The sequence below is a fragment of the Vicugna pacos genome, chromosome 13 (genome assembly GCF_048564905.1).
Source record: "Vicugna pacos chromosome 13, VicPac4, whole genome shotgun sequence".
Lineage (NCBI taxonomy): Eukaryota > Metazoa > Chordata > Mammalia > Artiodactyla > Camelidae > Vicugna > Vicugna pacos.
Genome location: NC_132999.1, coordinates 624,732 through 1,201,447, shown reverse-complemented (window position 1 = coordinate 1,201,447; position 576,716 = coordinate 624,732). Strand labels below are relative to the sequence as shown.

General features: G+C 39.6%; 8 protein-coding genes, 1 non-coding gene and 1 pseudogene across 32 annotated transcripts; 4 read left to right on the top strand and 6 right to left on the bottom strand.

The window, feature by feature from the left end:
- The first annotated feature begins 74,441 nt into the window (after positions 1–74,441).
- LOC107035228 (ankyrin repeat domain-containing protein 26-like) lies at positions 74,442–125,906 on the top strand. 6 transcript variants are annotated; one of them, XM_072973992.1, is made up of 29 exons: positions 74,442–74,702; positions 75,359–75,473; positions 75,635–75,808; positions 79,029–79,135; positions 80,431–80,568; positions 82,029–82,114; positions 84,177–84,329; positions 84,943–84,991; positions 85,367–85,436; positions 89,807–89,900; positions 92,337–92,365; positions 92,553–92,625; positions 94,426–94,671; positions 96,278–96,351; positions 97,474–98,211; positions 100,284–100,438; positions 100,930–101,097; positions 103,421–103,454; positions 103,732–103,873; positions 105,993–106,203; positions 107,370–107,550; positions 108,397–108,534; positions 109,980–110,492; positions 111,923–112,075; positions 118,432–118,797; positions 119,353–119,543; positions 121,134–121,344; positions 124,423–124,468; positions 125,628–125,906. In XM_072973992.1, the coding sequence occupies exons 1-27, from the start codon at positions 74,491–74,493 to the stop codon at positions 121,324–121,326; spliced, it is 4,803 nt and encodes a 1,600-aa protein (XP_072830093.1). In that variant the 5' UTR covers positions 74,442–74,490; the 3' UTR covers positions 121,327–121,344; positions 124,423–124,468; positions 125,628–125,906. The 6 variants fall into 6 exon arrangements, with proteins under 6 accessions (XP_072830093.1, XP_072830092.1, XP_072830091.1 ...); XM_072973991.1 differs by having other exon boundaries at positions 84,940–84,991; positions 100,933–101,097; XM_072973990.1 differs by having other exon boundaries at positions 84,940–84,991.
- A 17,334-nt stretch (positions 125,907–143,240) lies between these two features.
- On the bottom strand, positions 143,241–243,076 carry LOC140700566 (tRNA (32-2'-O)-methyltransferase regulator THADA-like). The gene is made up of 6 exons (XM_072973989.1): positions 243,044–243,076; positions 234,995–235,086; positions 193,881–193,970; positions 192,663–192,794; positions 165,866–165,902; positions 143,241–145,940 (listed from the first exon to the last, which is right to left on the bottom strand). The coding sequence occupies exons 3-6, from the start codon at positions 193,967–193,969 to the stop codon at positions 145,935–145,937; spliced, it is 264 nt and encodes an 87-aa protein (XP_072830090.1). The 5' UTR covers position 193,970; positions 234,995–235,086; positions 243,044–243,076; the 3' UTR covers positions 143,241–145,934.
- Positions 243,045–311,147, bottom strand: LOC140685378 (tRNA (32-2'-O)-methyltransferase regulator THADA-like). 4 transcript variants are annotated; one of them, XM_072973985.1, is made up of 24 exons: positions 311,054–311,147; positions 308,097–308,196; positions 307,692–307,786; positions 306,849–306,979; positions 302,927–303,075; positions 302,780–302,812; positions 302,478–302,526; positions 299,468–299,649; positions 296,323–296,417; positions 295,182–295,402; positions 293,232–293,932; positions 291,652–291,803; positions 290,564–290,719; positions 289,716–289,838; positions 288,407–288,530; positions 283,442–283,593; positions 280,333–280,546; positions 277,801–277,936; positions 277,396–277,532; positions 273,761–273,919; positions 272,043–272,200; positions 264,204–264,313; positions 248,054–248,167; positions 243,045–243,166 (listed from the first exon to the last, which is right to left on the bottom strand). In XM_072973985.1, exons 2-23 carry the CDS (start codon positions 308,170–308,172, stop codon positions 248,122–248,124), a joined length of 3,399 nt encoding a protein of 1,132 aa, XP_072830086.1. In that variant the 5' UTR covers positions 308,173–308,196; positions 311,054–311,147; the 3' UTR covers positions 243,045–243,166; positions 248,054–248,121. The 4 variants fall into 4 exon arrangements, with proteins under 4 accessions (XP_072830086.1, XP_072830089.1, XP_072830087.1 ...); XM_072973988.1 differs by lacking the exons at positions 243,045–243,166; positions 248,054–248,167; positions 264,204–264,313; ... (1 more) ...; positions 273,761–273,919; positions 277,396–277,532 and having other exon boundaries at positions 277,879–277,936; positions 280,322–280,546; XM_072973986.1 differs by lacking the exons at positions 243,045–243,166; positions 248,054–248,167; positions 264,204–264,313; ... (2 more) ...; positions 277,396–277,532; positions 277,801–277,936 and adding an exon at positions 278,085–278,215.
- Positions 311,148–311,251: 104 nt separating this feature from the next.
- Positions 311,252–315,719, top strand: LOC140700847 (SS18-like protein 2 pseudogene; annotated as a pseudogene).
- An 18,320-nt stretch (positions 315,720–334,039) lies between these two features.
- Positions 334,040–512,055, top strand: LOC140700562 (pleckstrin homology domain-containing family H member 2-like). 4 transcript variants are annotated; one of them, XM_072973971.1, is made up of 29 exons: positions 334,040–334,118; positions 342,562–342,691; positions 351,458–351,520; positions 358,989–359,138; positions 360,240–360,323; positions 360,919–361,000; positions 362,538–362,723; positions 364,859–364,953; positions 365,559–365,703; positions 371,783–371,919; positions 372,024–372,134; positions 372,299–372,385; positions 373,705–373,863; positions 381,227–381,307; positions 385,222–385,401; positions 388,732–388,840; positions 389,794–389,906; positions 393,045–393,224; positions 394,525–394,622; positions 396,004–396,181; positions 397,088–397,243; positions 399,250–399,347; positions 405,439–405,580; positions 410,635–410,780; positions 411,828–411,957; positions 412,717–412,803; positions 415,165–415,302; positions 416,564–419,487; positions 420,002–420,807. In XM_072973971.1, the coding sequence occupies exons 2-28, from the start codon at positions 342,569–342,571 to the stop codon at positions 416,744–416,746; spliced, it is 3,441 nt and encodes a 1,146-aa protein (XP_072830072.1). In that variant the 5' UTR covers positions 334,040–334,118; positions 342,562–342,568; the 3' UTR covers positions 416,747–419,487; positions 420,002–420,807. The 4 variants fall into 4 exon arrangements, with proteins under 4 accessions (XP_072830072.1, XP_072830073.1, XP_072830074.1 ...); XM_072973972.1 differs by lacking the exons at positions 405,439–405,580; positions 410,635–410,780; XM_072973973.1 differs by lacking the exons at positions 405,439–405,580; positions 410,635–410,780; positions 411,828–411,957; ... (2 more) ...; positions 416,564–419,487; positions 420,002–420,807 and adding exons at positions 481,247–481,379; positions 510,461–512,055.
- LOC140700855 (C1GALT1-specific chaperone 1-like protein) lies at positions 349,232–350,452 on the bottom strand. The gene is given in 2 exon segments (XM_072975743.1): positions 349,232–349,890; positions 349,893–350,452. Coding segments are annotated over 2 exon segments (942 nt in total). The 5' UTR covers positions 350,401–350,452; the 3' UTR covers positions 349,232–349,456.
- TRNAA-AGC (transfer RNA alanine (anticodon AGC)) lies at positions 393,505–393,577 on the bottom strand. Its single transcript has one exon. It is a non-coding gene; the product is annotated as a tRNA-Ala (tRNA).
- LOC140700563 (cytoplasmic dynein 2 light intermediate chain 1-like) lies at positions 424,557–462,738 on the top strand. Of its 10 annotated transcripts, none has more exons than XM_072973979.1 (15): positions 424,557–424,667; positions 426,572–426,689; positions 432,023–432,057; positions 433,107–433,176; positions 435,269–435,357; positions 439,346–439,532; positions 441,169–441,246; positions 444,357–444,433; positions 445,035–445,105; positions 446,649–446,746; positions 447,169–447,261; positions 448,571–448,762; positions 449,704–449,797; positions 455,445–455,586; positions 462,529–462,738. In XM_072973979.1, the coding sequence occupies exons 1-13, from the start codon at positions 424,660–424,662 to the stop codon at positions 449,770–449,772; spliced, it is 1,185 nt and encodes a 394-aa protein (XP_072830080.1). In that variant the 5' UTR covers positions 424,557–424,659; the 3' UTR covers positions 449,773–449,797; positions 455,445–455,586; positions 462,529–462,738. The 10 variants fall into 10 exon arrangements, with proteins under 10 accessions (XP_072830080.1, XP_072830077.1, XP_072830078.1 ...); XM_072973976.1 differs by having other exon boundaries at positions 462,510–462,738; XM_072973977.1 differs by lacking the exon at positions 462,529–462,738 and adding an exon at positions 459,292–459,592 and having other exon boundaries at positions 455,449–455,586.
- Positions 512,056–518,125: 6,070 nt separating the features above from the next.
- On the bottom strand, positions 518,126–554,796 carry LOC140700561 (ankyrin repeat domain-containing protein 26-like). Of its 4 annotated transcripts, none has more exons than XM_072973967.1 (23): positions 553,812–554,796; positions 553,030–553,144; positions 552,698–552,871; positions 549,348–549,454; positions 547,901–548,038; positions 546,367–546,449; positions 544,132–544,284; positions 543,443–543,494; positions 542,993–543,062; positions 539,956–540,028; positions 537,981–538,133; positions 536,310–536,383; positions 535,680–535,821; positions 533,329–533,539; positions 531,982–532,165; positions 530,994–531,131; positions 529,176–529,550; positions 527,586–527,738; positions 523,868–524,233; positions 523,097–523,287; positions 521,294–521,504; positions 519,578–519,623; positions 518,126–518,411 (listed from the first exon to the last, which is right to left on the bottom strand). In XM_072973967.1, exons 1-23 carry the CDS (start codon positions 554,021–554,023, stop codon positions 518,389–518,391), a joined length of 3,444 nt encoding a protein of 1,147 aa, XP_072830068.1. In that variant the 5' UTR covers positions 554,024–554,796; the 3' UTR covers positions 518,126–518,388. The 4 variants fall into 4 exon arrangements, with proteins under 4 accessions (XP_072830068.1, XP_072830069.1, XP_072830070.1 ...); XM_072973968.1 differs by having other exon boundaries at positions 537,981–538,106; XM_072973969.1 differs by lacking the exon at positions 530,994–531,131.
- A 13,926-nt stretch (positions 554,797–568,722) lies between these two features.
- On the bottom strand, positions 568,723–576,082 carry LOC140700846 (uncharacterized). Its single transcript, XM_072975737.1, has 4 exons — positions 575,981–576,082; positions 575,048–575,785; positions 571,190–571,377; positions 568,723–569,731 (listed from the first exon to the last, which is right to left on the bottom strand). The coding sequence occupies exons 1-4, from the start codon at positions 576,080–576,082 to the stop codon at positions 569,710–569,712; spliced, it is 1,050 nt and encodes a 349-aa protein (XP_072831838.1). The 3' UTR covers positions 568,723–569,709.
- Positions 576,083–576,716: the final 634 nt, after the last annotated feature.

The window sequence follows — 576,716 nt, the reverse complement described above, 5'->3', positions numbered from 1 at the left end:
AATATGCAATTGTGAAATGATCTAAGACTTTTATGTTAGAGACATACAGCCTTGAAACACAAGTCTACTATTTATTATTTGGGTGGCCGCGTCACGTGATCGCGCCTAGCCAAGGCGGCGGCGGCGGCGGCGGCGGCGGCGGCGGCGGCGGCGGCGGCGGCGGCGGCGGCGGCGGCGGCGGCGGCGGCGGCGGCGGCGGCGGCGGCGGCGGCACTGGCACTTGCTGAGCTGCTAGCGTGGAGCGGGAGACTTGAGGGTGTGGAGAAAAGGGAGCGCCAGACCGGAACGGGTGAGTTCCCTCACCTGCCTCCCCCGGCAATCTTGCGGGCGACCCGGTGCAAACGGGGCCCCTGCCCGAAACTACGCGAAGCCCCCTTGTGCTCGACTGTCCGCTTCCGGGGGCCGCGGGGGCCTCGACAGGGTCAGACCGGGCTGCGGTGCTCACGAAGGGGCTGCACCCCGCCCGCTGCTGTGGCCGACCGCAGCATGAGGAAGGTGGAGCTGCCCTTGGTGAGCGCTGCGCGCCCTGTGTGCGGCTCTGCGGAGCCCAGGAGGCGGGTCCTGTGGGGACTCGGGCGGCCACTGTGCGGCTGCCGGGATCTGGGCGGGGGCAGGGCCGGGCACCACCTCCTCCTTCTCCGAAGCCCACCCCCCAGCACAGCACCCGCTTGCTGCAGCCGGCTAACCTGTAACGCGAGTCCCCGGAACATTTGTCAGCAGAGGTGGAGGCCTGGATAGGCTGCGGGGGACTGTGGAGCAAATCCGCAGATCCTATGGGGCAAGAGACCAGCCCGAGGGTCCGCGCATCCAGCGGAGGAGGAGGGGCGCGCACGCGCGTCTCACAAGTGCGCAGACGCAGGAGCCCACTCGGAGCGTGTGGGAGCCTTGCGGGAGCTGGGTGCTTCTTGGAGTAGCTCCCGAGGAAGAAGGCGGCCCGGGGACTGGGCCGCCGCTTGCCTTCGCCTCCACTGCCGCCTCAGGTCAGGTAAAGGGGCGCTGGTGTGGGCGTGTAGGTCGTGTAGCCGTCGGGTGAGGCCTGGGCTACGCTTCTGGGGAGGCTCACAGGGAGGTTTACGTGAGTGAGGCCCATGCCGCCGTGCCCATTATGGCCCTGAGGTGGGTGCGGGCCGATGCCGTGGTTCGCGGTGCCCCCCCCCCAAGTTAGTAGTCCCTGCACCCCGCGTCTTCGCTGTCGTTTGTTTTCGTGTTTGCGAAAGCAGGGCTCCCCCGGGCGGTGGGAGGACGCTGGACGGCCCCGGAACACCTCCGACCGGCCCTCAGGTCATGGCCTGCTCCCACGAGGCGGGTGCGCTGTGGTCGCGGGACCGCGGCGCGACGGGCTGCCCCTTGCAGCCCCTGAATTTGTCCTGTATTCCCCTGCCGTTTGGGGCGGCCTTCCCCATGTTGGGGAGGTACAAGTCTCCCTGTCTGCTTTCTGCTGGGAGGCGGACCGCGGTGCTGGCTGTCAGGCTGTGGCGACGGCGGCATTAGCGGCGGCAGCGGAGAGAGAGGGTTGTGCTCCTGGGAGCCTGTCGATTTGCTCCCATCTCCTCCGCGCCCTGTGTTGAGGGCGGACTCTGCTGCCCCACGTTCGCAGGACGCTGTTTACAGGTCGTTCTGCTTCCGGGATTCGTGCTTGGTGCGTTAGTGTGCGTGGGTGTGGCGGCAGCGCGAGTGTGAAATGGGGGCAAATCCCCGCGCTAGCAGGGAGCGTCCTCTGTCCTCCCGCCTTCTCCGCCTTCCCCGCGTTCGCCGCCTTCGCCGCCCCAAGCACAGCCCCCGCCTTCCTGGAGCCGGCTGACCGGTAACGCGAGTCCCGTGAACCTTGGGCAGTCGAGTTGGAGGCCTGGAGAGGCTGCGGGGGACTCTGGGGCAAATCCGCAGGCTCCTCTAGGGCAGGAGCCCCAGCCCGAGGGTCCGCGCTTCCGGCCAGAGGAGGAGGGGCGCGCACGCGCGTGTCACAATTGCGCAGACGCAGGAGCCCACCCAGAGCTTGTGGGAGCCTTGCGGGAGCTGTGTGTTGCTTGGAGTAGCTCCCGAGAAAAAAGGCGGCCTAGGGACTTGTACCACCGCTTGCCTTCGCCTCCACTGCCGTCGCAGGGCAGGTAAAGGGGCGATGGTTGGGGGCGTGCAGGTCGTGTAGCCGGCGGTTGAGTCCTGGGCTACGCAGTTTGGGGAGGCTCACGGGGGCTTGCGTGGGTGAGGCCCAGGCGGCGGGGCCCATTAAGAACCTGAGGCGGGTGCGGGCCGCTGCCATGGTTCGCGGTGCACCCCCCTTCCAAGTTAGTAGTCCCTGCACCCCGCGTCTTCGGTGCCCTTTGTGTTCGTGTTTGGGAAAGCAGGGCTCCCCCGCGCGTTGGGAAGACGCTGGACGGCCCCGGAACACCTCCGACCGGCCCTCAGGTCATGGCCTGCTCCCGGGGGGCGGGTGCGCTGTGGTCGCGTGGTCGCGGCGAGACGGGCTGCCCCGTGCAGCCCCTGAATTTGTCCTGTATTCCCCCGCCGTTTGGGGCGGCCTTCCCCATGTTCGCGTGGTGCAAGTCTCCCGGTCTGCCTTCTCCTGGGAGGCGGACGCGGTGCTGTCAGGGTTCGGCGACTGCGGCATTAGCGGCGGCGGCAGCAGAGGGAGAGGGTTGTGCTCCTGGGAGCCTGTCGATTTGCTCCCATCTCCTCCGCGCCCTGTGTTGAGGGCAGACTCTGCTGCCCCACGTTCGCCGGACCGCAGTGCGCGGATGAGGGGTGGGGGCTGGGCCAGGCGCTTTAATAAAAACTAAAAAATAAGACGACGGACAAATGGGCCCCAAAGAACTGGGGCGGGGGAGGGCAGCACCATCCAGACAGCAGGCAGGACCAGGGCAGAGAGAGAAAGAAGGCAACTTGACGCTTTGCCCCTAAACTCCACCAGCGTGGGGCTTCCGGGCTGGCCCTGCAGGGCCTCCGGGGCAGGGAGCCGCCAGAGCGGGCGGAGATGGCACGGCCGGTGGACGGGAAGCCCAGCACCACAAGATGGCTCAGCCTGAAGTGGGAGCTGGGGGCCGGGACACAGCAGCCTTGAACCCCCAGTCTCTCCGTGGAAGAGCCTTACTCTGGGTGAGAGAAGGGACCAAGGGTGGGGTCTCTCCCTGAGCTGAGCGCGGTCATCTCCTCCACAGCAGCGGGGGGCGGTGGGGTGTGCCGGGGACCCCCTTTCACCTTCCTGTCCATGTGCCTCCTTGGTCCCTTCTGGGAGAAGCCTCCAGGGCCCCAAAGGGGCGGGTGCGAGGAGAGCCGGTCCAGTCTGTGGTTGTCAACTCCAGACAGGGCCCATGTCCCCGCGCAGCCCCTCGGCCCTGACTCCCGCAGGAGGACAGCGAATCGTAGGGCGAGTCGCTGAGAGACTCTGAGGTCTCCAGCCCCGCGGGGCCCCCGCTGGCCACTCTCCCTTCTTCGCCCATGTCCGACGTGCTGGGGGTGCGGCTACCCCCAAATGCTGGGCCCTGGGGCGCAGCAGCTGGATGGCTGGGCTCCAGGCTCTGCTTTCGGTCCACCGGCAGAACCATGGGGGGGGTCCTGGGCAACCCCTCCAATTGTCGGGGTGGGCATAGGAAAGGGTCAGAGGAGCCGCTGGCTGCCCTTGCATTGGGGAAGGTCCAGTTCTTGGCCAGCTGGACAGGAGGGGGAGGTGCCGGGTCTTCACAGGGATCGTCAGGACAGGTCTGATGACCCCGGTGGCCCGGAGCAGCGGTGAGCAGGGCAGGGAAGGCCGGCATGCTGGGGTGCCGCCCGCTCACCAGCAGCTGCTCTATGCCAGGCACCTCACGCTCCAGTGTGTGGGCACGGCGAGGGACTTTGGTAAGGGGTGGGGGCCGAGCTGGGGGCACCCCGGGTGAGGGCTCCAGCCGTGGTGGCTTGGTTTTGGGGAGATTGTTGCTGGGGGTATAGGTCCGTCTGTTTCTGGGAGGCGGGCTTGGTGCGTTAGTGTGCCGGGGGTGTGGCGGCGGCAGCGAGAGCGGGAAATGGGGGCAGATCCCCGCGCTAGCAGGGAGCGTCCTCTGTCCTCCCGAGTTCGCCGCCTTCGGCGCCCCAAGCACAGCCCCCGCCTTCCTGGAGCCGGCTGACCGGTAACGCGAGTCCCTTGAACCTTGGGCAGTCGAGTTGGAGGCCTGGATAGGCTGCGGGGGACTCTGGGGCAAATCCACAGGCTCCTCTAGGGCAGGAGCCCCAGCCCGAGGGTCCGCGCTTCCGGCCAGAGGAGGAGGGGCGCGCACGCGCGTGTCACAATTGCGCAGACGCAGGAGCCCACCCAGAGCTTGTGGGAGCCTTGCGGGAGCTGTGTGTTGCTTGGAGTAGCTCCCGAGAAAAAAGGCGGCCTAGGGACTTGTACCACCGCTTGCCTTCGCCTCCACTGCCGTCGCAGGGCAGGTAAAGGGGCGATGGTTGGGGGCGTGCAGGTCGTGTAGCCGGCGGTTGAGTCCTGGGCTACGCTTCTGGGGAGGCTCACAGGGAGGGTTGCGTGGTTGAGGCCCAGGCGTATAGGTTTTCAGGGAGCATGTCTTCATGTTAGCGTTCTCCTGGGAAGAGGGCGCAGTGCATATATTATTTTGGCTGTTTATCTTTTAAGAATTAATTTTGGTGATCCTATTTAATATAGTTACTCATATTAAGTTGAATTAGTATTAAATTAGTAAACACACAGTACGTATTATACATATAATGAAAAGCTTTGCTCAGTTACTTATTTAGGATAGATTCCAATTATTTATTCTCATTTTTTTCCCTTCTGAAGAGCTTATAGAGATACTAATCTCTCTCTCTCAAAAAAAAAATTAATGACAGAATAGTTTCCCTTTTTATTCATGACCTATGCATAGTATATGTATTTACTGCATGAACCTGTGAACCTATTTTTGGCCAACCCTTTTGGAGTTTTTTTTTTCTAATTTAGTTTCTACCCTACCACATCCATTAAACCTGTCTTCATTGTATTTTCAAGTCTAATAAGTATTATAGTACTTTGAATCATATGTTTTAAAATTTGACTATTCTTGCTAATCTCCTTTTTTCCCCTAAGTCTTTATCCTGTTTCTACACCTTACTTCATCAGAAAATTTGTTCAAGACTTCCTCTTAATTAGGACTAATTAAGTTTTCTCAATTACATACTTTCATGTTAGCCTATATGTTTCCTTTATCCCTCTTAGTACTTTATAATTAGTATTCTGTAGTCATTTATTTCCCTGGTCACCATCAAGTTATAAACTTTATGAAGACAAGGCCTATGTCTGTTATTTGCAAAACTATATCCTCAAAATATTGCCCATGATAGCTACTTAATAAACACTGGTAGAATGAATATCTGCTTTTCATGGGCAACAATATGCAATTGTGAAATGATCCAAGACTTTTATGTTAGAGACGTATAGCCTTGAAACACAAGTCTACTATTTATTATTTGGGTGGCCTTGGGAAACTTACTTAATCTGAGTCTCAGTTGCCCTTTTTGTACAATGTGGGAAATCATATATGGTGTTGGGTATTTTGTGAGATGTAAGGTGGGAAAATGAATGCTTAAAACAGAGTATGGCTCAGAACTGATCTTAACAACTAAGGCTATTACCTTTCTCAAACTGTAAACTAGTAGAAAGCAAGTAAAGTGGTGTTACCTTAACTGGTACACATCACAGAGCAATGTTAATGGTAACCCTCAAGGACTTCTGATGAATAAATTAATTGTGTTACTTATAAAGTAATTTATTCTTATGTTTTCTTTTAACTAATATAGACAAATGTCACTGAACTCTAACCTCTGTAACAAAATTGGATTTTTGTTCATCTTGGATCTCTTAAAGTAATTTTTGCTGTATAACAATCCTTTACAGTTTATGTTGCCAAATCACTTTTATGTTATTTATTGATAACTTCAATATCTCTGAGAAGGCAAATAAGAAAATATCTTTCCAGGAAAAAAAAATAAATAAATTTTAATTTTACTCAATCCATTTGGTGTGGATACAGCAGTGAAATTACATAAAGAATCTCTGACATTTTCAGAGACATATTTTGTGTGTAAAGTCTTCAGACTCATTTTCCAGTACTGATATCCTCAATTCACTAAACTGCTCACCCTAAGTATTTTAGTTTTGTCTTACAAACATGATCTTGTGGCATAATTCTAAGAGTAAATTCAAATAAAGCTGCAGTACATAGGGAGTTTCTTTATTAGTCTTTGCATTAAAAAGTTTGATCGATGCTCAATCAACAGCATGATGAAAATAATTTTGTATTACTCTCCCCTAACATACTCCAGTCCCATTTTAATCTTTGCACTATAGAATATTACATGAGAATTTATCAGATTCTGTATTTTTACTTTAATTATCTAAACCTTTTGATTGATGTATTAATGTAATCTCTTGGTGAAGAAAGATAGCTGAATCTATTTGGCAATTCTGTTTTTAGATTTAATCATCTGCTTCAGAAGCACGTTGAAGTGACAAGCACAGCGTGGCTATCTTGCATTTACATTTGATAAATTACGTGAGCATTCTTCATTTTATTGCTTAAATCTCTATTTTCTTTAAGAATGATTTTATAAAAAACAAAATCACTACTTATTGCAAATACCTTGTATATTAGCAATTAGTTTATAATCTGTATCACTGAACATGACCTACCATGTGTATCTTCATTTTCCCCTGAAATTCGAACTCTTGATAGCTGGTAGAAATAGTGTTTAAAAATTAGTCTATCTTAGCTAGTTCCAAAACTCTTACAGAAATTAAAAAGCTAATTTAATTAAAAATTTAAATATGCAGCACTATTTATTTTAAAAAATCAAGACTAAAAGATGAATGTTCAATCAGAACATAGCATTTTTTGATGCTATATCGAAGAGGGTTATATAATTCTTCTAGTTAATAACATGTTTTTCTTGGCTCTGATCTTAAAATGGACATAGGCAGCTTAGAGAGAAGTCCAGAATTAAAGGTTTGGGAGAGGATGAAGAATAGAATTCATGAACAATGGCTATAGAATTGGGATATATTAAACCTGAATGTTGAACACTTAGTAACTGTCTTCATGGGTTACTCAGTATGCAGAGGATGATGGGTAGTTGTTATTTATGAAGGGCAAAGAACAGGGCAAATGAAACAGGAATTTCCTGAGCGTGAGAACCAGACATATTTTGGAATTATCTCCTTTGAGTTTTATTTTGAAGCAGCCTGATTTCTTATCTATCTTCTGGTTTAGAAATAAGTCAGCCACAAGGCAAGGGATAGATTAGGTAACCTATTAAAATTCCAACCAGTGTGGTTATCCATACACTGATTCACTTCATAAATTTTCCATTTTTGCTTTAGATTCTTTTTTTCTGGGCTATGTTCATTTGTTCATTTAAATAAAAGTTAAATCTGAGTATAACAACTATTCAGAGCTTTCTTCTTTCTTTCCTTTTATTCCTATACCTAACTGTTTGCTGTGAAATAATTTGGAAACTGCTTTTCCCCCTAGGTATATAATTTCATGATAATTGAAGTCCTGACCTTAATTATTGCTTATGGGGTGAGAGGGAAAGGAGTGGATTGATTCTAAGGCCACAAGTGGTAGTTTCATTTAAAGTATTTTCTTTTTGATTACTATATTCAAGAGATTGAATTCTTATTCATTTTATCTAAGCTTATTAATCTCACCATCTCTTGCCTCAAACATCTCATCTATTAATCAAATGAATTTTCCAAAAAATTAACTATTTCAAAATAAACTGTTCATTTCAAAAGTATTTTGTAAAGAACTGCTCAAAGTTTACAGACAATAAGTATGTTCTAAATTTTGCTGAAAATGAACCTGCGGAATATACCTTGGAGAAATAGTGAAGTGAAATATTAGAGCTCATTAACTTTGATTACTGTTATTTCATATATTTTACAAATATTGGTTTATAATACATCATTCATGCTGAGGAAGCTTAAGGAATGGCCTATTATTTAGAGAAATCATTGACATTTAATTAATATTAGTTAAGTTCTTTACTTTCCTAGGTTTGAGGATCTAAAATAATTGTTTCAAGGTAAAACTAAATAACTTTATTTCTAATGCATGTAGTGCAAGTTCTAGGAATCCTCAATACAATTTTCATTGATCAGACTGACCTCATTTGAACTTCATCATTGATTTTTTTCCTTTTAGTGTCATTGAAAAATTAAACAGAAAAAGAGTTCACTTAAACACTCTTGAAAGTAGTTGAAGCATATTATGGATAAGAATATAAAATTTCAGCTTTGTATATTGCACTAAGTATCAATAAATGATCACTGCTTTTGGACAGTTGCATCTACATTTTACAAAGCATTTAAAAATTTTGATATTTTTACTTAATATTGTCCTTGATATTTTCAGTATTAGGATAGTTTATAATTATTTGTTTTAAAATAAAATGATATCACATGGAACTTAAATAGGATGAATATCAAGGCAAAATGGAAACATACTTTATTTTTGCATTGTAATTATTTTTTAGCTTTTATTTTGCAGTAATTTCAGACTTCTAGGTAAATTGTGAAAACAGTACAGAGTTCCTATATACATACTCTTATCCAGCTTCCCTTAATATTAACTGCTATGTAACCATAGCATAACTGTGAAAACTAGGAAATTAACATTTGTATAATACTATTAGCTGAACCGTAGACTTTACTCAAAGTGGAATACCTTTTAGCCCATTCATATTCATTCTTTACTGTATTTCTATTGATTATTATTTGTAGTATAAAAGTAATATAATGTAAAGGTAATATAATAGAAAATTTAGAAAATAATGTAAGAAAATATAATTTTCCCCTAAATTCATCAAGTTCTGTAGCTTCTGCTATTTCTATATATTTTCTATTTTTCTCACTTACAGTCAAATTGTATTTTTCTTTGAAATGAATATAACTTAAAAAATCTCTTATATTTATATATTACATACTTTAAAGCAGTAAATAATAAAGTAACAAGGCAACAGGTGAAATATTCCAATATATCAGTCATTTTCCAGTTATTCTGTATACTGCTCTAATTAAAACTTTACAATCGTATGTACTTATTGTTATAATTCTCATTATATTTTCAAGGTTACACAAGTATTAGAGCTTGAATTCTAGCCCAAGCATTCTAACTTCAAATATGTCCATTTTTCACTGCACTGTATTTTTCTTAAGTTAAAAAACAAATCCACGCCAAGTGTGTATTTTTCAGATGAATAATCATGGTTTAGGGTTAAGTAGAAACATCAGAGTAATGGGGAGCATATTAATAAAACTTGATTTGCATATTACCTTGTTAGTACAGTGTAACTTCGAAGAAGATATGTAAATAGTGTTGATCTATTTTAACTATCTGTAAAATATGAGTAATACTACTTTAAAAAATTGGTACAAAGCTTAAATAATATAAAATATCTAAATTTTTCTAACATAAAGAATGACAACTAACACCTATTAGGTAAAATTTAGTTCCTTTCCTATACTTCTCCTTTTGTGTATTTGAAATAGAAGATGTTTCCACTTTTCTGTAAAGCTTCTCAAAAGGAAAAATGACATTTGTATATACATATAATTTTATAAATCTAAAATACTAAAATATATTTAAAAATAACTGTAAACTCTCCTTTTTTCCCTCTTCTATAGAATTGCAGAGTAGCTCTTGTGGAAACCCAGGAGTTCTACCCAACGGTGTATTATATAGTACAAGGTTTGACGTTGGGGACAAGATCCGCTACAGCTGTGCAACTGGATATATCCTCGATGGCCACCCTCAGCTCACCTGTATAGCCAATTCAGTTAATACAGCCTCATGGGATTTTCCTGTTCCCATCTGTAGAGGTAAAAAGTTTATTTTTATGTTGACTGAATGTGTGACACAATGAAAATATTTTAAAAGTAAGGTTTGTAATCAGACATTATATTTGCAAGACATGCTTGTTGTTTGTTTTATAAAATCTGAAGCTTAAAAAATGTGTATATATATAAAACACATACACTATATGACAGATTAAGAAAAATATTTGCTGAGATAAGACAATGTTATTTGTGAAATGACACAGTGGAATACATTTCTATATTTATACATGCATTATATATAGAGATATGTCTTCATATTTATGTTAGAAAACACGGAGTTTATGATATTTACAAGTTTAATTAGTCTGTCAAAGTCATGATTTTGTTTTCATTTTGAAATATTGACTGAATCTATGGATCTTTTAAAGATTTCTCTAGAGGATTTAGCATGGGAATTTGTGAAATTCAGAATTCTGTATAGTTTATTATCGATGTTGGGAAGGATCACTTGTATTATGAGGACAACATAATATACTAATGTAGACAAAGGTTCAAAGTACATAGCCTGGAAGACAGAACATGTTCAACATTAACTGAATTCATGGATGAATCTTTGTTTTTTAAATTCATGCATGAATCTTGCCCACAGAAGTTCTGTAGACTGGGCTTTCTTTTCTAGCAAGCAAAAGACAAATGAGTTATATTTTGTTCTTTTGGCATGTGTTTCTGTAATTCCTCTACAAATGGTAGGAATGTCTAACTACTCAGCCAGATTACTATGTAGCTTCCTCTTAAACACGTAGCTGTAAATGCATGCTGGAGAGACCCCTAGAAATCAGAGATAGTTGATTTTTTTTATCCCAGCTTTGACAATTACTGTATGTTACCTCAGGCAAATCTTGTGAACTCTTTGTGATTCATTTATCTCATTTAACCAAGGAGGAAACAAGCCCACCTGTTCCATTTCTTAAAATAGAGCCTGTACCTGCTACTTAGTGATACATTAGCCCCATGTTGGCTTTCTTTTAATGTTAGCTCTCTCTGCTGCTCCTGCCATTTCTTTTTTTGTTGTTGTTGTTAATTTTTTCCTACTTTGTTTATTATTTATTTATTTAAACAATATTGAGGTAGCATTAGCTTATAACATTGGCTTATTATATAAGTTTTATGTTCACAGCACTATGATTTGACTTCTGTACGAACTATAGCCTGTTCACCACTAAAAATACAGTTTTCATCCTTCACCATACAGTTGATTCCCTTTACCCATTTTAACCCCCTTCCCCTCTGGTAACCACTAATCTGTTCTCTGTATCTATGTGTTTGTTTTGTTCTGTTCATTTATTATTTAATTAAATTTAATTTTTTTTACATATGATTGAAATTGTATGGTATATTTCTTTCTTCATCTGACTTAACTCACTTCACATAATACTTCCAAGATCCATCCATCTTGTCTCAGATGGCAAGATTTTGTTCTTTTTTATAGATGAGTAATATTTCATTGATGATAAATACCATATCACCTATATCCATTTATCTGTCTTTGCTCACTTAGGTTGTTTCCACATCTTGGCTATTGTAAATAATGCTGCCATGAACATAGGGGTTCATATATAACTTTTAGTTACTGTTTTTCTGTTTTGTGGATAAATATTCAGAAGTGGTATAGCTGACTCACATGGTAATTCTATTCTTAATTTTTTGAGAATCCTCCATACTGTTTTCCATAATGGCTGTATCAATTAACATTTCAACCAACAGTGTATGAGGGTTCCCTTTTCTCGCCATCCTCTCCAATATTTGTTATTTCTTGCCTTTTTGATAGTAGCCATTCTAATGAGTATGTGACGAAATCTCATTGTGGTTTTGATTTGCATTACCTTAATAATTAGTAATGTTGAACATCTTTCATGTCCCTGTTAGCCATCTGTTTGTCTTCTTTGAAGAAGTACCTATTCAGATCATTTGCCCATTTTTTGATAAGGTTTTTGTTGTTGTTGAGTTATATGAGTTCTTTTTATAGTTTGTATATTAACCCCTTGTTGTATATATGACTTTAAAATTTTTAGATATCTTCTCCCTTTCAGTAGGTTGTGTTTTCATTTTGTTTGTGGTTTCCTTTTCTGTGCAGAAGCTTTTCAATTTGATATAATCCCATCTGTTTTTTGTCTTGTTCTGTTTCATTTTGCTTTTGTTTCTCTTGCTTTAGGAGACATATCCAGAAAGATATTGCTGAGATCAGTGACAGTGTGCCTATGCTTTCTTTTACTTTTTTTTTATGATTTCATGTCTTATATTTGAGTTTTTAATCCATTTTTAGTTGCTTTTTGAATGTGGTGGAAAATAGTGGTCTAGTTTCACTCTTTTGCATGTGGCTGTCCAGCTTTCTTAGTGTCATTCATTGAAGAAGCCATCCTTTCTTATTGTGTTTTCTTTGCTCTTTTGTCATAAATTAATTGTCTATATGTGTGTGAGCTTATTTCTGGGGTCTCAGTTCTGCTCCACTGATATATATGTATGGTTTTCTTCCAGTATCATGCTGTTTTGGTTACTATAGCTTTGTAGTTTAATTTGAAATCAGAGAGTGTGACATCTTCAGCTCTGTCCTTTTTTCTTGGGATTGCTTCAGCTACTTAGTATCTTCTGTAGTTTCATATAAATATTAGCATTTTTTTCCTGTTTCTTTGAAAAATGTTGTTGGAATTTTGATATAGATTATATTTAACCTGTGGATTGCTCTAGGTAGTATAGACATTTCGAACTGTTCCATTTCTTTGTGTCTTCGGTTTATTTCAGCAGTGTCTTATAGATTTTAGTGTACAGACCTTTCAGCAACTTGTTAAAATTTATTCCTAGGTATTTTATTTATCTGTTTATGTTGCAATTATAAATAGGATTGTTCTCTTAATTTCTCTCTCTTCTAGTTCGTTGTTAGTGTGTAGAAATGAAAAAAAATTGTATATTGATTTTGTATCTTGCAACTTTATTGTATTCATTTATTATTTGTAATAGTGTTTTTTGGTGGAGTCTTTAGGATTTTCTATATAATAATCATGTCATCTGCACATAGTGACAGTCTTAACTTCTGTTCCAAATTGGATGCTTTTTATATCTTTTTCTTTTTATTTCTTTATTTCTTTTTGCCTAACTGCTCTGTCTAGCATTTTTAATACTGTGTTTAATGAGTGGTGGGAGTGGGCATCCTTATCTTGTTCCTCTTCTTAGAAAAAAACAGCTTTCAATTTTTTATCTCTGAGTATTATGTTAGCTTTGGCTTTATCATATATGGCTTTTATTATGTTGAAGTACAGTTTTTCTATACCCATTTTATTGAGAGTGCTTTTGGTCATAAAAAAGTGTTGAATCTTGTCAGATACTTTTTCTGTATCTATTGAATTGAATATATGATGTTTATCTTTCATTTTGTTAATGTTACATATGTATATTCATTTTGTTATTTTATATATAAATATAATCTCACATTGATTTGCAGATGTTTAACCATAGTTTCATCCTAGGAGTTAATCCCACTTGACCATGGTGTATGATCTTTTTAATCCACTGCTGTATTCAGTTTGTTACTATCTGTAGAGGATTTTTGCATATATGTTCATCAGAGATATTCGGCTATAATTTTCTTTTTTTGTGTTGTACTTGTCTGATTTTGGTATTAGGGTAATGATGGCCTCATAAAATGAGTTAAGAACTGTTTTTCCTCTTCAGTTTTTGGAAGAGTTTGAGAGGAATTGGATATTAATTCTCCTTTGGATGTTTGGTAGAATTCACCTGTAGAGCCATTTTGGTCCTAAAAATTTTGTTTTTTGGGAGGTTTTTGATTACTGTTTTAATTCCTTAGCAGTGATTGGTCTATTCAGATTTTCTGTTTCTTCATGATTTAGTCTTGGAACATCGTATGATTGTTAAGAATTTATTCCTTTCTTCTTGGTTGTCCAGTTTATTGACATATAGCTATTCATAGTATTCTCTTACAATCCTTCATATTTCTGTGATATCTTTTGTTATTTCTTCTCTTTCTTTTTTGATTTTATTTATTGGAAGCTTCTTCCTTTTATTTTCCCTAGTGATAATAGCTAAAAGTTTGTCAATTTTGTTTATTTTTCAAAGAACTAGCTCTTCATTTCATTCATCTTTTCTGCTATGTGTTTAGTTTCTATTTCATGTATTTCCACTCTGATCTTTATTATTTCCTTCCTTCTACTCACTTTGGGCCTTGTTTTTTCTTTTTTCTTTTCCCTAGTTCTATTAAGTATAAAGTTTGATTATATATTTGAGATTTTTCTGATTTATTGAGGTAGACTTTTATGGCTATAAACTTCTCCATTGGTATTGCTTTTGCCGCATCCCATAGATTTTGGTATGTTGTATTTTCATTTTTGTTTGTCTTCAGGTGTATTTTTTATTTTCATTTGATTGCATAATTGATCCAGTAGTTGTTCAGTAACATGTTCACTTTTCCCAGACTGTGATTTTTCTAGCTATTTTCTTATACTTGATATCTAGTTTCCTACCATTGTGATCAGAAAAGATGCTTGATATCATTTCAGTCTTTTTAAGTTTATTGAAATCTTTTTGTGTGTCCTAACATATCATCTATTCTTGATATGTTCCATGTACACTCAAAAAGAATATGTATTCTGCTGCATTTGGATGTAATGTTCCATAAAATCTATTAAGTCCATATTGTCTAATGTTTCATTTATTGATGCTGCTTCTTTGTTGACTTCCTGTCTCGATTATCTATTCATTGGTATAAGAGAGGTCTTAAAATTCCCTACTATTATTGTGTTGCTGTCAGTTTCCCCCTTAGCTCTGTTACTAATTGTTTTTATCCATTTTAGAGCTCCTCTGTTGGGTGCATATGTATTAATAACTGTTGTGTCTTTTTGATGAAAAGTCCCTTTTATCATATTATGTCCATCTCTCTCTCTTGTTAACCACTTTTGGTTCGAATTCTATTTTGTCTGATAGAGTATGGTTATGTCCACTTTTGTTTGGCTGTCATTTGTATAGAGCATCATCTTCCATCTTTTCCCCTTGAGTCAGTGTTTGTCTTTAGAGATGAGTTGAGTGTCCTGAAGACAGCATGTACTTGGGTTTTATTTTTTGTTCCATCCAGCCACTCTGTGTTTCAATTGGTGTTTCAATTAAATCCATTTACATTTAGGGTGATCACTGATTAATGAGGACCTAGTACTTCCATTTTGTGTTTTGTTTTCTGGTTGTTCTATATCTCTGTTGTTGTTGTTTTTGTTCTCCTATTGTTTCTGTCTGCCATTCTATTTTGGTAAATTTCTTCCATATTTTTCTCTTTTTTCTTTCTTTTTTATGTGTCTGCTCTAGTTTTATGTTTCATGGTTTTTATGAAGTTTGTATAAAACATCTCATAAATAAAATAGTCCTTTTCCTCTTGATAGCATCTTACCTGAATTTGCATCTATGGGTTTTGTCATTTTTCCTCTTTCTCTTTTATGTTCTTGTCATCTCAAATTATCTCTCTTTATTTTGTGGTTTTATTACCAAAATAGAAGCAGCTATAGTTATTTTTACTGATTTTCCCCTTTATCTTTTATTCTAGAGCTAAATGTTAACAACCTACAATTTTCTGATTTCAATTTTATGATTCTAATTTCTCACCTTAAAATTTTATGTAATTTTGCCTTTTCATTTCAGGTAGAAGGGCTCTTTTAAAATTTATTGTAAAGCAAGTCTGGTAGTCTAGTGGTGATAAACTCTCTAAGCATTTTTGTTGTTGTTGTTCTGGGAAAAGCTTTACTTCTTCATATCTGAAGGATAACTTTACTGTATAGAGTATTCTCAGCTGGCAGTGTTTATCTTTCAATATTTTGAAGATGCCATTGCACTCTATCCTGGCCTATAGAGTTTCTAGTGAGAAATCTACAGATAGCTTAATGGAGTTCCCTTTTTAGGCTGTCATTCTTTTTTATATGACTGCTTTTAAAATTCTTTCTTTGTCATTGACTTTTGACAGTTTTAATATATTGTGTCTTAGAGAAGGTCTTTTTGCATTGAGGTAAATAGGTATTTGCTTTAGCTTCATGAACTTGTATATCTAATTCCTTCCCCATGTTTGGGATGTTATCAGCTATGATTTCTTTAAATAAACTCTCTGTACCTTTTTTCCCTTTTTTCTCATTTGGGATACCCATTACCCTAACATTTCCTTTCTAATAGAGTTCTCATAAAATGTTTCTTTTTCCTCTTCTTCCTCCCTCCTCTTCCTCTTCTTCTTCCTCTTCCTCTTCTACATTTATTTTTTCTCTATTTTTCTTTTTGAGCCTGATTATTCTCTCTTCCATATGATCTGGTCTATTTCCAATGCTTTCTAATGTATCTTTCATCTCATTTATTGAGTTCTTAGCTCCAGAAGTTCTGTTTGGTTCCTTTTAGAGTTTGTCTCCTTGGTATTCTCTCTGTTTAATAACTTTATTCTTGAGTTTATTGAACTGTGTTTCTGAGCTTTTTGTAACTCATTGAGTTTTTTCATGACAGCTATTTTGAATTCTCCATCAGTTAGTTCACAGTATTTTGTGACTTTAAGTTTGGTTTCTGGAGAATTGTTATTTTCTTCTTGTGATACTGTGTTACTGTGGTACTGTGGCTTTTCATAGTGCTTGATGAGCTGTTTCTATGCTGTCACATTTGAAGTAGTGAACACCTTTATTATTTAAGTAAATTTAAAAAATTTTACTAATGATTTAATAGATTAGTAATTAGAGGCCTTTCTTTTGTTTTTCAGTAGGTTCCATTATAACACAAATTTTTAGTTTCTCTCACCTGAGCTGCCACTGGTTATATTTGAGAGTCAGCACTTTGTACCCTCTGCCACCTTTGCCAGAGGTATCACTGGTTCCCTCGTTGTAGTTGCTTATGCCCTTGTGCTATTGTTACTGTTGTAGCTGGCATCATTTCCTGGGCATTGAGATGGCAGGCACCTCCACTGTGTCCAAGATCTCCTGAGTCACAGGCTCTGCTGTATTTGGGGAGAAGGGGAGGATAGGGAGTCTTTGGTGCCTCTGCTGCATCTGGAGTTACTGAGTTTGCAAGTCTTACTGCTGTGGATGGAGAGGACTGGAGTTGTAGGTACCTTCATGGTTGGTAGGACCAGTTGCAGGCCCCACTGCCACTGCTGTCTGGTTCCCTGTGGCAATGGGAACCACTTCAGCTGAAAGGCTGGAGGCTGGAGTCATGTATGCCTCCTTCCCTGCTGCTACCTGGTTCTCTGGGGCTATGGGCTTAGTTGCTATGGCCAAGGGTCCAGGACCACAGGCACTGTCTCTGCTATTCCTTTTATTTTGCCTTCTCTATGTGTCCCAGTCCACCCACCTTTATGTGTACAGGTGTGTGGAACTCCCTGGTATCCAGGTATGTTGGGCCAAATCACTTTTGTTGAGTTATGGATGTTTTACTGGTTATAATTTGAAGGAGAGAGACAAGGAGAGCATCTCATGCCATGTTGATGCTTATGGCACCCCCTTATTTCTAGTTCTATGACTGTTGTTAGCATATAGTATACACTTATAGTATACTAGGAAATTTATAAGCATACTCACTTTTAAATTTCACAACAGTACAAAACTGAAGTTCAAAAAATTTAAAAAAATAATTTCTCAAGGTTACCCAGTAAATGTCAAGAACTATGAAAAGTCTGAGATTGTACTTGATTTACAGTTTAACAATTTATCTGCCACAGTTTCTTGGATGGTGATAGAAGACACAAGACTCTTGGATCAGAAACCAAGGAGGGTTTATTATTCACAGAAATGTCAGGAGACAGAGTATCAGCATTTTTGCCAGTTCTCCAAACCCCAGATCTCATAGAATGCATGAAGAGTATGAGATACCTGCATATGTAATATGTGTTATTATAGGAGAGGGATCATGAGCTTATAGAAATTAAATCCTTTATAATGGGCATGCCTGCCCGTTGCTCTTGAGAGAGGTCCTTTCTCTTTTTCCCAAGCTTTTAAACAAACAGCTTTCTCTTGGTAGAAGACATTGTTTCTGTGCCCTGAGCCTGCCTATCTGCTATGCAAATGTCTTTGAAAAGATAGTATGGTACAAAGAGAAAGACAGTTGGAATCTCTGCTCACAGATGTACATCAATGTTAGAATTCAATGAAAAAATTTCTTGCAGTTTGGGGTGTGGTGAGGATGCCAGATTTGATGCCATTCTGTCAGGTTCCAAAGCCTTAGCTTGTTACCATTTGATACTTCACCAAAGTTTTTTGCATATCTCTTCAGAAATGTTTTATTATAAGAGAGTAAATGGAGTTTTATAGTTTAATCATTCAAAAGATGTTTATTTAGTTTTTAAGGCACAAAACGCCCTGAGTCAAAAGTATTTATTAAGGTACTTAAAGCCAAGAAGAATTTTAAGAGGTTTCAATGGAGTATTTCTAATACTACGTGAAAGTTAATTTCTGTTGTGGTACTCCTTCCTTTCCTGTTTGGTTCAGGTAAGAGCCTGTGGGGTCAGAAGGATCTGAATCTAAATACTGATTTTGCTACTTACTGACTAGACCCTTTGAGCAAAAATTGTATTATTTTGGAAACTATTTCTTTAGCTATAATAGAATGAATAGATAGACAGAAATACCAAAATCACAGTACTGTTGGAGTTTAATATGATAGCATATATAAAGTGCCAAATATCTACTGAGTTACTTAAGTAGCTCCCCCTTTCCACTTTTCATTAGTATTTCTTATCATCTCTTTAAAGAAAGGAATTACAGTTAGCAAAACCTGGATGGATAATATCATTTATCTTTATATCCACATCTAACCCTAAAGCCAACACTTCTATTTTTGTTGTTGGTTTTGTTGCCATTTTGTTTATTTTTGCCTGAGTGTATACTCTACTTCCCTACTCCTCATCCCCAAGACTCTTCATGCTTATTTCCTTTGACTTGCATTCTAACCTCTGTAGCTTTTTAATCTATCAAAACATGACACCCACTGTTTTTTTTTGAAATTCAGTCTGCTTAGCTTCAGTTTGCCAAACTCATCTTTTCTTTTCTTTGACAATAATACTGATGACTACAGTTACTCATTCAAATATATTTATTAAGGGCCCACCCTATGCAAAGCATTGTTTTATGTGATGAATATAAAAATATGATTAAGAAACACTTCTTGTATTTAAGAATCCAGTTCTAATAGGGCTGATCATACTGTAATCAGATTGTGATAGTAATGTGTGATAATTGCTTTAATATCAGAATCTATAGACTGTTAGGCACCTTGAAAAGGAAGACCTTAATTCTTCCCAGTTGAGTGGAAGGAAGTTCAGGTGCTTTAAAAGAGAAAATTTCAGAGGCCTTGCTAAAAATACAAACTATACAGAGAAATAACTTTTTCAGTGAGGCAGTAATTTTTCTTTCTAGTCTCAAAAGTAGTTCTCATATGTTATTAATATTCACCAGGTAAAGGTAGAGTCTGTGAAGTGATAACTTCATAGAGCACATGATCTAGTTTTCTAAGGAGCAATTTACCACCCACTAACCACTTTTTAAATTGAAGCTTAAAGAGTAGACAAATAGTATATTTGGATGTTGTGTGGTTGTCATTTTAAGAAAAAGAAAATATAGACTTCAATTCATGGCTTCCCTCCTCTACTTTCTGCCACTTGATAGCATACTGACTCTTTAATTTATAACTTTGCAGGGTGCTGATAACACTGTAATGATTTGCTTATTGCTTTCCTTAGAGTTTACGTATTCTTGATGAAACTGTTACTTCCAGAGAGTTCCTTTGATGCTTCCTAATCATGATAGTTTAATTAAGAATGAATGCCACATCAACCTAGAGGGTATGATGCAAGGGTTTTTGTATTTGTTCATGAGCACAATGAATTTTATCAACACCATCTGTTAGTATTCATAAAGTCAATTAATTGCCTGATGCTGGGCTAAACAGTACTATATAAAAAATGAATACAAATTCCTATGCTCTAAGTCTGGAATGAAAATACCTGGCATACATGCCTTTTCTGTACTTCCTCCTTTAATAGACATTTCCATGACATTTATTCACACTGAGCTTTAACATGGTCTCAGAGTCCTTCTTAACTTGGTGTTCTCAACACTCCTTACAAATTAAGAGTGGTTGACAGACAAGGAGAAATGGATTTGCTATTCCTAGATTAAACATTCTAAAATTCATAATGATATTCTATATTCAGAATGGCCTTTTGGTATACATAACCTAGGGCAAACTAATAAGTGTATGTGAAAGTTACACATAAATTATAGTGTCATAAATGCACCTAAACCTGGATTCACACAAAATCAAACCATTGATGATGGAAGAATTAGCATATTAAGATTTAAGGAGTCAATCATAGAAAATTTAAGTTTATATTAGCATGAATTTTAGATTAATTAGAGAAAAATTTAAAGGATGTTATATTTTCTTGTTGACTGAGTATATTTATAACCAAAAGTAAAGATAACAGTATTCATATGAGGTTTCAGGGAAAGCACTGATCAGTGAAGGGATACGATGTTGTAAAGTGTCGATGGAGTTTACTTTTATGTGGCAGGTGAGATCCTTTTGAGCAACGCTTGGATGTTAGTGACGTAGATGCCATACACTCAATTGGTGCCATGTGACCTAAACCAAAATTTTCACAGTGCAGCTAAGCAAAAGGGCTAATGAAGAAACTGTTGCTTCTGACAAAGCAAAAGAAGTTGAAGTTAGCGAGATTAACAATGAGAGTGAAAAGGGTTTTCCAAGTTTTATTCTTGGGAATAAGACTGCCTTATACTGCAACGTGGTATATAAGAGAAAATAGCTGATAGAAAAAAAGCTGCAACTTGTTTTGTCAAGACAAAATTTTATTCTCCTGCTAGAAACCTGGATCAACAATCTGGATAAAAATGTGTGATACCAAAACATGGAATTAGGATGAACAATTAAGGACTATAGTTGGAGAAGGGGAAAGAGGAGGAAAGGTTTAGCCAGTTGTTTTCTGTATGCAAATCATACCAAAAGCCCTCCAAAGAAATGGCAACGTCTAATCAGAGGCTGTAAGTAAAACAAATCAACCTAGTAGAGTGTGTAACAAAAAAGTAATGTAGTCATCCCTCTGTATCTATGGTGTATGTGTTCCAGAACCCACTGGGAATGCCAAAATCCGTGTTTACTCAGGTCAAATAGTCAGCCTTCTGTATCTACAGATTCAGCATCTGTGGATTCAACTACCTGAGGATCTTAAATATAGTAGTAAGTATATGTACTGAAAAAAAATCTGTGTTTAACTTCACCTGGGCAGTTCAAACTCGTATTGTTCAAGTGTCAAGTATACCTGTAAAGGACACAGTGTTGGGGCTGGTGTAAGGAGGCTAGTAAAGTGTGTTCATTGTGTTTCTATGTTCTCATGCTTAGTACTCTGGAAACCATCTCAAAAAGGCATTAGAAAACAAAAAATATAATTGATTCTTTGTATATGTCCTGATTACACACTTATACATATATAAATGCTGAGGAATGATATTCAGAAATATACTACATTTATAATGCATCTGGTTATTGATAAAACTCAAGTAAAAAGTAATTAAAAAGGAAGAAAACTGGAAAATATTTTATCGAATTAAAACCCAAAACACATAAGTAACTCAGTGCTATGCTTCTATTCATTCCCATGTAGTGCTTAAACTTAATAATCTGAGAATTGAAAAATGAAACTATTTGTTTTTGCAAAATTTCCTGTACTCTATCTTAACAAAGTTGTTTCTCTGTTTGTTGTAACATTACTTTTTAAATATTTTTCTTTTGAAGCTTAATCTGTAGTTCCTTTTTAAAAAAATGCCTGATAAAACCTAATAAATTGCCATCTGTTTTTCCTTAAATCCACTCCCAAAGAAGAGACTGTTTTAATGTAACTCACTGAATCATAGAAAGATTAGTATTAGTAATAAACTGTTCTATGCCAAATGACAAAAAATTCTCAAATGCACAGTTCAGTATCAAAATGTCATGTCAGGCCTTGCATTAAGAAATCTTTCTGAGATTTCTCCAGTCAAGATGGCAGAGTAGTAGGCCCACGAGCTCACCTTTCCCCGTGACTACAACAAAATCACAACTGACTGCTAAACAACTATTGAAAAACAAAAGACTGGAACCTAGCAAAAAACATCATCTTCAACTGAAAACATAAAGAAGGAACCACAATGGGACTGTAGAAGGGGTGTACTCTCTATATAATTGGACCCATCCCCCCTAGGGTAGACAACCCATAAGCTGAAGAATAATTAAGTCACAGAGGCCCTACCAGAGGAGTGAGAGTTTTAAGCCCCACGTCAGGCTCCCCAGCCCAGGGTTCTGACATTAGGTGGAGGAGGAAACCCCAGGACATCTAGGGTTGAAGGCCAGTGGGGCTTAACTCCAGGAGCCCCATAGGACTGAGGGAAACAGAAACTTCACTCTCTTGGGAATGTACACAAAGTCTTGCATGCACCAGGTCCAAGGGCAGAGGCAGTGATTTCATAGGAACCTTGGCCAGATCTGCCTGCTAGTTTTGGAGGGTCTTCTGGGGAGGTAGGGCACTGCTGGAGTGTTCATCTACATGAGCTTTCCTGGAGGCTGATATCCTGACTGTATCATTAGCACCAAGACCTAGCCCCACCCAGCAGCCTGTAGGCTGAAGAGCTAGGAAGCCTCAGGCCGAACAACATATTGGGTGAGAATATAGCCCTGCCCATCAGCAGACTTCCTGAGCTACAAATGCCTCTAGACATGGCCCTATCCACCAGAGGTCCAGGACCAAGCTTCACCCAACAGTGGGCAGGCACCGACTCTTCCTGCCAGGAAACCTGCATAAGCCTATAGTGCAGCCTCATCCACCAGGGGACAGACACCAGAAATATGTGCGAAAAAAAAAACCCCAACTTTTTGAGAATTGGGGCTTTTATAGTTTGATTTAGTTGATTTCCAAAGATGTTATTTTAAATATTATCTTAGGAAATCTTTTACCACAGACTTTGCGTTTTTCTACTACACTTACATTACTATCTGGGCAACATTATTTGGGCTAAAATCTTTCATTAGTCCTGTCATTTCACATAAAGGAATTTGGTCTCTTTATGTGAACTGCTACACTTGATAGTAATAAGGAAAAGATTTTCTGATTGCCTTTTAATAAACAAGCAAGATAAGCATAAGTCATTTGATAATAGGTTTATTTTAACACCTCAAAGACTGGCAGCAAAATCCTAGTGATACCAGGCCACAAGGAAAAATTTCTAAGTGTCTCAGGTGACTTGCTGTATCTTCATCTCTTCCAGGCTGTTCCATCAACAGTCAGGCCAGCACTCAGTCACCTTCTCATGTACCCTAACCTTGTTCTGAAAAGTCTCTTTGTGTGATAAAAGAAAATGAAAACATCCTGATTAAATTGGTTTAGTAATGTCCAGCATGATGGACCAAAGGATGCACAGTTTGTCTGTAAGGGATTAAGATCTGTGAGATGATTGGCCTTCCCACCATGTATTACTTGAATGTGTTGTTTCTTATGTCAGAAATTGAATTTTTTTTGTCTATCTCAGGAGATTGTGAATGTTAGAGAGACTGGAATAAATGAGATAATATTTAAAAAATATTTAATGCCTCACACATAGAAGGTACTCAGAAGTTGCAAATTGTTCCCAAATACATGAAAAAGTAATTTAAAAATAATATAAAAGTAAAATATATCACGTGTTATATGTGTGTTTAGAATATTTTAAAATATCTCTTGACAGTTAAACATGTGCCTATAGCTCTGAAATATTTTCTTTAAAACAAGAGAGCAAAAAACTCTGGAAAGGGTGGATTCTGAACTAATAAAAATTTTGGTTTGCTTTGCATCTGTGCCACTGAGAAGACATAGAACCTTTATGGAGATATTTATTGTTTCAGATCTCAGTTTTCTCATCTATATAATAGGGGAGTCCTTTGTACTCTATAGTTACTATAATGAGTATTATATTAATGTATGTAAAATGCCGTATCTGTAATATTTAACAATAAGTTGATTATTTATTGTCATCAACAAAACAGGTAGTAGTGTACATTATTATACATTGAAAACTGATAGTACCAGATAATTGACATATTTAGGTTCTAGGTCCATACAGGCAGAGGAATTAATTTTTCTCAGAGTTGTAGTGGTTAAGGGGAACTTTAAACTCCATATTAGCCTAACAAAATAGGTTGGGATCAGGAAGTAATACACATCATTAGTGAAAATATGTTTCCCGTGGGTAACAGCATTTCTGAGTCATTCATTTCTAGCGGTTCTTTCATGTGAAATATACTTAATAATTAAACTGGTATCTGTTAAGAAGTCATTACACAGATGTCATACAAATAAGTACCATGATGGATGAAACAGACCTATGTCTCTTGAAACTCATAGTCTGTTGAATATGGGCCCTTTTTGGGGGGTGATGATCCATTTTTTGACCTGGGTTATTGCTCAAATATGTGTACTCTAGTTCCATGCATAATGTGGAGTTCTCATATAAAAGATAGGTGCTGGCCTTCTGTGTGTTTCTGATATTTAGAGAAGAAAATCAGTGCTTTCTACTTTTACCATATAATTGCTACTGCAACTAACAGGTCATGCCTTTAATGTTGAATTCACACATTATTTTCCCCATTTGGTATTTCTGAATTATATCTTCCTCCATTCAGGAAGCTATTTACTTTTTTTCACTTTTCCATCCTGTATATAATAACTCAAACATTTTTGTTGCCTTACTCTATGGTCCAACAAAAATTCCTTCACCTGTCATTCTTAGTTTAAATTAATCCATTTTAATTGACAATAGTGGGGAGTTGTCAACATAATTTTTCATTGGTAATAGAAATAGTAACTATTTTAGTTAGAATTAGAATGACCTATAAAATAATACTTTGAAGAAAAATGCTCTAGATTTAGTATCTAAGTCCACGTTCTACTAAGTATCATAGGGGGAGAAATGGCGATATTAGAATATCAGCATTTCTAACTTTCACAATCTTATCCCTATGATTAGCATGAATATTTTATTACCAGTAGTATATAGTCATGGTTTTATAAGAACATTTCCTTTTCTACAGCTAAAAGCACAAGATTGGTACTTGGCCACTTATAATTGTTATGTATAATAATGTACACTACTATTTTAAGTCTTAAATTAGCTACTTGCCTGACAGATAACAAAGAGTATCGATTGCATTTACCATACTCAATTCTGTACTCTCTGAAAAAGGATGAGAAGTAAACTTGAGAGCAGACACGCAGCCCAAGTGTATGGAACATAAGTGCACCATTAGACCAAGGAAGATGTAGGACAGCTTTCAGGGAGCTTAGGGAAGAGCTTGTAACTCTTCAAAGAGGAAGGAGGAAAAAGTAGTTACAAGTCAGGTACATAAGGCCTAGACAAATCCATGACCAGATGGAAACATTCTTGAATTCTACTGCTGCTGTGTTTGCAAGCACCTCATTTGAAGACCAGAATTGTTCCCCAGCTTATATGTTATCATGCCATTTACAAAATCAGAGTACGGATCTTTAGAGGAGGACCACTCTAAAGCAATAGGATATGATAATTACAGAAGAAAAATAGGTGGGGAAAGTCTGATTGTTCCAATCTTAAAAGTTATGAAGCTATGTGTAAAACTTGTAAAAAGTGAGGAAGCACAGGGATGCTGAAGAGAACAGACTTCAGAGGGAACATAAAGGAGGCTGCCTAGATTTTGAGAAAGCAGTCTCCGAGCATGAGATTGTGCTGTTGGCACAGCAATCACACAAGTGACTGAAAATTGTTGAAGTTTTTTATGGCCAATGACTTACACAGGAGGCACAAATCTCTGTTAATTGTATAATAAGCGCATTGCTAAAAGCCTCCTATGAATTAAGCAGGGGAGACCAGTTAAAGGGGTAATGGTTTACTCTTTACCTGTTAAGTGACTATCACCAAGTTTGGCAGCCAAACATGAAAATAAAGATCAAAAGAAAGTGGACTTTTTAATCATGGATGGCTTTCAAACTCCATAAAACTCTATGCCTCTTTAGCGTCATGGAAAATTTTACATATTACTGCACTTAGGATTTTCATGGTTAGCACACAGTTTAAATGAGATACAGTGGAAAAGTGACAGCAGGGAAAGTATGAACGGCACATGCTTATCAATGCCCTGAGTCATCATTGTGGCAAGAAAATGACCGAGCTGATTGCTACACATCCTGTGTTGTTTTTGTTTTTGTGTTTGTTTTTGTTTTAAGGGGCAAGAAGAGAGATCCTGTATGCACAATGGAAAATAATGAATGGCAACTCAGGTGTTATACTGGGCAGTATTGGAAAGGAAGTGTTATACATATAAATTTGGTCAGCTCCTTGGGTGTCCGATGATTTGAGGCCCACTTAAAAGGATGCCTGCTCTCTAACCAAAAATACATCTCTCACTTATTGAGGTGTCTAAAATTAACACCATCCTTCATCAGTTTGGATTTGTAGATGGAAAGGAAGACCCTAGCTCTACTGAGGAATGAGATAAAGAACCCTGAACAGCATGAAGGTGCTTTGTATTCAAAAGAAGACACAGAAAGGGCCGCAGAGAGGAAGTGGAAGGGCCTCAGAAATAGTTCTTCCGAATACTGTCCAAGAATTTGGTCCAAATGGAATGAGTGATGCTTTCTATCCTTTTACCTTACTCACTGAATTGGCCATTTTGGCCTCAGTTATTCTTGCTGCTTACCAAGTTGTGTTTTGTGTATTTCTTATGAAGTCTTTGTTTCTTTTTGAAAAGTAATTTTGCCATTTGTCGCCTTTCCTGATCGATTCCTTTCCAGTCACCGTTAATGACTATTGATTGTGACAACTTTCAGCTTCAGATGGAGTAACTGCCTTAATATAGAGAGATTTTTTTATATCCAATCCAAATATAATTTTACCTAAATCTCTCGAATATGTTTCAGATACAGCGTTTATAGGAACTATATGCATACACTATAGAAACGTTTGTATATATCTTAAGACACTTGCTCTGTCTAGACAGTTACCCTTATCTAGATGAGGAATTATCTATATGATTATTGGAAAATTACTATGGGCTTGTATAAGTTACTGAAGAAATTTAGGAAAGCCTATAGATTTCACATCTAGAGAATCTGTTCATTTATCATAATTCTCAGGTGTCTCGTTGTGCAGTAGGTAGCACCTCAGTCTCATAATTCTCAGATAGTTTAACTTTTCAGTGAATAGAACTTTTCTTAGAGTTATAAGGGTTAGAGGTCATGGAATTCTAAACATCTATTCAATGCAGAAGTCTCTGACAGTTAATAATGCAGATTTTGCATGTCATTTCCAGAGATGAGGAACTCACTACTTTGTAAGCATAACATTCCATGCCTAATTGAGGATGAGTTTGAATCCTTCCTTTCCGTTATCCTTCTACTCCTCCAATTCAGTTTATCTCAGAGTCCTATAGAGTAAGTCCTCAATATTTTCTCTCATCTCCATCCCCTTCATTACTCCCCTTTATATGTCCTCATCACTTCCAATTGCATTACTGAAATAGCCCAGTCTTCCCAGAGAGTTCTCCTCACCCCTTGCAACCATTAATTCATTAATTCACTTTTTTTCTGATCTTATTACCTTTAATGACTTTTTATTGAAGCATAATTGATTTGCAATATTGTGCTAGTTTCTGGTGTACAGCATAGTGATTCAGTGTTATATTATACATATATATATATTCTTTTTCAGATTCTTTTCCATGATAGTTTATTATAAGATGTTGAATATAGTTCCTTGTGCTATACAGTAGGTTCTTGTTGTTTATCTGTTTTGTATATAGTAGTTTGTATCTGCTAATCCCAAACTCCTAATTTTTTCCTTCCCAACCTTTCCCCTTTGGTAACCATATGCTTGTTTTTTATGTCTAAGAGTCTCTGTTTTGTAAATAAGTTTATTTGTACCATTTTTTAAATTCCACATATAAGTGATATATGATATTTGTCCTCTGTCTGACATTCTTCACTTAGTATGATGATCTATAGGTCCATCCAGGTTACTACAAATGGCATTATTTCATTCTTTTTTATGGCTGAATTATATATATATATATACACACACCCCAACTTCTTTATCCAATCATCTGTCAGTGGACGTTTAGGTTCCTTCCATGTCTGAGCTATTTTAAGTAGTGCTGCTATGAACATTGGGACGCATGTGTCTTTTTGAATTAGAGTTTTTTCTGTATATGTGCCTAGGAGCAGTATTGCTGGATCATATGGTAAGCGTATTTTTAGTTTTTTATGAGATCTCTATACTGTTTTCCATAGTGGCTGCACCAAATTACATTCCTACCAACAATACAGGAGGGCTCCCTTTTCTCCACACCGTCTCCAGCATTAATTGTTGGACATTTTAAAGATGGTGTGTGACGATACCTCATTGCAGTGTTGATTTGCTTTACATTTCTCTAATAATTAGCAATGTTGAGCATCTTTTCATGTGCCTATTGGCCACTTGTATATCTTCTTTGGAGAACTGTCTATTTAGGTCTTCTGGCAACCATTAATTTATAATGCTATCAGAGTAGTTTTTAAAACTGGACATCTGCTTCTGTCACCTGCTGCTTTAAACCAGACTTCTTGACATAAAGGATAGTGAGAATGTATATAACAGAAAGAGATGGCAAAGCATATACAAGAGAAGCATCAGCATGATGGGAGGAAAGAAAGACACCTTATACTTAAGAAAATGAGAGAAGTAAAAACATTACAATATTTAGTTAGAATAGGACTACCTCAAAAAACAGTAAAAGGAATATGGAAGGCCACAAATGCATGCTATAATATCAGCAGAATCCTGGTAGCTCAAAGAGAATTTCACATGACCAAACCAAAATGATGACATTTTCATCCTTTTTGGTAGATATTTAGTGTGGAAGTGTTCTTGTTGTCCTAGAAACAAGGCACTACTACTTGGGAAAGTTAATTTTTGCTGTGATAAATTCTTTGATGGTGGAGTGGCTTCATACAATTTGTGCTGAAACAACAAATTTACCAAGCATAAAAAATTAAATTAAAAAAGTAGATGAATAAAATAAGAACTGACTTGAAAATGGCCAAACACACTTTACTCAATGCAGGGATTGTGTGATGGTAGCAGAGCATTAGAAAAAGGCTAGAATTTGGAACCGAGAAAGCCAGAGTGCAGGGGAGGGGAGTCTTGACAAGGCAAGGGACTTAGCCATCAGGACATTTTTTTTTTTAAGAAATAGGCATCCTTAAAGTTCAAGATGAGCCCATGAGGTCAGAAACTAAGCAACAAGCAAGCAGAAGTGAGTATGAATAGATGTGAGAAGGAAGTCTAATCATTGGGTCAGAAACTGAGGAGGCGAGCAGAAGATGTAGGGGACACAGTTACTGGAGTTCAGAGAGCTAGGGACAAAGAGTGGTTACTAGTATGGTAACTGGCAAAGAGTGAGAACCTGGGGGCCATAGATTTCAGAAGAGAAAGGTAAAGCAGATAGTCAGAACTTGCCTGGTGGTCTGGAACCAGAAAATTCCTAACAACTGGGTGAGTAGAGTAAGTATAACACTTTGATTATGTGAAAAACTGTCTCCAGAAGTCTCTCCATCATTACTATAAAGACATTTCTTAAAGAAATCAGTATTTCTAGGTCTCATAGTGTAGAAATAGGAAGATGCACCTGAGCAGACACAGCTTACTGTCAGGTTTTCATGGATAATCATTCAATAATTTTATCTACGATATTTCAAAGTTGGTGTACCCTCCCTGTCTCTGCTACAAAGTGACTCCTTATCTGTCATCTCAGCCCTATCACTAGAAAATCATCTAAACTATTTCCCATGTAACTATGATTTACGATTGCGTTTTCCCTTTCAATTCACTCACTTGATTTTTCGCATTCTGATGACATTTTCATACCTGTTAGGTTATGCCCTCAACTTAACTAAATGAGGTATTTTACTTGAACGACTAGTTTCAACTATGAGCCAGTGAATCCCCAATACCTATTCCTGAATAACATCTGAAGCAGATTCTGTAACTTTCTGGGAACTTTCGACTATGAAAACTTTGTAAAAAGATTTCCCCTCCCCCTCACTGTCTCTGTGTACTTTTTCTCCCTTCCTCCCTCCCCTCTCAGAGCTATGACTCTTCCAGTATTAAGGACAGAGAGGATGGAGGAGGGGAAAAGGGCAAAATCTCTTTTCTTGGCTAGATTCTACTGCAAGCCCCTTTGAAAGTTGATGCCTTCAGCATGGCAGACATCCAAATACTGAATGTCTTGTAGGTACATGTGGGAACGTTTGGAAGAGCCCGGCGGGGCCATTGGTCGGAACTGGTACCGATACACCACTAGCTAGAAGGCAGGATTCTGGCTTGACACAGGGTTCAGTTCTGGCTTCCTGCCTCCCTGAGGTCTAGCCACATCTTCTATCATTAAAACTCCAAGCTTGTAGATTTATAACTTATTTCCTGGTTCACTAATTCCCTGAGCTGATATCTGCTTACTGCACCCTGGCTGTTCTACTTCTGAGTTCTCTATTTCCACTACTGCAGATTTTTTCTTTGTTTGCACTTAGCTGTATATTAATACTGCTTGCTATGTTTTTCCTAGTGTTTACACACCACACATACACATGCATTTGGGGAACGGGGTTGCGTAATGCAGTAGATCTGAAGAAGGGTTCTAATATATGAATTCTGAAAAATGCTCACCGAATGAGTCTGTGGTATGGATGGAATTGTATCCTCCCCACCCCAAATTCATACGTTGAAGCTCTAACCCCCAATGTAGATATAGGGCATTTGTGGAGGTAATTAAGGGTTAGATAAGATCATAAGGGTGGGACCCTCATCCCACAGGACTGGGGTCATTATAAGAAGAGGAAGAAACACCAGAGATCCTTTTCCTCCATGCACGCACACAGAGGAAAAGTCATGTGAGGACACAGCAAGAAGGTAGCTGTCTACAAGCCAGGAAGAAAGGACTCACCGAAACCAACCTTTAAGGCACCTTGACCTTGGACTTCTAACCTGTGAACTGGATGAATATAAACTTCTGTTCCTTAAGCCATCCAGCCTGTGGCATTTTATTACAGCAGACTAATACAGTCTGATTATCAGTGCCCATGTCCATGCCTACTGAGGAGCTCTGCACCAGACCCCCTTGAACTCTTAACAACTGTAACCACAGTGGGAAACCCCAACTCTGAGTCTCCAGAGAATATTGTGTGGACCTATATTGCTATAAAATTGTACTCTAAATTTGCCTGGGCCTTGGATAACATTTTCTTTGCTCTTGCTCATCCTTCAGTTTCTTTAATCAATCCATTCCATTCCTTACTTAGCCTTACTCTGTTTCGGCTGATGACTATAGGAACTGCTGTTATATCAGGAATATTGAGATGACATTTTTGAGCCTATGTCATCCTTCCTCTAAACTTAAACTTTTTTTTTCCTTTTTCTTCTACATCAGAAAAGAGGTGTTTCTCTTTCTTTTCAAGGTGAATCCCCTCTGTTTTAGATCCTCCCTTCTCCTGACCTCTGCACATGCTGCCCAGCATTTTCAGCTTCCCTCCTTTGACCCCTTCCTCTCTGCCATCAAAAATGCATAAATCAAAAAATTGACTTTCAGTGACTTGGTTTTTTTTTTTTTTTTAAAGTGACTTGGTTTTTGATGTCTGGTAAATTGGCTTTTTTCCAATACGACTGATCCTTGAACAACCCAAGTCTGGGTCCACTTGTATGTGGATTTTTTTCAGTACCATTTTTTCTGTACCATTCTCAGTTGGTTGACTCCAAGGATTCAGAACCTCTTGTACAGAGGGAGGGCTGACTGTAAAGTTACAGACAGATTTTCAGCTGCCAGGAGGGTGGCCGCCCCTAAACCCTGTGTTGTTCAAGGGTCAACTGTATTTCTATCTGGAAGAAAAAAAATGATCCTTAAACAAGTTCCCTCAGGTCACAAGAATAAAAGAACAAGGCAGTGGATATAAATTTAGAATTCATTATTGAAGAGGTGATAGTTCATTTATTTATTCATATCAAACTAATTTAATTTTATGCACCCATTATGTGCCAGATCTTAATAGAGGTAGCATGTAATAAGTGTTAATAAATGTTTCTTTGTGTAAAAGAATAGATGAATTACTTACCTTGATGATAATGCCTCCTAAATAGATATATTTCATGTTTTCTTTCCTTAGTAAGATGAGAGGATATTTGTCAAGATCAACAAATGTTTAATGAATAAATTAATGAGTAACACTATCCTTATTCTCAAGGGGCCAAAGTCATGAAAAACGGGTGAACTTTATGAAAGTTAAGATAGAAAGAAATGCTCAAGTGTAAGAACTTTATTGGAAATAGCCAAGGAAAGAGAAAGAAGAACCAGTGAAGAACACAAAAGAATATCAGGGCAAGGGAGGGAAAGAGACCATGAAGTGTGTCAGTTACCTAAAGGCACCATAAAAAATGGAGCTCTTCTAGCTCCCCTCTAAATGGTCCAAATCAGAAGCTCTGCCTCTGTGGCCCCAGGAGCGTGTGTTGCTAAGCTCACACTAGTAATTCTGCACATTCCTAATATCTTGAAAAACAGAGGAGAAGTTTCAAAGGGAAGGTGGAAAAATTATCTGAAAATATAAGCACTAAAAAATCTGAAAAACATGAAGTGTACCACAAATGTGAGAAAATCCTTCTGATTTTCCTATTTTTAGCATAGAAAGATACTGACGTAAGCATACACCAGGGATGGTGGAACAGAAAGCCATAAGCCTGGATTCTTGATGGCTATGTTCAGCAGCTAAATCGATCATACCATCACCTACTTCTGAACTTCTGTTATGAGAATAACTCCCTATTCATTACAATAAAGTAAGTAGGGTAAAAATGTATATTCTTGTTTACAGTGCATTGACTTTGTAATAAGAGGGTAAAGAATGAATGCTTAAGAATAATAACAGTTACTGAGCATTTACTACACACCAAGTGTTCTGTTCAGAGTTTTGTATAAACAACTCACCAAAACCTCACGACAACCTCCTATTAGTGGGAAGATACATGAGTTACTCATGGAGGTGAAGGATAACAAAGGTAGTAAATGTATGTTTCATAGATCATGAAAGGATAGGAAAATAGATGTGGGAAACTTGCTGATTCTCAGGTACATCTGGCATTTCTCCTGCCCATCTTATGCATTAATTTAAATCTATCTGTTTTGTGGCACAAGTCAAATCCACATCCTCCTTTAGGAAATCTTCCTTAACAACATTTAAATAACGTCTTTCCCTTTTTTTGATTCTCTGGAATTTAGATTTAGAGCCATGACCCTATGACCTAGATTATACAACATTTGGTGGTAGAAAAAAATGCCTTAGACCTAGAAGAGTACAGGATGTTAAATAATTCCTGTCAAATGATGACATTTAACAGTTTTACATTTTTCACCTATAAAAATTTTCCATTATGTGACTTGAAAATTCTTATTTTAGGTTTACCTGTAATCATCTTCATTTAAGTCAGCAAATGTAGTTAATCGGTTACTAATAGATAACAGTTCTTGTGCTTTTCAGCTAAGTTATGTTTCTCTTCACATCTCTCTCTGGTGACCCAGGTTAATGGAAATTTGAGAACATATGTAACTACTGTTTATGAAGCATTAAATATTTTTCTTCTTTTGCCTCCCTACACAAGTCAGTTCTCTTTAGCTTCCTGCAGTGATTAGAACTGACACATTCACATGTGTATAAATGCATATTTTGGAAAATACGGTTTTAAAAATATGTTGCTGTTGGTATGTCTCTATTTTGTACTTTTGCTAGAGGCATGTGACAGAATTCTTGAGGAAATAAAGATCCCAGTGTTTCCCTTTACACTCAATTACATTGAGAATTTTAGAAAGCTATCTCCATGAGTTATACAGGACTAGTTCATATTGAATTGATCAGCTTACCAGAAAAGATGTCAGTAGTTTAGATTTATGCCCCTAAAAGGAATATACTTTAATAGTTTACAAAATACATTACTCTGAATACATGGCCTATCTTCAAACAGTGTTAACATCCCAAAGAGTAACTGGCCATAGGATTTAAATACGTTTATAAATTTGCTTTGGAACTAAAAAAGATATTCAAAACTTATTAAAGTACATTTGTAAGATTAAATATTTAAAAATAAATTGAATTATTATATTATTATTATATCACTGGATCAATTAAATCCATGGAATAAGTGAGTTCTAAGATTAAAAGGATTTGGTTTTATCATATACAGTGGCATCTTCAAATTTAAGTATCATTTTTTAGGAAATGCTAATTAAGCAATCAAATATTTTCTTGATTTTTACGATTAAAAATATGCCATTAAGATTTCAGTGCTAAACTTCTGGGAGAAAAAAATGAGTTTCCTAATGTAATGTGTACAGTTATTTATATATTGCTTTCTACTTGAAGAATGAAAATATAAAAATCAGACTACACAGTACAATCATCTTGACTATGACAGCAAAAATATCTTATTGTATGTGACTCACATTTCATTAAAATGCATATAAATATGTTCTGGGATATATGTGTATATAATCTACATAAATGAAAAGTCTATTGAAATCATGTTCTGAAATGAAGATGCTGAGTAATTTTTCATGACCACAACACTTTAAGAGAGTATATTTTATTATTTGGAACTTCAATAAACCCACAAAGTGAACAGATTCTAGTTTAATCTATTACCCATTTTGCTAGTGCACTATAGCAATGAGTCATATATTACGTTAATGTCAAATTCTTGATTAAAGTAGAATACATAATTCAATTTTCTACTGCGACTTCCTTGGAGGAAAAGTTGGACGAGAGCCAGTGATTCTTAAATGTCTCTAAGCCGTTTTGAAGTTAATCTGTTCTTCTGTTAAGAAGTTTTCAAATACTGTCAGGAAGGGCTATTGTACCCACCGACCAATTTCTTAACAGTGATTATAGAGGAAAAATGGTGCTATCTTGCCCGGTGCTAATTTTGCATGTCAAGGGCACAGCTCAAAAGGTTGGTAGTGTTTGACCTGGTAAGACACATAAATTGATAGGTATAATTTTTTTCAACAGGGTTAACTTTTAATTTTTTGCTTTTTAAACTTTTTACATATTTTGTTTCTAATCCTTCCAAAACATTTTAATATAAACGCTACCAGAGTGAACCTACATAATAAAGTCCTTCGCATATCCTGTTTGCTTTTAGGAAGACGTTATTAACATTAATTTTTCCAGTCCTGGAGCTAAGAGAAAGGAGGAGCCTCTGCAGAGCTTATCTTTTGTTCTGATGAAGTGGTACTGCAAACACTAACAAGGTCTCTCGAAGGGACGCGACGGTTAGTTCAGAGGTAAGACGAAGATGGAGCACGATGTCTTAGGTAAGACACGAATCTTTACACACGTATGTATGCGTGTGAAGGAAAAACCATCTTGTCACTCCAGCGGTTTCTTTCTTATTAACTTGCAAAGTCTATTGAAGGTTGGGGCAAAGCCGGTCACCTTTCAGCGTATCAGTCTCAGCATGTTACCCTGTGTTTTGTTTTGTTTTCATTTTCTTTTCATCCCAGGAAAGGTCCTGGTTTGAGATGCTACAAGTGAACTAAAAGAGCCAACAGCTTGGCATAGGTAGAAAAAGCAAACTCAAAACGAAAACACGGGGACTCTGAGCGCGGATCCTGAGAGGCCTGCCTGCACCGGCCCAACGCCTGCGTTAACCCTTTAGGCGCTGCAACGGGGATCCCTGGAGTCTACAGGCCGACTAGCAGGAACAGAGGTGGGGAGCCGGGGCCCGTGGGGGGTGTGGGCTGTCCTCCCCAAGGAGGCACTTCTGTCGTCCGGCGCCTGGTCAGGGCCCAGGATAGGCAGAGTCCGTACGGAGTGGAGGAGAGACGCGGCGAGGAACCGCTCAAATGTCCGCAGACGCAGGCGTCAGCTTAACCTGTCCTCGCCAGGAGTGCTCGCTCGCCGAGTCCACCCGCCCAGCTCAGGGGCTCTGGAGGGGCGCAGGCCCGGGGGTGGCTCGGGCGGGGCCCCAGGTGAAGGGCGCCCGAGTTCGCCTGTGGCAGTCATCGCTCTCCAGCCTCCACAGTCGCGGGAGCCGCCCGGAGCCGCACCGAAACAGCAGCTGTGACTGACGAAGTCACCGCCGGGCGCGCCCGAGCCCCCCGCCCCCCTCCTCCCTCCCCGCCCCCCTCCTCCCTCCCCGCCCCCCTCCTCCCTCCCCGCCCCCCTCCTCCCTCCCCGCCCCCCTCCTCCCTCCCCGCCCCGATACGTCATGGAAACACGGACGTCAGAGCCTCTTAGCCAATCCCTGGCAGCGGCCGGAGAAAAGGTGCGAGCGGGAGGGGGCGGGGGCAGCGGCCGGCCGAGGCGTTAGGCGAAGGAAGAGAGGGAGGGGCGCGCGGAGGCGCGAGTCCCCCCGCCCCTCACTCGGGCCACCCTTTCCCCACCACGCAGCAAGTTCTAGTCGCCGGGGGCGCGCTCGACTTGCCGGCGGCGCGCTCGCCGGGGCCTCCCCTTAAACGTCCTCTCCGCGCCGCTCGGCCCTAGTCTCCGTCGTAGCCGCGCTTCCTCCGCGCGCGCGTGCCTGCCCGCCCCCAGGCTCCCCGCGGGCCGCGTCACGTGATTGCGCCTAGCCAAGGCGGCGGCGGCGGCGGCGGCGGCGGCGGCGGCAGTGGCGATGGCACTTGCTGCGCCGCCAGCGTGGAGCGGGAGACGTGAGGGTGTGGAGAAAAGGGAGCGCCAGACCGGAACGGGTGAGTTCTCCTCCCCTGTCTCCCCCGGCAGTCTTGCGGGCCACCCGGTGCAAACGGGGCCCCTGCCCGAAACTACGCGAAGCCCCCTTGTGCTCGACTATCCGCTTCCCGGGGGCCGCGGGCCTCGCCTCTGGCGGACCGGGCTGCGGTGCTCACGAAGGGGCTGCACCCCGCCCGCTGCTGCTGTTGCGGACGGCGTCGTGAGGCCGGCGGAGCTGCCCTTGGTGAGCGCTGCGCGCCCTGTGTGCGGCTCTGCGGAGCCGAGGAGGCGGGTCCTGTGGGGACTCGGGCGGCCGCTCTGCGGCTGCCGGTCTCTGGGCGTGGGGCCGGGCCGGGCGCCGCCTCCTCCTCCGCCGCCGCCGCCGCCGCTGTCGCCGCCGCCTCCTCTTAGTGCAGCGTGAGTAGGGAACCCCGGCTGGTGGACGCCGAGCCTCTCGGCTCCACGGCTGCCTCATCCCCGAGGTGCAACCGAACCGCCGCGTGGCGCCCGGAGTCCTGCGAGCCTCCTTCCGACGCGCAGAGGACCGAGCCCCCTTTCTCTGCGCTTCCCGCTGTCCTCACCGCCCCCTCTCCCGGCCCTCCTGCAGCCTCCCCTTCCTTTCCTCCTCAGAAAATGGTTCCTGCTGCCGGGCGAGGTGAGTGTCGCCCGCCGCCCGCCCGCGGCGGGGTCTGCGGGGCAGGTCACCTGCGAGGGAGGCCGGGCGGAACAGTGAGGTCGGGGCGGCGCGGCGGGGATCTTGACAGCTGGGTGTTCCGCGGACTACGCGGATTCCGGAGAAGTTGGCAGGGGCGTTCGGGGGGGGGGGCCTTGCAGGTGGTCTCCCGCCGTGCCTGCCTCGGGAAACCGTAAAGGTGAGCGGGTTCTTATGCGTGCGCCCCAGCGCTGGGTCCGGCCAGTTGTCTCCACCCGGGGCCCGAGGGACGGGGCTCGGTGGTGGGAGTTCGCGTCTGCACCCGCAGTTCTTTGGCTTCTACCAGCCTCCTCGGCCGCCCCATAGCCCATCCTGCCGCCGGTCGCCCCCGCCCCGGCGCCTGGTGACCTCGAGGGCAGCGGTGCCCAACACTGTTTCCCCGCGCCCCGGGAGGGTCACCCCTCTAATCCCCGGCTTCGGCCCCACTGGCGCTCCGCAGGCGGAGAGTGGGGCCCGCGTTGGCCCCCAGCCCGGACCGGTTGATTGATGCGTGTCACACCGGACGGTGATTCCCTGAGAGTTGGCGAATTGCCTCGCCTTTCTCCCGGCGTCTCCTGTCTGGCCCCCCAGGATGTTCACGGTTGCTTCCTATTCGCTTTTTTGGACTTAGTTTAAAAGAAAGGGAGGGGAAAAAAAACACAACCCTGCGTCCGCCACTTCTTTTTGGGAAGGATCAGTAAGAAAGAACCACATTCCATTTGCGGTGTTGCGGGGTGTGCTCCCTTTATTCCTTCCTGCGGGAGAATCCGGTGGCTAAGCTAGTAAGCGACCCCTGGTCTGCGCCGCGGTCACTAGCCAGGTTGGTCTCTGTGCGCACTTCATTCACCAGTTTTCTGCGGGACTCGCAGCGCTGGGAGTACTCGCATCCTGTGCGGTGCAGCGGTGCTTGGCGCGGAAGGAAGGGCGAGAGGTGCAGAGGGGTTCTTTAAATATGCGGAGGGGTCGACCGATCTCTGCGGGCGTGTATTTGCCTTTCCTGGGGTTAGAGCGCAGCAGACAGCCACCTTTCGCTATGCATAAGCTGTGCATGCTACTTTTCTGGGTTTCTTAATCATCTAATGGCTTCTGTTGGTATCGACTGCTGTTCATGATAAATTAGTTATGTGGATTTTTGTTCATATGAGTGTGGATATCTGCATATATGTGGACCGTCCGCCTTTCAACATGGAAGCCTTTGTTGTGTTTAACCTCCCCCACCTGAAGACAGTCTTACTTTAAGATAAAGCTCTTGTTCAGTGTGGGTGTATTTTATAATAAGTGTTTGCAAAAGGATCTGCTTTGTATGAGGCTTTCTTCGGGGAGAGGGTGTGTAACCCTTTGGATGGTGGCCCACGTGAGTGAATGAAGGGCCTTCACTGCTTGCCCTCCTGCCAGCCTTCCCCAGACTCCCTGTTCATTGTGTGTGGCAGAGGCGGATTGGGGGAATTAGAGGGATTGGAGGAGAATCTGCCTCTTGTACTTGAGCGTTTCACTTGGATCTCCCTCGCCCCCTTTTTCTTTTCTTTTCTTTTTTGTCCTGGTGAGCTCAAATTTGAAGTAAATGAAACATTTTCCTTAAAGGTCATATTTGAAAAACTAGTATATGAAATGGGTTTGATTTGGCCGTGATTTCAGGGGGATGTTTTAGTAGAGTCTACCTTACTTCGCATGAGACAGTTAAATTGCTGTAATTAAGGGTGGATCTCTCATGATTTTGGCTTGGGTGTAACTTTGAAAAGTAACTGTTGTTTCCTACCATATAATCTGCCAAAGTGACTCACAATCGGGTGAGTTGAGGACAGAGCGCCACCTTTAAAATTTCGGCATTTTCTTTTATTAAAATGGTGAAAATTCAGAGTACGCCTTCTTGATTTTTATTGCAATTGTCTTTACTGGCCACCCCCATTTAGATGCATAAGGTGAAATTGTCTTCATTTTCTTGTATTCTGTAATTCCTCACTCTGAAGGTGGGATTTCTGCATTTGTATGGGAAATCATGGTTTTTTAATGGAAGCTTAAAATTTAATCTAGAACTCTTGAGATGAAGCAATAAACTAGATTTGATTTGTGCTTATAATAAAACAGTGGGGGCAAAGATGGTGTGGATCTACTTAGGAAAAGAAGTAAGGAAAGTAATAGCTTCATCATAAATAGATGTTTATTTAAAACTAGCCATCGCCAATAAGTTAGGGTACCTACCAGCATGATAGTGGTTTTATAAATGTTTTTAGCTTCAAGTGCAATTAGCAGATTCTAAAGTAAACATGCAAAAAATTAAGCTTGTTTGAATAAAGTATAGTAATTCTTTTTTTGCTTTTCATCTTCCGACAGCTTTCCTTTTATGGTTTGTGAGTTTTACAATTGTTTTTAAATAATACAAATGAGGACTTCCAGCTGGAGTACTTACACTCAAAGTTGTTGAAGACCATATTGGAAAATGTGGTTTCTGTGTATGGCTCTTCTCAAATGTATCTCATATAAAAATAAATGGAGTTTTTAATGCTTAGAAAACAAATGCTGTAGTGACAGCTGAATGGGTGAAATTTCTTTCCTTGCCCACTTGTTCTCTCCTGCCCGTCTCCCCCCAATATCAAAAATTTAAGGTACTCTAACTCTTTAGACACAGGGTACTTTTTGATGATTATGACTGCAGGTGTAACATAAAGAAAAAAAGATTTAGCTTTTCAAGTAATGAATAAATTAATGTGTGGATATTACCCAAATATAGTTTTAATTACAAACCACAAGATAGTACCGTTTCTGTCTGCATTTGAGTTTTAATTCCGCACTTGCAGTTTTTACATAGACTTTCGTGCGCATAAGCTATTGAACTATAGATAGTTTTATTAAACTAAAAAATCCGCTTGAGATGAAAGGTGGTTTATGCTCGTCAATCTGTAGAATATGGTCCCAGGTTAAAGGACATTATTTGAGCAATTAGGTTGATGTATGCAGAGTGATTACATATCATTATGCACACTTTGATAGAATCCTTGTTTTGTGGGTTACTTTTACCAGTTTCTTCTGACAAATTAACTTTGTTTTGGATGAAACATTCTCTTACCATGTGAATTGAATTGCTTAGGTCAACAAGTTTTAAGAGGAATGGCTAATTAAACCATTGGTGGTCGTTAGTAACAGGAAAGTGTCCCTTTTTTCCTTACGTTTTTACACATGCATACAATTGAAACTGGTCATTTTCACTTTTTAAATCTGGAATTTTGTAATGAATGAGATCAGGAAGCAGAAACTTAAGAACTGAATTTTTGCAGCTTGGGTAAGAGTATTGCCCAGTTGAAAGGGAATAACTATTTTCTAGTAAGTATCATGATGTATAGAAGGGCACTGTGAGAGTAGCTTATTTTGGAATATATAGAATCTGAAGTAACGTTGAAGGAAAATGATACAATAGTTAAGGGAAAAATTTTCCCCAAAAACTTTAAAAGATTTATTTTTTAGCTTTTATAAATGTTTTAGGTACACACACATACATCATTGCCTTGTTAAAATTTTTTATTGTGGAAATTGTACAACATGTCAAAGTAGAGAGAATAATATACTTACTGACCAGTTTTGACAGTTAACAATTCATGGTGCATCTAATTACATTTCTGTTTTTACACAAGAAATAGGTCTATATAAATGGGAACATAGGGCAGATAATTGAATTGAATTCCTATGTTTTATATTTGTAATTTATAGGATTTACACAATAATGTCCAATATCTAATTGCATCCGAAAGATCAATTTTTATGTTCATTGTTTCTGTGATAGCCTGTTTTACAGCAGGCACCTAAAGACAATGTCTCTTAAATTTTAATAATGCCTTTGATTTAAAAAATGCTTTACAGTATTATAGAATGTATTAAATACTATCTCATTTGATTTTCACAATAACTGTTTCTGTGAAGTGAGTAAAATAGATAGCTGTGCCTTCCTTTTTCTTAGGTAGGTGAAATAATTTGTGTAGGCCCTAAGGTCATAGAATTTGGCCAGCAGCTGGATTAGCCAGAACTGAACTCTAGGTGGCTTCTAGGTTTTGCTTCATTGCTCTTTACATTAGACATGAGTATGTAAGTATATGAAAGTTATATAAGTTTATGAAAAATCAGTTTCTGACCAGAGTAAATTTAATAGTAGATTATGAACAGTTTTGTTTGGATTTAACTTTACAAATTTAATCATCGCCTCTATTTGGTGTAATGTAAACAACAGTTCATACCCTGATTTTGTTAACAGCTGAGTAAATGACTTTGATCATATTTGAAATACTATATTGTTAATATGATGGATTGGATGATCTTTAAGTTAAAGAATTTTATTCTGAAAGACCTGTTGGTCTTTGAAATGATTAGAGGATGTTTTAACTTGAGTTAAGAAATAAAGTGGCCTGTACTTAAAAGTTTCTTCTTTTAATTTCTGCTGTGATTTTTTTAATGCATTTGTTTTTCTGCCACAGCATATTTATTATCTGTCTTTTTGAAATGTTAATTTGGTATGTAATGAAATTTAGTTTTAAAAGGTCCCAAATGAGATTTTAGTTTTCAAAATCCAAAACCTTGTTATAAATCTCACAGGGAAGGTGGTGGTTCTCCTGTATGTGTGCATGAGGACCACCGTGAGGAGTTACTGAAAGTGCAGGTCCCCTGGCATTGCCCCTGCAAATCTGATTCAGCAGATTTGGGGTGGGGCCGAGGAGTCAGCATAGCATCTTGAGAAACACTGACCCTGAATTTATATCTAGGTTAAAATTACGTTACATAGTAGAGATGCCTGTATAAATTGGAAGGATGACATAGATGTATTTAATTTTGAACGTGGCAGAGTTAGTGTTTTCAAGTAGTTTTGACTGTTATAGCCAAGTTTGATTTGGGATTTGGTGACTTTTATGACAGTTGTAAAACTGGCAAATTGAAAATATTTTTGTTATCTGTGTGCAATCTTTCAAAAGATCCATCTACAGTTATTTATTAAGTTAGTTATTAAGTGCTATAAAGTCCTAGACACAGAATGTTCTTCTCTTTTTCGTGCCCCAGTGTCTACCATTTTGAAATGACTTGAACAGGGGGCTCATTAATGTAAACATAATGCATGCTGTGTCAGTACGGTACTGTACATTTATACCGTAGTCTAGCGCTTAATTTTTGTAAGAAGGGAAGACTTTGGATGTCCCTTCAAATTAAAAAGACATAAATTGATTGATAAGTAGTATACCTTATTAATTTCAGTTAACAAGTAGTTATTCTTTACAAAAACAGCAGGTTTGTCCTTAATGACCTTTCAGATATAAGATAATGATATAAGACTAATCGGTAATTTGTCATCTGTGCAAGAAAACAGAAGTTAACTGCTATTATATGTAAATATTAAATAACAGTTTATGTAGTTCAGTACAAATGTACTATAGGGTCCATTTGACATAAACTGATCTGACTTTTTTAACCATTTTATCTAGTGCTGTGTACACCATATGTATTTCTTTCTATTTAAGAGCAGATTTAAAATGCAATTGTTTTTGCTTTACTTATGACACTGTAGTAAATAGCCTGCATCTGTTTTTAAAGTACATTTTATGATGAAATTAATTTCAAAACAAGTCCATCTCAAGACTGTGCTGAAGTTTTTTGTTCATTTTTTCCAAAAACTTAGGCTTGTTGGTTATGCTTTAGGATATATTTAGGAATCATAAGGTATAACTTACTAATGTTTGTGGAAATCTAAATTAATAAAGATTTCTGGCAGAGAGATCCAGATAAACTGTGGAAGAGACTTTTCACCATATTCTTTTAAAGCTATTTTAAATATAAAAACAGGACTGAGGCTGTTAATTATTCTAAACAGTATGTAGTGTTTTTAGTTACCTCTTCGGTAAGAATATTATTTGGTATTTCTAAGTACAATAACTTCCAACAATGTGGAATCTCAAAATTCAGGATACCTGTTTTGTATTAATGTTAAAGTCACCTGGGCCTCTGGAGGAACGCGTAAGGATGGTTTTGAATGGACCAGTGCTTGCTTACATTGTGAAATCTGAGATTATACCCTCTAACTGTAAACTGGTATCACTACTGTAAAGACCTGATAAATTTATGACTGAAAGTTGTATTTTCTGAAAAGTAGCTCTTAAAAAGAATTTGTTTAAAAGGTGCCTTTAAAATAACTTGATTATTAACAATGTGAATTTATTGTTCATTGGATTAACTAAGTTTGCTCCCTGAAAGATGTTAAGCAGTGTTTCACTCTCAAAATTCTCAGATCTGCTGCTTTAATCTACTTTTGATATTTGTGCCAGGTTTTTGTTTTGTTTTGTTTTTAAATAGCTTTCCTGCTGTCGTTTCTTCAGTAAAAGCTTCAGTGGTTCCTCATTTTTCTCTTTATCAAGATGCAACTTGACTTTGAAGACCTTTTATAAAGTTAGCTCAGTATTTTCTAAAGTGTGTTTTAGAACCCTGATTCTAAGAAATATTAATAGGGATTTTATGGAGGGGAGAAGGAGATAACCCAAATCCAAGATATGCTGGTTTATGCAGTTTTCCCATTTGGGACTTCTCCCATACTTTGGTATACTAACATGGACTGAATCTATCTAAATGTGTTTAGCATTTTGCTCCCTTATTTCACAGAATCCCTTTTAGTGAAGCATCCACTTGTTACTTTGTATATTACTTAACCAGGGTCACCACTTTGCACACCTCCAGGAGGTGCTGTTCACATAGAACACAATATAAATCATGTTTCCTGGAGTTGAGAGCCGTGTGCAGGACTGTAGTACTGTTGACTGCCCACTGCATGACAGTCATGTCTGACAGTCTTCTCCCTACCCTCTTCTCACATCTTTGGCTTTGACTTCATAATGTTTTTCCTCTCACCTGATAGGACCCGTGATCTTGTCAATCCAAGGGTGGCCATCCTCCAAAACTCCACATTAGTCTACCTTTCCCAGTCATGACTCACTGATTTCCTTGTCTGAATTTTTGTCTTAGTAATTTCATTTGGGGATAATATAGGACTTCAGATAAGAAATGGGTTTTCGAGGATATGTAGAATTTTATCCCACAGATGTTCAATCAGTATTTTTTGGACATATTGACTGAAGATTTTGACATTGTATAGCTTGCATGAAGGTAAAGCAGATAAAGTGGAGGCATTTTTCTTAGAGCATTTCTAAAGCCTTTTTTCATTTGAAATTTTAACTTTCCTCAGTTGGATTCATAGGACAGCCTGTTTTATTTCTGGAGGGCAGCTACATTTCATAGAATGTTAGGACAATAGGATTTGGCGTCTATATACAAAGTGTTTTCCATTTCTTAATTGCAGTGTAGTAGCTGGTCCGTTTTAGATTTTATTCTAATTGTAATTAGTCATTATAGTAGCTATAAATTTTATCTTAAAATGACAAGTTTCACTTTTCCTTTAGCTTGTGACATCTTTTCCTATCATCAGGATTGATGTTCTCAAGATATGTGTGTTACATCTTTAATTCATTATCATACTGTGTATAATGTAAAATGCCATAATTTAAAGCATATATTCTGATCTAAAATTTAAAATATGATACCCTTGTAGTTACTGTTTATCAACAGGAAAACTGTTGGAGCCAGGTTTTTAAATGTCTGTTTGCTGAAGGTTCTGATTTTTCTGAGAGTTCTTTTCCATGAAATGAGCGTGAACAGTTGGCTCATGACCAACAGGATCATGGTAGGCATCAGGAATGGGTTTAGGTGTATGGTTTTCGTGAAAGTTTAAAGCATAGCAATGCGGTTATTCCTCTAACTGCTTTACTTAGGTCAAGAAAGGAAAGCCTGTACTTGTATCATTTCTGTTGAATGCTCATGGAGTCATAATTTCAGACATTTGAGCAATTAATGCTTTCTGTAGATTTAGGATGTAAACTGTTACATACCAGTATGCTCAAAAGAAGTTGCTCTCCAGAGATTATTCCCCAGTGATTAGCACAGCTGAAAGCGCGCAGGTGCATCGCTCTTGAGTAGTCTCCCAACCCTTTTATATTTTATAGACCTAACTGTTGCTAAGATATTATAGAAGGACTTAAATTAAATGTTGATCAAAAGAGAAGTGTAGAATGGTTTTGGTAGTGAAAAGAAAAAAAAAATTTGTGAAGGCAGAAATCATTGGATCCAGCAAAAATGAGATGGTTTAGAGGATGATCTTTTCAACTGGATTTGGATCTTTTCTTCTTGGGACACACATGGGTGACACTGGCATATAGTCCATGCTCCCTTGCTTATACCTAGAGTTATGAAAAATTTTCAGTTCCTTTGCTATAATTCTGTCTTTTTCTCTATTTATGCCCCAAATCAAGTAAGTGATGCTTTAACTGCTGTTTGTTTGTTTAAAAAGTGAGTCACAAACTTCAGGTCCTTTTCTTTGGATACTCTTGACAACTAATACTATGATGGAGAACTACTGAGTTAAAAGGAAGATAGAGGGCTGAAAACAAGGAAGGTCAGTCAGCGAGATGGGAAAGAGTGGATGGCAAAGTCCAGGAAAAGGAGATCTCCAGCATCAGACTCTGAATGTCAGGTAAGAGAAAAACAAACATCCATCAACCAATCAACCCTTCTCCACATGCAGAGTGGATTTAGGGTAAAGTTTAAATTCATCTGCCTTTAAGCTTGAACTCCAGTATTTTTATATATGTTATTGAACACTGGAACTTACCTGATTCTCTTTTGCCTCTGGACCCTCTCGCTGCTTCATGTCTTTTGCTAGGAATGCCTGCCTTTCTCAGAGCCTGTATATCTTGATGGTATTCCTATGTGTGACTAGACCTAAAACTTCAGATTTTGGTTTTTACTCTGATGTTGTCTTGAGATCTCCCCAGATATAAATTTTGCCACTAAAAAGCCATGTGACCTTGGGTAAATCCCTTGGTTTCTTTGTTACCTCCCCCAAAGTACAAAATATAGAATCAGGGAGTTTTATTAATTTTCTTTCTTGGAAGTTTTGACTTTTAAGACAATATGTATGTCCATAGTAGGCTGCCTTCTCCCCACACCTCACCCCAAATTATCAACCATTTAATTTATTGTTTAGGCTTCCCTTCTGATTTTGCCTTTTAACTAGTTTATCTTTTCATGTTTCATTGGTGATACGAGTTTCATTCAGGAAGATGATTTAGCTTTTCAATAAATGTGTTTTAAGACTTCCAGTTAAAGAAGTGGCATTTCACTGGCATTTGACTCTGCTCTCTACCACAGTATATGAAAATGAGAGTGAGTGTGAGTTTACAGTGTTTATGTTCAGACCCCCAGCTGCCTTCCCTCACCTCACTTTCAGGATGCTGGCCAGAGTTGAAGTGTCTCCTCTGAGGACTCTGACCAGCTCAAGGGAAAGGACCTAAAGGTTCTGACACTGTTTGCCAGAGGGGATATCCAAAGAGAGTGTCCCAGTCTGATCACCTGACAGTGGACTCTGTAGTCAGAAAGCCCTACATGTGAGTCTAGAATACTCTTCAGCTTATTTGTGTCCTATTTTTTCTCTCGTAATTAAAAAAATTGTTATAGCCTTATTAAAGCATAATTGACATGTAATACACTGCACGTATTTAAAGTGAAAAAACTTGAGTTTTGATGTATAACTTTGAGTTTTGCAGTGAAACTCATAGTAATCACGTTTATGAACACAGCCATCTCCCTAAAAATTTCCTTGTGCCTTTCTGTAATCTTCCCTCCCTTCTCTCCCATCTCCTTCACTCAAGCAACCACTAATCTGCTTTCTGTCATTATAAAGTAATTTGAATTTCCTAGAGTTTTAGGTACATAGAATCATAAGTAATAAGTTCTCTTTTTGCCCAGCTTTCATTCAGCATATTTGAAATTTATGCTGCATAAATTTAATAGATCAATTCTTGTTATTGCTTATCAATGTATCATTGCATGAATATACCACAGTCTGTTTACCCATTTGCCGATTGATGGACAACTTGGTGTCCAATAGCATGTAGTGTCTGTTCAGATATTTTGTTCAATATTCATTAGGTTGTTTGTCTTATTATTAAATTGTAGTTTCTTTATATATGCTACATGAGAAATACTTGGGGCGCGCCCTGCGCGCCCCAGCCAACCCCCGCCCCCCTCCTCACCCCCCCCGCCACGCCGCCCCCTTCCCTCCCCCCTCACCCCATACGTCATGGAAACACGGACGCCAGAACCTCTCAGTCAATCCGTCGCAGCGGCCTGAGTAAAGGTGCGAGCAGGAGGGGGCGGGGGCAGCGGCAGGAGAAGGAAGAGAGAGAGGGGCGCTGGGAGGCGCGAGTGCCCCCGCCCCTCACTCAGGCCACCCTTTCCCCACCCCGCAGCAAGTTCTAATCGCCGGCGGCGCACTCGCCGGGTCCTCCCCTTAAACGTCCTCTCCGCGCCGCTAGGCCCATAGTCTCTGTCCTAGCCCCACTTCGTCCTCACGCTTGTGCCTGCCCGCCCCCAGGCTCCCCGCGGGCCGCGTCACGTGATCGCGCCTAGCCAAGGCGGCCACGGCGGCGGCGGCGGCACTTGCTGCGCTGCTAACGTGGAGCGGGAGACTTGAGGGTGTGGAGAAAAGGGAGCGCCAGACCGGAACGGGTGAGTTCCCTCACCTGCCTCCCCCGGCAATCTTGCGGGCGACCCGGTGCAAACGGGGCCCCTGCCCGAAACTACGCGAAGCCCCCTTGTGCTCGACTGTCCGCTCCCGGGGGCCGCGGGGGCCTCGACAGGGTCAGACCGGGCTGCGGTGCTCACGAAGGGGCTGCACCCCGCCCGCTGCTGTGGCCGACCGCAGCATGAGGAAGGTGGAGCTGCCCTTGGTGAGCGCTGCGCGCCCTGTGTGCGGCTCTGCGGAGCCCAGGAGGCGGGTCCTGTGGGGACTCGGGCGGCCACTGTGCGGCTGCCGGGATCTGGGCGGGGGCAGGGCCGGGCACCACCTCCTCCTTCTCCGAAGCCCACCCCCCAGCACAGCACCCGCTTGCTGCAGCCGGCTAACCTGTAACGCGAGTCCCCGGAACATTTGTCAGCAGAGGTGGAGGCCTGGATAGGCTGCGGGGGACTGTGGAGCAAATCCGCAGATCCTATGGGGCAAGAGACCAGCCCGAGGGTCCGCGCATCCAGCGGAGGAGGAGGGGCGCGCACGCGCGTCTCACAAGTGCGCAGACGCAGGAGCCCACTCGGAGCGTGTGGGAGCCTTGCGGGAGCTGGGTGCTTCTTGGAGTAGCTCCCGAGGAAGAAGGCGGCCCGGGGACTGGGCCGCCGCTTGCCTTCGCCTCCACTGCCGCCTCAGGTCAGGTAAAGGGGCGCTGGTGTGGGCGTGTAGGTCGTGTAGCCGTCGGGTGAGGCCTGGGCTACGCTTCTGGGGAGGCTCACAGGGAGGTTTACGTGAGTGAGGCCCATGCCGCCGTGCCCATTATGGCCCTGAGGTGGGTGCGGGCCGATGCCGTGGTTCGCGGTGCCCCCCCCCCAAGTTAGTAGTCCCTGCACCCCGCGTCTTCGCTGTCGTTTGTTTTCGTGTTTGCGAAAGCAGGGCTCCCCCGGGCGGTGGGAGGACGCTGGACGGCCCCGGAACACCTCCGACCGGCCCTCAGGTCATGGCCTGCTCCCACGAGGCGGGTGCGCTGTGGTCGCGGGACCGCGGCGCGACGGGCTGCCCCTTGCAGCCCCTGAATTTGTCCTGTATTCCCCTGCCGTTTGGGGCGGCCTTCCCCATGTTGGGGAGGTACAAGTCTCCCTGTCTGCTTTCTGCTGGGAGGCGGACCGCGGTGCTGGCTGTCAGGCTGTGGCGACGGCGGCATTAGCGGCGGCAGCGGAGAGAGAGGGTTGTGCTCCTGGGAGCCTGTCGATTTGCTCCCATCTCCTCCGCGCCCTGTGTTGAGGGCGGACTCTGCTGCCCCACGTTCGCAGGACGCTGTTTACAGGTCGTTCTGCTTCCGGGATTCGTGCTTGGTGCGTTAGTGTGCGTGGGTGTGGCGGCAGCGCGAGTGTGAAATGGGGGCAAATCCCCGCGCTAGCAGGGAGCGTCCTCTGTCCTCCCGCCTTCTCCGCCTTCCCCGCGTTCGCCGCCTTCGCCGCCCCAAGCACAGCCCCCGCCTTCCTGGAGCCGGCTGACCGGTAACGCGAGTCCCGTGAACCTTGGGCAGTCGAGTTGGAGGCCTGGAGAGGCTGCGGGGGACTCTGGGGCAAATCCGCAGGCTCCTCTAGGGCAGGAGCCCCAGCCCGAGGGTCCGCGCTTCCGGCCAGAGGAGGAGGGGCGCGCACGCGCGTGTCACAATTGCGCAGACGCAGGAGCCCACCCAGAGCTTGTGGGAGCCTTGCGGGAGCTGTGTGTTGCTTGGAGTAGCTCCCGAGAAAAAAGGCGGCCTAGGGACTTGTACCACCGCTTGCCTTCGCCTCCACTGCCGTCGCAGGGCAGGTAAAGGGGCGATGGTTGGGGGCGTGCAGGTCGTGTAGCCGGCGGTTGAGTCCTGGGCTACGCAGTTTGGGGAGGCTCACGGGGGCTTGCGTGGGTGAGGCCCAGGCGGCGGGGCCCATTAAGAACCTGAGGCGGGTGCGGGCCGCTGCCATGGTTCGCGGTGCACCCCCCTTCCAAGTTAGTAGTCCCTGCACCCCGCGTCTTCGGTGCCCTTTGTGTTCGTGTTTGGGAAAGCAGGGCTCCCCCGCGCGTTGGGAAGACGCTGGACGGCCCCGGAACACCTCCGACCGGCCCTCAGGTCATGGCCTGCTCCCGGGGGGCGGGTGCGCTGTGGTCGCGTGGTCGCGGCGAGACGGGCTGCCCCGTGCAGCCCCTGAATTTGTCCTGTATTCCCCCGCCGTTTGGGGCGGCCTTCCCCATGTTCGCGTGGTGCAAGTCTCCCGGTCTGCCTTCTCCTGGGAGGCGGACGCGGTGCTGTCAGGGTTCGGCGACTGCGGCATTAGCGGCGGCGGCAGCAGAGGGAGAGGGTTGTGCTCCTGGGAGCCTGTCGATTTGCTCCCATCTCCTCCGCGCCCTGTGTTGAGGGCAGACTCTGCTGCCCCACGTTCGCCGGACCGCAGTGCGCGGATGAGGGGTGGGGGCTGGGCCAGGCGCTTTAATAAAAACTAAAAAATAAGACGACGGACAAATGGGCCCCAAAGAACTGGGGCGGGGGAGGGCAGCACCATCCAGACAGCAGGCAGGACCAGGGCAGAGAGAGAAAGAAGGCAACTTGACGCTTTGCCCCTAAACTCCACCAGCGTGGGGCTTCCGGGCTGGCCCTGCAGGGCCTCCGGGGCAGGGAGCCGCCAGAGCGGGCGGAGATGGCACGGCCGGTGGACGGGAAGCCCAGCACCACAAGATGGCTCAGCCTGAAGTGGGAGCTGGGGGCCGGGACACAGCAGCCTTGAACCCCCAGTCTCTCCGTGGAAGAGCCTTACTCTGGGTGAGAGAAGGGACCAAGGGTGGGGTCTCTCCCTGAGCTGAGCGCGGTCATCTCCTCCACAGCAGCGGGGGGCGGTGGGGTGTGCCGGGGACCCCCTTTCACCTTCCTGTCCATGTGCCTCCTTGGTCCCTTCTGGGAGAAGCCTCCAGGGCCCCAAAGGGGCGGGTGCGAGGAGAGCCGGTCCAGTCTGTGGTTGTCAACTCCAGACAGGGCCCATGTCCCCGCGCAGCCCCTCGGCCCTGACTCCCGCAGGAGGACAGCGAATCGTAGGGCGAGTCGCTGAGAGACTCTGAGGTCTCCAGCCCCGCGGGGCCCCCGCTGGCCACTCTCCCTTCTTCGCCCATGTCCGACGTGCTGGGGGTGCGGCTACCCCCAAATGCTGGGCCCTGGGGCGCAGCAGCTGGATGGCTGGGCTCCAGGCTCTGCTTTCGGTCCACCGGCAGAACCATGGGGGGGGTCCTGGGCAACCCCTCCAATTGTCGGGGTGGGCATAGGAAAGGGTCAGAGGAGCCGCTGGCTGCCCTTGCATTGGGGAAGGTCCAGTTCTTGGCCAGCTGGACAGGAGGGGGAGGTGCCGGGTCTTCACAGGGATCGTCAGGACAGGTCTGATGACCCCGGTGGCCCGGAGCAGCGGTGAGCAGGGCAGGGAAGGCCGGCATGCTGGGGTGCCGCCCGCTCACCAGCAGCTGCTCTATGCCAGGCACCTCACGCTCCAGTGTGTGGGCACGGCGAGGGACTTTGGTAAGGGGTGGGGGCCGAGCTGGGGGCACCCCGGGTGAGGGCTCCAGCCGTGGTGGCTTGGTTTTGGGGAGATTGTTGCTGGGGGTATAGGTCCGTCTGTTTCTGGGAGGCGGGCTTGGTGCGTTAGTGTGCCGGGGGTGTGGCGGCGGCAGCGAGAGCGGGAAATGGGGGCAGATCCCCGCGCTAGCAGGGAGCGTCCTCTGTCCTCCCGAGTTCGCCGCCTTCGGCGCCCCAAGCACAGCCCCCGCCTTCCTGGAGCCGGCTGACCGGTAACGCGAGTCCCTTGAACCTTGGGCAGTCGAGTTGGAGGCCTGGATAGGCTGCGGGGGACTCTGGGGCAAATCCACAGGCTCCTCTAGGGCAGGAGCCCCAGCCCAAGGGTCCGCGCTTCCGGCCAGAGGAGGAGGGGCGCGCACGCGCGTGTCACAATTGCGCAGACGCAGGAGCCCACCCAGAACTTGTGGGAGCCTTGCGGGAGCTGTGTGTTGCTTGGAGTAGCTCCCGAGAAAAAAGGCGGCCTAGGGACTTGTACCACCGCTTGCCTTCGCCTCCACTGCCGTCGCAGGGCAGGTAAAGGGGCGATGGTTGGGGGCGTGCAGGTCGTGTAGCCGGCGGTTGAGTCCTGGGCTACGCTTCTGGGGAGGCTCACAGGGAGGGTTGCGTGGTTGAGGCCCAGGCGTATAGGTTTTCAGGGAGCATGTCTTCATGTTAGCGTTCTCCTGGGAAGAGGGCGCAGTGCAGTCGTGGCAGCTCTAGTCCAGGATAACTAACTCTCCTTTCTTTTGTTTCCTCAGGTGTTGGCTGTAGCTGCTTTTCCATTGTAGGTTATTTTCAGATATGGAATGTAGATTTCTGAGTTATACAGAAAAAACTTTGTCTTAAATCGATTTTTATATATAGTGGCTAGTATTTGTTAATCTCAAACTCCCAAATTTATTCCTTCCCTGGTAACCATAAGATTGTTTACTAAGTCTGCAAGTCTGTTTCTGTTTTGTAGAGCAGTTCATAGTGTCTTTTTTAGATTGCACATGAGTGATGTATGGTATTTTTCTTTCTCTTTCTGGCTCACTTCACTTAGAATGATGATGTCTAGGTCCATTCATGTTGCTGCAAGTGGCATTATTTTATCGTTTCTTATGGCAGAGTAGTATTCCATTGTATAAATATAGCACAACTTGTTTTTCCAGTCACCTGTTGCTTCATTTAGGTTGCTTCCATGTGTTAGCTATTGTACATAGTTGTGCCATGAATACTGGGAGGCAGGTATTTTTTTCACATTGGAGTTACCTCTTGATTTATGCCCAGAAGTGGGATTGCTGGATCATAGAGTAAGTCTATTTTTAGTGTTTTGAGGAATTTCCATAATGATTATACCAAACTACATTCTGACCAGCAGTGTAAGAGGGTTCCCTGTTCTTCACACCCTCTCTAGCATTTATCTTCATGAACTTTTGAGTGATGGCCATTCTGACTTGTATGAGCTGATACCTCATTGTAGTTTTGATTTGCATTTCTCTAATAATTAGCGATAGGGAGCATTGTTTTCATGTACCATTTGTAGTCTTCATTGGAGAAATGTTTGTTTAGATCTGCCCATTTTTGGACTGGGTTGGTTGTTTGTTTTGTTATTAAGTTTTATGAAGTGTTTATGTATCCTGGAAATTAAGCCTTTGTCAGTTGAATTATTTACAGATATTTTCTCCCATTCTGTAGGTTGTCATTTTGTTTTGTTTATGGTTTCCTTTGCTGTGGAAAAGCTTGTAAGTTCACTTAGGTCCCATGTGTTTATTTTTGCTTTTATTTCTGTTGCTTGGGTAGACTGTCCTAGGAGAACATTGCTGAGATGTATATCAGGTAATGCTTTGCCTATGTTTTCTTTTAAGATTTATAGTGTGTTGTCTACATGTTTAAGTCTTAGCCATTTTGAATTTATTTTTATGTATAGTGTGAGGGAATATTCTAATTTCATTGATTTACATGCAGCTGTCCAGTTTTCCCTACACCATTTGCTGAAGAGACTGTCTTTACTCTATTGTATATTCTTGCCTCCTTTGTCAAAGATTAATTGACCAAAAGTTTGTGGGTTTACTTCTGGGCTGTCTGTTCTGTTCCGTTGATCCATGTGTCTTTTTGTATCAATACCAGGCTGTTTTGACTTCAGTTCTGTCGTATTGTCTGAAGTCTGGGAAGGTTATTCTTCCAGCTTGATTCTTTTTCTTCTGTAATGATTTGATAATTCTGGGTCTTTTGTGATTCCATATAAATTTGAAGATAATTTGTTGTAATTCCTTGAAAAATGTCCTGGGTAATTTGATGGGGATCACATTAAATCTGTAGATTCGTTTGGGCTGTGTGGCCATTTGAACAATATTAATTCTTCCAGTGCAAGAACATGGAATATCTTTCCATTTCTTTAAGTTCTCTTTAATTTCCTTAGTGTTTTGTAGGTCTCCGCATATGTCTTTGACTTCCTTGGTCAGATTTCTTCCTAAGTATTTTATTTTTTTGGATGCAGTTTTAAAAGGGATTATTACTTTCGTGTAAAGAAATGCCACTCATTTCTGTATGTTGATGTTGTATCCTGCTACCTTGCTGAATTCTTTCATTAGCTCTTACAGTTTTTCTGCGGAGTCTTTAGGGTTTTTGTGTATGGTACCATGTCATCCGCATATGAGAAATTTATTACCTCTTTTCTTTCTTTTTGTTGTCTAATTGCTATGCTAGGACTTTTTATACTGTATTGAATAGAGCTGGTGAGAGTGGGCATCCTTGTTCGAGATTTGAGCAGAAAGGCTTTCAGCTTCTCAGTGTAGAGTATTAAGCTGGCCGTAGGTTTGCTATAAATAGCTTTTACTATGTTGAAATATGTTCCCTCTGTACCCACTTTGATAAGACCATGGGCTTAGTGCAGTCAGGGGACTGGGAGAGTGGCAGCAGCGGTGGGAGGAGGGGGGCTGCCCCTTTCGAACTAGTCATTTGCTCCCATCTCCCCTGTGGCCTGGCCTGGGGGTGGCCTCTGCTGCCTCAGGTTCGCTGTAGGCATGTCCCCAGGTCAGCAAGCTCACAGGAGGTGGGCATGGTGCAGTCAGGGAGGAGGGGTTAGCTGAGGGAGGGTGCCTGCTTTGGAGGAGCTGGTCTCTTTGCTCCAGGCTCCCTTGTGGCCTGGCTTGGGGGTGGCCTCTGCTGCCTCAGGTCACGGGACCATGTGTCCCAGTCTGCCTGCTCCTGGGAGGTGGGTGGGGGCCACCTGACCGCTACCAGCTGACCACATCTTACCAGCCTCCAGTAAGCAAACTAGGAAATGTGTGTCCCGCCACTGGGTGCAGCAAAGGCTGCCCACAAGCCTGGTATGGGGGAGAAAGGAGCCTGGGGCAAATCCACCAGCTTTGTAGGGCAGCCTCTGCCATTAGCTCTATATTCTTGCTTGATTTAAACATCTTATCAATCTAGTGTATGCGTAATGATATAATATTTCATTACGTTTTAAATTTACATATCCTTAATTACTGATGAGATTGGTAGGCTGGTTATATTTGTTGGCCATTTAAATTTCCTTTCTGTGATGTGCTTGTTCAAGTCTTCTGCCCATTTTTCTGGCGGAATGTCTTGTCCTCATTGATCTGTAGGAGTTCTTTATGTACCTGGATGTTAAGTCTTTTTGTCAGTGATACCTATTGCAAATACCTTCTCTGTGGCTTTTTTCTATGGTTCTTTTTAATAAAAGCATTTTTCTTTTTCTGATGTAGTCAAAATAATTTTTTGTTTCCATATCAAAGGAGAAGTTCTCCTTTATTATGTAGAAGTTTTCTTTTTTTTTTTCTTCTCATCTTTAAATCTTAGATCCATCTGAAAGCAGTATTGTATGTAGTTTGAGGTGGAGATCCATCTAATTTTTTAAAAATGGATGCCTGGTTCTCCTAGCAGCAGTTGTGTTGAAAGGTTGCCTTTCCCCATGCTTAGCAGTGCGGCCTTACCATGAGTGTAGCAAGAGTCTACATGCTTGGTCTGTTTTTCTGGGCCCTCTTCTGTTTGATTGAGCTTCATCTCTACATCAGTACCACACTGTCCTAAATATTGTTGCTTTATTATAAGTCTTGGTAGCTTTAGGAGAATATTGGCTATTCTTGACCTTTGATACTTCCAAACACATTTTGGAATCAACTTGTCAAGTTCCCCCCAAAAACTATTTTAACCTTACATTTCTGATAGGGATTGCATTGAATCTGTCATTCAATTTCAATTTAAATTGACATCTTTACATTGTGAGTCTTCTATTTAATGACCACTTGGCATAACCCTTTATTCAGTTTTCTTTCAATAAAGTTTTATAAATTTCTCTGTAGAGATTTTCACCTCTAGATTGTTAGATTTACTGTCACAACTTTATATTATTTAGCACAATAGTGCTATTAATATTAAAAAGCTTTTATTTCTAATATGTGCAGTGTTTACTATACAATTTTTTTATGGAAGTCTATTTTTTGTATGCTAATGGTTTTTCTCAACAGTAAATTTTACTACCTTTTCTCCCTTATTATATTATTGTAAATTTTATTGATATTAAACCAGCCTTGAACTCTGTGGATAACTGTAACTTGATCCTAATGTATTATCTTTTTTATGCATGTTGAATTTTGTTTTTATTTAGGATGTTTGTATCAGTGTTCATGATTAAGATCGATCTGTAATTTTCCTTTTCTTTCTTATCTTCTGTTGGATTTAGTATCAAAATTTTGTTAGCCTTATACAGTGAGCTGAAGAAGTTTCTTCTTTTCAATTTTTAATAAGAGATTTAATGTTGGAAATACTCCCTCCTTATGATTGCTAGGACTTACCAGTGAAGCTGTTTGGGCCTAGAGTGTTCCATATGGGAAGATTTTTGATTATTCATTTTCTTTAGCGGTTAAACATCAATGCAGGTTTTCCATGTCTTATATCAGTTGAATAAATTATATTTTTCTAGGAATTTACCCATTTTGTTTAACTTTTCAAATTCTCAGCACAAATTAATTCATAATAGGTTCTTTTCAATGTCTGAAGATCAGTAGTAACATTTCCTTTTCATTTGTGATATTGCCTTCTCTGTTTTGAGGTGTATTGCATAAAAGTGGTGTAAACTTCAGTTATTTCTGTCAGGTAATTATTATTGATCTGCAAATACTATGACAAATTACTATTTATATCGTAAATTTTCCAGCCACAATAACTTATTTTTATTTGACAATATAATATGTTGTCCTGTAGACAGTCTTTGCATTTCAGCAATAGAACATGCAATTGGAAAGGTGGAATAGGGTCACAGAAACCAAGTATGCAGAGAGTCTCAAGAAGAAAAGGAGAGCCAGTGGTATGTAGGGAAGTTCAAGGGGAGGGCACATTGAAAGTCTTCGATTTGACAGAAATAGGCCTTACGGAAGAGTGGTCAACCTCTTCGAGTTACGACCCTGTTAGTTTCTTAAGACACTTCTGATTTCAAAGTCCACCAGGCATCAGAAGTAAAATTTCAGAATTCTTAGTCAGAAAAATCACAACTCTATTCTTGTTTTCATTTCTTTTGAAGTTACTACTTTGATGTCAAGGGTGAAATTCACTGAGGGGAGTTCGGGGAGGTGTGTTTTCCTTTTCATCCTGTAGGTGTCATCGCCTAAATCCTGAATGTTTAGTGCTTTCATTTTTCTAAGAATTCTAAAATAGGTTTTATATCAAAATCTGATGTTTTGAATGGTACTTTTAAAATTTTGCTTATTTGCAGTATGCGATTAATTAAAATTGAGGCCCTGTATTGAGGTTTCCTGAAATGCAGTGTAGAAGCTCATGAAAATTTTGAAGTAGGTGCTCATGGTTCACATCTGTGGAAATTGTATTTAAATTTAGCATTAAAGATCATTTTAGCTTTGTCTTTCATTCCAGGAACTTGTGTCCCTGAAGCCTGGTAAAGCTGCAGAGCTGGTTTCCACTCACTTTTCTGAACAGATTGAAACAGTCAGGAAAAAAACTTTAGGTAAATTTTGCAGAATATATTGGGAAGAAACATCTAATGGAGAGACAGTTATTGAACCTGCACTTAAGAACTTTTGATTGTGATTATTTCTTCAGTTGATAGTTCCTTTTAATAGCAGTTTCTACACATTGTGTGTTTGTGTGTATTTGGGAGCAGTTATTTGTTCAGACTTCTGTCATCCTCAGAAAGGTTAATGATGAGTAGAATTTTTCTTGGCAAATCTTCCCTAGAATATAGCTGTATTAATGTTGAGTAGTGAGATGCCCAGTTGGAAGTACTGTGTCATGGAGCTAGCGTTCCCCTCGTCACCACCACGACACTGCTGGGCGGGTGCTTTGCTCACTACCATTATGGCCACGAGTGACAGAGATAGGGAACAGGACAGTGACAGGGACATGTAGCACAACCCAGGGTCCCCATGTAGCAATAATAGTTGTAGGAGACACGTACACAGGATGGAAACCAGAGCGTGAGTGGGAGGCAGCTGGCATAAGAAACAGAGATACAGAGTTCATTCACATACTTCATTTCGCACGACTGTGGCCCCCCATGCACCGCAGTATGGAAGGCTCTGGGGGCACAGGTAAGTGTACAATGTTTTCTTTAATTTTTTCATATGAAGCAGAGAAGCACTTGTGTAAACATAGTATAGTGTTAAAAGCTCTACATGAGACATATGGGCAAAAGTGTTGCAGGAACAAGAGGAGAGGGGTAGACTGTGTGAGAGAGTCAGACAGGAGTTCCCAGGTACATGTGAACTGGGCTTAAATAATTGGTGTCAGTTTTCTAGGCAGAGAATTAAGAGGGAGTTGTAGATTAAGGGTCCTGGGTGTGTAGAGAGTTAAAGGGACAAAGCAGCACGCATATTCAGAGGGTGACGTGGTGGGGATGATAGCAGAAGGTTAAGCTATAAATGGTGCGTCAGGGGGAAGAGTTAAAAGTATAGAGACTGGAAGATAGGATTTCGGGGCTTACAGTGAACAACTTAATATGTAAAGCTAAGAAATAATATACTGAGTCTTCTGTATACTGGAGAATGACTAAAGGTTTTTAGGCAAGGGAACTATACCATTAGATTCATTTTATAGAAAATTAACTGTGTAGTGTGAGTATGAGTTACAAGCACCACCACTGAATATTGTTACTGAATATTGTTTTTCCATTTAAAGTGAGAAATACCATGATTTAGAAGGTCTGTGATGTAATTTGCACTGTTACCTGGCCAAAAAGTGGTCTTGGTTTCAAAGTAACATATTTTTTACCTGTAGCCTTAATTATAGATGTGGTTACATAATGCTGCTCTCTTGCCTTTTTTGTTTTCAGAGAAGATCTCCATGTAAATCAACAGTTGCTGCAAATGTCTCCCCGTGTCACAGAGCCGTTCTCTGAGCTGCTGTGTCCATTCAGCACCAGCCAGGTTGTAGAGATGCTGCCAAGCCTGGGGTGCTGCCGCCTGGAAGAAAGCATTCCGATAAGACCAGTGGTGTAGAGGAGGCAAGAGTCGGCTTTCCTTAATCATCCACTGTTGTATAAATGAGCAAAGGGAGACTGCCTGCGTTTGTACTTGGTAAGTGCTAGCAGCTGAGATTAAACCCAAATATTCTGTGGTGCATGGGCTCCATTGCTGTGATAAATTTCATCTCCATTTATTCCAGTAAAATCAGAAGCAGCACATGCCCATCGTTGTTATTAATCAAGGTTCACAGCTATTCAAGTCAACTTGATAAATGTAGAAAAAAGAATAGCATAGAAATATTAAAGGAGAAAATAAGCTGTTACTTGTAGGTGCTGATGTTAGTTAGTCCTGTTGTGCCTGGACTTACAGGCTAAATGGCAGCTCAGGAGCCTTAGCACAGGCGTTGCCTGGATCCTCTTTTCTCCGTCTCCTGTTTCCAAATGAAAGTGAATGTGTGTGCAAATGAATGTGGGAGCAGGTAGAAGGGAGGGAAGCTTCCTGGCAGGAGCTCAGGTGAGCAGCTGAAGGGAGCACTTGAGGGGCCCTGTGACTGGCAGCAGGGTGGGTGGAGGCAGAGAGGAGGCAGTTGGATGTCAAAGTCACAGCCAGAGACTGAGGTCTGACCCCACCCTCATCCCCCAAAGAACCAGTCACTCCTGCTGTGAGGAGGTAGAGATGGGAGGGGTCTCCGCACCCACATGGGCTGAGGTTCAGAGGGTGGGGCTACAGGGAGGCTGTGGGATGGCTGGAATGACCTTTCTCCTCTGCTTCCCTGTCCTGCATCCCCTCTGGCTGGGTTTACAGATCCTTCCCTGAAAGATGGGGTTGGGGAGGGGTGAGGTCAGAGAGGCCCAGAGTGGGAATGATCTCTATGGCCACCATGGGGTGTGCAGGCAGGCCCAGAGCCCTGGGGCCCATGCCAGTCTGTCTGTCGAGCTGGGCACGACCGAGAACCATGTGGCCTACGATCCTGGATGGGGCTGCCAGCTGCTCCCACCCATGCATAGATTGGGAAGAATGTGCCCAGACCCCTGGCTCCCTGCTCCCCTGGACACACTGGCAGGTGGCAGACAGACAGGTACAGAGAGCAGTTGCCTGAGAGCAAGGCTGAGGCCTGTTTCAGGGCCCAAAGCCCGGGATTGTCACTGCCCCCAGCAGCCCGAGTCCGAGACTCCCCACCACAGTCCTCTTTTCTGCTTTCTCTTCCAGCCGCTGCTGGCAGCCCCAAGCCGGGGTCAGGATCCTGGATGTTAGAAGCCACTGCTGCCCCTTCACTCTCCTGAAGCCGTCTCCTCCTCCTGCTTCCGCTCAGAGCCCCTGCGCCCTGGCCCCGCTCACCGCCAGACCCTGGAATGTCAGGGCCTGGCCCGCGCATGCCTGTTCAGCCCGTGGAACCCTGGTGGCCCCACCAAAGATGATGGGCCAGGCCGATGTCCCGATTACCCTAGGGTTTTCCATCTGCTGCTGCTGCTGCTGCTTGGGCACCAGCCAAGTGCGGCCTCAGAGGCGGATGTGTGTCCTGGGGTGGGCCGTGCCCCATGCTGGTGCAGGACAAGTTCTTCAAGTACTTCTTGGCGGCCACTGAGTTCTCTGCCAGTGCTTTGTGCTTCTCCTGGACCCTGTGCAACCCGAACCTGCACCACTACAAGCTCTGCATGAAAGTGGCCAAAGTGCCCACCTGCAGCAGCCCCACCTGTGTTGGAATCTACCAGTTGGAATCCTTCCTGGAGTCCACACCCAGCTACCTGGACCTGGAGATCTGTGACGGTGCTAAGGCTCTGCGACACCTCAGGGCCCGTGCCCCTACTGCAGGCCAGCAATCAGTTCCTGCAGATGAAGGGACAGCTGCCGCCGCAGAAAGATGATCCTGGACTCCAGGGCGGGGCCCTCCTACCCCAGCAACAGCTTCTCCGTGGAACACCTGATCATGGGCAACCACAACCCCTGTGACGTGACTGGTGGCCCTGAGAACTGTCTCACCAGCCTGACCCAGGATGGGGCGGGGTTGCGCTCCAGGTGAGTGACCACTGGGGAGAGGCCCAGAGAGCAGCATTCTGGGCAGAGGGAATGGGGAGAGGGTCTCTTCTGCTGGGCTGCCCTGGCCACCATCCTTGAGGGCTCCCTCAGGGAAGCTAGTTGCACTAAGAAATGTTCTCTGCAAGCTCACTGAGAGAATAGGGACCTGGGTGCCTGCCTGAGGCCCCCAGGGCTGGGCGTGGTGCCGGCACACTGGGAGGTGCTTGCTGAGTGTACAGGGCAGGATGGGTCTGGTTTCTCCCAGGATGAGGGAGTGTTTCATTTCTGGCTGGGGGAAGGCCCCTCCTTTTTTGCAGGTAGGATGCTTCTAATGGGCCAGCAGGCTGCCATGGCCTGTGGCAGGGTCTGCAGGGGCCTCCTGGGACACGGAAGGAAAAATGAAGAGTGGGCTGTCGGGAAGTGTGGTCAGGAGGTGCAGTTTGGGGGTTGCACTTGTTGTGGCCACACAAATCCTTACCCCACAGCTTGTTAGTTACCCAGCTCCTGGGAGGTGTTCTGGTGCCAGGGATGAGGAGCAGTGAAGAGGCACAAGGAAAGTCCTTTGTGTCCTGAGCTGCCTTTCGGGTCAGGGGAGGGAGGAGGCAATAACAGCCAAACATAAAATGTGGGTGTGGGGAGGTTGGGTCCCTGGTGTCGGGCCTGTGTGTCACCTGGAGTTATGGGCTCATTTGGTCAGGGGGTTGTATTCAAGATTCCGGGAGATGCGAGGGCAAGCCTTGTGAGCTTCGGCGACAAAGGCGGGGGGATGCATGGGTGTTGAGTGGGAACCCCGTGGGAGGGGTTGGGGCACTTCACCTTTTTACCAGTTTGGTTACCTTGGTGAGCGGGCCACCTGCACAGGAGGGCACTATCAGTGCGCTGGGACACTGGACAGGACTCCATGGCAGCAGGGCAGGCGAGGGGTCTTGCAGACCCTTGGAGGGGAGCCCTCCTTGCAGGGAGCCCAGGGAGTCACGGGAGGCTGGGGCCGCAGGGAGGGCAGCAGGGGCCAGGCTGGGCTGGGCTTTCATACTAGAGGGTCATCGCGGGGCCAGGTGACAAGGTCCAGGGCTCTTGGTCCCTCCTGAGCTAGTGGGGCTCCTGGATTCCACAGAATAGCCTCTGGAGAGGCACCAAGCAAGTTACATGGGGTTACAAAGGAAACCGGTTTTCCTGGACCTGATTTTGTTCATAGCCCCAAAGCTGAGGATCAGGAGAGGAGCAAAGAGGTGGCCAGAGCCGTGGGAAGAGGGGGCAGGTGTGGAGTCCACGAAACCAACAAAAAGAACATTTTTTGGGGCACCCAGTGCTGGGGTGGGAGACCGGGAGGGCAGATCTTCTGTATGGGCAAGGTGGAGGTCAGCTCCCCCCACCTCCCTGGGCAGCGTGCTGGTAGTACTGGTCCTTGGCAGGTAGGGAGGAGGTGAGTGGAGCAGCATATGGAGGGCTTTTCTGAGGAGTAGAGATACAGGGCATTGGCAGGTCTGGGATGTGGGAGGGTGCAGGAGCTGTCCGTGCTGGCAGCCTGGGCCCCTGCCCAGCTCTGCCCCGAGATCCAGCCAGAAGAGGCAGAGCGGGCCAGTTCCGTGGTGCTCAGACTCATAGCGGGACTGCCTTCTGACCAGCAGAGCCTGCCCCAAAGCCCAGGGCGTGGAGCGGTTCAAGTTCTAGAGGACGGTCCCCGCTGTGGAGTCCCAGGGCTCCAAGGAACCCTGTTTGAGAACTTCATGGATGGGCTCTTCTGGGCTGTCTTCTGGTCCCAAGAGCAGCTGAAGTCTCACTCCAGAGCCTCAGTCCTAGGGGTGTGGCTGCCTGATGGAGCTTTGCCCCTGACCTGCCCCTAAACTCCCTCCCCATTGGTACCTCCCACCTCCTCAGGGTCCAGGCCAGAAACGCCCCCGCCAGGCCCCCACAGTCCAGCTGGAGCTGAGGTTCTCTCTCCTGTGTCCTGAGCATCTTCCCCTTGCTTCCTTCCTCCCTGAAGGCCTGCCCCCCTGTGCTGCCAGGGTGGGCTCTCCAAGGGGCAGTTCTGATTGGGGTGCTGTCCTGCTTCTAATGCTCACTGCCCTCTCTTGCCCTCTGTGCAGGACAGCGGGTGGGCCTGGCTCCCCCGACATGCGCTGAAGAGAGGAGTGAGCTGGTGCAGATGAGGCCGGCCCACAGGGATGCTGGGAGGGCCTCGACTTGGTCCGGCTCCCATGGGCCCTGGGACAGGGGCAGAATTCAGATTGGTGCTGCCTGTCCTGGGGCAGTGCTAGGCCATGCAGAGAGTAGGGATTCGTCCAACAGACCTGGGCTTGGATCCAGTCTCGGGCGCCCAGGACCTGGGAGTTCCCCCCAGGGTTGCTCTTCTGTGGCCCCCAAGTGCCCGTCTGCAAAGTGGAGCTGCAGCAGGTACCTTTAGGGACTGCTGCTGCAGAGACCCAGCACCTGACACAGGATGAAGCCCAGTGGTGGTCCCCTCCCTCCGTGAGCCCTGCTCTTCCTTTCAGGCCCGCGAGTGCACAGCGTGGTGGAGGCAGCCCTGCCCTCACCTGCCTCCACCACCTTGTCACCCCCAGCACAATATGGGTGTCTGCTCCGGGCTGTACCTGCTTTCCAGACAGGGAGGGCTGTGGTGTGGGCTACCAGGGGCTGGAATGAGGAGGGGAGGGTATGGGCCCAGCCTGGACCATCTCAGTGTGTACAGGCCCCTCGAGGGGGAAGGTGCTGGGTTTTGAAATAGCCTTGACCTCTAGTCAGTGGGGACAGGACAGAGTGAAGCAAGTGTCACGTAGGGTGGTATTGGGGGAGGCACTGGGCTGTGGTCAGACTTTCTCCTGGGATTCTCCAGGACATCAGAGAGGGTCCATTCTGGGGCTGGGGCCCTGGGTTGGGGGCTGGCGGCTGCATTAGGTCCCAAGTTGGATGCAGGGGAGGGTGTGCTGTAGCTGGGGCTGAGGCTCAGGAGAGATTTCAAGTCCCACTGCCACCCTGCCATCAGGCTGGGTGGGCACCTTCCTAGGTGTGGGATTGGCCGTGGGACCTTGGCCCTGGTCTTTGCCCCAGATATTGATTAGGAGTCCAGGGCAGATGGCTCTGCCCCCCACCAAGACTGTCCTCAGAATGGTCCAGAGGCAGGGCAGGAGAACAGGCTTCCCAGTGATAGGGGCCAAGTGCAAGTGTGCCCAGTACTGCTCGGAGGGGCAGCATGAGGAGTTGGCAAGTTGCCTCCTCAGAGGACATGAACATTTGCCACTGAAGAGCCCCCACAGGGCCGCCCCTGGTGAGCCAACATCCCTAACCAGCCTTTCTCCCCCTGAGGTCCCCTTCTGCTCTGTCTCTGGGTAAACCAGCAGGTCCAGCTCTTAACACTTATCTGAGTGTATGAAGCCTCACTCCCACCTTACATATGGGGACACCGAGGCTGGGAGGTGAGGGACAGGCCCGAGTCCACACAGCCATGAGAGGGGCAGCTCAAGTCCAGCCGTCCTGGTCCGGTTGGCCCAGAGCCAGAGGCCGCCCACGTTCAGCTCTTGCCGTGCCTACAGACCTGTCTGGACAGACACTAGGAGGGGACTGCAGAGCAGTGACCGATCTTATGTTGCTGGCCAGCTAGGCCCAGGCAGCAAGAAGCAAGGAGTCCCTGTGGGCAGGCGGCCAGTGCGTGCATGGTCTGCAGAGCAGAGGTGCCAACACCACGAGGCCGGGCCAGCTCTGGGGCACAGACTGCAGTCTCCCTCCTCTGCCCACTGGCCTTGCTGCTGTGTGGGGTGGTGGCCGGCCAGGGGCTTTGGGAAGGGTAGGAAAACTGAGGCTTGGAGGCAGAAGGAACTTCCCAGGGTTCACGTGGGGGTGAATCAAGGAAGGGTGGTGCTGGCTTCCTGAGGCCAGGACAGCTCTACTGCATCCCCGCTCACTTGGGCCAAGAGCTGCCACCCTCCCCTGGGTGTGAGTGGGTGGCACATAGCCGGCACCCTCTCCTAGAGCAAGGCAGGTGACCCCAGGATCACGAGATGGGGGTCAATCTGTGGGGTTCAGGTGTGGGTACTCAAGCCTCCTTACTGTGACTTTGAGCCTCGGTTTCCTCACCATGAAATGGGGGAGTGCAACCTTGCTGACCTTGCCAAGGCAGTATGCAGGGATCAGTCCAGGCATAAGCCTGGACCCAGTGGCTGCAGGAGGATCTGGGTGGGGGATAAAGGAGGGAGCTTTCTGGCAGGATTGCAGATGGGAGGCTGATGTGGGCACCTGTGTGGCCCTGTGACAGGGGGCAGGGTGGGAGGGCGCTGAGAGGAGGCAGTTGGATGTCAAAGTCACGGCCAGAGACCTGGGTCTGACCCTAGCTTCATCCTCCAATGACTAGGTCATTTTTTTATGTGAGGAGGCAGAGATGGGAGGGGAGTTTGAACCCACATGGGCTGAGGTTCAGAGAGTGGAGCTGCAGGGAGGCTGTGTGATGGCTGGAATGATCTTTCTCCTCTGCTCCTCTGTTCTGTATCCCCTCTGGCTGAGTTTACAGATCCTTCCCTGAAAGATGGGGTTGGGGAGGGGTGAGGTCAGAGAGGCCACAGAGGCCCAGAATGGGAATGACCCCCATGGTCACCACGGGGCTTGCAGGCAGGCCCAGAGCAGAGGGGCCATGCCAGTCTGTCCAGATGGGCACAGCCGAGGCGTATGTGGCCTGTGGCCCTGTCTGGGGCTGCCCACTACTCCCACCCAGGCCTATGTAGGAGAGGTTGTGCCTGGGCCCCTGGCTTCCTGCCCCTCCAGCCCCTGCAGGTGAACATACTGGCAGGTGACAGACAGGTACATAGAGCAGGTGTTTGAGAGCAGGCCCGGGTCCTGTGTGAGGGCCCCAAGCTCAGGGTTGTCACTACCCCCAGCATGCTCGAGTCCCAGCCTCCCCACGGGGCTGATAGTCCTCTCTTCTGCTTTCTCTTCCAGCCACTGCTGGCAGCCCCAGGCTGGCGTCCAGGGCCCAGATGTTAGGAGCCACTGCTGCCCCTTGGTCGCCTGAAGCCCTCTCTTCTTCCTGTCTCCGCTCAGAGCTTTGCAACCTGGCCCAAGCCCAGCCTGGCCCTACTCGCCACCAGACCTTGGTATGTCAAGGCCTGGCCCACGCCTGCCTGCTCAGCCTGTGGAACCTTGGCAGTCCCTCCAGCTAGGATGAGGGGCCAGGCTGCTGCCCCAGGCGCCCTATGGGTTTTCCATCTGCTGCTGCTGCTGCTGCTTGGGCGCCATCCAAATGTGGCCTCAGAGACGGATGTGCGTCCTGGGGTGGGCCATGCCCCATGCTGGTGCAGGACAAGTTCTTTGGGTACTCTTTGGCGGCCACTGAGTTCTCTGCCGACGCCTCGTGCTGCTCCTGGACCCTGTGCAAGCCAAACCTGCACTGCTACAAGCTCTGCATGAAGGTGGCCAAGGTGCCCGCCTGCAGCAGCCCCGCCTGTGTCTGCATCTACCAGTTAGAATCTTTCCTGGAGTCCACACCCAGCTACCTGGGTCTGGAGAACTGTGATGAGGTGCTGAGGCTCTGCAATTCCTCGGGGCTCAGGCCTTCCTGCAAGCCAGCAAGCAGTTCCTGCAGATCAAGAGACAGCAGATGACACTGGGCCCCAGGGCAGGGCCCTCCCACTCCAGCGACAGCTTCTCCGTGGAACACCTGATCATGGGCAACCATAAACTTCTGTGACGTGGCTGGTGGTCCTGAGAACTGCCTCACCAGCCTGACCCAGGATGGGGCGGGGATGCGCTCCGGGTGAGTGACCACTGGGGAGAGGCCCAGAGAGCAGCATTCTGGGCAGAGGGCACAGGGGAGAGGGTCTCCTCTTCAGGCCTGCCCTGGCCACCCGTCCCTAAGCGCTCCCTCGGAGAAGCCAGCTGCACTGAGAAATGTTCTCTGCAGGCTCACTGAGAGAATAGGGACCTGGGGTGCCTGCCTGAGGCCCCCAGGGCCGGGCGTGGTGCCGGCACACTGGGAGGTGCTTGCTGAGTGTGCAGGGAAGGATGGGTCTAGTTTCTCCCAAGTTGAAGGAGTGTTTCATTTCTGGCTGGGAGAAGGTCCCTCTTCTGCAGGTAGGACGGTTTTAATGGGCCAGCAGGCTGCCATGGCCTGTGGCAGGGTCTGCATGGGCTTCCTGGGACATGGGGGCAAAATGAGAGTCGCCCTTTGGGATGTGTGGTCAGGAGATGCCGTTTAGGGGCTGCCTGTGTTGTGGCCGCACAAATCCTTATCCTACAGCTAGTTCCCCAGCTCCTGTGAGGTGTTCTGCTCCAGGGACGAGGAGCAGTGAAGAGGCACAAGGAAAGTCCTTTGTGTCCTGGTGCTGCCTTCCAGGTCAGGGGAGGGAGGAGGCGGTAACACCCAAACACAAGAAGCATGTGTCAGGTGCAGGGTTAGGGGGTTCCCTGGTGTCGGGGCTGCGTGTCATCTGGAGCCGGGCTGACTTGCTCAGGGGCCTGTGTTTAAGATTTTGAAAGAGGTATGGGCAAGCCTTGTGGCCGTCAGAGGGAATGGCGGGCGTACCAGTGTGTTGGGCGGGTCCCAGCAAGAAGGGGTTGGGGCACAGTCCACCTTCTTAGTCATTTGGTTTCCTTGGTGAGTGGGGCACCTGTCCAGGAGGGCATGATCTGTGAACTGGGACCCCGGGCGGGCCTCCATGGCAGCAGGGCAGGTAGGGAACCCTGCAGACACTTGGGAGGGGAGCCCCCCTTTGAAGGAAGTGCAGGATGTTGCGGGAGGCTGGGGCCTTAGCCAGGGCTGGGAGGGCAGTGGGGGCCAGTCTGGGCTGGGCTTTCTTGCCAGCAGGTCATCACGGGACCAGGTGATGTGGTCCAGGGCCCTTGGCCTCTCCTGAGCCAGTGGCACAGAATAGCATCTGTAGAGGCACAGAATAAGCTACATGGGGTTGCAAAGGAAGCTGGTTATCCTGGACCTGTTTCTATTCGTGGCCACCATCCGAGTACCCTAGGTGAGAAACATGTTGAAGCAGTGTGGTGCCGGAGAGGATCAGAAAAGGAGGAAAGAGGTGGCCAGAACCCCGGGATGAGGGTGCAAGTGTGGCATCCAGGAAACATCAGAAAATCTCAATCTTGTATCCGTGCATCAGGGCCCCCAGCACTGGGGTGGAAGGCCTGAGGGCCGATCTTCGGGCTGGGCAAGGTGGAGGTCACTGCCACCTCGGCTGGGGCAGCTTTTCTCCTTCCTTCAGGGTGGAGTGTGTACAAGGGGTGTGTGTGCATGTATTCAGTGCATGGGGCACGTGTGTGCACACGATCACGCCTGCCCCCTTCCAGCATGTCAGTATGTACGTGTGTGCCTTGCGTTCTTTTGTGCTTGTGGGTGAGCGTGGGAGGTACTTGCATCCGCCGTGTATGAGTGTGTGTGTAGGCCGATTTCAACAGTTGTGACAAAGCACATGTCAAGGCTGTGTGGCAGGGCTTGGGGGCCTTGGGGGAAGATGGCTGGCAGGTACTGAGGGCTGGGGCTGTCACGATGTAAAGTAGGGAGCTCGGCTGCAGGACAGGACACGGTCATTCGGCCCAGAGGCACCTCAGACCCCATGTGCGTGCCCGGGACTCCAAAGGCCTTGATGCTCTGAGACCTTGAAGTAAAGATCTTGGTGGTGGTGACAGCAGCCACATGAGTGTCTCCTTTGTGCAGGAAGCACTGCCTGTCAACCAGTTTACTCCTCCCAGCAGCCCGGGGATGTCTCCTCAGCGAGGCGGCCCCCTGTGCAGGGCCTTTGCACAGGCTGTTCCCTGGGCTGGAACACTCTTACCTGCACACCCACAGGGCCCCTTCCCTCAGCTTGTCGTGCCCTGGCCATCCTGACCCCCTGACCGTTCCTGTGCCCTTATTCTCTGTTCTGCCACGATGTAGCTCCCAACAAGGCAGAGGAGTTTGCCCTGCTGGCTGATGAAACCTGGCACACAGGAGGCCCTGGATTAATGCTTATGTAGTGGAATGAGGCACAGAGACGTTAAGGCAGCAACCAGGGTAACACAGCTTGTAAGGGGGAGACAGAGGGAAGAACCAGCTCTTGTCACCTGGTTGTGCCGCTTGTGGTGTCTCCTGCAGTGCACTTTACTGGTAGGAGGAGTGTGTGTGTGCACATTTTGCTTTTTAGTACAGCGTAAACTTTAAAGTAGAAAGAAAATTTGGGAAATACATAATGATGGAATAAAAATGTAACAATTACACATAGTTTTACCTTCCAACCCCCACCAATTGTTAATATTTTAGTGTATGAAATAAAAGTGACATTCTTCTGAAGTGGTAACTTCAGGATTTCTAAATGTGTTTACAGTTATCAGTAATCTCTGTCACTGACAAAAGTTCATGAGCTTTGCTTTGTGCTTAATAAATTTGTACAAAGCAGTGTCTTGTCACTGGCTTTCAGTGTTGGTTGTTGAAATCTGCTGGTCATGTTACTTGATAGCACATTTGTCTGCTGAGGAAGTGCTTTTTGGCATTGAAAATCTCTGTGCTTTCATTTGCTATTAACATGTTGAGAAACCAGCTTTTAGTGGTTTTACAATTCTTTGTAGTATTGTTTAAAGGCTTTGGTGCATACCTCTGAATTTTTTTTTTGGCTTAAAAATATACGTGCTGATGGCTCAAAGAAAGCAAGTGTGGATGACTTCTTTTGGCAAAAGATTAGTGGTCTAGAAAAATGATGTTATTCCTAAAGGGGAGTTTGGAGATAATACATGGATTTAATTTGCATGTTTTTCTAAGTCCCTATTGGGGCAGTTAATGGAGAACTGAGTGTATTTTTGATTTTTTCCTATGTTTGCCTTTTCTTTGAATCACAGAAGACATTCAGTGTCTGTTGAATGAGAAGAAATGAATGATTGAAACCAGCTAATCTAGCTGCCCCGATTAGATGGGCGTCCTTCATGTTGTCAGTTCTCATTTAGAGGCAGAGATGGTAGAATCCTCTTGTCTCTCTTTCCATGACCTGTGCTTGAAAACTGAAGCTGCTTTTCCAGTTTCTCGCTCTTGCCCCTTGTCCCTTGTCCTTTTGTGGCCAACCCAGTACTACTACTTTTACTCCCTTGTTTTTATTGACAACACCTTAGCTTCCGTAGAGACCAAGGCCCTAGTTGGCTGCATTTGACTAAATGTGGATTTGGAGAGTTTTCATGTGCTTTTGTGTGTAGATAATTCAGTTTAAGGAAGTCAGTATTTCTCCTACTACAGAGCAGAAGTTCGGGGTAAGTGATAGCTTGCCATGTGTAAATAGGCATAAGAAATATGTGTTGCCTTTTCTTTTCTCAGTGGTGAGAGGACTGGCCAGAAATGTCCAAGTGTACAATCCACCGAACAGCGGGGACGTTGGCTGGACCCTGCCCCTGGCCGGTGCAGCAGTGCCGCGTATGTGTGCTGCCCTGGCTGGCACGAGGCCCCCGGAACCTGTGAGTACTGTTGTTGGCTCAGAGCTGGCAGAAGAATTTTGTAGATTTTACGGCGCCTCCTGCTGTGGTTGTGGCGCAGGGCAGTAGATGAGTTGGTGTGGCGCTGGGTCACGTGCACACTCATTTCCTGATGAACTTAGTCTCATGTTTGTGTCATGCTTGGCAGCCTATGAGAACACAGGCCACAAACATGCCCGCGTACAATGCTTAGGTGATTGCTTTTGATGAATTAAATTGTAAGGGTATCAACTGTAGGGTTAGTAAGCAAAAATGAATTTGGGGAAAATGCAAATTAGCTATATATGAGTTAAAAAAACCCCAGTAGTAAATGCAAATCATTCATAGACCCTGTCAATATGGGCTTTCATTGTAAGACACATCTTTGTTAGGAACCTACCTGAAAGTTTGCCTTCATTGGCTCTTAACAGATTGCCAATCTATCTTAGTACTATTCCATTTTCTAAGTAGATTAATAATACAGAGAGCAGAAATTACTAATTTGAGTAGGAAGAGTATCAGAACATCGGAGGGCAAGTAAACTTACAAGACTTTACAAAAAGAAGCAGGGACCATGAGCAAAGATAAAACTTGAGCCTGTCCAAATGTTGACTTGCATCCTATGTGTGGCAGGACATGTTCAGACAACACTGCTCTTATCCACTGCCTGGAGTAGCTGTTTTAATAGATCTCTCCCCAAGAAGTGTATCTTAGGTGTACGTGTCTCTAACATTTGGGATGCTTGGGGGTCACTATCATAAGCCCTGGATGTTGTATGTGAGAACCTTCCCCAGGAACCTAAATGGGAGGTTGTTGAAGTAGCTAAGGGTCAAGTCTGAGCTCACATTTAATGGAGAGGGAATTTATGAGAGTAAATTTCATCCAGTGCTGTGGCCTGGGCAGATCCCACGAGGTAGTGCAGAGGTTGACTTCTGCTGTGTCTGGGCTCAGCCCTTTACTATAAACATAATAATGCTGACTAATAAAAGACTCGGTAAGCATTTAGGTTGTCGTCAGACAGAATTTGTCAGGTCCTCCCCTCTAGATTGTGGTGCCAGGAAACACCCACACGGGGCACTTGGAGCAGCTGATTCCAGACACACCCTATTCCGGGGACATCATTGCCCTCCACTCAGATGGAAGGGGAGTCCCAGCCCCGCCCAGGGCCAAATGCATGAGGCTGAAATCCTTTCCACCCAGTTCCCTTGTGACTCAGGAAGGCTGGACAGGTGGGTGGTGAGGAGGGTGCTGAAAGCTGCCTCCACCTCGCGCAGGTGAGGGGAGGGCTCACGCCTACTTCTGCCTGGGTTCCCCACGTTCACATTCAGGCTGAAGGCCATGTGGGCTGAGTGAGTATCGCTGGGCCGTTTTCTCATCTGGGACCTTTGTTAAGGAGGTTCCTTCCCGTCTCCTGCCCTGCAGTGGGTCTTCTCACCAATTGGGCACTTTTGAAATGGGAGGGCTTGGCCTCTCTGTTTCATTCAGCAGGAACTGGTCAGAATAGTTGAAATCCCTTTCTCTCCCAGTCTGTACATTTAGGTTCTAACCTAGTCTCTGTCCCTAAAAAATCAGCATGTAACCATAGCTCTGAATGGAGCACTTTTTTTTAACATTTTTTTCCTCGATTTACAGTCAGTTGGCAATGTTGTGTTAATTACCAGTGTAAAGCACAATTTTTCACTTACACATGAACATACATATATTCATTGTCACATTCTTTTTTCCTTGTGAGCTACCATAAGACCTTGTATGTATTTCTCTGTGTTATACAGTATAATCTCATTTATCTGTTCTACATATGCCTGTCAGTATCTACAAATTTCGAACTCCCAGTCTGTCCTTTCCCTCCCCCCACCCCCTTGGCAACCACAATTTTGTATTCTATGTCTATGAGTCTGTTACTGTTTTGTATTTATATTCTGTTTTTTTTAGACTTCACATATGAGTGATCTCATATGGTATTTTTCTTTCTTTTTCTGGCTTATTTCCCCAGGAGAGAGAGGGCAAGACCAGGAGAAGGCAGGCCCAGGAGAGGGCTGGCCCAGGTGAGGGAAGGACCAGGAGAGGGCAGCCCCAAGAGAGTGCAGGCCCAGGTGCGGGCAGGCCCAGGAGAGGGCAGGCTCAGATGAAGGCAGGCTTAGGTGAGGGAAGTACCAGGAGAGGGCAGGCCCAGGTGAGAGCAGGACCAGGAGATGGCAGGCCCAGGTGAGGGGAAGCCCAGGAGATAGTGGGAAGGACCAGGTGAGGGCAGGCCAAGGAGAGGGCAGGAACAAGAGAGGGCAGGCCCAAGTGAGAGCGTGTCCAGGTAAGGTCAGACCCAGGTCATGGCAGGCCTAGGAGAGGGCTGGACCAAGAGAGGGCATATCCAGGAGAGGGTACGATGAGGAAAGGGCAGGCCCACGGGAGGGCCGGCCCAGGAGAGGGCCGGTCTAGGAGAAGTCCTATTAAACTTCCAAGAGATGATGTTGAGAGGCAATGGGTATTTGAGTCTGGAATACAGGAGGGAGGTCTGGATTGGAAATAGCAGTTTGGAAGTTACCAACTTGTAGGTAATACGTAAAGCCCTAAGGCTGTTGGGGGCGGCAGCAGAAAGTAGTAGAGGCCAGAAGACTGAGCCTCAGGGATGCTTTGTGCCAGCACTCAGGGTCTGGGACTGAGAAGATTGGCCAGGGCCGTGGGAGGAAACCAGAGCAGCCTGAGACCCGGGAAGCCCCGTGAAGAAAGGGCTTCAGGAAGTCGGGGAGAGCAGCGGTGGGAAGTGTGGCTGCCGGGCCGTGCGAGGAGAGGGCTGAGAGCTCCCCGTGGAGTCAGCACCTGGTAGGTGGTGGGGGACCCTGTCGTGAGCAGTTGCAGTGAGTGGACACACTTGCTTGGATGGAAAATGAGAGGAATCAGAAGAAGTGAATGGGAACAGCTCCTTTGCAGGGTCAGGAGACGCTTGTACAGGAGAGCAGAGAAATGGGGCCGCAGTTGGAATGTGAACTCATCTCTTTGATTTTTAAGATGAGGGAAATAACAGTATATGCTAATAGAAAAGATAGATTAACAGGAGAAATTAGTAACACCACGTTCCCTTAGGTCAGGGGAGTTGCAGGTGAGGGCAGGTGGGGCACAGAAATGCCCCTGAGAGAAGTTAACTTCAAAACATTTGCCAGGTCCAGTTCACTCAAGACCAGCTCCCAGGAGTGTCAGCCACTTAGGAACTCTACTGCCCCCTGTAGTTTTGATCCTGGCAGGGCCGGAAGCCATAATTAGCCAGCTGAGGAAGGATGGAGTTAGGCAGGAAGAAGAGGCCTGCCCTGCCTTCTCCCACTCCTGCAAGTGGTCAGCCAGCAGCGTGGTCTCGCTGAGTAACTGACGTGGTGATTTCATAGTCACGTGGTTAAAAAGTTCTCAAATGTTATACCATGCTCCCAAATAAATCTCAGATTGCTTCAAGATTTAATTGGTGGAAATAAAAGCAAAAAAAATAAAGTGAAGAAAGTGTGTAAACATAAGGCTGAGCCACGGAGCAGGGTCAGCAGACATGCGGAAACACATTTTTATTTCATCTGGAGAGCGTGTGTTGGTTTCTCAAGTTTGTACTTAATGATACATATTGCCATAATCTCTGAAACCATGAAAACAGCTTTCTGCTGTTTGCATCTGCTAAATTCCCTGGAGACTGGCTGGGGCCCAGAGGGATGGGGAAAGGAACACACTGAGGGATAAGGAGATGTAGAGATTTTTGGTGGGGAGCTCTCTGGGGGACTAGGCCTTCAGCATCCTGTGGTTCCACCCCACTCTAACCGCAGTTGCATACAAACATGGCTTTCTCAGGGGCAAGCCTCACTTCTGGAAATGTCCGGAAATGCTTAGCCACCTAGCACCACCATTTGAAAGGAATCCAAAATGGCCCACAAGCAATTGCAGAGATTTGAAATGCCTTAGGCTCCCATGTGCGCACCAGGCACACTGGGCCTCCGGGCCTCTGTGCGCACTCCCAGGGACACTGGCTCTGGAGGGACAGTTGAGGGACAGTTGAGGGTCAGTGCTGTTGCTAGGCTACAAGTGTTCCGGACCAAACATTCCAAGCCGCTGAGCTTCACAGCCAAGGTGTGGCAGCGAGACCTCTGGTTCTTCTGCAGCACCAGCGCTGAGATCGGGAGGTGGCAAGAGGCCAGGAGGGAAGTGAGCGGTGTCGGAAGGCGATAAGCCAGATGAAGAAGAGACTTGCTAAGTTCGCGAGCTGGGTGGACTTCAGCATCCATCAGAGAGAGCGCGGGAATCATGAGAAGCCCGTGCCTGGGTATCACGTCCATAGGAGTGAGCTAAAGGAGTTCCACAAAGCCGCATATTTAGGTGACACGCGTACAGTGCAGGAGTTGCTGTCACATAAGAAAAATGTAGACAGCAGAGACAGGAGGAACAGGTAACAGCGGCGGGGTGGGGCAGGCCTGGGAGGAGCTGCCAACTATGGTTGTAAGACATGGATTTTAAATTGCCTTCCCATGTCAGAGATGTTGAAGAGTGAGAAAATGAGCATGTTAGAATCATTGAAGTACAGTGTACTCTTTCAACCCTGCAGCAGCAAAGTAGATACACTATCATTTTACTTAATTGAAATGTTGTCTTTGTAAAATAGTAACAGTAACAATTATAATATTATCCAACAATTATTGAGCTGTTAAACTGCCAGACACTTTGCATAGCTTTTCATTTAAGCATCACAGCAGTATCCTGTAAGATTACTACTTCATGCCCAGTTTGTTGATGAGGAAATTGAGGCACAGACAGGCTAAGTGAGAGCTAATAAGGGACAGTGTTAAAGTAGAAGTCAGACCAAAGTTGAGCTGAATCTCAATGGCATGCCCTTTCTATTCAAACAGGTATTTCTTCCATTAATGTGGTGAGTAATAAGAGCTAATAAATATTGTTCTTTCCCCATAGAAAGAATTGAGATAAGAAGACTAAATGTTAGTCTTAAAGGGGTAGAAATAGCATGCTGTTGAATGTTTACAATTACACGAGTAACTATCTTTGAACTAGTATGCTCTAATTTCCTAAAAAGTCCTCTCATGTTCGCAGGACTGCCCTACACTTAGCCTGCGCCAGCGGCCAGTCATCAGTGGTGGCTCTCCTTACCCAGTGGAAGTGTGACCTGGATGCTCGTGACGAGGAAAGCAGGACAGCTCTCATCAAGGTGTGTAGCAGCCAACCGTGTCCACGTGAGATGGATTTGATTTAATTACTTAGAATAAAAATGAATTTATCTGTTTTAAATATAACGAACTGCTGGAACTGAGGAATGTTAACTTGGAATGCCTAGCACTTACAGTCTGTTTTTTGGCATGATACCAACAGGCTGTACAATGCCGGAAAGAAGAGTGTGTCACTATCCTGCTGAAGCAGGGTGCTGACCCAAACCTTGAGGACAACTTTCAAAACACTGCTCTGCATTACGCCGTCTTGGCTGAAAACACATCAATTGCAGCAGAGCTGCTCCGCTATAATGCAAATATCGAGGCGATAAACCAGGTATAGCTCAACTGACTTTATTTACAAGATATTTGAAATACAGGGTCTTTTCTAGCTACAGGTGTTTTATTTATGGTAGTATGTATACTGAATACATAAGGCCCTGTTATCATGGAAACAACTCCAAAGCCAAGGCCAGGGGCTAGAGGTAGTGCCCACAGAAAGGGCAGAGTTCTGTCTCCCAGCCGCACTTGTACCCCAGAAGGAACAACTTCCCATTAGGAAGTGCCTGGGAGTGGGTGGTAGGCTCAGAGCCTTCAGAAGATGAAGGCTTGCGGGGAGTAAAGTGATGGCAAAGGCTGGGTGCCTGCCTGGGGATGGGTGGGAGGAGGAAGGAACCCAGTACCCAGCAGGGGGAGCTGGGTGACTGCACCTGGGCAGGGGAGGCAGCAAACCGCAGGCCCTGAGCACCCCAGGATCCCAGGTTCTAGAATCTGGGCAAGTGAGGTCAGGCCACGTTTGACAGCCAGCAGGGACATTCACTTGTGCTGGTGGCCACATGGCTCTCCATGTACACCTTGGGGTCTTCCATGCTCAGCCTGGTGTAGCTCCCCTGTGGGGCTGTGGCTGTAGGTGAGGAGCAAGTGATGGCAAAGCTGGTCATCCTGCTTTTCCTCCTGGCTCTCCCCTGAAGATCTTGATTGAATAAATGTACTCAGGTCTGGATACAGGTATTTAGAAATAGTTCCCTGAGATTCTGTTACAACCCTTGGTTAAGGACTATTGAATGGGTATGTGTAAAACATATAAATTCACAGATCTCAAAAATAAGACGTCTCTGAAAGAACGGGGGTTTGATAGATGCTGCTTCTTTCAGTGCTCTCCTTTCCAGCCGTGTTAGCCTGACTTTTATCTGTCCCTTCCTGGCAATATTACTGGCAATATCTATTGCCTTGAAGAATAGCTCATTTTCCCTTCTAACCACTGATCATTCAGTGACATTCAGACAATCCTATAAACTTGGTTGTGGTGAGTGATTCAATAAGTAGAGTCGGACCCTTTAAAGATTTTGCACCTCTTGTTCCCATCCAGGTCATTAGGTCAACAGGGTTTTTCTGATTGCAATAGTAGGAAATCATGAGCCTTCTTTTGGTTAAAGCTGTGTGATGGACTCTTGCAATATATCTGCTAGATTCACTGAGCCCTAGCATAATCAAGATAACAGCTTTTTAAAATTAAAGTCTAGTTGGCTTACAGTGTTGTGATAGTTTCTGGTGTACAGCAAAGTGATTCTATTATATATATATTAATATATATATTACATATATATTATTCAGTTATATATATTCTTATTCAGTTATATATATATTCTTATTCAGTTACATATATTCTTTTTCAGTTACATACTCTTTTTCAGTTATGTATAAAATTCTTACTGTTATATATATTATTCAGTTATATATATATTCTTATTCAGTTATATATATTCTTATTCAGTTACATATATTTTTCAGTTATATAAAATTCTTATTCAGTTATATATATTTTTATTCAGTTATATATATATTCTTACTCAGTTATATATATTCTTATTCAATTATGTATATTCTTATTCAGTTATATGTATATACACATATATATTCATATTCTTTTCCGTTATGGTTTATTACACGATATTGAGTATAGTTCCCTGTAGTACATACAGTAGGACCTTGTTGTTCATCTATTTTATATATAGTAGTTTCTATCTGCTAGTCCAAAACTGCTAATTTATTCTTCTCCCACCCCCTTTCCCCTTTGGTAACCATCAGTTTGTTTTCTGTGTCTGTGAGTCTGTTTCTGCTTTGTAAATAAGTTCATTTGTATCATATTTTAGAGTCCACATATTAAGTGGTATCCTATGGGATTTGTCTTTCACTTTCTGACTTACCTCACTCAGTATGAGACTCTCTAGGTCCTTCCATGTTGCTGCACATGGCATTATTTCATTCTTTTTTATGGCTGAGTCGTATTCCATTATATATATGTATACCATGCAAGATGGCAGTTTTAAACATCAAGACCCATGACATTAGTAACGAATTGGAATTGTTTTAATAACTTAGTTTCGGCTGTCTTATGAACTGATTATCCATTTGATTAACAATCAGGGAGAATTAGATACAGGTAGATTGTAGTTTTAGCAGGCATTGGAAAAATTCTTGAAGTGGGTATTATGAGTCTTAATCACAATTTTTATTACATGTTGGGGCCCAGTGTTTTTGTGTGTAAGACATATGATTCTACAGAAAGGCAAGGTTTTACATACAAATACTTGATTTATACCCAACTGTTTGGAAACACAGCAAACATAAAAACACAAGTGGGCTATAGACTAAACATGGCCCTGGGTATGTTTAGTTTGTCTCCACACATTGAATTAACATTTAAAATTTAGGAGACTTGTGCAGAAATCTGCACTTCAGAACTTCTCCTAAAGAATCAAATCTGGTCCCCCTTGAGCCCAGGCTCCTGTGCGGTCTGCCCTGCAGAAGTGGCCCCTTCTCGGTGGGGCGTGTGTTCTCTGGTTTGCTGTCCTCACCTGGGACCTTCACTTACTCGGGCCACCTATGTTGCCTCTGTAAGCATTTGAATTTACAATTCCTGTTGTATACTTGGATAAATATTTCAATATTTTAAAGACAGTCTATATTAATTTATAGTCTACTTCATATTTTATAATAATCCCTTAAGAGTGGGATGGAATTTTTCAAATTAGAATTTATAAGTTGTTTAAGAAAAACTTTTTCTTTACATGCAAATAGTCATAGTCCCATTGGAATGTCTGCAAGCTTTATGAGATTAGTCATAGTTGTAACTGGATAGGTTATGCATGTTGCAGACAGTATGGTATCTTTCTCCTTAGCGTGGCTCCTTAAAAATATAGTTGATTCAGTAGCTAAATGGTTCTCTCCGGAGCAGTGTTTAGAGTGTCAGGAGTAGTAGTTGAGCAGTAAGGTAACTAGATAATGCCTGATACACACTGCGATAGAAACAAAGATTCTTGGAACCAGCAAATGTCTGAAGTGAGTTTCAGAGAATGACTTCACAGGGAAACTTTAGAAGAGGTCAAGGAGGAACCTTTTCAAGAGAAGGAGCACAGAAGGGCAATGAAGAAGGGGCTACTTTTTATTTACTATTTATAGTATATGTTTTAAGTTCAGAGACTTAAGTGTTTAAATTCAGTTTTGAAGTGTATATGTAATTTTGTACATTATCAACTGTTTTTACTATTTTACAGTATAACTTCACACCATTTTTAGTTGCCGTCAGGGAGAACAGAGAAGAGATGGTCAAATTTTTGATAGATAACGGGGCAAATGTACATGCAGTTGACATGCTTCAAAGGTACAATAGTTTGTTCTCTCTCCCTCTCTTTTTTTGTTTAATCTTAATGTTGTTCTAGAGTAGTAACAGCCAGTCAGAAAGATTAACTTACTAAGAAGAGGATTAACTTAGAATCAACACATCATCAGTTAGGTAGAAAAGCAATTATTCTGCCTGGTGTCACAAAGAACGGTATGCAGCAGGATTCATCTTCCTTTATAATAGTGACTGCTGTCATTTGCAACCTGATTTTTTTGGTCATATGATCTTACAATAGTTCAGGGATTTCATTTTAGTTTTATTAGTATGGACTCTGATTTTAATTTACCTTATGAGACACTATTGAATTTCTTCATTCTATAATTTTTTTAACCTCTACTTGTGTATTTTTTTTCTTAAAAGATGCATATTAAACAAAGGAGTTTGTTTTGCCTTTTGGATGATTCTGCTTTAAATTACTTTCTTTGAAGGATACTGATGTTATTAGGTTACCACTGAGTATCACTAAGTGAGTAACTATGACCAGATACTGTGGGCTCATCAGTTTTTATCCTCTTTCATTTCTAGTACAGTTTGATGTTTTTATTTTCAATTGATAATGGTAGAAGGAAGAAAAATAGCTTTAATTATTGAATCAACATTCCATTTAAAGAAGACAAGTGATTGGTGGATGATAGAGAGGAAAGAGCTGGGCTTTAGAGTCAGACGAGGTTGAATTCCTAGCTCTCCTGCTGGCCAGGTTTGTTACCTTGGGGACATGACTTATTACCAACCAGTATGTTTCCTGTCACGTAAAGGAGAGTCATAGTACATCCTTCAAGGGTGGTTGTGCCTAAGAAAGACCATACGTAGACTATTCAGGTTAGTGCTGGGCACATGCTTCCCAGCGTGATTCACTGCAGCCGTGACTATTTTTGTTGCCATTTTTATTCATATTACTGTTTTCAGCCTGCAAACAGCTTCTCCTTACCCGACCTCTAGCTGATTTTAAAGTATTATATTTCAGACTAGGGAAGAAATGGGGAATCCTTTATTTAAATCTTTACCTGCTTCTGATAAGTGACCTCAGCGTCCTTTCTTGTCCATCAGAGGACTTTAAATTAGCAACTTCTACTGTGTGCTACCCAGGTAGGACGGGAGGCTTCTTTTTTGTCCCTCCGTTGTGGCCTTGGAGGTCATTTGCAGAGATGAGCACTCTAGCATGTAAGTGGTCAGTTCTCCAGGGGTGGGCAGGAGATTAACTTGGTAAACTAGACCAAATTAACTGTTTGAGTTACGCTAAGTTCCTAAGAGTGGAGCTGTCTCTTTTATTTTAGATCAGCACTGATGCTTGCTGTGTTTCATGACTCGCCGGACATGGTCAAGCTGCTGCTTCAGAAGCATGTTAATGCCAGTTCTCTCGATTTTCAAGGATGGTCTGCTGAAAGATATGCTTGTCGTAATGGTTTTAATCAGTAAGTGTTTACATTGAAATGTCAGTTATCTCTAAACAGGTTGAAAATGACCTAACTGTTACTTGTTACGTGACAGGTGAGAGTTCCTAGTTGGGAGCAGGCAGTTTGGGGATGGCAGTGAGACACTCCCCATCAACAGCTGGAAACCAGCAAAAGGCCAGACTAGTGAGATGGAGCAGTGGGCACAGGGTTTTTTCTCTCAGAGTTTGTAAGACCTTTATCCTTAGGGTCCTACTGGTCTCCATTTCACTCCAGTGTAACCCTACTGGAATGAAAATATGCATGGGGTTCAAATAATGTCACAGATTTGATTTTTCTGACTAGTTATTTGGGTCTTGAAATGCTCAGCAGAGCAGAAAAATCCTGTGTTTTCCTTTGGGGGCTTTCTTCTATAATCTTCCTCTTGAATTTTTCAAGAATCTAAGGGATTCCCTGAGGCCACAGTGACAGTCCTCTCCCTCAAGGCATTGGGGCAGGGCGAGGGCATGCTAATCGTTCTCTTGTTTCCCTTGATTCTGTTGCTGCAGCATTGGTACTAAAACTAGTTTTAACAGGATCTCCTTGGCAGCTGAGTCTGGGGTCTGGATGTTGCTCTCTAAAGACCTTTAATAAAACTTTAAAAGAAGAAAAAGAAACTGGTCCTGCAGTCGGGTCATGATTGACCTCTGCTCCCGGGACGCCTGTGCTGATCCAGTTTCCGCGGTCTTCGTGGCGATGGACACGTAAACTTCAGCGTGACAGCTTGTTTAGTTCTCATACGTATGCTTGTATGAGGTCATATATTTATAAATGAGTTTAGCTACAAGTTATATAGTAGCTGAGGTGCCCTGAATTATAAACCACGAAGAACAGCTAATCACCATAATTTGTAACATTTTCTGAAAACTGCCACATTTGAATGTTACACTTATGAAAAAAACACACATTGGGTTTTATTTGGGATTCTCAAATAGTTCCAGCATTAAAGTTCAAGAACAGATTATTCCATTCTTCCACTATTTCTCTGAGCATCTGAGGGATACATTATCTCATTAAATCTTTGTAATACTCTTATGAGTATTAATAACTAACTGCCTAACAAGACAGTAAGATCCCAGTTTTATAAAGGAAGACTTTGATCTGAAGAGAAGCGCCTTGTCCAGGAACAAATAGCTGTTGGTTATAGAGCTGGGACTTCTGAGTTCGAGATACTTTGTATATGTCAGGCTCGCTCTAGTTAACTTACTGAGCTGTAGTGCCCTCAGTTCATGACTACTTCACCTTACTTTTTTCTTTTTTAATTATACATCCTAAACTTAAAAGTGTAGACTGTACAAATTCGAAGTATATGGGACAGTTGAAGTTTTGATATTATCTCTGATATTGTCTGAAATAATCTAAGAATTTAATATACTTGGTAATTGTTTTTCATATTAGTATTCAGGTAGTAATATCTATTTATCCCATTTTTTTATACATAGCCTTTACCAGCAGATTGTCGACTACAGAGACGAAAAGATACCAAATACTCCCCCTCAAAATAGCGACCTAGGACAGAGTTCTGGTAGTAAGTTACTCTTGTTGGGCCTACCATAGATAAGGAAGTAAGACTGAGGAACTTTTGATAATGAAAGAGCAGTGAAAAAAGCCAGTGTGTAAATTTCATGTATGTTTTTATTCTTTTCATTAATTTTTTCTTAATGGTCTAATATTCAGAATTACTTAAGAAGTTAATTGTAGGTAATTTAAAATCTGAGACAATATTGTCTGAAAAGAAATTCATTTATTTAATCATGGCCCCTGAAATCCGATATTATATCTTTGTGTAAATAAGAGAAACAGGGTTTTAACTTTGTTGTACATTTCCTCTAACATTATAACAAGTTGGCCTTGTTACAGAACTGGGTTTTTTAATTTTTACAGCAAATGGATTACATCGGGTAAATGAATGCTAGTTACTGCATAGTGATTAGTCTCACTAAAAAGTGATCATCTTTAAAACTGGGAGCTCAGCAATACCTTCCTGGTGCTGTAAACAAATGGCCAACAATTAGAACTGCACAGCTGGGCCAGTGTGCAGCATAGTAATAAGAGATTGTTTTTTAAAGATACCTAGTAATAGTGCAGAAGTCAGGAAAGCAGTGCCTTGTTGAGAAGCACTGGTTACTTTTCGCATCATTACACCAACAAGGTCTCTCTCTGCTTGCATTCCTCAGAAGTGCAAAAAGAATGAGATATGTTGCCTTCATGAGAGTCAGATGTTTTCTTCCTTTTTGGGGATACTTGTCATGAAACCATATTTTGTTGGAACAAGATTTTCTATTGCCATTAGTTAAAGGATTGTCATAATAAATACTCAAATAGGACAACTCAGGACTCAACAAATTGTAATAAAAGCACAGAGGTGCTTCACATTAAAAAAAAAAAAAAAGACTGTGTTGCCTAGATGTGACCCTTAGCGTGCTGTTCGGTCTGAACTGTATGAGGGCACCTTTAACTTGGTAGACCTGGATCAAGCAAAGAACTTCTGTTGTAGGAAATACTAAGATTGAATAGAGTTTTGGTCTTCAAGCTGCTCATAACACAAAAGAGTTGTCCCTGGTTAATGTCTGTATCTTTTTTAAACAGGATTTTCAAAGAAAACATTCTTATCTGTTAACTCATCCACTTAACAGATGACTCTCAAGTGTCGCTTAGGTACTAAGCAGCACTCTGACGTTACAGAATGCAAACAGGTCAAAAGCACAGTTCCTGGCCTCCGGGAGCTTGTTACTGTCATCGCCAGTTTTATGATTTGCTTTAGTTTATTCTGTGCTTGCTGTGTCCCAGAGCCCACTAGGACTTTGTAACTGTCTTTATATATACTTTTACTGGTATTTAATATGTGCCAAATTAAGTCCATGGTGAGGAAAGAAGTTTTTTAAAAGTGGGTAGGATGTCAGGTAAGCCATGCAGAGCGAGTAGAAGTTTGCCAAGGAAGGAGACAGAAGGGCAGTGTTGGGTGAGTGGAACATCTTTGAAGATTACATTTGGCAGAAAGGACAGCAGTGCAGAGGCTAAGTTGTGCCAGTGAACTTTGCAGAATCTGTGAGTTTCATTTTGTTGGTGCAGGAAGGATGCTGTAGGAATGGTTGGGAATGAGGTGACTACCTAGCTCAGGCACGCTTCTGAAAGCCTTTCTAGTACTACAGAAAGGAGGAGGTCTGCTGTAGACCTTGGGAAATTTGTCAGAATGCTTTTAGCTGCAAATAATAATAGGAGCCCGAAGTAACAGTGGCTACAGCAACAGAGTCAGGATTGGTTAGAAGGTTCGGTGATGTCGTCAGGATCCCAGATACTGTCCCTCCTTCAGCTGTGAGGCTGCTGGTGTTTGATGTCGCCTTTCCCGGTCTGCTGATTGGCAGCAGCTCCAAGCGTCATCTTCTCACCTGACAGTATCCGCAGGCGAGGAGGGCTGCTTCTCTCTGCATGTTTCCTGTTAATGAGGAAGAAAACAGAGATGCTTCCAGTAGACTTCCCCTAGCATCTTATTGGCTGGGCTACATCGCATGCTCATTCCTAAACTAGCCAAGGGGGAAGGAGATGTAGTTACTGTGATGACCGCAGAATAATCATTTCTCTTTTTGCAGCTAAGGAGAGTTTACCTTCTTCGCATACTGGGGCAGAAAGCATCCAAGAAAAGTTGCAATTGTCCGGCAAGGACGACGAAGAAGAAATGGTTGTCGAGTTGGGAACCAGCAATGGCAGCCGCATGGATTCACTGAAGAATGTTGAGCAGAAGAGTAAGAAGATTCGATTTGAGTCTTAGGGTTTCCTGGTTATGACATAAAGCAGCGATGCACAAGCTTTTTATATAAAGGGCCAGAGAGTCAATATTTTAGGCCATGTGGTGTCTGTCACATCCACTCATGTCTGCCATTGCAGTGTGAAGGCAGCCCTAGACCGTATGTGAGTGAATAGGGATGACCATGCCCAGATAACACGAGGCTGACAAAGCCAAATGGCAGGGTGGGTTAGTCCCATGGGTATCTTCCAGAAACACCACGCTGTTTGAGCTTGACGTTGTCAGTTTATGATACTGATTCTACTAATTATTATCATTCTTTTGTGAGTCTCGTAAAGTTTGGTTGGGATTTTGGTCCTTGTAAACAGCAGTTCACTTCAAGATATCAAATTTGGATAAACATCCTTTTTTTGATAAATATAAAGGAGGGGAAGTGGTTTTTATGCATTAATTACCTATCAGGAGTATACTCAGTATTCACTCAAGTATGTAGTCTCCAGGTGTGGTCCCAAAGGAATGCTTGTTAACAGAACATTGGTCTTATACTTTCAATATTCTGTATTTCTCTATTGCTGATATGAAGTCTATTTTACTTTTTTCTTTAATAGCAGATTTAGTGGTTGAGGTTTCACCGAGTAATGAAGATATCTCTGTCATCAGGTAGGATTTTATGGATTTTTAAAAATTACATGTTGACTAAGGGAACACAGAGAAAAGAAGGCTTGTTGAGTGTCCTACTCTGGGTTAGACACCGAGTTATGTACTTGACATTTGTTACCTCGTACAGTCACCACAACAGCTTTGCAGAGTAGCTGTGCTGTTACAGCTTACTGTTAGTTAATTAGGCAACTGTAGCTTAAGGAGGTTGACTAGTTGAGCCATGAATCCATGGTTAGCAAGTAGTTGACCTGTGACTTGACCATCAAGCAGACTGGCTCCCAAATCTGCTTTCTTATTCCTCAGCATAGACTTTTTTGACTTGTTTGTTTAAATAAATGAACTCACTCATTTTTGATGTGTATTTTTGCTCCAAAGAGTTTCACCCAAACATGATATTGATGATTCAAGGCCTCCATCAGATGATGACTTAGATCTTGCTCCCAAGGTAAAGTGTTCTCTTGTGAAATTAATTTTTCTGCTCTGAATTTAGTTTTGTGTAGTATTTACTCTTAAAATTTAGCGGTGATCTGCCTATCATTGTTTTATGTTTGTGTTAGAAAGTTGGTCAGAGTAAACCATTTTATAAAAATATGACAGGTTGATTTTTTTCTTTTTCTTTTTTCTTTTTTTTTTTTTTCCTTTGGTAAATACTGAAGATAAGGCTGAAGCAAAATGGACTAGAAGATATATAGTGACAGGAAAATTGTACTGTGGAAAGGTTTCCCACAACAGAGGAAGTGTGAAACTTGGCCAAGGATAAGGGTTCTTTGACTTTTAAACCACACTGATGACACTTGTATAATACTCGTGCCTCAGTGACATCTTCAGTGCACACAGTTACGTACTGTGATAATCATGGACTCTTCCTGGGGCCCTTCAGTTCCAAAACTGCGTAGCACTTGTCTTTTTTTTTCCCCTTTGACACTTTTTATTTTGGTATCAGAGAGTTGTGAGGAAAGAGGTTTTTGGTTTTTTTGTTTGTTTGTTTTACTTTATTTCTGTCTCCGGTTCTGCATTCAGACTAAAATAATAGTTGAAGTTATAGAAATTTAGAAATTAAAATTGTTTCTCAAAATCCGTGTTATAGATTCCTCTGTGTTTTCTAAATTATCCCATTAAGAGTATATTCAAAACTCTTCATCTAATTGAAGAATACATGTTTTCCCTGAAATAACAACCAGCTCTCAAAGTAGACTCTTAATAACAACCATATGATAAAACCTACTTCAGAATTCTTTTGTATTATAGTTTAAAAAAGTATGTCTAGTCCTTGTGTCCCATTCTAAAATTTCAAGTTTCAGATACTTTGTAGTATAGTTATTTACATATTCATTTTATTACCCCTGCATCAGTATACACCGCTAGAGATTAGGGAACATAATTGTGCATTTCCTGGAGCACCTAGAATAAGGTCTTAAATGTAAGAAGCATTTTAGTATTTTTTGAATGTGAATGCATGAGGAGACATGGAATTCTGCACCATGCTGCAGGTTATATAATATGCACACTCTATCATAATGAAATCCATTTGATGGTACAGGTAATATAATATGTGTACTATGTCATAATGAAATCTATTTGAATTCTAAAAATACGACTTAAATTTCTATTCCCCTTTGTTTAGGTTGTAAAAGTTCAGTTGTTATGAGAGGAAATATATCATAAATGCTAAGGAAATAGATAAGAAGTATATGATGAATAGGAATAAGTTACAGTCTGTTTTTCAGTATCTACCAATTGTGAGCTTAGAATTTGAGATGAAAACTTTTTAATCTTCTTTTTAGCCCCCTCTCATGTTCCATTCAATATATCTTTTTAAGCTATATATTATCCTTAGAATCCTGATTCCCTGTTCTTTCTCTAGGTGGAAAGTTGATGTGTTAGGAGCTTTCTAAAATCTATTTTTCTCTCTCTCTAGTAATAATTTACAACGTTCAGGTAGTGAGAGATGACCATGTTCAATTGAGTGACTTCTAGTGACAAAATTTAACTCTTACTTATAGTAGTATTCACAAACAAACGGTTGTAGAGTAATACAAGTCAGTATTATTGGGGATATACAATGAACAAAGGCCTTTGTTTTATATATCATATATTTTGATTTTATAAAATTTGCTGAAAAATAATGTATATGCTTGCACATATAGTTTATGTATTTTTATATATATAATAAAAAGATATATAATAAAAATAAAACAGAGGCTTTCATTCATAGTATATCCCTGAGAATACTGATACATCACCGATCTATTATATATAAATGCTGAAATATATGTATTTCTCCACATAACTTGTTATACTTACATTTTCCTTTTTTTCTTGCCTTAAGTTTGTACTTGACTAGTCATGTTAAAACATAAATGGAGGGATGTTTTGACTTCACTTTCTCACTTTTACATTTGCCCAGCAAAATTTTTTCCTCATTTTAACCCAAACTTAGTAAAGTCATTCCGTGCCACATGTCATACCACTGCAGACTGCGCTTCTGTTAGTTTTCCAGACTCACCTAATGAAACTGGTGTATGTAGTGCAAAAACCAAGGCTTAGAAGTCATAGGGAATCGGCTTGGGTTCTGAAGTTACATTTTCTAAAAACTAAAGAAAATAATTCTTGGTTAGCCTGGGACCAGCTGTTTCTTTGTTACAAATGAATGTGTAAAACTGTTAGTGAGATTCAGAGAGAAACAGGTTGTACTAAAAAAACAAAAAAAACAAAAACAAAAAAAAATGGTGTTTTTGTTTGTTTAACCACTTTGACCTTGAAAAGACAGTGCTTGTGACTTCAAAGTATTATTATATTTGGATTGTCAATTAGAGCTGCAAAGAACATTTCAGGAGAAGCAAAAGCATGGGGAATAGTAATAAGTATGTGGGTTTAAAATACCAGCAGTTTGGTTTAGTGATGTTTTAATGAGGACAGCCCATTTTGGGTAGGGAAAATAGCGTGCACTGAGTACCTTTATGGCGACCAAACTTGAAGGAAGCTAAATACAGGGTAGTGATAACCTATTCCAAGGTGGTAGCTGTGTAAACAGGTAAAAAGAGCCTGAGCCCTTGGATCCCGGCAGCTCCTGCCTGGTGGCACAGCACTGTACTTGAAGTCAGCAGATGTAGCATCCTGTTTCTGACCCACTGTGGGATCTTGGAAACACTTCTCTGACTTGTTTGAATGTCAGTGACCTCGTTCAAAAACATGGTACTGATACCTACCTCTCAGGTTATGTGTCATGAACAAAACTGGTAACAAATGTGAAAGCACATTGTCAACTGTAAAGGGTGCTATAGAAATGTAAGACAGAATGATGACAGTGGCCACTAGTGACCTACTGAAATGCTGAGGACAATTTTTTAAAATCAGAAGGACAATAAAATGGGAAAGTTAGAGCGGGCATGGGGAGTTCTCATTTGGGGTATGTTAAGTGTCAGTAACTGTTATCAGACATCTCCGATAGGTATATAGTGCTTTGGTACTTGACGCCTTCTGGGGATTTTAGGTGTTTTGACCTTACATAAATTCCTGTTCCTGAACACCGACTAGCACCAGGCAGTTAGACACCGAATGTAGCAGTTGAGGGGTTAGGCTGTAGTGGCAGGAACAGAAGAACAAGTATACAGCAACCCTTTATCAGGGACAGTAAGTCCTTCACATAAGGAACGTGGAGAGCGTTAGGTTAGACAACAGTGGGGGAGTTTGTAGTTAGGGCGGGGGTGGAGTAAGGGTGGAATTTACTTAGTCAGAAAAGAGCTGAATGTGACCAAAGCTGCCAGGTGATGGACAGGAAGGAGCCAGTCACACGAAGGTCCAGGGGAGGGATGTTCCGGATAGAGAGAACAGCAGGTCACAACTGCTCATCTCGGTACTCCAGCATCTTGGAGTGGCCAGGAAGCAGCAAGTGTGTAACCATCCTTAGAATCACTTTTATTATTGTGTGTAGAGAAGAGAATGTGCATAATAAGGGCCTGGCACGTGCAGATGGTCACTAAACAGTGTTCTTATTCTTCCCTAAGTAAAGTAAAGCTTACGGTACTTTTTTGAAGACCTGCATAGCTACATTGAAAATTTCTCTGCTGTTAATTTAAACATAAATCTTTTTATTTCTACTTTGGTACTGTATTCGTCTATTTTTCCTATCAATAAAAGTTTTATCAAATAATAGTTAGATTCCGCTAAACCTTTGTTTACTGAAATGTAGCAGTTTCCACAGTGTTCTGTTGATACTCAACATGACAGACCCCAAGGCTTCTTTTCATGCCAAGTATGTTATTTTAATATTAAAAACAGTATCTGTCCTAAGAAACATTTTAAATTTATAGCACGTGTAGTTATTAAAGAATATATTTAAATACGTATATTTTTAATTTTACTTTTTATTGAAGTGTAGTCAGTTTATAATGTTAGTTTCAAGTGTACTGCAAGGCAATTCAGTTATACATATAAAAATATGTATGTTTTTAAATGTCATCTTCTTTTGTCGAGGAATGCAAAATGGAATTAGGTGTTTTGAAGTTAATTCTTTGTTGAAATCTGCACGTAGGTCAGTATTTTGTCCATGAAAGTATTTGCTCTGGCTTTCCATGCTCAGTTTACAGAGTCAAAAGCCAACTGAAGATAAAAGATAGACTTGATCTAGAGAGTGTATATGAAATTTTCTATTTAAATATTTGGGTTTCCAGGATATGCTTATTTTGTTTTTAAGTCTAATTGCGTTTAAAGTAGGAAATTAAGAAATAACAATAAGATAGGAAACACACGTATTTTCTTACAGAGGGATCAGGAAATCTTTATGCAACTCATTATTAATGTTAATTTTAACAGAGTACGTCCGAGATTCAACTACCGAGCCATGTTGATCATTTATCTGGAGCTACAGGTCTAGGGGAAAAAAATACATCAAGTGGACAAATAGAAAGTAAGCACTGTATTTTCTATAAAAGTCATTTGACAGAATGTTGATTTAAAACGTGGATTTGGATCTATTCTCTCAGCCAAAGAAAATCACCTGTTGAACGTATAGTGAGAGAAAAAGAGGAGGAAAGGAAGTAAGTTGTATACCTTACCAGGTGTCAACAACAGATTAAACTAGAATGCTGCTTAAGGAGCTCAGTTGTTAGCTTTCTTTCAAGATGCGCTGTGACCTGAGGACAGTCAGGAAATCAGGAGGAGGGGAGGAGAGAAGGAGGGAGCGAAGAATGAACGAGGTAGAGAGGAGGGGAGTAAATGAAGGAAAAGGGGGGGGGGGTCCCTGGCAGGAGGTGGTAATGAATGTAGAATAGTTCTTTAGAAGCAGGAAGAGGAGTGTTTGAAGTGAGATGGGTGTGAAGTGAGCTGCTTCCAGCACCAAAGCTTCTCCAGGAAGCACAGCAGAATGTTCCACTCCCCCGTCCCCCTGACCGTTAGGAAGGCAGTGAGGACTGCGGTACCTGATCACGCAGAGCTGGGTGTGCCTGCTGTGGGTGAGGACAGGCGTATGTGGTCAGCTGTCAGTGTCTGGACTTTCGTGTCATGCAGCGTGCTGCTGCCTTATAGGATGGTGTCTCATAGGCCAACAGAAGAGAGTGGGAAAGAGGAAGAGGGCAGGGTGCGTTCCGGGGAGGTCAGGGGAGCTGGAGCCTGGTAAAGAGTCCACTAAAAAGTCTGCAACTCCTGTTGCAGCTTTTGGGGAAGTGTTACAGTGAGACGCGTGCGGCTGGATTTCAGAAGGATCCGTTAAGTCCGAGTGCTGTAGAAGCAGACTCGGTATGGACCAGAGTTTCTCACATTTTACTCAGTCACCTGGGGACCCAGTGAAAGGTGCACATTCTGAGCAGTGGGTCTGCATTTCTAACAAGCTCTCAGGTGACGCCCTTGTTGCTGGTCTTCAGATCACGCTCCGAGGGTAGACTTGTGTTTAGGGGAATCTGGAAGAAGAGCCACTGGGGAGTTAGACACAACAGCATCAAGGAAAAGCATGATTTTGTTTTTCTTTCTGAGCGCATTCATAGCCAGAGCGAGGCAAAGAGTGAAGTAGAAATTAGAGATGTAAGATACTGCTGCTGAGCAGAGAGGGAAAAGAAGTGGTGGGCATCATCCGTCCAAAGAATAGAGAAGGGGAAGAATTAAGACCACAGATCTAGAGGTACTTTTGAAGAGGAAAGTGAAAGGAAGGAAGGAGGGGGAAAAGGCTGCAGGTAGGTGATTTTGGAATTGAGGGGGAAACTTGAGAGGACTCCTTCTCGATGGCGTCAGTAAATTTGCACTGAAGCCAGGTTAGATCACTGCCACTCCAGGGAATACTGGAATCAGGAGGGGGCCTAGAATTGGGATAAACCACAGCCACTCCTCCTATGAGGCTTCAAAGATACATGTTGTATTGGTATGTATTATTCAAGTGAGATTGATTTGAATATGAAGCATTGGCTGTGGTGGTGGTTTGTGTTTTTTTTCATGATACCTAATTTTTTGATAAGATATTTGTTTCACAAAAATCCTTTTAAACATTAGCCTGATTTACCAAACCAATTTTGGAAATAAATTAATAGGATTCATTCCATAAATGCTACAGTTGTTATTTTCAGTGAATACTACACAGGTTTTGAAATATAAAAGACTTCTAACGTCTAATAATTCTGTGGCAATGAAATTTTTTTTTGATCACCAGATTTCAATATTGAAAACTCAGTATACATTCTTTCTTGCGTGAGTGGATCAAGAAACTTTGATGGCTAGAGGATCCAAGAAATGTAGGCATGCCAATAGCCCACGTGGGTATGGGAAAAAATGAATATATTTATGAACGATTATTCTACAAGTGTGTATCCAAGCTGATCAATTCATAACATTTTCTCTGACGAGAAGTGAATTGCACATTCAAATGAACTGCCATCACAACTGGACTTCCTAAATCACAGGACAAATTGAGGAGCATGATAAATACTTGTAGTCTAATGGTGTCAGTCGCATGAAAGATGTGCTGTTGCATTTTACCATCAGCTTTCACATTTGTCTTCTTGGAGCCGTGACTTGTTCCTCTGATTAAAGATCGCTTTTCTCCTCCTCAGGCAGCATGTTCGCGTTTGTATATGTGCACGTTTCTATTTTATAAAGTCATTTGAAACATAATCGTACTTTTGAAATCTTAACTGCATGTTTTGTTAAGCCTATAGTCCTGCTCTTTATTCAGTATCTATAATGGTTTCAGACGTCTGTCTTGTTGCTGTCCTAACTGCCCCTGAAAAACAAAACACCGAAACCTAATGTATTCATTTCCAAAGCAAGCATGAGAATTGCACTCAGTACTAACTGCATGACTGGGTAGTTGGCTTTCATATTTACATATAATTGATTATGTGTCCCTTTTGGCTTTTAGATTCTGCTGAAAAATATCCTCACCTGAAGGTAAAAACTTTTATACTTTTATCTTGAGTTTTTTTTTTTTTTAATGAGGGTACTGGGAATTTTAGCCTAGGACCTCATGCACTGCTAAGCAGGCACTCTACCACTGAGCCAGACCCCCCCCCTTGAATTATTACTACAGATTGTATCAAATTACATTATTAATCGGTTTGTTTCAAAAACCATTCAGCCTGCAGTTGGAGTGAAAGATTCTGTTCCTAAAAAAACAGGAGCAATGAAGAATTTACAAAGATTGAAATCAGGTAAATTTTGCAGTACAAATTTAACTCTGAAATGAAGTACAGTTTTCTTATTCCTAATTCCTTTTATTTTTTTAAATTTAATTGAAAGATGACATAAGTAAGGTAGATGTTATTATCGGTATCCATGTTTGAAAAATATATATAAGCATAAGAAATAGAGTTTTAAAATGTCAGCTTTGACTCGGATGTTTCTATTGATGTTGGGAGACTTCTGAAGTGCTCAGTTTGGAGTCCCTATACTTCTCAGGGATTCTGAGAGATTGATTATTAGGTTCTAAGATTTTTCCAGAGTTTTAAAATGCTTAATTGAATTCTGACCTTTATGTAGGGTAAAGCTTCACTTGCTAACATGTCAGTCATATTTCACTTTAATTATTTCATCTAGTGCTATCACATTGATGATATTTACTTATTTCTGTATTTATTTATTAACGGAGGTCCTAGGGATTGAACCCAGAACCTTGTGCATGCTAAGCATGTGATCTACCACTGAGCTATTTCCCTAGCCCAAAGATCTTAAGTCAACTGGATGTTTTGATTAGGGAAGGGGGGGGAGAGAGAGAGTGAGTGAGTGAGTGAGTGAGTGAGTGTGTGTGTGTGTGTGTGTGTGTGTGTGTGTGGTGTCTTTGATTATTAAAAATGATGGAAGTTACTAGTCCTACCTTAGTATTTGGTAGACATGATCTTTTAAAACAGTAATCCTAAAAGTTTCAGGGTTTAGGGTATTTTTTATACTATTAAAAATTATTGGGAATTCTGAAGAACTTTTAAGTGGGTTGTATCTATTGATGTTTAGTATATTAGAAAATAAAACTGAAAGATGTAAAAAACAAGCACACACAAACATTCCATTAGCCATCAGAGCTATGATGTTATCACATGTCATGTATCTGGAAACCTCCACTGCACACTTAACGGAGAATGAGGATGAAAATAGCATTCGGTATTATTGTGAAATTAGTTTTGACCTCCTGGACTCCCTAGATGGAGGGAACTTGGGGCTTCAGGGCTTCTCAGATGGCACTTGAGAACTGCTGTTTTAAACAGGGTTCATGGATGTGAAATGATAAAGGGGCCCTTGTGATGAAGTGGGCTTTAAAGTTCACTTCTACATTTCTTGCCTTTTTTCCTTTAACTTGTCTCTAAAAGTTTAGATCTGACAGCTTAATTCTTTTAAAAAGAAAACACTTGTTATATATTTCCTGTCTCGTGGCACTGTGTACTGTTTGGATCTAGTTTGTACCTAGACTTACCCTGTTTTTATATGGAACAAATTAGTCACTCAAGGCTATCCTTTCTTATATAAATTTATGATGTTTATCCAAGGCTTAAGGTAAGAATTCTGAAGATATTGGTACATTGAGGAAAGACTGTGTCATTGTAATGTAAGTAGTGCCATTCAGTAAAAGTTTTCTTAAAGCCCACGTCTCTAGGACACAGTACTGTCATGCATATTTAAACGGCTGGTTAGACATACATTTTGCTAATGAAAAACTTTACATGTTGGAAAGTCATAATTATTCATAAAGCTCTTACGGAATATAGACTGTTTTATAGAGAGTGATGAGTGAATCCAAATAAGTAATACTAGGAAATTAAAAGTAGGAAAAAGAGAGACAGTGGTTCCCTATGTGAACAGCAATGACATGTAAAGTACAACCAGCTGGGAAGGAGCAGTGCATTTGGGGGGAGAGGAGGACGTGGGGCTGCTGCTCTGAGAAGAGAATTCATACAAGTTAGTCAAGTTTGTATTGTTATTCACATTCTCATAAGTGGAAACTTTGTTTTCTGATCCTTCAGACTGGGATTCTGCTAGTTTGAGCCCCAATAATGGGGCTGGCCAAAGAGCCAAGCTTTTGAAAGCTGATCAACGTCCGTTGGTATCACAGTCGGTGACCACAAACCAGTCAGCACCCACAGAACTGAGGCAGACGGCCGTAGTAGATAAAAAACAGATGAATATTGGAGCCGTGTGTCTGTCAGAAAATGCAGCGCTCCGTGGCCTGCGTCAGTCACAGCTGCCAGAGAACAGAAGCAGCAAAGAAGGTAATAAAGCAGCATAGAGAGCTAGCCATAGTCTACCTGTGCGTGGCTTCACCATATTCCGACTTTGCAGAAATCACTTTGTGGCAGGATCTCCTTTGTGTTTGCTCCTTTTATGCAACCTGCAACCAGACAAGACCTTTTAGCACGACATTTACATTCATCCTCTGACCAAAGTAGCATATTAAATAGCAAAGAGGATTAGGAGAAAGTAAGTTCGTTCAGACTAGTATTTAGCTCACTCCTGGGAGTGGGTAGGAGGATGATGTCTAGAGCTTTGTGACTAGTTGGGAAACCTAGGTGGACATCCAAAGATTCCCTTCTGAAAATATGGTTTCTTTGCTTTATTTTTATCTAGCTCTGAATTTATATGTATTAGTTATAGCTGTATTCAGTGTAACTGAAAAAGCACCTCTGCAACTAAATATCAAAATATTTCTAGTATATTCTCTGCCTTTCTGTATTTTAGAAGTGGCTTTCCCAGCGGTAGTGGCAGACATTGGGAATTTGCTACACAGGACCTCCTTGTTAACCGTGTCCACGTGGTATATCAGCTTGTTTTATTATTTTCAATGGATTGATAGTTCGAAATGGATACTGGTTTTTAAGGAGTGCTTTATCACTTAAAAATAATATATGGAATATCAATTGTAATTCTTCTAGGATGCCCAGTCTGTTGATTAACCACGTCTAATACGTGTTCTAACTTATATACCAATGAATTTAGTGCCTTAATCGGTGATATGATCAGAGCTGTACTAATAAGTTATACAGTATTTTTTCTGCTCCAGTTGCTTTTTCTTTTCTTTCTTTACCTGTAGTATTAATGTCACGTTTACAGAAGATTCTCAGTTATCTCCTATAGTAGTGACTGCAAGCTCTAAACTCAAAGTTTTTCTAATAAATAAGGATTGTTTTATACAGAGATACTTTTAAGAGTTTGTCCTCCACAGCATAGGAGCAAAGAGGATAGACATGTAAAGAAATAGTTATAATAAGTTCAGCTGCTGAAGACACACTAGAAAAATCTGTGAGGTACCAAGGTAGCTCCGAGGTAGGAGATCCTTGTGTCTCCATGGAAAGACAGCTGTAATCAAGGAGGACTTCACAGAGCAGCTGAGTCTTCAAAGAGGAAAAGGAACTTGTCAGAACAATAGAGGGAAACGTTTCAGATTAAGGAAAGATAAAAGCATAAAAAGTAACAGTAGTTTTGGAAACCATGAATAACATTGCTCTTGAAGCTTGGTATGTTGTTAAGGAGGTACTGTTAGGAGGTAGAGAATAGAGTCTATCGTGACTTTGTATATTTCTACTGTATTTTTAAATGTTTTATTTATCTTTGTTTTGTTCATGTGTGGTGAATCAATTTGTGAATGAAACTTTGAGATGTTTGTATGCCTTTAATCTGGTAACGTCTAGTATTTCCCAAATAGTTTGTTGAAGTTTTAAATAATTAGGAATATTTCTTAAAGAAGTAAATATCCAGCTAAAGGTTAAGCTTAATTTAAACTGTCGATTGATGAAATGTGTTTTATGTTTTTATAAAGATGATGCCTTTTATCTAGCTATTCTAAGTAGTGAATTTTAAGTAAGCATATTCATTTTTCAGCATACCTAGACTTAGAATGGACATCTGAGGAAGAGCAAGAAACACTTGTTGGAAGTGAAAATAACCACTCACAGGTATGTAAAAATATGAATTTAAATCTCTGGTTTATATTGCTTTGTATGCTTTAATAACAGAGTTCAAAAGAAATTGTTTTTCAAACTAGACTTGTAGAGTCAATAATTATTTATTAGTTTTTAAAAGCATTTTATATATGTGCAAAACTTAAAGTATTGTTAGGATCTATAATAATTTATAGTTAAACTTTATCCTTGGAATTGAGGCAAAAAACCTTGTTGTTTGTTTACTTCTTCCATTTTTATAGCTTCCTCACATGATAATGAAAGTGATATCAAATATGAAATCATGTGATTAAGCAGTGGAAAGTGTAAATAATATAGCAGTGATCGCCACCGAGTTAGTTTCATGTAAGGAACAGTCATTCCCTTTGGTCGAAAATTTGCAGATTCAAATTGGAAGTCATTAATGCCTAGATGAAAGATTTCTTCTGTCTTGTGATCTCTATGTAATCGATTTCAGAATCTGCAGTCAGGAAGAGAAGAGCTGTCATAGAATCAACCCCACTGCCTAGTAAGAGAATGAATCCTTCCAGGATTAGACCTTTGCTATTAGGGAACAAACAAAAACGTTCTAAATTGTTTCATTTTAGGGTAGGAAATCAGTAAATATTATTAAAAATTCTTTTATTCACTCTCAGTAGTAAACGTTTGAGTATAACTCAGATGCAGAGAAAACATATTGAGATAGATCACTATCATAGTATATCATTTGCACTTAAATTCAGGAATTTCTTGCTTTGATTGATGTTAGTTGATTTTGGCACCTAATAATTTGCAGTTTGCTTATTCTCCAGTTATTAGTCCTTTAAAAAAAATCTTTACATGCACTGGAGGGGCTGAGTATTTCAGGTATGTGAGGTGAAATATTTTTTAATGAGGAAATCTTTGTAGTGTTAGAAATCTAATCTCTAAATCTTTGTAGATTTGACATGTATTAATTGTTTAGTTCAAACAAACAGTGACAAAGTTAGGTTTCTGAGTTCCTGTTTTTCTCCTGTTTCAAGGCTAAGGCAAGTTCTGTTGCACTTCTTAGTTTGTGAGTATCCAAACATAGATTAAGAAGTTTGTTCAGTTTTAATTAGTTTTTTATTTTTCTTTATCCATTCTTGACTACTAAAGGATACATGTGTTTTACGAGCATGTACTGTGAAAGAAAAGAAATCTGAAGATCAAATCAAGCAGACTAATCTTTCACTTGTATATCTGCAAAAAACGCCTAGAGAACCAGAAGTGAATAAGGAACATGACAGAAAGGACGTACCTGTATCTTCAAAACATTCTTGTGTGGAGAAGCATGAGGACATGTGGGTCAAACAAGCCAAATTAGACTGGAAAAATAATTCTGAATGTATCACAAGAAAGTCAGATCAGAAAATCAGTAAAATCCATGATAAAGGCAAAATTACTTTTCATCGTAAGGTGGAGTCACTACATGACAACTCGGAACTACATGGTGACTTAAAGGAACTACCTCCCAGTGTGACAGATTATATTTTTGATTGTGAGGAAAAAGATGTACCTGGAGCCTCTGTCTCTGTAGGATCCCAGGCATTCTCTGAACACAAAGAGCCCAGTCTTAAAAATGTTTTTCCGTCGTATTCCATGTCTGAGTCAAAAGAGTATGGTTGCCAGTCATCTTCAAAACTTTATTTAAGTGAAAATAAGTTAGATGAACATGACAAAGCAGACACTGAACGTGTTTTTAACAAAAATGAGGAGAGTTTTTATAATAGAGAAAATGAAGTAAGGAACCGAGTTCCATTTACAGTGAATGAAGACCAAGAACTTAATACAAAAAGAATACAAAAAAGGAACCAAAATACTGACTGGAAGTCAGACATTGGACGTGCATCTCAGGTAAGTGACCCCAAAAGCCTTTTTGGTTTGTGGCTTGCCCGCTCCAGTGAGATGAAACACCTGATTCAAATAAAAAGTCACGATATGTCTGCTGTTTCAAATACTTACAAGAACACGAAACCAATGCAAGACCAGCTCCAGAAGCCATTACTTGCAGATAACTGTTGTGCTATTAAGTCTAAAATCATGGACCCTAAATTAGGAAATGTGAGTTCTTCTCCATCAAATGGTAACAGAACATCCAAGGTATATCTAAAAGAGTTACACCAAGATATGCAAAGGTTTAACAATGAGGTAGGCATGTTACAAGTAGAATTCCTGGCTTTGGAAAAAGAAAATAGAGCTTCAAAAAGAGGTAGAGTTTCCTTTGCTGCTACTTTTTTTTTTCTTTTATCAATAATCTCTTCCATTCTGATCCATATTTGATCTGATTTTCCACTTACGAAAATAACCTATGTATAAAACGGGGTCATCTAAATGTGTAATCATGTAGAAGCAGACTATTTCTGCCATCTAAATAACAGGAACTCAGGGAAGTATTTTCCTGGGTTTTGTTCCTTAATCAATCTAAGTCTCTGTGCCAGTCTTTCGTATGAAGTGGGAAAGTAATTCAGCTGTGTGCCACGTGACGTTCTGAGCCAGAATAAACACGAGTGAAATAGCTTAGGAAATATAATAAGCTCAAGGGTTTTTTTTTTTTAATCTATTGGCTTAAATGTAAGTTGCACTTCCATAGAATGGGAAGGAAGCAGTGACTGAGAGAAGGGATATAAGCACACGCTCTCACTAAACTGATCTGTGTATTATGTGTTAGTGAGTGTGGGCTTCTCCGTTTTACTGATCACTGGACACTTAGAATTCCATTATGGCCACTTAGAGATATTCTTAAGAATACATGTGCTCCCACATACTCTTGAATCACAACTTCCGGGTGTTTGTGTTGAGACAGACACTTACCTTGTATTATTTAATAAAGTGTAGTAAGTTTTGACAATGTATGATTCTATCATATAGGTAGTACGAACTCTCAGCCAAAAAAACTCAGTATTTATCTCCAAAGGAAAAAACTTGAGTTTTGAGATGCACTGAATGATTTTTTGTAGTTCTAGTAGTAGATTTTTAAAATGTGTGTGTTCTTTTGTGTGAGGTGCAAAGAGTGTTAAAGATAGAAATCTGAAGGTGTTCTCCTTTCATAGAAGGAGATGAGCCCTGCCCCCAACTTTGCCAAAGTCACACTTTTAACTTACTTGATCAATTTGATGAATTTATTTGGTAGCTTATTAGATTCAGTGTTACAGAATTGTATCATCTCCTTTGACACCATAAAATGCTGGGGAATACTGCTTTAGGGAATTTGGACAAATCACTTAAGCTTTCTTGGTTGTGTTCCCGTTTTCACTAAACAGTGGGGCTATGGTAGATCACTCATTACTCCTATGGCGTCTAGCTATAAAATGGTCATGGTTATTGAATGTGAAATTGGGAAGCGTTATTCCTTCTGCAGAATTCCACACTAACTGGCATTTCATCAGTTTCACTCTGCTCCTTTCGGTAAACTTGGGTTTATATATTTTATTAAACACCACTTTTTTGATACCGCAGGATCCAAATGAAACAAGAATTATAAAAAGTAGTGGGGAAAGGATAGTTTTAGCACAGAAAGAAGAATGTTTCCTTTCTGTTACTGAAGCACCAAGGTGTGACATCTTCTAAATCTGGCTGTTTAATGCAAAATCTAGGTGGTAAAGACAGAAAAGGACAAATTTTATGCCTTTGTCTTTCTACTTCTCCGTCTCTGCCATTCACATGAGGAAGAGTGGATGTAAGAGCCCAACATTCAGAAAGTCCTTTTCGAAATTTTGGAAATTCTGTTTTATTTTTCCTCAAACAGAAAGAAGCAGAATTTACAAACATTTCAATGACTTGAAATGATAAAAATTAAAATAAGCACAAAAATGTTGTAATCAATTGAAGTCAGGGCAAACTCTGAGTCAAATGATAAAGTGAAGGATAACAAAGTCTTCGTAATGAATAAAGTAATAATTACCCTTTGTATCAAACTTTCACTAAAGGTTGAAGTAGAAGAGAACAGGAGCAAAAGTGGTGAGCTGAGAGGATCAGAAACCATGTGTGATGGCAGTTATCATGAAGGATTAACTCAGCAGAGGAAGAGGGGAAAAACTGATGACCAGCAGTCTCCTGCTCTGCAGAAAGGAGATTCTGATAGGTAAGCCTCTATCAGTATTCAGCAGTAAGTAATTATTATTTTCCTAGATATTGTTCAGAATTTCTTCCCAGACTCATCTCTCTACTTGCTTCCATATATTTTGTACTCTTCCTTCCAGGTTCCTAGGACACGCCTAAATGCCATGTGCCTAATCTTTGTGCTCACATTCTAATCTCTTAAGTAGAATAATTTCCTCCTGTCTTCTTGCTCATGACTTCCTGTTTATTTCCCGTCTTCTGTAAAGCCTTCCTTATGCTCATTTTACTTTCATTATATCAGCTCTTGCATATCACATTGTATCATAATTGTATATCTGTCTTTGAAGCAAGAATTTGTGTTTCCTTGCATATGGTTGGCACTTGTTAACCATTTTGTGAATTAATAAATGATTGAGGATGGGTAAGAGTTGGAATATTAGAAAAATTGGGTTTTTTTTTTAATTTATCAGAATTATTTTTTAAAAATTGGCTTTTTTATGGATTGTTTTAAAGAAGCTGTCCTGGCTTGCATATGAAAGAAATAAAGAAGAATGAAAGTGGAAAACGGACATTAAAAGCATCTGTGACTTCACGTGTATTTGCGAAGACTGCCTCACTGGCTGGTGGTCTCCTACACATGAATGACAACAGCAATTTAAGTGAAGATCAAGGTTGTGGCAGGTAAAACCTACAAATTCTTTATTTCTAGCTGAGGACGTATTAGCAGTGATTACCTTCTCTGGAAATAGAACAGCAGCATATAGTGCAAAGGCCAAGGCAAGAGAATTCTCAAATGTGTCGGAGGAACTCTGCCGAAAGGTTAAGATGAGGACAAGTGCCTTTGACTGGAAGCCGGGCTGCAGTGAGTCAGTGTGAACAGCCCCTCAGAGGACATTCCCTGGGAAGGCGGGAGAGGACTGGGTGATAACTGAAGGGGAACGTGGGGCTCGTGGGGGTTCCCTTTTTTTAATGATGACATGGTAGTTTGTAGAGCATGTCTGTGTGCTGTTGGATGTGATTCCATAGAAGATGTGTTTTTCAATTTCATCTTGTTAGCATTTCTGATATTAGAAAGTGTATTGATTGTACTGTGTTATCTTTAAAATATTATAGTAAACTATTCATGTATAGTTTTATTGTAAGGGCTTATTCATTAGTTCTGAAGCGTAATATTCTTACACAATTGAATATGCAGATAATGACTTTAAAGTTACACCATTGTCCATAGATTTTTAAAAATTGTATATTCATAATAACTACAAACACTTAGGCCATACTGAATAGGGTTTAATCATTCCTTGATGATTCTAGACTTTATAGTGTCCTTGACAGTATCATCATTAGTGGCTGTGGCTTTGTATGCTATTGTAAAATATCAGATTATAGTAACAATATTTGTTTAGATTCTAGGAAGTAGGGGAAGATTTTGTTTATATACAATAGAATAATAAACTATTAACAATCTATCACAGATGATTACTTTTGGATTACTAAGTTCTAAATTAAAAAAGCCATCATGCTCCATAAGGACCTGTCAAATGCATGAACAAACAGCTGAATGGATAATGAATGCCCGCTGATTAATGTCTTTAACAAAAGCAAATCTTTATTAAAAGTAGATTTCCAGTATTGGCTAGGTCTAAAGCCTTTTTATCTTTAAAAAGTAGGTGTTAAGATTCAGAAATTATTAGTAGTATTATTTTAACCTTTTTTATTGAGTCATAGTCGTTTTGCAATGTTGTATCAAATTCCAGTGTAGAGCACAATTTTTCAGTTACACATGAACATACATATATTCATTGTCACATTTTTTTTTGCTGTGAGCTATCATAAGATCTTATATATATTTCCCTGTGCTATACAGTATAATCTTGTTTATCTGTTCTACATTTTGAAATCCCAGTCTGTCCCTTCCCACCCTCTGCCCCCTTGGCAACCACATGTTTGTATTCTATTTCTATAAGTCTGTTTCTGTTTTGTATTTGTTTTGTTTTGTTTTTGTTTTTAGATTCCACATATGAGTGATCTCATATGGTTTTTTTCTCTCTCTTTCTGGCTTACTTCACTTAGAATGACATTCTCCAGGAGCATCCATGTTGCTACAAATGGCATTATGTTGTCGGTTTTTATGGCTGAATAGTATTCCATTGCATAAATTTACCACATCTTTTTTATCCAGTCCTCTGTTGATGAACATTTAGGCTGTCTCCATGTCTTGGCTATTGTAAATAGTGCTGCTATGAACATTGGGGTGCAGGTGTCATTTTCAAGTAGGGTTCCTTCTGGACATATGTCCCAGAAATTACTATTTATAATTATACCTAGACATAGAATAATAATAGAGATTCATTTACTACATTAGTTAAAAATACTTAAAAGTGAATATTACTTTCTTAGCATACTGTGAAATGTAAGTATTGAAGCCATATTGCCTGGGTTGGAATTCTGGGCAGACATAGGGGCTTCGACTAGTGACTTAGCCTTTCTGTGCCTCATTTTCTTCCTGGGTAAAGTACCTAATGTATTACCTACCTCCCAGGATTGTTGTGAAGATTAAAATGTCTTTAAGACATGTAATGTTCTGATAACAATGCATAGCAGTTGCATACGAAGTCCTCAAAAAAGCTAATATGGTTATTAGAAAAGAGTTTCTTTCATAAAAGGAGTTAATTAATACTTTCCAAATAGGTCTTATTGCCATAAAAGCCAGTTTTTATTGAAAAAGATAACAAGAAAATCCTGGTATATTTTTTCCTATCAAATAATACAAGTAATGTTATGTTCTTCCTTTTCTTTTGCTTGTCCGCTTGATCTAAATTTAATAGTTTGTTAATAATATAATTGATATACTTTCTTTGTCCTTTAATGTTACTGTTTCATTTAATCCCTTTTATTGAAAATTATCAATGCAAAAATTTTGTATTAAAAATAATAGATATACATGTTTCTTGTATTTTCAATATTTAGTATTTGGCTTAAATGAATTGCTTTTTTGATTTTTCAGGTCTTCAAAGAAAACGTCTATTGAAAAGGACCAGGTATAGTAAAATATTAATTATAAAGGTATTTTCCTGTAGTGAAAAACATTTAAAAAAGATAGAGTGGAAAAACAGAAAACCCTCCATTGTTGTAGAGACATTTACTTAAAAATCACTTAGAAATACTATAGATTAAGTTAACCTTTTGACAAAAATCAGTTCGAGAAGTGTCTGTGGTTTTGCGCTCATAAAAAGATGGACCTCTATCACCTCTGTACACTGAGCATATTTTATAACTATGTTGGAGACACTGTGAAATAGCATTATTTATTTGTAGGTCAAAGAGCAGATGAATTCTGTGGATGGTCTCGATGACTTAACTCTGGCACCGGAGACAGCTTCCGAGGATTGCGAGTCGCTTTTCCCTGATTATAAGAACACCCTGAGGCTAAACGAACGACTTGGCCCGGAGAGTAAAGGTAGGACCCCCGTATGACTACACAGCCTAAAGTGTCTAGTGGTAACATGTGCATACCTAATACTGCCCAGGGAGCACAGCTACGTTACAGTCCACTGCGTCTCAGACACCTGCTTTGTGTTAAAGCAGAAGAATCAGACGTGCGCTGCCAGCCAGGGGCTGTGACCGTTCCCACCCCCTGTGCTTTCTGTTGACTCTGCTGCTCCTATGCCTTCACCCGAGGTCAGGTTATCACTTCTTCCCTCCTAGAACGCTGAAATCACCTCAGGACTTTTCTTCTATGCCGTCCGCCTCCTGGAACCTTGGTCTACACCGCAACCATGATTACTAAAATTCAGGTCTTTGTTACCCCCTTGTTTAAAATCCAGCTCCTGCTTCTCTTAGCTCCATGGTTAAAGGCCGCAGTCCTCTGGCTTCATCTTGTTTCCTTTTATTACCCTTCTTTCCACATGAGTTTTAGAATCAGCTTGTCAATGTAAAAAAAAAAAGTCTGCTAGTGTTCTGGAAATGAGATGTAGATTATGTTGAAGCTGTAGATTAATTTGGGGAGAATTGACTTCTTAACAATATGGAATTTTTAACCCTGAACAAAGTTTATTTTTCCGTTTTTATAGGTCTTCCTTGATTTTCTCAGTAATATTTTAGTTTTTAGTGTCTGGGTCTTTCCATCTTTTAAGAGTTTACCTGTATTTCTTATTTTTCAGTGAGGTTATAAGTAGTATATTTTTATTTGTTTTAAAATAATATGTTTTAAATTTTAGTTTCTGATGATAGAAATACAGTTGATTCCTGTATACTGACTCTGTGCCCTCCAACCTGACTGAACACATTTATTAGTTCTAGTAGCTTTTTTATGGATTCTCTCAGATTTTCTACATAACCAAAGGTGGTCAAGATTTTCCTTCTTTAAACTGTCTTACTAAAGACAGTTCACATTTAAGACTTGCAGCCAGTAAACACATTCTCTGTCACAGCTAAGCAGCTCTGTCACCGTTGCAACAAGAGTAGCCATAGACAATACACAAGTTAATGGACGTGGCTGTATTTCAGTAACACTTTATTTACCAAAGCAAGGAACCCGGCCCACAGGTTGGCGTTAGCTGACTCGCACCATGTAATCATATTCCCCACTGACTAGTGGACAGTTTTACCTCTTCATTTCCCATCCAGATGCCTTTTGGTTCTTTATTTTGCCTGATTGCACTGGCTCCAGTACAGTGCTGAATAGGAGTAAGAGAAGCCACTCCTGTCTGGTTCCTCACCTTCTGGGAAAAGCATTCCGTTTTTCACCATTGCATATGGTGTCAGCTGTAGGCTTAGCCCAGATCTTTGTCATAGTGAAGACGTTTTCTTGGTTCCTAGTTTGCTGGAAGTTTTTATCAGGAATAGATGTTGAGATTTGGCAAGTGCCTCTTTTTATCCACTGACATGATCATATGGTTTCTTTTTTAGTTTGTTAATATGATGAATAACATTGATTTTTACGTGTTAAAACAGCCCTGCATTCTTGGGATACACCCGACTTGGTCACGATGAATTATCCTGTATTGTTGGATTTAATTCGCTAATGTTTTGTTTAGAATTTTTACCTCCATTTTCATGACATTAGTTTTCTTTCTTGTAATATCTTTGGTTTTGGATTCAGGGTAATGTCAGTTTTATAGAATGAGGACATATTTCTTCCTCTTCATTTTTTGAGGAGAATTTGTGTAGAATTGGTATTGAATTTTCCTAAAATATTTGGTAGAATTCACCAGTGTAACCACTGGGACTGGAAGTTTCTTTGTTGTAAGGTCTTTAAATAGGACTTTTGTTTTGGTTTTTAAGATATAGAGCTTTTTAGCTTATTTGTTCTTTGTTAATTGAGCTTTTGTAATTTCTCTCTTTCAAGGAATTTTACCCACTTCATCTGAATTGTCAAATTTATTTGCATAATGTTCATAATATTACTTTGTCGTTCTTTTAATATCTGCAGAGCTTAGAAGAATGTCTTCCACGTTATAGATGCTCAATATCCATTTGTTCAACGTATGGATGAATGAATGTGAAAATGCACGGTCCTTTATATACAAAAATTATCCATATATTTTGTTTCTATTTTTGTTTTCTTCCTAATGCAGATCCTGATCGGTTACTGGAAATTCAGGATCCAGTTGATTCATTCAGATCAATAGAACTTAAAGAATCTGACTGTGCAGTACTTAGAGGAAAACTTAAAGAAATGGAAAATAAGGTGAACTGGCTACACACAGAGTTGCTGAAAACAAGAGAAGCAAAATCACAGTTAAAACTTCAAAATGTGGAGTGGAAACGAGAGCTCTGCCGCATGAGGTACTGAATTTCTTGGTTTTAAAGAAATACTTGAACTCTTTATATTTAATACTGTAGGTATGTAGGAGAAGTCTTATAATTGCTAACTTACCTTTTGGGATTTTACAGGGGAGAAAATTTCATTAATATTGTGGAATATGAGACTTTTGGAAATAACACAGCAATATATATGTATATCTCCTCATTCTCTATTTCTTTAAAAAAAAATCTTTGATCCTAATCTCTTAATTGTTCTCCAGAAAGTTTATATTACTTTACATTCCCACTTGCAGAATTATGAAATGACCATTTTTTTCAAGGCAGAAACTTTAAAAATATTTATGCAGTTTGATTCTTAACATATGAATGGATGGACTAAAAAGTAAAGTGGAAAGTGATTACTGGTTAGTTTATTCAGCATTGCTCTCATACAGAGATAAGATTAGTTCAAAGGTCTATGCTGAAAGCATGGATTACTCTTTATTTTTTAATTACATACTATGGATCCTGCCTTGTACCAAAAGGGGTTTAAAAATGATTTACTAAATAAATAATATTCAACAAGGTAAGTCCAAAGTGTTGCAAAAGAAGAAAAAAAGTGTAGGGCATCAGGGAGTAGACTCTCCAGCCTCGCCTTGCATTATGCTAATTAGCGGGTCTATGATCTGGAAAAAATGCCTGCGTATGTTACCTTCCGCTGGAGATCACGTAGGAGTCCCTGTAATATTGCAGGAAGTTGAAATTTTATCTCTCATGAACTTATAAACTTGTTTCTAAATAGCATGTTCTCTTTTAACTAGTAACTAAATTCTCTGTCCCAATGAAGGAGTAATTTATGACTATGGGGGGTAAAAGGGTAATTTTCAATTCAAACTTTACTGAATAATTGCAAAATTTCTTTCCTACACTATTGACCAGAGTTACTCTTGTCTGAAACCCAGCAACATTTTGTCTTTTCATTGCTACTTTCTACTTTTCAAACGTGTGTGTGTGTGTGTGTGTGTGTGTGTATCTTTATGAAGAGATTGAAGTGAGGAATTTAAAATGTGAGACTTAGAAATGAAAAAAAAATTGAGAACATAGAAATTCCATTAGGGTAATAAATCAGCATGTGAAGAACCAGATCATAAAATGAACTTTTTATTTTCTAACAAAATAAATTTTAAGGAAAGCATATTTCACTGCAGATGCACATTAGAACAAGAAACAAAGAAGAAAAATGCTTATACATTATATGAAAAATCTAAGGATGATTTAAAAAGAAAAGAGAAGCAATACAATGAGCAAGTTTACCTGAAACAACAACTTGAAAGTACTGCCCGAGCACTAGAATGCAAACTGAAGAGTGTAAGGAATAAACCAAATCAGGTAAATTAAGTCTTAATGTGAAAGTTTCATATCTCTAACACTGTTTCATCAATATTATTAATAATATTCTTTTGAATTAATCTATATTTTCATTTAAAACAAATAAAATTTATCTCATCCTAAATACGAACTATGACATTTAGAGCTTAATTTACTAATTTCTTGGTGTTCTTGGCATCTAGTAGATGCTCTGTGTCTTTTCTGAATGAAGGAATGGAAGTTAAATTGAGTTTAATCATTAACATAAGGATTGACGGTTTTGGTCCTTCAACAAAGTAACAAGTCTAATTCAAATCCATGTGTTAATTTTGGCTTTTTGAAGTTAAAATCCAGGCTAAATCACCTTGAGACTATGATGGAACTTGTTAAATGCCTTATAAAGAAATTTTCTGTCACTGGGATTTCAAAATTTGTAGATACTGACAGGCATATGCAGAATAGATAAACAAGATTATACTGTATAGCATAGGGAAATATATGCAAGATCTTGTGGTAGCTCACACAAAAAAGTCACAATGAATATATATATGTTCATGTACAACTGAAAAATTGTGCTCTACACTGGAATTTGACACAACATTGTAAAATGACTATAACTCAATTTAAAAAGTGCTAAAAAAGTTTTTCTTTCATGATACTACATCCCTTGTGTTTTTGCTCTGTGATAAATTTAGCTGTCATGTATATTAGAATTTGAGTTATTTATGTGCATTAAAGGTCCCTGTGCTTAAAAAGGCTACTTCTTATTAACAGGTTTAAAATTTTTTTTTAAAGATTCCCCTCCTAAGCTTTTTTTGACTTTTTTTCATGGTATAAAACCCAAACCCTAATGTAATATGTCTTCAGGTTTTAGAAGAGCGAAATGATGCTCAGAGACAACTTTCTCGAGAGCAGAATGCCCAAGTAATACAAGATGAAATCCTGGCCCATCGTCTTTCCCAACAAAAGGAGGCAGAAAAGGCTAACAAGAAAAAGAATGCTGAGGTATTTTCTTTAGTCACCTTCAAACGTGTGTGTGTGAATTTGTATACTTACGTAGTTTAAAAAACCAATCCTGTAGGTACAGAAAGTATAGAGGTTTTAAAAGCCTATATATGTAAATATATTTTCTGGAGGTTTCATTTCCGGCCTATTGGATAAAGCAATATTTTGAATTCAAATCCACTTGCCGGCAACAGTGATGTAGTGACATTCACAATGGCCTCATCCAAGGAGAGGCTGTTAATATTGTCCATAGGAATTGATGAACTTTCCATTATCTCAAAACTGTTGCTACTAACGGCAGGCATTCTAGTTTCTGGCAGTGATCTCACTCCTTTGATAGACGAATGGAGAGGTTACTTTATCATTTCCAGTGATGGTAAGGAGGAAAAAGTATAGCCAGTTCAGAAACCGTAGTTTGGGTGTCATTCTCCTACGTGTGATAAAAAGTAACGCTCTGTTCCATGTGGTATCTGATTTCAGTACAAGGAGCTTTCGAATATAGTGATAGATATGCCATAATCTATACTTAGTGATAATTTATTGATCAGTATTTTATTTTTAATAAAACAGTTCACTATATTTCCCTGCTATTTCACGTCCATTACTGTTACAAACACCATGAAGAAGAAATAAAAATTATTGCAGAAGGAAATAGTCTCCTGATTTTCTAAGAAGAGCTCTGTAAATTTGACCTTCTTTACCTTTACTGTATTCACCATTAGGGAAATAGAAGGCTTCTCTTGTGTTTATGTATTTATCCTAGAGAAGTAGCTTTGGTTTGGTGTAAGAGTCAGAGAGTCAGAAGCCCTGGGGAAAACCCTGCAGCTTGCTTGTGTTTTTAACCCTTTATTCCAGAATTGTCACAGCTAAATGAGTTAACTGATGTTTGTAGACGTGCTTAGTTCAGTGCTTAGATTTATCATTTATCCGTAGATGTAATTCTTATAACTCGCTCTAAAAATGTTAGAAAGGGAGAATATTTATGGAATATTCTCAGGAAAGAATTTTTTTGGAAATCTAACCTGTCCCAATCTATACAGAGCTAAGGCTCTTACTTTGGGGGTAGCTGTAAAGGTTAGATGTCAGATATAATTTTTAAGTGTAGTCAGATTTATTCATTTTTTATTTTAAGCCTTTTGGGTTTGTTGTATTTCAGAGAAAGAAAGGCCTTTCCGATTCTGAGTTTCTTAAACATCCTTTTGTGGTTTCTTTTTTACGTTGATGGATTCACTGTCTTTAATTAAATTTTTGAACTTTGGGGGATTTCTGGTTGTTTAAAGTTTGAGATTTGTATCCACCTTAAGTTTTTCCAGTTGGATACCCAGTTACTGCAAACTTTTTGTTGTATAAACTTAGAGATTAGTCTTTCACTTCAAAGGAAATTATGATATGTCAGTTTATTACGTACAGTTCAAAGAGTAAGAGATGAGGGGTTTCACTTACAGGACACAATGGATTTTGAGCTGTCTGACCCAAAAGATAGCAGCGAGGTGCTTCCTCAGCAACTTCCTGAAGCTGAACATCAATTCCGTGGCCCAGAAATTGAGCTCCATCTCAGGAGAGATGCTCTTAGACCAACGATGTTGGTATTAGAATGTGTGCACAGAGACCGAGGCCAAGCCCAGCGTTCAAACAAGGAAACTGAACCCTTGTCTCAGAGCAAACAAGGGGACGTCATCAAATACATTGCAAAGCAGGCATTCTTGAAGGAGACAGTATGTAAACTACAAAGTGAAAACACGTTGCTTCGACAGCAACTAGAAGTTGCTCGAAATGAAGCCAGAAGTGAAAAGACAATGCTTAATACTCCAGAGCCATTTCCGGATCACATGGGAAAACTTGAAGCCATGAGCAGACGAGTTCTGATGCTGGAGGAAGGAAACAAGGAGTTAATTAAAGAATGCAGATGTTTAAAGGACAGACTGTGTCAGTATGAAATGGACAGAGCAGAAATGGAAGTAAGTACCCAGAAAGGGAACTAATTTTCAGACTTCCTCAAAGAAAATCCAAAGCAATATCTGATGGAAGCTGAACGTTGAAACTAGTTGAATATAAAAAATGTGCGGGCTATAAATGTGTACACTGTAAAGCAGCCTAAAGGCATTTCTTGTATGCAGCAAACAAAAATTAGACCTGAGAGGTGCTTTACTTTGTGTAAAGATGCCATGTCACCTGAAATTCTAAGAGATTAAGCTATAAGCTGTTGACAGATACAGGCAGGTCTTAGTAATTTATACTGCCCAAATCATTTTAATCTTTCTGTCACTACATTTTAGTATCGTGAAGCAGATAAATGAAATGCTCAGACCTAAAATGAGTATTTTGAAATTAAGATTCAGTTGTGTGAACAAAAAAAGTAAACAAAAACAAAAAAAACAGAGAAAGAAAAGATTCAATTGTGTGGATTACCTTGACAGTTAATGTGTAAGTGCTGTATCTTGCAGTACTTTTTCTTCAGTAGCTTTTCATACATTTTTAGTTGATATAACTTTATATTTATTCATGTCAATTGGAATTAAATTTAGAAATACTTCCATCTCAAATCATGTATTGTTATGACCTCTCCACTCCTTAAAGGCATCTACATATCATTCAGTCATAATGTGGGACAAATGTAAATTTTAGCAAAACTGTGTTTGACTTAGTCTCCCCTGTTCTATTTATAATTTACTTTGAACATTTTTTCAAATAATGTGCTCACAGTTCTCATTGCAAGGCTCAGTTACTGTCATTTGGATCTAAGTTTGTCCAGTACAGAGGAACTGGGGCCCTCTGTGATGTACGATTTTGGCACTGGGGTCCCATTTTCAGTCTGAGGAGGAGCAGCCAGAGTCCTGAGTGACAGGATGGGAGTGCGTGGGAGGGGTGGGGGGAGCTGTAGGAGCTGCAGTCCAGGAGGTGGGGGAGGCCAGTTTGTCTCAGGTCCCCAAAGGCCATTGGAATATCGTTTTTATTGTGAGATGGGAGTCTGTTGGAAGGATTTAAACACCAGATTGAATATGTGAAGGACTCTGAACTTAAGCCTCTAATGAGAAAGAGGGAGAATGTTCCACATTGTGGAACTTACCACCACTCAGCCCACCCGCACACCCCTTTCTGTCGGAGACTTCAGTGGGGGTGAAGCTCGGCCGCTTCCTGGGAGGGGCAGGGAGTGGCTGGTGGGGCTGCCTCCATTGTCTAAGGTAACTTACTGTCAGTAAGGCAGGAGGGTCACGCCTTCTGTGTGTTTAATGAAATTCAGTAAACAGGAATGTGTGCCTATGAGGAAAAGAAGGTGAACTGATGTCTGTGGGGATAGTTCTCAAAGCCCATTTGTTGGAGTTATATATTATTAATGTAACTTAATGATAAGGTGACTGAAAATTCAGTAACAGAGTTATCTTTTTAGGCCCGTATGAGACAGCTTCAGCAAGAACTGGCTGACACCCGAAAGAAAGTGTCCATGTTGGAAGCATCCATGAAGGTGACAGCACATCATCAAACTAATTCACAAAATAAGAGACAGGATGGAGAGAGGAAGCCGCATCAAACTGCAAACCCAGTATGTATGAAATTCAGCACGTCGGCCGTGAATGTGCAGCGCAGAGTGTTTCAGGACATTAGCTTTTCAGGGACAGTTTTCTTTTGCATCTTCATTATAATTTCTCTTTTATTATCTTTATAATGCACTTGTTTCTTAAATGTTGACTTTCATTCTGCCATTCTTTTATTTTTTTCTTATAATATTTACCCTTAGAGAAGTTGAGAATTATACCTCTTTTCTCACAGAAGTTAACTTTTTTATCCTATTAAACAGTATGTTTTAGTGATCTCTCACCAGAATGAGGCAAGCTAGATAAAATCAGAGGATAATGTTTCATGGAATGTTCCAGAAAATTGTCATGTCTCATCTTCACTTTTGTGAATGGATATAGAATCTGTGTGTATTTATTTCATGGGTTTTTCAGAATACCTTGTGCAGAAAGGTCATTATACAAACCAGTTGAAGTTAGACATTGCCTTCATTTTCTATTCATTTTAGACATGTTGTCAAAGCATGGAGAAGTTCAGATCACATCTGTACACCCAAAATAGAGAATTAAGAAAATTGTCTAGATCCTGCCTTTGGATTTTTTTTTTAACTTTGTTGAGATATAATTCACATATTATAGGGGGATTGCATAACTCAAGTGGTAGAGTGCATGCTTAGCATACACAAAGTCCTGGGTTCGATCCCCTGTACCTCCTCTAAAAATAAATAAAACTTAATTACTTCCCTCCACCAAAAAAGAAAAATATTCACGTATCATATAATTGGCCTGTTTAGGATGCATAGTTAGTATCTCCTAGTATATTCAGAGATGTGCAGCTGTCACCACAATTAATTTTAAAACATTCCCATCACCCCAAAAAGAAAGTCTGCATCCCTTGGCCATCACCCCCAGCACTGCAGCCCCCCCAGCACTGCAGCCCCCCCATCCCCCGGCAACCACCAGTCTGACTTCTGTCTCTATAGATGTTCCTGTTCTGGGTGTTTCCCAGAAATGGAATCACATGCTGTGCGGTCCTTCATGATTAGCTTTTTCCATTTGACAAAACGTCTTCAAGGTTCATCCATGTTACAGCGCTTGTCAGTATTTCCATTTCTGTTTATTGTCGAACAGTACTCGGTTGTGGGGCTAAACCATTTATCCATCCATCAGTTGATGGACCTTTGGGTTGCCTCTGCTTTTTGGCTATTGCTAATAATACTGCTGTGAACATTTCTGTCCAAGTTTTGGTGTAAACATGTTTCCATTTCTTTGGAGAATAGACTTAAGAATGGAAATGCTGTCATATGGGTCATATGGTAACTCTGTTTTACCTTTTGAGGACCTGCCATACTGTTCTCCAGAGTGGCTGCACCATCTAACATTTTTATCCAAAGTGTATAATTCTCCCAATTTCTGTGCATTCCTGTCACCACTGGTCATCAGCTCTCCTGGTAGGTGTGAACTGGCATCTCATTGTGGCTTTGATTTGCATTTTTCTGATGACTAAGAATGTTGGGGACCTTTTCATGTGCTTATCTATTTGTGTATCTTCTTTGAAGACCTGTCTGTTTAGGTTTTTGCCCATTTTCAAATTGGGTTGTCTTTTTATGATTGAATTGTCAGAGTCTTTTTTGTATCCTGGGTGCAAGCCTTTGATCAGATGTAGGATTTTCAAGTATTTCCTCCTGTTCAGGAGCTTGCCTTCTTACCTTCTTGATGGTGTCTTTTGAAGAGTAGAAGTTTTTAATATTGATGAAGTTCAGTTAATCTATTTCTGTCTTCTACTGTCCTAAGAAACAAGTGCCAGATCCAGTCATGAAGACACACACCTGTGTTTTCTTATAAGAATTTTGTAGTTTTAGCTCTTTCATCTTGAGTTAATTTTTATATATTGTATGAGGTAGAGGTCGAATTTTGTTCTTTTGCATGTGGATATCCAGTTGTCCCTGTACCATTTGTTAAAAAGACTATTATTGTCTCATTCAGTTATTTGACACTCGTATTGAAAATCAATTGACCGTAAATGTGAGGGTTTCTTTTAGATTCTCAGTGGTGATGCATTGATCCATGTCTGTCCCATGCCAATACCAATTCAGATGTTATGAGAACTCTTTCAGAGTCTTCTTGCATATTACCAGTTGTTGTACATAATAATAAAAAGTCAGTGTCGCGGAATGTCTGTAACTCCACTTCTGTGGAGATCTGCTGCGTCCTGAAGGGGCCTGTGGCCAGCTTATGCCTTGCTGACTCTGTGACATGACAGAAAGTAGGCTTGCAAAGGTAAAGTCCATTCCTTCCCCCCATTCAGACCTTTAGTTTCTCACCCAGTGCCTCCCACTTCACTCCAGTTTCCATCAAATCATGGTCACGGGATCTGCTGACTCAGTCTGCAATACACTTCATTATGTTACATTCATTATAATTCATAGACACATACATAGATTTCACTACCTAGAGGCAAAAGATTAAGCCTGGAAAAGATTAATTCAACCTTCCTCTTTGGAAGCCTCTCTAATCCATCATCTTGCGGTGCACGATGAAGTCCTCTTTCGGCTTGGTTCTTGTGTGTAACACTGGTGCCGATCTTGTTCTTGGTGTAGATCCTGCACTCTCAGCTCCCTGTGTCTACCTCCTTTTACTTAAAAGGAGAGATGCCTGGCTGTATTCTATAGCTTAATGCATAATTAATGAAACAAATATTTCGTCCCATCCAAGGAAAATTTTCCAGGAGTACAGCTGTTAAAGATTAGGTAATATTCAATCAGTTTATCAGAAACAGATAACAGATTAGTAATTTGAATTTCAAAAGTTCAAAGCCAATCTGTGTGATATGGAGAAGCATTGTGCTACAGCATGAAGCTGAGACAGTCTTACCTTCCCTTACCAACAAGCTTTTAAGTAAGGTAAAGGAAAAATTGTATTTAAATACTGCCAAAGGACACTACATTTATGGTTCCATAATATTTTATTTTCTCTCTGAGGAAAGGAAAATGAAGAGTGGGTGCTAGATTAGTAAGTTCTCAAAGCTGCCTGTCTCTTAGAAGTTCAGTTCGTTGAAATGAGGTGAAAAGGTTGACTTTGGTACCTATTTCTTGTTGTTTTTCAATTATGAGACTTCAAATCCTATGTCTCCTTGCTTACCAGTCTTCCTTATCCTCAAAGTTGAGGGGAAACTGTGAAATACATGCCTGTTTGTAAGAAGCTGGAATTGGAGGGAACTCTAAAGTACCTTCCTTCTCACTAGTTCTGAGGTCTTTCAGTTATCTGCTGCTTCTCATCAGCACTTTGTCATTAATAAGTTAATCTCAACGTTTGTTACATTCCAGTTTATAGGAGACCAATTTCTACTCTATTGAAGTTACATTTCTTACTATCTTTTTTCATCCACTCTTCTGTTTATCTGTTTTTGCCTAACAAACTCCCCAAAGTTCAGTGGCTTAAATAAGCATTTATTTTGTTCACAACCTACACTTAGGAAAAGTGTGGCCAAGACAGCTGGCCTCTATTCCTCTCAGCTTCAGGTGGGGCAGCTCGAAGGCAGGGGGCTGGAATCACGTGAAGCTTCATCCATTGATGTCTGATGGTTGATGGCGGCGGTGGGCTGTGGCTTAGGTGGGGCAGGCAGGTGGACCACCTCCCCTGGAACACGGGAGCTGTCTCTGTGGCCCGAGCTTGCCCGCCTGAGACTGGGTTCCAGGGTTAAGAGCGAGGCAGAAGCTGAAGTGCCTTTTTAAACCGAGCCCTGCAGCTCACTCGGTGCCACTTTCACCATTTTCTGTTCATTAGGAGCAGGGCACTTAAGGTTGGCCCATATTGTACCTTTTTTATGGAATTAATTTTGAAAATTTATGGAGACATTCAAAAACCAGCATAATCTACTCACTAGCCACAATGTTTTCTTACTGCTTCCATACGAGAAGACGACTTATCCCCACTCAGGCGTGAGCAGGTCTCGGTCGCTGTGGTGTTAGGCTCAGGCTCCAGCCCAGGGTCTTTCCCATCTTCACCAGGTCCAGGTGGGGCTGAGGCTTCTGGGCGTGGTTTCTGGAGTACAGCCCTTGGGTACACTCCTCTCAGTGCTGAGGCTTGAGGATAAGGAGACACGGGTTATTTGCCACCACACACCCGACATTCTGCTGAACTGCTGAGGACTCCCTCACTCACAGATGGAAGATGGGAGGCACGCTGGCCAGTAGCAGTTCTGCAGTGCAGCCTGATGCTGCCGGCTCTTTGATTAGGACTTAGTCCTAACCCTGGGAGGGGTTCTCCTTCGCTGCCCTCTCTGAGCTCTTTGTTCTGTCCCTTTCATGAGCAGTGACCTGTGTTTGCAGCTGAGCAGTTCTCTCAAGCCAGCTTCCTCCTTGTAGACCTTCTAAGAAAAACCCAAAGGCCTCCTCCCATTTTGCACTGTCTTGTCTCTTTCAGTCCAAGCTAGTAAGCAGTAGTTTTGCTACCACAGTTCTCTTTAAAACTTCGAGTTTCCTGTGAATTTTATTGGGGTTCCTGCCATTGGAAAAGCTACTCTCACATCTTTTTGAGATAAACTCTGCACCTTGGGCTTCCTGTGAAGCTGTTGGGAGACCACGCCTTTGAAATTCTTATGCTTTTAAGATCTTTAAAGGAATTTGAGGCAGCACGTTAGACCTTTCCAAGGTCTTAACAGTCTTGGCTTCATCTTTAGACTGTTTTCCTTGGCTGCACCCTAGGTTTGATCTTCGCCCGGAAGCCATTTCTCTGCTTATCCATTATGTGACCATTGGGCATGTGGAGATGCTTTAAATGGGATACAGATATTTGAACCCAGTGAGTCCTGGTTCCTTTCTATTTAATAATCTTTTTGTTTGTTTTGGCTTATCTCGCTTGTCAATTTTACTTTCAGCTGTTCGGTAGCTATAGTCCCGTTTCCTCCAGTTTCAGGGTCATCATTTTCTTCCCTGGCCTACAATCCTCCACTCTCAGCCCTTCAAGGGCCCTCAGGCTTCCACTAACAGTCTCGTGGACACTTTGGGTTTTCACTCTTACTCTTCTCTGCATCTGTTCAGGTTTCACCTACCTGCAGGTGCAAAGGCATCCCCACATTTTGGGTTCTTTTTTAATGACTGTGCCCCATTTTTAACATCAATAGCTGTGCCAGTTATTTATTGCTAATAATTTATTTAATTAACTGCCTCAAAACCTTGTGACTCAAAACAGCATTTGCTTGGTTCCAAAATCTGTGTTTAGACAAGGTTCAGTGGAGCCAGCTCATTTCTTCTCCACTTGGCATCAAGAGGGCACTAAAATAATCTAAAGGCTTGTTCATGCACATGTCTGGAAGTTGGAGCTGGCTTTGGTTAAGGACATTCCCTGGGGTCATCAGCTGGGACAGCTGTGTGTACACTCAGTAGGTTGCCTGGGCTTCACAACGTGGTGGTTGGGTTCTAAGGGTGAGCATCCCTATGGAGTGAAAGTCAGAGGCCATTTTGCCTTGGAAATCACACAGCAGTGCCCCCACGTTCTGTCCCCTAGAAACCAGTTGACTGAGGCCAGTACATACTTCAGGGGAGGGAATTTCGCAGGGAAGTGTCAAGGAATTTGTAGAGATGTTTTACAACCACCACCTCCGCCTGCCTTGTCTCACCAAACAATGCGTCTATCTGAAGGAAAGCAGTTCTTCCCAAGCCAGTGTCACTGAAATTCCAGCAAGTTTTTTTGTTTGTTTTTGTTGAGTATGTTCTCTTGTTTTGTGGAGAGCCACAAAGGATTACAAGAATGAAAGCTTTTTTGTTTGTTTGTTTAGAAGAACGTATGGGTCATCTTACTAAACCACTACACTAGGAGATGGATTTCTCCTTAACTCTGTGAATCATTCATTGCTCCTTGGAATGCAATTCAAACTAGCATAAAATATTTGTAGTTCGGAGAAATGCTTATGGCATTAGAATCCGTATTTGTAAGATGTATTAATTGCAGTCTTTTTTTCAAAGTCTTGTTTTGGGAGGCATTTATTAATTCAGCCCTTAAGTAATTCAATATGATCTCCCTAAAACTTTAAAAATCATGAAGAGTTAAGACTTGGGGAAGGAAGGTGTAAGAGACTTTCTACTAAGAGGTGCCTTATAGTCATTTTCTGTATGAAAGACATGAAACAATTACAGAAAAAGAGTGTAAAATGAAGTACAAATGTATAACAAAGATGATGACAGTAAACAGTGTATTTTTGTGACTCTTGGTGGTTTGAACTTTTTTTCTTGATTTTCTGAGTAATTTGAGTTTCTCCATTGCACAAGGTAGATATACCATTTTATTGTAACTGAATTTATTTCAACCTTTGATGCTGGGTTAGAGTTAGGCTGTTCTCAGTCTGCTAACCTCATTACCAAACAATTTTACCTTTTTCATGCAGAATGCTGATCTTCCAGCAAAAGAGGAATCTACATCTTCAGTACTTCTCCATCTGAGTGCAGAAACCCAGCTTCTTCTAAAGGAGATGTTATCTGTGAAAGAGATGCAAAAGAAATGTGAAGCACTAGAGGAGGAGAAGAAGAAGTTGGAGGAAGAAGCATTAAACCTCAGACATCACCTCGAAGTGAATACAGTGGGACACAGTCAAGTGGAGCAGGACAAACGGGAGACTGAAGAACAAACAAGACGGGATGTAGTAAAAACACTGAAAAAATTCAGGCGAGCTGTGCAGTACAGACGGGAAACTGAAAAGAAAGGAAGACATGATGTAGTAGAAAAACTGAAAGAAATCAGCCAGTTTTTACAGGTGAGACACTGATCTGTAACGTGCTCTAACTCACTTCGCTGAGAATTACAGTTCGGATTTGTACACCCATATAGCAGTTTGTTTTGTAGATTTCTGGAAGGAAGGCCGCATTTGTTACTCCCTTTAAATAATTCAGTTTCCATCATCACTATCACTAAATTGATCTTTCAGAACAATTCTCACTAGAGAATCATTTTTAAGACCAATTGGTGTAAATCAAGACTACTAGGAGGAAAAGAATATATTGTGATGTAAATGCTGTGCCACACTCTGGGATTACTCTTAGGTTGTATTCAATTTTTAAAATTTTAAGTTGATCCTATTATTCTTCAAAGTATCACATTACATGAGTACTAATATAAGAGTGATTCAACTTTAATTTTGTAATTCAGATTTAACTCACTTGATATTGATGATAAGTAGTTTAACATTCAGCTTTTTTCTCACACTTAAAATTGCTCTCTGAGTCATTGACTGAAAGTAAAGGGTACAAACAGACTGCAATTACTCAGGTTATAATTATTTTTAAAATTGTATCCTTTTAATGTGCTTTAGGCACAAGCAGCACTTCAAGAAAACGTGTTAAGAGAGTGTAAACGTGCTTCAGCCAGTCAAACGGAACAGAGAGTTAAAGATCTGGAACCTGAACTAAAAAGTGATTCTAATGAAAACAGATTGGAAAAGTACAAGCAACTGTACCTGGAAGAGCTAGAAAATAGAAAGTCTTTAGCAAGTCAGCTAACCTCGTAAGTCAAAATGTAGAATTATAGAAAATAATTTAGGTCGTAATATTGCCTCTAAGGCATCATTTTTATTGAGCCAGGTTCATGAAGTGAGTATCAAGTGAGACCTAACTAGATAGTGTAATTTTGGGGAATGATGTTAGCAAATGAACTCACCTTTAAAATGTCAGTCCAGGGCAGTTTGCATCTCCCTGCCTTTTGTTGCTTTTACATGACTTTTTTTTTTATATTTGCATATATTTAACCTGAGCTAGTCTTTAAACTAGGGGTTTTGCAAACTTTGTAATTTAGACAGCCATATTATCACAAAATTTCCAGCTGGAATTCCCATAAATAGGAATGTTAATGAGTTTAAAATTAACTGTGTTTTGGAAGAGCGCAACGTAAACCCAAGGGGCCCCATGCTGGTGTTTGGTGAATTTACTTTCTTGATTGTGATATTTGGTGTCACCGCTCGTGGGCACCCTGAGACGAAGTACTGTACCCTTCTAAGTTTGTCTCCGCTACGTAAAGGCATGCTTGGGGAATAGGGGGAAATTCATATGGGGTGAAGGGCAGCATAGTGGTTCACAAAGTGCTAAGAAGAATATGGTGGCCTGCCCGAGGGGGTGTGTGGAAGACAGAAAGGGCGGGTCCCACCTCCGGTGCCTGAGTAGCAGTGTTACAAGCTACAGGTCTCCCTGCTATCCAAAAGTAGAGCGTTCCTATGAAAGTTGTCGGTGTAAAGCATAGGCAGTTGCCTTAGGACACATCTTGCTGGTGGATGCATGAAATAAATATGCATAAAGCACAGGCGCTCACAGACACAGCCCAAAGCCGTGGCGGCGTGATGCCGGGACACTGAGTGTGGTTCTGGGGAAGGAGCTCAGTGGGGCCCCTCTCGCTGCTCAGGGTGCTCGTTGCCCCTCTGATGGCTCGGGCTAAAACAAACAACCAGCGCTATTCTGGCTTTTTGCTTTTTTCCCATAAAAGTGAAAATCCGCTTGAGATTTTGTTTGGTTATGGAAAGCAGGTGCTGATGTAGGCCTCTGGTAAAAGCGAAGTAACCAAGTGAGCTTTGGGAAATTGGGGGACACTTGAAATTGCCCCTGGCGCTGTCGTAGTTCTTTCCCACCATCGACTCTGCCGCGTGGTGCCCCCCAGAGGTGGTGGCTCTAAACTGTTGCCCAGTGCCGCATGCTTGATTTCTCCCAGGTAATGAGTGAAATGTGTGTATAAGGGGGGTGAAAGCAAATGCTTGACAATGGCTTTGAGGGATGGTTTAGTTTTTATTTCTAAACTGGTTTACTGAGGATGAGTATGTCTAGATGCAGCCAGTGCAGAAGGCAGTGGGGGTCCTCTGGGGGGGCGTCTCCATCTCTGACTCTCCCCACTTTGAGGTACTTGTTAGTTAAGGGCCCCCCCAGGGACATACGTCCTTCTTTAGAACAGTTTTAAACTGTAATTGTTTACAGTAGGTCTTCGCTGACATATTTTTGGTGTTAAAACGCAGTTTAATGGGACAATCTGTTTACCATTATAGCAACTTTAAAAATACACATCACTTACGAAGAAAATGAAATGAATGAAATCTGTGTTTTGCGATCCTCGCAGGGCTAATGAGAGGCTGGCCGAGGTGAGCTCTAAGCTTCAGCTGGAGAGACAGCACAAGAGCTCTTTCCCCGGCTTCGCTCCTACAAGGCCTGTTGGCGGACCGCTTTCTGCTGCTGGTACTAGCGCGGAGGCCAAAACGAGTCTTACTCGAAGAAGGTGCTTCAGGACTGTTCCAGACCCTTCAACTAACTAGAGCGATCCCTTGTTCCGGGTTAGTTATAGTACCTTTTTTTCCTTGGGTTTCAGATTTCTGATATAATTCTTGTTTTTAATTTGATGAAATTCTGAGTTTATTCGACTTATGCACACTAAGTAAAAGCCATAATTAATTGTGCTAATAAAGAAAGGAGACAAATTTTATAATTTTTTAAAGTCCCTAGACTTACAATTTTCAAGAGATACCTGTCATTAACTTTATTCAATAAATGCAACTAAACTGACAAATTTTAAATTCCTTAAAAAGCTCTATTTTAAGTTCTATTTTAGAAATTAAGTATTAGTGCCAAATAACTAGAGATCCACTTTCCAATGTTTGGCTTAGTTTCTGATTTCGGTTTGGCATCAGTTGATACTAATTTTCAAGTTTTGCTGCACCCCAGTTTTTCTACCCCTAAGCATAAGTAAATGATTGGCATTGAGCTACTTAACCACATGCGGATGTTTTCTATTTAACAGAATCCAAGATAAATTCTTTTTGTGAATTCAATAAACTTGTAACACTAAAAACATTAAGTTCCGTTTTTAAGTTTAAAATTTTTATCATTTTCTTCTGTAAGAGTACATCCTTAATTGCTATTTTACTTACAGCATTGTTATTTTAATTGTTATAAAATGTCTTACTGAACAGCTGTAGAACATTTCTAAATATGTAGTCAAGTAAAGCAAATACTTAAATTTTTAAAATGAAGTTCACTTATGTCTCTGTCTTGCCCTCACCTGCAGGAATACCGAGGTGGCAACGATAGGGAGTCTTTAAATTACAACCAGTTTTCATTGTGTATCATTGTTAAAATAGCCATTTAAAGTGGTGCGCGTTGGTTTATGGTTTGATGGTGTTTTCATGATCTTGCTACAGAGAAGGGTAGCACGGGCCCTTGTTAAGTGAGGTTTCTTTTAAAAATAGGCTTCCAAGGCAGGGCACATCCACTCTGAATTTTAATTCTAATCAAACTATCACAGTAGTTAAGCTCACCTCATAAGGCAGAGGCAGAGTTCAGTAACCTTGTTTCTGCTATCAGCTCTCTGCCCTGTGGACTCCCTCCTGGCCTCATTTCATTTTGTCTGAATGGACAAATGAGGAAGCGTGTTATCTTTTGAAAGACAATCACTCAACTTCTTCCAGTTCTTTTTCTTTCATTCACTTTTTTCTCTGTACTTAATTTTTTAGCTCCTTGATTAACGAATACTTTCTCATTTCTTTTCTCTGCAGCAAAATATATGCATTTAAGTTACAAACTGACAAGTGTCATTTCCTTCATACATTAACCTATTTACAACAGGATAATGAATCAAAGCAGTTAAATGACTTGATTTTATTACTTTTCTGGAATTGTACTTATTTTTATAACATTTAAAATAAGAATGGTACCAAATTTTAACTGAAGTATCAATAATCTGAAAACATATTCACTTTGGAAATTAACGTGTGTGTATACGTGTGTGGCAAGTGTGTTTTTATCAAATTGATCTCAGAAAGAGAGGGCAGCATTATCTTTCAGCCTGTGACCTCAGTTTTGACCTCAATCCTGCAGTGTCCCCAGTGGGACCTTCCATTTCTATGGGACATAGTCTGCAAACTGCCAGTTAGGAGAGAATCCTAATTAAAAATCATTAGAATTAAAACTTGCTGATACATTGTCTTCCTGTGTATAATTTTCTCACCTTTCTGTGTTTTTGTTAAACGGAAAAGTTTAAGTAAACTGCAGGTGCCTTCTCCTTATTAATGTTGGACTTCAGACCACTTCCACCATCTGGACATGGGGGTCCTCACCTAGAAATAAACATAAAGGTCCCAGAAGTACCTATTTAGGAAAATAGCTTTGCAGAGGAAAAGATAGTAATCTTACATTCAGCTCATGTGAAATTGTGATCTACATTTTGCATAGTGTTTATTAACGGTTACATGAATTTATTGCAGTAAAGTCTCCTCCCTTCATCTGTTAGGCGTTTTTCACTTCACAGGACCCACCTGGCACTGTTGTCACGTTGTTGATGGCAGAAGGCCTCTGTAGAATGCTCTTGTCAGACAGTGTTACAGAAAACAGGCTGTGAAAATACTGGCAAATGGTAGCCCCAAATTTTGTCTTTGCACCTAACATTTACAAAGGCCTTGGCTCTCATGTCGCTGTTATCACCACGGTGTCTATTATGTCTGGTGTACTAGTTTAGACCCTGTTTAATGAGCGGGTGACTTTTATAAGAAAGACTTTTAAAAGAACACTCTAGATGGGGACATTTGTAGTTTGAAATGTCCCCACACATTTCATAATTAAATATGTAACTAAGTCAAGTTTCAAAAAGTTGGCCCTAATTTCTAGAATGGAAACAAAGTTACATTTAAAGAATTACTTATTGTTTTCCTTGTTTCTAACTCTGGGAAGTTGTGAATTAGAAATCAACATTTGAAACTGGCGCTAGCCTCTCCTTTTCTTTTCTTCAAGCAGATTTTCTGATATAAATATTTTAGTCATATACAGAGAGCAAAATACATTTGCTTAACTTGTTTGCCAGTAGAATTTTCACTTGACATTATAACAGAACCCTGTTCTTCATTTTATGCATCTACGATTCTGTGCTAAAAACATGAGGAAGAACAGACCTTAAAATTTTAGTTTTCTGAAAGTGCAGGAATGGAAAGCTCATTTTAAGGAAAAATCCATTAACGTTAAAAAAAAAACAACTTTTATAAAGGGCAGTTTTTCTGAGAACTGCAGAGTAATGCATTCAGTGTAGAACATGACTTGAATTGTTTAAACTCTTTGTGCTGATAAGATCGGGCATCGCCCTCTGAGATTATGTGCATCCGACAGGGCAGGGTTTCCTGTGCTTTCCATCAGGGGAATCTAAATAGCCTTACATACATATGTTCTCTATTATCTAAAATCAAAGTAAGTAGGAATTTATTTTATTTTATTCCTGTGATTATTTTTTCTATTTAAGCAATCCCAAAGTTAGGTCAAGTCTCTAAAAGTATTTATTTAAAGGCCACACTTCATAAGCTAGCTGTCATTCCTATGACAGTGTTTCTTGTTTAACTTACACATTAAAAATAATATTTGACTTATTTCAGATGCTGAAGAAGTTGGAGAATAATACAGATAGAGAATTAAAAGAAGGTATGTTGCCAACATTTCTGAATTAAATTTAGGCATTGATTTCCGAAATACACTGTAAACAGTAAATGGCACTTCTTTCTATTGTTTGAATAACAGATACTATGTTAAATTTTTTTCTTACACATATCTAATGAAAAATGTGAAAGCATAATTTCATTCATAGTGATGTGTACTTATTCCTCATTTATTCATCATGAGCCATAGCTTTTAAAAAAAAAAATCTCAGGAAGTCTGTGTTCTCTATTTCTGGCTGTGCCCTTCCTCTTCTGCTGTCCCTGTGGGCCTATCATCTGCACACGGACCTGTTCTCAGAAAGCATGGAGGTTATCAGCTTCTCGAGTTTGGTAGTGACTGAGGCCAAAAACCCAGACTCAAGCAATCACAGTTCATTTACCTGTCCCCTGGTGGATGACAATTAATTTCCTGTCATTCACTTTGTCAGGGGTTAACCTTTTGCCCTCAGGAAAAATTCCAAATTCCTTAGCTTGGAAGAAAAACACCCCCATCGATTTGGCTCTTGCCAAAGTCTTCAGCCGTCTCTCTTTACTCCCCTGCTCTGCCCCTTTGCTCCAGCGACTGGTCAGACTGCGTCCAGCTCCGCGGGTGCCCTTCCTGCCCCTGCTCTTTGTGTTTGCTTCTTGCCTCTCCCTCCCACACTTTGTCCTCCTCCTTCAGGTATCTGCTTACACATCACGGCCACCAAAGAGGGGACAGTATTGACACAAAGCTGGACGTCCCTTCTGAGTGTTCCAACTGTGCCCTCTTTTATACCTGTCATGGCATTTATGTCTCTGTACCGAAATTGCCTGTTCATCTATTTTTCCAGTTTACGGTACATGATTTTTCAGGGTGGACTCTGTCATCTTCATCTTGTGATTCCAGTGCTTGTCACAGTGCCTTAGTACATGGTTGCTGAGTAAATGAAGAATGAGAAAACCAGGGGCTCTGATCCTTAGCCACAAGAGCAGTTAATTCAATGTGCAGCCCTGGGCAAAGTCTAGAGTAGTAATCTTGTATTTTGTGTTGTAATCGTATGTAGGTATTTTTCATTCTTGTTAAAACTTAGAAGAGTCTCAGCTTTTCTTAAAAAATAAACTGACATTTAGTTACCAATGAAGTATTTTAAGTAAAGAATCTAATTCTTTCATTTTCTTTCCAGCTACTACTGAACTTGAATCTAAGTCCTACAGACTCTCTCGTAGCCTTGATGGACGAGTCAAGTCTAAGTCCAGATCTGGTTTCGAAAGCACGTGAAAAATATGTGGAGATTTTGAAGAGTAAATATATGATTTGCAAGATAAATTGTAAACATTTACCTGCTGGGCTGTTTGCCTAACCTTTTATTTACTTCCCGTTATGTAAGATACTGACACTGTTTATTAAGGGAAAATACTCTTGCATTCTATGTGCCTGATTAAAATTGATGTAGTATTTTAAACCACGTTTCTCTGCATCTCATTGACTTTTAAGCAGATTTTGGGAATAAAACCCAGCACTTTGGAGTATTACATACTCAAACTGAGCCCAGATGCTAGCTGTTTTAACAGCACCCAGCCACCCACCAAACTTGTCATTGATATTGAGCCATGTTGATTGATAGCTTTTTTGAATTTTTCAGCGTTAATCACTGTCTATAGACCTAAAGATTTGGACAGACAGCGTTTGGATCTGCTGTGGCTGTTTCAGTGTTCTGATGGATCACAAAAATCGTTACAGTGCCATCAAGCTTTCTATATGTTACCTTAAACACTGATTCACAGATGTTTCCTCATGGAGAAACGAAATCTGCCTCAGGCTTTGCATTTTCTCTATTTATTTACTTTTTGGAAACAGTCTTAAAATTAGAGACAAGTTCCGAGCACCAGACTCAAACGGACATTGTCACAAACCTGCCATCTCTCCCATACATTCTCCTGTGGCGTTCTCTATTTCCCCTAAATGTCACTTGTTCTACCATAAGTGCCCTTTCTCTCCCCTCTCACCAAGAAGTCATTTGTTTTTCAGAAAATGCCTTTCTCCTTTTCCTGTCACTTATTAAATTGCATATAAGCCCCCACTTCTAGCCACCCCTTCAAATCCCGTTGCTTTGTGAACTCCTGCATGTATTCATACGTAATTTTTTCCTCACAGTAATCTGCTTTAGTCAATTTAATTTGCAGGTTCCCAATCACTGAATGTAAGATGGTAAAGGAAATGCTCTCCTTCTCAACAATTTCCAGGAGCTAAATTTTTAATAACTCCTACTTAGATCCTTTATTCCCTTTTCTGTCTTTTCAGTGTGCTTACTTGGCAAAACTCCCAGCTGCACAACAGACTATCACTCTTCCCCCTTATATCCCCCCAGGCATCTAAGTGTTGCTGAAGAAAGTCACGCACTGCCCAGCGATCCTGCTACTTTTAGTTAACTTGCACCTTCTTCCTTCTCAGTGATGATTTCAGATTTCCCTCTGTAAACATCTTCCTCTGTTTCTTCCCTCTCATGTGAACCAGACAGTCTTACTTCTGACGACAAACTTCCTGAGACATTTGCCTGCTTCCCCACCAGCAGTCTGTCCCCACTCACTCTGGTGTGTCTTCCCTTCCTCCATCCCCACGCAGCGAGTCACTGATGACTCCCACGTCTAAACCAAAGTGACACCTTTCCAGCCCTTGTCTAACTGAACTTCTCATTCCTCTGGGCATTCCATGTAACTGACCTCTGTACTGACCGCTGCCTGCAGCTTCCTCCTTAGTCTTTAGCTGAAGAGGATGTTGAAGGTGAGGGCTGCAGCCTTCTTGGTGAGTTCACTCAGTTTACCCTGGCTCCCATCGGTATACACAGGAAATATATGTTATTCAATTTTTATTTTTCTCCTGTTAGTCGGCCTCATGCCAGGTTAATTCTTAGACCAGCCAGATGAGCCTAGAAGAGTGGAGGACTGCTCCCCGCCCCCACCCCAACTCAAGCCTGAGCACAGGTAGCTGTGCTCATTCTCAGCTGGCGTGGGCGCTGTCACGCCTGCAGGGAAGAGATCGATGGCAAACGCCGCTCTTTCTCCAGCACTAGCCAGTGAGCTGAAGCTCACCTGAACGTCCTCCAGGCTGAGCTGGGGTCACCGCTCCCGGCAGCAGAAGACTGCCTTTGTGAAAGAAAAACAAAAATGGAGTCTGCATTGCTCGAGAGGGCTCACGAAGGAGGTGTGACTTATGCACATCTCAGCCCACAGAGAATCCGGCCCCGTGAGCATTTATTGCCCTAATGAAGTCATCCGGAACGCCTGCCAGAAACTTCAGCTACTGACCAAGCCCCCACCCTGAAATAAGCTGTGATTCCTTACGGACACAGGTTTCCTGACTGGCACGTCAGTGTCAGTCACAATTCTCATCAGGCAACTTTTGACAGCCTCTTCGTTTTTTGTCTTTTTAAGCCCCTGACTCCCGTCCTTGAAAACACTCAGTTTTACCCAAATCTGTCTCCCAAGTCGCAATTTATTTCTTCCAGTTTATTGAGAGATAATTGACATGCAGCACTGTATTATAAGTTTAAGGCATATAGCACCAATTTCATACCGCCCTTGGCTGAGACCCCCCAGCTAACACAGGTGAGGCAGAGCAGCGCACAGGCCAGGGGCAGGGGCTCAGGGCGGGAATGGCAGAAAATCTGAACTTGCAGAGGCGGGCCCAGGGTCAAGCTGGCTGAAGCCAGGAGCCCTGCCCCCGACCAGGTCTTGTGGGGTCTGGCAGGTAGGGGAGGGGGTCTCGGGAAGCTCTGTGCGCCAAAGTTGGGTTTACCACCCTGACTCTCCCTTTAGCCTTCTCTGTGCCATTGATTTTTCCACACGTCAATTGGCCCATCTGTAAAATGGAAACTATATGTGAGGGACTCCACTGAGACCTGCGTCCCGTTGCTGCCGACGACCACCGTGGGGCCTGGGCGAGCCTCCGCTCCCCTTTGGGGCTCCACTTCACCAGCCATAAGATGAGGGGTTTGGACGGGGCAGGCTTTAGGGATTCTCTCTTCACGGTGGGATTCAGGTAAGCCTCAACTTGAGCCCAGGAAATGTGGGTTCTGTGACCTTGGCCAAGGCCCTACACCTTTCTGAGCTGCCTCGGTTTCCTCACCTGCAAAATGGGGACCACACAGGTCCCTACTTCAGAGGATGGGCGTGCAGCTCTGAAACAATCCACATGGAAGACTGATCCCACAGGAGCTGCCCGAGGACCCCCGGCTCCTGTTAGCAGAGGGAGTCAGTGCAGAGCTCAGGAGTCAGGCAGCCTGCGCTGGGATTCAGAACCCACCTGGTGAGGACATCCCTGGAATTCAGTGGCTGTTCTCACTGGGCCTCAGTTTCTTCAGCTATAGAGTGAGGATGATAACGTTTCCAAACGGTTGATTTCAGACTATGAGGATGCAAGAACCACGTGACATGCCTGTCATGGTGCCTGGCCCACAGCAGGCACCCAGTACCTGCCAGAGGTGAGGTTGAAGTTGCGGGTGATGAGAAAGCAATTCCAGGCAGATGCAGCAAAGCCCCTTTGTCCCCCGGCTCTCCACACGGACATTCCCTCCTGCTGTGGGTCCCTCAGCTTTCTGGCTCTGATGTGTTCATCTCAGCCACAAGGTTCAGGATCTTGTAGGGGCTACAGGCCCCTCAGTCCTGGGAGCCCCTAAATCTTGTGGTTATTTGACCCCATGTGCCAAGCCCCAGCAATGTTGTTCGCCACAGGCAATTGCTTGGATCTTGGCCAAAATTGGGGGGATGAACTGAGGATCCCTCTGACCACCCTTCTCAGTCCCTGTGATCCTTAGGGCCAAGGGACGCAGAGCACTCGGGGAGGAGGCCGGATTTGGTGCTGGAATAGGAAAGCTTGGATCTGCTGCACACTGGCGGAGTGCCTCCAGGGGCCTCAGCATCCTCACCTCTGAAGTGAGATGCTGCCCTCTGGCTTGAATGGTCAGGGAGTTTTGGGAAAGGGCCCGGCTCACAGTAGGTGCTTCAGTTATGTCGGCATTCTCCACTCCCCTAGAGGGGGAGAAAGGGGAGTCAGCTCACGTCCAGAGCTCTGCCCTGGTGAGTGTGCCCGGTGGCACTGGGGCTGTTGGGGAGGACCAGCTGCCAGTCTGAGGTAGGATTGAAGGAACATCACGGTGTATGAGGAGCTGAAACTCTGCCTTCAGAGCCGCTCACGTGGGTCAGAATCCCTGCAGGGTAGCTGAGCAACGATACTGAAAATCTAGGAACAAAAGCTGCCCCGTTGCCCCCTTCACTTTGCAGGCAGAGCACGTGCTGCTCAGTTATCCTGGTCATCACAGTTCAGATTGTCCCTGTCACAGATCACCAGCAGGAGGGCTCCACACCCACCAGGCCCCCAGACCCACTTCAGCTGCCAATGGCAAAGCAGAGCTGGTGGTGGGGTCCCTGACCAACCAGCACCCCTCCCCAGTGTCCCCCAGCCAGCCTCTGAACTCCATCTGTCCATCTTCACCCCACCCTCTAAGGATAGGTCTGCTCCTGCTCAAGAAATGGAAATGGCTCCCTAGTGCCCACGCCATCAAGTCTAACTACGCAGCTGTCTTTCATGTGTGTCCGTGTAATGTCTGCAGCCAGCATCCTCTTTCCCTAGGCAACTTCCTGACTGTAAGAACCATTCCTCCCTCCAGGCCTTGTTCCTTGCTGTCCCCACACCTGGAATGTCGTCCTTCTGGCATCGCTCTGGAGCCCAGCTCAAGCGGACTTCAAGTGAGCCCTTGCTCAAAAAACCCATCCTGACCTTATTCTCTGAGCTCCCAGGGCACCAAGTGCCACCACAGTCCAGCCCAAAGCTCTTAGTTTCATCCTTGGTACGTTTCCCTTTTCACCTACATCAGGGGCTTAACATACTACTGCCCAAGGGCCACAGTTGGCTCAGCCACTGCCTGTTTTTCTGATTGGAGTTTTAGTGGAACACTGTCACATCCCTTTGTTTCTGTGTTGCCTGCAGCTCTCTCATCCCACAGTGGCAGAACCAAGTACCTGCAGTGGAGACAGTATGGCTCCAAAGCCTCAAATATTTACTAGCTTGCACTTGCAGAAAATGTTTGCTGACCCCCAGTCTAGACTGAAAATCCAGAAGGACTTTTCCCTTCAAAGGAAGGTTTGGCACCTGTGTGCTTGAAAATTCTTGGTGATGATTTTTCTCTCAGTGGAAGACCCCCAGCCATGCCTGGTTCCTCTTTGCCCCCCCTCCAGACTTCGGCATCAGCTGGGAGGCAGGGGGACACCTGAGGGGCCTCATCCATCTTAACCCAGCCTAGAGCAGCTCCAAATTCCACCCCTCTTCCTGGGCCCAGCCACAGATCCCCTACCTTGTCCACAAAGCCCCTGTCCTGCCTGACTTCACAGTTCAGGTCGCAGTCCAGGGCTGTGTCTGCAAGGGGAGGGCAGAGGGTAAGTCACGACAGGGTTCCCAGGAGCCCAGCACAGGCCCATGGCCTCCACCTTCTAACCTGTCTCAGGTCCCATCTGAGGCCAGGTAGACAAGTCATTTCGAAGAAGGCACTGCCCAGAGGTGAGAGCATCTGGAGCCCCCCACCCTGGGCTAGGGGCGCGGGGGCCTTGGGGAGGAAGAAGGGTCAGAGCAAAGGTCAACTGCTGCCCCCTCCAGGAAGCATTCCCTGAACTCTCCTGCATTCCTACAGTCCTCACTGGGATGTGCCCTGTACAGAGCCCGGGTCACCCTGGGCTCCCTTGGTCTGTGTGAAGCTGTTTCATCTCCTTGGGATGGAGCAGTGAGCCTGGACTCTGGTGTCAGACAGTCGTGGATGTGAATTTGGGCTGGCACCTGCTGGCTGTGTGGCTTCTCTGAGCCTCAGCTTCTTCCCAATTCCCAGCCCCCTTCCCACCTTCTCAATCTTTCTCCCTAGAAATGTGGGGAGATTTTACACCACCAGTGAGACACTGAAGGGAGAGAGAAGACACCCAGCCCCCAGTATAGAGAGAATTTGAAATGATTTTTAATAAACACCCGATCACCATGCAACAGGGCATGAATCTCACAGACACAACACAGGGCAATGGACATGTGTGATAAGGTTCCATCCACAGAGAATTCAAATATAGGCTAAAATAGACTGTATTATTTGGGTGTGACCACAAGTTAATGGTTACCTCTGCGGGAGGGAGGGGCTTATGGTCAGAGAGGAGCTTGGGGGCAGGGTGTGCTTTGGGGTGCTTGTCACATTCCGTGTTTTGTTTCTTGACCTGAGTGATGGTTGCCCAAGTGTTTGCTTGGTATCTATTCGTTAATGTGTGTGTATGCACACGCGTGCACGCGCACACACACACACACACACACACAAAATAAAGCTTTGTGCACGTTTCTGTATGTGTATTTTCTTTTTTTAATTAAAAAAATTTTAATTGAAGTATAGTCAGTTATAATGTGTCAATTTCTGGTGCACAGCCTAATGTTTCAGTCATACATGTACATACATATATTCCTTTTCATATTCTTTTTCATTACAGGTTATTACCAGATATGGAATATAGTTCCCTGTGCTATACAGTAGAAATTTGCTTTTTCTGTATGTGTATTTTCCAATGAACAAGGATGTCTGTGTGTTCTGGGAGGGGGAGGCAGAGAGATACCCAGCCTCAATCCTAACAAAAGGAAAGCAAATTAAAGCAACAGTGAGAATCTGTCCTCTCAGATTGTCAAAAAAGAACAATGGTTGATAATGTACAGAGTTGGTAAGGCACTCCCAAATGATGGTGGGTGTGTGAAATTGTACGGTCTTTTTTGAAAAGCCATTTGGCAATATCTACCAGAATTTTAAATGTACATTGCCTATAGCTCACCGGAATCTGCTTCTAAAAATGCTTCCTGCACACAGAAAACAAACTATGGTTCCCAAAGGGCACAGGGTGGGGAGGGATAAATCAAGAGTTTGAGGTTAACAGATACACATGACTCTATATAAAATAAACAACAAGGTCCTACAGTAGAGCACAAAGAATGATATTCAATTTCTTATAATGACATATAATGGAGAAAAATCTGAAGACAAGAAATATATAAGTATTTCTATGCATAACTGAATCGCTTTGCTGTATGTGTGAAACTGTTACCGAGTCCAAGCTCTGCTCACTTCACGACAGGCCAATAAATCAAAAAATGAGGTGTTGGGGCAAAGAATGTCAACTTTATTTGGAAAGCCAGCCGACTGAGAGGATGGCCGACTAATGCCTTAAAACCATCCTCCCCCAGTCAGAATACAGGCTATACCCCCCCCCAAAAAAAAAAAAAAGGGGTGGGGTGCGTGTTAGTTGTTGTAAACTTCTTGCTGTAAGAGTTCTTTGCTCCTGCAGCTGTCCACGTGCACCAGGTCATGGTGCTCCTGCAAAACCTCCAACAAAACAAATGTTACTTTCTAGCCTGCAGCTTGTTCCCGGAATGCAGAAGCCTTAAAGGCCAGCGCCCCGAGAACAGGCTCTCCTGTCTATCTCAGGCTAAAGGCAACATTGTTTCCCAAAAGGTGCAGAGCCGGCAAGGCTAAGCCTGGAAAACAGGGCACAGGGTTAAAGGAAAAGGAACAGACCTAACGTGGAGTCAGATTTGTTCTTTCCTATTACATCACCAGTATTTATTATTGTCATTATTTTTTAAACTGCGCATGAAAAGATGCTCAACTTCGCGAATAATTAGAGAAATGCAAATCCAGCCAACAATGTATTGAAAAATCCAAAGTAATCAAAAGCAGAGCACAGGACAGTGAACCCTCTGTGCCCATCTGCTGCAAGAATCACGAACTCCTGCCACTCTTGTTGGACAGATACTCAACATCCCTGCTCCTATGCGATTCTGGGGTTTTTTTGGGGGGGGGAAATGAGGCTTATTTATTTTAATGGAGATACTGGGGACTGAAGCCAGGACCTTGTGTAGGCGAGGCACACGTTCTACCACTGAGCTGTACCGTCTCCTCCTCCCCAAGCTTTTCTGACACACATCCAGGACATCATTTCAGCCCTAAATACTTCAGTGATTCAATACTCAGTTAACTATATTAAATTACCCATTATCCCAATGAACAGGCACTAAACTCAAAACAAAACACCTTGAGCCCTCTGGCCACACAGATGTGCCTTCCCACCCTGGTCAGAGGACACTGGTTCACCTTTCATGTGGACTCTTAGCAAGATGTTCTGGAAAGGGGCTGCGTGCATCAGGTCACATACTTCTAAAGACCAGAACAAAGAGAAAAAGTCACATGAGGTAGTTTATCTCACAGCAAAGATGGACAAAGAAATCAGTGCTGAAAACAAGGCACATCTTTGTCACTTATTGAAAAATAAATGGAGTCTCGGGGCTGGTGGAAATGTTCTCTGTTGTCCACCGAGGTAGCTGCCAGCCACCTGTGGTGATCAAGTCCTTGGAATGTGACTGAGGAACTGAATTTTCAGTTTACTTTCTTTTGACTGATTTCAATGTGGACACGCACAAGCCCAGCCTTGAACGTGGCCTTTGCTTTCCAGCACTGATGGCCTGACAGCCCTCCCTGCACAGGCAGAAAGAAGGCACTTCCTGTGCAAACAGGGCAGGAGGAAGGGATGGCACCAGTATCCCCAGAGCCCCAGACAAGTTAGCAGTGGCCCTGAATGTGCTGCTGGGTCACCAGCTGCTTTAGAGAGGTGATGACACCCGACACCACGCAAGGCCCATCCAATCTCCAGGAGAACCCAATGTGGAGAAAAATTTACTTCCAGCATCACAGGGGTGACAGAACTCCCAAAACCCCACTGTGCATCCACAGATGGTCAAGCACAGGGCGCCCTTCCCAAGTCTGGGGCCCACAAACAGGAGAAGGCTCCCCCGACTGGTGCCGTCACCTCAGGGCAGAAGATGAGCATGAGTTTCTGCACCTCCTACTCTGCACCTAACCTGAAACCATAAAGCAGGTTATTAAACAGAAATCAGAGAGTCAAAGCATATGACTGCCAAGAGTTTCCCTTGAGGAGCTCCCCCATGGTGACAGCAAAGCTAAGACCAAGAGGACGGAGAGAAGGCTTTCTGTCCCCAAAAGGTAAGGGTCCTGTTGTCACCTAACAGACACCTCATGCAGCAGTCAGCAGCCATCCCCGGCTCCACCAGAACCCCCCAGAAGGAGGCTGACCCCCAAGCTCCTGGTCACCTGTGCCTGAATCCTGTGCACAGAATACATGTGACAGGTGCACTCAGAGCACCCACATGAGCTGTTCCCGGGCCTCCTCTAGATGTGTGTATGTGTGGCGGCGTGGGGGGGGGGCATGCTCAAGGAAGGAGAGCACCGGATGGTGAGGCACAGCTTGCAAACAGGAACGAGGGCGGTGTCTGTGGGAGGCTATGCATCTACAGAAAGGTAGAGGAATGTCACCACTCATGTGCTGTGGTCTCCAGGAAATATTTACCAGCAAGCGAAAAATGCAAAGTGGAGATGGGTGATCGGCCAGCCTGCACCAGCAGGGCAGGAGGGCATTTGGAAGGTGACTGAGTGCAAGAAAGTGGCCCGGCCAATGGGTGGCATCACAGGGACAGTGCCACACAGACAGGGGTCTCTACTGGTGGTAAAGCACCTGCCTACCAGCAGTGCCCCTCCAGACGGGCCATCCAGCCATTTTTGCTGCTTCCTGCTGCCACAGCCAATGAGCTCAAATTTTTGCCCCCAAACCAAACCACAGAAAGACGGTGAGTGGCTATAAATGTCAGCATTAGAAACAAGCATGCAGCAATGTGGGTGGATTTGGAGAGCGTCATTTTAAGTGAAATAAGTCAGAAAGAGAAAAACACCATATATCATTCATATGTGGAATTAAAAAAGACACTAATGAACTCATCTACAAAACAGAAACAGACTCACAGAGATAGTAAACAATCTTTTATTACTGGTGGTGGGGAAATAGGGGCTGAGAAGGGATAAATTCAGAAGTTTGAAATTTGCAAATATTAACTACATATAAAAATACTTAAAACAAATTTGTGTACAGCACAAGTAATTATACTCAATATCTTTTAATAACCTTTAATAAAAAAGAATATAAAAATGAATATATGTATGTAATGCATGACTGGGACACTGTGCTCTACATGAGACATTGACACACTGTAACTAACTATACATCAATTAAAAAAAAAACAAAGCAGTGTAAAACTATTGTAAAACAAAAAGTTTAACAAGTATACACACATACAAGTTAAAAAGAATAAACTACATTACCAAAAATTTCAGGTTGGGTTTAGACGGCAGAATTTGAAAAACAAAATGAAACAACCCTTCTCCAGAAAGCAGAAACTCAGAGCGAGATCAACACCTTCGGTTACTGAACAGCTCCCCGGTGCCAGCCAGGGCCACCAGCACCCTGGGGCCTCACCACAGGCACGGTGTCCCCGGCAGCTGGGGGAAGGCGAACCCATTTGTCTAATTTGTGGCAATTTGAAGGCCACATCCACCCTTAACATCTCCATCTATATTAGTGGGAGCCCACATGGATGCCAAATGTACTTTGCCACCACCTTCCTTGGAGACATGAAAATCACTACCAAGGAGAGGTCGGTGTCTGGAGTCTGGATGTGATGGGATGGAGTGCGAGGAGCCAGGCATCTTCCACTTTCCAAAGTCCACCCGGTGGACCGACTGGAAGACATTACCTCTATTTCTAGAAGGACCAAAGCAACAGTGCAGAATTCCAGGCTGGAGCTGAGGAGGCTGCACTGAGCTGAGCTGCAGGCCGTCTTTTTATCTATATTTCGGAAGCAGCCATCCACTCAAAAGTCAAAGCTCTAAGATCAACTGACAGCTATTCATAACATCTTTTCTAGATGCCCAGTGCTACGTTCCTCACTCAGGGGAGTCATTACACAGTGCAGACTTGAGACCCAGGCCCAGGTGTCACAAGGAATGAGACACCAAGGATGTGTGTCCGTGGGGCATCGGGGCCCAGCCCTCATCCACCTCTTGAGAGCTGGAAGGTCCGTCCACTGTGGGGGCTGGTCTCCCAGGGCTGGGGGGCCTGTGAGAGTCCCAGACACCTCAGAGAGGCTGTGCTTGTGTTCAGGGATAGACGACAAGAATTTAAGGGTCTGGGCAGGTAAGGATCTCATCGGTCCCAGATTTCTCTTTACCAAAGGTTTTTTTTTTTTTTTCTAGGTATTTTTCATTACTATTTTTCTTTTTCTTTTTCTTTTTTGTGGGGAGGTAATTAGATTTATTTATTTATTTTACTGGAGGTGCTGGGGGCTGAACCCAGGACCTCGTGCATGGTAAGCACCCGCTCTACCAGTGTGCTACACCCTCCCCCCTCTTTTCTGAAGTGTCTAACACAGGATCACACTCCTTCCAGAAGCCAACAAATGTCCAAGTGTTGCCCTGACAACTCCTTTCAGCTGATGAGAGATGAGTTCTGACCCTCCAGCTTCAAACTCCTGTGGTTCCATAATTATATTTTTCTCATGTGGAACAGAATATAATTATTTTATTGTATTATATTATTGTATGTAATGAGATGTACTAAGATTATTTTATCACCAAGGTTACCCATTTGTAGGTTAGTCTCCAGTGAACCCAACCCATCTTCAGTTATTTCAGACAGAACAATAAAAAGTCAGCTAGGAAACATTTGCTGAAGAAAATCAATCATCTGAAAACTAGAATTTTTTAAAAATTAAAGTGTAATGATTTACAAGTTGCGTTAGTTTCATGGGAATAGCAGAGTGACTCGGTTATATATGTATATCTCTCTTCTTTTTCAGAATCTTTTCCATTATCAGTTATTACAAGAGACTGAATACAGTCCCCTGTGCTGTACGGTAGGCCTTTGTTGGTTATGTATTTTAGATGTAGCCATGTGCATCTGTTAGTCCCAAACTCCTAAATTAGTTTGTTTCCATAATTATTTTTTGTTCATACAAGGCATCCTTGACATTGTCTATTTTGTAAAGGAAAGCTTTTAACAGTTAATCTTATTTCCTAAAAGGGCAGCAGGACCAGAAGAGACAGCGGCCTCTAAGGGGTCCCCGCCACCAGCCTGATCAATCCCACAGGGCGGCCCTCGCCCTGCCCTGGGGCCAGTGACCGAGGGGCTCCTTCAGGCCTGGACACACATGGACGAGGCTGTGCTTCATGTGTGTGTTCACAAAAGCCACACATGAGGGGAACTTTCCTGTATTAAACATTTCAATCTCATGATAAGTGATTACTATTTAAAGGAAGATTCCCTAACTTATTCGGTTGTAAAACATTCACATGTATTTAGGGCGAAGATTCAGCTCTCCCTCAGCTGTCCCTGGGGCAAGGCTGCCCTGGACACCAGCGCCTCAGGGAGCCACACGCCACCTCCCCGCCACCCGTGCTGCAGGTCACGGTGGCCATGCGAGTCACAGGGGGCAGGACAATGAGGGCCTGGGGGTCCCCTCTCTCTGGAAAGGGTCTCCTTGGAGCAGAGCAGCAGAAGGAAAGCTGGAAGATGTGGATCCTGACCAGAGGTTGTACCCAGCACACCTTGATTTTTGCAGACACAGGTGCGAGGCAGCCAGCCCCGTGGCACAGCCAGCCCCTACAGGCCCGGCAGTCTGACTCACACCCAGCACAGCGTACAGGGCACCCTGGTCTCGGTCATTGCAAAATGCAACCCTGCCCCCATCAAGCTGCCAGGGCCCTGGAGACGAGACTGCTTTAAGAAGCAACAGAGCAAGAGGAGTGGGGACAGCTCAAGTTGTAGAGCGTGTGCTCAGCATGTGCAGGGTCCTGGATTCAATCCCCAGCACCGCCTCTAAAAATATATAAATAAACCTAATCACCCACCGCTAAATAAGCACCAAAGCAGCAACAGAGCAAAGACCTCCGTATGTGAGTCTAGAAGGCAACGCAATTCCCACTGAAATCCCAGTACGCTTTCTTAATCTATTTGACAAGCTGATTCTAATCCTTCCAAAGCAGAACCAGGATCCACGAAGAGGCAGAAGGTGCTTGAAGACATGAGGTCAGGAACACGTCCTGTCAGGCGTCAGGACTGAAGTTAGAGCTACAATGCATAAGGCTATGAGCTGGAAGCCAGGGACAGATGCACAGACCGGTGGGACATGGAGGACAGCCAGGAGACAGAGCAGCATGTCCACTGGGATCTGCAGGGGGACAGAGTGACCCTGGGGACCAGCAAGTAGAGGCATCGTCCTTCCGCCGCTCAAGGAGGGACTACTGGCCACCCCCCCCCAGGGAGGGACAAAGAAACTTCCTCCACGTCTCATATCGGACACCAAAACCAACCCCAGAGGGATTAGAACTGATACGTAGAAAGCAAAACCTGCAACGTATAGGCGGAAATACGCAAGAATATCTCCATGGCTCCTAGGTAGCAAAGGACTTCTTTTAAGAGACACAAAATGTGTTAACCATGAAAAACAAGTGGGTACATTCAAAGAATATCACTTTATCAAATACCACCACTACCGGAGTGAAAACTCAAGCCACACACATGGAGAGGTGTGTGCATCAAATGCAGCACAGAAGATTCACAGATTATAGTAAAATGGACACATGACATGAAGGGAGCATTTAACAGCAGGGAAGACGCCCCGCTCCTCAGTCCTGAGGGAGATGCAGAGCAAGGCCTGTGAGAGCCCATGTCACAGTGACTAGGCCCTCAGTTCAGAGCTGTCAGTGGACATGACCTACAGGGGACAGAGGGACAGGCTAAATGACACCAGAGGCAATCAGTGGAGAAAGCGGGTGTCCCACACGTGATTTCTTTGTGATGAGGGGCTCCTAGTGTCTGCTTTATCAGGCTCTCCACACAGCGGGGATGGGGCACAGGCAGCTATTTAAATGTAAAATAATTAAAATTCAATAAAATTTAAAAATCAGTTCTTCCATCACATGGAGCCGCACTTCGAGGGCTCAACAGCCTCAGCTCCGAACTCTTCATCACAGACAGCGCTCCCGGGCAACGGCGCTCCTCACCTTACATGTGCGTCACATACGTTCATTTAGATGCAGCAAATACTGTATAATAAAACATTCTGACAATGCTCACAGAATAAACCATTCTTTAATGATGAACTCCATTGCAGATCTGTTTTTCGTTTTTTAATGATTTTTCAAAATTTCCAATTTTATTTAATAAAATGGGTTTTGAACAGAATAGAAAAAATTCAATAGTAGTTTTTAGAAATTTATAGAGAGAGAAATATAACATCATATGCAGAGAAAAAATAGCATAGGAATAAATAAAATGATGCCATGATTTGTTAAAGCTTAGAAATCATATTTCCAAATAGGAGAAAAAAAGTTTACTTTTAACTTGAAATTTTTTTGGTTTTCAATTGTAGGAAACAAATTCAAATTAAAGTCTAAATAGTCATGAAGAAAACCCTTGCTCCCCTTCCCTTATTAATGATCACAATAAATCAAGCCTCTAAATCTTCCCCCTCCCACCACCCTGGGGCGGGGCCCGCAGGGCCCGGGCAGGGCTGGGCGCCCACCAGGAGCTGCTGGCCGGGCAGGCAGGAGAGGACAGCGTCGCCCACCTCCCGCAGGTCCTGGAAGCACGCTGTCGTCTGCTCAACGTACTCAACGACGTCCTTCATCTGGAGCTGGAAGATCTCCAGGATGCCTGTGGTGGTGGGGGGGGGGTGAGTCTGGGGTTGGGGGAGGCTGGAGGGGCAGGAGATGCCCCAGGGTGCCGCCTGGGGTCCCTGGAGGGAGCATTCTCTGACACGGCCACTGTGCCCACGTGGGCATGGCCACCCATCTCCTGAGCCCCGCACCACCTGGGTCCTGGGCCTCAGCTCCAGAGCCTCTGTCTCTGTCAGCCCTGTGCAGACAGAGCGCATGTTACGAGCTTTGCAGACACTGTGTATTTTGCACATTGAAGTTTGTGGTGACCCCGCATTGAGCAAGTCTACAGGCGTCATTTTCCCAACAGCATCTGCTCACTTCCCGCCTCTGTGTCACATCGTGGTCATCCTTACAATAGTTTAAACTTAAAAACTTTTTTTAGAATTTTTCCCCTCATATTATTTTTGTTGTTGCTTTGGGGGCTTGGATTTTCTTATTTATCTATTTATTTGTTTATCTATTTATTTTTAATAGCAGTACTGGGGATTGAACCCAGGACCTCGTGCATCCTAAGCACGCCCTTTACCACTTGAGCTATACCCTCCTCCCTTAATTTTTAAACCCTTTTCTATTTTTTAATTAAAAATTTATTTATTTATTTAGCCAAGGGGAGAGGTAATTATTTACTTAGTTTGTTTTTAGATGGAGGTACTGGGGATTGAACCCAGGACCTCGTGCGTGCTAAGCATGCTCTACCACTAGGCTGTACCCTGCCCCCATTTTAAAGTGCATTATTATATTTGTTAGGGTGACCTGTGAGCAGTGGTCTTGGATGTCACTATGCCAAAAAGTCACAACTTGCTGAAGGCTCAGATGTTGGTTGGCATGTTTCAGCAATGAAGTGTTTTTTAATTACGGTGTGTATGTACTTTAAGGCATAATGCTATTATGCACTTAACAGACTACAGTGTAGTGTAAACATAACTTTGCATGCCCTGGGAAACCAAACAAGTCAGGGGGCTCGCTTCTTTGCGGTGGTCTGGAGCCAAACCCGCCATGTCTCCCAGGTTTGCCTGCATCTTCCGAGGAGGCATCATGGCCAGCAGAGGTAGGAAAGGTAATTGATAAAACTCACTTCACAGGCACAGAGGGGAGTGTACTTAATCCGATAAGGGACTAAACCAGAGCCCTGCAGCTAAACTCCTACTGGGCGGTGACACCCGCACAGCTTCCCGCAGGGCTCCTGCGCAAGACAGCGCGTCTCCACTGCTGTCCTGGAGGCCTTGGACGTTGTGATATGGCAGGAAAAGACACAAGGCATGAAGCCTGCTCAGAAAGTCAGTGTTGCCTGATTCAGTCCGACAGTCGGTGCTGACCCAGTCAAGACTCCCCGAGCTGACGCCGGAATGGGTGGTCACACAGAAGACGTGGAAAAGCCAAAACAACCCCGAGAGGGACAAAGTCAGAGAGTTAAGAGATTTCAAACCATCATCCCAACAGGCCGGCCCTGAGTGCTGACCCACAAGGACCCATGGCCCTGCCCTCCCAAGAGGCCATCGCTTCCTCTCGTGGTCCACCGCCCACCCCATCCACCCCCCAGGCCTCAGTATCACCCAGCGTGAGCTCAGACCCTCCCAGGGGGGTGTTCCTCCACACGTGTAGCCCCCCAGCAGGCACTAAAGGGCAGGGTTCCCCTAGCAACACAGTGTCATCTGCACGAGGTGCACAAGGTGCCACGGGCCTGGCCACACAGTGGGGTGAGGACATGTAGGGAGCAGCCCTGATGTCCACAGCTCTGCCCCAGACCAGCTCTGGATTTGGCCTAAATGGCTTCATCTCCAACATTAAAAATGTCCCCCTCTGGCCAGGATCTGAGCACCAGTTTTATGACCCCAGTGTTACCATCTGTTTCTGACAACAGACTCAGGCTCCCGAGCCAGGCTCACCGACGGCCCTTTCCCTCCCCAGCAGCTGAATGGGTCACCTCACCGTCTCCCGAGACACCAGCAACAGCCCTGGGGGCTCAGCCTCACCAGCCAATTGCCAGTCAGAGCAGTCTCCCATGGGTGGTCCACACGTGGGCCCAAGTCACTTAGCAAGGCAGTCGTCCAGCTCTCAGGGAAGTATTAATGGATCCAAGACAAAAGGCGGTTTTGTACAAGACAAGGGTTCCTGCAGTCCAGTTTGATTGTGGATGATGCTTTCTGAGAACATGAAGGCTGTTTGTGTGGGGATCCCCAAACCAGTGCTGTTCAGGTCGTGCAGGTCTGGAACCCTGCAGGGCACCCCTGCCCCAGGTCCCTATAGCCGGCCAGCCAATGTGACAGATGGGCTGCACCCTGCGTGGAGCTGTCCCCGGGCCTGGGCCGGTCAAGCCCGGCGGGCAGCTGGACCTGGCAGTCGAGCTCCCCGCCCCTCCCTGGTCAGTGATGTTCAAGATCCGGGTGTTGCAGGAGAGCTGAGGTGCACAGGGTTCAGAGCCCTGTCACCCCCGCCCCACAACTCCCACACACCCTCCCGCAGCCTGCTCCTGGCTGAAAGGCTGCAGACCATCAGGCTCTGGTTGGCCCCCACCTCCTCCCAGCGGGGAAAGCAGATGGGAACCTTGCCAGTGACTGCCCACTCAGTCTCCCTCCCTGCGGCCGGGCTGACACTGCCCCCACCCCCCGTGCACCCAAGGAGGTGCCTTGCTCACTGGGGGAGCCATACGTGTGCAAGGCAGCCAGCAGACCTCGGGCATCACCTAAATCAGCGTCTCCTCATACTGCAGGATCGTGCCTCACAGCTGGGGGAGAGGGGCCATGTCAGCCACCAGCCCCCACTGCCCCACGGGCCGAGGTGTGACAGGGGTTTGGGAAAAGGAGTCTGTTCATAAAATGCCCTGAGATGACCCAGGACTGAGAATCACTGGCTGGAAAGGAAAGCCCCCCCACCCCCACCCCAGGAAGTGGGTGCAGAATCCCCCCCCCAAGGAAGGCCGCACCCCCGAGGGGCACACGCCAGGCTTCTGGCCATCTGCAGCAGCTCCCCCCTGGCCGCCGCAGCCGGCAGACGACCTGGAAGAGCGGGGGCCCACGAAGCTGCAGCAGCCGCCATAAATGCCCGAGCAGGCCAGGTTCCAAGGCTGGGGACAGAGAGCGTCAGTGCTTGACGGAGTCTCAGGGATTTCAACGCAGCCCCTACACACTCGTGAAGAGGAGGAACTGCTTGGCAAAGTGCATGAGTATGCAGGGCCCTTGGGTAGAGGGATCCGGAGAACCTGTTAGACTCCCTTACTGGTATCTATGATTTCAACCTGAAGACGTGAAAACAAACTTGCTAAAACAGAAGGAAAACAAAGCCATTTGGTTTTCAACATTTATTAAACTGCTGGTCCTACAAAAGCATTTTGAGGTCCTGCAAGGAGAAATAAAATTATCTTACAGCCTCTTTGCTGCCCTCATGGAACTGCTCTCAGTCTCCTAGGGGAGACATCCAGGACAGACTCTGATGGGGTAGGGGAGCTGCATGCTCAGGGATGCAGGGTGGGCTGGGAGGAAAGGTAATCAGGGTGGCTTCCTGTAAGAGGGGACCTCCAAGCTTGTCTAAGGACATAGGCACACACTCAGCATGGAGACTCCTAATGCAAGTATTCAGTGCTATGCATTTCCCTCACACACTTCTTCAGCTGCACCCTGCACACTTTGATATATTTGCATTTCATTTACTTCAATGTTTTTTTTAAAAATTTCCCTTGAGTCTTCCTCTTACCCAATTTCATTTAGAAATGTGTTCATCTGCGAGTGTTTGGAGATTTTCTTGTCATCTTTTTGTTACCGATTTCTAGTTTGAGTTCACTGTGGTCAGATAACACACTCTAATATTTCAATTCTTTTAACTGTTTTGAGGTCTGTTTTAGGATATGGTTTATCTTGGAGAATGCTCATGGGCAAGAATCTGTGTGCTGCTGTTGTGGGGTGAAGTGTTCTGTACATGCCAATAGTGTCCTGTTGGTTGAAGGTGTTCGGCTGACTTTCTGTGCACTCACTCTTTCAATTACTAAGTGAGAGGAAGGCTGACTTCTCCAGTTACAATTGTGCAGTTGTTCATTTCTCCTTCCACTTACATCAGTTTTTGCTTCAAGTGTTTTGAAACTCTGCTGTTTGGTGCATCAACATTTAGGATTGCTGTATTTTCTTGCTTGACCTTTTTATCATTATGTAATGTCCCCCCATCGCTGGTAATAGTCTTTGCTCTAAAATCTACTGTATCTTACATTTACACAGTTACTCCCGCTTCCTGCCTTCCTTCCATCCTTTCTTTCTTTCTTTATTAGTGGGGAGGTAATTAGACTTATTTATTTGTTTGCTTCTTTATTTAATGGAGGTACTAGGGATTGAACCCAGGGCCTCATGCATGCTAAGCACACACTCTACCACTAAGCTATACCCTCTCCCCTACTCCTGCTTTCTTTTCAAATCAGAAGGGTTTGTTTAAACATATAAAACTTTTTCAAGGAAGCATGATTTAAAAACATATGAAAGGAACCCTCCTACACTGTTGGTGTAGTTTGGTGCAGCCACTATGGAAAATGGTATGGAGATTCCTTAAAAAACTAAAAATAAAGTTACTACATGATCCAGCAATCCCACTCCTGGACATATATCTGGGAGAAACTCTAACTTCAAAAGATACATGCACCCCAGTGTTCATAGTAGCACTATTTACAATAGACAAGACATGGAAGCAACTTAAATGTCCATTGATAGGTGACTAGATAAAGATGAGATAAATTTATAAAATGGAATACTATTCAGCCATAAAAAAGAATAAAATAATGCCATTTGCAGCAACATGGACGGACCTAGAGATCATCATTCTAAGTGAAGTCAAAGACAAATATCAAATGATATCACTTATATGTGGAATCTTAAAAAAAAGATACAAATGAACTTATATACAAAAGAGAAATAGACTCACAGACAGAAAACAAAGCATGGTTACCCAAGGGGAAGTGGAGAGAAGGCTAAACTGGGAGTTTGGGATTAGCAGATACTAACTACTGTATGTAAAATACATAACAAAAAGGCCCTACTGTATAACACAGGGAACTATATTCCATACCTTAGAATAACCTTTAGTAGAAAAGAATCTGAAAAAGAACAGATAAATATGCATATATGACTGAGTCATTATGCTGTACACCTAAAACCATGACATTGCAAAATACTTATACATCGATTACAAAAATATACATTTGCTCATTACTAAATTCTAAGACCTTGATTAGCACATAGTGAACTGTCAAAGCAACACCAGTGCATGAAGTGAACATGCGCATCTGAGAGGTGGGCAGCGGCCCACAGCACTGAGCACGTTTGCATAGCAGCGGCACGTTGCTGAGTGGCTGGATTTTGTCCTCATCCTTTCAAGAGCGTTGAGTGTTCCTGGGCAGGTGGCCAAGGTGCTTGCAAGTCAGCTGGATCCTTTTGTGACCTGCCAGGGTGTGCGGCAGTCACTCCCCGAGGGCTGGTACTGAGACAGGCCCTTCTGGCATCTCTCTCATGTGCCCAGGTGCTCAGTGAGATTTCTCCATTCTCGCAGGCAGGCCCTGTGAGCTCTGGGAACTAGTCCACCTACAGCAGCTCCTCCTCTCCTAGTCACGGAGTTTAATATTCAAGCAAAGACTAAAAAGGGCATGTAGGTTGGTCTCAGGAGCTGTTTCTCTGCGTACCTCTCTCCTCTCCCATACTCTGCCTTGCAAATTCCAGCTGTTTTGGCTTCCTCGATTTCCAATCTGTCTCCTCCTCTGAGCAAGATGTCTGAAGTGCTTCCAGGCAGAAAGCCAGGGAAGTCAGAGTCCACACCCCTTGTTTCCTTTCCCTCAGGGGAACATCCAGTGAAAACAGTTGCTTCATAAATTGTGTCCACAGTCCCACTTGTTTAAGGCTAAAGAGTAAATCCAAACTGTTACTCCAATATCCTAAACGATGTTTATTTTTAAAAATCTGGGGGCGGGGTGGAAATTAGGTTTATTTATTTATTTACGTAATGGAGGTCCTGGGACTGAACCCAGGAGCTCGGGCATGCTAAGCACACACTCTACCACAGAGCTATACCCTCCCCCCAAACAACTGTTATACACCATATTTTGACCGTATGTATTTCTCAATCTAAAGACCAAAATAATGGAAGCAAATACTGAATTCCAGTCAGTAGTTTGAGTTTTGCAGGGGGTAAGGTCAATAATTCTGAAGCTACTTTCTGCAGAGTCTAGAACTGAGCAAATGAGGGAATACACTAAGAGTGATGAAACAAGAACCCTCAGTGTAGAAGGGAGTTACAGAAATGGAACTGAAGCCTGCAGTGCTGAATGGAAACTGATGACCACAGTGTGAATGCATGGCTTTAATACACAGACAGCAGGACGGACGGAGGCCCACGTAAACATTAGGGGTTTAGCTGTGTCCCCACAAAACAGAACTTGTAGCCCTAATCACCAGTCTCTCAGAATGCGCTCATTCAGACACAGGGTTGTTGCAGATGTAATTAGACAAGATGAAGTCATTCTGGAGTAGAGTGCACCCTTAATCCAATATAACAGGGCTGACGACCTCACAGGAAGAGGACAGAGACACAGAAGGAAATCACCATGTACCGACAGAGACAGAGACGGGCTGGAGTGATGTGGTTGCAGGCTGGGGGCCACTGGCCACACCACAAGTGGGAAGTCCAGAGAAGTCCTTCCCCAGAGTCCCAGAGGGGCCAGAGGCAAGGACACACCTAACACCCAGGCTTGGCTTAATTTTAAAATATTCTCCATTAAAAGGAGTCCTGGTGAATCACAGATTTCAAGGATAAGGTAGGAGAATTCCAAGATGAACCTGGAAGCCCCTGTGGTGCAGAAGGCAGGGCAGGGCTGCAGAGCCCTGGGGACAGCCCAGAAGACACAGAGGCGAGGCAGGAGGGGACCCCACTGGCCAAAACACAGCTGACTCGAGCCACAGAATCAAGTCCTGCCAGTTACAGATCATAACCCCGCGTTAGGATCCCTGAGTCCTCACTCACAATAAATAAAGAAATAAATAAGCACGAACAAGCACACACAGCAGAATGCCAACTACTGCCTGTAGGTGGAAGGAAAAGGCTCCCACATCACCACTGTTCAGCCACCACAGTGAGAACGGCTGTGGATGAGAATCACCAACAGGTGCTGAAGTCAGTGGGTCAAGTTTTAACAAGAAACAGCTTATTTAAAGTCTCAAATTATCTCCTTATAAATTACTTACCAACTTCAAACAGAAAAATGGTACCACTCCAGCAGAGAAACTTGGCAGCCACCACCCTGAGCACGGCCAGTGGTGGGACAGCCTCATGGAGCACCACACCCAACTCAGGGCACACCCGCCTTCGGTGCTGTTCCAGCCAGAGGCCCGACTCTGAGCCCAGCTACTGGCTTACTGCCAAGGCTACAGCACTGTCGCAGTGAGCAGCTGTACAGGTTACACTGAAGACACAGGCCACCTAAGTGCCCTCCCAGAGTCACCAGGCACAACTCATGCATCAGAAATAAGCAGCAAAACAAGCGGACATGCCAGACAACAAAGGCAGTCCTGGGCTCCTGCAAGCGGCTCCCGAGAAACCTTGAGGTGGGATTTAAAACACTGGGCGCACACTGCGGTTCTCACCCTGGACACACAAAACTTCTTTTCCAGCTAATGAAGCATTAAGGGTTCCACCAGAAGACCTAAAAATACAGGATGGCTCTTGCCAGCACTGACAGAAGGGAGAGGCCCCCAGAGCTGCTCTGGTGTGTGCCTGCCTGAACTGCACCCCAGGTCTCTGGGCCCAAGGAGGCCAAGGTCACATCACACTGGTCCCAGCCAGCACACGTGCCAAGGTTGCAGCTCTGACACACATGACACTGGGTTTCCAAGCGATCGCCTGGCCTCCAGGCGCCTGGGCTTTGGGCGGGCTCTGCAGACCCGCCCACGGGCTCCCAGGGCAGCACCAGGCGAAGGCAGCCTTCTGCTCACTGACATGATGAAGACATCATGGAGGGCAGGCTCAGGGAACTGAGGGCAGAGGTCCTGACGTGAGTTCTGGCCACCTCGGCTCTGACATCGGGACTCCTGTCACCATCAGGACAGGCAGCCCTGGACAGCGTAGCTGTTCCCTAGCATCAGCCACAGTTGGGAAGAGGGCACCCACATGGGCCCAGCTCAGAGGGCGGAGCCTCAGAATCTCTTTCCCTAACTCCACACTCCTCACCCAGCTTCCATCCAGATGCCCGAAGCATCCTTCAGAAAACACAGTGATTCAGCAGAAGGGTTTGCAGCGCTTGCTGAACGTTCCTCCTCGTGTCATTTTCACCTGCCCCTCCCCCCGCCGCCCCGCAGTCCTTCCACAGCTCCTGGTGTTTCTGAGGCCTCGGCCCATCTTAATTATGTCACCAAGATGACCAGCACAGGTGGGCGATGTGTGCACGCAGTGCAGTGGCCACAAAGGGAGCCCAGGGAACATTTCAACTGTTCCTTTTGCAAGATATCTGGGAATCCCTTAAAAGGGGGACAAAACACTAGACAATCAAAAATGCAACCCAAAGTGATACCCAAAAGTCACAGCTCCCGTGTCACCCAACTCTGCTCCCCACCTCCCGCCCCCACTGTAAAGTATTTTCTGGACTTGCCGACACTGGGGTTCTGTTGCGTTTCCCCTTTGGAGGTGCCAGTTCTAAGCAATGGGCAAAAATCATTTAAGGGACATAACAGAAATTCATTGCAAATGTTCCAAATGGACTAACCTAAGCAACGCACATCCTGCAAACATTGGCCATGACTTAAGCAGATTTCCAGAAGCACAGCAAGCACGTGCATACCCTTGCTGGCACGGCCTGCTCTCCTTTGAGATCACGTGGGGGAAAATGTCTATTTAACAGCATGCCTATTAACAACTATTTCTGCAAAATAAAAAAGTACATTGTCTTTGACCATACGGCAAAAACTCTAGAAGACATTTTTACAATGGAAATCATTAGGAATTGAATTATTTCCATGTATATATATATTCTAGCTTTTCTACAACTATGGGGAATTACTTGTATAATAAAAATATTTTTCAGTTAATTCTAACTATAACAACTTTAAAAACACCTGTTAATAAAGTAGGCACTCAGAAGGGAGCTGACAGGAATGAGTGGTCTCAAGTTTGCTTCCGGTGACTTATGCCCAGCCAGGCGTGGGGACCCCCGACCCAAGGAGGCTCCTCCACCTGTGGCCCCTGTGGCCATGGCCACATGTCCCCTCTGCTGCCTGGGGCTGGGCCAATGGCTCAGAGGAACAGCTCCACACACCAGGAACAGGCCTGCCTCCCCACAAGGAAAGCAACGCTGGGTCCCAGACAGATGAGGGCAACAACAGGTACGATCAGGCTGTAGGAGGGCCTCCCTTCAGCCCTCAGGGTCAAAGCTCAGCCCCTCTGGATCAAAAAAATCTAGGCCTAGACATCAGCTGTGATTAAGCCAGCACGTGGTGGGATGTTCAGATGCAGTAATGCAGCAAAGTAAAAGCGAAAGACACTTATTTTTAAGCAGTGGTAATAACACTCACACAGACGCTCACATACATGCACACACTGTCTCTTACACACCCACCATCACTCATGTTCCCCCACTGATCTATTAGTCACACACTCTTACATACACGCACACTCCTGCCTGTGCTGACACAGAACAGGGCGCAGAGAGGACGAGCCTCAGGCAGGTGGACATCCAGGGTGCAGGGGCCGCCCCAGGGCCACCCCAGGATGTGGGCCGCTTCACGAGGCGGAACCGCACGACCCTGCGGCCAGCAGCCATGCCACCCACCCAGTGGGTCGCTTTGTGCTGCTCAATAGAGGAGTCAAATGGTAGGTGGGTGGGAGGGTGGCTGACCAGCTGATCCTCATGTTCCCCAACATCTCAGAGTAGAAGCAAAAGAGAGGCGCCCAGCACGTTCCAACGTCTGCAGACTTCAAAGCGTGCAGGCAGTGCCCACCCGGCAGCCGCCGTCCTCAGGCAGCATGGGTCCCACCCCGGCCCCGCCGCGCCGTCCGCCCGAGCCGCCACCGCGCCGCACCCCCTCGGGCTGGCCCACGGCTGCCCCTGCTCACACGGGAGGCCAGGAGGGCCTGAGCACCCTGGGCGCGGGAAACGATGGGGGTCGGGGGGCAGGGTGGAGGCCCTGAGACCACCCCGCTGGATGCCCGCTGGCGGGGCGCCCGGCATCCCCCCCGCGGCGGCGGCGGCGGCGGCGCTGCTGCTGCTGCTCACGGGCGGGCGGGGCCGCTGCGGCGGCCGGCGAGCGGGAAGCCGGGGCCGGGCTCCCGGGGGGGACGCGGGGGGGTGAGTGTCCGGTCAGGCCCCTGCTCAGCAGCGAGTGGGTCACGCGGCTGATTTCCAGGAGGCCATCCAGCTCCCACGGGACCAGCGGCGGGGGGCGAGGGCAGAGCCGGGCCAGGCACCGCGGCCGCCATCCCGCACACGGGCGGCGGGGATGGGGGGGCGCGGTGGGCAGGGCGGCGGGGGCTGCGCCGCGGGGCCCCAGGGCCAGGCCCGGAGCACACGGGGGCCTGGCGGGGTCACGCGCTTGCTGCCCACACCCCGAGTCAGCCCGTCCTCTCCACTGCTCCTGCAGTGCCCTCCTTTCCACGGTTGTACCCCCAGGGCCACTGTCCTTTCTCCACTGCGGTCACCTCCGCACTGTCCACTGCCGGCCTCCAACCCCCTCATGGGGCAGAGAGCACTGGGATGTGTCCACAGCGCCCCGCTGGCAGGCTGTGTGTCCTCAGGTGTTGGCCTGAGTCAACGTCCCTAAGGCATCTGAAGGTGTTCCCAAGCACAGCCTCACCACAGAGAGGCCAGCACGTTCAGAGCCAGCCTCCCAGGCTGTCACACTATCCACAAACCCGCCCAGATCTGCACTAGCCACCACGAAGCCACTGGTCACATACAGCAATGGGAACATGGCTGGTCTGAACTGAGGTGCACTGTGCCTGAGACACACAAGATCTCAGAAACTGAATGTGAAAACAAAGAATTTTAAGATATCCATGTCTATATGCTTTTATAATGATTGTATGTTGAACTGTTAATTTGGGGGCATAGTGGGATAAATAAAACTGATTATTAAAATTAATGTCCCCTATTTCTTTTTCCTTTTCTAATGTGATGTTTAAAACAATCTCCACAGCCATATTCTACTTGTACTGGGTGGCATGGGCCTCGGTCAAAGCCTCAACCAGTGGTTTTCATCTGAATCATCTAAGACCAACGCCAGGGAAGATACTGTGGCCCAGACCAAGCCAGGCTGCAGGAGGGGCCCCTGGGGGCCTCCGATCCAAGACAGCCGCTGGATCCTGAGGAAGCGCTGAAGGGCTCCCTCACCCCCACCCCACAGAGATGCCCTCTGCTGAGAGGGTGCCCCAAGGGGACACCCCCACCCCAGAAGCTGCTTCTCAGGAACAGTCTTCCTGGAGTCCTTGCCTGCAGACTTGACTCTTGGAAGATTGAAATGGCACAGAATCCTTAATTTGTACTTCCTTGCTTGCTGGCAATCAGATTTTCTGTCCTTGATCACACTGCTCAGACACCCAGGGGACTTCCCTTCTCCTTTAAAGTCCAACACTTTCACTACAATAGTCCTTGGTGTTGGCCACCTTGGGTCAGTTCCCCCAGGCATGTGATGTAGGCTTTATATATATATATATATATATATATATATATATATATATATATATTCCATTTTTCATTTCATCAAAGTTAATTCTTGAGATACCATTTTTAATATTTGTTCCATCTTGTTCCTTTGATTTTCATCCTCAGGGATGTCTATGTGTTGCATCTTCACTGACCACCTTCTACATGATTTCCTCTCAATCCTTTTTGCCTGTCTCTCTTTTCTTTTTCTTTCTTTCTTTCTTTCTTTCTTTCTTTCTTTCTTTCTTTCTTTCTTTCTTTCTTTCTTTCTTTCGGTATAGTCAATTTACAATGTTGTGTGAATTTCTGGTGCACAGCACAATTCCTCAGTCATACATGAACATACACATACGTTCATTTTCATATTCTCTTTCACCATAAGCTACTAATAGATATTGAATATATTTCCCTGTGCCATACAGTATAAACTTGTTTATCTGTTTTATATACACCATCTGCAAATCTCAAACTCCCAGTTTCTCCCTTCGCACCTCCCTCTCCACTGGCAACCACAAGTTTGTATTCCATGTCTGTGAGTCTGTTTCTATTTTATATATAAATTCATTTGTGGGTATTTTTTTTAAGATCTACATATGAGTGATATCATATGGTATTTTTCTTTCTCTTTCTGGCTAACTTAACTAGAATGACATTCTCCAGGTCCACTCATGTTGCTGCAAATTATTTTATCATTTTTAATGGGTGAGTAGTATTCCACTGTATAAATATTTCACAACTTCTATATCCAGTCATCTGTTGATGGACATTTAGGCTGTTTCCATGTCTTGGTGAGTGTAAATAGTGCTGCTGTGAACACTGGGGTGCAGGTGTCTTTTTGAATTAGGGTTCCCTCTGGATATATGCCCAGGAGTGGGATTACTGGGTCATATGGTAAGTCTATTTTTAATCTTTTGAGGACTCTCTATCCTGTTTTCCACAGCGGCTGCACCAAACTGCATTCCCACCAGCAGTGTAGGAGGGTTCCCTTTTCTCCACAGCTTCTCCAGCATTTATTGTTGGTGGACATTTGAATTACGGCCATTCTGGCTGGTGTGAGGTGATACCTCATTGTAGTTTTGATTTGCATTTCTCTGATAATTAGTGAGATTGAGCATTTTTTCATGTGCCTATCGGTCACTGGTATGTGTTCATTGAAGAACTGCTTGTTTTGGCCTTCTGCCCATTTTTGGCTGTATATAATCACGGTCCCATGACTCCAGAAAAGTAGGTAAAACACAAAATAATCAGCCCCTCAAGCTGTGACTTGAGGGGAAAAAATACATTGGTCTCAGAGACAAGGAAAAAAGAAGCTACCCACATTGTATCACAGAAAAAAACAGCAACAGGACAGAGAAGAGCCACGTAACCATGAACATGACATTGTCCAAACATATGAGAACAAAACAAAACAAAAAAAAACTAACTAACGAAAAGACAAGACAACCCAATTGAGAAGGAAACAATCCTGGACAATCTGTTAATTTTCTTCAATACAGAAACCTTGTGGTTATACGGTAGGGAAAGTATCGGAATGTTTGGATATGTATTTTGAAGAATTTAGCAGTAAAGTGCCATGCATAATTTTCATGGAAGTGATTCACAACAGGGCAAAAATGAAAAAGGACACAAATTACTATCACTTTCTACTTCTGGCTATAATGGAGGAAAAGGGGCTCACTTTAACCTACCACCATAAATAGTTAGAAAACTAGAAAAAATATATGGGAGGAAAAACAAATGAGGTTAAGAGCTACAACTGGCCCAACGTAATACCTGAGAGCAGTTTCTAGGTCCATGTGCAGGTGAAGGAAACCAGACAGAGGCTGCTGCTCTCACTGAATTGAGGAGCCAGATACCTGAGTGCAGAGAGGGTGGGCATTTAGGATTTGTGGGTCAGGGTACGAAAGAAGAGGAAGCCACAAAGAAAGGAAGCTCGGAGATCTGAGGAGGGATCCCCTTACGTGTCTGGCTGAGCACAAATCTGATCATGTGAGTGAATCAACTATCCCAGGTCAGAAAAATAAACCACAAAGAAAGTAAGCAGAGGATTCTTCAAAGCTTATACAGAGCTCAGAAGTGTTCATACTCCCACCAGCCAGAGAAGACAGGCCTGTAATACATGGAGCACTGGGTAAAGTCTTCAGAAAACCATCACCTTATTCATGGGGTATAATTAACCACAAGCTAAAGGTCGTTCTGGACCTACCCTAACACAGTCTAAAGGCCACCTTCCAAAGGATCTGACTCATTCCTAGTAGTTTAATTTCACACCCCTCCAAAAAATCTGACAGTGTTTAAAGGAGAGACAAAGTCAAACACAGAAAAACAGTAAAATCAATAATGATCTGCATCCAATCAGAAATTATTACACATGTGAAGAATCAGGAAAATATTTTTTCTCCAATTACTAGAGGAAAAAAACAGACATTAAAAACAAATTATAGAGATGATGGAATCAGTATACAAACAAGTTAAAAGTTATTATAAACATGTTATAGGAACATTATAAAAAATACACGAAAACAAACATGATGGGGGAAAAGTGAAAGATAAATTTCCGTGTACAGATCCCAGAAACTCAACAAATCCTAAGCAGGATAAATATAAAAGAAAACCACTCAGAGACAAGTCATGGGCAAACGGCTGAAATCTAGGGACAAAAACCCTTACAATCACCTGTGGGTGGGTTAGGACCAAAGGAGCTAGAGAAAAAGACATTACACACAGAGGAACAAAGGTGTCAATGACAGCATGACTCTACATAAGTCACAAGATAATTCAGCAACATGTTTAAAGTATGAGAAAAAAAATCTCACCCTAAGATTATATACTCAATGAAAATATCTTTCACAAATGAGGATGAAAGAAAAAAAAAAGTAAAATGAACCCTTTTTCAGACATCAAAGCTGACAGTTCATCACCAGTAGCCCTGCAGTGAGGAAATGTTAAAAGTTTTTCAGGCAGAAGGAATAATCCAGCTGGAAATCTGTGTTGGCATGAAGAATAGTGCCAGAAATAATGAATATATAAGAAAATTTAAAAGCTTCTTTTCTCATTTTTAAAATCTCTTTCAGAGTTAAGTGACTGTACTTAAAAAACCACTACATAATGTGGCATTTATGATGCACATACAATTAAAATGTATGAGAACACAGCGTGATGGAGGGGAGGAGAAATAGAAGCACACCACGCATCAAGGGGCATTTTACTTAAAGGTGTACACTGGTAACTTACAAATGTACGCTGTTCACCCAGGCACAGCTTGTAAAAATATGTAATAAACAGGTATATTACATAAACCAAGAGCAGAGATAAAATGCAATCATTTTTAAAGCAAATTAATCTTAAAGAATGTAGGAAATGAGGATTGAAAAAAGACTATGAACAACGGAACTAACAGAAAAATAGTAGGATGGTGGTTTTAAACTCAATCATATAAATAATTACATTAAAAGTAAATGATCTAAACGTATTAATTAAATGACAGAAAGCAATTTTCTTGTTTTTCAAAAAAGAAAATGTAAATACACGCTGTCTAAAAGGCACTTTAAACACACACAAAAAGATGAGTTAAAGTAAAAGGGTTCGGGAAGTCACACCATCCAAACACTAACCCATAACTAGCTCGGAGGGGCCGCCGTGTTATCAAAGTGAATTTCAAAGCAACCAACCCCCCCAAAAAAATCTGAGGGATAAAGACAGACATTTGATAACGCATCCAAAGGCTGTAACAGTCCTCAGTGTGTATCACATAACAGAGCTTCAAAGTACATGAAGAAAAAGCTGACAGAAATGCAGGTAGACAAATCTGTAATTATAGTTGGAAATCATAACAGTCCTCACTGAACAAGTAGACAAAAAACAAGGACTGAACACTATCAAACAACTTGACCCAATGAACATGTACAAAATATTCCACCCAACAAAGAATACACATTCTTCTCACAGGCACATGGAGTGTGCACCGAGACAGACCTCAATTCTAGATCTTAAAGCACGTCTCCATAAAATGTGAAAGACTGAAATAACAGAGCATGTTTTCTTTCTACAGTGCAACTAAATCAGCAGCAGAAACTTGGAAAAATCCCCAAATAATAACTTAACACACTTCTAATGAGCCCATGGGTCAAAAAAAAAAATCAAAATGGAAATCAGAAAGTATTCTGAACTGGCTGCAAAGAGCACAAGGAACATTACAGGCTGATGTGAACGTTCCACACTGTTTTTACTACGGTAGTGGTTACACAACTACATTCACCTCTCAAAATTGTTGAATTTTCTTGTATAGAAATTATACCTCAATAAAACGATTGTTTAAAAATTTTAAAGAAAAATGTTGAAACAAAATGGTAGGCATACGGGTATTTGGCCTTTCTCTTCCTTATCCCTAAATTATACACTTTTTTCCAAAAATAAAGTCCAGAATCAAAACCAAAAACAATTCAAAACATTTCAACTTGCCCTCCTTCAGGAAAATAAATAAAATCAACATTGTATTCACCTCTGAGAAACTATTAAGCATCCTATAGTGACTCATTATTCATAAATGATATTTTGCTACTAGGACAGATGTAAGTAGCAAGAGATTGGGGAAATAAAAGATTAAATGGCAGCCAGTGGTCACAAGCACCAGAGGAGCTGGGGGACCAAACATCAAGGCACAATGTCAGCTGAGGGAGGTGCTACTAGACCATGTTGAAGAACTTGTGAGTGATACTGTAGGTCCGACTCAACATTTAGGCTGAAAAGCTAAAAGTAAACCTGGGAGCCTGCTATTCATCGCGTGTTCCAATAACAAGTTCCTTCATTAACCACTGCCCCCGAGCCTGGAAATATGTGTTTGTGGATGTTTCAGTCCTTAACCAACCAAATTTTTTTGTGTGTACAACATTTTGCATTTCCCTCACATGTGGTATCTTGCTGTTCAAACTGTATTTCAGGAACTAGCTGCATGGGTATCTCCAGGAGAACTGTTCCAATACAGCATCTCGGGCTCACCTCACATCTACTGATCCCAGAATGACTCAGGCTCTACCCCGATGCACCTGATCCCCACCGTGATCTGCATACATATTCAAGTTTGAGAAACTCTGCAACTGCTCTGCATAGAAGTTCCCTGACTTCCACCAGCAGCGAGAGCCTTCTTTATCTACATGCTTGTTTTAATCTAGGCATTTAACGTTAAGTATGTTCATCAGGCTAGTGACCACCGGTGCTACCATTTAAGCACGATATGCCTTACCTGATGTCACAAGTAATGCACTGATTAGAAAAAATTCCCAAATAAAATAAAACAGGGGTAGGCAAGCTACAGCCCAAAGGCCAACTCGAGGTTGGCCATCTGTTTTTTCAACAGAGCTGTACATTCATTCATGTATGTACTTTCTATCACTGTTTTCATATGACAATGGCAGGGCTGAAAAGGCAGAGCTTCCAAAACAGATGCCAAACCTACAGAAAGTTTACTCAAGCACTCAACTTCATCAGTGCTGAGTGGTGATAACCACCTTTTCCCCCCACTATACAGGAGTTCTAACCTGAGATCCGTGTGCCTCTAGAGGGGATTCACGAGCCCCTTGATTTTCACAATAAAAATTTCTAAGAATGTGTATACATATATTTGATTCTGGTTTCCATACTTAAATATTTTATTCATTTATTTATAATTGTATCTTTTTTTAATAAATTTACTACACTAACTAGGACCATCAAGCCATGCAGAGTAACAGTGAATGAGAGCATTTGCACTTTGCTCTTGACTTTAATACAAATATCTTTAATTTCATCATGCAATATATTCATAATATTACACTAAGGTTCACTCCCATTCCTACTTTAGAAGTCTAGTATTTTAAAATTCACATGAAAATCTGGCTAAAATGATGTGTTTAAAACAAATTTTTTTTAAAGCTTCACATTTCACATCTATAAATGAAAAAATTAAAAAGCCAAAACTATATATGTCTCCTTTATTTCAAAAATGTATTCAATTCTTTAAATGTACAGATAGCTCGCTAGGTGCAAAAAACTAGCCTGACTAGATAAACATCTTGTTTAGAAACCATTACTGTACGTAATGATAGCTGACACTTACAGAGCACTTGCTGCAGCTTTTCATGTAATCCGCTCAACTGGCCTATAAAGTAAGAACTACTAGCCTGCTTTAAAGAAAACTGAGTTGGGATATAGCTCAGTGGTAGAGTGTGTGCTCAGCATACATGAGGTCCTGGGTTCAATCCCCAGTACCTCCATTTTATAAATAAATAAATAAATAAAAAAGACAATTAAATTGAGATCTATAAGAAGCCCAAGGTCACACAGCAATTAGGAGACAGTGCCAAGGAGACAACTTTGGTTTCAATCTTCATAACTTTATAGAATAATTTTATTACCCTCATCATGAACAAGGTAAGTTACTGGCTCACATTTTTGCTATGACTAAAAAAAAAAAAAAGAAAAAGAAAAAAATTATCTAAATATAGCATATAATAGGGACCTTTTAAACCAGCTTAAAATCTAAATTGACATCTACCTCGAAGACGTGGAAAAACATGTAATGAAATAATACAGAAGAATGTACTTCTTATACACCAGATATATATATTTGATTTCCACAGCTGGTGACTGAAATTGGCACAGCTTCCCCTACAGGAGCCCATGCCAGTCTCCAGCTCCTGCGCTACTTGACTCCGTCAGATGCCACAGAATTGCCTGCTTCCACATGCGGAGCCTGCACCTACTTAACTGAGATTTGTTCCTGTACCTTAGCAACCAGTCAAAAGCTCAAAAAGTAGGGACAGATGCAGCTCTAACACCAAATCTCACTGATGCACTTAAATATTCACTCCTCTCCTCAACCATGTCTGAACAGACCCTGGCCTCTGATCTACTCATATTTGTTATCTTATCTTCCCTTTGATACAGATCTGATGCCCTAGTTCCAACCTGCCTACTTGTCTACTCCAGTTCCTAATCAGCTACCCTATTCCTGACCCCTGTTACTTGCTAGACTCTCCAGGTTCCATCAACCTATGAAAACATATGCCCTAATAAACGCTGGCAATATCATTGCTTCTTTAAGAACAAGCACGAACCAAGAGAAATCATGAGCCAAGCAAAGGAACACCAGACACAGATATGGATACAAGGTTTTGTGTTTCTTGCAAATCAACATGCAAATCCTACAAAGGAAACCTGGCCCAGAATCTATAGACTTTTCCATAAACAATAAAGCATTCTCCATTATGATCTCATTCAATTCCCATACTTCCCAAACAATATTCTTTTACTGGAAGTATTACTGTATTACTTGACAATAATACTGGCACCCTCCCCACCTTTACCTTCCTCAAGAATATCCAGGTATTCCCAGAAGCAGGAGTGTATCCCATAATTACCCCCAAAATATCTTGTGAAAAACATCAACCCTAGTGGAGAGCCCTGCCTGTACAATGCCCCTTGTGTACCACAAACACAAGCTTTAAATGGCTAGGGGGAAACCTGTCACCACTGTCTGAAAGATGCACAGTATTGGCGAGACTTCAGCAAGCATCCACACCTGCTCAGTCAGAAGCCAGGTCTCCAGCGATGCTCCTGATTAGAGGAGCTACTTAAGAAGACTAGTGTGCATGTCTGTGTCCTAGTTGCAAATGAAAGGCTGAGGAGTCTAAACTAGGGAGATGAAATTCTTAAGGCTGAAAATGTACCAAACAAAGCAAGATTTAAAAGGTTCTAGACAGTCAAAACTCATGACAAATAGCTGGCCTGCGCTCTCGCCCCACTGCAGTCTCCTTTTCACACAGCAGCTGGAGGAATAATGTTGAAGTGAAGTCATATCATGTCAGTCTTCACTCAAAACCTTCCAAAGGTTTCCCAGCTGCTCGAAGTCCTAGCCATGGTGTACAAGGCTGCTGTGATCCTTCCAGGAGGCTGCATTTCCCCCACTCCACTCCCGTATCTGTCTCACCTTACCTTCTGCCACTCGCCCCTTACTCTGCAGCCACATGAGCCTCAACACCTGTCCCTCTGCCTGGACCGTCCTCCCCCAGAGCAGCGCTGGCTGCCACACTTCATTCAGACATCTACTCAATTTCTTCACAAGCTGTCTCTCATCATCCTGTCTGAAAGCCTATGTCCCAATCACACTCCTTCTAGCCCTGCTTTACCTTCCTTCACACTACCATTTATTGACACATCCCTCCACCACTTGAATGTAAGTTCCATAAGAACACGGACTTAGATTTGTTCTGTGATGTACCCTCATTACCTAGGACAGAGTAAGAAAGAAAACAGGGGCTCAGTAAATGTCTGCCATAAGAATTAAAGAATCCACTTACGGGTCCATGGAAATATCTGTTTTCATTTATATTTATTTAAAAAAAAAGCAGCCTATATCTTGCTGATGAGAGCCATGTATCAGTTATCAGGAAATGTGATCCTATGATACTCATCCAAGAAGTATCAGAATTTCTAATAGGTCTAGCATTTGCAAAGTGCAATTTGTTAAAAAATAAAATTATTATAGATCTATTCACTAGATAAGGTTTTTAAAAATCTTCCACTGATGCTATGAGCACATTTCGGATACCAGTCTCTGCAATTACCCATGCAAATTTCAGCACTGTTTTGCATGACTTTCTGGACAGCAATGTAACTGTCATACTGCTGTTGCAACTAAGTTTTTCAATAACCACTGAAGTACATGGTCAACGTCTTACTTCATATTTCAACAGTTCAGCAAGCAGCAGATTTTATTTATAAGTAGAACTAAACTGCATGGGATAGAACCCCAGCTCTGCCACTTACTAGCTGAGTGATCTTGGACAAGTTACCTCCCTCTTTGTGCCTCACTTTCTCTGTCTGTAAAATAAGCGAAATGGCAGTATCTGTGCCTAATAGTGTTGTTACCTGGATTAAATGAATTAATATGCTTACAATAGCATACAGTGCCTAGCAGGTAAGAATTCAGTAAATTACGGCTTAATTAATCAATGAATATACTATCTCATTTAAACCTCAAACCAACCATATAAGACAAGTACAATTAATCTTAAGATGAGGCACAGAGAGGTTAAGTAACCCAACCAAGAGTACAAAACTTCCTTCTAGCACTAACATTCTGTGAGTCTAAACCTACCCCAAAATGAAAAGGGTTTTTTTTTTATAAGGTTTCATGTTAATAACATAGTAAATTTTACAACTTTTATTGGATAGAATCAGATAACTATGAAGACATTCTACATTTCCCTTGAGTCTAATTTTTGCAGGGAATGACAACTGCTGAGTGTTAAAAAAATTTTTTTTAATAGGAAGACATAGTAATTGAGAAAAAGCAATTAAGTTTTTATAGAGAAAATTCTAACCCATTCAGTCTAAGTAATTTTTTTAATTAATAGGGAATAAAAAAATACTCAACAGGGAAACAAACCTACAAATCTAGGAGTAAAAATAATACAACAATGAACAATGAAAAAAATGAATATTCTATTGTAGTCCCTGAATACAGACCTGGAGCTGTTTTTATCACTCGGATGCATTTCCCAAGCCAGGCCACAGGATCCACAGGGAGCAGACCAGGAAGGACTCAAAGGATGCCGACCTCTAACTCCTTTTCTCCCTTCTGCTAAAGCGTGTCACACTCACTGACGATGTTCTAATCATGTAAAGTCCTTAACAACGGAGAAAACAGATCTGTCTCCCGACAATGATGCAGACAAAATCCATTTAAGTGAGAGTACAGTAAGAAGGTAGTGATCTGACATCAAAGGAAAACCACAGGTTCCACTGAGGAAACTTTCTGGATAACTGAAGTTTATCTATGTGCCAGATGCCTTTCCACGTGGACTAGTACTGCGTTTTGTTTGTGTGTTTGTCCTCTACTTTAGCATCTTCTTGAGCCAGGCTCATCCTTACTAATATCTTTATCCTAAGAGGTCATAATGCTGTGATAACCTCTAGGCTATTGTCTTATTGTGCCATCATTCTTATATAAAACGCTCCATCCTGCAGGGTAGTTATTGGTCAATGTGTCTTTTCTCTACTATGACATTATCTATTCATAAAAAGCAGACCAACAGCTTTTACTTTCCAGTCCTTAGTTGTAATCACCAGAAATCTGCATAAAATAAATTCACGTGGTGCCTAGTAGCTGCAAGCCCCATGGGAAATCTGAACATCCCCACACTTAAAAAGAGAACATAATCTTCTTGGTTATGTAAGGACAACGCCCTTAAGCTTGTAAGATGCAAACAGGTATTTAAGGGCATGAAATTAGGAGTTCAGAACAAAAAAACAATATATATTAAGAGAGAGAAAACAAATGTGGCAAAAGATAACCATTAGTTAACTTAGGTAAAAAGTATACAGATGTTCATTGGACTATATATACTACCAACCTTTTAGAAAATATAAACGTTTTTAAGATAAAAAGTTAAGAAAAAACAAACATAGTATATCAAGCAAATGCCTATGTGTAAAACTGGTAGAAGAATAATTAGATTGTACCTGTAATACGGAGAAAACAGATTTAACTAATTTTTGCAGTTAAAAGAAAAACTGGGGGGGAAAGTAAAGCTACACCAAAAACTCACTTACCTACACACACACAGGAATAAGAGGAAAATGGCCAGCAGACTCTAAGCAGAAAAAACAGAACTTGGTCTCCTTGCCACTGGAGAGCTTAGCAGGTCTATTCTTTTTTATAATTTGAGAAAAGCATTTTATTTCCTGTAACTTTTTTGAAAGACACCAGGATACTGGTATTTACTAAAGGTACTCTGCCATTAAAAAATGTTTTTCCCCCCTGATGTCTTCCATGAGTACTTGATCACAAAATTACATAAGGGATTTCTTTTCTAATAGATACTTTTGTAAAAGATAGAACCTATATCTCACCATCTAGAGATTTATTACCTGTCCTCAGCTTTTAAAAAATGAATACATATATACATTTATCTCTGATGAAACTGAAATGGTATTGTGCATAAAATGTTTCTGTAAGCTGCTTACCCTCTCTTAATTGCAAATACTTCCTAACATCAAAAACAAAAACAACCAAAAACCTCACAAAGAACTTGACTGACCGAAAGCCAAATGGCTCAAATACTCTAAGCACAAAGAGCCTCAATTATGCTCTGATTGTAAAATGATCCAAGCTTCATACAGTGGCAGAATCTAACAAACTCATTATACTTTTTAACGCACATGTTTCTTAGAGGCAGTTAAGTTTTTAACAGCATGAATTCTGGAGCCAGACTGAACACATTTAAATCCTGGCTTCCCCACTTAATAGCTAAAGGCCTTTTCTACTTGGATAGCTTACCCTCCCTGATCCTGTTCCCTCATTTATAAAATGAGAGTAACAGAGCCTTACAGAGATGTTGTGGAATGTGAGTTGATACACCCTAACCTGGGCATTTGGTGTATCAGCTCCATTCAGAAACCTGGCACACAGTAAGCCTGCCCTAAGCGCCAGCCCTTGGGGTTATTTCTCATGTTCCATCAGGAGACAGTATCTTGCTTCCCAGGAGTGCCTGCGAACAAAAGCTTCCTTCCTAACTCCTAAATCTAAAGCCTACGATCTTCTGTTCTGATCTAAATTAAATGTAACAGAGCAAAAAACATAGAATGAACATGCCATTGACTTCAGAGAAGAGACCATCAGCACAGCTCACTGACGGTGGCTCAGTGCCATCTTTGTGTGGGAGAGCAATATTACGTAAGAAACAAAGTGAATCATTTTCCTTTTCTATGAAAGAAAGTTGATCAATCTTATGAATAGAGGAAGAAAATCTGCAAAAATCTTTTACATCACAGATCTTCATGTTTACAGAAAAACTCAATTACAATATATGAGATGATGTGTATGAATAAGCTAAGGCTGGCACATTCCCATTCCTCAGGAAAATCACTTGTAATCGAGGTGTTCTGTACAGCCTTTTCACTTGTGCAATTTACAAGCCAGATAACAAGAGTATTTTCCCCAACATAAAATTGTATTTTCTTCCTAAGGAACTTGAGTCATCAACCATGTCTTAGGCATCACACTGTGCTGACCAGGGCTTCTAACATTTATGTATTCACCCTGATCTTAAAGAACTAAATTCCATTAACAAAGCTGTTCTCTTGTAGGACAAAGGCAGATTTCGAGGAGCAGTCTTGTCTTATGTTTCAGCAACATACTTAAGTGCCTTTACTGCTGCAGTCTTGGAGAAGCGACTTGTACAGTGTGACTTCAAACCTAGCTACATTATCTATTTCTTCATTAGAAACTAGTCAAATTATTTTCTACAAATATCTACACCTAAGAGCTACAAGTGAAAGTTCAAGAAAGGAGAGTGTGTCTACAGTTATACGCATATTCCAACCCACCCACTTTTTCAGACAAGCTAGTCTCTAAGAATTAAAACTAATGCAGCTAGCTGGCTCAAAGTGAAATAATAAACTATAAATTATAAACTAAATCAATCACAAAGGACATAAAACATTGATTTAATACTGAATGTATTAAATTCCATCCACTTATGAAATATAACTTAAAAATCCAAAAGTGGAAACATGTACATAATTTAATTTCCACACCAATTTGAAACTCCTGTACACCATTTCAAGTAAGTGCAGACACAAGGAGAGACATCAGCGACCCACATAAAGGACTGTAACTTTCAACATCTAACATACACACTCTCTCTCACACACACACACACACAATGGCTCTAGTCACTCCCCCAATGTTGATAGCTGTCTATCCCACATCCTGCAGTATATCCTAAACCCACCCTCATGACCTCACCTTTCTCCCATATTGCACCTCAAACCATCTGCCTCTGTCTCTTTCCAGGAAATCTGGATGTGTAAATAAAACAATTCTGCCAAAAATGTTACAGATGAAAATAAGGGGAGAGAGGGATGGAGTTAAGAGAAAGATATGAAGATTTTTTAGGACTTCTGAGTTAAAATTTTGAAGAAAATAAATTGTGAAAAGTTGAAGCTGAGTAGAACTAATTGTGAAGATAGATTTGCAGAGTAAGTTGCTGCTTAAGGGCCTTAAAAATCTTCCCCCACAGAAACTAAAACCCTTCTAATCCAGGCTCTTCTGGGTTAAGAAGCAACTGGTTTGGGCTGGTTTTGAGATAATCCCCATGGGCCATCATTCCATCACTGCTATAAATTAACAGAATCAGATATTCTTCCCAAACACAAGCTCAAAGATGAAGAGAAGCATGGGCAACCCTGGAAAGCAGACTCCACTTGTTCTGACTGCAGTGCCTGAGCGCTGGAAGAGGGAGGCTTCACAGGGTAAGAATACGGGAAGCTTACGCAACTGGAGTAATCAATGAAGACAGCAAGCCGTGGGAAATAACAACAATGCAAAAAAGCCAAAGAAGACAGTGACAACAGTGACACATCTCTGCTAGGGCGGGGTTTCTCAGCCTCAGCACCGCAAACACTTGGGGCAGATAATTCGTTGTTGCCGGGGGCTGTCCTAAGCATGTAAGCCGTTTACCAGCATCGCTGGCCTCTAGGCACTGGGTGCCGGGAGCACCCCTCCAGCTGCGACAACCGAACCGCCTCTCCGCCTCCTACAAGTGCTGCGGGCTCTGCTCTGCGTATACATTTTTTAATACAGGTTAATTTCTTGAAGGATACAAAACTACATGAATACTATGATGTAAACTCATAACAACAGGCATTTTAAAAGACTGAATGATGAATATTAAAAAGTGATAAAATTGTATTTGAGAAGGAATTCACAGAATTTTTCAGTTCTATTAGATGATGTTTGGTAATGATGTTCCAGTATTTCAACTTCTAAAAATACATTTATTTATCCATATTTTCTAACCGACGGATACCAAAAGAAACTAGGTCTGGAAACAACATAATTTTAACAATATTTGCAAAGCACTTTACAGTTTCTTCACCATTTTTACAAACAACGTACTTAACTCTTAGGAAAAGAAGCAGTGTATAAATATCCCACTCAATTCCTAAGTATAAGATTCTACCTGTGTTCTTTTGAAAACTAAATCCAAACTTCAAAGTTCAAAGATGTGTATGTGTGTATCCTTTGCCATCATCAATGCAAGAAGAAATGAATGAAAAGGTAATTCTGCTCCACAAATCATACGTAAACACTTGCCTCCAATGCAGAGATCACAGTTTCCTCCACCTTGTCTCTGAAACAGGAATTACAATTCACATATAATCGATGGTATCAAGCATATTCTTGAGCTGAAGAGTCTAATTCCAGCTTAAGGAGAGTAAATATATACCTGTAAAGGAGAAATATAATTGACAATGTATCTTAACGTCTAATTTCTCCCCTCCTCTCCAAATTCACCAAACTTCTACCTCCCAACTATCTGGACCAACGCTTCCCAAAGGACTAGGCACAGGTTACTGAAGGACCATGCAAACTTTTAACCAACCCCCAACAAAAGTATTAGCTTGCAAGTAGGATACAATCGGACTTTGACACAAACCCCAACCTATAACCTCCTATCTGGATTCAGAATTTTAGACATTTTCAACTTCAAAGACTGAGTTCCTCAAAGTTTTATAAAATCAGACTCTTCCCAACAACAGCATCTATGGTCCAAATTCAACCCAGAGAGTGAGCCCTCAAGAAATTTTGATACTTTCACATCAAACTTTTGCCAAGTTTGACCAGTTTTTCTTCCATGTAATTTCTTGTTCTACTCTTATTTATTCCTGCAATCACTTCCCTAATCCATGACTCAATCACCCAGTTCGTCAAGCAGCTAATTTATTTCCTATTGTATTATATCCCAACTGCTCAACCAACCAAAATTCCAAACACTCTGCCTCACAGTTATCGTGGCCTGTTATGTGAATAATCAGAGTCGCAGTTCCCATGGTCCTGTGAGCATCTCCCCTTATTTCCTGCCTTGGATTCCGCCCTCCAGGCAGGTAAACCTGCACGCGCCTCACTAGACTGCACGCCGTTCCCTGCCGCCTCAGAAAGCCCTCCCCAGCTGGCTGACGTCCTTCCAGCTGAATAAATTCTCATTTCAGCTGCAAATAGATACATATCTGGAACTCTAGTTTTAGGTCTTGGCATTTCTGTCTACGCCTACATCCTGTGTTTTTCACTTCTCTTCCCCCTCCAGGCTGTAGCATCATGACTCCTAGAGGCACAGACACACCAGAAAGTCTGGGGACTGAACAGCGGAGCTTTCCCTGTGCAAGTTCACAAGCTGCTGAGTTGGAACTGCAGTAGCTTCGGGATGAATTCACCCAACAGCCAAAGGCGCCCGCGTTCCCTGAGACCTGGTCTCAGCGCTGCTGTTGCCGCAGCCCGGCCGGGACAGGACGGGCCCCGCGAGCACCGAGCCGAGGCCTGCGCGCTGCCGGGCGGCAGGGTCACTGCCTCCCGGGGGTCTGACTCGGGGGGGGGGGCAGGGGGGCCGCCCCGCGCTTCCCATCCGCCCTGAGCGCGGCTTCCTCCCGCTGCTGTGCAGCCGGGCAGCTCAGCTAAGGGAGGGCTGGCCCTGCTGGGTTTCACTCAGAACAAGCAGACTTCAGAGTTGCTAGAAGAATTAGTAACAATCATTCAATAAATCAAATCCTCTTTTTAAAAACAACCCTGGGGCTGTTTGCCCAAGCTTGTCACACAGACTTGCTCATGTGAAAACACAAAACACAAATCAAGTCCTGCAGCCCGGAGTGAGCGCCCTGCGACTTGGGGCTCGGACTTGAAGGCACCATGTGTTTCTCTGTTCACAGCCTTTTGCACCTACAATTTGTTTCCTGCAACTTGTGGCCACACAGGCCTCTCATTAAACTTTGTGTTAGCAGTTGTAGCCAGTGACTGCCCCTGCCCTGCCCCCAAATCTCTCCACATAAACAAACTCCATTTTTTGATACCCCATATAGACTGCATCTGAAGCTAGGCCACCCTAAAAATGTATCTCTAACTTTGGCAAAATTTTCTGGACCATTAGAATGTAGTAAAATTCAAAGATGAACAAGAAACTTCACTTCATGTGAATCATGTCACCAAACCTGTAATATGATGCACAGCAGCGACTTACTACAAACTAACAGCAAAACAGAGCATCCGGAGCCCCTGCCTTCTACCTCCTGCTTAATCTTTCCTTTAAATACAGAAAGTACTTTTTCTTCACAGATAATTTACATTTCTGGAGAGCGTATTACAATCAGACATTTTAGGCTATGTTTAATATCAATAACCTAGTGTATCAGTTGACAGCCAGAGTACTCATGATTCAAATCTCAGAAATGATCTACCTGAAGCCTAAGGAATGTGCATTTTATTTGCTGTGTCTTTCTGGTTATTCATCAGTTTCCTCTCTCCATCCTACTTTGCCTCACTTTAACTAATACATCATCTCAGTTGTTTACAAAGTAACAGGGCAATCTCAACACTAAACTCTACACAGCCAAAACATGTGTTAAAAAAAATGACTAAAGCTCATATATCTTACTGCACAGAAGATTCAGAACTTATTTATTCCACTTTACAGGCAAATGTCAAGTATGATTACTTTCCCCACAGAAAATATATTAGAAACAGTTCATCGGAAGGTGACATCCTCAAGGTTTGCAAGAAAACCAGGAAATTTAAATAAAAAGTTGGAAATAGTATTAAAACTAGATACAAGAATAAGAAACACCATCATCTAGAGTAAATTTAGAATGCCCATTCAGTTGTTTCTGGAAAAATAAAAAACAGAAACTACAAGAGAGCCCAAAACAATAAGTTGTTCTTACACTAAACTTCAACCATTTAAGAAAAGATTAAACTCAGTCCACTTTAGGGTCACAATAAATATGTAATACATTTCAGAAAAACTTCCATCAAAAACAGCCAAAATTTTAAGTCTGGTCCCAGAGACTTGTTACACAGCAATCTTCTCTTTGCCAAACCCGTCATCTACCAACAATGTTAGAAAAATGCTTAGTGTTCAACTTCTTATTCCATTTCATTGTCTTCATTTTGAAAGCAGAGTTTATATTTATAACCCATTCTTTTTTAATTGACATTTAGTCAGTTTACAATTTTGTGTCAATTTCTAGTGTACCATGTTATACCTCAGTCATATATATATATATACATACATTCCTTTTTTTTTAGTATTTATTTATTTTAAATAAATCCTGATCACACATACCTTTTTATATTCGTTTCCATTATAAGCCACACAAGATATTGAATCTAGTTCCTCGTGCTATACAATAGAGGACTGTTGTTTATCTATTCTATATAAAGGACTTAGTATCTGCAAATCTCAAACTCCAGTTTGTCCCTTCCCACCTGGTAACCATAAGTTTGTTTTCTATGTCGGTGAGTCTGTCTCTGTTTTGTAAATAAGTTCACTTCTGTCTTTTTTTTTTTTTTTAGATTCAACAAATACATGATATCATATGGTGTTTTCCTCTCTTTCTGGCTTACTTCCCTTGGAATGGATAATCTCCAGGTCCATTCATGGTGTTGCAAATGGTATTATTTTATTCTTTTTTATGGCTGACTAGTATTCCAGTGTGTGTGTGTGTGTGTGTGTGTGTGTACCATAACTTCTTCATCCAGTCATCTGTCACGGACATTTAGGTTGTTTCTATGTCTTGACTATTGTAAATTGTGCTGCTATGAACACTGGGGTGCATGTATCTTTTGAGTTAAGAGTTCTCTCTGGATACATGTCCAGGAGTGGGACTGCTGGATCACATGATAAGCCTATTTTTAGTTTTTTAAGGAATCTCCATACTGTTTTTCCATAGTGGCTGCACCAAACTACATTCCCACCAGCAGTGCAGGAGGCTTCCTGTTCTCCGCACCCTCCCCAGTGTTTATCATTCATGGACTTTTAATGGTGCTCATTCTGACTAGTGGGAGGCGATATCTCTATAACCCATTCTTAAAAGAAAAAAGTTATTTATATGATCTTCAATCAATTTCTTTTTTGTGAGTCTCATCCCAGTAAAAAAGTAGTGGTTTTTTTATTTGCTCACTGACATGAAGAGATGTGGAAAAATTATAATCATCATTCTTTAGAACTTTCAAATTGTTACTATTATAAAAACAAAGATTTAAAAAATACCTAATAAGCTAACACTGGATAAAAAGTATTATGTATACCACAGGTTTTATTAACAAATTTTTAGGACTTCTGAAAAAATTAAGAATGACAAGCAATATATTAGAAGTTGGATAAGTGGTCACAGTCCAAAAAACGTTTTGTTTTTAAAGGTTGGAGTCATCCATGCAAGGGGAAGCTGGGGCAGAGACGTGAATGACACACCTACGAGGACTGAGGCGGGTAATAGAACATCAGTGCTGCAGGCCACACACATCACCAGCCAGGGTGAGGGGACCACGCAGACTACACACCCCGATCTACAAAGGGCAGCTACTGCCCCACCTCTCTGCCCCAGAAGGTCGGAACACAGCCTACCAGTGACTGGATTTTCAACTCATCCCTAAAAATCCAGAAATCCATAAGCCTCATCAAGAAATTTCCCAGTTTTCCAATGCTGATCACTAGTTGAAATTCAAAGACACTGCAAATCAACAAAACACATCTCTAAGGTGGTGGGTCCAGAGGCCACCTTTAGGCTAAAACATGAAAACTGCTTTCAAAGAGATATGAGGGTCAATGAATAAAAAGCTCAGCCTTTGAGATCAAACCAGTTTGGGTCTGAATGTGTAGTTCACCACTTAGCAGGTGCGTGATGATAGAAAAATTATTTCTTCAAGCCTGCTTCTTCAAATGGAATGCTCTCATAATTGTTGAAAAGTGACACTTTGAACAGAGTACCAGATACACAGCAGACATCACAGAAGTATCCCTTGCCCTGACTGCCCCAGCCTGCAGGTCTGCAGGCTAACTTAACAGATACCAGATCATAAACACCCTGGAAGACTTTGAACAAGTTATAAAAAGGAGATCAGAAAACTGAGAGGTGCTTTCACACCCACTTCCCTCTAACCCTGCTACTCAGAGAGGCCCTGCACATACACAGGGAAGGTACTGTTAATGTAGGGGATGACATGAGCCTTCTTAAAATCAGACCGCTAACTGGAGTATCAATCTAAGTTAAAAAGCTGAAGAGTCTGAGCCCCTTAAAGCTAAAGACAAAAAAATTCTTTCTCATTAATTTCACAGACCCTTACTTGCTGGTAGAAGTGAAACAGCTTAAGCTTTGATACTTTTGTAACTTTTGGCCAAACTTCCAGGAAACTTATTTCTATATAATGCCTGGAGCAAAGCATTTATACCAGATTTTTCAATGTAAAAAACCTGTCATAATCTAAAGTTCATTTAAAGTATGACTTCATTAAACCAAAACATTATGGGACTAAATTTACTGCTACAGTTAAAATACCTTTTGACCCCTCATACACATCAATTAATTTTTTTAGGAGAAAAAGACAATAACTCATTAACATATTATTTTTAAAAAGTAAAACACATACATAAAAATTCATTAGGCTACACCTAATCATGATACCGCTGATACATTTCTAATGTGGTTACAAATAAGAAAGAAAAGCACTTCTATATACGTGAGCCCGTGTCTATATAGACACTTACTGAACTCTAGAAAATTCATGGTGTCTTCCTACAAATGCAGCACAGGCTGGGGCACGTGCTAGAAATGGAGGCACTAGGGAAGTTTAAGTTTTATGACTCTAAACACATGAATTCTCCTTTCCAGCTTCCCCCTCCTCACATTAAGTGCAAGAAAAACTAATGCAATATAGAGATTGACAAATTGGATGGGGGAACGACTGAAAAAGGATTCAGTACCTAAAAACCCACTACGGTGTCTCCTTATTGACACAAAGATATCCATCCTCTCATATGAGAACCTGAATGTGTTCTATTCTACACATCACCCTCATATAAACTCCTTACCAACTGGACCATAAATAACTCTGACTTGTAGATTAAAATATTATATATTAAATAAAATTGCAAGTATCTCCATGCACCCAAAAGCTACAATCTTAACCACTAATTTTAAAATGGAAGAGTTCTTGATCTTTTTGAAAAACTTCTGCTTAAAACAAACATCAAAAACTAAGTAGCCTTTTAACCAATGTTTAACGCAAAATGATACTTTTAAGATGACTCTAGAGTTCTGAATTTAGAAAGTGTTTGTTTAACAAGGGTCTTAGCCCACGAAGACAAAAAGTGAACTCAGCTTTTTTCTTCAATCGCCAAGCTACACCAGTTTCTATTCTGTTTCATGTTTGAAAAACAAAGGCTGTCATACATACCACTACTTATCAGTAGTTTAAACTGCCTCACGTGGCTTGTCTTATTTTACCACCTCATAGAAATCAGTGTCTAACAAAAAGTGAAAATGGACAGAGAAGTGATTTGTTAGGAGCCATATGTAGAACGTGAATACAAATGTTAAAGAAAAGGCCCTATAGAGGGTCTGCAGCTACAATAGTTTAAGCTAAACGCCTACTAGAAGCTCCTAACTTGAAACGTTTCTCTGGCAAATGAACACCGCGAGTGTAAAGCAGAAGTCTACCTACAAAGCATCATCCAGACCAAACAGAAGACAGGACAAAGCTAAGCCTGGCTCCGCAGTCCGACGTCAAAGGGACAAAGGAAAGAAAGGCAACAATCATGACATGGAATATGCGGATATTTTCTAAATAAGCAGATTAGTCTATAAGCATCCAAAGCATTCAGGAGAAAATTTCAATCCAAAGCTTTCAAACACACTTTGAGGTCTTTAAGTACACTAAGGGGAAGCCAAAAAGCTAACCTAAAATAAAGCACTTTACACAGAAACCACATGATACAGCTGGTCCTGGAACACACTGGAAATAAAAGTCATCTTCAAAACCTGAGTAATCAAGAAATTACATGCGTTTAGCAAACTTTAACGTCAGCTGGGGGGTGCAGGGCTGCCACTATTCTCACAATCCACTAGCTGCACTAAACGTCTCCACCTGCGAGTTTAAGAAAACTCTGCAAGTTGGGTCACCCAGGGGCCATCCCTCTAAAAGACCCAAAATAACGCAGCCTACAGAGCAAACAACGTTTAGAACCGGCTCAGCTTCCTCCCCCCAACCCTCTCCCCTGGGCAGCAGAATGTTTTTACTGACCATAAACACAGCCTCTTGCTCTGTCTCCGCAAACCCCGGGCGGGGGCGGGGCGCTGAGCGGAGCGGCGGCTGCCCGGCCAGACACGCGGGACCCCAATGTCGCCCCTCCGCCCGCGGCCCCGCCGCGGAGCCGGCTCGGTCCGGACCGTCGCGCCCGCGAAGATCAGCACAGCGGCCCGGCCGGCGGCGCGCGGCCCCCCTGCGCGCGCCCTGGGCGGCGGCTCCGCGCGGCGCGGCGGCTCCGGGACCGGCCGCTGGGGGCGGGAGCTGGGGGCGGGAGCTGGGCGTAGGGGTTGACAATGTCTTACTTTGCACTAACTTTTTTTTTTTTTTAACATTTTTTATTGATTTATAATCATTTTACAATGTGTCAAAGTCCAGTGTTCAGCACAATTTTTCGGTCATACATGGACATATACACACTCATTGTCACATTTTTTTCTCTGTGAGCTACCATAACATTTTGTGTATATTTCCCTGTGCTATACACTATAATCTTGTTTATCTATGATACCATTTTCAAAATAGTACTTGGCACTAACTTTAATCCTAAGAATTATGCCCCTCTAGGGGTCTCGCAGATCTCCTAAGAACCTTTACTAGATTGCTGGTTACTCACTGGTGGGCATTTGAAAACAATGATACAATATAAAACTTGAAAGCAATAATGAAAATCAACCATATTATTTGATATATAAAATATTGAACTAGGAAAACTGTATATGTTAAGAATAAGGGCAATAACATGATGGTGTGTATAGCACTTTATGAACAACTACGGCTGAACACATTTTTTAAATTTATTCTATATTTCATTGAATAACAATCTTGTGGCTTGAGATTGCTCTTTGTGTATGACGGATGTCTGATTTTTAACAATACTGCCGTAAACAAAGATTGATGAAACTGGGTCTAGGCTATGCAAAAGTCCACAATCTACTGCTCAAGAGATAAATTATAAAAATTAATTATGTCACAAGGAGGTAAATCTCAAAATAGTTATGTGATTCATAGAGGAGGCACATTTTTATTTATATTTTGTAGATGAGCAGTTTGCAGTTTGATGGGAGCTGCGCTAGAGAATGAAAATTCTAAGATGAAACAAGTGTTGCAAATGCATGGAGACAGGAAAGTCTGCAAGGAGGACCAGCTGCATATTGTTTACCACGCCTTTTGTGGGGTGACTAGTAGAGTATATGGGGGATACATAGCAGCCAGAGAGTTAAGGGTGATGTGCTCTCTGCTAGTCAGAAGTTTATTTTATTAGTAATGTGTAGTCATTGAGAAGATTGAAACAAAAAGCATGGTCAGTTGTGTTTTAGTAAGAATATTCTGCTAACAATGTAAAAGTTTTGGGGGAAGGGAGGGGTACGACCTACAGCAGTGATTCACTATCCAGATAGATTGTAATAAAAGAGTTACACAGAGAGTTAAAAAAAAAAAAACCTCCACATATTCTGGTTAACATCCCAAACTTAAAGAATCACATAGGACTGGAACTTGAGAAGCTATGTTTTTTAAAAGCCCACTTAGTAGTTATATATTGCTAGATAAAAAGTTATCACAAAACTTGCAGCTAAAACAACAAACATTCATTATCTCAGAGTTTCTATGGGTCAAGAATTGGAACATTGGAGCAGGCCTTTAGCTTCAAAGTCTCTCACAAGGATGTAATCAGGATGTTGGCCAGGACTGGAGTTTCATGTGATAACTATGATCAAACACTGTAGAAAATGTTTTTTCAACTTCAAGAATTAAAGTCAAGCCAAGTGTACGGATTTATCATAATACAATGTTTAAAAATGATGATAAAAATACAACTAGAAATTTATATATATGTATATATATATACACACACACATATATATAATATATATGTTATATATATATAACCTATAGGTCAAAGAAAATTTTATTTTGAAAATTGTAAAATATTTTTAAATGTACAATACTGATAATACTATACATCAAACTTTCAGGATGCAACCAAATCACTAATTTCAGTGAAATTCATGTCCCCAGAGCCACATGCTAGTAAAGAATTAAAGTTGAAGACAAGCTAAATATCAATCTCTACACGTGATACAAATACAAAGTAGAATAAATCAAAATAAAAATGAAAGCATACTTAATGAAACAGAAAACCAATATACAGTAATGGGATCAAAGCATCCAAACTGTTGGTACTTTGTGAAACTGGTAAAGCTAGACTGACTCATCAAAAGAAATGAGATCTGTGTTCCAAATTGCTAAGAATCCAAAATGCCTCAAAAAATATTGTCACACACACAGTCTGAAAAACAAGAAAGGATCAAATAATCTACAAATCATGCTTTTAAAAATCTACCACAGGTTATGTCACAAGGTAGGAATATAAACTGAATTCCAAAGGATCCAAATCTCCTTTGAGAAGCCACATAAACTTTTTGCCCACTAGTAAATTTTAGAGATCAGAATAAATTAAATAAAATGTTAATGAATTTCTTGAAGACTGAGTAATGGCTAGAATCTTGAGAAAACTTGACATAAGAGGAATCCACACATACTCATAAAAAAATGTCCCATTGGCCTCCATCAGGTGCTCATAAGAAACAGCAGGTGTTGGGAAGAAGATGTGTGACATCCTTGGCTGGACAGGCTGACTGCACTTCCCAAGGTTTGAGGGGCGGCAGGAAGACCTGGAGAACGCAGGAGCCTGTAAGCACTCAACAAAGCCTTGCACTGAGTAACAAAAGCAGCAGCCTACCATTGGAATAGGTCAAGGGCACAGAGAGAGACTGTCCGTGAGACAGGTCAGCAGGTCTGCTAACAGTTGAGGGTGGAACAGGAATACTCAGGAAACCCTCAGACCTGCCACTCAGAGCAGTGCCATGGCGGAATTCCAATGGAGGAATGGGAAGCTTTTTGTCTGCTTGATGTAGCTACAGCAACAGCAGAGCCCAGCCAGGTGGGGTACAGCTGCATTGGCTCAGTGCCCCCCACAATCATCCTAACTGAAAATTTTCAAACATAAATTATTACCTCAATATCTACTTTTTTTTTTACAATGCCAAGCATACAATAAAAATGGAGTCAAGCAGAAAAACAGAAACAGAACATGTTAAAACTATCAATCATAATGAGATAAGATGAGGAGCAGAACCAAAATCAGAGATAGACCGAATGTTGGAACAATCAGACAGGGCAGGGATTTAAAATTGCTATTATTATTATGTTGAAGGATCTAGTGGGAAGGTGAAGAACACACATGAACATATGAGAAATGAAATGGCAACTACTTTTAGAGTTAAACGAAAATCCTATAAAAGAAAAGTACAGTATCAGTGGTTAAGAATTATTTTAATGGAATGAACTAAAACAGATGTGGGCAAACTGGTGGAAAAAATCAGAGAACCTGAGATAGAGCAATACCAGTTAACCACATGGAAATCAAAGACAAACAGAAAAAAATGACAACTGAGCATTCAATAGCTGAGAACTTCCCACAGGACAGTGTCTAAAGGATTACTGTAGGTAACTGGAAAAATCAAAATAGAAGAAGTAAAGAAGAAAGGGAAAAATATATTTGAAGGGAAAATGGCCAGGAATTTTCTAAAAGTAATGAAAGGCAAACAAATGTCAGATCAAAAGCTCACTGAACCCCAAGCAAAAGAAATAGAAGATAGATATGGCCATGTACCTCACAGACTAGCAATAAAAACCAAGTATAAAGAGAAAAACTTGTAGGCAATCAGTGAAAAAATGAAACACTACATATAGAGCAAGAAAAATTAGGATTGGAAGCAAACATTGCTAGAAATTATAAAAACGAGGAGAAAGTACAACATCTCTGCAGAGGTGAAGGAAAAATGTCAACCAGAATTATCTATATAGTAACAATGTTTTTAAAGTGAATGCAAAATAAAGACTTGAAGTATAGCTTTTGAACCCTTGTACCCTGTTGGTGGGAATGTAAATTACATAGCCACTATGAAAAACAGTATAGGGGTTGCTCACATAACTACAGCTATCATACGATCCAGCAATTTGATTCCTGTGTTTGTATCTGAAAAATCAAAAACACTAATTTGAAAAGACACCTGCACCCCAATGTTTGTAGCAACACTATTTACAATAGCCAAGACATGGAAGCAACACAAGTCCGTATCAACACCTGAATTGATAGAGAAGACGTGGTGTATGTACATGTAAATATATACATAAAGTAATATTAATTAGTCCTATAAAAGGCTGAAACTCTGCCATTTGCAGCAATGTGGGTGGGCCTAGAAAATAGTATGTTAGTGAAATAAGTCAGACCGAGAAAGAAAGTACTGTGTGATATCATTTATCTGCGGGATGTGAAAAATAATACAAATGAGTGTATATGCAAAACGGAAACAGACTCACAGATGTAGAAAACAAACTAGTGGTTACCAGTGGGGAGAGGGAAGGGTGGGAGGCAAACTAGGGGTACACCATTAAAAGACACGCACTACAATATATAAAACAGACATCTAACAAGGAGGCATTGCACAGCACAGGGAAGTATAGCCATTTATTTATAATAGCTTTGACTAGAGTATAGTCTGTAAAAATGGTGAATTACTATGCTGTACACTTGTAATGAATATAATTTTGTAAATCAACTCTACTTAAAATTTTAAAAAAGGAAAAACATGGAGGCAGGGGCTGGGAGGGGGTTAGGTACTGTGAAACTGTAAGGACTAACCACTTACAAGAATATTAAATACATTTTAAAAAGTCAAAAAAAAAAAATAAAGCTGACAGAATTTATTGCCATCAGGCTTTCACTTTAAGAACTGCTGCAGGCGGCCGGCTCCACAGCCGCTCCCCCGCCCGGCCGCTTGCTCTCCCGCCCGGATCCCCGCTGCGCCTCCGCCTGCGGCCGCCGGGCTACCCCCCCCAACCCCGCCCTGACCCCGCCCCGACCCCGCGGAGCGCAGCGGGGAGCGGGGAGCGGGGAGGGTCCCGGCGGCCGGCGGGGCGGCGGCCGTGCCCGCCCGTCGGCCGCGCGCGCTCGGGGGCCGGGCTGGGCGGGGCAGGCGGGCGGTGCGGGCCCCGCGGGCGCGAGGAGAGGAGCCCGGGGCGGGCCGCGTCCCCCTGGGTGCCCGAGGGCTCGCGTGGGGTCCGGGGTGGAGCAGATCCCATCCCCCGACTCGCCTTGACGCGGGCGGAGGGGGACCGGGGCCCTCCTACCTGAGTGCGTCTTGTCTTTGAGCGAAAAACTGCGGTGCAAAATAAAAGCGCAGAGCAAGGTGGAAGCTGATTGAAGAAAAAGTCACATCTTAGATTAGCTGTTCAACTGCTGTCTCATACTGGATACAATTTTGGTTTCCTATGAGTACAGACTTTAAGTGTTAACTGAGGTTTTAGGAATTTGACCGTTAAAAGGTTGTGAAGTTTAAAAGGCCAAGTTTTGTTACTTAAAAGTCTGAGTACCTATGAGCTTTCATTTTCCTAATCATTGTTGAAACGAGATTGTAGAATAGTGTCTTATATTTCATGCCATCCTCGCATAATAAAACGAAGTTTCAATTGTTTAGGCGCCAAGATGAAAGGCGTCAGGGTATATTATGTTTGATATTTTCAAGGTAATACCATTTTACATTAATTTTTATGAAAAATTGTGTCTTTTAAATTCCTTTTTTATTATGTACAGATGTCAGGGTGAGATCTTTAATGCTTTAAGTGTTGGGGAAGTATTTCGGTATACTTGAGGTCAGAACTAACTAGTAAAGCATGGATGATTTAAAGAGTGACATTTTAGTATTAAAATTTCAATTACTGTCCTTGCTATTTGAAATCGAATGTGCCTGTGAAGGGGGCCATATCTTTTAGAGTTGTGCTTTGTACCTACCTATAGGCTCTTGAAAATGTAGTAATAAAATGGTGTGTTTTAATTTGATAGTTTTCATTTTGTGGATTTCATTTTTTATTTAAACATGCTTTTTTCCCTCTAATATGGTACATAAGAGAGAGTGTGGATGTATTTTGAGATTAGATTATGTTAATGGCAGATACTTTAACCACATTTAGTCAGTTTTGGAAGCTGAATATAAACTATAAAAAGTTACTGATTATTAGTATATTTATTGTACATTGGAAGCCTGCTTTTTCTAGTTTATATTTCAGCTAATTGTTACATTTACACTGATTTAGATTTATGAAATTTTATACCTTAGCACAGTTAAAAATAATATATTTTAGGCAGTTATTGTTGTTTTCTTAAACCACTGAAATTTGTTTTGAAACTTGCTAAAAATTGTGCTGGTCAATTTCATATCCCATTTGTTCCCTTTCTGTACTTTACATCATTGACAGTATTCTCCAACTGGGGAAGGAGGAGTGCAGAAGCAGTTTTGGACTATGTTTTAAAACTATTTTAATATTACACTTTCTATTAGCTATACTTTCATATTGTTTGCTTCTTGGTGGCATGGGAGGGAAAGAGTACCTGTGTAGTTGTGAAGTTTAAAATTAGGTGAGCTAGATAGACATACTGTACATGTTTTGTTTTTTAATCGAAAGTAAACATCTATCTTACTGTCGACAATGAACTAATTAACTGGTGTATGTTAAAAATAAAATTTTGAACTCCCAGTCTGTTCCTTCCCACCCCCTCCCCCTTGGCAACCACAAGTTTGTATTCTATGTCTATGAGTCTGTTTCTATTCTGTATGTATGTTCATTTTTTTTTTTAGAACTGACTTGAACCTCAATAAGCTTGTGAGAGCGTCATTTTGGTGAGCAAACAGTGAAATTCAGACAATGATAAAGTTGTTTCACACTGACAGTAAAAAGAAACAAGAGAATCAAGAAAATTGTCCATAAAAAGAAAATCAATCTATTTCCTGTATCACGTCAGTCCAGGTTACAGCAGTAAAGGCACATTTTGCAATACCGAAGCCTTGTGACTTTTACTTGATTGACACAAAATACGTATTCATAGCAATCGTACAGCCCTAACCAGCTGATTTAACACATCATGTGCAAGAAGTGTTTGATGATGCTTTTTTAAGGCTTTTCATTTTTATAAAGGGAAGCAACCTTGATTGATAGTATGAAGAGGATATAAAAGCTCTAGATGTTGATTTATTTCAACAGCTATACTTAGGCAAGATAATGATTTCTTTTAGATATTCTGCTTTCTGTGCTGTATTAGGTGTCAAACTTAGTTCTTTCAAAGAAATTGTATCCCCAACTCAGGGCTTATATCTGTCATTTCTACATCTGTACTCCCTGAAGATTCTATTTATGTTCATTTTAAATATTTATAATAGGATTTAGAAACAGTGTTAAATATAAAGAAATGGTTTTTTTCCTTTACATAATGAAGATGCTAAGAACAAGGACAGCCCATCTCTCTCTCTCTCCCTCTAAATTTGTGTGTGTGTGTGTATGTGTGAGAGAGAAAGTTAGAGACAATTTTGCCATATAAATAAAATTTACCAATGTTCAAATGAGTTCAAAAGCATTTATTTCTTGTGAATTTTCAACAGTCTTGATAGCGTAAGCCCTTTCAGATAAGAAAACAACAATTAAGACATTTTTTAAAAAGTGCATACACCTCAGGTCTCACAAGGCCAAGATATAAACCTATATACTCAGGTAACAAATTGTTTTATTTATTTTTTGTTGCTTATTTATTCTGCAATTGAAGCATTATTGGTTCAAGTGTTAATTAACTGACACAAAAGATATATTATCACTAAAAATTTAAAGCGTAACATTTTACAAATCTGAAATTTGACTGTTTTTGTCACACTCCCTCTTGCATTACCATTTTATTTTCATTCATTCTTCTTGAATTACTACAAAAGAACCATGGGCATTTTATTTATTTGTAAGACATCTTATCCTACTTAGTTAAAAGAAATTTAGCAATTTTTTAAAAAAGCGCTGATGAATTCACAGAGAAAAATATTAGGAAACATCCAAAGATAGGCTGCCTATGAGTGACTCCACTTAGATTTAGGATGCACACAGACTGAGTGCAGGAATGGAAGTAAATGTTTCAAGCAGATGTTAATGTAAAGAAAGCAAGGGTAGCCACACTTATATCAAACAGTAGTGGAAGGTTGAAAGCTTTTCTCTAAGATCAGAAGCAAGACAAGGGTGCCCACTCTCAGAACCCTTATTCAATGTACTACTGGAAGTTCTAGCCAGAGCAATTAGGCACACACACAAAATTAGAGCCATCCAAATTGGAAAAGAGGTCAAACTGTTTGTAGATGACATGATCTTTTCTGTGGAATATCCTAAAGACTTCACCATAAAAAACCTTAGAAAGAATAATCCAACTCAATGAAGTTGCAGGACATAAAATCAACTGGCAACAAAATAGCAGAAAAACAAATCAAAGAAACAATCTTATTTACCATCACACAGAAAAGAATAAAATACCTAGGAATAAACCTACTGAAGCAGGCAAAAGACCTGTACTTGGAAAACTGTAAGGCATTGACAGAGACACTGAAGACAACACAATCAGATGGGGAGATATTCCATGTTCTGGGATTGGAAGAGTCAATACTGTTAAAATGACCCTGCTACCCAAGGAAACCTACAGATTCAATGCAATCCTTCCTGCTTTGAAGTATATAAATCATGTTACAAGTACTCCATGTCAGTATTATAAATGAGTATGAATAAAGTATAATATTGCCCAAGGCAATTTATTCCCCCTGAAGAACATTTGTTTCTAAATCTCTTAAATATGGTGTCTGTTATTAAACTCTTATCATTGTTTTACATTAAATGAAGAAAATTAGAAAAGGCATGGAAAATCTTCAGAGAGTGAAGTCATTCTTATTTTTCAAAAGTGAATCAATCAATCAATCAATTTCAAACAGTCTCAAAAAACTATGAAATAAGTTTGACTGTCTTCCCTTCTAAATCAGCTTTCAGCTGGCAGCTTAAAAGTGCCTTTGCCATGATACTAAAGCCCCGTGATTGTCTCATATATTTTATGTCCTGAATGCCAAATATCATTCAATTTCAGAAATATATTTGGCAGTCTTAAAGAGGAGAAATGATTACTTTTACCATTTACAGTAACCTTAAAACTCTTTCCTTTTTTTCCTTATTAAAAGTTCCAGTGTAAGTTTCTTACAACAGAGGTATAACATTAAATAAAACAATTAATTAATTGATTAATTAAACAACTTCAGTTTTACTTTTCAAGATAATATACTTACTCTACACTTTTTTTTTTTTTTTGCTATGGTTAAATTCCACCTTTTCTGAAGAAGGAACAATACCTCAACTCCTTTAACAATATATCATTAGTTTCCACAGGCTTTTCAATTTTCTGACAGGCGCTGTTTTTCACAGCACAACCAGACATTTCTGGTAAGGTCGCCATCCCAGGAAACGTACATCCTTAGCAAGCTAAGAGTGACTCAAATACCCATTTGAATCCCTTTTGCTTTTTTAAGTAGTTAAAAACTTAGTTAATGTTTAATCATTCATCTGTTTTAATACAAATCAAGTATTATTTTTTAGCATTTTGTTATTTTATTTAAAGTCATCTGTGGTTGCATTTTGCTATTATCTAAATATTTAAATGCAGAATTTGTTAAATATATTTTCTATCTGTATAGTGTATATCCAACTGAATAGTTTCTCTAAAAAAACAGCAATATTTTCGTATATTCAACCTTTGCCACACTGATTCAGTCTTTACATCCACAAACTTAAATGTTCCACCTGTTTCCCCAAATCAACTATTGACTATTTTTTCTTAAACATACTTCATAAGTCTAGTTTTTAAATAATTTCTTATAATATCCTATGAACACTGGTTTTCCCTATATAAACTGCTGTAACTGTTGAGTATTCTTTCTAATAAATAACCATTGGAGTAGAATATGACTTTCCTCAGACTTTGGCTCAAAATATAATAATCAACTAAATGTTTTTTACGTATTTTATTTCAAGTCAAATTAGACATATTGAAGCAGTCTTTCCAAAGCAAATTTTCTAGCCTTAGAAATTTGGTTAAATGATACTATTTACAGATCTTTTTTTTTTTAAGTTTAGAACATTGATCAGAATATTTTATTACACAAGAAATATTTAAAGAAATCAATCGATGCATTTGATTAGTCATTAAGTAGAAAACAAGTGTAGCTATGCTAGATTAATAGCACTGAACTGCAAAATAAATAAAGCTCTAAAAATAAGATAATTTGGCATGAGTTGATAATAGCCCACTTCATTGATGAACATGAGTTTAAGATATATTTTAACACTTGGCCCCCATAAAAGAGACCAAGTTGAACCAAATTAAAAATTATAAATTTCACCAAGGCATCCTTCTCTTTGGGAGTGATTTTAGGTGACTTTATTTTTCACTCAGGATTTTCCTTATATCTACCTTTTACATCAGTAGTCTTAATGAGGAAATTCAGGGACAATGAGTTGTTCTGGGTCAGTTGTGGTCATTTAAAGTTTAGTTCATTCACCCAGAATGACACCACTGAGTTTCTATCACCATTACTGAAGTTACAGAAAATGTGTATTAAAAGTAAGTAATTGACTTGTTAGAATGTTGTGACATAAGACAAGCACATAATTTTTTAAACTGAAATTTATGTTTCCTGATTTCTATATTCACTGATCAAATGGAATGAGTAATTTTACTTTTCTTTGCAACGAACGCCAGCGAACGAGCGCCAGTCCTCCTTTGCCGCTCCCTCCCCGCGGGATCGGTCCCGCACTGTTTTGCTTTTTCTTCTTTCTTTTTTCCTTTTCTCCTACCAGGTTTTTGGTGTCTTTGTCTTTCAAAGAGGGCGATGTTCTGTCAGAGTTCGGCAGGTGCTCTGGTTGGCTGAGTAGGTCTATAGATGTGAGTTTAAGTGTATTTGTGGGAGAGGGTGAGCTACGAGCGTCCTTCTACTCCGTGATCTTGCTTCTCTCCCACACGAATTTAATTGTAGTGTCACGAAAAAGCTTAAAGAAAATCAAAATTTGAATTGGATATATGCATTAAAACCATGTTTACATTTGCAGAAAACTGACTATAATATTCAATCTTATCAAAAATATGTGATATCCTTGGGGAAAACCCAAGAGACTCAACAGGGAACATATTACAAAGGATCGTTACAAATGACATCATTACAAATGACATCTCACTGAGCATGCTACAGCATAATAACTTAGGCATACAGTCTCTGAAACCTAGGATCTGCCACTTTCTAGCAGTGAGACTTTGGGCAAGTCATTTAACCTCCCTGAGCTTTAGTTTCCTTATTATAAAACAGCACTCACTTTCTAGGATTGTTATAAGGATTTAATAAATAAATGTATTTAAGTGCAGAAAACGATGTTTGACACAGAGTAAGTGTAATAAAAGTGATGACTAATAGTATTATTACAAAGTGAATATATATAGAACAGCACAAGTCAAAAGATAAAACATAAGTACTCACGATTACAGTAATAAGAAAGAAAAATATATAATCCACATGAAGAAAGCTTTAAAATATAATGCTATTGAGGAACATAAAAGACAAATGCATGAAAAAGCAAACCATATTCTTGAATAGGACAGCAGCATGATAAAGATGTTAAGTATGGTTAATAATTAAATGTATAAATTTAATGTGATCCCAATAAAACCATCAGTAGAATGGAGGATGGAGGAACTAAACAAGTTGATTTAAAATTCACAGGGTACTGAAAAAGAAGAGCACTGAAGCGGAATTAGTTTCTAGCAAATTGTAGAACATATTATAAAGCTACTGTGAGCAACTGGTAAAACAGACAAACCATTCAATGGAACAGTCTAAAAATCTAGAAAATAAGAGCAACTGAAGACTGAAGTTTAGTGTGTGACAAAGATAGCCCTTCTGTCGGGAGAGGTAAAATGTATTTTTCAACAAATGTATTTGGGATCAGAAACCCCCTTGCAATAGCTTTCCATTAAGTAATTTTTTAATTCCTCTCACTAATGTTAAATAAATTTCATAATAGTCTTTAAAAACTTACAATAAAATCATAAATGTTATCATTTGTTAAGAAACTATATGCCATGCCAGCCGCTATAATGGGAATTTGTACATATAACATCTCTACTCCTTATACCAGTCTTTCAAATTACATGTCATTATTTTACAGGTGGTTAGGTTTCACTTTAGAATACAAGAGATCTGCCCCAGGTCAAATACCTACAAAGTGGGGAAAGAGTATTTCCCCACTAGCCTGGATCCCAATCCTCTTTCCATACACCATCCTCCGTTCACAAAATAATGCACGTTGTCAAAGAAACTCCAAGAATGAAGCAATTAAAACAGTGCGAGATTATAAACTGTGCATACCAAGTAGGAAAGAAGTAACCACAATAATAGACTATCTTCTCTTTATGCCTTTTAGTTTTAAAATGGTAAATACACTGGAGTTCAGGTCTCATTTACATTCTCTCATGGGAGCCTGGCATTTCAGTCACTGGTGATATCCAAGGGGAATCTACTTTATACCAAGTTCTTTCTAATAGAGTTAAAGTGAGGCTAGAGTGAGCTTCAACAGAACTTGACACTGAGGAAAATTTTGTAACTGTTTTCATTTTCTATGTGCAAGGTCCTAGTGTGGGAAACTGGAAATCTGTGTGCCAGAAGAGTATAACACTGGTTATTTTGACTTCCCTCCGCTGAGCAGTAAACCTCTTGAACTTCTATTTTTGGAAATTGAGGTATCCCTTTAATCCTGTTATAGAACTGCTGACGGCGGTAAGACAGCAAAGGAAAGTCGGCACAGGGCCTGTACCAGCATGGTCTCCAAGAACGGGAGTAAGACAAAGCAAAAGCATTTTGCAGGAGAATTTTGTGATCCTGGCGTCAGTGTTCACAACCCAACACAAGAAACGCCACCCAACTGCAAGTCATTTCAGACTAAAGAGAAACTCCCAAAGCCAGTATTTACAGCATGGTTGGTGTTGTATTTGTGGAAAACAGCACAGCCCTCCTCTACATCTGTCCTCTCCAAGGATTCTACACATCGCCAGCAGTCTTCTCTTCAACCTTGTGGGGTGGATATAAAGATACTGTTCAGAACGTGCAGGCCTTCTTCTGTTTAGACTTGTCAGGTACAAAGACACTGTTGCTACTCTCCTGAAGAAGGACCCTTCTTCTTTTTTAAAGACCCTTCTGACGATGATTTGTTTTCTCCCAGCCGCTGAGACACCTGAGCCAACTTTTATTTTTAATGAAAATCACCTCCTCTTCAAAAATGGCCTCCAATCAGCTGAATTCATTTTCAAAGTTCCCTTTGATTCTAAAGCTGAAAACATACAGAATGAATGTCCTTCTCCCAAAATGAACTTGGTGTTAGGGACTTAACTCAGATGCCTCCAGACAATGATAAAGAGCCATATTCTAAACATTCAGTCTCAGTTACCGAAGATCACTCTTAAATGGATGAAGGCTGATTCTACCGAACTTTGAAGCAAAACAGCGGATACTTGCTTGGGGTCAGTAGCGAGGACTCTGTTGCTACTTTCCAGACCTCAGCCCAAATACCACACTCGGATAAAGTCAGATGTCAGTAAATTACTGACATTCAGAAGAGCCTTTCAGAGGCCCTGGTGATGCTGGGTACACACAGCATGCTTACCTTTCTGTACCCATCACTAACTCTATGAGAAAGAAAATCTGTTCTTCAAAATGAGAGGACTAGAAAGTAGGATGTCCTAGAGTAAGTTTTAGATGTACCAAAAAGTTGCAGAAATGGTACACAAAGTTTCTGTATATCCTTCACCCAGTTCCCCCCGCTGTTACCATCTTTCATCACTGTGATTCATCTGTCACAACTAAGAAATTAATCGGTACATTACACCAACTAAACTCTACCCACTTAATTCAGATTTCAGTAGTTTTTACCTAATGTCCTTTTTTTGTTTCAGGATCCCACCAAGGGTACCACATTACATTCAGTTGACATGTTTCCTGGGGCTCTTCTGGTCTATAACAGTTTCTCACACTTCTTCCTTGTTTTTTTGATGACCTTAATGGTTTTGAGGCATTCTGGTCAAATATTTTTGTAAAAAAAGTCCCTCAATTTGGACTTGCCTGATCTTTTTCTTTTTTCTTTTCTTTCTTTTTTTAAATTAGACTAGGATTATGAGTCTTGGGGAGGAAGACCACATAGGTGACACGCCATTCTCATCCTAACATAACAAGCATGCATGCCATCACACGCTATCAACATGACTTATCACTGTTGAGCCTGGATCACGCAGCTTAGAGGTGGTGTTGCCAGATTTCTCCACCGTAGAGTTATTCTCCTCTCCTGCCTCTTCCCATGTTCTGTGGAAGCAAGTCACTGCATGCAGCCCACACTCAAGGGATGACGGAAGGGAAATTAAGCTTCATCTTCTGAAGAAGGCACAGGGGTTCGCAGGGAGGTAACTACGTAACTATCTGGCATTCTTCTGCGTCTCTCCCGACATCCCCCCCCATTTATTTATTTGTTCAACCATTCAACTATTTATTTACTTACATCAATATGGAAATGTATTTTATACTGTGGGTTACAGGCTCACTACAATATCCTGGAAAAGGCTTAGTTGGACTAGTCCGTCTTAAGTTTAACGAGCATATGAGTTCAACTGGGGATGTTGTGAAAATGCACATTCTGATTCAGCAGGTCTGGGGTGGCCCAGGGTTGCGTACTTCTGACCAGCCCCATGCGATGCTGCTGTTGGCCTGGCCCTACACTCCGAGTGACAGAGCTCTCCCGACTCTGCCTGACCTCTCCCACCTCTTCCAGAAATGAGTGCTCACCCTGCCCTACAGCAACCCACTCCACCTCTGAAAGGCCAATCAGGGAATCAAAAATGAAATATTCTCAATCCTCAAATCCATTCACTTGGATACAAACTCTGAGGCAGACTTTTTGTTGTTGTTTTTGTTTTGTTTTAAACTAAACTGTAGATGTTTTTAGGTCACCACCATCTCTCTCTCTCTCTGTGTCTCTCTCATGCACACACACACACACACAGAGGCTACCTCTACCTTCTCTATGTGAATTTAAAAATGACTAAACTCATTGTGATGGATGCGGTGATGTCTAAGGTTGAATTTCTGGAATGGAAAGCTATCTGGGAGTTGTATGTCTCTATTTCAGTCTGTGTGGTCCTTCAGGAGTAAAAATGAGAGAAACAGCAAAGAAGGAAAAGCTGGGACAAAGGAAGAATAACAAAGTAAAACATATATTTACCCAGAACAGATGAAGTAATGACGTTGGAGCCATGTTTCCAAAACAATATGGTTCTCCTTCTTTAATAAGGCCCCAAAGGTCTTGGGGAAGAGTGGGCTGCATGAGCAAAAGCCCCACCATTGCCTAGAGATTACAGGCTGAAGGGCACTGGTATTGATCTTCTGCCGAAATCTATCACCCCGTTTTGATTTGGTGGGCATGGATTATATTGCATCTGTAACTCACTACGAGAATACGGACTCATTTTTAAAATTTTAGCACCCCAATAAATAAATAAATAAATAAATAAATAAATAAATAAATAAATAAAATTTTAGCACCCTTATTCTAAATGCACACACACACACAGACAAAATGTATGTTAAATCATACATTTTAATATAAACTACTGCCCTGTAACTCTGTTCTCTAAATAAACATTTGAAAATCAAACCTGATGACTAAATTTTCTCTCTAGCAGACTGAGCAATAAATACTTGTTTTTGGTATAAAAACAACAGTTTATTAATTGGACTAGTAAATGTCTCACATACTTGGAAAAAGCAATTATAAAACAGGAAACTGAAACTGCATTTTTAGAAACAACATGTTAGATATAAAAATTACCATATATCCTGCAATCCACGAAGAAAGGAAGGACATAATGTCTATTTGCTATAAACTCACTTAAACTTACAAGTAAAACCTGTCTTACCATCTACATGAAGTAAAGATACTTTTTAAAGGCTTAAATAGTGAATAAGGGGGAAAAAATGTCAAACAGCATATTTGAGATGTTAATTATACTGATCTCTTTGAAGTTTAACAAAGATGATGGAATTTTCTGGCACTTGTAAATTCTTTAAAGTCATAATTTTTTTTAAAAAAAGCATGTTAAATCCATTTGATATGAAAAATAACTCAAAGAAATGTTAGTCCCTTTCGGAAATATGAATCCCAGGAAGTTAATGAAAAATGTTCCTCTCACCAGAAATTTTACTTTACTAAGCTTAAAAAGGCATCCCAAGTAAGAGAATGACCAAGTTTCTACTGAAAAGAGAGCCCTACCTATTCAGTATGAATATGGGGCCAACATTAAAACATCTGACACTTGTACATACCTAACAACTGCTCCAGAGTGCCATTAATTCAAGTATATAACACACATTCCCTTCATTAGTGAGAAAAAAAAATAGAGGATGAAGGATGAAGCAGGAAGGCAATAGCCTATTTCCATTTGGCAAAAAAAAAAAAATAAATAAATAAATAAAAGAACAACTGGAGCCTGGGGATTTAGATATGCCAGGAATCCCCGACAGCATGCCGCACTCAACAGTGATCATGAAACTCATCTGCAAACAGAGGAGGTTACAACCAATGAAGCTTTAGAACAGCTTCAAAAGAGCCCCTTCCTGCCCCAAAGGACATTCCCCTCTGCCCTCTTCTGGAGACAGATCCAATCATTAGAATTACTGTGTTTTATCTCATTTAATTTTCACAGCTATCCCCAGAAAACTATTTGTTTCTCCATTTTACAGAGGAGCGGATGAAGGCTAAGAAATCTAAGTGGGCAGTGGAGTCAACATTTGGACCCAGATGGTCTTACTCCAGAGCCTTCTCTCTTAACTATTACATTAAGACAGAACTGTTAATTGGGAGAAGCAAGACAGATGATGCACAATGGCAAAGATGAAACCTAATGATCTAAGAGTAAAGGTTAAAGTATAAGTCATGGGGTGGGAGGAGGGGTTGCAGGGTAGCCATGGAGTCAAAATGGTCACTATTGCTCTAGGAGCTAGATGCGTACCTGATTTTGTTGAATAAATGCATCATTATCTGAGGGTCTAATGGAACACAGGGATAAACAAGGCAAAGAAGACAGAAAGTCATTTATATGAACATCTGTATGCCACCAAATTGGACAACCTAGAAGAAAGGGATAAATTCCTAGAAACATGCATAGAAACATACCAAGACTGAATCAGAAAGAAACAGAAAATGTGAACAGAACAAAAATGAATAAGGAGATTGGATAAGTAATAAAAAATCTCCCAACAAAGAAAATCCCAGGAAAGATGGATTCACTGGTAAATTCTATCAAACATTTAAAGAAGACTTAACATCAATCCTTCTCAAACTCTTCCCAAAATACTGAAGAGGGAACACACCCAAACTCATTTTACAAGGCCAGTATTACCCTGACACTGAAGCCAAGTAAGATTACTATAAGAAAAAGAAAAAAAAAAAAACCCCAAAACCAAAAAACTACAGGCCAATATCCCTGATCAATACAGATCAATACAAAAAAATTCAAAACACTAGCAAACCAAATTCAACAGCACAGTAAAAACATCATGCACCATAGTCAAGTGGAATTCATCTCTGAGATGCAAGGATGGCTCAATATATGCAATACACTAAGTGTGATAGATCACATTAATAGAATGGAAGATTAAAATCATATGATCATCTTAATCTTTACAGGAAACATTTTGACAAAATTAAACATCCATTCACAATAAAAACTCTCAACAAATTGCATATAGAAGGAATGTACCTTAATGTAATAAGGGCCATATGTAACAAGTCCACAGCTAACATCATACTCAATAGTGAAAGGTTGAAAGCTTTTCCTCTAAGATCAAGAACAAGACAAGGGTACGTATTCTCATCACTCCTATACAACATAGAATGTGCAAGAACAAAGATGAAACCTAATGATCTAGATCTTATACTAGCAGTCCTAGCCAGAGCAACTGGGCACAAAAGAGAAATAAAAGGCATCTGAATTAGAAAAAAAGAAGTAAAATTATCTCTGTTTGCAGATGACATGATCTTATATATAGAAAATCCTAGACTCTGACTAAAAAAAAAAAAAAAAACAAAAAGGTACAAAATCAAGATATAAAAATCAGTTGCACTTCTACCCACTAACAATGAAATATCTGAAAAAGAAATAAAGAAACAATCCCATTTACAACAGCATCAAAAACAAAATACACAGGAAGAAATTCAACCAGGGAGATGAAAGATCTATACACTGAAAACTCTAAGGCACTGGTGGGAAAAAAACAAAACAAAACAAAACACTAAAGAATTAACAAATAAATGGAAAGATACCCCATGCTCATGGATTGGAAGAATTAACATTGTTAAAATGTCCATACCACCCAAAGCCATCCATAGATTCAATGTAATCTCTATCAAGATTCCAATGGTATTTCTTCTTTTGCAGAAATAGGAAAAAAAAATCCTAAAATTCATATGAACCATAAAAGATCCTAAATAGCCAAAGCAATACTAAGGGGGGAAAATGAAAAAACAAAAAAAAAAATCTAGAGGTATCACACTTTCTGATTTTAAACTATTACAGAGCCAAAGTAATCAAAACCGTATGGTACTGACATAAAAACAGACACGTCAACCAATGGAACAGAATCCAGAGCCCAGAAATAAACCCATGTATATACAGTCAACTATTTGACAAGGCAGCCAAGAATACTCAATGGAGAAAAGGTAGTTTATTCAGTAAATGGTGGTGGGAAACTGGATATTCACATGTAAAAGAATGAAACTGGACCCCTAACTCATACCACTCACAAAAATTAGCTCAAAATGGATTAAAGACTTAAACGTAAGGCCGACAACTATAAAACTTCTAGAAGAAAACATAGGGAAAAAGCTCCTTGACATTGGTCATAACAATGATTTTATGGATATGACACCAAAAGCACAATCAATAGAAGCAAAAATAAACAAGTGAAATGGCATCAAATTCAAAAGTTCCACACAGCAGAAGAGATGATCAACTAAATGAAAAGGTCATCTAAGGAATGGGGGAAAATATTTGCCAACTACCTTTTTGATAAGGGGTTAATTCCAAAATATATAAGAAACTACAATTCAATAGCAAAAAACAAACAAACCACAAACAATTCAATTTTAAAATGGGCAAAAGACCCGAATAGTCATCTTTTCCCCAAAGAAGATATTCAAATGGCCAACAGTAAAAAGAGCTTAACATCAGGGAAATGCAAATTAACACCATGAGATATCACCTCACACCTGATGGAATGGTTATTATCAAAAAGACAAGAGATAACAAATGTTGGCGAGGATTTAGAGAAACAGGAACTCTTGTGCACTGCTGATGCATGTAAATTGGTACAGCCACCATGGAAAACCGCATGGAGGTTCCTCAAAATAGAACTACAGAGATTCCACTTTTGGGTATGTATCTGAAAGAAATGAAATCACTCTCTCAAGGAGATAGTTGTGCCCCGTGTTTTTTTTCTCCAAAATCACTAGAGCTCTTGTTGCATCTTTAAAATATCATAAATGAATCTGAAAAGTCATCTGGCATCTTGCTGTTTCTGTAGCTGGACAACTTAGATCTTTATTCATCAGCCAGGAAACAGTACTCACACGGTAGATATCAGTGCCTACACTCACAATCTGAAACACTGGAGACCAGCTGGGGGCAATGGCAATAACCCGAGCCCTGCATTCACAAGACCCCTCCCAAAGTTAAAAAGAAATTTATAATATCTGAAATAAGAACAGGATTATATATCCCCATGAGGCCCTCTGCCCACCCCCATCATTTCCCTGAGGCACACACTACCTCATGATGAAGGGGATGAAAGGGGCCATGCCGAGAGCAGAGCAGGTGCCATCCATCGGGGAAGGGTAGAGCCTCCCCAACACCAAGAGTAAGAGAAACATGCTGGGATGGCAGTTCAGTTCTCCGGTATCACTGGAAAAAAATTATTGTACGGAAAGGATTTAAAACTTAAAAGGTGAGGCACTATCTTCAAACATTTTTCTCATTAAACAATTTATGTATATAAAGTGAGACCCTATGACAGGGATAATTTTCCTTTTTTCATTTTTCTCCTCCATCCACTTCATATCTTCTTAATGTGCAAATAAGGAAGGACTACTGGTAATGCTGTGGATCAGGCTTCTGCACGTGATTGTCTTCTCAAAGCTAATTCTTTGATAATTTAAGGCTGCTATTTTGATTTGAGCTGTTCAGACAGTAGAGAGGTGCCTGTTCCAAGAATGAAATGTGAAACTTTCAACATCCAAATGTACTTAAGAAAGCATGAACAGTCACTTGTGAGCGCCAGAAAAGCCTGTCTGCACAAATTACTAATATGAGGAAATCTACCATAAACAGAAGTAAAATTCACTGATGTGATTTTTATTTCCCTATTATAGGCAATTGGTATAAATTCATACCAAGTGCAAAAATTGCTAAAAGAATACAATGGCCCATGTTCTAAGATGTCCATACTAAAAATGCCACTACCAGCCACAGAATGTGATTGAAAGGACAATAGCGAACTTTGCACTGATCAGACTAGAAGCCCTCTTAATTGCTTTATTCTGTGTGTCCAGGGTCACTGGCCATCTTTGCTCAATTAGAACAGTACCATTTCTGATGCTACATGACCAGATTAGTCAACAATAGGCCAGTAACCAAAAAATGAGAGGTGTGCATTAAAACAATTCAGTAAGTAAACACACAGATTTTTAAATATAAGGATTCTTAGAAGGAATTACCATGTGCTTCTATAAAGCTAATTCCTGTAAAACACTGAAAACTTTAAATCCAGGATTTTTAAAATGTAAAATATAATACAAAAAATGAATTATATACAACTTTTCAGGTACAAATATACTACAGAGTTAGGCAACATGATATAATAAAGAAACACTTAAAAAATCCATCTATGTTATAGGGAAGGAGTTGATTAAAAACTGATGTCTGGAGGGAAAAATCTCAAAGTAATTCATATCCTTGATTTCACTTTGCCCCGGTCTATTGCCTTCTTACCTGTCCACAGTATTGGCTACCGTTTCCAACTGTTTCAGAAGAAAGGGATAGAGTTCCGGGAAACGAGAGAAAAATTCACTCCCTGTCATTCTGTGGAGGGAGAATAAAAGATAAATTACTATCAGTTATTTCCTCTGATTTAATAATAAAGCCTATTTTTTTTTAAAGAAAGGTAACTAAAGCCATTTGTTTGAATATTTAATGAAATAAAGAACGAAGCCTACATCTGAAGAATTTAACAATTAAATTATATATACATTTAATTTGGATTTTGGAAATGCTCTTAATGCATGGAATTTTATCTAAAATTTAAGATTATATATATTTAAAAATATTTAATATTAAATTCTAACAGGGAAGAAAGATGCAATCTGTGAAAATGCCACAATTGATTTGGACTATGGATATAATCACCACCTGCTTGACTGAGACTGATTCAACTTTAGTAATAAGGTCAAGTGTAGAACAAGGTTTCTCGAAGTCAGTACCAGGGACACTCTGGAGGAGATAATTCTTTGTTGCAGGGGGCTGTCCTCTGCACCACTGACTGTTTAGCAGCCTCCAGGGCTTCTCCCTGCCTAGATGCTAGCAGCACAGCACTCCCTGCCCCTACCAGCTGATAATCAAAGATGTCTCTGGACATCATCAAATGTACCCTGAGAGGAAAAAAGGTCCCCAGTTGAGACATACTGGCCTGAAGTGTGGTTATCAGAAGAAGACTTGGTGTGTAGGGTTCTGGAGCACCGATCTATGAGGATTACTTTTTCCATCTTTATAAATACTAGCCCCAGAACTCTAACAAGATCCTGAAAATAGTTCCTCCAACTGTGCAACCGACAAAAAAAGCTCAAGCTAAATTTAGCATTTGGTTAGTCTGTCTCCAAAACTATTAAAGAACTACTCTGAAGGAGTAACATAAATACTCCCTAACTTGCCCCCTCCTATCAACTCTAGATGTATGCTCCTATTAATGAAGACCCAAAATAGCGTGTTTTTAAAATTGAGGTCTATTTTACACATAGTGAAATGCTCAAATCTAAGTGTAGCATTTGATCAATGTTCACAAATGCATTCACTCATGTAATCCACCCCTGTGAAGCCTTAGAAAATTTCCATCCTTCCAGAAAGTTCCCTCGGGCCCCTTTCCCAGTCAACTCCAAATCCCCAAAGCAACCATGATTTGATTTCTATCACCACAATTTGGTTTTGTCCATTCTAGAATTTCATATAAATATAATAATACATTAAATAATTTTTTGTGTCTGGATTTTTTCACTCAGCATAAAAGTTTATGAGATTCATCCATGTTATTCAATGTATCAACAGTTTCTCTTTGCTGTTTTGTGTTCCACTGTATGAATATGCAAGTTTGTTTATCTATCCTCCTCTTGACAGACATGAACTGTTTCCATTTGTTGGCTATCATGAATAAAGCTGCTATGAACATTCTTGTACAAGGATTTTTTGTGAACACATGTTTTAATTTCTCTTAGATAAATATCTGAGAATAAAACTGAAGCATGTTTAACATTTTAGGAAACTGACTTTTCCGAAATAATTACAGTATTTTACACTCCCAGAAATAATAATAAGTAAGCATTTTAGTGGCTCCATACCCTTTCTGACATTTGCTGTTGTCTTCTTTTCCATTTTAGCCACGCTAGTAGGTATGCAGTGCTATCTCTTGGCAATTTTTACCTGCATTTCCTTGAGACTAATGATGTTAAACACTTTTCATGTGCTTTGGTCATTGGTATGGCCTTTTGTAAAGTATCTATTCAAGATTTTTAAATCAAGTTGCTTGTTGGTCTCCTTTGTCATATATAGGCATTGCATGTACTCTCTCCTAGCCTGTGGCTTCTCAATTTATTTTCTTAGTAATGTCCTTTGATGAGCAGAAATTTTTAATTTTTAATGAAGTCCAATAATTTGATCAATTTCTTTCTTTTATGATTCATACTTGCTACAGAAGAAGAAACTTTTGTCTATCCCAACATCACAAAAATATTTTGTTTTCTTCCATAATTTGTATAGTTTTACCTTTTAAGTTGATGTCTATGACCCATATCAAATTAATTTTTATGTATAGTATGAGGTGGAGATCAAGGTTCTTTCTTCTACATTGGCATATCATATTTTTAATACAAAGATGTCATAAGAAAAGATAAATGCCTTAAAATCTAAATGATGTATGTACCATGTTCACGGATGAGAAGATTCAATATAAAGACAAAATTCTCCACAAATTCAATATAATTCCAATAAAAATAGTAATTGTGTCTGGGTATATATCTGGATAACCAAATTCTAAAATGTATACAGGAGTACCAAGTGCCAAGAGTAGCAAAGATAACCTTGAAGAACAACAAGTCTGGAGGACTCAACCAATTAGGTAGACAGAAATAGTACAAAACTTTAATAATTAGGACACTGTGGTGACAAGAAGGCCAATGAAACAGAGCACAGCAGTGCACACAAATATAACTGAAAACCTGGTTTATGAAAGAGCTGGTATTGCAGATATAGTACTATGAAGATCACAGGTGCTATGATAACTAATTATCCACAGAGACAAAATTAAAACAGGATGCCAGCCTCCCACAATACACAAAATTAAATTCCACTGAATTCAAGACTTAGAAGTAAAAAATAAAACTGCAAAATTCTTTGAGTGACTATAGAGAACAGAATTTATTGAACAAGACCCAAAAGCATCAACTAGTAGGAAAAATAGATATATTCAACTATATCAGTTAATTAAAAAAAATTCAATATACCAAAAATAAAGCACAAAGAAAAATACAAAATAATATACACACAACATATTTCTGGTCAAGGAGGAGTATGAAATGTTATAGAATAGAAGAGATTTAAGAGACTAAGAGACTTAAAAGACTTATGAGACTAAAAAAAACCAAAAAACTAAATGCAAGGTGTGGACCTCGTCTGGACCTTGATCCTAACAAACCAACTATTAAAAAAAAAAAAAACCTAATTATAAAAAGACATTTCTAAGACAATTAGCAAAGTTTGAATATTAAGGAATTATTCACTTTGTTAGATATGATAATCGTACAGTGGTATTTCCTTTTGGGGAGGGCAAGAAATGGATAAAATAAGATTGGCAAAACATTGATAACTGTTGAAGCTGAGTGATGGAAAAACAGAGGTTAGTTAAACTAGTCTCTTTACTTTTACACGTTTAAAATTTCCACAATAAAAATATTTTAAATTAAAAGTAAAATTTTTATTTGACAAGCCACAAATGGGGAGAAAATTTGTACTATACTCATATAACTGAGATTATATAATTAGTATTCTAAAAATATGAAGAACTCCAGTGAATCAGTAAGTATAAGACAACTCAATATAAAAATGGACAAAACCTATCAAAATACAATTCTCAGAAGATAAATGCTTGTGGCCAATAAACTTAAGATGTTCAGCAACACTGAGAGATCATTTTATATCCTCAAACTGGCAAAGATTAAAAAGTCCAACAATACTACATATTGGAATTCTCAGACACTTGATGGAAATGAAAATTACTACAACAATTTTGAGAAATAATTTGGCGTTTTCTTGAAAGCCATAGATGTTTTTACCCAGTGACTCAGAAACACTCTTCCTTGGTAAATCTTGGACACGGGCATCAGGAAGCTTGTCCAAGCATATGTATAGCAGCCATATTCCATCAACAAGAGGGTGAACAAACTGTAGGACACTCACACTATGGAGTAATGTATAGCAGTAAATCTGAACAGACTACAGACACACGCAACGACACAGATGAATCTCAGCAACTCAATGTTAAGTGAAAAAAACAAGTTTCAGAAAGTATATGCAATATAATCCTTCCACGTAAAGTTTACAGCAAAGCACCACTAAATAATATATTGCTTAGGGGAACAAATTTATGTGATTTAAAAAATGAAAAAGCAGATAAAAAAATAAAAACAAAATTGATGAAAGTAATCAATTCTCTTCAAGGGGAACAGAAAGAAAATGGGATTAGAGAGGAACATATAAAAGGCTTCAAAAGTAATGTTTGGAGGGGAGCGTATAGCTCAGTGGTAGAGTACGTGCTTAGCATGCACAAGGTCCTGGGTTCAATCCCCAATACCTCCATTATAAATAAATAAGTAAAAACCTAATTATTCCCCCACCAAAAAACAAAATAAAAACTTAAAATCAAATTTTACAAAAAAGTTCTTACTCCACCCCAGATTACAGATTTATTGAACATGTATTGGATGCTTTATGTAAAATACACTCATATCCTTTACTTATTAAATATGTTTATGGAAAAAATTAATAACATTAAAAGAAACACAGTAGACTGCCTAGTGCCTCTCCTCACAGAAAATTATGCAAAAATATCTTAGCTTTCGCTTTTAAAAAATTCAGTGTATTCAAATACACATTTTATAGTTTGGTTTTTTCCTCTTAACAAATATGCATTATATATATTGCTGTGCACCTTGCTTTTCTTTTTCATCTAAAACTATATCTGTGAAATCACTCAATATCAGGTACAATGATCTATTTCTTTCCATTGAATGGCTGCAGAATAATCCATTGTTTAGTTGAGTGTAGCTGATTTAATCCTAATGGTAAGGGCTTTTGGTTGTTACCAGTCTCTTCCTCTAATAAAGGATGACATGTATGAATTTCTTTGTTAATAAATTGCAAACCTGGGTTTTGCAGGGTCAATGTTTTACTGAGGGGGAAGACAAAACCATTCCACTACAGGCTATGTTACATTCTTAACCACCTCTAAGCAAAACTGGTCAAGAATATCAGTTTCCATCTTTAGTGGAGTCACTTAAAGGTAAAAGTGCATGAGCTCAGTACTGGGATCCCTAAGTACACTTGCCCACACAGAATGCCTCCGTCTACACAACAAAGCCTGATGATTATGTCTTCTGGAGGAATTAGTCATTGACTTCCAGGGGAGTAAGGCATTCCTTAATGGCCTGATACCTCTTAGTGGAGTAACAAAGACAAGCATTCTCACTTAAGCAGACCATAGGCTTGTTATCACCATCATCTAGAAACTGTCTTGATAAATAATTGGCTCTGCTGACCACAATACTGCCAGAGAAATGGGCTGAGGAGCTACTATTCTAAAATTAAAGTCATTGCTTTAATTGAATTATAGCTAATTACCTCAAACAGCAAATTACCTCATTCAGTTACCTTGGCAAACATTTACCAACCAGTCTATCTTGGAGGATATTTGAAGAGGGTACATTATTCAAAGTTAAATACGTGGTGAATGATTTAACTAATTGTTTTGTTCTTAGCAGCTTGGGAGGTTTTGACTACATCTTTAAAAAATATTCTGTTAAGATGACTGTGTCCATGCTTGATGGCGTAGACTTTGAAGTATCAACTGTGCATCTGACAGTGTTTAAGAAAAACCAAAATTATTCTTTAAGGAAAATTTTGACCTTGCTCAGGTACGCTAAGACACAGGAGGTGCCTTTCTATTCTAGCATTCTTAGGCTCCACAATACTGTTAAGAAAATGGTGACCCCATTTCTGGTTCAGCTCACCTAAAGGCCAGGACTGCAAACACAGAAGAGTTGAGCTCCATGTACTTGCCTGATAGCATTATTTCAACCCTGCATCAGCCAAGGGCTACTAAAGACCTGGCTAAATGTTTATGGAGTGCTGCCTGAAAGATATGCAATATTAACAATTCTTGCATATTATAAAACAGAGCCTCAAGAGGTAAGGCATAGAAGGGTATCAGAATTATCTAAGAGGCTTATTGAAACTTTACTCAGTTACACCAGAAGGTCTACAGCATCTTGAATGCAGAACTTTGGCTGCTAATATATATTAATTCCAGCCTTCAACTAACCAATGACTACATTTTATGTTTATACTGAGTGGAGGATCACCATGTACAATAGTGCTTCCAAGCGGAGGCAGTTTATAGGGGCTGCTGGTATAGGTCTGTAATCTAGACTTCTTTTGAAAGACCAAGGTCATGGAACCATGTCAGTTCAAGTTTGAATCTCCTTCCATGAATCCTAGAACATGTAAGTTTTGTATAAGTTTTTTTTTAATTGATTAGGACATGTAAGTTTCACCTCTCACTTGCTACTTAAAATTCTGATCATATTTTTCTCAAGAGAATAGCAAATTAAAAAAAAAAAACTATATACTTCATGTTGAGCACTGTGTTAGGTCCTCTGGGAGATACTAACAATAGGAGACAGCCACTGCTCTTGGAGCTTAAAATCTGATCAGGAAGACAAGCCATATTCATCGACTGTAATTAAAAGTGTAAGGCAAATCAGTGTAAGGGTCAAATAAAAGATGCTTACAAGTAAGAGTACAGAGTTGCAAAAGACATCACTGGGAGCTGGAGAGGTAGGGAAAGTTTTGTGGGAAACATGGAAACCAAGGTGAGTCTTGAAAAACTGGTAAGAAAAAGGAGAGAAGACATCATGGAGGAGGTGGGCAGGTACAGGAACCAAGTGCACAGACAAAGTTGGCTGGATGATAAGAGGACTTCATGATAAGAGAAAGTAGAAAACACAGGATATTTACAATTTCTTAGAAATTTGAATGCCAGGTTAAACAGATTCACCTGTGTCTTACAGGCTTTGAAAGTTTCTGAACAGGAGAGAGATGTGACAAGAGCAGACTAGACTAGAGACAGCAGAAATGCGGTGACCCCATGGACATTCACTAAATGTGTACTTTTTCCTCTCAAGTAGAGCATTAATATCTATAGGCATCTATATACTTCCCTGCATCTCTCTTGCTATGCAGCACAATACTTTGTAAATGTTGGTTGACTGGTAAATATTTAGGTAATGAATGAATAAATAATATTAGCCAGAGAAGAAAAAAACTCTAATATATAGTTGACTTCAAACCTATGTCTTATGCCTTTTTCCTTCTTTCAGTGATTGGTACCCACACAACTGACACCTAACTACTCACTCAGCTTCCCAAGTCAGAAACTCCCAATGCACACAATCAACAGGCAAATCTTGCTGCTTCTGCCTCCAGAGTATCTGTTGATCTTTTTCTCACCATCCCCACAACTTACATCCCAAGTTTGACTGCTATTATTTCTTGCCTAGATACTGTGTCAGCCTCTCGCCTGATCTCTTTGCCTCACATCTTCCCCCTCTGTAACTGTTGTGATAAGAATTCTCTCTTCCAAATACAAATCAAATCACGTAACATTGTGAGATTAATAGCTCCCTACTGATTTTTGGATAAATTCTTTAGCATGATTCACAAAGTTCTGCCTAGTCTGACTCCCTTGGCCAGCTATCTGTCACCTATCCACCTTCAAACCTAGCCATGCAGAACTTCTTTTGGTCCTATCAACATGCCTTTCTAGTCTCCAGAGGTTGGCAAATAACACTTTCTGCTAGGAACACTTCTCCCCTCACCCACTCCAGACTAACCCCAAACAACTGTTCAATTTGGGACTTAGGCCAACTTCTTCCAGGTCGCCTTCTCTGATGTCTCAAGTGTGGGTTAGGTGTCTGACGTTGGTATCGTACTATAATCCACAATCTCCCCATCAGAGCACTGACAGCATGACATACATGGAACTTCTATTTACTTGCTTACTTCTCCCCACAGATTACACATTCTGCATGGACAGAGACTACATCTCTCTCATTTCTCCATATTATCTCTGGTGTTAAGTATGATGCTCAGTTCATAGCTGGTGCTGAATAAATACCTCTGAGTGAAAGAAGCAAAACAAAAGGACAGAGTCCTTGACAAAGTCAAGGAGAAAAGGAATTATGACTAAGATGGTAACAAGTGAATAATTTCTTAAAGTGCATCATTAGCTATATCTAAGGACCTTCAGAATCATCATTTGAATTAATAAGCTGAGTATCCTGTCAAGGCGTGAAATGTTCTTAAACACAAATATATAAAACTTGTCTCCCTGGTTTGCAAACAGTTCGATTCCAGTTCAACCAAAAAAGCCAACAGGCTGATATGTTACCTCCCCAGCTATGGCAAGCCCTGGGGGAAAATTCTCCAGTGACAGGCATTTCAAACCTGTTTATCTGTGTGGCCAAAAACTAGCCCAACAACTTTACAGGAAACAAGAGAAGTGATAAAAAGGAAAAACTGAATCTCTGTAACTTCAAGCTCCTAGGAAGACAAAGGAGATCAGCAAAAACTGTGAATGGGATCTAACAGACAGACATAGGAGAAAGCAAAGAAGCCAGGAGAGAGAGTGAGAATAAACAGCTTGAACCTTGGGACTGTCAGACTCCACCAAAGGTGAGTTATTCCCTATTCTATCAGGTAAGAATTATGCAGGCATAACTAATGAGAGGTCCCTGGGGAAACAGAAATTGCTTGAAGAAACTAGGTTGTGTTGTACCAAGAATAAGATGCTAGGGTGGGGGAGGGTATAGCTCAGTAGCAGAGCACATGCTTAGCATGCACAAGGTCCTGGGTTCAATCCCTAGTACCTCCACTTTAAAAAAAGATTTTTCATCAAAAAAAAAAAAAAAAAAAAGAATAAGGTGCCCGAAGCACAGAGTGGCTGTGATCTCCACCAAGGCAGTCCACTGCCTGACATGTGTGTTCAGTGCTAGACACCCCCATGGCCCAGCCAGGGCCAAGAGCAAAGTAGGCTCGCAAGAAAAGTGCCTGGCACCATTTTGTTTTATTTTAAGAGCTATTTAAAAATTATTTTAGTATTTCTTATTTATTGAAAAAAATAGATAATAAAGAACTCTGTAAAGAAAAATCTAAAAATCACAGACAGTATCAAAGATAGCTGCTAGTCTGTGTTGACGTCTATCCACACCTTTCTCCCCCTTATATATTGTTCTGTAATCTACTTTTTACACTTAACGATATATTAAGAACACTGTTCCATATCAATCTGACCCCGCTTTCACACGGTAGCCTCTGGGCACTTTCTCTGTGCACCTCCTATGTTTGAACATTGGTCTGGGGAACTAATCCAGACACCAGCCCAGAACAGTTCATGCTCGTCTTGGCTGAGCCACGTGTGGAAAGCAGTCCCACTCTAGCCACATTCAGCTCTGCCCTTTTGTCCGCACACTCCACATCTAATCTTAGTAATGCCAAGAGTCTAGTTTTTGAGGGCATCTGAGCTTTGGTCATTGTAGTGGTCTAGGAATCCACCCTGTCCCTTTAACCGCTCAGAGAATCCTTCACTTAAATCAAGCTTCTATTTCTCTTAGAGATCTGCGTCCTGAGAAAAGCTGGAATGCCTGAAGCACATGCTTCTGAGTTTAACAAAAGTGTCAGATGAAAACTATCATGCAAAGAAAAGAAGCATTTGGGGAAATGTGTTAAAAGTAAAAATAAGGTATCTCCACCCCCCTCTTCAATTCCTACACATATACTTCCTTATTATTCTCCATCATCTCAGAAACAGAGATCAACAGAGCAATGTACAAAGGTATGAAAAGACAGAGCTAGCAAAGGCAAGCAAAAACATGCAGGAGTAAGGAAGTGCATAGTAAATAGGCAGAGCTTGTGCCTGGCTTGAAAAAACCAGAACTTATTCACAGGCCATGGAGAAAACACCATAAAACTGATCATTAGAGGAAAATAAATGATGAAGGCAAAAGCCTGGAGGTTTTCAAATGGGAACCCAATAAACTATTAAAATTTAGCTACTCCCCAGATTCTGGCCTATAAAACCACCACAGAGGAGAGGAATCAGTTAAGAGCCTATGTCTCCTTGCCATGTTGATTGCTGATAAAAACAGTAAGCTCATCTTAAGGATGAAACAAACCTACAAAGAAGACAAAGCGCGTGTGCACACACACACACATACTTCAAAGGATAATCAAATGCAACCTCGTAAAATAGAAACATCTAACAAAATAGAAATCTGGGCTTGGAATCCCACCAGGAGGGCCATCTCTGACTCCATCCCTAGAATCTTCCCTCTACCTCTGAGTAGAGCTGATACTAGAATTTCTCCCTAGAGTAGTAGTAATTTAAAAAGAGTAAGTGATTGGACAAAAGGGATGTCAGGGATCCCAGGGTCAGAATCTCACATTCAACAAGCACTTGGAATCATTGTCATGGGTCCACTAGGAAGTCCTGTTATTAAATTTCAGGCAAAGGAAGTTAAAGAAAAGGCATCTTTTTCAGGGCCTCTATTCTAAGTGTACTGACTCTGACCAGGCCTCCAGCTAGTCTCCTTTTCCTTCCTAACCTTTGTAGATAGCCATGAAATTCTTGGACTTGGTGAATATTTTTCTAGTCCTTCCCTTTTGGAACTGCTTTCCAGATAGAGAATCTTCCAAATCACAAAATTAGCCATCATTATACTATACCAGGGAGGGAAGTGAAAGGTCTCGGTTCTGGAAGTGCCCTGGCCTTCCCCTTGTGAAATCACTGGCCTAGGAGTGGGCTGGGAAACACACTTCCACTCATTACACAGCCAGTTGGTTGGTAACCACACATCTCTTGAATTCCTCACGTGTGCAAGGTCCCATTCTGGCAGCTTACATTAGAATTTTTTAACATCATTCTTAGAAAATGTTTCTTATTGAATCCCATCATCTATAAAATCTTAGAATCAGCCTATCTCCAACAATTAATTCAATAACATTTTCTAAACAGTTTGTGGTAGAAAGTATCCAAAGATGGCCAATAATAATTTCTACTACCTAGTTATACATGCTTGGCTCCTTCCCCTCAAGAGGTGGGGTCCATTTCCTCTCCCCTTGACTCTAGTCTAGTCTTACAACTTTCTTTGATCAATGTATGGTAGTGGAAGTGACTCTGTGCCAGTTGTGCCTTAGGCTTGAAGAGGCACAGCAGCTTCTGTATTCACTGTCTTGAGGACTTTATTACTCTGCTAGAAATAGACCCCACTACCCCCCAAGTCACTTATGCCCCCAGTTGAGGTCTCAGACAAATTCCACTGTCAGCTGGAGTGATCTCAGGTGACATCACATGATAAAGAACTACCCAGCTGAACCCAGCCAACCTACAGAATTGTGAGAAACAAAAAAACTATCATTACTTTAAGCCACTAAATTTGGGGGTGTTTGTTATGCAGCACTAGGTAACTGAAACACAGTTATAACATTCAAGGTACTGAGTTATACTCTGTGGAAAAGGTAATATACTAAATTAAAGGGGCACTAATAACAAGGAATCCACAATTTAACTTAACTACTATATTTATTCTCTTACAGTTCTGGAGGCCAGAAATCTGAAATCAGAATCAGTGATCCAAAATTAGAGTCAGTGGGGCATCTCCAGAGGCTCTAGGGGAGAAAGCAATCCTCATATCTTCTAGCTTTGGGTGGCTGCTGGCATTCTTCGCTTGTAGCTCCATCACTCCAATCTCTGTCTCTCTGGTCACACTGCTTTTTCCTCTTCTGTCTCTCAAATCTCCCCCTACTTCTCTCTTATCAGTGATTGCATTAGGGCTCAACCAAATAATCCAAGATAATCACCCCGTCGAAAGAGCCTTAATTTAATCACAGCTACAAAGACTCCCCCTTGCTTACAAGGTAACATTTACAGGTTCCAGGGATTAGGACCTGACATCTTTGGGGGGGGTGCCCATTATCTGCCTAGCACAACTGTGAACATTTAAGAGTTAAGGCACTATGGGCAAGAATGAACATAAGTGGTTCATTCCAAGGCAGCTATTTTCCAAATCTTTAAAGCAACAGGTGATTTATTCTCCAATATAATCTCAAATTTTAAAACACGAAAACAAAACAAAGCCAGAACTATCTGGTTGAAGCAGGGTTGGGGTGAGAGACTGTCAGTTTGGCCTCCCTCTCACCCATAGCAAGCACAGGCTCTGATACACTTCTGTGGGCTCAAGAGGCACAGTGTAGAGTGTGAAGGCTTGGAAGACAAAGTGAAACTTAGATTGCTGTCCACACTCCCCACCTTCTTATTTCCATCTCTTCAAACGTCTCTAGTTAAAGAAATACACTCTATCTGTCATTGCCCTCTAGTCCCTACAAAATGATTTCATCTTTTTCATAACATTAATGGCTACTGTTGTTTTATTAAAACATGCTCCAAGTCTTGTCTCCTCTCTCTAGGAAATTAGCTCCCTGAGACTAAATATTGTCTTATTTCTTCTCTAACCTCAGCAGCTAGGATGGTGCTAGCACACACAACACTCAGGAAATATGTCCTGCCTTCTTACTGTTTTCCTAGAACTCCCTCCACACATCTTGCCTCAGTAAAGAATGAGCTGTCCCCTTTTCAACCACAGGGGTCCAGTCCCCCTCAGCTTGACTCTAAAAATTCATACAAGATTTAAAAGCTCTTATTTGGTAAGTCTGAAGAACGTAGTATCGACATTAAAACCCCAGTCAAGCAAATGCACTAAACATGCAAACAGTTCAGACAGTGCTGAACCTGCCTCATCCTCACCCAAAATGCTAGCAAGAAACCACACAGAAATTTCTGTCATTCATCAACAATTAATAGACTAATTTAGCAAAAGGCCCAATACTATAAAATATAAGCTTTTGGTTTCTAACCCTGAAATGCTTTTGTTCAATTAATTTTTTCAAAATCCTACTCTAAACCTTATAGACATTTTCATTAAGGCTAATATTAATTTGCCAAGTCATATTACTGAAGCAAGGGGAAGGTGCCAACAAAGTCCCAGACTTCAAGGAACATATTAGAACCAAGACTCTCAGAGAAAGTCTACTATTCTAATCATTTAATTTTACAAATGAGGAGACCAATGCCCAAAGGAATTAAGTAAGTCCCCAAGATCAAAATACAAGTTAGGGGAAAGTGCAGAAGTAGAACTCAGTTTTGTTTTGTTTCCCAGTCTAGCCACTGGACTTTTCAGGGCTTCTATTACACAGGTAATCCAACCATCCTGTGCCAGGCAATCCAACCATCCTGTGCCAGGCATATGCTTAACGAGCAGAGGACACTGTGGCCCAGACAGGCCAGCTTTCAAAGGAGTTCGTGTCCCCATGATTGGCTCAGATAGTGATCTCTCCACTGCTGTCAATCAGCCTGGTCAACTTAGATTAAGGTTCCCAACCTGACTTTCCACCTCCATACATTGAGCCAGGCCCACCCACTAACTTTGAAGGGAGTAGACGAGCAGGCAAACTGCCAGCTAAACTAATCTTTAAAAATCTATCCATCTGCTCTTACAAAGCATCTTCAGAGATCACTGGACCACAGATATTCCATTTGGTCTAATAAGTCTCAAGTCTCTCCTGTATTCAAATTAAGAGAATCTTACTAACACGCTACAATACCCCTAACCACCCACCCTGCCCCCCCAAACAAAACTAAAGACAAAAATACAAAGCAAAAAACCCTTTAACTCTCATGCAAACCAAACCAGAAAAGAACGAGTGTGCATACATGTTCTTATTTAGGCTCAAGGCTTATTTCTCCCCCGGGGACCCATTTTTTGGTAAGTTTATACTCAGGCCAAGGCTTATTTACAAAGGAAAAAAACAAAAACAAAAAACCAAGGAGTCACCAGGCAAATGTTACACTCCCAATTAATACACAACGTTGTCCTTAACCAGGTATGATGTGATGTCCAGGGTACATTTTCCCAAATTCACAGCTAGAAGAAATGAAATAACAGAAATCCAAGTGGGATTTCTTCTGCTGCAAAAGTATAGAAAAGAGTCTCCATTTAGTGGATATTCATCTTAGACTGCAGGATTTAGTCTTCTCTCTGAACAACTGCCTAAAAGTACTAAAAAAAAAAAAAAAAGAAAGAAAAAAAGAGGTAATTTCCAACAGATTGGCTGGATCACCACCAGACAAAGAGGAAACGCCAGCATTTGGCAGAGTTGTGAAAATAACATTTTGGACATTTTAGCCATTTATTTTTTGGGGAGCCAGAAACTAATCTGGAATAAGTATAACTCATTATTGTTATTATTATTTAAAACCATAACCTCTGGCTCCTGGGTTTGCCAACTGGAAGCATGTTGGTTTCTGTAGAAATGCAAATGAAATTTATTAAATTAGACATTCCAGGATCAGGGTTCTGTGTTTGGTGTTCTCACGAATGCTGTTTTTTGTTTGTTTGTTTGTTTTTTAAAAGTATCCTGAAGTAAATAGGCTGCCACCTCTTCCAGACCCTGGAAAGCCATCTGCTTGGCCCTGAGAGCAGCCTGTACATTGAGATCACACAGAGGCAGACGTTCAACATGGCTGGGAGCCATTCCCTTCCATGCATGTTTCCACTCAACAACCAGAACCAAAATCCTTCAAAGGCTGAGGCTGTGTTTGCTACTTCAACTGTATCTCCTACAGCACCTAGCAGAGGAGACAGACACAGCATGTGCTGCCTACATTTTAAAAAATAAAGGAACAAATCATGTCTCTTTTCTTCCCTACTTTTTAGTTATCTTCTATTAATTACAAGTGAAAGATACTAATTAGAAAAACCTCAAACAATATACAAACGAGTAAGTAGTAAAAGAAATTTCACACTGCCCCATTCTAGACCTTTTCTACCCACAAATAAAAACATTAAAATTATACATATAACACACAATGTTGTTTCGGAGGAGTGGCAAACACAGACGTATGTTAAATATTGTTCAGCAACTTGCTTTTGAAAAAACATTTAGGTGCATTATTCATTTATGTTCCATAAGTAGAAAGAGAAGAATCGAGTTTTCCTTGTCCTTAATTAAAAAAAAAAGATTTGAATAAAAGTATGTCCTTATTATTTTATCTCTGCACTTGATCAATAATCTAGCTGAATACAAAATAAAAGGAAACCATACTTCCTCAGAATTTTGAAGGTGTCTCTCTTCTATCTCCTAAGTCTGTTGCCATTTTGATCCTCAATTTTCCATATGTGAACTTTTTTTTTTTAACTCTACAAGATTTTAGAAATGTCAAGATGATGTGTTTTGATGTGGATGGTTCTTCATTTATTGTGCTAGAACTTGTGTCCTTTAGTTCTAGGAAATTTTCCTGTGCTATTTTTTTTGACAATTTCCTGTCCTCGCTTTGCTCTGCTTTCCCTTCTGAACCTCTGTAAGTTGGATATAGAACCGCCTGAAATAATCTTCTAATTTTCCTATTTTTTTTTCTCTCCCATGTTCTATTTCTCTTGATCTCTTTAGTTTTACCTCTGAAAGGGTTCTTTTTCTCTGTCTTCCATCCTGTATATTGAAATTTTTATTTGGGCTATTATATTTTCTTAACTTCCTAGAGCTCTGACTGCTCTCTTAAAAATATCATCCTGTTCTTACTTCATGCAATCAATTTTATCCTATTTCTCTGAGAATGTTAATTTACCTTTTCTCGTTTTAAGTTTTCTGCTAGTCCCTATCTTACATCTGCTTCTATTCTATTCCTTTTTTCTTAAAAAAGGGAAAAACTCTTTTCTTCTTCTAATACTGATTATAAATTTTAGGTGACAGCTTTTTCTTGGAATGACTGTAGTACTTCTCTGTCACCCAAATACACATATTCCGATGCAAAGAATAATTCTTTCACTTAAAAACATAAAGTTCCATAATGTGTCAAACAAGGTTTAGAAAACATGCCAACAAGAAGGCAGCACAATGAAGACCACCCGGAATAAGCAATATAGAAGAAAGGCATTTTATTCAAAGGATAGTTTCTGGTTTATACGGATCTGTAGAAGCTTTTCACCATGAGACTCTGAAGAACATTAATTCTAAATGTAAAATGTCCTACATAAAAGATTTTTCCCTTCTTTCCAATTTGGCTATGACTCTAAAGAAACAGAGACACAATAGTTACTAAGAAGGCAGGAAATCCTTTCAGCTAACCAACTTTTACATACTGTTCCTTATGGTCAAAATGCTGACCACACTGTGGTAACTCTTTTTGACTTCATGACCTTATTACTAAGACCATCAATTATAATCACCGTTATTTGAGCAGAGGAACTGCTTGAATGCCAGAGGACTACTCTACAGTGCTATTTAACCTTTCCCAACAGAGACTCATTGAAAGTGGGAGCTTGGTAAAATGTTTCACCTAACCCCGCAAAGATACTTCCCAGTAAATATTTGAAGTATATAAATACCTCCAAGAAAAGTCTTAAAATGTGTAAAACTCACAAATGTTAAGTCAAATACCCATCTTAATTATATAATCACATTGAAAGTAAAATAATGCCATGAGTTCAGACAAAGGTAATAATATGACACATAAACTAAGGCAGTTTCAAATATTATTTATCTGCCTACATTAAGCCTATTTTCCATGGTAAAATATTTTTACATAATACGCAGAGCACTTTATTTTCAAAAAAGCTTCTACTACATCACAGATTAAAATCTGAAACCATGTTCCATAGGTTATTTGTTATGTGGTGGAGCAGAAATAAGGAAACACAATGTACAGAAAGAGCACAGGTTTGGAATCAGCCAGACCAGAGAATGATTATCTCTTGGCAGCGTACCTTTGGGTGACTGGTTCAACCTTGTGGAGTACCTTTCCCCTTTGTTTTCTCTAACACAGGAATAAATGTGCCTACTTTGTGGAGTTATTGTGAAAAGTGAGATGATACACAGACCAATCTAACACTGTACCCCTTGTCAAATTAAACAAGCATTGTTCTTTGGCCTTGGCTCCTGCTCCCCAGCCCTCTTTGTTCCCCTCCCAACTCTGAAAGAGGAGATGAAAGGAATAGAGAGGAGATTGGTACAAATTACCATTAAGGTCAACACACTCTGAGATTCTAAGATTCAAGAGCATCAGAACACTTTAGTCAATTTCACTCTTACTATACATGAGAGCTTTTCAAAATACATGAAGTGCAGGCATTAAAAATGACTAAAATATGGGTTTGGCATAAGAAATTTTACATAGTATTCTGAATATGTTCACACCTACATTGTGAAGTAATCACAATCCAAACTATAAATGTAAGAGTCAAAGGCCAAGAAGAAAGCTATAAAGTGGGATGGATGGATCCACGTTGGTGGAAAAAAACACAGTTAGGGTGTCCACACACACACACACACACACACACAGAGGATGTGGGTGAGACAATTAAAATGATGGTATATAGTATTGCTCTCACATTCTTCCACTCACACATTCTAAGAAAACAGTATTTGTTGTTGATGTGCCCACTCTAGCAGTAAAAACAGACACTTCCATAGCAGAACATACACACAAACATGTGCAGATGCTTCAGTAAAAGTTTATTTCATCCTTGGAAAAGGAAAACCATATTTTTCATCATTATTTGTGATTGCAATAGACTGGCTAGCCGTTGGAGTCTGTATGGGAATAATTTAAAGTCACTCTAATAGTTTTCCAAAAAGTCTCCAAATTTGCCAGAAAACAAGGAGCCTACAAAAATGATTGCTATAAAGACTAAACAAAACTGACTAATTGAAGGAACAGTTACTGATAGTTTTCATATGTAAATTTTGGCATGCCATCTTATTTTCAATTAATTCCATTAAATTGGTGTTTCATAGGTCAGAGGATTTTATGACTACACACCAAAAATGTTGTTTATAAAGCCATTTACACAGAACTGCCCACAAATATTTTCTAATACATTTTTCCTTTTGTCCAACTCAAATTGTTATTGCTTCATTTTTTTCCTCCTTTAAGTCCAATTTTGTTCTTTTAATTTACTTTAACTTCCTTTCTTTTCCATTCAACAAGGAGTAGTCCGTTTCAGAGTCTACTCCATTCTTTTTAAAATTTATATAGCACTAAGTAACTCTAATCTGCAAGTACACTAAGGAAGACAAGGTGGAAAAAAAAAAAACTTAACAAACCAGGTGGTAGGAGATAAATATCCTTCCATACACACAAAGTCTCACTCCCCCAACAAAAACCCACAAATAGGGCGGTCAAGGTTTATTTATAGAAAGGACAAAGGGTAACAAGGGATAAAAATGAAAATACAGCCAAAGAAGCCTCTTAGTCTCCACTGGCCTAATTTAAATAGGGTTACTCAAGTTCACAGACTGGTAATGGATGATATTGCAAAACAAGGATGAATCAGAGTCATCATTAAAATATCATTTTATTCTAAGGATAGACAATATCATAAGTTTTGCCCTAAAAGACATGACTCATAGGGACCCCATGATTTCTTTTCCTTTCTTTCCTGAAAATTGAGAAAAACCAAAAAGGGGTGTGGTAGGGGAGCCACATATCTGGAGTTCTACAGCATTTTAATGCTGGTTTCAATTCTGCTATTACTCAGATATGTGACTCAGGTAAGTCATCTATCTTCCAAGTCTCAGTTTCCTCATCTATTAAATGAAAATAATTACACCTAACCTAACTACCTTACCTGATTACCATTAGGATCAAATGAGATAAGAGATCTGAAAGTACTTTGAAATCACCAATTTTCTGGTGATTCAGATCACCAACATTTCTTCCCTAGGCTAAATCACCTTTGCAAATATGAGACCACACAAGTGCCCATTTGTAAGGAAAATGAGAAAAACCAGGGCAATGGAGTAAATTTTGCATCAAGCCAAATGCATTCCATTTAAAAACCTAACGTTTCTTTGAGAGTCTCCTGTGAGTGTGGTGTGTGTGTATTTGCGGGTATGTATGTTAAAATGTCCTTTATTTTATGAGATGATTCTGACAGGTGGTATGGATTTTTTTTTTAATTTTTAAACACTTTTATTGTGGTATGCTTCCTGTAAATTAGACATATTTCAGATGTACAACTTGATGAATCTTGATAGATGTATACACAAATGAAACAGGTGGTATGTTTTTTAATGGCCTTAACAAAATGAAAAGGTTATCAGCTCTGTTAGGTTGAGCCTCAAAATTTAATTAAATTAATTTTTTTTTTTTGGCTGGTTCATAAAGCCAAAATGTTTGGGTACTATTAGTCTGTATTATCCTAACAAACAAAACTATTCAAAGTGCTCTCCCAGTCTTCAACTTCACTTCCAATCCACTTCTACACAGCAGCCAAAATGATCAAACTAAAACAAATCTAACCTCGTTATACTTGCACTTAAAATACTTGCTCCTGTGTCCTCCCCCTCATGCCGCGCCTCCCTCACCCTCTGCATAGCAATCAATCATGTGTTGTGATGACTCACCGTCACCCCCAGACTTCTGCACAGGAGCACTCACCCCTTCTCTCACCTCCTCTTTCCCAGGTGAACAGTGCATATCATTTTGCTCCACTATTTTCTTTCTTGCTCTAAGGTGTCTTCCTTGGTTCCTCCAAGCCCAGATTACACGCATCCCCCATGTGCCGTTACAGCAATCCTTACTTCCCTCATTGTAGCACTTCATTCCTACACTGATAAATATTTACTGGGCTTCTGCTGTGTGTCAGGCACTGGTCTCAGTGCTGAAGGTACAGAGGTGAATGAGAAAATATCCACTCCCAAAGAGCTGACACTCTAGTAAGAGGAAACAGACTAGAAATTAAAATTCAAAATAACTGAGAAGTAAAATACTTGGTGATTGTTCATCATTGTATCCTACGAAGCTGGAACAATGCCTGGCTCTTAGCTGGTGCTCAAAAATATTTGTTGAATGAATAAACACAGGAGTGTCAAAGAGCACTATACAAATGTGAATTGACTACTGTGTGTGTTGGGTTCATGCTGGCCTATGAACTTCTTAGAGTCTGGCCCAAACTTTCAGAAGCCTTAAAGCATGCTGTGTCAGTTATATCACAGCATTCACTATTCTAAGACTTGTCTTACACTTGGCAAAAGTAGTAATTTTACCAGTAATTTTCAGATCAAATGAGTTAAAGCACTGAAGACTCAAAAGTCTCAACTTGGCATAGTATGCATCTTCCTCAAGCTCAAAACACAAAATTAAAAGAAAGTCAGTTCCTTATATGGCTGAGACACCAGGATGCTGGCTTCCTGCTATATCTAAAAGGTGCACCCTGGAAAAGTCCGTAACTGCCATGAACAAGGACCTTGTCAGGTCACTGTCAAGGCATATCCCACCTGAGTTATCAGCCCCTGAAGTAAATTAAAGTTAAAAAAGCAAATATTTAATGAATTTTTCACTTGCCTTTGGTTCATGAACGGTCTTAGAAATAAGCGTTCTCTTAATTAAAAATAAGAGTACCCCAGAAAGCTGAAATGAGATCTGAGGAACACTCCACGTGGGTCAGCTGTCAGCATAAGGAGAGTTGGCAGTCCCCAGGTGAAACTGCTCCAGAGTGTGACTGTAACACCATTCTGTTCATGTAAAAATTTGGAAAACACATTTTCTGGACAGAATTGGGCCCGACATCTCCACTACCAAGCTGACAAGCCAAAAAATAAACCTGGTACAAAGGTACCCAGGAGTTCTGAAAATAGCTTGCTGGCTTTACAGACTGCCAATTATCAAGCCCTGGGCCTAGACAGGCACCAACCAATCAGCCAGTGGACAAACATGTACTAAGCACTGTGCTAGGTGCTCTGGAAGACATTAGCAGATAAAAGATAGAATTCTTAAGCCTCTAGGACTTAAAATTAAGTTTTAAAAATAAGACAGAAGTTAAAACAAGCATGATTGAAGGACTGGCACAGGAAGAGCCAACAAAGTGGTATAAGTTTGCCCTGGAGGCTGAAGCAGAGGGCAGAACTCACAGAGGGAAGCTCAGGGAAGGCTGGCTTCACAGGAGGGAAGGCAACCAGGAGGTTGACAGGCTTGGAAACTCAGAGGAAGAGAGGTCCTCAACTCATCTAGGTGATGGCTGGCCTTGAAGGACTGCTAGAATTCCCATTTCCCAGGGTCCTGGGGAGGCTGAAGGAGGAGAAAGCATATAGAGGAGAAGGGGTTGGCATGGGAACACCACGGAGGCAGAGATGTGAAAGGCCTGCCTAGGGATGGGGGAAAAGGCTGGAGCAAAAAGCTCCTCTGGTAGAGAGCAGGCTGGACTGTGCAAGCCCTGGAAGGCCAAGCTAATGAATTTCAACCAGATTCTCGAATACTGGAAAGCTACTTGAAGTTCTGGCCCACGAGTAACATGATGAGTTAAGTCTCTCCTAAACATTTTTACCTAAGTCCACACTGCCCACACAAGAATTAAAAAGAGAATATTCCTAAACAGTGTTCCAAAAGTTTAAAAACCAGCATATTTTCACAGATATTTAAATAAAATCCTATCACTGTGACTAAGTTTTAGATCACTCAGTAAATCACACATACTTGAGTAAATGCAGCAACCACTGAAAGGTCCATTTTAAACAGCACTGAAAAATGACTTCTGAAAGAGAAACCGAGTTCTAACTACACCCATTCCTTTACTTCACCCTCCCCCCAAACCTGACTAGGGTCTTTATTTTGCATTAAGCATTACAGATTTCCTTATGGACCTGGAAGGAAGAGCCGTTAGTCATCAATCTGGATGGTGTGCGTTAATAGGTTCTTTGTTCAGAAAATTTAATTATAGGTTCAGGCCTTGGACGAATGCAAAATGAAAATACTGGAGGGGACTTTCCTTCTGCTAATCTGCCAACTAAGCAGTACCAAGGACTTTCCAAACTGTCCCTAAGCGTGTCATTTCCAGAGGCAGTCTCCTCTCTGGTGTCTGGGGCATGGCCGACCCCTGTTTACTCTTGCTAGCTTCTCTGGCCTGATCTCGGGCTGCCCTGTGCCACTCAACTAACAGAGGTTCTGCAATCAGAGGCCTGAGGATGCTCAAATGTAATGTGGGCGGTTTCATACCTTTTGGAGGCTTGTGCTTCAACAAAAGGTGACATGACTGCACTCGCTCACTCTTGCTGGCTCCAGGCAACCCCAGGACGTGCCCACCTTTGACCCCATAAGCTGTGCAGAGGGAGCACAGAGTTTAAAGCCAAGCTTTAATCTACCTTCAAGTTTACAAAATGATTTTACTCTGGCAAGTGATTATCTGGGGAAGGGTGCTGAATATACTGAAAATGCAGTGTTCGGGCTGCATTTTGTACCTTGATTATCATATAGATGCTAGCATTTAAAGACTGTATGGTGACAGAGCAAAACGACTTATGTTAGTCACTTTGAAATGCACAGAAATATTAAATCACTATGTTGCGTAACAGAAACATAGTGCTGTAGGTCAATTATACTTCAAAAACAAACTCACAGAAAAAGAGATGGGGGAGGGGTTTAGAATAAGATGAAGGTAGTCAAAAGGTACAAAATTCCAGTTATAAGATAAATAAATATTAGGGATATAATGTACAACATGATAAATATAATTAATACTGTTCTATGTTAGATGTGAAAGTTGTTAAGAGAGTAATCCTAAGTTCTCATCACAAGGAAAAAATTTTTTTCTGTTTCTTTAATTCTGTGTCTAAATGAGATAATAGATTCATAGTGGTAACATATATATCAAATCATTATGCTCTATGGGTTGAACATATATCGTGCTGTATGTTAATTATATCTCAATAAAACTGGAAGAAAAAAATTAAAATAAATAAAAACTATAAACAAGGAACCAAATAAGTAGCAATCATACCAGTTAAAGACACTGGATTTTTAAAGCCTTCTGAGCAACAACTAAAGCAAAGGGAAAACTCTGGTTAATAAAAGACCTGCTTTCTAAACTTTAGAACATGTTCAGGCACTCTTCCACAGAAAATCTAAGATTCGTGCCAGTGTCACAACAGGGAAAGTTGCTGGCTAAAAAAATGTCAGTAAGATCAATATGAATGAAAAGTATAAAGAGAATTTCCCAGAGTAGGAAGGGGAACAACAAGTGTCTGAAGAATGTTTAAATCAGTTCCTCCAAAGGATTATAGAGTGATGGGAAATTTTCTAATTTAAAAAAGGTAGGGGCAGCTTTTCAATTTGAAAGTCAAATATAAGTTAACAACCTCTCCAATATATTCAAATATTCAGATTCCTAGAGAAAAGCAATAAGCAAATATGACATACAAGAGTGATTAGGTAGGGCAACATTTAGTTGAAAGATGAAAGAAACCAAATGATCAACACACAAATTTGGAAACAAGACCGAAGGACCTGGGTGTCTTTTCACTTTAGCCATTCTTTCATGGACGAGCCCTGTGTTTGGTATTGCAGGGGATACAAAGCTTCATTTGGCTCTTAGTTCCCCTCAGTACTGGGGATGTAGAGGGGGGAACCCAAATCAAAATCATAAAACACACAACCACAAAAAGCCATCCCTTTCTGAAACCTGCCTTAAACATTAAAAGGCATTTCCAGTTCAAAATGCAAAGGTAACCCTGCTAGAGACATGTGGTAAACATTTCCTAGGGAAGGAGCAAATGAAAAAAGGTCAAAGGTAAAAGTCAACTGAGAAGTGCTGCAACATCTCAGCAATTTACGAATTTAAAGGAGAGCAACAGTTTGAAGGGTGGGGATAAACACACCACCTCCATTCATTAGAAACTGAGATTTAAGAGAGAATCTTTTCCTTCTCTGGGGTGAATACCACAACATCTGTTCTCTTGTCATAACAGCAACTAAGTTGATTTAAGAAAATATTCTCTCTCTCTCTCTTTTTAAAGCTGTTGGTGCATAATTACATGATTTCTCTTGAGCCTTGGTTTCCTTAAGACGTGTTTATTCTGCACATCTGCTCTCCCCATACCTGATTACACAAAGGTATCATAAATAGCAAACCAACAGGTATAAAGAGACCAGCCCTCAAAACAGATCAAAGCAAACAGCCCATGGAGTCCTTTGGAAATCTTGGCTGGCAGCTCTTGTAAATAAAAGTGCTTCTAAAGCAGAAAGCATTCAACTACCATATTTATATAGGGCGTGATTGACAGGTCAGTTATTAACTTCATAAAAACACAGGCAATGTTAACTAGCAAGAATGTTTGTTCTAGCTGTTCTATCTGAAGGAAAATGAAATCCAAGATAGAATGGCTTGCTCTCTGTTTCTTTTAAGTATTGATTTTAGAACCGTGCAGTATAAAAGAATGTTTTTTCAAGTCAGTGAACTTAAGCTATTTTGCTTACTGTTCTGGAATTTAAGTATGTTGTTATAATTCTTTAGAAAACAAATGTTACATTTACTAAAGGCAAATTCCAATGGTGCACCATGATCTTTTCAACCTCTTGAAAAAATTTTGTTCTTTTGAGTTACTAAAATTTTTTTAAAGTATATTATTAATTAATGTATCTTCCTATAACTAAAGTATACCAAATTGGAGAATCAAAGAGCAAGGTTTCCTCCCACTGCTCTGGAAGAAGGCATGTGTTCCCTGAATAAACTCTGGTAGCAAATCTAAAATTTGCCAAAAGAAGATAAGAATAAACTGGGCTGTCTTTCATTAATATTCTTTTGAGGGCTTATTATGAATACATTCTATTATGTATGATCATTTACTTCAATACTACAGTGTAGTATACGTTATTTTTTATATTCTTTCAAAAAACACCCAACACAACAGTTGTACTCAGATATGTGGTCAGAAAATCCTCAAATCCACTTTTGTGATCAACCATTTTCAACCTTGAGGCTTAATACGGTTAGTCCCCATTCCCATTCCAGTGAAAAGTAACATAAATGTCTGCCTATGTTTCTCCAACTGGAAGAGCAACTCTGTAATAGTAGCTTCAAGCAACTACATAGCAAAGAAATTGAAAACCCTTGCATCTGCCCAATATAGAATCATTCTTCTACAAAACGATTTTTTAAAAACAAGGAAGAAGCACACAGAAAAGCTGGGAGGGGAAAAAAAAACCTCCAAATTTTGCTTTTTTGAATAAACTGGCCAAAACTTTTAAGATTGAGATTACATAAAGTTGGCATTTCCCAGCCAAATAAGTGCTTATGAAGTGGACCGTGTGTTTATGTGCATGTTTGTTTATACATGTTTAATATCCTCAGGCCTGAGTTTTTCCATGTAAACATAAGTTTTGTTAAATTTAAAAGGCCATTTGTTATCAAAATGTTTCACTCTTAGCAAAGGCTGTCATTATACGAGCTAAATACCAAACACAGGAGCAAACCAAAAATCCCCAGAAAATCCACCATTGCTCATCAGTACATTTAGTATACCACAATCCTGCTTTCTCTAGCATTCCTACAAACAACAAGCTTTCAGAACACAGAATTCTTATGAAATAAATACTCAGCCCTAGAACATGCTCTGGCCTCCTCCACTATCCACCCCTCCCCCTTCCCCCGCAGGACTATATTTTCAAACCAGAATGTTTGCTTTGACAGACTTCTGCTTGCTTAATTCTCTGGCAAAGGATTTCTTGTGCACCCCTAGCCAGTAATGAACATTTTGCCAGAAATATGCGACTTTTGGCACGACAAGAATAGAGAATTAAAAAAAAAGAAGAGAAAAAACAAAACAAAACATAACCTGCCAGCAGAGACGTCCAGAATTGAAGATAAAAGCAGGCACACTGCATGAACAGAATCCTTTCCCTTAACATATCGTAATTTCCTCTTGTTTTCCCTGCTTCTCACTATCATGAGGAAAACCTTCATCTGGAATTTTCACATACATTCTCTACACTATATAAAGCAATGGGAAACTATTCCCTAAATCTTGGTTTCTAATTAAAGAACTACTTATCCAAGTGAAAAATGTAGGCTAGCTAATCCTACTCAGAGAGAAAATCTCCAAAACAATTTCTTAATAATAGTTTGTCAGGAAAATTAAAATCCATTGAACTTGTCTAATCCAGTGGAATACTTCTCTTTCATTATTTCTCCAGTTACACTGAAGGACCTACCGCTCAGAAACTTAACAACGCAAGATGGCTCCACCTTCCCCCACTGGGCGGGATATCACACAGCTCTCCTCAGAGAGCTCAGGGTAAAGTGCCTCTTTCTTCAACTACCCAGATTCTTGGGAGAAGGAGTAGCCCACAAAGCAGATTTTCTGCATTTCCTGCATGGGTGGAGTCAGGCACTTTACAGAAAAAAAAAAAAGAAAAAACCAAACCAAACCAAAATACTTACGGATCTTGAAAGGGGGGTGGGGCACAGGGGAACAGACAAGCATGTCTCAAAAGCTATCAGACTGTCAAAATACTCAATCTCTGGCAAGAGATCCTCTTTCTCCACATGTCACTTAAACACTGATGTCCCCAGGAGTCTATCCTCACCCCTCTAGGTTCTCTCATTCACTTTCCTGGCATGAAATACCACATATACACAGATCACTCCTTCACCCAGCCCCGAACTTGCTCATACGCTCCAGATCCAGTATATCAAGCTGCTTAATGAATATGTTCCATTGGATGTCCCTCAGGCATTCAAAACAGATACAATAACTCAACTCAGTATCTCCCCCGATCCACCATCATCTGTTTTTCCTTCTAAATCCTCACCCCTATCAATGGCACCATCAACCCCAGACACTACCTGAGCCAAAAGTCTGCCATCATCCCACAATCTTTCCTCTTCCTTGGTCTCCTCATTTTTCATCAAATATTGTTAAACTGACTTTCTTGGTATCTCTAATCAATACCCCTCCCATTATCTTTGCTTATTCCCTTTCTAACCTGAACTCACTTCTCACCACCCAGTTTATCCAGAGTTTCCCAAAGTTTGTTCTTTAAAACATAGTTCTTTATAATATACTTCATAAAAAGGATTCCATAACTCAGTATTTTAAACTAAACAGTGACTGCAGAGTCACAATATGTATCAGCATATTAAAGTCTTCAAGAAATCCTGAACTAAAGAAACACCAACCTTTCACCACCGTCACCCGTCCTCCAGGGCCCCCTTTTCTTCTGCTGATTTTCTTTACTTGGCTAACTTCTACTTATCCTTCAAGCTCAGGACCTCTTACAGGAAGCCTCTCCTGACAGTAGGTACTCATCCTTACTCTGCACTTCCAAGTCTCTCCTTGCATGCCTCTACACAGAACACTTTTGCCAGTGGTGTGTAGTCTGGTGTAAGTCTCCTCTGCTTGACTGTGAGACTCTTAAAGGCAAAGACTTTGACTTATTTATCTTTCAAAGCCTCGCACATTACCTGGCACACAGCAGCGGGTTAATAAACTTTGTTGAGTAAGTAAATGGTAATAATAGCGAAATGTATTCTAATTTACCCTATGCCAGGCACTCTTTTAATCTCCTTGCATGTATTAATTCACTTAATCCACCCCTAAACCCTATGAGGTGAGTGCTATTATGTCCCCCATTCAATACATGAGGCAACTGAGGCAGAAAGAATGAATACGTTTCATTATTCCTCCAACATGATCTTATTTTCTTATCTCCAGAGGAGTAAACATGGGTAATTTTACTCTACTTCTTAGGAAACAGGATGTGATTAAACCACTGGGAAGCTGTTTGGCAGGACTTTGTAACGTTTAGAAGTATTGTACAGTATAAAACAAAAAGCTTTAGTGTAATGGGAAAACAACCGGAGTAGGAGTCATATCTGAATGTGAACACCGGCTCTGCCTCATACTGGATGAGCCATACAGCGAATTAGTAATATAAATTCCAAGCATGTTATTTAGAGTGAGGACAATGATACCTACCTTACTGAGTATTCCCACCAGGGTTACATGAAGTAAGTACATGAAAGTCCTCTGCAGCTTTTATGTTATAAAGTTGGGTATACCACTGCTGTTACCATCACGAACAATATAATGGAATGATATCTGACTCCCAATATACCAAGTACTTATAATTGATGTCTGTATATTTCTATTTTTTCCCTTGTGGATAAACCAGTCCAAATAAGTGGAAAAGTTTTCAATCTACACAGAAATTTCTGCTGAAAGTTAAAAAACTTCCTACTAAACTGAACCAATCAAGATACATTGGTTTTGAGGCTCACAGTATAAACTGGGAAATAAGAAAAATCACTGAGTATTAATTTTAAAAAAACCTTGTAACAAAACCATGACCAGCACAACTGATTAAATTATCTACACTGTAGAGACTGTCTACACTCTCCTGTCACTAATGGAATCTTATATAATATAGCCAGTGCTCTCAACCCTACAAACTATGAACAGCTCAGTAGATAAATCTCAATAAGCCTCCACATCAAACAGACTGGAAGAAATCAAAAGACCGCTGAGCTAAGCCAGACCAGGCTGATATTTTGGTTTATTGGTTAACTGTTATGTTTGGAAAGGCATAAAGCTTAATTGCGAGGCTTGAGGTGTATGTCAAAAATGCCTGACTTAAGTAGAAATTCTGATCATAGCATCTGTCATTAGTTAAAATACATGGAGCTCTTTATCCAGGATATTTTTTGTTGTTTATATTTTCAATAAGTGAAAATAACCCAGTCACATGGTGATTAAATATAAATCATTGTTTCAGCTTTTTGAGAAGGTTTTTAAAATTCCAGGTGTAAATTAGAGAGTAACACTGTTGTTAATCCAAGTCATGTGAAAGTTAAAACAGGGGGAAATCTGGTTTAGTTTATGACTTCTCGTGGTATTAACCATAGGTTTCTCACAAATATTAATGAATGCAGCACTTTGAAACACTATATGGAAAAGTGAGATCCAGTGGTGTTACCTGAATATTTTTATCATTTCTACTGAATAACTAACTCCATTTGGCTGAACAAGCAACAAAACCAAATATTTTTTAAAGGCCTTTCGAACAAAGTCCACTAAAGGTTTCATTAAAAAAATGGAAAGTGAGGTCTTCATCACTGCTTTGGTCTCATTTTCATTGCTACCAAAGCTACTCAGCTATACTTAACCAATCAGTACTTACGCAGTGCTTTAGGACATGCAACAAACTTAAAACACAAGCCCTCCCCTTTGGAACTCGGAACTGAATTGACAGGACCTAACTAATTCACAAGAAGCAACACCAACAGGAGAAAGAGACACCATGCATCACTGGGGTACACCAGTCCTAAGGAAAGGGACACTACAATGAATGTGGGGATGACCACTTTATTAGTTCAATTAGTTTAAAACCAATTCTCACTGAAAGAGAGCCTCCTGTGTATCACACATCCCTGCACGAGGCCCTTTAAAGTATTACCACACTTACTCCTCACAATGATTCTGGAGGCAAGTCCTCTCATCATCCCTCGTTTATGGTGATGCTGATATAAAGAAACTGAGGCTCAAGGGACAAAACCTGCCCAAAGTCAGAGCCAAAAGTTAAATCCAGGTCTGCCTAACTCAACATGCATTATCTTAGCAACATCAATATATCACTAGTTCTTTGCCTTCTATGTAAGGCAGACCCTTTACAAGGCACTGGGACAAAAAGGGGGATTGGACAGAGGCCCTGCTCCCAGAGAAGCCATAGTTAGGTCAGGGGGGAATCTAGAGGAAAAAAAGATTCAGGCTAAACCTCAAAGGTGGGAAAAATCAGCATACTGTAAGTAGAAGAGAAGGGACAAGCACTTTAGAAACAGAAAAGGGATGAACAAAAGCAACAGAAGGAAAATTGTAACATACAAAGGAATGGCAGGGGGATTAGTTTGATTAGAGTGTATGTATTTGTTGGTAGTTGGCAGAAGTTTAATAAATATTTGTGGGTTTGACTAATAGAAGAAAAGGTGAAAAGGGCAGGTTCAAATTATATATGGCCCAGCTAAGCTGAAGAAAATACAATTAACCAACAAATAATGTGGGCAAATGTTCAACCTCACTAGTAATAAAAGCAATATAAATTGAAACAACATGGTAATTTCCTCCCTCACATTCTCTTAAACTTGCATTAAAAAATAATAACATCTAACTACTAGGAAGATTATATGTGCTGGCAAATTTGTAAATTGATATCTTCTTGTTTAAAAGAAGTCTGGTCATCAGTTTCATGAAATTTTCATATTCTTTAACCCTATATTTTCATTTCTCATCATTTATCTCAAAGAAATATTCCAAAAAACATGGACAAAGCTAAAAAGTATGCGGGTATTCGCTGTGCTACTTTTTATAGTGTGGAAAAATAAGATGGACTGTAAATGCTCAATGGTAGGCAGTTGGTTAAAACAAAAAGAAAAAAGGGCTTAACAAAAAGGGCAAAGGCCAATTAAAGAGGTCTAGACCTTAGACCATAGGCAACACAGATCTAATGAAAATTCCTGAGTAGGAAGGTGACTGGGGGAAACTGTTTTTCAAGAAGATCAATTTATCAAGAAATCTGACAATACATAAATAGGATCTGAAGACAAGTTATATACTCTGTCACCAAGAAATTACACCTAGGAGAATCTACCTACAAGAAATAATCCTACATATTAAAACACTTTATAGATAAAGATACTCACCACAGCATTATTAAAAATATTTTGAAAACTAAATATTTAATAGTAAGAGAATTGTTAAGTAAACCATGATTTGTCCATGATAAGGAATGTTACTTAAAAATGCTAGAAAAAGTGATATTATACCCAAAATCATGAAAAATCATCACATTTAAATGTAATGGGGGGAAGGGGCAAGAAGAGATTTCTAGAGAAAGAAACCTCCACAGAAAATGCTACGAATCCACCAGAATTTGATTTTCATGGGTGAACCAACCATCTTGGTGGTTCACCATGGCAGCACCATTTTGAAGGTAATCAGGGCTGAAAGCAGGGAGGAAAAGACTAAGAAAGTATTTAAGAATGGTACGTTCATCTATAGAAATGCCATAGCTTATAAATGATCATCTGGCAATTGAAATACATCTTTCAAAGACAAAATATTATAGTGGCACTGCAGGTAGCCCACAGAAATATATTTACTTCCCCATTGAAACATTATACTTTTACAATGACAAAAAATTAAAACCTATGTTATTGCAGTATTAGTAACTAATCAAAGCAAGAGAACATCACTGAAAGAGAAATTCCCTTTTATTTCCCTAAAATGTTGAAGCTTAAGGAAAATTAAGTTGGCTTAGTTAAAAGCATAAAGAGACAGACATGACTGTGGTGTGTTTCTGGGAAAAACTGGGCTTTAGAGGCCAGTGACACTGTTTTTTTAGTACATAGAAGTTCATTTCCAAATACAGATAGGGGAGGCATATCACTAATACTGCTATCATGTTCATTCATCATGATCTGAATCACTGCTTGTCACACAGACAGAACAAAGGCAAGATAAAGAAAGGGTCACATGAGATTTTTTCCTGCCTAAATGGTAAAGAACTGTGATGGGAAGGAGGAAGGGGTTTAAAAAGGATGAGTGTTTGAAGAGTGTGGGTTCGGACAAAGGTGCAATTAAGCAGTGGCATGGAAGTGAGGAAATGGGAAGAGTTGGGGACACGCAAGCTCTTCCCTTAAGGGAAAGGAGCTAATGGAGTACTTAGGAGCTTTCCACCTTGCAACAGAGTTGAGTTCAAGTCTTCACTCTCCTCCTTCAAATACACAGATCATCCTTTATAAATGTCTGTACTCCCCTCAGTGCTCAGAGCCTTGAACCTAGTAAGCATGTTTGCTGAATAAATGATGATGGGAAAAAAAATGTTGGACCATCTAAACAGACCACCAATTATAAAAACCAATGGCCTAGGAGGGCTTTGACTGCAGGGTGTAAAAGAGGGGATCAAGTGAATTAAAGGGAGAAAGTGTGTAACTGACCACTTATATACATCTAAATCAGTTGTTCATAACTTGAGTGATCACAGAGATAAACAGAAGAAAGACAAAGATATATTAAGAGCAAAGGATGTCTCTAGAATTATCCTTTTAGACTAGAAAAGTCTACAGCTCTGAGATTTAGCAACTGGATCAGACTTACTGATTCATGTCAAATGTAGCTAGCCTGACCCCATCTTCTGTTGAGGCGGGCTGGTTTGCCCTGACCCAGACAGCCTCATGTTCCACTTCTATAGAGGCAGTTTGTACAGAATAAAACAGCAACAGTTTGGAGGACAGAAAAGAAAGAAACCTGGCAGATGGAGAAGGAGAGATTGTTCAAAACAACTGGCCTAATTTGAATTCAGAGGCCAAAAAAGTCACATCAAAATACTGGGCTCAATTTAAATAGAGTAGGGATTTTGGGTTCATAAATAAAAACAACTAAGTACCAATTCTAATAAATTTAGGAAGATCATTTGACATCACAACATTTGGCCCTACAATAACAAAATCAATGTTGTAATATATGGGTCAAATTCCAAAGTGAATTAGAGTTTATAATAAAAAACAGTATTAACATTCTGTTAGCTTCTTAGAGATTAGCTATGAATCAGGAAGATATTTCATATTGCAAAGTAGCATTTTCTGACTTAGAAAGTTATTGTATTTTATTCAGAATTGTAAAGCTCTACAAAACTTTTTTCATGTGTGAAGACAAAACTTTGTTCCTGAGTGAAATTTTTGTAACACAAGCTGGCCTACAGGAGTAAATTATGTAGAACCACATATCCAGACACTTTTACAACTATGTATCTTTTAAGAATTATATGAAGGAATTGCATAAATGAAAGGAAAAAACACACTTTCCTATTAGGCTAAAATACTACATACTACACGTATTACTTATCTTCCTAATGAAATGAAAAGATTTTCAAAGTTTTTGAGATAGCCTAGAAGAATGCAGCAGCAGATGTCATTCATCACTAATAAAAATTCATTCCCTCATCCCATCCTTCCTTTTTTACAGTATTTGACTTTGGTTGGGTATTCATCCTTCTCTGAGTAGTCATATGCTTCAAGGAGGGCTGGCACCAACCCTAGACCCAACTGGAGAATCCCAATTAGTTTAAGCTAATTATGGAGGATCCATTCCTTCATCAGGGATAAGCTAAGATGTTAACTCTGCCAAAAAGATGTGAATGGAAGTCTTTACAGTGTGAAGTTGAGAGCATGGAAACACATACAGGAAGTTGTGTTGTCATTCTTAAAAAGGAACAGGGATGCGCGAGGCCACTGGGCATTGCACCTGGTGCTCCTAGGGCGAATGGCTGGAACTGCAGCCATCTTGAAACCACGAAGGAAGCTTGCCTGGAGCCAGTGCCTTCACGTCAAGAATGGCACGGTAGAAAAACTGAAAGAACGTGGGTCTTTGATGATGTCATCAACCTGAAACAAACCAGTCTCCCTTAAAACCTCTTGGCTACATGTGAGATGATAACTTTTCCTTATTGTTTAAATTTTGATTTGGGTTTTCTGTTACTTACAGCCAAAAGCATTCTAACTGCTACAAATCTGAATTAGTTTAAACCTTTACTTAAATATTAATAAGTGAAGCTCTTATTTGGGAGATAAGGGACAAAAACAGGGTATGCTGCTTAATTCACTAGCAAGACATACAGTCCAAAGGTACAAACTCAGCCATACTGGTAGATCCCAAAGTCTTACCTATTATATTTCAAAGCTGGTTACTGTTCCATTCCCCTCTCCCTATCTGCCCTCCCTACACACACAAATACAAACACACATGCGCACGTGCACGCACACACATCACAGCCTGATGGGCTTGGTACTGACCTTGCTGATCAGTTCATCAACCACGGTGGAAGCCCTACTGCCCCCTTTACCAATGAACAAGGCTTTGGAAAAATGGATATTATCTTCTTCTGACAAAATGGTAGAAGAATCTAATGTAAAACATAAAGTTCATTCTCCCAAAGAGATACTGTAAATACAAGATTTTAAAAGGTCTAAATGTATGAAATTTTCATTGATCCATATTTATTGACAACCTACTATATGCCAGGATACTATTTTAAATTTTTATCTGACAACTTGGGATAATTTATAGCACATTTAACTGCAACTAAAACTAAGTCTTTCTGTTGCTGCAAAGATATATCTGAAATGAATATCTCCCTATCTCACATGTGACGCTGCTCCTGATGGCTGGAAACATGCCTTTCACCTGCCTTAATCAGTATCCCCATGACAGCATCCTCTAAACTATGTCTGAGGGAACACAAGATGATAATAGATGTTCTTTAAAAGAGGGAGAGTTTTCCATGGTCAAACAACTGGGGAAATACTGCATGTTACAGCCCACTCTTGAAGATTCACAAAACACATTATAGCGTATTAAATATTCTGAGAAGTCTTGTCATAAAGAAGCTTTTATTGAATCCAGTATTCCCAAAACTTACTTGACTCTATAATCTATTTTTCACTAAGTATCTTCTTAACATCTTGGGGAAACTAGTAATCCTTATGACATAAGGCATATTCCCCTCTAATATAGACACTACTCAATTTAGAAGCAACAAAAAGAATAGATGCTGAAAAAACTCACACCAAGCTGGCACCATGTCTTAACAATCTACAGAGAGTACAAGTTATTCCTAAGTAAATTTCTTCCAGGGTCTTGCATCACATTCTCCAATACCACTAGCCGGGGACATAAAATGCAATCACTTCTCAACTGATTCCTAAAATAATGCCTTTATCATGGAATACTCCAATGCAAAAACTTCTAAATGACTCCTAATGTAGTGTCAAATTCAAACTACTGTCCTTGGCATGTCTGTTTTACTCACTGATATAACCCCAGAACATAGTTCAGTGATTATGTGGAATAGGTGGTCAGTGAATCCTTGCTCTAGGAATAAATGAATAAATGAGTATCTGAGTGAATGAATATTTCCATCATGTGCTTTCAGTCCTGTTCTGGTTTAGCTTCTATCTTTCTCAGACATATACAATGTGTGTTCCAACCTCTGCATCTTTGTTCATGTCTTTATAACCTCATATGCAACATCTTCCTCTCTACCTATTCAAATCCTGCTCAGCCTTTCAAATCCAGATTAAGCCCTGACTCCCATATGGAACCTGACCTCATCCCCCTCTGAACCCCTACCCCTGACAGTACTGGCGAGTTTGACACTTATCTTTCCTAAACTAGTTCACATGTTAGTCTTCTCTCTCAGTAAATGATAAACTCCTTGAAATCTAAGGCCATGTCACAAATTCCCTTTTACACATATTAGAGTGGTAAGATACATAATAAGTATTCAATGAAAAAATTTTATTGATTATATTTTATTAAAAGTTTTGTGTGTAACAAGAATAACTGGAAATTCCTGGAATTTCTAAACTATACATTACTAAAATCAATAGTGGTAAGGACCAAGTTCTGAATAAAGAAGAAATATTATCCAGTTCTAAAGAAACTGTTTCTTCTTGTTTTAACCTCTTTGACTCCATTTTCTCATTTGGAAAATGGCTCTATGGTATTTCTCTACAGGTACTGAATGAGCAACAAGTACTGCTTGTAAAAACCCCTAATAAATGAAGACTTTATCTCACAGTCCTGGAAGCAATCTTGATGTCCTAAATTATGTAATCCTGGTATTAGAGTATTTTAGTCTGGTTCATATAAAATGTAAGCTACAAAAATACCAAAGCTAAGAAAAAATATTTACTCATGCCTTTACTAAGATACAGAAAGAGGATGCATGCATTGCCAAAATTCCATAGAACATGCTCAAACTAAAGCAACAATGCCTTCGTTATTAAAGAAGGCAATGGCCTGAAGTAGTACTTAGGAACAAAGATTACCTGGTCCATGAAAGAGTCAATATTTAAGAACACAATGACTAATTCCCACTTCAAGATCATGAACATATTTCTCTTTAAGAGCTTCGTTTTGGTTAAAACTTGTATTTATGGTTTTCCTATCTGTGATCCCTGAAACTAAGAATGAACAAAAACGTAAAACATGAAACTCTCCAGTAGGCCAAATTGTCAGAATAGACTTAATTTTGATTTTAAGAACTTCTCAACAAGGGTTACACACAAGACTTGTACTTTACTTCTCAGTCACCAAAAATACACAGTGATCGACTCTGCCTAAAGCACCAGATTGAATGTTCTATGAACACTGCGGAAAATGCATGAATGACACCTCCAGACCATATCAGAAACACTGGGGCTATTACCTTAATTTCAACTTATTTGAATCCAAACTAGTATTATTTTTGCTAATAGAAACTCCATTTATAATCAGCTACATTTTAAAAATCATTCAGTTCAGCTTACTGTGAGCTAAAGTAACCATTAACTGTATTTCCAGCACCGGCTGTGTGAACTCAAGCATCTCAATTTTTACATCTGCAAAATGAGAATGAGACTGGATGGCTTCTTAGGTCCTCTCAAATATAAAAACTAATAATGGTTATTATTATAAGGTTTATTAAAAATATATGAATGAAAAATATAAGCAGAGATTTAGAAAAACATTAGGTTAAGCCTGGGAGACATCATACCACAGACAAAGATTATCACAAAACCCCCAAATCCTCTCCCCATAGCACCAAGCTGTCATGAAATATCAGTTTTACAGAGGTAAATGTCTTCCTGGCCACACTGATATACTATTGGGGAATGAAAGACTCTTAAAATCAGCCATGAGGGAGACGTGAGAGTCCCGCTCCGCAATGAGACTTTGGGTGAAGTGCTTTATTTCCCACAGTTTCACAATGTAAAATCTAGAGCCAAACTCTGAAAAGTGACTCACTACTCATAGGGGCTGCGTGTGCTGGTGGGTAAATCCGCCTGCGCGCTCTGCAGGTACAGCTAGATTTGGATTCTGATTATGCCACTTCTGACTGGACGATCTCGGGAAAATAACTAAATCTTACCAATCTTAGTTTACTCCTCTCTGAATTAGGTTGACTCTATCCATTTTGCAGGGCTGTGAAAAAGGCTAAATTGGACACCTATATAGGGTCTGGCATGTACCAAGCACGCACAGGCACTAAGGATATTCTATCCGCCTTCACAATTTCTCCCTTCCTTTTACAAGAGTGGAACAGATTCCAGCACAGCAGATAACTTGCCATATTCCTCATTAGACTGTCAGTTTCCCTAGGGCCAAGACTGTCTGATTCATCTTTGGATCCCAGAGCCCAGGAGAGGGACTGGCCCAGAGTGAAAACACAATATAAATGCTTGTTAAATGGAGAAAACAAGAATCCTTTGGGTCTGAGGATATTAAGATTATCCTGGCCACAGTCAAAAGAAAATTCTGATCTTCAGTTTGGCCAAATAGGCGCTTACTACAAACTACTGTGTAGTTCAAAGAAAATAAGTTATTTTGAATTCTAATAATTATATTCTCTAAAATATAAAAACCTAGTTGCCCTACAGCTCTCAATTTTAGTTTTGAGAATCCAATTCTTTCCTAAACAATGGAGTGGGTGACCACAAAAACTTGTGGAATCTCTTTTCCTAGAAAACACGAAGCACAGGAGAGAAGCCAGTCTGTCTGGAAATTTCTTCAAAATCTGTCTATAAGCAGGGGCTGGACTAGACTAGACGTCCTTGGGAGGATCCTTCCAGACCCACACCACTAAGGTGTTAAGGGAAACTACTAAAACAATTCTTTGTCATTTATATCCAGGAAAATAAAACAAATATGATTTAACATCTCCTAACATAAGCATTAGAAGTAATGCTACTTGGACCCAGTGATGCTTTTACAAACATTTTCTTCTTAAATGGTACTAAACCATCCGAAGCTAATAATTTGAATATGAGCTCTCTAACAAAACAGAGATGGTCCTTGACACAAAAAACAGGATTGTTATTCTTCAGTACCTCTTTTTCTATCTACCTGTTTTCAGGTACCCTAAATCCACTCATTCCCAAAGCTTTACAAGAAACACAGTTCCCAAGTGCTCCATTCAACTCTCCCATTAATGAATTTCCAGTGCATCGATTACTCATATCACATTGTGCATCTGATTATTATATGTTGTCTTCTATTTGTATCTGTTTCACAAATAACCGTTTTTGTTTCCCTGGCTGAAAGGTAAGCACCTTGAGCAAGGTCCAAGTTTTATATTTCTCACGTACTCCTCTACCATGCCCGTACTGAGTTCATGATAAATGCTTACAAATTCTTACTGCTGACTGATAGATTTTAAATGAAGAGAAATCAAGAGCTATAGAACACTCTGTACACTGAGCACCTATATGAAGTTTTGGCAAAGTCTACAATAAAGCTTTTCAGACTACTATATATGTTGGTATTTGTCATTTACCTGGGACTAAAGCAGTTGAAGGTTAAAACACAAAGGAGCTACAGGGAAAGACCTAGAGTTCAAGACCACACCGGATGAGATCCTGCCCTGTAAGGAATGAGGAACTACCAAGAGAGCCCACTCACACTGCAGATGGAGGCTACTTGGGAAAGCCCAGCACACTTCCTGGATCACAGAGCTATGCCACTTCTGATTCTGCATGGGATCGATTATTCATTGTCAGGCCAAGGCAGTTAGGGGGTAAGAAACAGAAAGGAAAGGATCTGTAGAAAATTAAAATGTAGTAACATTATTTAAAACAAACTCGTGAAACTTAAGTTTTCTCTTTCTTCATAATCCAAAAGACACATCTAGAACAAGGCTAACGAGCTCTAGAGTTCAATCATAACAAGAGTACTCTACATACTTACAAATGGGGATGCAGACCCCCTGCTCCTTTCTTTAGAAAAGGGAACCTCTTGTCCCTAAATGAGGCAGGTGCTGTTTAGGCACTGCGAACATAGCAGTTTACCAAACTCAGAAGTCCAGTAACAATAATGTAATGCCTTGGCTTAGTATTTTCCAGAAATAAAATACTTTGAGGATAGTCCAAATCTCTTCTCTTAGAGGAGAAAACCAAGGCCCAGAGAAGTTAACTAATTTGTCTCAGTTGGTTACCGTAGCTATGCGGGAACAAAGGCAGGAGTAGAAACCAGATTCCTTATCTCTTCTCTAGTAACAAACTTTACTGATTCATTAAGCAAGTATTTCTGTGTGCCCATTATATGCCAGACACTATGCTAGGCACCAAGTATACAAAAGCAGGGATAAGATACTAACCCTGTACTCCAAAGCACAGCGTAACTATAAGGCAATGGGATGGGTTCAACGATAGAAGTGGTAACTGAGAAAGAGCAAACTATATCTCTAATTGCACAGGACTTCCAGTATTTTAAAAGACCTGTTAATAGTTTGTTTTATCCTCCCCATATCACCATCAGGACAGAACACACATCTTATTACTCTTGCTGTATAGATGGAGAAACTGAAGTGCAAAGCAGATAAGGGAGTCTATTTAGGTCATCTCCAGTGGCAGCAAAATGCCTAGAAATCAAGTCTGTTTACTCCAAGATAGACATTTTCCCCCAATTAGATGGGAAAAGCAGATGTTCTTTTTACATCCAGTTACCTTCTGATCAAGAGCACACACTTGCAAGACTGTGTGCAGAACAACCTGTGGCTGTGAGAGTAGACTTCACTGGCCTATGAGGTCTCATCAGCTGAGTTTAGTTATTCAATGGTTGAGTAACCAACCAACAAGACATCATTATTACTAGCATTCTTATAGTGCCCATCATAGATACACAGAACAGCAGGAAAAGGTTCTGCCCTCAGGAAGTTAATATTGTAGGGAAGAGGTACATAAACATTTCAACCAAAAGTGACATAATTAAACAAACTACAACTAGAAGAACCATTACAAATAATAGCAAGTTTAACATGTTAAAGGTTTTACAGAGCAAATCTAGTGGGTGCTGCCAAGAAGCATTCTCTTTAAGGATCAAACAGAGAACAGAAGCTTTGTATATGTAATGATATATACCAACCTTCAGATTATTGAAATAAAAACTCTTACCAAAAATGCTCACCACATTAAAAAAAAATTAACTTCCTAATACTTTCATTTCACTTTTCAGCTTTACTCCAAACAATTATCTGAATATTCCATTTCTCTCTTTCTAGGAAAGATACATATTTTGTAACCTTCCCTGTTTAAGAGGAATGAATTATTATGGAGGTTCCCAAAAGTATGCTGTGGCAAAGAGTATTCAACAGTGTGGTTTCTCTGTGCTATTCTTCCACCCTCTTTCGGATGCAACCTACATGAAATGAATCTGATAATTTTCTCCTGTACATAGTAAAATTTGTATGCACATCCAAGAATTTTTTTTAAAAAGTACAAGAGAAAAAAAGCATTTCTTCATTTCACATTTCTTCAATTTAAACATTAATTTCACTTGTCTGATAACCTCGTATCATTTTATTTATACACTATTTATCATAGTCTTATATGACCAAACTGAAACCATAGCGCTTTATAGAATTATTAACAAAATAAATAAAACTGAAAAGAAACAAATATTAGTGATTTCAAACTAGTGACAGAATTTTTTAAGGAACCAGGTAAATAGTAAAAATTATAAGCATCCTTTCAAAGGACTAATGTTATCATTATTAAAAATACAATTCAGCTAAAAAAAAAACTCTAACATACTCAAGGGATTCATACATATAGCCAATTTCTTTCCTTTTAGATATTTATTGAATTTTATAGGGTGATAAGTAGCAATTTAAATGACAATTCAAAGCACCAGTTGGTTTCATTAGAATTACCAATAGTATATCATAAAATTATTTCATGACTTAGTTCCAACACAAGAAAATATATTTTTAATGAACAACAGCTTAAAACCTAAATTAAAAGTGTGATAATCAACTCTTTAGGGTAAGAGGGGAATAGGGTCTGATTTACCTCTAGATCATCAAAGAGAAACACTACTGGACCAAACTGGATCCTAAAGGACGTTAAGAAAGTAATTAAGCATGCAGCGACAGTGACATCTAGTGTTAGCAACTGCAAGCCACTCAACTACAAGCCATTAAACCCTCCTAAATGCTAAAGAAATGACTATTCAAAGCTTCTCTTCTTTAAAAAACAACAAACAGAACTTGTGCATTGTATCTAAAAATTATTCATAATCAAAATGTTTCCGTAAGTTTTCTTTCAAGACATTACAAAAAAACCTTCAGAGATAAACATCTTAGAGAGTAAATAAAGCACCAAAGAACTAAAAGTAAAAAGCACTGTTTATTCTGTGTGGCCAACTTCTGTAACCACTCTCATTAGAGTTTAATGCAAAGGTAATCTGGGACATGTTCTGATGAGTATATCATAAACATTTAAACTTCCAGTTACTATAAAAGTAAAGATATTGCATAAGCTAGTACTTGACACATCAAGAAAAAGCAATTTAGGACATTTCAGGAATACCTGAAGATGCAAATCAAAAAAAAAAAAAAAAACTCTTTAGCTGTTGCACTGAGAAACAAGCTGTACATTTCAGTCCTTGCTCTATTTTTGTTGCTTTAAAAGGTCCACTTATTACAGTAGACATTTTTGCCCAAGGGCTTAGAATTTGGCAGCGTAGGTTAATTTACTGTAGTATTTTTATAGTTTTATGCTCTAGATGAATTTATAAAAGTAAGCAAAATTCCAAAAATTACTCTTGGCTAGGACAATATTTTGTAAAAAGTAAAGTTAGCATTAGATAAAGCTTACCTATTTTTTTTTGAAAGTTCATCCTTTCCCCTTTTAACTCCAAATATTCTTGTGATCAAGGTACTAAAAAGAAGTGTGGATGAATTTCTCACCTAATGTTAAAATACATACATAATAAAGATTAAGAAATATTCATGACATGAAACCAACATTTACAATATTCGAATTAGACATTCAAAATCATTCCCCGATTGCTTCGTGTGGGGCTAAAGAAGATAGTTTGTGTTCATAAAATAAGACAATTTTCAATAATTTTATAGTAATTATCTCAATGACGTCCTCTTAAACTGAGCTCTACAATCCAACCACATGCACACAACACAGCTTTTTCTGATACTTCTAATATTACCTCCAACAGTTTTCATTATCTTTGTACTTGTATCTTCAAATAACTAAGACAAAATAAATAAATAAGCTCATTTATCCACATCATTTCTGATGATAAGTATTCCAGTAAAGAGCTCAGCTCTTTTCATTTATTTTCTCTAATCATTTACCTATGAGAAAATATTTATAAGACCTAACTCAAAGGATCCACATTATTAATATGGCCAAGAAAATGTTTAATGTCATAATCAAAATGTTGATTAACCCCACAATGCCAGTAACCTAATAAAGTAATTTTAAGCCTAAGATTATCTGAGATAATTCGTTCATAAAAATAAGAAAGAACTATCATTAATAAACATGAATAATTTCTTCAAAATGGTAATAATAGAATAGATCTATTTCCAAACCAGTGTTTCAAGATGCTTTCCTATAGCATAAAAATGTCTTGATGTCAAGGAATATTGGGCTTCCTCAATTATCTTGCCAAATCACAGTGATATGTATAAATACGTACTGATTGCCCTACAGTGTGTAAGGCCCTATACCAGCACTATGGAGAACATCTGGAAACAGAAGACACTTACTGCTAACACAGAGCTTATATTCTAATTAGACAGGGATCACATGGTGGGTTAAATAGCAATATAAGAAGAAAGCTAATTAAAAGTAACAACGTAAGATTTAGAAAACAGCCTCCCGAAACTACTGCCCTAAGGATCACAAACTCAAATGCCCACAAAGGCCAGTGAGTGCGGAGGCAGCAGAGGACTGAGGCTAATGCAGTCACTGTTAAGCTTCAGCTGAAGCTGTTGCCCTGAGGGAACATAAGCCCAGTGCTGCCAGATCTTCTGCTTTTTCAAGAGAAGCCAGAAACCCCAATTTTTATGTGAAATCTATTTTGAAATGTTGGCAACAAATTAAAGGGGAAAAAAAAAACACTATTGTGGAGGCCAAATAAAACACAGTTGTAGGCTAGATTCAGTGGGCTTTTTTTTTTTACTATATTCACAAAGTAGGAAACTATCACCACTACCTAATTCCAGAATATTTTCATCACTCCAAAATGAAACCCCATATATATTAACAGCCATTCCCCATCCTCCCACACTAGGCAAGGGCTAATCTACTTTCTGTCTCTAGGGATTAGCCTATTTTGGACATTTCACATTCATAAGATCATGTGACATGCAGCGTTTTATGTCTGGATTCTTTCATTTGGCTTTCATTCTCAAGATTCACCCATGTTGTAGCGTGTATCAGTATGGCATTCCTTTTTATGGTGGAATAATATTCCATTGTATGGATATACCATATTAAAAAAATCTACTCATCATTTGATGAACACTGGGTTGTTTCCACTTTTTCACTGTTATTGATAATGATGCTATGAACATTCACATACAAAGTTTCTGTGTGACTGTGTTTTCATTTTTCTTGGGTATACCAAGAAGTGGTACTGCAGGGTCATATGGTAATACTGTTAACCTCCTGAAAGACTGCCAAAGTGGAGGTACCATTTACATTCTTACCAGCAGTGTATGAGGGCTCAATATTTATCAATTCTCTAAATCTTCCCCAGTAATTGTTACTGTCCATCTTTTTTATTATAGCTATACTACTGGCTATGATATGGTATCTCATTGTAGTTTTGACTTGCATTTCCCTGATGATTAACAATGTTTAGCAACTTTTCAAGTGTCTATTGGCCATGTGTATATCTTTTTTTTTTTTTTGAGAAATGTATTAAAATTCTTTGTCCATTTTTTAATTGGGTTGTCTTTTTATCATTGAGTTGTAAGAGTCCTTTATATATTCTGGATACTAATCAAATACATGATTATCAGATATATGATTTGCAAATATTTTCTCCCATTCTGCCAGCTGTCTTTTCATTTTCTTGATGGTATCCTTTGAAACAGGTATTTTAAATTTTGGTCATGTCTAATCTATCTTTTTTCTTTTGTTGCTTGTGCTTTAGGTGTCATATTTAAGAAACCATTACCTAATACAAGGTCACAAAGATTTACACCTAGTTTTCTTCTAAAGATTTTTATCATTTTGGCTCTTACTTTTAGGATTGTGATCCATTTTGAGTTAATTTCTGAATATGGTGCAATACAGGAAGCAAATTCATTCTTTTGCATGTGGATATTCAGTTGTCCCAGTACCATTTGTTAAACAGACTATTCTTTTCCGCCACTGAACTGCGTTGGCACCTTTTTTTTTTTTTTTAACCAAAAGTTAGGTTTTATTTCTGAACTCTTAATTCTATTCCACAGATCTATAAAAGTCTATCCTTATGGCATTACCACACTATCTTGATTACTGTTGCTTTGTCATAAGTTTCAAAATTCGGACATAAGAGTCTTCCAATTCTATTCTTTTTCAAGATTGTTTTGGCTATTCTGAGTCTCTTGCATTTCTCTCTGAATTTTAGAATGACCTTGTCAATTTCTGCAAGAGAGTCAAGTGGGATTTTAACAGAGATTGGAGTGAAATCTGTAGCTCAATTTGGGGAGTATTGCCATCTTAACAATATTAAATCTTCCAGTCCACGAACATGGAATATCTTCCCATTTATTTAGGCCTTCTTTAATTTCTGTTAACAACGGTTTGTCAGTTTCATTGCACAAATCTTGCACTCGTTTTGTTACATTTATTCCTAAATATTTATTCTTTTTGATGCTATTTTAAATGTAATTGTTTTCTTAATTTCATTCTTTGATTATTCAGTGTGTGTATGTGCGTGGTGAGTATACATTTATGTATGCATATGTGTGCATATGTATATTATATATTTCTCTTATGTATGTATGTCTTTTCTTATGTAACATAAATGCTCCCTTGACAAATATTTAAAAATATGAATGGAGACCCGTCCCTGTGCAATCACTATGTAGTACAGTCATTTATATACCATACATCTTCACTCTTAATAGTCACATCCTTGAGAATGGGATCTGCATATAATATCATAAAACATTTTATCTAGTGTACACAGTGCCAGTTTATAGTAGTATGAAATATTTTCTAAAAAAATTAAATGAGATTTGAAATCTAATTTGCTTTCCATCACTTCTTAGCCATGGACCTTGAAAAAGACACTTTAGATCACTAGTCCCTCATTTGCAATCCAGGAAAATCATACTGGAATTTCTAGGCTTATTATTAGGCCATGTTCTGGAGTTCATGGTGACTTTCTTCTACAGTAGCAAGACACTTCTAAGAGAAGAGATGGAGCTTCTAGCCCGCACACCACCTATGCGTGAATTAGAAAAAAAGCACTCTACCTGTGAGTGAATAAAGCTCCATGCCAAGGCAAACAGTCTAATAAGTAGAGCATGGCTGGGTTTCAGGGTTGCACAGCTTTCAGCCTGACACCCATGTGGCAACCTCACAACTACCAGAGGACCTGCAGACAGTGGTACCAACAGAGGCACAGAGTGCACACGGCAGCACTCCTGGGAAGATCTGAAAGGCTCTTTTTCCTCCTCTGAAACCCACTGGGTACTGTGAACCAGAGTTGGCCTGAGGGAAGCAAAGTAAGATGCACCAGGTAGAAATAAAAGCCCAGTGTGGGTCTGAGAAGTACCCTAACGTGGCACACTCAGGGCAAGCTGGGAAGTTGAGTTACCTGCCCTGCAATGAGAATGCAGGGAAAGAAGATCAGGTTACTGAACACAGAAAAGGGAATGCCCAGAAATGTCTCAGTTTCAAAACCTGCCCAGAAAATTCTCAGTTTTCATATATATGTGCCTATAAATTACTCTGTTACCTAAATTTTTAACTAAACTGGCTTCATTTCCAAAATACATGTCAACGATTATCATGTGTCATCATCTTTACTAATATTTCTCTATTCTGAGTCACCATCATCTCTTGGCAGAACTACTACAACAGCTTCCTGGCTGGTCTTCTCTTTCCCTCCCACCACCTTACAATCGAGTCTCCATTTTTAACTACGCCAGTCAGATCCCATTATTCACCTACTGTGAAACCCTCCTGTGCAGGGCTTTTCAAGAGCGGTGGGAACCAAGTTTCAAACCCCAGGTCTGTCCCAGCCACACCCATAGAGGCTGTAGCTCATCCAGCCATTTCCAGACTCAGATGAGATGCTACATCGCAGAGCCTGGGATTGGGTTTGTCCAGCAGCTGCCCAAGGGTTGTGATAACATCCCAAAGGGTGAACTTTGACCAATAAGAGACAGAAGATGGGACTGTTTCCAGAGTTGGTAGTTTCACATGGCCTGGCTAGAAGAGAAGATACACCACATGACCAAACAACCTGCTCTGTTCTCCTGCAAGGTTAAGGCCCACTTGGTAATGTCTTTCCTCCTTCCTGCCTCACGTTTTTCCTTCATTCATGCTGTTTCAGGTTTGTACCACTCAATAAAACCTTAGCACCTAGGCTATACCTCTACCTTTGTCTTCAAAGGAATAGGGTCAAAACCCTAGAAATGTAAGTAAAATGCACCTCTACTGTATGCCTATAATATCCAAAACTTTCTGCAATATTAGCACAGAATCTGGAGTCAGACAAAGAATGGTGATGGGTCCTTAGTCAAAGCTATTTCACCTCTCTGAACCTTGTCTTCTCTATCTGTAAAACGGGGTTATAATCACAGAATCTACCTAGCAGGGTTCTTCTGAGTACTAACTGAAATAGTCAATGTAAAGGATACTAAGCACATGAAAAATTTTCAGTAAGACAGCCACTATTATGATTATGTCTTACTTATCTTTGTATTTCTAGTAATTAATATCGTCTGCCACACAAGAGGTATTATGCCTAATGCCCAGTGTATTTACAACAATACATTTCCCCTGGATTTAAAAAAATGCCTAATAGGTGGCAAAGATCAAGAGATCTGTATAGTCTCAATACAAACTGAGAAACCTGTAAAAACTAAATATATACATGAATTTTCCTAGGATATGTTCCTTTACTGCAAAATTAAAATTAAGTTTGTTTTACTTGTGTTTTTTCCTAACTTATCAAACAAAACAATTAGGTCAAAAATACAGATGTACCTTTAGGCACAAGACATAGTCCTGAGAAGATGTGTACAAATCATATTTCTATAAATCAAACCATATTTCACAGGTGTTCAGGAAAAATCACTCTTTAAATGACTTCAGTAGAGAATGCTGTGGTAAATTGTTTTGTAAAACAAAGACTTCTTCACATTCATTGAGTATGCTGGTTTATAATTCGGGCATATCTTACATTAGGTTTTTTATAATGAAGGAAATGTAATAATCAGTATCTTAAAATCACTGTATGGATCACGACAGCTATGATGTTTCTTCTTTCTAGTAAAGCAAACAAACTGGATAGAAACAAAAAGACTTCCTTATAACCTGTGTTAAAAGGGAAGACTCCCCCCAAATAAAACTATATATACACAAACACTTAAATATATTTGTCTTTTGTAGATATGTGTGTATACATGTACTTCACACATATGAAACCCACGTAGAGAAAAAAGAGAAAGAAAGAATACCCCAAATTATTCTTTCTGCATGGTAGCTTTAACAGGGAACTTTTGCTTTTCTTTTTATGCTTTTATTTTCAAAATTTCTGCAGCGCACATGTGTTACTGTTTTAAAAAATGACCCATTCATTTCTGTTTCAGTTTGCTAAAAAGTTGGAAAAGTTGCCAGGTTTCATTCTCTGAAAGCTCTTTCACAGAGAACGTTTCTCTGTTCATCAGGAATTAATGGCTTGAAGAAAACAATACTGATATTTCTGGCAATCAGTTTTATGATCTCTACTTTTCCTGACGGTCAAGCCACATTCCCACCTCTCCTGACGGTATACTGCTATTGCTCCATTTCCTGTAAACGCAAAAGGTAAACACTGTGTCCTCAGGAGAAGTTAGGCAATGCTCCTAGACAGAATTTCAGACATTTATCTTTCTTACAGGAAGATGTACAATTTTCCAGGCAAGCATTGGCAACCTTGAGGATTCCTCTTTACTTTGGGAGTCTGTGCCTTGGGCTACATTGCAATATACTGACTCTCAATCGGGGGCTCACCAGACAGTTATGAAATGCTTTATACCACTCACTAATTGGAAAGCCTGCCTTGCTAGTAAATTCTCCATTTTGTAGGTAACATTTTGAGGTCTAGCTTCTTTTCTTCCTTCTTTTCTTCGCTCCCTTGCCAGTCTTTTTTTTTTTGTTTGGGGGGATTTTTTTAGCTACAGTCAAGTACCTACAAACCGCAGATTAGTCTCCTTTATTCAACAAGGCACAATGATGTAGGAAAACAATAAAATCATGGTGTTTCTCCCAGGAATTATGTTTTAAAAACATGTAAAAGTTTATTTTCTTAAATCCAGCAACTATACTGGGTATTGCCTACTATCTTAGGGTTTTGAATCGAAAAGTTTGGACAGCGATCATATTTCAAAAAATGGGACTCAGTATTTAATTTCCCCCATTTTAATGTTCTGTGAGTGTCTATTTTTTTCACCTTTTGATAGAGTATATTTCCAGCACTCGCTTAACACACTGAAACTCAGAATACACAACATCCAAAAGAAAAACACATCCAAATACTTAGTCATTCTGCATCCAGCTTAACGTCACTAATCGTGAGGGAAACGCAAATCAAAACCACAGTGAGAAACCACTTCAGACCTATTAGGATGGCTTTTATCAAAGAAGATAGAAACTAACTAGTGTTGGTGAGGGTGCGAAGAAAATGGAACTCTTGTGCATTGCTGATGGGAGTGAAAATCGGTGCTGCCACTGTGGAAAACAGTTCGGCAGGTCCTCAAAAAGTTAAATGATATACGCGAAGGAAATGTAAGCAGGAACTCAAACAGACACTTGCACGCCAATGTTCACTGCAGCATTATTCACAATAGCCAAAAAGAAACAAACTGAACATCCATCAACAGATAAACGAACAAACAAAATGTCATATATCCACACAGTAGAATTTCATTCAGCCTTAAAAAAGAAATTATGATATATGCAACAACATGGATAAATCTTGAAAACGCTATGCTAAGTGAAATAATCCAAACACAAAAAGACAAATACTGTTATGAGTCCACCTATATGTGGTACCTAGAATAAGCAAATTCACAGAGACAGAAAGTAGAATTCACACAAAAGCTGAAGGGAGGAAATAATGAGAAGTTACTATTAAACAGGTACAAAGTTTCTGCCCGGGAAGATGAAAAAGTTCTGGAAATGGAGAGTGGTGATGACTGCACAACATTGTGAGTTACACTGCCACTGAATGGTATACCTAAAAATGGTTAATATGGTCAACTTTTTAAAAGTAATAATTGACAGCTTAAACAAAAATATTGACAATATAGTGTGGGTTTATTACATACATAAAAGTAAAATGTATAATAAAAGCACAAAGATTGGGAGGAGAGAAATGGAAGTATATATTATTAGGTTCTTAGACTTTAAGTGAAGTGGTAAAATATCACTTGAGGGTAGACTGTGATGTTAAAGATGTATATCAGAAACTCTAAAGCAATCACTAAAATAAGAAAACAAGGAGTCATGGCTAATAAACCAACAAAGGAAACAGAATGTAACCATAAAATGCCAAGGGTAAAAATGTAGCCTGAGCTATTCCTTAGAGAAACTCCTTGATAAAATGGAATAGATATTTTTTATCATCCACTGAAAGGTTAGTTTATTAACATCTACTCAGAGGTATAATTAAGTCAATGAAAAAGCACTTACTGCCCAGACTGGGGATGTAAAGCCCAGAATTGCAGCCTTAGTTCCATCAGCAACATAAGGGATAATAATTTCTCCCAGACGTGTATCTCTGAACAAGGCTCTAAGGATATTTAAAGCGTGAACCTAGAATAAAAAGTTCAAAATTAGTTGTAGGCTCAAAACTATTGAAGACTTCTAAATCTGTACATATCTAGTAGCATAGCCTCAAAACAAACAAACAAAAATTAATAAATTACAAGAATAAATGGATAATTCACAAATGAAATAGCAGATTTTAATAAAATCTAATAACTAATAACTGATAAATCAAATTTTTTAAAGTTAGCAAGATTTGAACAATGCAATAAAAAAAGCTTGATCCAATGGACATATGTAGAATCTGTACCTAAAAAATAGAGACAGTACATTCTTTTCAAGCACACATGAAACATTTATTTTTTTAAAAATGACCTCACACGTAGCCACAAATAAAGCCTCAACAAATACCAAATAACTAATATCTTACAGATTATGCTCTGATCATAGTAGAATTAAGTTAGAAATCAATTTGTTTATATACCTTTAAAACTGATACATTTTAAAACACTGGTCAAAGAAAAACATTTAATATTTAGAGCTGAACAAAGATGCTACAATTCAACACTTGTGCCATGCACTTTAAGTAGAACGTAAAAGAAAAGTACACCTTAAATGTTTCTACTAAACAAAGTGAATTGGAAAAAATGTCCAATTAAGATGACAAAAAAAAAAGAACTCAGAATAAAGAAAGAAAATTAAAAAGAGCAGAAAATTTGAAAATAGCAATGATATAACTAAGAGTATTAACAAAACCAAAAGGTGATTCTTTGAAATAGAAACAAGACTCTGACAAGATTAACCAAGAAGAGAATGAAGAAAATAAGCAATAGTATGAATACCAAAGTGGACATGACTACATGTGCATCAGAGAATAAAGCAAAAATATTACTATTCCAATTAATTAGAAAAATTAAGACAAAATGAATAATTTCCTAGAAAACAGAACTAACCAAAACAAATTCAGGGAGAAATGGAGAAGCAAGACAGACACTACATCATATAAAGAAAATCAACAGTTAAAAAACAGACCAAAAAGAAAACAAAAAAAGCCAAACCCAACAAAATAATCACACACACACACACACACACACACACACAAAAGACCAACGTGAGCTTACAGATGAATTCTACCAAATATTCAAAGAATAAATAATCCAAATCTGTATTAAACTGTTTAGAGAAGACTCCCAAATTTATTTTATCAGTCTAGTACAGCCTGGCTTTCAAAATAAGGTAGAGACAACTACTTTGAGAAACAATAGTATCTATCAAAGCTCAACATACACATACCCAATAACCACTCCCAAGTATCTACTCAAAAGAAACGTATATCTGTGCTCACCATCAGGCATGTACAAGAGTGTTCTTAAAAGTACTATCCTCAATAACCTCAGATTTTAAACTACCCAAATGTTCATAAACAGAAGAATGGTAAATAAACTGTATACTATTACAAAGCAATGAAAATGAGTAACTCACAATATGGATGGCTATCATAAACATAATGTTGGTCAAAAGAAACCATATCAAAAGGATATATAACGTATGATTACATTTACATGAAATTAGAAAAAAAGACAGGTAAAACTAAGGAATTAAAATTAAGCTAGTGGTTACACTGGTAAAAAGTACTGATTAGAAGGCAGTATGAAGGGGGCTTTCAGGTGTTAAAATGTTCTGTTTCTTGCTGGTTATAGAAGTATGTTTACTTTGTGAAACTTTATAGAGGCACACATATTATTTGTATGTATAATTCAATACAAATTTCACATAAAAATAGGGACAGGTACAGCATGAAAAAGGAAAACCACATGTTAATCCAGGGAAAATACGAGAAAAAAAGGTTTTTTTTAAGTTTAAGTGAATCTAGCAATGAGTAAAAAAAATTATTTCAAAGTTGGGAGTTCATTCTCTGTAGGGAAAGATGGTATTATACTAAAAAGTCAATATAATTCATGATGTTTGCAAATTCTAGAAGAAAACATTTATCTCAAAAATGCTTGAAAGCATTCAATAAAACTTGATTTATTTGATGAGATAAGAGATAGATTAAAACTTACAGCAAATATCAGAAACAACAAAAGGATGCTCACTATCTCTATTTCTATACAAAACTGTACTACAGGTGCCAGCCAGCAGAATAAGAAAAAATTTTTTAAAGAATTTGAAAAGTAAAGCAAATTTAGCATTATTTACTAAAGATAGGATTATCTATAAAGAAAATCCAAAGAATTTACAGACAAGTCATTAATTGTAATACAGCAATTTAGATAGGTTGTTGAACATTTCATAAAAGATCTATATGACTTTCACAGAAAATTATTCTTAAATATAATGAAAAACATTAAGGAAGATCTGAATAAATGGAGAAATAAGCCACGGACATGGACTGGAAGAGTCAATACCAAAAAAAATTTTTCCCAAATAAATCAATAAATTTAAATTTCAACCAAAATTCAAAAAAGGCTTTGCAGTTGAGCTTAGCCAGCTGATTCTAAAATTTATATGGAAAAGCAATGGGACAAATATTCCCAAGGTAATTCTGAAGAAAAACAGAAAAAGGAGATTCACCCTACCAGATACCAAAACTTATTGAAAAAATATAGTAATTAAAACAGTGATTTTGGCCCAAGGATAGACTAACAGACTGATAGAATAGAGCACAGAAACAGACACACATGTCGACAGAAACAGTACATGAGAGAAGTGATGTCATAAATGAAGGGGAAAGAATGTATTACATAAAAAATGATTGTATATTGCTAATCCAAGGGAAAATACTAAATTATTTTCTTTTACAAACAAAAACAGATTAGAGATGGTATAAAGACGGAAATGTGACAAGTGAAACTTTAAAACTTTAAAAAGAAAATGTAAAATATCTTTCTGACCCTGATCCAAATGCACAAACCATAAAAGAAAAGGCTGATGTATTCCATTTGGTTAAAATTTAAAATTTCCAGGCAATAATAGAATAATAAGCAAAGTGAAGAGAAGCGGCAGACTGGGGAAGATATGTGTAATGCAAAAAGGAAAAAATATAAGAAAAATAATTTTAAAACAACAACAAAAAACTCAACTCCTGCAAAACAAAGACAAATAACCAAATTAAAGGTAGACAAAGTCTTTAAACAGGCAATTCACAGAAGTTATCCAAAAGACTAATAAATACATGGAAAGATGTTAAGGCTAGCCAGTCATCAGAGAATGCAAAATAAAAATGGGAAATACCATTTCACACCAAGTAGAAAGGCAAAAATTTGTATACAACGAAATACTGCTCAGAAATGAAAATGAACTTGGAGCTTACTAATTTTTTAAAATGTTGATTGAAAAAACCCCAAACTATAAAACGATGTGCAGATATCACCATTCATGTAAAAAAATCTCTTAAAAGAATAAAAAAAATGCATGAAATGATTTGGTTTAGTGATTATAGCTGAGGAGGAAGAAAGGGAAATAGGATGTGGAGGAATCTACAGTGTACACAATTTTATCTGTAATGTTTCACTTAAACTTGGAATCGGTTTCATGGATGTTGATTATTCACCAGACATTTTTATGTGCTGAAATGTTTCACAGATACATTATAAAAATAAATAAAGCATGAGGGGGAGAAGGAAGGCAAATATCATCTAACACCTAGAAGGCTGGTCAGAGATGAAATTTTAAATTTTTACCAATTTAATAAAAATGATCACTAGTGGCAATTAATGATCTTGAAGCTAATTAAGGCAATAATTTAAAGCCCTCTTTAAAACCAAACTCCATTATTTTTAGATATTCTTATTAAAAATACTATTTTTTTAAGGTGATAGTCTAAGAAAATGGAACCAATTACATTTTTCACATTTTGGAGGGGGGAATATCATAAAATCTGAAAGGTGATCAGTAATTTTTTTTTACTTACTTTTTTTTAATTGGAGTTTACCAACGTTGTGTCAATTTCTGAGGTACAACATAATAGCTCAGTCATACATGTACATATATATATTCGACTTCATATTCTTTTTCATTATAGGTTACTACAAGATATTGAATATAATTCCCTGTGCTATACAGTATAAACCTGTTGGTTATATATTTTATATATAGTAGTTAGTATCTGCAAATCTAACTTTTTATTTAAAATTTTTAAAGAAATTTCGCATCATAGCGTCACAGGCTACCATTTGACATGTGTTAACAAATCCTATCCTTTTCCACTTGTCCACATTCTGGCCCAGGGGCTTCCCTTTAAAACCTCCCACAGGCTCCGAAATAAAACCATATAAACTTATTGTACTTGATTGTAAACTTCAGCTCTCAGTCTGTCCTCTGACCTAACATGGGCCTCCCACAGTTGGGTAGAAACATCCTACCATGAAGCATTTACTGAGAAAGCCCAGACAAGAAGTATCTGACAGGTGTTTACTACCATAGAATGGAGTAGAGCTGTGTGGAATACTTAACCCAACTTCACAGACACACACAAATATATACTTAAACCAATGTTAGCAGTGACTAAAAGGGACAAAGTATTAGCTAAAATCAAAATGTGAACATATCAGAAGTCAGACACTCCATTTTAGGGACAGATTGAACTGCTGAATTATAAAATATACAACAACTCAAAGCAGCACACATAAAATTTTAAAGTGACAGCACATTCATTTTTAGATACAATAGTAATATTATAAAATATCTTGCCTAAATTGACTGTTTTCACTAGAGTTTAAAAATAGATCACTTTGGTCAATATATATCAACTAAAGCAATGGTTTATTTTGTGGCCCCAAAACCCAAACCAAAGCAAAACTCATCCAAAAAACCTTCAATGTATGTCTTATCTTCAAGAGTTCGGTATCTTGAGCAGATTACATATTTTTTTAAAGTACAGCGAATATTTAAAACCACTGACTTCCTAGCAGGGTTGTAGATTTCCATTATTACCTTGGGGACTGTGCTCTGTGAGTCATCTGTAGGCCCAGCCAAAGAGATTAACTCTTTCATTGTTATTTTCAATAAATCCATTTTACCTTTCTTAGGTTCAGATGCCAACAATGCCTATGGAAAAACAAGGCAAAAATTATCAGGACCATTAATTTATATACACCTGTTCGCTACTTCCCAGAACTGACTCCAAAATGCAAAATCCCCTCTATAAAAACATGTGGTGTTAAGCAAGTTAATTAAGCCATGTGGCCTTGGACAAGCAGCTTAACCTCTCCACCCTTCAGATTTTTCATCTGTAAAATTAGGTGGTGGTATCATGGAATCTCTAAGGTCACCTTTAGTTTGCTTGTTAATTATATTATTCTAAGAGGTTGAAAATGGCTCTTGCTGACAACTCTTCCAGGACCATAATTAGGTGGCAGGTCTCAGATACAATAAGCAAGTCAGTTTTAGTAACAAATTTATCCAACAAGAAACTTCTCTTTACCTGAAAAACAAAAAAACCCTCTAGATTAAATTTCTTGTAAGGATTTGAAAACTCCCCAGAGATTAATCGGTTATTTAACTCTTAACAAGATTCTATCTGGAGGACTATCAAACTGTAGCACTGGAAACTCCATGGGACAAAAGGAGATGCTATAAACTTCAAAGAAGGTCCTGTATTTGAATTTTCAAGAGCTGCTTATTTATTTTGTGCCTAATGTTTTGCCAATATTCAACAAACATAAAAATAGGGTATCAAACCACTTGAGGCAATAAAAAGGAGTGAAGTACTGGTACATGTTACAACACGGATGAGCCTTGAAACATTATGTTAAGTGAAAGAAAAGATGCAAAGACCACGTATTATATGATTCCATTTACATGAAATGTCCAGAACGGACACATCAACAGAGACAGAAAATAGATTAGTGGTCGTGTAGGACTGGGAGCAGATGGAATATTTCATATGCATGTAGCTACTGGCTCCCAAGAGTGAAAGTTTCAAGCTATTCAGCTTCTTCTTCAGCATTTATAATCCATAAAAGAGGAAATAAAGATACAAAGGCAAAGCAATTCAGTTTAAAAAAAATTTCACAACATATTTATGCTCAGAAAACATATATACTATTTTTTTAATGACCATTTAAAAAACTGTGTATCTCTCTATACAAAAGGTAAGCTCATAAACTAAGCAGTAGGCAGTTTTTCTCTATAACTAACACCAAGCAGAGTTTTCCACCAGAGTAAGAATATAACTTTATTGGTATGTTATACTAAGCTATGCTAAAGAAAAATGGGGGCTCTCTGATGAGATTTTTCTAATAATTTAGAATTTTCAACTAAAATAAATAAAAGGCTATATTTGACTACTGATGTGTCTTCTGGCAACCACAGCTTTTATCCCCCAAAAGCTGTGTGTAGTTATGACATTCTGCCCAACGCTAGGTTAAGAAAGTGCAATCCTGACGCTTTGTCACTAGTACTGATATTTAGCACTACTTGGGAACCAGGGGTGGAAGCACATGGCACAAACATGCAACCAGACCTTGCTACTGCATTAACATCTGTCCTCAGACAGATGTGGGAGGCAAAAACACACGGGGTCAGAATAAATTACAGGCAGGAGAATGAACCACACTGATCCAGAATGGGTCAGATCAGAGAGCAGCTGATTTCTGAAGACTCCCAGAATCCACTCAACAGAACCACCTGGGTGATCTCTGTATCGAATCAACCTCTACAACTGGTGTTCACTGTCATAAAAAAATCATGACTTTGGAAATTTGAGGAAGGAATAAGAAAAAGAAGGGGAAAATGCTGGAGTATTAAAAAGCAGACTTCATTTCACTTATTTTCATTGCTTTTGTTACACCACCCAATTCCTAGATTTTATCCTACTGAGTATTAAACAAAGATCTTTCAGGTTGGATCTGATTTGGTATTGTTAGGACTTGGGTCTGCATTCTTTGGATTCATAAAGGTGATGGCCTTTTAATTTTGACACTGGAAATAAAATATTTTCCTATCAAATAGTAATATTTGGGTGTGCTGATAGGGAGCAATCTTTAAGGTATAATGCTAAGTGAAAAAAAGCAAGGAGCAAAACAGTATGTGAAACATGCTTTCATCCGCATTAAAAAAGAAAATGCATTCACATATATACACACACCCCACACACACTCTCATAGAAGGGTTCAGGAGGTAGAGTGCTGGGCTCAAGTTTTAGTTTTGTTCTTACTATCTCTGTGGCCTTTGGTAAGTCACTGACCTAATGTTTCTAAGTCTCAGTTTCTTCATCCACAATATGTGGATGATAATAGGGCTTGAGGAAGGATTAAATGAGATAATGCATGTGAAATAACCACTTACAAAAGTTCACTGCTATTAGGATTGGATTATTTTATGCATGGATATTTTCTGGAAGGATTCAAAAGAAATTGTTAACACTGGTTGCCTAAAGGGTCTTTGAAAGGAGAGGAAGAATATTTCTTCTAATTAAAAAAAAAAAAAGGCAGTATATGCACTTCCTGGAAGTGAGCAATGAATGTACCACACACAGGCAGAGCTTCTGCAGACTCACATTAGGGCATCTAAAAGGCATACATAAAGCAAACACTTGGAATTATCAGGAACCAAAAAGTAAAGGTAGACACTATTGCTATACATTAACACTGTTGGAAAAGAATAAATATTCCTACATTTGGACATTGGATTCCTACACTTTCTACTTTTCACCTCCTTTCTTCTTTATAATGGGTCTTAGGATTTGAAGCTATTACAGATTCCATTTCTTACAAAATCACACAGAGCATGTGTCTCATCTGTAAATAAGCTTTAATATCTAGGCCTGCACCACATTCAAAATGTTCTGGAAGTTAATCAAGCTCTCATTAACGTTCTGTATTGTGAAACTCCAGATTTCCAACAAGGAGAATATAACCTTACAGTTTATTGTAATTTATATTCCACATTTATAGAGATTATACATATTAAAAAAACACATTTTAAAGTATATTTTAGTAATCATTTTATCTCTCTCAAAGTGTGGTTCATCACAACTAAAATTTTCATCCAGAGCCTGTGGAGAATTAATAAAGTAAGTTATTTAGAAAGAGTCATAAACATTTTGAAATTATTTGGACATTACTGTTAGTGAGATTCTGCTCTATTATATTAACTGCTACTCTAGAGTGCTTAAAAATATTTGACTTTCAAAAAATTTTTCAACTTATGTCCTACTAAATTACGTAACATTATCCTAAGAAATAGTGTGTTTAGTGGTAAACCATTTTAGGAAGATCATAACTGGATTCAACTAAAATTAGTATGAAAATAAAAAGATCAAGTCCAAAGGAAAGTACTCTCTCTTTTTTAAACTAAAGAAGACAGTCTGCAGAAAGGTAATCCGTTACCTCCCTCCTGCTGCTTCCCACTCAGCTCCCTCAGCCACCAGAACCAACCATCAATAGTCTGAACACCAACGTTCAAAGAGATTCAAAGGCATAACAACCAAATGCAAAGTCTGAGCCTTGTTTAGATTCTAACTTGAAAAAAAAAAACTGTAAAAAAGATATTTTCAAATAACAGAGGAAATTTATATATGTACTAGATACCATATGACACCAAGGAATCATTTTAGGATGTGCCAATGACATTTGTGAATTCAAAACACAGAAAGAATTAAGAAACACAATTTAAAAAATCAATAATTAGAACAGAAGTTCACTCCATATGAAGCTTAATTTTCTGGAGCAGTCTGACAAAAATCTTAAAATAACTGTTTAGAATACTTAAGAGCTAAATGAAGGAATAATTTCTATTTAAAAAAGAACAAGAAATTATGAAAACCAGGCAGTACTGAAGTAAGAATAGGCATCTATGAAAATAAAGATATTGGAAATACTGGTAATGAAAATATACTTTCAAAATTTAAAAAAATAACAGATAAGATGAATTCTAGGGAATTACTGACTTAGAAGACAGTTTTCTGGAAAATGTACCCAAAATAGTACACAGAAGGATAAAAACACAAAATATACACATGTTATATATATATATGTGTGTAATATACACATACATATACACATACATACATACGATAGTTTGAGAGACTCTAATTTCATCTAACAGGAATTACAAAAAGCAGGAATCGAATGATTACTAGGAGAAAAATACTCAAAGAGATAGCTAAACATTTTCCAGAACTGAAGAAAGTCACAAAGCCTCAGATTCAAAGTATCTTCCAAGTACCTACTTCATGTAAATAAATTCATACCTAGACATATCATGGTGAAATTTTGATTAAAAGAAAATTTTATCACAAGATGGGGGGAAAAAAGTATATCTACAAAGGAACACCTATTATACCAAAGACAAGTTTCTCTTTGGCAATAATAAGAGATGCAATATCTTTAAAGCACTGAGGAAAAATAACTGTCAACCAGAATTCTATATGCAGCTAAACTACATTCGAAAGTAGAGAGATAAGATAAAGACAGAGACATAAGAGGAGTCTGGCTCCCAGAGTTCCACACAAAAAGAAATCCTAAAGGACATACTTCAACAAAGTAAATCCAGAGCAGTCCCAATGCGGTGCCTACCTTATGCCTCACATTTAATATGTCCCAAACTAAACTCCTGATCTTCCTCCATAAAGCTACTGTACTACAGTCTTCCCCATTCTAGTATATGAATAACGTAACTTAGGCCAAACATTTTAGAGTCATCCTTCCTCTCAAATACCATATTCAATCTGTTATCATCTTCTGTCTTTCTGTCTTCAAATTGCATTGATTCAGATCACGTTTTACTATCTCTACCACTCTCCAAACCATCACCGTCCCTTTCTTAAGTTACAATAATACAATAACTTCCTAATTAGTCTTTTTGCTTTTATTATTGCAATCTGTTCTCAACATAGCAGTCAAAGTAATCATTTTGAAGGACTAGATCATGACATTCCTCTGTTCACAAACTCGCCAATGACCCCCCATTTTACTCAGAATAAAAGCCAAAGTCCTTACTATGTCTTATAATAGTCCTCATTACCTCTCTAATCTTACCTACAACTACTTCACTTACTCACTCCACTCACAAATGGTTTACGAGCTATTCATTAAATACCCTAAGTCCATGCCTCCCAAGACTTTTGTACCTGACCTTCTCTATGTCTGGAATGCTTTTCCTCCAGCTATACAACTGTTGATGACAGTGTTCACTATACTTATCAACACATTCAAATCTTTCATACTAATTTTAATCTAGCAAAGAGACAGAGAGAGAGAGAGAAGTTAAATAATTTGCTCAAGGTTTATAGCTAACAAGTGACAGAGGGAGAATCAAAAATGTAGATTGACACCACAGCCCTTGTTTAATAAATTAAAGGCATTATTTCAAAGTGCCTGCCCTAAATGCTCAGATACACAGTTGGCTTGATCTGGTTCATGATAGAGATATTATCCACTCTCTTATTATTTGCTTCAGTGGATTTCATTCATTCATTTAGAAAAAAAAAAGATTAAGTTACTTGGCACTAATGCTGTGCCCTAGGAAAGGAGCAGTCAAATAAAAATTCCAAATTAGACATAATTCAGAAAGCATGTTTCTGCATCTAGAATGCATTACCAGAGTACACTGTTTTAAGGACTGCCTTCCTAACCATGTTACAGTCAGATTACTTTTTAGGTTGATTTCAGTCCCTGAATATCTACCATCAGAGTAGGGGCTAAAGCAGTTTTGAAACAAACTGGTGATACGGATGGAAAGCTAGCTCGAGAATTAAAATATCTTACAGAAAATCCACTCAGTGGATAGCCTACTTGTGACTGACTTGAGGTCAACTGTGTCTTATTCATTCTGGAGGTGCTCCAACTCCCTTAGACAAGTGGGGACATTTATTACTGTTAATAAACTGTTTCCTTACATTAACCGAATGACTCATTGCTGGCCTAATGAAATTATTTCACCTTCAAACACAAAGCAACTAATTTCACATTTTAAATGTGAAATACATTTAAAGCCAACATATGAAGCAAAATTCCCAGAAAATTATCAAGACTCAACTGTCAGGAAATTAATTATGTGTAACTGAACTAAAGGTTAAGCCCCTACCAATATCTTCATTTCCCAAATAACAACTTACAAAGCTGTTATCACTAAGGATTTTTAGCACAAGGAAGTAAATCCTTTCCCACAAACACACTTTTATTTTGTCAGCTTTAAGAGCAACTTCAAATAAAAATGTATTCAAATAAATAAGTTATTGGGTACAGAAGAGTAAATGTCAATAAAAACAAACCTATTTATTTACTGACTGTTAATAAACTTTTACCTCACTATGGTTCCTTATATCACTTTCCTTTTCACTTGCTAATCATTTAGATAATTCTAATAATGAAAAGAAAAATCAGTTTGTTTTTGGAACAAAACCAGGATTTGTCCCTGATTAGTAATGGTCTGATATACATCACAAAGACCTAGAGTATTATTCCCTCAGAGTACAGATGAAAACAGGAAACTGGAAAACATGTACTTTTCTTCATTTAAAAAAAAAAAAACGAAGTTTTCAGGAAAAGTAGAAGAAAGATAAGCTGATAATTTCAGAATCACCTCCAAACCTCTAACATATTAATGTTGTTACAAGGAATTCCACTTTCCTCGCTCACCCAAGTTCAAAGTTTTGCAAAGCAAAGTTTTTGGCTGCCTATAACATAAAAAAACAGGTCAGATTATTGATTTTAAACTAGAGTAGGAAGAGGGGCTATATCCTTTACTCAGAGAATATATATTTTAGGTTTAAAAGAAAAAAAAATTCACAATGTAAAAAAAAAGGTGTTTGCTTTTCATAAGTTTAAATATTCCATGCACTAGTCTAAAATCATCTACTGATGATACTGAACAAATTGACCTAAGTTTCCAAGAACAAGTAGAAAATGAGTCAGGAGGAGGATAAAGGCAGCTATGAGAGATATAGCACACTTTCTGAGAACCGAAACTTTTTTTCCATTTATTTTATACTGATGTAGCTTCTCATTTGTCCCAACCAGTCCTTCGCCTCTCTTTCATGCAATGCTATAATACACACATATGTACTTTATTTGTTGATCATCTTAAAGCTACTTACTAGGGTCCACACTTACTCATGTTTGTACAATTCCCAAGATACCTTTTTTTTTTAACCCATTTGAATGGAGCCTTTCAGAAAACAAACAACCCCCCATCGATTTCCAGGGAGCACCACATCCAAACTTCTTATCCTAGCTCACCAAGCCCTACATATTTGGACCACCCCGCTCAGCTTCATCTTATACCATTCTGTTCTTTAAATACACCAAAGGCTTTTACATTAGTTGCTCCCATTGCTTGGAAAGCTCTTCCCTCAAAAAGCTGTTGCTTCTTGTCATCCAAGCTCACTTTAGTGTAGGAGGAAAGAGAGATTTTTTCCTTACCACCAAACTTTATTACATCAGAATATATATTGCTGTCTGATAGTTTGTTATTATTTTCTAGATGTGCTCTAAAATATAAACTCCCTATCAAGGACACACTCTGTCCTATTCACCTCTTTATTCCCCACACCCAGAACAGGGCCTGGCATCCAACAGGGAACTCAATAAATATCTGTGGAATATACGAACAACTTATGACTTACCGACTCCATGAAGTGTACCATTCTAAAGCACAAGGCTGACAAAGAAAGAGGGTATAGTAACTAGAAAAGAAAGTATAAACAAAAGTGCTTTCCAATGATAAGAGCCACCATTAGAGGCAGGTGTTCCAATTCCTTAACTTCCTCAGACAGGTATAAACACATTCAGAGTCTCCACATACCAAGGTCATAGCATTGATATGAAGATACTCTCTACTGAAATCCCCAAGTAGCCAAAGTCAGCTTTGTTAGCCTAAGTACTATCTCAAGAGATAACTGTTTTCCAAGACTGAAAAACAAAACCAAGGACAGCATTCAAAACCCAACAGAGGGTTCAGGTTTGTGTAAAGTATGTATTTAACTAAGGTTTACACAGTTATGAACATGGGTTAGAAACCATGTTTCAAATGACCAATGTTTCTGAATTCCAGAAATATAGTATTTAATACCAGGTTATAAGCATTTCCCTTCTCTCTTAAGGCTCCTCAGGAGACCAGACCTGTGCCTACAACTATTTCCTCTCAAATATTTTTCTCAAATATGTATTTCTCAAATACATATCTCTAGTAAGAATGACCAATGTCCCTGTCTGCCGAGGACAGAGGGGTTCCCAGAATGCTGGATTTCCATGCTAAAAAATTGGAGGAGTCCCAGGGCATCCTATCTCTAACTCTGACCCCTTCCCTCTCCCAATCTTTGGCCTGTATTTCCAACTGTCTGCTGTCCCACTAGGCATCAACATCAACTCAAATTCAACAAGTCTAAAGTATTATCCTGCCTCGCATCAGGCTCTTCTTCTTACCATGCTTATTTGTTAATGCATTAATTATTCTTCCCATAACTTGGGGCAGACAGCTCAGAAAGTAGACTTTTTTCTTGGTCTTCCATTTCTGCCTTATAAGTTATCTAATTTATTTCTCTAATATCAAAGATTAAAATGCTAAGCTGGAAGTTCCTCTAGGAACAAGAACCATGTTTTACTAATATTTCATCCTCCTACAGTGCCTACCTATTATAATTTCTTACATACAGCAAGTGATCAATGTACTTCTGTTGAACTGCTAATCTCTGAAGCAGAATGAAGTTCAAAAAAACTATCTGGATTCTATTGCTGGGTCTGTCACCAACTAGTTGTGTAGCTATGGACAAATCATTTGATTCTCAATGCCTAAGAATGAAAATAAAATAATTATAAAAATGCTTTGAAATTCAGTGAGATATTATCTGGGTTAATATTCCAAACAGAAAAAGCAGTGACCCTAAATTATGCAAGTACCCGAAGTTCCTGATGAGACTGTCCCCCAAATACCTCATCATGGCCCCACACAAGCCCGGTCCCTTGTTCAGGTCTTCACATGCCTTTTTTAGTTCTACAGAGTTAAATGTTTTCAATTTAGATCCTAATAATTGTCTCTAGGTTCACAGCAACTCTGGCTTACCACATCGTATTCTCAATGGTTGAACAGTGTTTCTAACATGGCATCTGGCACAGTAGATGTTGAAGAAATCATTTGTTGAATGAATAAATAAGGACCAACGAGTGCTGGAGCCAGCTGCTGCCCATTAGCTATGCCTTCAGTCAGGCAGATAATTGAAAAACTAGGTGTAGAAAAGGAGGGCTGAAATTTTAAAGCTCCTCAACAGTGAAGTCACTGTGCCTATAAAAACACAATATTAGCCTAACCTAGAGTTCTGACTATTCAATGAACCCTCTGTCTACTCCCCAGCAAAAAAAGATTACTTTATAAGGAAACGATTTCAAAACTCCAGAGCTGCTGGTGTTTATGATAATGAAGGGATTGAGAGGTAAAAACGGAACCACACAAGGCTCCCAAGAACAATGTGACCAACTCTTAGCTGTTTGTTTTGATTCCTCATCACACAACGCAGGGACAGCAAGGAAAAGGGGAGGTTCCCGAGTAACAGGGTTCGTGGTTCACTGTGCCAGCTCCAGGGAGACACCAGCCACAACCACGCCCACTTTTGTCAGCAAGAGCCTCTCCACTAAAACAGAAGACATCCTCTCTGTCTGAAGGCTCTTTTGTTTTATACAAAAAAAAATTAATACAAAATACACTGCATCTTTACTCTGACTACATCATAAAAACTGCAACTTTCTTACAAGGGCTTCAAACTCTTCATAAGCAACCCTCACTAAATGTTATTATCACAAAATACTCCTAAGAAATCAGTCTAGCAGTTCTAAAGCACATTTACTAAAAATGTATCAAACTTCCTTCAGTCTTTCATACTCCAAATCCCCAGACTTTCCCAGTCAGAAACTAGAAAGCAGCATTGCGTAATGAGTAGAATGCGCAGAACTGAAAAAGCCTTAGAAAGCTGAATCCTCTTATTTTATCAAAGAGGACACAGCAGCCCAGAGGGGTTACATGGCTTTCCTAGCGTCAACAAAGCTGGTCGGTGGTACTAGGCTCTAATTCATATCTCAATATTCTTTCATCTACACTCTGAGGGATGTGGTGGTTAAGGATCGGGGTATGGGAGGAATCAGACCACTCTGATTTTCCTGTTCATCATAGTCAAGAAGTAGTAGAAGTTTAAAAGGAAAAGAAAACAAAAACAAAAACAAAAAAACCCCTAACAGGAAAAGGGGCGGGGGGTTGGTCTTGTTTGTCTTTTTTCTATGCTAAGTGCTACTGCCTGAGTCGTCACCCAAAGTAACAGAAATGAACAGGCCAAGCCATAGCTGGTGTTTTAGGTCTTTGTGTTGTCTTGAGGAGATCACTGAAGCAAATTATTGTTCTATAAACAGATTAGTCCAATTTCTCTCCACAAAGCTATCTCACTGGTGGTGGGTAAGTATTCTAAGATAAGCATAAAAACCCAGACCGAAATCAAATTACATACGCTGTATACCCAACTAATTGGTCATTAGACTATTTTGTACCAATAAATCAGGTTCCCTGACTACAGAATGGCTTTCCGATGGCTTCGTGCATCTACCTAACTGTGGTAACACAGAGCTATTTTTTGTTGAGTTCTGATTATATTACTTATGTTACTTGGAAAATGTTACCTTCCTTTTCTCAAACTCTTTCAGTATGGTTATTTTTCCTTAAAGATTTTTCCAAATCTTTATTATTTCATTAGCTAAATTTTCCACTCCATTCATTCTTTGGTCAAGTATTGTGTTTATTATTTCAAGGTTCATGTTTATTATTTCAATTAAACTAAACAGTGACAGATGTGCAGGAAGGTTCTGTGCATGTGCACACACATTTAAAAAAGGGAACACAGCCCTGAAGCATGGGGAAATTTTAAGCTTTAAAAATGACTTGCCCAAATGAGATCCAGTGAGAAAGCTACATATCAACAGAAGCCATCTTAACCTCCCTCACCACTGTCAAACACTGTTGAGGTTTACTGCCAGCTAAAACATCAGGGGGCTGTTCTGAAGCCTCGGCTGCAGGCATACGTAATAAGAATGACCAAGACTAAACTGAATTACCAATCAGAAGGCCATGGGGAGAAGGGTAGGATACGGTGGATTAAAAGAAGTGGTTAGAAAGATGTACCAAATTGTTGGTTCTCTTAATATTTAACATAACCATTCTCTGAGATCAAGGAGAAAAAAATTAATATTAAAAACTCTGGGAACTTTGCCAACAAAGCTGAGATAGAATTTACTCACTAAGAACAAGATTCCTCTGTTATTGAGTCTAAATGACTCAGTATTACTATGAGAACTTAAAAAATGAGTATTCAAAGTTCCAGAAAGAAGGTAACATCTGACTCAACTATGGAGTAGACTTAAAAATAAAAATTCAGGGGTCACAAACCAAAGACACAAAGATTTAGACTTTAAGTAATCCACTAAAGAAACGGGAAAGTTAAAGGATTTTTTTTCTCTTTGTAAGTATTAATATGGCTTCCCAGAGTGGATGATCACTAGTTATTCTTTAACTATTAATACTTCAAATAAAATTCATAGGACATTCAGAAATAAAAAGTGTCATATTTAGACACATTTACCAAAGAAGATGGAATTAAAGGCTTAGACAAGATTATGTACTTTTTATTTACAGTTGAATGACTTTTTCCCCAAATCTCATACATTACATTCTAGATTTATTTCTTGCTCAATTGCATATTCTTAAGAGATCTGGTCTTTCATTCTCCAGTAAAGTAGAGGGAAATTATTTTTTCACCATTATATTTCAATTGTTCATAAGACGTGTTCTGTTGAATTTGAATTGTAGTAGCTATAATTAACTGATGAAAGTTTAAGTACATATTTAAATTACTTCTGTCCACCATAATTGTTGACATCCATGAGTCAGCACTAGCATTTTATGACAAAAAACAGCTAAATGTCAGTAGTTCACTTTTTTAGGCCAATAATGTGAAAATGATTATAATTAGTGTAACAAATATTTGTAGGTTAAGCTATATTTCAGTAAGCAGAGCAATTCCATAAATTGAACAGCAAGACAATAGCAACCTACCTTCTAGATTTAGAATTGTAGACAACAATTTAATCCCCTTAGAGTTAAGCTTCTAATTTATGGGTGAATTAATGAATGGTAGATTCCCCAGTTTAGCACTCTAGTTTAGGATTATGTTCATTTTCATTGAAAGAATAACTTAAAATACTAAGATCATAGAGAGAAAATAAGCAAATATGAATTTCATCAGAAACTCAAATTTAGAGTTGTAACTTTAATGCACTTAACCACTCCAATCAAATGCTTAAGCAGGTAATTACGAACAGGCAGATAATTGTGTTTTTTAAAGAGTGCATGAATATTTCATCAAACTCTAAACAGAAAGTACCATACAAGAAAATCAGATTCTAGAAAATTAACACAGCTTGTGCCTGTGCGTGCACGCGTGCACATACTCAAGTGTGGCTTACAAAAAATTCTCAGAAAAAAAAGAACAGTGTCTGCCATTCTTATTTATTCTTAGATGATTGTTTAATACTGAAGTCAGTTTACATGTGAAGACATTTTGAATAATCCTATTAAAAACCAATTCAAACAAATGTGGCTCATGTTTAACTCTTCTGTTATTTATCCATTAATCTCTTTAAGTGCTTCCTTCCTTAACACAGCTGTAGTTCAAGAGGTGGCCAGCAGTTGGCCTCCATTTTAGTGGATTTCCATGAAAGCCCAGATTTCTTTCTGCAAACTTTAAAAATGCTGTCTGCCTAAATAACTTTTTCATAACTTAAGTGCTTATAAAAGGCTTTCAGAATGATCCAAAAGAAACACATTTTCTTTTAAAAATAAAAACCAAACAAAAGGAAGCCACACACACTGTAAAGATGTTCTCTGTGAAACATTCTGTTCAGCAGATCTGAAATGTCTCCAAAGGGATGAAGAACCACTTGGTTTGGAAGCAACAGTTGGGAACTCATAACAGGCTGGTTAAAAGCCAACAGTGACAGCCATAAGGAGATCTTTAAAGCATATTAAGAGTGGCTGAGATACCAGGCACTGGGCCTTGCCTAGTCTCCCCACTTAATCTATTTGGAATGCCTTCAACTGTACTTTCAACCACATAGTACAGTTGTTCAAAAGCCTCTGACCACGGTCCTCTCTTCTTTTTTCCTTTTAAGCTCTTCCCTAAAGACTGCAATCCTACTAACTATGATGTTTATGAAGACAGTTCATAAATCTACATCTATGTTTCTGTAATATCACCCAAACTAATCCCCTGTCTCCAAGTTCTGACATATATTTCTGCCAGGATATGCCACCATCATCTACACTCAACACATACAAAACAAATGTATTCATCTTGATTCAACTAATTACCTCTTTCAGTCTCCATGCCTTTGTTACCATCAATCCCATTTTTCTGGTCACCAGAAATTAATCTGCAGGGACAGTCGTGGACTCCCTGGTGACACATTCAGTTTGGTTCATGTGGTAGATTACATTCTTCAAAGATGGCCAGTGCAGTATCTCCCAGCCCACACTTCTTTCTACAACATGATCTTGCCACTTCACCATGGTAAAGTCTAATTCCTCTCATCTTGAATCCAATTGGCCTTAAGGCTCACTTAGAACCAAAAGAATGTAACTGAAGCAATGCTATGAGACTTCCAAGCTAGGTCAGAAAAGACCACACAGCTTCTGCCTGTTCTCTTGGAATACTCTCTCTGGAGGATGCCAGCTGCCATGTAAGAATTTCAACTACCCTAAGACTGCTATGCTGAGAGGCCACGTGTAGTCCCAACTAGGCCCTGTCTTCTAGCCATCCCATGAAGGTATCACAAATTTGAGTAAAGTTGTCATGAACTCCCTAATCAGTTCATCTACCAGCTGAACACCACTAGCTGAATTCAGTAAATACCCCAAGGAGAAGAATCACCCAACTATGCACTGTCTTAATTCTCGACACATAAAATCATGAAATGAAATAATCCACAGCTTCCTTTCTAAGCATTCAAAATATCACACATAGAGTTTTTACTCTGTGGGGGGCTGAATGTTAACTGAGACGCCACTTCCCTCCCTCCATTCCCAGAGCCACGGTCGCAGAGCAAGTTCTCAGCACCTCAGCTCTGATTGTTATAACTGATGCTAGGCTCCCCTCACTTCAGTCTGTCATTACAATCTATCTAACATAATACTTCCAACTGAAAAGCTACTTTAATGCACCAATACCATAACCAATGTCAATCTCATAATGTTTTACATTTGTATTAAGTTTTATAATGCAAAAGGGTCTTCGTAAATATCTGTTTTACTTGATCCACATAACAAAAGCCAGAGAGACTTGGCAATTAGGGCAAATAGTCTTTATCTTATTTTATAGATGAAGAAATCAGAGGCTAAGGAGATTAACTTTTGTACACTCTCGTTGCCAGTAAATAGAATGGATATAAGCAGTACTAAGACTGTGTCATAATCGCTATTTCTCTCTTCCACATGCCTCCTGTGATCTATTTCAGATCAGAAATCTTCAATGGCTCTCTCTGTCCCTACTACAACAAATCTACTTTCTAGGTATCCATAATTTGGCCTCCATCTATACAATTACTTGGCATTGCCTCCTAACTCTACTGCCATCACCACCATCACTCCACTCAGACTGACTTAATTCCTCACCTAACAATATGCCATGCTGACTCTAGCCTCTGAATATTTGTTCACAAAGTCTCCTCCTACCAACTGAAAACTTACTCACGCTCTAGTCCAAATTCCACCTCCGCCATTAAGCCCTACCAGCCTACCCTTGTGGCTTTCTCTCTCTGCTATTCCTATAGAATTTGTAAATTTTACCCAAATTTTGACAGTTATATTCAGCTAACACACATCCATACAGGCCAAGATGTTGGGGGCTTATAGCCAGTGTCTGTTGTGACTGATGAGTACCCATGACATACCATTTGTTAAATATTTTGAACTTCATCCCTGCTTATTTCCCCAACTAAACCATAAGCTCTTTGAGAACAGGAACACTGTCTCATAAAGAAGTATTGTATCCTCCAAACCAAGCACTAAGTACTAAGCACACAGCTAGTGTTCAATATATATATTTGCTAATTGATTTGAAGGGAGTGAAGTGTGTTGTGTTGTGTTGTGTTGTGAGAAAAAAAATATTCTTAAGTCATGTCTACACTGGAAAGAAAGTTGAAAAGATAGCAAAATATTTTCAGGATCAGCAGTTTAATGTCAGGGACATTTTTTTATGTACCATTTAAAGATATTCTGTGCAGGCCATAACTGCCAAAATGTTTTATAAATGTTTTTACCAGGAGTGTGAAAAAAATGTTTTAAAAATATTCAAGGAGTAGATGTCTTAACAGCCCAAAATAAAATGTTTGCTGAGGCTACAAAGCTGGCAGAACTCTGCTTCATTTCAAAAAGTTTCCAGGCAATGGAAATGTTTTCCTGGAAAATACTACCTTTTATTTAGAGAACACTTAGTCATTAAGTAATTTAAGGTTTCCTCACAAGCTCTTTGGAGGAAATCTATTATATGAATGAATGAAATTATCGGCACCTATAATGTCGAAAAAAATACATTTGTGTAAATATATGAACTCTACCTAAGTATTTTTCCAAGTAAGGGGGAAAAGTCTTTTATACTTTCTGGTCTATTTACTGTTCTCTCAATTTTTTCTATGAGATAAAATTACGAAGAAAAACAAAATCCTTAAGTGTTTCTCTGTCTGTAATATACACAAATCCAAAAAATTAGAGGGCTTATTTTAGTCCACGTGTCAAGTAATTTTCAAACAGACAAAACAGTCATTTCATTCAGTGAAAATAAATGGTAACTGAAAGCTATTTTTAGCAAAATCTTTTGAGTTTGTGTCAAATCACCTTTCAATGAGAGAGACCCAGTTTGGACATTTTGCTCCATCATCTGCAGTAAATCATACAATGAAACCTAAGAAAACAACTTTTCCAAGAGTTCTGAAGCCAACTAAGTCATATTCTTTTAAACATCAAAAGACACAACTGAATTCTACTTGGAGCACGTGGTTTGTACATTTAGTCTTTTTAAAATGTACACAAAATGATATTTGCTTTCTTTTACCTGTTAAGTATTTCAGTGAGTTTCACAAAGCCAGTATAAGCCAGTTCAAATGCTCCTCTGTGCCTGGACTGTAGAAGGTGTTGTTTAAAGTAAGCTCCTATTTCTTTTACCTTCAAAACAAGATCGAAAATAAATATTCAATTTATGCTGACATTGACAGATGTATTTATGTTAGTAACATCATTTAGAACTCAGGTCTAGATGCCCATCCATTTAGCACCTACTATGTGACAGGCAGTATTTTAAGCATTTTTATAATTCACAATTAATTCCAATAATTGCATGAAATAAGTGTTATTATTACCTTTTTTAAATGGGGGAGGGGGGAATGAGACCCAGAAAGGCCAAGTAACTTATTCAAGATCACACAGCAAGTAAGTGGTAGACCCAGTACATAAACCCAGGCAACCTGGCTCCAGAGCTGGCCAGGGTTAATTAACTGCCACCCTTGAACTGCCCTCCCTACACCAGCCTCACGAACCTCACTGTGATCACTCTGTTAGCTTGTACCATCCAGCACCAAGAGCAAATCACACACGGCGACAACCCTCACACACCTAGGCCCAGGTGAAATCATTACCTTTTTTTCTCTTCAAAAATTTTTTTTCTGCTGTAGTTGAAATACACATAACATAAAATTTATCACTTTAACCATTTTTAGGTGTACAGTTGAGTGGTATTCAATATATTCACTCTGTTGTGTGACCATCATCCATCTACAGAATTTTTTCACTTTCCCAAACTGAAGCTCCAACCCATTAAACAATACTTCTGATAATTACCTTTTAGAGATACACAAATGTTATTGGCCATGCAAGATTTAGTGCAAAGGGCCTCCTGAAAATGGACAGGCTTCCACTCTGAGTCAGAACCATGGAACTTTCCAGAACGCTACCCAAACGCTCTCTTACATGCTGCCTTTCTCCATGCAAGTTTAAACAAATATAAAATATGACAGTGTATCTTAAAGAAGACATGACTAACAATTAGCTGTTGATGAGGTTTTGTACAGCATTACCTGTTAAATTGGTTGGGATGAATGTATTTTTATACCATTAAAATCTGGTGGCTGATAAGCTTTAGAAAATTCAGATTTTGTATAAAACTCAGGACCAAAGCTACAACTGGCTCTCTCTTGATCTCTTGATCCAGGTCTCCCCAGGGATCACAGAATGATGAAAAAGCAAGCTAACCCAAGATAGCTCAGATATGCTTATCTAGAAAGTTTCCACTTCAGCACAGTGACTAATATTTCAGCACACATTAGAGATGATAAACAGTAGAAAGAGCAGTTAAATATGTGACCACAGGCAACTGTCTCAGTTTCCTCGTCTATAAACTGGGAATAATAATAGCACTTACCTCACAGACTGTGTGTTAAAAGGAGTTAATAAATCTAAAAGCTCAGAAGAGGCCCGTAACTTATAAACCAATTCAGTTCAGTGTAAGCTCTGTCTAGGTTTCCAAATACAGAAAAGGTAAAGACATACTCTAAACTCAAAGTTTATACAATTATACTAAGATGAGTGATAACATTTAAAGAAATACGAATCAGATATGAGATCAAGAAAAAATCAAAAATGGAGTAAATAACAGAAGTTTTAAAATGCTAACACTTCAATATCCCCAAAGAGTGACATGTCATGTTCTTCAGCTAAAGTTTTCAGGTGAAGATCTGATGACACCCCTAAATTTTAATACCTTTTATAGGCCACATACTAGTTGTCAAAAGTCAGTCAGGGTAAGCCTTATTATTCTACCTTCAATATGTAATTTCAGAGTATATTTTGAACAGAATTATCACACCCTAAATCTGACTTTAACCCCCAAGACAGACCTGACGCTCAATAACCCTACAAAACAGAAAGAAGAAACACCACTTAACTAATTTGTTATGACCATCATTTCTATTACTAGAGAAATAAAAGAAGATTTCTAAAAAAGGTATTTTAAGCTAGAAAGAATAAAAACAGGAAGCCACAGAGACGGGGTCTAATATCCTTATTTTTTTTAAACGTTACAGATACTAAAACATACTTCAGGAAAATGTAAATGTTACTGGTAAAGTGCTTTTCTGTGGACTTACAGAGGTTCACAATTTAATTCTTAAGCAAAGATCAGATTTGCGTTGCTTCCTTTATCTTAACACTCTTCAAAGGGGCTTAAATCAAAAACATATAATAAAATCAAAGACCTCAGAAGCATGACCAGTGGGTGGTCTCTCGTCTCAAGGGTAGACTTCAACCCTAGGTAATCTTGGCCTCATAAAACAGAATGAGGTTCTAAGGGCACAAGTGAGAGAGAGTTTTTCCTCGTTTCCTTTTTCACTTAATTTCCCAACAAACTCACCCATGTTAATACCCAGGCTTATTATGAACTTCTCCCTTTGAAGAGGGTATAAAATTTCTGTTAATCAGACAGTAAGTACTTCTTGAGCACCCTGCCAAGTGCTTAGCAGCTTAGCTCTGGGTAGACCCAGAAGAACAAAACAAGGTGCCTGTCCTTAGAAGGCTTTCAGTTCAGAGAAAACCAATAAGCTGGATGGTCCCCATTAGAAGCTTAACAGTGTTAAGAAATGAAACATCTTTTTGCCTTGAAATAAATTATTAGAAAAAGCTTCATGACCAGACCTTAAACAGGATATACTTGGGTGAACTAATATGGAAACGGATAATTAACATAAGAAGAAGCTAGGATACTAGAGTGAGCAAACAAACACTTATTAAGTACCTGATACCTGCCTGACATGCTACTGGGTCTTTTTATGTGAATGAAAAAAGACTATACATGAGAGTGATAGTAGACCTGGCTGAACGGCCTCGAGGTATCATACCAGAAGGCAGCAGAAGACAGGGCTGCAAGGTAGGGAGGTACCCTATCACAACGGGGGGGGGGGGAAAGAGACAGCAGGGGCAATGCGGTCCATGAGCAGATGGACCGGGAAAAGAGGCCATGCTGATACCCTCCTCTTGGATGATCAGACTACAAGGAACATACTTAATGCTGTAGAAACTTATGACAAGAGTAGAACAAGTAGAATGTTTAAATTTAACTTAAAAAATAAAAAGTCCTCTGAAAATTCAACTTAATTGCCTTTCAATCTATTAGATACCACTAAATTCCTATTCAAAGTTCACAAAAACTTTTCTTTTAATATGCATGATGTCTTCACAAAATATTTTCTTAATAAGTAATATATACCTCAGAATTTTTGAAAGGGAATTAAGGTACAAAAAAGAACCAAAAAAAGCACTGATTTCTATTTTTAAAATTAAATTCTGGTCACTGTCTCTTTAAGTTTAGCATAGCCTTGTTCTAACTTTTCATAAAACCTAAGTCTATAGGCAAATTAGCATGTTTTATGGATTTACAGGGTGTAAATTTCCACAGGGAAGGACAGCTACATGCCATCTCCAGGCATCTATAATTCACCAGCAGACTAAACAGAGGAGCTAAGTGCTCATCTAGAATATAAAATCCACAAAGGGCCAATGTAAGTACATTTTCTTATTTATCCTTTATCTATATACTAAAGAGAAATACAGTATAAAAATCAAAGCCAATTCCCTTCACCATAAATTAGAAAGGCCAAAAAGACTGAAGTATATAGGTCAGACACTTCTACAAAGAGCATGCGTACTGGTTAAAATCAGGGAATTCGAAGCCAAGAGGGCTGTGTTCAGGAACTCTACTCAGGCTCCTTACGAATACAGGCTGATAAAGCAACAGAGTTCCTTCATCTGTGAAATGGGGATAAAACTAGAACGTACTTCACAGATTATTCTCAGAAATAAATGGGATGATGCATCTAAGCATCTAGCAGAGTACCTGGCAGAGAGTAGCAATCAATATTGCTAACTGTCAACTCTTGTTTTTATTTTGTGTCACCTAGTAGTAAGACTTAATCCCTAAACTTTAAATTTTACTTTAAGACACAGCCACTTTTTATAACCTTGGGAATGTCAACAGGAGATTCTAATTCCATTTTGGTTAAATGGAATAGTTTATAAAAGTGTACACTACAGTAAGATAATTAATGTTTTAAACTGGACATTCTCTACTACAGTGATTTCTTACTAACACTTGGGATTTCTTCAAAGCCCAAACACTGTCCTCCTACATAATGATAACAAAGGCAATGGTTTTCTGGTATTCAGACATCTTCCTACCAGAATGTTTATTCTTTGCTTTCTGGCAAATTCTTAACCATGTGCCATTTTAACAACTGCCCTTTAGTCTGACTTTTTAAAATGAATTTCTGTCTTGTATGCTCTATTATATTTCTAAACCCTTTGAGGTCAGAGAACCACATGTTGTATTTCTTAATGTTCCCAGAACACCCTTGTAGTAAAGCAGTCAACAAACAGCTGACAAAATGATGTGATTATATGCTCAAGTTCATTTTACAGCTTAAAGTGCTAACCTGCATTCAGCACAATTCAATATATACTTATTCACAATTTCTAAAAAATAAACTTTGGTAAATACAAAAGACAATTTCTTTTAAGACTTATGCATGCTAATAATCATACATCCCATTTACAGTCCATTAACAAAAATCTAAAACAGCAACAAAAGGTACTGAGGGAATGTGTAAACCCAGTTAGCCACATACATCATGAAAATTACAACAGAATCTAAAGTAGGAGTTTAAAAAAAATTGCTGATTTCTAATTGTTGATAATTATTTTTATTCATGTGATTTCTGTGGCAATAATTACTAGGAAGGGGAAAGCAGATCTGAAAAAAAAAATCTATCCAAAAGCTTCTTTTTAGGAATATTAGGGAAAATACATAAACATATGAACTGATAGTCCAGGTAAAGGAAGTTGTTCAAAAAAATCAGTAGGTACTGGGTATCCGATATCCCATGGAAGGAGGACCAACAATGTATCAAGCAAAAGCTCTACATCAGCAAAACATCCAGCTTGAAACCCAGACACACAGCAGTCAGAAAGCTGTGAGATAAGGTTGCACGCACTGCTCTCCCTTTAAGATTCTCGACTTACATCCCTCAAAGCTGGTTTTATCTCTGCCTCCTGTACAGGGACACCATGAAAGAACCTTTCATTATGTGATTACAGCGCAGGAGGAAAAGTCAGACGTGCCTCTGAATGAACACATTTTCCTCTTGGTGAAGTCCTGGAGGACACACTGCTTCACAAGGAGTCATCTAGGGAAAATGGATCGTTTGCTAAAAAGTTCAGTAGCAAGTTGCCTTACTGTACTATTGCTTGCAAAAAGCTGGTTGGCTATGGGAAGTAGGGAAAATTAAATTTTAAGAAGTTCAAGAAAAATTAAATGAGCAGTTCAGAACAAAGGCAGCACTGTGTTGTGTCAGAACACAGGCTGGGAGGCAGAAGAATTGGGTTCCTGTCCGAGAGCGGCCACAAACCAGCTTTGTGATCTTGGGAAAACCAGGTAACATCCAAGGGCTGCAGTTTCCCCTTGTGCAGAGGAGCTGGATAATATCACCTCTGTGGCCCTTCCAGCTCTAAGAGCTTGTGAACATAGCACTGAATACTCAGAATCATAAACAAGCACCAGCTCTGCTCCTTGGACAGCAGCAAAACCCCCTAAATCGTAGTCTCACTACCTGCTGACCTGTTATAAACTCGGGATGGGCTTTAAGGAACTGAGTTCCAAAAGAAATCCTCCCTGCTGTCTACATTCAAGACCTCAAATTTCAAACTGTATAGAACAACTTCCTTCATCCATCAAGGGAAAAACAGATCACAGTTATGACTCCTGGGAGTAAGAAATCCAAGGTCCAAATTCTCCTCCACAACAGGGAGCACTGCCTGCAAGTCAGTTCACTGCCTCTGTCTCTGCTGGTCTTCTGTTGTCACATTCACCTACAGTGTTGACTCTCAAATTGGCAGCTTTGCCACTAAGGGCACAGAAGATCTAGCGATGCCAGGGCCACTATGCCCTTGGAAGGAAGGCAGACCTTAGGCATGGCCCAGCCACTACAGTGTAAATTACATTCTTCTCTGTCCTTTCTCTTTTTAACTCTTAAAAGTACTAAGTATATGGGGGTGTTTTTAAAGAAATTTCATGGAGCAAAATTTTATGTTTAAAAGTAGGAATCCTCTAGTAATACGAATAATACTAATTTCTTGATGAATTTAGATTTTCATTGACTAAATGCTCCTAAACTGGGGCTTTTTTTTTTTTTCAGTAAAATTCAGCATGATCAAGACTAAAGTTTTCCACAGAGCACAGGGTTTCAATGTCAGAACAGTGCTATCACATACACTCCTGGTCACTCATTCAGTCACTAATTTCTTCTCACCATGTGCATGGCGACATGGAGAAATGACTGGACCGCATTAGAATGGAAACAGGTATCTTACAGAAAGGAATCTATTTCTTATTTAAGAAAACAGTCATTAGATAAGTTTTTTGGTTTATAGGGGCCTCTCTTTGTTATTGTTGTTGTTTTTACAAACATCTCTTTTATTTTATAATAATTTCCAGTTTTAAAAAACATTCCCAGTTTTCACATGGACATCCCACATAACTTCGTAAGATCTGAGTGTTGTATAAAAGGTGTCAGGGCAGAATGATTTTCACAGGAAGCTTTCAGGTCTTTCTCAGTTACAGTAAAAGCAAAGTATGTTTCCCTTGTTTTTTTTAAAAAAAAAAAAACATTAGCCAACAAACCCCCGAAACTAGATGTTTTAATTTCTCCTTGAAAAGTTGAGAAGTCAAGGGGCTCCAGCACATGTTTACTTCTTAGTAAGAAGGTGAACATCAGTGAAGTCATCATTAATCATAGCTGGATTCCTCAGCAAAGATGTTGGCATTGGCACTCTAGCCAGTCACCAGCAATGACTGCAAGGAACTCTAGGACACTAACGCCTATTTGATTTGGAAGAGAATAAGGAACATAATGATGCCGGCAGCGGCCTGTTCCCCTTGCTGTTCTCCATCTCAGAGCCTTGCAACATCACAAACCCAGCTGTTAACCAGATGTAAGCACATCAGCCACAGAGAGTGTGAGAATAAAAATATTCGCATTATTTCCATGGAACTAGTCATGTGGTTGTTACAGAAATAATCAGCATTACCAAACTACAATATTTGTTTTGTTCTTAAATGCTGTAACACCCTATGGGAGAAATTACCTTTATTTGAAAAAGGTTAAAAATGAAAGTACATGTCATATATCTTTCCTGGAAGATGGTGGGAAAATAGATTTGTTAAAACCATATGGAAAGGAAGGATGGATCAATTAAAAACAGAAATCTAATAAATCTAAAATATTTCCAAATGAAATGCTTGTGGTAAGCTAATTTCTTGTAAACACTGCACTCAAGTCACTTGAACAGTCCCAGATGGTGAACTAGCTTTGTGGTCTTAAAATAAAAGTCAGCCAAAAAAAACCAAAGTAACTATGACTTTATCATCAATGTGGATGGAAACATGAGATCCATAATCAACCAATATACTACTTTTTTTTTTGCAAATTTTAAGAGGCTTGTGGAGTTTTACTAAGTAGACAGTTTCATGTATTTTTGCATTTTAAATTTGTGCATGTTAAATGGAGAAATAAAAGTTGAAACAACAACACTGCAGTTAAAAGTAAGGTAAAATTCTAACATTATTTATATAACTTAGAAAAATTAAAAATAGTTCTAAAAATGCCACACTTTTGAAATGTATCGCAAGGTCTAATTTCTACAATTTAATGAACTTTCTTTAGCTGACATCTGTAACATTTCATTCAAGAAAAATGTTTTTTTAAAAAAAATTTTTAAGTTGGGTTATAAATAAAAGTTTGTGATTTTTGCTTTGACCAGAAATTATACCAGGCAGAGTAAACATCTACCCTACCTGCTCCACTGTCAATAATCCATCAGAAGGTCCTGGCACAGGCTGCATGGGCAGAAGCTGGCACAGTGAGCCTAAGAGCAAAGCGACTTCCTTCATGCTTCTCCAACAACATACCAGCACCATCTGAGCAGTTACATCACATGTTTTTCCTTCTTTACCTTAAAAAAAAAAATCTATTGCAACACTAGACACTTGATTACTCATAACCCAGGTTTCTTAGAACCAGCTTATTCATAATTTCCCCAAGAATAATCTGCTTGAACAAATCAATCTGTCATGTGCTATATTTATTCAGGAATATTCAGGAGAAAATCAGTAACATTTGTTGAGCATGTGCTATGAGTAGGAATCACGCTAAGTATTTTTTTTTAATATACTCTTTGTAAAGTAAATTTCAAAATAAAATACAATACTATTCTAAAACTAAAGTCTAATCTTAGTAAACTAATGAAACAAACTCTCTCTGCCTTTCCGTTATTCATACAATATGATTATAATAAATATATTTCATTATTTGTTTTGGTGAGGGTGGCTCTATATGAGTAAAGGAGTAGAATAGGACCTTCAGAATCAAAGGAAAATACAACTTCTCTTTCAAAATATATTTAAATTCCATGGTCAATAGCTATAATAATTCTTACTCTCTTTTTCTAGCTTTAGGAATATTTTAGTCCTGACATTAAAAAAAAATCCAAAACAAACTCTTAAATTTAAAAGGCAAGTTAATAAAACAATCTTAGTCTTTTAAGAGCCCACTACACTCAAAGGATAAATGTGCGTACACTTAAGTACATAAAATAAGTCCAAAACAATGTACACTAAAAAGGGAAGCCATGGGATTGGGGAGGAAATAAGAAAATAAAACAAAATTAATTTGTTTTTAATTCATATTTATCTCTGTATTGTTTGAAACTATTATAACAAGCATACATTTACGTTATTTTGTGTAATTAAAAAAAATCACAGAGAAATTTTTACAAGACAATATCCCCATCTAGTGGAGACTGTTGAATTTGTTATAAATCAATAAGCTATCACTGCTTCTGATGATTTTTCACATCATTATAGAAAATTATAAAATAACTAGTGAGCAAATGAGCAGGAAGAATTCGAATTCTGGAGGCTTGGCACAACAGAGCAGCTCACATTTCATTGAATCATAAAGTTTGTTTCCTTTAAAAAGCTGCCTGCCTGGCTAAGAGGGCCCACACAGCACAGAACCATACTGCTGGGAGAAGCAGACTGCTGCCCAGACCCAAGTTCACTGTGCATCACTGCTCCTGCATCACCTGGCTGGCAAGACAGGTTTCAGCACTCAAAGGCTTTTCTTTTTTTCAATGTGTGTTTTTTGGGTTTTTTTTTTTTTTTGAGGGGAGAGATAATTAGGTTTATTTATTTATTTTTGATGGAGGTACTGGGGATTGAACCCAGGATCTTGCACATGTTAGGCACACATTCTACCACTGAGCTATACACTCTCCCCTCAAAGGCTTTTTGTTGTAGCATCTTATATACTGCACTGGGCCATACCATCTTCTGGTAAAAGTCATAAACTCATTCCCCAAAATAAATTATTTATAAGCTCAAAAAAGACTTTATTTTCTAGAAATGTCCTGCACACATATGCAGCCCCTGATTCACTACAAAAAAAAAGGGCATTTTTCACATTGTACTTGTCATTTAAACACTGATTACAATATAAATTTTATATATGCTACCTTTGATTTCTGTGGAAGCATCAATACTTGGCATACTGGCATTCAAGTCCTCCAAATCAAAGCTATCACATTCTTTCAATATTTTGGCTTGATTGAAATAATCATTAGTATCTCGTGGCTGAATCTCATTCAGAATCGTCTGTAAGCGGCTTGCTGACTCTGAGGGAGAGAGATGAGAGTACCTAAAGCCCCAGTCCCATATCACACGCAGATTTCCCTTGGGGGTATTTGCCCTCAAAGAGTTTGTAACTTTCAATACCTGATAATTAGTGCTATTAGAAGGAACTCACAAAGTGGATGCTATGAAAATTATTTACGTAAAATCTTCCCATGACACTTGAGTGTACTTTTAAAATATAACATATATCTTCAACAGGGTGAAGATAGGAGAAAAAAACACAACAGAAACTATACACAGGACAAAGGCTGCCATCTTATTTATGCTACTTTTCTTAACATTGTCAAAGAATCTCAAATACAGTGCACAACTGGATGAAGGAAGAGCAATAAACTTCGATGCATTTTGTGTTAACGGGTAAGAAACCCCACCACCAACAGAAACAACCTTTTACAAGCCCAGGAGTATCATGAAGACTCCTTCTTTGAAGTGCAGTATATTATATAATATACTGCTTTCTAAGTATGATTTATAGTCCTAGTATTATATTCAGCTTCATTTTTATTCCTTAAGCACTCACTGGATTAGGAAATGTAAACTCCATGAACGCAATGCTTTCTCCACTGCTGAGCTGCCAGTGCCCAGAACAGAAACTGGCTCATGGCAGAGGTGCAGTAACATGGGCTGAAGGAATTTATGGATGACTAGGTAATAAAGAGCTAGCCAGGCTCAGCGTTTTAAAGAAAAAAACAACACTAGGTAATCACCTGAAACCAATTAAAAAGTCAAAGAATGAGTATTTACAGTATACCTATTATATACACTTACATTTTAGGTACTATGGGAATTACAAAGACCCAAACTGCTATCATAATTCAAGTAACATCTTATGCTCACTTGTGGCTTCCATGAAATTTTGCCAAAAACAGATTTTGACAGCTGTGAAAAAGTAACACCAGCCCAAATGGAAATCACAGAAAGACTAAGAAAAAAAGGGATGATCAGAATAAAATTTTAAGATCACTAAAGTATTTTAAATAAAAGGGAGCAGGGAGGGTGGGCAAAGCACAAGGGTTAAGCCACCCATTCATTTCTGTGGCTTTCAGGGGAGACTTTTTTCAAAGAATTCAGAATGCATGGCAGATAACATGGGAAAGATACAAGAAAAATGGAGACAGTCAGAGGAAAAACAAAAGGCAAAATTAAGGAAAAGTCAGTGGGACATAAGCAATTTCTGAGACCAACAGATATTTTAAATTTTTAACTAAGGAACAGAATTTTAGCATACTCTGATGGCCCTACCCACAATTGCTGACAAACACTCAAGATTTCCCATCAGAATATACTGGTACTTGCCTGATCCAGATATTAGCTATATGACTGGATGTTCTTTATTCCCATGCACTGTTTAAGTAGGAAAACTAAACCAACAAATTTTTGCATTTAAATTATCAGCCAAAATAAATAAGTAACTGTGTCTTGGTATCATGAATCATCACCAACCTTCTAACTCATTTTTAGTAAAGAACAAAATGTAACATTTTCTATGCAACTACACAACTCTAGGTTACTTTAATTATCAGCACAAAGTATTATACTGTATGATGCACTGTGTGTTTATGATATACTCAGTTTGTTTTTTAAGATAATCCTCTCATTTCTGCTCCAAAATGCATTCGCCAACTTTATTTCAACACCAAATGCAAATTTACTTTATGATTTTCAACGTGTTCAGAGGAACACTCAAGTTAATATATACACCTTTAACAGTCATTTCCTTCCAGTCTGTTGCAGTACAGGTACAGTAATCCCCCCCTTATCTACAGTTTTAGTTACCCTCAGTCAACCACGGTCTGAACTACTAAAAGGAAAATTCTAGAAATAAACAATCCATAAGTTTTAAACTGTGTGGTGTTCTGAATAGCGTGATGAAATCTCCCATTACCCCTCTCCATCCCACCGGGGCTCGCCAACATCATAGTCTGCAGCTAACATCCAACTATCGGCTTGAAGATTCAGGATCACCTGATGCAGATAATCCTTCTGACGTATCTCCAGGAGGTCAACAGCAGCCTAACACTGCGTCACAATGCCTACGTCACTCACCTCAACTTCACCCTCTCATGCAGGCATTTCATCATTTCACATCATCACAAAAAGAAGGGTGAGCACAATACAGCAAGATATTTTGAGAGAACAGAGAGAGGCCACGTTCACAGAACTTTTATTACAGTATCTTGTAATAATTGTTCTATTTTATTATTGATCATGGTTGTTCATCTCTTATTGTACCTAATTTATAAATTAAACTTTATCACAGGTATGTATGTATAGGAAAAAACAGTTTGTACAGGGTTTGGTACTATCCACACTCACAGGCATCCACTGGTGGTCTTGGAACAAATTCCTCTCAGATAAGGGGGGACTGCCATATACATATGCCACCTAGGGCATCCTAGGCACTGAATTTAGTTCCTATACTTTCAGAAATTGTTCATTCATTGATTTATTCATTATAACAACTACTTACTGTGTACCTACTTCTGCAAGGCACAGAGGTGGAAAACATAGACAAGATCCCTGTTAAACTGCAACAACTCCATGAAATAGAAATCTGTTGGAAGGGGAGAGTGCTAAGAGACAAGACTGGCAAGGTTGCAGGGGTGAAGCTATTACAGAACCTGGTCTAAGATCACTAAAGTATTTTAAATAAAAGGGAGCAGGGAGGGTGGGCAGAGCACAAGGGTTAAGTCAAGACTGTGTGTAACATGATGAATTAAATGATTAAAACAGATTACTCTGGATGTAGTAAAAAGGAAATGGAAGGAGATAAGAGGAGATGTGCGGAAACTAGAGTAGTCCAAACAAGAGAGGATAAGAGTCTGGAGTAAGGTAAGAAGATGCAGATAAAAGGAAGAGAGATATGAGAGCTATTTGAGGGGTACCACTGAGAGAATGTGGAGACAAGCTAGACATATGGAGCAAAGGGGATGTCAAGTAGCCCTAGACTCCTGACTTGCATAAATAGATGTCTGGTAGGGCCATTTCCAAAGACACAGGGGTTGGGAAGGAAAAGACAGATGAAAGTTCATGAGTTCAGTTTTGGACATTTTGAGTACCTCCTCCATTTTTTTAAATTAAATGGTCTTTGCATGTCAAATGGTCTTCCTCTTTTCCTCTATTCTAACAAGTTGCCTGCTCTGACTGAACTCCATCAACTGTTACCTCTCTAATTCGTATTGTCCTCTCCCCTTGTCTCAGCAATTATCTGGCAGGTTGTGCTCTGAAATTACCACATTATAAAACCCAATTTACCCCAGAGGAGGAAGTACGTTGCTCTTCACTTGGTTATTTATTTATTTTGGTTATTTTTCAATAGTTAAAAACATTGCTAAAAAGGCAAAAATCTCATTAATCATCATAATAATATCTTTTTCCCCTGTTTAGCCTCTGTTGCTCTCAAAAGAAATGAGTAGGGAAAAAAATATAATAGTTCTGTCTTTTTTCGCTTACTGACCTGCATCAGTGTCCATTGGGATGAGGCCTTCCGGGGAAGAACTCTGAATCACTGGAGACACCACGGCGGAAAGTCTGTAGGACATCACAATGAGCTTCTCCACCACGGGTCTCCACTCACTGACCAGCTGCAGGCTGCTACAACAAAGATGTTAGGGTAATTTATACTACAAACAAAAAAATTATATTTTTAAAATGCAAATTAACAGATAAAAGGAGTCAAAAGAATTTGGTTTCAAAACTGTGCAATCTATGAAATACTGAAGACATTAAAATAAATGTATACATGGACTTTTTAAAATCTAATTATTAATTATCTTTAAGGCAATATGTTGCTTTCCTAGGACACATTTCAATAAGTTTAAAGCTCAGAAGTGCGTACTGAGGAGGCGCTGTGGATACTTACTTTAGAGATAGCTTCCGCAAAGCTCCTGTTATGCAGTGGACTCGCCCGTACATTGGAAATGATGCTGCTGCCTGAAGCAAAGAATTTTCAGCCTGAGAGATTTCTTCTTCAAGATTTTCCAACAAGCATTTGATAACTAGAAAAAGCAAACAAAACGTCAAAATATTGCCAGTTTAGAAACACATATAAATTTGGGAACAGAACAGTTTCCATGAAAACACCAACTCAATTGTACTTTACACTAGAGGTTTTGAATGGAAAAAGGGAAGTTTCAAGGTTATCTAGCCTGTTATCCGTCTCCAGTTAAGGGAGAACTGTGTCTTCTCCTAACTTCCTGGATCCATTGACAGCATTCACTCTGGACCATTCCTTCTAGACATCCTCCATCAGGGTTATCAGATCCCAGGCCCATGTACTATTTGGAAAGTTTTTTAAAAAGATAATGGCTTTATTGAAATATAATTCATATACCATACAATTTATATATTTAAAGTGTAGAAGTTGATGATTTTTAGGATAGTCACAGCTATGTGCAATTATCACCACAGTGAATTTTAGAACATTTTCATCTTCACCCCTCAAAAAACTCTCACCCATTCCCAGGCACTCCCCTCCATGCACCTTCACCCTCCCCAGCCCTAGGCAACCACGTACTTATTTTCTATTCTGAACAAACCATATAAACGGAATCATATAATCTGTGTCTTCTTTACTTTAGTCTAATGTTTTCAACGTTCATCCATACTGTAGCATGTATTAATGTTTCATTTCTTTTAATGGCTGGGTAACAGTCCATTGTATGAATATACCACATTTTATTTATCCATTTATTAGCTGAGGGACATGTGAGGTGTTTCCACTTCTTGGTTATTATGACTTATGCTGCTATGAATATTCATGCACAAGTTTTGTTTGGACATAGCTTTCATTTTTCTTAAGTATATGCCCATTATGGACAGAATGTTTGTGTCCCCCTTCCCTCCCCCTAAATTCATGTTGAAACCCCAACCTCCAATGCAATGGTATTTAGAGGTAGAATCTTTAGGAAGTAATCAAGTTTAGCTGAGGGCATGAGGGGGGACCCCCGTGATGGGATTACTGTCCTCAACAGAGACCAGAACTTGTTCTCTCCTCTGTGTGAGCACAGAGCTAGAAGGCTGTTGTCTACAAACTAGGAGGAGAGTTCTCATCAGGAACCAAATCCGTCAGCACCTTAATCTTGATCTTCCCAGCTTCCAGAATTGAAAAATAAAAGCCTATTGTTTAAGCCACCCACTCTATGGTATCTTGTTATAGCAGCCTGAGCTGACTAAGAAAATGGCCAAGAGTGGAACTGCACAGTCATACGATAATTCTATGTGTAACCTTCCAAGAAACCACCAGATTGTTTTCCAAAGGGGCCGGACCATTTTACATTCCCATCAACAGTGTATAGGAGGGATCCACATTCTCCACATGCTCATCAACACTTGTTATCATCTGTTTTTTTCATTATAGCCATCCTACTGAGGATGAAGTGCTTCCTCATTGTGATTTTGACTTGCATTTCCCGAACAGCTAATGATGTTGAGCATCTTTTCATCTGCTATTGTTCATATTTATCTTTTTTGGAGAAATGTCTATTCAGATTCTTTGTCCATGTTTTAATTTGGTTATTTTTTATTAATTTGACCTTTTACTAGTGAGTTGTAAAAGTTTTTTATATACTTTAGATCCAAGTCCCTTAACAGCTAAAGGATTTGCAAATCTTTTTCCCATTTCGCATGTCGTCTTTTCACTTTCTTGATGGTGTCCTTGACACACAAAAGTTTCAAATTTTGATTAAGTCCAGTTTATCTATTTTTTCTTTGTTGCTTGTGCTTTGAGTGTCATATCTAAGAAACTATTACCTAAGGTGGGCACGTGTCATTTCCCATGGCAACGTCATCTCTCCATCGCGAGCTCTATGACCACATTTTCACTAGAACTATCCATGACCTCCTAGTTTTCTCCCATTTTAGTTCTCTTTTTTATGGCTTTTCCCACCATCCTGGAGAGACTAACTCTCTTTCTATATATGACCTCTCCTTTGTTTAATTAAAAATTCCTACCCGTCCTCGTTTCTAGTGCAATTCCAAAATGAAGATTTACTAGCATAAAATTAAGTACATGAATCCCCAACAAATATCTGTTTAAAATCATTAGATCTAAACCAACTCAGACCCTAGATCTGGCTATAGCCATAGTAAAATTTCTACAGGGAAAAAAAAAGTACATTTTTGGTAGAGAAAGAGGTCTTATTTAAATAAAAGCTCTATTAATGTACATTTGCATATCTACTTATTTAATGTGAATCCTGTTTAGAAACAATACAGCTGAGTAAACTATTTAGTGGCAAAGGAGCAATTCATGGCATACTTTATGCTGGTAAACTCTTAAATGTAAAACCACAAAGTAAATGTTTAACCATTAAATATTCTAACCATATGAATAGTGAGAGCAAGATATTGGTTTTGATAAATAAGAGCAAAAGGTCATTTACTCAATATGAACTCATTAATGTGTTATTTTCCACCACAGCAGCAGACTTATCTCCATCTCCACACGCAACCCGCTGAGTTTTTAAGTGGGGAGACAGAGATGACGGCAGAGCATTCTTCCAGATTAAGAAGTTCAGCAGGTAGGAAGCTGTTACACAGTCATATGGTTTGGTGCTGGTGCTGAGCTCCAGTGCAGCCTGGAATAAGCCTTGCAATTTTTCTGAATCCTAGAATAAAGCACAGACTCAGTTACTGTCATTGAAACATTAATTTGAAATAAAACATATTTAAAAACAGAGCTTGCCACAAAACTGTAACTCAATATGAACATTAACTGTTGGAGTTTTCATTGTAATTATTGATGATTTTTATCGATCAGTCCTAGGGATGAGGATCTTGAAAACAATTTCAGTTAGGAAATTCAATATTGAGAACTTTTTTTTTTTTTACAGTACCTCTTTCCTCAGCAAAAGTATACTTTTTCCTGTACAAATTCTGCTATGACCAAAGCCAGGTCATCTTCGTTATTTTTGTATAGACCAGACTGCTTTTGTATATCGAAGTTTGTTTTACTGGGCACTGTGTTCCTGCCCTTCTCCCCACCCCCTGCCCATACAGCTAGTTCAATGGAGAAAAATACAAATACATATAAAAACACAAATTCGCCAGGCTGTTTCTGGCAAAGCTCCATGCGTATGTGTGAAAAATAAAGTGATAAGATCAACCTCAGAAATTCTGCATCAGAGCTTCCACACCCATGTCACATTTAAACATCCACTCACATAGCCTGAACAAAAGATAGAACAGAGGACAGTTCACTGTAATATGTATTGAAAGGCACCAGACTGAGGACAGGACACATGGATCCTAGTCCCAACTCTGTGCTTGACAAGCGACACATTCCCCACACTGGAACTCACAGTTTTGTGGCTCAATAATATTGATTCTACTAGGATTATTCCCTAACTGCCTAATATAAGGTAAAAATCATTATAAACTTAAATTGAATTTGATCATAGGTACATTAACATTTAATAATGTCTTCCAATATCAAATAATAGATTAAAATATCAGTTAATTTCTACTCAATTTCTTTACCATTTGATACATTTAATTTTCTGTGACCTAAAAAACTGAAAGGTAGTGGCCAAAAGCTCAATAAGTAAATATTAGAAACAATCAAATTTCCTTGTCAATTGTATTTTTATAATAAACTTTTATGAGACTTTAAATAAACAAACAAACAAATGAACCAATTAAGCATATAATCCATTTTTGGTAATTGACAGTTAAGTCTCTAAATTGCTTAACCAACCAATTTGTAAGAAACAAAATAGCCTCTGGAATCTAAACCAGCATCTTTGTTTCATCATCTCAGGTTAACCAGAACATAAAGACCCTGGATATGTCACTCCACAAAGAAGAAGGGCAAAAGACTAGGTGAGGAGTAAAGTCATATATTGGAAAGATATGCCACCAAAAATATGAATATACAGGTTCTTAAAGAGATTAGGCTGCCAGCCAAAAAATGTTTTCAAGTTAACTATATTAAAAAATTAATTCATATATTACATAGGGTATACCCAAAGAAAGACTCTGAAAATATATAATTAATATTTTAAAATCCTGTATGTCTATTCCTAGGATCACTTTACTAATACACAAGCCAGATTACACACGTAACCACCAAAATCCTATAGGAAGCCATACGTGCTACTAAGTTTCCTGAATTCTACAGTTTGTGTCTATATACCAAGCACATGTTTATAAAATTAGAGATACAGAGGCCCGCTAAGGGCCCGTCACAGCTCATGTAAGGACCAGGTCTTTCTTTCATATAGGGCCATAATATACCTTTCCGCACTCCAGACACTCTCAAAATACTTGCTAGAAATGAGGCATAGTTATGATATGAGGCTACAGTGTGATGAATGGTAGGTAAGGGTTGCTGGAAGGGGAGATAGAGAAAGAGAAAGCATCTTCTTTAAAAACTCTTATAGGGGAGGATATAGCTCAAGTAGTAGAGTGCATGCTCAGCATGCACAAGGTCCCAAGTTCAATCCCCAGTACCTCCTCAGAAAAAAAAAAATCTATAAACTCTTACATTGTACAAAAGTAAGCATCTGCTCACCAGGGCACCTGAAAGACCACTGGGATAGGGAGACACTAGAGAGCAACTCTCACTTTAGACCCAAGTCAAGAGATGCTCTGAGATCCTGCAATGCTGTCTAGAAGCAGTGGAAACAGACAGCTTGGGCTCTCTGACATGTGCTCCCACAGAATCCCACTGCATCTACAAGCTGTCATGCCCTACACAGAGCCTAACAGCTGGAGCCCAGACCAGGGCTCAGTTGCCACCCCTGCAGGTTCACATGGCCTCCATACAGCTCCAACAGAGAGCCACAGCTAAACTCTAGAGCCAGTGACCCCACAGCTCCACAATAAGCCTCAAGGGAAGAGCCGAGGGCTTAGGCAACGGGGTCCCCTGCAGACCCATCCCCATGCTGTGCCTTCATTCCTGAGCCCATCTTTGATATTCACCCCAAGGGGGGAAAGTGCAAGGTGTCAGGAAGAGCACAGAGGCTAGGGATAGGGTAGAACACCCAGGGAGAGAACTGTTGTTAACCTCAAGTACTCTGAGTTTCAGTCTCAGTTTAGCTATTGCTTGTTGGTACATCAGAAACATGTTCTCTACCTCCTTTACACTCAGCTTCCCACTCTACTAAGCAGGGAGATTATCTCAAAAAAAAATCAAGTTACAGTAAGTGATGTGTTTTGATCGAGTATTAACATGACCAAGGAAACTGGGGAGACCACAGTTGACTGAAATCTACCAATAATCTTGTAAACAATAAAACCTACTGCCTCCTACACCTCCCTTTTTATCAAAACAAAACAAAAACCAAAACTCTTACAATACTGTCTTCTTCCCCATTACTTATCCCACCTTCTCTGTATCACCACCTGCAACAGGAAAGGTATTAATGATAACCAAAACAGTCAGAAGATGTAAGAAGGCAGAAGTACAGAAGCCTGGACAATCCACAGATTGCTCTGTTACTGAGACAGAAAGTGTTCGTGCATACGCCACATTTACACTTGCATGAGAGAAGTCCAGATACCTGAAATTGTACAACCGTTTTTGGTAACTTCATTAGAAGATCAAATGCTAAAATTTTCACTTCTTCAAAAGTGCCAGTTAAACATGCCATTAGTGTTTGGAAACGACCAACATCAATATCATGACTTAGCTGATACACTGTTTGGACGTGACCTAAAAACAAAATAACAAAAAAAAATTTTAAATGAATGGAAGAAAAAAAAAGTAAAGTGAACAGAAGGAAATGGAAATCAACATTTGGAAATTGCCAAATTTATAGAAAATTCATATAAGAATTCACACTTCGTGATTTACCCACAATAGTATAAAAATGTTTCCATTAATTTATTTACTAAAATGATAAAATAAGTATTAAAGTTCTCCAAATAGGAAATAAACATTTTTTAAAAATCTGTTAAAACTATTTCATCCTCTTTCAAAAGGTTATATATTATAAGAGAAGATACCTAAGTTATTTTTTAAACAAACAAATATAAACAAGTAAATTTAGAAATACATCTTTTTAAAAAATCTTCATAAGCCTTCTTGACCTACAGTTCAAAGTCCTACTATGTCTTAGGTGAACTGACACAGAACAATCAATACAATACACATTCTAATAGCATTCAGTGGATGTCAATGATATAGAAGGAATCTTTTGGCCATTCAGGCAAAAAGTTCAATTCATCCACAAAGTGGAAAAAAATTAGTCTGGCTTCACTCTTCACCATAGCAATATGTAGTGCTAGGTGATAGTGGAGCAATGCTTACAAAATCCCGCAAGGAAAAAAGGGGTGATGAAAAACTGTCTATCAAAATCCATTCCAGTATGAAGTATAACAGCAGTATTTTTGAATGTGTACGAAATTAAGAATTACGTTTCCCCAAAAACTCTTCTCAAAGAAAGATGAATTTCAGCCAACCAAGACATGAACAGAAAAACTATCACTAAAGAATAATGGCAGTCACTGAATCCATTTAACTTTTTAAGATTAAGAGTAAACCAGAGGGAATAATCGGTTTCACAGCAAAATGTGAAGAACAGTTAACATTCAACAAATCAACCAACTCCTGGTAATACCTGAAAAAATTCCTAGGCTTAATTTGAGAAATGGTATTTGATATAAATCAGCATGTGAGTTTCTTATTTAATCTTAACTCACAAGTTAGCGCAACCCAGTGAAATTCCTAGGACAAGCAAATGAAGTTTTTGTCACTTCATTCACCCCTCTCCTCAAATCTGCTTCTTCTTTTCCAATTTGGATGCGTCTTATTTCTTTTTCTTACCTAATGGTGCTGGCTAAAATTTCTGGTACAATGGTGAATAGCAGCAGTGAAAATGAGTACCTGTGTCTTAAGGGCGGGGTTTCAATCTTTCACCACTGAATATGGTGTTGGCTGTGGGCTTTTCATGAATGTCCTTTTTTATCATATTGAGGAAGCTCCCTTCTATTCCTAGTTTGCTAAATATTCATGTATCATAAAAGGGTACTGAATTTTGTAAATGCTTTTTCTGCATTGATTGAGATTAACATTTTACCCCCCTTCATTCTAATGTGGTGCATTACAGTCACTATTTTTTTGTTATGTTGAAACACCCCTGCATTCCTGGGATAAATTCCACTTACTTAGTTAAAGTTTATAATATTTTTAATATGCTGCTGGATTTGATTTGCTAGCATTTTGCTGAGAATTTCTGCATCTATATTCATAAAAGACACTGGCTGTAGTTTTCTCCTCTTGTGGTACTTCTGTCTAGCTTTGGTATCAGAGTGATGCTGGCTTTGTAGAATGAGTTAGGAAGAGTTCATTCCTCTTCAATTTTTTTGAATTTTGAGAAGGACTGTGTTAATTCTTTAAATGTTTGGTAGAATGCACCAGGAAAGCCACCCCCATCCCTGTACTTTTCTTTGCTTGAGAGGCTTTTGATTACTGATTCCATCTCTTTATTTGTTATAATATAAGTCTGTTCAAATTTTCCATTTCTCCTTGAGCCAGCAATCTGTATGTTTCTAAGAATTTGTCCATCTCATCCAGGTTAATTTATTGAAAATATATTATAATTGTTCACAGTATTATCCTATAATCCTTTTCATTTCTTTAAGGTCAGCAGAAACGTCTTTACTTTTATTTCTGATTTTAGTTATTTGTGCCTTCTTTTTTTCCATTCTTGGTCAGTATAGCAAAAACTTTCTCAATTTCGTTGATCTTTTAAAAAAAATAACTTTTGGTTTCGTTGATTCTGTATTGTTTCTCTATTCTCTATTTCTTTTATCTCTGTTTTAATCTTTATTATTTCCTCCCTTCTGCAGCTTTGGGTTAAGTTTGTTCTTTTTCTAATTTCACGAGGCATAAAGTTAGGTTACTGATTTCAGATCTTTTTTCTTTTTTAAAGTAGGCATTCAGTCATAAGTCTCCCTATGAGCACTGCTTTTGCATCATCCCATAAGTTTTGGTAAATTGTATTTTTGTTTTCATTCCTCTCAGAGTATTTGCTAATCTCCCTTGTGATTTTTTTCTTTGATCCATTGGTTGTTTAAGAGCTCTGTTCAAATTGGAAGCCTTCTCTGACACTGCTGTATGAAACAGCTAGAACTCCCAACCTCCCAAATACCCTGAATTCCCCTGCCCTACTCTTCCTGAAATATTTTTGCATTCTACTAGTATATCCCCATCTGAAATTCTATGCATTCCTTGTTAGTTTACTGTCTCCCTTCACTAAAATCTAAGCTAAAAACGGGAAGCATTCTGTTTTGCACACTGCATATCCTTGACACTAAATAAATATTTGATGAACAAACCATTTTAGTCTAATTGTGGAAGCCCATTTTTCATCATGAATACTGTGACATCTTATTCCAAGTGAGAAAGATGCATGTGGGTTATTCTTCTTGAACTAGGACATACTTGAAGAAAGGCAAAAACCATTATACTAATCCCAAATCACAGTCCTTCTATAAAATAATATAAAAATCCACATTAATATCCTTGAGATAAAGATGAAGAATGAATTTTCATTACCCATCCTGTATTCCACGGTCATGCTTCTTCAGCCTCCTTTACAGTTAATGGGTACAGTATGGCTTTACTCTATTTGCATTACCTCCTGGGTGAATTCATTTTCTGTGTGTGGATGCTGTAACAAATTGCCTTGAATTTGGTGGCTTCAAACTACAGAAATCTATTTTCTCACAGTTGTGGAAGCCAGAAGTCTGAAATCAAGGTGTCTGTAAGGCGATGCTCACTCTCGAGGCTCTAAGAGAGAATTCATTCCTCATCTCTTTCAGCTTCTGGTGGCTGGCATTCCCTGGCTTACAGCCATATCACTCTAATCTCTACCTCCAGCTTCACAATGACTTCTCCTTTTCTATTTGTCACATTTCCCTCTGTCTCTCTCTCATAACAACACCTGCATTTAGGCCTATCCATATAATCCAAGATTATCCCATTTTAAGACCTTTAACTTAGCCATATCTTCAAAGATCTCTTTTCTAAGTAAGGTTCATATTCACAGGTTCTAAGATTTGGTGTGGGTATCTTTCAGAGGTCATTTTTCAGCCTATTACATTTACCTTAATCAGGTGATCAAACTTATCATCATGAATAACAGGACAGACCAACATCATGTATCTCCTGATAGCATGCACTGAGAAAGTACACTACATCACCTGTGCAGTAGTACTCCTGCCAAAAATGCAAAACCTGAACCAAATTATGAGAAAATAATAAGACAAACCCAAACTGAGATACGTTCTTCCAAAATGTTAATGTCATGAAATATGAAACTTTCCAGATAGAAAAAGATTCAAGAGGCACAACAACAAAATGCAATGTGTGATCTTGGGCTGGTTCCTGGATTGTGGGGAAAAGTTTTTTTGCTATTAAAAAGCCATTTGTTAGTTAAACTGGAATAATTTGAATGTGGACTTTATATTAGATAACAGCATTGTAGCAACATGAATTCCTGAATTTGATCATTGCATTATGGTTAGAAAATTAATGAGACAGTGAGGCAAAGCAAATATGGCAAAATAATAACAACTTACAAATCTAGGTAAAGGGTATATGTCTGAACTATTCTTGAAAATTCATTGTTAGTTTCAACTTTTTCAAAACAAAAACTTGAAAAAATGGTTTTCTTCAAGTGAAGCAAACCTGTATTAACCACAAATAACTGTCTCTCCACCAAAAATTATACTTTGTCTAAAAATTTAAACTTAAAAAAAAAACCCAACTATAGTATAAAGCTCCCTGGCCCTCTGGCCATTCCCTCTAAAAGAGCAGGACATTTTTCTGTCTGTCCACAGTCAAGGAAGATTGAGCACAAACAAAAAAATCCACACTAAAATATATATACACTCATATACAAGCACAAAAATCATTTCTTGTCAAAAAGGAAAATAAAACAACTCAAAAGAGGGAAGTTAAATATTCATCCTCTTGAGTACCCCACAGAGTACCCCGGCTTACAGCCATATCACTCTAATCTCTAATCTCTTGGTGTGATCAAACCAGAATGCCTGGAAATGACATCCTTATATTGTCTTTCCGAAACCAGGTTGAGACTTACGAAACAGATAGCATATAAGGGAAACCACATTTTAACCACAAAGAGTCACTAAGGAATGTTACACATAAGGGAAACTATTAGTGTTTTAATTTTTTAAACATAAAGAACAGACTGGGCATCCTAAAGCAGCAACACACGCATTAGGGGGTGAGGGCAGCAGCTTTTCTCATAGTAAGCATAATCCATGAAACTGTAGTTTTGGGTTGGCAAATAATGATCACTAAGAAGTTTCTCTCCCTTATGTCCCTTACTGGGAAACTGAATAATGTCTACGTAAGAATTATATAGTGAGACTAACACCTCCCATAAGAATCTAAACAAAAGACAACAAACCTGAAACTCAAGGGAAACAAAATGTTGAAAAAGTATGTTTGGCAAGAAAACAAATAGTTTCCCCAAACATTACTGAAAACTTACCTTCTGGTACAGGAAAAACATCAGCTACTGAGCCTAAAATGGTTAAAGCTGAAAATCTAGTTGGGTAGGAAGAGCCAGGAAATAATGCTTCAAAAAGACTGCTGCAAATGGATGACATGAAATTCTAAAAAAAAAAAAATTTACAGTAAGTATAATTGAGCTAACTCACAACAGGTTTTCGTCAAAGTATCACTCTAAAGAGTGGACTTAGTTTTTCTAATTAAGAGAGAAAAGATTTTTTAAAAAAATACTACTTGTTCACTTTGCTTGACAATTCAGATTGGCACCTTTGACCATGAGTTCATAACTTTAATGAATCGTATCTCTGTAGAGTCAACAAGAAGTATGGAAGAAAACGAAAACATTAATTTTAAAAGCTATGTGAACCCCCATGTTCACTGCAGTATTACTTACAATAGCCAAGATACAGAAACAATCTAAATGTCCATGGATGGATAAACAGGTAAATAAATAGGTCAGACAGAGTAGGACAAATACTATATGATCTCACTTCTATGCAGAATGAAAAAAAAATTTAAAAAAAACAAAAACAAGCTCATAAATACAGAGACCAGACTGGTGGTTACTGAGGGGGTGGGGAAGCTGGTGGTTGGCAAAACGGGTGAATAGAGTCAAGAAGTAGAAGTTTCCATTTATAAAATAAAGAGGTCATGGGATTTAATGCACAGTATAGTGACTATAGTTAATAACACTGTATTGTATATTGAAAAGCTGTGAAGAAAAAACTTTTTGTAACTTTAGTGACAGATATTGACTAGAATGTATGGTAATCAGGTCCCAATACATACAAATATCAAATCACTGTGCTGTACACTTGAAACTAATATAATATGTCAATTACACCAAATTTTTTAATTAAAAAAAGAAAAACCAAGGAATACAATTCTAGCTATAGTCCAAATCAGAAAAAACTTTTTTTTTTGCAAAAACATGATCCTTCTGCCCTGACTTGTGTTAAAGCTGTATGAATATTGATTTCCTTCACCAGAAGCATTCAGGCAATTACCTTTTTGTTAAAGTACTACATTCATCTGGCCCAGATAAACTGTAAAATATTGAGGTTAGCCCATTAATGTTATTCTGTATGAGACTTCAAGTTCAGCCCTGGTTCCACAACTCAGGTTACCACAACAGAAGTGTCAAAGCACCAGAAGGAGTATGTAAAACCCAGCTTGAAGGGAAAAAACACAGAAACACTATTCACCAAGAGACTTCCATTTATTCCCCTTTAATGTTTATTCATAATTGTCTTAGGTTAAATCTGTGTGTCTAGAAATATACCACCTACCTTATATTGCTCTAAAGAAACAGAAGGGTGCTGTCTGGTTAACTCATTCTCTGGTTCATGTTTGGATTTACTTTGCTCCAGTTTATAAAGTACCTGTGAACTTTCCTGTATCCTGCAAAACAACTTTGAGAAAAAGAAAAATGAAGCATATGTGAGCCACATTAACTTTAAACATCAGCTTGAAAGGCAAAGGAAGAACTTTCTAAATTCTTTAGACTAAAACTTCAGGCAAGGGGAATACTGGTTTTTAAACTCTTAATATTTACACAGTAATGCTTCTTTTTGACAGAGAATTAACATTTACATTTTTGAAATCAAAAAACCAAAATATTACTGCAAACCAGAAGACACAGTCATTAAACCACCGTTCTCCCATTTCCCCTGGGTCAGCATGAACCTAAAGGTGATACACTCACTTCTATACTCTACCAACTCTTCACCCCAGAAACATGTGGTGGGGTTAATTAAGTTGAATTATTTAATAATGACTGTTTCTTGGGGCATTTATAAAAATATAAGGGCATTCTTCCTCCTCTTACCAAAGTTTTCTTAAGTTACCTTACACCCTGAAAACTCCAGCACTAGGGTTTTTTTCTTTCAAAAAAAAAGAGCTTAAGGTTGATTTATTACACCAAAATGAAAGGAATTTTCACTTTAGATTTTAATCCCAAATGTACACTTTATGGAATCATAGAACAAACAGTTCACAGAAGGGCCACGAAGAGCCGTGGGCGTCCAATCCCATGACCATTACTCCCCACACTCTGCCAAAACCTGGCCTCGTTTTAAAAAATGATTTCCAGAGCAAAGTTCACCACTTTCCTACACTTTATGATGAGAAATTCTACCTTTTTAAGAAGAGAACAAATCTGTTGCCGCACTCCTGGAGACTGACTGTTAAGGTTGTATGTGATAAAGAACTGAATCCACTGCATTTCTTCTGTGGAAACAATTTCTGTGCTTCGATTACTTTCACAAAGCAAGCCCAATGTATCGATCCGTACCTAAAATACAGCAAGCAATAGAATGGTGCCTTTTCAATGAAATAAGCAAAACCTAAACCACTTGACATGTTTAATTACTTACACAGGCTACCAAAGGGGGAAAAAACCCAGTAAACCTCAGTTTACCCATATGTACCTCAGAAAGCTTCCCTAATCCCAAAGGTCCTTTGGTTATTTCCAACAAAATTATTCTACATAAATGTATAAATTGGGTATTTACAGAAGTCAAAAATCCTAAGATTCTTATTCCACAGTATGCTCAACTTCACTCTTTTCTTTTTCCCCAGTGACCACTTTGCACCCGGACACCATCATCTCACCCTCCAATTACCATCATGCACATCTAACTGGCCTCTTGGTTTCTTTTTGCTCCCATCTGGCAACTTATCTGTTTCCATTCATGCCACTTCCTGGCTGAAGCAGAGTGTCTCTGGTCTCCACTTAACTGGATAAAATCTGTAGTCTTTAGTCAAGCATTGGAAGTGTCCACAAAATGGACAAAATACTCCACTCCTACCAAACAAGGTCCTCAATCTCCCTTCAGCCCTTGTTTATTTGCATCCTTCCATGCTAAGCAGGTGCCAGAGCTTCCTCTCCTTTGATCACATTTATCACTTTCCTAATCAACCACCACCTACACTCAGATCAATCTCTTCTTCTGAGCCTCCCAAGTTCTTACACATAAAGGTACAGTCGTATCTTTATTGTCTTTTCAGAGTTTCCAGTTGTTTTATGGAGGTTTTCTTATTCCCTCATCTAAACTTTAAGTAGCCTGAGTGTCATGTCTACACTTTTCACTTTCTATGCATTCTTACGGAGCCCCTAAAACAGTGCTGGGCATAACACAGGGGCCTCCATATCACACTGCTAAATGAAAAAATGAATCAGGGATCTACTGCATGTATGCATTCCCCATTATTTTGTTTACTTACTTGGCAGTGCTGATGAATTAAGCCTTGCTTTATTCTTTCACTGGACACAAGGTCCCTCCAGGCATCAGTTGCAGACTGAAGATGCCCATGAGCTCTAGCTGTTCGCAGACATGCCATCAGAGCTCCCAGAGACCCTCTGCTATCATAAGACCCTAAGGATGAAAAAGATCACTCCTGTCTCAAAAGCACAATAACAAAGGCCACCACTGTGCTATTTAACAACTACCACATTTTCATGTTTGCAGTTAACATTTTATTTCAAGAAATAAAAATCATGTATTTTTGGCTAAATTCTAACATGAAATAGTACTCCTATTATAAAATCATTATTTCTAAGGATTTAATAGTTCATATGTCAGTAATTTCAGTAAGTACAATCCACTTACTGTTAACTTAAAAAAAATCATAATCTTTGGCTGATATTTTTACCTTTTCCTTGACAGTGAGAAAATAAATCAGGAAGTCAATCAGGAAAAAAATCAGGTGGAGAAATATTTAAAACCATAAAAATAACTAAGATGACTTACAGCTGAAAAATACTTTAGTGACTGAAGACCATTATTTCTCTAAAAATAAACACAGAACCTCTCTGTATATTTTGAAATCACTGTTTCTTCCTAGTAAAGAAGATCAAAGGAGGATCACAAAGAACTTGATGCCTTCAGAGGCCAGATATCAGCCCTTACTAAGGGGACGCGGAGCTCTGACCCACAGACACCGTGATTTAAAAAGAAAGACTGCCTTACTTCAGAACAGATCCATGAGCCCTCACCTTTAGGTGGCTTCTCAAAAAAGCAAGAACAATTGTTGTTAAAAACGATCAACAATGGCTCATTTTTGTATACAAGAATCAAATTTTCCAGCTATCTCATGGTTATTCTCTGAAGGACTGAAAGTTTTTAATTTAAATTTTAGTTGGAAATATCCTTAAAATGTGATGTAAAGTACCATATTCCTGCTTTGTTAAGCAGAATGTAGTAATTTTAAGATTTACATGATGAGTCCGGATCATTATTTTATATATTAATCACTAAATTATGCTTTAATGCAGTGATTCGTTCAGGGTTACCGAGTTTCAGTGGAATGTTTACACCTATTCTAAATGACCAGAGACAGCTGTTTCTTGAGGTGATGCTTCTAAATTTTTTTATCTCTTTCCCAGAGACAAATACTTGCTACTGCCAATTTGCCTGTCTTTAACCTTGCCTAAAACAATTTTTAATTACTGTTTCAATCACTTGAATAAGCAAATTATTTAAAACACACAAACTTTCACTCCAGTTTGACAATTAAATAACAAATAAAAACTTAGTAAAATGAATTAAAACCTAGTAATAAAAGGAACCTCATAATGATAATTGGAATTAATCTTTAGCTTATAGAAATGCCTTCAGCCAAAAATCTCTGTACAGCTAGGTACAGAAACATTTGTTTCAATCCAAAATCTCTATAATTAATATCCTCCCTCACTATTTATGGAAGTGGTAATATTTAAATTCAAATATGGTCAACATCTGCCTAGGTACCCATATTTAAGCATCCTGACTAGAAATTACAACAATAAAAATTCATCTTCTTACCAGTTTTAGCATCAGCAGAAGTCTGAAGAATCTTTACCATGTAGCTTAAGCTGTCAGGGTTGCAATTCAGTAATTTTGGCAAGTAATAATCAATCACGTAAGATTTTTGATCCAGATTTCCTTCACACAGTATAAAAAGGAGAGGAGAAACCCAAGTCTCATGCCACTTATCAATCCAAGTGTTGTCGACAGCCTGGGATTTCAAACGACTCTTATGGTTTTTAAACATAGTTTCCAACAGGTCACTTGCATAAGGCACCAATGACTGATCCCCCATCACCTCTAAGATTTGCGATGGAACAGTTTTAGCTAATGCCAAAATATGTTCAATTCCTATGTACTCTACTAAACAACCAAGGCATGTGTACTTTCCTTTACTATGCCATTCCAATCGCAGAAGACTCTCAGTCAGTTCCAAAATGAAATGATCAGTGGCCAAATCTGACTTTTTTGGCTCTTCTATAGTGAGCTGGTGCATTTGGAGAATATTTCTGAATATGATTTTGGTCTGGTGTCTCAAAGCATCCAATGGATGTTCCCAGTGGGTATAGACATATTCCAAAAGTCTCCTAACTATGCTTGAATTCCCATTCAGACTGTCCTTTAGGCTTGGGGAACTTGATTCAAGGACATGTATGGCAGAATTAGTCCAACACACCAAAATTCTAGACAGAAACATTTCCAGAGTTGACTCCTTGATCCTGAAGAAAAATGAGCCATGTTATTATAAACTGACCAGTAAAAGTAATTTCATTTTATAATCATGTAGACTTTAAACATATAAAACATAAAGAATGATCAGAAAATCAAATCATTATTAAATTTATAACAACACAAAAAAATACAACAAACAAAGCCAAAACAGATCTCAAATTTGTACATGAATCTTTCCATTTAATAAAAATTAATCCAAAAAAGAACACAAGGAAACTTTGGGGGGTGATGGAAATGTTCATTATTTTAATTGTGATGATGGTTTCCCAGGTGTTTTAAAATATACTGAGGGGATAGGACAGGAGAATATTAGAGAGAATGGGGTTTTTTAGGGGGTAATGAAAATATTCTAAAGTTGACTATGGTGATAGTTGCCCAACCCTACAAACATACTAAAAAAAAATTCAATTACATACTTTAAATAGGTGAATTGTATGGAAATATAAAGTATGTCTCAATAAAGCTGTTATAAAATAAACAATAAAGAAGTTTTTTGAAAAAGAATATAAAAGCAAATATGCGTATGTTCATATATGACTGAAGAATTGTGCTGTACACCAGAAATTGACACACTGTAAACTGACTATACTTCAATAAAAATATATACATACAAAAAAAGGAACTGTACATCATAAATGGATGAATTATATGGTATATGAATTATATCTCAATAAAGCTGTTTTTAAAAAGTAGATCTAAATTACATTGAAATATGCACAATTTACACCAAAAAACCCACAAAGTACAATCCAGTGGAGTTAGAAGACCTTGTTACAGCTCTGGCTTGGGTGCTTGTCCAAAATATACTGTTAGGTAAGCATTTACTTTCCTAAGCTTCACTCTACCCATTCAACAGATTAGACTTCCTATCCTATCTATCAGACAGGTGAGGATCACATCAAATTACCTACCAGAAGTTATTCATAAGAACTAAAGTATTATATGTATAGAAATTTTCATAGGCTTTTTGAAAATGCTTGCATTAGAGACTGAATGTTAAATTAATTTTGAAAATGGTCACTATAGGTTAACCTGCACCAACAGTTTCTCTCTCCCATTATCCCACCTTCTCTTGTTCTACTTTCACATTTACTTCATTCCCTACACATATCTCCCTTTTAATTTAGGATTATCCTGACCACTTTCCATTGAATTTCTAAGTAAGCTGGCTTCACTGCCTTCTTTTAAATGTCTGACAAGCAAAACAAAATATGAGACAGCAGCATCAAAACTCACTGTGAACTCAAGGTGAACAAAACATGCACAGTATCCAAGAGCAGAGCCTCCCGACTGGGGCCCATCCTCCCATCCTGCCAGTCCAACATGGTGAGCGCCCCCTGACACAGGAATAAGAGAGCTGACTGGGAGACGTCAGCACAGCAAAGGTTCCCGCAGCAGTCCAAAAGCCACGCGGGGACGCTGGCACAGTCCGCTGAACCGAGAAGCAAACTACTAATCTGGAAAAATACAACGAAGCTGATTACAGATAAGGCCTCTGAAAATTCCTAGAGATACTTCAAAATACAAATCCAAAATTCTCTTTTCCCTGAAACATCCTTGGAAAAATAACTGAATCTAAAGCTGAAAAAGCCGCAAGTGTTAAAATTATTACTACATCAAAACAAAAAAAATTAAATCTAAGCACATGAACCATTTTGCTGGTTTGAATGTTCTGGTAGGGCACAACACATCGCCACCTGCAGGTGGATGAGCTTATTAACTAATGTTTTGCTAGAGGTGATTTGAGAAACAAAAAAATTTAATTTTATCCAATGATAATTACTTTGTGTGATCTTGTACATACCTATTTGGCATAAAGTCATTTTGCTCTTAGTAGAGAACTAAAATAACTCCCTAGATAATACAGCAAGAAAAAAAAACTGCTAGTACTAAACACAAGAATTGTGGCTCAAATTATTAATTCACACTTCCCATAGAGTCAAATTTACTGAACAATTGATTCCAGAGTGATTCCTGTCTAAAGTACAATATTTGAGTTATTTTTAATAAAAACAACATACTTATCAAAAGTTATTACTGTATATATCTACACATTAATCTCTGTACAATTTTAATACTACAAATATCTTTTATGATACTGAGAGATGGAACTGAACAACACTAGAAATAAACAAAGATATACACCAAATAATATTGATAATGATTACCTTTGTGAGATGGATTTATAGGTATTATTGTCTTCTCTCTGCTTTATCTAAATTTTTGAAGCTGTCTCTTATAGTAAGAGAAAAAGGCCATCAGAAAGGTTCTGACTGTGCCAATAAAATTTTTTCTTAAATTCACTTCTTTAAAAACATTTTTAAAACATGTGTCTAATTATCAATAAAGTATAGTTCTTAAAAAGAGATGTACTTACCAAATCAGGAATCTTTTCAGGTGGATGAAACATAGCTTTAATAAAAAGAATAACAGCTAATCCAGATGTACTCTGAATTGTTTGTAAGAGGTCATCTATTAGGTAAAAAAGTAGAAAGCATGTATTAAAGGATGATGGATACTGTGGTGCAGCAGACAGAGCAGATGCTGTGAGGTCAGACAGTCCTGAGTGCAATTTCTAGCCTGACAACTTCCTGGGTGAACAGGCCTTGGGTAAGTTATTTAACTTCCCAGGGACTCAGCTTTTCTGTAAAATGGGAAAAATATAACACTTAACTGACACAGTTGTAAGGCTGAAATGAATAATGAACATAAAGGCTTTTATAGCTAGCACATTCTCAACAGATGTGATTTCTTCTTTTCTCCACTAACATCCACTCACTCCCAGCATATCTATCAGCAATACCACATGTCCCCTCCCCTCCACTGATGCCTCTGCATTCCAACCCCCACATGCATTACTTTTTCTTCAAGTGATTTCAGGGCATGCATAAAGAGCTTACATCAGTGCTAACCACAAACTTTGCTACTGTCGGCATGGTACCCAATATAACCAAACCACCTTAGCTTACTATATTCTTCTGGTTTTCTGTTAGCCTCTGGTTTGTGAGAAAGTATAGAAAATAATAGGTGAATTATTCAACTTGGGGTAAGAATTATGAACACCTACTAAAAATTTCCTACTAAATATTCATTTCTGCCCTTTATCCCTGTTAACAGAACTGTGACTTTGATTGGGACATTCATATGCCCAGCCACAGGCAGGATACCTGCTTCTTCAATCTTCCTTGCGACTAAAGGTACCATATGAGGATTCAGGCCAATGGGAATGTAAGCAGTAATCCCTTGGCTATTTTTGTTCTTCCTGATTAAAGGTAAAGATGCAACTGGTCTTCCTTCCTGCTCTGAATACAGACATGATGTCTGGAGTTACAGCAGTCATATAACAGCCATGAAACAACAAACATGGGGGTGAAAGGCAACAGCTGAAGATGGTAAAGCAGAAAGGCAGAGATGTTTGGCCCAAACTGCCTACAGTAGTCCTGGAGCACCTGCCTCTGAACTTGTTATGTGGGGAGGCACATTTGCTTACATCCCTGAATTTCAGTTTTCTGTTACTTACAGCTAAACACTTTGATACATGAAGTTTAAAATCTTAGGAAAGAATAGCATTGATTAAGTGCCATCAGCTTCTCAGAAAAGTGATTGCCTCACATTAACATGTCTTCTCTGCATTTCACCAATTAAAGTTTTTCTTTACATTAACAAATTCCTTTTTTAAAAGGAAATATCCTTTAAAAAGATGTCTACATTATGCCTTAATAAAAACCTTTCCTTTTTTATTTTTTTTTATTTTATTTGGTTATAGTCAGTTTACAATGTTGTGTCAATTTCCAGTGTAGAGCACAATTTTTCAGTTATACATGAACATACATATACTCATTGTCACATTCTTTTTCACTGTGAGCTACCACAAGATCTTGTATATATCTCCCTGTGCTATACAGTATAATCTTGTTTATCTATTCTATATACACCTGTCAGTATCTATAAATTTCAAACTTCCAGTCTGTCCCTTCCCACCTCCTTCCCCCTGATAACCTTTCCTTTTCATGTCTATCTGAGATTCCAGGATGGAAAAAAAAAAAGATAAAGAAAAGAAGTATTAATGAGATGATATAGTTAGAACTTCCACTAGTTTCCAGGGTTAAAAACATATCAAAAATGAGATACTATTTTTTTTTCCCATTAGCCTAGGAAAACTAAACCAGTTACTGTTCTTTACAAACAAGGGCTCTGGACAGACCCATTAATTTTTTTAATTAAGTTAATATTCATATACAAATTACCATATAGGATAGGAGGTGAAAAAGTAATATAACTTTTTATGTAGATATTTATATGTTAAGTATCACTTTGTTGTTAATCTTATTATAATATAAAACACAGATACAGAAAACCATCCAAAACAAATGTACAGCTTAATAATTATTAGAAGGTGAACACCCTTGTACCCACTGATGCAAGGCAAGAAACAAAACTTAGCCATCCAGCCCAGAAGGTTCACCCATGTGCCTCATCCCAATCACAGGCCCCGCTCTCTAACCCCGAGTAAACATTATCCTGACTTTCATAGTAATGACTTCCTTATTTTCAAAAAACAGCTTTATTAATCAAATGTGCATCCTAGACACTATAATTAAGTCTTGTCCATTTTTTTTTAAATTGATATGTCTTTTAATCTACAGGTGCCCTCCCTGTCTCTTTCTTTTTATTATAATTTTTGTTGAAGAACTCTGGCCTTTTAACCTGTAGTTTCCCACAATCTGGATGTTTGTTTACTCCTAGTGCAGTTCAACAAGTTCTTCTGTCCTCTGTGATTCCTGCAAATTGGCAGGTGACCTACAGATGGATCAGTCTCAGGTTCAATCCCTAAGGAAGACTCTAGGTGGTAAAAGCAAGACTTTAAGTGGTACACGTTGCCTGCCTGCCTGTCTCTGTAATGTCAGCAGTCATTGATGCTTAATGCCCACCTCAAATCACTGGGACTTACAAAATGGTGATCCCTGATTCTATCACTTCGTTTTAACTTCTAAGTTGAAATACTTTTATAAAGACACTCTTCTCAGTAACTACTTGGTTTCCCAGTGGTACAGTTCATAAGGACAGAAGTGACATGAGACATAAGGAGAAATAATGACCAGCCCCACAATGACTGTCATTATCTGAATGTAATACTTGCTGCTAAGGAGATATGCATGGATTACACTAAACTTTCCAGATCTTCCTGCCAAATGTGGAAGTTTTTCAAGAATTTTCTTTTGTTTTATAAAGTCTGTGGCTTTTCAACACTAAGATTGTTAGGTTTTCTTCTTTGTATACAACATATACATGAACACATGCACAGATATATTTAGAAAAATCCTCCAACATTATCCCTCGATGAATTGGTGTTATTTGAAAGATAAAGCATGAAAACCTTGTAATCCAGGAACTTTCTCCACTTTAAAGGGCTAGGGGAGGGGAAGTTTTACATCTCACTTTTAATTATCAAATATTTCATACCATTAGTATCAAAAACTGATTGACAATTATAATCATCATTTTTATGTTTTTACACTTACCATCAGTTAAAAACTTGGTAAAAATACTCAGCAATTCACACATACTTTGCCATGTGGGAGAACTCTTCAATCGACTCCTCTGGAAACCTGGTATTTTCTGTACCAACATCACAGAAACTCTAATGCCTACCAACAAGTCATTCATCAATTGCATTTGAACAATGTGATTTCCAGCCAATTTTCTACAATGAAGAAAACATATTATTACAAAAGAAAACTCAAACAAAAATGTCACCATTTCTATTTCTCTCCAAAATAAAACATATTCCTCAATCAAAAGGCCAAAATTAGCTTTAGATTATAATCAATATTTATGCCTCTTAGGTCCATTCCCATAAACATTCCAGTTATGTAGACATTTATTGCAAACTTTCAACACTCTTAACTTACCTCAAATTTCCCTTTTTCTCAGCCTCACTTCTTTTTAAAGTAAACATAACAAATCAAGAAAAAAATGACACAATTTATTAATCTGAACACTCCCTATCCTGGATACTTTCTTCACCTGGCTCCCAAGATGCCAGGTTCTCCTAGGTTTTCTCCTGCTCCACCGTTGCCGCTCCTTCTCAGGCGCCTTGGCTAGTTCATCCTCTTCGCCCAGACCTCTTTCTATCAGAGGTCGCCACAACTCAGCCTTTAGTCCCCTTCTTCTGTCCATCTAATTCAGTCCCGTGGTGCTGAGCTCATCTAGCTCATAAATTTTAAATTATAATCTCTACGCTGACAATCCTTCAATTTTCATCTCTAGCCCGACCTCTCTTTCTAATTCCAGATTTGTATATGCAACTTCCTATTCAATATCTTCACTTGGATGTCGAAAAGACATCTCAAACAATGTGACCTTATCCACAACTCCAAACCAGCTCCACCTGCTAGGATCTCTAGCCTACAAAAACTTTGTAACCATCCTTGATTCCTCTCCCCACCATCCCATCTGTAAGAAAATCCTATTGGTTCTACCTCCAAAATCTATCTAGAATCAAAACACCTCCACTGCTACTCCCAGCCTGAGCCACTCTCATCCCTCCTTTATGTTACTATTACTTCAAAAGCCTCCTAACTGGTCTTCCAGCTTCTATCCTTGTTCCTCTCAATTATCAACATAGCAGAACACAAGAGTAATGATATTAAAACAACAGTCAGGGAAAACAGTTTGGGGTTCCTCAAAAAGTTAAACATAGAATTACTACATGATACAGTAATTCTGCTCCTAAGTATATGCCCCAAAGAACTAAAAGTAGAGACTCAAACAGATACTTGTACGCCAGTGTTTATAGCAGTATTATTCACATTCACGAAAAGGTAGAAACAGCCTACATGTCCATCAACAGATGAATGGATAAACAAAATGTGGCTTATACTACAATGGAGTATCATTCTGCCATTAAAACAGGCCTGAAATTATGATACATCCAACAATACAGGTTAACCTTTATAACACTGTAAGTAACATAAGCCAGACACAAAAGGACAAATACTGAATTCCACTTATCTGAGGTATCTAGAAAATGCAAATTCAAAGAGACAGAAAGTGGAATAGAAGTTACCAGGGTTATGGGAAGAGATAAAAAGACAGTGAATGTTCTTTTGGACACATTGAATTTGAGGCACCTGTAAAACATCCAGGATGCCCAGGAGGCAACCACTATATGAGTCTACCACCAGGGTAGAGATCTAATTAGGAGTGATAAATCTGGGAATCCTAAGTACATAGATGGTAGCTGACACAAAGAAGTAGATGATATTAAGCACTGAGAACAAACAGAATGAAAAGGACAGAACTCACACTTAAGAGGAGAGCAGAGGAAGAAGAGCGTAAGAGGAGACAGAGAAGGAGTTCCAGGTAAGGCAGAAAGAGATCTTGGGTTAAAGACGGCACACAGATATACTTCTATTCTCCCCCAGAACCTCCCTAAACCAACAGCCAAGGGATTTAAAACATAAAAAGACACAAATGATAAACAGACAATAAGACAACAATAACATTTTATAAGCAGATAGATGAGTGATAAACTAACTTGGCAAAATCAGGAAAGGTGAGTACTAAGCCAGAGAACAAGCCCAGAGCAATCTGATTTGCAGCCCCGAAAGGCTAAGAAATTTTTGGCACCAGGTACTCCTTGATGTGGTGGTAAATGTAGGGATGAAATCAGGAAGACTGGCTACAAGTCTGCCGAAGAAGAATAAGAACTCTGGATCATACCTCTAAGCCAGCAAACAACTGGTTTACCTCTAGAGAAGCTAAAACAGCAGATGTCAGAACAGAAAGACAGCACAGACATGGCAACAGTATCATACTGCAAACAGGAGAATGAGGTAAATAGATGTACAATGAATGCCAAATGCCAAGATTTCAGCCTTCTTCCTTCACTCAGCAACCAGATTAAGCCAATGGTTTGAAAGTTTCTTCCATGGCAAATCTGCTACCACTGGAAAAAGACCTCAAGGGTTCCCATATGAAAAAGCCCAGCTAGACTAGCCTACAATAAAACTTATAATCAACCCCTCCCATATGCATAGAGATTCAAATAAACTCTTGGTGCCCCATTCTTAAATGAGTGCTCAGCCAAGGATCACAATGTCTGAGGAAAGTTTCTAGCAACAAATAGAGTGGACAAAGGCAGCAAACAGAAAAAAAGCTTGGAAGAAATAGAGATCATGTAAAGATAGGAAAACTTAAAACAAACAAAAAACACTGTCATTAATATCCTCAAAGAGATAAGAGAGGATACTTCATCTGTGAAATAAGAACAGGATGCTATGAAAAAGGAACACTCAGGTGGAGGAAAGAGCTCTTCCCTTTCTCATTTATTCTCATAATTTATTTGATTTTTTAAAATTAAATATCAAACCTCTAAAAAATAAATTTAAATAATTAGGTCTAATGTTAATGGAGAGGGATGGAAAGGAGCACATTCTGGAACCTTTTAAAAATTTCCTTTGTATAAAGACAATGCACAACTGCAAATGTGCACACACACATACACAAGCATGGAAACACAACACTTGCCTATTTTCTTCTGAGATTTCAATTAAACTCTTCTGCAGAAAATGAAGCACTGAAATAAAAAGAATATAATGAAAAATTTTAAACCGTGAACTTTAACTTCAGCCCAAGAAAATATTTTAAATCACTGCTACCTAAAATGATATCATAGTATAGAAGTAGAAATGCAAAAGAAAGGAGTATGATGTATGTACCTTAGTCATCTGTAGTACTCTACTCATTGCCAAGAAACTTAAAAGAACCAGTTCCAAAATGATATATACAAGCAGACACCTCTCAGAATAAAGTAAAATAACAGCACTTACCATTTTCAAGAAGATTATTAACACTTGTTCTACCTGTGGGGGGGAAAAACACTGTGGGGTAAGGAGCATCAAGACCAAACATCATTTAACACAATGATGTAATGACAGGTGTGAGTCAGAAAAAATACTAGAAAAGAGCTGGCTTACCTAAGTCAAAGTTCTCCATACAGGAAGATAGATTGTCAATAACTTTCCTATAAGAGTATAAATCAGTAGTATTCAATTCTTCCTGAAGACGAGAAGTAAAACTTTGTATAGCTTCACTTAGAAAAAATTCAGGTAGGCCATTCAGTGAGCTAGAAAAAGAATCAAATATTAAAAATCTGACAGCCTTACAGTACATAAAAGGATACGGACAGAGGAATGGGTGGTGAAAGGTAGGGAGGGAAATAATACAAATGAAAAAATATTGAACTACACCTTCAAAATACTGTCAGAAAATTATAACTTCATACCACTGTCATTGGAACTCCCTGGTCTGTCATCTCTCAGCTGGTCCCCTGCTTCCATCTTGCCTCCCTCCCATCCCCCAGACTACCCTCAACAGAGCAGCCAGAGTGATAGTACTAAAACACCAGATTATTCCTCTGTCTAAAATCGTCCAACAATGTCCCTTTCAGTCTAAGCAGTAGCCAAAGGGCTTTCAATGACTTACAAGCCCCTACACATCTGGTCCCACCATTATTTCTCTGGTCTCATCTTGATCCTTGTTCACGCAGCTCTAGCTACACAGCCCTCTTCTGGTCCAACAACATGTCAAAGTCTTTGTTCTTATTATTTCCTCCATCTGGAACCCTCTTCCCTCAAATATACCCAATAATCATTTCTTCACCCCTTTCAGGTCTACCTCAAATGTTCCCTCTATCAATGACATTAAGATATCTGAGATAACTACTACATTTTAAACTACAACCTCACCCTACCCTTGGTGCTCCCTTTGCCACTTCTCTGCTTTATTTTTCTCCATAACACTCATGCCCTCTAATTCCTATATATTTTGCTTATTTGTCTATTTTCTATCTTCCCCTTAGAAGGAACCCCCTTTCTAGAGTGCTTTATTCACTGTATCTCCAATGCCTAGAAGAATACTTGACACATGGTAGATGATAATAAAAATTTACTGAAAGGATAAATTAAACGTAATGCCAATTTTCCCTCAGCTAATCTAAATCAAAACCAGTAGGCATTTTTTTTTTAAATTTGACTCAATAGTTCTAAAGCTTTTCTGGGAGGAAAAAAATTCAAAAATAGGAATATTTTGAAAAAGAAGAGTCAGTAGAGGGATGATTTGTTCTAGTACATAATTAAACCACATTATCAAACTACACTGAATAAAAGTGTGGATGCTGGGGTATACACAAATAGACTCAAGTCTAAAATTAAACTTGTGTTTATACAAAAACAAAGAGCATAATAAGATGGCATTTCAACTATGTGGGGAAAAAATGGACTATTCAGTAGTTTGGGGGTAAGTGGCTCCCCATACAGAAAAGAAAACTAACTTGGATCTCTACCTCACACTACAAACTTAATTCCAGATAGATTTAAAAGTTAAACAAACAAAAAAGTATTCTAAGAAAAGAGAAGTAATTTTATATAACCTTATATTAGAGAAAATACATATAAGCTGAAACTCAGAAATCTATACAAAGGAAAATATTAGGTTGGATTACAAATTTTTTTTAATTTTATAAAGCAAACACCATGAAGAAAGTTTAAAAACAAATAACAAAATAAAGCACTATATTTGGCACACAATCTATATGCGGTTCTTATAAATCAAAAAGACATTCTGTGGTTGGCTGCCATCTTGCAGGTGTTCCCCTTCTTTGCTGGCAAAGTCCACTTCCCACTAAAGAGGCTAAAAGAGTGAGACCTCTCCTTCCCAGCCATTTGTCACAACCAGAGAGAGTGCATATGGCCCAATCTTGACAATGGAAATTGACAGGGCCTTCAATGAAAAGTCCCTTGGGACCATCCACAAAATGTTTTTCTTTCCAATAAAAAGAAATACAAAAGAGGAAATTTTCTTTTTCTTTTCTTTTCTTTTTTTTGTCTTTTGGATGCAATACAGTCTATATGTAAGGTGTCTGTAATTGCCACAGACCCTTGTAACTCTCAGGGAAGACAGGGCCAACACAATGGGAAAAAAAAGATGGAAAATATCAGGATCTTTGATGACATTGTTGACCACTTCACCAAAACCCTGGAACTGGCCAGGATTTCATCATTTGCTTTATGGCACAATAAATACACTTGCTAAAAAGAAAAAAAAGAAAAAAAGAAATTCTGACAAGAAAACAAACAAAAATGTGTAAACACAAAAAAAGTCAAACAGTCAAAATCCACACATTAAAAAATGTTCAATCTCACTAGTAATCTGGAAAATGCAAATTATAACATAATACTATTTTTCACCTATCAGATTTTAAAAGATTTAAAGATTAACTTTATTCAGTGTTGGAAAGATATGAAGAAAAAGGCACTCTTATTCACTGTTGGAAGTATAAACTGGAATCATTTAGAGGGGAATACAATTTAGCAGTATTTATCAAACATTTTGATAGGCATAAATTTGGTCAAGAAATTCTACTTCTAGGAATTCATTTCAGAGGAATACACATATTCAATTATATACATAATTATCATTGCTATCATTGGTTATCATTGCAACACTGTTGAAATAATGAAAACTTAAAAACAAACTATCAATGGAGAAGCAATTAAATATTGTGTAATATGGCACATATAAATTTTGGTACATCTTTATTATGGAATATCTACGGCTGTTAGAATGAAGACTTTGGGTGGAAATGTAAAATGGTGCAGCCATATGGAAAAATGCAGGGAAATTCCTCAGAAAATTAAAAACAGAACTACCTTATGATCCAGCAATCCCACCTCTGGGTATATAACCAAAGGAGCTGAAAGCAGGACTCAAAGAGAGATTTGCATACCACGTTCATAGCAGCACTACTCACAATAGCCAAGAAGCAGAAGCAACCCAAATATTTTATCAACAGATGAATGGATGAACACAATATGGTATATACATACAATGGAGTATTATTCAGCCTTGAAAAGGAATGAAATCCTATCACATGCTACGACATAGATGAACCCTGAGGAAATTAAGTCAGTCTAAATGATAAATACAAATATTTTACTTATACAAGGTATACAAAGCAATCAAAATCATAGAAACAGAAAGCAGAATGGTTGCTGCCAAGAGCCAAAGGGAGGAGGAAATAAAGAACTGTTATTCAAGGGTACAGAGTTTCAGTTTTGTAAGATGAAAAAGTTCTAGAGACCCACAGCACAACAACGTGAATATACTTAACACTACTGAACTGAGCACTCAAAAATGATTAAGATGGTAAATTTTATGTTATGTGTTCTTTTAAACCATAATTTAAAAAAAAAAAAGAGTAAGGACTACACTGACATGAAATATCTCTAAGACATTATTTAGTAAAAAAAACAAGCTATGGAGAAATATGTAGAGTATAATTCCATTAATATAAAAAAATAAAAACTAAAATATAACACACACACTAGACCCAAAGAAAAGGTCTAGAAAGAGACATCAAAATGTTAAGTGATAACCTTTGCTAAGAAAAATAAGACAGATCAGAAATAGCGTACTTCTATATTGTGTACTTCTACATTGCTTGAAGTTTTTACATCAAGCATATATTCCTATACTACCTCTGTAATTAGAAATGTGTTTAAATCAAGAACAGAGGGGACAAATAGAGGAAAAACAGCAGGATGACAGATTTAAATTTAACCAATAATTGTATTAAATGCAGCTAGACTAAACCAGGTGTCAGCAAACTACAGCCCACAGCCTGATTTTTAAAGGCCCATTACCTGAGAAGGCTTTTTATATTTTTACAGAGTTGTGATAAATAAATAAACAAAACAAAGTGAAACCATGTGAATGAAATTGTTAAGTGATATATTTCAGTTCAGTTTTACCAAACCACAGAAGAAACCTTAACTATTGGTTACTTTTGGTCAAACTAAACATTTAATTGCCTAACTTCTCTTTCTTTTTTTTTCTTACCTTGCCAAGACTTTCTTCAAAGGATTCTTCAGATTCAAAGAAAGATAAATGCCTGCTAAAATATCCAAACAGCTTCGAACAGTGGGATCACACATGCCATTTTTATTTGCCTTCTCCAGTAAGGGCACAATCTATAATCCAAAAAATTCAAAGTCATAGTAATTTTTTTCTGATATAAAATATAGCAAAGTAACATCGATTCAAATACTCTTTTCAGTCTCAATTATAATGTGAAATATTTTTACACTACATTGTTAAGGGTACTGATAAATACCTATTTCAGTATTTATTAATTTTTTAAAGCCATGCCCCCAACTCCTCCAGACCCACCTTCATTAAGAACTGCAGACATGTTAATGGCTTAAGGTACAGGAATTCTGTAGCACTACAATACATTTAATTGATTTCCAAAAAACTATTACGCAGGTTCAAATAGTAAATCCTAATACTGAAATGCTAGTAAGGATAGTCTTTACTTTCTTTTTTTAATGCTGCCCCTTGAGATAAGTCTTTACATTTTAAGTTAACTTTTTGATGTTCCTGCTAAAAAGTTTTGATTAACAGGAATAATTTTTTTAAATTTATCACCACAAAAAAGGTATGCACAATTACCTCATTAACCTATCTATTTACAGTTTCAGTGGTGGCAGGAGCCTGAATATAGTTTCTATCATTACTCTGAATAAAAAGTTATCACACAATGAACCAAAAAAACAAAACCCTTTTCTTTAAAGATACATTGATATTAAGTAATTGGGAGCCAAAAATTGTCAGCTAACTTTAGAAGTCCATAATAGCATGATAATCTTCAAGATGCATCCACGAATATCAAATCAGCCTTACCTGTTTAACATAATGGATCTGTGACACTCCATCGGTGAGTTGCACACAACGTAATAGCAAAGAAGCTAGATTTTTCCCTTCCACATCAGCCAAAGCTACATAACACACACACAAAGATCTCTTCAGTGACTTAATAATATATGGACATGAATTTGCCTTTGTTATATATTCTATAAAATGTAAATATTTATAAACAAAATAAACAAACTTGGCAGAACTTAGTCTAAAGATAGGAGTAGATAGACATTTAAGAAAATCATTTTACATTCAAAGCTCAATGTAAAGAACATGGAATAATTCAATAGCAAGAGTTTGAACATTACGTGATACAGAGTCCTAGAGATAAAAATACTCTTGTTTGCAACCTAGAAAAGAAATCAACAAATGAAGTCAGAAATCACTTACGTCTCAAAGTTTCAAGGTCCGGATGACAAATGGTCAACGAAGTAACTTGTGTTTGTTTCTTCTTCTTTACACCCATTTTAAATAGATTTAACAGTAGTCACTACAAGAAAGAAGAGTTTTAAAATATTGTCTAATGCACTACTGACCTCAGTACTACTGAAATTTTGGGTCGAATAATTCTTTGCTGTAGGGTGTTGTCCTGGGCATTGTAGGATATTTAACCCATCCTTGGCCCCTATTCACTAGATGCCAACAGCAACCTCCTCCAAGTTGTGACAACCAAAAAATGTCTCCAGATATTGCCAGATGTCCCCTGGGGAGCAAAGCTGCCACAGGTTGAGAACTACTGGTCTAAGGATTTCTGCTTCGAAAAACTTTTTTTTAAGCTCAAGAAGAGTTTATTACTGTCTAAAGTTATTTTACCTACTATTACTCAGTTTTTATATTGTATTTATTTTACTTAATTTTTAGGTTTTCTTTTGGGGGGATATTTATATTTTAAAATACAGCAAAGATTCATTTTAGTAATAACAAAGAAACCAGCATAGTTTTTCAAAAATAAACTGGGCCTACCTAACCTCAGTGACTTCTTAGACTGACAAATCAGGAGGCATCATAACACATTGTATCTTGATTCCTGCAAAGTATGTGATAAACGTTCACATACTATCCTTGTGAGTTCTTTTTTGTTAACGGAGTGTGTTTTAGCTAACAAGGTTCATAATGAACTGAACACGTGTACTCAAAGAATATACACTAATAGTACAGTGCCATCTATAGACAAGTCACTAAGGAAATGCCACACAGGGCTCTTGGTAGTTAGCATTTTTAGTAGAGTTTGTAATGTAGACATTAGAGGACATAACACAGTGAATTTATAAAAGACACAAAGCTGGAAGGATATGGTGGATGATGGAATCAGGATTAAAAAAAAACAGCTCAATAAACTGGAATAAACTTACCAAGATGAAATAGAAATAAATGTAAAGTGCTGCATTTAGATTAGAAAAATATAACCTAGAAATATAGGATGGGGAGACGAGGGGAGGCAAAATGTGATTTGAAAAGTCTGAGTATTACGTGAGCCAACAGCACAACAGGACTGCTAGAAACCACATTAGAAGTCAGCTAGATCAAGGGAATGCCTAACCCTTTGGTCATCTTCACAGGGCAGGGGACATGCAGAACACTAGGTGCTGTGCTGGTGGCCACATCTTAAGGAGCAAAAGAGCTGCTGTTGTCAGAGGACTGCTTTGGAGAGAAGAGGAAAAGGTACATTCTGTCTCAGATGGCTATAGAATTTGTAGATGCCTATAGAATTAGGAAAAGTCAGTGCAAGCTTCAGGGAGGCTGATTTCAGCTCAATACAAAGGAAAAACTCATTGGTCCAATTATAGAATGGGCTGCCTTTCAGAGAATTTTCCAGCACTGGGAATATCCAAACAGAAACTGAATGGAACCTTTTCACCAGGACTCCTGCAGTAACCTCCCAACTGGTCTCCAAACTTGCTTCCTTTCACAGTCATCAAAGCAATTTTCTTCAAATCTAATCATTCTCTTGCTTAAAACATTCCAAGGGCTTCTATTTACACTTAGAATAAAATTCAAACCTGAGACTTTGGTCTTCAAGGCCCTAAATAATCTGGCCCTACCTTCCTCTGCAGTTCATCTCAAATTAACCTTCTCTTCACTATCCCAGGGGCTTCGCACTCCCTGGTGCTCTTACTTCCATCTAAGGGACCTCACACTTGTTGATACTTCTGCCTGTCATGCTTATTCCACCAAATCTTTGCAAGGCTGATTCCTCATCATTCAGGTCTCCTCTCAAATATTACCTCCTCCAAGAAGCCTTCCATGACAACTCTGTCTAAAATGCCACGACTCCTACTCACAAACAGACCATTTCTATTACTTCATTTTCTTCATAGCACTTACTACTACCTGAAATTACAATAACTTGTTTATTTGTATATTGTCTATCTTCCCTAGTGATAAAATCCGTGAAGGCAGAAACTTTCATCTGTTCTGTGTACTGTTTTAATTCTCAATTCTCAAAACAGTACCTGGCATATATTAGGTGGCTTAGTAAGTGTCTGATGAATAAACAAATCAGCTAATTAACAACCACTTGTCAGAGATGTTCAAAAAGGAATGTATGCCTTTAATGGCAGAAAACTGGACAACTTGTCATCTTAAGTACATTCTATAGCCAAGTGACAAGCCAGTCCCGACACTGAAGAACCTAAGGTCCCTTTGCAAAGAAATCAATACAGCAATGAAATGTGAAAAGTCACTTAACAGAAAATGGCAATAAAGATGGACACAGCTAAAAAGGCATTGACAAGGTAAGAATTTGAAAAGTGACATGACTAGATCAAGGGGGATATTACTGGGACTCATTTCCTAGGGATCATCAACAAACAAAGTTTAGAAGGGATAGGGACAGACAACTGGGGATACTATTCTCTGGTGAATGGTGAGCAAGTTTGCAGCAGGCTTTGATCTTGGAACCCTCAACACTGCACAGAAAGAGGTTTGGGTGCTTATGCGTGCTCAATGGATGCCTAAACGTTTGTCCTGAAGAACCTGGCCTCCCAATAACGGGAAATCCCATGCCCACCCTAAGGCACTGCTGACATGCCCAGAGATGCTCAGCAAATTATACTCCTGACCTTCTGACTGCTGCTCTACTCCCAACTACACCTTTCTAGCTGACTCCCACAAACATTCAAACACGTGGAGTCTGGGGAATGACAGGTGAAAAAAAAAGTGGTTAAGATGCTATCTCCATGGAGACCTAAGCGACCGAAAAACAGGTTCGCGACCGCCAAATTCTCGCGTAACTAAAGGACGGGATTAGGTATGTCGCCCGGCGACCCTAGCAAAGTGGCGGAGCCGAGCGGTGGAGAGTCGGGCGCCATCGCGGTTCCGGCAAACAGGACGCCTGAGAGCCAAACCTCGTGCCCGTGAGCGTCTGAGAAGAGTCGCAGCCGTCACGCTGAGCCCCGGAAGCTGGTCTAGGTCTACGGTGTCTCCGTGGCTCACAGCGTGGTCTGCAGTCCACTACCGGGTCAGGGTGAAGAGGACCTGGAGGAGGAATCATCGCGAGAATTGAGCTAATAAGTTCCTCCGATCAGGAGTCCAGGGAGGTCGTGATGTCACCGGGGAACCGGTGTTAGTGCATTTGGTCAGACCCTACTTTGAAAGAGTTGAAAGAGTTCGCGGTGCTTCACCTCCATCCCTGGGGCGAACGCCACCCGCCTCCATCCCCATAGGGCAGCTTAGACTGTGGGCTTCACAGCCCTGAGTGCCTGGGAAGCATTTTTACCTCAACCCAGACGTTCCACCCTTCTCCACTCAGCTTCCTCAGCGCAAAGACGAGGAGAAAACTGACTCCGGGCCTGGAACCAGGAGCCTAACGACTTTAGAGCCTGTGAGATGGGGTAGGGAAGGGGACGGGCATTCAACCAAAGCCACAGTAAGAATTTTGACCAAGTTAAGAAGTACTCAAGTGAACTAACTTACGCCACAGTGCATGTATTCATTCAGCAGTAAATAAGCGCTATTGAAGCATTGCCAGGTGCTAGCCTTGGAAGTTATCCTCTGGGACGTGTATATCACGCAGATAATTCATTTATCAGATAGTTCGGTTTGTTTTTGTTTTTTAGGTTCAGTCTTTTAAAAATACATAAATAAGTAGGTGCCAACTTCTACACTAAGAGCTAGGAGAAGAGGGTAAGATCAGGAAGTAGGCAGTAGGCTGTGTTCAAATGCAATTAGTTTGGGAAATACTGAGAAACATTCCAGTTCACCAAACCTTTAGTCAAGAATGAATTGAAGTTTTTAATCTTCACTTTTCTGAATTTTATCTCACCTTCCCTTGTTTTTCTTTGTAGTTTTATCGTATGTGTATGTGTCACCAAACATACCTTATTTTGTTTGATTTTGAGCTTTATTTATGGAATCGTTTGTTTTCTCGATGTCTTTGCTTCTTTCAGCATTGCTTCTGGCATCCTCAGAAAAAATTCATGTAGTTTTTCATTTACTGTTGTATAGTATTCTATTGTTTAGCATGACATATTTATCCATTCTACTCCTCTAGAGATTTGGATTTTTTCCAGCTTTTGCTGTGACAGTGCAGCTTTGAACTTACTTGTACATCTCAGCTGATGAGTGTATGCAGAACTTTCTCTGTAGCAACTTTTTTTCCAATATTTTTGACCTGGACTGATAGTAAGAAATACATTGTACCTTAAACCAACTACATGTAACTGCTCACACATGTATAATTGAAAGAAAATTTCTTGAAATATTTGTTACTCTACAGGAGCTATGTGTTCTTATTTTTTTTAATTGTGGTAAAATGCAAATAACAAATTTTACCGTCTTAACCATTGTTATTTTTAAAAAGAGATAGACAAGAAGAAGAAAAGAAACAACAGGCCCAGGGTGGAGCCACTAACCTCCCTGCCCCCCCCCCCTCAGGTCAGCAAACCAAGACTTAATTGTAGTTTCAGCCTCTCTCGGGAGTGGAATTTCTTGGTCAGCACTGGAGAGGTAACCTTACCTGTAACAATCCTTTCTTTTCTCTTGTTCATAACCTCCTTGTCCTGCCCCCATTTCTAGAACAGTTTTCCATTTTGTACCACTGAAGGGGTGCCTTTCTATTTACTAGATGGGATGCTGCTTGGTTTATGAATCATTGAAAAAAGTCAGTTAGATCTTCAAATTTACTTGGTTGAATTTTGGTTTTTTAACATCATTTTTTAAGGGTTTTCCTTTTTTTAATATATGTTATTTCAGGCCTACTGAAAACAATCGGTGGATTTCAATCATTTTTAAATTTTCCCGAGCCATTTGAAAGTAAGGGGCAGACATTGTGACTCTTCACTGCACTCAATTAGGGCATGAGCTAGGAGGGAAACACAACAAACATCTATATGAAAAGGTGGTAATTGCTGTAGAAAAACTAGGGGAACTAGAAGATGAGAGTGGAGGGGAGATCTGTTACCATTTTAAATAAGGTGGTCAGGGTAAGCTTCCTTGAGTAAAGATTTGCAAGAGATGTAGATACCCTGAGGAAAAGCATTCCATGTGGAGGGAACAGCCAGTGCAAAGGTGTTAGGGCAGGAGCTTGGTGTAGAAGAACAACAACGAGGCCAGTGAGGTTGGAGCCAAGTGAGCAAAGGGATAGGTAATAGGGAATGAGGCAAGGGAGTTTCAGTAATGTAAAGCCTTACAAGGACTTTGACTCTAAGGGAAATGGAAAGTCATTTGAGTGATAGGATGAATTTATAATTCAAAAAAATCACTGAAGCTACATTGTTGAGACTAGACTTTAGTGGAAGTGGGAAGACCAGTGAGTGAGGAGGTTGTTGCTGTAAACTAAGCAAGCAAGATGCTGGTGGCACAGACCAAGATGGTAGCAGCGGAACATGTGAAGAGTGGACAGATTCAGGATATGATTTGGAAGTAAGCCAATGGGATTTTTCTGAAGGATAGAATATGAGGTATGAGGAAAAGAGGAGTCAAAGATGATTCCAAGATTTCTGGCCTGAGCAACTGGAAGGATTAAGTTGCCATTCATAGAGTGATAGGGGCAGAAGTTTGCTTGGAGTGGATTTGAATGGGTTTAAAAGAGACAGGGAGGAAAGGAATTGACAATGACAAGATTAAGCAGAGATCACTCCAGTACTTCTAGTATATAAGGGGCAAATAAATGGAGTGGTTAACTCCTAGGGGAAATAGAGGCAAGATTAAAGTTAAGATTTTAAAGATTGAAACAGTAACATGTTTGGAAAAGAGCCTTTTGTTTTTGTAGTCACCTGGCACTACCAACTTGAGACCACTTTAAATTAAATTCTCTGCTAGGGGTTTTTCAGAACACAGCATGAATTTGGGCCATGAACCTTTTTTGGAGTGCTTATGTATTTTATTTCTAAAAATGTATCCCAAGGGAATTTTTTAAAGAATCAGTAATCCTTAATATATGAAAGTGTAGGAGGAAACATTTAACTGACATCTTACTGTAAAAGACTACATAAAATCATGAAAAGTGACCAGTATATCCATGTTTTATTCAGTATAGTTTAACTTTGTAAATATGTACCTGGTAAAGCAGCATTTTCCCCTCAGGGAAGGGTATTTTTATGGTTATCTAATGGCACACTTTCATGCATAATGGTTTTTTAAATTTTTTACATTTGGAAGGACATTTGAATAATTAAAATTTGACCTTTTGAAAACCACCAAAAAAGACTTCAATGCCTGTTCATTTAATACTTGTTCATAAACTTCAAGCCCAATCAGAAAGTATCTCCTATAGGTATTGTTTTTCAATAACTGAAAAGTGTAATAGAGTCTGTCAGTCGCATAGTCACCCTTACATCCTAAAAAAGCATAATTTATGGTAATCTGCCAGCAATGCATGCTAATTTACATAACTAAGGAATCCCTCATAAAAAGCCCTGTTTAATAGTTTTATGTCTAAAATGGAGTCCAAAACTAGAGCTATGAATGTGAATATTTTATTGTTTATTAATACAAGATTATATTTTGTTCTTTGTTAATATAAAATGTTATTTAATATGTTTGTCCCCAAGTCAATGAATGAAAGCATAGTACTTCTATTATTTATCTATTGATGCATAATAAATGATCCCAAAACCTAATGCCTAAAACACTAAAAACATTTATTAGCTCAGTTTCTATGAGTCAGAAATTCAACAGTTGCTTGTCTCAGTGCTTCTGGCCAGGGGTCTATCATAAGGTTGCAGTCATCTAGAGGCTTAGCTAGGGCTGAAGGATCCATCTCCAAGATGACTTAACTCAGTGGTGCTCATTGTTGACGGAAGCCTCAGTTCCTCCCTAAGTGGGCCTCTCCCCCAAGCTGCTTGAGCATTCTCACAGCATGGTGGCTGGCCTTCCCCAGAGAGAGCAAGGTAGAAGCTTCAGTGGTTTTTATGGCCTAGCCACACAAGTCACACACATCTCAACAATATCCTATTGATTACAAAGGTCAGCCCTATTTATTGTGAGAAGGGACTACACCAACCCATACATACTAGGAGGCTAGTATAATTGGGGGTCCATTTTGGAGACTAGCTACCACAGATCTACAACACGTCTGCAGATTTCTCTTGATACTTAAAATGACTAATGGTTTACACCTAAGGAATGATTTATTTAAGAGTTGATTGATTATAATTTCCAGGTACCTCTTAGGGAAACACTAATGATCATGTGTTCTTACAAACTTGTTTGCTTTTTAGTGACACACATTTTCATAGAAGACAGCCACAGAATTTAAACATAAAACTAGGTTTACTAGATGCATAGGGATCCTTGGGGCCTGAGACTGGCTTCCAACCTAGCTTCCTGGGACATTGGTAGCCTTCATACCAGACTGGCTGAGTGGCAGGGCAGAAGTCAATCAAAATGACCTAGTGGGTCCTGGAGGAGAGTAAGAGTGATTTAACTGATCCACTATGTTGTGGAGTATCAGAACACTAAGGCCTGGCAAATGAGTGCACCCAGCACCAGCATGTGTTACATAGAAATCTCATTTATTTGGCTACCATCACAGATGCCAACCCAACCAGTGCTTCAGAAGCAATGGAATAATCTTCCAGTTGGCTGTTGGGAGGTGTAATTGAATGTAATTCATTTCCTATGGAGTAGAGAGACAGGATCTTTACCAACTCAACTGCTTAAAACAAATGTAACTTCTGTGACCCTTTAGAAAATGTGAAAAAAGCTATTCAATTAAGTATTCCCAATGTAAATATTTATTTTAATAGTTAAGCAGATTTCCTCTAAAAACAAACAGGTTTATTATGAGTAAGGAACATTTTAGATGTTCTTCAAAGTTTTTCTTCCCAAAGAATTCTGATCCTATCCCTTCCCTACTTAAGAGCACATAGTGGCTGTCTTCCATGTGAGTTCTCTTTTCCTTCCCCATACACCACGCTCCAACTTGTGGGACCGTCTCAGTATTTCCTGATAGCCCTGTTCTTTCATGCACTGTGCTGTGCTCTCTGCTAGAACAGAAACATACAAATATTTTCTCAACTGCCCCACAGATTGGTTAAAACAACATCTTGAAACTGATGTATCCAAATTGTGTGATGTTTCACTTACTTCCTCCACTTGACGCAGCGTCAGGCGTGGGTGTACTTCTTAGAAAACTCCTTCCGTTCATGGGCTGTAGTGCCATCCTCTAAGTCGTGTTTCTTCAGGGCCTAAGTAGCGCACTCTACGGAGTCCTGTGGCATCCCCTTGACACATGTGCATTTTTTATCACAGCCTTACGGTTGGTTCCCCTGCTGCAGGGCCTGGCCATCAGCTGTGATCTGGGGGAGATCTAGCCAGGCACATCTCAGCTTGGACAAGACTCTTCTGGTCTGGCTGGCGCTAGCCTCTGCCTGTGCCCAGACTTTGGTTTGGGAATGGGTGAATTCAGGCAGTGAGGGGACCATCCCATAGCAGTTTTGAAAAATTTGTCCAAACCTGGCACCTCTTCCTGGTCTGGTAGCATGCACAAGCCAGAAGGGCAAGGTTGAGGATTCTCAGAAAAAATAAACCATGCTGGCTGTACCACAGCATTCAGGAAACCTTTGTGCTGTTCTAAGAAGGGGAACATACCTCAGAGGGCCCCACAAGAGGAGGAATAACTGCCAGCCCAGGAGTTAGGCTTATACTATCCCATCACTCTGGAAGCCAGGCAAAGTCCCTCCACCTGCAGGACTCCATCCTGGCCCCTAGGCCCAGAGCTCTCCTGGACTAGGGAGAAATAGATGTAATCCCTTCAACCAGACCCCTTCCCTTAGCCCCAGTCATTCTCGTTTATTCCTCAAACACAGATCTGGGAAGCAGGCAGGGCTGGGATTCTCATTTTACTGATGGAGAAACATTAAAATGGAACAAATTGCTAGTGTGCCTTGGTTCTGATTTTTAGTCTAGGGCTCTAACCATTATATCACACACTTTCCTTTTATATGCAAATGAGGCCAGTTGTGTCATTGCCACTTTCCTACAACATGAAACAATGCTATAATAACAAGGTCTTGGGAATTAATGGTACTAAATGGATAATTTGGGTTTAATGTTAAATCCTGGAGTAGGTGACCCAGAGCCAGAAAGAATGGTTTTCCAAGTGTCACCTCTGCCATCTGGTGGCCAAATGGCAATACAACTAAAGCATCTGAGTATTGATACTATCATCATAGAAAAGTCACGCATGACCCAGAGGCTAAGTGAATGATCTGAGTGTGAGCTCTGACTTTTAGGGCCTGAGATGACAAAATAAAATGTTAAGTCTACAAATTAAGGTCAGAGGTTTTCCACAGTTATTTCTGCTCAGGGTGAGGAACCTCATAGTTTACAATGGAAGAGCCCCTTCATCCATTTATTCAACAAATATTTATTAAGCTTGTCTTAAGTTGGTTCCCCAGGAAACAGATTCTAGGCAGAGATTTGCATAAAGGAGGGTTGCTGCGGAGTATTCTTGAGAACCACCCTTGTAAGGGCTTGAGGTAAACAGAACTGGTTAGAAAGGATTGAACTGGGATGATTTCGCTACAGAGCCTCTGCCTTAGCCAGTCCTACTGAGAGCTCTGAAGTTGGCTTGGCAAGGGACAGAGCCTCTGTCCTTCTGTCCTTCAGCTAGTTACTGATCAGGCAGTGAGCTGTAGCAGCTGAGATTAGCGCATCTGGGGCAGGGAGGAATAAATGAATTGGTCCTGAAGTGGAGATCTGGGCAGCACATCACAGCATCCACACTGTAGACCCCTACCATGTTCTGGGTACTGTGCCATGGTCTAGGGATACGATGTTGGACATTGCTGCCTTCAGAGGTACCCGTGGGTTCAGAATTAAAGAATAAATGTTTAAAAAAACAGGAAGTAGAAAATTATCTTGTAGTCAGAAAATGTATCCCATAAACTTAAACAACAAAGAAAAATCCTTGCCATTTATTGATGACCATAAAGAAGGTTGAAAATATTTAGAGTGAAGTGAATTCACTTTCTACAAATGTAAAAATTGAAGAAGAAAAGAAAAGTCACCCAGGAACAGTTCTAGAGAAACTTGACCAGCAAACGTCACTGAAGCAGCAGGAGATTACTTTGGCATTCAACTGTGATGGACTGTGGATCCCTTCAGCTCTTCCCAAGAATGGTTGATGGGGCTTTATCTCTGTCCTGAGGCCTGTAAGTGGTCTCAGCTGTTGGAAAGGAAGGCTGCCTCTCCAAGCAGGGATATGCTGCTTGCTGATGCTGGTTCTGTTCCTGTCCATTTGGAGCATTCCCATGGAATCTTTATTTCACCTCAGAGTAAAGTACTTGGACTTGCCAGTTATTCCAGCCTGTAAATTATAGCATGACAATGAACTTTATACCTTGAGCTCTTTAGGGCCTAAATATTTTAAATGCACAAAACTATTCCTCTGCCAATGAGTTTCAGAAAAATCACATGGGACTTAAAAGGCCAAAAATTGCCTTCCTTGTTCGCTGGTTGAGCTGTAGTGTCTCTGAAGCAGGAGGGATGGATTGTCCTGAAGGTTTGGGTAGGTCAGAGGACCACAGTAGAGGTACCTGCTGACCATCCTAAACTCCCTTCAGAGATTCAGATTCTGACTTTAAACAAATATCTCTATTCAGGTGCCCTACCTCCAACTCCAGTCTCTTGCCTCATTTCTGCCTAACTTCTCCTCCTGAATCCTCTATACCACGGCTTGTGCCCTAAGCAAGCAAAAACTCTTGAGTCTTTCTTTCCCTCGAACTCCACTCCCTCCTAGCTGACTAATCACCGTTGACATTTTGGACCAATGATTTTTTGTTGTGAAGCTGTCCTGTGCATTATAGGATGTTGAGCAGCATCCCTTGTCACCACCCACTAGATGTCAGTAGCACCCCTTAGTTGTGACAATTAAAAAAAAGTCTCTGGACCAGTACTGTGTTGGGCCATGTTGGAGCCTGAGGTAAAAGGAAAAATCTGTACTCTGGGTACAGTTACCAAAATGTCCTCTCATTTTCGGACCCAAATCAGAAAAGTTAATGAAAGTTCTGCAACAACGAGAAGACGGAATTTACTGTATGCTAATGTAAAATTTGAAGGAAAAAAGACATCTAGAAACCATTCCGGAGAAACTTTGCAGGGCCCCATACAAAATGAAAATACAGGGCCCCTTCTTTAAAATTATGAAGAATTTCAAGACAGTGACCACAGAGCAGTAAACCAGCTAAGCATGGGGTCCTTCTGCATGTAGGGCACTGTTCCACTGCACGCTTGAAGCTAGCCCTGAACCCCACATTACCCAATCTGCCTATGGGAGATGTAACAGCTATGTGGGCCCTGGGAACCCCAAGCTGATGGGAAACAGCTGTTCCCATTGCACAATAACACAGGGTCCTAAAACAAACAACATTGCGAATTTTTGGCATCAATTTTGATTTTTAAAAAATATTACATTAACATATTATTTATCTTGGTTACTGAGAATTTTACCAGCCTCTTAAATTCTGTACCTGATGTAAGTTCCTTCTTAATCTGAGCCCTGCTCCAGACTTGTTCAAATATTCCTGCTGATTTAGAGTGGTGATTCAAACTTTGGCCTGTATCAAAATCACCTGGAGGGCTTGTTGAAACGGATGGTGAGCCTCAATCCCAAAGTTTCTGATTCAGTCAGTCTAAGATGGGGCCTGAGAATGCGCATCTTTAAATCCTTAGGCAATGCTGAAGCTGCTGTCAAGGGCGCATTGAGAACCACTGATTCAGAGCCATCCTCATGGCTCAGCAGTGAGAATGATATTTCCAAAATACAAGGCACTTCTCTACTTAAAACCAGCAGGTCCCCATATCTTATAGGATACAATATATGGTACTTGGCATGGCATTTATCCCTCCTGTGGGCCCCCTCTCGTGCCCCACCCCAACAAGATGCTCTAGTAATATTGGACTGGACGCCTCTTAAACATCCTTTAACACTCAAATCAGCTGTCATCATCCCTAGAAATTTTCTTTAAGCCTCTAGATTGAGTTAGGTGCCTTTTCTTTGTCCTCCCAGTGACCATTGAGTATACCCCTCCATTAGCATTTCACTTTGTATTGAAATGATCTGTTTATGTGAATGTCTACCCCATCAGGTAGCAGAATTCTGGAGGGCTGGAATTATCTTTATTCCTCTAGTCCCTTCTACAGTCTGTGACAAACAAGTGCTCCAGTAGCATCCAGAGAACTGAGCTGGACTTACCTGAATGCCATTCTGTTCTGATGTTAGTAAAAACAAAGAGAAAAAGACTACAAAATCAAGAGACAGCTAGAGATTCAAGTGCATGGGGGAGCACACCTGGGTCTCAAGAGTCTTGAGATGTAAGAGTCTCTTAAACAGTTTTCCAAATGTCTGTAAGAGTCTGATTTTTTTTATGCAGAATTAACCCTTAATGTGTTATTGGTGACCTCTAGATCTTATTGATAGCGAACTCCATATAAGCTATGAAAGACAACAGCTAGGCAAGAAAAACATGAAACATTGGTTAGAACCAGTAAGAAAGAAAGAGCAACGGTAGAATAGAATGGTCTAGGATGACACAGGGGAAAAAAAAGAGCACAAGAGAAAAAAGTATTAGATTCAGAGGAAAGGTGTTTCCCCCCCCACTAGAAGGTAATTTTTTTGTTTAAATTTTTCAGTACTATCTATTATATTGAAAATGTTTCAAGAAATCTATTAGCTTCATTGCTTTAAGAAAAGATTTAAAGAATCATTTATGATATAAAAGATTAACACTAAGTACGGAGTTACCATATGAATCAGTTTAACAGAAATATGTTTGGATATTTGGCTCCTGATGTCATGGAAAAGGGATGGAATAATGAAATTCACAACACCTCAAAGGAGAGAGTGATCTGCAACCTGCCATGAAAAATGTTCTTTTGGGATGAAGTAAACCAATATTCTGACTTTAAAATATTACCCATCAAACTTAAAAAAAAAAAAGGAAGCTACAAGGCAGTGTTTCAAATTCCAACAGTATCTCTGAGGAAAATGCATTTGTAGTATATTTCCAATATACTGATTTCCATCATACATCTTTGATGTTTTCCACACCTTTTTAAATACACACATTCTTGTTAGGGAAATTTGAATATAACCTACCTCATTTGTAATCGTGACTGTAAGTTTATGGAGTAAGACTGCGGTGGATCCAGAGGTCCTGCTTCAAGGAAGGACTTGCTGCCCAGGCTGCTTGGAATTCGGTGACCCGACAGCCTCCAGCTGTCACTTCCATCAGGGTTTCCCTGAACTGTTGGCCACATCTAAGCACATACCTTCCCTTCCAACTACTGATAGTATGTTTGTGGTCATTGTGGGACAACTCTGACTGGGGGTGGTATGTGCTCTAGGACTCCCTATGGCATTTCCTGAGGCTTTGGGGAGAATACATCTCATTTGCACTCCAATTCTACCTCCTTCCCTTCCAACAGGAAGTTGGTCCCTAATAAACATCATTCATCCAAAGCCCATTTCAGCTTCTGCTTTCACGGAACTAACTGGAGACAAATATTAACAAGTTTATTGAATAAGACACATTTGTGATTTTTCACCTCCTTTACTAATCAGGCAAGAGCTAGAATACAGATGGATGGATGGATGGATGGATAGATGGATAAATTTTATTTTGTTTTTTCTATCTATATCTATTTACCCATATCTATAATTATATTGGTTTTTACTCTGCTGTCATTCTTTTCTTGATGTAGGAGAATCCTGGGCTTTTCCAGCCATTGTCTTCTCCAAGAACTAGCATCAGTAAATTACGTATAGAATCAGTACAATTACTCATTCATACATTTAACAAACATTTAGTGAGTACCTACTCCAATGCTAGCCCCTTTGAGTTCCTAGTGCCTAAGCATAGAAAGTATATGAGACATACTTTCTGTTCTCTAAGGAATTTCATCTAGTGTTGAAGAAAAACATTGGCAAAGGCTAGAACAGAGAAATCAGCGATTATAGTGATGGGACAAAGTAGCGAGTGATTACTTAGGCTTTTGTAGGGCAGGAGAAGCCACACAGCAAAAGGTTTTTCAGGATGTAAAGGTGATTAAGTTGTAAACAGGGTGGCATTATAGCTTTTCCCAGCACAGGGAACAACGTGGTGCAAGACTTGAACACATGAAACAAATCAGCACCTTTGGGGACATTAAGTCTTTAGCCTGACAACAGCCTCTCTCACTGTTCAGTCTTTCAATAGACCCGTCTCTTTCCATGAAACACTGTTGGCCCAGTAATCTTGGTTCTACATCATGGCTAATTTCTCTCAGCTATTTGGGGTAATATCATGAAGGATTTTTGTTAAATGTTCACTGTTATTATGGCTATCTCTTTAGGTACCAGCAAAACATCTCAAGAGTCTTTATTTCACAGTCCATTTTACAAGGGCTCCTGTAGTGGTCAGGAGCTCCTTTGTTTCTGAAGCCTTTTGAAATCACAGACTAATCCAAACAATACCTACTTATCAGTACAAATATTTTATCTTTTGTTAGCTGGCACTGGGCAAGAGCAATTATAGGGTCATCTGAACTGATTTAATTTCTGCAAGAAGCTTAAATTTCAAGGGTAAATTCAAGTCTGTGATAGCCTGCTTGGCAATTTTTAGTTTTTAAGTATGAGCCGTTACAAAATTAAATCAGGAATACTCAAAGGAGTCTCTATGGGACATGGAGAGTTCCCTGTTAAGGGTTAAGTCATCACAGGGTGCTCTCTTTTCAGGTAAAGGAAGGAGAGTGGTTGTGTTAGTGTCACAGTGATATGGGAGGGAAATACAACAATATTTTAAAAGATGAAGTGACTAGCTGTAAAGTGATGAACATTTACTATCAATAGAAAGAGACTATATAGCACAGGAACCATTAAGGTTAATGGAAAATCTTAAAACAAAATCAGTTGATGTTTTTACACGTTACTGTTGCTGTCACACTTTTGGACAAGGTGGCTACGTTTTGGCTACTTAGTGAAATGCTGAAATGAGCTATAGGCTTTGAAAGATTACCATGGATTTGTGTTAATACCACTAGTGTTTATTCAGACTTTGTATGAACCAAAAGGGAAACAGGAATTGAGAATCTAGAATCCTTAAGAACACTTTAAATATATATATAGATAGATATAGATAGATAGATATAGATATATACACATTATATGTATATGTGTATATATATATATATATATATATTTTTTTTTTTTTTTTTTGATGGAGGAACTGGGATTAAACCCAGGACCTCATGCATGCTAAGCATGCACTCTACTACTGAGCTATATCCACCCCCCGGAAAGAACATTTTAATGGGCAGTTGTTGTACTAATCTTTGTGCTTATACATGAGCATATAGTTGTTTTTTCTTAAATTTGTATCCAATCATAGAAAGTATTTTTATTTAAGGAAGACATTTTACCTAAGTATAATTTTCCTAAGAAGATAAACTTTTTTTATTGTCAGGGTTTTTTTTTTTAATCCTAAATTTGTTAAACAAAACTCATACAGGTTTTGAATTAATTAAAATTTGGAGAATTTTACACAAACCTAAATATTCCTGTTTCCTTTTCTTTTATTGAGTAATGGAGCCAGTCTTTGTGCTACCTACAAGTCAGGGAACTTCTGGCATAAAAGGCATCTTAGCAGTTTTATTATTCTGAATTTGAGGACTGAATTTAGGAAAGGCAACATCGAGAGTGATTAAGGAGACAGATTCATAAATAGCTAAAGACAAAACAATTTTCAGTAAAATTGTAAAATCACAGCAATAAGCAAAAATTGTTGCTAGGAATTTAACTTTTTTTCAAAAGTAAGAACTCTTGAAAAATGATTTAAAACTATGTCAAGAAACACCAGGAGTTAGCAAAATAATTTGGTGACTTCCACTGGTCTGTTCATAAAATAACTTTTTAATTTTATAGAAAAAAAGATCCAAATTCTAATTTTACTTCTTTTGTATATTATTCATGTAACTATTTGAAGTAAAAGACTTATTGATATATGATATACCTTAATATGTATTCAATCCCACATACATAAACAGATACATGTATATAAATAGATATTAATTTGAAGCCTTTAATTATAGTTTTTTTTTACTTTATTCTTTTTTTTTTTTAGGTTTTTTTTATTTCGGGGGAGGTAATTACATTTATTTATTTGTTTACTTTTTTAGAGGAGGTACTGGAGATTGAACCCAGGGCCTTGTGCATGTTAAGCACACACTCTACCACTTGAGCTATACCTTCCCCTATAGTTTTAAAATATAATTAACTTAGTAATAGAGTAGATAAAATGTATATAGGATAGTAAATTTGCCATCTAAACAAACTATAACTTTCTTAATGAAAACAAAATCATATGCATTATCATTGCATATATATTTGTTTTTTAAAAACTTTATTGTATTTACTGTAATTAAACAATTATATTGTTGTATTTAACCAAAGTAACCAACTTTTTTTCTTCAGACACAAAAGAAAACTAGAAAATTGAAAACCAAACGTGTTTTTCTCCTTTAGCTCTTATTCCATATAATTGTATCAAATTTGAGGAGACAAAAATAAATAAGTTGTGTGTGTATGTGTGTAATACCATTTCAATGTATTTGCAAATGTTAATGTACTGTCAGTTTAAGCAAGAAGGTAACTTAAAATTGTTTAGTGGCCAATTTTTCTGTTTCTTTTTTAGAAGCTGTCTCGGCATCCAAAGATTATTAATTAACTTAGTCATTTGTCTAAGGTTTTAAAGTTAAAGCTCTGGCAAATATAATTTAGCTAACACATTAAACCCTTATGATTTGTAGCATTGTAAGAACTTCATTAAATTTAATTCTTTGAACAGACATTCATTATCATTCTGTTTAGTTGAATACAATTTCATATGTATAGTTTTTACTTAAAGCAAGTTACAGAAACAGTGATAATTTATTTAATTTATAAAACCAATGTAGGAAATTTAAGATGTTTGAATCACAAGAAATTTAACCCTGGTCCTAAATGAACCAAACTATTGTGCTGACTTTATTTTTATAGGGTGAACAAATTTTTTCTTAATGTTTTTCCATTTAATTTAATTTATTTATTTTATTTGGGGAGGGGGAAGGCAATTAGGTTTGTTTATTTGTTTGTTTGTTTTTACATTTTATTTTATTGAATTATAGTCAGTCTACAATGTTGTGTCAATTTCCAGTGTAAACACAATTTTTCAGTTATACATGAACATACATATATTCATTGTCACATGCTTTTTCACCATGAGCTACCACAAGATCTTGTATATATTTCCCTGTGCTATACAGTATAATCTTGTATATCTATTCTATATATACCTGTCAGTATCTACAAAATTTGAACTATTCATTTATTTTTAATGGAGGTATTGAGAATTGAACCCAGGACCTCATGCATACTAAGCATGCAGTCTTCCACTGAGCTATACCCTACTCTTGATGAACTAATTTTAAAGACTCTCAATCGCAGCAAAAATTCTTCTTTTATCTTAAAGGCTTTTCTTCCTATTTCATAGCTGTTATGCAGGCTAATGTGTAAATATACTTTTTAGTGTCAACAGAAAGAAACACAGTTTAATAATTTTTTTCCTTCTTTGAGATATTTTTGACTGGTAATCTGGACTATACCCCTAGGGTGAGCACATAACAACTAAGGCTTCTTTAAAATTAATTTGTCATTAAAGTCTCCCAAGAGAAAGAAAAAGAGAGGAAGAGAAACAGAAAAAATTGAGGGAGCTGTCTTCAGACAAATATGAAATGATTTTTGTAAAAAGCTAATTATGTTCCCTATGCAAGGAGGGGAAGAAAGTTTAGATGTAGAAAAATAAATTTGATGTAGAGACACACAAAAGGGAGTGATGTGCACATGGTTTTGACATAACTTGAATCCTTGAAAATTTTTATCAAGCCATAAATTAGAACGTCAGATCTCATTAATCTCTAAAGTACAAAAAAACAGAGAGGAATATTTCTTCGGTTAAACAAACTTTTCTCTCTTTTAGGCAAACAAGACAATCTTCTTAAGAAACTTTCTGTTTTTTTTCTTCTGAGGCACTTCTCAAATGAATAACCTCACTCATGTCAAAAGTTCCGCAGATGAGCCACTGCATTCCAAGCTGTCCCTGGTGAAATCGTGCCAGTTAGGAAGTCAAGTGTACAAGTTAGCATATAAAGAAAAAAACATGAAGGCAGCAGGTGTTTAGCCTGGAAGAGGTGCTGTTTTATATTGAGAAAACCCCCTGAGAATGGAATGGTCCATGAGGATGGTGCTTGGCTAACTTTGTGTCTGTGGAGCTTGGCCAAAGGCCAACCGTAGCTAATCCAGGGCTCAGCAGTCTCCTAATTTGCTGCAGATGAAATTAAACACAGCAGTTCTCAGGGAAACAAAGACAAGACTGAGGGAGAAGTCCTTATAAGGTCTGTAAAGGTGATCCGTGGAAAAGTTCATTTTAATTTTCAAGCTGGTCTGTGGAGACTTATGAACTCCTTGGTCCTCGAGGCTTGCTCAGAGACAAACTAAATTTCCTCCCGCTACAAATATGAAATTGTTCTTTTAAAAAGCTAATTTCTCCCTGCAAGGAGAAGGAAGAAAGTTTAGGTCCTCTCCCTGTAGAATTTTCCTTTTACAAACAACACTCAAGATGCTTGTCAAGCAGAAGTGGGTGTTGGCTAAAAAGTAATTTTGCCAAAAAACAATACAAAACTGGTGAGGTTTTAGGAAAAAAATCCCAAGGACACTTATTCCTATGAAAACAAAATAAACCCAGCACTAAAGGGCTTCAGTGAAATATTGGAGCTCCTTTTTAGCATGTGCAGGTAGAGACACAGGGTTCTCAGATGTGCACAGGATTACTGAGAGTTGAGGGTCCTGCCCATGGTGAGGGCTTCTGCTGAGTCTCTGTGGAACATCTACTTCTGTCAACTCCCTCCAGCCAAAGACATGCTTGTAGTTAAACAAGTTGGGTTTATTACTTATTGCAGCTAAGACAAACACACACTGTGGGGAACCATGACGTCTCGGTAAGTGGGTGTAAAAAGAGCTAATTATAGGATATAGACAGTGGGACCCTCATTCACAGCTGGTGGGAATGTTAAATCATGCAGCCGCTTTGCAAAACAGTCTGGCAGTTCCTTAAAAGGTTAAACATAAAGTTAACCATATGACCCAGCAACTCCAATGCCAAGAGTTGCTGCAATTCTTCCAACAGAACTGAATACGTAAGTCCATACTAAGACTCGTACATAAATGTTCATAGCAGCGTTCTTCCTAATAGCCAAAAAGTGGAAATAGCCCAAGTGTCCATCATTAGGTGAATGGATAAACAAAATGTGATATATCCAACACAATGGAATAATATTTAGCTATAAAAGGAATGAATTGCTGATACATTCTACAACATAGATAAATCTTAAAAACATTATGCTAGGTGAAAAAAGCTAGCCACAAAAGACTGTATGGTTCCATTTATTTGAAATACCCAGAATAGGCAAATCTATAGGAGTAAACAATGGATAAGGTGTTCCTGAGGCCTGGTGGCTGGGAGGGGTTGGAAGGTGATGGCTAAACTGTATTGAGTTTCTTTTGGGGTTGATGAAAATGTTCTAGAACTGATCATGGTGATGGTTACACAAATCTGTGACTATACCAGAAATCATTGAATGGTACACTTTAAATAGGTGAATTGTATAGTATGTGAATTGTATCTCAACAAAGCTGTTATTAAAGTCTTCTAAGACATTATTACATTAGGAACATATTGAAACAGTTATGCTGTTTTTAATAATAGTAAAAAATTAGAAATAACCTAATTGTGCAATAATAAGAGAATGGTTAAGTAAATTAGGGTAAAGTCCTATAGTGGAATATTAACCAATCCTTAAAAGTGTTTTCCAATAATACTTAATGACAAAGAAAATGGTCACAATAAAATCTTCAGTGTTAAAGCAAGATAAAAAGTATTCAGCATACTCTTATAAGGAAATCTCATTAAGGGAAAATGTGTCTTATAGGAAAAAAGACTGATGATGAATTGTGAGTAATCTTAGTTTTCTTCTTTGTTCTGTCTTTATATTTTCCAGTGAAAATGAATTTATGTTGCTTTTATAATCAGGAAACAATATAAAACAATTGGCTATAGGGAACTGTTTTAGAAAAGTTATTCTATTGATTTGCATATATAACTGGATAACATAGCACTAAAGTTCAAAGTCCAGGGCCACCATATGAATTTGATTAAGTAAAGGAAAGACTTATTGAAAGCAAGGATGCAAGTAATTACTTTGATTCAATTGTTAGTTCAAAACACTGTTGCCAAGTCTTCTCACATTATTTCAACTGGGCTCAGTGCAAACCCACTTCTTGAGTTCAACAAGACATTGACACTCTTCTGTTTCTACATACAGCCCTCTCTCATTTTTCCATTTCCCTTTTTCCATCTGTCCACTCCTCACCTCTACTCTTAGGATTTTCTGGCTGTGTATCTGCAATCCTTCAAATAAATGCTCCATGCAAGCTTGTACTTTTGTTCCATGGCAATTAAATACCTCTTCATTCACCCTGTCAGGTTTTCTGAAACATCCGTATATATTCCACAGGCAATGGTAGAAGAAGAAATCTGATTGATACAGGCTCTTCGGATTGTGATGTATTAAGTCATGCTCTTGAACACCTCAGTGTCAGCTATTAGAATCAGACCGTCAACTGACGCCAAACCTCTTTCCTTCCAGCTGGGCAGGATGACTCAGTCTCCCTCATGGACACCACCCTCATTCATTCATTCATTCACCTACGGGTTAGTGCTTCTTGTCTTGGCTCTGGCAGTTTGCCTCACCTCCACCCCAGCAATATAGCAACCAGCTCCAACAATCTTTCCCCAGCTCATGCTGCACCTTTTCACTGAGTATTCTCTGCTTGTTATTCTGGTGACCTCTGCCTTCTCCAAAGTCTTTTGAAGGTTCCTTTTCATTTTACAGTTATCACACAGCACATAATAATGTCCTTATAATGTGTCTTTTCTCCAGTTGTCAGTGTCAGGGGATGTTGTGATCAGTTTTGCAGTGTTTTTTGTTCCCTTACTTATGGTTTAAGCTTTCTCTTTATGCAATGTAAAAAGAGGGGAGAAAGTTTTAGTTATTAGCTGTAATGAGCATCTGTACTAGAATGGCGGCCTCTGCCTGGTAGGTACTGACCCAAAACACAATAAATCCTCTGTTCACATTTTGACACTTTTTGATACTCTTTGGGTCACTGTTTTCCTATGTGTCTCTCATGTGGTGTCTTTTTTTTTTCCTTTACTTCATGAGTCCTGACCAAGTTATTGCTGACTACCCTTCAATCTGCTCGTCCTTTCACCTGCCTTAAAATAAGTTATCCACAAAGCTCTGCCCCAGCACTTTTCATTTTCCTCTGTATACAATTGCTTTCCCCATGGCCTTATCAGTGCCCATTAAACTCTCACCACCATCGGTCTTGACCTTGGCCTTGACCTGGCCCCACCTGTGAGCTGCTGCCCACAGCAATCTGTGTTAGAGGGGGCCCAGCTCCCGTGGTGAAGTGGGGTTAAAGAGCACCCTGCCTTCATTCAGACCCAAAGGACTGAACAAGCCATTACACTGTGGGCGCTGGGGACACACTAAACAGGCCATCTTCCTGTCCACCCCCTCTACGAGGGCCAGGTTGTTTGTCTGTCTCCCTGGTTCTAGGGACACTTTGGTGCCCAGAGTTTGCTGGTCTCTTGAGTTGCAGGTAAACAGCTTGGGGTGCCTGGGCCTATACCCCAGGTTGTACCCTAGTCAGCTATTAAGAGCTTGCTCTACAAGCTCTATTTTCCCCCCAGTCTTTTTCTCCTTGACTTTGATATATTTCCTCAGGTGCTGGGACTTCTACTTTTTGAACTAGGGTTTCCAATATCTCTGCTCCAGAAGCCGTATGCTCATTCTAGTGGGGTCAGTGTCTCCTCTCCCCTTGTTTCTTTTGTGATTTTATGTGCAGTTGGATTAAAGAGCCAGACTCTTTTCCCTAGTATTTACCCAGCTCCCTTAACCCTGCCTCCTTCAAACTCTCTGCTCTTGCTCCCAGTATGCCAAGCAGCTATGTGGTCAGCAATCATTCTGCAATTTACAAAAATCTCCTCTCCATGCAGATTATCTTGAAATGTATGCCCAAACCCAGGCCTTTGTTCTCCACTCAGCCTGACTTATTTTCTTCTGGCTCTCTCTTCCCAGATATTTCAGTGGCACCTCAAGTTGCCCTCAGCTGATCCAAGACAGATCTCATTCTTCTTCCGCTTAACTAATTCCTTCTGCTCTTTGCTTCTCTACTTTGGTTAGTGGGACCATCATTTCCCAGTCACTCAAAGCCTCCAAGACCCTCATGTCCCACTGTTCTAATCAATTGTCAGACCTGGTAGATTCAGTTTTTTGAAAGAAGTTGAGATGCTGTTATAGAGATGACTGTGAAGCCAGAATTCCCAGTCCCAAGCTTAATGTGTGCAACCTTAGGACAGTGATTTAAATTGTGCTCCTCCACTGCCTTATCTGTCAGATGGGAATAATCGTACCTATATCACAAGGTTGTCATGAGATCATATATACTAAAGCACTTGGAAGTGTCCTATGCATTGTAAGCACCACATACTTGTTTACTATTTTTATCTATTCCACCCAGAACCTTTTAATTCCCACCAGAGGCTCCATTTCATTCTTGCCATGAGCCCCCTGGTTCAGATCTCCATTGAACTACTCCCTTAGCCTCCTCATTGCTCTTCTCTCCAGCTGTTTCCTCCCGCACACTAGACAGAGCTTCCTAAAGCACAGCTATGTTCATCCATTGCTTCTTTGAATCACCTCCACTCCCCAGTTGCCACCACTTCTCACCAGGATAACTGACATACATTGAATCCACTCTTGCTCTTTTCTAATCCACTCTGCAACTTGCCACATCTGATCTTATCACATCCCTGTTGAAAAACTTGAGGGGATTCTCAGTGCACTTAGAATAATGTTGCTGTAGTCTTGCTACTCAAAGCATAGCCCTGGAGCTTACTAGAAATGCAGAATCTTGGTCCACATCCCAGGCTTATCAAGTCTGAATTTGCATTTTAATAAGATCCCCATTGAAGTCTGAGAAGCCCTGTTCTTCAAGGCCCCACATGGTCTGGCCCTCCCTCTGCAGCCTCCTCCTGCTCTACTCTTCCCCTTGCTCCCTGGGTCTCATTGTGCCCCTGCCTCACTGGCCTTCTTTCAGCTCCTCCTCACCGTTGGGTCTGGCACCTGTGGTTCCCATGCCTTGGGATGCTCCTCCCATTACTTCTTTGCTCTTGCCTGGCTTCAGACCTCAGTTCAACTGTCATTTTCTCAAAGAAGGACTTCCTGATTCCCAGATCCTCTTCTTATTCAGTTGCATAGCACCTTGTGCTGCTATTCCTTCAGAACTTCTAATGCAATTTGTAATTATGTATTTATTTATGTGAATATCTAATGAATATGCATCACTCCTCCTAGACCACAATTCCATGAAGACAGAAACTGAGTCTGTTTGCTCCTGGTGACCTGGAACATTACAAGTACTTAAGAAAATATACCCCTTGCCATCTTCATTCATTTAATAAATACTTACTGTGTACCTGCTACCTGCCAGGCACTGTGCTAGATGCTGGATATATATTCCAGAGGAAAACCAATTTCTACTCATTCAGCACTTACAGTCTAGCAGGGGGAAACAGAAAATCATATAATTACAAATATACATAATGTTACAACTAAGGCAAATACAATGAAACAAAGGTACATAGTATCATGAACATTCACCAGGGCTGGTCAGAGATATTTTCCAACTGCTGCTACTTAACATAAAAACAAAATTCAGCATGTATTTTTTAACAAACAGCTCTATTGAGATATAATTCACATAACATACAATTCACCCATTTAAACTGTACCCAGCAATGGTCTCTAGTATATTCACAGAGTTACACAATCATCACCACAAATTAGAATGTTTTCATTACCCCCAAAGAACCCCTCTCTCTTTAGCCATCACTCCCATCCTCCCCAGCCCCTTATAACCACTAATTTACTTTCTGTCTCTCTAAATTTGCCTATTTTGCACATTTCATATAAATGGGATCATACAAAACGTGGTCTTTTGTGACTGACTCCTTTCACTTGGCATAATGTTTTCAAGGTTTATCCATGTTGCAGCATTTATCAGTACTGCTTTTCTTTTTATTGCTAAATAATATTCCATTGTTCCATGTATTTTTCTTAGCACAACCAGGAACCAGATGCCATTCCACTGTATTCTTCACGGCCAAACAAATTCAGTTTGTCATGTTTTTAGAAGAAGGTGACAGTAAGTAAATGTTGGCTGAGCCTTATGAGAGTGGCAGCCGTGTTTAGAAAGCTTCTTTTCATGAGTGACTTTATTCACTCAGCTCTCTTAGCTTATTTAGAATGACTAAATGTATTCTGACTCACAAACGGAAGTGATTCTATTTTGGCATTCTTTCTTTCTCCTGAACTTAGCTCTTTGGTCTCTACTGACTTGCTGTGTTAAATTTTGCAAGTTACTTAAACTTTGTTTATTTAACTCCTGCGTGCTCTGTAAAATAAGCCCAGTCCAGCCTGAGTGTTTGCCAAAGTTGTTTGGAGATGATTTTTCATATGATATGCATCATCAGCTCCCACAAAAGGCAAAAGGAATTTGATGTGTGGGGGTAGGCTGGGATCCAGTCCAAAATTAGTGCTCATCTGGAAGAAATATGGAAGCCTGATACTCACTTGCTGGCTTTTTAGTCGTACTCGTTTATTGCCTTCCCTAAATCTTTATCTCCTTTGTGCTTTTTCTATATAAGGTGAGATAAACTGAAGGGGAAAAAAAAGATTGTAGTGAAAAAAGCCTTATTGCAGTTTCTATTGGCCACTTGTGAACCGAAGGGTGTAATGTGTCTGACCTAGATTTGTGACCTGGGGAAGGATTACCCATAACATTCAGAATTCTCTGTCTCTTTTTTAACCCTGAGATTGGCCTCTCCAGACCCCATCTTGGGATATAAAATCCAATTACATTAAAATTATCACTCACTTACTTATGCAATGCTCTGAGCTAGATGCTGAGAAGGATACAAAAAGAAAGAAAACAAATCTCTGGTTTCAAAGAGCTCACAGTCTAATGGAGAGATAAGGAATGGTACACGAGGCAGAAAGCTAAGTGCCAAGCGGAGTAAAAAGCTAAATGCTCAGGGAGCAGAAACAAGAGAAGAGATTACTGCTAGGTGGGGTGACAAGCATGGTTACCTGGAGAAGATTATTTGCCCTGTATCTTAGAGGATAGTAAGAACTTTTAAAGGTGGCCGTTGGAAATAGTAGGTAAACATTCTAAATGGACTTTCCTAGGATGGAGAAGTGCACAGCAATAGTCTCAGGTGTGTGAAAGGCAGCTGCAAAAAATAAACCTGACAAAAGTAGGATGAAGGCCTGGAATACTAGACTAATGAGTCTGTTCTTGATAACTTAAGCAAAAGGAAGCAAATGAGGGTCTCTGTTAGGGTGCACATCAAAACTGCAATTAAGGACAGTTAACCTGGGAAGAAGGTGAAGGATAGATTGGTAAGAGGAAACACTTCAGGCTGAGACCAAACAGGAGGGTGCCGAGTCGAAGCAAAGGGAATGTAAAGGAGGTGACCGCTACAACAAGCTCTAAGTGTGGTAAAGCCCAGGGGTACAAGCTCCTGGACAGTACTCAGTCCTTGGGGAGGGACTGGGAGGGGTCAAAGTCATAGCCACACCCCCGGTGACGTCAGGATGTCGACTGAGGCCTCTGATTGCCTACTCCGGCCGCCAGTCCCAGGACGAGGCGGTGCCCTGCCCCCCGCCAGCTCCAGGCTTGGTGTGAGGCGGGCGCCGGCTGAGAGCCCCAGGAGCCCCGCCCCAGGCGCTGCCGGGACTTGGGCGCTGCCACCGGGGGCCGGCGCAGAGGTAGGCAGATGGGACAGGCCGGGAGCCGAGGGGCGACCCTAGCACCTCCGCTGCCCAGGGTCCCCGCCCCCTCGAAAGCGTGCAGTTGCGGGTGGGCTAGCTGCGCTGAGGATGGGGCGGCGGGCCGATCCCGCGGGCCGGACACGGGGGATGGAGCGGTCCGGCAAGGGACTCGCCTCTGCGCCTCCCGCCGCAGCCCAGGCGCTCGACGTCGCTCGCTTTGCTGCCCCCAGGGCTGGGGTCTCGTCTGGGGGCAGTGGCCCGCGGCTCCTCACCCTCTGGTCTCCTGTGACATTTTGTTTGAAAACGCGGGGCCCGGGTTTGTGTTGCAGCGCGGGCGTTCACGGGGAGCCCCGGGCTGCCCCGCGCCCTCGTGCCGAGTGGCCCACAAAGTTAGGGGTGCTGCCGCTCGGCCTCCGCTCCTTGAGAGCCCCTTCTTGTGTTCTCGGGGGCGAAAGTTCTCAAACTTTAAAGAACCACATTCTACACCTTGAGTTGCTGGAATGTCAAAGTGCCCTTAGGTGACCTGCCGTGAAAGCGCGCTGTTCCTGAAGTTATTAGACCACTTTTTAAAAGATGGAACACTTGAGCCATAGATTTTGATGTGCGAAACGCAGTGGAAAGAGAAGTTGAGCCACTTAAAGCTGAAAAAGCCGTAGTGCTGTGCTACCTGCAGGTCACTGCTTTTTTTGTGAAAATGCCAGTTGCAAGCCTCGACCACACAGCGGTGTGTGACCCCGAGGAGCTGTGGAGTGAGGAGCACGGTTCTTAGCAGTGCCACCGACGGGCAGGCTTTGCCCAAGTGGTGTTGGGTGACGGTCGGGAGGTTCCTTAAACAAGGCAAGCCTCAGTGTGGTCAAGAAAGACATCTTTAATGCTTTAGAAACACACACACACACACACACACACTCACACACACACACACACACACACACACGCACACACGTTACCTGGCCAAGCAAAGCTGTCCCTTAAGAGAAGAGACTTAAAGAATATGAGTGGCTGCCCTGTGCTTCACTAGGGTAAGCCAAAGTAGATGAATTCTTTCTTTTCTTTTTCTTTCCCTTTAGGGATTTGGAAGAGAAACAGGAAGTTAAAGATTCAGAAAAAAAGAGCATTCACTCCACAATTGTAAACAGTTTATTTTGTGCCAGTGACTGTTTCCAAGAGTCATTGGGGGTATTTGGAAACCCAAGACTTTTTCCTGTCTGCTGCAGTGAAGATAGATTACTTTCAAATTCAAAATTTAGAAGTGATATTTATTTAGCACGTGGTTGTAGCTCCCAAAGTTATACCGTTAGGCTTTATAAAATTAGTGGTAGTGGAAAAAGATGTGGATATTTGTTCAAAATTAGAATCTTTACTCAAGATGGTGAATTAATACAGCAGTTACTTTATACTAACTGAAATTGCGGAATGAAATGAGGAAATCAGGTGTCTAGACCTCAGAATAGACTATTAGCCAATGAATCTTGTTCTGAAATTTTAAAAATAGGGAATGCAGATATTAAATGCCAATAATATTCTTAAGGTTTTGCTACTTCACTGTAAAATATGTAATTAGTGTAACTAAAAAGTAAATAGGTATGTTTAACAGAATTTATCTGATGTGTTGTTTTCATAGCAGAGTATTCTTGGTAAGATATATGCCTGATACTTGTCATACTTTGGGTTAACAGTTAACTCCAAATTATTTGAGTTAATGGTGGAATTCTTGGCAGGGATAACCGCAAACAATGGGTTATTATTTATATATTCACTTAAACTATTACTTTTTCTTTACTCATTTGTAGATACATGCTCTTTTTTTATTGAGGTATGATGCACAAACCATAAAATCTACCCTTTGAAAGTGTGCAGTACAGTTGTTTTTGTTATATTCACAAGGTTGTGCAACCAACAGCCCCATCTAATTCTAGAATATTTTCATCACTCCAAAAAGAAACCCCAAACCCATTAGTAGCTGATCACCATTGCTCTCTGTTCACAGCCCTTGGCAACCACTAAGCTACTTTCTGTCTCTTGGAATTTGCCTATTTCATATAAATGGAATCATGCAATATGTGACTGTTTGTGTCTAGCTTCTTTTACTTGGCACAAAGGGTAATATTTTCAAAGTTTGTCCATTGTTGTAACATGTATTATTGCTTTATTCCTTTTTTGTGGCTGAATAAGATTCCATTGTATAGATATACCACTTTTGTTTATCCATTCATCTGATGATAGATACTTGATTTGTTTCTACTTTTTGGCTGCTTGAATAATGTTGCTATTAACTTTTGTATACAAGTTTTGGTGTGGACTAATGCATTCAATTCTCTTGGGTATATACTTGGCATTGGAGTTGCTGGGACTTATGGTAGCTTTATGTTAAAACTTTTGAGGAACTGTTAAACTATTTTCCAAAGCAGCTGTAGCATTTTTATGTTCTCAACAGCAGTATATGAGAGTTCCAATTTCTCTACATCCTCACCAACACTTGTTGTTACATGTCTTTTTTATTATAACCATCCTATTTGGTGTACAGTGGTTTGTCATTGTGAATTTGATTTGCATTTTCCCTTATAGCTAATGATGTTGAGCACCTTTTCATGTGCTTATTGTCCATTTGTATGTGTTCTTTAGAGAAATATCTATTTAGATCCTTCACCTACATTATAATTAGATTTTTTTTATCATTGAGTTGTAAGAATCCTCTATGTATTCTGGATTTAAGTCCATTATCAGATAATATGATTGACGGATATTTCTCCCCATTCTGTGGATTGTCATTTCACTTTCTATATGGTGTCCTTTGAAGCACGAAATTATTTAATTTTAAGTTCAATTTATTTTTTATTTGGTTATGTATGCTTTAGTTGTCATAGCTAAGAAACTGTCGAGTATTCAAAGTCACAAAGACATATGCCCTTTTTTTTTTTACTAAGAGTTTAGAGCTTAGACTCTTACATCTAGGTTTTTGACCCAATTGGGGTTAATTTTTGACCCAATTGGGGTATGATGTGGTGGGTCCAAATTCATTCTTTTACATGTGGCTATCCAGTTGTCAAGCATCATTTACTGAAAAAACTATTCACTCCCCATTGAATGAATAGTCTTGACACCCTGAAAAATCAGTTCACTCTAAATGTGAGACTTTATTTCTGTATTTTTAAAAAATGGATTTAATTCCTCCCCGCACCCCACTCTGCCTCCACACACACACACAAAGAAGATATATTGAAATCCTAACCCCTGGTATCTCAGAATGTGATCTTATTTGGAAGTAGGGTTATTACAGATATAATTTTTTTCATTTTTTATTGATTCATAATCATTTTACAGTGTTGTGTCAAATTCCAGTGTTCAGCACAATTTTTCAGTCATTCATGGACATATACACACTCATTGTCACATTTTTTTCTCTGTGATTTATCATAACATTTTGTGTATATTTCCCTGTGCTATACAGTGTAATCTTGTTTATCTATTCTACAATTTTGAAATCCCAGTCTATCCCTTCCCACCCTCCACCCATCTGGCAACCACAAGTCTGTATTCTCTGTCCATGAGTCTATTTCTGTCCTGTATTTATGCTTTGTTTTTGTTTGTTTGTTTGTTTTTGTTTTTTAGATTCCACATATGAGCGATCTCATATGGTATTTTTCTTTCTCTTTCTGGCTTACTTCACTTAGAATGACATTCTCTAGGAGCATCCATGTTGCTGCAAATGGCGTTATGTTGTCGGTTTTTATGGCTGAGTAGTATTCCATTGTATAAATATAACACATCTTCTTTATCCAGTCACCTGTTGATGGACATTTAGGTTGTTTCCATGTTTTGGCTATTGTAAATAGTGCTGCTATGAACATTGGGGTGCAGGTGTCATCCTGAAGTAGATTTCCTTCTGGATACAAGCCCAGGAGTGGGATTCCTGGGTCATATGGTAAGTCTATTCCTAGTCTTTTGAGGAATCTCCACACTGTTTTCCATAGTGGCTGCACCAAACTGCATTCCCACCAGCAGTGTAGGAGGGTTCCCCTTTCTCCACAGCCTCTCCAGCATTTGTCATTTTTGGATTTTTGAATGACGGCCATTCTGACTGGTGTGAGGTGATACCTCATTGTAGTTTTGATTTGCATTTCTCTGATAATTAGTGATATTGAACATTTTTTCATGTGCTTTTTGATCATTTGTATGTCTTCCTTGGAGAATTGCTTGTTTAGGTCTTCTGCCCATTTTTGGATTGGGTTGTTTATTTTTTTCTTATTGAGTTGTATGAGCTGCTTATATATTTTGGAGATCAAGCCTTTGTCGGTTTCACTTGCAAAAATTTTCTCCCATTCCGTAGGTTTTCTTCTTGTTTTATTTCTGGTTTCCTTTGCTCTGCAGAAGCTTGTAAGTTTCATTAGGTCCCATTTGTTTATTCTTGCTTTTATTTCTTCTAGGAGAAAATTTTTGAAATGTATGTGAGATAATGTTTTGCCTATGTTTTCCTCTAGGAGGTTTATTGTGTCTTGTCTTATGTTTAAGTCTTTAATCCATTTTGAGTTGATTTTTGTATATGGTGTAAGGGTGTGTTCTAGCTTCATTGTTTTACATGCTGCTGTCCAGTTTTCCCAACACCATATGCTGAAGAGACTGTCTTTATTCCATTGTATATTCTTGCCTCCTTTGTCAAAGATGAGTTGACCAAAAGTTTGTGGGTTCATTTCTGGGCTCTCTGTTCTGTTCCATTGGTCTATATGTCTGTTTTGGTACCAATACCTGTCTTGATGACTGTAGCTCTATAGTATTGTCTGAAGTCTGGGAGAGTTATTCCTCCAGCCTCTTTCTTTCTCTTCAGTAATGCTTTAGCAATTCTAGGTCTTTGATGGTTCCATATAAATTTTATTATGATTTGTTCTAGTTCTGTGAAATATGTCCTGGGTAATTGGATAGGGATTGCATTAAATCTGTAGATTGCCTTGGGCAGTGTGACCATTTTAACAATATTGATTCTTCCAATCCAAGAGCATGAAATATCTTTCCATTTTTTAAAGTCTTCTTTAATTTCCTTCATCAATGGTTTATAGTTTTCTGTGTATAATTCTTTCGCCTCCTTGGTTAGATTTATTCCCAGATATTTTATTACTTTGGGTGCTATTTTAAAGGGGATTGTTTCTTTACTTTCTATTTCTGTTGATTTATCGTTAGTGTAAAGAAAGGCAACTGATTTTTGAACATTAATTTTGTAACCTGCTACCTTGCTGAATTCTTCGATCAGCTCTAGTAGCTTTTTTGTGGACCTTTTAGGGTTTTCTATATATAGTAACATGTCGTCAGCATATAATGACACTTTTACCTCTTCTTTTCCAATTTGGATCCCTTTTATTTCTTTCTCTTGCCTGATTGCTATGGCTAGGACTTCCAGGACTATATTGAATAGGAGTGGTGATAGTGGGCATCCTTGTCTTGTCCCAGATTTTAGTGGGTATAATTTTTTAATTGAAATATAATTGATGTACAATATTATGTTAGTTTTCAGGTATACTATATATGAAGTGATCACCACTATATGTCTAGCAACCATCTGTCCCCATACGAAGTTAGTACATTGACCATATTTCTTATGCTGTGTATCACATCCCTGTGACTTATTTATTATACAACTAACATGAGGTTTGTACCACCTGATCCCCTTCACCTATTTTGCCCCCACCCTTATTTCTTATTTCCTTATTTCTGTACTTACAATTTTATTCCATTGATCTATGTCTTTTTTTTTTTTTAATGCCAGTACCACACAGTCTTGATTACTGTAGCTTTGTAGTAATTTTTGAAATTGGAATATGTGAGTCCTACAACTTCTTAAGATTGTTTTGGTTATTCTGGGTTCCCTTAAATTGCATATGAATTTTAGGATCAGCTTGTCAATTTCTGAAAAAGATGCAGTTGGAATTTTGACAGGGATTGCACTGAATGTGTATATTCATTTGCCAGTATTTGCCATCCTCACAATAATAAGTCTTCCAATCCATGAATGTGGGATGTTTTCCATTTATTTGAATCTTCTTTAACTTCTCTCATTTTGTAGTTTTCAGAGAACAAATCTTTTGTTAAGTTTACTCCTAAATATTTACTTCTTTCTGATGTTTTCATACATGGAATATATTCTTGATTTCATTACTGAAGTTTTCCTTGCTAATGTACAGGAAAACAAGTGATTTTTGTATATTGATCTGGTTTCCTGAAACTTTGCTGAACTCATATAGTTCTAATAGTTTTTTTATGGATTCCTTAGAATTCTCTATCTATAGGATTATGACATATTAAAATAGAAATTGTTTCAGTTTTTCCTTTCCAGTCCATATGCTTTTTGTTTAATTTCCTTGCCTTCATTAGACCCTCCAGTATGATGTTGAATAGAAGTGGCGAGAGAGGACATCCTTATGTTGTTTCTGATCTTAGGCGAATCAGTCATTTACCATTAAGTGTGATGTTAGCTATGCTCTTTGTCAGGTTGAAGTTCATTTCTATTGCTAGTTTTGAATGTTTTTATCATAAAAGAGTATTGGATTTTGTCGAATTTTTTTTCTGCATCTATTGACCTGATCATATGATTTTTGTCTTTTATTCCTATGGTGATTTTCGTTTGTTAAAAAATATGTTCATGTTATTTTTAAAACTGTAGAAATTTTACAGTAGAACATAAACAGGTTATTTTAAATGTGGAACAAAATTTGACCAACATGAAATAGACTCTTCTTATTGGTTAAGATAGAGGAGTGTCCCTACATTTCTGGGCAGGGTTTAAGGCTGGTTCAAGGTTTAAGGATGTCCATTTCAGGACTGCTTTTTATTTTTAATATTTCACCTGTGTTTTCTTCCTTGTCCACTCAAAAGCTAGTGAGGAGAGAAATGAAGTAGTAGCAGAATTGAGGAAAAACTTGTGACTGACGAAGTGCCTTATTTACTTCTAAATCATTGATAATAAATGCTGATGTGGGTAATGAAAAGGTCACTAACAATGCTAATATCCTTAGGAAAAATCTCAGAAAACAAAGAAATGAAAAGAGAATGATTTCTAGGCCTACAATAAGTTTCCCTTAAATTACAGCTAGAATTTAAAAGCATCTGGAGGCTTTGAGATGTTGCGGGAGCTGTTAATAAAGTTGTAGCCTTTGTAGAACAGCTGTGCTTCTATTTATTTCTAAATTATTGAGTGATAGTGTAAGTGTTAATGTGAACACCGATTTAAGCACAAAACAATATTTCTGCTAGAAAAATAATCTTTTGCAGATTTTAAAAACTGGTATAGGTTTAGGAAAGGGTTGTATTACACTAAATATTGGGAAAATAAACTTGGTTAATATTTTTGTAAAACAAAAGAACAGAATAGTACACTTCAACTGCATTTCCATCCTGGGTTCTGAGAGTTTTGCTGTCACATGTGTTCCAAAAGTAGGGCTTGGCTTCTCTCTCCAGGAGAGCCATTCCTAATGCAGATTCTGTCAGTTCATTGCAAGGGCAATTCAGAAATACACTATCAAGCCATCTATGAAAATAGCCTGATAAAACATTAACAAACATTTAAAACTACTTTAATGAATCCCAGAGCTAGAAACAGTCGTGCTTTCAAAATCAGGCAATAGTTTTTTGCACTTTTGAATTTCAGAGCCAGTTCCCCTGCCTCTTGGCTTACCCCTGATAGTGCTTCTCCCAGGGATTAATCTCCTCCAAAGGGAAAGTTAATATGGAAAACACTGATTCCAGGTTTGCTTTATGTAGATGATTCCAAATTTTGTATTTATATGTTTTCTCTTCTTGCACCAAATAAAAATTGTGCAAACTTGTCCAGGATCATAATACTTTGCCCAGTTAAATATGCCAAAAGATTTTTGGTTTGAAAGATAGCCTGGACCTGGATAAATTTAGGGTGATGGTGAGGAATAATTATAATATAACTCTAAGCCATAATTGCAACACCGATATGAAGTTTCTTCAGATTATTCTATCATGCTCCTAAATGAATCAAAACTATAACAATTCTGTAAGTTTAAGAACATGGTAAAATTATGAGCTGACAGATTTTTAAAAATTTGTTAAGGAGAGCTTAAATAATGACAGGACTCTGTTTGGTGCTATTATATTGTCCAAAGTGCTGTTGAGAACATCAATATTTAATTTGTTCCTTAAACATACTTATGAAGAAGGATGATTTGTTATTATCACATCTCCCGTTTCCTAGGTTGAAAAAGCTGAGATGTAGAAAGGTTAAAAGTTACACAGAAAGTTTACGTAACCCACTTGGACCTCCAACCCTAGCCTCTTGTCTGTCACCAGTTCTGGAATTTATCTTAGAATTCAAAAAACTTGTGTCTAGATATCATTAGATGGTGACTAGAATGTGTACATTGGGTGATTTAATGAATTCTCTTGAATGCTAATTGGTATTATGCCACTTGAATGCCTTCTTTTCTAGAATAAATATGGCAGAGCTCTCTGAGACAGAAGGACCAGTAGATTGGAAAGAACGATGTGTAGCCCTGGAGTCCCAGCTCATGAAATTTAGAGTTCAAGCAAGCAAGATAAGAGAGCTCTTAGCAGGGAAGGTAAGCTTTTCTCCCTCACCTTTGTTAGTAAACATCAGCTATTTGGGGCCCACTTCATTTGTGTGAAATAGCCCAGTACTTTAGGGAGTAAACATTTCTTAAGTAATGAGTATAATTTAGCTTTTCGTCAGGGATCTGAGGCTGTATTTGGCATATTTTTCTGCCAGTATTAGAATGGATTGGACATTAAGACAAAAAACACTTCTTTGCAAATACTAGTGGAATATGTAAGAATTGTGTATATTTGATGAATGTGGAGTTCATTTATTCCAGAGAGAACAGCTGTAACTTATTTGATTTTATTAGAGAAGTGTGACAGCATTTTGATCTACTAAATGTTTAGGAAAATCACCTTTAAAGTGATTATAGAAGAATGTTCCCTATTGATAGTAGATTGTGTTTATTCTGCATTTGGAAGTATGCCACCTATTTAGGAATTTGTGTTGACTAACTATATATCACTAAACTATCATCTGGGCTAGAATTGAATTAATACAATTATATGCTTCTCTTAATGGTCCTAATCATGTAATTAAAATTTAATTTACGTCATAGGAGGTTTTTTCACATGTATGTGTATAAAACCTATAGATTAACTCATTTTTTATTCATTCAATAAATATTCATTGAGGGCTGATTTTGTGCCAGACCCTGTTCTTAATGCCAAAGTTACATCTGTGAATTAGACAACACATGTTCCTATTTCTGACAAACTTGGATTCTAGACCTGGGCTGTCCAATATGGCAGGCACTAGCCACAAGTGGCTTTTGAGCACTTGAAATGAGTCTAGTTCAACTTGAGATCTGTTGGAAATGTAAAATACACACTGGATTGTAAAGATATAGTATGAAAAAAATAATGTAAAATATCTAATAATAATATTTATATTGATTACATGTTGAAAAGATAATATTTTAGATATTAGATTAAATAGAAAGTTTTAAATTTAATTTTACCTATTTCTTTTTACTTTTTTAACATGGGTACCAGAAAATTTTAAATTATATATACATCTCACATTGTATTTCTGTTGAACAATGCTGTCTGTATGGTTGGATAAATGATACTAATGGTTGTTCAGAACTGATAAAAGAACTTATAGGTGGTTTCTTAAACTCTAGTATGCATAATCTTTTTTGGGTAGAGACTGGTACACATATCACATCTCCAAAAATTGTCTTAAACCTTCCTTTCATTGCTAGCCCAAAATCTCTTAGCACAGAAGAATTCTAATAAAGTCCAGTAAAACATCATTCAGTTCAAACGTTTATATATAGCATCTTAAATTTCTGAGCTTTTGCATCGGTTGGATGGAAAGATTAAAGTTATCCTATTCACTTTGGGTCAGACAGTGACCCAGTAATAGGCTTTGTGGAATGAATTCCCCAATATCAATTTGCTTTCTTTATTGTTATTACAATGAAAACTATAACTTGAAAAGAATTTCCCTGTGAATATCTCCAAGTTGGGGAAGCCTATCCTAACTCAGGGTATATACGTGACTTGTGCTGTTTGCTCCTCTCTATAAAAATCATTTCCCAGGTTATACTCTGATTTGTCTAGTATTTTCCACAATCCCATCCCCCCATGCAATAATTTTGTCAAGATTTCCAATTATAACCTTGTTGCTAAACTTCACGGGCACCTCTGAGGCATCCCAGATGCCCTAGCCTCTCAACAGTTGGCCCACTCTTGACCACAGCCTCCTCCAAATTTTCTTAGTTCCCTTGACTACTGTGCTCTCCTAGTCTCCTTATGGACTTTCTTTATAAGAAGTTATGCTTATTTGGGTTCCAATTAATTGACCTTTAAGTTATAAATTTAATGGCAATATTTTTTTTGTTTGTCAGACTTGTTGCAACAAATTTCTTTGTGAGTGCGCATTTTTTAAATTTTAAAAGTGTCATTTTCTCTGTAAGTAAAATTGTGAATAGTTTTTTGATTACTAATTTATATTATTAGATTTTCTTTGTCAGTGAATGAATATTGAGAGGAATATTATTTCAGAATTGCTGTTTTAGTTGTGGTTTCTTTTTCTTCTTCTTCTTCTTTTTTTTTTTTTTTGGTCTTCTGTATTTTGTAACTGTCTTAAATCTTTTGACAGATCTAAGAGAGGGAATGATTCAGATGTGTTTTATACAGTGGAAACTGGATAAGTATGCCAAGTTACTCATGGTTTCCCAGTAAATATATTCAACACCAAAATGAGAATAATGCTTGTTTCACAGTATTTTCTGTTATATTCCATTATGAAATGTTTTTCTCTGGATTAAAGATTATTTTTGGTACTCAGCCATGTTTTAATAAACATACCAAATATTGATTTATTATGTACCATGCACTTTATAGGTAGGATTTATTTAATTCTTATAACGACCTATGAAGTAAGAAGCTTTATTGTTCCCATTTTATAAATTTGGAAACTGATGTTTTCTATGTGCCTGGCAATCTTCTAAGTGCTTTATGTGTATTAACTCTTTAATCCTTATAACAAGCATGTGAGGTAGGTACAAATATTATTCATATTTACACAGGAGGAAACTAAGGTACATGAAAGTTATTTAACTTGTCTGATTCATGCTGAAATGTAAGTAATGGAGCCAAGATTTGAAAATAGGCATTTTGTTTGTTTTTAGAGCCTGAATGCTTAGCCATCACCCTATATGGCATCTCTAATCTAGTTTTATTACCACATACCTTGCTTTCTCTGATATTCTTACTTACTCATCCGTTCTGTCTTCTCCTATTCTGTCACACAATGTATAAATCCATCTCTGCTTGGCAGCAGGTGTCTGTGTAAGTTAAGATGTGCGTATGTATGCAGTAATAGCAGTTTACATAATAGTACATATTTTCCAAGGCAAACCGTATTGCATTGCTTCTGCATGCCAGCTTGAGTCAAATATTGCATTCTAGAGGCTAGTCTGATCCCATCCATACATAGCCTTTGGTTTTGCATTAGAACCATTTTGCCTCACAGCTTCTTCCTAACAGTTCTCCATACCTTCCCCTGGGTGGATGCAGGCCTAAGGCGGAAGATTCTTGAGAGCATACTCATTTGATTCTTCAGCTCTTTGCAAGAAACTCTGTCCAACTTTTCCTATCTGCTATAGTTCTTATTTTCAACTCTGTTTTCTTGGCTCTGACTATAGATAGCTAACACTAGGTGCCAACTATGATTCCTAAGCCTGGACTACAGCCATTAACTGGTTTAAACCCCACATTAACTCTATGAGATAACTATTGTCACCCCCAGTTTCAAGATGTTGACATGAAGGCTAAGAGTATCCGAGTAGTGTACCCAGTGTCGCACAGCCAACAACAGCAGAGCTGACATGAAACCTTAGCTCTTTCACGCTTTTTTGTGTGATGCAGCTAAAAGAGTGCCTGGCACATAGAAGTGTATCCTTCTGCCTGGACACACTGGTTGAGTGTACAAGGAGATGATTTAAACCAGTAACTATAGATTGATGGGAGACATCTTTCTGGATTTTTTAAGGAAAAATGTGTGAAAGGATCTCAGAGTGATTTTTTTTTATAATTAAAGGTGGATTTCAATTATATGCCCCTTATATATTTTTGGAGATGTATTAGGAGAATACATTATGGATTTTTTTAAACTATTTTTTCACCTATTTGGTTTTTTCCATCACAATTTCCAAGTAACTTTGAATATTGAAGCTTGTGAAGAAAAAGGCCTTATTGGAGTCTTGGGCAAATTCTGCTGTAAGTGGGAGAGGTCTTTAGAGGAATTTAAGGAATGGTGTTGGAAATATCTCTAGTATGCCAAACATAAACTCTTCAGGGAAGCTGAGATTTAAGTAGTTTTCCTACTTTACAGTATTACTAGTTCATTTTCTGAGTCAGGGAGGGAAAGAGAAAGTTTCTTTTTCAGTTGAAGTGAATGTAATTTCCTATGGGTTAGATTTTCAGTGAAAAGGAAAAGGTGAAAAGTATGAAGAATTCTCCCTTTCAGCATGGCCCACATAACCTAAGGCTGCCTCTACCTGATACAGCATTTCTGTCTGGAGTCCCTGCCACTTGACCTTCCTCTTGTGGTATGTTTCCCCTGAGGTGGTGTAGGATTCTCTTCTGGGAATAATGAGTCCCTAGGCAGCATGGTATTTGCTTTCATATAACAGTCCTGTCAAATCGCAAGTATCTTTTCTTGTAACATCCTTGTCTGGTTTTGGAATCAGAGTAATGCTGGCCTCACAAAAAGAGTTTGGAACAGTTCCCTGCTCTTCTATTTTTTTTTTTTTTGGAATAGTTTGAGAAGGATTGGTATTAACTCTTTGAATGTTTGACAGAATTCACCAGTGAAGCCATCTGGTCCTTGACTTTTTTGTTTGTTGGGAGGTTTTTGATTCCTGACTCAATCTCCTTACTGCTAATTGTTCAGATTTTCTGTTTCATCATGATTCAGTCTTGGTAGGTTGTATGTTTCCAGAAATGTATCCATTTCTTCTAGGTTGCCCAAATTATTGACATATAATTATTTATATTGGTCTTTTATGATCCTTTGGACTTCTGTGGTATTAGTGATCATATCTCCTTCATTTCTGATTTTGTATTTTGAGTCTTCTCTCTTTTTTTCATAGTAAGTCTAGCTAAAGTTTTGTTAGTTTTGTTTATTTTTTTTCAAAGAATTGTCTCTTAGGTTCATTGATATTATCTACTGTCTTTTTAATCTCTATTTCATTTATTTTTGCTCCAATCTTTATTATTTCCCTCCTTCTACTAACTTGGGGTTTCATTTGTTCTTTTTCTAGTTCCTTGAGGTGTAAATATAGGTTGTTTATTTGAGACTTTTCTTGTTTCTTGAGGTAGCATTTATTGCTGTGAACTTCCCACATAGAATTGCTTTTACAGCATCCCATAGATTTTGGTATCTTCCATTTTCATTTTCATTTGTCTCAAGGTATTTTTTTAAATTTCTCTTTTGATTTATTCTTTGACCCATTTGTTTTTTGGTAGCATGTTGTTTAATCTCCACATACTTGTGAATTTCAAGTTTTTTTCATGCAATTAATTTCTAGTTTTATACCTTTGTTGTCAGAAAAGATGTTTGATATGATTTCAGTCCTCTTAAATTTATTAAGACTTGTTTTCTGACCTAACATGTGATCTCTTTAAATACATCTGAAATCATAATAAATGTTTTCTATTTCTATATATCATGTAGATGGAGTTTTCTTTACCTATCCCCTCCCATGCTTTTTTTTCCCTCTCTGATACTTTGGAAGCTATAAACTGAATTTCTGTTCTTTTAAGTAGTTATTCTTAACTCTTTTTAAAAAGAAAGGTCAGCAAAAATACTTTATACTCTAACAGTAGAATTTGAAACTGAATATGGCAAGGAAATATTAGGGAGTTGGTGATAATTACCAAAAAAAAAAAAAACTATATATAGGGTAGTATTGTGGTGGGAGTTTGGTGAGGGAAAGAACAGGAAGCCAATAGCAATGGAGAGCTGAGTATCAAAAACAGAATCTGCTGAAGCTGTTAGGATGGCCAGCACTGACTTTTCTTTAGAGAGCACTTTAGAAAATGGGCATTTTCTAAAATAAATAATGGCACCTTTAGTCAAAGTTTTCAAGCAAGCTCTTGGAATGTAGGTAATTATTCAGCTTTGATGAATACTAGAAGATGCTAAATATTGTACAAGTCCATTAGAAGCTATCGAATGGAAAAATGTCAGGCAACCAGAAAGACTTCAATCATCCCATCTTGTCTTAGAGAGAACTAATGGTTTTTACAACATCACCATAAAACTACTTACTTTAAAAGCCTCAGGTAGTGTGGGGATGTGTTGAGATAGGCTTTGCTAGAATCACATTTTAGGTAGGATGATAAATACAACCAAAGGAAATCTTTCAGTTGTAGTAACAATTTAGCCTTCAACAACTCCTTAGTCTGCCATGGATTTGCAATAGCAGCAGACTTTTAATTTATAATATAGATGTGTTTTCATAAAAATAAAGAATACAGATATGTTTTACATATAAATATGTTTTAAAGGCTAAATCCAAAATGGCACTGTGTCACTTCCACTGCATTCTGTGGGTCAAGGCAAGTCACAAAGCCTTCCCAGTTCAGGAGAAGAGGCAGTAAACCTCATCTCTCAATGAAAGAGGTGGCAGAAAGAAAGTTAATTGGCAGTAGTAAAAATAACGTTCCTTCTTATAGGCACAGTACTTGACAGATGTAATTTCATTCAATAATCTATAATACGTTAAATACCTCCTATGTATAAAGATTTGTATTAGGGTATGTAACAGTGAAGCAAACAGACAAGGCTACTGTCCTCATTGTTACCACTAGAAAGCAAACATTTCAGAAAGAGAAACCTGACTATATTTGTATGGTCCTTGTTTTGGCTGCTATGACAAAATACCACAGACTCTAGTTTATAAACAACAGAAATTCATTTCTCACAATTCTGGAGTCTGGAAGTCTGAGATCAGACTGATATGTAAAGTGAGACATATGTAATTAAAAATTTTCTAATAACATTAATGAAAAAGAAACAGATGGAATTAATTTTAATATTATGTTTTATTTAATGCATCATATTCCAAAGGATTATCATTTCAATGTAGGTCACTATGAAAAATTACTCAAGCTTTTACACTTTTTGTAATAGGTTTTCAAATAATATATTATTGAGTGAAGTGTGTAGTTTACACTTACACCACATCACAATTTGGACTAGCCACATTTCAAGTGCTCTTGGACAGCACAGTTCTGTTACTCCCCAGCCCTCAGTCATTTTCTGAACCATTTGGAGGCAAGAAAATCAGCGTGTCATTGAAATAATGTCCAAATGCCCTGAGCCGATACACACCGTACATCATTACTGTCATCTTTTGGGGAGTCAGTCCACTAAAAGTAACAGCCATATCTGAACAGCAGCCTTCTACTACTGGCTGACGGTTATTAGACATTGTCTCTCTAATAAGATGTGCAATTGGTTTTGTATTAAATATAGCTCTTCCTTCAGAATCCTCTGCATTTTCTGCAAGAACTCCCACATATTTCAGGCAGACTGCCAGCTGCATATCTGCAGATAACTCCCAAAAGGCCCTTTGCTCTGCACACTTTTTAGTCTTATTAAGAAAGCTGTTAAGTCTTTTCAGAGCCTCCATACTTAAGACAGTTCCTCCTTTCATAGTCACATATTTGAGGTCGCCAGATTTGCAATGTGACCCAGGTAGAAAGGTTGTGATGCGTCCTTAGTAAACAGAAGATACTTTAAATTTTCAATGACAGCAAATGTAGTTGGGTGTGCAAGAAAGAACCAGCTGTAGTTGTCCCCATGCTTTTCAAAGACATGTTGGTAAGTTTTCCTCATCTGTGTCCACTTGTCATTTTCTTTATTAAACAAATTATCATTTTTAGTATTGTAGAGCTCTGCTTTGTCACAGTGTTTGGTCCAAGTCTCTTTCAGTACAGCCCAATAATGCTCATCATTGGATTCTCCAAGGATGATACAGTAAATACGGATATTTTTGCTAAGCTCCATGCGTTGCGCTTCGGAAATGTTTAAGAAATCTTTTGTGTTAGGTAGGCGGAGGTGATGATGCTCGTGGTCTTGAGTTCTACCTCTGTGTCGCATGTTAATTTGCCCAAACATAGTTATAAAAACACAGCAAATGCTCCCAACCAGCATACCGTTAAAAAATGATACACCTGTAGCGGAAACCATCTTTCAGGCGTTGAGGACAGCTCGCGTGGGTCAAACGCAGCCACAGGTGGAATCTATTGCCCAAGCCGTCCGGAGCCAGTGGCTACGCTCCCTGCGGGCCGCTCTAGCTGCCTGGGGCCACTTCTTGGTGGTTTCGAGAAGGGGGCGGGGCGGGGCCAGCGTATCGGCTATGGGGTGGTACCCAGAGTTACCCAGATTCCTGTGAGTTTGAGATGCTCTAGAAGTTCTGGGCGTCTGGGAGTATCTACCAACAATAAAACTGATAATGAACACAGATCAAGCCACAGACGGCTTGGGCTGACCAGACTTTAACACTCAGAAAAAACGAATTTGAAATTTAGTTTTACATCACGGTTGTGTATTCAGTATTTGGTTCACACCTCTTATGTTAATCTGCATTGGGTCCTTCATAAGACTTTTGTTTATTTTACTTGTAATATTCATTTTAGTATTTTACTTTAAATCTCTGAACTTCTTATTCTCCACAGAACTTAAAAAAAAGAACAAACAACTTTTACATTCTCTGTGCCCTATGCGTTTGTGGACGTTTGTGGGTTTATTTAGAGTCTCTTCTGTACTGTTTCCATCACAATCTATAAGAATTAAAACTACTTAGTTGTGACTTAAACATCCCATCTATGGAGATTATGAGAATACACCACTTTCTGATATCATTGGGACTTTTTTTTTTTTTGAAGTATAATCAGTTTACAATGTTGGGCACTGGGACTTTATGATCAACAAATCAAAATAGGACTTTGAGGTCTTACTATTCTCTTAGATTTAATTATAATTCTTAATACTATTGCCCAGTAATTTCTAACATACAGTCCAATGAAGAAAATTCTATTGATGAAAACTCATGTAGTACATATTACATTGTATTAAAAGAATAAAACCTTTGGTTTTTTTTTTGATCAGTTTAAAAATATACGCTGAAAGAGCCTTCAGTGTGTTAAATTGTATGCCATTCGCATCCACTGAACTACTTTAAATATTCTTAAAGAATTCCAAAAGGGAAATATGAAATTTTAAAATATTTTCCCCTACTTTACAGATGCAGCAGCTTGAGAGACAAGTTATTGATGCTGAGCGTCAAGCAGAAAAGGCTTTTCAACAGGTAGGATATTATTTTATTGACAAAATTGTTTTCTGCCTCTACCAGTGTAAACATTGTTTTGCCCAAAACAGTCTCCTGAAAGTAGTCTTCAGCCCTCCTGTTCATCGTATCATGTTGACTGTTCATGAGCTGGATTCATAGAGAAAATTGAGACTCTAACATCATTTTGCTCCATGACAAATTTTCAAAAGGACAAAAATGCTTCCATCAGGAAGTTTTATCTTACTTCTGAAAAAATCAAATGTGACTTTTATCCCTAACCGTAATGAAATTTTATGTGTAAATATGTTCAAGGCAGCCTTACTTATAGTAATAGAGTTGGAAATAATATGAATGCTGTATTGTAGGACAAAGAGTAAGTGAACTGTGTCTACTCCATGAAATGTTAAAGAACCATTAAAATAATTATTACAAAGTATATATACAAATAAGGAAAAATGCGTAGAGTGACATTAGGAAAAATATACACAAAATTTTATACTTAATATGCTAATAGGTATGGAAGAGAAAAGTCAAACCTAAGAGTTAAAAAAAGCTATTAGGAAACACCCAAAATTTAACAGGTTTGTGGAATTATGGATGATTGGGTTTTTTCTTCTATATTTTTATACTTTCTAGTGTTTGTTTTGGTACTACTTTTATTTAAAAGTAATGTTTTAGTAAGTCAGTTAACCCTTTCTGAGCCTTGACAACAGTATAGTGGTTAAATGAGTGGCTTGGATGAGCCCACCAGCCTTAAAGTTTGTCTAAGGAGCCTAAATTGATAACCTCACATTTTATGAAAAAGATTCAGTCAGGAATTTCGAAAGTTTTAAATACAAAAGTATTTATTCCAAGAAGTGTATATTAAATTTCTTATACTTACTCTGAGGTTTTAATGTTTCTTTCCTTCAATTTGAGTAGTACCAAATCTTGTTTTCACCTAAAAAATTTTAATTTTATACAGGAGATTGTTTTAGTGGCCTGACAAATTTCTAAATAAACCCAATATAACCTAACACTTGATTTTCTTAAATTAGTTATTCTTGAGGAGCTTAAAACCTTGTTATGCAAAATTTCACACACTACAAGAGTAGAGAAAATAGTATAATGAACCCCTATCGTCAACTTCAACAGTTAGTTGACTCACTGTTAGTCTATCCCTCCACCCACCTGCTTGCTCCCCAACCCTACAATGGGTTATTTTGAAACAAATCCTAGATAACATATCATTCCACCCATGAGTATTGCAGCAACTCATCTAAAAATAAAGACTTAAAAATCGTAACTACAGTGCCATCACCACACCAGGAAATTACCAATAATTCTTTAAAACTTCAAGTATAGGTTTTGCTACAAGTACTAGTAGCAATTAAGGATGTATACTTTGCTTGTTTTTTTTGTATTTTATATTCTTTAGCTGATGGGACCAAATAGTAATATTTCTACTTATATCTATAAAAAGCCAATAATTAATAGTAAAGTCATGAAAGATCACCTATGTTCTAAAAGAGAGACTCCTATGTTTATGTCTCTCTATGCCAAGTGTGTTTTTCTGTAGTGGGCCCTATATGTGTGTCCCTGCTCAGCCCCACGCCTTGCTGCACACGTTTGCATTTTGTCCACCTCTCTGACTTTCATGTCTCCTTCCTTATCTTTCCCCTTCTGACTCTGGCCTTCCCTGTTGACATCTCTCTTTATCTGTACCCATGGCTGTCTCCGTACGTCTGTCTGCTCTTCCCTAGCTTTCCCTTCCCTTCCCTTTCTCTCTTTTAACTGCCCATATTATAGGAAAAAAAGGAAAGAAATTCAGGATGATTTTGCCTTTTCTTAAAGTTCTGAATTCACATATGCAGCAAATGTGTTTAGCTCTGAAAATTAAACTAAGTTTAAGTATTTTTTTTTGTGATTTTTATTCCCCCACCCCTCTGGTTCCCTGGATCTTAACAGAAAAAAGGAATCCCCATTCCCAATTCAAGCAAAGCATGGCAGTTTGTAAGCTATCAGGGCCCAACCACTGATCTTGATAAGTTAACAGGAAGAATTTCTTCTTTGAAGCTGTCTTTTGAGGATATCAGGTGTAAAGTTATTTAATTCTATGTGCTACATTTTTAAGCAAAAAGATACAATGATTGGTTGTTTATGCATACTGCCTTAAATCAACACTCTCCCCCCTCCCCACCATAAAAGAATGAAAACTACAAATCTCCCAGAGCTTCCATATAATTTAGGAAAATTTGTAGATATTTCTTTTTGTCACAACACTTTAAGTTTATACAGTATCTGTTTTGCTATGCTTTAGAATAATTTTTTTCTTAAATATTTCATAATGATTCTAAAAGTTAACAGGAAATATAAACAGAGAGCAGATGAATTCTAAGGCACTGATTATATTACCTTTTTTTTGCCTTTGCAAGACTAAGTAACTATTTTTAATTTAGAGCAACTGAATCCTTTGCTATCTTTAACAGTTTCCATGGGACTGTGACTTATCTGCTGTTTATGTTACTTAAATTCAGCTTGTCCTTTGTCATTGAGCCATATCGTAAGACTTAAACTGTATTTATATTAACCAAGAAAGAATGTTTCACCACTAAAAGCAATAGTCAGCTGAAACCAGCTCGACTCTACACTTTAGCTTTGTACATTTTTCTCCTTGTTTATTAATGGGTGGGTGTCACCTGCATAACCATGAAATCAGTTCTTTATAGAACAAAGAAAATCACACATTCTTCCAGAGAAATCTTGGCAGTCTTTATACTTAACGCTGCAGTATGTTTTTATTGTTGTTCGCAATTCTGAAAGCACTATGTGCAAATCAACCCAGTACTACTTAGGAGAACTCTTGTGAGGCAGAGAAGTGGCAAATAGCACATTTGAGAGATACTGATACACAGGATTCCTTCTCAAGTATCTGATTAGGTGTTTACTCCAGTCTAATACACTAATTTATGTTAATCAGAGAGGGGTAGATAATTTCCTCTGTAGAAGTTTGGTTTTCATTCTGTCCTTCTGGGCTCAATCCCTTGTCTGTATTTGATTCAGGTTTGGTAGGAGCTGGATTTAAATTTCCCTCTGACCATTCTAATATGTGAGCTAATCTGCCTTTTGTAAAGTTGGTTTTTAGTAGTATCCAAGTCATTTTTGGTTCTTAAAAAATGTTAACTATTCAACCATCCTAACATCCAAGACCTTGTGATGTTTTGCTTCATTGCGTAGAAACCTACTTGATCCACCACAGTTCCTTTTCACCTTCAGGGAGAATGGTTCTGACCCGACTGCATAAATTATGGAACACTCTGCCAAAATAATGATGTTTAAAATATGATCAGAATGATTAATTAATTTGCAATAAATTTCGAATAACTGGAAGACGATCTGGGATTCAAAATACTCTTAACAATTTCTTTCTGCATTGTATTTTGGAATGATTAAGTATCTTTGTCATATCATTGCATTGCTTATATAGAAATTGAAACTTTCAACCACCACTCAGAAATATAGTCACATCTTGATTACCTGTAGTGAGGGAGGGAGGAATGAGATTAGAAATGGGAAGAAGGAAATATGGATGTGGGCAGTTACAATGGGAACAATATTTGCAGATCCTGCTTTCTCCTGCATAGGCAAGATAGTGGAAAATAGCATTAGGAGTTGTGTCAGGATCCCCAAGACTACCTTCAGGTTTAATGATTCACCAGGAGGACTCTTAGAATCCCGGAAAGCTGTTATACTCATGGTTGTGGTTTATTACAGTGAAAGGATACAGATTAACAACGAAGGGAAAATGTACATAGGACAGAGTCCAGGAGACACCAGGGAGGAGCCTCCAGTTATCCTCTCGCAGTAGGGTTGCACAGGGATGCACTTGCTCCTCCCATCTGTGGTGTGTGATAGCATATACAAAGTATCGCGAACCAGGGATGTTCTGCCGAGCCCAGGTGTCTGGGGATCAGTCCAGTAGGAACGGAATGCGTGTGTAACCCACCTTAGCTACACAGTCTTCAGCTCCTTCAGAGGTCAAACTGATACAGAGTGACCCATGATCCAGGTAAATGAACAAAAATGGCATTCACCATAAATCACATTGTTAGCATAAATTGTCTGGTGTGGCCCAATATCTTGGATATATAAAAACAGCCTTATCAAATGGAATATTCCAAGGGTCAGAGGTTAGTTCCCAGGAGACAGTAACGGGCCAGTTCCTTTTTTGAAATATTCAGGCTTTGAGCACCCCAAGTCTGCTGAGTTAACCCTTCACTTCACAAGAGCTCAAAATCAACGAGGCTTTCGGGAAGTGGCTGAGGAGCGTGCCGAGGTGGTGGATGTAACGAGAGGATCTCCTGGAAGTAGAGGAGAAGGGTAGCCTGAAAATACAAAACATTCCTCACCAGAGGATATCCACGTGTAGATAATTGCAAGAGTGTAGTTAACAACTAATTTGAATTTGTAGGTGTTTGTTAATTGACCATTCTCCGAGCAGTTAATATTTTTATATAGGTTCAAGTTAAATGAGTGGGAAAAGATCTGGCCTGTTTTCTGTGTACTTGTGGTGAGACATTTTTAAAGGCTGCTTGGTTTTTCTGTAGGCCTCTTAGCGTCTATAGACCTCTTATTCACACTAATTGCCAAGGAAGGCTGGTGAATCCTGTGGAATTTTGTCTGAATAGGACCAGTTGGTCAGAAGGTTGCCTGTAACTACTTTGTGTTCTGTCTCCCTAAGAGATTTTTCCACCTTTGTCAATATTTTTCTTGCCCAGGAAAATTGTTTATCTTAAAGTAATAGTCTAAGTAAGCAGTTGCACCAGGCAAAGATGCAGCCAAGGAGCCCTGACTGTAGCATCCGTTCATAAAATGAGAACACTTTTCAGATTGACTATGTTTTTCAGGGAAAAAGAGTACTCACAAATCATAATTTTTCAGGTCTGCAGGCCTTTTTAAAGCAATAATAGGGCAATTCTATGTGGCAGTCCAATGTCTGTAAGGTGGCTTGCTCCAACTTAATAAAAGGAGACTGTAGGTGTAGGTCTGGTATTATTTCCTTTTATTCTTATTTAGTTAATTCTGTTTTTCTTAAGGTATATGATCTATTACTCTATGCCTGGAGGAGAACTACCATTTTGCACTTGGTCTCAGCTCTTCTTTCCCAGCTTCCACAGCTACAGGAAGCCCTGCATGGAACTGGCTATACTCTCTTAAGACTGACCCTTGGTATTTACTGTCCAGCTCTCTGTCCTGCTCTGGCTGTTCTTCATGACAGCATCTCTGATATAGACCTTTGTCCTCCATTCTCTTGGTCTGCAGTTCCTGCAGAAAGCCTGCTATATTATATTTAAAAATCTAAATCCTAAGATAACTTAAAATTATCATTTGGATAGTGGAATATGTTTTTTCTCCTCTTTTTTGGACCTACTTTTATTTTCATTTTTTCTAGCCACGTGGGTGGTATTTAAATAGGATACTTTTGGCATTTGAGTTGAATTTACATTTGTGCAGTGAACCCACGGATGAAACCTTGTATTCATGGTTAAAAAAACAAAACCAAACTCACCTTAACACCTTCCTTCTAGGAGCCCTCATTAGTCAAGTATTTTTGAGCTTTAAGTAAGTTCATTGTGATTTTTCAGAGGTGTTTAAATAGTTAAAGATTTTTCATCTTAACGATCAACTTTAATTTCTCAAATAGCTTTACATATTTTTCTTCTTTGCCCCCTTTAATGTAAAACATTGCTGAAATTGCATTCTCATCTATTTGAAATGTATAGAATAAAAGTCTTAATATTGTGTACTGTGCTCAGTGCTTTATTTTCTTTCTTATTGTCATTAACATGTCACACTTCCCTTCAAAGCTTTCATGTGCCCAAATGTGTTCTGCAGAAGATCCAAGCAGAACCAGTTCATCTTAGATTTTATAATCGAGGCACCAAACTCCCAGCCATACAGTGATCTCCTTTATCTTGTTTTATTTTCCCCATTCTCCTGATTACATTCTGTAACATACTGTATGATTTTTATGTCTTTACTGTATCTGTGATCTCTCTTACCCACTAGAATGTAATTTCAATGCAAACAGAGATTTGGGGGGTCTATTTTATTCACTGGTGTCTTCCCAGGATCTGGAATAGACCTGACACTTGGAAGGTATTCATTGAATATTTATTAAATTATTGAATCAATAAATCCTCAAGGAATGCACTCTCTTACCTATATTTTGACTCTTACACTCTTTTGCTTTCTATGATTTTATCATTGAGGATTTAAGGTTCTTTTGTTTTCCTTTAGCTTTGCATTGCATATGTGTATCTTTTTCATCTAAATTCAAAATTTTTCCCCAATATGTGTTATTATATTGGGTCATCCAACCTGAGTTTTATCGCACCACTGACCTTCTTTACTTGATATTCTTACTTCGTTTAAATATGAAAAAATGAGGGCTGGAAACTTTCTGATTCTATGCTTGTATGAAATACTTTGCATATTATCATTGCTCTACTTAACATGTACATTTCTTTACATATAGCAATATCTGAGAATCTTTTTTTTGAAGTATAGATGATTTACTGTTTCAGGTGTACAGCAAAGTGATTCAGCTATGCAGACAGCTATATGTTCTTTTTTAGATTCTTTTCCATTATAGATTATTGCAAGATATTGAATATAATTCCCTGTGCTAGGCAGTAGGTCCTTGCTGTTTATCTATTTTATATATAGTAGTGTGTATCTGTTAATCCCAAATTCCTAATTTGTCCCTCCCCTCTTTCCCCTTTGGTAACTGCAAATATGCTTTCTGTGTCCATGAGTCTGTTTCTGTTTTGTAAATAAGTTTATTTGTATCATTTTTTTAAACTCCACATATAAGTGATATCATATATTTGTCTTTGTCTTTGATTTCACTTCGTATAATAATCTCTAGGTCTATTCATCTTGCTGCAAATGGCATTATTTCATTCTTTTTGTGGCTGAATAATATTCCATTTTTTTTTATCCATTTATCTGTTATTGGACATTTAGGTTGCTTCCATGTCTTGTCTATTGTAAGTAGTGCTGCTATGAACATTGGGGTGAATTCTGAGACTCTTATGTAGCCTTATGCATCTCAGAGGTAACACCACTTGGCAAAATAATCTTCAGACTTTATAATTGTTAAATACATTAAAACTTGCAGTTCATAGATAAACAACAGGTTTCTCCTGTATAGCACAGGAAACTATATTCAATATGTTGTAGTAACCTATAATTAAAAAAATATGAAAACGAATATATGTATGTTTATGTATGACTGGAACATTGTGCTATACACCAGAAACTGACACAACATTGTAAACCGACTATACTTCAATTAAAAAAAAACAAAAATTTGCTGTTCAGCATTTCCCTTTTATGATGACACTTTTTAGGAATCTATTTAATGTTTAAGTAAAATTCTAAATTTAATACTATGATAAATTAAGTACATGCATAATTTAAATATTTTATGCTCTGACTTTAGGTACAAGTTATGGAAGAGAAATTAAAAGCAGCTAATATTCAAACCAGTGAATCAGAGACAAGGTTGTATAAAAAGTGTCAAGATCTGGAAACCCTAATACAGGAAAAAGATGACATCATTCAAAACTTGGAACTGCAACTTGAAGAGCAGGTTAGGAAAAATTTGATCATCAAAGAGTTCTAAATATGTGCATTCATTTACGCATAATAGCAAAGATTAAAAAGAGAGAGCCTAAATTTAGATCAGAAATCTTACTTATTTGGTTAACCCATAGAATTTCATCACATCTGTTGGTGAAAGGTGCAAGTTAAAGTGACATCCACTTCAAGTCCGGGGTGATTCCAAGGAAGCATCTACTGCTTTTTGGATGTGACAATACTCCTTAAGTTGAAAATGCTTGGTTATCAGTGGGCATTTATGTCTGTAAAATGTTTGAAACAAATATTTGCTTTAGATTATTAGAGTGTTGGAAATGTTTATAGAACATTAAAATTTAAATATATGTTTGACACTAATCCTTCTTAGAAGTGCGTACACTATTGACATCAAGTATAGTATTTAGTTTATTCTTAAAAATGTTTTTAGGAAAATTTTCATTAGGGTTATTTACTTAGAAGATCATTTAGCATCACTAAGTATAACCACTATAAAGTTGTTAAATGTTTAATCATTTATTTTCAGTATTTTTAAAATTTCTCTGAGGGGATCAGCATTCCTTTAGATCAGTGGTTTTCAGCCTCAGCCCACCCACTGAGATTTATATGATAGTCATATTCCCAGTGGTTTTGTGACCATGACCAGAATTAAAAATTGGTAGATGTGAGCTAGAGTTTCTCAGTCTTTATTTTTTCTCGATCTTTTAAAACTAGCACTCCAGGGGAAAATAAGCCATACCCCAGAGGAGATTCTCATTCTCCCCTCCCTGCTCTGGTTGACTGCTGTTCCACTGTCCTCAACCCCAGACCATTTCCAGAAATGGTTTATTTTGTTTATTAAAGTCTCTGGATTGATTTCAGTGTATGATCTTTCAGAGAAAGAGAATAGCAGATGTTAAAACTAGAAATATTTGTGTATGCCTTTATTACTGTATCTGCTGACAATCATTCTCATTTTTTCCTGTTTGGTAATGTGAAGGTAGATGTTTTAACTTGGAAAGAGTTTGTAGTGAACTTGCCTTTTATATCTATGATGTAACATTTCCAGACCAGTGAGCTTATGTTTCAACTAAACAAACTGCTAATGTTATTTCAGAAACACATAAGGATTCAAGAAGCTAAAGTAATAGAAGAGAAAGCAGCTAAGATCAAAGAATGGGTAACAGTTAAGTTGAATGAGGTATTTATTGCCATATCTGTCTTTTCTTTACCTTTTGGTTCTTTTGAATAGAAAAGTCATCAGAAAATCTGAATGAAACAAAATTCTGATCAGTTGGTGGTGCTGCTGGCTTTTGGTAAATGTGAGATAGATAGCTATCATTTTAATGTATTTCTAAAATTAAAAACATTGATAGACTTGTGGTAATCAGTATTAAGTACCCTCATTCTGATTAGTTGACTTTAGTTCTCATTAGTTAATATTAAATAGAGAATATATGTGTATATCTCATAAAATTAATGTATTCAGTATCTGAGAAATACACATTATTTAGTTTATATGGCAGATTAAATGCTGGAATAACTTGGTATTTTACTGTGGAAAAAAGCATAGGAATGAAAAACAATGAAAACTTTTAGTTCTTAAAAAGAAATATATTAAAGCTGCAGTAATCTAGGTTGGTAATCTGTGCTGATAAATTCATCTGATGTTTACTTATTTCTTTTGTATTTTGCTCATGTGTAATTAGATATTAACATTTTCTAATTATTATAATTTACTAGTATATTTTAGAAAAATTATCCCTGTTTAGAAGAAAACAATTATGTTCTTTTAGCTGGAATTGGAGAATCAGAATCTGCGTTTGATCAACCAAAACCAAACTGAAGAAATAAGAACAATACAGTCAAAACTGCAAGGTACGAGCACTTTGACTAAGACAACCTAATTGGATTCACTTGCCTGTTACTACTGAGCACTTGGAGTATGACTACCACAACTAAGGAACTGAATTTTACATTTTATGTAATTTGAATTGACTTAAATTTAAATAGCCATACATCCATATCAGCATAGCTAGACAGCAGTGAATAACTCAAAGGAAGTAATACTAATTTGCACATTTAATCGGAAGTATGTTTACTTTTAAAAAATCAATCTTGCTGTTTTCCATTTTCACTCTGTAGCATTGTGATCAACAAGGACTGAAATTTTTGCAACCTAAATATTTTGAGCAGAATTTTATAATGTGAATTAACCTTTTGCATTTTTCCAATGCTTAGGGTTACTTTCTTTCTTTTCAACTTTAAAGCCTAAGGATAGGTGGTAAAGTTAAAGATAGAGATTTACTTATTATGCTACTCCTTATGCTCAAGTGCTCACTGAGCTGAGGAGGAGGTGAATCAGCAGGGTGTATGGATAGCCCATGCATATTAGACCCATGGCCCAGTATAGTGCTTTTCAAACTTTTATTTAGGAGCAGAACCCTTTTGAAAACGTTTTTTCCCCCCTGTAGAATCTCAAGAGATAAAAGAGGTAAAAGCATTATTGGGTGATGGGTCCAGAGTTCTGCAGACTCAGTCTCACCTATGCCTCTTCTTGCATTTCTTGTATCCTCTGTGACGTTTCCACAAAGCCCTGGGGTTTCCTAGAATGCTAGACGCTACTCAGTTATCAGTTGCTATTTAGCTTAACCCTTTGCTGCTGTAATTTCTTTGGAAACTTTTCTTACTGTCACTGGGATCTCCAACCTTTTGATCTTAGAAGCAGCAATGCTACAAGTCCCAGAAGATGACTTAAACCCATGCTTAGGTGCATGAGTAATCACTACCCTAGCTGTCTAAATTCTCTATCTAACAACTGTCCCCCTCCTTTTTTTTCTCTAAGGATGTGATTAAGGCTCTTCATGTTGTGGTCACCATAGACCAAGCCCCTTCATCTGGTTTCTTATGAGAAGCATACTGAAAACTAAGCTAAGCAAAAAAGTTATTCCAGTGATCATGTGATATTTGCCCCAGTGATCATCTAAATTTTCCTGGGTTGTCTTGGCAACCAGGACCTCAGCCCCTTTTTTCTCACTGATGGTAGCATTTCCAAGCAATTATTTTTTACCAATACTTGACTTTGCAAGAAGCTGTAACTCTCTAGTTGTTTATAAGCTGGTTTTGGTTTTTTTTAGCTTGTTTGTGGGTTTTTTGTTTGTTTGTTTGAGCATTAACTATTTGTAAGGGGATTAGATATATTTCTCTTTGCAGTTAAAAATATTTTGCACATTCAAAATAAATAAACTGATTTTAAATATTGGTGTGTGAGACCAGACACTGAGGGTTCCATGTTACTATACATAAATAAAGATGAACTTCAAGCTTTTTTCCTAGTATAAGGAGTGATTTGTCCAAGTTTTACAAACTGTTATTTAAAAAATTCAGGTCTTAATTTTGATTAATGATCTTGCAGAAGTTCAAGGGAAGAAGTTGTCTGCTGTCTCTACGCCAAAGCTTTCAGAAGACCAGCGCCTGAGCAGTTTGACCTTTGGGTGCTTTTTATCCCGAGCAAGGAGCCCTCCTCAAGTAGTAAAATCGGAAGAAACAAGCAAGATACCATCTAAAGAACCCGAGTTCACTGAAGGAAAAGACATAGAAGGTATTTATGGACTAAAGGAATTTACTTCGACATTTTTTAAAAAGGAAAAATCATTTGCGAAGATTAATCCAAATATAGCTTAATTTTCCTTATTTTCTTCTTGACCACTTGATGCTGTACGAGACTATTTCTAAAGCACAATACAGCATGTAACTTTGTGTATCTAGTTATCTTGTACTTTTTTTGAGACTCTTTGCCAGTGAAGCACAGGAAAAACTGGTTTTCCCTTCTTGGTACTTTTTTCCGTAGTAGGTAGCAGTAATATTTAAAATTAAAAAGTATATAGTCATACCTACAAGTACTTGTTTTAACTGAGTTTCAGATTAGAAGTATGAATTTTCTATTCATTATTTGAAGTGTAAAAACTATCTATTACTCAATATGAAGTCAAATGTGACGTGACAAACTTATAAAGGAAAAGAACACCAGGGGACAATTTAGTAACTGCTTTGATTTTCCCTTTATTGTCTCAAAGAGGAAAATATTTATCGGGATGTTTAAGCCCTGGACCTGTGTGCAGATTTCTACCCACTTTTGTCTTACAGCCCCTCTAAATTTTGCTTTATTATGCAACTGCTGGCTTTGCCACCACTTGTACGACTTTTCCCAGTTATTTTAGAGAAGCTTGAATTTGCCTCTTCTATTTTCGGTTCCTGTTTCCTTCCTCCAGAGGAGAAAAATTATAGCTCTCAAAGCTGTGTTGATTATGAAGTTCTGAAAACTACATAATGTTTTTCTATTCTGAAGGCTTCTTTGACACCTGCTTGTATGTCGTTACTTGGGTTTTTTTTCTTTTTGAGAAGTCGTTTTGACTTTTTCCCTGTTTTCTAACAGTCAGTTGAGTATAGGTTGCCTGTCCTACAGCTCTTGCTTATTTGCAGATTTAACAAACTGCCTGACACCAAGTTGTAGAGTGTATTTGTTGTGCTTCCTGTATCTGTAATTATGAAGGCCAGGGAGTAGGGGGGAGCAAGGGGAAGCCGAGTAGTTGCTTAAGTGGTATAGAGTTTCAGATTTGCAAGATAAAAAAGTTCTGGAGATCTGAATCGCAACTATGTGAATGCATTTAGCACTGAACTGTGCACTTATAACTGTTTAAGATGGTAAATTTTATCTTATGTGTTTTTTACTGCAATAAAAAAAAGTTAGAAAGAAATAAGTGATTTTGTTTTGCCATTTCAGTAGCCAAGAACTTCCTGAATGTCTAAAGTCATTGGAATAAACACAGCTTTGCAAACTTTAGAAAATGCTTTTTAAGGTTGCTGATTTGTATTTTAAAATTGAAATTCTTGTTACTCAGTATAGGGACACGCATATATGTTCAACTCTCATGCAGCGAGTACCTCATGTTTTTACCTAAAAGAGCCTAAAGCTAAGAAACTGTGGAGTTTCAGCTGTTTAAGTGGTAAAAATATCTGTCTCTGTGTCTTCTTTTCCCGGAGTTTAAAGCACATTCCTATGAAAACCATAGGAATCTTTACACAATGCTATAAAAATTATTATAGAAATAACACATGTCCCTTATGAAAAATAAAACTAAACAACAGAAAACTGTCTGGAATAAAAAGAGAAAAATTTCTGGGGTTCCTTCTACCAGACCCCTCCCTATCCTGCTGCTAATCCATATCTTAGAGGTAACCACTGTGTTCCCTTCCTTTTCAGCTCTCTTCAGTTCTTGCCATTCAGGAAATCTATTCTCACCTTTCAACATGAGGTTCACCTGAGACAGGTTTAAAAGTGGCGATGTTTTAACACCATGTCTGTAACAGGGTTATGAATAATCAGAGAATAGCTTCATAGGGTACTGCTTGCTGAGTGAGTCAGCAGGTGTTTGTACTCATTTCTGCCCAGCCTGAGCTGGATGGAGACACTGAAGAATTAAAAGCTAAGACCCTTGCTCTCAAAGAGCTTACAGTCTAGTTGGGGAACCAGCACACTTGAGGAAATAATGAACCATGTAAGAGTATATAATAAAAATTCTAAATGCCATGATTCTTAGACTCTATAATGAATATCACATGTGTTAATCCAATTTCTCTTTCATTGGAAATTTTGCTAATTCACATTCATAAGAAATAGATCTAGGTGCTAGTTAGAAGGCTTTTTAAAAGAAATTATTTTGTTTTCTGTTTCAGATTCTGTTGCAATGCTTTCCTGTACCACATCAGGACTTTATACGTCTCTGATATACAAGAACATGACAACCCCAGTATACACAACCTTGAAGGGGGTAACTCATTATTGTTACTGTTAACATCTGGTCCTCTTCATGATAGATCAAGAAAACTGTTTATTCAAGCTCCAGATTCCATTCTTGATTTTTACATGGACTCTCCCTTTATAGAGAGTTTTAGTAGTTCACACTAACATAAAATATAAAAAGAGACGAAATGGAAACATCTGGAGAAGATACTCTTATCACAGTATTAGAGGTCTGATGGGCTCCTGTTTTGTTATGCTACATGTGAGCCTCCACCCCTCCATAGCTGTTCCTTGTTTAAAGGGGACATTATTAATGAGGTACCGAAAACTCCTAATATAAAAAGATCTTTGTGTCACGGCCAGGGCTCTCCTCCCTTGCGTGAAGTACCTAATTAAAATAAGTATCGCCAGGTATTAACAGCCTTACATTCTTAGGAATCTTTTATAATTGACAAATGTCTTTTTTGATCAGAATTTGGGATTTAACAACATGACTTTGATAATGGCAAAATATATTCTTGTATTCCTTTTCAAAAACGTATTCCATAACTTCTTCTGATAAAACATCCTTATATCTAAAAAAAGAAGTGACCTTGGAGGTGGACACAGGGAGATTGTTTTTCTTTTCCTTAGAAGGCGACCCAGATAAGCAGCAGCCCGTTCCTGGATGACTCCTCTGGGTCCGAGGAGGAAGATAGTTCCAGATCCAGCTCCCGGACTTCGGAGTCAGACTCCCGCAGTCGGAGTGGGCCAGGCAGCCCCAGGGCCATGAAACGAGGTAAGGGAAAGTCTCAGGCATACAAGACGACTCCAAAATCAGAATATTTAATGGGAATTTTATCTCTGTAATAGGACTTAAAAAAAAATCAAATTCCTGGCTTTCAATCATAGTAAAAAGAGAATTCACTGAGGACTAAGACATGTATATTTTAGTTCTAATTCTTTTCTTAATTCTCTGTATGATTACGGACAAGACTGTCTTTTTTTTTTTTAAACCTTATTTTGTCTGTAAAAGAGAGTTCATTTCATTATAGGAATGAAGTAAGATACTTGGCCAAAATGAGGTTTTTTTCTTTTATAGTTACTGCGTGATTTTTGGATAGTTTATGGGATAGACTTATTCCAGCTAAGTTTCTACACTGCTAAATGGCAGAGACTACACCTAAAAATGTGGTAGTTAATCTGATAGTAAGATGGAAAGTAACAAAAGTTTACTTTGGGCATGTCTATAATTTTTAATGGATTTGGAAGAAATTTTTTGCATATGTACAGGTTATAGAGAGCACTAATCACACTGAATGACATCTGTATTTTACAAAAGTCTTTGATGCAGCACAGTATATTGGTTTTCAGACTGTGTTCCATGGAACCCCTAAGTACTCCCAAACCCCTCAGCTTCCACTGGAGCTGTTCAGCTCTCATAGGGTTAATATTTGAGGCTGCCATTGGTCTCTTTGCTAATAGCTTGCCCCTTTGACAGCCTGAATGAGATTATATCACAATTTTGCTCTTTAAAACACTGCAAGGACGCCTTATAATGATGATAAGACACTACGTGATCCTTTGATGTCTTTGACTTCATTTCCTCCTTTTTCCTCTTACTGAGCTCTGGCCACCCAGACCCTCTTGCTGTTCCTAGAACATGCCATGCGTGCTTTTATTTCAGGCTCTTTATCTTGATTGCTTGCTCTCCCAGGTGTTCTTCCCCCAGATGTCTTACTGGCTGATTCCCTGACCTCCTTCAGTGCTGTGCTCAGGCACTGCCTTCTCAGTGAGACCCACCCTGACCGCACCATTCAAACGCAGCCCTTTCCCCTTCTCCAGCTGCTAGCCCCTCTGCTCCCTTTAATCTGCGCTCTTTTATTTTTTCACAGCTCTTACTGTCTGGTTTTTTGCCTGTCTCCTCTACTAGAATCTGTGTTCCATGAGGGCAGAAGTTTTTTTGTTTTGTTCTCTACTCTATCCCTAGCACCGAGGTTAGTGCCTAGTGCTCTGGCCTAGGGGCTGGGAGCCTGAGATTTGCACTCCAGCATCGCTTCTGTCTAGCGGTTTGGCTTTGGACAAACCCTTTATTCTGTGGACCTTAGTCTCCTTAGAGAGTGTGGGCTTGAACCAGGAAGATCTCTAAGGTCCTTTGTCAACTTAAATTTCTGTTACTCTTTAAAAACTAAAGATACTACTATTATCACAGCCGTTACTTGTCTTAGTCAAATAAATAAGAGGAATGATACAGTGACATTGTCCTAAGGTGTCCCTTAAATGTTAATAAACGCTCTTTAAAAAATTGCCAGATACTATAATGAATAGTGGCCTAAGTCCTTGATTTTATTTAATATATTCAAAATCTCCAGTTGTAGTGTCTCTCCAAATGTGGCTTGCAACTCGCAAGTGGTTTTCTAAAATGGCAAGTGAATTATTGTGAAAAATGTTCCCTTGAATTTTACATTAGAGCTGCTAGAAAGTGAAATGGTCTGTTTATATCTTTAAGTCTTAATTGCTTTTTTTATGAAAGATTAAAAAAATCTATAAGCCAGTAACATTGGACTTACATGAAGAATACTACTAAAATTGTGTGTGTTTTTTTAATGTGATGTTACTTTAAAAATAATTATAAAAATTAAGTGATTTAAGGTGTGATTGTATAAATCTTTTTTTTTTGAAAATTTTAGACCTTCTTTAATAGTAACCTTTCTTAAATGAACCAGGATTACAGACACCAAAAGGAACCTGTCGATTTACAGTTACAAACTATGATTATAACAGGAGACACCCATGTGTCTGGATTGGAACTCCAGATAATCCAGATAAAAATGAAAAAAAAAAAAAACAACTAAACTTATTAACACTGATAATATAGTTAACAAGTTTTGTCACCCACACTCTCTCAAAGGAATTACAAGTTTTAAAGAAGGAAAAGCTGTAAAATAAATGTAAACAAGGTATTTCTAGATTAGATGTAATACATCAAAGACCCGTATAGGGATCTGGGAGTAATTTAATCTCATCAGACTCCTTTTGGAAAACATATTTGTTTACCGTATGTAGTAAAGTGTGTTTTATAAAACGATAGTTTAACAATGGGTTCAAATTTCCTTGTAGCTAAGGAGATGTTTTAGATCTTAAAAAAAAGTCTTATAAAATATTAGTTCTGTGAAAGTTCTAAGTCAAACTGTGACTCAAATCAATGTTAGGATACTGCCTCACAGCAACAATCATCGTAATAAGCAGCTATAAGGTTTAAAGTATTGATAAATGCTATCCTATGATTCTTTTTAAGTTTCTGCTTTCATTAACCTCTATATATGATTAAACTTCTGAGCAAGAATCATTTGCTGCCGCTTGTTGGGGAAAACATTTTTATTTTAAAATAGTAAACAGAAACATGTAATATATAGGAAACTCCTCTGCTTTTAGTTTTTTCTTTTCTTTTGGTATAAACAATAACGCAATCCAAGTTGAAGCACAAAGCAGAAACTTGAAAAAAGAACAATGATTACAAGTAGATGTCCCCCTGCCCCATGCAAATATCCATGAAAACTTTTAAGGGCTGCTTGTGTAGGTACCTTTGGAAAGTTCCAAAGCCAGTATCTGGCTTTTAAGTTTGAACAGGACTATTTTGAACTGTAGATTTATCAACAGCTCCTTGCTTCCCATTCTAATTGCTCTAAGAGCTCACTATATACTTTAAAAAAGCCCACTTCCTAACTTTACACCTTTACTCTCCTGAAAACCTGTTTAAAAAAACCAAAATGGGAGATGATCAGAGCAGAAATATTATTAACACTTGTGTCCAAACAGGTAGGCTACTACCAGTTGATTGTGGTTACTCCAGGAAAATTGAGGTGAATAGGATAATATTACACTATATCACAAACCCATAATCAACAGGTTAAATATTCTACATTATAAGGAATCTTATCGGTTATCAGTTGGAGGTCTGGGATGGTTTGCCTAGTTCTCTCCCGGTTGCTACAGCGCAGATCCACAAGTAGAAATTACATTTACACAACTTAAGTTTGCAAATAGCTCTCCATAGATAGTTAGACAAGGCCTAACAATCCAGTAGTTTAAGCATTAAAGACAATTAAACAGTGATTTACTTTAGTTACAAGTAAAGGTTTTTAAGAAGAGAGGTGAGAAATTGAAGAGAAGAAGGAGGGGAGTAATCTGGTTTATAAGCTGAGCATATTTACTTTGCTCTAATTCAGCTGCAGAAGCTTCACAAGTTGAGCACTGTACAAGTGCTGATTTTAAAAAAAATGCACTAAAATTAGTTTCCTGCGAACATTTTCATATACTGAAAACACCACATGATTTGTAACACTTTGAAAAATATATTCAATCCACACCGATTCTCATATCCTCTCAATGGAAGGTACCATTATTTTACACAGCTCACTATTGCTTCTAAGCTAGAAAAGCCGCAGACCAACATGCTTGACGTTGTTGGGGTTGTGCAAGGTAAGCCACTCAACGAGTTCGAAAAAATGATGTTCTGATTTTTCCTCCTATGTTGTTTTTGCTAAAATAACATCAAAAGATATGCATATAAGACTACTGAAAAAAGATCACTTCAATTTACCATCATTAAAACTATGAGAGCTGATTAAGGGATTTGTGTACCAAACATATATTATCAGTTTTAAAACTTGCTGAAATTGGTTCATAATATAAAAACATTTTACCCATGAGGTGGTTATTTTAAGTTATTTTTCTGAGGAGTCAGACAGTTCCAAGTCGTTTTGGGTACACTTTAGCATGTCCTCAAATAAGGCAGGCAAATTGTTGCATACACTAAAAAATGATGAAAAAATATTAAATCCAGAACCTCATCTATTAGAATCGTCACTAAGTAATTAAATGCTACCAGTAATTAAAAATTGGTAATGTTAAGATTTAATATTTGAATTTAAAAATCAGTAAAATCTTAACTTATTTTACCTCATATTTCACAGTGTTGGCCAGATCTTAGCTGGATTAAAACACTTAACTGTTAAAACTGTAGAGCAAAACCTTAGAGAAAGTGGACAACTACAAATTACACCACTGGATTGAGAGAATGTCTTTCACACCAGGTCTTTTCTCTTTCTGTTGGAGCAGAAAACTAAAATAATCATTTTAGCCCCACCTAGCCTTTTAGAAGGAAAAGGCTCAAGAGCACACAGGTTCATTTTCCTGATGACAATAAAAAAATTCTATCCCTAAAAAGGTCTAACTCCATGAAAGCTCAGAATTGACCATTCTAGTTAGGATTAACAACAAACTTCCTCCACATAAGATTTAAAAAGCAAAACTGAAGTATGCTATCTAAATTACAATACCACTCAATACACATTACGTATTTAAAAAGTAAAGTTAATTCTAATGATAAAGTCGGAAATTCCACTGACAATGAAATCTTTAGCACTTAAAAGATTTGCTCATTGTTATGTTTTGGTTTAAACAACCTCTTCTGAAATTAGAGACTTTGGTAAAATCTCAAATTCAACTGGCAAGGATTTTCAAAGATAACCTGGACCCGTACTTTATAGATTTTTATGCGAAGTTTTTCTTCTGGTCTCGAAATGAAAATAGATCTTTAGGGAGAGAACAACTTGCCCTCCCCAAACTACAGAGCACATTATGGCATTCATGTTCTGAATTTAAATTTGGCTTTTGGGGTGGGGGAGGCGAAACTTCCTTAAAAAAAAAAAAAGGCATAAGACACCCTTAGGGAAAAACCTACTTAAAATGGAAGTTTGAAGCCTGGAATAAAACTTTGCTTCTGTTCGGAGAAGGGGGGAAGAAAAGGCCATTATTCCGAGGGGAGGAGGACCGGGGCAGGGGGAGCGGCGGCTGCGGGCGGTAGGACCGCGCGGACGCCGCTCGCCCCGCAGCGCCGGCGCGGGCTCCGTCCGGGCAATTAGAGGCGCGCCGGCCACGCCGGGCAGGGCGCTGTCAGCCTTAATCTGCGCGCTGACGGGCAGCGCGAAGCCCGAGCTCAGCCCGCAGGAAGCACGACCAGTGAACCCATATTGCTTTGACAGTTGCACTCATCTAGAAATAATGCAAAACGCTATTTAGATGTATATATCACGACCCTGTGCTCTAGGAAGAAAACAATCTAATGAGGGGCTGGGAGTCTGCTCGCCGACAACCAGCGGTGGGGAGACGTGTGGATGCATGCCCGAGAGCGCTTCCTCGGCTTCCCCTCCCCCGTCTCGCTCGCTCTCCCCTTACAGCTCCTCGTGCTTTACTCGGTGGGAGCGCCGCGTCAGAGCCGGCTTGAGGGAACTGGTCTTGGCCTCAGAGGCTTCGGTAAAGAATTTGAAAATAGACGGGAAGCTCTTCCAGGAAGTTAGCTCGTGACGGTCGGTGCCTGACGGTCCACTCTGCCCCCGGGGCTCCGAGTGAGGCTGCCGCCCGCCGCCTCCGGCCAGAGCCCCCAGCCCGCCCTCGACCCGCGGCCGCGGCCCGGACTCCCCCGCGGCCGCCCTGATTGTATAAATCTTGATAAATTAAGATTCAGTATTTGTTTGCCTATATGCCAATATGTAAATATGCATATTTTAATCCTTAATAAAAGATACTTCATTAGGCTATTACATACACTTTATATATGTAAAAATAGCTGTGCTTATAATCATATCAAATATTATTCATGTTCCTTTGACTTCCTTGGGGATTTGCATGGTAAGATCCTTACCCTTTAGTTCTGTTTTCCACTTTAGTGTTCTTCCTGGCCAAAGGCATGGAATAAATCTAGTCTAGGAAGGTTTATGATTTAGGAATAGCTGTATTCCTTAGAGAACTGACAGCTGGCATTTGGACCACCCAATTATTAAATACTGACTTGGTTTATTTCTTTATTCATCTAGGTGTGTCTCTCTCTTCTGTGGCTTCTGAAAGTGATTATGCTATTCCCCCAGATGCTTACTGCACAGACACAGAGTACTCGCAGCCAGAGCAGAAGCTCCCTAAAACTTGCTCGTCTTCCAGTGATAATGGGAAAAATGTAAACACTGAATCAGGTTTTTTTTTTTTTTAACATTGATGAATCTGTTAGCTTGAGCCTCCAAAGGGACACTTAAATGTTTTAAAAAATATCTCTTTAATTAGGAACCACTGGAAAAATCTGGCTATTTATTAAAAATGAGTGGTAAAGTCAAGACTTGGAAACGGAGATGGTTTGTTCTTAAAGGTGGTGAATTACTTTACTACAAATCTCCGGTAAGTGGAAAGTATTTGTTATTTAGAACTGAATTCATCGAACTGTAAATCAAATTGCTGATTGATTTTCGATTTTCTTCAGTGTAACACAATTAGACAAAACATTTCTTATTATGACTGTTATAGGTAATCAATTTGCATTTGATTTTCTTCATTTCATACAGAGTGATGTAATTAGAAAGCCCCAGGGCCATATTGAACTTAGTGCGTCCTGCAGTATTTTAAGAGGAGATAACAAACAAACAGTTCAGGTACTTTTTTTTTTTTTGTATCATGCAGAATTCAGTTCTTAATTATGCAACAGAGTGGAGATTGGATGATTCAGTGTTTTGGTTTATTTTTACTCCATTTTGAGGTCAGTTTGATGCCTCAGAAATGTGTGAAACCCCAAGTTAAAATTAGAATATAAGCTAAGTTTATGTTAACTCCCCATTATACTTTCTTTGCCCTTTATCCTTTAGACTGTCCTCTCTCCATACTGACCCTCCCAGTCAATCTCAGTTCTCAAACTGTCAAGTTGTTTTAGCAGAGGGTTATTTGATAAATGAATTCCCAGTAAGATAATCATAATTTAACTAAGTTCAGGAATTTTTGCATTTTAATACAGAACCAGAAAATGGCAGTTCTGTGAACTTCAGATGCTGTAGCACCTAAGTGGGAAAGATACTGGTGAGCAGAAGGGCTGTTCTAGGTCCCACCAAGTCACACCATAGGGGTAGCTGCTGTCCATTTCACCCACATGTAATGCCAGTCTTGCCAGAAACCTTTGTTAAAAAAAAAAACAGGCTGTTGAGATAGTTTCGTATATGTGATTTAAATTTGAGAGCCTTTAGTTCTGAAATGCCTTCAATAATCACTATTTTCTTATTTTGCTCCTTTGGAGGGTGGAATGCAACACTTACTAGAAAGATACATTAACAGTGCTTCCAGTGGGTAACATCAGAGAACTGCCCAAAAATGGAGAAAGAAGACTCAGGGAAAGCTTTGTCTTGGAGCATGGCAGATAAAAATCGTTTACAAGCTTCTGAAATATTTGAAATTTTTGAAATGAGGCTTATTTGAGCCTGAGAAGTTGGGAGTTTGTAATATCTAATCACATCTTCTAAGAATCTCTTCTTCTATAAATGTCTTCTTATTTTACTTATTATAATTGATTTTCTCATTTCCATAACCGAGAGCGCCTCTTTATTTGCTTAAAATGTGTTCTTTTACTACAGTCTGCAATCATTCTGCTCATTTCCACAACTAGGAGCCTGTAGCACATTTAAGGGAGAAAATGAAAATATCGTGAATAAACAAGATAAAAAATCATGACCCAAAAGCTTAATACTATGAATAGTTTTAAAGTAAACAGAAGTGGAAGAAAATTATTTCAACAAAAAGTTGTCATTCTCACAAAAGGGTTAAAATATGCTAAATGATTTATGAAATCATTTATTTAGAACCTAGGATTCAAAGTTTAGCATGTTTGATTCCTTGTTAGATAGTGATGTTTGAAGAATGGACAAGGAAATGCTAATAATTCTAAAATCTTCAATTCCTTTCCTCTCTCTTTCTCATCCCATTCTAGTTGACCACTGAAAAACACACATACTATCTGACTGCAGATTCTCCCAATATATTGGAGGAATGGATTAAAGTGTTGCAGAATGTTCTTCGAGTACAAGCTGCCAACCCACTTTTCCTGCAGCCTGAGGGGAAACCAACAGTAAAGGGATTGCTCACCAAGGTGGGAACTTTACATGCCTACTAGCAATGTGCCTGAACAGAATTAGCCCCACTGATCATGAAAAGTGGGCATCAGAGAATATGTATATTGACTATTTTATATGATCTTGGTAAGAGTGTTTTAAGTATGATACCAGAGATAAAAAACATAAGGATGAAAAATGACAAAATTGACTACTATATAAAAAAAATGTAAATGTTCTTACTATCAGAAATTCTCTAAGCAGAATTTTAAAAAGACAGATGAGAAGCTTTTAAAAGGTATTTGAACCATGAAAAATAAGCATTTTCTAATCAGTGAGTAAAGGCTAAATACCAGTGGGGGTTGGGGGATGTGGAGGAACAAAGGACACAGTGGGAGAGAGGTAGAGCTAGTAGAGATAAGGAGAAATACATGATCAATAAGCACATGGGAAAACATTTTACTATCACTAATCATTTTCTTAAAAAGGGAAATTTGAAGTAATAGATATTTTTAAAAATCTGGTCGAGGGAAGACTTTTTTTAAAAGTATGAAATGCAGAGGGGGAGGGTATAGCTCAGTGGTAGAGCATATGCTTAGCATACACGAGGTCCTGGGTTCAATCCCCAGCACCTCCTTTAAAAAAGAAAAATCAATCAATCAAACAAACAAACAACCTAATTGTCTCCCCACTGCGGGTGAGGGGCGGGAGGGGAAGGGAAAAAAAAGTATGAAAGGCAGTATTGACACAAATTAAGAAACTTGCTAGTGAGAGTATTACTTCTGAAGACAATTTGGCAATGTCTTGGCCTAAGTGTTTACTCAGTAAGTATTTTTGAATGAACAAATAAATGAATGAGTGTTAAATGTCTTAAAAACATATATACATATCCTGTGATCCACCAATCTCAATCTAAGAAATTTATGCTTAGGAAATTATCTTAATTTGCAAAAGATTTAAGTATTTCCATCACAGCGTGGTTTATTTTTTTCTTAGTTAAAAAAGTTAGATATAATTAACATATGTTGAAATGCAGATCGTAAGTGTAGCGTTTGTTCAGTTTTGACAGATATTTACTGTCATCCTATCAAGATATAGAACATCTCCATTACTGCAGAAAGATTACTTGCATATCATAGTTTGTAAGAAAAACTGGAATCAACTGAGATATAGACTAGGGGATAGTTTAAGTAAACATTTAAATAATCAGATAGTGCTTTTTACTATGCATTTTAAATGTTGTAAAAGAATATTTAATGTTTTAGAAATATGTTATGATGTATTGTTAGGTGATAGAATAAGTACAGTATTATATTGTTATCCCATTTTTGGTAAACGTATTTGTAGAAAAATGACTAAGAAATATACTCAGATATATTGGATATCTCTATGTGGTTTTACTTCATTTTTTCTTAGTTCTATTTTCTAACTTTCTTAGTGTGAGTAAGTATTGATTTATGCTAAGATGAATATTATTTTTAAATTTTAGAAAGTTCAGTTGGTCACTTTTAGAACAATACAATAAAATACTTACAAAATATTATATAAAAATAATCTCTACATAAGCACTCATCACTTGTGTGCTTTGTTTATGTAAGAAGTGAAAAGTTTAACTGTGGGTGGGCTATGCCACCATGTAATTTATACTTAATATTAATGTGGGGATTTAGTTGGGTGCTCTTCAGTAATATTTACTAAGACTGACCAGCTACTCTAAAAGTAAGAGAAAAAAATTCACCAGTACATTCAACAAAGAGATGCACTATTTTTTTTTCCAAAATATTACATTACCACGAAAATGTCTTTTCAGTTACTGATGGGTTAGAGAATTTACCCACTGATGGATATTGCGCTAATTTATATTTTCCAACAAACAAACAGTGCCACTTTAAATCGCATTCTTATTCTAATACATAATAACTAGTTGTCTTCTTGTTTCAAGGACTATGTATATCAAACCGTAGACTTTAATATAATCTCATAGCTAAATGTTTGTTACTTCTTTCACAGTTAGTGTTTTTGTTTGTTTGCTTGTTTTTGATGTATCGTCATGGCTTCTCAATTTCTGCTCCTGTTACATTTCTGTGGTTCCCTGCTTCCCATTTCACTGTTGCATTTTGAATGAATATAAGTTCATGGGATTATCAGATGTCTAAACCATTAGGGTTTGCAGACAGGGTGCTTATTAGGTTTCCTTCCTGCCATGTGTGAAGGCTTGTCCACCCCCATACTTTCACCTATAAAGTCTTATAAGAGAAAAACTCCTTCTGAGTGACTGTTTCAAGCTCACATGCCAGTTACAATCCGAGATACTGCAGATACTGAAATGCTTGAGGGGAGGAGCCTTTTTAAAATTGTCACACTGTTATTATTAAGTACAGAAATATGTAGGTAGATATTAAGAACTTGACTAATTTGATTCTGGCTAGTCACTCTTGCAACTTTTATTTTAATGCTTAGGCAGAATATTTTCTATATAAAAGTTCATTTATTTAAAAAAACCAATCTATTGAGCAGGCATGGTGGGAAGGTATAGTGCAGGGGCTAGACTTGCAGAAAGGTGAGGAAGGATGGTATTTATGTTTGTGGGGCAATGAGTAAGAGCATTCAGATGTCCCCAGTTTTCTTGATGAAGATGGCTCTATTCCACAATTTTATGAGAGCGAAGATAAGGACTGAGAATAATAACTGAAGTAGAACATGCCCAAGGACAGACAGAACGATCGAGCATTGTTATTGAGGACCCACTTGTCTTCAGTGATCTGAGTTCATCTTGATTCTTTTTCTCTAAGATGCCCAGAAATAAGAGCAGAGAATTTACATTGTAGGGATGTGAGGATCATCATTTTTTTCTAACATTTTATTATGTGAATTCTCAAATATGCATAGAAGTCAGAAGAATATTTTGCAGTGAACACCCATATTCCCACCACCTAAATTCCACAATAACATTTTACTTGCTTTATATATATCAAGATGATGATTTAATTTTAAGATGTATTTACTTTATTTTTATTTTATTTATTTTTTGAAGGGGGAAGGTAATTAGGTTTATTGATTTACTTATTTTTTTAATGGAGGTACTGGAGATTGAACCCAGGACTCCGTGCATGCTGACCAGGCACTCTACCACTGAGCTATACCCTCCCCCCAAGTTGATGATTTTAAATCAATTGTGTTTTATTATGGGCATTTTCAAACATCTGTGAAAGTAGAAGGAATAATAGAATCTTCATATATTCATTACCCAGTTTCAGCAATTATTAACTATGGCTAATGTTATTTCTTAAAACCTCCCATTACCTTCTCTTTCTTCCTACACTCTCCGCTGGATTACTTAAAATCAAATGGAGGTGAAGTTTTGTTGAGTGGATTTGTTGAAAGCATAGGAATGCAACATAATCACAGTCCACAAGAGTTGTTTTGTGATCAAACATTAGATCCAAGGTTGATGGAGAAGTAAGAGAGGCCAGGAGGGAAATGATAAACTGGAATAAAATAGAAGGATCGAGGACTTAAAAGTTTTGAATGAGGTAGGAGAATAGGAGAGCAGGCAAGGAGAAAGGGAGCTGCGGGGAAGGTTGAGCTCAGAAAGTAGAATGTAAATTTTAGAAGTGAAGCAGTTCCCAGTGAAGGAAAAAGGACCAGGGTGTAGCCAAGGGGATGGATGGCAAAAATGGAGGGATAGTTAGCAAAGGTTTTTGCAAATGAAGAGAGCGAGGAACTAACTGTGAGTTAAGATTGGAGAGAGGTGGTGTAGCAAGGAGGTGAGGGCAGGAATTTAGGAGCCAGGCTGCATGGGCTCACATCCTGGCTCTGACACTTGTGTGACCTTGAATAGGTTACTTAAAGGCTCTGTGCCTTAGTGTCCTTATCTGTAAAGTGAGAATAATAATAGTGCCAACCTCACAGGATATTGGGTAGATTAAATGGAATTATTTAAGCATGTAAAGTGCTTTAGAACAGTGCCCCATCATCATAAACACTCCAGATATACTCGCTATTATTATCATGAGAGTTTCACCTAGATGCTGAAATCAACAAGGCAGGTGGCAGGGTTTGTGGTGGAGAAGGTTACAGGCATGAAAATATAGGAGAGGAGAGAAGACCATGGGAACTTATGTTTTGTGCAGTGACAACAACTAATCAGGATATGATATATGGTTTGTCATCAAAGTTTCAGACCTTTTTTCTTAATTCTTATTTTTTTATTGAAGTGTAGTCAATTTACAATGTTACTTTCATGTGTATAGCAAAGCAATTCAGTTATACATACACATTTTTTTCAGATTCTTTTCCATTACAGCTCATTACAAGAAATTGAACATAGTTTCCTGTGCTATACAGTAGGTCCTTGTTGTTTATCTGTTTTATATATAATAATGTATATTTATTAATCCCAAACTCCTAACCTATCCCTCCCTACCTTTGCCTGCTGGTAACCACAGTTTGTTTTCTATCAGAAATTACCTTTGTTATAGATGCAAGGTAAAAAAATTATTCTTTCAATTACTTAGTTCACCAAAGCCTTGAGGTCTGAGACTGTCTTTAAATCTTCCCGAGGATTCTTCCAGTATAATTTGCTTTACTATGATTTTTTCAGAATAAGTCAGAGTTGGAAGAAATCTTAATCCAATTAGATTTACATAAAATGATAGACCTGTGTTTTTAAAACACAGCTTTTACAGTGAGTTGGCAAAGGTCTTCGTCAATTTGTAGTTCCTCAAAGGCACTCATTGTTCTATTTAAAGATAAGTCATTTCAGAAGTATATTCTATATAGCCAGATGCTTTATGCTCCAGTTTTGGTGAGACTCCTTTCTGGAGTTTGTTTAAAACAACAACAAAAAAAGTCTGCATAACACAAACTATTTAAAACTTCCAGGCTATTTGTCTGTAAATATATGTTTCTAAATTTAATTAAACTGAAGCATATCTTGCCAAATGAAACATTTTTTTCTTTTTCCTAAGCGACATTCTAAATCCGTCAAACTTTTAGATGGTGGAGTTATCTGTTTGTTTAAACCATAGCTTTGAAAGCCCAAAGGCTGGCTGCCTTTGTGGGTTTAAATGAAACGTGTTTCACTTCTCCCTGTGCATAGTGAGGAAGAAGCTGTCGTTGAGTAACAGCTGTTATCCTTTATTTACATTTTCTCCTTTGGTCATGGCGACAGCCTGAGTGAGGTGTTCAATAGTCCCATGGTAACAGCAGAAATTGGGAGGTTAAGTCAGTCGCCTGAGAACATCCATCCAGTACGTGGCAGAACTGCAATTTAAGCCTTGATCCTTTTGACCTCAGAATGCAAGCCTTCTCTACTATCTTGACTTACCGACTGTAAAATCTACAGTGGCAATAGTTGATACTCTTCTCAATATGGTACTGTCAGAACAGTCCACATAAGTGATGTCATTACAAGAGCCCTGCAGATACGTGTGCTTCCCACCGCACGCGCTGCTCCTCCCCAGTGACGTCTCCCATTGCTCGCTCAGTCTCAGACACAGGGGCCCACACCATCTCAGGGCCGGCGCTGGCTGCTTCCCTTGTCTGGAGTGGTTTTCTCTTCTTAGGTGATTGCATAGCTCATCTGCCTCCTCCGGGGCCTGACTCAGTGTCCGTGGCCTTCCTGACCACCTTTTTATTTTATTTTATTTTATTATTTTTATTGAAGTGTAGTTGATTTACAATGTTGTGTTAGTTTATGATGTACAACATAGTGATTCAGTTATACATACGTGTGTTCTTTTTCATATTCTTTTCCATTATAGGTTATTACAACCTATTGAATATAGTTCTCTGTACTATAACAGTAGGACATTGTTATTTATCTGTGCTTTATATAGTAGTTTGTATCTGCTAATCCCAAACTCCTTATTTATCTCTACCTCCCCCCTTCCCTTTGGTAATCATAAGTTTGTTTTCTATGTCTGTGAGTCTGTTTCTGTTTTGTAAATAAATCCATCTGTGTTGTTTTTTAAGATTCCACACATGAGTGATGTCATATGGTATTTGTCTTTCTCTGTCTGACTTACTTCACTTAGTATGATCATCTCTAGGTCCACCCACGTTGCTGCAAATGGCCCTTATTTAAAATTGTAAAACATGTCACCCCTTCTCCAAGTGCTTCCTTCTCCTTTCCTGCTTTATTTTTCCCTTTCATATTTATCACCATAGGCAAGCAGGACAGCAGAATGTTGCACTTTAGTTGTACTGGCCAGTGTCTTGGTTTCCAAGTGGCAGTGCTACCCAGACTGAAGCCCACTCTGACTACTGCAGGAGAGGGTCAAGCCTCAAGGTGGACATTGGCATGCTGCCAGGGTAGTAGGCTAATAGGGCAAGCTCAACCAGGCACACCACATTCTGGGTCTGGCGCACCAGAGCCTGTTATAAATCTTACCCACTGGTGGGAATCAGGTTTGGGGGGTTTTTCTAGGCTTGGGGGTGAAGCTGGGACTGTCTGGCAAAGATTTGCAATGCCTGTACCTGGGCAGGACTGGGATAGGGAGGAACTCACAGTGAAGGTCTTCATAAAGCCACCAAATGATGAAAAACCTTCAATATTCAATACAAATTTTGGTAAAATGTTTTTACACACACAGACACAAAACACATGTACATGTGTAAAACTCTGTGTTCTTGATGAAGATACATAGCACACTGCTGTGTTACTTATCTGTCTTCCTCACAAGGCAACGAGCTCCTTGAGGAAGGAGACTGTGTCTCATTCATATCCATATCGCCAGTACCTAGACCAGTCTCTGACTATTCAGAGTCAAGAGCTAGATTCAAATTCCATCCCAGTCACTTAACATAGTTCCTGACCTATAGGAAGCACTCAATATATAATAATAGTTTTTAATATGATTTTATTATTTTGTGTGAATCCTTCTGGAGAAGGCATAAAATGTGTATGTTCCGTGTATGGTTACTTCTGGAGAAGGCATCAAATATTTTGAACAAATGAACCTTTTACATTTTGGAAATCACTAGAATTCTCAGGTTTCATTCTTTTGTTTCTAACATTTGGATGTTAACCTAGAGAGCCATAGGGTTATTGGAAATCTGTGGAATGGATATGGAATATTATTGGATTATTAGTAATATGGAAACTATGAAATATACCTACTTGTGAAACTGACATCTCTGAATCCTCAGTCCTAGGCATAGTACTTGACATATAGTAAACTTCTGATAGATGTTGAATGGTGAGTACCAAAGCAACACACAAACATGCTACTACTATAACAGGTAAATTTTAAACAGCATTTGGGCAGTCTAGTTGTAATATCACTTATACCTTGAGCAAACTGGATAGCTGAACAGCTTCGAACTGAGTGTATAAACCATACTTCAAGGTGTCAGAGTTCTGAGCTACGTTTGTAATTCTTTGAAATATGATTTCAGGTGAAACATGGCTATTCCAAGAGAGTCTGGTGTACACTTATAGGAAAAACATTATATTATTTTCGTAGTCAAGAAGATAAGGTAAGTATGTATTTTTAATATGTGAATTAGAAGACTTTTGTTTGTTTGTTATGGCTTCAAGTTTTCCTGTTCATTGTTCTGTTGCTAGCTCAAACTTTAGAATTTTTGGTAAGGTTGAAATTTTGCATAAAATATACTACTAAGGTAATCATAGACCTGTAAGTGTCTTAATTCTTAATAAGCCTTAGCAACTCTTCATGAGTGCTTCTAAGACCTAGAGGAGAAGTCTTCCTCTACCCTTCTGTCAACCATCAATTTATCCTATTTCTGACAGACTAGATCAGGTTGAATGAAAGGGAACAGCAGGCTAGGAAAGAACTAGGGAGGGAAAAGGATCCAGTCCTGTCCCAGGCCCTTGAATCCCTACACACCACTTATCTGTGCATCCATCTACCTATTCATATCCCATTTGTTCATTTTAACTAGTCTCTTCCCCCAAAGAACTTGAGTTATCTCACTTTTCAAAGCGAAAAGATGGATATCTTCCAAAGGAGCAGTGTATGCCTGACTATCAATATGAACACTCCATGTCATTTTTGGATTGCTGAAACGATAAGAATTGAACCAACGTGGGTCAAGAGTACTTGCATAAAATAAAATGCCACCTCCACAGAGCAGCAGCCTGTGACTGATGACTGTGTTAATGAGACTAAACTTCTTGGTCCCACGACCATGTGGGTCAGTTAGTATTTCTGTGTTGTTTTCACAGCCTGAGCTCTCAGTTCTGACTAGCTGTGTTTAAAATGCATGCCGTTGTTCTCAGTATTGCTCATGGAATGAGACTTAGCACAGCACAGCACAGCACAGCCATTAAGAATGATATCTCTGAAGTAATGTGGGAATATGCTCATAAAATGATGCAAGAAAATAAGTGCAACATCAAACTGTATGTTCAGTATAACCCTAACTTAGTTATCAGTCAGGGAAACAGAAGCCACTCCGTTTATTTCGGGTATAACTGTTTTAATGTAGAATTAAGAACATACATAACTTTTAGAAAAGTTACATAACTCTTAGAAAAGTTGAGGGAACAGAGGTCAGAGAAGAAGATTCGAGAAGTCAGCACTGACAGTCTGAGCACAAAGCGCAGAGGCAGCTGGTCCTCGGCAGTTTACTGGGATACCTCTGTGATGCTCACGTCAGCCCAGGCACCTGACTGCAAGTGTCTTGGGAGAATAGTGACTCCTCATTCACCCTTACCTTCCATGTTACATGCAAATTTTCTCACAGGCGAGCTCTAACTTGGGACCATATAGGGAAGGGGATTCTGACAAATATAGTTCCCAACTTCATTTCTGCAATTACGGGTAGACTTTAGAAGAGGGAAGTTGAGATGCTGAGTTTATAATTCTCAGTCCAGTGCATCTATGTAACAATACACCAGCAGAAAGATCAGAAAGAATTGTACCAAAATTATCTGCGGCGGGAGAATTGTGGATGATTTTTTTTCCTCCCATTTTTTATACCTTTCTATATTTATCAAGTTTCTATAATAAACATATGTTTTATAAATAGAAAAATAATTTAAAATTTGCTAAGAGAATAGAATTTTAATCTCACCAATAATAATAATAGTAATAATAATAATTTTTATTATTTAATGAAGATGCATAGCATTGGTCACAGGAGGAACTAGTTAGAAGAATGTAGATAGATGAACAGAAATTGACTATAATTACTGGAAAACTATTGAGAATGCATGGAAGGGGTATAAGCCTACTTCATTTTGTGCAATAGATGTTTCAGAAACCATTTGTCTTTAAAAAGACAAAGTGTCTTTTTAAAAATTCAGTGAAAATATTTAAAGGCACCACATCTATTCACTGTTTATGGAGCCATGATGAGTCCTTTGGGAAAAGGAATAATCATCTTTAATTATTGGAGCAGATGGAACCTTGATTTTCATATGATTGGACATGCCTGAAGCACACAATTAGGATGGTATTGTCATGTATTATAGTGGAATTAATTTTCTTTATCCCATTTTTAAAGCTTGCTTTTTATTTATTAGTGTGACTTTCCTGCCCTGTTATTTAGCTTTTGTTTTACTACCTGTCTTTTTCTGAACGTGTAGATAAGTTAATTTCGCATTTTTCCTTCAGAACTAAACATTCTTCATTCAGTGCCCAGAATAATGCTTTGCACATAGTAACTACTCAGAAAATAATTGTTATTAATTTGATGGGGAAAAGCAATGTTTCTTATAAAAGACAACTCATTTAATTAAGTGAATTAATTTTTTACTGTTGATCAGCTATTAGGTAGATATTATTACATTTTAGATAAGATACCTAGGTAAGATGTCACTTAGAAACTGACATTTAATTGGGTTCTGAAGGAAGTAAAAGAGGCAAGAACATTCCAGGCCAAGGGGACAGCAGGTGCAAAGGCCCCGGCAGGAGCAAGTCTGGTGTGTTTGAGGGAAAATGAGAAGGTAAGTGTGACTGGACTGGAGTCCGTTAGGGGCAGAGTAACAGGAGGTGAGATCAGAGAAGTAATGGGGACCAAATTGCATGGGGCCTTATCAAAGGAAGGACTTTGGCTTTTACTCCAAATAAGATGAGAAGCCATTGGAGGTTTTTGAGCAGAACAGTGACATCATCTGACCTTATCTAACAGGAACACGGTAGCTACCGTCTGAGAGAATTAGGAGGAGACTGGTTAGGAGGCTGTTAATAGTAATCCAGGTGAGAGATGATTGTCGTTTTGTGGTAGCAATGGAGGTGTGAGAGGAGACCAGATTCTGGATATATTTTGAATGTTTTGGTGACAGGACTTGTTGACTGAAAGAGTATGGGAGGTATGGGATATGAAAGAAAGAAAAAGGTCAAGGTTTGACGATGCCAAGGTTTTTGGCCTGAACAGCTGGAAAGATACAGTTGCCAACAACTGAGATGGGGAAGACTGTGGAGAGCAGGCGGGGAGGACTTAGCAGGTGGTGTTTGAGACGCTGTTACACATCTAAGTAGAGGTAGTGTGAGTCGTTCGTTATCCATCTGGGAGAGGCTAATACATCCTGGTACTAGTCATGAGCTTGGATGAGATCACCCAGGGGAGTGAGTGTAGATGGGAAAAAAGTCCAAGCACTGAACCCTGGGCCTGAGCATGAAAATGTAAGATGGTAAACGTCTTTGGAGTTAGAATGAACTTTTTTAGACTGCAATTGCAAACCTGACCAAATATTTTAGAAGCTGTACATGTAAAGCAGCCTATATATGTTCCTTGAATAAACATACTTAATTAAAGCAAAAGTTTTAAAACAAGCTATATATTCAACACAGCAAATGATTGTTTTTGTCAGTAAAAGAGTAGGTAAAATTTAATGTAAATCATTTTAGGATGTTTTTCTTATCCTTAAATTAATATGGAAGAAATCATGGCATTTTTTTGGTGATATATTATGTATGTATAAATAGCCTCAAAACCTCATTTTTTGAGGTTCAGAGTGATAGTTAATCACACTTCTTCACATCAGCTGTTAACCTTGTTACTTTTTCTATGAATAGTATTGAGACTATGTCTACAATTGTCCTTTTGATCCAGTAGCTTAATCAGATCAATTCTATGGGGAAAAAAAGCCAAGTGACTATTGTGACTGAATAACCTACTTGTTTGACTAGGTAGTGGGTCACTTTAGTCCAAGTGAATAATTCAAGCCGCTAGAGAATTAGAGAAGTAGCTTCTTGCTTTTTCCACAAAAGTTAAATGCCTGGTATTCAAATTGTTCTTTATATTACTATTGGCATGTTGGTTTTGGCCACTACTTTTTTAACAATATGGATAATCCAGTTACCTCTAGGCATTCATTTTGAAAAGAAAGCTTTATAAAGGTAGGAATGAAAAGGACGATGAAAAATTTTAGTAGGAAGAGATTTAGAAAGTGCCTTCCTTACAATTACCAATATTTACTTTAGTTTCCTTTAGGTCAGATCAAACTCTGGGAGGCTAAAGTTGAAGAGGTTGACAGATCCTGTGATTCAGATGAAGATTATGAAGCCAGTGGGCGAAGTCTGTTATCCACACATTACACTATTGTGATCCACCCCAAAGACCAAGGGCCGACATATCTCCTGATCGGATCCAAGCATGAAAAGGTCTGTGAGGACTAATTGCTTGACTTGGAATGATTTAGACTATTATTAAGTATTGGAAATAATTTTCAAATGATCGTAAGTACAATCAAAGATTTACATATAAATTTGTTGGACATAGCATTCTTTTAGAAATAATTTTATTTCTGATATATTTCAAACACAAAATATAACAGACAGCCTTTTTTTACTTAACAGATGCTGGATTTCATGGTATTTTTTAATCAATGTGAAATTAGTAATCAGCTAACTGTTCATTGGTATGAAATTGATTAAATAAATATATGTCCATATAATAAAATATCCTGCAGCCTTGTATCTCTTTTTTATAAAGAATTTCTAGCAATAAGGAAGTGTTTATACAATGTTGGTAAAATTCAGAAATTATAATTATCTTTTTTAACCTGATCTCAATTTTCACTGTGAAAATATAATGTACATGTATATTTTAATAGAAAAAAATGCCAGTATATTTTATATTTGGGGAGAAGAAAAATAGGTTCTTTTCTTTCTTTATTTCTTTCATACAAAAGCTATAAATAATATATACAATTGAATGTCTTAAAAAGAATTATGCACTCATGAAACTGTCACCACCATCTATGCCACAAACCTATCCATCACAAAAGTTTCCTCTCAACTTCTTTTTTATTATTATTATTTTGTGTGTGTGTGATAAGAACTACTTAACATAAGATCTACCCTCAGTAATTTTTAAGAATGTAACACAATATTGTTAACTATGGGCAGAATGCTATGCAGTAAACCTCTGGGACTTACTCATCTTGTTTAACCAAAACCATGTACTCTTTGATTAATGCCTCCTGTTTCTGCCTCCCTCCAGCCCCTGGCAACCACCATTCCACTCTCTGCTTCTATGAGTTTGACTATTTTAGGTCTATCATATAAGTGGTATTATGTGGTATTTGTTTCTCTGTGTCTGGCTTATTTTACTTAGCAGAATATTTGTCTTCCTGATTCATCCATGTTGTTGCAAATGGCAGGATTTCCTCCTTAAAGGCTGAATAATATTCCATTGTGTGTATACACCACATTTTCTGTATCCATTCATCCATCGATGGACACTAGGTTGTTTCCATGTCTTGGCTATTGTAAATAATGCTGTGATGAGCATGGGGGTACATATTATCTTTTTGAGTTAATGTTCTATATAAATTTATATTAAAAGCTTCCTGAAGATAAACACCCAGAAGTGGAAATGCTGGATCATATAGTAGTTCTATTTTTAATTTTTGAAGAACCTCCATACTGTTCTCCCCAGTGGCTGCACCAGTTTACATTCTCGTCATCAGTGTGCAAGTTTTCCCTTTTCTCCACATTCTCACCAACATTTGTTATTTCTTGTTTTTTTTGTTTTGTTTTGTTTTTGAGACTAGCCATTCTAATGGGTGTGAAGTAACTCTTTGTGGTTTTGAGTTGTATTTCCCTGATGATTAGTGATGTTGAGCTCCCCTTCATGTACTTGGCCATTTGTATGTCTTCTTTGAGAAAATGTCTGTTCAGATCCTCTGCCCATATTTTAATTGGATTGTTCATCTTTTTTGCTGTTGAGTTGTATGAGTTCTTTATATGTTTTGGATATTAACCTCTTATCAGAAATATGATTTCTTGTGGGAGGTGGGTATAGCTCAGTGGTAGAGTGCTTATTTAGAAATATGATTTGCAAATATTTTTTCCCACTCAGCCGTTTGCCTTTTCATTTTGTTGATGGGGTTTTTTGCTGTGCAGAAGCTTCTTAGTTTGATGTAATTTCACTTGTCTATTTTTGCTTTTGTCACCTTGTTTTTAGTGTCATATCTAAGAAATCATTGCCAAGACCAATGTCCAGAAGCTTTTTCCCAATGTTTTCTTCTAAGAGTTTTATAGTTTCAGGTCTGATGTTTAAATCTGTATTCTATTTTGAGTTGATTTTTGTATATGGAGTGAGATCAGGGTCCAGTTTCATTCTTTTGCATGTAGATATCCAATTTTCCCAACACCATTAATTGAAGAGACTTTCCTTTACCTGTTCTGTATTCTGGGCACCCTTGTCAAAGACTCAGTTTACCATATATGTATGGGTTTATTTCTGGGCTCTCTATTCTGTTCCATTGGCCTAATGGGACATTCATTAGGCCCATTGATGGGCCTAATGTCTATTTTTATGCTGGTACCATACTATTTTGATTACTGTAGCTTTGTGATATATTTTGAGTCAAGGAAGTATGATCCCTCCAGCTTTGTTCTTGTTGCTCAAAATTGCTTTGGTTATTTGGGGACTTTTATGGTTCCTCATGAATTTTAGGATTTTTTTTTCTATTTATGTTTTTTTAAAAATTGGGGTTTTGGAAGGGATTGCATTGAAACCCTGTGAGTTGCTTTGAGTAGTATGGACATTTTAACAATATTCTTTCTTGCAATCCATGAATGCTGGATGTCTTTCTATTTATTTGTGTCTGCTTTAATTTCTTTCATCAGTGTTTTGTTGTTTTTGGTGTACAGGTCTTTGCTTGGTTAAGTTGTTCCTAAGAATTTTAATTTTTTTTTCTGGCTATTGTTTTGGGATTATTTTCTTAATTTCCTTTTCAGATAATTTCTTGTTAGTGTATTGATTTTGCATCCTGCCACTTTGCTGAATTTATTAGTTCTAACAGTGTTTTTATGGAATCTTCATGGTTTTCTACAAATACGATTGTGTTATCGGCAAACAAATGATTTCACTTCTTCCTTTACAGTTTGGTTGCCTTTTTTTCTTTCTCTTGCTCTATTGCTCTGGCTAGGACTTCAGGTGGTGTGGTGAATAGAAGTGGCAAGAGTGAGTGAGCATCCTTGCCTTGTTCCAGATCTTAGAGGTGTGGGCTTTTCTAATATGGCCTTTATTGTGTTGAGGTATGTTGCTACAGGATATTACTTTCTTCTTTACTTTTTCTAGATTTCCTGAGTACTTTATATGTGTCATTTGTATGTACTGGGGGTCGGATTTTAAATTTAATAGACTTTATTGTATTTCTTAAAAGAATATTAACAGGTTGTATTTACTCTAGCCTCTTACTATCATAATACTTTCCTTAATTGTCTTTTCTTATGCTTTTCTAAGAAACAGTTACAGAAAATAATAAAAATGTGAACAATGGGAAAATATACTATGAGTACACTTCAAGTGAGCCTGCCTCAGAACTCTTTTTTCTAAATGGCTCTTAATTATTATTTAAAAATCGAGAGTTTTTTTTCAGTGTCAAAGTTTTCTAATGTTTATACAAGTTATGTTTTTCCTTAAGTCGTCAAAAACTATATCTTGGTTAACATCTCTATTAATATGTTCTGATTTTTAAGGACACTTGGCTTTATCATCTGACTGTTGCGGCTGGAAGTAACAATGTAAATGTTGGATCTGAATTTGAACAACTTGTTTGCAAATTGCTAAATATAGAAGGAGAGCCTTGTAAGTTTATAATATATAAGGCTTTATGGTTTACGAAATGAGCCCAAATTCCTTTAGCCTAATAGAGTTTTCACTTTGTGAGTTCCTGTTTCCCTGCATTGTACCCATCTTTTCATTGGCTTTGCTTGTCATGGACCAGGATTCTCACTGCAGTTCTTCAACCCTGGGAACACCATTCCTCCATTAAACCACATCTTGTCACACTTTTCTGCCTTTGCTCTCTCTACTCACACTACTCTCTCTGCCTAGAACACCCCTCTTCCTTCACATTCCTCACCAACCTGATAAAATCCTACCTACCTTAGGAGCTCCCCAAGCCAGCCCATCCTAGCTCAGCATCTGGCTCATAAAAGGTGCTTAAATAAATCCTAAAATAATATCCCAATGCACTTTACCATTTAACCCTTTTGTAGCATTTGTTGCTTTGCATTGAGTATTTTTTTATGGCTGTTTCCCTAAAGTGAGTCTGGATTCTGATCTCTACTTTACTTAATAATACAGATCACATTTTATCTGCATATCCAGCATAGGAATTTAATAAATGTTAATTTGGGGAATGACTTCAAGTTCCACTTTATATTTCTGTCTCCTCCTCCTCCTCTGGCTTCTCCTCTCTGTATCTTCCCCTGGTTCCCCTCTTATGTATAGTCATCTCTCTACCTAGGTCACCAATCTTTAGCACATTTAAGCAATATGATAGTGTTCTGGTAGACTTGTTTCAGCCTGGAATATTAGTACCAAACTCTCTAGATTTAATGTATCCAAAATAGAAACATGAGAATCCCAATGGCCTGAGAACTGAAAGAAAATTGTTGCCAAAGGTTTTTCATGACCTTTATGACTTGCAGTTGTGAGCCAGGTCTGAATGAGCTAATTTCTATAGGGCTAATTTAATGGGAGGCCAAAGTAAGTGATTCTTTCTGTTTCCTGCTCATATTTTATTCTATGTTTAGCCTCTCAGATATGGAGACACCCTACTTTGTGTCACAGCAAAGAAGGAATCATTTCCCCTTTGACAACACTACCTTCAGAAGCTCTACAGACAGAAGCTATTAAATTATTTAAGGTAAAATTTTATATGGAGTTATATGCTGTTAAACATTTTAATTGGAAAAAATTTAGGTTATAAGGTTTCATTCTTTCCAAGAAAATTCAAAATATGATGATGATGATGATGATGATGATGATGAAGAAAATCTACTGAAATAAAATTAGGTGAATTTAATATGCTTTCTGAATGAGGATTTGAGATATACTGAAATAAACTATATGGTTTGGATCATGTGAAACACTTTATGTCAGAAGATTCATTTCCTCTTCAACCTGTCAAATGGAGAGACTTCTGACATCATATGTACCTCAGTGTTGGGAGGGGGGTCAACACTCTTCTTCAGTGCTACTCTCAAATTCTTATTACTCAGCCTCCATTAGAAATCCCTGATCACTTGAAACTGGCCATTCAACTATGTCACTGTTTATCCCCTGCTCCCAGCATCTCTGTCATCAGTCACCTTCTGATAACTCCTCAAATTTCATTAAGGATTTTGGCTACCAACCCACATTGTTTCTTTCTACCTCAAATCTTGCCATTGTCCTAAATGATTTTATTATCACTTCACTCACCAATGCCATGGCCTTAAGATTCCTGACCTTCTCAGTGTCGGTAAGCTTTGCCTCTTTACTCTGCTTCACCTTCCCATTCTCCGTGTCCACACCCTGACCTCAACATTCCTCCTAAGTACACCACTTCTAAAACCTTAAATTCTAATGTATGTTTCTTTAAACATAATGTCTTAGCCCACAAGCTCTCTTATTTTCTTACTCTTCTACTACTCATTCTCACTAAGACTTTTCTTTTGAGCCATTTATTTTCTTTGAGATCAAGAGAGACCATGATAACTGCCTCTTGGCTTTTCTTCCTTCTTTACACAGTCTGGATTACTTTCATTAATACTCATATTTCCTTGGGACACAGAATTCCATGAATTCTTCTGCCAAACCCCAACCGAGATGCTGCTGTCTTGTCTGTTTCCATATTAATCACATGTGTACTGCTAGAGAGTATCAAATAGCCATATGGACTGCAGCCAGTATAAATCTGTGGTCTTCATTCCTCAGGGCCAGCTGTCTCTCTTTTTGCTTGTCTTTGGTCACATTGCCCTCAAACTCCCTACTCAATAATGCTTGTCACAACAAACTTACCTCTAGTTGGCCATGAGGAAGCAACAGGAACTGGATTTACCCTAACAATGGTTCTCAGACATTGAACAATGGGCAGTGCAGGACAGTGATCCTCAGAAAAACAAATGAAGTAAGCCTTATGATTGCTGCAGCTTAATGTCTTAGAGAGTGTTTCAAGATTACCGTGCAGGGAGGGACACCCAGATAGTGCCTGGCAGTCTTCCTGAGTTGCCAAAACAGAGTTCAGAATTTGAGGCGGTCAAGATGGTTAGAATTCACAAGATTAAGAGGAGAAAGCTGAAGAGAAAGGGAAAGTATTCCACAGATCTGTAGAGGATTCCTTTTGACTTTTCAGCTGAGAACTGATAAGCATATGTGTACAAGGAAATTACTGGAGGCTAAGGAAAGAACTACCAGAAAAGAAGGGGAAAAAATTCCTGGTGGTTACACATAGCTGAAAATAGCTTGTGTTCATATCATCCAGAATGAAAGGACCTCCTAGTGCACTGGGCATCAAGTAGAGTACCCAAGATGGAAACCACTTTGATTTTTAATAACATAACCTCAGAAATGGCATGCCATCATTTCTGCCATAGTCTACGGGTCACACAGACTAACTCCAGTACAATATGGAAGAAAATTACCTCAGGGTCTGAGGTATCAAGAGGTGGAGATCATTGGGCGCCATCTTGGAGATTAGCTACCACAGTTCATATGTTCAAGAAGGTAAAGGAAATCATAAGCATTTTAAGAAGAGTAATGGAAGATATTTAAAAGATCCAGATTGAACTTTTAGAGATGAAATAATGTAGTGGCTAAATTGAAAAATACTATAATGAGATTAACAATCAATAAGATGATGCAATAGGAAAGACTAGTGAACTTAAAGACATGGCAAGAAAATTATCCAAAATGAAATGGAGTTTTTTTTAAAACTGAAAAAAACTGAATAAAGTACAGTGAGCTGTGGGACATTTTCAAGCCGCCTAATATATGTGGATTTGGAGTTCCACAAAAGGGGGTAGAGCAACAGAAACATGTTTAAGGAAATAATGGCTTAAATTTTTCCAGATTTAATGTAAACCCTAAATTCTCAAATCTAAGAAACTCAAGCTCAAAAAGAAGAAATATAAAGAAAACTACTCTAAGGCACATCATAATCAATTGCTTTAGACGAATTATAAAGAGAAAATCTTAAAAGCAGCCTGGGTGTGTACAGTGGGGAGAGTTTGAGGGGAATAACATAACACAGAGAATATAGATAAGAATAACACCCGACTTCTCATTGAAAAGTATTTAAGTCATAAGATAGTGGAGTAACATCTTTGGTGGGGGGGAGATAATTAGGTTTATTTAGTATTTATTTATTCCTGGAGGAAGTAGTGGGGATTGAACCCAGGACCTCAAGTATGCTAAGCATTTGCACTACCAGTTGAGCTATACCCTCCCCCCCACCACATCTTTGAAGAACTGCAAGGAAAAATAGGTGGGCAAAGAGGTCATTAATGTTCCATATGGCCTTAACACTAATGCATAGTTTGCTCCAAGGTGGAGTGTTCTACAAATGTCAATTAGGGCAAGTTGGTTGATAGTGTTATCCGGGTTTTCTAAATCCATACAGATTTTCTGTCTACTTATTCTCTCAAATATTAATGGGGGTATTGAGATCACTGACTATAATTGTGAATTTTGTCCATTTACCCTGGCAGTTCTGTCAGTTTTTTCACCATGTATTTTGTAGCTGTGTTATTAAAACATTTAGGATTGTTCTGTCCTCTACAGAAACTGACCCCTTTATCATTATAAAATGACCCTATTTTCCTCTGGCAGAATTTCTTGCTCTGAAATCTACTTTGGCTGGTATTAATGTAGCCACTTCATATTTATTTTGATTAGTGTTATCAAAATATGTATCCTTCCATCCTTTCAAACAAAAAACTATTGCTAAGAATTAATATAACTCATGCAGAATAAATCTAAGCTTTTCTCACCTAGAGTATATCAATTTTTTCATTTAATTCAGACCTGCCAGCTTTTTATAAATGCAGCGGTTGACTCTCCTGCAATTGATTACCACATATCTCTAGCCCAGAGTGCTTTGCAGATCTGTCTGACACATCCTGAGCTACAGAATGACATTTGCTGTCAGCTCATTAAACAGACAAGACGGAGACAGCCGCAGAATCAACCAGGGCCACTGCAGGTATGTGTTGACACTTATACATGCAATTTTAAATGATGTTGTTTTCCTGCTTTTAAGAATAATACATATTCAATATAGACATTTGGAAAATACAACAAGTATGAAAAGGGAAAATAGCTATCAATATTTTGATGTAAATCCTTTCACTTTATATATTTATATATAAATGTATATGTGTATATTTATGCACACTCAGGTTTTTTTTAATTTTTTTTCCTTTTTTATGGGGGAGCAATTCGGTTTATTTATTTATTTTTATATGTTATTACTATTTCTTCAATGGAGGTGCTGGGAATTGAACCCAGGACCTTGTGCATGCTAAGCACACACTCTACCACTGAGCTACACCCTCCGCCCTCACATTCCTAGAGTTACAGTGGGCATACTACTTTTTTAAAATGATAAAACGTAATCATTTCCCCTATATCCTTCAACAGTTTTCGAAACATTAATACTAGTTGTATTAATATCAATTACTATAATTTATTTTTTCCAACTATTTTTTCATATAGTAAATACCACTACAATAGACATATTTGAACCTAAATTTTGTATGCAAGTACAGTGAATTTCATTAAATTCACTTCTAGAATTTTCCTATATCTTTAACAATATTCAGTGTAATTCTTCTTTTAAATTCTTTCCAGGTAAAAAGTGGTATTCCACTATTGATTTTGGATGCACTTATTTAATTATTAGTGCAGTTGAATTTATTTTCAAGTGGTTTTTAGTTGCTTGTGTTTACTCTTCAGTGAGTGCCTGTTTTAATCTTTGCTTATTGACTTCCTGTCAACCACAGGATAATACAGAAATTTCTTACCGTAGCTTATAAGATTCTCAGGGGTGGATCCAGGTTTTGTGGGACTTGAAGCTTATACAGTGAATATTTTTGTACTCTCCAAGAGAAAGAGTACAAAATATCTTTCTTATTTTAAAAGAGCATATGACCATGTAAATACCGCCGATAGGGCCTGTCCCAGGGACCTGGAGGGGACCTGTGCACGAGAGTAAATACATAAATGAACAAAAAGGAACAATTTCCCTAATCTTTGAGTGTGATATCAAAAAGCATGTCCTTTGCACCTCAGTTGTAGACGACAGTATACCCAGCTAGATGGATTATGGATCTGACCCAACGTGGAGCTTTTATGTTTTTATGTATTATAAATGCTCTAAGCAGATAATGCATGTGTGGAAGAAGCAAGAACATTTTGGGTCAAGAAAGATTATCATCATCCCTTTGCTGTCACAGCCTCTGCTAGTGGTGTAGATCTAACCTGTGATGCTTCTCTTCGCCCAGGGCTGGCAGCTCTTGGCGCTCTGTGTTGGGCTCTTCCTTCCCCATCATCCTTTCTTGTGGCTCCTCAGGCTCCACCTGAAAAGGAACGCTGATTCCAGGTATGCAGAATACTAGCCAGCTGAACCATTTATGTGGCCTCTGAAAGTCTACAATAAATCGTAAATGTACTTGCCAGGTACATTTGTGGAAGAATGTGTGAAACAAATGTTGGTACAGGAATCTTTGGTTAGCCCTTACATAGAGCTGGGAAAATATTTCCTTTGTTATGTTAAATCTCTTATGGAAGATTGCAGTAAAATCTCGAAAAGCTGACAAAGAGCATTTTAAGTGAGAAGTCTATGTTCATTTCAAGAATGAATGTTTTATCATTAGTGGATGTTCATTCAATCAAAGCAACTATTTTGTTTCCTTATTTTCCCTATTACTATTTTCCCCACATTGAATTCTTTTATGTAAACAGCTTCTCTAATGGTCGCCCTGCCTTTTATAATTGCGTCTATTTGAATAACTTCAGAATTTTTACTCCTTTAAATAAGACATTCAAAATTCAGCTTCCAGAATGGTTTTCCTGCAGTGGGACCCAGGGTACCCAGCCAAGGGTTATCAGAATCATTTTATCCAAGAGGTTCATGTTAGGTTGTTTAGATTCTGGGACTCATACAAACAAGTCAACCAACACAATGAAACAAGAAACAACTTGGAAACAGTAGGAAAATACCCTCCAGTTCATAATATGTTTTGGAGACTCTGTCATCAAGGTCATATGATTTCAGTTGCAGTCACTGAGGATTCTCCGGGCAAATGTAACATTTTAAAGTCTACCTAGAAGGCACTTGAATACAAATATATTTAAGAGATTTTATCAGTCGTCTTTTATAAACAGAATACAAATTATTCATAAAAAATGAGGGAGGGCAAATAAGATTATCCAGCTTTTACTGACTTTATTCACTCCAGTGGTTTTGTTTATTTACTGCTTAATATTTTTTAAGAAGTGCATATTTTATGAAGAAAGGAAATATATTTTTATCTTTGAAGGTATTTTCCTACCTTGCTTAGCAGTCAGGCAGTAACCTCCATGTTCTTCAAAAGAGAACTCCGCTGTGTCATGTACTTCTTGAGTTTTCCTGTACTAGTCTTTATACAATTATTAGCTTTGTATTTGTTAATGTAATTACTGTGTTTGAACCATGTAATATCTGGTAATTTTAAATTTATTTTGTGACTATAATAATACAATAAAGATAAAGACTGCTTCGTGGGAAGTCTGGTTTAGTCAGTGGCAAAAGTAAAGACACTAGAATTTAAGAAAAGTGACAGCAGTTAATACTATCACTCAAAGAGAAAAATTGCTATCAATATTAGCATAATACACTGTAATAATGTACACCAGGAAAGCTTTCTTAATGGCTGCATATATACAAAAGGTAGTCTTAGTTAAACTTATTCCTAGACTTTATCTTAAATTTTGTGTTATAGGACAGAATTTGGAAAATATGCCATTTACTGCCAGCGATGTGTAGAAAGGACGCAACAGAATGGAGACCGAGAAGCAAGGCCCTCAAGGATGGAAATCCTTTCAACTCTTCTTCGAAACCCGTATCATCACTCTTTGCCCTTCAGCATCCCCGTACACTTCATGAATGGGATATATCAGGTGGATTAGACTTTCTACCCGATGAAAACATGCTTTGCCTAGAATCCTATGTATAGCCTCTGTGGAATAAGGAAGTGAGTCTGTCTCTCCCTCTCTGTCGGCAGCTGGCAGTGATAAACGTGCAATTATATTAGACCTCCTCTCAGGACAGCTCAGTTTTGAAACAGTTTTGCTAAAAAGGATTCACACTAAAAAAAATCCCTACTGAACCAGATAATGGAGGAGTTTCACTGCCATTATAATTCTGATGGAGAAAAACAGAAATATTTTGGTGGAGGCTTTCTCCCACCAGTGTACTGGCTAGGTGAGGGAATAATTACTAACATGGGGCATGTACAGGTTTAGTCTCTAAAATCTCCAGATCACAGGAATTATCTGTGAAAACTTGTCCGAGCCCTGCCAGCTCTCAGATCTAGATGCTTGCGTGTTAACTGAAGCAACTGTGTTCCAAAGCTAGCAATTAGTCTTTGCAGCTCTAAGCCTTTTATCGCGGAATTCAGATACTTAACTGCATATTAAAGAAACAAAAATTAAATGTATAAAAGTGTTCACTTGTTTAAGTGCATTTCTTGTTTATTTATTTTTTCTCCTTTGCTTAAAGATTACATACTGTACTGTAGTTCTTGGCATAATATCTCTGCAAGATGTTTATAGCTGTCAAATGATCTTTCTATTTGAATTCATATCTGTTGGCTGAAGCCAAGATTTTTGAATTCTTACAGCAAGCTAATGACTAAGATGACATTAATTTTCTCCTGTGGAGCTTTGAAAAAAAAGTTAAAGCACCTAGATAAATATATGTTATCATTAATCATGCATCAAGTATGCCCTATTTCCCCACTGAAATCTGAGTTTGAAATGTGCATACCTTTTTATTAAGAGAACAACTTTGTTATTTCTGTTTAGGTCGTTGGATTTGATGCATCCACCACAGTGGAAGAATTTTTGAATACTTTGAACCAGGATAGAGGGATGAGGAAGCCAGCACAGTCTGGATTTGCATTGTTCACAGATGATCCTTCTGGCAGGGATTTAGAGCATTGTCTTCAAGGAAATATCAAGGTAAAACTAACTCCTTTTAGGGAGGCAGACCCCTCAAACATGAAGAAGCTACTCTTTGCTATTTGCAAATAGTTTAGCTCAAGAATTTTCCAAAAATTTAAACAATCTAATCTTCATAATAAAAAAAAATATTGCAGGACTTTGTTGAAGCCATAGAATTCTGACTACAATCTGTGCACACACGCATACTCCATGTTAAAGAAGAGGATTAATAATAATAATAATAATAATAATACCCTAAATATTAGGCTAAAAAGCGTGGAGATGTGGAAGCTCTAATAAAATGGCTTTCCATTTTATTCATTCACTCAGCAGTATTTGCTGTGTCCCAGGAGCTGGACCAGACCCTGTGGGAATATAAAAAAGGACCAGAAACAGTTCCCGCCCACAGTGAAATTCTAATTTGCTTAGGGAAGAGTAGCTTTCTACACTGATAACCTTAAATCTGAATGTGATACATGCTTTAAGAGTGCGGTGAACATTCTACAGAGCGAGAGATTGAATTCAGGTTGGAAATTAGGGAAAAGCTTGACTGGACTTTGAAGGATTGGTAGAAAATGGACCTGTGGAAATAAAGAAGGGATTCCAGGCATGACGAAAATCATGAGCAAAAACAGAGAATTGGAAGATTCTTTAAAAATCTTTTCTAGATCAGAGTAAAATAACTTTATTAAAGTTTCCATCTAGTGATGGCAACAATTAAAAATATAGAATAAAGAACCGTAAGGAGGGGGGAGGGTATAGCTCAGCGGTAGTGCGTGTGCTTAGCATGCATGAGGTCCTGAGTTCACTCCCCAGGACCTCCATTCAAAAAATCCAAAAAACCTAATTACCTCCCCCCGAGGAAAAAAAAAGAAAAAAGAAACAAAAGAAAAAGAACCGTAAGGAATCTTAGAGAAATAACCTACATATTTTGCAAATGAAGAAACTGATGCACAAAGTGGAAAATGATTTACTACAAATCAAGCAGCTGGAACCGGGTCTGGACCCTCTTACTTGAGGTTGTCCTTGATTGCTCTTGGGAATAAGTACTTTGTTACAGAGTGAAAATATTTCTGTGCTTTGAAGATTAAAGAATTAGAGCAAAGCAGGGGAATCTCCCATGAGTTTAGAGCATATGAAACATCAGTACTTTCATCTGACTCCCAAAGCCTCCCTCCACTTGCGGAACGATCTGTTAGGTCTCCATGGGGTTCCACAGGATATGCTGAAGCTCATACTTACTTCGTTAGCAGTGTTCATCAGAAAATATGATCCCACCTCCCCCGCCACCACAGCCCCACCTGTTTCTTCACCTGAATATTGAGAGATCTAGATAAATGACTGTCTTTTTCTTCTCAGCTCTAAGTATATCCCGGTATATTAAGATCAACAACTCCAAATGTAGATTTTTGAGACAGACACTCCTAGAGCACAGTTCTTAATGATTAGTCAAGAAGATAAGCTAGTATTTTTGGTTGACTTGGGCTCAGTAAATGTTAGGGGCTTTGGTGAATAACAACTTACCACATAATTTTGAAAACTTTTATTTATAATTCTGTAAGTGACCAGTTAATAAAACAAACATTTATTTGGTTCCTGAAGGATTTTTGTTCTTTCCCAATCAAAAAAATATTAAGATTATATTTGATTCCTTTGGCATTCAGTTATTCCAATCTTTATAAACTCAGAAGGTAGAAAAGTTTCTTCTTCTGTGACTAAATCATGAAAAAATTCCTGGAATCTTCTTGTTTCCAGTCTCATGCAGTCCTTCATTAAGATTCCTTTTCAAGTAAAAAATTCATGGCCATAGTCCAAAGTTAATGTGTGTCCATTAATAAGTGGACCAAAGAGTGATTTATAATTAAATCCTAAACTCAAAGCTGCAGAGGCTTAAAACAGAAAGCTTCAGTCCATTTAGTTTGATCACATGCATTGAAAATTTTTAATCTACGGACATGCTTGTCTTAAAAAAACAAATACCAATGTGAAAAATATTGAGTCTCCGTTTTCCACTTCCCTTCTAGATTTGTGACATTATTTCTAAGTGGGAACAGGCTTCCAAAGAACAGCAGCCTGGGAAATGGGAAGGTACAAGAACTGTGCGTCTCACGTATAAAAACAGGTATGTAACGCATTGCCAAGTGCCACAGCAAGAGTGCACACACGTACGTTCAAATCATGCACCTACAATTCAGTTTCCTACTGAATAGCCTTAAAAGTTATATTTATTTGTATGTTTGTTGTCCTACAAATGCTAACTCTACTTCTGCAGGAAGAAACTTGTCACATAAAATTTTGTCTCTAATGCTAGTCTTTTATCATGAGTAATTATATTTTATAAAAATAAGCATTTGGACAAAGATTGAAGAAAACTGTTGGGACAAATATCTGCCATTTGGGATAGTCGATACAACAGTGAATTTTTCACTTTCAGAATTTCGATTAACACTGTTAGTACACTTTTCATCAGACTGAATGCTCAAATACCCTACTGTAGATCTGTAGTAAGAAGAGATATTTATGTTTGCCCAAGTCTTTTAGCAGTGATATATTCATGTCCATTCATTCTTACTCTTTTGTATTCTCTCTGTATTTATTAAGCTTCAGCTACAAGCCAGGCACTTAGCTAGATGCTCTGAGTGCACGATAATAAAAACAAACACACTCCCTGATCTTTTGGAATTTACAAGCAGTGGGGAAGAGAGTTGTTAATTTTCCAGTAACTGTAATGAGTATATAATGATATGTAAAGTTCTCTGAAAGAAAAGAGCATGTCTCTGTGAGATTACGTAGCAAGTAGCCTGACCTAGACTGGAGACATCGGAGGCTTCTTTGAGGAAATGATACTTATGCCAAGGTCAGAAGGGGGCTGGGAGTGGGAGCATTGAAATGGGTGAAAGAGGATGTTCAAAAGCCTTAGAGGGAGGCTGCACAGTGTTTCAGGAACTGGGAAAAAGCCAATGGGGCTGGAGCACATAACTTCTCAACTAATACAGTTTTAATAGACTTTGGCATATGGTCAGACACCAGATTTTCTTCTTCTCTTTTAAAAATGTCTTCTTTTCTTCCATGTATTAGCAGAAGGTGGTGTTTAGTAAACAGTGTTCACTGACCAGGTCATAGTAACTATACTAAAAAAACCCACAAAAAAACATATTTTGCTTATTTTATTTAGCTCTTATACCCCATAAAATAAGGAATTTAAAATATTAGACTAAGATCCTGGTAGAATTATTAGTGTAGTCTTGACTTCTTTCAGAGGTCTACTTTTGGAAGATGTTCATAGATCTGAAATTGGAATGTAAAATGTAAGGGTACTATATAACATAAAGAATGTAGTAGCCTTCGATCCAGTTCAGGATTTCTTTTTCTGATAGTTTATCCCACAGGAATACCCATATAAGCAAGCAAGAGTATTCTAGCAGTTTTTAAAACAGTGAAAAAGAAGTGTGTGATGGGGAGGACTTACGTCTGTTACTAGAGGAGCAGTTACATAAATATTGGGCATTCATATTGAGGACTCCTCTCACACAGTCAGCGCTAAAGGGTCACCACTGCTTGAACAGACTCCTTTGATCTGAATAAATGGTGGCTGTGAGCCACTGGAGCTTCTCTGTTCAGGGGTTCATGAGCTGTGGGGATTTGCCAGAGTTCTGAGTAACAAGAAGGTGACGGTTCAGCTTCGGTATCTAAGGTTTTAAAGTCATGTATTCCTAGAGATGAGCAGGATTACTCAGATAATAGAAGGCTCACAGGCTCTGCTCCTGGAGAACCTGTTTCCACTGATGGCAGTCTTCATCTGTGGCCCTCTGGTGACTGGCAAGAACGGCAGGCTGGAAGACTTGCAGCTTCTAGATGCTTGTTTTAGTTTTATGACCACTGGGGCAGTGGTTCTGAAAATGTGGACCTGGACCTGCAGCATCAGTGTCACATGGAAATACGTTGAAATGCAAATTATTCAGCCCCACTTTAGCCCTACTGAGTCAGAATCTCTGAGGGTAGACCCAGGAGACTGTGTTTTAAGTAGGTGATTCTTACGCATACTAAGTTTTAAAAAGCACAGACCTAGAGGTCCGTGTTGATGCCCATGTCTTTTGATCTTATCTTTGTGGAAGGAAGCCAGCTCCTGGATCTGACCTGCATATATCTTTATGTAGAAAAGCTTCAGAAATTCTCATTTGGTTTTGTTGGCACTAAATGGAATTACTTCCATGTCTAAGATTATTCCTAATAATATGTAACTTATGAATGCTGAATACATACTAATTTTGACTATGACGGCCACAGTTGGAACCAAAATAAATTTGGATGCAGTGGAGAAAAGTGGTCTGAAAAACATAAGAGTAATGCACCAAGTCCAGCAAACACCACCAGGAAGGGCAAAGACAGTGGTGAATAACACATAACAAAGATTGCCTGTTAACAACAACACCAACAAAAAAGCCTCATGACAATATCTTTGACGTCAGAAAAAAAAAGCAGCTCAACCATAAGGTTTAATTTTTAACAGAGGTCTGAAATGGCTGGACAGCCGCAACTATAAGAAAGTACTATTTCTGAATATGGTCATGCTTTGCATATGTGTGTAAATAGCTTAAACAGTGAGCTCTAATTTCCAGTGACACACTTAGGAGGGGAACTATCAGTCTATCATGCAGCCAAGGACTTGATTCTTCATCTGTCAAGCAGCACTGTAGTAAGTGTCATAAGCGAAACTCAGACATCAGCTCTCTATCATGGAGTTTTTAATGTATATTAATTCCATAATTAGTAAATTATGGAATTTCAATTATGTAGATTCAGTGGTTAAAGATGTAATTTATAGGTTTTGGACTTGTTTTCTTAGACAGCCATTTGGAAACTAACATTTAAATTCTGTTTATATTTAAGCTGCTTATTCAATTTGGTTTATTTCTGTGTATTTAAAATTGCAAAATCAAGACATGTTTTTAACAAAGCAAAACTGACAAAGGTCCTTCCCTGCAGAGAACAACTCCTCCCCACCCCCTTGAAACAAAAGATTATTTTCAATGATTATTTGTCTTTATTATTTTCCAGAGCATAGTTTAACGTTCCCATCTCTGCCACCCTTGCTGATGGTAAGGGCACCCAATCCACTGAATCCTAAGTCAAGAAGCCTCTTGACTGGTCACCTAGTTTATCTCATTTCTTCATGTTCACACCCAAAAAGGAAAAAAAAATTCCAGGATGAAGAGACTCTTGTGATTAAAAACCTCTAGAGAATAATAATAATAACATATTATAAAAATATATGGAATAAAAATTATCATTATTATTATAGTAAACAACTAGCACTTTTTGAGCAGTTACCACAAGGTCATTATTATCTCCATCTTATAGATGAGGAAACTGAAGTTTTAGAGAGTTAACTCATTTACCAAATGCTACAGAAAGGGGATTCTTCATGCTTTTATGGGCAAATAATCCCCATATTTAGCAATTCTGCCTACCATTTATCTGTTTCATGCAGTAAACATCTGTTCAGTGTCTGCCAGTGCCAGGCCCTGTCGAAGCCCTAGAGATTCAAAGGTGAACAGAAATTTTCCTGCCCTCTAGAATCTTACATTTTCTAGGGAGAGACAGACACGAATTCTTCGCAGTGGGATTAATGCTGTAGCAATAAGAGTGTGGCAGGAGAGTGAAGAACTAGGGCTCTGGAGAGAAACTGCCTGGGTTAGAATCCCGGCCCCCCCCCCCCGTCACTCTGCAGCCTTGAGCAAGTCACTTGCCATCTCTGCGCCTCGGGTACCCTCGTCTTGAAACGGAGATGAAAACAGTACCTACCTTTAGGGTTGCCTGAAGGACTGAATGTTGGCAAATGTAAAGCACTTGAATCAGAGTCTGCCGCCTAGCAGGTACCCCAGCAACATCTGCTCCTACTGTGAATGTTACAGCATCGCAACATTCACTCCTCTCATGACTGTGACAAGATGTTATGGGAACATGGACGAAGGCCTTGCAGAGTGTGACTTCTGAGCACAGGGCTTGAGGCGGTAGCCACAGAGGCAGGAAGAGAACGGGGCGGGGGGAGTGGCCACAACGGCATTATTTCATTTATTTATTTATTTGTTTGTTTGTTTGTTTATTTATTTGCGTGAAGTATTGTCAGCAGACCATGCGGACAAGGGAATGAAGGAAGGGAAATGGGGAGTGGAGGCAGGCTGCTTCCTCAGTAAGTTTACCCGACAATGAGAAAGACGACAGGAGGAAATAAATGTTCTGTGGCATGAAATATGGAGCCAGTTGGAGGCGAGCAAAAGGATGACCCAGCAGTGCTGAGAGCTCTGCTGAATTGGGAGCAGCGTGTGTTTGGTGACACTGGTCCACATGGCAGTGTGACTTCCATCCCACGGTGTTCAGCTTCCTGGATGTCAAGTGAGGAGGAGGACAGTTGGGAAGACCCCTTGCTGTCCAACCTGCACCCTCCTTGCTGTGACGGAAGCCCACTCTCTGCTTCAGGCCCCTTTAGGGCTGGTGGGCAGCAGCTGGAAGCTGGTCATCTTGGGAGAGACTCAGAGCACATTTCCTGGAGCCTTGTCTATTCAAGTTTCGTGGATTTAATTTTTGACTTCTTGGTCATTTTTGTGACTCTTTAGATCCCCTCTCTAGTCTCTCCAAATTCATGTATAGTTGTTGGAGCCCAGACTGTTCCATTAGGGGCTTGAGCCCATGATTCCTATGCGTTGCATTCCTAGGTATGTGTCTGGAATTGTTTTTCTCTTTTGTGTGTTTTTCTCTTTTCTCTCACAGTGCTTCAGTATTCCTCCCCAGGTTCTATCTTCTTGGCATGCCAGAAATGACAGAAAGTAAACTTTAGCTCTCCTTGCCCGTAGCCATTTGAACATTTGGTTCTGTTTTCCCTCCTAGCTTTATGACCAATCCAAACTCTTACTAAGACCCTTCCAGTGGTAACGCTTAGCTAAACCCTAGTGGATCACAGTGATGAATAAGACGTGCTTCTTAATGTAAGTGGAGAAAGTAAGCTAAGTACAAAAATGTTCACATGCCAAAAAGGGAGGGCTTTCATTTTAAACTTAGTCCCTTGTTGTATACCCCTCTGCTGACATCATTTTGAATTTTGAATCTATTTCTATTGCACAGCCCTGTTCTTTTCCCAGTTAACAATTTGCCATCATGCAGTCACAGATAATTTTTTCAAGACACCACTCTGAACGGCAGCCCAGACCAGTGATTCTTAAGCTGCCGTGAACAGAAAGAATTATCAGAAGAGCTTTTCCAAGTACACCCACCATGCCTCCCCCAAGATTCTGACCTGCTGCCCTCTCATCCCTTGCTATTTGAGATAATTATCTCCAGCGGTACTGTAACTGATGACAGTGTGTCCTCTCCCTCAAGTGAATAGGGGAAAAGAAAAAAGGCTGGCAATCCAGTTGTAGCTAGCCGAGCACACACTGAAGAAATGATGGATCTGAATCTCTCTTTTCCTGCCACTGTGTTGTCATGACAATATTAGGGGCTGTCACGGTGCTGCTCACCCACCCCACTGTCACAGTGTTTCCAGCACTCTTTGCCTGCTCTGCAGCCTAAAGTCAGAGCCCAGAATTCTCACATACAAAGAAACAGCACAGTGAATAAAAAGAGGGCCACTGAATTGATGAAGACCCAGGTGAACAAAATCCATGTCATATTTCAACCATTAATAATGATAACATGTAAACTACTTTTGAGAGCCTAAGGCTGCTGATCAGAATGTGGCCCAAAAAAGTCAAAACATTTAAATGTGCAAATGTGATTTTTTAGATTCCCAGAGAAAACTGCCCCACTTGACCATTGGATGTTGATTTTGAATTGAAACGTTCATTTTCTATTCCCTGGTGTGTCCAAGGTATTTAGGAAGGATCGTGAGTGTTTTGAAAATTGGGTTTACTGGGTTTACAGCCCATTGGTGTCTGAGGTCTTTCCGCAGTTACACCTTAGGTATTAAGGTATTTCAGGGCATAAAAATAGCATTGAAGCATCCTTCAACCTCAACTTCAAAGCAGTGTTTCCTCAGTGTGCAGAAAAACATTATAAAGTACAGAGATACGTCATTAACAGATGGTAATGGTGTAAGTTTGTGTCACTTAGAGAACTATTATTAGAACAACCCCATATCAGTCCTCTAGATTTCTCTTTACTTTCTTTTTTTTGTAAGCATATCATTTAAAGAAAAATTTCCTCTTTTTTTAAAGATTGTATTTCTCAATGCAAGCTCGTGGAGAGACTGATAGAGAAAAGTTGCTGTTAATGTATCAGACAAACGATCAAATAATAAATGGACTTTTTCCTCTGAACAGGGACCTGGTGTTAGAAATGACAGCTCTTTTAGCTCAGGTAACTTCCATGTTATATAGAGTAACATTTTGTAAAGATAAAATATTAATTTCTCCCCTGAATTAAATGTAGTAAAACAATATACCTTTCCTAATTCTAAATTCATTTTGCTGTGATTAACACCTTAAAAATTACAGGCATTATAATTACAGTGTGACTTCCATTGCTGACAATTGCAGTGATGCAGAATGAGGCAATATTCCATAAAGAGAACCTAATTTCTTAATTCTCCTGAAAGTATCCCAGTAGGCTTTGCATTTAATAAAGGAGTTTGAGTGTTGAGCAGTGGGACTGCTGATGCCGTGTGGAAATCGTTCAGTAGTCTTATAGGATTTAGTCTTTTAAAAAGCTAAAGCCCTTTCTATTATCTATTGTATCAATTAAGATTAAGTTCAGATGTCTGTGAACCCACACATGTGCGAATTAATAGTGACGATCAAAACAGAAGCGTATTTGTCTCTCACAAAGAGACTGTGGGGTCCAGGGAAGTATGCTCCAAAATATGCCTCAGTGACATATTGATTATTTTGAATTAAAGTTACCTGAGAAACAGCTGGTGAAAAAAAATGATATGTATTTAAAAAAAAAAAACCAAAAAAACAAAAAAAAACACTCTGACCTTCCTCCTTTCCCCTAAAAGCAGGAAATAAATCTCCCATGTGAAGGTGTCCCCCCTCTACCAGGAGGATAGAAAGCACCCTTATCCACAGAGTTAGGGAATTCAAAGCTAAGAAAACTGTATAAACAAACTTTGTTACTTCTTCACTAGCCTGCTACCACAGCACAAGCCCCTTTGCTTTGTTAAATTTTCATAAATAATTGTCTTTTTGTCTAAAAAATGATGCATAAGCAGCCTGCTTTGTTCATTTCAGGAGTCTGTTTTTATGAGACCTCCGTGCGTTAAATAGTTTTTTTTCTCCTATTAATCTGTCTTGTGTCTATTTAATTATTAGACCAGCTAAAAGAAGTCAAGAGAAGTAGAGGGGAAATCTTCCCCTGCCCGACAAGGGATAGGCAAGTTGGTGCCTCTGCAGTCATTTGGGGCATGGCCTTTATCCTGCCTGCCATTCTGCTGTGATCTTCACGGTCCTGGAGATCTGCCAGAGCTCCAGCCATTACATCAGTGTTCCAGGCATCAGACTGGATATGCGCATGCCCCCCTACCTTTGAGAAACTTCCCAGCAGTTACACAGAACACTTCTGTTGATGTTTCTCTAGTCAAAACTTAAGTCACATGGCCTTGCCAACCTACAAGAGTGACTGGAGTGTGTGGTCTTAGCTGGGCGGCAATGAGCCCACCTAAATTCAAGGTTTTTATTACTCAGAAAGGAGGAGAGAATGGTCGGAAGAGGCAACCCACAGTCTCCACCCAGCCTCAGTCTTTACACAGGTTAATTAGGGGGAAATGATATGTCATTATCTTAGATTCCCCAGAGTATTTAGTATTCCCACTCTGCATACCAGCCAGGACATCTTAATCATTCTCTTTATCTACAGCCTATGTTCATAATTCACAAATCTTTGCTCTCCGGCTTGTGTTTTTTTGATGGGCTTCCTCAATTCAACATATCAAGAACTGAACTAATAGTCCTCCCTTCTCTTCTTCCACATTTTGCATCTTCGCTGTGATACTGCCTCTGCTCCATCCCCCAAACAAGCTTCGAATCCTGGAGTTGTCACCGACTCTGCCCTCCCTTGCCCCATGCCCGAGTCGCCATGCCCTGCCCATTTTCGCTCTGTTCCCTCCTCTCCATGCTGACCACCGTTGCTCTGGTTCAGACCATCATCATATCCTGCTTGCTGTCCTGCATCAGGCTTCAAACCAATATGTTTTCCTCTGGTCTGGTCCCCCAACACACTCTTATCCTCCACCCCGAATCTAGACAGATTGCTCAGGTTACTGGTTTCCACATAGCAAATGACTCCAGGACTCAATCCAGAATAACAATTTGGGCAGAGACAGATAGGGACAGCTCATCTCTGCTTCATATGGCATCAGCTGGCAACGGTTACAGACTGGTTGTGACTTGACAGCTGAGGGCTCGAATCATGTGAAGTCTTGTTCACTCACATGTCTGGGGGCTGATGCCAGGTGTTGCTTGGTACTCCTGCTGGGGGTATCTGCTGGGACACCTGCTTGTGGCCTCTTCAAGTGGCTGCTGATGCTTCCTCACAGAACAGTGATTGGGTGACAAGAGCAATGTCCCAGAAGAGACAAGAAGTGGAAGCTGCCATTTTCTTCAGGTCCAGCCTGGAAACTGTGCCATGCTCGTTTGTTAAGCAACCCTAGTAAATGGGATGGAGATACAGTAAAAATGTGAATCTAGCTACAGCATTCTCTTGCTTAGGTCTAAAATCTGCCTGACTCCCCAGCCTCAACTCTTAATACTCCCTACCCTGAACTTTATGCTCCAAAAAAGCATACCCTCTGGTTCCCTGCACAGTCCCCTGACTTGTATGTGATTCACTTTTTCTTACCTCTTACGCTTTACTTGTTTGTCTGCTCTGCTTGGAACATCTCTACTCCCATACCTCTACCTGCAGACTCCAGCTTAGCCTTTAATTTTCATCTTAGCTGTCACTCATTCCAGGAAACCTTCTTGAATTCTGCCTGGGCGGGTTCAGTATCTCACCCAGGTTTCTTTTGATGCCCTGAATGTATCTATTGCTGTCCTGATCACAATGGTTTATTATTATTTATTTGTTCCTGCTTTGCACCACTGACTGTGGCCTTCCTGAGAGCAAGGACTATCCCTGTTCATCTTTGTGTCTAGAACAGTGCCTTACACACAATCCATTCTCCATAAATATTCTTGGATGAATGAACATTTGCTAATTTAGTGTACTATCATAACAATCTTGTGGTCATCCAAACTTGAAAGCATTAGTGCTACACTGAGTGTTCCCTTTTTGCAAGTGATAAAAAGCTGAATAAAGGAGAACTAGTCACGTTTTTTCTTGGTGATAGGATTAGGAATGATTCCTTATCACATGCCATTCTTGGTTTTGTTCTCCAAAGGCACAGATGCTCTGTTAAAATCACTCTCATTTTTACTAAAGTTTAAATTCATCTCCTTACTTTAACTTTTAATTTTGTCAAGAAAGCTTCTCCAAGAAAAATTACCATATACTTTGGAGATACATACCTCTAACATTTTTAAAAGGAATTTGAGGAAGGGGTAGAAAGGTAAAGCCATACACATAGAAAATTCTGAGCACATTACTAACTAAGAAGTATACTTTCTCATCGGCAAAAGGAAAGTTAAGCCATACCTCTGATCTTTTCCTCAGAGTAGTTTTTGTGAAGATAAATGAAACATGCTGAGGAAATCTGAGCTCTGTAGAAGAAAAAAGTTCTTTCTGTTGTCGATTTGAGTATCTGCAGGTCCTTGTTGATAATCTGTCTTAATTAGGAAATTCTTTGAGCTGATCATGAGTTGTTGTTCAAAGTGTCTGTTAAGGTGTCATGTTGATGGGAGGCATATTGGGAATGATCTGAGTTGATTTTTAGTTATTTTCCAAATATTTACTGTGCTCATTCTATGCCATATAGTATGCCAGGAGCCAGAGAGAGAGAGACACTGAGCTTGAATGTCCCACTGGAGGGTTTTCTAACAGCCAAAGTTGCCTTGACTGGCCTCGTACGTTTGTAACTACTATTTGTGCAACTGCCATATCCTTGGAGGGTAAATCTTGGTCTGAGGTTTCACAGCTAGCGCTGCTGAGTACTACCTGCTGATAGGTGGGGCCAATGAAAAGCTTGCTCTGGGGGAAGGATTTTGGTGTGTTTGAAGAGCAGATGGACAACTTTTATTTGGTGTGAGGAAATTAGGATGATACCTGACTAGATAGGAGATGAGGGTGAAAAAGCTGAACAGCAAAGCCAAGCCAAGAAGCCAACAAGTGGGGTCAAGGAACCTAGAAAGTTATGAGAATAGACTGTAAGGATGAAGCTCAGCCAAGGAATTTAGACAGTAACTGGTAAGATTAAGAACTGACTATATGCTTCAATTAAAAAAAAAAAAAAAAAACTAGATGGGGAAGTCACAGGGGTCAGAATCTGAGGCTGGTCGTGCTAACAGCTTACCTGCCAGCAGAGGGCCCTTTTGAGATGGGACCATCCCAGTCTTGATGGAACCCTCCGGCTGCTTGTTGGGGAGTGCTGCAGGTAAGGACGTGGATGTTCAGTAGGACATTCATCTGAATGTCCCTCTGTCTCACTTGTTGAGCCCTCTCTGGTACCCTGGACAAAGCATTTAACACAGTTTATCACAACTATTTGTTTATTCTTCAGTCTTCCCTACTAGACAGTAAACTCTTTGAGGATAGGAAACTGGGTTCAAGACTCAATATAGGTTTGGATGAATATATGGGTGGATGTGAGCAGATGGAGAGATGGATGAGTAGGTGGTTGCGTGGGTTGGCCTCTGTGTAGCCTGTTAATAGAAATAAGGATTAACATTCATTTAGGGAGAAAGGGGAATGAAGGAATTTCCAGGAATAACAGGATGATAGATTGACGGGATGAGTATAGTAACATTTATGGAGAAAACCTAGGAAGAAAATGATAAGAATATAGTACTTGCTCCTGTTATATTCAGTAGAGACCCCTAAAAAGTCTAAGTAATACTTTTTAAAGATTTTTCATAGCTTTATAACTTTTTTAATCTTTCATTTTAAACTTCTACTTTGCATTATTATTATCAATTAAAATAGTACCTTAAGAATGAAAAATTATCAGTGCTGTTTTATAGACAATAGTACAGTAGTGGCCTTTAGCACATGCTACCAGTTATTAACCTTGGGTGGCTAATGTAGAAATGAAACTGCAATGTTTAAATTATAGATTTTTTTTCCATAATTAGACTTCAAATGAAATTTAGATTTTAATAATAGTCCTTATATGTGATTATAAGTTCAATAATTGCACGATCATGACAAATAGATTTATGTATTATATGTTATAAAGAATTTTTAGAAAAAATAAAGCTAATTTTCTTTCTAAAAATTTTTTTAAATATCCTGTATTTTCTCTTTTTTGGGTTTCCAATTAGGTGGAAATTGGAGATTTTGAGAGACCTTTTTCAACTCCAGCAGGGCATGTTAATAATCAGTGCAAAACAAATCAAACTCTAAAACAGGTCATAGAGAAAATTTATCCTAAAAGGTATAGAGATGACTCTTCTGAAGAACAGTTAAGGTAAAGAACTATTTGTAACTCTTTAGAGGGCGGACGCACACTAGTTTTCCGGTGATATCTTTCTGTTCAAATTTTAAAGATGATAAGATTGTACATGACAATTTTCTCAAGAGTTTTTTAATGCTGTTGATTCCCAAGAGGTTATAGGTTTTTTAAAAAAATTTAAGATGTGCCTAGAAATTTTAGTATCTAGATTTAAAACTTTTTTAATGAAAAAAAGTTTACCCGATTCAGAAGATCTGTTTTTCATTTGATTTTCCATTCTTATCCAACTTAATCTTGCCAATAAAAAAAGGAAAAAATTGTCCAAAAAGATATTTAATTTTATGACATGTTTACCAAAAATTTTTTTCTCTTAGGGTATTACATTATAAACAAATTGGAGTAAAAATAAACTATCTTCTTACACTACATTTTCCGTATAAAAATTTTAATTAAACTCAACTAATTTGGAGTTATTATTTTTGAAAGCATATAAAGAAAAGCTGTAATTCAAAAATAGAGGCAAATCCAATTCAAGAAGTTTTCTAAAACAGAAACATTTGAGATCAGTCCTTTGTCTATGTAGAATAAGTGGTTGCCTTCATGATTTTGTTTAAGAGGTTTCCCCTGCATCCAACATCTTTCCAAACCAGAATTGGTCATACCTAAAATTCTGCTGTTGAGGATTCATTCTTCAGTCTCAACTTCTTGTACTTTTCTATAAGAATGAAAGTTATTCCCCTAAGAAATTAACTTTTGAACTAATTTATTCGAAGGTTTGATGTTAGCCTATCAGATTTTTAAAATTTATCTGAAGGGGTTGGGGGACGGGGAACCTGGATCATACTGAGAGCACTAATAGTATGAGAATTTGGTAAAAAGAATGCCACTAAAAGGACAAGGGGTGGACGGTGGAGAGACGGGAGTCACAGAACAACAGCTTCATCCAGGTCATGAGTAGGTCTGCCCGTGATGCCTCAGATTGGCTCAAGGAGAGCTTTATCTTGGGAGGATGATACACTGTTCATGCTTTTTATTTTGTGTTTTGCTTTTGTTCTTTTCTAGGCAGCTTTGCCGGCGCCTGTCAACCAGATGGATGGCCCTCCGGGGACACAGTGCTGCTGACTGTGTGCGAATTTATTTGACAGTAGCCAGGAAGTGGCCATTCTTTGGTGCCAAGTTGTTTCTTGCAAGAGTAAGAAAGAATGATTGGTATTCAGTTCAGTAAAATGCAAAACGGTAACAGTAACCCCAGGATTAGTATGTTTGGCCTTTTAAAAGAAAAATAAGGAAATTCCCAACAGTTTAAAGAAAATCATGAAGGGACATGAAGGAAAGGGCAGGAAAGCCATCAACGTCTCTCTTTTCTCCTCTGCTCCACTTCCCGCCCCTTAAATCATTCCCGATACTCAGTAGGCTTAATCATTGGACTGAAGACAACAGCTGAACTCTTTCTTCATTCATCCATTCACTCATTTACTCTCATTCGTTTCCTCATTTGTTTAGTATTTATGAATTCTGTTGGCCAAACACTGAGTTAAGCTCTAGGGATACATAAGCCCATGGTTTCAGATCAGTTCTACTCAAATTCCGGGAACTCAGAACTAGTGTTGCAACAGGCCTGGAAACAACCACTGTGTGGTGAACACGGTTAAGAATGACATGAACAGAGTGCTGCAGGAACACTGAAGAAGAAGAGACGAACCCTGCCAGGGGTTAGATTAAGTGGCTTGTCTAAATGTACATTTAATAAATGTCAGGTTTGTGTCTCAAACCCAGGTCTCTTAATATCAGATTCACTGCTCTTTCCATTAAGCTGCACTGCCTACTCCCCAAGCAAGGTTTTGAATAATAAGTTGTTGTTTTTGCAAATGTTGTGTTGCATTTAGACTGAAAAATATTTCTGTAATTTTGCTTAGCATTTATTATATGGCATATTTTCATCTCTTCATAGCCCATAAACCCATCATCACTTGGGAGTACTTTCCTGTGGCTGGCTGTACATGAGGATGGTTTAAGCATCTTAGAATACAGCTCCATGGTAAGATTAAATCCTTAAGTTTTACATTGAGTCACCTATTTCCATTGCTCAGTGTACCGTAAATAAAAGGTGAATGATACCTTAATTTGATTTTTCTCATACAGAGAAAATATTTTTCCAAATACTATATAATGAATAGTCATTTTGCAAATACAACAATGATTACCATTTAATCTTTTAAAACAAGATTAGACAAAAGGGACACTATGAACTCATCTACAAAACAGAAACAGACTTGCAGACTTAGTATACGATTTTATGGTTACTGGGGAAAGGGGGTGGGAGGGGATAAATTTGGGAGTTTGAAATTTACAAATGTAAATAAAAATAGATTCTTCAAAAAGTTTCTTTTGTATAGCACAGGGAACTATGTTCAATATCTTGTAATAACCTTTAATGGAAAAAATATGAAAATGAGTATATGTATGTAAATGCATGACTGGGATATTCTGCTGTACACCAGAAATTGACACATTGTAACTGACTGTATTTCAATTAAAAAAATTAAAAATTAAATTTTTTTTAAAATTTAAAAATAAAAATAAAGTAAGATTAGACAGGTTATATATATATTGTGTATAAGAAAAATATTACGATACCATGAGTAAATTGCAATCATTTGTATTTGCAAAATGACTTCATTTATAGTGTTAGGAGGATTGTTTCCTGTGTAAAATGAAAATCTTTACGATAACATTAAAGTGGAAATTTTAGTCACCAAAGTTTAAGTTCTGTTTCACTAAGGCTTCTAAAACCATGTTTGTAATTTCTCATAATATCACTTACCAGTTCACTTGTACATACACAGTATCTTAGACCTTTTTACATGATTGAATATGAAGTCAAACAAGCTTTGTATATATTCATTTATTCATCTGAAATTCATTTTCTATCATATTTTCTATGTGTCACATTACTTTAAAAATTTTGCACTTTATTTTTAGCCTGGTGAGCAGGGATTGCTAAATTCACCTGTGGGTTGCCTACCTGGGGCTGTAGTCAGGATCACTGAGGATTTCTTGGAAACCAGACCATCCTTTAGTGTTATAGTAACTATTTCTTCTTGTTGAAAAACTTTTTTGAAGGCATTTATATCTCCTTGAATGCTTTTTAGTTCTTGAATAGATCATTGGAAGATAGATTATAAAATCAATGACTTAAGGTGAACAGAAACTGTACACCAATATTGAGTTACCTTAGCTAAGTAAGCCAATTCCTAGATCCCAGGAAATGGATGTACAGGCCAGGAAGTAGTCACTGCTGGGCTGTAGCACTTGAGGCGTTCAATGATGCAATGGTTTACTCACAGTCTTGCAAGCTCATTATTAGACAAACAGATTCCTTTACTTTTAGGCTGTACACCTTTGAATTATACTTTAAAAGTTATTTTAGTATATTGGGAAACTATTTGCTGCATATATGACAAAGGTTTAATATCCTTTACGAACATGGATGTCATATCAATCAGTAAGGATATGATGAACACACCAGTAGACCAATGGGCCAGGGCAAGTCACAGAAGAGACACAAATGTTCAATAAATGTATTTGAAAATGTTAATCTCACTAATAATCAAATAAATTCAGTTTGAAACAGTGAGATTCTACTTTTCACCAGTCAGATTGGCAGTGATTCAAAAGAATGATGATTTCCAGCATTAGCAAGACTGTGATGCTGGGAATGTAAATAAGTATAACCTTTCTGAGTTTGGAAAAAGTCTCAAAATTGTCCTTACTTTTTTGAGATAGCAGTTTCAGTTGTTGAGGTTTATGACCAAAGAAATAATTAGGTATGTGTGTTATGAAATATGTCCCAAAATACTCACTGGAGTATTGTTTATGATAGTTAACAGATTTACGTATTCTTCAATAGGAGATAAGTAATGTCTATAAAATCTAAATAAATGTCTACAAAATTACTTATAATGTTATACAAGTACATTTGTTGTCATGGAAAGATGTTCATAACATGTTGAGTGAAAAGAAGCAAAATGTTAAAAAGAAGCAGTTATGCATGACACTATGTTTATCAAAATATATATATATCAGGGTGAACTGTATGGATTTGCCAATATTTGGCCATTTTTTACCTTAAAAAGCATAGTTTCATTTGATTCAACCTAATACATAGAAAGATAATCAGCCTAATACATAGAAAGTGTAAATACTATGTAAATAGTTGTAGGTGCATGGCAGATTCATTTTGCTTTTTGGAACCTGATGGAATTTTTTTTTAAAGTATTTTCAATCTGTAGTTGGTTGATTGTATCCACATTTTAATGGAGATAAATGTTGTTAATCGTCTCTCAACTTTTTTTGAAAATAAAGTGTGTAACATATTTCCATTTTCTTCTCTTTGAAGAGGTTAATAGTCAGCTATGTGTACAAGAGTCTAATGACCTTTGGAGGTTATCAAGATGATTTTATGATAGTCATTAACAATACGCATTCAAAGGACAAACCAACAGAGAAATTACTTTTTGCCATGGCAAAACCCAAAGTGAGTAGAAGCCTTTTCGCTGTTGTATGCTAGTTTTTTCCCATACTAAAACATATATTGTGCAAAGACTAAATTCTCAATGGGAAAACATGCTTTACTTATAATCAAACAAGCATAGATCCAAATTTTGGCTTACCTCATCTTTCTAAGTCTTGGTTTCTTCATCTAAAGAGCGGTATGATGCTAACTTTTTTTTTTTTTTTTTTTTTTTTTTTGCTTAAGAATTAAATGAAGGAACTGTAAAGTATTTAGCCCAGTGCCTGGTATACAGAAAGTTTAAAATAGATGGTCTTGGCCTACGTAGTTGTTGTCAGGTACTTTATACACATCATCTTATTTACTTGGAGTAATTTGCTTTATTCATTTATTTAGTGGGAAGAGTGAGGTTCTATGATTAAAATATACTTGTTTCTTTACTACTTTTAGCAAGCTATAGTTTTAATGTCTATAAGTAAAAGCAATAAATAAAAGGGCTACATTCTAACATGTAATTCCAATTTTAGGAAAAAACATGAGAAATTAATTTTTCTAAAACTATAACCATCTTAAAACTGTCAACCAAAAGAGACTACTTTTTTTAGAATTTGAACCTTTAAAAAAATGGCGTATATGTCTCTTAATTAAATCTGTACTTAAGTAAAGGCAGATAGTAAGTGCAGATCATGGCACACTCAGTGCTTTAGTTTAAATAAAGAGTTGATAAAATACACTGAATTTCTTATTCATATATTCACAAATGTGGCTTTAAGATAACTGATAGAATTGTACAACTGTCACATTTTCTAATACTGCCACTAAATTTGATTTTTTTTTTTAATTATCACTCTTTCTGCTGGCTTAAGTAATGGAAAAATAGGTCAGTGCCTTGATGGTGCTGAACATACAAGTACCCTTGAGCAGCACAGGTATGAACTGCACAGGTCCACTTACACATGGATTTTTTTCAACAGTAAATACTACATTAGTACATGATCCATGGCTTACTAACTCCACGGATGTGGAACTGTGGATACAGAATTACCGTGGATACAAAGGGCCACTGTAAAGTTAGGCATGGATTTTTGACTGCTCAGCGTGTTGGCACCCTTAACCCCTGTGTTGTTCAAATATCAACTGTACTGCACTGTTTGATCTGGTTAAAAGGGAATTCTGGTAGCTTGGGCACTTGCAAATGGAGACTTCCCATGGCCAACTCTTCACTCTCTCTTGGAAGTGATGAGAACTTCTCAGGACTATAACACTTCTGCTTTTCTTGTTCTAGATTCTTGAAATCACTCTGTTGATCGCCAGCTACATAAACAACTTCTATCAGCAAAAGGCAGTTCACCATCTCTCTGCTCCAGCACTGCTCTCAGCTCGGACCCGGGGTCCCCAAGCCAGGGTGATGGGAAGCCAGCCCCTTCTGTCAAGCAGCAGACCAACCAAAGGCCCCACTTTACTCTGAAAGTCAGGGGTCTGAGCATCCACTCCTTTTCCTCCAAGCAATGGCTGCGTCATCTCCAAATAAGTTCATTTACATCTGGCAGCAGGGCACCCAGACAGTAGTATTCCATTCTTTAAAAATAATGGGGGTTACTACTTTATTTGATTCATAAATATTCAAACGAATGCTATTCATGAAACATAAACACAAAATTTTCCCACATACTGATTTTCTCTTAGATTAATTAATTGGGTTAGCATTCATCATTTTTTCCATCGCCTTCTCCGTTGCCATCAGATGCATCATGCCATATGGCTTTTTTCTCTTTTTTAAAAAAATAAGCTAACAATCTTTAGAAAGGGAGATTCAAGGGAGTTTTGCCAAACTCTCATTTGGCAAACCAGTTGATGATTTGGAAATGCTCACTGCCAAAAAATTAAGTACTGTAATTAAGTGGGCTTTTAATTAATGAAACAGTATTTAGAAAGAAGTAGAGTATGCGGTGTAAGAAACACCTGCAGGGTGGTGTTGAAGGGTAAATTTTAAAGCAAGAACAGTAAGTCTTCTGGCTCTATGAAGCATTGTGTGAGAAAACAGGAGGTAGGTAACCAGAACCCCTGTGTGGTATTAGAAAGTGTACCCTGTCACCTTTTCAGATCACTGGAGTGTAAAACTTAAAACAAGACCGTGATTCCTGACATTCTTTGGCTGTCAGCATAACCCAAGTTCACTGGAATATTGCCCACATTTCATTACATGGGTGCTGGGTCATCTTGACCTTGCTTTATTAAATAATAATATCTTTGAAAACAAAGACAACTCTTAAAGCTTTGCGTTATAAAGTCCTTTCTAATTATAGTTTTAAAATAAATTCCCAAAAATATTTTTTAAAAGAAAAGAGAAAGGAACTCTTCTGTCAAAAGAGGTACATTTTAGTTAATACAATCTAGAAATGTATTACTTTACTAAGTTACATAAGTGGTCAGTACATTCCAGTATGTGTCAAAATTAGGTACTTATTGTTCATGATAAAAATGAAACTGTGATAAGACATGAAAATTATATTGTAAAAATGTTTAATTATAGAGGTAATCATGAGTATACTTAATTTTATTTATGTGTAGAATATTTTATATTTATATTTTGGACATATATTTATCATTTTGTGTGTGCTATTTTTTAACCAATTTGGAAAAAAAAGTTAGCTGCTGAATTAATTTGTTGGCAGAGCCTTCATGTTTTCTCTTTTGCTGCTTTCTCCGTATGGCAGTGTCCTGTTCTCACACCAAGCCTTTTTAAAATGTTCCATCCAATGTTAGCATCCTTAGAAAGGACAGAGCCAAGAAATACACTGATCAAGTAAAATTTTGCTTTTTGGTCATGACAAAGGTCAAAACCCCATAGAAATAGATTTCCTTTTACTATTTCCCCTAAATCTTTTGAGCCCCAACCATCACTGTGTAAGCAAATTAATTTTTGAGAATCAGCTGGCTACCAGTTTGGTGACTCTCAGGAGTCTTTTGGCTGGGATACAGTAGAGTTTCTGAGTTCCCAGAAAACCATTTCATAATCATTGGTTGGTAAGCCAGAGGCTTGGCAGAGTTGTTACATATGTGTGAGGACTTTATTCTCAGGCAGTAGTTAGTTCACCATCTGGTAAGTGCGCCTCCAAAATCTTCTAATTTAACCAAGTAGTGAAGGCTTAGCTGAAACGGTAGTACCCTAGACTTGGCATTTATTTTTGATAGAGAGCAGAGATAAAATATTTTGATGGAAAGAAATCAACTTTCTGTAACTGATGATGTGAAAATTTTATTTTCTGGGAAATTACTTATATAGCCATTTAAAAAATTCAAAGTATGTTATTATGATTGGTTACAAGAGAATAATGTTACATGTTTAATTATAATATTTGTCTCCTATCATTTTCTTCCCTTTCAATCATAATAAATGATTTACAAAACCCATTTCAAGCATTATCTTTTGAATAATCTTCAAGAAATACCTAATGTTTTCATTGTCAAAGCTGAGGTGTACTACTAGTGAAAATGGTAGTTATTACCTCCTTCTCTTGCACTCCTGCTTTGTCTTCAGTGTTGCTTTGTTTTATCCATATAAAAGGAAGCTCTTTTGGCAAATTGTAATTTTCATATGTATGTACGCACATTGACACATGTACGATATGTGTGAATCATGAGGTTCTCCCATGATTTCAAAAAATTTTAATGGAGCTTATTTCATATAGGTGAGTTGATTAGACTGTGTTCTAAAAGTTTATCTTAAGTGTTCTGGATTTGTGTGTGTGTGTGTCCTTAAAGTCAAATACTGCCATAGTTCAGAAATGAGTTTAACTCTCAATTTGAAAGAAAAGGCAGTTATAACTTACAAAGAGTCTTTGCTTGAAAAATGTGTTTACTAGTGGTTGTTTGGACATTTTTTTCCATAGGAAAAAAAAATACATGGTAGTCATTTTCCTAGAACAATACTTGTAACCCATAATTGTACTGAAGTATAATCCTGAAGAATTAACCATATTAACCATATTTCTCTAGAAACAGGCTTTATGTGTTCCTGGGATGCCAAGAACACATTTCACCTGTCTACCCATCCCCAGCTGTCGTGGAATTTGGACTTCCTCAATGCAGAGTCTCTGGGCTGATTCCTGTGGAGCAAAGGCTCCAGAAATGAGGAGACTAAGGAAGAGAAAGTGAAGAGCAGGAGTAACAACGTGGAGAAGCTTTTCTGCTGACGGGTTCATGCAGGTATTGCCTCTCCTCTCAAACTTCCCTCTATTTTCTCCCTACGAGAGCAATTTTAAACTCCAAATTAAGGTAAACTCTGTACATAGAGATTTAGGGTGAAATAAGAGTTGTCCATATTTCACTGAGACCAAGACTCAAGCTCTTCTTGGGCATTTAAGTGGGAAGGTCAGTTCTAAATGAAGAGTTGGTTGGGCCTGGGCAGAGGCTAAGGTGAGGAGATGAGATAAACACTCGCTCTATAGTATCATTTTCCCTATTGAGCTTAATTTTACCTAAATTGAACATAGTCACAGTGATTCTGGAGGCACATTTATAATCAACATCAATCCAAAAACCTTCATTGGATGCTTTTTAAGTATTTCTGGGTCCAATAATAGGCAGGAAACAAAAACTTTTAGACGGGCAACATCTATTAGCAAATAACTCCAAAATAAGACATAAATGTTCACCCCAGCATGGGAAATACAGTTCCCTTCCTTCCAACACTTCGCTAACATAATTTTCTAATTCACAGGGTTTGTGGGGGGAGTGGCATCCTTTTCTGAAGGTGTTGCTGGGTTCTATTGGTGGCTTTATTAAAATCAGAGGATTCTTCAAAAGCAACAAAATAAAAAATAGATAAATGGGACTACATCAAACTTAAAAACTTCTGCATGTCAAAAGAAACAATCAACAGAGTGAAAAGGCATCCAACAGACTGGGAGAAAATAACTGCAAAGCATATATCTGATAAGGGGTCAATGTCCAGAATATATCAGCATATATATAGTTTAACAACAAAAAGCAACCTGAGTAGGAAATGGACTTGAAGAAAGAAGATACACAAATAGCCAATAAGCACAGAAAAAGATGCTTGCCATCGCTAATCATAAAGGAAATGCAATCAAAACTACAATGACATATCACCTCATACCCATCAAGAGAGGCCACTCACTATCAAAAGAACAGAAAACAAGAAGTGTTGGAGAGGATGCAGAGAAGTTGGAACTCTTGGCACTGTTAGTGGAAATGCAAAATGGTACCACCATTATGGGAAATGATATGGAGGTTCCTCAGAAAATAAAAAATAGGATTACCATATGATCCAGCAATTCCACATCCAGGTATATATCCAAAAGAACTCAAAGTAGGATTGCAGAGATATTTATACACCCATGTTCATCACAGTTTTATTCATGAAGCAACCTAATGTCCATCAACAGATAAATGGATAAAGAAAATGTGGAATATACATACAATGATGTATTACACAGCCTTAAAAAAGAAAAATCCTATTAATGCATGATTTTTAAAAATGAGAATTTCATCTATAATTGTTTAAAGATGTAAAAAAAAAGGGAAGAAGGAAATCCTATCACATGCTACAACCTGGATGAAACTCAAGGACCTTATGCTAAGCAAAATGTCAATCAAGAAAGGACAAATATTGTGTGATTCCACTCATATGAAATATCTACAGTAGCCAAAATCATAGAAGCAAAAACTAGGGAAGTAGTTATCAAGGATTGCAGGAGGGGGAAGTGGGCATTAATGTTTAATGGGTATACAATATCCACGCTGCAAGATGAAAAAGTTCCAGATATCTCTTGCATAACAATGTGACAACAGTTAATATTACTGAACTGTACACTTAAAATAGCTAAGAAGGTAGATGTTACGAGTTTTTTACCATAATAATAAAGAAATCAGATGACTCTTCAACAGTGGCAGTGGCTGGAAAAGGCTAATTCCCTGTCTCACTATGTGGACCTAAGGAATCCCTAGCAGAGTCCCTGAGAACTGAATGTTGGGTAGTTCCAGAGATGGCTGAGAAGTGATTAACTTCCTCAATTTCTAGAAAATACTATGAGCTTATCAAACTCCAGTAAGTGTTGCCTTTTATGAAAGAAAAGTGTATAGAAAATGAGTAACCTTGGAAAAGCTTAAGGAGAGTTATTAGCTTTGGGATTATGCACAGATTATAAGATTTTTTCCCCCTGGGATAAAGTGAGTATCATTAACACTGATGTCATACCCCCACTGTTCTACTGGAACTTTTTAATGTAAGATTACCAGTGACCCACTAACTGCCAAATCCAGTGGACTCCAGATGATCCAGCTGTCTACTGGATGGTATCTCAAACTCACCATGCCCTCAAAACCTGGTTCTTTGACTCTGTGCCCCCAACAATTGGTCAACAGTATCATCAACTCATCAGTCACCCAAGAGGGAAATACTGACTTTTCTTCCCTTCCTCAAGCCTTCACTTTCTGCTCTCTAGTAACTATATTAGCCAGCACTGATTTTGTTGTAAATTCGAAAATTCAACTTGAACTAACTTAGACTAAAAGGAGAAAGCTTATTACAAGGATACTAGTATGTATCACACAATCAGAGAGCTAAGCAACCAAATCCAAAGAAAGAGGAAGACACGAGCCTCAAGGACAATCAGAACCATGAGATTTGAGCCAGTACTTTCTCTTGACATAGCTCTGCGTCTGCTTCCTGTTCCCTCACCACAACATAGCTTCTGTATTTAGCAGGAAATATGGCAGTTTTCTCCAGAGAGGGAAAGACTTCATTTTCCTAATTCTAGCTTGAAAAATTCCAGAGACGGACTCTGATTAGTCTAACTCCTGTTAGGTGTTTACTCTGAACCACCTGAAACATTCATATTAGAAGAATGCATAAGTAAATTACTAAAAATCTATATAGTGGAAGCTTATGCAGCCACCAAAATTATGTTTATTATGGGTTTTAAAAAAATTGATATGGGAAAACACATGTTAAAACCAGAATGTTAATGAACTTTATAGTAAAATCTCAACAATGTGAGAAAGATTAGAAAAAATTAAAATGAAATACATCAAAACGTTTAATAGTTGTTACTTCTGGCATTTGCTTATTATACCCTTTTTATTTTTTCTATATACCTTTTTAAAAATTTATTACAATAAGCTTATATAACTTTGAAAACAAGGGGAAAGTGTAAGAACTCTGTCACTTTCTGGGCAATTGTTAATAGCCTCCATATGGGCTTCCAGATGCCAAAGCACCCTTCACACAGCTGCAAAAAATTACCTCACTGATGCAGGCTCAGTCACGGCACACTTATTTGAAATCTTATTTGGTTTCTCATAACAACACAGTAAAATCCAGACTGCAAGATCTTTCACTGTAGCTCAGTCTACCTGCCCAGTTTGGTCTCCCACCTTGGCGCCACCCTTAACTAGTCACAGGTCCCCATATATGCCCTGAACACATTTTTATCCTTCTGCACTGTTGCTCATCTTATCCAGCAAGCAGTGTAAAATTGTCTCCTCTTTATCACCACCATTGAAATCTGTGAGTCTTCTTGGGCTGATCCAGCATGGGAGCTCAGATCTTTGTATATTCTTACCTTAAGAACAGTTTTCATCTACCCAGTGAAGTCACTTTCTCTAAGTATGAAGCCTCAGGAGGCATAAGGGTAGAAAAGGGAATTCACCTGCTCAATCAGAACAACTGAATCAACTGAATTACTCCTAGATCAGTGCTGGTGATCAGGGCCCAGCCAGATAATTTTCACCTTCCTTGTTATCAGGCTCCCTGCTTCAACCACCTTTCCCAGTTATCCGCACAATTATAACTTTAAAGTGCCAGTCCTGTGCCTGGTACAGAGCAAACACTTGGCAAAATGTTAGCTGCCATTACTGTTAACCATACCAACAGGTCTTCTGAACTAACATGCAAAGGGAGTCTAAAGTTCCAGAACCCAAATCATTACGATTCATCACAACTTCTCCCACATCAGTTTGTGAGTTTATAGGCTGGCTAGCCCCAGGATGTAGATGCTGAGTTAATGGTAGAATTAGCAATATCCCTTGCTATCAGCCTTCCTTCATTGAATGCTACTCCATTACTTCCCTTCCTATATGCAACTGTAGTCTTCTCTGTCTCCAGAATGCACCTAGATGTTGGAAGAATTTTGTCCCCAAAGATTTTATCTGAAATGAATGCCTTGTTTTTCCCTACCAACCATCTACTTCATTTCCTTGTGTTTCTTTGTTCAAAGTAGCTGATTAGCAGTTTACCACATGATAACAAGTGTTAAGCACTTATAATGTGTCAGACACACGTAAGTTATGTTTTACATATACTTATCTTATTTAAAACTCGTAATTTCCCCTTGCTTTACAGGATCAGAAACTAAGGCTCAGAGAAATTGAATAATTTATCCATTGTGGCAATGTGGTAACTTAACCAGTGTGGCTGAGTCAGGACTTAAACCTAAGTCTACCTTTCTCCAAAGCCCAAATTCTTGAACATTACACCATGGAGACCGAGACAAATGGCAGAAGGGTGGAGGGGGAGTTTCTCCTTCAAATATTCAGGACATCTTGGGCTAAAGAACCTGGGTCTACCAGCATTCAAGACAGATCAAACACTGTCACTGCCATGAATGTTTCACCAACTGTTTTAGGCATAGTCACTTGTTCTTATGTAAATTGTACCTCTCTGCAATAGCGTGTATCACTGGCTTCCTTTTGGTAGCTATACTTAGTCTTTCTCAAGGTTAGGGGTCTTCATTCCTTATTCTGAGTAGCACATAGTCTTGCATATAGCAATAACTCCATGTTTGATACTGATTTGGAGATAAAGTAAATGGAGTATTCTGGACATGTATTTGCTTTCTTAGCTTATTAATAAATGATGTGCTATTGCATAAAACCCAGTATAACTAAACAAGCAGAAAGTTGGAAAGTACTGAAATGGTAAATATTTTTTGCCTCTAATAAATCATAGAATACAGCTCAGGAGATTTTTTTCACCCTCCATTCCCAAATTGTTGCTATTAGGGAATAAAAAGTAATTAGAGAGGGCAGAGACCCTTGGCATGCAGTCAGTACTTTCAGTGGAATATTTTTTGAATAAAAGAACACTTCCAGCCCAGAGCTTTTAGGTCCCGGTTTTATTACCACCGTATCTCTCTCAAGTCTTGAGGGAAGAAGCGGGGGATGTGTTTTGGAAAAAGAACGCTGAGAACTACATTTCCCATGATGCCCGTCATTCGCACGCAAGCCGTACTTGTGACGTCGCTACCATGGCAACCCAGGAGCCTGCGCTACCGGACCGATCTCCGAGTTCGCGGTCCGGTTGATTCTAGAGTGGGCCTTACGCGGCGACCACGACCCTGGGGCAGCCAAGCCACTATGCCCAGGTATCCATCTCTACAACCCTGCTTGCGCCTGGCTTACGCTCCCCTCTAGAGCCTCCCATCTTCCCCAACCCACTTGGAAGGGATGGGCGTTGAGGAGGAGAGGCGGCTGGAGGTAGTTGCGGGGGTGGGGTGGTAAGAATCCATGCGTGACGGTGGAAGTAAATTGTGGGTCTGCCCTGCTTGCAGCTCTTGTCTGGATGGTCAAAGGGCCGTAGGCACTATCCTTGAGAATGTGGATTTTGAAATAGGTGGAAAAGTTACCCAGGTGAAAAAGTTAAGAGATGTTGAAACATCATTCAACTCCAATCATTCACTTAAATAAGAGTTTCTCACGGGCTACGGAATGTTCTAGAAGCTGGGTTTCAGGCGGTGAGCCAGACCACAAAGCCGCTTCCTCTGGGACCACCCCTCCGGGTGCAGGGGTTCACAACAACCATAAATGAGGGGAAACTTGTGAAAGCACTCCGAAAAATGTAAGATGACATTTAAAGGCGCGTTGGGGTAGGATTTTAATCACCTATTACCATTTAGCTTTTCCCTTATATGATGTCAGTTTTTAATTACTAGTTCTCAAGACCATACCTAAAACTTTTATGAACCACTTATAAGGACTTAGGTGGGGGTGGGGAGGAGGGGAGTCCGAGAGTCCATCATAGAGCAGGTTGAGTCTTTTTTTCTCACACTGGATCCATGATGTGATCTCCATTAAGTTTATGAACCTTAAAAATTGTCAGCTTCCATTCAGCATGTAATTGGTTACAGTTATAAATATTTCCACCAGTGGCACGACTGGTTACAGTAAGTCCTTCCCTCTTTTCTTCTGGGAACTTGGAAAGCAGATAATCACATTATGAAGAAATGGTGTGTAATTGAGGAGCAAGCAGGCCCGGGCTGAGGGCCTCACCTGTGAAATAATTGTGTGTATTTTAATGCAAACATTTAGAGTCACTTATTTTGATTTTTTGTAACTCCCTTTTTTATTCCTGGTTCTTTAATGATAATAATGATAAACACTCAATAATTTTAGGTAATTTTCGGTAATTATATATAGGCCAAACACTAACCTAAGTGAATTATCACGTTTTAACACTCATGACAATGCTGTATAGTTGGTATTCTTTTTTAAGCAGCATTTTAGAGATGGAGAAACAGAGATGAGCTTGGGGACTAGCACAGAAGTTTGCATATATTAAGTGTTCAATAAATACTTGTTAAATTACTAAAGGAATGAAGAATCCAGAGAGATTAGGTAGCTTGCCCAATTTGGCATACTTTATGTAGAAAGTAGCAGATTCGAGCTTATATCAAATCTTGCTCATTTTTTTTTTTAGTTCAATACTCCGTATTTCATTTAGGCTTTACTTTTAAAAAAAAGATATAATCTTATTTGTATAAAATATTATATGTATGTGGACTAATGAAAGGATGATTTTCCAAAGTGATTTTCGGTGATTTTTTTTCCCTTTCTTTATATTTTAAAAAAGAAATCTTGAGCCAGAAAATATAATTAAAAACAAAGAAACGAGTTCCAGGGAGCAAAGATTATGTGACACATTGGTTTTGCACGTTCACCATTTTCCTAGATGTTGGTGGTTTTCAAGTTGTACATTTCCAAAAGTCATGGTACATTCATGTGTGTGTGTGTGAGAGGCTAACACAGCTTTCAGCCTTGCCCGGAAGCCCTCAAATCCGGGTGAAAAAGGCTCGGTTTATCATTTTCCTGTTTCTCTGATGCACAAAGAAAATGACTAATCCTCAGAAGTTTTATCAGCTTATGGTCCCCTCAAGATAATGTCGATTTATTTCACAAATTTGACTGAAATAAAATTCCTCTGAGCTTGAAATAAATTTTAGGAAGGATTCTTTTTGTTTCTCTAAACTTTGGTTTTCTGCGTCTCTTACAGTGAAACGCTCTGGGAAATCGCAAAAGCTGAAGTGGAAAAACGGGGCAGTAATGGAAGTGAAGGTGATGGAGTTGAAATTGGAGAAAAGTCTGTTTTCTTCATTGGCAGTAAAAATGGGGTAATGCATTTTTTCCAACCTTTTCTTCCCCCAAGTTTTGTGATGATTTAACAACCAGTGGTAAAATTTATTTTAATACTTTGGTGAGAATTTAGATACTCCAGCTCTTTAACCAGATGACCAATCTCTGGCTGGCTGGTTGGATCTGGCTGGGTGGGTGGGGACCAACATCCAGCCTGACTCTTGTCAAGCGGTGTGCCCTGACCTGGATCACAGCATCCCGGAGGAAGAGGTGCTTGTTTCTGATTAGACAGCCCAGAGAAGTCTTCTTTTCCCAATTTGCACAAAGGAGCCATAAATACTCTTCTCATGGTCATGTTTATAGATAACTTGTACAACTGAAACAAGCGTATAGACGATAAAAATATGAACTATATAGAGTATAACGCATTAAACATTCACTTTTCTTAAACTAGTGTCACTAGACACTGAAGGGAACTTAGTGATAGTCTTGTCTTCTACAGTAGGGGTCTTTAGCCTGGGGTCCTTGGAGGTATTTATTGGGGGTCCATGAACTCCTTAGAAATGCAAGCAGAATTGTGTACAATTGCACACCAGTGTCTTTTTTCTTTTTAATGGGAAATTAGATTCTCCAGAGTTCTAACATCTCCCCAAGAGGTTAAGAACCACTGCAAGCAGTGTTTATGTGGTCTAGGTTTGAACACTTCCAGCAGTGGGGGTGTTCCCTTTCACAAGGCAGCCTGTTTCAATTTTTGTTATTAGAAAATCCGAGTTACAAATCCTTATTACTAGAAAACCACTGTCTGTTTCATTGTAACTTCCACCCTTGGTCCGAATTCTGACCTGTGAAAGTATAGGAATAAGTCTAATTCTTCTACTTGTTAAACCTTCAAATATTTAAAAATTGCCCTTCAAATAGTGGCAACCACCTTGTCTCCGAGTCTTTTTCAGCTTTAGCATTTCTTTCAGCCATGCCTCTGTCATGAACTCTCTGTCAGTCATGGATTGTCTTATCTGCCATGATTCTAATGTGTATTTCTCAGGATGGAACAGAATTTTTGAGGTTTTGCTTAACTACTGTAGAAAGTGTAGATAACCTTCTGTGTCATGGATGCTATATGTCATGGATTGTCTGTCTGTCATGATCTGGTAACTCAACTGGAATTATTCTAATGTGAAATTCTCAGAAGAGAACAGAATTTTTCAGGTTTCGCTTGCCTACTGTGAACTAGGGCAGGTCTGTCAGCTTCTTTTTCCAGACGTTTGTGCTCCTGTCGTTGTATTGAAAAATGTTGGGGAGAGTATAGCTCAGTGGTAGAGTGTGTGCTTAGCATGCATAAGGTCCTGGGTTCAATCCCCAGTGCCGCCATTAAAAAATAATGATAATAAACAAACAAACAAACCTAATCCCCCCAAAATAAATAAAAATAAAAATAATTTTTTAAAAATGTTAGTAATCCCATAACCCTGCTCACTAGGGCTAAGCTTGGTCTCTGCAAGTCGTTTCATTTATGCTGTTGTCCTTCATTGTATTCAGTTGGATCCTTTGTTACAGTCTTTTTTTTATTATTTTAAATTTACTTTTATTAAAGTAATTCATGTATGTAGTTTAAAAATTTAAAGATTATCAAAACGTGCATAAGTAAAATAACAAACCTCTCCACATTGTTCAGAATCTCTCCTCAGAGCCACTGTTTTCATATCTTTTTACTGTTTCTTCTGTAAGTTACTTCTGTATTTCTGAATAGTGTGCTTCTGGGCTATTCCCAGACTTTCAGTGTTAGACACTGCTGAATTTCTGATAATAGTAGAAGAGTATTTTACTATCCTATTTCTCTCAAACTCCTACCTCCAGCTACATTGTTGTTATCATTCTAAGCTAAATCAATATTCAGTGTTAATTTATTTTAAGTATCTAAATTGTTTTGCTGTTGTGCCAAGTTCAGAACTATGATTATTTCCTTTCTCAAATAACTTTTTCCTGAAGTTTAAAACTTTTAAAATTTGCTTAGTTTTCATATGTACCTTAGTTTTTATATGCATTGCCCCAAACTTTTAAAACAACAAACATCATCTCACCCAGTTTCTGAGGGTCTGGAATCTCAGAGCACCTTAGTTGGGTGGTTCTGGCTTAAGAATTTTCAAAAAGTTATAGTCAGGATGTCATCAGAGACTAAAGTTCTCTCTCGGCTCAGCTGACCTTGAGACTCGGTTTCCAAGCTCATTGACATGGTCACTCACAAGAGGCATCAGTTACTTGCTGGCTGTTGGCCAGAGGCTTTAGTTCTTCACCATGTGGACCTCTCCACAGGGCTGCTTACAACATGGAAGCTTGCTTCATCCAGAATGAGAGATCACAAGTGAGCGGGTATCTAAGACAGAGGCCACAGTCTTTTATAACCTAATTTTGGAAGTGACATGCCATCACTTCTCCCATATGCTAATGGTCACAAAGACTGACTGTGGTCCAGTGTGTGAGGGGCTACATGTGGCTGTGAATACCAGGAGCTAGGGATCATTTGGGAACATCCTTGAAGCTGGCTCCCAGGGTATCTGTTGCTAATGCCTTCCACAATCCCCTGTAGACAGTCAATATAATTTTTCATGTGGTCAGTTGAATCAAATCATCTGAAAGTTCCCCTCTCCAGCCAGAGTCCTCCCATCTTTGAACCTTCTGTGCTAGTCTGTACTGGTTATTCTTGGGGACAGCTACCTGCACAGCTACCATCCCTCCCCAACATCCTGGGGACTCCCTTTGCCTCTTTCTTGTGTTGGAGCTTCAGTTTCCTGGATCCTGTGTCTTCCTTCTTCTTAGTTTGCTTACTTATCTTTGTGGAGCACATTCTTTTGTAGTTTCTTGGGAAAGTATACATGAGAAGTAAAATTTATAAACCCTGCATGTCTAAAATACCTTTATTTTACCCTAACTCCTGATGGAAAGTCTGTCTAAGTATAGAATTCTGAGTTGGAACGAGTCACTTAATCTCTCTCTAATGCTAGTTTCTGTGTGGGTCTGAATCATTTCCTTTGGTAAAGACGGAAAACTCAATTCAGACTGCCTTAGGCACGATCTTGAGTAGTTGATAACTGCGTACACTATTTCTACTTTACCTATATTCCTCTTATGATGTCTATCATGAAATATCCTATGTGTAATTCATTTCATATGGTCAGGCAACAGTCTCTGGTATATTGTCATGGGATTATATATGTTCTGCTCATTCATTTTCATTCAGATGCATTTTTTAGTGAAGTATAGTCGATTTACAATGTTGTGTTTAAATATCTTAAGTCAGATTCTAAGTAAGTTAGTATCTTAAAAATATTCATATTTTGGATTCAGTTACTTCACTTTTAGGAACTTCATTTAAAGAATAATTGAATTGTACCAATGATGTTTGTCAAAGGGTTGTTTATTGTAGTGAAAAACATGGGGGAAAAGGACAGCATGAGTGTAGACTGATTTAAGCCTCTAAGGTTTATGCAAGAGGAGGGAAGCAGAGTAATTGTTCAAAGGTGGCACTGGGAGCAGGGAGGGCCCTGAAGTACATGGGGGTGATGAGAATAAAGACTGCAGAGGAAATGGTCCAGAAACAGCCATGTTTTAGTTCAGGCTGATAGGTATAGAGAACATTCTGAAGAAGAAGTTGAGGGAAGGGCAGTTTGTCTGTACCATGGAGCTGGAGCTGTAGAGTGGAAGGGTTTTAGAAGGGAGGGGATTAATATGCCAGATGAAGGGGTGTGTAGAGGATTATGGGATTAGAGTTGCAGTGAATTTTTAAAATTTGGATCATTATTTTAATGATAATCTAAAAATTGATTTCAGTGTCCAGAGTTGAGTTTATTTGGAATTCCCCCAAGTAGTTCTATACGTTTATATGAAATTATAATAAAAATAATTTAAATCAACACTATTGGACCATGAGAATTTGAGAAAATTGTCTAGAAATATCTAAGATTCCTTCCAATTCTAAAATATGGTTAGTCTGTATACTTTCTTGTACATAGAATACATTAATTTTTAGGTATTGTAGTCCTCATTTATTTAACACTACTTGTGACACATGTTTGGTGTAGGATAGAAAATCCTGATTACCTTAAAGAAATTAATTACCTAGAAGTTTATCACCTGGAAACATTCACTATTAACATGTGATGTCTCTCTAGATTTATTTGTGTTTATTTTTCTATATATATCTATGTATGTGCATCTCAGAGAAGTAGGAAAAGATTTACTTTTAATTGGAAAACTGCGTCATGCCAATCTATTATGCATGTCTTACCTTGTCAGTATGTGTATTCCTACATCATTATTCCTAATAGCTGCATGCTGTTTCCTTATATGGCTTATCATAATTAATTTAGCCAGTTCTCTATTTGGAACATTTCTGTTGTTTCTAGTTTTTCACTTTGCTATAACACCTACCTTTAAATGTCTTTCAATAATATACATTTTTAGTACTAGTCCAGTTGTTTATGTATCTCATTAGAAAAAAGTCATTCAATTTGATCATAGCCCAGATATAATCTGGAGTAATTTATTTATGTTTTTTTTTGGTAAATGTTATAGGTTTCTTGGTTTAAAAAAACACACATATAGTAAAATAATCTGTGTTTTTGGTAGTTCAGAGTTTTCCAAACTACTTTTCTTGGATCCTAAATATTTCCTTCAGTACAGCTTTCCCTGCTGCTTCTCTTTTATCTATTTTCTTCTAAGAGATTATCCATTTGAAAAAATGAGTTTTACTATTAAAAAAACAAACAATGATTTAAACCACTGAGCTCGTCCCTGGTTAAGAGGTGAAGTTAAGTTTCATGATTAGTGGTAGAAATGGGACCAGAATCTGTATTTCATGACTCCTAAAAAGACAGTTAGGATAAGTACATCTTCTAGAAATAAAAGAAACCAAAAAAAAGTACTCTACTCTCGTATCTGTATTGCTCACTTTGAACGTGTTTGCAACATGTCCTTTATTTGTATGTTATCTTTTTTATTTCCACTTCAACAATTTGGAGTTAAAACATTTTAGAAGACACTACTCATCAGCTTAACCAGTAATTAGCATTGATGAGTAGAGAGAAAATTTAAGACAGCTGCCAAGTTGACCACTAAAATGAGGTATGATTTGCTAGTATTTGTCATCTGCGGGACTTTATAATTATAATAATAGCAGTGTAGTTACACTCTGATGGAAAGTTGACAGTTAACTTTTTCCACTTATCAAACTTAGGAACAATTCTGAAAGTTTCTAGTTTCCAGGTAATTTATCATTCAAGTGATTAAAAGCTATTTTGGGCCACAATTATGAACAATAATAAAATTTTACATGTGGATGACATTAACACAGTGTTCTTTCTTTCTGAATTTCCAGGGAAAGACTACTATTATTCTAAGGTGTCTTGACAGGTAAGTGTTAGTTAACCTCTAGAGACTACATTTTTGTGTATTCTTGTTGTGTGGGACAAGTTAGAACCTAAAAGACATATGGAAAGAGAATAATTTTGAGGCTGAAACAACATACTTTAATTCTTAGTGACTCTTAGTATGGCTTTTAAGATCTCCTTTAAAGAAAAAATAGCAGTCAAGCAAAATGTACAGGATTAATATTGGATTTCCTTATTTGGGGGAAGAAATTAACATAATTACTCAGCCTATGATAGTAATTGCTTTTTTTGGCTATGCTACTTTGATATTTAATTTTTTTATTCTACTTATTTGAACATTGATTATAATCTTTAAATTGCTCATGTTCATGATTATTTAAACATTAATTATAATCTTTAAATTGCTCATGGGTACACTTTGAAGCACATTATTGATCCTCAAACTGTGCCTGTTACCATTTGTTTTATATATTTTCTAGCTTTCTGTACCATAGAAGCATGCCAGCAGATTAATCCTAAATGGATTATGATTGGTAGGTGTTGCAGGAAGTTGATAAGGAAAGTCTTATTTGTTTGCAGCTCTCATTGGCTAAATGATGTCCATGTCTGAGCTGTGATTTCGGATAGAGACCTGTATTAAAGTCTTTCATTGATGTTTCCATTAAAATGGATAGTCTTTAGGTTCCCAGCTCCCCACATCTGGGCTGAGCATAAACCTGATCCCAGAGCTTCTCACCTGGCCCGAATGCAGAGAGCTTGTGCCCTGACACGGCCGTCAGTACTGCCAGCCCCGCTGCCTTCTCTGCCCCACAACACTGCCTCTGGGTGCCCCCAGTACATGCAGGTGCCATTATTCACCTCCACAGCTGCTACTAAAATCTGTTAAGATGGTTCTTTGAAAGTTTATTTCATTTTTGTGTAAATTTTTAATCATTTTTACTTCAGTTGTTATACAAGTTATAACTTTATTAATAAAGTTTTTAAGAGGAAGCAAAAATAAACCAGGCAAGCTGATAGCATAAGAAAACAGTACCACCCATGATGGTAATGCTACCTGTCTTTATTGTGCAGGGATGAGCCACCGAAACCAACCTTAGCTTTGGAATATACGTATGGAAGGAGAGCAAAAGGACATAACATAGTGAGTGTCTCTTTTAAGTGATATTGCTACGCCATAGATGGAGGAGTGGTCATCCTGATGCTCTTACCATTTTCTTACCTACAGTCAATAAACATAGCCAGCTGTACGCTTCATAGCTATCTATGTACTTTCTAAACTCAAATGCAACTCAGCATACATGAAGCCAACTGAACTGTGAAAATATTTTGGCTTTTTCATTTATTATGTCTTAAAATGCTGGAATAAGATTCCTTTGCTACTTTATTGTACAGTTTTTCAGCACCTTTATATTGTGTTAATGTGACTGTTTCTTCTTTCAAGTGAGAGTAATATTGTGAGTTACCTTCTGTCTCCCCAAAAAATCTGCTAAAAATATGGATGTGACCTGTAGAATATTTATGAAAATATACTGCTCAAAATCCAAATTATTAGTAATTTTACATATAAATCTTGAAAGTGGTAATGCTATTTGAGACCACAGGCCCTAATTGCTTATAATCCTATTCTCACTTGTTTTAGTGTATCTGCAGAGGAAAGTTAGAAATTATTCAAGATAGAGGAGTAGTCTGGAGTGTATATTGGAATAAAAAATCCTAAATAAATTCTATATTAGAGTTCTCACATGAAAAGATGCCATTTCTTAAATAAAGTTAGGTGTACGGAAGAACAATCTAGAATAGAAGGTCCTACACCTCCCATAACATAGGCAAATTTTTATAGATTGATCCAGTCCAAATGTTTGATCATTAAGCAATGTATAAAGAATTAAAACTACCTGTTGCTGGTTCCTGGATTGGTTATTAATGCAAGTTGGTTATTAAAACTGTGAAATTAAAAAGAAAAGAAAAAACATAATATATTGAGATGTTGGGAGAACTTTATTTTTGTGACCCACATGAATTTCTACATGAGTGATAAGCCTAGAAGTGGAATTACCCTTTTCGTTGGAAATTTTGAGACAACTTTCATATGCTTAGCTTTTGAGAAGAGCTCTAAAAACTTCCCTTCATCAAATTGTTAATCAAGGGAGATTTTCCAATGCAAATGTATTTCCCCAACAAATAGTGATTCAAATATCAACAGCAAAACAATTTTAGTGAGATGATCACTTGTCAAAAATACAAAATACATATATTCATCTAAAACTGCTTTAATAACCATCTTTCTCTTCCAAATTCATGGTATCAGATAAATAAAAACTCATGCGATTCGTTTTCATCTGTTTTTTTTTCCTCTAAACTTTGTGTTATCAAGTTGGACTTCTCCATGTTCATTCTAAAAGATTCATGTCTTTCTCAGATTTAATATAACCTAAGAGTTCTAAATGGAAGCGCTTTATCAATTCTTCACACAATTTTGTGTCCTGAAGGCTCCTCAGCATCAGGCCAGAAGCAGAGATGCCATCAGCTAGTAGTCTGGGAAGGTTGTCATGGAATAGATGGTCCTATTTCCAAGCTGCCTGATGGCGCAGCCCTTTCAGTCCCCTAATGTTTGAGTCATAGAAAGAGGAGCAGTTGTTGCATTTCCCCTTGTTTCCCAACCTGCCACTTGTACTGCCCGTGCTAGGGCTGCCACGTTCCCCTGGGAGTCAGGCACAGATGGTCTGCTTAACTTTTGCTCAGGTATCCCGACGTGCAGCCAGGACTGCCATCTGTATGTCTGATTTGTCTTGTGAGCTTCTGCCTCCCTAAATGAGGATGTTTTCCCGTTCAATTGTGTAATTTCTATCTAGAAAATAACTTTTCAAAAGGTAATACCAAATGTGTTCAGCTGGTTAATTTTATTTCAAATTTGAGTGTCTGTTTCTGTGATATTTACAGAATTGGGGCACTGTTTACTGTCTTCTATTTAGGTATTACTAGAATTAAGGCATTTATGTACACATATATATATTCTTAACGTTTCATCGTTGTTCTTTGGAATCGATGTTCTGATGCATGTTGAGGGATGGGATAGAGAAAGGAGAAAGTTTTGACTGCCAAGAAAGGGTTGATTGAGGACTGTAATATTCCATATCCATAATTATTATTGGCTTGTGCTAATAAAGTATAAGAAATATTTAAAATTTTAAAAAAGTAAAAATTTTAATATTAAAAAAACCCTGTTTTTTCAGCCAAAAGATATTGCTCACTTCTGGGAACTAGGTGGAGGAACTTCTTTATTGGACTTAATCAGCATACCCATCACAAGGGACACCTTATGGTAAGTGGGCCAGCTCCAGAACAGCTGTTAGTAAGTAAGTATCCAGTCGAGTCCAGTGGACTAGCTTTTGTGAGTCAGAATTTGTAGGGACAGTTTTATGTTGCTGAAGGCTTACGTTCATTTCCTTTGTATGTGCTTAAACTGTAATGCTCTCAGAGATTTTAAAAGAACCAAGGTTCCTGGCCTGTGCTAAAATGAGACTGTTGGCATTCGAACTAGTAACATTTTGCAAGCCTGCAGACAAAAAAACCCAAAAAACCAAAACATGTCAAGTAACATTTGGGCAAGGAATTCACTTGGGAAAAATAAGTTTGAAAACTTAATTCTTTCTAATACACGTCCAAGTGTGAGCTAATTCAGCCCTGAGTTTTTCCTTAAGCTGGATATTATAACTTTGAATTTAATGCTAATTAATACCATTGAAGATTCATCCAAGGGAATTCTATGAGTTAGAGGAGGAAGAAAGTCTATTTGCTGACCTTAAAGAAATAGAACGGGGTGGAAAACCTCAACTCTTTAGTGGTGTTTTCTTGACAGTATATCCCACGTTTTGGCCAAATCGGATGTGGAAAATTGTGACATTTCTCATAATGTTCCTGGGAACCCATCTTTGCCAAGGAAAACAAAATTTTAAAATCTGAAATATCTTATTCTTGTCAGAATTTAACACAAACCATTGCTGCTGCCTGGACCAAATATGAAGGGCTTGACAATTATTTGCTACATTGCAGCCATTAAGATCTTTAGAGTGAAACTATTTCTTGTTAACGGGACAATCGTTTTTCCATAACTAGCTGGTAACATTGGTAACTTTATTTGTCCAGTGATTTTTTTCTTTTAAAGAAATAAAATTTACTGTCTTTTACTTACTGCAAAAGTAATGTATGCTCATGTAGAAAACTTGGAAAAATACTGAAAGGTACATAGAAAGTTAAAGCACTCTCAATCACATGAAAAATAACCACTGTTAACATATTGAGGTATTTTTTTCAGTGTTTTCAATGTCTGTAAGTAAAGTACTATGTGCAGATATGGGATTTTATATTTACATTTAGATCCTGCTTTTTCACTTACAACCACCATTTTCCCCTGACATTATGTGGGATTTTACAGCCATATAGTTTTTCCTTTGTCCTTTAACAGAGACCAGTAATCGAAGCTGCCTGGGAATTGGGGCAGCTCTTGGTGGTGTGGTTAAGAAGAGATGGCGGGGGCGGGGAGGAGCTGAAGGAACCAGGGCTGCTGGTTAGCCTGGCCTGAGGGTGGCAGGGGTGGAAAGGCTGGGAGCAGCTCTCACCTCGCTGTGCCCTGGCTCCAGCTCTGGCCTTGACTTGTCACATCACCTGTCACATTACCTCACTTCCCTTCTCCAGACCTGCTGGGCTGGTAGAAATTCTGGTTTCTCAGGAAGCCAAACCGTTCCACAGCTGCTTTAATGTGTCCCTTTCTGTGTTCTTGGTCTTCTTTCCCTGGAACCCCAGGGTAGCTGGAGCCCTCTTTAGGAGAAAAAGGGGGTCAGGGTTACAATGAACGGACAGTAGGGGTGCTGGAGGCCTGGGTCCAGAGTGGCTTACTGAGTGGTTGAAGAATTCAGGGAAGACATTTCGCTTCTAATGTCGTTGCAAATCTCAAGAGTGTTTTGTGACTGGAATTAACTTGACACATAATTTCCTTGTGTTGGACAAAACCCAGCAACTTGAGAAAATATTACCCAATGCTATTAGATACTGTTTATCTTTAAGATGACCGTTCATAAAATAATTATAGCTGCATTGAACATTTCTATAGACTTCAGATAATTCGTAATACAGCATTTCCTGTGGTCTGCTTCCCTGTTTTAAAAGGTTGTGTTAAAAATTTTTTTTTTTAGCTGTCATCTGCTATGAAGGTAAAAGTAACACAACTATTTCCAGTGTACTGGAAACATAAATTTTAATCTTGGAAAAAAGTTGAAGAATCCATTTCTCCTTTGCTTAAGGCAAAGTTACTTTCATTTGGAAAAAATGATAAATCTTATGTTATATATATTTTACCTCAGTTGAAAAAAATTAAACCATAATCCCCTTTTATAAATATTAACCATACTGAAACCCTGAGAATAAAGCAGTTTCCTTACTATTAAAAATGTATATATATTATTATTATTACAATTAAGCAAAACTGTTTATGAGCTTATTAAAATGACATAGATATGATTGGCTAGACAATTTAACGGCACAATAATTTTACAGAAAATCTTGATACTTAATGTCTATGAAGACTACTTTCTGTATTGAGACCTGTAGCATAGAATTTAGCTACTGTTTTGCTTTAATTGCACAAAATAGCGACTTGCTCAAACTAAATAACCTGACTGTATTATAAAATAACTAACATATATTATAATTCCTTGCTATCTCTACTAGCAGAATGTTTGCCCTGCTGATCCAGGACATGTTGGCCTATGATATGGTTCTACACACTTATTATGACCATTTTCTGAAATACTCCTGGATTTATATTTGTTCATTTTTTTATTGTTGTAAAATATTAATATAAAATACACCACTTTAATCATTTTTAAGTGTGCAGTTTAGTGGCATTAAGTATGCTCACATTGTTGTGCAGCCATCACCACCATCCGTCGCTAGAACACTTCATCTTCCCCAGCTGAAACCTTGTCCGCCTTAAACAGTAGCTCCCTATTTTCCCTCCTGCAACCCCAGGAAACCCCACACTAGTTTCTGTCTCCAATTTGACTAGGTATCTTATGTAAGTGACATCAAACTTGTCCTTTTTTGAGTCTATCTTACTTCATTAGCATAACGTCTCAGATTCATCCATGTTGTAGCACATATCAGAATTTTCTTCCTTTATAAGGCTGAATCATATTTAATTGTATGTGTATACCACATTTTGTTTATCCAGTAATCCACTGATGGACATTTGGGTCATTCCCACCCTTTGGCTGTTGTGAATAATGCTGCTGTGAGCATTGCTGTGCAAGTATCTGTGTGAGTGCCTGATTTCAGTACACCCAGAAGTGGACTTGCTGGATGTTTTGAGGACTCACTATGCTGTTTTCCACAGTGTCAGCTGTATTACTTTACATTCCCACCAGCAAGGTCCAGGGGTTCGAATTTCTCTATATCCTTACCAACACTTGTTATTTTCTGGAATTTTGTTTGTTTTTATTTTTGTTTTTTATCATAGCTATCCTAATGGGTGTGAAGTGGTATGTCATTGTGGTTTTGATTTGCATTTCTCTAATGATTAGTGATACTGGCCATCTTTTCATACGTTTATTGGCCATGTGTGTATCTTTAAATAGAGAAATGTCTATTTGAGTCCTTTGCCTGTTTTTAAATTGGGTTGTTTGTTGTTGCTGAGTTTAGGTTTACGTTTGATACACACACGCATGTGGTAATGGTGGTGGGGTACGGTGGTCAGGGGTGTGCTTTCAGAAGCAACAGGTATGGCAGGTTTGGATCTAAATACCAGCTCTCCAATTTACTAGTTATATAAATCTGTGCCTCAGAGTTCTAATCCACAACGTGGCCATCATAACATCTTCTAGGAGGTGGTGTTGTTTAAGAGTAAATAAGCTGGACAGTCCCCTAGCAAGGTCCATGGGTGAGTCTGTTTCCTTCTCCTTCACCTGATTGTTGCATTGTTGCTGCTGCGATGATGATTATTTTTGCTTTATTTGGGACACATAGCAAAATTGGATCTAAACATGGCATTGTTGGGCCCAACTGTTTATAGATTATTTGAACTGGATTATTATTAGTTCAAACAAAAGTTTCACTGCCGCTATTGTTTGTAACACTTAAATATCACTAGACGAAAGCACTGGAATAAATAAGGCTATAATTTTGAATTTTTTTCTTAGAAGATTGCTGAGTTTTTTTCCTTAAACTATAGTGTTATTCCTTGAAAATAAATTTCAGTATAATAGGGTGGTGATTATTTTGAGTCTTTTTTTGGAAGGTGTTTTTTGTTTCTTTAGGACATTTTCTATTGTTCTTGTTTTGGATTTTTCAAAACCTAATGACCTTTGGCCCACCATGGAAAATCTGTTGCAAGCCACAAAACTTCATGTAGATAAAATGATAATGAAACTGGGGAAGACAAATTCTAAAGCAGCTTCGGAAATGAGACAGAAGTTGTGGAGTAATATGCAGAAGGACCATCCGGTGAGTTGCTGCTGGGGTTATTCCTGGAATTCTTAGCCCCCTACGCAGTTAAAGATAACATCATAAACAACTTCTTTGGATTTTTATGCATGAGCTGAAATTCACTTGATGTAGATGAACCTGTTCACTGGAAAATTATAGCAATTTAATAAAACCTCAGTAAGAGCAAAACAAGGAAAAGATTTCTTATGTCTTCTTGTTAGACTATCTGCTGTGATTGTTATGGCATATTACACCAGTCAAAAGGAATAGAGTTTTAAAGTAGGAGTTTGATACTGATTTTATAATCTCTGTAAAATGAAGATAAAAACCAGATTGTACAAATGTCACCTGGCAAAGACTAGATGAAGCTACAATTTTAAGCAAGGAGTGGAGTTTTAACAGCCTTCACCGTCAGTCTATACTTACATTCATTTAGTGTCTGTCACATAATATCTTTTTCTCAGCTGACACTTAATTAAATTATAAAATTGCAATATGGTAACGTAAGTCCTTTATATACAGTCATAAATGTCATCTTCTAGAAAACTAAGAGCAGTGTTTTATATTGCCTAGAGTTTACATGAATGTGTTTTACAAAGGTAACATCAGAACAAAACTGACAGTTTATGGTTCCCATATATGCAGTACAAATGTTACTGTAACAACGGTTAATACAAAATAATAAAAACAAATTTTAAACAGAAAGATGACATGTTACATAAGAAAATAAAAGGGCAGAACATGAAAAATACTTATCACAGTAATTTGGGGAATTGTCATTTCTAGTTTTATACTTGAGAAGTATAGCTTAGTTAAGTGAAAGTTAAATACCGGAACAGCTTCTGTGTCAAGCAAACAATGTCAACATCTATGAAAACATTTGAAATGATGTATTTGTGGAAGTAAGTAGAAATTGCTGAATATGTAATAAAAACAATTAATTTTAATAAATCAATGAAATATGTTTGTTAACAGGATCGTGAACTGATTGACCCATTTCCAATTCCTCTGGTCATAATTGGAAGTAAATACGACATTTTCCAGATAAGCTCTTCTACTTCTCGTTGAGTGTGTTGTACACGCACGCCTCGGCTTTATAGGAGAGGAACAGAAGTAATGATGAAATGAGAGGAGTGATTCTGGGAGGGAGAGACCAAGGAATCACACATCTTAAAGAGGATTTTGGAAAAGAGGATAGAGTTGGGAAAGACAAAATAGGTCAAGAACAGTACACAGTGGGGGAATAAGGCAGTAGAATGGGAATACGGTAGAAGATTTGGAAACTGAATCGTTAACCCTGCCACGGAGGGAAAGACTTACACCCCAGCTTTTAAACTGAAGGAAGTAGAAAACTGGTTTCTTCTTATCTTTGCTTGTCAGAGAATCCTTAGGGTATTCCACACTATCAAATGTGTGCTTATATCTAAATTCTGTTGAGCTAAGTGTTTAAACAAGGGCAAGTCTGATAGTCACAGCTCTGTCGCTCCGCCCCCTGCAGAGACCGACACCAAGGTAGTGGAATCCTGCCCCTCATTGTATGTGCCCAAAAACAAACAAATAAGAAAATCTATTTCTTTAATAATTTTCACCTTCCTACTGCAGATATTCATTCTCTCAACTTGTTTTTTTTCTTTTTAATATCATGTTTCTTTAGGATTTTGACTCTGAGAAGAGAAAGGTCATATGCAAGACACTTCGATTTGTTGCACATTATTATGGAGCATCATTAATGGTTTGTACTTTTCCTGTCCTTTGGGCTTGAATGGACAGTAATAAATTTGGGCAGGTTAGCAACTTGATGCACAGTCGTGAGTACCAGTGCTTTTACTAATGCCTGTCATCCCCTCCTTTCCTTTCCGTTGCCCCCAACCCCCTTGTTACAGAGTGACTGTAGTATGTATAGAGAACACAGTCTGCTAGATGGCCTTCTTAGTTTCCCCTTAAGAATCAGAATCTGTATTCTCGTGAAAGAAAAAGAAGAAAAAATCTTTTAAAAGTACGTTCCTTTTTAAACTTAAAAAACATGCTGTTTGTTGTAGAGGTTAGAAATATGAACTCGGGAGTCCTGCTTCCTAGGTTCAAAACTCAGGGCAACCATTTACTAGATGTGTGATCTCAGACAAGTCCTCAATTTCATTAAGCCTCAGCCTCCTCCAGGTAAAATGGACAAAGACAGTGCCTTCCTCGTAGGGTGGTTGTGAGGACTGATAGAGGGTGTACAAGAGGAAGCTTAGCACAGGGCCTGACACACAGTATTGTTCAGCAAATGTTGGTTATTATAATTACTGCTAGCCTTATCTTCCACAGCAGGGTAATTTTGCTGAATATCTTTTAATGCAATAAAATATAAAAACATTTTCGTTAAAAGAAAAATACTTTCTTCCCATTTGAATGGTCTCTTTTCCCCTCTAAATCAAAGTGCTCAGAGGAAACTGGAGACAACATGGCCTAGGCCCCAGCCTTCACAGCTGGTATGTTAGAACTAAAAGTAATAAATACGATCTATATTTAAAATTTGTTATACTTTTCAGAATACTCCAAATACATTTTATGATGTATTTTCTTAAAAATCATCCCCTCTTACATTTGTACTGTATCTGCTTATGTATTAAGTTGACAGAGTACTTTGGAAATATTCTTTATTATTTTGAAAAGGTAAGGGGAATTTAAAGTAAATGACTCATCCAGGGGACAGGAGCAAAGACTGTGGACCTTGTAGTTTCTGATTTTGGCCACTAGATAAGGCCCCACATTTACTTCTTGTTAATTAACTGAGGGAATGCCCTATCTTTCTTTAGAAACAGATCGCATTTGATGATCAGTCAGGGCCTAATCTGGTCTTACGGGTACAAATTTGAAAGAAGTCAGGTCAACCCAGGCCACAGCAGGCCTGCCGTTAACCATGGCTCAGAAGACCCTAGAAGATTGGGGACCAGGGCAGGAATTTGAGAATCCTTCATCTCAGCATCAGTAAGCCGGATGGATGAGAGGTTGGCGCTATACCTAAGAGCACTTCTGAGCTACCAAGAGAACCATAAAGCTTTTCTAGCTCCCCAAACCATGAAGAGAGCAGCCGAAGTTCTCACAGCCCCATCTTTCAGTTTCACCTCTGCTCTTATCCTCCAGCCCGTCCCAAGGAGAGAGCTGGGTGCTGCTGTACGAGATTCAGTGATACTCAGCAGTTTTTTCCAACACTGTAGTGGATCCTTAATCATTTAGTCAAGAATACTGATTCAGTAGTATGAGCAACCTAATCAAGTTAATAAACCAAAAATAGAAAAACATTGATAAGTAGGACCAGATTTGGTGGAGAGCCACCAGGATGGTATAGGACTTAAAATTATGATACATGAGGAAGAGTATAAAATTATAGTCTGGCATCTAGAATGCAATGAACATTTTTAAAATATTTGAAGGACTGTTCAATGGAAAAGGGAAGAAATGCATTCCTTGCTCTCTGAGTCGAGAACAAGGAATCAATAAAGTTTAGCTCAAATTTAAGAAATAAATTTCTAATACTACCATTATCTGAAAGTGGAGTGAGTTGCTTTTGGAGATAACGAGTTCCCAGGCCCTGAGTTTATGAGCAGAAGCTCTGCAGTTATTGGTGGAGGATGTTTTCAAGACGACTGATGCAGCAGCTGGGTAAGGTCGAATTAGAGACTTCTCATGTCCTCCCAGTCCTACAGTCCTATGAAATATATTTGTGGTTAGGTTTTTTCCCTCACCTTATAGGAAATAATACATAATATAATAATAATAGTAAGTTGTGTTTGTAAAATTCAGTTAAAGTTTTCCTGTTAAAAAATTACCTTGGGGGGATGTTATAGCTCAGTTATAGCTTAGCCTGCACGAGGTCTTGGGTTCAGTCCCCAGTACCTCCATTAAATAAATAGATAAATAAACAAACAAACCTAATTACCTCTCCCCAACAAAAACAAAACAGAACAAAAATTGTCTCACTATAAGCATTAAAATTGTTTCAATTTTTAAAAATAAATATATCATATCTTATATATTCACATGAATGTCCTCCTTGGAATACTTCCCCTGGGAGCTTATTCTTAATCCAGAATGAATCTTATCCTGAAAATTGATCTCTTTGCCTTGTAATTAATTTTATTTTGGTTCAAGATTGTTTTTCCAATTTTGATATATCTTAGTCATTCTGATTTGGTTGAATGACTTTTCGTATTTCCAGAAAACAAATGTAGCCTTAAAAGATTTGGAGGGTAACCACAATGTCTCGGTTTTCACCTGATTTCTCAGCTTAATAATTAGTACCCACCCTGTTGCATTCTCTAAAACGTTCTGGTATGGTCTCCCTAGTTACAGACCACCACTGGGGATATTCAGTAGCTTATTTTGCAGGTTCCAAAGGCAAGAAGAAAAGTTTAAAGATTGTTTTAGTGAGTATCAGTATTGTTGGACTAGTCAGTCTGCAAGTTCCACATTAACTGCTTTGAAGGCAGCAGTATGCCCTTGAATGGAAAATTTATTTATGAAGCATACCACCTATTTTTTAACCAACCAGACTGCATTTTGGCAATGATGAGGATCCATATGTGGGAGTAGCTGAAATGATTACTGCATAAACACAGATCCATTCAATATCATGTACTCATAAAGTTTGAAGAGTGAGTTAAAACAAATTTATCAAAATTTCTTTCTTTTCCTTTATTCAGGTTTTGTTGTACCTATTCAAACACAAGTATTTGCTGGGCAAATAAATAGTAATTCTTTCTGCAATCTGTACTTGTTCAGAGCCGTATTTATTATACCTGTTTCACTGATTTGAAAGCAGAGCAAATAATTTATTCTCCTGATTTTTTTTCTTTTTAGTTTACCTGTAAATCAGAAGCTCTATTACTAAAAATATGTGGAGTTATTAACCAGTTGGCATTTGGCATTGACAAAAGGTACTGTTAAAGTATTTTAAAATATCTTTTTATTTTATTATTTTTTTGGCCAGTATTCTCATCTGGTTATTGTTCTCGCCAGGCTTTTGTTTCTTGACCAGGAAAGTACCCCAGATTGCTGGTCTTAGAGAAATAATTTCATACTATCTCTTGCTTCTTACATTGTTTAAATATTTCTCAAGTTGTACAACTAAAATGTTAAAAGTACTTAGACTAGAATAAAATAATGATACTGCTATACTTGTTTCCCCGATTTCTCTTACTTTTCTTTCATTTTAGCAGCTTCCCCTCTTTATCATCACTTTCTTACATTGATTAGAAATGGAATTTCTAATTTTCGTATGTATTTTTCTTAACCCTGCTACTTTTGGGGGGTTTGATTTAAGGTCATTTGGGTCTGTCACTTTTTCTCCTGTGAAACCTTTACTAATGCTGTACTTTAATTTTTGAAATCACTTACATTAATGTTCACTCGCTCATTTGGGGCAGTGCTCTCACCAGTAGCTAGACATAAAACTTGGTTCTTGTATTTACAGTAGAGAGTGACAAGCTACTCGATTGCTAGACTAAATTAGATTCCTTTTTCTTCTTATCCATGTAGCAAATCAATATGTGTGGATCAGAATAAGCCACTGTTTATCACAGCAGGATTGGATTCTTTAAGTCATATAGGTTGGTGAACTTATTAAGCTTGTTCAGTCTTTTTCTAATTGCCTATTGATTTTATCCTACTCCCTGTTCGCTTCATCTCCAACATACCACCATTTCTGGTTTCATTACCATTGCTGCTGTTTCTTATATATTTACTTGTATACACAGTATTCATGCAAAATGCACCACATTGACGTATTTGTGATGGAAGAGATGTAAGATGAAAAATGTACATATATTTTCTTTCCCCCACTGATTTCCAGGTACTTTTAAATTTTAGCTCCTTGAGTTTAAAAGAAAACCAGAAGCATAGAGTGGTCAAGAAATTTAAAGCTATATATTATGGGCAATGATGAAAAATGTAAGAAATTCAAATGATGGAATAAACCAAAAAGAACACAGTTGTATTAACTAGCTATGCCTTAACTTTGCAGTATGAGAAGAGCTTGCCTCAGCTAATGGGATGTGCTTCCTAAACTTACAGATGCCCTAGGCTCACGAAGCAAAAGGAATTTTAAGTTTATATAGTAAAGCTCCTTACCTTCCCATAGAAGCTGTTTTCATTGTGGAGATTTTCAGGCCTAGCAACTCTTTATACTCCGGGGTTGGCATAGTTTGGTTTTAACATACTGATAGTAGTTTTCGTTTTTATTTCCCATCCCTCACTACTCTTACAAGCTAAAGTTGACTTGACTTCAAATGTGGAGATCTTTGTCATGAGATTATAGACTGAATTGGAATGAAAAGAATAGAGTTGTTAATGAATAGTTATAAAGACTGAGTTTTATAATTATTATTAGTACCAACTTAATTTTATTAGCAGTAAGAATCACTGTATGTACTGATAGGTAGTGCTGATGGAAATCTTTTGCCCATGTAAGTAGTTGGAGATCAAAAAAAAAGGTTGAAAATGATTGAATTTTAAAAATCACAGAGCTTGGACCTCATCAAAATGAAAAACTTTTGCTCTTAAAAGCCCATGTGGAAAGGATAAAAAGATGCTATAATCTGGGAGAAAGTATTTTCAAACTATATATTTGACAAAGGACTAGTATATGGAACTTAACAGTTTAAAAAAATCCAATTAGAAAATATGCAAAAGACATGGGCAGACATTTCACTAAAAAATATATACAAAGGGCAAATAAGCCCATGGAAAGATACTTAATATGATCTTCTAGTATTTTCCATTATATTTAGTAATGCCATATTATCCTCCAAATTAGCTGTCCCAGTTTGCACTCAGCAGCACAGAAGAATATGTTTCCTTTCAAATTCATGAATACATGAGAATATCAAACTTCGTATTTTTGCTGAGCAGCAGTTTAAGTGTGAGGAAGGAGAATTACAGATTACTCATTACTCTGTCTCCTCTTTGGTACTAGAATTTCCCCCTGGGCCTTGCTACACTGGGTTAGATAAATTTTAATAGTGACAAAATATATTAGGGAGAGGAGAAATGAGTGATCTAAGATTTATATTTTTGTAGGTATCATTTGTTTTATTGGTAGAGTTTGTAATGTTTTATCAATGCAGCCATTTGGAGTAAAACTTTCAATTTTAGGATCTCCTCCTGTTCCTGATAATGACATTGGAAAGCTTCATGCCCATTCACCAATGGAATTGTGGAAGAAAGTGTATGGAAAGCTCTTTCCACCAAAGGTATATTTTTCTAATTCTTTTAAAGCAAGAATTTTCAGCACTACTCAGTAGTTATTGGGAAATATCCCAGTGGGACTATTACGGTGACTTTGTTTTCTATTCACATGCTCAAAAGTCAGTTAAACATTTGCTAAAAATCTATTGCATATGACGCACTGTGGGGCTTAAAAAATGAGTAAGACACAGTTCTCACTCTGCTTTCAAATGGAGCTTTCTGGCTCCAAAAGGGAGAGACAACATCTGAAAGCAGAGGGAGGAAGGAGGACATGGTGGAGTTTGAGATGGCCCTCACTGGTGATGATGAAAGATCCAAAGATCAGCCCTTGCTGGCCGGCTGAGGAACGGGAAGTTGACTAGTGAGGTTGGTAACAGTCATTTTTTGGCTTATGGGCATAAAGTGATTTGAAGAATTGTGATTTCAGAGTACCAACACACTAAAAGACGTCAAGGACCCTGCAAAAGACCCTCAGTACGCTGAAAGTGAAGTTGATGAAATGAGAATTCACAAGGATCAGGTATTACCCTAAACCATTTCTTTTATTTCATCTTGAGTTTTATCACAGAAATATCCTTAGAATTCCATAAATTTTTCTCAATTTGTTTCCTTAAGTTTTTCACTTAAATAGTACATCTCTTGTACTATTTAAGTGAAAGAAGGAACTAAAAAATCACCTATCATTCTGTCATCCAGAGATGACTTAATGTTTACATATCCATTTTGGATTTTCCAGTTTATGTTAAAGATGGGTAATGAGTTTTACCTCACTGCTGGGGAGACACTTCCATAATATCCTTTTGTTTGTGGGATTACTTAAAAGGTTTTTTAAAATTAGGACATTTAGATGTATCTATACTTTTCTTGTATCAGAAAAATTAAGGATGACCCAGTCTGAAAGCACTCAAACACAGCTGACAAAACCCGGGATCTCTCAGGAAAGTGGTTAAAAGTGGAGACTGCATTCCATATATGCCCAGGTAGCACCGTTTGTGATACACAAGTAAGAATGCAAAAGGTGGTAAATTCATCATGATCCAGTATTTAGATTTTCCAAGATCTCCTCTTAGTTTGATGAAAACAGACTCTGTGCATGCAGCCTGTGACCTTACACCAGTAAGCACAGTAAGTTGAGTGCCCTCATCACCTCTCAGGTGGGATTTACAGAGCTGTGTCACCTGGCCAGTCACACTGTTGCAGGTGTAACCTGAATGCAACCAACCACCACGACAGTGACCAGGGTCTTTTTCTCAGCACTAGCCTTTCATCTTCAGGGGCCCTATAATGAATTAACAAAATGTTTTATTTGAATATAGTCCAGAAGACTTTTGAAAAACATGTCATGAGAGGGCTTTTAGCTGTAGCAAAGGGAAAGGCGTGTTGTAGGATTATTAGTTTGGCAGTAAAGAGTAACAAGGTAGTGATACAATATGAAAAATCCTCAAAAACTTTATTCTAAGGAAAAGAAGCCAATCACAAAAGATAGTATGTTGTTATCATTCTATTTGTATGAAATGCCCAGAAACAGCAATCTCTAGAGACAGAAAGATGAATGGTCACATGGAGGTGCAGCCAGGGACAAGAAGGGACAATATAAGAGCTCTTCTTTGGTAATGGAGATGTGCTAACACTGGTGCTGAGGGCCCAATAGCTCCATTTGCAAAAATTATTGGATTCTAGATTTGCAATGGGCGAGTTCTATGATATGTAAATTACACCATGATAAATGTGTTAGAAAAAATTTCATGAACTCTAGAGCCTTTTTCTGTACTAAGTTGACTACACGCCTATGATCATATTTATTTTCTCTGTGTGTGTCATCTTTTAAGGCCCATTCTGTGAGAAGTCAATGGAACACTGTTTCTCAGTCTTGTTGGAAAGGAGGAATTAGTCATAATGAGAGCTCTGCTTGCACTGGGGAATGCCCAGAAGGCTTTCTCAATCAAAATTGTGAAACTGATGTTAATGAATGTTCACCGATACCATGTCAGAGTGATACTGACTGCACTCCTATTCCAAAGGTAAATGTGAATCTATTATACAAGGGAGCTATTTGAAATTATTTTTTACCATTACCAACCTGTCTGAAAAATACAAGTAATTAAAATTCTAACTAACATATTATAATTTTTTAATTCAGAAAAATCAGAAAAGATACTTAACTTGTTTATTTTCATTTTTTGTATTTTAAATAGAAATCATAAATTCAAAAACACTCTTCAATTTCATTTTTTTGTTCTTCTGCCAGAATTCTCCCATGTGAACAATGTAATCATCTAAATTTTCATTTTTAGTTATTTAAAATAATTTTTCTTTATTATTTCATTATTTACTGTTACATTTTAACTTTTAAATTTAATAGTCAAAGAAGTAAGACTAGGAAATCACTTAATAATTCCTACAAATGAATATCTTTCCTTTTAATAAGATTGATACTTGAATTTATAATAAGAATTCATATTCATATTTTAATGAATTCCTTACATGTCTGGTGGTTGATGCTGGCAGTCAACCAGGTCCAACTATTGGCCGGAACCCTAAATATAACTTCTCCATGTGGTTTGGTCTTCTTCACAGCATGGTGGCTGGTTCCGATAGCGAACCTCCCAAGACAATCAGAGGTCTTTTAAACTTAGCCTTGAAAGTCACAGCTTTTTCCCAGAGTCACAACTTGCTTCCAATCAAGGAGGGAAGTGTGGTTCTCAACTCTCACTTAGGGGAGTGTTGAAATACCGTAGTAGGAACAGGTTGTGACATGGGAAATGTTGTGGGATATTTGGGAAAATAGAACCTTCCACATTGTTACACTGAGAAATTCTACTACCTGCTCATGTAAATAGTTTTCTCCCCTCCCCATGTAAGAATCCATTCATTATATTTGAAATACCTGAACATTTTTGTAAAAAATTACCTTTTAATCTTTTCTAAGATGTCATATGCACGTGTTCACCAATATTGACAGGCAAGCTTTGTAAGTGACTTCAAACACCACATGAGTCATTTCCTTGCAAGACCGATGCCACAAGTATAAAATATGACAAAGATGATCATTGCAGGTAGGATTACTTAATTTCCTATTTCTAAACAAAAATGTATGAATTTTAAAGCCATGTGGGCAGAAATAAAACAATGTTCTGTTTCAAGCTTAAATTTTATTTAATGGCTTACAATATGTTATTTCCAGTTAAAGTAGAAAAATGTGAATGTGTTTTTATGGGATATTTAAACATTGTGGTATTGGTTTTAAATAAATACTTGAGAAATTCTCAGACAGAATTTGAACATAGTTATAAAACATATATTTTGCTTTATAATGGAAATCGGTAGGATAACTAAATAATATTTGAAGATTTAGAAAGAAGAGGTGATGTAAGTATCCACTGTATTATTTCTACTGCACACATACAACATTAATATTATATTTTGAAAGTATAGAGCAATTATCTCTTTCTGCAACTCACAAATCTCAGCTGGTAGTTTTCATTTAGGATCTTTAGGCAAAGTTTTAGGAAGCAGTGCCTTATTTAAATAAAAACTTGCTAAAAATTACCCACTTTTAAATGACAGAAGTGACCTAGTTACCTGGGCCTGTAATTTTAGACCATTTTAAATAGCTTTGTAGATACTTTCTCACATTGTTAAGAAGTACAATTTGTACTCTTCACACTTGCTTGACTTTTATCCAGTTGCTTAAAGTAAGTTCTGTTGGGCATTAATGAAGGGCAGTAAACAGCCTCAAAATTTTAGAATATTCATAAAAAAAGAAAATTAAAAGCTCTGGTACAGGGAAGCCTTAAAACACACTGAAAAGAAGCTTTCATGTACATCACAGAAGTACAGTAGACGGTACTTTGAGCAATTTCAAAGGAATCTAAACACACGTTTACAAAAAAAATAAAATCAGTCTTTAAAATTTGACATTTTCAAAAGAGAATGAAGAGAAACCTCATCATTTCAGTACCTTAGAAATTAGTGAGTGCATGCAATCTTATATTCACTTACCAATAAATCCATCCTTTTAAAGATATTGACTTTTTAATTATAATTTCTGGTTCTAAGCCTTATAGTGCTAGTATATTTGTGAATCTACTTACAAAAGTAATGTACTTTTAAAAATATGGATAGTATTATATAAATGAGGTAAATGTACCTTTATATGTAAAATTCATTCTTTGTCAAATATGATAATTTTATTGGCCCTTATTATCATGATTCTGGTTGTCTAGAAGGCTTTGTTTTAAATTTTATCATCAAAGGGAAAATGAGGTAGCTAGAGGTATTACTGTCATGCCTCAGTTTATTTTTATATCATTAATAAACTTAAAATTATGGAATTTGATCTTGAATGCTTTATAAAGCATGTTTCTGATAGGATGAATGTTATAAGGATACAAGTTAGGTTTCTCTAGGATAAATACATCAAATAAGTAACAAGTTGTAACAACTTTGAAATTAAGGAACAACTCATGAAATTAATATGAGCCAGTACATATGTGTTCTAATTGTTGAAATTGCCCATGTTCTTTAAGAATTTACATTAAGCACAACATACATTGTGCTCATTTGAATCTACATAATTAAAAACATTGTCTCATCCTTTGGCTAAATTAGACTACTGGTTAATAGAGCTTGACAGGAGATATTAGGAAATATTAGGGAAGTGACAGGAGAGTAAAAACTAAACTGCTTTAATAAGTCAGAAATAACACAGTCCAGTTCAAATGAAGAGTGAAAATTCAAGCTCAGAAATCAGTAAGAATGTGGTGAAATCTGAAGCACAAAAACAGTATTCCAGCACCCAGATTCTCATCCCTCCCACAACTCACCATGGATAGTTAAAAATTCGCTAACTTTGACTCAGGTGAAGTGACGGCTATGTCATCAATGTAAACTAATAAAGCATGAAGTTAAAACAGTGACAAAAAGTAGTCTGAAAGACTATTTTTCTTTTTTCAAAGGAAATTAAGAGAATCACTGAAAATAAGAAAAATAAAAGCCCTTAGATTTAAATGCATTTAGCAAAAAAATTATCTGTGCATTGTTATCTTAAAATGCATATTTTTCTAAAAGTGATTCTCACACTAGCTGCACCAGAGTTTAGCTATGTTAGACTCTCCTGAAGAGCTGTTTAAAACAAAAATAGTTGTCCCTTGCCCCTAGAGTTTCTAATTCAATATGCCCCAGTGAGGACTGCAAATGTGTATTTCTACCAAATTCTTGAGATGCTTCACCAAACTCAAACAGCACCAATGAGGAAGATCCTCCTTTATCTTCTCCCCTGCTATATCCACACACCTCAACCCAAGCGTTTACTCTTCTATTCTGAATCTGGGGTGGGGGGGAGTGTAGAGTTGGGGAAGAAGTAAAGATGAAGAGAGGAAAATAGAAAGGTAATGACGGTATCAGTTTCTGTACTTGCACAGATGGACTGGATTTGCATTCCTCTGATTAGATGAGAGCGGAAATAAAAGTGCTTGCTTGAGAAAGACACTAAGACGTTAGACATAAGAATTCAACTGGCATCTCCTTACCACAGGCAACATAGTGTTAGACAGAAATTCACTTTCACCTGTGCCTACAAACAGGGAGCAAGGAGGGCACATGTGCAACCTGGTGGGAAAGGCAAAGGAATAATTGATGTCTTAGAGTCATCAGGCAATTGGAATAGAAAGTCAGTGATTCTCTGAAACTACTGAAGGATGTGTTAGTTGGGAGTGCTAATAATTTGAAAATAAAATGGAGTTTATGAGCTACAGTAATTGCAGAAAATGAAAAAAATGACATAAGAATACTTGAAGAGTCTCTCATAACAGTGAAACCCTCTTCTACAGCAGTAGAGAAAAGCCAAGTGTAATAGGTGGAATGCCCCACCCTCAGAGACTTCCATTCTAGTCAGCAGGTGCTGCTTTGAGGAACCATTCCATCCTTTCCCTAGACTGTATATTGTTGTATGAGCCCAAGGGGAGACACAAGGACACCAGTGAGGAAGGTGCTATGACATACATCCTTGAGGTCGTGGTGACTGACACTGCCCCCAGGAAGTCACATGATGGTGATAATTTAGGGCCAGATTTGGAATATATTTCTAAAGGGAAGATTCAATATTTTGCTGTAGGGCTGGATGTGAATCAAGAGATAAAAAGAAGTCGAGGATAATGCTAAGCTTTCTTTTTTGCTCCATTGAAATGTTGAAATATATTTCTCCAAAATGAGAAAATGTGTGTAGAAAGAAGCATGGTTGGGAAGGGTAGAAATCAAGAAATCAGTTTGGGCATGTTGGCTGCAATAGCTAATAGAGCTAAGTGGGAACCCTGAGAGAGGCATTCAGGTGCGTAAGTTTCCATTTTAGAGCAAAGGTCTCAGCTTCATATATGTATTTGAATTACAGTAACAAAGACATGGCATTTAAAGCAGGAAACTGGATGGGTTACCTTGAAGGGAGCTTGGGCAGGGAAGTGGGAGGTCTACAGATGAGACCCTGGGCACTCTTCTATTTGAGGAAATTAAAGGACAGGAAAATAAAACTAAGAAGTGGCAGTCAGTGAGTCAGGGCTATAAAAATCATCACAGGAAATAGGAAATATTTTAAGAATATTAAGACAGGGCTATATTATCTCAAACAATGTGGCTAGATATAGTTAGAGGAAATGAGAACTGATCTTTGCAATTGGCAATTGGAAATAAGGACTCCCTTGAAAAGAGCAGTCAGACAGAATGGTGGGGAAAATATTGGGTAGACCCATTTCACAGGTGAATGGAGGGAAAGAAATGGACTTTTCCTATAAAGGGTAGTAGAAATATAGAGCAATGGAGTGGCAGCTGAAGGACGTTCAAAATTGGCCATTTTTAAACAAGAGGAGAGATGGGCTGGGGTGCGGCACACAAACAAAGGAGCAGGCATAGGCAGGATGGCGGGCACTACAACAATTACAATGGAGACAAAGCAGGATATTTGTACTGATGTATTCAAAACTGGTGTTTTGAATATGTGGGGTTGAATCATTTGGAAAGTGTCTTCTGATTGTTCTATTTCTCAAGCAAAATAAGAAGTAATGTGAAAAGAAAAGGTGTGAAATCATTATCCACATGAGTAGGAGGAAAATGGAGCATTACTGATAACGCAGCAATAATGGACTCCTTGAAGTTAGTGATCATGGATTAAGAGTGAGTTCAGTCTACAATACAGTGCAGTTTCCTCAGATATGGGTAGTTATTCACGTGCACATGAAACAGCTTGGGTGTTTAATTCAACTAAAATTGAGTCTTGATCAGGCTACAGTAATGGAGAGAAGGGGGCAGGGGATTTGCAGGCGTATGCAAGCAGTGAGTATAGAAATGGGCCACATAATCTAATTCAATAAGTAAGGGTACAGGGAGAGACTAAAAGACATTTGAGAGTTGGTAGGGGCAATGGATTATGGGGTTGAAGAGCGGTCTTTAGACCATAAGAAGGAGTGAGCTAAAAAGGAGAATGAGGCTGTTGATGGAGCATGAGATCCTTGACATTAAGATGATGGTAGGAATATTACGTGTGATGGTTTGGGAGCATGGGAGAACCCTGCAGTGGGAGTAGGTTGGAGGTAGGATGAAGACTGACTTCTTTGAGCTGAGATGGTCTCCTCCTCTGAGAAACTAGGGTTCTAACTGGGTCAACTCCACAGATATTGAAATAAATAAGTGAGACTGGGATTGTATCAGAGGAAGGTGTGATGGGCCAGTTGTCAAACACTGAAGAATTAGAGTGAGGAAAACACCCAAGAGGGTTAGCTGTTAAGGACAGCACAGGAGGAGACAGGGGAGGTACCACCTTCAAATAACTGCGATGCTCGAGGAGGATGGAACATGATTGGGAGGTTCCTGTGGTGAATGGTGATCAGAGGTTCAGGCTGGTGGCCCCGAAGATAGATCAGAGGGGGGCAGTTGCGAGAATTGGCATTAAGTCAGGGGTGTGCAGGCTGGTCAGGTGCTCACGGAGCTCAACAGACAGCCCAGAAGCTCCTCCAGAGGCAGTGCTGAGGCTCCAGGTCAGCCCTCTGAGGAGCACTGGGCAGTGGCCAGAGGGGCATCATGACCTGTCAGGCAGATTCTGAGCTCTCGGCTGCGCACCAGAGCAGGAAGGGCCTGGACCACTAGACCACATGAGGGCTTGGAGACACTGCTGGTACTGCCATCACACAGACACACACACACACACACACACACACACACACACACACACACACACAGCACAGAGACACACACCTGCCTATTTTAATATTTACTGAATGTAATGCCTCTAATATTTTCTATATATAAAGATGATCACAATCTGAATATTTAGAATGAAGTGAGGAAACATAAATCAGGAAATCGATGTTAATGAAACTACTCAGTGTCTTTTTCTTACATCAGTTTGTTTTCTTTGTTGTCAATCATTTAAACAAATATTTACTGAGAGTTACCTTTGTAAAATATGCCAGAAACTCGATATTGGAAAAATAAGCACTATGCTTTAAAAAAAAAGCAGAATTTTTGCTTTCTGAACCTTTTATTTTCTCCCCTCAAATTCAAAGATATTTCCTGGAATAATGTTCTATTTTATTCTCTTAGCTTACTGTTTTGTTTTGTTGGGCTTTTTTTCTTGTTTCCTACTCACAGTCACAATTATAGCTTGCCCAACTTATGTGTCAATTCAATGTATTAACATATGTTTTTTTCCTCAAGTCAGTTTCATCATTTCATTAGTCTGTGTGATGTCTCACCATGTCAGCCCTGGAGAGAGTTAGCATTTTCAGTTTCTGTCACAAATCAACCTAATTAAGAATGCATCGTGACTTTGAAATAGAGTGTTGGACCACAGAAATGTGTATGTAGACAGATTTCCTTTCAACATATAATAAAGTTACATTTTTACATTTATTTTGGGGAAAAAATCACACTTTTGGATGAGGAGTTTGCTAATAATGGAATGTTTCCCCTTGGTGGCTCACTAGTTCTTAACTAACAGGAAACCTCAATCTCTTGAGGTTAATTATCTCAAAAGCTTAGTGGCTACATTTTTCTTTCCTTGAAATCAATAGCCGTATGTGTAAGTCTAAATTTCCCTTTCAAATAAATCATTCTGAAATTTACTGAGAAAAAAATTTTGTTAAAGTTTAAGTACAATATTAATATTCCAGATTATGGTTTGAAACTCTGTTACAATTGAAAGTATCTGGGACACCATTGACATTTTCCCATCACAAGTAGCTTCTGCCACCATGAATATGATTTTGTATTCTCTGGGGAATGGTGTAGAGGTCACCCTGACACTTAGCCCCCTAGTGGTTCATTTTGAAAATACGTGTATAATCTTTTCTTCCATTAGTCCTGGACCTACTCATTTCTCTGTAAATAATAAATAATAAAATGCCATGACAAAAGTTAGTACAGAGCTATGTACATAAGGTTTGAAATAGCACCATGTAACCTCTACATCTTCCAGGGGACACCTGATCAAATGAATCTTAGTCCCAGTCGGCTCTGCACAGCCTCCAACACTTCAATATCCAATACCCTTTCCACTGTTCCCTCAGGACGTCATTTTGTCAGCAGCAAATTTTCCAATGCCACATTCTTTTTGCATTTTTTCCTTTCTTTTTCTGACTGAAACCTCAGGACCTGTAGTCATCTTGGGTGGCTCTATTCATTTGTTGCCATATCTACACCATTTTCTTCTTCCCCCTCAAAAGCTTGTCCATGTTCATCAATGGCTGTACCGTGGACCATTCTCCCTCGAACTCTGTTTCTTTCTGCCAAGGCTCCTTTCAAGCATCTCCTCTCCTCTTAGTTCCTGTCCATCCCCAGGCTTGTGACCTTTTCTCTAACACTTTTGTCATTATTCTTCATGACATCAGTACCTATCTTGCAAATCCACCCATCTTGGTTGCTTAAATCCTTTAACAATTATTTTATGATTTTTTCCCTCCTCCTCCTGATCTTGGTCCATTTCCTATGGTCATGCCTTTTCATTCATCATGACCTTTAATTACATGCCCTGTAACACCTTGATTTAAATGTTCCCACTCTCTGATCATCCTCCATGTACTTCAAGCTCACTCAATCACATACTCTAATATTGAAATTATGTCATGTTTTCCTGCCACCAACAGGTACCTCTAGTTATCTGATGGAACTTCCTCTCCTCTTGCTCATCACCCTCAGCATACCTGTATATTCATTTTCAAATTCTGTATCTCCCTTGTTTCATGTTCTATTGACCTGAAAACACCAAACCAGTTTAATTCTGCATCCAACTAGGTAAACTGGTGTCCATTTCCATACAAACCTGATATGGCATCTCGAACTTCATATATTATGAAGAAATGGTTGATGTTTGTTTTTTTTTTTTTTTTTGGTAGGGGAGGTAATTATGTTTATTTATTTATTTTTAGAGGAGGTACTCAGGATTGAACCCAGGACTTTGTGTATGTTAAGCATTCACTCTACCACTTGAACTATACCCTCCCCTGTGGTTGACTTGTAATCCCAGGATTAAACTTGCTTTTCTGCCAGTGTTCTTTATTTGATCCATCATTTCTTTCATTTGTCTTTCAGCCTGCTTCTGGTATATCAATAAATCTTTTAAGTTCCCCATAAATATATATCATGTGTTTGAACACTTTTATTCATTTATTTACTTTTTCTATTTACTATTTACATTTATTCACTTATTTATACAAAGTGACTCTCTTGTTAAAACTACCAAAATTTCTCATCTGCCTCCCACGTTCCCTCCCTGCTTTGACTCCCCATTGAAGTGTATGTAGGATGGTGAGTGAATGTCTCATTGAGAGAGCGAGGGTCTGGGCGGTGGTTTGAGTGAGGCGAAGGGACACTCCGCTATCTCGAGTGTTCACAGCAGAGGGAGCACCCAATGCCAAGTCCCCGGTCTATTCAGATCCTACTCGTGAGGCTGGTGTGGCAGGTCAGGGGAAGACAAGGGGAAGCAGTGCGGACGGGCAGGAAACTGGAGCTGCGGGCAGGTGCTGACCGCGAATGCCATTTTATGGCCATTAACTTTTACCCTAAGGTGAATGCTGGCAAACGGGTGACTTATTTTGCGTATACTTTAAAGTGATGCTTTGGCTGCCGTGTTGGAGAACAACTGTAGAGAAGGACAGATAGATGCGAAGAGCTCAGTTAAGAGCTAATGCAGTGATCTGGGCAGGAGAAGACAGCGATTCGAAGCAGGATGGGAGAGGGGACGTGTAAGAAGTGGCTAGATTATGGATGGACTTTTAATATGGACTTGATATAATATTCCCTTATACTGGTTTGAGTTTAAAAGAGTATAATTAATGATTCTATAGTTTTTAGCTGAGCAATTAAAAGGCAGAATTGCCATCATTTGAATGGTGAGAGCTACAGATAAAGCAGAATTGAAATATTTTTTCTTCCTTATCATCTCTTTTGTACACAAGAGAACATATTTGTTTTAAAATCATGTTACTCCCCTGCCACTCTCCCTCATTGGGTTCCTGTAACATTTAAATAAAATCTAAAGTACTTTAAATGCGTATCATGCTGGCTGTATTTTGTCTCTGCCTTTCCCTCCACCATTACCTTCTACTACAGTGCCTCTGAGTACTGAGTTTCTGCCACTTTGATCCACAAGAAGTTTCTTGAATACCTTAAGCATCTGCTTCAAATCCTTGTATTTGTTGGTTTTCTATCTATGACACATTTTAACCAGAAATTATGGTGCTCAATGTTCATTTCATTTAGGGTTTTACTCAAATACCATCTCCTCAAAGATGTCTTTCTTGTTCAGTTTAATAAACATTCCTAAAATGGCTCTTCTCCACTACTCTCTCTGCTTTAACCTGTCCTTAATTTTTTTTAAATTTTATAGCCCTTATCACAGTCTATCATTATATTTTATGCATTTATGATTTTCTGTGCCACAGTCTAAACACACAGTAAGCCAGAGAAATGGCTGTTTTATTATTTTTAATACTGACTTTCTGTATCCTGGGATTGAAGTATATCATGCTCATTTGAATGGCCAAAATCCAGAGGCTTGTTCTGATAACTTAATTTTAAGGTTTGAAGAACCTATGAAATATGATGCATCATGTCTTGAGATCTGGATAGTGACTCAGTTGTCCAGTTTATGCCAAAAAGTTAAATTGATGAAATGAGTGATATATTGTTATACACTTGTCTGTGCCCATAAGAGTCTCAGACTGAGCATCCAGCAATATTGCAAAGCTTCTATTTTAAGAATGGTTTTACTTATGTCAAAGGCTTTTTCTAAGAAATGGAACATGACAGTGTTGAAATTGATACAAGTAACTCTGCATCAGAATCTTCATTTATACATGATGAATCCAAAAATGACAAAAGTAAACACAATGCTCTATTTGAGACAAAAATTACAACTTATTTATAGTAGAATGGTTCAGCTCCTCCCAAAATGTACCAAGAACCTCCTCCAAGTCCTCAAACAAGTGATAAGAGTATTTCAAGATTACAGAATCAGAGAAAACAATTTTGAGTTAATTTACAACTATCTCCTTTCAATTTCCAGGAATAGTATTGAGTTTCAAAGAACTATTTCAGCAGCTGGAAACTTTTAAGCAAGAATATACTAAGTATCCAAAAGGGACACTGTCATTGATGCATACTGTATTTGAAGCTAGCTTGTTAAAAGAATCAAATAATATTTAATTTTCAAGTTTCTTTGTTTTGTTCTATGGTTTATGGTTACTTCATTATTTAATGCATTGCTTCAATAATTTTCTACCATTCACTTACAATGGCATTATATAATGTTTTATTTTATAAAATTTATGATTTCCTAGATATATTGAAAAAATGTCTATTCTAACAACTTGTATTTGAAATATGTTAAATATTTACATTCACTGATATTTTCTTTTATTTTATGAGTTCTCTACACTTAAAAAATAAACAGCTGCAACTAATGCTAGCATCTCTGTATTACTGAAGGATTTACCACAATGCCAGTGGTGCCATTTTGCTCTGGGATTGCTGACATTATTCTGCCCTGCTGAATGCTGTGTCCCCACATAGCCTGACACTTCTCTTTAAAATGAGTAGCATGTATTCCTTTGGTAATTTAACAAAGTTTGGGGAACCCTGTCCAAGAAAGAGAGTAAAGCCAATTGTCCAATAAGTATTGGCCTAACTGACAAAATGCAGCCCAATAATGGAGATGCTTTTAAGGCAGTTATACGAAATCATTTTGAGAAACAAACACAGGGGGAGAGGATAAAGTTGTTTTCTTTCTTTTTTCCTAGCTTTTCCACTGAGATATTTTATTTCCATTATCTTCTTTTCTTTCTTTTTGTGTATCTTTGTAATTCCTCTCTGCTTTTCCATATATTATCTCCCTTTTTACCACTGAAAATGATACCTTTAACCTATTCATCATAATCATTTATATCCCACTTACCCTCCAGTCTCCTGAAAATATTTTCTGTTTCCTAATACTTTCGAAGGGTAAAAACCCACAATGGGACCAGCAAGACCTCCAAGGCAGGGCCATTGCCTTTCCGCTTTTGTGCTTCTGTAAATCTGCTTGCTTCTAGGAAAATGAAACTTACCCCTAAAATTCCATTGGTTCTCAAAAGCTCATTCCAGATTGGTCCATTTCTAACACCTAATTTGCATATGGTGCAAAGTTAATCAAAACCTAAAACCCTATAAAAGCCTGTGTAAACCTACAAACAGGGTCCAGAGCTTGGAGTGTTAACTCCTTTGGGCCCACAGGTGAAAGAAACCTGAGTACTCCAACCCTCCAAGTGTCAATTGGTCTCTTAACAGGATTCAAGTTTCTGCAACATTTTCATGTTGATTATAAAATAATAGTTTGTATAAAATATAACTATCCATTGGATATTCTAGGAAAATAATGATCTGAAGTGGGTTTCTCACTTCTCTTCTCATATTTAAGGCAACTGCCTTCTTTGACCAAAATGGTCGGTGGAAACCTTGTGTGACTAAAATGAGTTGGGTCTTAGCGTCTCTCAACAAAGCAATTCTGCAGACTTTTCTGACTTTGTCAGCTAGGGAAGCATTTGTAAGTTAGTATAAGGAACACTGGGACAATAGACGGAAGAGAGTGGGTATGTTATCAGTACACGTTCACTAGTGAAGGTGGGTCAGAATCAGTCTACTTAGGTATTCTCCGTCTCCTTTACCACAACGAATCAATTCAGTTTTGAATTTAAGGATGGAAGGGATAAAAATGGGTTAGAAGAAAATGGATACAATTTGAAGGGATTAGAGTCTCTGGAGAAAAGAGAGGACAACTTAGATAACTATAGTTAAAATATGGAAAGCGGTTCAAAAGGAGAACAAAGACATTTTGTGTACACAGCAAGACTGCAGCTACAAACTATACTTTTCAATTAAACAGCTAATTTTAAAAATTCAAAGGGAAATAGTGACTCAAGTTACAGCAATCTAGAATGTTTCAATGGAAGAACTATTTTAAAGTGGAGTTAAAAATAAAGAGACGGGGATCTGCTTTGACCTCTATGCTGTATACATGACTCTTACTCTAAATTTCTGCTGGACTGGTGGTAATTTGCCCATGAAGTTGTCCTTGGCAAACTTTAGGGGAAAAGCAACTGCCAGAGCTTCCTGTCCACTTTCATTTGCTTTATGTTTCTCTTGAAATATACCTGATTTTTATTTTCTGTCATCTCCCACTAAAAGATAAACCACATGAGGGAAAGGAATTTGTTCATCAAAATATGCACCTACCCGGAAGAATAACTACCCGCAGTAGGAGCTCAAGAGTTATTTGTTGAAGAATTTAGTGGATAAATTAGGCAATGACATGATGAAGAAAGCTGAGTATCTGGAAGAATAGATTGAGCTGGTCTAACATGTGAATGATAGCAGCTCTAGAAAGAGTAAAAAGAACACATGAAGGAGAAGCAATAATTAATCAAATTATAGACTATTTCTCTGAGCTGGAGAAAAGTATAGTTTGTAGCTAGGCGGCAGGCAGTAATAAAGCAACACAGAGTCCCAGCTTAGAAAGATGAAGGGAAATTGAAGTTACCTCACAGCTTCTTTTGTTTCCCAATAGCTTTTGTACAGGAAATGTATAGGTGTCTTAATAGCTGTTCCAAGACAAAAATAAAAACACTCAGGAACTGGTGCTTATGTCACTGTCACTTGTACAGGCAGGTGTAAACTGATTGGTCTGTGATGAGTAGTAATTTGTGATTCCACACTTTTCCTACTGATTAATTATTAATCAGTTAGTCCTAGTCTTGTCATAGGGAGAAATTTAAGAGGGATGTAAGTCATGAATACATACAAAGACTTCTCTCACACTTAAAATTTGACTTGATTTTATATCATACCATTATAAGAGCAAGAATGGAAGAAGTTATAAGCATATATTTTATTATTTCTCTTGCTTTTTTTCAGTAGAATTTTTATATCAAGTGATAAGTGAGCTAAAACAACTGTATAAGAAGTGACAGCTTAATTTCTCTAAATTAGTGTGATTTCTGTGAATGGTTGAAATGCTTATATTTGTAAGAAACAAATATAAACACTTGAAATGCCTCAGAGAAAGTAAAAGTGCCAATATGTCTTCATTAATACTGAAACAGAAAAATGAATAGGAAAAAAATAACTCTTGGAGAAATTTTTACAATTTACAAATTGCCTCTTAAAAACTTAAAAGAAATCACTGGTGAAACTATTTTTAAAAGTGTGGTGATTGACATGAATCTCATTTGTGTTGTATTTTCAATCAAGACAGTGGCTTTCTCTCCAGATGCTCATGAACAGGAGTTAAGGCCATAATATCTGTGATCCGCAGCATCAGAAGTACATACCACATAAACTGAAGGCATCACTTTCCTGAGCAGTTTCTGGGAATCCAGCATATGGTTGGTTGAACAATGGCACCCCGAAATATGTGCAAGTTCTAATCCAAAGAACCTATGAATGTTATCTTTTATTAAAAAGAAACTTTGTAGATACAGTTAAGACAAGGTTCTTGATAGGAGGGGAGTATCCTAGATTATCCAGATGCACTTGATTTAATCACATGAATCCTTATATGGGGGCCCCAGAAGGAGACAGGGACACAGAAAGTGATGTGGTGGCAGGCAGAGATTGGAGTGATGTTCTCTGAAGATGCAGGGAGTGTCCACAGGCCAAGGGATGTGGGTACCCACAAGATGCCAGAAAGGCACTAAAACAAGTCTCCCCTCAGAGCCCTCCTAAAACCTTGACTTGATCCCAGCAGGATGGACTTCAGATGTCTCATCTCCAGAAATATAAAATAATAAATGTTTTAAACTACTAAGGTTATAGTAATTTATTACAGCAGCAATGGGAAATAAATATACAGAAATTTCAAGATTTATTTTGAGCACAAAAATAAATTTACTAGCTGAAAATGATTAGAGAAGCTCTAATGAACAAAAGTCACTCAAAGTTTAGATTTGCTGATACTGTCTCCCTGTCACCATGAGGGACTGTTTCCTTAGACTGAGAGTCAAAGGGAGAGAGAAGAGAGAGCTGTAGCTATCTGAGCATATTTGTATATGTTTCAAATATATTAAGTATATTTCCCACCTCCTGTCCCCAGCTCCTCATAATTTCTTCTGGCCTAAATCAGGGATTGAGCAGAAAAGGGAATCAAAATTGCTGGCAGATGGGTGGCTGCTATAAGAATGTTGTACATATTGAAAGAATAAATTTGACAGTTTTTTTGCTGGCTGCTGCCATTATATTTTTAATAAGTTTACTATGAACATATCTGGGTCAGTTTCTAATTATTCTTGCATCTGTTATGAAAAGAGAGAAAGGAATTTTCTTCACTAATTCTTTGTCAAAAACCAAACTTCCTCAGCCTGGTTGTCACCTGAGACCTAACTCTGTTTAATCTTTCTAGCTGTCCTTCACAAAGTTAGGATGTCTTTTTGCAAGCGTTTTGTCTCAACTCACAAAAATTCCTTCTGACAATATGTTGATGATTGGAACTCTTAAAATGAGGTGCAAAGCTAAATGACACAATTTTACCCAAATGGTGTGATATCATCTCATTAAATTTTCATGCAAAGTAAAATTACTCATTCCATTTGATCAGTGAATATAGAAATCAGGAAACATAAATTTCAGTTTAAAAAATTATGTGCTTGTCTTATGTCACAACATTGTAATAAGTCAATTACTTACTTTTAATACACATTTTCTGTAACTTCAGTAATGGTGACAGAAACTCAGTGGTGTCATTCTGGGTGAATTAACTAAACTTTAAATGACCACAACTGACCCAGAACAACTCATTGTCCCTGAATTTCCTCATTAAGACTACTGATGTAAAAGGTAGATATAAGGAAAATCCTGAGTGAAAAATAAAGTCACCTAAAATCACTCCCAAAGAGAAGGATGCCTTGGTGAAATTTATAATTTTTAATTTGGTTCAACTTGGTCTCTCTTATGGGGGCCAAGTGTTAAAATATATCTTAAACTCATGTTCATCAATGAAGTGGGCTATTATCAACTCATGCCAAATTATCTTATTTTTAGAGCTTTATTTATTTTGCAGTTCAGTGCTATTAATCTAGCATAGCTACACTTGTTTTCTACTTAATGACTAATCAAATGCATCGATTGATTTCTTTAAATATTTCTTGTGTAATAAAATATTCTGATCAATGTTCCAAACTTAAAAAAAAAATGATTTGTAAATAATATTTAACCGAATTTCTAAGGCTAGAAAATTTGCTTTGGAAAGACTGCTTCAATACGTCTAATTTGACTTGAAATAAAATAAGTAAAAAACATTTAGTTGATTATTATATTTTGAGCCAAAGTCTGAGGAAAATCATATTCTAATCCAATGGTTATTTATTAGAAAGAATACTCAACAGTTACAGCAGTTTATATAGGGAAAACCAGTGTTTATAGGATATTATAAGAAATTATTTAAAAACTAGACTTATGAAGTATGTTTAAGAAAAAATATTCAATAGTTGATTTGGGGAAACAGGTGGAATATTTAAGTTTGTGGATGTAAAGACTGAATCAGTGTGGTAAAGATTGATTATACAAAAATATTGCTGTTTTTTTAGGGAAACTATTCAATTGGATATACACTTTACAGATAGAAAATACATTTAACAAATAGTACATATAAATATTTAGATAATAGCAAAATGCAACCACAGATGACTTTAAATAATATAACAAAATGCTAAAAAATAATACTTGATTTGTATTAAAACAGATGAATGATTAAACATTGACTAAGTTTTTAACTACTTAAAAAAGCAAAAGGGATTCAAATGGGTATTTGAGTCACTCTTAGCTTGCTAAGGATGTACGTTTCCTGGGATGGCCACCTTATCAGAAATATCTGGTTGTGCTGTGAAAAATGGTGCCAGTCAGAAAATTGAAAAGCCTGTGGAAACAAATGATATATTGTTAAAGGAGTTGAGATATTGTTCCTTCTTCAGAAAAGGTGGAATTTAACCATAGCAAAAAAAAAAAGTGTAGAGTAAGTATGTTATCTTGAAAAGTAAAACTGAAGTTGTTTAATTAATCGATTAATTTTTTTAAATTAATCGATTAATTAATTGTTTTATTTAATGTTATACCTCTGTTGTAAGAAGTTTACACTGGAACTTTTAATAAGGAAAAAACGGAAAGAGTTTTAAGGTTACTGTAAATGGTAAAAGTAATCATTTCTCCTCTTTAAGACTGCCAAATATATTTCTGAAATTGAATGATATTTGGCATTCAGGACATAAAATATATGAGACAATCACGGGGCTTTAGTATCATGGCAAAGGCACTTTTAAGCTGCCAGCTGAAAGCTGATTTAGAAGGGAAGACAGTCAAACTTATTTCATAGTTTTTTGAGACTGTTTGAAATTGATTGATTGATTCACTTTTGAAAAAAGAAGAATGACTTCACTCTCTGAAGACTTTCCATGCCTTTTCTAATTTTCTTCATTTAATGTAAAACAATGATAAGAGTTTAATAACAGACACCATATTTAAGAGATTTAGAAACAAATGTTCTTCAGAGGGAATAAATTGTCTTGGGCACTTTATTCATACTCATTTATAATACTGACATGGAGTACTTGTAACATGATTTATATATTTCAAAGCAGGAAGGATTGCATTGAATCTGCAGGTTTCCTTGGGTAGCAGGGTCATTTTAACAGTATTGACTCTTCCAATCCCAGAACATGGAATATCTCCCCATCTGATTGTGTTGTCTTCAATGTCTCTGTCAATGCCTTACAGTTTTCCAAGTACAGGTCTTTTGCCTGCTTCAGTAGGTTTATTCCTAGGTATTTTATTCTTTTCTGTGTGATGGTAAATAAGATTGTTTCTTTAACTTGTTTTTCTGCTATGTTGTTGCCAGTTGATTTTATGTCCTGCAACTTCATTGAGTTGGATTATTATTTCTAAGGTTTTTTATGGTGAAGTCTTTAGGATATTCCACAGAAAAGATCATGTCATCTACAAACAGTTTGACCTCTTTTCCAATTTGGATGGCTCTAATTTTGTGTGTGTGCCTAATTGCTCTGGCTAGAACTTCCAGTAGTACATTGAATAAGGGTTCTGAGAGTGGGCACCCTTGTCTTGCTTCTGATCTTAGAGAAAAGCTTTCAACCTTCCACTACTATTTGATATAAGTGTGGCTACCCTTGCTTTCTTTACATTAACATCTACTTGAAACATTTACTTCCATTCCTGCAGTCAGTCTGTGTGCGTCCTAAATCTAAGTGGAGTCACTCGTAGGCAGCCTATCTTTGGATGTTTCCTAATATTTTTCTGTGTGAATTCATCAGTGCTTTTTTTAAAAAATAGCTAAATTTCTTTTAACTAAGTAGGATAAGATGTCTTACAAATAAATAAAATGCCCATGGTTCTTTTGTAGTAACTCAAGAATGAATGAAAATGAAATGGTAATGCAAGAGAGAGTGTGACAAAAACAGTCAAATTTCAGATTTGTAAAATGTTATGCTTTAAATTTTTAGTGATAATATATCTTTTGTGTCAGTTAATTAACACTTGAACCAATAATGCTTCAATTGCAGAATAAATAAGCAACAAAAAATAAATAAAACAATTTGTTACCTGAGTATATAGGTTTATATCTTGGCCTTGTGAGACCTGAGGTGTATGCACTTTTTAAAAAATATCTTAATTGTTGTTTTCTTATCTGAAAGGGCTTACGCTATCAAGACTGTTGAAAATTCACAAGAAATAAATGCTTTTGAACTCATTTGAACATTGGTAAATTTTATTTATATGGCAAAATTGTCTCTAACTTTCTCTCTCACACATACACACACACACACAAATTTAGAGGGAGAGAGATGGGCTGTCCTTGTTCTTAGCATCTTCATTATGTAAAGGAAAAAAACCATTTCTTTATATTTAACACTGTTTCTAAATCCTATTATAAATATTTTAAATGAACATAAATAGAATCTTCAGGGAATACAGATGTAGAAATGAGAGATATAAGCCCTGATTTGGGGATACAATTTCTTTGACAGAACTAAGTTTGACACCTAATACAGCACAGAAAGCAGAATATCTAAAAGAAATCATTATCTTGCCTAAGTATAGCTGTTGAAATAAATCAACATCTAGAGCTTTTATATCCTCTTCATACTATCAATCAAGGTTACTTCCCTTTATAAAAATGAAAAGCCTTAAGAAAGCATCATCAAACACTTCTTGCACATGATGTGTTAAATCAGCTGGTTAGGGCTGTAAGATTGCTATGAATACATATTTTGTGTCAATCAAATAAAAGTCACAAGGCTTCGGTATTGCAAAATGTGCCTTTACTGCTGTAACCTAGACTGACATGTGATACAGGAAATAGATTGATTTTCTTTTTATGGACAATATTCTTGATTCTCTTGTTTCTTTTTGCTGTCAGTGTGGAACTACTTTATCATTGTCTTAATTTCACTGTTTGCTCACCAAAATGACGCTCTCACAAGCTTATTGAGGTTCAAAGTCAGTTCTAAAAAAAAAAAATGAACATACATACAGAACAGAAACAGACTGATAGACATAGAATACAAACTTGTGGCTGCCAAGGGGGAGAGGGTGGGAAGGGACAGACTAGGAGTTCAAAATTTTATTTCGAATATACATCAGTTAATTAGTTCATTGTTGACAGTAAGATAGATGTTTATTTTTGATTAAAAACAAAACATGTACAGTATGTCTATCTAGTTCACCTAATTTTAAACTTCACAACTACACAGGTACTCTTTCCCTCCCATGCCACCAAGAAGCAAACAATATGAAAGTATAGCTAATAGAAAGTGTAATATTAAAATAGTTTTAAAACATAGTCCAAAACTGCTTCTGCACTCCTCCTTCCCCAGTTGGAGAATACTGTCAATGATGTAAAGTACAGAAAGGGAACAAATGGGATATGAAATTGACCAGCACAATTTTTAGCAAGTTTCAAAACAAATTTCAGTGGTTTAAGAAAACAACAATAACTGCCTAAAATATATTATTTTTAACTGTGCTAAGGTATAAAATTTCATAAATCTAAAATCAGTGTAAATGTAACAATTAGCTGAAATATAAACTAGAAAAAGCAGGCTTCCAATGTACAATAAATATACTAATAATCAGTAACTTTTTATAGTTTATATTCAGCTTCCAAAACTGACTAAATGTGGTTAAAGTATCTGCCATTAACATAATCTAATCTCAAAATACATCCACACTCTCTCTTATGTACCATATTAGAGGGAAAAAAGCATGTTTAAATAAAAAATGAAATCCACAAAATGAAAACTATCAAATTAAAACACACCATTTTATTACTACATTTTCAAGAGCCTATAGGTAGGTACAAAGCACAACTCTGAAAGATATGGCCCCCTTCACAGGCACATTCGATTTCAAATAGCAAGGACAGTAATTGAAATTTTAATACTAAAATGTCACTCTTTAAATCATCCATGCTTTACTAGTTAGTTCTGACCTCAAGTATACCGAAATACTTCCCCAACACTTAAAGCATTAAAGATCTCACCCTGACATCTGTACATAATAAAAAAGGAATTTAAAAGACACAATTTTTCATAAAAATTAATGTAGAATGGTATTACCTTGAAAATATCAAACATAATATACCCTGACGCCTTTCATCTTGGCGCCTAAACAATTGAAACTTCGTTTTATTATGCGAGGATGGCATGAAATATAAGACACTATTCTACAATCTCGTTTCAACAATGATCAGGAAAATGAAAGCTCATAGGTACTCAGACTTTTAAGTAACAAAACTTGGCCTTTTAAACTTCACAACCTTTTAACGGTCAAATTCCTAAAACCTCAGTTAACACTTAAAGTCTGTACTCATAGGAAACCAAAATTGTATCCAGTATGAGACAGCAGTTGAACAGCTAATCTAAGATGTGACTTTTTCTTCAATCAGCTTCCACCTTGCTCTGCGCTTTTATTTTGCACCGCAGTTTTTCGCTCAAAGACAAGACGCACTCAGGTAGGAGGGCCCCGGTCCCCCTCCGCCCGCGTCAAGGCGAGTCGGGGGATGGGATCTGCTCCACCCCGGACCCCACGCGAGCCCTCGGGCACCCAGGGGGACGCGGCCCGCCCCGGGCTCCTCTCCTCGCGCCCGCGGGGCCCGCACCGCCCGCCTGCCCCGCCCAGCCCGGCCCCCGAGCGCGCGCGGCCGACGGGCGGGCACGGCCGCCGCCCCGCCGGCCGCCGGGACCCTCCCCGCTCCCCGCTCCCCGCTGCGCTCCGCGGGGTCGGGGCGGGGTCAGGGCGGGGTTGGGGGGGGTAGCCCGGCGGCCGCAGGCGGAGGCGCAGCGGGGATCCGGGCGGGAGAGCAAGCGGCCGGGCGGGGGAGCGGCTGTGGAGCCGGCCGCCTGCAGCAGTTCTTAAAGTGAAAGTCTGATGGCAATAAATTCTGTCAGCTTTATTTTTTTTTTTTGACTTTTTAAAATGTATTTAATATTCTTGTAAGTGGTTAGTCCTTACAGTTTCACAGTACCTGACCCCCTCCCAGCCCCTGCCTCCATGTTTTTCCTTTTTTAAGAGTTTAAGTAGAGTTGATTTACAAAATTATATTCATTACAAGTGTACAGCATAGTAATTCACCATTTTTACAGACTATACTCTAGTCAAAGCTATTATAAATAAATGGCTATACTTCCCTGTGCTGTGCAATGCCTCCTTGTTAGATGTCTGTTTTATACATTGTAGTGCGTGTCTTTTAATGGTGTACCCCTAGTTTGCCTCCCACCCTTCCCTCTCCCCACTGGTAACCACTAGTTTGTTTTCTACATCTGTGAGTCTGTTTCCATTTTGCATATGCATATACACTCAATTTGTATTATTTTTCACATCCCGCAGATAAATGATATCACACAGTACTTTCTTTCTCGGTCTGACTTATTTCACTAACATACTATTTTCTAGGCCCACCCACATTGCTGCAAATGGCAGAGTTTCAGCCTTTTATAGGACTAATTAATATTACTTTATGTATATATTTACATGTACATACACCACGTCTTCTCTATCAATTCAGGTGTTGATACGGACTTGTGTTGCTTCCATGTCTTGGCTATTGTAAATAGTGTTGCTACAAACATTGGGGTGCAGGTGTCTTTTCAAATTAGTGTTTTTGATTTTTCAGATACAAACACAGGAATCAAATTGCTGGATCGTATGATGGCTTTAGTTTTGTGAGCAACCCCTATACTGTTTTTCATAGTGGCTATGCAATTTACATTCCCACCAACAGGGTACAAGGGTTCAAAAGCTATACTTCAAGTCTTTATTTTGCATTCACTTTAAAAACAATGTTACTATGCAGATAATTCTGGTTGACATTTTTTCTTCACCTCTGCAGAGATGTTGTTGTACTTTCTCCTCGTTTTTATAATTTCTAGCAATGTTTGCTTCCAATCCTAATTTTTCTTGCTCTATATGTAGTGTTTCATTTTTTCACTGCCTACAAGTTTTTCTCTTTATACTTTGTTTTTATTGCTAGTCTGTGAGGTACATGGCCATATCTATCTTCTATTTCTTTTGCTTGGGGTTCAATGAGCTTTTGATCTGACATTTGTTTGCCTTTCATTACTTTTAGAAAATTCCTGGCCATTTTCCCTTCAAACATATTTTTCCCTTTCTTCTTTACTTCTTCTATTTTGATTTTTCCAGTTACCTACAGTAAACCTTTAGACACTGTCCTGTGGGAAGTTCTCAGCTATTGAATGCTCAGTTGTCATTTTTTTCTGTTTGTCTTTGATTTCCATGTGGTTAACTGGTATTGCTCTATCTCAGATTCTCTGATTTTTTCCACCAATTTGCCCACATCTGTTTTAGTTCATTCCATTAAAATAATTCTTAACCACTGATACTGTGCTTTACTTTTATAGGATTTTTGTTTAACTCTAAAAGTAGTTGCCATTTCATTTCTCATATGTTCATGTGTGTTCTTCACCTTCCCACTAGATCCTTCAACATAATAATAATAGCAATTTTAAATCCCTGCCCTGTCTGATTGTTCCAACATTTGGTCTATCTCTGATTTTGGTTCTGTTCCTCATCTTATCTCATTATGATTGATAGTTTTAACATGTTCTGTTTCTGTTTTTCTGCTTGACTCCATTTTTATTGTATGCTTGGCATTGTAAAAAAGGTAGATATTGAGGTAATAATTTATGTTTGAAAATTTTCAGTTAGGATGATTGTGGGGGGCACTGATCCAATGCAGCTGTACCCCACCTGGCTGGGCTCTGCTGTTGCTGTAGCTACATCAAGCAGACAAAAAGCTTCCCATTCCTCCATTGGAATTCCACCATGGCATTGCTCTGAGTGGCAGGTGTGAGGATTTCCTGAGTATTCCTGTTCCATCCTCAACTGTTAGCAGACCTGCTGACCTGTCTTACAGACAGTCTCTTTCTGTGCCCTTGACCTATTCCAATGGTAGACTGCTTCTTTTGTTACTCAGTGCAAGGCTTTGTTGAGTGCTTACAGGCTCCTGGGTTCTCCAGGTCTTCCTGCTGCCCCTCAAACCTTGGGAAGTGCAGTCAGCCTGTCCAGCCAAAGATGTCACACATCTTCTTCTGGACACCTGCTGTTTCATATGAGGACCTGATGGATGCCAATGGGACATTTTTTATGAGTATGTGTGGATTCCTCTTATTTCAAGTTTTCTCAAGATTCTAGCCATTACTCAGTCTTCAAGAAATTCATTAACATTTTATTTAATTTATACTAATCTCTAAAATTTACTAGTGGTCAAAAGTTTATGTGGCTTCTCAAAGGAGATTTGGACCCTTTGGAATTCAGTTTATATTCCTACCTTGTGACATAACCTGTGGTGGATTTTTAAAAGCATGATTTTGTAGATTATTTGATCCTTTCTTGTTTTTCAGACTGTGTGTGACAATATTTTTTGAGGCATTTTGGATTCTTAGCAATTTGGAACACAGATCTCATTTCTTTTGACGCGTCAGTCTAGCTTTACCAGTTTCACAAAGTACCAGAATTTTGGATGATTTGATCCCATTACTGTATATTGGTTTTCTGTTTCATTAAGTATGCTTTCATTTTTATTTTGATTTATTGTACTTTGTATTTGTATCATGTGTAGAGATTGATATTTAGCTTGTCTTCAACTTAAATTCTTTACTAGCATGTGGCTCTGGGGACATGAATTTCACTGAAATTAGTGATTTGGTTGCATCCTGAAAGTTTGATGTATAGTATTACCAGCATTTTTCATTTAAAAGTATTGTATAATTTTCAAAATAAAATTTTCTTTGACCTATAGGTTATATATATATATATATATATATATACATACATAAATTTCTAGTTGTATTTTTATCATCATTTTTAAACATTGTATTATGATAAATCCGTACACTTGGCTTGACTTTAATTCTTGAAGTTGAAAAAACATTTTCTACAGTGTTTGATCACAGTTATCACATGAAACTCCAGTCCTGGCCAACATCCTGATTACATCCTTGTGAGAGACTTTGAAGCTAAAGGCCTGTTCCAATGTTCCAATTCTTGACCCATAGAAACTCTGAGATAATGAATGTTTGTTGTTTTAGCTGCAAGTTTTGTGATAACTTTTTGTCTAGCAATATATAGCTACTAAGTGGGCTTTTAAAAAACATAGCTTCTCAAGTTCCAGTCCTATGTGATTCTTTAAGTTTGGGATGATAACCAGAATATGTGGAGGTTTTTTTTTAACTCTCTGTGTAACTCTTTTATTACAATCTATCTGGATAGTAAATCACTGCTGTAGGTCATACCCCTCCATTCCCCCAAGACTTTTACATTGTTAGCAGAATATTCTTACTAAAACTCACAAATGACTACGCTTTTTGTGTTTTAATCTTCTCAATGATTACACATTACTAATAAAATAAACTTCTGACTAACCAGCAGAGAGCACATCACCCTTAACTCTCTGGCTGCTATGTATCCCCCATATACTCTACTAGTCACCCCACAAAAGGCGTGGTAAACAATATGCAGCTGGTCCTCCTTGCAGACTTTCCTGTCTCCACGCATTTGCAACACTTGTTTCAACTTAGAATTTTCATTCTCTAGCGCATCTCCCATCAAACTGCAAACTGCTCATCTACAAAATATAAATAAAAATGTGCCTCCTCTATGAATCACAGAACTATTTTAAGATTTACCTCCTTCTGACATAATTAATTTTTATAATTTGTCTCTTGAGCAGTAGATTGTGGACTTTTGCATAGCCTAGACCCAATTTCATCAATCTTTGTTTACAGCAGTATTGTTAAAAATGAGACATCCGTCATACACAAAGAGCAATCTCAAGCCACAAGATTGTTATTCAATGAAATATAGAATAAATTAAAAAAAAGTGTTCAGCTGTAGTTGTTCATAAAGTGCTATACACACCATCATGTTATTGCCCTAATTCTTAACATATACAGTTTTCCTAGTTCAATATTTTATATATCAAATAATATGGTTTATTTTCATTATTGCTTTCAAGTTTTATATTGTATCATTGTTTTCAAATGCCCACCAGTGAGTAACCAGCAATCTAATAAAGGTTCTTAGGAGATCTGCGAGACCCCGAGAGGGGCATAATTCTTAGGATTAAAGTTAGTGCCAAGTACAATTTTGAAAATTGTAGCATAGATAAACAAGATTATAGTGTATAGCACAGGGAAATATACACAAAATGTTATGGTAGCTCACAGAGAAAAAAATGTGACAATGAGTGTGTATATGTCCACGTATGACCGAAAAATTGTGCTGAACACTGGACTTTGACACATTGTAAAATGATTATAAATCAATAAAAAATGTTAAAAAAAAATTAGTGCAAAGTAAGACATTGTCAACCCCTACGCCCAGCTCCCGCCCCCAGCGCCCGCCCCCAGCGGCCGGTCCCGGAGCCGCCGCGCCGCGCGGAGCCGCCGCCCAGGGCGCGCGCAGGGGGGCCGCGCGCCGCCGGCCGGGCCGCTGTGCTGATCTTCGCGGGCGCGACGGTCCGGACCGAGCCGGCTCCGCGGCGGGGCCGCGGGCGGAGGGGCGACATTGGGGTCCCGCGTGTCTGGCCGGGCAGCCGCCGCTCCGCTCAGCGCCCCGCCTCCGCCCGGGGTTTGCGGAGACAGAGCAAGAGGCTGTGTTTATGGTCAGTAAAAACATTCTGCTGCCCAGGGGAGAGGGTTGGGGGGAGGAAGCTGAGCCGGTTCTAAATGTTGTTTGCTCTGTAGGCTGCGTTATTTTGGGTCTTTTTGAGGGATGGCCCCTGGGTGACCCAACTTGCAGAGTTTTCTTAAACTCTCAGGTGGAGGAGACGTTTAGTGCAGCTAGTGGATTGTGAGGACACTGGCAACCCTCCACCCCCCAGGTTGGTGTTGAAGTTTGATAAAGCATGTAATTTCTTGATGACTCGGGTTTGGAAGATGACTTTTATTTCCAGTGTATCCCAGGACCAGCTGCTTCATGTGGTTGCTGTGTAAAGTGCTTTATTTTAGTTTAGCTTTTTGAATTCCCCGTAGTGTACTTAAAGACCTCAAAGTGTGTTTGAAAGCTTTGGATTGAAATTTTCTCCTGAATGCTTTGGATGCTTATAGACTAATCTGCTTATTTAGAAAATATCCGCATATTCCATGTCATGATTGTTGCCTTTCTTTCCTTTGTCCCTTTGACGTCGGACTGCGGAGCCAGGCTTAGCTTTGTCCTGTCTTCTGTTTGGTCTGGATGATGCTTTGTAAGTAGGCTTCTGCTTTACACTCGCGGTGTTCATTTGCCAGAGAAACGTTTCAAGTTAGGAGCTTCTAGTAGGCGTTTAGCTTAAACTAGTGTAGCAGCAGACCCTCTGTAGGGCCTTTTCTTTAACATTTGTATTCACGTTCTACATATGACTTCTAACAAATCACTTCTGTGTCCATTTTCACTTTTTGTTACACACTGATTGCTATGAGGTGGTAAAATAAGACAAACCATGTGAGGCAGTTTAAACTACTGATAAGTAGTGGTATGTATGACAGCCTTTGCTTTTCAAACGTGAAACAGTAAGAATAGAAACTGGTGTAGCTTGATGATTGAAGAAAAAAATTGAGCTTACTTTTTATCTTTGTGGGCTAAGACCCTTGTTAAACAAAAACTTTCTAAATTCAGAACTCTAGAGTCATCTTAAAAGTATCATTTTGCATTAAACATTGGTTAAAAGGCTACTTAGTTTTTGATGTTTGTTTTAAGTAGAAGTTTTTCAAAAAGATCAAGAACTCTTCCATTTTAAAATTAGTGGTTAAGATTGTAGCTTTTGGGTGCATGGAGATACTTGTAATTTTATTTCATAGATAATATTTTAATCTACAAGTCAGAGTTATTTATGGTCCAGTTGGTAAGGAGTTTATATGAGGGTGATGTGTAGAATAGAACACATTCAGGTTCTCATATGAGAGGATGGATATGTTTGTGTCAATAAGGAGACACCGTAGTGGGTTTTTAGGTACTGAATCCTTTTTCAGTCATTCCCCCATCCAATTTGTCAATCTCTATATTGCATTAGTTTTTCTTGCACTTAATGTGAGGAGGGGGAAGCTGAAAAGGTGAATTCATGTGTTTAGAGTCATAAAACTTAAACTTCCCTAGTGCCTCCATTTCTAGCACGTGCCCCAGCCTGTGCTGCATTTGTAGGAAGACATCATGAATTTTCTAGAGTTCAGTAAGTGTCTATATAGACACGGGCTCACGTATATAGAAGTGCTTTTCTTTCTTATTTGTAACCACATTAGAAATGTATCAGAGCTATCATGATTAGGTGTAGCCTAATGAATTTTTATGTATGTGTTTTACTTTTAAAAATAATATGTTAATGAGTTATTGTCTTTTTCTCCTAAAAAAATTAATTGGTGTGTATGAAGGGTCAAAACGTATTTTAACTGTAGCAGTAAATTTAGTCCCATTATGTTTTGGTTTAATGAAGTCATACTTTAAATGAACTTTAGATTATGACAGGTTTTTACATTGAAAAATCTGGTATAAATGCTTTGCTCCAGGCATTATATAGAAATAAGTTTCCTGGAAGTTTGGCCAAAAGTTACAAAAGTATCAAAGCTTAAGCTGTTTCATTCCTACCAGCAAGTAAGGGTCTGTGAAATTAATGAGAAAGAATTTTTTTGTCTTTAGCTTTAAGGGGCTTGGACTCTTCAGCTTTTTAACTGAGATTGATACTCCAGTTAGTGGTCTCATTTTAAGAAGGCCCATGTCATCCCCTACATTAACAGTACCTTCCCTGTGTATGTGCAGGGCCTCTCTGAGTGGCAGGGTTTCAGGGAAGTGGGTGTGAAAGCACCTCTCAGTTTTCTGATCTCCTTTTTATAACTTGTTTAAAGTCTTACAGGCTGTTTATGATCTGGTATCTTTTAAATTATCCTGCAGACTTGCAGGCTTGGGCAGTCAGGGCAAGGGACACTTCTGTGATGTCTGCTGTGTATCTGGTACTCTGTTCAAAGTGTCACTTTTCAACAATTATGAGAGCATTCCATTTGAAGAAGCAGGCTTGAATAAATAATTTTTCTATCATCACGCACCTGCTAAGTGGTGAACTACACATTGAGACCCAAACCGGTTTGATCTCAAAGGCTGAGCTTTTTATTCATTGACCCTCATATCTCTTTGAAAGCAGTTTTCATGTTTTAGCCTAAAGGTGGCCTCTGGACTGACCACCTTAGAGATGTGTTTTGTTGATTTGCAGTGTCTTTGAATTTCAGCTAGTGATCAGCATTGAAAAACTGGGAAATTTCTTGATGAGTCTTATGGATTTCTGGATTTTTAGGGATGACTTGAAAATCCAGTCACTGGTAGGCTGTGTTCCGACCTTCTGGGGCAGAGAGGTGGGGCAGTAGCTGCCCTTTGTAGATCGGGGTGTGTAGTCTGCGTGGTCCCCTCACCCTGGCTGGTGATGTGTGTGGCCTGCAGCACTGATGTTCTATTACCCGCCTCAGTCCTCGTAGGTGTGTCATTCACGTCTCTGCCCCAGCTTCCCCTTGCATGGATGACTCCAACCTTTAAAAACAAAACGTTTTTTGGACTGCGACCACTTATCCAACTTCTAATATATTGCTTGTCATTCTTAATTTTTTCAGAAGTCCTAAAAATTTGTTAATAAAACCTGTGGTATACATAATACTTTTTATCCAGTGTTAGCTTATTAGGTATTTTTTAAATCTTTGTTTTTATAATAGTAACAATTTGAAAGTTCTAAAGAATGATGATTATAATTTTTCCACATCTCTTCATGTCAGTGAGCAAATAAAAAAACCACTACTTTTTTACTGGGATGAGACTCACAAAAAAGAAATTGATTGAAGATCATATAAATAACTTTTTTCTTTTAAGAATGGGTTATAGAGATATCGCCTCCCACTAGTCAGAATGAGCACCATTAAAAGTCCATGAATGATAAACACTGGGGAGGGTGCGGAGAACAGGAAGCCTCCTGCACTGCTGGTGGGAATGTAGTTTGGTGCAGCCACTATGGAAAAACAGTATGGAGATTCCTTAAAAAACTAAAAATAGGCTTATCATGTGATCCAGCAGTCCCACTCCTGGGCATGTATCCAGAGAGAACTCTTAACTCAAAAGATACATGCACCCCAGTGTTCATAGCAGCACAATTTACAATAGTCAAGACATAGAAACAACCTAAATGTCCGTGACAGATGACTGGATGAAGAAGTTATGGTACACACACACACACACACACACACACACACAGGAATACTAGTCAGCCATAAAAAAGAATAAAATAATACCATTTGCAGCACCATGAATGGACCTGGAGATTATCCATTCCAAGGGAAGTAAGCCAGAAAGAGAGAAAAACACCATATGATATCATGTATTTGTTGAATCTAAAAAAAAAAAAAAGACAGAAGTGAACTTATTTACAAAACAGAGACAGACTCACAGACATAGAAAACAAACTTATGGTTACCAGGTGGGAAGGGACAAACTGGAGTTTGAGATTTGCAGATACTAAGTCCTTTATATAGAATAGATAAACAACAGTCCTCTACTGTATAGCACGAGGAACTAGATTCAATATCTTGTGTGGCTTATAATGGAAAAGAATATAAAACGGTATGTGTGATCAGGATTTATTTAAAATAAATAAATACTAAAAAAAAAGAATGTATGTATATATATGTATGACTGAGGTATAATATGGTACACTAGAAATTGACACAACATTGTATACTGACTAAATGTCAATTTAAAAAGAATGGGTTATAAATATAAACTCTGCTTTCAAAATGAAGACAATGAAATGGAATAAGAAATTGAACAATAAACATTTTTCTAACATTGTTGGTAGATGAAGGGTTTGGCAAAGAGAAGATTGCTGTGTAACAAGTCTCTGGGACCAGACTTAAAAATTTTGGCTGTTTTTGATGGAAGATTTTCTGAAATGTGTTACATATTTATTGTGACCCTAAAGTGGACTGAGTTTAATCTTTTCTTAAATGTTTGAAGTTTAGTGTAAGAACAACTTATTGTTTTGGGCTCTCTTGTAGTTTCTGTTTTTTATTTTTCCAGAAACAACTGAATGGGCATTCTAAATTTACTCTAGATGATGGTGTTTCTTATTCTTGTATCTAGTTTTAATACTATTTCCAACTTTTTATTTAAATTTCCTGGTTTCTAATATATTTCCTGTGGGGAAAGTAATCATACTTGACATTTGCCTGTAAAGTGGAATAAATAAGTTCTGAATCTTCTGTGCAGTAAGACATATGAGCTTTAGTCATTTTTTTTAACACGTGTTTTGCTGTGTAGAGTTCAGTGTTGAGATTGCCCTGTTACTTTGTAAACAACTGGGATGATGTATTAGTTAATGAGGCAAAATAGGATGGAGAGAAGAAACTGATGAATAACCAGAGAGACACAGCAAATAAAATGCACATTCCTTAGGCTTCAGGTAGGTCATTTCTGAGATTTGAATCATGAGTACTCTGGCTCTAAACTAATACACTAGGTTATTGATATTAAACATAGGCTAAAATATCTGATTGTAATATGCTCTCCAGAAATGTAAATTATCAGTGAAGAAAAAGTACTTTCTGTATTTAAAGGAAAGATTAAGCAGGAGGTAGAAGGCAGGGGCTCCGGATGCTCTGTTTTGCTGTTAGTTTGTAGTAAGTCGCTGCTGTGCATCACATTACAGGTTTGGTGACTATGATTCACATGAAGTGAAGTTTCTTGTTCATCTTTGAATTTTACTACATTCTAATGGTCCAGAAAATTTTGCCAAAGTTAGAGATACATTTTTAGGGTGGCCTAGCTTCAGATGCAGTCTATATGGGGTATCAAAAAATGGAGTTTGTTTATGTGGAGAGATTTGGGGGCAGGGCAGGGGCAGTCACTGGCTACAACTGCTAACACAAAGTTTAATGAGAGGCCTGTGTGGCCACAAGTTGCAGGAAACAAATTGTAGGTGCGAAAGGCTGTGAACAGAGAAACACATGGTGCCTTCAAGTCCGAGCCCCAAGTCGCAGGGCGCTCACTCCGGGCTGCAGGACTTGATTTGTGTTTTGTGTTTTCACATGAGCAAGTCTGTGTGACAAGCTTGGGCAAACAGCCCCAGGGTTGTTTTTAAAAAGAGGATTTGATTTATTGAATGATTGTTACTAATTCTTCTAGCAACTCTGAAGTCTGCTTGTTCTGAGTGAAACCCAGCAGGGCCAGCCCTCCCTTAGCTGAGCTGCCCGGCTGCACAGCAGCGGGAGGAAGCCGCGCTCAGGGCGGATGGGAAGCGCGGGGCGGCCCCCCTGCCCCCCCCCCCCCCCCGAGTCAGACCCCCGGGAGGCAGTGACCCTGCCGCCCGGCAGCGCGCAGGCCTCGGCTCGGTGCTCGCGGGGCCCGTCCTGTCCCGGCCGGGCTGCGGCAACAGCAGCGCTGAGACCAGGTCTCAGGGAACGCGGGCGCCTTTGGCTGTTGGGTGAATTCATCCCGAAGCTACTGCAGTTCCAACTCAGCAGCTTGTGAACTTGCACAGGGAAAGCTCCGCTGTTCAGTCCCCAGACTTTCTGGTGTGTCTGTGCCTCTAGGAGTCATGATGCTACAGCCTGGAGGGGGAAGAGAAGTGAAAAACACAGGATGTAGGCGTAGACAGAAATGCCAAGACCTAAAACTAGAGTTCCAGATATGTATCTATTTGCAGCTGAAATGAGAATTTATTCAGCTGGAAGGACGTCAGCCAGCTGGGGAGGGCTTTCTGAGGCGGCAGGGAACGGCGTGCAGTCTAGTGAGGCGCGTGCAGGTTTACCTGCCTGGAGGGCGGAATCCAAGGCAGGAAATAAGGGGAGATGCTCACAGGACCATGGGAACTGCGACTCTGATTATTCACATAACAGGCCACGATAACTGTGAGGCAGAGTGTTTGGAATTTTGGTTGGTTGAGCAGTTGGGATATAATACAATAGGAAATAAATTAGCTGCTTGACGAACTGGGTGATTGAGTCCTGGATTAGGGAAGTGATTGCAGGAATAAATAAGAGTAGAACAAGAAATTACATGGAAGAAAAACTGGTCAAACTTGGCAAAAGTTTGATGTGAAAGTATCAAAATTTCTTGAGGGCTCACTCTCTGGGTTGAATTTGGACCATAGATGCTGTTGTTGGGAAGAGTCTGATTTTATAAAACTTTGAGGAACTCAGTCTTTGAAGTTGAAAATGGCTAAAATTCTGAATCCAGATAGGAGGTTATAGGTTGGGGTTTGTGTCAAAGTCCGATTGTACCCTACTTGCAAGCTAATACTTTTGTTGGGGGTTGGTTAAAAGTTTGCATGGTCCTTCAGTAACCTGTGCCTAGTCCTTTGGGAAGCGTTGGTCCAGATAGTTGGGAGGTAGAAGTTTGGTGAATTTGGAGAGGAGGGGAGAAATTAGATGTTAAGATACATTGTCAATTATATTTCTCCTTTACAGGTATATATTTACTCTCCTTAAGCTGGAATTAGACTCTTCAGGTCAAGAATATGCTTGATACCATCGATTATATGTGAATTGTAATTCCTGTTTCAGAGACAAGGTGGAGGAAACTGTGATCTCTGCATTGGAGGCAAGTGTATATGTATGATTTGTGGAGCAGAATTACCTTTTCATTCATTTCTTCTTGCATTGATGATGGCAAAGGATACACACATACACATCTTTGAACTTTGAAGTTTGGATTTAGTTTTCAAAAGAACACAGGTAGAATCTTATACTTAGGAATTGAGTGGGATATTTATACACTGCTTCTTTTCCTAAGAGTTAAGTACGTTAAGTTTGTAAAAATGGTGAAGAAACTGTAAAGTGCTTTGCAAATATTGTTAAAATTATGTTGTTTCCAGACCTAGTTTCTTTTGGTATCCGTCGGTTAGAAAATATGGATAAATAAATGTATTTTTAGAAGCTGAAATACTGGAACATCATTACCAAACATCATCTAATAGAACTGAAAAATTCTGTGAATTCCTTCTCAAATACAATTTTATCACTTTTTAATATTCATCATTCAGTCTTTTAAAATGCCTGTTGTTATGAGTTTACATCATAGTATTCATGCAGTTTTGTATCCTTCAAGAAACTAACCTGTATTAAAAAATGTATACGCAGAGCAGAGCCCGCAGCACTTGTAGGAGGCGGAGAGGCGGTTCGGTTGTCGCAGCTGGAGGGGTGCTCCCGGCACCCAGTGCCTAGAGGCCAGCGATGCTGGTAAACAGCTTACATGCTTAGGACAGCCTCTGGTAACAAGGAATTATCTGCCCCAAGTGTTTGCGGTGCTGAGGCTGAGAAACCCCGCCCTAGCAGAGATGTGTCACTGTTGTCACTGTCTTCTTTGGCTTTTTTGCATTGTTGTTATTTCCCACGGCTTGCTGTCTTCATTGATTACCCCAGTTGCGTAAGCTTCCCGTATTCTTACCCTGTGAAGCCTCCCTCTTCCAGCGCTCAGGCACTGCAGTCAGAACAAGTGGAGTCTGCTTTCCAGGGTTGCCCATGCTTCTCTTCATCTTTGAGCTTGTGTTTGGGAAGAATATCTGATTCTGTTAATTTATAGCAGTGATGGAATGATGGCCCATGGGGATTATCTCAAAACCAGCCCAAACCAGTTGCCTGTTAACCCAGAAGAGCCTGGATTAGAAGGGTTTTAGTTTCTGTGGGGGAAGATTTTTAAAGCCCTTAAGCAGCAACTTACTCTGCAAATCTATCTTCACAATTAGTTCTACTCAGCTTCAACTTTTCACAATTTATTTTCTTCAAAATTTTAACTCAGAAGTCCTAAAAAATCTTCATATCTTTCTCTTAACTCCATCCCTCTCTCCCCTTATTTTCATTTGTAACATTTTTGGCAGAATTGTTTTATTTACACATCCAGATTTCCTGGAAAGAGACAGAGGCAGATGGTTTGAGGTGCAATATGGGAGAAAGGTGAGGTCATGAGGGTGGGTTTAGGATATACTGCAGGATGTGGGATAGACAGCTATCAACATTGGGGGAGTGACTAGAGCCATTGTGTGTGTGTGTGTGTGTGTGAGAGTGTGTATGTTAGATGTTGAAAGTTACAGTCCTTTATGTGGGTCGCTGATGTCTCTCCTTGTGTCTGCACTTACTTGAAATGGTGTACAGGAGTTTCAAATTGGTGTGGAAATTAAATTATGTACATGTTTCCACTTTTGGATTTTTAAGTTATATTTCATAAGTGGATGGAATTTAATACATTCAGTATTAAATCAATGTTTTATGTCCTTTGTGATTGATTTAGTTTATAATTTATAGTTTATTATTTCACTTTGAGCCAGCTAGCTGCATTAGTTTTAATTCTTAGAGACTAGCTTGTCTGAAAAAGTGGGTGGGTTGGAATATGCGTATAACTGTAGACACACTCTCCTTTCTTGAACTTTCACTTGTAGCTCTTAGGTGTAGATATTTGTAGAAAATAATTTGACTAGTTTCTAATGAAGAAATAGATAATGTAGCTAGGTTTGAAGTCACACTGTACAAGTCGCTTCTCCAAGACTGCAGCAGTAAAGGCACTTAAGTATGTTGCTGAAACATAAGACAAGACTGCTCCTCGAAATCTGCCTTTGTCCTACAAGAGAACAGCTTTGTTAATGGAATTTAGTTCTTTAAGATCAGGGTGAATACATAAATGTTAGAAGCCCTGGTCAGCACAGTGTGATGCCTAAGACATGGTTGATGACTCAAGTTCCTTAGGAAGAAAATACAATTTTATGTTGGGGAAAATGCTCTTGTTATCTGGCTTGTAAATTGCACAAGTGAAAAGGCTGTACAGAACACCTCGATTACAAGTGATTTTCCTGAGGAATGGGAATGTGCCAGCATTAGCTTATTCATACACATCATCTCATATATTGTAATTGAGTTTTTCTGTAAACACGAAGATCTGTGATGTCAAAAGATTTTTGCAGATTTTCTTCCTCTATTCATAAGATTGTCTGATCAACTTTCTTTCATAGAAAAGGAAAATGATTCACTTTGTTTCTTACGTAATATTGCTCTCCCACACAAAGATGGCACTGAGCCACCGTCAGTGAGCTGTGCTGATGGTCTCTTCTCTGAAGTCAATGGCATGTTCATTCTATGTTTTTTGGTCTGTTACATTTAATTTAGATCAGAACAGAAGATCGTAGGCTTTAGATTTAGGAGTTAGGAAGGAAGCTTTTGTTCGCAGGCACTCCTGGGAAGCAAGATACTGTCTCCTGATGGAACATGAGAAATAACCCCAAGGGCTGGTGCTTAGGGCAGACTTACTGTGTGCCAGGTTTCTGGATGGAGCTGATACACCAAATGCCCAGGTTAGGGTGTATCAACTCACATTCCACAACATCTCTGTAAGGCTCTGTTACTCTCATTTTATAAATGAGGGAACAGGATCAGGGAGGGTAAGCTATCCAAGTCAGAAAAGGCCTTTAGCTATTAAGTGGGGAAGCCAGGATTTGAATGTGTTCAGTCTGGCTCCAGAATTCATGCTGTTAAAAACTTAACTGCCTCTAAGAAACATGTGCTTTAAAAAGTATAATGAGTTTGTTAGATTCTGCCACTGTATGAAGCTTGGATCATTTTACAATCAGAGCATAATTGAGGCTCTTTGTGCTTAGAGTATTTGAGCCATTTGGCTTTCGGTCAGTCAAGTTCTTTGTGAGGTTTTTGGTTGTTTTTGTTTTTGATGTTAGGAAGTATTTGCAATTAAGAGAAGGTAAGCAGCTTACAGAAACATTTTATGCACAATACCATCTCAGTTTCATCAGAGATAAATTTATATATGTATTCATTTTTTAAAAGCTGAGGACAGGTAATAAATCTCTAGATGGTGAGATATAGGTTCTATCTTTTACAAAAGTATCTATTAGAAAAGAAATCCCTTATGTAATTTTGTGATCAAGTACTCACAGAAGACATCAGGGGGGAAAAAACATTTTTTAATGGCAGAGTACCTTTAGTAAATACCAGTATCCTGGTGTCTTTCAAAAAAGTTACAGGAAATAAAATGCTTTTCTCAAATTATAAAAAGGAATAGACCTGCTAAGCTCTCCAGTGGCAAGGAGACCAAGTTCTGTTTTTTCTGCTTAGAGTCTGCTGGCCATTTTCCTCTTATTCCTGTGTGTGTGTAGGTAAGTGAGTTTTTGGTGTAGCTTTACTTCCCCCCCCCCCCAGTTTTTCTTTTAACTACAAAAATTAGTTAAATCTGTTTTCTCCGTATTACAGGTACAATCTAATTATTCTTCTACCAGTTTTACACATAGGCATTTGCTTGATATACTATGTTTGTTTTTTCCTAACTTTTTATCTTAAAAACGTTTATATTTTCTAAAAGGTTGGTAGTATATATAGTCCAATGAACATCTGTATACTTTTTACCTAAGTTAACTAATGGTTATCTTTTGCCACATTTGTTTTCTCTCTCTTAATATATATTGTTTTTTTGTTCTGAACTAATTTCATGCCCTTAAATACCTGTTTGCATCTTACAAGCTTAAGGGCATTGTCCTTACATAACCAAGAAGATTATGTTCTCTTTTTAAGTGTGGGGATGTTCAAATTTCCCATGGGGCTTGCAGGTACTAGGCACCACGTGAATTTATTTTATGCAGATTTCTGGTGATTACAACTAAGGGCTGGAAAGTAAAAGCTGTTGGTCTGCTTTTTATGTATAGATAATGTCATAGTAGAGAAAAGACACATTGACCAATAACTACCCTGCAGGATGGAGCGTTTTATATAAGAATGATGGCACAATAAGGCAATAGCCTAGAGGTTATCACAGCATTATGACCTCTTAGGATAAAGATATTAGTAAGGATGAGCCTGGCTCAAGAAGATGCTAAAGTAGAGGACAAACACACAAACAAAACGCAGTACTAGTCCACGTGGAAAGGCATCTGGCACATAGATAAACTTCAGTTATCCAGAAAGTTTCCTCAGTGGAACCTGTGGTTTTCCTTTGATGTCAGATCACTACCATCTTACTGTACTCTCACTTAAATGGATTTTGTCTGCATCATTGTCGGGAGACAGATCTGTTTTCTCCGTTGTTAAGGACTTTACATGATTAGAACATCGTCAGTGAGTGTGACACGCTTTAGCAGAAGGGAGAAAAGGAGTTAGAGGTCGGCATCCTTTGAGTCCTTCCTGGTCTGCTCCCTGTGGATCCTGTGGCCTGGCTTGGGAAATGCATCCGAGTGATAAAAGCAGCTCCAGGTCTGTATTCAGGGACTACAATAGAATATTCATTTTTTCATTGTTCATTGTTGTATTATTTTTACTCCTAGATTTGTAGGTTTGTTTCCCTGTTGAGTATTTTTTTATTCCCTATTAATTAAAAAAAATACTTAGACTGAATGGGTTAGAATTTTCTCTATAAAAACTTAATTGCTTTTTCTCAACTGCTACGTCTTCCTATAAAAATTTTTTTTTAAACACTCAGCAATTGTCATTCCCTGGAAAAATTAGACTCAAGGGAAATGTAGAATGTCTTCATGGTTATCTGATTCTATCCAATAAAAGTTGTAAAATTTGCTATGTTATTAACATGAAACGTTATAAAAAAAAACCCTTTTCATTTTGGGGTAAGTTTAGACTCACAGAATGTTAGTGCTAGAAGGAAGTTTTGTACTCTTGGTTGGGTTACTTAACCTCTCTGTGCCTCATCTTAAGATTAATTGTACTTGTCTTATATGGTTGGTTTGAGATTTAAATGAGATAGTATATTCATTGATTAATTAAGCAGTAATTTACTGAATTCTTACCTGCTAGATACTGTATGCTATTGTAAACACATTAATTCATTTAATCCAGGTAACAACACTATTAGGTACAGATACTGGCATTTCACTTATTTTACAGACAGGGAAAGTGAGGCACAAAGAGGGAGGTAACTTGTCCAAGATCACTCAGCTAGTAAGTGGCAGAGCTGGGGTTCTATCCCATGCAGTTTAGTTCTACTTATAAATAAAATCTGCTGCTTGCTGAACTGTTGAAATATGAAGTAAGACGTTGACCATGTACTTCAGTGGTTATTGAAAAACTTAGTTGCAACAGCAGTATGACAGTTACATTGCTGTCCAGAAAGTCATGCAAAACAGTGCTGAAAGTTGCATGGGTAATTGCAGAGACTGGTATCCGAAATGTGCTCATAGCATCAGTGGAAGATTTTTAAAAACCATATCTAGTGAATAGATCTATAATAATTTTTTTTTTAACAAACTGCACTTTGCAAATGCTAGACCTATTAGAAACTCAGATACTTCTTGGATGAGTATCATAAGATCACATTTCCTGATAATTGATGCATGGCTCTCTTATCAGCAAGGTATAGGCTGCTTTTTTTTTTAAAATAAATATAAATGAAAACAGATACTTCCATGGACCGGTAAGTGGATCCCTTAATTCTTATGGCAGACATTTACTGAGCCCCTGTTTTCTTTCTTACTCTGTCCTAGGTAATGAGGGTACATCACAGAACAAATCTAAGTCCATGTTCTTATGGAACTTACATTCAAGTGGTGGAGGGATGTGTCAATAAATGATAGTGTGAAGGAAGGTAAAGCAGGGCTAGAAGGAGTGTGATTGGGACATAGGCTTTCAGACAGGATGATGAGAGACAGCTTGTGAAGAAATTGAGTAGATGTCTGAGTGAAGTGTGGCAGCCAGCGCTGCTCTGGGGGAGGATGGTCCAGGCAGAGGGACAGGTGTTGAGGCTCATGTGGCTGCAGAGTAAGGGGCAAGTGGCAGAATGTAAGGTGAGACAGATACGGGAGTGGAGTGGGGGAAATGCAGCCTCCTGGAAGGATCACAGCAGCCTTGTACACCATGGCTAGGACTTCGAGCAGCTGGGAAACCTTTGGAAGGTTTTGAGTGAAGACTGACATGATATGACTTCACTTCAACATTATTCCTCCAGCTGCTGTGTGAAAAGGAGACTGCAGTGGGGCGAGAGTGCAGGCCAGCTATTTGTCATGAGTTTTGACTGTCTAGAACCTTTTAAATCTTGCTTTGTTTGGTACATTTTCAGCCTTAAGAATTTCATCTCCCTAGTTTAGACTCCTCAGCCTTTCATTTGCAACTAGGACACAGACATGCACACTAGTCTTCTTAAGTAGCTCCTCTAATCAGGAGCATCGCTGGAGACCTGGCTTCTGACTGAGCAGGTGTGGATGCTTGCTGAAGTCTCGCCAATACTGTGCATCTTTCAGACAGTGGTGACAGGTTTCCCCCTAGCCATTTAAAGCTTGTGTTTGTGGTACACAAGGGGCATTGTACAGGCAGGGCTCTCCACTAGGGTTGATATTTTTCACAAGATATTTTGGGGGTAATTATGGGATACACTCCTGCTTCTGGGAATACCTGGATATTCTTGAGGAAGGTAAAGGTGGGGAGGGTGCCAGTATTATTGTCAAGTAATACAGTAATACTTCCAGTAAAAGAATATTGTTTGGGAAGTATGGGAATTGAATGAGATCATAATGGAGAATGCTTTATTGTTTATGGAAAAGTCTATAGATTCTGGGCCAGGTTTCCTTTGTAGGATTTGCATGTTGATTTGCAAGAAACACAAAACCTTGTATCCACATCTGTGTCTGGTGTTCCTTTGCTTGGCTCGTGGTTTCTCTTGGTTCGTGCTTGTTCTTATAGAAGCAATGATATTGCCAGCGTTTATTAGGGCATATGTTTTCATAGGTTGATGGAACCTGGGAGAGTCTAGCAAGTAACAGGGGTCAGGAATAGGGTAGCTGATTAGGAACTGGAGTAGACAAGTAGGCAGCTTGGAACTAGGGCATCAGATCTGTATCAAAGGGAAGATAAGATACAAATACGAGTAGATCAGAGGCCGGTGTCTGTTCAGACATGGTTGAGGAAAGGAGTGAATATTTAAGTGCATCAGTGAGGTTTGGTGTTAGAGCTGCATCTGTCCCTACTTTTTGAGCTTTTGACTGGTTGCTAAGGTATAGGAACCAATCTCAGTTAAGTAGGTGCAGGCTCTGCATGTGGGAGCAGGCAATTCTGGGGCATCTGATGGAGCCAAGTAGTGCAGGAGCTGGAGACTGGCATGGGCCCCTGTAGGGGAAGCTGTGCCAATTTCAATCACCAGCTGTGGAAATCAAATATATACATTTGGTGTATAAGAAGTACATTCTTCTGTATTATTTTGTAACATGTTTTTCCATGTCTTTGAGGTAGATGTCAATTTAGATTTTAAACTGGTTTAAAAGGTCCCTATTATATGCTATATTTAGATAATTTTTTTCTTTTTTTCTTTTTTTTTTTTTTTTTGGTCATAGCAAAAATGTGAACCAGTAACTTACCTTGTTCATGGTGAGGGTAATAAAATTATTCTATAAAGTTATGAAGATTGAAACCAAAGTTGTCTCCTTGGCACTGTCTCTTAATTGCTGTGTGACCTTGGGCTTCTTATAGATCTCAATTTATTTGTCTTTATTTTATTTTTTATTTTATTTATTTATTTATTAAATGGACGTACCAGGGATTGAACCCAGGACCTCATGCATGCTGAGCACACACTCTACCACTGAGCTATATCCCAACTCAGTTTTCTTTAAAGCAGGCTAGTAGTTCTTACTTTATAGGCCAGTTGAGTGGATTACATGAAAAGCTGCAGCAAGTGCTCAGTAAGTGTCAGCTATCATTACGTCCAGTAATTGTTTCTAAACAAGAAGTTTATGTAGTCAGGCTAGTTTTTGCACCTAGTGAGCTATCTGTATATTTAAGGAATTGAATACATTTTTGAAATAAAGGAGACATATGTACTTTTGGCTTTTTAATTTTTCCATTTATAGATGTGAAATGTGAAGCATTAAAAAAATTTGTTTTAAACACATCATCTTAGCCAGAATTTCATGTGAATTTTAAAATACTAGATTTCTAAAGTAGGAATGGGAGTAAACCTTAGTGTAATATTATGAATATATTACATGATGAAAAATAAAGATATTTGTATTAAAGTCAAGAGCAAATTGCAAATGCTCTCATTCACTGTTACTCTGCATGGCTTGATGGTCCTAGTTAGTGTAGTAAATTTATTTAAAAAGATACAATTATAAATAAATGAATAAAAGATTTAAGTATGGAAACCAGAATCAAATATATATATATACACATTCTTAGAAATTTTTATTGTCAAAATCAAGGGGTTCATGAATCCCCTCTAGAGGCACACGGATCTCAGGTTTGAACTCCCGCTATAGTGGGGGGAAAAGGTGGTTATCACCACTCAGCACTGATGAAGTTGACTGCTTGAGTAAACTTTCTGTAGGTTTGGCATCTGTTTTGGAAACTCTGCCTTTTCAGCCCTGCCATTGTCGTATGAAAACAGTGATAGAAAGTACATACATGAATGAATGTACAGCTCTGTTGAAAAAACAGATGGCCAACCTCGAGTTGGCCTTTGGGCTGTAGCTTGCCTACCCGTGCTTTATTTTATTTGGGAACTCTTTCTAACCAGTGCATTACTTGTGACATCAGGTAAGGCATATCTTGCTTAAATGGTAGCACCGGTGGTCACCAGCCTGATGAACATACTTAACGTTAAATGCCTAGATTAAAACAAGCATGTAGAAAAAGAAGGCTCTCGCTGCTGGTGGAAGTCAGGGAACTTCTGAATGCAGAGCAGTTGCAGATTTTCTCAAACTTGAATATGTATGCAGATCACGGTGGGGATCAGGTGCATCGGGGTAGAGCCTGAGTCATTCTGGGATCAGTAGATGTGAGGTGAGCCCGAGATGCTGTATTGGAACAGTTCTCCTGGAGATACCCGTGCAGCTAGTTCCTGAAATACAGTTTGAACAGCAAGATACCACGTGTGAGGAAAATGCAAAATGTTGTACACACAAAAAAATTTGGTTGGTTAAGGACTGAAACATCCACAAACACATATTTCCAGGCTCAGGGGCAGTGGTTAGTGAAGGAACTTGTTATTGGAACACGCGATGAATAGCAGGCTCCCAGGTTTACTTTTAGCTTTTCAGCCTAAATGTTGAGTCGGACCTACAGTATCACACTCAAGTTCTTCAACATGGTCCAGTAGCTCCTCCCTCAGCTGACATTGTGCCTTGATGTTTGGTCCCCCAGCTCCTCTGGTGCTTGTGACCACTGGCTGCCATTTAATCTTTTATTTCCCCAATCTCTTGCTACTTACATCTGTCCTATTAGCAAAATATCATTTATGAATAATGAGTCACTATAGGATGCTTAATAGTTTCTCAGAGGTGAATACAAAGTTGATTTTATTTATTTTCCTGAAGGAGGGCAAGTTGAAATGTTTTGAATTGTTTTTGGTTTTGATTCTGGACTTTATTTTTGGAAAAAAGTGTATAATTTAGGGATAAGGAAGAGAAAGGCCAAATACCCGTATGCCTACCATTTTGTTTCAACATTTTTCTTTAAAATTTTTAAACAATCGTTTTATTGAGGTATAATTTCTATACAAGAAAATTCAACAATTTTGAGAGGTGGATGTAGTTGTGTAACCACTACCGTAGTAAAAACAGTGTGGAACGTTCACATCAGCCTGTAAAGTTCCTTGTGCTCTTTGCAGCCAGTTCAGAATACTTTCTGATTTCCATTTTGATTTTTTTTTGACCCATGGGCTCATTAGAAGTGTGTTAAGTTATTATTTGGGGATTTTTCCAAGTTTCTGCTGCTGATTTAGTTGCACTGTAGGAAGAAAACATGCTCTGTTATTTCAGCCTTTCACATTTTATGGAGACATGCTTTAAGACCTGGAATTGAGGTCTGTCTCAGTGCACACTCCGTGTGCCTGTGAGAAGAATGTGTATTCTTTGTTGGGTGGAATATTTTGTAAATGTTCATTGGGTCAAGTTGTTTGATAGTGTTCAGTCCTTGTTTTTTGTCTACTTGTTCAGTGAGGACTGTTATGATTTCCAACTATAATTACAGATTTCTCTACCTGCATTTCTGTCAGCTTTTTCTTCATGCACTTTGAAGCTCTGTTATGTGATACACACTGAGGACTGTTACAGCCTTTGGATGTGTTATCAAATGTCTGTCTTTATCCCTCAGATTTTTTGGGGGGGTTGGTTGCTTTGAAATTCACTTTGATAACACGGCGGCCCCTCCGAGCTAGTTATGGGTTAGTGTTTGGATGGTGTGACTTCCCGAACCCTTTTACTTTAACTCATCTTTTTGTGTGTGTTTAAAGTGCCTTTTAGACAGCGTGTATTTACATTTTCTTTTTTGAAAAACAAGAAAATTGCTTTCTGTCATTTAATTAATACGTTTAGATCATTTACTTTTAATGTAATTATTTATATGATTGAGTTTAAAACCACCATCCTACTATTTTTCTGTTAGTTCCGTTGTTCATAGTCTTTTTTCAATCCTCATTTCCTACATTCTTTAAGATTAATTTGCTTTAAAAATGATTGCATTTTATCTCTGCTCTTGGTTTATGTAATATACCTGTTTATTACATATTTTTACAAGCTGTGCCTGGGTGAACAGCGTACATTTGTAAGTTACCAGTGTACACCTTTAAGTAAAATGCCCCTTGATGCGTGGTGTGCTTCTATTTCTCCTCCCCTCCATCACGCTGTGTTCTCATACATTTTAATTGTATGTGCATCATAAATGCCACATTATGTAGTGGTTTTTTAAGTACAGTCACTTAACTCTGAAAGAGATTTTAAAAATGAGAAAAGAAGCTTTTAAATTTTCTTATATATTCATTATTTCTGGCACTATTCTTCATGCCAACACAGATTTCCAGCTGGATTATTCCTTCTGCCTGAAAAACTTTTAACATTTCCTCACTGCAGGGCTACTGGTGATGAACTGTCAGCTTTGATGTCTGAAAAAGGGTTCATTTTACTTTTTTTTTTCTTTCATCCTCATTTGTGAAAGATATTTTCATTGAGTATATAATCTTAGGGTGAGATTTTTTTTCTCATACTTTAAACATGTTGCTGAATTATCTTGTGACTTATGTAGAGTCATGCTGTCATTGACACCTTTGTTCCTCTGTGTGTAATGTCTTTTTCTCTAGCTCCTTTGGTCCTAACCCACCCACAGGTGATTGTAAGGTTTTTTGTCCCTAGATTTCAGCCGTTTGCCCATGACTTGTCTCTGAGTGGTTTTCTTTTATATTTATCCTGCTTAGGATTTGTTGAGTTTCTGGGATCTGTACACGGAAATTTATCTTTCACTTTTCCCCCATCATGTTTGTTTTCGTGTATTTTTTATAATGTTCCTATAACATGTTTATAATAACTTTTAACTTGTTTGTATACTGATTCCATCATCTCTATAATTTGTTTTTAATGTCTGTTTTTTTTTTCTCTAGTAATTGGAGAAAAAATATTTTCCTGATTCTTCACATGTGTAATAATTTCTGATTGGATGCAGATCATTATTGATTTTACTATTTTTCTGTGTTTGACTTTGTCTCTCCTTTAAACACTGTCAGATTTTTTGGAGGGGTGTGAAATTAAACTACTTGGAATGAGTCAGATCCTTTGGAAGGTGGCCTTTAGACTGTGTTAGGGTAGGTCCAGAACGACCTTTAGTTTGTGGCTAATTTTACCCCATGAATAAGGTGATGGTTTTCTGAAGACTTTACCCAGTGCTCCATGTATTACAGGCCTGTCTTCTCTGGCTGGTGGGAGTATGAACACTTCTGAGCTCTGTATAAGCTTTGAAGAATCCTCTGCTTACTTTCTTTGTGGTTTATTTTTCTGACCTGGGATAGTTGATTCACTCACATGATCAGATTTGTGCTCAGCCAGACATGTAAGGGGATCCCTCCTCAGATCTCCGAGCTTCCTTTCTTTGTGGCTTCCTCTTCTTTCGTACCCTGACCCACAAATCCTAAATGCCCACCCTCTCTGCACTCAGGTATCTGGCTCCTCAATTCAGTGAGAGCAGCAGCCTCTGCTTGGGTTCCTTCACCTGCACATGGACCTAGAAACTGCTCTCAGTTAGTACGTCGGGCCAGTTGTAGCTCTTAACCTCATTTGTTTTTCCTCCCATGTATTTTTTTCTAGTTTTCTATTTATTTATGGCGGTAGGTTAAAGTGAGTCCCTTTTCCTCCATTATAGCCAGAAGTGGAAAGTGATAGTAATTTGTGTCCTTTTTCATTTTTGCCCTATCATGAATCACTTCCATGAAAATTATGCATGGCACTTTACTGCTAAATTCTTCAAAATACATATCCAAACATTCAGATCCTTTCCCTACCGTATAACCACAAGGTTTCTTTATTGAAGAAAATTAACAGTTTGTCCAGGATTGTTTCCTTCTCAATTGGGTTGTCTTGTCTTTTCGTTAGTTAGTTTTTTTGTTTGTTTGTTTGTTCTCATATGTTTGGACAATGTCATGTTCATGGTTACGTGGCTCTTCTCTGTCCTGTTGCTGTTTTTTTCTGTGATACAATGTGGGTAGCTTCTTTTTTCCTTGTCTCTGAGACCAATGTATTTTTTCCCCTCAAGTCGCAGCTTGAGGGGCTGATTATTTTGTGTTTTACCTACTTTTCTGGAGTCATGGGACCATGATTATATACAGCCAAAAATGGGCAGAAGGCCAAAACAAGCAATTCTTCAATGAACACATACCAGTGACCGATAGGCACATGAAAAAATGCTCAATCTCACTAATTATCAGAGAAATGTAAATCAAAACTACAATGAGGTATCACCTCACACCAGTCAGAATGGCCATCATTCAAAAATCCACAAATGACAAATGCTGGAGAAGCTGTGGAGAAAGGGAACCCTCCTACACTGCTGGTGGGAATGCAGTTTGGTGCAGCCACTGTGGAAAACAGGATAGAGAGTCCTCAAAAGATTAAAAATAGACTTACCATATGACCCAGTAATCCCACTCCTGGGCATATATCCAGAGGGAACCCTAATTCAAAAAGACACTTGCACCCCAGTGTTCACAGCAGCATTATTTACTTTCACCAAGACATGGAAACAGCCTAAATGTCCATTAACAGATGACTGGATATAGAAGTTGTGAAATATTTATACAATGGAATACTACTCACCCATTAAAAATGATAAAATAATTTGCAGCAACATGGGTGGACCTGGAGAATGTCATTCTAGTTAAGTTAGCCAGAAAGAGAAAGAAAAATACCATATGATATCACTCATATGTAGATCTTAAAAAAAATACCCACAAATGAATTTATATATAAAATAGAAACAGACTCACAGACATGGAATACAAACTTGTGGTTGCCAGTGGAGAGGGAGGTGCGAAGGGAGAAACTGGGAGTTTGAGATTTGCAGATAGTGTATATAAAACAGATAAACAAGTTTATACTGTATGGCACAGGGAAATATATTCAATATCTATTAGTAGCTTATGGTGAAAGAGAATATGAAAATGAACGTATGTGTATGTTCATGTATGACTGAGGAATTGTGCTGTACACCAGAAATTGACACAACATTGTAAATTGACTATACCTAAAGAAAGAAAGAAAGAAAGAAAGAAAGAAAGAAAGAAAGAAAGAAAGAAAGAAAAAGAAAAGAGAGACAGGCAAAAAGGATTGAGAGGAAATCACGTAGAAGGTGGTCAGTGAAGATGCAACACATAGACATCCCTGAGGATGAAAATCAAAGGAACAAGATGGAACAAATATTAAAAATGGTATCTCAAGAATTAACTTTGATGAAATGAAAAATGGAATATATATATATATATATATAGCCTACATCACATGCCTGGGGGAACTGACCCAAGGTGGCCAACACCAAGGACTATTGTAGTGAAAGTGTTGGACTTTAAAGGAGAAGGGAAGTCCCCTGGGTGTCTGAGCAGTGTGATCAAGGACAGAAAATCTGATTGCCAGCAAGAAAGGAAGTACAAATTAAGGATTCTGTGCCATTTCAATCTTCCAAGAGTCAAGTCTGCAGGCAAGGACTCCAGGAAGACTGTTCCTGAGAAGCAGCTTCTGGGGTGGGGGTGTCCCCTTGGGGCGCCCTCTCAGCAGAGGGCATCTCTGTGGGGTGGGGGTGAGGGAGCCCTCCAGCGCTTCCTCAGGATCCAGCGGCTGTCTGGGATCGGAGGCCCCCAGGGGCCCCTCCTGCAGCCTGGCTTGGTCTGGGCCACAGTATCTTCCCTGGCCTTGGTCTTACATGATTCAGATGAAAACCACTGGTTGAGGCTTTGACTGAGGCCCATGCCGCCCAGTACAAGTAGAATATGGCCGTGGAGATTGTTTTAAACATCACATTAGAAAAGGAAAAAGAAATAGGGGACATTAATTTTAATAATCAGTTTTATTTATCCCACTATGCCCCCAAATTAACAGTTCAACATACAATCATTATAAAAGCATATAGACATGGATATCTTAAAATTCTTTGTTTTCACATTCAGTTTCTGAGATCTTGTGTGTCTCAGGCACAGTGCACCTCAGTTCAGACCAGCCATGTTCCCATTGCTGTATGTGACCAGTGGCTTCGTGGTGGCTAGTGCAGACCTGGGCGGGTTTGTGGACAGTGTGACAGCCTGGGGGGCTGGCTCTGAACGTGCTGGCCTCTCTGTGGTGAGGCTGTGCTTGGGAACACCTTCAGGTGCCTTAGGAACGCCGACTCAGGCCAACACCTGAGGACACACAGCCCAGTGCTCTCTGCCCCATGAGGGGGTTGGAGGCCGGCAGTGGACAGTGCGGAGGTGACCGCAGTGGAGAAAGGACAGTGGCCCTGGGGGTACAACCGTGGAAAGGAGGGCACTGCAGGAGCAGTGGAGAGGACGGGCTGACTCGGGGTGTGGGCAGCAAGCGCGTGACCCCGCCAGGCCCCCGTGTGCTCCGGGCCTGGCCCTGGGGCCCCGCGGCGCAGGCCCCGCCGCCCTGCCCACCGCGCCCCCCCATCCCCGCCGCCCGTGTGCGGGATGGCGGCCGCGGTGCCTGGCCCGGCTCTGCCCTCGCCCCCCGCCGCTGGTCCCGTGGGAGCTGGATGGCCTCCTGGAAATCAGCCGCGTGACCCACTCGCTGCTGAGCAGGGGCCTGACCGGACACTCACCCCCCCGCGTCCCCCCCGGGAGCCCGGCCCCGGCTTCCCGCTCGCCGGCCGCCGCAGCGGCCCCGCCCGCCCGTGAGCAGCAGCAGCAGCGCCGCCGCCGCCGCCGCCGCCGCCGCCGCCGCCGCCGCCGCCGCCGCCGCCGCCGCCGCCGCCGCCGCCGCCGCCGCCGCCGCCGCCGCCGCCGCCGCCGCCGCCGCCGCGGGGGGGATGCCGGGCGCCCCGCCAGCGGGCATCCAGCGGGGTGGTCTCAGGGCCTCCACCCTGCCCCCCGACCCCCATCGTTTCCCGCGCCCAGGGTGCTCAGGCCCTCCTGGGCTCCCGTGTGAGCAGGGGCAGCCGTGGGCCAGCCCGAGGGGGTGCGGCGCGGTGGCGGCTCGGGCGGACGGCGCGGCGGGGCCGGGGCTCCCGCCCGGAGCGGCCCCCGCGGCCCGGGGTGGGACCCGTGCTGCCCGAGGACGGCGGCTGCCGGGTGGGCACTGCCCGCACACTTTGAAGTCTGCAGACGTTGGAACGTGCTGGGCGGTGCCTCTCTTTTGCTTCTACTCTGAGATGTTGGGGAACATGAGGATCAGCTGGTCAGCCACCCTCCCACCCACCTACCATTTGACTCCTCTATTGAGCAGCACAAAGCGACCCACTGGGTGGGTGGCATGGCTGCTGGCCGCAGGGTCGTGCGGTCCCGCCTCGTGAAGCGGCCCACATCCTGGGGTAGCCCTGGGGCGGCCCCTGCACCCTGGGTGTCCACCTGCCTGAGGCTTGTCCTCTCTGCGCCCTGTTCTCTGTCAGCACAGGCAGGAGTGTGCGTGTTTGTAAGAGTGTGTGACTAATAGTGAGAGCAGTGGGGGAACATGAGTGATGGTGGGTGTGTAAGAGACAGTGTGTGCATGTATGTGAGCGTCTGTGTGAGTGTTATTACCACTGCTTAAAAATAAGTGTCTTTCGCTTTTACTTTGCTTCATTACTGCGTCTGAACATCCCACCACGTGCTGGCTTAATCACAGCTGATGTCTAGGCCTAGATTTTTTTGATCCAGAGGGGCTGAGCTTTGACCCTGAGGGCTGAAGGGAGGCCCTCCTACAGCCTGATCGTACCTGTTGTTGCCCTCATCTGTCTGGGACCCAGCGTTGCTTTCCTTGTGGGGAGGCAGGCCTGTTCCTGGTGTATGGAGCTGTGCCTCTGAGCCATTGGCCCAGCCCCAGGCAGCAGAGGGGACATGTGGCCATGGCCACAGGGGCCACAGGTGGAGGAGCCTCCTTGGGTCAGGGGTCCCCACGCCTGGCTGGGCATAAGTCACCGGAAGCAAACTTGAGACCACTCATTCCTGTCAGCTCCCTTCTGAGTGCCTACTTTATTAACAGGTGTTTTTAAAGTTGTTATAGTTAGAATTAACTGAAAAAATATTTTTATTATACAAGTAATTCCCCATAGTTGTAGAAAAGCTAGAATATATATATACATGGAAATAATTCAATTCCTAATGATTTCCATTGTAAAAATGTCTTCTAGAGTTTTTGCCGTATGGTCAAAGACAATGTACTTTTTTATTTTGCAGAAATAGTTGTTAATAGGCATGCTGTTAAATACACATTTTCCCCCACATGATCTCAAAGGAGAGCAGGCCGTGCCAGCAAGGGTATGCACGTGCTTGCTGTGCTTCTGGAAATCTGCTTAAGTCATGGCCAATGTTTGCAGGATGTGCGTTGCTTAGGTTAGTCCATTTGGAACATTTGGAATGAATTTCTGTTATGTCCCTTAAATGATTTTTGCCCATTGCTTAGAACTGGCACCTCCAAAGGGGAAACGCAACAGAACCCCAGTGTCGGCAAGTCCAGAAAATACATTACAGTGGGGGCGGGAGGTGGGGAGCAGAGTCGGGTGACACGGGAGCTGTGACTTTTGGGTATCACTTTGGGTTGCATTTTTGATTGTCTAGTGTTTTGTCCCCCTTTTAAGGGATTCCCAGAGATCTTGTAAGAGGAACAGTTGAAATGCCCCCTGGGCCCCCTTTGTGGCCACTGCACTGCGTGCACACATCGCCCAGCTGTCCTGGTCATCTTGGTGACATAATTAAGATGGGCCGAGGCCTCAGAAACACCAGGAGCCGTGGAAGGACTGTGGGGCGGCGGGGGGAGGGGCAGGTGAAAATGACACGAGGAGGAACGTTCAGCAAGCGCTGCAAACCCTTCTGCTGAATCACTGTGTTTTCTGAAGGATGCTTCGGGCATCTGGATGGAAGCTGGGTGAGGAGTGTGGAGTTAGGGAAAGAGATTCTGAGGCTCCGCCCTCTGAGCTGGGCCCATGTGGGTGCCCTCTTCCCAACTGTGGCTGATGCTAGGGAACAGCCACGCTGTCCAGGGCTGCCTGTCCTGATGGTGACAGGAGTCCCGATGTCAGAGCCGAGGTGGCCAGAACTCACGTCAGGACCTCTGCCCTCAGTTCCCTGAGCCTGCCCTCCATGATGTCTTCATCATGTCAGTGAGCAGAAGGCTGCCTTCGCCTGGTGCTGCCCTGGGAGCCCGTGGGCGGGTCTGCAGAGCCCGCCCAAAGCCCAGGTGCCTGGAGGCCAGGCGATCGCTTGGAAACCCAGTGTCATGTGTGTCAGAGCTGCAACCTTGGCACGTGTGCTGGCTGGGACCAGTGTGATGTGACCTTGGCCTCCTTGGGCCCAGAGACCTGGGGTGCAGTTCAGGCAGGCACACACCAGAGCAGCTCTGGGGGCCTCTCCCTTCTGTCAGTGCTGGCAAGAGCCATCCTGTATTTTTAGGTCTTCTGGTGGAACCCTTAATGCTTCATTAGCTGGAAAAGAAGTTTTGTGTGTCCAGGGTGAGAACCGCAGTGTGCGCCCAGTGTTTTAAATCCCACCTCAAGGTTTCTCGGGAGCCGCTTGCAGGAGCCCAGGACTGCCTTTGTTGTCTGGCATGTCCGCTTGTTTTGCTGCTTATTTCTGATGCATGAGTTGTGCCTGGTGACTCTGGGAGGGCACTTAGGTGGCCTGTGTCTTCAGTGTAACCTGTACAGCTGCTCACTGCGACAGTGCTGTAGCCTTGGCAGTAAGCCAGTAGCTGGGCTCAGAGTCGGGCCTCTGGCTGGAACAGCACCGAAGGCGGGTGTGCCCTGAGTTGGGTGTGGTGCTCCATGAGGCTGTCCCACCACTGGCCGTGCTCAGGGTGGTGGCTGCCAAGTTTCTCTGCTGGAGTGGTACCATTTTTCTGTTTGAAGTTGGTAAGTAATTTATAAGGAGATAATTTGAGACTTTAAATAAGCTGTTTCTTGTTAAAACTTGACCCACTGATTTCAGCACCTGTTGGTGATTCTCATCCACAGCCGTTCTCACTGTGGCGGCTGAACAGTGGTGATGTAGGAGCCTTTTCCTTCCACCTACAGGCAGTAGTTGGCATTCTGCTGTGTGTGCTTGTTCGTGCTTATTTATTTCTTTATTTATTGTGAGTGAGGACTCAGGGATCCTAACGCAGGGTTATGATCTGTAACTGGCAGGACTTGATTCTGTGGCTCGAGTCAGCTGTGTTTTGGCCAGTGGGGTCCCCTCCCGCCTCGCCTCTGTGTCTTCTGGGCTGTCCCCAGGGCTCTGCAGCCCTGCCCTGCCTTCTGCACCACAGGGGCTTCCAGGTTCATCTTGGAATTCTCCTACCTTATCCTTGAAATCTGTGATTCACCAGGACTCCTTTTAATGGAGAATATTTTATAATTAAGCCAAGCCTGGGTGTTAGGTGTTTCCTTGCCTCTGGCCCCTCTGGGACTCTGGGGAAGGACTTCTCTGGACTTCCCACTTGTGGTGTGGCCAGTGGCCCCCAGCCTGCAACCACATCACTCCAGCCCGTCTCTGTCTCTGTCGGTACATGGTGATTTCCTTCTGTGTCTCTGTCCTCTTCCTGTGAGGTCGTCAGCCCTGTTATATTGGATTAAGGGCGCACTCTACTCCAGAATGACTTCATCTTGTCTAATTACATCTGCAACAACCCTGTGTCTGAATGAGCGCATTCTGAGAGACTGGTGATTAGGGCTACAAGTTCTGTTTTGGGGGGACACAGCTAAACCCCTAATGTTTACGTGGGCCTCCGTCCGTCCTGCTGTCTGTGTATTAAAGCCATGCATTCACACTGTGGTCATCAGTTTCCATTCAGCACTGCAGGCTTCAGTTCCATTTCTGTAACTTCCTTCTACACTGAGGGTTCTTGTTTCATCACTCTTAGTGTATTCTCTCATTTGCACAGTTCTAGACTCTGCAGAAAGTAGCTTCAGAATTACTGAACTTACCCCCTGCAAAACGCAAACTACTGACTGGAATTCAGTATTTGCTTCCATTATTTTGGTCTTTACATTGAGAAATACATACGGTCAAAATATGGTGTATAACAGTTGTTTGGGGGGAGGGTGTATCTCTGTGGTAGAGTGTGTGCTTAGCATGCCCGAACTCCTGCGTTCAGTCCCAGGACCTCCATTACATAAATAAATAAATAAACCTAATTACCACCCCGCCCCCAGATTTTTAAAAATAAACATCGTTTAGGATATTGGAGTAACAGTTTGGATTTACTCTTTAGCCTTAAACAAGTGGGACTGTGGACACAATTTATGAAACAACTGTTTTCACTGGATGTTCCCCTGAGGGAAAGGAAACAAGGGGTGTGGACTCTGACTTCCCTGGCTTTCTGACTGGAAGCACTTCGGACATCTTGCTCAGAGGAGGAGACAGATTGGAAATCGAGGAAGCCAAAACAGCTGGAATTTGCAAGGCAGAGTATGGGAGAGGAGAGAGGTACGCAGAGAAACAGCTCCTGAGACCAACCTACATGCCCTTTTTAGTCTTTGCTTGAATATTAAACTCCGTGACTAGGAGAGGAGGAGCTGCTGTAGGTGGACTAGTTCCCAGAGCTCACAGGGCCTTGCCTGCGTGAATGGAGAAACCTCACTGAGCACCCGGGCACATGAGAGAGATGCCAGAAGGGCCTGTCTCAGTACCAGCCCTCGGGGAGTGACTGCCGCACACCCTGGCAGGTCACAAAAGGATCCAGCTGACTTGCAAGCACCTTGGCCACCTGCCCAGGAACACTCAACGCTCTTGAAAGGATGAGGACAAAATCCAGCCACTCAGCAACGTGCCGCTGCTATGCAAACGTGCTCAGTGCTGTGGGCCGCTGCCCACCTCTCAGATGCGCATGTTCACTTCATGCACTGGTGTTGCTTTGACAGTTCACTATGTGCTAATCAAGGTCTTAGAATTTAGTAATGAGCAAATGTATATTTTTGTAATCGATGTATAAGTATTTTGCAATGTCATGGTTTTAGGTGTACAGCATAATGACTCAGTCATATATGCATATTTATCTGTTCTTTTTCAGATTCTTTTCTACTAAAGGTTATTCTAAGGTATGGAATATAGTTCCCTGTATTATAAGTAGGGCCTTTTTGTTATCTATTTTACATACAGTAGTTAGTATCTGCTAATCCCAAACTCCCAGTTTAGCCTTCTCTCCACTTCCCCTTGGGTAACCATGCTTTGTTTTCTGTCTGTGAGTCTATTTCTGTTTTGTGTATAAGTTCATTTGTATCTTTTTTTTTAAGATTCCACATATAAGTGATATCATTTGATATTTGTCTTTGTCTGACTTCACTTAGAATGATGAGCTCTAGGTCCATCCATGTTGCTGCAAATGGCATTATTTTATTCTTTTTTATGGCTGACTAGTATTCCATTTTATAAATTTATCTCATCTTCTTTATCTAGTCATCCATCAATGGACATTTAAGTTGCTTCCATGTCTTGTCTATTGTAAATAGTGCTGCTATGAACACTGGGGTGCATGTATCTTTTGAAGTTAGAGTTTTCTCCAGATATATGTCCAGGAGTGGGATTGCTGGATCATGTAGTAACTTTATTTTTAGTTTTTTAAGGAATCTCCATACCATTTTCCATAGTGGCTGCACCAAACTACCTTCCCACCAACAGTGTAGGCGGGTTCCTTTCATATTTTTTTAAATCATGCTTCCTTGCAAAAGTTTTATATATTTAAACAAACCCTTCTGATTTGAAAAGAAAGCAGGAGTAGGGGAGAGGGTGTAGCTTAGTGGTAGAGTGTGTGCTTAGCATGCATGGGGCCCTGGGTTCAATCCCTAGTACCTCCATTAAATAAAGAAGCAAACAAATAGATAAATCTAATTACCTCCCCACTAGTAACGAAAGAAAGGATGGAAGGAAGGCAGGAAGCAGGAGTAACTGTGTAAATGTAAGATAAAGTAGATTTTAGAGCAAAGACTATTACCAGGGATGGGGGGACAGTACATAATGATAAAAAGGTCAAGCAAGAAAATACAGCAATCCTAAATGTTGATGCACCAAACAGCAGAGTTTCAAAACACTTGAAGCAAAAACTGAAGTAAGTGGAAGGAGAAATGAACAACTGCACAATTGTAACTGGAGAAGTCAGCCTTCCTCTCACTTAGTAACTGAAAGAGTGAGTGCACAGAAAGTCAGCCGAACACCTTCAACCAACAGGACACTATTGGCATGTACAGAACACTTCACTCCACAACAGCAGCACACAGATTCTTGCCCATGAGCACTCTCCAAGATAAACCATATCCTAAAACAGACCTCAAAACAATTAAAAGAACTGAAATATTAGAGTGTGTTATCTGACCACAGTGAGCTCAAACTAGAAATCAGTAACAAAAAGATGACAAGAAAATCTTCAAACACTTTCAGATGAACACATTTCTAAATGAACCTTGGGTAAGAGGAAGACTCAAGGGAAATTTTTAAAAAAGACATTGAACTAAGTGAAAGGCAAATATATCAAAGTGTGCGGGGTGCAGCTAAAGAAGTGTGTGAGGGAAATGCATAGCACTGAATGCTTGCATTAGGAGTCTCCATGCTGATTGTGTGCCCATGTCCTTAGACAAGCTTGGAGGTCCCCTCTTACAGGAAGCCACCCTGATTACCTTTCCTCCCAGCCCACCCTGCATCCCTGACCATGCAGCTCCCCTACCCCATCAGAGTCTGTCCTGGATGTCTCCCCTAGGAGACTGAGAGCAGTTCCATGGGGGCAGCAAAGAGGCTGTAAGATAATTTTATTTCTCCTTGCAGGACCTCAAAATACTTTTGTAGGACCAGCAGTTTAATAAATGTTGAAAACCAAATGGCTTTGTTTTCCTTCTGTTTTAGCAAGTTTGTTTTCACGTCTTCAGGTTGAAATCATAGATACCAGTAAGGGAGTCTAACAGGTTCTCCGGATCCCTCTACCCAAGGGCCCTGCATACTCATGCACTTTGCCAAGCAGTTCCTCCTCTTCACGAGTGTGTAGGGGCTGCGTTGAAATCCCTGAGACTCCGTCAAGCACTGACGCTCTCTGTCCCCAGCCTTGGAACCTGGCCTGCTCGGGCATTTATGGCGGCTGCCGCAGCTTCGTGGGCCCCCGCTCTTCCAGGTCGTCTGCCGGCTGCGGGCTACCAGGGCATCGCGGCGGCCAGGGGGGAGCTGCTGCAGGTGGCCAGGAGCCTGGCGTGTGCCCCTCGGGGGTGCGGCCTTCCTTGGGGGGGGGATTCTGCACCCACTTCCTGGGGTGGGGGTGGTGGGGTTTCCTTTCCAGCCAGTGATTCTCAGTCCTGGGTCATCTCAGGGCATTTTATGAACAGACTCCTTTTCCCAAACCCCTGTCACACCTCGGCCCGTGGGGCAGTGGGGGCTGGTGGCTGACATGGCCCCTCTCCCCCAGCTGTGAGGCATGATCCTGCAGTATGAGGAGACGCTGATGGAGGTGATGCCCGAGGTCTGCCGGCTGCCTTGCACACGTATGGCTCCCCCAGTGAGCAAGGCACCTCCTTGGGTGCACGGGGGGTGGGGGCAGTGTCAGCCCGGCCGCAGGGAGGGAGACCAAGTGGGCAGTCACTGGCAAGATTCCCATCTGCTTTCCCCGCTGGGAGGAGGTGGGGGCCAACCAGAGCCTGATGGTCTGCAGCCTTTCAGCCAGGAGCAGGCTGCGGGAGGGTGTGTGGGAGTTGTGGGGCGGGGGTGACAGGGCTCTGAACCCTGTGCACCTCAGCTCTCCTGCAACACCCGGATCTTGAACATCACTGACCAGGGAGGGGCGGGGAGCTCGACTGCCAGGTCCAGCTGCCCGCCGGGCTTGACCGGCCCAGGCCCGGGGACAGCTCCACGCAGGGTGCAGCCCATCTGTCACATTGGCTGGCTGGCTATAGGGCCCTGGGGCGGGGGTGCCCTGCGGGGTGCCAGACCTGCACGGCCTGAACAGCACTGGTTTGGGGATCCCCACACTAACAGCCTTCGTGATCTCAGAAAGCATCATCCACAATCAAACTGGACTGCAGGAACCCTTGTCTTGTACAAAACCGCCTTTTGTCTTGGATCCATTAACACTTTCCTGAGAGCTGGACAACTGCCTTGCTAAGTGACTTGGGCCCACGTGTGGACCACCCATGGGAGACTGTTCTGACAGGCAGTCGGCTGGTAAGGCTGAGCCCCCAGGGCTGTTGCTGGTGTCTCGGGAGATGGCGAGGTGACCCATTCGGCCGCTGGGGAGGGAAAGGACCGTCGGTGAGCCTGGCTCGGGAGCCTGAGTCCGTTGTCAGAAACAGATGGCAACACTGGGGTCATAAAACTGGTGCTCAGATCCTGGCCAGAGGGGGCACTTTTAATGTCGGAGATGAAGCCATTTAGGCCAAATCCAGAGCTGGTCTGAGGCAGAGCTGTGGACATCAGGGCCGCTCCCTACATGTCCTCACCCCACTGTGTGGCCAGGCCCGTGGCACCTTGTGTGCCTCGTGTAGATGACACTGTGTTGCTAGGGGAACCCTGCCCTTTAGTGCCTGCTGGGGGGCTACACATGTGGAGGAACACCCCCCTGGGAGGGTCTGAGCTCACGCTGGGTGATACTGAGGCCTGGGGGGTGGATGGGGTTGGCGGTGGACCACGAGAGGAAGCGATGGCCTCTTGGGTGGGCAGGGCCATGGGTCCTTGTGGGTCAGCACTCAGGGCCGACCGGTTGGGATGAGGGCTTGAAACCTCTTAAGTGTCTGACTTTGTGCCTCTCGGGGTTGTTTTGGCTTTTCCACGTCTTCTGTGTGACCACCCATTCCGGCGTCAGCTCGGGGAGTCTTGACTGGGTCAGCACCGACTGTCGGACTGAATCAGGCAACACTGACTTTCTGAGCAGGCTTCATGCCTTGTGTCTTTTCCTGCCATATCACAACGTCCAGGGCCTCCAGGACAGCAGTGGAGACGCGCTGTCTTGCGCAGGAGCCCTGCGGGAAGCTGTGCGGGTGTCACCGCCCAGTAGGAGTTTAGCTGCAGGGCTCTGGTTTAGTCCCTTATCGGATTAAGTACACTCCCCTCTGTGCCTGTGAAGTGAGTTTTATCAATTACCTTTCCTACCTCTGCTGGCCATGATGCCTCCTCGGAAGATGCAGGCAAACCTGGGAGACATGGCGGGTTTGGCTCCAGACCACCGCAAAGAAGCGAGCCCCCTGACTTGTTTGGTTTCCCAGGGCATGCAAAGTTATGTTTACACTAGACTGTAGTCTGTTAAGTGCATAATAGCATTATGCCTTAAAGTACATACACACCGTAATTAAAAAACACTTCATTGCTGAAACATGCCAACCAACATCTGAGCCTTCAGCAAGTTGTGACTTTTTGGCATAGTGACATCCAAGACCACTGCTCACAGGTCACCCTAACAAATATAATAATGCACTTTAAAATGGGGGCAGGGTACAGCCTAGTGGTAGAGCATGCTTAGCACGCACGAGGTCCTGGGTTCAATCCCCAGTACCTCCATCTAAAAACAAACTAAGTAAATAATTACCTCTCCCCTTGGCTAAATAAATAAATAAATTTTTAATTAAAAAATAGAAAAGGGTTTAAAAATTAAGGGAGGAGGGTATAGCTCAAGTGGTAAAGGGCGTGCTTAGGATGCACGAGGTCCTGTGTTCAATCCCCAGTACTGCTATTAAAAATAAATAGATAAACAAATAAGTAGATAAATAAGAAAATCCAAGCCCCCAAAGCAAAAACAAAAATAATATGAGGGGAAAAATTCTAAAAAAAGTTTTTAAGTTTAAACTATTGTAAGGATGACCACGATGTGACACAGAGGCGGGAAGTGAGCAGATGCTGTTGGGAAAATGACGCCTGTAGACTTGCTCAATGCGGGGTCACCACAAACTTCAATGTGCAAAATACACAGTGTCTGCAAAGCTCGTAACACGCGCTCTGTCTGCACAGGGCTGACAGAGACAGAGGCTCTGGAGCTGAGGCCCAGGACCCAGGTGGTGCGGGGCTCAGGAGATGGGTGGCCATGCCCACGTGGGCACAGTGGCTGTGTCAGAGAATGCTCCCTCCAGGGACCCCAGGCGGCACCCTGGGGCATCTCCTGCCCCTCCAGCCTCCCCCAACCCCAGACTCACCCCCCACTACCACAGGCATCCTGGAGATCTTCCAGCTCCAGATGAAGGACGTCGTTGAGTACGTTGAGCAGACGACAGCGTGCTTCCAGGACCTGCGGGAGGTGGGCGACGCTGTCCTCTCCTGCCTGCCCGGCCAGCAGCTCCTGGTGGGCGCCCAGCCCTGCCCGGGCCCTGCGGGCCCCGCCCCAGGGTGGTGGGAGGGGGAAGATTTAGAGGCTTGATTTATTGTGATCATTAATAAGGGAAGGGGAGCAAGGGTTTTCTTCATGACTATTTATAGACTTTAATTTGAATTTGTTTCCTACAATTGAAAACCAAAAAAATTTCAAGTTAAAAGTAAACTTTTTTTCTCCTATTAGGAAATATGATTTCTAAGCTTTAACAAATCATGGCATCATTTTATTTATTCCTATGCTATTTTTTCTCTGCATACGATGTTATATTTCTCTCTCTATAAATTTCTAAAAACTACTATTGAATTTTTTCTATTCTGTTCAAAACTCATTAAATAAAATTGGAAATTTTGAAAAATCATTAAAAAAAGAAAAACAGATCTGCAATGGAGTTCATCGTTAAAGAATGGTTTACTCTGTGAGCATTGTCAGAATGTTTTATTATACAGTATTTGCTGCATCTAAATGAACGTATGTGACGCACATGTAAGGTGAGGAGCACCGTCGCCCGGGAGGGCTGTCTGTGATGGAGAGTTCGGAGCTGAGGCTGTTGAGCCCTCGAAGTGTGGCTCCATGTGACGGAAGAACTGATTTTTAAGTTTTATTGAATTTTAATTATTTTATATTTAAAAAGCTGCCTGTGCCCCATCCCTGCTGTGTGGAGAGCCTGATAAAGCAGACACTAGGAGCCCCTCATCACAAAGAAATCACGTGTGGGACACCCGCTTTCTCCACTGATTGCCTCTGGTGTCATTTAGCCTGTCCCTCTGTCCCCTGTAGGTCATGTCCACTGACAGCTCTGAACTGAGGGCCTAGTCACTGTGACATGGGCTCTCACAGGCCTTGCTCTGCATCTCCCTCAGGACTGAGGAGCAGGGCGTCTTCCCTGCTGTTAAACGCTCCCTTCATGTCATGTGTCCATTTTACTATAATCTGTGAATCTTCTGTGCTGCATTTGATGCACACACCTCTCCATGTGTGTGGCTTTAGTTTTCACTCCGGTAGTGGTGGTATTTGATAAAGTGATATTCTTTGAATGTACTCACTTGTTTTTCAAGGTTAACACATTTTGTGTCTCTTAAAAGAAGTTCTTTGCTACCTAGGAGCCGTGGAGATATTCTGGTGTATTTCCGCCTACACGTTGCAGGTTTTGCTTTCTACGTTTCAGTTCTAATCCCTCTGGGGTTGGTTTTGGTGTCTGATATGAGACGTGGAGGAAGTTTCTTTGTCCCTTCCTGCGGGGGGTGGCCAGTAGTCCCTCCTTGAGCGGCGGAAGGACGATGCCTCTCCTTGCTGGTCCCCAGGGTCACTCTGTCCCCCTGCAGCTCCCAGTGGACATGCTGCTCTGTCTCCTGGCTGTCCTCCATGTCCCACCGGTCTGTGCATCTGTCCCTGGCTTCCAGCTCATAGCCTTATGCATTGTAACTCTAACTTCAGTCCTGACGCCTAACAGGACGTGTTCCTGACCTCATGTCTTCAAGCACCTTCTGCCTCTTCGCGGATCCTGGTTCTGCTTTGGAAGGATTAGAATCAGCTTGTCAAATAGATTAAAAAAGCATACTGGGATTTCAGTGGGAATTGTGTTGCCTTCTAGACCCACATATGGAGGTCTTTGCTCTGTTGCTGCTTTGATGCTTATTTGGCGGCGGGTGATTAGGTTTATTTATATATTTTTAGAGACAGTGCTTTGGATTGAACCCAGAATCCTGTTCATGCTGAGCACACACTCTGCAACTTGAGCTGTGCCCTCTCCTCCTGCTCTGTTGCTTCTTAAAGCAGTCTCGTCTCCAGGGCCCTGGCAGCTTGATGGGGGCAGGGTTGCGTTTTGCAATGACCGAGACCAGGGTGCCCTGTATGCTGTGCTGGGCATGACAGTCCCACTGCCAGGCCTGTAGGGGCTGGCTGTGCCACGGGACTGGCCGCCTCGCACCTGTGTCTGCAAAAATCAAAGTGAGCTGGGTACAACCTCTGGTCAGGATCCACATCTTCCAGCTTTCCTTCTGCTGCTCTGCTCCAAGGAGACCCTTTCCAGAGAGAGGGGACCCCCGGCCCTCATTGTCCTGCCCCCTGTGACTCGCATGGCCACCCTGACCTGCAGCACCGGTGGCGGGAAGGTGGCGTGTGGCTCCCTGAGGAGCTGGTTTCCAGGGCAGCCTTGCCCCAGGGACAGCTGAGGGAGAGCTGAATCTTCGCCCTAAATACATGTGAATGTTTTACAACCGAATAAGATAGGGAATCTTCCTTTAGTAATCACTTATCATGAAATTGAAATGTTTAATACAGGAAAATTCCCCTCACGTGTGGCTTTTGTGAATGCACACATGAAGCACAGCCTCGTCCATGTGTGTCCAGGCCTGAAGGAGCCCCTCGGTCACTGGCCCCAGGGAAGGGCCGGGGCCGCCCTGTGGGATTGATCCGGCTGGTGGCAGGGACCCCTTAGAGGCCGCTGTCTCTTCTGGTCCTGCTGCCCTTTTAGGAGATAAGATTAACTGTCAAAAGCTTTTCCTTTACAAAATAGAAAATGTCAAGGATGCCTTGTATGAACAAAAAATAATTATGGAACCAAACTAATTTAGGAGTTTGGGACTAACAGATGCACATGGCTGCATCTAAAATACATAACCAACAAGGACCTACCGTACAGCACAGGGGACTGTATTCAGTCTCTTGTAATAACCAATAATGGAAAAGAATCTGAAAAAGAACAGAGATATACATGTATAACTGAGTCACTCTGCTAGACACATGAAACTAATGCAACTTGTAAACCACTACCCTTTAATTTTTAAAAAATTCTAGTTTTCAGATGATTGATTTTCTTCAGCAAATGTTTCCTTGCTGACTTTTCATTGTTCTGTCTGAAATAACTGAAGATGGGTTGGGTTCACTTGTGACTAACCTATAAATGGGTAACCTTGATGATAAAATAATCTTAGTATATCTCATTACAGTATAATATAATGTAATATAGCACAATAATACAATAAAATAACTATATTCTGTTCCACAGGAGGAAAATATAATCATGGAACCACAGGAGTTTGAAGCTGGAGGGGCAGAACTCATCTCTCATCTGCTGAAAGGAGTTGTCAGGGCAACACTTGGACATTTGTTGGCTTCTGGAAGGAGTGTGATCCTGTGTTAGACACTTCAGAAAAGAGGGGGGAGGGTATAGCTCAGTGGTAGAGCGGGTGCTTAGCATGCACGAGGTCCTGGATTCAGTCCCCAGCACCTCCAGTAAAATAAATAAATAACCTAATTACCTCCCCAAATAAATAAATAAATAAATAAATAAATAAATAAATAAATAAAGTAATGAAAAATACTTAAAAAAATTAAAACTTTGGAAAAGAGAAATCTGGGACTGATGAGACCCTTACCTGCCCAGACCCTTAAATATTCGTTGTCTATCCCTGGACACAAGCACAGCCTCTCTGAGGTGTCTGGGACTCTCACAGGCCCCCCAGCCCTGGGAGACCAGCCCCCACAGTGGACGGACCTTCCAGCTCTCAGGAGGTGGATGAGAGCTGGGCCCCGATGCCCCACGGACACACATCCTTGGTGTCTCCTTCCTTGTGACACCTGGGCCTGGGTCTCAAGTCTGCACTGTGTAATGACTCCCCTGAGTGAGGAACGTAGCACTGGGCATCTAGAAAAGATGTTATGAATAGCTGTCAGTTGATCTTAGAGCTTTGACTAATGAGTGGATGGCTGCTTCCGAAACATAGATAAAAAGACGGCCTGCAGCTCAGCTCAGTGCAGCCTCCTCAGCTCCAGCCTGGAATTCTGCACTGTTGCTTTGGTCCTTCTAGAAATAGAGGTAATGTCTTCCAGTCGGTCCACCGGGTGGACTTTGGAAAGTGGAAGATGCCTGGCTCCTCGCACTCCATCCCATCACATCCAGACTCCAGACACCAACATCTCCTTGGTGGTGATTATCGTGTCTCCAAGGAAGGTGGTGGTAAAGTACAGTTGGCATCCATGTGGGCTCCCACTAATATAGATGGAGATGTTAAGGGTGGATGTGGCCTTCAAATTGCCACAAATTAGACAAATGGGTGCTCCTTCCCCCAGCTGCCGGGGACACCGTGCCTGTGGTGAGGCCCCAGGGTGCTGGTGGCCCTGGCTGGCACCGGGAAGCTGTTCAGTAACTGAAGATGTTGATCTGGCTCTGAGACTCTGCTTTCTGGAGAAGGGTTGTTTCATTTTGTTTTTCAAATTCTGCCGTCTAAACCCAACCTGAAATTTTTGGTAATGTGGTTTATTCTTTTAAACTTGTATGTGTGTATACTTGTTAAACTTTTTGTTTTACAATAGTTTTACACTGCTTTGTTTTTTTTTAAATTGATGTATAGTTAGTTGCAGTGTGTCAATGTCTCATGTACAGCACAGTGTCCCAGTCATGCATTACATACATATATTCATTTTTATATTCTTTTTTATTAAAGGTTATTAAAAGATATTGAGTATAATTACTTGTGCTGTACAGAAATTTGTTTTAAGTATTTTTATATGTAGTTAATATTTGCAAATTTCAAACTTCTGAATTTATCCCTTCTCAGCCCCTATTTCCCCACCACCAGTAATAAAAGATTGTTTACTATCTCTGTGAGTCTGTTTCTGTTTTGTAGATGAGTTCATTAGTGTCTTTTTTAATTCCACATATGAATGATATATGGTGTTTTTCTCTTTCTGACTTATTTCACTTAAAATGACGCTCTCCAAATCCACCCACATTGCTGCATGCTTGTTTCTAATGCTGACATTTATAGCCACTCACCGTCTTTCTGTGGTTTGGTTTGGGGGCAAAAATTTGAGCTCATTGGCTGTGGCAGCAGGAAGCAGCAAAAATGGCTGGATGGCCCGTCTGGAGGGGCACTGCTGGTAGGCAGGTGCTTTAGCACCAGTAGAGACCCCTGTCTGTGTGGCACTGTCCCTGTGATGCCACCCATTGGCCGGGCCACTTTCTTGCACTCAGTCACCTTCCAAATGCCCTCCTGCCCTGCTGGTGCAGGCTGGCCGATCACCCATCTCCACTTTGCATTTTTCGCTTGCCAGTAAATATGTCCTGGAGACCACAGCACATGAGTGGTGACATTCCTCTACCTTTCTGTAGATGCACAGGCTCCCACAGACACCACCCTCATTCCTGTTTGCAAGCTGTGCCTCACCATCCGCTGCTCTCCTTCCTTGAGCATGTCCCCCCCCAACGCCACCACACATACACACTTCTAGAGGAGGCCCGGGAACAGCTCGTGTGGGTGCTCTGAGTGCACCTGTCACATGTATTCTGTGCACAGGATTCAGGCACAGGTGACCAGGAGCTTGGGGGTCAGCCTCCTTCTGGGGGGTTCTGGTGGAGCCGGGGATGGCTGCTGACTGCTGCATGAGGTGTCAGTTAGGTGACAACAGGCCCCTCACCTTTTGGGGACAGAAAGCCTTCTCTCCGTCCCCTTGGTCTTAGCTTTGCTGTCACCATGGGGGAGCTCCTCAAGGGAAACTCTTGGCAGTCATATGCTTTGACTCTCTGATTTCTGTTCAATAACCTGCTTTATGGTTTCAGGTTAGGTGCAGAGTAGGAGGTGCAGAAACTCATGCTCATCTTCTGCCCTGAGGTGACGGCACCAGTCGGGGGAGCCTTCTCCTGTTTGTGGGCCCCAGACTTGGGAAGGGCGCCCTGTGCTTGACCATCTGTGGATGCACAGTGGGGCTTTGGGAGTTTTGCCACCCCTGTGATGCTGGAAGTAAATCTTTCTCCACATTGGGTTCTCCTGGAGATTGGATGGGCCTTGCGTGGTGTCGAGTGTCATCACCTCTCTAAAGCAGCTGGTGACCCAGCAGCACATTCAGGGCCACTGCTCAGAACTTTGTCTGGGGCTCTGCAGACACTGGTGCCATCCCTTCCTCCTGCCTCCTGCCCTGTTTGCACAGGAAGTGGCTTCTTTCTACCTGTGCAGGGAGGGCTGTCAGGCCATCAGTGCTGGAAAGCAAAGGCCACGTTCAAGGCTGGGCTTGTGCGTGTCCACATTGAAATTAGTCAAAAGAAAGTAAACTGAAAATTCAGTTCCTCAGTCACATTCCAAGGACTTGATCACCACAGGTGGCTGGCAGCTACCTCGGTGGACAGCAGAGAACATTTCCACCAGCCCCGAGACTCCATTTATTTTTCACTAAGTGACAAAGATGTGCCTTGTTTTCAGCACTGATTTCTTTGTCCATCTTTGCTGTGAGATAAACTACCTCATGTGACCTTTTCTCTTTGTTCTGGTCTTTAGATGTATGTGACCTGATGCACGCAGCCCCTTTCCAGAACATCTTGCTAAGAGTCCACATGAAAGGTGAACCAGTGTCCTCTGACCAGGGTGGGGAGGCACATCTGTGTGGCCAGAGGGCTCAAGGTGTTTTGTTTAGAGTTTAGTGCCTGTTCATTGGGATAATGGGTAATTTAATATAGTTAACTGAGTATTGAATCACTGAAGTATTTAGGGCTGAAATGATGTCCTGGATGTGTGTCAGAAAAGCTTGGGGAGGGGGAGATGGCACAGCTCGTGCCTCGCCTACACAAGGTCCTGGCTTCAGTCCCCAGAATCTCCATTAAAATAAATAAGCCTCATCCCCCCCTCCAAAGCCCCAGAATCGCATAGGAGCAGGGATGTTGAGTATCTGTCCAACAAGAGTGGCAGGAGTTCGTGATTCTTGCAGCAGATGGGCACACAGGGTTCACTGTCCTGTGCTCTGCTTTTGATTCCTTTGCATTTTTCAATACATTGTTGGCTGGATTTGCATTTCTCTAATTATTAGCGAAGTTGAGCATCTTTTCATGCGCAGTTTAAAAAATAATGACAATAACAAATACTGGTGATGTAATAGAAAAGAACAAATCTGACTCCGTATTGTATATGTTCCTTTTCCTTTAACCCTGGGCCCTGTTTTCCAGGCTTAGCCTTGCCGGCTCTGCAGCTTTTGGGAAACAATGTTGCCTTTAGCCTGAGATACACAGGAGAGCCTGTTCTCGGGCGCTGGCCTCCGAGGCTTCTGCACTCCGGGAACAACAAGCTGCAGGCTAGAAAGTAACACTTGTTTTGTTGGAGGTTTTGCAGGAGCATCATGACCTGGCGCACGCGGACAGCTGCGGGAGCAAAGAGCTCCTACAGCAAGAAGTTTACAACAACTAACACGCACCCCACCTTTTTTTTTTTTTTTTGTATAGAATGAGCCTGTATTCTGACTGGGGGAGGATGGTTCTCCAAGGCATTAGTCTTCCATCCTCTCAGTCGGCTGGCTTTCCAAATAAAGTTGCCTTTCTTTGCCCCAACACCTCATCTTTTGATTTATTGGCCTGTCGTGCAGTGAGCAGAGCTTGGACTCGGTAACAGTTTCGCGCATACAGCAAAGCGATTCAGTTATACATATAAATACTTATATATTTCTTCTCTTCAGATTTGTCTCCATTATATGTCATTATAAGAAATTGAATATCATTCTTTGTGCTCTACAGTAGGACCTTGTTGTTTATTTTATATAGAGTCATGTGTATCTGTTAACCCCAAACTCTTAATTTATCCCTCCCCCACCCTGTGACCTTTGGGAACCATAGTTTGCTTTCTGTGTGCAGGAAGCATTTTTAGAAGCAGATTCCAGTGAGCTATAGGCAATGTACATTTAAAATTCTGGTAGATATTGCCAAATGGCTTTTCAAAAAAGACCGTACAACTTCACACACCCACCAGCATTTGGGAGTGCCTTACCAACTCTGTACATTATCAACCATTGTTCTTTTTTGACAATCTGAGAGGACAGATTCTCACTGTTGCTTTAATTTGCTTTCCTTTTGTTAGGATTGAGGCTGGGTGTCTCTCTGCCTCCCCCTCCCAGAACACACAGTCATCCTTGTTCATTGGAAAATACACATACAGAAAAAGCAAATTTCTACTGCATAGCACAGGGAACTATATTCGATATCTGGTAGTAACCTGTAATGAAAAAGAATATGAAAAGGAATATATGTATTTACATGTATGACTGAAACATTAGGCTGTGCACCAGAAATTGACACATTATAACTGACTATACTTCAATTAAAATTTTTTAACTAAGAAAAGAAAATACACATACAGAAACGTGCACAAAGCTTTATTTTACACGTGTGTGTGTGTGTGTGTGCAAGGACACACACACACACACATTTATGAATAGATACCAAGCAAACACTTGGGCAACCATCACTCAGTCAAGAAACAACACGGAATGTGACAAGCACCCCAAAGCACACCCAGCCCCCAAGCTCCTCTCTGATCATAAGCCCCTCCCTCCCGCAGAGGTAACCACTATCTTGTGGTCACACCCAAATAATACAGTCTATTTTGGCCTATATTTCAATTCTCTATGGATGGAACCATATCACACACGTCCTTTACCCTGTGTTGTGTTTGTGAGATTCATGCCCTGTTGCATGGTGATCGGGTGTCATCTCACACGATTAAAAATCATTTCAAATTCTCTCTACACTGGGGGCTGGGGGTCTTCTCTCTCCCTTCAGTGTCTCATTGGTGTTGTAAAATCTCCCCACATTTCTAGGGTGAAAGATTAAGAAGGTGGGAAGTGGGCTGGGAATTGGGAAGAAACTGAGGCTCAGAGAAGCCACACAGCCAGCAGGTGCCAGCCCAGATTCACATCCATGACTGTCTGACACCAGAGTCCAGGCTCACTGCCCCATCCCAAGGAGATGAGGCAGCTTCACACAGCCCAGGGGCGTCCAGGGTGACCTGGGCTCCATACAGGGCACATCCCAGACAGTGAGGACTGTATGGGTGCAGAAGACACTGAGTTCAGGGAAGGCTTCCTGGAGGGGGCAGCAGTTGACCTTCGCTCTGACCCTTCTTCCTCCACAAGGCCCCTGCCCCTAGTCCAGGGTGGGGGCTTCAGATGCTCTCACCTCTGGGCAGGGTCTTCTTGGAAATAACTTGTCTGCCTGGCCTCAGATGAGTCCTGAGACAGGTTAGAAGGTGGAGGCCATGGGCCTGTGCTGGGCTCCTGGGAACCCTGTGGTGACTTACCCTCTGCCCTCCCCTTGCAGACACAGTCCTGGACTGCGACCTGAGCTGTGAAGTCAGGCAGGACAGGGGCTTTGTGGACAAGGCAGGGGATCTCTGGCTGGGCCTAGAAACGGGGATGGGGTTTGGAGCTGCTGCAGGCTGGGTTAAGAGGGATGAGTCCCCTCAAGTGTCCCCCTGCCTCCCAGCTGATGCCAAAGAGGAACCAGGCATGGCTGGAAAAATTGAATAACACGTGTACTTCCTGTGTATACCCATGGGAGACAGCCAGGGTAAACTGAGTGAACTCACCAAGAAGGCTGCAGCCCTCACCTTCAACATCCTCTTCAGCTAAAGACTAAAGAGGAAGCTGCAGGCAGCGGTCAGTACAGCGGTCAGCTACATGGAATGCCCGGAGGAATGAGAAGTTCAGTTAGACAAGGGCTGGAAAGGTGTCACTTTGGTTTAGACGTGGGAGTCATCAGTGACTCGCTGCGTGGGGATGGAGGAAGGGAAGACACACCAGAGTGGGTGGGGACAGACTGCTGGTGGGGAAGCAGGCAAATCCTTCAGGAAGTTTGTCATCAGAAGTAAGACTCTCTGGTTCACGTGAGAGGGAAGAAACAGAGGGAGATGTTTACAGAGAGGGAAATTTGAAATCATCACTGAGAAGGAAGAAGGTGCAAGTTAACTAAATAAAAGTAGCAGGATGGCTGGGCAGTACGTGACTTTCTTCAGCAGCACTTAGATGCCTGGGGGGATGTAAGGGGCAAGAGTGATAATCAGTCTGTTGTGTAGTTGGGAGTTTTGCCAAGTAAGCACACTGAAAAAAAAGAAAAGGGAATAAAGGATCTAAGTAGGAGTTATTAAAAATTTAGCTCCTGGAAATTGTTGAGAAGGAGAGCATTTCCTTTACCATCTTACATTCAGTGATTGGGAACCTGCAAATTAAATTGACTAAAGCAGATTACTGTGAGAAAAAAATTACGTATGAATACATGCAGGAGTTCACAAAGCAACGGGATTTGAAGGGGTGGCTAGAAGTGGGGGCTTATATGCAATTTAATAAGTGACAGGAAAAGGAGAAAGGCATTTTCTGAAAAACAAATGACTTCTTGGTGAGAGGGGAGAGAAAGGGCACTTATGGTAGAACAAGTGACATTTAGGGGAAATAGAGAACGCCACAGGAGAATGTATGGGAGAGATGGCAGGTTTGTGACAATGTCCGTTTGAGTCTGGTGCTCGGAACTTGTCTCTAATTTTAAGACTGTTTCCAAAAAGTAAATAAATAGAGAAAATGAAAAGCCTGAGGCAGATTTCGTTTCTCCATGAGGAAACAGCTGTGAATCAGCGTTTAAGGTAACATATAGAAAGCCTGATGGCACTGTAACGATTGTGATCCATCAGAACACTGGAACAGCCACAGCAGATCCAAACGCTGCCCGTCTAAATCTTTAGGTCTACAGACAGTGATTAACGCTGGAAAATTCACAAAAGCTATCAATCAATATCAACGACAAGTTTGGTGGGTGGCTGGGTGCTGCTTAAACAGCTGGCATCCGGGCTCAGTTTGAGTATGTAATACTCCAAAGGGCTGGGTTTTATTCCCTAAATCTGCTTAAAGTCAATGAGATGCAGAGAAATGTGGTTTAAAATACTACATCAAATTTAATCACGCACATAGAATGCAAGAGTATTTTCCCTTAAGAAACAGTGTCAGTATCTTACATAACGAGAAGTGAATAAAATGTTAGGCAAACAGCCCAGCAGGTAAATGTTTGCTATTTTATCTTGCAGATCATATACTTATTCTTCAAAAATTCCACATATTCTTCACGTGCTTTCGAAACCAGATCTGGACTTAGACTTGACTCATCCATCAAGGCTACGAGAGAGTCTGTAGGACTTAAGATTCAAGTTCAGTAGTAGCTGGAAAGAAAATGAAAGAATTAGATTCTTTACTGAAAATAGTTCATAGGTAACTAAATGTCAGTTTATTTTTTAAGAAAAGCTGAGACTCTTCTAAGTTTTAACAAGAATGAACAACACCTACATACGATTACAACACAAAATACAAGATTACTACTCTAGACTTTGCCCAGGGCTGCACATTGAATTAACTGCTCTTGTGGCTAAGGATCAGAGCCCCTGGTTTTCTCATTCTTCATTCATTTACTCAGCAGCCATGTACTAAGGCACTGTGACAAGCACTGGAATCACAAGATGAAGATGACAGAGTCCACCCTGAAACATCATGTACCGTAAACTGGAAAAATAGATGAACAGGCAATTTCGGTACAGAGACATAAACGCCATGACAGGTATAAAAGAGGGCACAGTTGGAACACTCAGAAAGGACGTCCAGCTTTGTGTCAATACTGTTCCCTCTTTGGTGGCCGTGATGTGTAAGCAGATACCTGAAGGAGGAGGAGAAAGTGTGGGAGGGAGAGGCAAGAAGCAAACACAAAGAGCAGAGGCAGGAAGGGCGCCCGCGGAGCTGGACGCAGTCTGACCAGTCGCTGGAGCAAAGGGGCCGAGCAGGGGAGTAAAGAGAGACGGCTGAAGACTTTGGCAAGAGCCAAATCGATGTGGGTGTTTTTCTTCCAAGCTAAGGAATTTGGAATTTTTCCTGAGGGCAAAAGGTTAACCCCTGACACAGTGAATGACAGGAAATTAATTGTCATCCACCAGGGGACAGGTACATGAACTGCCCTTGCTTGAGTCTGGGTTTTTGGCCTCAGTCACTACCAAACTCGAGAAGCTGATGACCTCCATGCTTTCTGAGAACAGGTCCGTGTGCAGATGACAGGCCCACGGGGACAGCAGGAGAGGAAGGGCACAGCCAGAAATAGAGAGAGAACACAGACTTCCTGAGATTTTTTTTTAAAGCTATGGATCGTGATGAATAAATGAGGAATAAGTACACTTATCATTATGAATGAAATTATGCTTTCACATTTTTCATTAGATATGTGTAAGAAAAAAATTTAACATAGTATCTGTTATTCAAACAATAGAATGAGGTGCCACTTACTCTTTACATTGTATTTCGGAAATCAATGCCTAAATTTAATTCAGAAATGTTGGCAACATACCTTCTTTTAATTCTCTATCTGTATTACTCTCCAACTCCTTCTGCATCTGAAATAAGTCAAATATTATTTTTAATGTGTAAGTTAAACAAGAAACACTATCATAGGAATGACAGCTAGCTTATGAAATGTGGCCTTTAAATAAATACTTTTAGAGACTTGACCTAACTTGGGGATTGCTTAAATAGAAAAAATAATCACAGGAATAAAATAAAATAAATTCCTACTTACTTTGATTTTAGATAATAGAGAACATATGTATGTAAGGCTTTTTAGAGTCCCCTGATGGAAAGCACAGCAAACCCTGCCCTGTCGGATGCACATAATCTCAGAGGGTGATGCCTGATCTTAGCACAAAGAGTTTAAACAATTCAGGTCATGTTCTACACTGAATGCATTACTCTGCAGTTCTCAGAAAAACTGCCTTTTATAAAAGTTTAGTTTTTTTTTAAACATTAATGGCTTTTTCCTTAAAATGAGCTTTCCATTCCTGCACTAACATTAAAGGACAAAACTGTCCTCAGGAGCTTTCTCTTGCATTGCTTTTGCACTCACACTCTTCCACCATCATCCTGCAAAGTGACACACTGTCGATTTCTTGGTGACAACTAATGGAAACATTTTGAGTTTGCATCATGCTTAGCCACTGGCGGAAGTGTTAGCCATGCATTTTTTTTTTTAACACCACACAGTCCGGTTTCATGACTCTGAAGCACTTAGACTCAATTTACCCACAACACTGTCTACGAAACTTGAGCTTTTTTCTTCTTTGATTTATTATGACATGAAGCCAAGTGAGAAGAAACAGGTTGAGACCTCACTTAACAAGGGCCCGTGCTACCCTTCTCTGCATGAAGATCATGAAAACACCATCAAACCATAAACCCACGTGCACCGCTTTAAATGGCTATTTTAAAAACGACACACAATGAAAACTGGTTGTAATTTAAAGACTCCCTATCATTGCCACCTCGGTATTCCTGCAGGTGAGGGCAAGACAGAGACATAAGCGAACTTCATCTTAAAAATTTAAGTATTTGCTTTGCTTGACTACCTATTTAGAAATGTTCTACAGCTGCTCAGTAAGACATTTTATAACAATTAAAATAACAATGCTATAAGTAAAACAGCAATTAAGGATGTACTCTTACAGAAGAAAATGATAAAAATTTTAAACTTAAAAACGGAACTTAATGTTTTTAGTGTCACAAGTTTATTGAATTCATAAAAAGAATTTATCTTGGATTCCTTTAAATAAAAAACATCCTCATGTGGTTAAGTAGCTCAATGCCAATCATTTACTTATGCTTAGGGGTAGAAAAACTGGGGTGCTGCAAAACTGAAAATTAGTATCAACCAGTGCCAAACCGAAACCAATCAGAAACTAAGCCAAACATTGGAAAGTGGATCTCTAGTTATTTGGCACTAATACTTAACTTCTAAAATAGAATTTAAAATGGAGCTTTTTAAGGAATTTAAAATTTGTCAGTTTAGTTGCCTTTATTGAATAAAGTTAATGACAGGTATCTCTTGAAAATTACAAGTCCAGGGACTTTAAAAAATTATCAAATTTCTGTCTCCTTTCTTTATTAGCACAATTAATTATGGCTTTTACTTAGCGTGCGTAAGTCAAATAAACAACTAAGAATTTCATCAAATTAAAAACAAGAATTATATCAGAAATCTGAAACCCAAGGAAAAAAAGGCAATGTAACTAACCCGGAACAAGGGATCGCTCAAGTTAGTCGAAGGGTCTGAAACAGTCTTGAAGCGCCTTCTTCGAGTAGGACTGCCTTTGGCCTCCGCGCTAGTACCAGCAGCAGAAGGCGGTTCACCAACAGGCCTTGTAGGAACAAAGCAGGGGAAAGAGCTCTTGTGCTGCTTCTCCAGCTGAAGCTTAGAGCTCATCTCGGCCAGCCTCTCATTAACCCTGCGAGGATCGCAGAACAGATTTCATTCATTTCATTTTCTTCCTAAGTGATGTGTATTTTTAAAGTTGCTATAATAGTAAACAGATTGTCCCATTAAACTGCGTTTTAACACCAAAAATACGTCAGCGAAGACCTACTGTAAACAATTACAGTTTAAAACTGTCCTAAAGAAGGACGTATGTCCCTGGGGGGGGGCCCTTAACAACAAGTACTTCAAAGTGGGGAGAGTCAGAGATGGAGACGCCCCCACAGAGGACCCCCACTGCCTTCTGCACCGGCTGCATCTAGACATACTCACCCTCAGTAAACCAGTTTAGAAATAAAAAATAAACCATCCCTCAAAGCCACTGTCAAGCATTTGCTTTCACCCCCCTTATATACACATTTCACTCATTACCCGGGAGAAATCAAGCATGCGGCACTGAGCAACAGTTTAGAGCCACCACCTCTGGGGGGCACCAGGCGGCAGAGGAGATGGTGGGAAAGAACTACGACAGCGCCAGGGGCAATTTCAAGTGTCCCCCGATTTCCCAAAGCTCACTTTGTTACTTCGCTTTTACCAGAGGCCTACATCAGCACCTGCTTTCCATAACCAAACAAAATCTCAAGCGGATTTTCACTTTTACGGAAAAAAAGCAAAAAGCCAGAATAGCTCTGGGTGTTTGTTTTAGCCCGAGCCATCAGAGGGGCAACGAGCACCCCGAGCAGCGAGAGGGGCCCCACCGAGCTCCTTCCCCAGAACCACCCTCAGTGTCCCGGCATCACTCCGCCACGGCTTTGGGCTGTGTCTGTGAGCGCCTGTGCTTTATGCATATTTATTTCATGCATCCACCAGCAAGATGTGTCCTAAGGTAACTGCCTCTTTATTTACACCAACAACTTTCAAAGGGACGCTCTATTTTTGGAGAGCGGGGAGACCTGTAGCTTGTAACACTGCTACTCAGGCACTGGAGGTGGGACCCGCCCTTTCTGTCTTCCACACACCCCCTCGGGCAGGCCACCATATTCTTCTTAGCCACTATGTGAACCACTATGCTGCCCTTCACCCCTATGTGAATTTCCCCCTATTCCCCAAGCATGCCTTTATGTAGCGGAGACAAACTTAGAAGGGTACAGTACTTCGTCTCAGGGTGCATACGAGCGGTGACACCAAATATCACAATCAAGAAAGTAAATTCACCAAACACCAGCATGGGGCCCCTTGGGTTTACGTTGCGCTCGTCCAAAACACAGTTAATTTTTAACTCATTAACATTTCTATTTATGGGAATTCCAGCTAGAAATTTTGTGATAATATGGCTGTCTAAATTACAAAGTTTGCAAAACCCCTAGCTTAAAGTCTAGATCAGGTTAAATATATGCAAATATAAAAAATAAAGTCATATAAAAGCAACAAAAGGCAGGGAGATGCAAACTGCCCTGGACTGACATTTTAAAGGAGAGTTCATTTGCTAACATCATTCCCCAAAATTACACTATCTAGTTAGCTCTCACTTGCTACTCACCTCATGAACCTGGCTCAATAAAAATGATGCCTTAGAGGCAAATAAACGACCTAAATTATTTTCTATAATTCTACGTTTTGACTTACGAGGTTAGCTGACTTGCCAAAGACTTTCTATTTTCCAGCTCTTCCAGGTACAGTTGCTTGTACTGTTCCAATCTGTTTTCATTAGAATCATTTTTTAGTTCAGGTTCCAGATCTTTAACTCTCTGTTCCGTTTGACTGGCTGAAGCACGTCTGCAATCTCTTAACACGTTTTCTTGAAGTGCTGCTTGTGCCTAAAGCACATTAAAAGGATACAATTATAAAAATAATTATAACCTGAGTAATTGCAGTCTGTTTGTACCCTTTAGTTTTCAGTCAATGACTCAGAGAGTAATTTTAAGTGTGAGAAAAAAGCTGAATGTTAAACTACTTATCATCAATGTCAAGTGAATTAAACCTGAATTACAAAATTAAAGTTGAATCACTCTTATATTAGTACTCATGTAATGTGATAGTTCGAAGAATAATAGGATCAACTTAAAATTTTATAAATTGAACAATACAACTTAAGAGTAATCCCAGAGTGTGGCACAGCATTTACATCACAATATATTCTTTTCCTCCTAGTAGTCTGGATTTACACCAATTGGTCTTAAAAATGATTCTCTAGTGAGAATTGTTCTGAAAGATCAATTTAGTGATAGTGATGATGGAAACTGAATTATTTAAAGGGACTATCAAATGCGGCCTTCCTTCCAGAAATCTACAAAACAAACTGCTATATGGGAAGTAGAGGAAACACATAAAATGTACACATCCGAACTGTAATTCTCAGCGAAGTGAGTTAGAGCACGTTACAGATCAATGCTTCACCTGTATACACTGGCTGATTCCTTTCAGTTTTTCTGCCACATCCTGTCTTCTTTGCATCTCGGTTTCCTGTCTGTACTGCACAGCTCGCCTGAGTTTTTTCAGTGTTTTTACTACATCCCTTCTTGTTTGTTCTTCAGTCTCCCGTTTGTCCTGCTCCACTTGACTGTGATCCACTGTATTCATTTCGAGGTGATGTCTGAGGTTTACTGCTTCTTCCTCCAACTTCTTCTTCTCCTCCTCTAGTGCTTCACATTTCTTTTGCATCTGTTTCACAGATAATATCTCCTGTAGAAGAAGCTGAGTTTCTGCACTTAGATGGAGAAGTACTGAAGATGCAGATTCCTCTTTTGCTGGAAGATCAGCATTCTGCATGAAAAAGGTAAAATTGTTTGGTAAGAGGTTAGCAGACTGAGAACAGCCTAACTCTAACCCAGCATCAAAGGTTGAAATAAATTCAGTTACAATAAAATGGTATATCTACCTTGTGGAATGGAGAAACTCAAATTACTCAGAAAATCAAGAAAAAAAGTTCAAACCACCAAGAGTCACAAAAATACACTGTTTACTGTCATCATCTTTGTTATACATTTGTACTTGGTTTTACACTCTTATTTTTCTGTAATTGTTTCATGTCTTTCCTACATAAAATGACTACAAGGCACCTCTTAGTAGAAAGTCTCTTACCTCTTCCTTCCCCAAGTCTTAACTCTTCATGATTTTTAAAGTTTTAGGGAGGTAATATTGAGTTACTTAGGGCTGAATTAATAAATGCCTCCCAAAACAAGACTTTGAAAAAAGACTGCAATTAATACATCTTACAAATATGGATTCTAATGCCATAAGCCTTTCTCTGAACTACAAATATCTTATGCTAGTTTGAATTGCATTCCAAGGAGCAATGAATGATTCACAGAGTTAAGGAGAAATCCATCTCCTAGTGTAGTGGCTTTGAACTTTTGAAATTCAAATTACTAATCTGTTATCTGTTTCTGATACACTGATTGAATATTATCTAATTTTTAACAGCTGTACTCTTGGAAAATTTCCCTTGGATGGGATGAAATATTTATTTCATTAACTATGCATTAAGCTATAGAATACAGCTAGGCATCTCTCCTTTTAAGTAAAAGGAGGCAGACACAGGGAGCTGAGAATGCAGGATCTACACCAAGAACAAGATCGGCACCAGTGTCACACACAAGAACCAAGCCAAAAGAGGACTTCATTGTGAACCACAAGATGACGGATTAGAGAGGCTTCCAAAGAGGAAGGTTGAATTAATCTTCTCCAGGCTTAATCTTTTGCCTCTAGGTACTGAAATCTATGGATGAGTCTATGAATTATAATGAATGCAACATAATGAAGTGTATTGCAGACTGAGTCAGCAGATCCCCTGACCATGATTTGATGGAAATTGGAGTGAAGTGGGAGGCACTGGGTGAGATACTAAAGGTCTGAATGGGGGGAAAGAATGGACTTTACCTTTGCAAGCCTACTTTCTGTCATGTCACAGAGTCAGCAAGGCATAAGCTGGCCACAGGCCCCTTCAGGACGCAGCAGATCTCCACAGAAGTGGAGTTACAGACATTCCGCGACACTGACTTTTTATTATTATGTAAAACAACTGGTAATATGCAAGAGGACTCGGAAAGAGTTCTCATAACATCTGAATTGGTACTGGCATGGGACAGACATAGATCAATGCATCACCACTGAGAATCTGAAAGAAACCCTCACATTCACGGTCAATTGATTTTCAATACGAGTGTCAAATAACTGAATGAGACAATAATAGTCTTTTTAACAAATGGTACAGGGACAACTGGATATCCACATGCAAAAGAACAAAATTCGACCTCTACCTCGGACAATATATATAAAATTAACTCAAAATGAAAGAGCTAAAACTACAAAATTCTCAGAAGAAAACACAGGCGTGTGTCTTCATGACTGGATCTGGCACTTGTTTCTTAGGACAGTAAAAGACAGAAATAGATTAACTGAACTTCATCAATATTAAAAACTTCTACTCTTCAAAAGACACCATCAAGAAGGTAAGAAGGCAAGCTCCTGAACAGGAGGAAATACTTGAAAATCCTACATCTGATCAAAGGCTTGCACCCAGCATACAAAAAGGACTCTGACAATTCAATCATAAAAAGACAACCCAATTTGAAAATGGGCAAAAACCTAAACAGACAGGTCTTCAAAGAAGATACACAAATAGATAAGCACATGAAAAGATCCCCTACATCCTTAGTCATCAGAAAAATGCAAATCAAAGCCACAATGAGATGCCAGTTCACACCTACCAGGAGAGCTGATGACCAGTGGTGACAGGAATGCATAGAAATTGGGAGAATTATACACTTTGGATAAAAATGTTAGATGGTGTAGCCACTCTGGAAAACAGTATGGCAGGTCCTCAAAAGGTTAAACAGAATTACCATATGACCCATATGACAGCATTTCCATTCTTAAGTCTATTCCCCAAAGAAATGGAAACATGTTTACACCAAAACTTGGACAGAAATGTTCACAGCAGCATTATTAGCAATAGCCAAAAAGCAGAGGCAACCCAAAGGTCCATCAACTGATGGATGGATAAATGGTTTAGCCCCACAACCGAGTACTGTTCGACAATAAACAGAAATGGAAATATTGACAAGTGCTGTAACATGGATGAACCTTGAAGACGTTTTGTCAAATGAAAAAAGCTAATCATGAAGGACCGCACAGCATGTGATTCCATTCCTGGGAAACACCCAGAACAGGCACATCTATAGGGACAGAAGTCAGACTGGTGGTTGCCGGGGGGTGGGGGGGCTGTGGTGCTGGGGGGGGGGTGATGGCCAAGGGATGCAGGCTTTCTTTCTGGGGTGATGGGAATGTTCTAAAATTGATTGTGGCGACAGCTGCACATCTCTGAATATACTAGGAGATAGTAACTATGTATCCTAAATGGGCAAATTATATGATACGTGAATATTTTTCTTTTTTGGTGGAGGGAAGTAATTAAGTTTTACTTATTTATTTTTAGAGGAGGTACAGGGGATCGAACCCAGGACCTTGCATATGCTAATCATGCACTCTACTACTTGAGTTATGCAATCTCCCTATAATATGTGAATTATATCTCAACAAAGTTAAAAAAAAATCCAAAGGCAGGATCTAGACAATTTTCTAAATTCTCTATTTTGGGTGTACAGATGTGATCTGAACTTCTCCATGCTTTGACAACATGTCTAAAATGAATAGAAAATGAAGGCAATGTCTAACTTCAACTGGTTTGTATAATGACCTTTCTGCACAAGGTATTCTGAAATCCATGAAATAAATACACACAGATTCTATATCCATTCACAAAAGTGAAGATGAGACGTGACAATTTTCTGGAACATTCCATGAAACATTATCCTCTGATTTTATCTAGCTTGCCTCATTGTGGTGAGAGATCACTAAAACATACTGTTTAATAGGATAAAAAAGTTAACTTCTGTGAGGAAAGAGGTACAATTCTCCACTTCTCTAAGGGTAAATATAAGAAAAAAATAAAGAATGGCAGAATGAAAGTCAACATTTAAGAAACAAGTGCATTATAAAGATAATAAAAGTAAATTATGATGAAGATGCAAAAGAAAGCTATCCCCTAAAAGCTAGTGTCCTGCAACACTCTGTGCTGCACATTCATGGCCGAAGTGCTGAGTTTCATACATACTGGGTTTGCAGCTTGATGTGGCTTCCTCTCTCCATCCTGTCTCTTATTTTCTGAGTTAGTTTGATGATGTGCTGTCACCTCCAGGGATGCTTCCAACATGGACACTTTCTTTCGGGTGTCAGCCAGTTCTTGCTGAAGCTGTCTCATACAGGCCTAAAAAGATAACTCTGTTACTGAATTTTCTGTCACCTTATCATTAAGTTACATTAATAATATATAACTCCAACAAATGGGCTTTGAGAACTATCCCCACAGACATCAGTTCACCTTCTTTTCCTCATAGGCACACATTCCTGCTTACTGAATTTCATTAAACACACAGAAGGTGTGGCCCTCCTGCCTTACCGACAGTAAGTTAACTTAGACAATGGAGGCAGCCCCACCAGCCCCTCCCTGCCCCTCCCAGGAAGCGGCCGAGCTTCACCCCCACTGAAGTCTCTGACAGAAAGGGGTGTGCGGGTGGGCTGAGTGGTGGTAAGTTCCACACTGTGGAACATTCTCCCTCTTTCTCATTAGAGGCTTAAGTTCAGAGTTCTTCACATCTTCAATCTGGTGTTTAAACCCTTCCAACAGACTTCCATCTCACAATAAAAACGAGGGTATTCCAATGGACTTTGGGGACCTGAGACAACCTGGCGTCCCCTGCCTCCTGGACTGCAGCTCCCACAGCTCCCCCCACCCCTCCCACTGACTCCCTTCCTGCCACTCAGGACTCTGGCTGCTCCTCCTCAGTCTGAAAGTGGGACCCCAGTGCCAAACTCGTACATCACAGAGCGCCCCAGTTCCTCTGTACTGGACAAACTTAGATCCGAATGACAGTAACTGAGCCTTGCAATGAGAACTGTGAGCACATTATTTGAAAAAATGTTCAAAGTAAATTACAAATAGAACAGGGGAGACTAAGTCAAACACAGTTTTGCTAAAATTTACATTTGTCCCAAATTATGACTGAATGAAAAGTAGATGCCTTTAAGGAGTGGAGAGGTCATAACAATACATGATTTGAGATGGAAGTATTTCTAAATTTAATTGCAATTGTCATGAATAAAAATAAAGTTATATCAACTAAAAATGTATGAAAAGCTACTGAAGGAAAAGTACTGCAAGATACAGCATTTACACATTAACTGTCAAGGTAATCCACACAATTGAATCTTTTCTCTCTTTCTCTCTCTCTTTTTTTTTTCTTTACATTTTTTGTTCACACAACTGAATCTTAATTTCAAAATACTCATTTTAGGTCTGAGCATTTCATTTATCTGCTTCACGATACTAAAATGTGGTGACAGAAAGATTAAAATGATTTAGGCAGTATAAATTACTAAGACCTGCCTGTATCTGTCAACAGCTTATAGCTTAATCTCTTAGAATTTCAGGTGGCACGGCATCTTGACTCAAAGTAAAGCACCTCTCAGGTCTAATTTTTGTTTGCTGCATACAAGAAATGCCTTTACGCTGCTTTACAGTGTATATATTTATAGCCCGCACATTTTTTATGTTCAACTAGTTTCAACGTTCAGCTTCCATCAGATACTACTTTGAATTTTCTTTGAGGAAGTCTGAAAATTAGTTCCCTTTCTGGGTACTTACTTCCATTTCTGCTCTGTCCGTTTCATACTGACACAGTCTGTCCTTTAAACGTCTGCATTCTTTAATTAACTCCATGTTTCCTTCCTCCAGCTTCAGAACTCGTCTGCTCATGGCTTCAAGTTTTCCCGTGTGATCCAGAAATGGCTCTGGGGTATTAAATATTGTCTTTTCACTTCTGGCTTTATTTTGAGCCACTTCTAGTTGCTGTCGAAGCAACGTGTTTTCACTTTGCAGTTTACATATTGTCTCCTTCAAGAATGCCTGCTTTGCAATGTATTTGATGACATCCCCTTGTGAGCTCTGAGACAAGGGTTCAGTTTCCTTGTTTGAATGCTGGGCTTGGCCTCGGTCAGACAGCTCAAAATCCATTGTGTCCTGTAAGTGAAACCCCTCATCTCTTACTCTTTGAACTGTACGCAATAAACTGACATATCATAATTTCCTTTGAAGTGGAAGACTAATCTCTAAGTTTATACAACAAAAAGTTTGCAGTAACTGGGTATCCAACTGGAAAAACTTAAGGTGGATACAAATCTCAAACTTTTACCAGAAATCCCCCAAAGTTCAAAAATTTAATTAAAGACAGTGAATCCATGAAAGTAAAAAAGAAACCACAAAAGGATGTTTAAGAAGCTCAGAATCGGAAAGGTCTTTCTTTCTCTGAAATACAACAAACCCAAAAGGCTTAAAATAAAAAATGAATAATTCTGACTACACTTAAAAATTATATCTGACATCTAACCTTTACAGCTACCGCCAAAGTAAGAGCCTTAGCTCTGTATAAATTGGGACAGGTTAGATTTCCTAAAAAATTCTTTCCTGAGAATATTCCATAAATATTCTCCCTTTCTAACATTTTTAGAGCGAGTTATAAGAATTACATGTATGGATAAATGATAAATCTAAGCACTGTACTAAGCACGTCTACAAACATCAGTTAACTCATTTAGCTGTGACAATTCTGGAATAAAGGGTTAAAAACACAAGCAAGCTGCAGGGTTTCCCCCAGGGCTTCTGACTCTCTGACTCTTACACCAAACCAAAGCTACTTCTCTAGGATAAATACATAAACACAAGAGAAGCCTTCTATTTCCCTAATGGTGAATACACTAAAGGTAAAGAAGGTCAAATTTATAGAGCTCTTCTTAGAAAATCAGGAGACTATTTGCTTCTGCAATAATTTTTATTTCTTCTTCATGATGTTTATAACAGTAATGGATGTGAAATAGCAGGGAAATACAGTGAACTGTTTAATTAAAAATAAAATACTGATCAATAAATTATCACTAAGTATAGATTATGGCATATCTTTCACTATACTCGAAAGCTCCTTGTACTGAAATCGGATACCACATGGAGCAGAGCGTTACTTTTGATCACACGTAGGAGAATGACACCCAAACTACGGTTTCTGAACTAGCTATACTTTTTCCTCCTTACCATCAGTGGAAATGATAAAGTAACCTCTCCATTAGTCTATCAAAGGAGTGAGATCACTGCCAGAAACTAGAATGCCTGCTGTTAGTAGCAACAGTTTTGAGATAATGGAAAGTTCATCAATTCCTATGGACAATATTAACAGCCTCTCCTTGGATGAGGCCGTTGTGAATGTCACGACATCACTGTTGCCGGCAAGTGGATTTGAATTCAAAATATTGCTTTATCCAATAGGCCGGAAATGAAACCTCCAGAAAATATATTTACATATATAGGCTTTTAAAACCCTGTATACTTTCTGTACCTACAGTATTGGTTTTTAAACTATGTAAGTATACAAATTCATACACACACATGTTTGAAGATGACTAAAGAAAATACCTCAGCGTTCATTTTCTTATTAGCCTTTTCTGCCTCCTTTTGTTGGGAAAGACTATGGACCAGGATTTCATCTTGTATTAGTTGGGCATTCTGCTCTCGAGAAAGTTGCCTCTGAGCATCATTTCGCTCTTCTAAAACCTGAAGACATATTACATTTGGGTTTGGGTTTTATACCATGAAAAAAAGTCAAAAAAAGCTTAGGAGGGGAATCTTTAAAAAAAATTTTAAACCTGTTAATAAGAAGTAGCCTTTTTAAGCACAGGGATCTTTAATGCACATAAATAACTCAAATTCTAATATACGTGACAGCTAAATGTATCACAGAGCAAAAACACAAGGGATGTAGTAGTATCATGAAAGAAAAACTTTTTTAGCACTTTTTAAATTGAGTTATAGTCATTTTACAATGTTGTGTCAAATTCCAGTGTAGAGCACAATTTTTCAGTTGTACATGAACATATATATATTCATTGTGACATTTTCTTGTTGTGAGCTACCACAAGATCTTGCAGATATTTCCCTGTGCTGTACAGTATAATCTTGTTTATCTATTCTGCATATGCCTGTCAGTATCTACAAATTTTGAAATCCCAGTGACAGAAAATTTCTTTATAAAGCATTTAACCAGTTCCAACATAGTCTCAAGGTGATTTAGCCTGGATTTTATCTTCAAAGAGCCAAAATTAACACATGGATTTGAATTAGACTTGTTACTTTGTTGAATGGGCCAAAACCGTCAATCCTTATGTTAATGATTAAGCTCAATTTAACTTCCATTCCTTCATTCAGAAAAGGCACAGAGCATCTATTAGATGCCAAGAACACCAAGAAATTAGTAAATTAAGCTCTAAATGTCATAGTTCATATTTAGGTTGAGATAACTTTTATTTGTTTTAAATGAAATATAGATTAATTCAAAAGAATATTGTAAATAATATTGATGAAACAGTGTTAGAGGTACAAAACTTTCACATTATGACTAATTTACCTGATTTGGTTTATTCCTTACGCTCTTCAGTTTGCATTCTTGTGCTCGGGCAGTACTTTCAAGTTGTTGTTTTAGGTAATCTTGCTCATTGTATTGTTTCTCTTTTCTTTTTAAATCGTCCTTAGATTTTCCGTATAATGTATAAGAATTTTTCTTCTTCTTTGTTTCTTGTTCTAATGTGAATCTGCAGTGAAATATGCTTACCTTAAAATTTATTTTGTTAGAAAATAAAAAGTTCATTTTATGATCTGGTTCTTCACATGCTGATTTATTACCCTAATGGAATTTCTATGTTCTCAATTTGTTTTTCATTTCTAAGTCTCACATTTTAAATTCCTCACTTCAACCACTTCATAAAGATAGATACACACACACAAACACACATGTTTGAAAAGTAGCAATGAAAAGACAAAATGCTACTGGGTTTCAGACAAGAGTAACTTTGGTCAATAGTGTAGGAAAGAAATTTTGCAATTATTCAGTAAGGTTTGAATTGAAAATTACCCTTTTTTCCCCACATAGTCATAAATGACTCCTTCATTGGGACAGAGAATTTAGTTACTAGTTAAAAGAGAAGTTGCTATTTAGAAACAAGTTTATAAGTTCATGAGGGATAAAATTTCAACTTCCTGAAGTATCACAGGGACTCCTACATGATCTCCAGTGGAAGGTAACATCCACAGGCATCTTTTCCAGAACACAGACCCGCTAATTAGCATAATCCAAGGTGAGGCTGGGGAGTCTACTCCCTGATGCCCTACACTATGTTTCTTCTTTTGCAACACTTTGAACTTACCTTGTTGAATATTACTTATTTAGTAAATCATTTTTAAATCCCTTTTGGTACAAGGCAGGATCCATAGTAAGTAATTAAAAAATAAAGAGTAATCCATGCTTTCAGCATAGACCTTGGAACTAATCTTATCTCTGCATGAGAGAGATGCTGAATAAACTAACCAGTAATCACTTTCCACTTTACTTTTTTGTCCATCCATTCATATGTTCAGAATCAAACTGCATGAATTTTTTTTAAAGTTTCTGCCTTGAGAAAAATGGTCATTTCATAATTCTGCAAGTGGGAATGTAAAGTAATATAAACTTTCTGGAGGACAATTGAGAGATAAGGATCAAAGATTTTTTTTAAAGAAATATAGAATGAGGAGATATATATATATATATTGCTGTGTTATTTCCAAGAGTCTCATATTCCACAATATTAATGAAATTTTCTCCCCTGTAAAATCCCAAAAGGTAAGTTAGCAATTATAAGACTTCTCCTACATACCTACAGTATTAAAGTAAATATAAAGAGTTCAAATATTTCTTTAAAACCAAGAAATTCAGTACCTCATGCGGCAGAGCTCTCGTTCCCACTCCATATTTTGAAGTTTTAACTGTGATTTTTCTTCTCTTGTTTTCAGCAGCTCTGTGTGTAGCCAGTTCACCTTATCTTCCATTTCTTTAAGTTTTCCTTTAAGTACTGCACAGTCAGATTCTTTAAGTTCTATTGATCTGAATGAATCAACTGGATCCTGAATTTTCAATAACGGATCAGAATCTGCATTAGGAAGAAAACAAAAATAGAAACAAAATATATGAATAATTTTTGTGTATAAAGGACTGTGCATTTTCACATTCATTCATCCATACATTGAACAAATGGATATTGAGCATCTATAACGTGGAAGACAATCTTCTAAGCTCTGCAGATATTAAAAGAATGACAAAGTAGTATTATGAACATTATGCAAATAAATTTGACAACTCAGATGAAGTGGGTAAAATTCCTTGAAGGAGAGAAATTACAAAGGCTCAATTAAGAAAGAACAAATAAGCTAAAAAGCCCTATATCTTAAAAACCAAAAGTCCTATTTAAAGACCTTACAACAAAGAAAATTCCAGTCCCAATGGTTACACTGGAGAATTCTACCAAATATTTTAGGAAAATTTAATACCAATTCTACACAAATTCTCCTCAAAAAATGAAGAGGAAGAAATATGTCCTCATTCTATAAAGCTGACATCACCCTGAATCCAAAACCAGACAAAGATATTACAAGAAAGAAAACTAATGTCATGAAAATGGAGGTAAAACTTCTAAAAAAACATTAGCGAATTAAATCCAACAATACAGGATAATTCATCGTGACCAAGTCGGGTGTATCCCAAGAATGCAGGGCTGTTTTAACACTTAAAAATCAATGCTATTCATCATATTAATAAACTAAACAAGAAACCATATGATCATGTCAGTGGATAAAGAGTCACTTGCCAAACCTCAACATGTATTCCTGATAAAAACTTCCAGCAAACTAGGAACCAAGGGAACATCTTCACTATGACAAAGATCTGTGCTAAGCCTACAGCTGACACCATATGCAACGGTGAAAAACGGAATGCTTTTCCCAGAAGATGAGGAACCGGACAGGAGTGGCTTCTCTTACTTCTTCTAATCAGCACTGTACTGGAGCCAGTGCAATCAGGCAAAATAAAGAACCAAAAGGCATCTGGATGGGAAATGAAGAGGTAAAAGTGTCTGCTAATCAGCGGGAAATATTGCATGGTGCGAGTCAGCTAACTCCAACCTGTGGGCCGGGTTGCTTGCTTTGGTCAATAAACTTTTACCATGTCCATTACAGCCACGTCCATTAACTTGTGTATTGTCCATGGCTACTCTTGTTGCAACAGTGACAGAGCTGATTAGCTGTGACAGAGGATGTATTCATTGGCTGCAAGTCTTAAATGTGAACTACCCTTAGTAACACAGTAGTTTAAAGAAGAAAAAGCTTGACCACCTCTGGTTATGTAGAAAATCTGAGAGAATCCATAAAAAGGCTACTAGAACTAACAAATGGGTTCAGCCAGGTTGGAGGGCACAGGGTCAGCATACAGAAATCAACTGCATTTCTATCATCAGAAACTAAAATTTAAAATACATTATTTTAAAACAAATAAATAAAAATATACAACTTATAACTTCACTGAAAAATAAGAAATACAGGTAAACTCATAGAAGACGGAAAGACCCAGACACTAAAAACTCTAAAATATTACTGAGAAAATCAAGGAAGACCTATGTAAACGGAGAAGTAAACTTTGTTCGGGGTTAAAAATTCCATATAGTTAAGAAGTCAATTCTCCCCAAATTAATCTACAGATTCAACATAATCTACATCTCATTTCCAGGACACTAGCAGACTTTTTTTTTTTACATTGAAAAGCTGATTCTAAAATTCATGTGGAAAGAGGGGTAATAAAAGGAAACAAGATGAAGCCAGAGCACTGTGGCCTTTAACCATGGAGCTACGAGAAGCAGGAGCTGGATTTTAGGCAAGGAGGTAACAAAGACCTGAATTTTAAAAACTGTCTAGTAATCCCGGTTGCGGGGTAGACCAAGGTCCCAGGAGGCGGAGCGGCGGCGAAGAAAGTCCTGAGGTGATTTTAGCGTTCTAGGAGGGAAGCAGTGATGACCTGACCTCGGGTGAAGGCGTAGGGGCAGCAGAGTCAACAGAAAGCACAGGGAGAGGGGCGGCCACAGCCCCTGGCTGGCAGCGCACACGTCTGCTTCTGCTTCAACACAGAGCAGGCCTCTGAGACGCCGCGGCCTGTGACGCAGCCGCGCTCCCCGGGCAGCGCTGGGTGTGCACGCGTCACCGCGAGACGCTTGAACAGGCTGTGCAGTCACACGGGGGGCCTACCTTCACTCTCCGGGCCAAGTCGTTTGATTGGCCTCAGGGTGTCCTTAAAATTATGGAAAAGCGACTCGGAATCCTCGGAAGCTCTCCCCGGTGACAGAGTTAAGTCATCGAGGAAATCCGCAGAATTCATCTGCTCTTTGACCTACAAGTAAATAATGCTATTTCACAGTGTCTCCAACATAGTTATAAAATATGCTCAGTGTACAGAGGTGATAGATATCCATCTTTTTATGAGAGCAAAAACAGACACTTCTCGAAAGAACTGATTTCTGTCAAAAGGCTAACTTTATCAATAGTGTTTCTAAGTGATTTTTAAGTAAATGTTTCTACAACAAAGAGGATTTTCTGTTTTTCCACTCTATCTTTTATAATTTTTTTTACTACAGGAAAACAATATTCAGGAAGGTTTTTTCGCCTCAATTCCAAGGATAAAGTTTAACTATAAATGATTATAGATCCTAATGATACTTTAAGTTTTCTAACTAGATAAAATGCTATTAAAAACTAACTATTAAATAATTATTTATTGACTCTAAAAGTCTAGTTTGAAAGGCAACTTTTTTTGAACTGTGTTATTAAAGCACAGAAAACAGTATTAAACCAGAAATTTAAATTTACATTTTTACATACCAGTGAGTAGTTATTTTCACTTCCATCAAGTCTTTCTTCCTCTTCCTCAGATGTCCTTTCTAAGTATAGGACTGCTGAAAAATGAATATGCTTAGTTAAAATTCACTACTTAGAACAGCTAGATAAAAGGCATCATCTTTATAAAAACATAAAACACATTTCATCAATTGATAGTTCAAATTAAGCTTAATCTTTAGCTGGATATTTACTTCTTTAAGAAATACTTCTAATTATTTAAAACTTCAACAAACTGGGAAATACTAGATGTTACCAGATTAAAGGCATACAAACATCTCAAAGTTTCACTCACAAATTGATTCACCAGACATGAACAAAACAAAGAGAAATAAAACAAAATTTAAAAATACAGTAGAAATATACAAAGTCACGATAGACTCTATTCTCTACCTCCTAAGAGTACCTCTTTAACAACATACCAAGCTTCAAGAGCAATGTTATTCATGGTTTCCAAAATTACTGCTACTTTTTATGCTTTTATCTTTCCTTTATCTGAAATGTTTCCCTCTATTGTTCTGACAAGTTCCTTTTCCTCTTTGAAGACTCAGCCTGCTCTGTGAAGTCCTCCTTGATTACAGCTGTATTTCTGCAGAGACACAGGGATCTCTTTCCTTGGAGTTACCTTGGTACTTCACAGATTTTTCTAGTGTGTCTTCACCAGCTGAACTGCAAACTATTTCTTTACATGTCTATCCTCTTTGCTCCTCTGCTGCCGAGGACAAACTCTTAAAAGTATCTTTGTATAAACAGTATTTATTAGAAAAACTTTGAGTTTATAGCTTGTAGTCACTACTATAGGAGATAACTGAGAATCTTTTGTAAATACGACAGTAATTCTACAGGTAAGGAAAGAAAAGATAAAACTATAGGAGCAGAAAAAACATTGTATGACTTATTATTACAGCTCTGATTATATCACTGATTAAGGCACTAAATTAATTGGTATATACAGTAGAACACATATTAGATGTGGTTAATCAACAGACTGGGTATCCTAGAAGAATTAGAATTGATATTCCATATATTATTTTTAAGTGATAAAGCACTCCTTAAAAACCAATATCCTTTTCAACCTATCAATCCATTACAAATAATAAAACAAGCTGATATACGATGTGGACACAGTTAAGAAGGAGGTCCTGTGTAGCAAATCCCCAATGTCTGCCACTACCGCTGGGAAAGCCACTTCTAAAATACAGAAAGGCAGAGAATATACTAGAAATATTTTGATATTTAGTTGCAGAGGTGCTTTTTCAGTTACACTGAATATGGCTATAACAAACATTTATAAATTCAGAGCTAGATGAAAATAAAGCTAAGAAATCGTATTTTCAGAAGGGAATCTTTGGATGTCCACCTAGGTTTCCCAACTAGTCACAAAGCTCTAGACATCACTCTCCTACCCGCTCTCAGGACTGTGCTAAACACTAGTCTGAACGAACTTACTTTCTCCTAATTCCCTTTGCTATTTAATATGTTGCTTTGTCAGAGGATGAATGTAAATGTTATGCCAAAAGGTATTGTCCAGTTGTAGGTTTCATAAAAGGAGTAAACACAAAGGAGATCCTGCCACAAAATGATTTCTGCAAAGTCAGAGTATGGTGAAGCCACGCACAGGTAGGCCATGGCTAGCTCTCTGTGCTGCTTTATTACCTTCTTTGCTGCTTCTGTTCTCTGGCAGCTGTGACTCACACAGGCCATGGAGCGCTGCATTTTCTGACAGAGATACGGCTCTAATATTCATCCGGTCTTTGTCTACTAGGGCCGTCTGCATCAGTTCTGTGGGTGTTGACTGGTTTGTGGTCACTGATTGTGATACCAATGGACATTTATCAACTTTCAAATGCTTGGCTCTTTTACCAGCTGCATTATTGAGGCTCAAACTAGTAGAATCCCCGTCTGAAGTTTCCACTTATTAGAATGTGAATAACAAAACAAACTTGACTAACTTGTAAGAATTCTCTTCCCAGAGCAGCAGCCCCACGTCCTCCTCTCCCCCCAAACGCACTGCTCTTTCCCAGCTGGTTGTACTTTACATGTCATTGCTGTTCACATAGGGAACCACTGTCTCTCTTTTTTCTACTTTTAATTTCCTAGTATTACTTATTTGGATTCACTCATCACTCTCTATAAAACAGTCTATATTCCGTAAGAGCTTTATGAATAATTATGACTTTCCAACATGTAAAGTTTTTCATTAGCAAAATGTATGTCTAACCAGCCGTTTAAATATGCATGACAGTACTGTGTCCTAGAGACGTGGGCTTTAAGAAAACTTTTACTGAATGGCACTACTTACATTACAATGACACAGTCTTTCCTCAATGTACCAATATCTTCAGAATTCTTACCTTAAGCCTTGGATAAACATCATAAACTTACATAAGAAAGGATAGCCTTGAGTGACTAATTTTTTCCATATAAAAACAGGGTAAGTCTAGGTACAAACTAGATCCAAAGAGTACGGGGTGCCACGAGACAGGAAATATGTAATAAAAATGTTTTCCTTTTCATAAAAGAATTAAGTTGTCAGACTTAAACTTTTAGAGACAAGTTAAAGAAAAAAAGGCAAGAAATGTAGAAATGAACTTTAAAGCCCGTTTCATCACAAGGGCCCCTTTATCATTTCACATCCATGAGCCCTGTTTAAAACAGCAGTTCTCAGGTGCCATCTGAGAAGCCCTGAAGCCCCAAGTTCCCTCCATCTAGGGAGTCCAGGAGGTCAAAACTAATTTCACAATAATACTGAACGCTATTTTCATTCTCATTCTCCGTTAAGTGTGCTGTGGAGGTTTCCAGATACATGACATGTGATAACATCATAGCTCTAATGGCTAATGGAATGTTTCTGTGTGCTTGTTTTTTAAATCTTTCAGTTTTATTTTCTAATATACTAAACATCAATAGATACAACCCACTTAAAAGTTCTTCAGAATTCTCAATAATTTTTCATAGTATAAAAATATCCTAAACCCCAAAACTTTTAGGATTATTGTTTTAAAAGATCATGTCTACCAAATACTAAGGCAGGACCAGTAACTTCCATCATTTTTAATAAGCAACGACACGACACCACACACACACACTCTCCTAATCAAAACATCCAGTTGGCTTAAGATCTTTGGGCTAGGGAAATAGCTCAGTGGTAGAGCACATGCTTAGCATGCACAAGGTTCTGGGTTCATTCCCTAGGACCTCCATTAATAAATAAATACAGAAATAAGTATCATCAATCTGATAGCGCTCGATGAAATAATTAAAGTGAGATATGACTGACATATTAGCAAGTGAAGCTTTACCCCACGTAACGGTCAGAATTCAATTAAGCATTTTAAAACTCTGGAAAAATCTTAGAACCTAATAATCAGTCTCTCAGAATCCCTGAGAAGTACAGGGACTCCAAACTGAGCACTTTGGTGTCTCCCAACATCAATAGAAACATCCGAGTCAAAGCTGACATTTAAAAAATCTATTTCTTATGCTAATATATATATTTTCAAACATGGATACCGATCATAACATCTGCCTTACTTGTGTCACCTTTCAATTAAATTTGAAAAAATAAAAGGAATTAGGAATAAGAAGACTGTACTTCATTTCATGGTTAAATTTGTATTGCAAAACTTACCTGGTTTGAATCTTTGTAAATTCTTCATTGGTCCTGTCTTTTTAGGAACAGAATCTTTCACTCCAACTGCAGGCTGAATGGTTTTTGAAACAAATCGATTAATAATGTACCCCAAATGAGAACTCCCCACGCCCACTCTAGCTTTCCCATTTTATTGTCCTTCAGATTTTAAAAAAAGTGTCCTCAACATTTCAGTAAGTCACTAGTGGTCACTGTGATCATTCTGTCTTACATTTCTATAGCACCCTTTACAGTTGACAATGTGTTTTCACATTTGTTACCACATTTTTATTCATGACACATAACCTGAGAGGTAGGTATCAGTACCGTGTTTTTGAACAAGGTCACTGACATTCAAACAAGTCAGACAAGTGTTTCCAAGATCCCACAGTGGGTCAGAGCCAGGATGCTACGTCTGCTGACTTCAAGTACAGTGCCGTGCCACTAGGCAGGAGCTGCTGAGATCCAAGAGTTCAGGCTCTTTTAACCTCTTCCACGGCTATCACCTTGGAATAGGTCACCTCTACCCTGCACTTAGCTTCCTTCAAGTCCGGTCGCCATAAAGGTACTCAGTGCACGCTATTTTCCTACCCGAAATGGGCTGTCCTCAGTGAAACATCACTCAACCAAACTGCTGCTATTTTAACCCCACATACTTATTACTATTCCCCATGCTTTTGCTTCTCCTGAAGTGTTCTTTGCAGCTCTAATTGACAATCCAAATATAATAATACCTTGAAGTCACAAGCACTGTCTTTTCAAGGTCAAAGTGGTTAAACAAACAAACAAAAACACCATTTTTTTGTTTTTTTAGTACAACCTGTTTCTCTCTGAATCTCACTAACAGTTTGACACATTCATTTGTAACAAAGAAACAGCTGGTCCCAGGCTGACCAAGAACTATTTTCTTTAGTTTTTAGAAAATGTAACTTCAGAACCCAAGCCAATTCCCTATGACTTCTAAGCCTTGGTTTTTGCACTACATACACCAGTTTCATTAGGTGAGTCTGGAAAACTAACAGAAGTGCAGTCTGCAGTGGTATGACATGTGGCACGGAATGAATTTACTAAGTTTGGGTTAAAAAGGAAAAAATTTTCCTGGGCAAATGTGAAAGTGAGAAAGTGAAGTCAAAACATCTCTCCATATATGTTTTAACATGACTAGTCAAGTACAAACTTAAGGCAAGAAAAAAAGGAAAATGTAAGTATAACAAGGTATGTGGAGAAGTACATATATTTCAGCACTTATATATAATAGATCGGTGATGTATCAGTATTGTTAGGGATATACTATGAGTGAAAGCCTCTGTTTTACCTTTTTATTATATATAAAATATATAAATTACATATGCAAGTATATATATTATTCTTCAGCAAATTTTATAAAAATATCAAAATATATGATATATAAAACAAAGGCCTTTGTTCAGAGTATATCCCCAATAATACTGACTTGTATTACTCTACAACCGTTTGTTTGTGAATACTACTATAAGTAAGAGTTCAATTTTGTCACTAGAAGTCACTCAATTGAACATGGTCATCTCTCACTACCTGAGCACTGTGAATTATTACTAGAGAGAGAGAAAAATAGATTTTAGAAAGTTCCTAACACATCAACTTTCCACCTAGAGAAAGAACAGGTAATTAGGATTCTAAGGATAATATATAGCTTGAAAAGATAGATTGAATGGAACATGAGGGGGGCTAAAAAGAAGGTTAAAAAGTTCTCATCTCAAATTCTAAGTTCACAATTGGTAGATACTGGAAAACAGACTGTAACTTATTCCTATTCATCATATACTTCTTATCTATTTCCTTGGCATTTAAGACATATTTCCTGTCATAACAACTGAACTTTTACAACCTAAACAAAGGGAATAGAAATTTAAGTCGTATTTTTAGAATTCAAATAGATTTCATTATGACATAGTACGCATATTATATTACCTGTACCATCAAATGGATTTCATTACGATAGAGTGTGCGTGTTCTATCACCTGCAGCATGGTGCAGAAGTCCATGTCTCCTCATGCACTCACATTCAGAAAATACTAAAATGCTTCTTACACTTAAGACCTTATTCTAGGTGCTCCAGGAAATGCACAATTAGGTTCCCTAATCTCTAGCGGTGTATGCTGATGCAGGGGTTATAAAATGAATATGTAAATAACTATACTACAAAGTATCTGAAACTTGAAATTTTAGAATGGGACATGAGGACTGGACATACTTTTTTAAACTATAACACAAAAGAATTCTGAAGTAGGTTTCATCATATGGTTGTTATTAAGAGTCTACTTTGAGAGCTGGTTGTTATTTCAGGGAAAACATGTATTCTTCAATTAGATGAAGAGTTTTGAATATACTCTTAATGGGATAATTTAGAAAACACAGAGGAATCTATGATATGGATTTTGAGAAACAGAATTTTAATTTCTAAATTTCTATAATTTCAACTATTATTTTAGTCTTAATGCAGAACCAGAGATAGAAATAAAGTAAAACAAACAAACAAACAAGACAAAAATCTCTTTCCTCACAACTCTCTGATACCAAAATAAAAAGTGTCCAAGGGGAAAAAAAAAGACACATGCTATGCAGTTTTGGAACTGAAAGGCCCCAGGAAGAGTCCATGATTATCACAGTAAGTAGCTGTGTGCACTAAAGATGCCACTGAGGCATGAGTGTTATACAAGTGCCATCAGTGTGGTTTAAAAGTCAAAGAACCCTTATCCTTGGCCAAGCTTCACACTTCCTCTATTGTGGGAAACCTTTTCACAGTACAGTTTTCCTGTCACTATATATCTTCTAGTCCATTTTGCTTCAGCCTTATCTTCAGTATTTACCAAAGGAAAAAAAAAAAGAAAAAGAAAAAAATCAACCTGCCATATTTTTATAAAATGGTTTATTCTGACCAACTTTCTAACACAATCATAAAACAATGATAGGCAGACCACTGCTAAATTTTAAGAGTAAATACTACACAAAACTAAATTCAGAGCAGAAAAATTAATTTCACAAGAGAACACTTTACCTTGGGAGCAAGATCTAAGTCATCATCTGATGTAGGCCTTGAATCATCAGTATCATATTTGGGTGAAACTCTTTGGAGCAAAAATACACATCAAAAATGAGTGAGTTCATTTCTTTTAACAAACAAGTCATAAAAGTCTATGCTGAGGGATAAGAAAGCAGATTTGGGAGCCAGGCTGCCTGATGGTCAAGTCACAGGTCAACTACTATGCTAACTATGGAATCATGGGTCAACTAGTCAACCTCCTTAAGCTACAGCTGCCTAGTCAACTAACAGTAAGCTGTAACAGCACAGCTACTCTGCAAAGCTGTTGTGGTGACTGTTCAAGGTAACAAATGCCAAGTACATAACATGGTATCTAGCTCAGAGCAGGACACTCAACAAGCCTTGTTTCTTTTCTCTGTGATCCCTCAGTCAACATGTAATTTTTAAAAATCCATAAAATCCTACCTGATGACAGAGGTATCTTCATGACTCGGTGAAACCTCAACCACTAAATCCGCTATTAAAGAAAAAAGTAAAATAGACTTCGTATCAGCAATAGAAAAATACAGAATATTGAAAGTATAAGACCAATGTTCCGTTAACAAGCATTCCTTTGGGACCACACCTGGAGACTACACACTTGAGTGAATACTGAGTATACTCCTGGTAGGTAATTAATGCATAAAAACCACTTCCCCTCCTTTATATTTACCAAAAAAAAAAAGGGGTGTTTAACCAAATTTGGTATCTTGAAGTGAACTGCTGTTTACAAGGAACAAAATCCCAACCAAACTTTACGAGACTCACAAAAGAATGATAATCATTAGTAGAATCAGTATCATAAACTGACAACGTCAAGCTCACACAGAGTGGTGTTTCTGGACGACACCCATGGGACTAACCCACCCTGCCATTCGGCTTTGTCGGCCTCGTGTTATCTGGGCACGGTCATCCCTATTCGCTCACATACGGTCTAGGGCTGCCTTCACACTGCACTGGCAGACATGAGTAGATGTGACAGACACCACATGGTCTAAAATATTGACTCTCTGGCCCTTTATAGAAAAAGCTTGTGCCCTTTATAGAAAAAGCTTGTGCATCACTGCTTTATGTCATAACCAGGAAACCCTAAGACTCAAATCGAATCTTCTTACTCTTCTGCTCAACATTCTTCAGTGGATCCATGCGGCTGCCATTGCTGGTTCCCAACTTGACAACCATTTCTTCTTTTTCATCCTTGCCAGACAATTGCAACTTTTCTTGGATGTTTTCTGCCCCAGTATGCAAAGAAGGTAAACTCTTCTTAGCTGCAAAAAGAGAAATGATTATTCTGCGGTCATCACAGTAACTACATCTCCTTCCCCTGTGGCTGGTTTAGGCATGAGCATGCGATGTAGCCCAGCCAGTAAGATGCGAGGGGAAGTCTACCGGAAGCGTCTCTGTTTTCTTCCTCGTTAACAGGAAACATGCAGAGAGAAGCAGCCCTCCTCGCCTGCGGATAATGTCAGGTGAGAAGATGACGCTTGGAGCTGCTGCTAATCAGCAGACCAGGAAAGGCGACATCAAACACCAGCAGCCTCACAGCTGAAGGAGGGACAGCGTCTGGGATCCTGACGACATCACCGAACCTTCTAACCAATCCTGACTCCTGTTGCTGTAGCCACTGTTACTTAGGCCTCCTATTATTATTTGCAGCTAAAAGCATTCTGACACATCTCCCAAGGTCTACAGCAGACCTCCTCCTTTCTATAGTACCAGAAAGGCTTTCAGAAGAGTGCCTGAGCTAGGTAGTCACCTCGTTCCCAACCATTCCTACGGCATCCTTCCTGCACCAACAAAATGAAACTCATAGATCCTGCAAAGTTCACTGGCACATCTTAGCCTCTGCACCGCTGTCCTTTCTGCCAAATGTAAGCTTCAGAGATGTTCTGCCCACCAAACACTGCTCTTCTGCCTCCTTCCCTGGCAAACTTCTACTCACTCTGCATGGCTTACCTGACATCCTACCCACTTTTAAAAAACTTCTTTCCTCACCATGGACTTAAAGTATCTGGCACATATTAAATACCAATAAAAATATATATAAAGACAGTACAAAGTCCTAGTGGGCTCTGGGACACAGGAAGCACAGAATAGAGTAAAGCAAATCATAGAAATGGTGACGACAGTAGCAAGCTCCTGGAGGCCAGGAGCTGTGCTTGTGACCTGTTTGCATTCTGCAACATCACAGTGGCGCTCAGTACCTAAACGACACTTGAGAGTCGTCTGTTAAGTGGATGAATTAACAGATAAGAATGTTTTCTTTGAAAATCCTGTTTAAAAAAATACAGACATTAACCAGGGACAACTCTGCTGTGTTATGAGCACCTTGAAGACCAAAACTCTGTCTATTCCAGCTTTGTATTTCCTGCAACAGAAGTTCTTTGCTTGATGCAGGTCTACCAAGTTAAATGTGCCCTCATACAGTTCAGACCGAACAGCACCCTAGGGGTCACATCTAGGCAACACAGCCTTCTTCTTCTTTTTTTTTTTTTTTATGTGAAGCACTTCTTTGCTTTTCTTACAATTTGTTGAGTCCTGAATTGTGCTATTTGAGTATTTATTATGACAATCCTTTAACTAATGGCAATAGGAAATCCTGTTCCAACAAAACTTAGTTTCATGACAAGTATCCCCCAAAAAGAAGAAAACATCTGACTCTCATGAAGGCAAACTATCTCATTCTGTTTGCACTTCTGGGGAATGCAATAGGTAAGAAAGAGACCTTGTTGGTGTAATGATGCGAAAAGTAACCCGTGCTTCTCAACAAGGCACTGCTTTCCTGACTTCTGCACTATCACTAGGTATCTTTAAAAAACAATCTCTTATTAGTATGCTGCACACTGGCCCAGCTATGCAGTTCTAATTGTTGGCCATTTGTTTACAGCACCAGGAAGGTATTGCTGAGCTCCCAGTTTTAAAGACAGTCACTTTTTAGTGAGACTAGTCACTATGCAATAACTAGCATTCATTTACCCGATGTAATCCATTTGCTATAAAAATCAAAAGATCCAGTTCTGTAACAAGGCCAGCTTGTTACAATGTTAGAGGAAATGTACAACAAAGTTAAAACCCTGTTTTTCTTATTTACACAAAGATATAATATGGGATTTCAGGAGCCATGATTAAATAAGTGAATTTCTTTTCAGACAATATTGTCTCAGATTTTAAATTACCTACAATTAACTTCTTAAATAATTCTGAATACTAGAGCATTAAGAAAAAATTAATGAAAAAAATAAAAACATACATGAAATTTACACAGGCTTTTTTCACTGCTCTTTCATTATCAAACTTTCCTCAGTCTTACTTCCTTATCTATGGTAGGCCCAACAAGAGTAACTTATTACCAGAACTCTGTCCTAGGTCGCTACTTTGAGGGGGAGTAGCTGGTATATTTCCGTCTCTGTAGTCGATAATCAGCTGGTAGAGGCTATGTGTAAAAAAATGGGATAAATATTACTACTTGAATACTAATGTGAAAAACAATTACCAAGTATATTAAATTCTTAGATTATTTCAGACAATATCAGAGGTAATATCAAAACTTCAACTGTCCAATAAACTTCAAATTTGTACGATCTACACTTTTAAATTTAGGATGTATAATTAAAAAAGAAAAAAAGTAAGGTGAAGTAGTCATGAACTGAGGGCAGTACAGCTCAGTAAGTTAACTAGAGCGAGCCTGACACATGGAAAGTGTCTCGAACTCAGAAGTCCCAGCTCTATAACCAACAGCTATTTGTTCCTGGAAAAGGTGCTTCTCTTCAGCTCAAACTCTTCCTTTATAAAACTGGGATCTTACTGTCTTGTTAGGCAGTTAGTTATTAATACTCATAAGAGTATTATGAAGATTTAATGAGATAATGTATCCCTCAGATGCTCAGAGAAACAGTGGAAGAATGGAATAATCTGTTCTTGAACTTTAATGCTGGAACTATTTGAGAATCCCAAATAAAACCCAATGTGTGTTTTTTTTATAGGTGTAACATTTAAATGTGGCAGTTTTCAGAAAATGTTACAAATTATGGTGATTAGCTGTTCTTCGTGGTTTATAATTCAGGACACCTCAGCTAGTATATCACTTGCAGCTAAACTCATTTATACATATATGACCTCATACAAGCGTATGTATGAGAACTAAACAAGCCGTCACGCTGAAGTTTACGTGTCGATGGCCACGAAGACCGCGGAAACTGGATCAGCACGGGCATCCCGGGAGCAGAGGTCAGGCACGACCTGACTGCAGGACCAGTTTCTTTTTCCTTTTCTTCTTTTAAAATTTTATTAAAGGTCTTTAGACAGCAACATCCAGACCCCAGACTCAGCTGCTGAGGAGATCCTGTTAAAACTAGTTTTAGTACCAACGCTGCAGCAACAGAATCAAGGGAAACAAGAGAACGATTAGCACGCCCTCGCCCCGCCCCAGTGCCTTGTGGGAGAGGACTGTCACTGTGGCCTCAGGGAATCCCTTAGGTTCCTGGAAAATTCAAGAGGAAGATTATAGAAGAAAGTCCCCAAAGGAAAATACAGGATTTTCTGCTCTACTAAACATTTCAAGACCCAAATAACTAGTTAGAAAAATCAGATATGTGACATTATTTGGACCCCATGCATAGGGGTTACACTGGGATGAAGTGGAGACCAGTAGGACCCTAAGGATAAAGGTCTTACAAACCCTGAGATAAAGAACCCTGTGCCCACTGCTCCATCTCACTAGTCTGGCCTTTTGCTGGTTTCCAGCTGGTGATGGGGAGTGTCTCACTGCCATCCCCAAAGTGCCTGCTCCCAACTAGGAACTCTCACCTGCCACATAACAAGTGACAGTTAGGTCATTTCCAACCTCAGTTTAGAGATAACTGGCATTTTAATGTAAACACTTACTGTTTAAAACCATTACGAAAAGCATATCTTTCAGCAGACATTCCGTGTAAATCTCGAGAACTGGCATTAACTTGCTTCTGAAGCAGCAGCTTGACTGTGTCCGGCGAGTCATGAAACACAGCAAGCATCAGTGCTGATCTAAAATAAAAGAGACATCTCCACCCTTAGGAACTTAGCGTAACTCAAACAGTTAATTTGGTCTAGTTTACCAAGTTAATCTCCTGCCCACCCCTGGAGAACTGACCACTTACATGCTCGAGTGCTCATCTTTGCAAATGACCTCCAAGGCCACAATGGAGGGACAAAAAGGAAGCCTCCCATCCTACTTGGGTAGCACACAGTAGAAGGTGCTAATTTAAAGTCCTCTGATGGACAAGAAAGGATGCTGAGGTCACTTATCTGAAGTAGGTAAAGGTTTAAATAAAGGATTCCCCATGTCTTCTCTAGTCTGAAACATTTAATACTTTAAAGTCAGCTAGAGGTCAGGTAAGGAGAAGCTGTTTGCAGGCTGAAAACAGTAATATGAATAAAAATGGCAACAAAAATAGTACGGCTGCAGTGAATCACGCTGAGAAGCATGTGCCCGGCACTAACCTGAATAGTCTATGTATGGTCTTTCTTAGGCACAACCACCCTTGAAAGATGTACTACGACCCTCCTTTACGTGTCAGGAAACATATTGGTTGGTAATAAGTCATGTCCCCCAGGTAACACACCTGGCCAGCAGGAGAGCTGGGAATTCAACCTCGTCTGACTCTACAGCCCAGCTCTTTCCTGTTTATCATCCACCAATGACCTGTCTTCTTTAAAGGGAATGTTTATTCAATAATTCAAGCTATTTTTCTTCCTTCTACCATTATCAATTGAAAATAAAAACATCAAACTGTACTAGAAATGAAAAAGGATAAAACCTGATGAGCCCACAGTATCTGGTCATAGTTACTCTCTTAGTGACACTCACTTAGTGACAACCTAATAACATCAATATCCTTCAAAGAAAGTAATTTAAAGCAGAATCATCCAAAAGGCAAAACAAACTCCTCTCTGTTTGATATGCATCTTTAAAAAAAATATACACCAAGTAGAGGTTAAAAAAATTATAAAAGAATGAAGAAATTCAACACTGTCTCATAAGGTAAATTAAAATTAGAGTCCATACTAATAAAACTAAAATGAAATCCCTGAACTATCATCAGATCATATGACCAAAAAACTCAGGTTGCAAATGACAGCAGTCATTATTATAAAGGAAGATGAATCCTGCTGCATACCATTCTTTGTGACACCCAGGCAGAATAATTGCTTTTCTACCTAACTGATCATGTGTTGATTCCAAGTTAATCCTCTTCTTATTAAGTTAATCTTTCTGATTGGCTGTTACTGCTCTAGAACAACATTAAGATTAAACAAAAAAAGAGAGGGAGAGAGAGAGAACCCACAATTGTACCTTTCCAGCTTGTCGATTGCATGTACATTTGCCCCGCTGTCTATCAAAAATTTGACCATCTCTTCTTTGTTCTCCCTGATGGCGACTAAAAATGGTGTGAATTTATCCTGTAAAATAGTAAATACAGTTGATAATGTACAAAATTACATATACATTTCAAAACTGAATTTAAAAACTTGTCTCTGAACTTAAAACATATACTATAAAAAAGTAAACAACAAGCAGCCCCTTCCTCCTCGCCCCTCTGTGCCCCTTCTCTTTAAAAGGCTCCTCCTTGACCTCCTCGAAAGTTTCCCTGTGAAGTCATTCTCTGAAACTCACTTCAGACATTTGCTGGTTCCAAGAACCTTCGCTTCTATCGCAGTGTGTATCAGGCATTCTTTAGTTACCTTACTGCTCAACTACTACTCCTGACACTCTAAACACTGCTCCAGAGAGAACCATTTAGCTACTGAATCAACTACATTTCTAAGGAGCCACGCTGAGGAGAAAGATATCATACTGTCTGCAACATGCATAACCTATCCAATTACAACTATGACTAATCTCATAAAGCTTGCAGACATTCCAAAGGGAATATGACTATTTGCATGTAAAGAAAAAGTTTTTCTTAAACCAACTTATAAATTCTAATTTGAAAAATTCCATCCCACTCTTAAGGGATTATTATAAAATATGAAGTAGACTATAAATTAATATAGACTGTCTTTAAAATGTTGAAATATTTACCAAAATATACAACAGGAATTGTAAATTCAAATGTTTACAGAGGCAACATAGGTGGCCCGATGAAGTAAAGGTCCCAGGTGAGGACAGCACACCAGAGAACACACGCCCCACTGAGAAGGGGCCACCTCTGCAGGGCAGACGGCACAGGAGCCTGGGCTCAAGGGGGACCAGATATGATTCTTTAGGAGAAGTTCTGGAGTGCAGATTTCTGCACAAGTCTCCTAAATTTTAAATGTTGACTCAATGTGTGGAGACAAACTGAACATACCCAGGGCCATGTTTAGTCTATAGCCCACTTGTGTTTTTATGTTTGCTGTGTTTCCAAACAGTTGGGCATAAATCAAGTATTTGTGTGTAAAACCTTGCCTTTCTGTAGAATCATATGTCTTACACACAAAAACACTGGGCCCCAACATGTAATAAAAATTGTGATTAAGACTCATAATATCCACTTCAAGAATTTTTCCAATGCCTGCTAAAACTACAATTTACCTGTATGTAATTCTCCCTGATTGTTAATTAAATGGATAATCAGTTCATAAGATGGCCGAAACTAAATTATTAAAACAATTCCAATTTGTTACTAATGTCATGGGTCTTGATGTTTAAAACTGCCATCTTGCATGGTATACTTATATACAATGGAATAGGACTCAGCCATAAAAAAGAATGAAATAATGCCACTTGCAGCAACATGGAAGGACCTAGAGATTATCATACTGAGTGAGGTAAGTCAGAAAGTGAAAGACAAATCCCATAGGCTATCACTCAATATATGGACTCTAAAATATGATACAAATGAACTTATTTACAAAGCAGAAACAGACTCACAGATATAGAGAACAAACTGGTGGTTACCAAAGGGGAAAGGGAATGGGAGAAGAACAAATTAGCAGTTTTGGACTAGCAGATAGAAACTGCTATATATAAAATAGATGAACAACAAGGTCCTACTGTATATACTACAAGGAACTATACTCAATATCCTGCAATAAACCATAACAGAAAAGAATATGAATATATATATGTATATACATATAACTGAAAAAGAATATATATAACTGAATAAGAATATATATATAACTGAATAAGAATATATATAACTGAATAAGAATATATATAACTGAGTAAGAATTTTATGTGTAACTGAAAAAGAATATATATAACTGAATAAGAATATATATATAACTGAATAAGAATATATATAACTGAATAAGAATTTTATATATAACTGAATAAGAATATATATATATATAACTGAATAAGAATATATATATAACTGAATTAGAATATATATATAGCTGAATAAGAATATAGATACATATAACTGAATAAGAATATATATATATATATATATATATATATATATATATATATATAATAGAATCACTTTGCTGTACACCAGAAACTATCACAACACTGTAAATCAACAAGACTTTAATTTTAAAAAGCTGTCATCTTGATTATGCTAGGGCTCAGTGAATCTAACAGATATATTGCAAGAGTCTGTCACACAGCTTTAACCAAAAGAAGGCTCATGATTTCCTATTACTGCAATCAGAAAAACCCTGTTGACCTAATGACCTGGATGGGAACAAATGGTGCAAAATCTTTAAAGGGTCCGGCTCTACTTATTGAATCACTCACCACAACCAAGTTTCTAAGACTGTCTGAGTGCCACTGAATGATCAGTGGTTAGAAAGGAAAAGGAGCTATTCTTCAAGGCAATAGATGCTGCCAGTAATATTGCCAGGAAGAGACGGATAAAAGTCAGGCTAACACGGCTGGAAAGGAGAGCACTGAAAGAAGCAGCATCTATCAAACCCCTGCTCTTCCAGAGACGTCTTATTTTTGAGATCTGTGAATTTACATGTATTACATGTATCCATTCAATAGTCCTTAACCAAGGGTTGTATCAGAATCTCAGGGAAGTATTTCTAAATACCTGTATCCAGATGTGAGTAGACTTATTCAATCAAAATCTTCAGGGGAGAGCCAGGAGGAAAAGCAGGAGGACCAGCTGCGCTGTCACTTGCTCCCCACCTACAGCCACAGCCCCGCAGGTGAGATACAGCAGGCTGAGCATGGGAGACCCCAAAGTGAAGGTGTACATGGAGGGCCATGTGGCCACCAGCACAAGTGAATGCCCCTGCTGGCTGTCAAACATGACCTGACCTCACTTGCCCAGATTATAGAACCTGGGATCCTGGGGTGCTCAGGGCCTGTGGCTTGCTGCCTTCCCTGCCCAGGTGCAGTCACCCAGCTCTCCCTGCTGGGTCGCTGGGTTCCTTCCTCCTCCCACCCATCCCCAGGCAGGCAGCCCGCCCTTGCCATCACTTCACTCCCCGCAAGCCTTCATCTTCTGTAGGCTCTGAGCCTACCACCCACCCCCAGGCACTTCCTAATGGGAAGTTGCTCCTTCTGGGGTAGAAATGCGGCTGGGAGACAGAGCTCTGCCCTTTCTGTGGGCACTACCTCTAGCCCCTGGCCTTGGCTTTGGAGTTGTTTCCATGATAACAGGGCCTGATGTATTCAGTATACATACTACTATAAATAAAGCACCTGTAGCTAGAAAAACCCCTGTATTTCAAATATCTTGTAAATAGTCAGTTGAGCTATACCTTGTTTATCGCCTCGATGTTTGCATTACAGCGGAGCAGCTCTGCTGCAATTGATGTTTCTTCAGCCAAGACAGCATAATGCAGAGCAGTGTTTTGACAGTTGTCTTCAAGATTCGGGTCAGCACCCTGTTTCAGCAGGATAGTGACACACATTTCTTTCCGGCATTGTACAGCCTGTTGGTATCATGCCAAGAAGCAGACTGTAAGTGCTAGGCATTCCAAGTTAACATTCCTCAAGTTCCAGCACTTTGTTACATTTAAAACAGATAAATTCATTTTTATTCTAAGTAAATCGAATCCATCTCACGTGGACACGGTTGGCTGCTACACACCTTGATGAGAGCTGTCTTGCTTTCCTCATCACGAGCATTCAGGTCACACTTCCACTGGACAAGGAGAGCCACCACTGATGACTGGCCGCTGGCACAGGCTAAGTGTAGGGCAGTCCTGTGAACATGAGAGGACTTTTTAGGAAATTAGATTGTACTAGATCAAAGATACAGTTACTCGTGTAATTGTAAACATTCAACAGCATGCTATTCCTATCCCTTTAAAACTAACAGTCTTCTTATCTTAGTTCTTTCTATGGGGAAAGAACAATATTTATTAGCTCTTATTACTCACCACATTAATGGAAGAACTACCTGTTTGAATAGAAAGGGCATGCCGTTGAGATTCAGCTCAACTTGGGTCTGACTTCTACTTTAACACTCTTCCTTATTAGCTCTCACTTAGCCTGTCTGTGTTTCAATTTCCTCATCAACAAAATGGGCAAGAAGTAGTAGCTATCTTACAGGATGCCACTGCGATGCTTAAATGAAAAGCTATGCAAAGTGTCTGGCAGTTGAATAGCTCAGTAATTGTTAGATAATATTATAATTGTTACCATTACTATTTTACCAAGACAACATTTCAATTAAGTAAAATAACAGTTTATCTACTTTGCTGCTGCAAGGATGAGAGAGAACACTGTACTTCAATGATTCTAACATGCTCATTGTCTCACACTTCAACATCTCTGACATGGGAAGGCAATTTAAAATCCGTGTCTTACAACCACAGTTGGCATCTCCTCTCAGGCCCACCCCGCCCCGCCCCGCCCCAAAGCTGTTACCTGTTCTTCCTGTCTCTGCTGTCTACATTTTTCTTCCGTGACAGCAACTCCTGCACTGTCCGCGTGTCACCTAAATATGCGGCTTTGTGGAAGTCCTTTAGCTCACACCTATGGACATGATATCCAGGCACAGGCGTCTCACGATTCCTGCGCTCTCTCTGATGGATGCTGAAGTCCACCCAGCTCACGAACTGAGTGAGTCTCTTCTTCATCTGGCTTATCGCCTTCCAACACCACTCACTTCCCTCCTGGTCTCTTGCCACCTCCCAATCTCAGCGCTGGCGCTGCAGAAGAGCCACAGAGGTCTCGCTGCCACACCTTGGCTGTGAAGCTCAGCGGCTCGGAATGTTTGGTCCGGAACACTCGTAGCCTAGCAACAGCACTGACCCTCAACTGTCCCTCCAGAGCCAGTGTCCCTGTGAGTGTGCACAGAGGCCCAGAGGCCCAGGGTGCCCGGTGCACACGTGGGAGCCTAAGGCAATTCAAATCTCTGCAATTGCTTGTGGGCCATTTTGGATTCCCTTCAAAGGTTGGCGCTAGGTGGCTGAGTGTTCTGGGACATTTCCAGAAGTGAGGCTTGCCCCTGAGAAAGCCATGTTTGTATGCAACTGTGGTTAGAGTGAGGTGGAACCACAGGATGCTGAAGGCCTTTTTCCCAGAGAGCTCCCCACCAAAACTCTCTGTATCTCCTTATCCCTCAGTGTATTCCTTTCCCCATCCCTCTGGGCTCCAGCCAGTCTCCAGGGAATTTAGTAGATGCAAACAGCAGAAAGCTGTTTTCATGGTTTCAGAGATTGTGGCAATATGTATCAGTAAGTACAAACTTGAGAAACCAACACACGCTCTCCAGATGAAATAAAAATGTGTTTCCGCATGTCTGCTGGCCCTGCTCTGTGGCTCAGCCTTATGTTTACACGCTTTCTTCACTGTATTTTTTTTTTTTTTGCTTTTATTTCCACCAATTAAATCTTGAGTCAATCTGAGATTTATGTGGGAGCATGGTATAACATTTGAGAACTTTTTAACCACGTGACTATGAAGACACCACGTCAGTTACTCATCGAGGCCAGGCTGCTGGCTGACCACCTGCAGGAGAGGGGGAGGCAGGGCAGGCCTCTTCTTCCTGCCCACCTCCATCCTTCCTCCCTCAGCTGGCTAATTATGGCTTCTGGCCCTGCCAGGATCAAAACTGCAGGGGGCGGCAGAGTTCCTAAGTGGCTGACACTCCTGGGAGCTGGTCTTCAGTGGACTGGACCTGGCAAGTGTTTTGAAGCTGACTCTCTCAGGGGAATTTCTGGGCCCCCACCTGCAACTCCCCTGACCTAAGGGAATGTGGTGTTACCAACTTCCCCATTTAAACTATCTTTTCTATCAGCATACACTGTTATTGCCCTCATCTTATAAAAAAAGATGCATTCACTCTCCAGCTGTGGCCCCATCTCTCTGCTCCCCAGCACACACGCCTCCTGCCCCTGCAAAGGAGCTGTTCCCATCCGCTTCCTCTGATTCCTCCCATTTTCCTTCTAAGCAAGCGTGTCCACTGACTGCAACTGCTCACGACAGGGTCCCCCGCCACCCACCAGGCGCTGACTCCCCGGGCAGCTCTCAGCCCTCCCCTCGCACGGCCCGGCAGCCACGCTTCCCCCTGCTGCTCCCCCCGACTTCCTCAAGCCCTTTCCTCATGGGGCTTCCCGGCTCTCAGGCTGCTCTGGTTTCCTCCCACAGCCCTGGCCGCTCTTCTCAATTCCAGCCCCTGAGTGCTGGCACACAGCACCCCTGAGGCTCAGCCTGCTGGCCTCTGCTACTGTCTGCTGCCGCCCGCATCAGCCTTAGGGCTCTATGTGTTCTCTACACGTTGGTAACTTCCAAACTGCCATTTCCAACCCAGACTTCCCTCCTGTATTCCAGACTCAAATGCCCATTGCCTCTCAACGTCATCTATGGAAGTCTAATAGGACCTCTCCTGGGCCTGCCAGCACCTGTTCTGCCCTCTCCTGAGCCTGCTCCCTCCTGCGCCTGCAAACTCCTGGGCCTGCACACTCCTGTGCCTACACACTCCTGGGCTTGCACACTCCTGTGTCTACACACTCCTGGGACTGCACACACCTGTGTCTGCACACTCCTGGGCCTGCACACTCTTGTGTCTGCACACTCCTGCACCTTCACACTCCTGTGTCTGCACACTCCTGGGTCTGCTCTCTCCTGGGCCTGGACACCCCAGGGACTGCACACTCCTGGGTCTGCACACTCCTGGGCCTGACGACTTCTGTGTCTACATGCTCCTGGGCCTGCACACTCCTGTACCTTCTCCCTCCTAGGTCTGCACACTCCTGGGCCTGCACACTCCTGTGTCTGCACACTCCTGGGCCTGCTCTTTCCTGTGTCTGCACACTCCTGGGCCTACCCTTTTCTGGGACTGCCCTCTACTGGGCCTGCTCCCAACTGTGCTGGCACACGCCTGGGCCTACACACTCCTGGGCCTGCCCTCTACTTGGCCTGCCCACTCCTGTGTCTACACGTTCCTGGGCTTGCACAATCCTGTGCCTACACGCTCCTAGGCCTGCACACTCCTGGGCCTGCCCTCTCCTGGACCTGCACACTGCTGGGCCTGCTCCCTCCTGTGCCTCACACTCCAGGGCCTGCACACTCCTGTGCCTGCCTCCTCCTGTACCTGCACACTCCTGTGTCTGCACAGTCCAGGGCCTTCACACTCCTGTATCTGCACACTACTGGGCCTGCAAACTCTTGGGACTGCACACACCTTGGCCTGCACACTTCTGTGTCTAGATGCTCCTGGGCCTGCACAGACTTGTGCCTGCACACTCCTGGACCTACACACACATGGGCCTGCACACTCCTGTGCCTGCTCCAACTTGAGTCTGCACACTCCAGGGCTGCACACTCCTGTGTCTGCACACTCTTGGGCCTGAACAATTCAGGGCCTGCCCTCTCTTGTGTCTGCACACCCCTGGGCCTGCACAGTCCTGTGCCTCCTCCCTCCTGTGCCTGCACTGTCCTGGGCCTGCACACTCCTGTCTCTGCACACTCCTGGGCCTGCACACTCCTGTGTCTGCACACTCTTGGGCCTGCACACTCCTTTGTCTGCACACACCTGTGCCACCACACTCCTGTGTGTACACACTCCTGGGCCTGCACACTACTGGGCCTACCTTCTCCTGGGCCTGCTCCCTCCTGTGCCTGCACTCTCCTGGGCCTGCACACTCCTGTGTCGGAACAATCCTGGGCCTACACACTCATGTGTCTACACACTCTTGGGCCTGCACAGTACTGGGCATGCACACTCCTGGGTCTGCACACTCCTGGGCCTGCACACTCCTGGGCCTGCACACTCCTCGGCCTGCCCTCTCCTGGGCCTTCACAATCCTGGGCCTGCCCTCTCCTTGGCCTAAACACTCCTGAGCTGGCACACTACTGTGTCTGCACACTCCTGGGCCTGCTCACTCCAGGTCCTCCACACTCCTGTGCCTGCTCCCTCCTATCTCTGCACACTTCTTGGCCTGCACACTCCTGGCCTGCACACTCCAGGTCCTCCACACTCCTCTGCCTGCTCCCTCCTATCTCTGCACACTTCTTGGCCTGCACACTCCTGGGCCTGCCCTCTCCTGGGCCTGCACACTCCTGGGCCTGCCCTCTCCTGGGCCTGCACACTCCTGGGCCTGCCCTCTCCTGGGCCTGCATACTCCTGGGCCTGCACACTCCTGGGCCTGCCCTCTACTGTTCCTGCCCTACTCTTGGTATACATTGCTCACTACACTCAAAACCCTGAAAAGTTTCTCTTTAAATTATGGATTATTTTCCTAGTACTTTGACTCCTTTCTTGATAGTGACCCTGTAAAATCTAACATTTTAAAAGGTTTTTCACACTTCTTAGATTTTCCATCCTATTTAATAACACTGCAGCACATCCCAGTCTTTTGAAAATTATATTTATTTTGCCCTCCTATTCTTCTGTACATTGTGCTGATATTCTAGTGTTGTAGGTAGATTCCCCTTTATTTACTGGTAAAGGCGTAGGTCCTTGTGTTGTCACTACAGCTCTGACAATTGAAATGAGTCAGCTTATGTACATGCTGTGCTGTGCATCATGCTTTAGGGAAAAGATATCTATTCATGGGCCATTTATGCTGCTCCCAAGTCTTTCCAGGTGATCTGCATTCATCTAATCACTGAACTAGGTTCCTGCCTGCCTATTTGTTCCATGCTCTGGTACTCTGGCTCACCAGCAACGTTTTAAAGCCAGATTGTGTATACAATTTTCTTTACGTTACCAAGCTTGGGATTCTCACTTAACCCTTGATTTATATGTCTTCAAGCTTTGGCTCACACCCAGATCCAGGCAAGCCAGTCTTCTTGCATAGACTTGGTTCCAAAGACCAATCAAGTAAGGCATTTTTTGATATTGACTGAACACCAGAAAAGTGATATTTATCTATTGTAAATGAAGGCCACAAAATATGTACGCTTGCTTTACTATTTACGAATACGAGGCCCTTAAAGGAGTTCTGTAATATGTCTGATAAGGAGTCAGTTGCTAATCTCTTGGTTTGCTGCACAGAATGAATTGTTTTGCTCGTTGCTTTTAAGATTTCCTCCTTGTCTTTTTAACTGTCTGTGCTGTCTAGTTGTGAATCTCTTATGTTTGTTCTCTGTAATGTTTGTTGAACTTAGGTGTGCAGATGAATGTTTTCTTTGAATTTTAAAAAGTTTTCAGGCATTCTGCCGTCTAAATTTTTTTGTATGTTTCTCTCTTCTGGTCTGCCAGTTTTGTGCGTGTTGCCACGTGTACTGGTGTACCACAGTTCTATGAGAAACTATCTTAATTTTTCACTGTCTGTCAGATTGGAGAATCGCTTTTGCCCTGTTTTCAACTTTACTAATTGTTCCTTCTGCCACCTCTAGTGTGTTGTTGAGCCCCAACAGTGAGTTTTAGTTATTGAATGTTTCAATTTTAAAATCTTCATTTCTTTTCCCTTAATGTAAGTTTTATCTCTTGCTGTTATCATTGATTTCTTGAATCAGTGTCATCATACTTTCCTTTAAATCTTAAACATAGTTTTCTTTGAATATATTTATAATACTTTGTAATATACTAGTACTATAGTACTTGTATTCTGAGAACATATTTATAACAGAAGCTTTGATTTTCTTCTAAATCCAATAGCTGAGCTCCCTCAAGACAGCTTCTCAAAAACAAATGTTTACTAAAAGTGATTATTAAAAAAAGATGACTAAATGAGCATAAAGTTATCAATGTGAAGGACTGAGATACAGAAGTAGTGTGTTTGTGGAAAACTTTCTTTTTGATACCAGTTTAGGAATTTTCTCAGCACATTTTGTGTATTCACTCTTGTGTGTGTGTGTGCCATTAAGAGAAAGAATTAGTGGAAACAGAAAATAATCTCCTGTAATCTTCAATCTTCTTCACAAAACTGTTCCTATGACATCCTTTACTCTTTTGCTAATAATGCTATGTTCAAATACGATACTAATTTATATATATCCACAGTTTCAGATACCTTAGTTTGGATCAAGCAAATAAGAAAAAAAGATACGAACTGAAAATAAGAGACAAGCTGGAAAAGTATAAAGTGTATAATGTGTAGATATATGAAATCTTTATCTATTACAAATAATTAAGTATAAGCATGTTTTTTTAGTTTACTTTATGTGACACCATCTGCATAATTCAGCAAGTCATCACTTTTCCACAGCACTTTATTACATGTTGATGAGAAGCTTTGCATTGTATCCTCTAGGCCAATGTATACCTTCAAGCACAAAAATTACGAAGTCTATTCTTAGAATCATTTCTCCCCACCAAGGCCAAAGCTTTCATTTGTACCTCAGTGCATCTATTCTTTAGGATAAGTACTCTTCTATGAATTTATTCATCAATTAACTTCTGATGGGTTAGCCCTATAATTTTTTCCCACTGAATCCAAGCAATAAATACATTCAAATTAAAACATTCTACCACTTAAGTCTTACTATATTTTAATATTTAACAATGTTTCTTTAACCTCAATTTATAGGTTAATACTATTACTGTGTATTATCTGAATTTAAAACTGAACATTTTTGATGTATCCTTTACCAATATCTGTAAACTGAGCTACAAGTGTAGGGAGGATGGGATAAGTTTATGAGCACTGTAGAACTCAATGGCTATGAGTAGTTACTATGTTTGTATATTTAACTTGAAAAACAACCTTAGTTCTCCTGTTAACATTCTGCATAATTCTTTCCAAGATTTATTTTCATCAACGTGTGTGTGTGTGTGTGTATGTATACATATATGTGTATGTGTACGTGTGCTTATGCTTATAGACAGAGATTTATACTCATGGATCTAAGAATAAGCAGGCTTATATATAGGCCTGTACTTCTGAATTTCATCTGACTTGTGTCATTAACATTTCACTGACCACTAACTACTAACCAAAATTTGATTCTTAGTATGTGTTTCATATATGCAACACTTAAGTCAAACATTTCTATATTATTGACTATTAGTTTAAATAACACTCTGAAGAACATCTCTGAAAACAAACCTGAGCTTGCACGTCTTGATTATTTCTAGCATTACTTCTAGGGAAACGTCTTGACTGGGTGGTTGAAATGAATTGTTTGTGAGCTAAATAAAGGTTTAAGCTAGAATTATTAAAAATAAATTCTAATACATAATTCAAATTTGGTCAGGTAATATTTTATACTACCAGAAAAATATTATGTAAGGATTTTTATCCTCTCCTGATTTTCCAAGATGTTTGGTTTTTACATAATAAAGTGTAAAGACTAAAGCAATATATTTTTTAGATAAAAATAAAAACAGTACAACTCCACACTCTTTACACTTGTACTAACTCTCGCTTTCTCAGATTAATTCTGTATTCTCAATAAAAGTATGATCATAAGAGATAACAAGTAAAAAATTAAATCTCAGATTATTAATATTGCTTTTCAAAAAGGCATTTAAAACTGTCTGCTGTTTGCATTTATATTAGGAAACATCCTTTTCAAATGTCAGTGAGCATACTCTCCAAATGCATTTACTTAAGCATTCTTATTAATAGTCCTGGTATTATTTTAATAAGAAATATCTAATCAAGATATTTTATATTTAATCTAAATATTGTAGATAAATCACAATATATTAATCATTTACATGCAATCAGAACATTAGAATTTTTAAAGCTACATAACTGTTGATTTATTGAGATACATCAGCCACCAAAAGTAGCAAGTAATGAGAACAAATAATTTATGCTGGGTAAATTCTAATCATATTTCTTTAAAAAATTGTGTAGGAAAATGAACATGTACAACTATGATGAACTAATTCCTTCAACTAGAACAGTCCTGGATGTACTTAAAATATTGAGATTTCATTTAAAATAATATTTATAGTCTTTCTTCCAAAAAATACATTTTAACTATTTTGGTCTCATTGCCAAGGGGATCGAAAATGAACTCATAAAATGAGATTATTGTAATGATTTTATTTTCCTATTAAAATGGCAAGACACAGATTGAGTTGAACAGATACCATGAGAGAGTATATTCTTTTTGACTATAAAAAATATTTTTGAGGTCTTTTTTCTTGGTAGTGGGATGTCACTTTGCAGGAGCAATATTTAACTACAGATGTATATAGATACAGATACAAATACAGATATACATATGTGTATTCTATTTGCAGAGAATTATCATTAAAAGGTATTTATGATAAGTATCTGTACCATTTATGAAATGAAAAAGTGATTTAAAAACAGCAAAGTTGACTGAAGGGAAATTATCTTGCAATTTATGACAGCATCTAATTTAAATCCCTACTTTCTGACTTACATCAACATTGTGACTTTTAATTAAATTGACACTAAATAATAAATTCTTCAGCATAGTGAGATAAGTGGATTCAAACTTTATTTCCTAGAAAGTATACATTATTCACTTGAATATATCTGTGAAAAAATTTTTAATGTGATTATTTGGAAACAAAACCAAAGTGCGTATGACTCATCAAAACATGTCAATTTTTAAAATCGTAATTACCACATGAAATGGTTAAGGGTAGAATTTAAATACATGGATTCTATTTTTCTCACTTTTAAAACACTCTCTGATTTAGAAGATGAGGTAAAAGGAAAAAGAATTTTGTGAAAAAAATTACAGTGCATACACGTATTGAAAGGTAGTATGTGTAATGAAGCTGCGATATATCTTCTTCAACGGGAACACGAGAGGAAAGGAGAAAGGAGGAGACGGGCATTGGGTACAAGACGACGCGACGGCGACGGGAGAGCGAACTCCGGGAGCAAGGGCGGGGAGGGGGGGCGTGTGCGGGGGCGAACCGAGGGGTGACCGGGACTTCGGGCCAAAACTCGGTGGTTCCCATCGCCCCTTCCCGCGGCCGAGCCTTGAGAGCCACGGTGAGCTCGGGCGTCTCCAGAGCCGCCGCCCCTACCGTCTATCCAGGCCCCGCCCCCTCCGGCGGCATCCCGGAGCGGCCGCCCGGCCCCGCGCCCTCCCCGCGGCTCTGCGGGAGCCGCCCGGCCCCGCGCCCTCCCCGCGGCTTCCCGGAGCGGCCGCCCGGCCCCGCGCCCTCCCCGCGGCTTCCCGGAGCGGCCGCCCGGCCCCGCGCCCTCCCCGCGGCTTCCTGGAGCGGCCGCCCGGCCCCGCGCCCTCCCCGCGGCATCCCGGAGCGGCCGCCCGGCCCCGCGCCCTCCCCGCGGCTCTGCGGGAGTCGCCCGGCCCCGCGCCCTCCCCGCGGCTTCCCGGAGCGGCCGCCCGGCCCCGCGCCCTCCCCGCGGCTCTGCGGGAGCCGCCCGGCCCCGCGCCCTCCCCGCGGCTTCCCGGAGCGGCCGCCCGGCCCCGCGCCCTCCCCGCGGCTTCCCGGAGCGGCCGCCCGGCCCCGCGCCCTCCCCGCGGCTTCCCGGAGCGGCCGCCCGGCCCCGCGCCCTCCCCGCGGCATCCCGGAGCGGCCGCCCGGCTCCGCGCCCTCCCCGCGGCTCTGCGGGAGTCGCCCGGCCCCGCGCCCTCCCCGCGGCTTCCCGGAGCTGCCGCCCGGCCCCGCGCCCTCCCGCGGCTTCCCGCAGCGGCCGCCTAGGCGAGCCGGTGGAAGGCATCCTCCAGGTGGGCAACTATCTGAGTGAACTCTCAGCCTGCTGACCCCAGGGTGGGCAGAGCGAGTATCTCTTCCAAAGGCTCATCCTCAGCAGGACTGGAGCCTCGGGAGCTCCGGGGCCTTTGAGGGGCGCCTCTGCGTTTCCCGGGTGTCAGGGCTTCTGCTTGAGCCTTTCTGCCTGCAGCCACCAGGCAGCTTGTAACCACCCTGGAGCCCCGCCCGAGCCGCGGCCCAAATGGAAACAATAAAGCTTCTGCAGCAAAGTTAAAGAAAGCAAAATAAACAAAAAGGCTTTAGAAAAGGCCCGTTTTTCTTTCAAAAAAAAGTTTTATTCTCCCCTAGAGTTCCCACATCCCCCCATTCCCTTCCCCTATTAAGGTGGTATATAAGCTCTCAAATCTCACCCCTTCTGGGGAGGTACTTTTCTTTTTTTCCTATGAAACTCCTTGTGTATGCAATATTAAAAATGATAAAGTTGTGAATCTATTCTCCTGTTAATTTGCTTTGTTGCTTATTTCATAGTCAGCTTTTGAACTGAAGTGTAGCAGGATGTGCCACTCCCAGATGTATGATTTGGGCATAAGAATTCTTTTGAGCTGAGGATAAAAGAAGAGCTCCCACCTTCCCCTATTTGCTTAAAAGCAGGACATACATTTTAACAGCCATTCCTTCTCCCATTTCTACCAAAAAGGACAAAAGTTAATCACACCATTAGACACCCCATTTTCCCATAAGGGGAAAAAGTTTTTTCCTCTATCTTCCTGGGCTCTACAGGGGAGGACAAATAATTTTCTTTCTACCCTTCTGAGTTTTGGAACCAGAAGAATCTGCATAAGAAACTTAACTAAACAACCTTTATTTCAACCCCTGGAGGCCTGAACCTTCTTTCTGCTGTCCTGTCATTTCTCCACAAATTTATCCTTTGTTGAAGATGCTGTAAAAGCTGGAATTCTAAATTGTCTCTTTGAATTACTCATTTTCCTTGGGTATCTCCCATATATACATGAGGTGTACATGTTAATAAACTTCTGCTTGTTTTTCTCTTGGAAACCTGTCTTTATTACAGTGGTCTCAGCCAAAAACTGACTTGTGAAATTTGGCAGGCATGCCTTGTTATAGTATTCTATAGTATTCCTATCTGGGTTTCTTGAAATCCTGCTCTTGTCTGCTTTCAAAACATAAAAAGACAGCTAAAATAATGCTTCCTAAGCAAAATCTTTCAAAGACTTATGTGTGATACTCTTATGAATACTCAGGCAAGAGACATCTCTTGTGAAATGAAATTAGGAAAACAATTCCATACAATAGTATCAAAAGGAATAGTACTTAGGAATAAATTTAACAAAGTGAGGGCAAAACGTATACCCTAAACTTAGATTCTGATAAATTTCTGAAAGACATTAAAGATCTAAGTAAGTGGAAAGCATGTTGAGAAAATTCAACATTGTTAAGATGGCAATATTTACTTTAAACTCTGTCAAAATCTGAAAGGCCTTTTTTGAAGAAATGAATAACTGACCCCCAAATCTGTCTGGAATTTAAAAGGACACAGAAGAACCAAAGCAGATTTGGAAGAAGAACAAAGTAAGAAGATTCATATTCCTCATTTTCTGAACTTCCTACAAAGCAACAGTAATCAAGACAGTGTGGGGCTGGCATAAAGATAGATACGTAGATCACCGAAATAGAAATAAACCCATGCATCTAAGGTTAACTGATTTTGAGACGATTACAAGACAATTCAGTCAGAGGAGGGTCTATTCAAAAATGGCACTGGGACAAGTGGGTGGCCACATGCAAACCAATGAGGTTAGATCCTTAGCTAACATCATATGCAAAGTTAATATGAAATAGATCCAAAATCTAAATGTAAGTGTTAAAAGTATAGAACTATTAGAAGAAAACATAGGGATGTCCCTTCACGACGTCGGATTTGACAGTTGATTCTTAGATATGACACCAAACACACAAGCAACAAGAGCAAATAATAAGTAAATTGAACTCCATCAAAATTCAGACTTTTTATGCGCCACAGAATGGCACATGAGAGTAGGTGAGGAAAGACAACAAGAGCTGGAATAAATAAGAAAGGTTGTCTAATGCGTGTGAGAAGACCCAAGCTGGAGGAGGAGAAAGTGAATCTCAGGACAGAATGGCAAACTGAGAGGTAGGGATGCAAAGGAAGATATCACTAGTGGACTAGTGAAGACATTGGGCAGGATGAAGATGCTGGAAAGAACATCTTTGAACAGGTAGGACTGAGCTCTGCTACACATGATAGGCTAAGATGTTTAGATACGCGGGGTATTAGTGGAATTTTTATTTTAACTTTGTAAATTGTGGTTTTCTTAGAGAAATAGGATTAGTTGCATATTGCCACCATTGGGTAACAGTTCTTATATTTGAGAGTTGTGTCAAATAACCACTTAGCCAAGTAGCGGTAATGCTTAGCTCTGTCCCCAGTGGGCTTTCAACCAAGAAGCAAAATGCCCACCTTAGAAAGAAGGGTCAAAGGAAAACTGCACCAGATGAATAGCTAAGGAAGACCTGACTCAGGACTTTTGCAACAGAGATTCAAGCTATTGCAGTAGAAGAGAGAAACTGAATTCCGCTCTTCCAGAACAAAAGGTGAGAGGGTTTTTAAGTGCTATGGTGAACTAGCAGGAAAGCGCTGAGGGCTGCTGGTGGGGAGCTGGCCTGGGTGACCAGGCTGCTGCGGTTACTAAGTCCCTCTTGCTGCAGTTAGGTCCCAGCTCTCCCAGAGACCAGGGGCTCCCTTCCTTAATGGTTACATTTCAGAGGGCCAGTCCCAGGGCCCTGAGAAAGACACTCCAGGATTATAGAAGATTTGCATCTCAAAAGAGCAGAGAAAGAATGTGCAATTCCAAATTTTCTGAAGCATATGCTCTAAGAAATAAGAGGTCAAGGGCCTGTAGTCAGGAGAAATCTTTCTAAAGGTTAGTCCAGCTGAGGGGAACATTAAGGCTCATCTTGGTCAAAGGACACATATTTTAGAAATTCTGTCATGTGGAAACAGCCCTTGAATGCTGGTAACGCTTTGGAAATATATATGAATTTATGCAATGAATTATTTTTAAACCAAAAATGTTCTGGGTACAATTATATGCATTATAAACCAAAGGGAGATTGTTCCTTCATTTTGTTTTCCTTTGGATCTCAAGGCCTTATTACCATCTTTTCCCTGTCAAAAAAGAACTATGCCTTGAGGCTTTCCTTCTTCAGGCAATATTTTAATGTAGAATTGAGCTTTATGAGCTGTGACAAGTCCCATTTAATTTCCATCTTCACTTAAGAAACTAAGTGGACTTTGAGGCTGCCTTTGTGCTGGCGATTAGGGCAAGTGAATGTGAATCTCAGTGTGTTTAAGTGGTAGCACATGTGTTACTTTCTGTCTCAAATTCATCTTTATTCAAATGCAATATCCCACAACAGAGCATACTGAAAATCCAGAGCCTTGTGGATGACCCAGACAATCACAGCAGTAGCAGCTAAACTTCGTATTCCTATGGTGCTCTATAATTTTTAATCACTTCCTCATACATAACCTTATTTTGTCTTCCCAGCAAGCACTGCGGTAGGGTTTACTGCAGGCTTTTACAGTTGCCGTCCTGGAAATGGCGAGACTTGACTTGGAGGCTTTGGGCTCCTAGCTTAATATCTAGTTAAGACACCGAATACTTTTTTCAGATCTTGGTACTTAATTAGCATGAACTTCAAAATCATTATGCTCTTCTCTTTTTAAGTGTTCCCTTACTTAAACCATTTTCATCTACATAAATCCACATGCAGACCCGAATGAGTTCCAGAGCCACTGCAGGGGGACCCCAACGCCAGCTGTTTCCCAGGGTGACAGGGAACCAGATCACTGTTATCAAGTCCAAACTTGTTCTGCTCACTGCAGGACAGGCCAATAAATCAGGAGATGAAGTATTGGGGCAAGGAACAGTGACTTTATTAGGAGAGTCTGCAGACTGAGAAGGTGGCAGACTAACGTCTTGGAGAACTACCCTCCTCAACTCAGGCTTCAGGCTCCTTTTCTACTAAAAAGGAGAGGGAGTGTGCTTGGTTGCCACAAACTTCTTGCTGCAGGAATTCTTTGTTTTTGGAATCCTTTGCAGCTGTCCCTGTGGGTCAGGTTATGGTGCCCCTGTAAAACCTCCAACAAAACAAAGGTTATTCCCTATTCTGCAACTTGTTATCTTTACAGGAGTGCAGAAGTGTTCATATCCTTAAAGGTCAGAGCCCTGAGAATAGGCTGCCCTGTATACTTCAGGCTAAAGGCAACATTGTTTTACAAAAGCTGCAGAGCTAGTGAGACTAAGCCTAGAAAACAGGGCACAGGGTTAAAGGAAAAGGAACATATACAATACGAAGTCAGATTTGCTCTTTTCTATTACAACTCCAGGCTGGTGCAGGTTTGCGGACAAGGATGCTCATCTGAAGTCAGGATGCTGACCTCCAGTCCATGCCTCACATTTTAAGATCCACTCCCCTCACATTCAATGGTTTTCTCTGAAAGCAAACTTTGAGAAGGTGTTAGAAATTTTAGTTGGCTTTTAGAGATAAGGATGTGATCTGCTGTCCAGCAGAATACTTAAAGAGGAAGCCCTGTCTGCTGTATTCACCACCAGATCTCCAGGATCTAATATATTTCCTGAATGTAGTAGATGCTCAGTGAACATCTGCTGAAATTGTAATAAAGAACAAATCTGACTTTATATTGGGTCTGTTCCTTTAATTTTAACCACTGTGCCTTGCTTTCTAGGCTTAGCCTTGCCAGCTCTGCACCTTTTGGGAAACAACGTTGCCTTTAGCCTGAGATAGACAGGAGAGCCTGTTTTCCGGGCTCTGACCTTTAAGGATGTCAACACTTCTGCACTAAGGTGGAGATGGCAAGTTGCAAAATAGAGAAAAACCTTTGTTTTGTTGGGGGTTTACAGGGACACCATGGCCTGAGCCACATGGAGGGCTACAAGAATAAAGCATTCCTACAGCAAGAAGTTTGCAACAATGAACCCCACTACCTCCTTTTTTTTTTTTTTTTTCTGTATAAAAGGAGCCTGTATTCTGTCTGGAGCAGGATGGTTACTCCAAGATACTAGTCTGCCATCTTCTCGGTGTTTCGGCTTTCCAAATAAAGTCACTATTCCTTGCCCCAACATCTCATCTCCTGATTTATTGACCTGTCATGCAGTAACAAAATTACTCAGTTTTGGGAAAAGACCTAGTAAGGAACACTGTGTCTTGTAATGTCTTAGGGAGAACTGGTCACAGAGCTCTTTGTGGGACTTACATTAAAATTAGTGAATGATCTGGAAACCAATGAAAATCATGACTCAAGGAAATCAATCCAGTAGTATACTCAGAGATCAGCATTTATATTTATCATTTGAAAGTGAATGTTTTATTTCCCCTTGTCTTCTACTGTGCAGTTTTTAGTTAAGGTTACACTGCTCCCTTGTTGTTGTGGAAATTAATTTGTTAATTACCATTAATTCATTCTCCATTTCAAAAGTAAAAACAATAAAAAAATAAGTCAATGGTCAATAAGCTTTCAAAAACTGGTGGCCTCTCCACTGATTACCCTTTGAGTTCAAGCGCATGTTTCTGTTGCAAATCTGATTGTATCTTGGGATCGGGTGAGCCATCACCACAACCGGAAAAGCTTGCTTTTGCTACTAAACACAGATTTTAAAATTAAGAAAAACACCTAAGCAGTTTAGATATAATTTTTAGTTTCTAGGGTTTGCTGGTCCTTTCCGCCAAGCTGATTTCGAAATGTGGGGAGTTGAGTATCAGTAAAAACACAAACTACAAACTTTACACTTTCAACAAGCAGGCCCCACCTGGTTCCTCTAAATGGCACAGACTTTATGGCAGATTTCTGAAAAGACTTGTTCAGGTTCTAATATAAATTAACAAATACACAATTTTGAAACACCCGCTATACAAAAAAGTATGCCTCTACTTTGTATGGTTCTACTTTCTGGGACACAGAAGCCCATCCCCTTCAGAGAGGCTATGTCCCTCCCCTCCTCCCACATCCCAGATGGCAGCGCGCATGGATTCCCCACTGGAGCATCGGGCAGGAGACACCACTACAGGCGGACTCAGTCCTGTAGTGGAGGAGAAAGGGTGACAGGGAGGGCCAGAGTGGGGAGGATTACACTTCTGACAACTTCCCAACTCTCCCCCTCCGTGAGAGGGGCTCTGCAGGAGGCACCCACTCTAGAAAAGCCAGGGACTGAGAGGCCACTGTGTCCATGTCCCTCCCTCCTGGAACACTGCCCACCAGAAGAGAACTGTCAGCTCGAGCAGGAAGGGGCGGCCCTTCTTCAAGATGGGGACCCGGCCGCAGTGCTTTCAGACCGACCCCAGTGTTGTCTGCAGAGGAGGCAACACACCTGCGAGTGCACACTTGGGGCCGTGTGCATCCCAGAACCGAGCGCCAGACACAGCACACTGACAGCACAGCAGCCTGTGCAGAACGCAGAGCCCCCCGGACTGGGCACTCTGTGCCCACATCAGGACAGAGCTTGGTCCTGCTCCCACTTGGGGATGCCGTCTGCCCCTGTCCCTCTTACCTCACTGTCCTTGCTGATCCTCCAGGCCACGATGAGCTGGATCACGCCCCGCGTGTTCCCTTCAGTGGACATGGGACTGAGGAGGGTCTCCATGGCAACCTGGTTGTTCTTGCCCGGCAGGGACTCCCCGTTCACCATCATCAGCTGATCATTCACCTGCAGCCTCCATCCTGGGAAGAAAACAGGAGACAATCAGTGCTGTGAAAGAGTCTGTAATAAAAGAAGTTGCTTTCTTTAATTAAAAAAATTTTTAAAAAGGAAAAAAAGGGGGGATGGCTTTAATATGAATGGATTATGCCCAATTGAACAGCAGCATGCTGCTGTGTAAGTGGCCCCTGTGTCTACTTCAGTCATTCACACGTTTGTAAATAAGTCATTATCATACTCTGTTTACCAGAACAGCAGACTGATTCACAGGACACAAAGTGATTACTTTCCTCCTTCCAGAGACACCCAGAGAGGGTATTTACAACCCAAGATGTGCGAAAGCTCCAGGCTATTAGCCAGCTGGGGAGGAGAGCCCCCTTCACAGCCAGCCAGGAAATTTTCCCCAGGCTGGGAAACAGGCTGCATGACCCCCAGGAAGGAGGGGGAGGGAAGAGATGAACCTTTCCTGTGGGCAGCTCTGTGCCTGGACCTGTGCTAAGTCTGCAGAGACAATCTCCATTGCCCCAGAATGACCAAGGGCTGTGAGTTTTGTGAGGCACAAACACACACTATAGATAAGACAGATGAACAAGGTCCTACTGTACAGCAGGGGCAACTATATTCAATACCTTGTAATAACAGAATGGAAAAGAATATGGAAGAGAGTATGTATGTATGTGTATGACTGAATCACCACGCTGCACACCAGAAAGTAACACAACATGGTAAATCAGCTAGACTTCAATTTTTAAAAAATAGTTTAAAAAATGGTAAGCTGAAGGCCTGAGTGCCACGCCCACGTGAGAGAGTGCTGTGATGTCCCTGGTTGTTCGATTGTGGAAAACACGTAAGTGTTGGGGCTGTCAGAACACGCTGCCACAAAACACACCATGTTGGCATTGGGGTTATTTTGAGTGGAAGGTAACTGAGACCTGGCAATCACAAGAGGAAGCCTCTGCTCCCCCTTGGAGCCCGCCTCGTGGAGGTGTCCCCTCCACTCTCCCAGAGCTGGGGGAAGAGTAACCCTCACCAGCAAAGATGGAGATGGCACTGAGACGCATCCACGCAAACAAGCCTTACATGGAAACCTTCTCTGCCACCCGTTTCCCTCATGTACCTGCCATCCCACAGTGCGTGCCCTGGAAGCCCAAACCTCCTTTCTTTGTCTGATCACCACTCCACCCTGCATCATCATTTGCGAAATTGGTCCAGAAGCTTCTGAGGCTAAGCGCTTCTTTAGGGTTTCACTGCTTCTTTATGGCGCCCCCATACCCATAAAATTGGAAATATTAACATAGATAAAATCAGTGAACTTTCCCTCCCATGAATCTGTCTTTTGTCAGTTTAATTCACAGGCCACAGATACCACATCTAAGAGGGTAGAGGCCAGGTTTCTTCCCTACAGCTTATGTGTTTTCAACACTGGGTTGTAACTAAACATCTTGGTTCATGAGTACTCGATAAAGTTGATACCTGCTTACTTTAGATGCTGTTCCTCTGTTAATAATGGACTTGATGAAGATCCCCAGGTCTGTGTGATTCTCTTTAGGCTGCTTTCCTTTGACACTGATGCCCAGACCAGCAGATCCTGAGTCACTGATCCGAACTTTGAAGGTGAGAAACTTCTGGTGTTATTGGGTGAGAGAGAAGGATCCTCGTCCTCTGCTTTCTACTGGGAGACAAAGTGGCACATGTTATGCTCCAGTTACTTCCTTCTGCTACCTTCCAAGGACCACAAGGGAGTAGTTCTTTGGTCATAACAGGCACAGCACTTCCACCAAAGTTCCACCACGAGACCCCCAGGACCAGGCACATCAGCACCACGTCCAGATCATTCCTGGGACCAGCTGCTAAGTCTTTCATGTGGCACTTGCTTCAACTGAAACAGTTAGGTCTAAACCAGATTCTGAGAAATATGACGGGAAATACAGCAGGAGGACAAAAGACATGTGGGCGCCTCCAATTCTGGTTTGTTTCTTTTCTTGTCTGTTTACATATTCTTAAACCACAAGAGAAAAACAGTGAAGGCACGAATCAAAATAAGTAAACATAGCTCATTTGTCCCTTTTTTTCCACTAGGAATGTTCAATGTTGGTAACACTTGGATGTTCACTAATGGTGTCCTTTATTCACAGTAACAAACCCTGACAACACAAAGTCAGCAGAAAAAAAGATACTCATTTTCAGAGAGCCACCGGGGAGTTTTAACCTCCAACATCTGGGAGACAAAGGGGAGCTAGGCAGCGCCAGTGGGAGTTTCCCACAGGGCCGTGCGGCACTTTAGTACAGCGGGCGGGTGTGACCCCAGCAAAGCTGCTGAGTCGAACAGTTGTCCACGCCAGCTTCCCCGTCCAAACTGTGGCCACCAAGTGTGACTGGAGACCGTTTCAGACATGACACTGCGGAGATACACAAAGTTTTACCTTTCTTCCCTAAAACAGCATGGGAGAAATGAACACATCAATATAACCTGATGAAATGCATTGAGATGACATATAAAATTGTGGGACACCTGAAGGGGAAGCTGCCTGCCTTCTGGAACCCTCCTCAGCGACCCCACCTGGACCTCAACATTGGCCATCTCCAAAGAGGCCAGAATCCCATATCAAACCCAGTGCTTCCAGCCACAGGACACACAGGTGTCACAAGCTCTTTGAACCACAACTAAATCCTTCATCCTCATCCCACTTTTCCCAACTTTGCAAAATTTCTCCATCATCTGCTCAGTCATTCAAACTGGAGTTTACCAGATTACAGTGGAAGAATGGTCAAACATCTAGTGGGACCTAGTTAGACTAGAACCTAATGCAGCCTTTAAAGATTGTAGTTTTACAGAGTGTCCAGTTACACACATATAAGGCTACTGCAGAGCAATGAAAATGCGTGTAGACTCCAATTTCTTCTTTGTATCCCAACTAATTTTTTAAAACTTTCCAATAGTTATCAAAATTAACATAATAATGATAAAATAGTTTTAGAAAGGATTTTGGGGACCTAACATGCAATCTCAAATATCTCAATTAGATGAAATAATTTTTGGAAGTACAGAGTTTATCAGTAAGATATTTTTTAAGATTATCACTAAGAGATGTTATATTTAAGTCTCTAAATCCATAATATGATCTATAAAGCTTCTAATTTACTAATATTCAATGTTAACATTCATTGTGCCATCTCAAGGGTACCCTTGGAGTTATCAGGACAAGGTATGTTTCCAAAAAGATCACTAACATTTAAAAACAGGAAAACTATATAATAAAGAAGATTAAAAAGAACAAACTAAAAAGACCCTGGATGACACCTTTGTTAACTGCACAAAGTAAATGCATTTCAGTATCAAAATCAAAATGAAGTCTTTATGTGCTCATTATAAAACACTTCTTCTATTTAAAATATTCCCAGGGAGTAATTATAGCTCAAGTTTAGAGGAAGGTGAGGGCAAAGCCCCATCAGGCAGCCACACCCCTAGGACTGAGGCTCTGGACAGAGATTTCAGCTGCTCTTGGGACCAGAAGATGCGCAGAAGAGCCCACCCATGAGGTTCTCAAACAAGGTTCCTTGGAGCCCTGGGACTCCACAGCGGGGATCGTCCTCTAGAACTTGAACTGCTCCACCCCCTGGGCATTGGGGCAGGCTCTGCTGGCCAGAAGGTGGTCCCACTGTTAGTCTGAGCACCACGGAACTGGCCCACGCTGCCTCTTCTGGCTGGATCCCGGGGCAGAGCTGGGCAGGGGCCCAGGCTGCCAGCACGGACAGCTCCTGCACCCTCTCACCTCCCCAACCTGCCACTGCCCTGCATCTCTGCTCCTCAGAGAAGCCCTCCATACCCTGCTCCATTCACGTCCTCCGCATGTGCCAAGGACCACTCCAACCAGCACCCCAGCCTGGGGGAAGGAGGGGGAGCTGCCCGGGGAGGTGGGGGGAGCTGGCCTCCACGTTGCCCAGCCCCACAATCTGCCCTCCCGTTCTCCCGCCCCAGCACTGGGGGCCCTGAGACACTGATGGAAGGTGGGTTTTTTGGTTGGTTTCCTGGACACCACACCTGCCCCCCTTCCCAGGGATCTGGCCACCTCTTCCCTCCTCTCCTGCTCCTCGGCTTGGGGCTACGAACAGAATCAGGTCCAGGATAACCGGCTTCCTCTGTAACCCCACTTACCTTACTCTGGGCCTCAACGGTTGCTATTCTGTGGACTCCATCAGCCCCACTAGCTCAGGAGAGGCTAAGAGCCCTGGCCCACATCACCTGGCCCACAATGACCAGCCAGCATAGAAGCCCAGCCTGGCCCCTGCCACCCTCCCTGCCCTGGCTATGGCCCCAGCCTCCCTTGACTCACTCGGTGTCCTACAAGAGGGTCTCCCCTCCAAGTGCCTGCAAGGCCCTCCGCCTGCCCTGCCGCCATGGAGCCCTGCCCAGTGTCCTAGCCCACTGATCGTGCCCTCCTGTGCAGGTGCCCCTCTCACCAAGGAAACCAAACTGTTAAAAAGGTGAACCGAGCCCCAGCCCCTCCCTGCTGGGACCTGCCCAGCACACGTGCACCCCCGCCTTTGTCTCTGACATCCACAGGGCTTGTCCGCACCTCTCCCGCAATCTTGCACACGACCCTCTGACCAAGTGAGCTGCTGACTCCGGGTCACATGCAGCTCCAACACCAGGGACCCCACCTCCTCAATCCCGCGCATCTTATATCTGGCTGTTACTGCCTCCTCCCTCCCCCGCCCCAGAAGGCAGCTCCACGACACAAAGGACTTTCCTCGTGCCTCTTCACTGCTCCTCGTCCCTCGAGCAGAACACCTCCCAGGAGCTGGGGAACTAGTTGCTGGATAAGGATTTGCACAGCCACACCACGTGCAACCCTAAACTGGATCTCCTGACCACACTTCTAGACGGCCCACTCTCCTCATTTTTCCTCCCATGTCCCAGGAGACCCCTGCAGACCCTGGCCACGGGCCTCAGCAGCCTGCTGGCCCATCAGAATCGTCCTACCTGCAAAAGAGGAGGGACTTTCCCCCAGCCAGAAGTGAGAAACTCCCTTATCCAGGGAGAAACCAGGCCCATCCTTCCCTCCCTCCTTCCTTCCTTCCTTCCCTTCTGCCTTCCCTGAACGGTCAGCAAGCACCTCCCAGTGTGCTGGCACCACGCCCGGCCCTGGGGGCCACAGGCAAGCACCCCAGGTCCCTATTCTCTCAGTGACCCTGCAGAGAACTTTTCTTGGTGTAACTGGCTTCCTGAGGCAGCCCGCAGGGACAGGTGGCCAGGGCAAGCCTGAAGCGGAGACCCTCTCCCCCCTGACCTCAGCCCAGAGAGCTGCCCCCTGGGCCTCTCCCCGCCGGTCACTCACCTGGAGCGCATCCCGGCCCTGGTCCCGGGTCAGGCTGGTGAGGCAGCTCTCAGGGCCACCGGGCATGTCGCTGGGGTTGCAGTTGCCCATGACCAGGTGCTCCACGGAGAAGTAGTCTCTGGGGTGGGAGGGCCCCGCCCTGGGGCCCTGGGTCATCGTCCTGGGGCGGCTGCTGCCCCTCCATCTGCAGGAACTGCTTGCTGGCCTGCAGGAGGCCCAAAGGCCCCGAGGGGTCGCAGAGCCTCGGCACCTCGTCAAAGCTCTCCAGGCCCAGGGAGGTGCGTGCGGGTTACAGGAAGAAGTCCAGCTATCAGATGCGGACGTGGGCCGGGCTGCTGCAGGCGGGGTTGCCTCGCCCACCTTCACGTAGCGCACGTGGTGGTGCGGGTCCAGGTCGCACAGGGTCCAGGAGCACCGCGAGGCACTGGTGGGGAACCCGGCAGCCGCCAAGAAGTACCTGAAGAACGTGCCCGGCACCAGCACGGGTCGCGCGGCCCGGCCCCGGGACCCACGTCCGCCCCCGAGGCCGCACTTGGCTGGCTCCCCAGCAGCAGCAGCGGACTGAGAATCCACAGGGCACCCAGGGCAGCGGCCTGGCCGCTCATCCTTGCCGGGCGGGGGGGGGGGCCCGCCGGGGTTCTGCGGGCTGGACAGGCAGGTGTGGGCCAGGTCGGAGGTCTCTGAGCGGAGGCAGGAGGAAGAGAGGGCTTCAGGCGACCAAGGGGGCAGCTGTGGCTCCTAACATCCGGGGCCCGGACGCCGGCCTGGGGCTGCCAGCAGCGGCTGGAAGAGAAAGCAGAAGAGAGGGCTGTCAGCCCCACGGGGAGGCTGGGACTCGAGCATGCTGGGGGCAGTGCCCACCCCGAGCTTGGGGCCTTGAAACAGGCCCTGGCTTTGCTCTCAAGCACCTGCTCTATGCACCTGTGTGTTCACCTGCAGGGGCAGGAGGGGCAGGAAGCCAGGGGCCCGGGCACCTCTCCCACCTAGGCCTGGGTGGGAGTAGTGGGCAGCCCCGGCCAGGGCCACAGGCCACATGGGCCTTGGCTGTGCCCATCTGGGGACACAAACTGGCACAGCCCCCCTGCTCTAGGCCTGACTGGAAGCCCTGTGGTGGCCGTGGGGGTCATTCCCATTCTGGGCCTCTGTGGCCTCTCTGACCTCACCCCTCCCCAACCCCATCTTTCAGGGAAGGATCTCCAAACCCAGTGACAGGGGGATGGAAGACAGGGGAGCAGAGAACAAAAAGTCATCCCACCCATCCCACAGCCTCCCTCCAGCCCCAGTCTCTGAACCTCAGCCCATGTGGGTGCAGAGACCCCTCCCATCTTGGCCTCCTCACATCAAGAATGACCTGTTCTTTGGGGGATGAGGGTGGAGACAGACCCCGGTCTCTGGCTGTGACTGACAGTCAACTGCGCCCTCGCAGCGCCCTCCCACCCTGCCCCCTGTCACAGGGCACCTCGGGTGCCCCCTTCAGCCTCCCACTTGCACTCCTGCCAGGAAGCTCCCTCCCTCCTTTACACCCCACCCAGTCTCCTGGAGCCACTGGGTCCAGGCTTTTGCCTGGACTGACCCCTGCATCCTGCCTTGGCCTGGCCAGCACTGTTACCCTCCCCCCACTTCACTGTGAGGAAACCGAGGCTCAGATGAGCCCACGTTGAGGAGGCAG

Excerpts from the sequence above, each read along its gene's own strand:
- LOC107035228 (XM_072973990.1), top strand. The coding sequence starts at position 74,491 with ATGAAGAAGAGACTTGCTAAGTTCGCGAGCTGGGTGGACTTCAGCATC. Across the intron at positions 96,352-97,473 it reads GTGAAAATAACCACTCACAG|GATACATGTGTTTTACGAGC; the intron begins GTATGTAAAAAT and ends TGACTACTAAAG. Across the intron at positions 103,455-103,731 it reads CGTCTATTGAAAAGGACCAG|GTCAAAGAGCAGATGAATTC; the intron begins GTATAGTAAAAT and ends ATTTATTTGTAG.
- LOC140700566 (XM_072973989.1), bottom strand. The coding sequence starts at position 193,969 with ATGACAGGGAGTGAATTTTTCTCTCGTTTCCCGGAACTCTATCCCTTT. Across the intron at positions 192,795-193,880 it reads GTAGCCAATACTGTGGACAG|TGATACCGGAGAACTGAACT; the intron begins GTAAGAAGGCAA and ends ATTTTTTTCCAG. Across the intron at positions 165,903-192,662 it reads TTCATCCCCTTCATCATGAG|AGACAAGGTGGAGGAAACTG; the intron begins GTAGTGTGTGCC and ends TTCCTGTTTCAG.
- LOC140685378 (XM_072973985.1), bottom strand. The coding sequence starts at position 308,172 with ATGGGTGTAAAGAAGAAGAAACAAACACAAGTTACTTCGTTGACCATT. Across the intron at positions 288,531-289,715 it reads TTTCTTTAGAGCAATATAAG|AATTTCATGTCATCCATTTG; the intron begins GTAGGTGGTATA and ends TTTTTTTTTTAG. Across the intron at positions 277,937-280,332 it reads GGAAAATAACACATTAATGA|TTATCAAATGCTTGTTGGAA; the intron begins GTTCATATTGAG and ends TGCTTTTTCTAG.
- LOC140700562 (XM_072973971.1), top strand. The coding sequence starts at position 342,569 with ATGGCAGAGCTCTCTGAGACAGAAGGACCAGTAGATTGGAAAGAACGA. Across the intron at positions 342,692-351,457 it reads GAGAGCTCTTAGCAGGGAAG|ATGCAGCAGCTTGAGAGACA; the intron begins GTAAGCTTTTCT and ends CCTACTTTACAG. Across the intron at positions 372,386-373,704 it reads ATAACAAACAAACAGTTCAG|TTGACCACTGAAAAACACAC; the intron begins GTACTTTTTTTT and ends ATCCCATTCTAG.
- LOC140700563 (XM_072973978.1), top strand. Across the intron at positions 445,106-446,648 it reads GGATTCTTTAAGTCATATAG|GATCTCCTCCTGTTCCTGAT; the intron begins GTTGGTGAACTT and ends TTTCAATTTTAG. Across the intron at positions 448,763-449,703 it reads ACTGCACTCCTATTCCAAAG|GCAAGCTTTGTAAGTGACTT; the intron begins GTAAATGTGAAT and ends CAATATTGACAG.
- LOC140700561 (XM_072973967.1), bottom strand. The coding sequence starts at position 554,023 with ATGAAGAAGAGACTCACTCAGTTCGTGAGCTGGGTGGACTTCAGCATC. Across the intron at positions 532,166-533,328 it reads CGAGAGCTCTGCCGCATGAG|ATTCACATTAGAACAAGAAA; the intron begins GTACTGAATTTC and ends ATTTCACTGCAG. Across the intron at positions 523,288-523,867 it reads GAATCAGCCAGTGTATACAG|GCACAAGCAGCACTTCAAGA; the intron begins GTGAAGCATTGA and ends AATGTGCTTTAG.
- LOC140700846 (XM_072975737.1), bottom strand. The coding sequence starts at position 576,082 with ATGTGGCCTGTGGCCCTGGCCGGGGCTGCCCACTACTCCCACCCAGGC. Across the intron at positions 571,378-575,047 it reads AGGGCCGGGATGCGCTCCAG|AAAGCAGAGGACGAGGATCC; the intron begins GTGAGTGACCGG and ends GTCTCCCAGTAG. Across the intron at positions 569,732-571,189 it reads ACAGAGGAACAGCATCTAAA|GATGGAGGCTGCAGGTGAAT; the intron begins GTAAGCAGGTAT and ends TTTTCTTCCCAG.